Here is a 576,716-nt window from a genome sequence, read left to right as displayed (position 1 = left end):
CCTCCCGCTGCTCAGTGCTCACCCACACTGTCCTTCCTCTTCAACACCGCCTGCCAGAAGACTCGTTACTCCACTCCCAGCATGGAGCTGGCTGGCGGCCAGGGTCTGGCCGCCGACAGACTGCCTAACCACTTAGCCAGAACGACGGCCTCCTCTCCACAAGCAGCAGCTGCTATCTCCTCTCTGCCCTGTAGGCTGCAGAGGAGCCTCCTGGCTCGTCTGGATCCGGGCATGGCTGGGGGCCGCTCTGGCGGTGGGCTTCGGAGCCTCCTTGGCTCCATTCTCTGTGTGTCACCACTTCCCATATCTGCTCGTTCCCTTTCTCTGCCTTCCTTATTCCTCTCTAATTCCTTCTGATATTATTTCTCCCCACACCACCCCTCAGTCATGGTTGCCACCTATATACAGACACGCTTCCCTACCTCACAGCTCTAACATCTCCTTTAACCCCAGGAGATGGGGCTACTGCCTTGCTTCTCTCTCCCCCAACAACACAACTCCTTGGAACAATTGTCTTCACATATTCTCTCCCATTCCTCCTTTCCATTTGTTCTCCTCACTGCAGCTTGCCTTCTACCCACACCGCTCCACCCAGACTGTTCTTACAAAGACCATACGCCCACCATGTTGTAAATCCAATAGTCACTGCAGGCTTTGCGTGCTTGACTTCTCAGCGGTCTTTGATACAGGGACACACCCTAGTTCCTGACACTCTCCCATCTTTCTTCTCCGTGGCAGCCCAGACTCTTTGTTTTCTTCCTATCTCCTTCTTAGCTGGTTTCGTCAGCTTCTTCCCTTCTGTGTGACCCGGAAATGTGGCAATTTATCTACACTCAGCTCTGGGCCCTCTTTTCTTTCCTACCTGCTTCTCTTCCTCAAATTTAGAGCCCCAAATGATTTCTTTATAGAAAAATAAAATCCTTTTTTTCTAGAGATTTTAATCATGGTCTGAGATTCATTCCTAAAGAACGAGCAAACATAAGTCTTTAATTTCAAACCATGATAAGTGCTTTGAAGAAAGCATTTAGAGAGCGAGTCTAGTGGAGAGGCTGATTCACACTGATTTATACTGATTCATGCCTCAGAGGAGGCACATCTGAGGAAGCGATGTTAAAGCTGAGAGCTGAAGGGTGAATGGGAGTTGGGCAGGTGTAGGATCAAGAGCAGACGCAAAGGCAAACAAAACAAAACAAAAAGCAGCAAAGTCTAGCTGGTGACATTCATATTCCTATCTCCAACCCAGACGTGTTCTCTGCTCTACACCATTCACACCTTCTGGAGATTTCCACTTGGTTGCCTCTCGAGTACCTCAAACTTATTATGTCCACAACAGAAGTTTGGATTCCTTTACATACACTTGTTTTCTCCCCAGATTTCCTTTCTTCAGTAAATGGCTTCATTTTCCACTCATTGCTCGAACAGAAACTTGAGAGTTCTGTTGACCCCTCACTTTGCCTCACTCCCCAAATTCCCCCCAATGGCCAGACCTGTTTATTCCACTACGAAAACATTTCAAGGATCCATCCACTCACTCTACTGCCCTCAGTCTGGTTTGAACCACCATCTTCTCTCACCTAGGAGACTGCAATAGCCTCTCAACTAGTCTGCCAACCTGCACACAGGCTATCCCTTCCCCATGCAGCAATGTGATCTTTAAAAATGGGGCAGTGCTTGCAATCCTTCAACATTTTCCAATTCACGTAAAATACGAATCTCTGACATGCTCTGTGCAGTCCTACACAATCTGACCCCTGCCCATATTAGCAACCTCATCTAGGGCTACCTTCCCCTCACTCACCATGCTCCACCCTCATGACCATCTTTCAATTCCCCAAAGCCATCCCATTCTTGTGTGTTGCTTGTCACAATCTAGATGACTAAGACATATTTTTCTCTAAACTATTGAGTTTCCATTCTATAAAGTGGTGGAAACTTATCTCAGCCAACTTGGAGTTTCTCTGGTGTTGTCTGACTTCCTAACATTTAGGTTGTGCCAGGTCATTGTGTTGGTAAAGGCCCACTGGTCTTGAGCCACCTGTCTACAAGGGTGTCAACTGCTGAGACATCCTTTGTTCTCCTAATTATAGGCCATGGAGACATGTAGGTCACTGCTGAAAGGAGTTCCTAGTCTTTTTGCCCCTTCACAAGTAGTAGTAGGCTCTCATTGTGACTTTCATGTCTCATTTGGGAGATAGGACTCTCTGCCTGGAGATAGTATAAGAACTCTCTTTGTGAAAGAACTATTTGTCCAGACTCATTGCATAGCCATTCTGTAGCCGGGGTCTTGCCTTCTCTTGACCCACACCCCCCACTGGATCTTCAGGACTGACAACATTTCTGGCCACTTCATGTCTCCTTCACCTACCCTTCCACATGCCTGGGGGATCTCTCCTAGTCCAGAGGAAACAGGCTTCCCTGAAACTCCACATCTCCCAAATATTTTAGTTCTAAATAAAGTCTTCTACAGTTCTCTAAGGGCTATTAGGTTTTTGGAAACCAAAGTCAGAAAGATTCATCTCTTTCTGTTAACATCTAAACTTAAAGCAATGGGCACTGAGTACCAAGCAACTTGGCTTGAGGGATGGGAAAAAGGAGAAATAATAGGAAAATGAAACATTTATTAAAATTTCAGGCATATTATTTTACCCATTGTTTCCATGCCTATCTTTCCTGCTTTGTTAGGGCCCTCCAGAGAAACAGCACCATAGGAGAGAGATGGGGGGTGGAGGGTGTGAGAGAAAGAGAGAGACAGGGGAGATTTTAAGGATTTGTCTCATACAATGGTGTGGTGGGAATTAGCATGAAATCAGCATGGCAGGATGAAGACCCAAGGGAGAATTGATGTTATAGTCTTGAGTCCAAAGACAGAATTCCTTCCTTCCGGGGGTTCTCAGTCTTTTCACTCAAGACTTTCAACTGATTGGACGGGCAGGGAAGGGGAGAGATTGGCATTTGCTTTGCTAGTGGCTAAAACACATACTTTTCTGCTCTGTGGGCAATTCTACAGCATCTTCGCTCCATAGCGGGATAAGGGTATTGGAAAAGCCAGAAGCCCCCCAGCCCACCTGATTATGGTAGCCATTGTAGCTGTGGAATCCCCAGGAGGCCAGCCAGTCAGTTGTCATGTCCTGACCATGTTCCTAAAGCTCAGATGTCCAGTTGCACAGGGACACAGTTGTATCTTCCAGCTGTGTCTTTGGTGCCACAGTTTTATAAGTAAAACTCGCATCTTCAGATCCCTTCTATGTAAAGTGGAGTATTATTTGTATAGCGGTCAATATATAATCAAGAGATTAAGAGGTTGGTCAAGTAGGAGCTGAGGGCCAGTACTTTAACAATCTCTGGAAGCAAAAATGGGAATTAAAGAAGTAGTTAATAAGAGCTACTGGGATTCATTTACTAATCACATGAGTTTCTTCAAGGTCCACTCTGTTTTGAGTGCTTTAACTTAAATCCTAAGGAGCTACACTAATTCTGTTTATGTTATATGTTATGTACCCAAATAACAAGAATCAGTCAATTCTGATTTTAGATTTCACTCAGAGTCCCCCCTAACCTGCTTGCCTGATAGTGAAATGTACTGATGAGACCAAACACCCTGATGTCTAGAACACAAGCAAGTATGGTAGGAATGAAAAGGTCATGAGTATTCCATGAGCTCTTAGGAAACAGAAGGTCTAGTCAGATGATGAGCAGCTTTATTACTCCTCCTCCAAGAAATGTTCAGCAGGCTACTACATTTTTAAAAGTATGTGTGTTGGGGGAGGGGATTGTTTGTTTGTTTTGTGTGTGTGTGTGTGTGTGTGTGTTCCTGAATGTTCCAGGGATTGGAAAAAATTGAACTAGACAGATTTTAAACATTCGCAGATTGATGGATTGATGTGGCTTCACTTTTGGCCACTTAGGAGCAGTGGGCTCATCTGTGTTCTGTCCCACTAAAAACTAAGCAAATTCCTTTCCTCCTCCACTTTCCCCTCCAGTATTTTGAAGACTATATCTAGGTTCTGTGAGATAGTGTAGATCAGATATTGAGATCTGATATTTATTTCCTAGATGTAGGTAGGTACTGAACTATTGAATTGTCCACTTTTTACGGTAAATGGCTCACACACTCTAAAGAACATTTTAATCATCAGTAGTATATTCCAAGTTACAAAAAACAACAGTAATAAATAACAAAAGACATAAAATCACTGCACATGTTCTGGGTAAGATAATTACAGAAATAGTCTGGAAAATAAAATATGACCAAAACGATATAATTTATATAAATGGTATTTTTCACATGTTCAAATGATGAGGCCAATAGCTGATAAATTAATTAGATCTTTAATATAGAATGGGGATTTTAATCTGTTTCCCTAAGTTTGTAGCAAGCACACTTATTCCTAGTTGATGTCTTCATATTCGCAAACAGAGAATGTATGATAATGTATCACATCACATTTATTCTGGCTCTGCTCTTAATAATGAGTATGATTAATTCTTTAATCCAGAAACCATTCTTTCTGGAAGTTCTAATATTGGAAAGAATGGTTTTCCGTCTCAAACCACTCAACAAGAGTTAATGAGGAAACTAAGAATGCTATGAGATGATATCTGTAATAATCAGTTTGGTGGTGACACCTACAAGGATCCCATTATCTGTAGGTAATAAATGCAGAACTGGGTAATAGTCTACTATTTGAACCTATTGGAAAATACTGTATTTTGGACATAAATGGCTTTCCCTGCCCGCCTGCATCAATATATGAAAAATTGGGGAAAAGATTTTTTTTTCTTGCCAGCAAATTGCGTTTTCTAAAAAACGTCAGTTAAATTCCTGATTGTTAGAATAGTACTGGCCCCAATTAAAATGTAATACCCATAGTTTTCAGTTTCCATCCACTTAGAGAAACAATGAATAATGAAAACCAATCTCAAAGGAACAAAGAAAACAATAATAAAGCCCCATTCAGCACTGAGCCGAGTCATCTGGAATTGGGTTGGGTTCGTTTTGGGTGGGCGGGTCTCTCAAATGTTGTCTCTCCGTCTTTTTTCAGACTCCGTAACTCCACTGGAAACTGAGGAAAAGTGGGGATTCTCTGCACACAGGACAGATACTGGAAGGATCTGTAGCACCAAATGTAGGTGAGCTACCGCTGCTGCTCTTCCACCAAAACAGATGAAGTCTTATTTCCCAAGTCTCTTTCTTGAAAATAAAAAATAAAAAAAAATATGAAGTGTTGAGGTACAGAGAGCACCAACCAGATGCCAAATTCATGTAGCCAGTAAATCTGAGATTGGTAGAAAGTCCTGCTCTGTTCTCTCCCACATTTGCCCTGCCCCCATAAATGACTCACTCAGATCCACACTGGGCCCAGTCACAGAGGAGGCAGTCAGGGGCTAAAAGTGACTAAGCACTTTGGGAAATTAGCACTCTGGTTTGTCAAATGGTCGATCTGATTATATATTCACATCTTGGGACCCGCCTCATTGTGGCGCAGCCTCATCCAAAATCCCCCACACCCAGAGCTGGTGTAGAGCAGACACAAGAGCCTCCCCAGCTTGAAAAGGACTTTGAGAGACTAATTGTCTAAGGACATGAATGGTTACAGTCACAGGGCTCTCACACTGGAATGCAGTTTATGAAGAAGAGCATTATTATTCCAAAACCCACATTCTACAGACGAAGTGGAACTTCTCCAACTGGTTGGTGAGCTCCTCAGTTGTTTACCTCTGGGCTTCGTTTCCAAGGGTAGCTTATTTCCCAGGCCTCACCGGCTACAGGAAGAGAAAGCAAGGGTCCCAAGTTACAAAGAGGTATTTGATTTCAGGCACCTCCTGGTTTCATAGGATGCCAATGTTCACCAGAGTTTAGGAGGCTACTTGGGTTGTTCCTGCCCAGGGTCTGAGCTTTCTGGCTCCATGGGGAGGCAAGTCTGCCCTGCAGGCCTCAGAAAGCATGGGTCTACCACTTTCAGATCTACTGCCCTGTCTGATGAACCAAGGACCAGTTTCAACCTAGACAAGGTGAGGTTTGATTCTCAAACCCTTTCTGGGACTCTGAGCTCAACCCCTCCCACTCAGGGCAAGTTCTCCAACTCATAAAGGAGTTTGAGGGAAGTCTTTTCTTTTTCTTGCTCCTTTCCATGAGTGTCCTAATTCCAATATCCAGGACTTGGAGACAGGTCTTCTCCTTCAGATCCTCTTTGAAGTAAACCCTGGTGGTCTCTTAGATGTTTCAGATCCCTGAACCAGGCAGGCAGGTAGTTCTAGCTGCTGCCCTCACTGCAAACAGATATTTAGGTACCCTTTTCGTGACAATACAGTTAAATGCAGGCATCTTATTCAAACAGGAAATTTACATTTTTCACATTCTTTAACCAGAGCTAAAGCAATAGAGCAGATTAGGAATTTGGGCAATGTGAATGTTCTTCATACTTTTCCCAGTGTTGGCAACAATATTACTTTCTCCATCCTCTTCATCCCCAGGTGTGACAATAGCCTACCTTCCAGAGCCTGCCCTGGAGAGTAGTTGCCTCTTCACCTGGTAACAGCTCCGAAGGAACTAGAGCATGGCACAGTGCTCACAGGATCAGCCTTTGGCATTAGAAACCCACTTTCTTTTTTTTCTTTTCTTTTCTTTTCTTTTCTTTTCTTTTCTTTTCTTTTCCTTTTTTCTTTTCTTTCCTTTTTCTTTTCTTTTTCCTTTCCTTTCCTTTCTTTTCTCTTTTCCTTTCCTTTCCTTTCCCTCTTTTTCCCTTTCCTTTTCTTTTCTTCTCATTTTGAGAGAGGGAGAGAGAGAGAGCACACACATGTGACCCAGGGAGAGGGGCAGAGGGAGAGAGAGGATCTTAAGCAGGCTCCACACTAAGCATGGAGCCCAATGGGGCTCAATCCCATGACCCTGGGATTGTGACCTGAGCCAAAATCAAGAGTTGGACGCTCAACCAACTGGGACACTCAGGTGGACTGAAATTCACTTTCAAATCTCCAGGCCATGCCATCATTTAAAGAGTAAGGCCTGAAGAAGACAAATCAAGGAGAAAAGAGAAGAACCAGGAAGGTCTGGGATCCAGAAAGCCAAGAACAGTGATTAGCTCTGTGTAAAGTGAATAGGTAAGACAGGTAGGTGGACAGGGTCATGAAGGAATGGGCTTTTTCCAGGAGTTTAGCTGTGAGGGAGCTGGACAGTGGCAGACTGGCAAGGGAGAGAAATTTTTTATTTTAAGAAGGGAGAAACATGACCACGTTTATAGGCTGCTGGGAAGGGTTCAGAAGAGGGGAGAAGAAGAAAAAAGGAGAGAATAAAAGGCCAAAAGAAATTGGATCCAGAGTCCCAGAAGAGGCTCTATGGAGGAGACAACCCAGCTTTTCCCTCGAAAATGGAGGGAGGGCTGGAAGGTGAATGTGATGCAGAGGACTCTAAAGTTCTGAGGGTAGGAGTTGAAGGAGTTCATAAAATAGAAGATGCTATGTGCTGAATGTTTGTGTTCTCTCAAAAGTCATATGTTGGAGCCTTAACCCCAAATGTGGTGGTATTAGGAGGTAGAGCCTTTGATGGGGGGGTGGTAATTACGTTCAGAGGAGTTCATGAAGGTGGAGCCCCTATGAGAGAATTAGTGTCCTCATAAGAACAGAGATCAGAACCCTCCCTCTCTCTACCATGGGAGGACGTGGCAAGAACACAGTCATTTGCGAGTCAGGAAGAGGGCTCTCACCAGACACTGAATTTGCAAACAATTGGTCTTGGACTTCCCAGTCTCCAGAACTGTGCGAAATAAATGTTTATTGTTTAAGCTACCTCATCTATAGTACTCTGTTATAGCAGCCTGAACTAAAACAGAAGATTTGGTCATTTTCTGAGAGAAGCATGGCCACAGTTGGGGAGAGGGTGTGGGGGCTGTGGTGGAGGTCCATACATATGTCATTACATATATCCATACACATATGCAATTAGATAGATATAGCAGAGGTAGAACAGGACTCTGTTGCTAAAGTGGAGTGGGGTTGAAGTGTTTTTGATAAGATGTTATCAAATAATGCTTCTAGAAGATTAATCTTCTTTTTCTGGAAGAAAATGGAAGCACAACACTCAGAAGGCTGAGGTAATAGCCCAAATCAGGATGCATGTTGCAGTTTCCCTCCTGTGCCCATGATGGTCACTATTAACAGACAACCACTCTTTCCTGATAAACTCAAAATTCTTTTCAACATAGGACTCCAAAAGCCTATACCAATTAATTGGAATTGGCCCAGGAGATGGAAACTGCTTTCGATTTAGGTCCAGATGAAAGGTAATAAGCCTGGGCTAGATTTTTAGCAGCAGGGATGAAGTGATGGTAAGTGAAGGAAGTGAAGTAAAGGATTAAGTGAGGCCCAGCCTCAATTCACTGGTTCACAGAGCCCAAAAGCAAAGGATGGCTCTAGGAATGACCCCAGAACTCAGAATCTCCTGGAAATACCCATAAGGCCAGGACCTACTGAAGTCCAGAGCTCACCAGGATGGGTTCTAGTCATCCCAGATGGAAATCCCAGGCCAGTTAGCCTTGGTTGGCTTCCAGAGGTGGAGAATGAGGCAAACCACAGATCTCATGACTGAGTGATGTTCCCCATGGGAATAGATGAGTGTTTCTGGCCCTGACCTGGTAGAAGCCTCATAGGAGGATGTAGTTAATTCCCTCTAGTCATTCTGGGCCATAGTGTCCTAAAAGCTAGACCCAGCCTAGGCTAGAAGGAAACAGAAGCAGCCTTGGGTCCACCTCTGAGAAATACCTTTCCCTTATTCCTCTCTTCCTTTGGGTTGAGGGCTTCATCTGGCAGGAAGCCTCACTTCTTCCTCTCTGCTAGAAGTCCCTGGTTTTACACCTTTGTTTTCTTCAACTACTGCAAAACCTATCCTGGATTATACAATATGGGTAACGTGATGCCAGTGGCTGAGGCTACTGCCTCCCTTTCAAGCCCGTGGCGGTGATGGATCAGACATCCATGTTAAGAGGTAGTTGTATTAATCACTGACTTGCCACCACAACTTCCTTTCAACTGAAAGGAATTCATAGCAAACAGAATAAGTCATCTATCTGCATCCTAGTCTCCACTTGTTTAGGGATTTGTGTTATTGTTACATAAAGAAATGGCTTTAATATGAAGGCCTTTGGGGTTAGTTTTTGCCATCTGTCTCTTGGTTCATGTTTGTTTCCCCTTAGGCACTTAACAGAAGAACCAAAAACTGGAGACAGAGGACAATCTCTGTGAGTTCAATGATCCAAAAGGGACTAGGATTTAACAGAAAGCTATAGATCTACGAAACCAAAGGCTTACTGAAAGAATTAACAAGGAAAGCATAACATTGAAATTGTGTGTGTGTGTGTGTGTGTGTGTGTGTGTGTGTGTGTGTGAAGGGTGACACCAAGGCAGAAGGAGAGAGGGTAAGAGAACAAAGTGTTCTTGCATGGGCAGGTGGAGGTGTGACTTGAAATACCTATGACCAGACACACATGTGGCAGGTTTGAATCCTGAGAGTAACACATGCTCCCTGTCACCCATCACCCTGGCATTTCCTCAGGGCTGAGATGTGTTAGCATCTAGCCACCCACACTTTTTTTCCTGTGTTCTCTCCTAACATAATTAGTAAAAGATTAAGTTCTCCTGAGTAAGTGCCAGGACCTCTTTAGGTACCGTCTCTTTTGGAGAGGTCCACAAATAATGTTTCTGTCATTTCAGATAGCAGTAGGAATCTTGTAATTGATTTAAAAGCAAGACAACACTGGGGCACATGGGTGGCTCAGGCAGTTAAGCATCTGACTTCAGCTCAGGTCATGACCTCACGGTTTATGAGTTCGAGCCCCACGTTGGGCTCTGTGCTGACGGGTCATGAGCCTGGAGCTTGCTTTGGATTCTGTGTCTCCCAATCTCTCTCTGTTCCTTCCCCGCTCATTCTCTCTCTCTCTCTCTCTCTCTCTCTCTCTCTCTCTCTCTCTCAAAAATGAATAAACGTTAAAAATTTTTTAAAAGAAACAAAAATAAAAAATAAAAAACAGGACAACACTCAAATTATATGTAAACATTACTAAAGCTGTAGGCCACATTCCAAATAAGGCTGTAATGGCTACTCTCATGGTTCCTGCCCTGCTCCCTCCTAGTTTAGCAGAGGGATCTTTCCTTAGCTAATAGGCATTAATTGAGCACCTACTGATGAATAGGAAGGATACATGGATTATGACAAGTTGACCTTAGTAAGTTTACAGACCTTAGTTTACAGACTGTTTGGGGAGGCAACATTAACACACCCAGGGCAATAGGTACCTGCTCTCTATAGACTGAAGGTTTATGTCCCCCTAAAATTCATACGTTGAAACCTAATTCCTAATATGACAGCATTTGGAGGTGGGGCCTTTGGAAGGTGATTTGGTCATGAGGGTGGAACCCTCAAGAATAGGATTAGTGTCCTTATCAAGAGACCCCAGAGAGCTCCCCCACCCCTTCTACAATGTGAAGACACAACGAGAAGATGGTTGTCTAGGAAGTGGGCCCTCAGCAGACACTGGATCTGCCAACCCCTTGATCTTGGACTTCCAGCCTCCAAAACTATGAGAAATAAATTTCTGTTGTTTATAAGTCACCCAGTCTATGGTATTGGTACAGCAGCCCAAATGTACTAAGACAGAAGTACACTACCTGTGACTCTGTGTGACCCTACCCACAACTCACAAGGGGCACACAAAACGTGCTAATAGGAAATCTGTGAGATCCAGAATAAGAAGAAACCTTTTTCCAAGATGAGCTATGAGTTGATTCTAAAATCAAAGCAATGAATTGTTTTAGTTTTTAAAGTAACCTTGGAATTTTTAATCACAAAACGAGTAACTGTTTATTTTAGGATATACAGCTTAAAAAAAAAATTTCAACTCACCAACTATCCCATGACCAAAATCCCATAACTGTTGGATTCACCCTGCACCCAAGGCCCCATCTTTTCCCCCTCCTCCCTTTCTATCACTCCAGTCTGATCTACTTCACACCTCTAAAGCATCTTCATTAGATTCTATTTCACAAAATGTTTCTACTGCTTAAGCAAGTTTAATGTTTATTTATTTTTGAGAGAGAGACAGAGAGAGAGACAGAGAAAACAAGTGAGGGAGGGGCAGAGAGAGAAGGAGATGCAGAATCTGAAGCAGGCTCTGGGCTCTGAGCTGTCAGCCCAGAGCCCAACACGGGGCTCAAATCCACAAACTGCAAGATCATAACCTGAGCCGAAGTTGGACACTCAACTGACTTAGCCATCTAGGCTCCCCTGCTAAGGCAAGTTTAAAAAACTACTGCTAAACACCTGGGCCAAGTGACTCTCCCTGAGACCAGTTTTCTTTGCTTCACTCTTCTCATCAGCCACCAGTGGTGAGTCCTTGGCTTGACCATTCAGGGCCCTCTGCTTCTGGCTACAATCTATCTTTGCATCGTGTTTTCCCATCACCCCTTACAAGACCCTGTCTCTGGAATACAACATGTATGACACTATTCCCAAGTTTTTGCTCACATCTTTCCACAACACTGTGGGCCCAACTCTTCTGTTCAAATGTCTGAATTCAAATACCATGGCCTGAATTTGTCTAGCTTTATTGGCCTATGAATCACAGCAATAGTAGCTCCCTACATAGCTTGAGTGGTGCAAGACTCTGAGGTTCCTCAAAGTCACGCCTAGAAATTTCACTCCAGGCAGTGTGTGACTCACAACGTGCCACAGACAGGTTGCCCCTGCCATGTTCTTCCTTTTCTGCTCCAGCCACCCATATGCTCCACATTTATGCTTCCAGCTGAGACCACCACTCCTGTCCATGCCCTCCATGAATACCATAATGTCCTTTCTCCTGAGGAACCCAAGGCTTAACACTCAAGGTGTCAGAACTATAGCCCCTGGAGTCCTCAAGTCACAGGTGCTAGGCCAGCCTCTATCTCCTGGACTCCAGGGGACACTGGTCTCAGCTGAGTGACTCGGATCCTTCCTGAAAGCAGCTCTTTGGGCATCTGCCCTCTTTCTACAAGCTCAGACCAGAGTCCTTCCCATTCTCCTGCCCCTGATCCTCCCCAGAAGCACTTTTGGCAATTTACTCATGCAAATGGATGTCCAAAATCTGTTTTCCCAGCTGGCTCATCAGAGGTGCTCAGAAATATTCTAATCTTGCTGGTGGAAAGAGTTTAGGTTCAAACCAGGAGTCTCACTGCATTTTCTTTAAGAACCTCAGACTCAGCACAAACCTTCATAAACTCCTTTCTATCTCAGCTAAATAAACTTACAGGCCTCTGTAACAACCATGGTTGTACAGTTAATTTGGTAATTAAATATCATGGATTTCCTTGTGACAACTCTCCTGTTCTTTCTTTAAATTGGTGTTAAATATATTATTGTACTAGAAAAAAATGTATTTTAAAGGAATACCTTGGGGCACCTGGGTGGCTCAGGTAGTTGAATTTCCGACTTCAGCTCAGGTCATGATCTCGTGGTTCATGGGTTTGAGCCCTGCATCGGGCTCTGTGCTAACAGATTCTGTGTCTCCCTCTCTCTCTCTGCCCCTCCCCAACTCACTTTCTCTCTCAAAAAGAAATAAACCTTAAAATTTTTTTTTTAAAAAAGGAATACCTTTGTGATTCTGAGGATACTGAGCAAAAAATGGAAAATCAAGAAAGATAGTCCCCTTGCCTATCAATTCTTAAGAACATGGGTATAGCTTAAATAATCAAAAAGTATCCGTGTTTCGTGTTTATGTCTTCATCATTGACATAAGGACCATGGTTTTGTATTTTGTAATCATGCTTTGTATTTGTAACCATGACTGATACTCAGTAGGCACTCAAATACTAGTTGGTTCTTTCATTTTAGAGAGGTTTAAGGTCATTATTTGTACCTTAAGAGAGCCGGGGGGCGGGGCGGGGCAGGGGGAGAGACAAAGTAAGACAGGACAGAAGAAATTATACAAAATAAAAATTTCCAGAAGAGATAACCATGGAAGAAAGTTTACTTTAGCATTTTAATGATAGGTTAAAATGTTCCTAAAGCAATATCCCATCTTATAGGCATTGCTTTAAATGTACATATTGTGTATCTCATTCTCCCATTCCACAAATATATTAAGGACCCACTGTGTATTAAACAGACTTGTAACAAGACAGACAACATCCCTGCCCTCCAGAAACCTCCAGTTTGGTGCAGAAAGGCAGAGACTGAAATAGATCATTTCAGTCTATGATAAGTACCATGAAGGTAATAGAATGGGGAGAAAAAGTATATCTCTATTGGGCTAAATGGTCAGGGAAGCCTTCTGAGGAAGTGATATTTGGGCTGAAGCCAACAGATACCAACTACATGCAGTCCCACAGGTTGTGCACTGCACATGAGCTCCATTTACATGGCCAGTAATGGTGCCCCTAGAGTTATGTGGTGCAGGAGTTCAGGACGTTCCAAGCATGTGTAAGTCAATTCACTTGTATAATTAATTTACTTTGCTCAAGTAGATTTGCATGTCCATCAACATGCACCTAGTCCATCTGGATACAGTGGCAATCGTGTGAACCATGTGGTGATTCAGACGAGTCAGGAAAATGACCGTCAGCAAATTGCAGGCTATAGTTGATCAGCTTATGACTATATGTTCTCCACTTCTGGAGACATGGGAGATGAGCCTAGAAACTGACAGACTTTAAGTGAGAAAAGCTTGAGATTATTTTTGGAACCAATCCACTGTCTATTCCTCTAGTCATAATGCCAGGAAAAGGAAACATGAGTAATTGCTGTCCAAGCCTAAAGCTGGTTTTCATGGTGAGAAATCCTCCCGCTTCAGAAATGATCAAATGTGGGGTTTTGAAAATAGCTTTTATGATTACAGACTATACTATTAAAGGCATGCCACTCAATTAACCATTTGCTGCATGGCATGGTGATATTCCATAATGATAAGTTAACGTATTCCATGCTTAATAAAAAACAAAAGAGACCAGCAGACTTCTAGTAAAGACAACTCTGTAACTCTGTGCTGGCCACAGATCTCCTGTTAAACTGTCCTGAAAAGCAAATGTATAAAAAACCTTTAAGATCCCAAACTGGTTTAATGGGTTTCGCAGAAGGTGTTCAAAGGTAGCTTTCCCATCAATTTAGAAACGGAGGCTTAAATAGAGGTCATACATTGACCTCAGTTCATTCCAGAAGTGAGACATCCAGGAACTGACCCCTGTTCCCTGAATCTCTCAGCTGATTCTACTTCCTCTCTGAACTGTGCTAATCAGTGTTTGAATCTGTCCAAGTCAGTTCTGAAAAGGAAGTTCCAGTCACTCCTCCGCGCCCCCCCCCCCCATAGTCTGGCGTGTAGAGCCTGACAGGAGTCCAAGAGGGAGGGGAGCTGGCAGAAACACAGGGCAGGATGGGGCAGAAGTAGTGCTCCTGGGGAGGTGCTAAAAATAGAAAGTCCTGCCTAAACAGGGGAAGGAAAAATGCAGGCCAGGTTTGGCAGGTGGCATTATTCAGGGACTTTCAATTGTTGGGAGCAGGATGGAGGTACCCATCCACCAGTGCCAGGTGGAGCAAGGTTATTCTGGGATATCCGATTCAAAATAGGTGCAAAGATGGGTCAAGGTGCAAGACCTAAACAATGAGGGTTGAAGGACAGACCATAGGCTCCAGATAGCTACCTAGAGTGTGCTTTATGAATTCACTGTACATATGAATTGCCTGGAATCTGGCTAAAAATGCATATTCAGATTCAGTAGGTCTGGGGTTCTGCGTTTCTTTTCTTTTTTTTTTTTTTAAGTTTATTTATTTATTTTGAGAGAGAGAGAGTGCGAGCACAAATGGGGGAGGGGAAGAGAGAGAGGGAGAGAGAGAATCCCAAGTAGGCTCTGCACTGTCAGCACTGAGACCAACGTGGGACTTGAACCCTAAGATCACTTGAACCATAAGATCATGACCTGAACTGAAATCAAGAGTTGGACACTCAACCAACTGACTCATCCAGGTGCCCCAAAGGGTTCTGCACTTCTAATGACTCTCAGATGATACTGATGTAGCTGGTTCATGTACCACCTTTTAAATAGCGCGAGGCTAATGTGCTAGGCAAGATCCTTCCCCCTTCTTCCCCTAACTGTCATAAGGCCAAGAGAAATAGGGAAGCCTTGTACTCTAGATTAGGCAATAGCATCACTACTGCTCAGGAACAGTGCTGACATTAGCCGATGGACTGGGAGGAGTCAAAGCCCTCTATTCATTTCAGGGGAGGGGCTAAGCAACTGGCTGCAGGATGAGGTTCGGAGCAGCAAGAAAGAACCTGAATCAGTGGATATAAGAAAACTAATTGGAAGCAAAGAGGGGTCATATCCGGCAAATCAAAGGGAGAGGCTTAAATCTTTGTACTTTTTTTAACACCTCATTAAAGGGTCTCTCCCCACCCCCACTGCGGTCAGCGCTCTGACTCAAAGAGGTCCCTCTGCAGAGTGGAAGTTGGCGAACATCGAACAGACACTGACACGGGCTGGAGGACGGGGTTTATGAGTTATTGCTCTCACACTAGCCTTCTAGGAAAATGCAAAGGGAAGATCTCCTCCTGGGACACTTTTCTGGGTTCTAAATTGGGCGCTGCAATGGTTAGTTTAATGTGTCGAGTTTGGCTGGACTATTGCACCCAGCTGTTCAATTAAACTCGTGTAGGTGTTGCTGTATTTTGTAGGTGTGGTTAACATCTACAGTCAGCTGACTTTAAATAAAGGAAGTTATTCTTGATAATCTGGGTGGGCTTCATCCAATCACTTGAAAGGCCTTAAAAGCAAAACTGAAGTTTCCCCGAAGAAGCGGAGATTCCACCTGTTAAGTACAGTTCTGGCTTCTGCTAGAGAGTTTCCTGCCTGCTGGCCTGCCCTACAGATTCAGACTTGCCAGTCCCCACAGTCATGTACACCAATTCCTTGCAATAAATCTTGTTACATATACAGTCAGTCCTCATTATTCACAGATTCTGTATTTGTGAATTTGCCTGTGTTGTAACCCCCAAATCAATACTGGCAGTGCTTCTGCAGTCATTCACAGATATGAGCAGAGTGACAAAAAATTTAAGTCGCCTAATGCATGTTCCTCAGCTGAGGTTGAATGAAGTGACTCTGCCTTCCTGTTTAGCTCCCATACTGTAAACAAGTGTCCCTTCTGTGATCTATTCGGTGCCATGATTTTCACATTTTTGTGCTTCTTTTTGGTGATTTTGCTGTTGAAAATGGCCTCTAGCATAGTGTTAAAGTGCTGTCTAGTATTCTTAACACCAGAAGTCTGTGATGTGCCTTACAAGAGTATGCATATATTAGATGAGCTTCATTTAGGTATGAGTTATAGCGTTGTTGGCTGCGAGTTCAGTGGTAATGAACTAACAATATGCATTGAATAAGATGCCTTTAAACTGAAACACAGATAAAACAAGGTTCTATCTTGATTGGTTGATGCAGTGCCATGCCCAGGGGCTCACCGGGAACCTAACTCTGCATTTCCCCTGAGAGCAATGGCTCAGTATTTGCTAAATCAGTGTCTGTGGTGACTTACTGGAATATTACTGTGAATAACAAGAACAGACTGTTGGCAGAGGTGGGGGCGCAGGGGGTTCTGTCTCTGGAGGTATCTAACTGGTGCAGATGTAGGACCGTCCTTTCCTGTGCTGGGCACAGATAGTGCGGATCTTCTGTCCTTTCTGCATTCAGATCCCTGACAAGATCCTGCAGAAGGAAGAGGAAAGAGGCCCACGTATGAAACATCTAGTGAATGTTAATAGTCCCCTGTTAAAAGCAAAGTTTTTCTCTTACTCATTCATATTTAAGAACACAAAATATATGCAGGCCCTGTCATTTGGTATTACCCCGTCTCCCTGATACAGTAAGAAACAGGCTAGACTAGATGATAACTGGAATACAGTTCAGCATTTTTAATGTAATTTGGATGATGAGCCCCAAATTACTTTTCCAATGTAAACTAATCAAGTATATTCCAGTTTGATGTCTTTACCAAAAATAAACTTCTTCATGAATGTATAAAACGATAATTAGACTGTCTCCAAGGCATTGGGTCAGTTCCCAAAGGCGGAGAGAAGCCAGTAAGTCTCAGGGTAAAATGAAGGCACCAATTCAGCAACCCCACTGCCCTTCCTCTCCCCACCTCAGTGGTCAATTTTAGTCTTCTCGGAGGCTGTGGTTAGGATTCCATCTTGCCAGCTCCATGGCTGCAGGCTCTATTCCTAATTCTAAATTTGTCACCTTCCATGTTGTGCTGTCTGTCACAGGAGGGACTGGCAAAGAGGAGTCATGTCTTAGGTCCAATCCCACCTGGTTCCTGGAGCACCACCCAAGCTCACACCCTCTGTGACGGTATCTGGTGCGGGTATCACGCACCTTCCCCTGTGTGCCCACCGGCACCTGAAAGAGGCTTACAAATGCTTACAAATCTCTTTTGACTTTAAGAACATGTCACAGCTAGGACTAAGCACCATTACATCAGCCACTATTGATCCTGAAATAAAATGCTCACTGGACAAAAAGAGTAAAAGTTTCTTTCATGCACAGCTCCAAGGAAATCAGAACACCATTCTCCTCTCAGACCATCCGCAAATGCGTTTCAAGCATCAAAACGTGTTTCATGTAAACTGAAGAGGACAATGTAATGCAGTTAGAAATCTATTTGTATTCAAAAGCATTACCCTTTTAATGTTTAGCAACCTCCATGACATGAATAGCATGCCCCGCTGTTAAATGGTAGAATGGGAGCTGCCTGGCCCTTTGCCTATTTAATTGATACGCTAAATAAGAATGATATACTAACTAAAATTAAAATAACTGAAAAAATGTGTACCCCCCCCATAAAAATTATAGAAATATATGTAGCAGACAAGCCGATTGAGTCAAATAATTTCAACTCAGAAAAAATAAATGTCTAAATGTCTAAATAGGACTAACTCTTAGGACGTTTGGCTTGTAAGATCCACCTCTCCTGTGGCTTTTTGTCCCACGTTTACACACCCTACTGGCCGCCTCCCCCACATCGGGTGCCTGGTGCTCCCCTTGCTCTCTCAGCTGGTGGCCCCCTTTGAAAGGATTCAATTAAGTCAGGAGTCAGAAACTACAGCCCACAGGCCGAACGCAGCTCACTTCTTGTATTTGCAAATGAGATGTTATAGAAACCCAGCCAGGGCGCCTGGGTGGCGCAGTCGGTTAAGCATCCGACTCCAGCCAGGTCACGATCTCGCGGTCCGTGAGTTCGAGCCCCGCGTCGGGCTCTGGGCTGATGGCTCAGAGCCTGGAGCCTGTTTCCGATTCTGTGTCTCCCTCTCTCTCTGCCCCTCCCCCGTTCATGCTCTGTCTCTCTCTGTCCCAAAAATAAATAAATGTTGAAAAAAAAAATTTAAAGAAATCCAGCCATGCTCATTTTTTTGCACCGTCTATGGTTGCGCTTACTCCGCAACGACAGGGGTGAGTAGTTGTGACACTTTATGGTGCACGGAGCCTAAAATATTTACTATCTGATCCTTTGTAGAAAAAGTTTGCTGGCTCCTGGATCAAGTCCTTCACATTAAGGTATAAGTAACAGTTTTATATGTTACTCTTCCGGTTGTGACTTGGATATTAGTAGGAGGTAACTTTTTAATCCAGAAGAATTGGTGGCTCATAATGGGATTTCAGTCATTAGCAACAAGATATTCCGGAGATGTTTGGGGGCGGACGAATTTCTTAAGCTCTGTTAACTACCTGCTCCAGCTACCCATCAACCCAGGTGTGGGTCCATCTAGTGACGATTTTGATGAAGTTGAGAGGGTTGTGATGGCATGGAGAAAGACCTGAAAGAGGGGTAGGTCCAAGAGGGGGTTGGGGATGCTGCCGATAGCATTCTGTGGAGTGGGAAACACACAGGCCAGGAGACCGACATTTGTCTCAGTCTGACTGAAATGTTTATCCTTACCATTTATAAATTAACAAAACAATTTTGAGATTCACTTAAAGGGAATCAGATTCCTGATGTTGCTTGTCCCCCGATCTTTTGTTTTTTTACTTTAACTTTACCAAAAAAAAAAAAAATGTTTCTAGCACATAGATTTTTCTCTCTGAAGGTCCCATGAGCTGTGTCCTTTATCGGTAGGGAAGTCTCCTCCAACAAAACAGCAACAGAAATCTCATGGTACAGCCTTGCCCTCAGAACACAGGGGCTCAGCTCACACTAGCAATTATTAAGGAGATTTCACAAGACTTTGAAGTGGCCACTGCACAAGATGCAAACAAGGACGTCTGGTTTCTCAACCTGAGGTGAATCAGAAACTAAGCGTGCATGGAGAGTACTGACCGTTCCTAATATTTGCATTTGTTCAGGATATTACAGACCCCAAAATGTTCTCCAGAACATTCTCCTGTTTAATCCTCAGGACAATCCTTTAATGTAAAAAGTGCCATCCCCATTTTTACAGGTAAAGAAACAAAGGATCTGAAGGTTTAAATGACTCACCCTAGATCAAACAGCTCTCGGAAACAGTGTCAGACAAAATTTAGGACCAGAGGGTTGATTCTTTGAGCCCATGCAGGAGGGAGCCTGGGTCCTCATCAAATTCCGAGAGACCAGCACAGTTATTCATGGAACTCTTGAATGCCAAGGTTTTGTCTCTCTTTAGGTACAAGAGTAGTAAGCGGCCACCTAAAGATGCATAGGCTCCGTCGAGATGTGCCCATGAGCTACACACATTTAGTGCCAGGACGCCCCTGCTCATGGCTCCTGGACCCTCCTGGGATGGGACCACCTACCGCTAACACTTTAAGGGGGCTTTTCACAGACTAGAAAAATGCAGACCAATTACACAAAGGTGTTCCTTCCCACAGCTGACCCAGCCCTGGGCCAGAGTTCAGCTTAGCAAGCTGAGCAGGCCAGATCCAGCCCCCGCTTCAGCCCTTCCCCCAGACAAGGCGTCATTGTCCAAGCACAGCTGGTACTACTGTCCTGTGCCTACCCTGTTCACAGACCTCTCTGCACTAGGAGGGGATCTTTCTCAAAAGAAAGAAAACCTTATTGAGAAGAACTGAATTCATACAGGACAATAGACACTACACAGTTTATCAAGAAGGTAACAGTCACAGTCTAAGCTCGGTATGGTTTGGGTGGTGATGACAATCTTTCTGAGCTGGCAAATGGAGCTAGTCACCAGTCAGGTCAACCCCCTCTCATCTGATTCTCTCTTTTAGCCAAGCCTTTCTCTGTGTCCCACTCACACTCCTCTCCTCCATTAACTCAGGTGCTGCCACATCTAATGGGAACATCCATGAATGGGAGGAAACATACCTCTAGCAGGAGGGTGGAATTTTTCTTTGCAAGTGGGTGGGTGGCCATCCCCTTCAACATGTCTCTGTCACCCCATGATGGGCAATCCTGCTGAGATAGGTCACCTCCTTCAAGCCTACACATTACCAAGAAACCAAGCACCGTCAGAGCATGCTGGGTCTCTTCCCACTCCTCCTCTATGTGTTCCGGGAGCCTGAATCCTCCCCTAACCCAATGGGCAAAGTCCATCTGAGCTCAGTCACCTTTCTTGCTCAAAGGTCACAGGCAGCAAGAGCTCACAATCCTCTTTTGCATTGTGTTTTTATAGGATTTGAAGGAAAAAAATGGACCCAAGATCAAAATGTTAGCTCCAACTAACCCTGGGAGAGAACAGTAAGGTCACCCCAGGATGCAGCTAGCAAGAAAGCAGGAGGAGAGTTGGCTGGGAGCATAGCTAATCCCAGTAGCTCCCTCTTCATGTGCCACAACCAAGTAGCATTAAGAGCAAGACTGTTAGACTCGTAGAAATGGACCCCCAACTGAAAGCTTCAGTTTACACTAAACACATCCCATTTGAAGAGCCCCTGCCTTGCGTTTATTCAGTGTGCCAGAAGGGCACTGACAAGAAGGGACGTTGACATCATTTCCAGTCTTGTTTTGATAGTTACTGCCACCATGGTCCACATACAACATTGTTGAGCAAGTGAGTTTGTTTCAACAACCTCCAGTCACATTTTCTACACCTTCCCTTTGTTTATATTTTTTAACTTTAGAAAAGTAAATCTTTATTTATTTATTTTTTATTTATTTATTTTTAAAAATCTACATCCACGTTAGTTAGCATATAGTGCAACAATGATTTCAGGAGTAGATTCTTAATACCCCTTACCCATTTAGCCCACCCCTCTCCCACAACCCCCCAGTAACCCTCTGTGTGTTCTCCATATTTAAGAGTCTCTTGGGGCGCCTGGGTGGCGCAGTCGGTTAAGCGTCCGACTTCAGCCAGGTCACGATCTCGTGGTCTGTGAGTTCGAGCCCCGCGTCAGGCTCTGGGCTGATGGCTCAGAGCCTGGAGCCTGTTTCTGATTCTGTGTCTCCCTCTCTCTCTGCCCCTCCCCCGTTCATGCTCTGTCTCTCTCTGTCCCAAAAATAAATAAGCATTGAAAAAAAAAAAAAAATTAAAAAAAAAAAAAAAGAGTCTCTTATGTTTTGTCCCCGTCCCTATTTTTTATATGATTTTTGCTTCCCTTCCCTTATGTTCATCTGTTTTGTATCTTAAAGTCCTCCTATGAATGAAGTCATATATTTGTCTTTCTCTGACTGACCGATTTCACTTAGCATAATATCCTCTAGTTCCATCCACATAGTTGCAAATGGAAAGATTTCATTCTTTTTTGATTGCCGAATAATACCCCATTGTATATATACACCACATCTTTATCCATTCACCCATTGATGGACATTTGGGCTCCTTCCATACTTTGGCTATTGTTGATAGTGCTACTATAAACATTGGGGTACATATTTCTCTTTGAAGCAGCATACTTGTATCCCTTGGATAAATGCCTAATAGTGCAATTGCTGGGTCATAGGGTAGTTCTGTTTTTAATTTTTTGAGGAACCACCATACTGTCTTCCAGAGTGGCCTGCATCAGCTTGCATTGCCACCAGCAGTGCAAAAGAGATCCTCTTTCTCCACATCCTCGCCAACATCTGTTTTGCCTGAGTTGTTAATGTTAGCCATTCTGACAGTGCACCTTCCTTTTAAAACTCCATTTTCTTCCATGTTCAGATTTGGGTTTGAGTCATTTTGTCATAGAGTTTGGGGTTTAATTACCATTTTCATCATGTAACACTATATGGTGCCTATAGTGGCCCTGGGTCCCTTACCGTCAACTTTTGACAAATAATGAGTTGTCTAAAGAACTTTGACCTTCTACTGTGTTTTCAGGAGAATATCCTGTTCTAAGTTAGATTGTGCTTTTGTATATACCTGTATCAAGTCAGCCAAAATTATATAGGTAATATGTAGGCAAAGTATGCTTTTTAGTGACATAGGAGTTTGTTCAAACAATTTATGAGAGCGTTGTGGTTTTTAAAAATGGTTATATAAAAAGCAGTATTTTGATATTATGTACAGAGTAGAGTCACCAACGGGAAAGAAAACTCTCTTCTGCTTCCTATGGTAAACAATACCAGCTGCCGTAATAATTGTGCTAAGACTGTAGACCAGCCAGTAGTGTTCAAATAATCCAGCAGCATACTGTGAATTGAAGATTATATTAGAAAACAACCATGACTAGAAAATAACTAACTGGCATGGAGTCGAAATGCAGAACAGAGAATGTTGGCAAATTTGCTGCTTTATAAGAACCAAATTAAAACTGGAATTTATTGATAGGCTAGTGCACATCACAAAATATTAGGTAGGAAAAACAGATAAATGTGTGGTTCTGGAAAATAGGGACTCTAAGATGGTGTCTCGGTCAGTTTGGGCTGTTATCACAAAGTACATAGCCTGAGACACTTACAAACAATAGAATTTTGTTTTTCCTCGCAATTCTGAAGGTTGGAAGCCTGAGATCAAGGTGCTAGCATGGTGAAGTCCTGGTGAGGGTCCTCTCCTGGGTGGCAGACTGTCAACTTCCACTTGTATCCTGACACAGCCGTGAGCAGAGAGAGGAAACAAGCCTTCTCTTGACTCTTAGAGAAAGGCACTCATCTCATTCACGTGGCTCCATCCAGATGACGTCATCGAATCCTAATTACCCCTAGAGGCCTCACTCCCTAACACCACCATTATGGTGGGAAGGGAGTAGAGTTTCCACATATGAATTATGGAAGGACACAAACATTCAGTCCATAGGAGGGGGACATCCAGGAATACGAAAATATGGCAAGGAAGTTTGGATCTCTTCATTCTTAGCACCTTGCTGTACGAACAGCAGATGCTCAGAAAATGTCTGTTAAGGTCAAGCACGTTATTCTTTTCAGTAAGTTGTGTGGTTATACAACTACAAATTGAGTAATTTGTGTGATTTGGAGACAGATCATATTTTACTCTCAATTTCCTTCAAAGCGTGTTAATAAATATTCTTAGTCAATAGGCCTTTTCCAGAAAAATGGTTTTTTGCCACCAAAAGCCACCAATGGTACATTACTTAATTTTTACTATCACCAAGGAAGAGATTTTTAATTTCCTACAATGGAAATACTAAGAAAAAAAATGAAAAAATAAAAACCTCTTAAGACACTTTGTGGTATGGAGAGAATTTCAAAAAATAGCCAAATAGGGTGAAGGTTGGGGGGAACCCTGCCCCAGCAATGACCCTAAGACTCATTTCCTGTAATTCATACACTTCACAGACTTTTCTCTCCTGCATGGACACCTGTAGGAGAGCCGCTTGCATGGGAGGCCTGCCGGGTTCCAGAAAAGTCTCGTGGCTGCTCCCCTACGGCCGGGTGTCCGATGCTGACAGGTCTGTGTGCAAAAGCTGTGAGCAAGCAATGGGGAGTCTGCTTTTCCGTTCTCGCTGTCTGGGGGGAAAAGCTGACAGGTCTGGCTTCCTCTCTTCCTGCCTCTGTCTTCATGCTGATCTCTGTGTGCTTTTATAACCTCCTCAACTAAGGACTCATTCCACCTCCTCCCTAAAGAATAATGCAAAAGAATAACGAATTCAGACAATCTGTTAGCACCAATTCAGGTACTAATGAAGGCAGCCCCGGTAAATCGTGAGGTGATTACTCATGCCACAAAACCGTTTTAGAACCCAGAAAAATAAAACTGGAAAGGAGGCTTAGCAATCTTTTGCTGTGCTCATCCTCTACTTTTGTAGCGGGAGAAAACTGAGCCCACAGAGTGAAGATGACCAGGCCAATGACCTTCTCATTCCTAACTCATAATTTTCAGAAAGGAACGTTTGTTTGGCCACAGGAATTTCAAAGTTTTTGGACCAGTCAAAATAGATTTCATTTTAAAATATCTACCTCAGACACACATTCCTGGGAAAATACCTGTATCAAGTGAAAGACAATGGCTCGTGAAATGGAGTATAAATTTAAGTAGAACTACATTGATATATGCAGTCCTAAACCCTAGAATAATGGATCCTGTTCCCCATCCAGGTCACTTGGAGTATGTCCGATTAACAACGTGTGCTCCGAATAAATACATATTATGAACAGAATCATCCAGACAGGCAGTTAATGAACATTCCTGGATTATATAATGACACGAATACAATTTTAAAACTTAAGAGACAAAGAGCAAAGTCAAGGTCACCTCATTTTCTCTTGATAACCTTTGTAGACACACTCTCAGCTGCCTTCTTAATACTCTCCAGCATCATTTCTACGACTTGCCCTGATGATTTTTCAATTAGCAGCCGTGTGAGCAACTGGCCGTGCACGCACGCGCATATGCGCACACAATGCTCCCAGGAACAAAAGCTGGCACAGGACATTAACTCAACTCAACAGGAAAGACAATGCTTTTCTTTCCTTCCTTTTTTTTTTTTTTTTTTTTTTTTTAAACCTTGGTGCAGGCACCCTTCTTAGGGGCACGCTGTCAGTCTGGGCCTTTGTCTTGGCTGGCTCCTGATTTTTTAATGCATGCTGAAAACACCACTCCTACAAACTCCCTCCATGGAGGGCACTTTGGATGGCTGCCACTGGCTCTCACTGTATTAAGAAGCATGGATCCATTGCTATTATGGAGCCTGAAGCAGAGCCAAGAAGAAGTCTCAAAGGGCCCTCTCCCTAGACAGATGTGAGCAGAATGAAAATGAGACACAAATGATAGCATGAAGCCTCCGGCACTCTTCGGGAGAAGCCAGGGGCTGTGGTGTAGGCCAGGAGGATGTTGTGGTTCTTGGGAGAGAAATGAAATTAAAACATGTTATTCTTTACATATTAAGTTCCTTCAGACCTATCATCAATAGGGTGGGTCTTTTTCTGTCTTTATTCCTCAGAGTGGGAATGGGAGTTCCCTAAGGCAAAGAGACACATTCAAGACTGAGCAGGGCCGGGTTGAGAGATGGCTCCATGGCTTTCTAAGTGCCCATGGTCCCCATCCTGCTGATCAGATAACAGAGGAAGCAATTGAATATTCTTGTTTATACTGAAGTATTAGAGACTTAATGTGTTACTTCTCCCAGGGGTGTCTGCACACCAGAGGTCCTTGCTTCCTCGAGGCCCCAGGAGAGCAAACAATATTTAACCTAAAGGAATATACAGAACTAATGGTAGAATTCCAGGCACCAGAGCTTTTAAATCGCCCTACCCCGGAGACCATCTATTACTACAAGGATGGATCTAAGTATCTGATGAGGTGACAAGAAGAAAAGGGAGTGTCATTACATAAATAAACCTGGAAGGGTAAGTCCTGATTCTGCTGTACTTTCTTTCTCCTTCCTCTACCAATCATTCTAGCCCTCATAACGATGGTTTCTGCAACCCATTGCCCTTGTGACTAAACTGGTTCTGAAGATTCAGCAAAGCATGTCACATGTTTTATTGGTAAAGATGAACTCAGTGCTGAGTGCAGTGCAAAATGAAATTAAGGGTCAAAAACAATGCCGCAGATCAAAAAGAATGAAATCTTGCCATTTGCAACTACGTGGATGGAACTAGAGGGTATTATGCTAAGAGAAGTTAGTCAGAGAAAGACAAGTATCATATGACTTCACTCATATGTGGAATTTAAGATACAAAACAGATGAACATAAAGGAAAGGAAGCATAAATAATATAAAAACAGGGAGGGGGACAAAACATAGGAGACTTAACTACAGAGAACAAACTGAGGGTTGCTGGAGGGGCTTTGGGTGGAGGGATGGACTAAATGGGTCAGGGGCATTAAGGAAGACACTTGTTGGGATGAGACTGAGTATTATACATATGGGACGGATCACTGGAATCTACTCCTGAAATCATTATTGCACTACATGCCAACTAACTTGGATGTAAATTAAAAAATAAATTTAAAAAATCATACTAAAAACAAAATGAAACAAAGAACAACGCCCTGGAACTGAATAAAATGGCAAAAAGTCAGGTGGAAATGTTACTCCACCCCAGAGCTGGCGCAAATAGCACCCAAAGCCTCAGGAATCACTAATGTTTTAATGGGAAAGGACACTTCGCTAATGATGCGTGATTGTTTTTGTTTGTTTGTTTGTTTGTTTTTTCCTTTTATTATGAGAGTAAGAAGAGAAGAAAACCCATTTGGTGGGCCAGGGCCAGAGGATTTACCAGATATTTGCTGACCCACTGCATCTCAGTGTTTCTCCGTCATTCCTTCAAACTCTTGCATTATCGCCCTTTACTACACCCTCCAGCCGCCAGCAAGACATAATCATACGGATTCTGCTTGAGCATCGGGCCAGGGGCAGGCAACCCAGGGCTTCATGGCCTAGAGGGGGACTTAAAAAACAATAATAAACCAACTAAAAAGCCAGTCTGCTTTCTATTATCACCATGGCAAGCAAATCTAAACAATGTCAGTAATACTCTGCTCTCCCCCAACCGAAAAAAGATCTTTTGTTGAGCGGGGTTCTAAACAATTGTAGCAGTTGCTGCTGGGTTTTAATAATATACATGTAAACTTCAATGTAGCACATTTTTTTTATTGCTTCTCCTTTAGTAAACATCTTCTACATGGAACCTGATTCAGAGACCCAACTCCATGCATTTATTTTGAGGGTAAGTACATAATAGAGCTTGCTCTGGGCACAAGTCTCCCACCTCTCCTAGTACATATTCTGGTGTTCAAACAATGGATTCAAGATAAATAACGATAGCATAGTAATTGTAAAGACAAACAGAACTTGAGTTATTTCAGTTGTCCTTCTATGTCACCGCTTGGAGTTTTTTACTGTTTAAATTTTCTGGGATTTATCGCGCAATGGGAGTTTTATGCATTTCTGCCAAACACCTCCTTATGTTTAAGACTTTTCCTATTGATTTAATATGTTGCTTCATATGAAAGAAGCCTTTCAAGATTAAAATTAAAATTAATAAAAAGTGTTCTTTGATCAAAGACAGATTGACACTTCATGAATATGGGAAGAAAAACAAGTTTGACAAAGTCGCTGACAAAGTTGCAGAAGTTAATGGCGAAAACAGAAACTACAAAATTACTATTCATCACTGTGAAAGACCAATAAAGAGGTCTAAGTTTTCATCTCTTTCTTCAAAACAATACGTTAATGACATTAAAAGTATTACCCCCAGATTCTCTTCCTTTTATGGGATATTTATTTTTAATTTTTTAAATGACAGAATACATTTCATAAAAGAACATTTCTTTTCTGACCATTATTATGATTGGTTTCACTGTGCGATTACCGCTAAAAATAATTTTGTCCCATAGGAAGGGGGCTGTTAGAAATGATCTGCTCTGGGTGTCCAATATGAGCCCCACCACCCCAATCTTTCACCTACTCTGCCTCGAGTACAGCCTCCTCCCCCACCCCACCCATCCCTCCAAACAGGACCTGTTAGTCAAGTATTAGAGAAAGGTAGATCTGATGCGCTTTATTTCTTTACTGTTTGTTTATTTATTTAGAGAGGGGGGAGGGGCAGAGAGAGGGGAGACAGAATCACAAGCAGGCTCCCCAGTGTCAGCGCAGTGCCGATTTGGGGCTCAGTCTCACGGATCGTGACATCATGACCGGAGCCGAGATCAAGAGTCAGACCCTTAACTGACTGAGCTACCCAGTGCCCCAGATCTGATGCACTTTAAACAGTTCTTTCTTTTTTTTTTTTTCAACGTTTATTTATTTTTGGGACAGAGAGAGACAGAGCATGAACGGGGGAGGGGCAGAGAGAGAGGGAGACACGGAATCGGAAACAGGCTCCAGGCTCTGAGCCATCAGCCCAGAGCCCGACGCGGGGCTCTAACTCACGGACCGCGAGATCGTGACCTGGCTGAAGTCGGACGCTCAACCGACTGCGCCACCCAGGCGCCCCTCTGATGCACTTTAAATGGTTCGTCCCTCCTCCCAAGTTCTTCTTCCATCTTTCTCCCACTTTTTCTTCTAGAGACTAGAGTTAGGGTACAAAATTAGAAGGATTAAAACTAATTCTTCCACTCCCTTTTCCCATTAATTGAGGTTAGAGATGAGCAGAGGGCTGCCTCCCCGGGATCTGCCTACCCACCTGTGTGAGGCAGGGGAGAGGGTGGGAGAGAGGAGGGCTCAGCTTCCACAAGCTTGCCTGGACTCTTGGAACCCTGTCAAGCCAGAAGCCCTCAGTGGCTTTCCTCTCTAGAGGGAGTTTGATAACTCAAATCTTAGCACCCTCCTAACACCTCGAGAACACTTCGTCCTAAGATGCTGCATTTAATGAGCACGTTGCTCCCACCTTCCACCCCCAGACCACCAGCATCACCCCTAATCTCACAGAGAGAGGGCAGTTTACATTTCGGTCCATACACACACCCTCCCCCCCAACTCTGATGAGCCTGATGCCTCGAACTCTGAATAATCAACTCCAATCCAGAGGGAAAATATTTTCCACCCAAATTTAACACAGGATCATCATCACCCTTCAATTCTCAGAAGGTCTCTATGTCTCCAACAGAGATTCATGATGTCTTAAAGTGTAGCGTTTCCTTCATGTTGGTAACAGGGAAAAGTTATGATATTTATTTTTCATTTTTCCTGACAGAATATAATGAATTCCACTGATGACCTATTTCTGAAATCCACCAATCAAAGGAAATTGTAAAGTTCACCATAGTAACAGCTCAGTGTCAGTCGCCTGAGTGAGAACCACACAGCATAGGAGGCCCCGGCCAATCACGGGGCAGAGTAATGTTACCATCTCATAGCAACCAAGAGATCTGCATGGCAACATCAGTTGCTATATGAAAGAAAAATTAGAAACAATATTCTGCTAGGGAGAAATAAAAGTATTAACTGTTAAGTCATACTTGAGTCACGGTTGGAGGACCTATCCTAAAATATCCACCTAAATATAGCTCCGATAATACCTGTCAGATCCAAGAGTCCATGTGCTAGGAACCCCTCGCCCACCACTGACTAGAGCCACTTGAGCATGAAAGAGAGGGGACTACCCATGGAACAGACCACTTCTGAATAGGAAGGGAAAGAGCACTTGAATACTAGCAGCAGTAGGCAGATTTGGAGGGTACATCACACATAAGTCATCACATTTAATCCATGAGAGAGGCAGGGCAGATACTAGTATTACCAGTAAATTCTCCATTTCCTCCTCCCATCCTGAACCTGTGCCTCCCCCAGCCGCAACTATCTCAGCTAATGGCCACACAACTCTTCTAATTTCTCAGACCAAAAACCTCACAGGCCTCCTTGACTCTTCTCTTTTTCTCACACTCAATCCAGTTCATCAGCAAACCCTGCTAATGCCACTTTCAAGAAATGTCCAGAATCGAACCATCCTCCACCCCATGTCCACAGCCATACCCTGGTCCAAACCATCGTCTCTTCCTCCTAACCCATGTCCCTGCTTCCTGGCCTTGCCCACCTACATTCTGTTCTCAACGCAGCAGCCCGAACGACTCTTCCAAAACACAAATCCTAGGCTGACAACCCTCTAGTGACTTCCCATCCTCTCTAAAGTAAAAACCCAGGGGCGCCTGGGTGGCTCAGTCAGCTAAGCGGCTGACTTCGGCTCAGGTCGTGATCTTGCAGTTCGTGGGTTCGAGCCCCTCATCGGGCTCTGTGCTGACAGCTCAGAGCCTGGAGCCTGCTTTGCCCCTCCCTGGCCCCTACTCTGTCTCTGTCACTCTCTCAAAAAGTAAATAAACATTAAAAAAAATACCTAAGTTCTCCCCACGGCCTACGAGGCTGAACACAGCTTAGCTCCCTCTTGTTCCCCTCTGCCCCCATCTGCTGCTATTGTCTGCTCTGCTCACCTGCTCCAGCCCTACTGGTCTCCTTGCTGTTCTTCCAGTGCACCAGGATCCCTCCTGCCTTAGGGCCTTTGAACTAGCGGTTTCTTTATTTGGAACGTTCTCCCCACCCCAGATACCCTCATGGCTCACTGTCTCACTTCCTTCAAGTGTTCACCTCAGATGTCCCCTTCTCAGTGAATCGTTTTCTGACCTATTTTAAAATCTTTGTACCCACGCCATTAACCCCCAGCCCCTAACACCCCCCCCCCCTTCCCTGGAAGTGGGCACTAGAACAGTGCCTGGCACTTAGTAAATACCTGATAAATGTCTGATTGTGAAGAAAAGAAGCACTGTTTTACGGATAAAGTAAACTCAGGAAACGAAATGAGTTCCTCAAAGCCTCACAGCCAGCACGTATTACAGTTCAGACCTGAACTCAGATTTGCCAGAGACTCCCCAAACTGTGTTCTGCCTTCTCTACTGCGTTTTGATTTCCTTTTCCAGATCTGCTACCTCTTCTAATAAGTGCCAGGAGCCCATTAATTCCCTGGGACGGGAAGAGGGGCCACTCAGTTGATGGGGCATCTGTGGGCATGGCCACAGCAGCAGTGGAGAGTGGGGGTAAGCTGGCCAAGAGCAAAAATGATGCACAAGGGACACTTCCCAGTGAATCAGGAAGTGTGGCTAAGGCCATGTCGACTGAACAACCATATGATACCCCACTGGCGATGACCTACCCCACCCCTTTACTTGGTAATTTTCAGCTATCCTATCTCTTTACCCACTCAGGTAAAAACAAGGATTTAAATGTAATTGTTAGTCTGTAAAATGTTTCAACTCTTGCTAGTTTGTACTCAAAGAGTCTCAGAGTTGTATTAAGTGTACATTGCATGACTGGTAGAAAAAACAAACAGAAAAATCCAATCACCAAATGATATGTGTTCTGGTCTACACAATAGTTTTGGGTTGTGTTTCTGTTTTTTTTTTTTTTTAAGAGAAGCCACCTAATGTTATGGCATTATGTGGAATTTTGTGTTTTTGTTAAAACTATACTAAAAACTCATGGTTGTGTGCCCACGTTTTCCACCCTGATTCTGATAGCAGGTGGTAAGTGGTGGAGGAGGAGATGGGTGAGGAGGTGGGAGAGACGATCCAGAAGCAGAGAAGGGAGAGAAATAAACCTAAGGCAGGAATATGTTGCTTCCATGGCCGGGACTGGTGATCGAGAAATGCTGGTGTAGACACAGACATCGTCAACAATCTTGTTGGGCACCTGCTGAAGACAAAAAAAAAAGTACAGCCCTTTCACCAGGAAACTAGAACATGAAAGACAAAATCAGGAATAATAGTAGCTATCCCTTCTTGAGCATGTGACAGCATGGCAGGCATTTTGCTACATACTTTCACGAAGTTTTATATTTAAGCCTCTCAGCAGCCCTCAATAAGAGGAATTTCCCCTCCTCCCTCCTCCCACCATTATATAAAGTGACCTCAGAGAAACTAAATGATTTGCCCAAGGTCATACAACTAGAAAATGATAAGGCTGAACCATTTGCTTCCAAAATCTTCTTCTTCTTCTTCTTCTTTTTTTTAAGTCTCCACACCCAGCATGGAGCCCAGCATGGTACTTGAACTCGCAACCCTGAGATCAAGACCCTGAAATCAAGACCTGAACTGAGATCAAGAATTGAACCCTTGGGGCGCCTGGGTGGCGCAGTCGGTTAAGCGTCCGACTTCAGCCAGGTCACGATCTCACGGTCCGTGAGTTCGAGACCCGCGTCGGGCTCTGGGCTGATGGCTCAGAGCCTGGAGCCTGTTTCCGATTCTGTGTCTCCCTCTCTCTCTGCCCCTCCCCCGTTCATGCTCTGTCTCTCTCTGTCCCAAAAATAAATAAACGTTGAAAAAAAAAAAATTAAAAAAAAAAAAAAAGAATTGAACCCTTAACCAACTGAGCCACTGAGGCACCCCAACCAAAGTCTTTGTTCTTAAGTATTACACTACACCTCCTCTCTTTAATAAGATTAATTAATGTGATATAAATAAACATGGAAGACACAAGGCGACATAAGGAGGTAGACATAAGGAATCATTAAAAAAGACAAAAACCAACCTTCCGTGAAACTACCCATCCTCCCAAGTATCTTTGTATGGAGAGCGAGGCAGGTGTGTGGATGTCCTGAGGGGGCCAGGCCTACAGTCCTGCTTCTCATCTCAAAGGCAATGCCATCCCTCCTCCATGTCATGCCATAAATTTATCTCAACATTGACAGAAAAGGAAATGCCTATGCTGTGCTCATAAAGGTTCATGTTGCTAAAGGTTGCAGAACACATATTGTTCTATAATCACTCCCTTGTTGACATAAAACTCACAAGTTGAGATGTTTCATTACACTGAGAACCCAGGAACTCTCTCCACATAGTGAGGGCATCAAGGGTGGGCACCAAAAGCAAATGGAATTGGGGGCCCTGGAATGTTTCAGGGAGAGTTCTGACCTGATGGGGAGGAAAGAGCAGGTGTGTGTTAAAGCGACGACCCCTCTTGGCTGCAATTTATTCCTTCCAGTATTTTTCCTTAGAAGCAAACTTCCACCTAAACAGAGAGAAATGAAAAACCTGTTACAGATTTCTGAATTTTAAAAATTTTTTAATGTTTATTTATTTTTTAGAGAGAGAGAGAGACAGAATGTGAGCAGGGGAGGGGCAGAGAGAGAGGGAGGCACAGAATCTGAAGCAGGCTCCAGGTTCCGAGCTGTCAGCACAGAGCCCAGTGTGGGCTTGAACCCACAAATGGTGAGATCATGACCTGAGCCAAAGTCAGACGCTTAACCAACTGAGCCACCCAGGCGCTCCCTGAATTTTTTTTTTTTTTTTTTAAATCAAGCCTGACTTTACAGAAAACATGAAGCCAATATGCTATAGGGTCTGGCATTCTGCCATAGTCCTGGGAAATTTCTACCTAAACTTTCTGGCTAATTAGCCTGAGAAGTGGCTACTTCTCTGTATTTAAAGGTGGTTTAACTGCATTGCCTAATATCAGGACCATCAGTTCATTTCTATATTTTTCAAGCAGTAACAGCTCTCACCTTTGCAGTGAAGCTACCCTTAACCATGGTAGACCTGAATGCCCTTAGCATTTATCATTTGGACCAAACATTAGGCACTGGCATATTTGCCATGGCATACTGTAGAAGATAGTATGATCTAGAGGAAAGGATCCTGGAATCAGCTCTGAGATTTGCTAATTGTGAGCTTTTCGGCAGATTATTTATCCTTTCCTCCCTTCAGTTCTGTCATCCGTAAAGTGAATTACAAGCATATTTAATTTATAGAAGTTTTGGGTGAGGAGTAAATATTGCGGCAAGGCCTAATATAGTGCCTGGACGTAACAAATACTCGGTTATTATTTTAAAAGTAAAATACATAAACAAATGGACCAAAAGATGCCCCAAATGGGAATGTTAACTTTCTAACTGGATCTCTTAATCCTTGCTGAACCATCCTAATTAATTATACACGATTCTCTCCCGAGAACCAAAGTGCACACAATCCCATCTTCGAAAAGGAGACAACTTACCTCCCCAAGTTTTGAGACAAGTCTGCTACATTTCCCTCAACACCGAATGTCAGTTTTCTTGTCAACATACTCAAGGACAAAGCCTCTCAATCCACTGATATCAAATATTAGATTTAGGCTCAATGTTTCTTTTCTGACTGCTGCAACACTGACTGCCTCATTGCACCAAAACTATGGTTAAGGACAGCGTCATCTTTGACTCACTCATCTTTGACTCCACAGGTCTTCTGCTAACCTTTGAGTCCATAAAAACTACCTGTATAATGATGGTGTAGATTTCAGGCTATAAATCCTGTTTAAATGCAGATGGCCAAACTTGAAGTGGGTTGGAATAGTCTTTTGACAGATGAAACCCCAATTTCAAATGATATAAAACAGGCTGTATGCTAGCCCTTCTCCCTTCAGACCATCTGGGTAACGTATTTGGCACGGATATCAGGTGAGTTTGATGGATGCCCTCCAGCCTTCGGGAATAGGACAAGAGTCTTCCCTGGTGCTCATGAGAGTTTATTGTTAGGAACTTGGGATAGAATGAAGCTGTTGGACCTGTCGTCTGACTATTGCTGGAAGGTACAGCTGAGCATAAACTGTGGCAATAGGGGTGAGGGCAGGGGCAGTGCTGACACAAAGGCCCAGCTCAGGCATTTGGCTATTTGGGTGGAGAGCGGAAGCCCTGTTGATTTGCCAGAGGAGTCAGTGAGCCCCGAGGGAAAAGAATGCAAAAGGGAACTTTGGAACTGAAGGGAGCCTGGGGATGGGAGTCAAAGCCCCAGATGCCTGAATTCTGCCCAGGGGCCCCGGCTGACTGGTGGTGTGGAAGGGTGCTTTCAGATAATACACAGGAGAATGCTAGCCAGATATCCTCTGAGCCAACTCGAGGGCTCCTGTCTCTTGTTCCCCAGAGGGAGGTCTCTTAGGAAATAGAATAAGTCTGTCTCTTCAGGATGCTAATGAAGGAATCGTGAGAAAGAACGCTCACCCTCAGAGCAGCAGATGAAGTCTGCAGACAGCAGAGCAGGAGTGAGTGGCCCCAGTGACAATGGCAAGAAAACTTGAATGGCTTCCAAGGAGAATCTACAAGACATACTACCGTCCTTAGGTGCAGGCAAAGGAGGACCACGCTTTGGAGGGCTCCACAGGACACAAACACAAAGAAGAAAAATTTTAAAGAACACATGGCCGCTTTGTCGCTCAGCGTCTGGGTCTCAGCTGTGGTGCTCTGAGACCCTCCCCCTAAACATCTGCTTTCCTGACTGACTTTGTTCAGGCCCCAGGGACACATCTCCCCACATCTCTGGCCTGGCCTCCAAATGTCGTCGTTGATTGTGGCTTCTGCTGCTGTGGACTTCATAAAGGAGCACTGCTTCCAAGGGTGGGTGGGATTTGAGCAGCTAAAGCACTCAGCAGGCAAGAGAAGAGGACAATTGCCCCGTGTTTCTCCTCAGCACGAATGGGGTAGATTATTGACTAACAAGGTCCTGTTTAGCAGTAGAGCCGCAAGACAATCGTCTCGCTTTTGTGTTTCAATTTGTGGGTCAAAGAATGGCACGTATTTTATAATTTGTTTTCTTGATTTAAAACATGTAAATAACTCCATTGATGTTTTTGTCTGAGCCCCTTTAAATGTTAGGGGCCTGTTCTGTGAGTGACCCAGGACCCCACCCCCAGAAGGAACAGGAGGGGAGTGCCCAAGGCAATGATTCTGCAGCAGGGTGTGGCGGAGGGGGGTCGTTACCTTTCCATCTACTACCCAGGGCTCCTGTGTCTTCTCCCAAAGGGTGTGGCCCCAAAAGGCCGGTGTTACCAAATACTGAAACCAAAATCATCCTATTTGGCAAACATTCTCCAATATTGACGTGGGTGCTGCCTCCACCGCTTGTGCAACAGATCGGCCAAGGCAGCACATTGAATAGCTGGCTTGTTTGAGTAGCAGGAACATTTTTACATAGAACTTCCACTCTCCTCCCTTCCTAGGAATGAAGGAAAGAGAACCTCCAACTTCTGTCCCCGCCGACTTGCTGTTGCCATCCAGGGGAGGAATGGCGGATTTGGTTGGTCAGAGCCTGAATTTCCTGAGCCACACTCTTATGGATGGTGGGGTGATTGGGTCTCATAATAGGAGAAACAGTCTCTGCCTCATAGAGTTCAGATTCTTCCTGCCTACCCCTGTGCTTCACATCTCCCTTTGGCAGGAAAACTAGAAAGGGGTTCTCGCAAAGGAAGGATAACCCTTTTCCTTCCCTCCCTGTTCAGCCCTGGCTGGGTGAGTGAGAGGAACTTTGACCTACCCAACTGGCCCGGTTACTGGTTAGAATCTGTGCGGCAGGTCTAGTCCTGTGCTTGAAGGCACACGTGACTTCATGAGTCCCAAGGCAGAGATTCAGGGTCAGAGATGGGAGGTCATAGGTCCAAGTCATACTCCCTAACACATTTCTCCAGAACTCCTGTTTGTTGAAGGAGTATCAGACAAGGTAGGCTAAGTGGCTGTAACATCAGACCCACTACATGAGAGAGAATATGGAAGATCATCTCTCTGATGTTTCAGTCTAAGGTGACTGGGTCTCCGTTGGGAGGCAGCTCTGCTCCACACAGTCTTCCCGGGCCCTGGGCTGACAGCACCTCTCCCATCTTCAACATGCGGCTTCCGAGGCTGCTCTGTTCCGGCCGTCCAGGAGGGGAAAGAGAGCAGTCCAGGGAGAGATTCCGCTTAAGCAAAGGAGGTGGAGGTTGCCCATATAGCTCGCTCCCATAGTCCATTGACGAGAGCTCAGTTGGAAAACCTGCCTATTCTACAGGAGGCCAACAAACGGGAGCACAGATGGAGGAAGACAGCTAGCATTCTCCACCTCAAAGGAGTTATTGAGCCTTGTAAAGAACATACAGGCTGCACTTTTACTTGGAGGGGGACACTCTTCAGGAACTTGCTAAAATGTTTGTTGACTAGTCAACTAGTGGTTGACTGCTAAGTTACTCATAAAAATGTTCCAACCCAAACCATCTCTTACCTATAAACAGTTACAGAACTCTCATCATATATTTATTGAATTATTTGGGCAGATTCAAAGATTTGGGGATAAAAGTAAACACAGGTTCTTCTTATAGGCCTCATGTAGGCTGTCTTAGGATGAAAGACACCTTAAGACTCCCACGTTAATACATCTTTATCAGTTTGATTGCCTATCTCTAAAAATAATCGATGATACTATGACCCATCCCTGGTAAAACATTGTGGCACCTTTTAATTAAGAGACACAGCCTAAAGGATATATTGGCTCGCTCAGGTTCTCCAAGCAATAATCCTAACTTCCAATATTGTTAACTTCTTTAGGTAAGATCATTAGAAAGTCATATACCTGGGACATAGAAGTTTAGTTGCTTCTCCACCCCCCAAAAAAATTGCTGATTTTTTTTTAAGTTATGCACCTGAGATTTTTGAGGCACAATATTTTAAATGTCTACTTAGGATCATTTATTTTCTTTCATTAAACAGTAGTTGAATACTATATCCTTTAAGTTACTCATTATTTCTTACATAAGCACTCATGCAGCAGACTCCTGAAATCCTGAGCTGGAAAATTTCATATCTTTAAATGAATATACTGCGTCTTTTTTTTTTCTTACAAGAACCATGCAATTTACCCCCTCCCCTGTTTTAGTTTCTAAGATTAACATTAAATTGAACAATCAGCTATAATAGCTGGATATATTCTGGTGCCTGAAATCTATGCCCTGGCTTGTTTTATGCTTTCATAAACTTTTTTACTTTGGAATAATGGAATAATTTTAGATTTACAGAAAAGTTGTAAAATAGTACAAATAGGTCCTATATACCCTTCATCCAGTTTCCCCTAATATTAACATCTTAATTAATCTTGGTACATTTGTCAAAACTAAGAAATTAACACTGGTGCAATATTATTAACTCAGCCTCAGACTTTGTTTGGACATCACCAGCTCTTCCACTAATATCCTTTTACTGCTGCAGGATACTCCACTGCATTTAGCCCAGCGTGCTTTAATTGAAAGATCGTGTCCTGGCTGAAAATCATTCCTAACAAATGTAATGACTAGGAACTAGAAAAACATTTTTTTATTTAAAATTTGCAAAAGATTTTTTTTTCAAAAAAAAAAAAGAGACATTAATTTATCCTTGGGGCAAACTATTCCTTTGTTTGGGGAAAAATACTCTGGGGTATTTAGTTACACAAATATAAAACAATTACTCACACTGTGTGTCTGTTGAAGCCTACAGAAAAGCCTTAACTTTACATATATTAGCTGGAGGTTTTCAACATAAACTAAGAGTTCTATTATGCAATTGAGTTGGGTTAAAGCTTTGTATGGGTATATGCTGGCTTTGTGCCTCTATGGGAGACAGCCATGAGTAGAGGATAGAGTTTTCCTAAAATGAGCAAACGTTCCCATTGCCAGTCATCCTGGGAGAAGACAGCCCTTGGGACAGAAAATGGGGACTTGGAAGGATGGCCTTATATCTCAGTTAGGAATGAGAAGGCTTCCTTCTCTCCTAGCCTTGGATTTCAAGTAGTGAAGACAAGCTCAAGGGATTCCCAGCGGCGGGGATGAGCCCGCCCTTGCCACATGGAGACAGGTTGAACACCACCAAGTCTCATGAGGCTGATTCGGGTCTGCTGGGCTCTAAGAGCAGCAATCATTGAGATATCCACCAATTTGTATCTCCCCTGTGCTAATCTTCTAAACAAGTCTTACCCCAAATTGTGGCTTAGTGCCAGCTGTGCTATGGGGAGTTAAGGGTCAGGCTGGGGATAGAGTGGCAAATAGGAAAACAGTAACCTCTCTCCCAATGCCTCAGGCAGCCTAGCTAGAGAAGAAGCTATAGGTTCCATATCTCTGAATACACATGAGTCCTCACCTTCAAGACCTCCAAGAAATACCTGGGCATATTTTATGAGCATATTTGATGGAAGTTAACTTCCTACAGTGTCAGGTAGAGGCTCAAAGTCATCATAAAGTGGGTATTAAATGTGACTTAATTTTATGGTTCTGGACTACTAAGGTCTATATGTATAGGTTATACTAGAGTTTCTGCTCTGGTTTACTTTAATTGCTTAAATTCATTCATTCATTCAATCATTCATACTTATAGAGCACCCACTGTGTGCCAGGCACAGTTCTAATCACTGAGAATGAAAGAGAAAAAAGAAAAAGATGAATCTGACTTCATGAAAAAGTCCCTACCCACATGGAGAAAAATACATTGCAAGGTACATTGTGTGCCTTCTAAATCCTAATGAGGATGTCAGAGAATTACAGATATTTTAATTTTTAAAGCTATGATTTAATTTAAATATGGTTTTGCTACATGATAAAGAACTCTGATTCAGTCTTAAAAACTTGAAGGATTTAGTAGATATGGTTCATCAGGAAGGTTTGGGGAGCACATCTCCATCCTAAAATAACTTTCTGAGAAGAGAAAGAACCCTCTTAAGACTTTTGGCTTCTCTGTACCCCAAGCCCAGTAGTAATCATTGAGATTTCCTCTTGGCTTATGGCCAAAATCTAAACACTATCTTGGCCACTAACATCTGAAAAAACAGAACAATAAAGTCTTTAGAAACAGAGAGTCTTTAGACATTTCTTTTGAAAACAGCGCTAGAATAGAGCTTCTAAATCTTCTAATTGCCCCTGCTGACGTAGTCTGTTATAAAAACACAATAGTGAATAGGCAAGGACCAGACGATTCCAAATTGTCAAACATCAGAGAGATACTACAAATCATCTCTCTTAAAAAATATGGCTGTCAAAGCCTATGATCCTGATTGCAAAGACATCTGTGACTAAATAATGCTGGTTATGGAAATTGCTGAAAAGTTATAAATAAAATGTTAAATAATACAGTACAGCTAATTCCCCAGGTGTTGTTTCTATTCTCAAGTAAGGATCTACATGAACCAAGTGACAGCATACAGCTTTCCTGTGGGTGTAAATCTCTAGAGATATTGTTCACTCACATTTGCTTATGTCCTTTTACTTGATCAGTCGCAATAACATTACTATTTCTTGCTTTGTTATTTCTTCTTTCCAGTCCACATCAGTAGCTTGTTCTTATAAATAATTCAGCATCTATCTGGGCCTTTGTTGGCAATATTATCTTACATGATGTTATATAGGAAGAGGGAGAGCAGTAATGCTTAAATATGGGGAAATAATGTTTCTTTCAATCTTTCATGCTTACAAAGTGGTTCTGTCACATCTTTTGCCTCTGAACTTACACTGAACTTTCTCTTCCAGCAAGTCTGGTTGCATGGATTCAAGGCTGCTGCAAAATTTGATATAACTGAAACTTGATAAGAAGTTTCAGTCCAATCAAGTGTACCTACAAAATAATCTACCATACCTGTAATTCCTGGTGATCTTGCATCTACTTATATGTTCAAATAGGCTTTAAAGGAAGCACATCAGATTATCTGTCTGTATACACTAAGGGACCAGCAGAACCTTTTATTGCCCCCCGTCCCAGCAAAATAACAGTGGTCAAATGTTACCCCAGTCTCAATTAATCCCACTTAATACCAAAATAATATATATGAAAGATTAAGAATACGGAGGAGCTTATGAACACAGAACTCTGAATTTAATTTAATTTTTTTCAAACAATTTGAGACAACACTGTTAAAATTTCCAGGACAAATTAGAGCCAGGTGTTCAAATTTGAGATTTGTAGTTGAAACCTTGCTGGCTTACTTCCCACAATACATCCTACATACCCCTGGAACTATTGGGAAGTTCACCATAATTGCAACAGACATTCATCTTCTGGTTTCTAAATAGAAGTAAAGAAGGCAAACTGTGAAAACAGAATGGAGTCCATTTTGGGGGAATTATATTTATACCTTTCTTGATTGACCAGGACTAAGAGTATACCTTTTGTAAATTATGAAAACCTATAGGAACCTGGGTCAAGTGTTGACTCCAGGCCCTCTGCACATGCTGTTCCCTCTACTCAGAACACTGTTTCCTTCCTGTCCACTCTAACTTCTAATCCAACTTCATTTCACCCTTAGCATCCTTGCTTCCCTGATACCCTAGAAGAAGTTGAGTGCCCCAGGACCGTCCTCTTCTTGTCTTCAGTTGTTGATTGATGTCTGCTTCTTTCAAAAAAACATAAAAAGTTGTAAGAAAGCAGAACCATATCTGCATTATTCTCTGCTGTGTAGCCATGTTCAAAGTAATTGTTCAAAATGTACTTGAATGGATATGTCAATGCATGTGAGTGAAAATAACAACTATCACTTCTATGTTTTTTACTAAGTGCCAGGCTCTGTGCTGAGTGTTTTATATGTGAGAATGAATAGATGGATGAATGACCATCAAAAATGAGCACTAATAACATTAGAATCATCTGAATGAATAGTCAATCCTGTCTTAAACAAGTTATGCATGAAACTTTTTGTTTACATAAAACGTAGAGGAAAGTTTCAAAGTCCAGTATTATATGATTTACATAACTTGCAAACCAGAGAGAAACCCAAGTTTTGTGGGTAAACTGTTAAGATCAAACCTTGGGGGGAAAAAAAACAGGATAAAACAAGAAGGTATTAACAGTAGCCAGAGAAAACAGGAGATAGGAGATAAGAAGCCTGGACTAAAGGTACATTTACTCAGGTTCCCAGAGAGGTAGATTACCCAAAAAGGGTTGGAAACTAATGCTATATATTCTATTTGGTGAACTGTATTTTTCACTTAGTACATGTTGATCATCTTATCATGTCATTAAATGCTCCTCTGCAATATTTTTTAACTGGCTACAAGGATTCTATCAGGCATGTGCCATTATTTACTTATTCTCCTAATTCTGGACTACCTAAATGTTAGGTTACTTTGAGTTTTTTTTTTCTTATCAACTCATAGCTAAATCTTTGCACATGTCTGAGTATTTGCTTGGAATAAATTTAATATATTGAATGGACAAAACTATAGGTACCAGTATTTCCAATTCTATGGATTCGCAGATAGTTCACCCAGGCTGAGATCACATCCTTCCTTTAGTTCATAGAGCACAAAGCTGACAACTTCAAAAAAATTAACAACGTGTATAGCATTTTTATCTACTTGCATTGAGTTACTTTACCATTTCTTCATCTTGCCTCAATGAAAGCAGCAAAATGTTAATAACGTTAAACTGAAAGAAATTCTGAAGGTGCCATTTGGAGATGGCAGGACGTTGGTCCTATGGTGCATTCTTAACAGTGAATATTTAACATATTTGTCATGCTATTTCTTCTAATTCTGGGGAATTTTATTTTTTTAACAGAAAAATATTTTTAATGTTTATTCATTTTTGAGAGACAGAGAGAGACAGAGCGTAAGCAGGGGTGGGGCAGAGAGAGGGAGACAGAATCCGAAGCAGGCTCCGGGCTCTGAGCTGTCAGCACAGAGCCCGACGCGGGGCTCAAACTCATGAACTGTGAGATCATGACCTGAACCGAAGTCAGATGCCTAACTGACTGAGCCACCCAGGCACCCCTAATTCGGGGAATTTTTAAATGTATGAATCTCTGTACTATGTTTTCAAGAGAAATCTCTAGTTTTCTAGATTAGTAAGATTTTTTAGAAATATTAACTGAATACTTTTGATTTCTTACCTTCTAAAAGGCAAACCAGGCCATTGATGGCTTGTCTGGTCTGAAGAGTTTCTAAAATTAGTATGAAGCCAGTCCTACTGTGACATAATAACGAGTATAATCACCGATTTCATAAATCATAAGGCTCAGGGTCTGTGAGAAAGTCAGCTGGGCGGACATTCCTGGAAGAATGAAAGCTCCTCCAAAGTCGATGCTAGAAATAAAAGATGAGGAGCCATGATGTTTCTATTTAAAAGAAATCTTATTGTAGAGGATATACTTCAGCAGTGGCCATTCTTCAAGTGCAACGTCATCCTAGACAATAAAATGCTATAGGACACAATATAAAGCGGGGGAAAGTACAGCTAAAGAACTACTCGGTCTAGAATCGCTATTTGTGATATGGAGCCTTCTGTGATACCAGTTGTTACCTCGAAAAAACTTTTTTAAAAGAGTGATCCCAATCTCAGAAAACACTAATAGATCTTCAAACTGTAAAACCCTTCTTGCCGGCTTTAACCTTTCAAACCTACATGTTGTCAGATGAGTAAATTTAGGGGATGAGATGTATTCGGATCCCTTATAATAGAGATCTGATAATTAAGATGAAGAAAAAGCCCAATAGATAAGAACTTGTCTCAAAAGTTTTATCCCATTTTCATATTTCTTATGAAATTTGGTTTCCAGAGATGATGCCCAAAGAAGTAGAACAGCACTTTCACAGGGTTTTTGTTGTTGTTGGTTGGTTGGTTTTGTGTTTTGTTTGCTTTGTTTTGCTTTTGCAAGTTCAGGTGTTTAACTGCTGATTTTCTTCCAAAATGGTAGTTTTTTTCCCTTTAGTCCACTGCATCAAGTCACGGGATATCATATTTCTAACAACACGTTGCATAGGCCAAATGCTTTCTGAAATGGGCAGTACTCAAACGTCATGACATGAAGCATTAAGACCCATGCTGCCCTCTTCCTTGAAAGCTAAATTCCACTAATTATTTTCAGCAGTTTGCTCCTACCAACAAACATTCTTCTTAGCACACACTATTTATGCATCTTTAACTATGGTACAGATTCTTTGAAGACCTCTCCTTGTATCCCTAAGATAACGAAGTATCTGAAACATTCACTGCATCAGTTAATGCCAAAATAGTAGAGAGTAAATCATCTCAGGTGTCCAACTAAAATGAAGACTCTTCCATCTGGTAGGTCACCAAAAAAAGTGAATGTACCCATCAACTCCAGAACTTCTCACAACAGAGTCCCAGAAAAGTGCCTTCCTACCAAAAGATCCAGTTGAAAACATAAGATACCAGGTTCAATAGAATAAGGTAAAGTTTCAACCTTTGGATAGCTGGCTCCAGATGGGGTAAACTCCATCCTACATTTATTTATAGCATGCTGTTATCTCTTGGGTTGACACAGAGACCAAGGAAAATCTGACCTGAGGATCTCATGAATGCTGTATCTCGGGCTCCTGGATACAACTGGCAGAGATCCCCAAAGACCGGAAAGTTCTATGGTTTACTATCATGACATCAATGTGGGTAGACCCAATGTTAGATCAGGTGCCATGTTTGAAATAAAAAACAGTGTGCTTTTCTGAAAGAAGAGTGCAGACTTGTATCAGTGATGCCACGCCCCGACTCAGAGAAATATGACCAGTTTAGTATAGCAGGAAGAGGTCATTTTCCAAACTGGTTGCATTCCAACAGAATTTCCTAAAGGTCAAGAAGGCACGCTCTATTTCTCTGTAAACAAAACAGAGTGGGAAAGAATGATGAAACACTCAGGACGGAGTCTTGGCACACAGAGAAATTTTTTAAATATGTAGGTGGAGATCTAGGCATTCTTAGAGGTGAGGTAGAGTCTCACAGGGATGCAAAATGAAGGAAATGTTTAGAGCATCCACAGATCAGGAACACCATGCCTCCACCTGCTCTGCCCACTGCAGGCCCTCAATAAATGTTTATTGACTTGAATTAATAAGCTTCATAGTTCTAAAATGTAGGCCGAGGCCTAATTAGCTAGTCTATGCAAACCCTCAGGAAAAAAAAAATCATTCTTAACGTACCTCCATTTTATATTTGGAGAACAAGGGGCATGGAATGGTTAAGTTACATCCTCATATCACCTTATAAGTTAGAGGCAGAGCCAAGACAAGAGCCCAGATGCACAAACACCCACCAGCCACCCCTGAACTGGCCAAATACTAACAAGGCCAGTCGCTGAGGAGGCAGGAACTCCAAAACAAATGGACTTTGAGGTCTAGATTCAGAGAATTTTTAGCTCCCTCAACAGATGAAGGGACTTGAAATTATCTCATCAAACTCTCCCAGTGCCTGGCTCAGGAAATTGGGGCTTCCAAGTTCAGGTAAGAAGTTACAGAGGAAGAATTCTAAGATGGCCCGAGGAAGACTGACAAATAGTAAGGTCTCACCAAAAAGGTATGAGTTCTGGAGGCAGACAGTCCTGTTTGGCATCCAACTCTATCACTCACCAGCTGTGACCTGAAGCAATTTACTAACCTCTCCAAGACTCAGTTTCCTCTTCTATAAAACAAAAATTGTAATGGCCATCTTGCAGAGTTGATGTGGAAATTGAACGCTAGTACGAACACTAGTCCATTATAGGCACTCAGAGACAAACCAACAAACAAAATGCCAGTTAAAAGAACAATCCCACTAAGAACAGCAGAGCATCATACATTTAGAGGATGTACGAAGGTTTCCACCAACCTGGTGAAAGGAAATCTAAAATAGTTAATAAATACATGGACAGGGAGGCATTCAACCTGAAGATCACAAGGATCATTTTTTCCAGTATGAGAAAAATGCAACTCATTTGCTCCAGCAACTCATGAGCAGATGTCACTCTGGAATGATGCCCTTGACACAGGGCAGGCTGCCTTTCATTGTCTGTTCTCTCCCTTACTCTCCCAATTATGGCTTTTAATATTTGATGTTCATCAGATACACCACATACTGCATGGTGGTATATCCATATACCATATAGATGTGTTTCTTTTTTAATTGAAGTATAATTAACAGAATGTTACCTTGTAGATTGCCTTTTTAAAACAGACTCACAAGATTGAGGGCAGATGTAAAACACACTTAAATTTGTTCAAAGACTTAAGGAAGAGTTTAATTACTTAACGTTGCATCCAATGGCAAGATTTGTGACAGAATTGGCTACTGAAAATGCATTTGGGGGGTTCTCACCTTCTAACCAAAACTTATATTAAGTCAACATAGTGATATGCATTTGCAATTTTATTTGGCAATACAATGGTTTCTATTACCCATATCTCTGTATTAAAGGGAAACCATTCCTTTTTCACATGGAATTGATTTCAAAAGGAATTATATTTCTGAGAGAGAGATACTTACGAGATCAGTACCTGGGAGCCTCTGAGACTATAGATGTTAAATAGTATCAGTGTTGAAAGAACCTCAGTGGTCTGCTGAGAGCCTTGAAATATGTACCAATACACCTCTCTTGACCCAAGACTGCAGTCTAGGAGCCACTTAAAAATCTGTGGTAATGCAATGACCATTTAGAGTAACTTAAGAATCACCTCCAAAGGGCAATTACATTAAGAAAACAAAACAGGATAGTGAAGACAATTTGATTCCCATTAGAAAGTTAAAAATCCTGGCAACTTTCTTACTTCTTCAGGGTGATGTAAGTCAGAAGACTTCAGGTTAAGGAAAGCCAGGAATATACAATCCAGGGTAGGTTTTTAAATTAAATTTACCAATTTACTGTTTCCTTAAACACAATAGAAGCCAAATTTTTTATGGGAACATTTCCCCAATAATAAAGTCAAGCAATTTCACCTTCTAAGACGTCAAAACTCAACAGTTTTGATTACACAGGACCCTATTTTCTTCAAAATTAAGTTTCACATTAGTAAATTTTGATCAACAAACTAGTCTTAGTTTCCCAGATGTCCTGCTCCATTCCCAATGACCTGGAGGGGCACTGTGAAGTCAGGGAAGTTCATAAGGGCTCTGCTTTGTCTATCTTCCTCTAAATGTTGGGGTTTCGTTAAGTTCCATCTTTCCATCTTCCACCATCTTCTCATCTTACTTTACAGACTCTCCTTGGGTGATCTTGTCCACTTCTCCCTACGTGCTGATGACTTTCAGCTCTCTCCCTACCTCTAGCTCAGCTCTTTCTCCTGAGCTTCAGACTCGTATCTCCAAACGCTTCCTGGACATCTCTGCCTGGATACCCCATTCTCAAATTCATCATGCACATCATGGAGCTCTTGTTCTCCATCAAATGCACCCCTCTTCCACCTTTCTCATTTTCCTTGCTGCTGCCAAGATCCGTCCAATCACATAGCCCAGAACCCCGAACACAGTGCTATATAAGCACAGGGGACACTTCAAGTATAGTAGCAAATTTACTACAGGGCAGGAAAGCAGGGAGGCATTCCAAGTGGCATATGTAATCATTGAGACACCAAAATGAGAAAGAGCATGGCATGTGTATTATTAGTCAGGATAGGATAGGCTCCGCTGAGATGGTAAATAAACACATAATCTGTGTGGCTTTTTGTTTTTCTCTTTAAAAAAAGATCTGATGGGGGCGCCTGGGTGGCTCAGTCAGTTAAGCGTCTGACTTCGGCTCAGGTCATGATTTCACCGTTCCTGCGTTCAAGCCCTGCATCGGGCTCTGTGTTGACAGCTCAGAGCCTGGAGCCTGCCTTGGATTCTATGTCTCCCTCTCTCTCTGTCCCTCCCCCACTTGCACTCTGTCTCTCTCTCAAAAATATATAAACATTAAACAAATTTTTTTTAAAAATATCTGATGCCAATTGGTCGGTTTTCTTGCAACATAAATCCAGGACTTAGTCTGCCTCCATCTTGCAACCCATTGTCTTAGATTTCTGCACTTTCTGGATTATAGACAGTAGAAAATGAGTATGAAGAGGTCAGACTCTCTCTTAGCTTCCTTGAACCAGAAATGTCATATCCCTGCTGCTCACTTTTCTGTTGTCAAGTTTAATTATTGTCCCAATCCAACTACCAGAGAAACTGAGAAATATCTTCTCATCTGCCCAGGAAGATGAAATGAGGTAATGAACACCATTGTCTGCACTATAACGTGTTTAGGAATCTATAAAAAGAACAGTGGAGCACTTGGGTGGCTCAGTCGGCTAAGCCTCCGACTTTGTTTCAGGTCATTATCTCCTAGTTTGTGGGTTCAAGCCCCACATTCGGCTCTGTGCTGACAGCTCAGAGCCTGGAGCCTGCTTCGGATTTTGTGTCTCCCTTTCTCTCTGCCCGCCCCGCCCCCCGGCCCCCCACTCGTGCTCTGTCTCTCTCTCTCCCTGTCTCAGAAATAAACATTAAAAAAAAAAAAAAAAAAAAAAGAACAGCATATCTGGAAATCAATGGGGATGGCGAGGGGTGATATGTGTTGTGGGGAAAAGGTGGGTAGACAGTGCCAGCGAAGTCAACAAAACTATCTAGAAGGACTGAGTGTGGCCAAGAGTCTGAGTGCCATGCTGAGGATAATGGGATTTTGAAGGTGAGAACAGAGAATCCTGGAGTTCAAACTTCCCAACCTGAGGCACCTGAAGTAAAGGGCCAGCTTCTGCTCCCAGGCCAGCCTAACGTTCCTATTGCTTTAAGAATCAGTGGAGTCCAGACTAAGGTCTGGGATCCAGTCTGAAACCAAATAAATGAAAAAGCTCCTGGTGGTACTGTGACCACTTTCTCTGGATGCTGTATGACTCTTCCTTAAGGGCTTGGTCCCCACACTTCCCCCTTGGTACTCCCTTCTCAGCGGCACCCCAGCTCCCAAGCAGGTTCACCTCCCTGTTCTCCCTAGCCTGACTTTCTCTTTGACCTTGGTGGATGTGGTTTCTTGCCCCCTTTGCTTCTGAGAAGGCTCCACCTCCAGCAGTATTTACCCCAGCTGACTTCCACTCTGTTTTATACTCAGCTGTCTTCTGCCAGTTGAGAAGTCCAATCAAAAGACAAAATAACAACAATAACACTTACTGTTTAATACATGCCTAGCACTGTTCAAGCATTTTATATAATCATATATATATACACACGCACATACATGTAACCACCCTACATTAATATATATTATATATGATTAATAAATTATATAATGTTATAACATATCATATATACATATGTCTGTAAATGCTATATGTATCTAGATAGATAGATCGATCGAGAGATCATTTCACTCTCGAACCAAGGCCATGAGATAGGTGGTTTCACCTCTATTATGCAGATGAAGAAACTGAGGCAAAAGAAGTTGACTTGCCACATTCACGCAGACTGTAAGTTGGTCGAACTGGAATTTTAGTTCAGGATGCCAGGCTTTTAACCACTATGCTACACTACGAAGTAAAGGATGATGGAGAGGAAGGGAGATAGAGACAAGATAGCTTGACGATCTTTAAAAAAAAAAAAAAAAAAAAAAAAAAAAGTGAGGAGGAGTTGTGATTAGCCTGAGAAGCAGAAGAGTCTCCACTGGAGAGAACTGCAGAGGAGGAGGTGCCACCACAGGCTAGAAAGCCTACAACTATTCACACAAGGGGTATTTGTCTGCTTGAAAAGGCACAAACTCCTGAAAAGGATAATGCCTGAATTTTTATCAATGGAATTTCACATGCGTGGCAGGTGGGAGGCAGGGAGATGTGAGCCCCTCGAATTACAGCTCCTCGGCCCTGCCTCAGAGAAGTCCATTCGTCTTGGCAAAGCCCCTCCCACACACGCACAATGTGCGGTCTCTCGAGGCAGGACATCGTGTCAGCCCAGCGCACAAAATGAGAACTGTTTCCCTGAGTGCAGCTGGCGCGCCCTTTCAGCCGGTCCCAGCTGCCCGGAGCCGCGCCTGCAGCCGGGCCACGCCCCCAGATGAATATTCAAGACTGCCTTGTGCTCAGAGCCCGGGATTTCAAAGCCTCTAAAAGGATTAGAAGGACTGTGGGGGCTCCCTGATAGGGAGTTAGAAGGAAGGAGGGAGCTGGGCTTTGTCAGGACTTGCTTTTGAGAACTACAAAGAGCGCAAGGAAACTGAAGTCTTCGACTGCTAATCCAGGCGAGGTCAAATTTATAAAGGGAGCTTGGTGCTCCTCCTAGTTTATCAAATCTTTCACTGTCCCTCCACACCAACAACGCGCGACTACTGCTGTTTTGCAGACAAGCTCTGTTTCCAGCACTGGGAACCATGAAAACCAAGAGTAGAGTTTAGCTGTATTGAGCGCAATTTCAGAACTCTTATCCCGGTAAACTTCTCTGTTCACAGTATACCTCTCTCACAAAAGGTCCTGGTGCGGTTATATTAATTTGTGCATTCTTATTATCTAATCTATGACTTCTAAATGGGTGTCAGTCTATGTCCTAGGCTAGAAACTTTTAATTAAACTTTTATGATATATATACTCTTAGATCTAGTTGGGACATAATTAGAGAATTAACCATACCTATTAATACTTATATTGGGCTCTATTATTTTTATTAATGGAGAAATTTCCCAGCACAGATCATCTGAGAGGGTGGATAGTACCCAACTGCATTTCATTGACTTATAATACAAGGTAGGCTTTTGGGGAAGTACATTCAGTCTTTTGTTGTTGTTGAGTCCTTAAGAGTTCACTTTAGAATTCACTTAACAGAAATCATTGGTAACTTTGTTGAGTGTGCATCTTTTCCATTAATCCCTCCATTAAGAGAGGTTCTGGAGCACCTGGGTGGCTCCGGTCATCATCTCAAGGCTGGTGGCTTCCAGCCCCACCTCCTGCTTTGTGCTGACAGCTCAGAGCCTGGAGCCTGCTTCAGATTCTGTGTCTCCCTCTCTCTCTCTGACCCTCCCCCACTCATGCTCTGTCTCTCTTTCCTTCAAAAATAAATAAACATTAAAGAAACAGTAAAAAAAGAGAGAGGTTCTGCTTCTTGCCTACAATTTGGAAATGGAAGAAATAACATTACCAAGAGAAAAGAAAAGAATAAAAGGAAGGAATGTAGTGTGAAAGCATTCATTACTTTAAAGGAGGGCAGACTCCTCCTTCACCTCACTTCCATCCCAGAGAACTGAACACATGTGCAGATGTAAGGGTACAACCACTGTGAGCAGCCATGAGACCTTACGAAAAGTAGGATAGGGAGCAGACAAAGGACACAAACAAACACCCCAGTAATCGTAGATTCTGGAAATTATAGACTGATAGACTTTCCATTAATCCCAGCAAAGTTCTAGACTGGAGACGTAAGCAGGCAGCTGGTGAGCACTTGAAAAGAAGACCGCTAGAGTCTACCAGGAACTGGTCAAGCCAAAGTTGATTTCCTTCTTATGTATTTTCTTAAAAGAAGTGCTCAACTAGTAGTACATCAAAATGCCAAAAACAAAGAACATCTTAAATTTTTTTTTAATGTTTATTTATTTTTGACAGAAAGAGAGACAGAGCACAAGTGGGGGAGGGGCAGAGAGAGAGGGAGACACAGAATCCGAAGCAGGCTCCAGGCTCTGAGCTGTCAGCAGAGAAGCCGACGCGGGGCTCAAACTCACAGACTGCAAGATCATGACCTGAGCCGAAGTCAGATGCTCAACCTACCAAGCCACCCACGTACCTCCAAAAACAAAGAACACCTTGACCGAAAGACAGCCTATTTATCTCCCCCCACCTTTTTTTTTTTCAGGGTTCAAAATGATCAAACTGAGCATTTGGCAGCCAAAAGAGAATAAACTCTAGAGCTGGAGAGAATTGGGTTTGATTCCAGGCTCTATAACTTACTAGTTGTGTGACATTGGGCGTCTCTGAGTCTCAGTTTTCACAACTGCAAAATGGGAATAGAATATTTACTTGACAGATATGAAAGAAAATACAAATAGAGTATGCAGCACAGGTACTCAGGAAAGGGCAGTTATAATTAAGATACAAGTTAAAAATTCAAATATAAACTCAGGAAAGAGAAGAACTGAATTGAGTGATTCGTATAAAAAGATTTTTTTAATTTACTGAAAGTTCAGAGTGAAATAACCAAGCAATGCGTTTCAAGCGCAGACAGAAGCTGATTAATACAAGTATCTGTAAACCCAAAAGAAGAGTCCCAATTAATTCCAGTTGGTCAGATCGGATCTTAAATTCTTTGTCCCTTTCCGAGTAGGATACTTAAAAGGTAGCAAGGAAACATTAAACAACATCTGGGATAGTGGGAGACCCAGAAACCACAATATCCGAAAAATAGTTGAAAGAAATGTGGTGTTTATCTACGAGAAGCGATTGCATAATAGCTATCTTCTGATATTTGAAGAGCTATGATGTGGAATAAGGTATAAACTTGGTCTGTACAACTCTAAATGGTGGAATTGAGACAAATGATTGGAAGTTGCAATGAATAGATTTTAGACTCAACATGTAAGCCGTTCAACAATGCAAGGAAGATTTTTGAAAAATAGCAAGGTCACAATTACTGAAAGTATTCCTGCATTGAGGAGAGACCAGCTCTCAAAGATAGTGTAATAAGAGATTTTTGCACTGGAAAAGAGAATGGCCTGGTTTCAGATTGGAGTTAGCAATGCACTTTATATATGCCACCCCCCCGCTCCCCCAGCGAAGGCAGACATGACTAATCAATGATAGCTCTTTTTCCTGCTGGACTAAACTCAGCCTGGTGATCCTTTTTGATGCACGCTCTAAGCCATCACCATCAACGGAGTTGACAGCCCATCCAATCCAGATGACCCCTTAGAGTCTCTAAGATCCAATAACTTAGAAACTCCCCCACATTATAACTATAAAATATGTCTGCAAATTAACCAGAAGGGGAGCCACAGTGAAGTACAAAAATATTTTCAGATATCTGTGTTTGTATGTGTGTTTATGTCTGTCTATGTGCCTTTGTGTGTATATATATGTGGGATAGTACACAGATGACTACACAAAACAGGAATCATATGAAGTAAATGATTCATTATCCACAAGAGCCCTTAAATAGTGAATCCAAATTGAATCATGCCAACAGTTAATGACATTGCTTTATGAATACCCACCCATTTCTTGTACACAAAGTTTCAACCTTTTCTTACCCTATCCCACCTCCTCTGAAATTTCAAACTCATTTTGTAAGTTGTAACTTTTGGGACATTAAGGGCAAGTTGGTATAAAAAGGGAGAATTTGAAGGGTTGGCAGAGATAGGGCTGGGGGTACTTAGTAAATCCTCAAGAAAAGGGGGGATTTTATTATTAAGCACATGTAACCGAAGAGGTCAATAAGAAACTAAATTAGAATGTCCAAAGTGATAGCGAACTCTGCCAATGGACAGTAGGGGCTAATGGGCAGCTGGAGCCTCTTGGAATGGGTAGTAGTAGAAGACAGGTGGGTGGTAGCTCATATTTTGGCTTCCCAGCTAGCAATTAAGAGGGACAAAGAACCCAGTCTAACTCCCAGGAGAGAGACTAAAGGTGCAAAGACAATTCGTTAGAGAAAAGATTGTCTTTTCAACAGTGCTGGAATAATTGGGAATCTATACGCAAAAAATAAAATACCTTGGTCTAGACCTCTCACCCTCTGCAAACATTAACCCGAAATGAATCATAGAACTAAATATAAAACTTCAAACTCTAAAATCCCACGAAGTTTTCTTTTTTAAAAACGACTAAGCTACTTAAATTTTAAAAGTGAGTCAGTTTAAAGAAAAATATAAGTAAATAAGAGTATATACAGATGAAATGCAGATACGCAAAAATCGCTAAGGTGGCCCTCTGGCCACTGCCCTTTGCCATTGCCTCCTAGGGCTGGAGAGGGAGTCATACTCCACCCAGGCAGGCTGGTGTTTGATACAGAACTCTAGTCTCTGTAGAAAAGGATGCATGCAACCAGGAAATTCTACTGGAAGCCCTGTCAGGTGGGCGTGGGAAAGTTATGTTGGAAGAGAGTGAGAGGAAGCTGCTGTCTGCAGCCCAGCGCTCCCCAACTCCCAGATCTCAAGTGTAGGAGACAGGAACATGAATCCTAGATGCCACTAGTCAACACTTGTGTGGCTACTTTTCGGCAGCCTGGCCTGACAAAGTGGGTTCAACTAGTCAAGCCAGAACGTGAAAAATAAAACTATCAGTACCTGCCACTAAGTGAGCTGAGGAAGGTAGGAGGAAGGTGTCTGATGTTCATCTCATGTGATAGATTCTTGGTCATTATTAAATTAAGACGCCAGTTACATCTTCACCAGGATCAAATTCCAGTATGTCAAGAACTATAAAACAGGTATGTAACAAATATTATAACATACCAACTGACTTTGTAAGAAAGTAACAAAATCTTCCTTTCTTCTTTACCCATACAATTCTTACAAAGGCGATGTATATTGTAAGGCTTAAAAGCATTAGCTGTGGTGTTAAGTTACCTGGGTTCGAATCCCAGCTCTGTCTTCTATTAGACGTGTGAGCTCAGCCTGATGTCTTAAGCTTTTGGGACCTTAGTTTCTTCTTCTGTAACATGGGATGATCAAAACCAAACCAAACCAAAACAAAACAAAACAAAAAACACCTTCCCGGAGATCAGATGGTAATGCATGCAAAGGTATTTATTTCACAGTACACTTGGCACATAGTAAGCACACGGAGTTAGGGAGCTGAGAGGGAACTTAAAGATCATCTGAAACTCTTATCTGCTGTACCAGCAGCGCAAGGCCCAGAGACACGGGCAAACCTGTCCAATATCCCACAGCTAAATTAGGGGTAGACCTGCTTTTCAAAAGTTCAAGTACTGTCAGTTTTTATTTCAGTTTCCTTTCTCTCATGGTGGCTAGGATCGTTTTCCTTATGCCTCTTTTTCTTATACCAGGCTTATAACAACTTGCACCATATTTTATTCTGATTTCCCATGGCTTCACTGTGACCCTACATTCTTTTAGCACTCCTACATTGTGAAAGCTGCACACCATCTGTCATCTGATGAGTGTGCAATGGTCCCTCAAGAGCTTAGTAAATGCCTTTTCTATGAAGCATCCTTCCGTTTTAAGCATAATGCAATGTTATAATTTAACTTTCAAGATCTACTCAGGATAGAAGGGATGATAAGACAGCTCCATACATAAACATTCTCCCTATGGGCAGCATGACTATAAATATACCAGGATGTGCCCTTCTTGAGCTAACAACAAATTACCTAATGATCTTCCACTTCCAGGCTTTTAGGAATCCTTCTCTCAGAAAGAAAAGATGCTGTGTTTGGTCTCTACGTCATCTCTTCATATAATGGGCATAAGCTATTAACCCAAAAAGATTTTCTCGTCACACAAACTAATGCAGGTGGAAATCTCCTTTGCCTTCCCATTTTCTCAAAGTCTATAGGGTAGAGTCATAAACTACTGCAGGTTTGACCAATAACAGCTCACCAGAAGGACAAGCTATTTGGAAATTAGGTCACATCTTAGGGCTTTCTGCCAGACTCACACACAGGAATAGTAACGTTATTGCCAGAAGTATCTTTGAACACAAAGAACAATGACAGATAATGTTGCTCTGCTGGGAATTGCTGAATGGCTGGATTCTTACAGGGTCTCTTGGAGTAAAAGTTTCCTGACACAATTAAAGGGGTTGTAGGGAATGCTTTCAACGTCCGCCTTTCCAAAATAGACTATTTCTCTACTCGATTTCTTACTATATTTTATATTCCCTGTGCCTAAAATGACTGGCATGGAGTAGGGGATTCAAATGCACAGAATGGAAGAATGATCTATTTTCTTTCTCTCTTTTACCTCCTTCCTGTATTGCTTCAGAGAAGCATGTAAATAAAGATAGGCTTTACCAGTGAAGAGTTAAGCCTCTCCCTTTGGGTTCTGCTCATGGCATTTGTGGAACATTTGATCAGAGCTTCATATTATCAAGTGTCCTTGGAGTGCTCAGCGCGCGACCCTTGTCACACCGCTTGCCCTTCCTACCTTGAAGAGGGATAAGTTTAAAGTCCTGCTTCAGGTCACCCGGGAGTGTGTTAGAACTGTAGAATCTCAGACCTCACCCCAGACTCCAAGTCTGCATTTTAAGTGTCCCCAGGGAGACTCGTGCACACATTCAAGTTTGAAAAGCACTCATATGAAGCCTACCCGAATGATGGATCCTCCAAATACCAACTGCTTGCTAGTCTCTAGATTACATTTCAAGCAGATAATTGTTTCCAGAAAGGAAAGAAGACAAGGATCCCATCAGACTTCCCGTACTTTGCAGACTGACAACAGTTCTCAGATGCATGGCAAGGGACAGAGCATCTGTTTCAGGGGACTGAAGCTCACAGTTGGCATAGGCAGACAAGTAACATTCACTTCTGTACATCTCAGCAAGACTTTGAAATTATCCAGGACCTCTTGTCATTTTTCTTCTGTGTGTTACATAAAAACCGTTGCCAAAGCATTTCAAAACTTAAAGTTACAACTCATTGCCGAGTCGACTATTAAAAGAATAAAGATCTTGGGGTGGGGGGCACAAATTCCCATTCCAGAGGAAATCAATAGAAAATTTTAATCTGTCAGTGATTAATTATTGTATGTATCGATTTCCATGGCTTTTAGGGCTCTTAGCAGCAACAGGGGAGAGGCTAATCGTTCTGGAATGTGTGTGCACTTGGAGCATAGCCCCGGGGAATAGGGAGCTTGACCGTTAGCTGAGAGAGTGTTATAAACAAATTATAGGCAAAAATTCCTTTAATGTGACAGAATTCTCCATTTCAGCTACTCTTTAGCATTTGTAAGGCAGACAATACCAAGGACAGAACATTTAACAGCCATCTGCTTTGCATGCGGAATTGGACAGACCGATTCACATGCAGCATGGTACTTTAATCTTCGTTTAAAACACTGCCAGCACTGTTGCTCCATGAAACCCTCTCCTTCGGTGCAAACTCCAAAAACATGCCTTGCCACTCTTCTGCTGTTAGGTTTTAAGAGACTGGCACGTAACTGAGAAAGGATGAGAGAAAATACTGGAAACATCCATGATATGTGTTCTTTTGAAGATTGAATTTCACCTCCATATATCTGTTCATGAAGTTCCAACTGCCTACATGCTCCCCCCATCCATCTCCATTGGTTCAAGTCCTACGTATATTCTTCACAGAGCTCCTCTGTGGAACTTTCTCAGAGCTTGTAAATCAGAGTTATCCTGCTTCCTCCATGTTCTCATGGCAAGTTATGTGATCTTCTAGTACACCATGGAACTCTTTCTGCCTTACGTTGTAGTTATTTGACATGCTTCATCTCTCCTAGCTTTGTCTCTCCTAGCTTTGTCTCTCCTAGCTTTATCTCTGCCTAGTTCTTGAGAGCTACCTCTGATTAATCTCTGTGCCTTTCTAACCAGCACAGAGCTTGGCACATGGTACATGGTCCCTAAGTAGTTACTGACTTGAACAAATGAGGGTGTATTCAGTTCTCATTAGCCAGGATCCCATACATAGCCCAATGGGACCACAGAGCAATCCATAAGGGAAGCAAATATTTGGGGCAAAGCAAAGAGACACCCCTAGAGCCTTAATTCTCTTTTGTCAACCAGTCAACAAATATTTAACTAGCACTTATTATACACCTTGAAAGAGGAAATTATGAAACAAGGAAGAAGAGGTTATAATCAGGTTACAAAGACAAAGTTTTCAGGGCAAATAAAAGGCAAAAATATGAAGCAGGCCAAGTTTTGTCTATCTTTTCTAGACCTTCGGACCTCCTCCTTCTGATTTCCTACTGTCTTCAGCTTCTTGTCTCTTTGCTGCATCCTTGTAAGCACATCTAGTGTAACCCTTATCACTCTATATTATAATTCAGTCGGGAAATTAAATTTGAACCTAGGCCATAGTTAGAGTTCAAATATGTCTATTTCCCAGCACGGACCCGAGAACAAGGCCTGAGTTCTTAGAAAACGGAGCTGAGAGAGCATTTGGAAAAGACTGTGATCACCTAGGACTTTGGAAGAGAAGGGGCCAAGATACCTCTGCATCAGCACCCAGAAAACAAATGTAGCACTCAGTGAAAGGGAGGGACATTCTCTCCATTTCTGCCTGGATTGCAGACAACTGGACTGCAGTGAAACGTGGACTGGAGGACTCAGTGTATTTTGGCATTCATTCTTTCAATGTTCACACATCGTAAGCTGCTAGTAAGTATCTGGCCCTGTTCTAGGCCCAAAGACTACAACACTGAATAAAATGGACAACGCCCTCTGCCCTCTTGGAGCTTATTCCTCTATGGCCACAGGGGTGTGTGGGTGGCTCAGTCAGTTAACCATCTGACTTCAGTTCAGGTCATGATCTCATGTTTCATGAGTTTAAGCCCCGCATTGGGCTCTGTGCTGACAGCTCAGAGCCTGGAGCCTGCTTCCGATTCTGTGTCTCCCTCTCTCTCTGCCCCTCCCTCACTCATATTCTGTCTCTCTCTGACTCTCAAAAAATGAATAAATGTTAAAAAAAAATTTTTTTTTAAACTACCACCACAAAGGAGGGGAAACTGGCTGAGCTTGAGAAGAAAATGTGGTCTTAGTCACTCTTCTGGCCCATTTTCCTCCTGTCCTTTAGTTCTACATTTGCTTACTGAGTTAAACTAGCCTCTTCCTTTCTGGAGCAGGTCAGTCTGGAAAACAATAAGAACTCTCTACTCTAAACTGTTCTAGAGACACTAGCTGCCAGTCAGGCTGCCTACTACAGGGATTTATCCCCTGTTCAATTATTTTCTAGAATTTTTTGAACATAATGTGAAAAACTTTAAACTAGTATAACAAGTACTATTGTTTTCCTCCACCATTAAATAAAAGTTTTGGGAAAGAAAAGAAAACAGGAAAGGGAAGGAAAGGAAAGGAAGGAAAACACCAGACACCTGGCATCCCTGAGGCTGGGAAGCGGTAGATATCAACAGGCAAGAGCTGAAATGGGAAACCATAAGTAGCCAGTGTGGGAGCCCATGTGAAAAGGTGGCAGGAGGCTAAGTTCCCACAAATGTAAGCAGGGCAAAGCCTGTAAAATCTGGGTTACTTCTCTTAGGAGAACCATATTTGTACTCATGGATTGATGAAGCCTGGACAAATTTGGGTTACATTATGACTTATTTACTTATTTCCTCCCCTTTTAAACTATAAGCAGATTGATAATAGGGACTCTATGTCACCAGAACCTAGAAGAGTGATGGGTGTGTATATTAGGCATAGCTCAGTGCTTAAGAATTATGTGAGAAAGGAAAGGGAAAAAGCAAATACTTAATGACTGCAAATATTTAAGAGGAATCTTTCTTTCTTTTTTTTTTTTTTTTTTTTCCCCCAAATGGCAGGAATCCAGAGCCAAGCCTGGTGACAATGTGATAAATCTCCATCAATATCAGATATTATAATAAGTGGAGAGATTGGAGGAATTCCAAAGATACTTTGAGAAAAGGAGGCATTGTTGGAATATAACTTCCAGTTGCAACAGCATTTAACAAAATACTTTGGATGTCTGAGTAGTGGTATGTGTGCTAAAGTCTTTCTGATACTTTATAGTCACACTTATGTGTCAGGTGTTAGATTATGTGGCCTGCAGGAATTTAAAAAAGAGCTCATTATCACAGGAGGTTTTCATCCACTGAATTAAAAAAAATTTTTTTAATGTTTATCTATTTTTGAGAGAGAGAGAGAGAGCATGAGCGGGGTAGGTGCAGAGAGTGGGAGACACAGAATCTGAAGCAGCTGTCAGCACAGACCCTGACATTGGCCTCGAACCCTGGAGCAATGAGATCATGACCTGAGCTGAAGTCGGATGCTTAATCGACTGAGCCACCCAGGCACCCCCATCCACTCAATTTTTAAAAGAATCAGTATTACAATCTTGGCACTGACATACCGAACTTAAGAAATGGAGAACCGAAGGAAGGAAGGAAGGGAGGAAGGAAGGAAGGAAGGAAAGAAAACTGATCAGCATCTCAACCAAAAGTGAGGGAAATGATTAAAGCAGTACCCCAAATGAAAATCTAAAAACAATGTGAGGATGCTTTTGTTTATAAATAACAGAAATAAACTCTGGCTGGTTTAAGTAATAAAGAGGACTTGATAGAACAATAATGATGGAATGATATTCCAGCCAATTCACCCTAAGACAGCCATCTTATGTTTTTGTGATTGGTTGGTGTTCATGCTGCACCTTTTGTTAAATATTTTGGCCACCATCTCTGGACACTGGAGCTCCTCATAGACTCCAAGAGTAAGACACAGCCAGACCTCAGAAATGGACCAGAGCCTGTGTATCATAGATGGTAATTTTGGCAACAAGCAACAGAAAAGTCTGACTCAAACTGGCTTATAACAGTGGTTGGCAAATGACAACCTATATGTAGGTTGGACACCTGTCTTACTGGAACATATTCATGGCCATTCATATCTGTATTGTGTAGGGATGCTTTAGAGCTACAATGGCAAAGTGGATTAGTTGCAACAAAGACCTCATAGCCTGCAAATCTTAAAGTATTTACTATCTGGTCCTTTAAGAAAAAGTTTGGTGACCCATGGCTTCTATAATAAGTCATTTATTATCTAATATGATTGATTCAGTCCAAGTTGGGCTCAAGAACTCCATCAAAGTCTCCAGCTTTTTAGAATTCTTTTTACAGTCATCTTCAATATTGCCCTCATCTCAGGATGGTCACACTCATGGTGGCAAGAGAACTGACAATATAATTGGGACTATGTACTTCCTTGTTGCTCTCAGCAGGAGAAAGAGTAACTTCCCCCTCGATATGGAATATAAATTTTTAATCAGATTGGGCCAATTCAGGATGCATGCCCATCACCGGATCAATACAAGTGCCAGGGGATTGCCATGCACATCTTATTTTAGACTAGTTTGTATCCCCCTCTAAGAAGGGATGAATCCAGAACAAGACCAGCATTGCTTAGAAAAGAGAAAATGGAGAGTGGATATTAGGTAAGAAAGCAACAGTGCATTGACCACGAAGCATTGACCAACTATGGGAAGCCTAGGAATCCTCTATCCTCTCCATCTCTAAATCTCTGCTTCCCTCTTTGACTCTGATTCATTGTTCTTTCTCATTAAGCCTGTTTTGTCTACTTCCCCCAACACATGATGGAAAGTCAAGCTGCTAACAGCTCAGATATTTATTATTATGGTCTTACAACTAACTGAAAGAGACGAATCTGTTTTTCTCTACCTTATTTTTTAATTCCTGGAGAAGGATTTTGATTGGCCCAACCTGGATCAGGGGAGCATCCTTCAATCAAAGGTGAGGTCATGTTCTAGAATTTGGAAATTCACTACTGCCATGTGGATGGTGGTAGAGAGAAGGTCAGTTCTGGAAAACAGTGTTGCAGTGATGAGGTGTCTGCTACAGCATGTTCATTTTTGGGGGTCAGATTAAATAATACTTTGTATTATAGGTGACTATGTACATGAGGATTGTTTTTCATTTTGAGAAAAGCAGACCCAAAAGAGCAGTCATTTAAACAAGATAGTTTCTTTTTCTTTCATATCAAGCAAAGTAGGCAAATTGGTATGGCACTTCTGTCTACTCATCTTCTGTGTTGCCCTTGTCTTCAGTGTCCAGGATGGCAGTTGGGGCTTCTGTTAGTGTGTCCACTGTTGTAGCAGCAGGATGGAAGAAGGGACAGGGAAGGGGCAAGAGGTACACAACTATCATTTAAGGAAAGTTCCAGAAGTTGCTATATAATACTTTCACCTAGTCCTTTGCGACAGAAACTGGGAAACAGCACCCCCCCCCCCCATTTGCCTTTTTGTCTGGACAGCTAAACGCCCAGCCTAAAAATCAGGGGTTCTGTTACAACAGAAGAAAGGAGAACAGTGTCTGCAAAACAATCATTCATTTTTAGAATACACAGGTCTTTTAAGCTAAAGGGTTTACTTTTAACTCAGAAAGAAAAAAAAAAGTCATCATTAAGGAACATAAAGGAGAGCCTAATAATACAACTCATGTCTTGTATTCCCATAATTGAAATTTAAATGCATTAAAGTAACACAGAAACACACAAAACACAGCCATTGTTTGCTTATGCCATGTTGGGCCTTCGAATAAAGATAGTGCTGTGTCCTAGTGAAGAACTATCTCTCAGACTATGACAACCTGTTCATGTCATTTTAGACAAAATTCTGTGGAATTCTATAGCTGCTGTGGTATAAAATGAGACAGACTAGCATTCCTTAAATTCAGATTCAGACTTAGGAACATGAAATGTTGAAAAGCTATTATTTAAGCCCAAGAACTTCTCCTACTGGCTATCAAAATGGAAATGTGCAAAATGACCAGGTGTATTTACTCAACTAAAAAAAACCTGATCCCTGTTCTACTTGCTGCAGTGATGGCTTGGAAAGTTCCATCAAAGGATTTGTAACTTGCCTTTCAAATTATGATTGATGGGCTTAGCCTTTCATAGCCAGTTCCCTATGGAAAGAAGATTCAAACAATAGTCCCCATGCTACTGTGGTCAGTCCTTAATGGTGACTGCACGAGCTTGACTCCATCCATTTAGATTTAGAAAAAAATAGTAAATCTCCGGCCTCCTGCCTGTGAATGAATGGAAAGTAGAGAAAAGGATTTTTTAGCATCTGAAATGTTCCAACAAAACCGAGCCCTGCTAAAGAGGGTGGGACAGTGTTTAGGGCAACACCCTTCCTGCCGTCATGGAGTACAAGGGCATGTATTCAAGTATTACTTGGTGACAAGAATAGAACATTATTCTGAGCAATAAAGTGTTATTCAAATTCTACCCAAGTACACAGATGCTGGAACACAGTAATTATTGTAAGAAAAAGTGTTTAATTTAGAAACTACCTAACCTTTTTGGTTTCTATTTTTTATGACATCTGTAATCTAAAGTAGCAACAAACCTGTGTCTCTCAAGCTTTTACATCAAATTCTAAACCTGATTTGCAATTTTCTTTTCGGACCAGCGATCCATTTATTAGCGCTCAGCCTGTTTCAGAGATTTAAAACCAGTCTGGGCCCAGGTAATCTGCAAAGGGTAGAGAAGGAAAAGGAATGAGTGCTATTGTTTTCCAACAAGGCAGAAGAGTAACCATACCCCCATTGGACTGTCGCATTCCCCCTGTGCTGCTCCTAGAGATCTGGACAGAAGAGAGAGTCGTAGAATAGCTGATGCTTGCCAAGTGTTGGAACTTTGGCCTCTCAATGTGAATCAACAAAATAATCCAGCCAGTGTTGGTTATATGTAATTAAGTCTTAGATCCTCTGCAAATCCACTTATTAATAAATTCATTGTTTTGGCAATAATTTTTCAAGCAGCTGTCTATACCCAACCCTGTGCTACACTATGGGTATACATGCAATGGTCAGAAAAGGTCTTCATCTCAGAGGGCTCTCCCATCACCATCCAGTGACAGTGATATTCATTTCAGTTATAGGAATAATCAGCATGTTTATGGGAAATGATTACAGAAAAAATTTACAAATGATTATAGCAATTAGATGGAATTACGAAGACATTTTAAATTGTCCAAACTTCCTATAACGTTATCCTAATCCTATAATTGTATTGTACTCTTCTAATGCTTTTAATAAAAAATACAACAGAAATTTCAAATGCTAGTGTTAAAAATTGAGTGATGAATTTTGATCTATGCAAACAAAGTTACCTTAAGTAATAGAACTGCCACTGTAAACCAGTTGCTTTTTTAAAACAAAAGTCAATTATGTAATCATCATAATAGATTCTATCTATCATATGCATAACACAGTTATTACAGCAAATCCACTTAAGGCTTCCCTGGAGTAGGGAAAAGGGAATGAGTGAAAACCAGAGGATAAAATAGCTTATACTATTTTTGGCCCTCTGATGAAAAGGACAGTGAGATGAATGACCCTTTTTAACCTTTTTACCGAGCATGTTGCCATTTATTAAGCACCCATGATGTCATGGTTAGGCTTACCAGAAAACATTCTTGAGCAGCTTCATAAATTTTGTCATTAGCACATGCAGTCCACCCTATATTACCGAGAAAAGTACTTCTTGAAATACCTCAAAGAGGGAAGTATTCACATAAATATATAACAGCTATGGTGGTCATCAGACCTGGACCAATGGTGTTGATAGTTTACCTACAAACCAACTTGCTGCCAGAATCCTACCCACTTTCAGCTGAGGATACAGGTTCTGTGAATTTGAGGGTCCTAACAGCGCTACAAATACCATGAGGACTACCCAGACAGGACTATGAGTACTTCCCTCAAAGACAATACAAAATAAATATTGAGGAGTTGTTTTGACCAGGAAGCCTGACAAATTCCACCCTTCAACTAAATGCCCTTCTGATGTCTTCAGAGCAGAAAGACCTAGGTTACCTGAGTATTTAAAAGGAGGCTTTACCACAAAAGAAGGGATGGAAGGACAAATGCTTATCAAGTTCTTCAAAAGCAACAGTTGAAGTGAACAAACTGCTGCGGATGCTTTTAATATGTGAGTTTACAAAGTCGTGTGCTCATTTCTGTCACCAGGAAGTAAGAGATAAAAGTCCCTTTCAAAATCATTGAATCAACACAGATGTGATCTCTATAGACTTTTCTCATTTCTGTCATTCCTGTTTCTGAAGATTTGAACTTTTATTCACTCAAAAATATTTATTGATTTCCTACCACGTGGCAGACAATGATCTGGTGCTTAGAAGAAATACATCAGAGAATGGGACAAACAGCGATCCCTGTCCTTATGAGGATTACATTCTAAGTAGGAAGCTGAAAATAAACCATAAACATGATAAGTAATTTCCAGAGACATTAGAAAGGATAAATGTTATGGACAAAGGAAATATTAGACTAGGGTAAGAGGCTCAGGAGTGCTAGAGATGGAGAAGAAAGGCAAGTCCAGTTTAAATAGGTGGCACAGTAGGTCCCACTGAGAACAGGACAACTGAGAAAACGTGAAGGTGAGGAGTGGGCCATGTAGCTGTCTGGGGAAAGCATTTCAGGCTGAGGGAACAAACATGTCTGGGGGCTTGAGTAAGAGCAAGGAGATAAGTATGACTGGAGTAGAATGAGTGAAGGTGATATTAGCAGGAGTTGAGGTGGGAGCAGTAATGGGAGAGCAGGCCATTGGGGGCACGTAGGCCTTTGTAAGGACTTCTGACTCCTCTGAATGAAACAGGACATCATTGTGAAGGCTTGAGCAGAGGAGGGACATGATCTGACTTGCATTTTTTAATATCTCTCTGACTTAATTCTTGCAGTGAGACTGTCATCTAGGGTCAAGGGTAGAAGCAGGGGGGCTGCTTAGGAAGTGATTGCAATCATCCAAGAGAGAGGCGACAGTGGCTCAGACCAGGCAAGTAGCAGAGGAGGTGGTGAAAAGTGATTGGGTTCCGGATATATTGTGAAGTAGGAGCCAACATGATTTGTAGTAGTCAAGGATGACTCTGAAGTTTTTGGTTTGAACTAGTTGGGGATAGGGTCACCATCATCTGAGGGGGTGGGGCAGGCTTTAAAAGCAAGAACGAGAGTTCGAGTTTGGACTTATTAAGTTTTATACATCGAGGAAGCAATTGGATAAAGGTCTGGAGTTTAGGAGAGAAGTCAGAGCTGGGAATACACATTTGGCTGCTTTTGGATAATATTTAAGGCAATGAAACTGGGTGAGATCACCAAGCGAGAGAGCAAGGAAGAGAAGAGCCCAAGGAGAAAGCCCTGGGACCCTCCAAGATTATGAAGTTAGAAGAGGGACTAGCCAAGGAGACTGAGAAGAATGCCCAGTGAGGATGAGGAAAACCAAGAAAGGGTGTGTGCGGGAAGCCAAGTGAAGACACTGTTTCAGAGAAGAGGGAGTAGTCAGCTCTGTCAAATGCTCCTGACGCACACCCAAGCTGTGGACAAGAACTAACCTATGGGAAATATAGGTCACTGGTATATTTGGAGAGAGCAGTTTCAATGGAGTATTCGTGGGAGAAACGCCTGTTTGGAGCGATTTAAGAGGTGATCAGAAGAGAAAAATTAGAGGCAGCAAATATAAATAACCCTTTAGAAAAATTGTGCTTAGAAGAGAACAAAGAAATGGGGCTATAGCCCCGGGTTTTCTTAATGTTTTCTTTGTGTGCTAATATGAAAAACTACACAAAAAACAAAAAGTGTTGGCAAGGATGTGGAGAAAACTCTTGTGCACTGTTAGTAGGAATGCAAACTGGTGCAGCCACTGTGGAAAACAGTATGGAGGTTCCTCAAAAAATTAAAAATAGGATTACCGTATGATCCAGAAATTTACTACTGGGTATTTACCCAAAGAATGTGAAAACACTAATTCAAAATATGCACCCCTATGTTTATTATGGCATTATTTACAATAGCCAAGTTATGGAAGCAGCCCAAGTGTCCATCAATAGATGAATGGATAAAAAAAGAGGTGATATATGTGTGTGTATATGTATATATATATATGTATATATACATATACACACACATATATCACCTATATATATATATATATAATGGACTATTGCTTACCATAAAAAAGAATGAAATCTTGCCATTTGTAACACCATAGATGGATCTAGAGAGTATAATGCATATGTGGAATATAAGAAATGAAAAAAAAACATGCAAAATTAAAAAAAGACAAACCAGAAGAACACTCTTTACTACAGAAAACAAACTGATGGTTACCAGCGGGAGTGGGTAAAATACGTGAAGGGGATTACGAGTATACTTATTGTGAGCACCGAGTAATGCATAGAATTGTTGAATTGTTATATTGTACATCTGAAACTACTATAACACCATACATTAACACTGGAATTGTCATTTTAAACACAAATAAGTAACAATTAAAAGCATGAAAAATAAATCATTGCCAAATGAAAGTCCTGATGTTTTTTTTAAGCAGACAAATGTGTCCTAAACACAATTATTTACTGTGGAGTTATTTAACAAACTGTTAATATGTGTTCTGTACGAGGTCATTTCAGAGATGAGAAAATCACCTCCACTATAAAAGATTCTTTATGCTTACTGATACATGTTTTGGTGTTTCTCACTCCCATCCTTCCAAAATGCTACCATTCATCTCAGATGGAATACTGCAGTGAGGCGGGAGGACAGTTTCCTTTGCTATTTATACTTAGGACCCTGGGAAGGTCTCCTTACAATGTGCCTTACTTCCAATAGTACAAGGGAAGGGGGAGTGAGTTGGTGTGAGGGCACCGTGGGTGTTGGGAAGATGGGGGGGAGGGGAGAAATAGTATCTCTGAAGTCAGCTCTAACTCTGGTAACCAATTTTCACTGTAATATTGGTGTTTTGTTTCAATAACAAAGGCTAACTTCAAACCCAAAAAGCTCTGTATGTGCACACACATGTGTGCATGCGTGTGTGTGTGTGTGTGTGTGTGTGTGTTTTAAAGGTTTCCTTTCCTTTGGAGGGATGGAAACAGCAGGAATTCCTTGCTGTTCCGGTCTTTACCACATTCCAACGTTTGTCGTTGTCTAAACCATATCATGATACCTAAGACACAGCCAATATTCTGAAACTCATTTTTATTATTCTTTTAAGATTAAAAAAAAGTTTTAAGCTTATGTATTTATTTTAAGAGAGAGAGAGAAAGAGTACAAGTGGGGTAGGGGCAAAGAGAGAAGGAGAGAGAATTCCAAGCAGGCTCCGTGCTGCCAGCACAGAGCCTGACATGGGGCTTGAACTCCGAAACTGTGAGATCATGACCTGAGCCAAGATCAAGAGTCGGACACTTAACCAACTGAGCCACCCAGGCACTCCTGAAACTCATTTTTAAAAGCCTGATTTAATGTAAGGAGCTTTGAAAACATCTTCAAAAAGAGAAGATAATAGTGAATATTGCACCCATGATCATAGGTAAAGATCATCTCTGAGTAAAAGGAATATTTCTATCTTCTATCTTTTCACTAATGTGAATCATTTCAACTGAGCTAACTACATAAGTAGTTTCATTTTATAAGAATAAATGTTGGCTCTTCCCGTAAGCAGCCTGAGGTGATCTCTGAAAATGGTTTGCTATTCACTTGACCCGGAAACCCAACAAAATCATGCAAATCAAGAGGTTCAAATCCTCGTGTTCACTTTAAGAACACACGTGAAACTGCCCAGATCATCAAAGGTATGCATATCTGAAAAGCCACCAAGTATCTGAAAGATGTCACTTTGCAGAAGCAGTGTGTGCCATTCCATTGCTACAATGGTGGGTTGGTAGATGTGCCCAGGCCAAACAGTGGCGCTGGACACAGGGTCGGTGGCCCAAAAGAGTGCTGAATTTTTACTGCACATGCTTAAGAATGCAGAGAGTAATGCTGAACTTAAGGGTTTAGGTGTAGCTTCTCTGGTCATTGAGCACATCCAGGTGAACAAAACCCCCAAGATGTGGCATAGAACATACGGAGCTCATGGTGAGATTAACCCATACGTGAGCTCTCCCTGCCACATTGAGATGATCCTTACTGAAAAAGAGCAGATTGTTCCTAAACTGGAAGAGGAGTTGTACAGAAGAAAAAGATGTTCCAGAAGAAACTGAAGCAACAAAAATGTATGGCCTGGGAGTAAATTCTGCATAAAATAAATGCAAATGAAAGTAAAAACAGACAAAAAAAAAAAAAGAATAGATGTTGGAATAATATTTACTATATTAAGGGAAGACTTTCTAACGAATGGCAATTTTTCAAACTACCAATAACTACTAAGTTTCAGAATTACAGGCATCCTAAAATACTATGAGGATAGTGTTGCTATCATTGCTGTGCTAGCAACTCTCCAGTTGCACTACTGAGGGTGATAGAGAACTCTAGCACTGGGGCCCACAGTGACTTTGATGACCTGTGAAGGGGCGACAAAGGAGTGGGCTCACCCTCATGAGACCACCAGTGCACTGCAGAGGCAGGCACAGCACAGGGTTTTATCTAGGAGACAGTGGCTCCCATGGTGCAGGGTTTGGAAGACAGAACAACGCAGCTGCTGTAAGGCAAGTAGGGATCCATGCAGCAGAAGCTCCATGCATAAAGTGCTGCTGTGCTCAGGCCATGGTGACCTGTAAGCTGGAGAAGTTCCAGGACCAGCCAGCCTGGTGCACCCACATTACAACAACTAAGCCAGAGACTCGTTGGATGTAGGGAGCAAGTATGTGGACAGGCACATAAACCACATTACTTCCATGATCAAAAATGTAAAGGGATTTCCCCCTCTCATTCACTGAGGAATGAGAAATTTTGCCTACAGGGCCACCAGAGATGGGAGCAGGAATCTATTGAAAAGAATGGAATGTTTTCTCTTTTAAGCAAAACTAAGAAATGATGAAATCAAGAATTGCAGCAAGTTTGAATCATATGTTATTTGCTACTGGATGCTTTGCTCCATTATGCATTTTAATCCATAGAATTGGAAACAGAAGAAAGTGGTGCTAAATTTTAGGGGAGGGCTAACACAAGATTTTTCCAGAGCCCAGATTTCATGCAATGAGAGCTTGTTTTGACACTATGGATCTCTCTTGTCACAGCAAGCCAGAGCCCTCTAGGTACCAGATTGCTCTTGACAGACAGGTAGCAATAGGCTGGCAGTATCCTCTATCCTGCCTGTGGTCTGGTGCAGTTTGAAGAGGGGTAATTGTGTTTGTTGCCAACCTCTCATACACCAGCAGTACTACCGCATCATTTCCCACTGGCCATGAAGCAACAGCCATGCGGTTATATCCAATATGAAGAGAAAAAAATACTTGGGTGGTATTTTTCTTTTGCTTGGTTTTGTATTAATGTTCAAGGGCCTGGAATTGATTAAGATGTGGAAGAGAGGACTGGTCAAGAGTAGAGTTTGAGGAGGCTCCTAACGGATGAGCCTTTCTTGCTACCAATGCACGGCTATGCTTTTCTTGAGGTTCCTGCACATCGCATCTTCCAGCCTTGACCCCACATGATACCTGAGAGGTACGTGTCACGCTGGTTTGAGAAGCAGAACTTCCCTCTCACCAGCTGCCATGATGGCCCCCTGAGCCTGTCTTCCTCCGCTATTCTGCAGGAGAATGGTGGGAAGAACAGTGACACTTTGCCTTTGAAAGAAAAGGGGGATTTGAATTATAATATGTACCAGTGTCTGGGAATGTACAATGAAAGATGGATTCTTGGCTGCTTAATTAGGAAGAGTTGTAAAGTACTGGGTTTGGGAAGACCTGTTTTTTTTTTTCTCAAGCAAATGGAATTAAAGTCTAAACCTAAGTAAGCAGGCATTGCTTACTTAGCCCCCTGAAATTGCAGAGCCCCTGAAAAGGTGCTCTGGCAACAATAACGATAAGGAAGCTATGGATCCCTCAGTTCAAGGGAGGGGTAGCATCCCCTTTACCAAATACCACTTCCTGTCAGGCCAGGGGCCTCTGGGCCATGCCATCTTCCTTCTTCAGCACTGGCATCATGCTGATTAGGATCTTGTTCCCTTTCTACTACTTATTACTTACAATAATAACATAGCCTGTATGTTTGACGTTTCAAGGCTATGCTATATTTGCCTAGTGATTAAAAAATAAATAAGGTTTACTACCTCCTCCCCTAATAAAGCCCCAACTAGGAATCAGTCCAGTATTTGAATCCCAGCCCCTCAGTTTACTAGCTAGGTGGTTTGGGCCAATTATTAACCAGCCAGGACCATGGTTTTCTCACTGGTAAAATACATGGGAATCATTTTGCCTAACTTCATGGGTAAGGATCAAATCATTTAATGTAGATAAATCGCTCGGTAACTAGTAAACCCTCAACTGTTGGGGACTATGAGAGTTCACTATTTGGATGAAGAGGATATGATTAGGGATCCTCCTCGAAAGATCTAGGAGAGGAGGGTCTGCAGCAAAGTGTGCAGTGGGTAAGTGGAGTCAATGCAGCAGGTGCATCTCCTGTCCTCGGGAACTCCTAGGAATGGCCACATCAGTCCCCATACTGCTCCCAACACCCTCACCTGTGCTAATAACTGCTCTGGTGGAACTGAAAGTACATGGAGAACTTTGCAAAGGTCAACGGTGGCTAACTGTGGCTAATTATCCATTCCTCTGAGAATCCCATACCACACAAAGACACACACACACACACACACACACACACACACACGTACCCATGCACGCATAGACACTGCTCTGGCTTCAGAGCAACAAAAATCAAGAAGGTAGGGCAACTCTAGAACATTATTTCCCCTGGGCTAGAGCAAGGTCAGAGATACTCTGGGACCTATCTTCAGGGCAATTATTTCTAAGAACCTTGATAAAATGTACAAAGCTAGACTAGGAAGTAGCAACGTGAAAGCAGTGGTTAGAGAGAAGGGTTCTCTAAGAGAAAGAACTAATTAATTGGTTTGAGTGGAGCTTTTTTTATATATTGATTCCTACTACCTCCCTGATCAGCACCTCTTTCCAGATGATGAAAAAATGGTGAACATACAGCAAGAGGGCCTGGCAGATGCACAGAGCTAAGCTGACAACCATCAATACTGCCCCCTAAAATATGAGCACCCCTCGTTTTAGGGGAATTGCTTCTTCTTAGGGTCCTTCCCACTACTTTCCTGGTAATAGCACCTAAAAGCTATGAAACAAATCCCAAATTTGGGTCAAATTTATAGCTGCAAGAATACAGCACGGGCTTTGGAGTCACACAAAACTGGAGATCTCTTAATAACAGCCCGAAAACTTGGCTAACTTACTTAACCTCGTAGAGCCTTGGTTTGCTCATCTGTTAAATGAGTTTTTTTTTTAATTTTTTAATGTTCATTTTATTTTTGAGAGACAGAGCACGAGCAGGGGTGGGGCAGAGACAGAGGGAGACACAAACTCTGAAGCAGGCTCCAGGCTCTGAGATGTTGGCACAGAGCCCAACACAGGGCTTGAACTCATGAACTGTGAGATCCTGACCTGAGCCGAAGTCAGATGCTTAACCAACTGAGCCATCCAGGCGCCCCTAGATGAGTCTTAATAAGGTCTACTTCTCTGGGTTGTTGCCAGGATCAAATGAGAAGTGTATGTAAAGCCCCTAATAGGGTACATGATACACAGAAAGCACTGGAAAAGTGGTAGAGCATCATCATTAAGTAAAAGGTGTATTGATTCTTTAATGGTTTCTTTTAACATGGGAGTTTCTATCCATCCCAAATACAGGACAGCTATTCTAATATTCTATTCTAACCAGTCATTAATGGAGTTTGTGATTATGCGGTCCAACCCCAGTGTTCCTGGGATGTTGAATGTAATCAGTCTGAAGCCCCCAGCAAGTTCCCTGGGCCTGGATCTTTAAATCCAATGTCACTGTGGCAAAGAGCTGGAGGAGGGGAGAACAGCACCACTGTATCAGATACACGCTCCTTCCCTTTTTCCTAAAGCCTGTTTGTCCCTGTCTCTTGGTAACTCTTCAGTTCCCAGAGAGCAGAGACTCTTGGGAAACAGGAAGTAGCAAAAAGCCTGTGAGAAAATCCCCAGATGAAGATCAGCAATAATCTCTCCAGACAACAGTTTGGTCAGATGAGGGAAATTCCCCACCAGCCCTCAAAAACAGTCCCTCAAGAAAGCTTAGAGAAGGTTAATTTGGGAAATCCCCTCAGAGGCAACAGAACAGCAACGGAAATATACTTCTTCAGAGGAATCTAAACAGAGTAAGACAATTAGTTGGTGCCTGGGGAGCTCTCTGTGTAAAGCCACTCCACTGCTCCTGCCCACCTTCCTCCTTTTCATCCTGATCCTGAGGGTAGCCCCGAAGGTTCCCAGTTGCCAGGGCCGCTTGATACCCACTCTTCCCCACACTGCCAAGCCAGGGGAACTAATACCACAATTCTTAACCTCTTGACTTGAGCTGCTGCTAAGCCAGATTGACTTCCAGTTAGGACCTCCTGTACACCCTCCTTCTCTCTTTCCTCCTCCCCATGGTAGACTATCAAGCCACAGTTGTTATACTGCAAGTTTCCCATCAGGTTTTACTGACTTCTAATCTGAATGTGACCTTGAGGGTCACATTTTTTAGCTGCTGCTAAGCTCCAGGAGGCAGGGAAAAATCCTTCCCATAGGGAAGGGGGGAGAAAATCACATAAACCTTGTTCTATGAAGAGCCTAGAATGGACTATCCACTGATGAACTGTAGCACAGAAAGTGTATAAAGACTGTAGGAAAGGGGCCTGGGAACGGAGGTGGGGGAGACTGTTGGCTCTGTGGTTCTCTGATCTCCACATGCAACTGAGGCTCAAGTCAACCAGCTCTCCACAAATCATTCCCTTCTGATAGGGCTTCTATGTGGGTTTTTTTTTGGGGGGGGGGGGGGTGGGGGGGATGGGTGACTTAAAATGACCATTTTAGGAAGATGACAAAAATGAGACTTTAGTAAAAGAGAGAGGAAAGTAGTCTCCTTCATGAAAGCTAAAATTTCCTTTACTGTATACTTACCCAAAATAGGTATCAAATTTTAGTAAAGAGGAGTTTTTAAAGGCAAAGTACTCTCAGTTTAACATCCTGTAACATATTGTGCTCTAACAGGATGTGTGCCCTTTTACAGAGTCAGGACCTATCACTGTGTGATTCACAATTACAGATTCCACTTTCAAATATTTTCTGACTCCTAGAAAACAACAAATCATTTTCCTGGTACCTTCGAGCAAACATCGTTCTTACTCACTTCAATTCATGGGGCTTTGTTAAGATTCTCTTTCCAAAAGTTGTAAACATTCTCAGCCACCTACTTTTCCCCATGCTTGGAATAAGCCAGAAAACTCCTGGCTTTGGGTTTGCATGTTTCTATGCAATTTGAATAGTCTTTAAATCCATCCGGTATACACAAATAATTACAATAGTTACATTTAAATCACTATCAAAGTCTCCTACACTGGCAAATTCTAGATAGATCATCCACAAACCCTCAATAGGCATTGTTCCATTTTTTTCATTTGGGAACCTAGGAGATAGTCAACCCACAGTTCCTAACAAGACCAAGGAATATTTCTGATTTCAGGGGAAATTTCTCATCTGCTCTCAGCTCTACTGTAGTTATGAATGTGAAATCAATTAAATGATAATGCACATCAGCAAAAAGACAGTCCTTTCATGCAGGCACAGATGAAACAGAGTCCAACATGGGTCTGAGAGTAATAAATAAACTAATAAAAAAAAGGAAAGCAGGGAGAAACTTTGATGGAAATAAGCTGTTTGCCTTTGCCCTGGAAAGTTTATAGTGTTTTAAACAATTGTAAACACGTCAGTATACATGGATACCGTTTCCATAGCAGCATAGCAACAGTTAAGAGTTTCTCCAAACATACCCAAAAGGAAACTAAAAATAGCTTGTCTTCAATATCAAAATACATACATATACATATTCAGACAACAGTACACAAAATGATGTGTAATTAGATGTTCTGCAGACACCGACCTTTCACAAAAGCACATTGCAGGTAGCTTTGAAAAACAATGAGTTCAGTACCTTTAGAAGTGGGGTAGAGACCAAAGTGTCCAATGGAGGGAAAGGCAGATGCCAACTTGAATTCTAAGATCAGAGGCTCTTGACCCTAAATGCCTCCAACCATGGCTTTGCCTGCTCCACCTGACACATTCCTGGCTGCCAAGGGCCCTCGCATCCTATTCACCTCAAGTTCCTACCAAAATTGGAGTTGAGTGTACGATACATAGTATTACCTCCGTTTACCTCAGTGTTCTCTCTCTTCCTGAGTTTTCTAACTGGTTTTCTGTCCTCCTGCTGGAGATTGAACAGTACTTGCATTTTTAAAAAATAACGTAAAACCGAATGCCACACTTTCCCAATGAACTTACTTCACCCGACACATGGTGACAGAAATAGTGATTCCAAAATGAAGACAGAGTGTCAGTACATTTTGGGGGCCTTCACTGTTTGTGTTTTTATTTATATCCAAAAATTACAAGTATTTCAAAAACATCATGGGAAATAGTGGGAAATATTATTATAGGGTATATGTAATCAATCACCCAAACTTGGACACTTTTTAGAGCGAAAGGGGGTGCTATTTATAATTATTGGGGAAATAGGTGTAAACCAGGACTGACCAGGCCAGTCAAGATGAATAGTCACAGAAGCGTCTTTAGGGCAGGGATGATGTTCTGTTTACTTTTATATCTTCAGCACCTACTACAGTGCTTTATACCTAGAAAGAATTCAATAAATGCTTGTTAAATTAAGAAATTTTATGGGGTGCCTGGGTGGCTCAGTTGGTTAAGCATCTGACTTCAGTTCGGGTCGTGATCTCACAGTGGGTTCGAGCCCACGTCTGGCTCAGCAATAACAGCTTGGAGCCTGGATCCTGCTTCAGATTCTGTCTCCCTCTGTCTCTGCCCCTCCCCCGCTTATGTGTTTTCTCTCTCTCTCTTAAAATATATAAAGATACTTAAAAATGAAATTTTATAATTAGGTTATGTTTTTGTAAAACTTTTGGAAGTATTTACATGTAATACTGTAAAATATGAGCATATTTCTTTTTTTCAGTCCACAGTCCATGTGTTGGGGTTAAATAAAATCCCACAGAGCTCTACAGGATGAATCTTACTTCATCATCTAATCTTCTCCTTGAAAGTAAAATGGATAAAAATGGAGAAGCAAAATATATCTATGAGTCATAAAGAAAATAATTCTATCAGTCTGGGGTGGTTTATGAAAGCACTAAAAATGGGTTGGAGTATGAATTCAGATAAGAAGCAATTTCATAATCTCTACAATGGTTATTATCCTGGTTTCATTTTCTCTGCCAGGAATGTTGGTCCCTGGGGAGAAATGCAGATATTGGATGAGTGCACTCCAGCTGGGAAGAACGCTATTTATCTTTCACGATGAGTAGCTGAGAAGGGTACTAGCCATTGGCGAACTCCCAGGAGTGAAGGTGAGAGCCTCTTTACTTTCTGCCCAGATCTCCCAGGAGCACAGGGAATGTCTTACGCAAGTCACTTTCCCATTTGATGGACCGCCAGTTCTTGGTTTATAAGCTGCATCAAAGGATTACGTTCAAGAGAAGCGCTTAGCAGTCCTCCTATGAAAAGCACTATAAATCTCCCTACCCCTCCGTGGAGAAGAGGCAGCAGAGTTTGGGAGGTGGTGTGGCCTGTCTTTGGGATCTCAGGATCTAACTCTGCAGTCAGACTGTTTGTTTGGGTTTACAAGACAGATCACCCTACAGCATTTTGGGTAAACTTTCCAGGCCCCCATTTCTTCATCTCTTAAAGAAGGAAATAATAATTGTACCTACTTAAAGGGTTGTTTGTGAGGGTTAAATGATACTCATGTGAAACACCTAGAACATGAATATGAGTTATTACTCTTATCCAGCTCTATATTTCTTTGGGTGTCAGGCAAGAAAACTATTGGAAATAAATTTTTGATTAAAGGAAAAAATTATGCTTTCATGTTTCCAATCCAAATCAACCCAAATGTGTATACCTAATGCCAGGAGGAAGCTGTTAAGCCGAGGCCACTGTAAACTAGGTCCACACCTTTCTCTCATCAACCTCCTCAGAATTTAATTGCTTGTCACTCTAACATCAAGGGAGCGTTGCACTTATTATTATTACTCATTAAATTTCATTAAATCTGAGCCAGTTTGTAGGCTGGACTGTAACTAGCCCCTCCATTTCAGGGAGAGCTGAAAGCCTGTACCAAAAGAATAATACCTCTTTTTAAATATCTAACTTAGAGGCTAGGAAAGCTCTAGAGAAGTAAGGGGGTTTTTCGCAGAATTATGTAAGTCTTTATATTTAATGAATTTCTGGTGTCTGAACTGGGGGGAGGGGGTGGGAAATGGGCCCTTTATAAATATCAAATCATGTTATTATCTACAGAAAGTGTGCCAGTTGGTTACATAGAGCCAAATTCTGTTCAGTTTGATAATTACTGAATTTGACATTCATAGAGGTTCTTGTTTAATTCTAGGAATAAGAAATCTAAAAACTCATTAAATTATGAAATGTTCCAACCCCATTATCCTAATGTAATTACCCCATGGACTACACTGCCACAGGAAGTCATTGGGCCCACTCCTGGAGTTTAGGAAGACTCAACAACAGGGATTCAATTCATATAAAAGTCACCACAGTGTGGTTTTAAAAAATGAAACACCTGATTTAGGGTTATAGTTAATAATCTTAAGGAAAGGGCCGCCTGGCTCAGTGGGTTAAGCGTCCGACGTTGGCTCAGGTCATGATCTTGTGGTTTGTGAGTTCGAGCCCCGCGTTGGGCTCCGTGCTGACAGCTCAGAGCCTGGAGCTTGCTTCAGATTCTGTGTCTCCCTGTCTCTCAGCCCCTCCCCTGCTCATGCTCTGTCTCTCTGTCTCTCAATAATAAATAAACATTAAAAAATTTTAAAAAATAATAATCCTAAGAAAAGATAATGTCACTCACACCCAACACAGAGTCTTCTGTCCAACAAATCCACAATGACATTCAAAGAGAAGAAAGGCAAAAGAAACCTGTTTAAGAATATTTGGGGGAAGGAGAAGAGGCCACAACATCTGTCTGTTTCTTTTGAGTAGTAATAGTAATAATTCATTTATCTAGTTATATTGCCATTTCTTCCTCAGTCCCATCAAGGGAAATCTAATTATTTCTCCCAAAACGGGAGTTTGTAATGAAACTTTTATTATTCAACACACTTAATAAGCAATGAAGTTCTAAGCGGCACCTGGGTTTTCTGAGTCTTTAGAAATCCTGTCTTCTATCCTGCCTGAAATATTCCTGGGCTAATGAATGGAACAAGCATAGTGGAGGGAAAGTCCTTGGGACTGGGAGTCAGAGTTCTGTGACTTGTAGCTACAAACTTGGGCAAGTCATTTAGCAGTGAAATGTTGTTGGAGAACAGTGAAATGTAGCAGTGAAATGTTGGTCCCAAAATATCACCCCACAAAGTAGTTCCTAATTACAAAGGGGAAGATACCTACATAATAGAGAAATCTTTTAGACAACTCCTTAACCTAATGATCCAAAGTCATCATCCGTAATGGACAAACTGATGTTATGTGACCTCATTCCATGCCCATAGCAGACATCATGAATGGTTCCCAGCGCAGTTTCCCATGAAGCCAGGGCACAGCCTCACAATATTTCTCAAGATGGATGGCATCCTCCTAGAGAAGGAGTTTGACAATCTAACATGGTGCTGATGTCATCCCACTTTGGCCTGCAAGTAGCAAACACAGCAGAAAGTGGTGCCACTTCTACAGTAATGAGGGCCTCCAGGATATCTCCCTGGTGGCTCTAAGGTCCTCAGTAGAGGAAGTATTGAAGATCCTATAGGGCCTTGCAGGTAGTACAGTCAAGATGGCTTTACTGATTGAAGAGAAGAGAAACTCTGTGTGTGTGTGTGCACGTGTGTGTGTGTGTGTGTGTTTAAGCCAAAAGCAAAAAAAAACAAAAAGTGAGATACAATCTATTTGGTATTACAGATTATTTGTGGCAACTAAATTTGCTGTGGGAAAAGTGGGCTCTGCCCAGTCCATTCAGGTTTCAAAACTGTCCTCCAAAATTAAAGCTTACTCATTTGAATATTTGTGATGGTGGCTAAGTGGACACCCTTTAATGCCGAATTCGTACTTAGATGTCACTTTTCCCATCTGACAAGCTGGTTTCTTCTCCAGCTCAGCTGCTTATCTGTTTCCTTTATACCATTTATCCCAACTGGCACTTATTTTTTTTTTTAATTTGTTTGTTAGCATGTTGTTATGGGGGTGGTTTTGGTTTATCTTTCCAATTCCGTCAGCTCCAACAGAGCAGGGACCATTTCTGTCTTGCACATCACTGAATCCTCAGCTTCTAACACAGCCTGGCACACAAAACAGTCACTGGATGTTTACTGAATAAATGAATCAACAGATGAATGAATAAATGAGTAGTTCTGATTTCTTTAATATTCCAAGTTATTTGGAGTTAAGTCTATAGAGGAGAAAAATAAGTCATCAGCCTTCTGTGACAGGGCTAAAAACTGAGGTGAAACCCTATACAGTCCTCTGTGGTTCACAGACTAACCCTGGTTCTATAGGCAACTCTAAAATAAAAAGTTCCAAAATGCTTTGGAGCAATAGTGTCTTTGCTAGAATAAGTATATGTCTCCCAATGTGACTCCTTGAAGGATAATACTAATTTGAATGTATAAATTGTGTCATTTTTTTTTAGTTATGTCTGTTTTTAAAGCAAGTTTTATTCATTGCCTCAGAGTCCTGCATGCCCCAAATATCTTACATAACACATGGAGAGGAATGTTCTCACTATAACCCTTACTTTAGAAAACTCTCTGGTTGTCAGCTGAAGCCCATGAACAAAGTGTTCTTTCAGTGCTGAGCAGGACCACAGCTGAATAGCAGATCAGATTAACCAATGCCACCATAGCTGTAATGACATCCTTAGAAACACGAGAGTCCTCACTGAAAGAACAAAGATCAATATTTAGTTTCTTATATTCCTTCTGGCCACTTTTATGGCCTCCTGTTCTGCCACCTCCCTCACCTCTAACTCCAGTTTGCTCTTCTCAGAAAATAAAAAGGTCGGACTAGAAATAATAGTAATACAAATGTAAAAGCACTTTCAACAAAACGTGAAGTTTGGCTCACAATATTTGTGATTTCTTAACACCAAAGTTTGCCCTTTTTTTTCCTTAAATGAATTTTTTGCTGATCTTCTTGCAAACCTTTAAGTATATTTTTAGTACAAACCAGATGGACTTTACTCTTTATTAACGATCAGAGGAAAGGAAGAAGCAGAAGTTATTACCTAATTATTTTATACCCACTTTATTCACTGAATCCTGCAATCCCAAGCTTTGCAATTAAACTCTTGGCCTCAACCATTCCCAGATATAGACTTTACACACTGCTGCCAAAGTTCCAACTCACGCTAAATACACCAACCTCCTAACTTTCACACATTTAATTTAATTTTTTTTTACATGGGCTGAAAACATTCTTTTATTGAAAAACTATATCCAGACATATAAAAACTGTATAATTATTATAAACACTTTTATTTATGTGACTTTACATAGTGTAATCCATGCAACAGTGCTTCAAACATATCTTTAAAAGAAGTAACACTACACTTATTCATATCCAATACTACCATCCTTATAAACATCTGGCATGAGCTCTTAGATAGTGTTAATGTAATTTTTTAATCCAACGAAAAAGTTAAGACTAGTTTTGGAATAATAAAGTTAAGCTGTCCACCAAAATATTTGGGTTTGGAGCTGATGGTGTGGTTGGGAGTGTTGCTGGTGGCCAGTGTAATGTGATGTAATATCAGGTTCAGGGAGGAGCTAAGCCTGGTCCTGGTCACCATCCGTCCTTCCCATTTAGAGTGTATGAAACGGTCCTGAGAGTCAATTTCCAATGTGGGGAGGGAGTTTTCCTCCCAACACCAGCAAACAATTCTCAGATACCTGCTGGTGTCTGAGAAATCCAATTCAATCCTGACATTATCTACCCAGAAATGGCATCAGACTTCACAGGTTAAGGGTTCAGTCCCACAAGACTACTCCTCCCCTGACCTCAGATTCTAGGTACATGTCCAAGTTGTTACCTGTGCTTCTGACCAACTGGCTATAAATCAGATGTTCCCATGACCCCCTCCTTGGACTCAATTAGTTTGGTGGGGTAGCTCCCAAAATTCATAGAAACATTTTACTTACTAGATCACTGGCTTATTATAAAAGGACATAATTCGGGAACAGCCAAATGGAAGACATGTATAAGGCAAAGTATGGGAAAAGGGGGCGGGGCGTCCATGCCCTCTCCCCCTCTCCAGGAGCACTGTCCCAGCACCTCCATGTGTTCACCAGCCCGGAAGCTCTCTAAACCTGGTTCTTCTAGGTTTTTATGGAGGCTTCATTACATAAGCATTGATTAAATCACCAGCCATGGCAATTGATTTAACCTGCAGCCCCTTTTCCATCCCAGGAAGTCAGAGGGGACTGAAAGTTCTAACTCTCTAATCACATGGTTGGCTCCACTGGTAACCAGCCTCCATCCTTAGGTAGGGTCCAGTGGTCACATCATTAAGATAACAAAAGGCACCTTCGTTCTCATCACTGAGGAAATTCTACGGGTTTGCGGAACTGTGAGCTAGAAACCATGGACAAAGACCAAATATATATAAGAAATATATATTTGGTCATTTATATGACCAAATATATATTTCTCATAAATCATAATATTACATAACATCTCTTAGCATTGCCAAGGGGCTCCCAAGTTAAGAAATAGCAAGACTATTGCCAGGGTAAAAAATGGAAGTTATCTCCCAAATGGAATGAATGACCAATATCACATGAGCAAGACCACAGCCAGAGGATGATGAGACAGGGCCAATCAGATTTTCAAAAGAGTTGGGTGGCATGTAGCACCAAGTGTGACAAGGCTTCCCATCCCGTATTCCTACAGCAGATGCGGTGGAGAGCATGGAGAATGGCACAGCTAATTATTACAACCTACTGCCTTCTGCAACTCCGTCAGACATCACCATGGACCTTTTTATTCCCTATGTTGTTAATAACCATTTTTATGCCTTCACTATTTTCCATTAACTTATTGTTTGTGGAAATAAATTCCCTGGTCATAATAACAAGATAAACAAATAAAAACGGCAGACATTTTTCTACTGACTGCAGCATATTTCATTTTTTTTTTCCTATGACAGAATTCACTTTTATGTTTTTAAATTACTCACTTCTGAGGACCCTGTCAAGCAAGAGAGAGATGGGGAACCTTGCCTGAGGTGCCCAGGTATTAGCTGGTTGGACCTCTGGATAGTGCTACCATTGTGGTTCTGTCACAAGTTTCCTCTCTACCTTTTCCCACAATACCCTGTCCCCACACACCCACCCAGCATGCCTGTCTCTGAGGGCCTTGGATCCTCAAAGTGAGCCTCATATTTTTGTAGCCTCATATGAAGAGACCAGCCATGTGAAGGGTCCAGCCTCATGCAAAAATGAGAAGTTGAAATGTTCCTTTGTTTCCACCGTGTCTGCACTCTCTGGTATCCCTCTCCTCTGACATTCCATAAAGGAGGAGGAAAAGATAGAGGGGTTGTAGGAACATAGAAATCTTTGTGGGATCATCTCTTTCTTTGGGCTTCAACCTACATCTTCTGAGATGCCAAGAACTTTCTACTGTCAGGAGGAGTCAGATAGTTCAGTGGAGTCAGAAGGTGGTCGGTCCACTGGCTTAATGATTTGTTACCCAATTTGTGTTTGAAAATTACTTTATTGGTTTGCTGTTTCACCTGGTTGTGAATTGTCAATTAATATTTAATAAAACTTTTAATTCCATTAGAGTATTTTGTGTTTAACTATTCTTTAAAATGATGATTTATGATATCTTGTTCACTGTTCCCCACTCTACAGTTTTCCACACACTCAGTTCTTCTAATTTCAGAGTATACTAGTTAGGGTAACACTAGTGCTATACTAGATAACTATCAAAATGTTAATGGGTTAGCACAATATATCTGGCAGCCTTTCCTAGGTTATTCTTCCATGACAAACAATCCCCATTATCAACAGCAAAGGCTTATTTTTTGCTCATGGTATATGTTGACTATGTGTTAGTTGCAGCTCTGCCCCATATGTCTTCTTCATCTGGAACCCAGACTGAAAGCTTCTACGTGAAGCTTGCTGTTCTCAGGGCGGGACAAAGAATAATGGTGGAGTCATGCCACAGCTCTTGCGGTTTCTGCTCACATGTGGTCTACACCAATTCTGCTGACATTTCACTACCCCGAGCAAGTCGTATGGCCAAGTCCAGTATCAGTGAGCAGGAAGTACAATCTTCCTTCGGGGAGGCTCACCACCAAAGACCCCTGCTGTAGCTGTGCAGCAGCAGAATGATGGGAGCAATAGCACAATCTGTCAAACAATAGAATTTTGTTTCTCTCTCACATAGCAGTTCAGTACAAGTGTTGCTGGTTTCCAGGCAGCTTTCCTCCTTGTGATCATTCAGACCCAGGCTATTTCCATCTTGTGGTTCCACCATCTGCAAGCAGCCAGCAGATGGGGAAGAAGGAATGGAAAGAAGCTCCCTCACTTTTTATTTTTTTATTTTTTTTAATGTTTATTTATTTTTGAGAGAGAGAGAGCACAAGCAGGGGAGGGACAGAGAGACACACACACACACAGAATCTGAAGCAGGCTCCAGGCTCTGAGCTGTCAGCACAGAGCCCAACGCAGGGCTTGAACTCACAGACCATGAGATCATGACCTGAGCCAAAGTCAGACACAACCAACTGAGCCATCTAGGTACCCCTCCACTCACTTTTAAAAAGCCTGGCCCTAGAAGAGACACATATCCCTTCTGTCACATTTATTGATGACCACCTGAATGCAAGGAGTCAGAGAAATGGGTCGTGGTGAAAAATGTAGCCTCTGCCTGAATGGCCACAACAACTCCACTAGGGAAGGGAGAGGATGAATTTTTGGTGATCTCCTAACCATTTCTGCCACACAAAATTTCAGACTCCCTATCCTGGATGTGTTTAGGCTTTATTTCGAGACCCACTTATGCTGAAATTGGAATGGCCAAAAAATATTCAGGACCTCATGGTTTGGTTTTATTTTTGTTGTTGTTGTTGTTATTAATATAGATCTTACTCAAATAACAAGGCATCCGCTACTTAGAAAATTACTGTGTTCCTTGTCTAAGATAGATGTTTACTCTATCATGTTCCAAAGACCAAGTATAGAACTTTATGTTTTGATAGTTTAGAAGGAAACCATTAGTAACGATTTTCACAGGTTGCCTATTATCCATTGCCAGTTTGGGGTAACACAACACCCAACATAGTTGTGTTTGTCTCCAAACCCCTGAATTTGCACATGCAATAACTTGCCTACCCAAGTGAAAAAAAAATGGTTGGCCATTTAAAAGCACAGACTTGTGAGTAGGAAGAAGGACCTCACAAAATTGGGGATGCAAATATATAGACTAAAATTGAAAATTGGCCTCAATGACCACAAATAGCAAAAGTGGTTGCTTCTGCAGTCATCTGATAACCTCTTGATCACTAAATACCCCAACTAACTGCCATCCAATCCTTCTACTTCTGCCTTCTCTAAACCTAATGGTAGCCTAGACGCATAAGATATTGGCCCAGAGTTCTGTGCCACCATAGCCCAGGGCTCCCAGACAACCTTGTTTTTACCTCTTTCTTAGCACAGCCACATTCTATCTTGTACCTTAGTGATTTATATACAGCCCTTCTCTTTCCTTCTAGATAATAAGCTCCTTGAAAGCAGGATCCATGTCATGTTCATCTTCCTATTTCCCACAACACATAATCGGTACTTACTATGTATTTGTTAGTGTGAATTAGGTCAAGTTACAGATGAATCTAGGCCCAAATCTGAAACTAAGGCCACATTCAGATGGTGCTTCCACTAATTTAGCTGCTGGACGCCCACGTTGCATTTGCTAGGTTGGGTGCCTTCAGGCTGCTAATTCCCTTCTCACATACCCTCCAATTCTATCTTTTCAACAAAAATGCTGATGTCACTGAATCTTGTTTCTTACAGCTTCACATGCTAGAAGAGGAACTTGAGAAAGCAAGGGAAATCTTTGTCCAGACTTCACCCTTAGGTTCCTTTTTTCCTTTCTTGGTTTCCATTTTGGTCATGTGACAAACACAGGCAAATGTTTTGGAGTTCTCACTATGAGGCTCCTGAAAATGTAGAGAAGCCTCCTAAAACTCTGAAGGCTTCTTTTGTGGTCTCTCCTTACCCTTACATTCAGAAGCCAGAAAGGTCATCCTGTTTCCTTTGACTTTTTAGAAAATTAGAATCTAAACCCAGACAGACCTTTCAGACTTCTCTACTGTGAGACTTTACACATCTCACTAGTATCTGTGAAGAAACCAGAATCCTACCTTACAACAAAGGAAGAGGAAGGAACCATAGGAAGTAGATATGACGTGATGGAAAGAACGACCTAAGCAGGAACGAGATGACTTTGGGTTTGATCTTTGGCTCTTTTCCTTTTCACCTTGCTGACCCTGGACAAACCAGGTCACCCCTCTGGATCTCACTCCTCAATATATAATGAGAAAGCTCATTAGGGCACCTCAACAGTCCTTTCTGGGCTAGGAAGTTGGAGTCACTCATTAGGCAGGCGATGGCCATTGTACTGGACCCAGCATCTTAGGCCACCAGGGGTGTGGTTTTCAATCCAAGCACCTGCCCTCTGCTTTCTTGCATGTTAGCTGCCAACCCATCACCTGGGCCAGATATAAAATCTTATCCAACAAATTAAATGACATTTCTCCCATTTCCCATTTAGAAGAAGTACAGAAATCCACATCCCAACCCAATAAAAACAGATTTCTATTTTTTAAAAAATGTGACTAGAAGAACAATACTTTCCCAGCACCACCACCTGATAATATATCTCCAGGTGTTTATTCTAGATGGGACGATAACAAGGCCTGAACTTCCTCTCTTCCGTGTAGAGCCCAGTAAAGTAGATAATGTTCCTAAGTAAAGAAAAAGCTTGAAAGCTGTGATTTCTGAGCTCTAGTGGGAGCAGGGGGTTCTGTTGTTTGGCAAGATGTTCTAGTGAGCTTCTCATGGTAGGAGTTAGGGCATTATCTGGTGACAGGAAAAAGGAACTGAAAGTGTGTTCTGCATGAAAAATGTAAAATTCTATCTCCCTTGTGGGCACAGGGATTTGGGCATTTATGTTGTATTTAGAAGGGAAAAAAGTTGGGCGGGGGAGGGGGGTCTTGCTCTTAATTTGAATTTAGTCTACTTAGTCTTAGAATTGTTGCTTTTTCTTCATGGGCACCTGCACACGTGTATGTGTTTGTGGTGTGTGTGTGTGTGTGTGTTGTGGGAAGGAGGAGAGTAAAGGAGAGATGTTCTCCTATTCACCCACCCAGAACAGAGCCTGCAGGAAGAATAGGAAACTTTTGCACATCCCAGCAGTGAGGAAACTGTAGAGAGGACCTTTCCTGGAGGGCTAGAGCCTGCTATTAACTGTCCTACTGAAGTTCCCATGGGGCTGTTCTTAACTAAATAACTCAGACCTTGGGAAATGGTGTTGTGGCACCGTTAGACTACCTCCTCAGACAAACAGAAGCATCTGGTACTCAGTTTAAATAGAATTTCCCCGGCGTGCCTGGGTGGCTCGGCTCAGGTCACAATCTCACAGTTTGTGGGTTTAAGCCCCGCATCAGGCTCTGTGCTGACCCCTTGCTCAGAGCCTGGAGCCTGCTTCAGATTCTGTGTTTCCTTCTCTCTCTGCCCCTCCCCTGCTCACGCTTTGTCTCACTCTGTTTCTCAAAAATAAATAAATGTAAAAAAATTTTTTTAAGTAAATAAATAAATAAATAGAATTTCCCCCTTTAGCAGTTAGTTTCATCCCTGAGTCCAGTTGGCAGAGAACTAAGAAGGAAAACATAGGGTTCTAGATTTCTTAGGTGGCTTTACCATTCCTCTTTCCTGCTCACACTTTTTAGACCTGAGGGGTAGAAATGGGAAGGGGTTTTCTTAAAAAGAGAGTCAGGGGAAAGCTGGACTGGACATATGCACTAGAAAAATTGAAGAATGGGCCCCTCTCAGAAAGAAGAGACAAGAAGAGTCTTTGAAACACTAGAGCAAGGTTAAGAACTGAAGTGTGCCTACAAAGAAAATTTATGGACAGTTTAAATTGCTTTAATGATTTTACTTTGCTCTGCCAGAAGATGTGTTTTCAGCAGGGATGGTAACACCCCAAGGGGGTAAAATTGGTCTTTGGAGGATGAAAAAATTTTTAGATATTACAGTGGTTTGTAGCTCTCCAAAAGGCTGTGGTGAATAAACAGGTATACAGTGTATCATGGTGTTTAAATATTATGGGCAGGAATGAGGGATGGGGTGGGGTGTGAGTTGGAGAAAAAAAGGTCCAGAAGGTCTCCTTGGTGGGGGGGTGCCTGGGTGGCTCAGTTGTTTAAGCATCCAACTTTGGCTCAAGTCATGATCTTGCAGTTTATGGGTTTGAGCCCTGCATGGGGCTTGCTGCTGTTAGCACAGAGCCTGGAGCCTGCTTCGGATCTTCTGTCCCCCTCTCTCTCTGAGAGAGGGACATTAAAAAAAATTTTTTTAAGTCTCCTTAAGGGGGTGATAATAAAAAAAATGCTAAGGAACAGAGTACTAGAACTCAGCTTCAGTTTCACATTACCCACTTCTGTTCATAATTCCGTCTAGTTACAGTAAAACCTTGGATTGTGAGTAACTTGTTCTATAAGTGTTCCACCAGACGAGCAAACATTTCTTATAAATTTTAACTTGATAAACGAGCGATGTCTTGCAATACGAGTAGTACGCAATGCCCAACGTCACACTGAGCCAATGGTTCTTGAAATTTGCTTTGATATACAAGTGCTTTGGATTACTAGCATGTTTCCAGAATGAATTATGCTTGCAAACCAAGGTTTTACTGTATTTCTATCTTTCCATTAAACACGCAAATCTCAGGGCACCTGGGTGGCTCAGTCAGTTAAGCATCCAACTTCGGCTCAGGTCATGATCTCATGGTTCATGGGATCGAGCCCCACGTTGGGCTCTGTGCTGACAGCTCAGAGCCTGGAGCCTGCTTCAGATTCTGTGTCTCCCTCTCTCTCTGCCCCTCCCCCACTCATGCTCCGTTTCTCTCTGTCTCAAAAATAAATAAATATTAAAAAAAATAAAAAACAAACAAACACACAAACCTTGTATTAAAGGGGATGTGGGGAAGTTAAACCTTCTTCCCATGGGCTCCCAGCAGTGGCCACGAAGAGGAAGCAGCTAGAGGCCAGGGATCCCACTGGGGATATGCAGTGATGGAAGCAATGGCCCAAAGCAGAGATAAAGGCTGGGGGTAGGGAGGAGAGAATGCTAGGGCAAAATTCAGGAGCTGACAGAAGGCCAATTTCCTCCGTGGTTCTCAAAGTATGGTCCCAGGATGGGCAACATCAACAATCACTGGCAACTTGTTAGAAATGTAAATTCTCAGTCCCATTCTACACCCACTAATCAGAAACTCTGGGGGTGGAGCCCAGCCATCTGTTTTAACAAGCCCTCCAGGTGAGTCTAAAGTGAGTCAAATTTAAGAGGCACTGAGCTAGAAGCTGGTGACCCAAGGGAGTGGGGAGTCATCCTTTGGTGATAGAAGGAGATAGAAAGTGGGAGTTCAGTAAATGAAGATGTTCTACTTTCTAGTTTTTAGTCATCTTTTAAAAATTTCCTTTAGATCTGACTAATATAAACATTGCTCATTTTCACTGGCAAGGGAAACAACCCTGCAGTCATATTTGCTGAGTATAAAATGAAGGGAAGTCCACACCAAGCTGGCTAATTAAGGCCACGTAAGTAATAGAGGCAGGCAAGTCAAGCACAATAAACCTCAGACTCTGCTGGTTTTTTCTGTCACTTCACTGATCACCTAAACCAAATAATCCACAATCATTTCTTTGGTTTTTGCTCTGTAGACATTGACAAAATGCTCATAAAGTGTTCCTAATTTATAGCGGAAAGATTAAGTGATTTGCTCAAATCCTTACATGGGGAAGCTAAGTTGCCTATTCAGGATCACACCATCACTGATAGGCAAGATCCAGCCTCCAAGATTCTGATTCTAAACTTGCAAGTTCAAGTTTTTTTCTTTCCCTTTTAATTCTTTCCTTCTTTATTAACTATAGCAATTTAACGTATAACTTTAATTTGTTCCATTTATGAAGCATTCACATTATTTGTCCAGAAAACAAATTACCTATTTAATAAGAGGTAAACTAAGGTTGAACTCAAACGGTTTGGTAACAACTCCACTTCAATTTAGCCAGTTCCGTTTCTTAGGCCACTGCCCATTGTATGAGCTTACAAAACTCTGCATTAAAATCCAGATTCCCAAGGATGCTTTTTTTCAGAGTTAATTTCTATCAGGGACCTACTAATCATAGACTGATTATAGAAGAAACCCTATAGAATAATGACCTTCCTGTCATTCAAGTATTAGTCCCTCCCTCAGGTTACACTATGGATTTTTTCTTCTTGACCCAAACTAGTTGAGTCTATAAAAATTTGTTTGGTGTGATTAATGTTGAGGATATAATAATTATGCCTCTGCGTTATTCATGGTTTTCATTTAAAATGACCTTGTATCAAGCGTTTTGATTCCTGTGGTAAGAGATAGTGAAAAGTAACCTAAAAGGTTATTGGGTACCCCCTCGCTGTAGGATTTAAATTGACATTTACACCCCAGGATTTTTTTACATTTTTTTCCCCTTTCTCCTACTGGGCCAGGTGACGTGACACTTATACACTTATATTTCACAATAACTTATCTCCTGTGTTTCTCAAAGGCATGTCCTGGCCTAGATCACACATTAATTTTCAGATCTGTGTAGTTATTTGAAAGCTCACAGCATCTTTCTTCTTCCCATGAGCTTTTTAATCAGATCCTCTTGTACACTGGTACAGAGGTCTGCCTCAAGCCAGCACTCGCTCCCAAATCCCGGATGCAGACTGACCCAGGACCTAATGAGAATGTATTCCTGCAGGAGAAAAGGACTCTCTCAAGATGTGTACTGTCTCCTTTGTCAAGTTCTTCAATTGCCTTTTTTTTTTTTTGAGCAAGTGAGACCGTGAGCCACTAAATGTCCTATTATGTTATCAAATTGGTGTAGACGTTAAGGAAAGCCTATTGTTTCATTCTTTTTGTTATTTGTAACATTGAATTAGCCAAATAATTCAGGCTTAATGGCAGGTGTAATCCTTCTTAAGGACATTTCTTAAGGATCACCACCCTTAAAGTTTACCTGATTTTATTCGAACTACGAAGGGATACCCAGGGGAACTTCTATATTCCCAGGGCACGAACTGTAGATAAACGAATGAAACCACATCATAAAAGCAAGCCTGAGCTGCAGATAACAAGACCTAATGTTTTTTGACCGTTTTGGGTTTTGGCCAGGTGCAAACCTATATGTTTTCCATGTATTAATTTGCACTTCTTAACAACCTGATGACATAGGTACTCTCATTATCCCCACTTTACAAATGAGGATAGTGAAGCCCAGAAAGGTTAACTTACAACACGTCACACTCTGGCGAGTGGCCAAGCCGGTTCACAAGAGCTCCCCTTCCCTCGCTGTTACTGCACTGCCTCCCACTAGCCCTCCTTCCTACCCCCACCCCATGCATTTTATACTGTGGGGTTAGCCTGGAGCCCTGGTTGCCTTCAAGCTCCTTTGTCTCCCCAGATCCTGTGTTCCCGGTAGCCACATCCCTGCCCCTGGCTGGAGTCACACAGAAAGCCTCAACATCTGACACGCATTGGTCATGCCTCCTCCCTTTGGGGACTAATTTCATGCTGTGCTTAGTGATGCATACAAGAGCATTATCTCCTGCTGCAAGCAGCAGCCCCTAGGGTATAATGTACTCTGCCCTTGGCTAAACTTGGGGAAACCAAGGCACACTAACAGTGCAGGAGTAACTTAATTCCTCAAATGTTTTTCAGATGAGACAAGGACAAGATGGATATATTTGGACTTGTGTTCCAGTCTGGTGGCTGATCTATCACACTGCCCCTCCCCTCAAGCCTTCCTCCCTCAAGGACCTCTTGGTGGGGTGTTGCCCAGCCCACACCCAAGCCAAAGCACACTGACAGAGCACTGCCAGGACACCGAGCACCATTTCTAGTAAACACAAGTGACCGCTGCGACTTCCTCTTTCCCCTTATGTGAATACCCACGGATATAGGATATCTGACCTGTGTGTCCTACCTTGAGGACCCCGCAGTATCAATTGTCATTAGCTTCCAAAGCCTACAGGATAAGAGAGAAAAGAGCCTGTCCACGAACAGTAAACATACTGTCCTCCTCTGCTCCGCACCCCACCAAATACTTGTGTCAAAAGCAACAGGAGGCAGCAATTGTTCTACTCAGCATGTGTCCACTTGAGACCATCTTGGGGTCTGCCTTATCTCTGCCAAAGCCAAATCCATGGAGAGTTTTAAGATGAGTCAATGCTAGAGCAGGTTTATCTTGGACCATATTGAGGCTATTATCCCAAACTTATTTGAGGATGTTTACTGTAATATTCAGGAGTTTGGGAGCCTGCTTAGGGGAAGCTTTAACTGTAAGAGGAAGCACAAAGCCAGGCTCCTGGTAGAGCTGAACTGTGGCATAAATAATTTCTCTTCATTCCACAGTCAACACAGATTGATGGTGTCTGCCAGGTGCCAGGCCCTGAGCATGCAGTGGTAAGTGCCACAGACAAAGGTGCCTGTCCTGGTGAGACTTTACAACGGCTTCTTCTGGGAGATTCTTGGACACCAACTATTTACTTTCAAAAGACTCAGTGGGATTTATTTTAATTTAAGAAATACTCATGACAGCCGTTCGGGGGCAACTTTTCCAAACATGCTGTAACAAAATTGGCAATTTTAGCTAAATCACACCCTGTTCTTCAGACACTTGACTCAGATTTTTCTTTACTATGGTAAATCTGTGTTCAGCATGTGGAAATTTGTAGGGACCAGCCATTCCAGCTCAACCTTAAAGACAGGTTTTCAGGCTAGACTGCACTTTCTAGAAGAACAAACCCTTTAAATATTTTATTCAAAGAGGATAGTAACAACAACTTGCAATAGACAACCTGAATATTTTAATGGAAGCCCTAGGCTTTTGTACTGGGAAAACCAATGGAACTAAAAAATTTAAGAAATGCCAGAACTTCTAATAAGAAGGAGAAGAAAACATATACCCTCTTAGAGGTGTGCTAGTGTTTTCCCAAGACTTAATTAAGCACTGGACACTGCCTCAGATTCTGAGTGACTTACTATATTAGGTTTTTTACACCTCATCCTTCATGTTATCCAACAAATGCCTAATCCACGTTCATTATCTATCAAGCACTGTTCTAAACACTTTACTAATATTAACTTTTTAACTTAAGATCTTCCAAATTTTGTAAATTTTATATGTGTTTGATGCTGCTATTTCTTTTTCTTTTTTCTTTTTTCTTTTTTTCCTGAGGGTGGGGGGAGGGGGCAAAGAGAGAGATAGAATCTTAAACAGGCTCTACACCCAGCAGGAATCCTGATGCGAGGCTCGATCTCATGACCATGAGATCGTGACCTGAGCCAAAATCAAGAGTGGGACATTTAACTGACTGAGCCACCCAGGCGCCCCTGATGCTACTGTTTTTGTTGGTGTCTTCTGAAAGTTATGCTTTTAGGTGTATTTTCCTCCCACACCACTAAAATTAGTGTTATCGAAAAGCCTCTGTATATTCTACATGCCTTAAGTAAATGTATTAATTTTCTATAAGATCACTATTCTTATAAGCATTAAAATAAAAATGAATATGGTCTTATGTTCATTCTTCCATTATTAATGGACTGTTCCATCTTCTGCTTTCAAAAATTCCCAATTTTTCGAAGCTGCACATTTCTCCTGTTCTGTTATATATGATTACAGCGTTGATAAGTGATTGAAAGAAGATACATTTCCCTTAAAGTTTTAAGAAAAGCCCCATTCCATGCAAAATTTCCAAACAAAAGTTAATGAAAGAAAGTTAGGTGGCACAATAATTACAAAGAATTCCTCTTTAGAGTCAAAAAGACCCAGGTTCAAGTCTCCAAACCCCAACTCCACCTCTTAATAGTTAGTGTGACCTTAAGCAAGTTACTTAATATTTTAGACCTCAGTTTCCTTATCCACAAAATGAAAATATCAACACTGTCCTCAATGTTACTCTGAGGATTAATTGGAACAATACTTGTATCCTGCTTAATCCAGTGCCATCATACAACAAGCTCTCAATAAGTGATTGCTAGTACTATTACCAACACCTAAGAGTGCCAGCTATATGACAGGCAGTGCTGGGAGGTTTCACATATCCTATCTCATTTAATCCTTCACAATCCTGTGAAGCAAGGACAAATTCTTCCAGTTTTATAGATTAGGAAGGTAAGGGTCAGAGAGGTTAAGTAACTTGCTCAAGGCAGGGCTGGGATTTGCAGTCAGGTCTACCTGACTCCAAAGTCCATTTTCTTCCGCCATGGAAGATAATTGTCCTTTCCAAATTTCTTTTGCTATTTCCTGAAAAATGGGATTGCCATTTTCAGTTTTACATTAATGCATAGCTATGTGAAACCACTTATTTAATCTACATTATCACAAATAACCAATACGTCTTCTACCCCATTCAGCTCCTTTATCATTCCACTCAAGATAAATATTTTGCCTAAAAGTTGTATTGGCATTTGGAAGACACTCAAGGTCTGTACTTAAGATCTATAAACAAAAGCCAGATGAAATCACAAAGTAAAGTGATGTCTGTTTCTCCAATTCCCGGTGCTGGATGTGGATCCATCTTGATCTGAATTTGAATCATAGTCATTGTAGCCCATCTTTTTACATTTCTTCTTTTTGAAGAAGAATGTTGAATGTTAGATGAATTAATCCCAAGTCTTTCCTTCAAGGGACTTTAAGTTCAATAAGAAAGGTAAGATGTACCAAAAGATCAGTAATTCCAGACGAGAAGTAAGAAGTCCTAAAAAAATAGAGATAAAAAGCTAGGGAGTCTCAAGGATGGCAGTTTCTTCCTCCTGGAAAGAGAAGGATCAAAGTTGGCTGTAGGGGGAAAGTGCCCTCCTCGATTAACAGCCCCATCCAGGTGCAAACTATTCATGAATTTGCTTCAAAATAATACAGAAAGGAGTGAGTAGATAGGCAAGCAGATGAAATAAGACCTGTGAGTTAATCTGTGGAAGCTCAGTGATGGGATACACAGAACTTCACCACCACTTCTGCATGTGTTTGAAATTCCACATTAGAAAAGGTTAAAAGTGGGGCGCCTGGGTGGCTCAGTAGGTTAAGCGTCTGACTTTGGCTTAGGTCATGATCTCACAGTTCGTGGGCTCGAGCCCCACATTCGGCTCTGTGCTGACAGCTCAGAGCCTGGAGACTGCTTCGGATTCTGTGTCTCCCTCTCACTCTGACCCTCCCCTGCTCACACTCTGTCTCTCTCTGTCCCTCAAAATAAATAAACTTTAAAAAAGTTTTTTTTAAAAAAAGGTTAAAAGTATTCACCATATCATTTTCTTAGGTAATAAACTACATGTAAATGGCTACAAATGTACAATATAATGATTTGGGCCTGGAGGACTGACTGGACAGATAGGCCATTGATGATCAATGGTGAAAGAAGCAGAATTCTCCTCCCTAACCACTACTATTCCCCGCCTCTCCTTTCACACACAGAAGACTGTGCAACAAGAATTCCTTCATGTAAAACTCTAGGTCAGAAAGAGTAAGCATAGGGTAATAACTCAGGGAATGCCCCGGTACCAATGCCTACCTCTGGAGAATGAATACATGTCTTGATGAAAATAGTCAGTGTGGGTTTTATAGAAAATCGAAAATCCAATCAGTGAAGCTCAGGGGCTCCACAATATCTGCAGACTTGAATTTTGAGGCAGTATTCCATCCCTCTGATTACTCATGAAGATCTTACACATAGGCTCAGGGAGGGATATGTGTCAATATTTGTAGGTGAGATAAAAACATTCAATACTGCATTGACCCAAGAGTTCTTCATGGCTCTATATAGCACATGTCCCCAGAATGTTCCATAGGTGTGTTATGCAGGGATTTCTGTTAATTAAGTACAATATAATTTTGATAGAGTCATGCCCCTAGCCTAATTCAGCTGCAGGCACATCAGGTAAACGGTGGGGCGTGGGGGGGTGGGGGGAGGATAGAGCTCAGCCACCTGGCAGCATTCCGTAAAATTGGACAGATTTATTATAAAACATGGCACTGGGGGAAGTGGTAGATACAATCTTATACTCTTCTGAGGATGACAGAATGTATTTTTCTTGGCTATTCTGCCTGGATATTTTACCAGAGTCAGGATGTTTTGAAGAGGCTTTGCCACCCTGACTCCAAACCCCAAATTAAAATTACAGCAAGTAAAATTAGAGAGTGTCACATGCTACTTTAATTCTGTGCTGCCACACTTTAGTGGCTTCTCATTTAAGAGTACATAATTATTTTCAAATTATCATTTATCATTTCATGGTTAAATTAGATTATCAACTAGAACTTTTAGGGAGATTGGAATTCTACATGCAACCTAGATTCTTCTGATCACTATTTATGCTCCTTTTGGTTAACTTTATTTCCTGAACCCTCAGATCATATATTTCACAGATAACCATCCTAGGGCACTGGGAAGTATTTTAATGGGAGAGATCAGTACTGTTTCACATGGCATATTTGCAAAAGACATAGTTTGTCTATATGAGAAACGTAGTATTCAGTAGCGGTTTAGGTTTCCAAGGATATTAAAATATTTCTTTAAGGAAATGTAATTCACGTGACTTCTAACTTCTTTATTATACCCAGGTGTGTGCATGAGCATTTTTGTGTGTGTTTTCTACACCTTATGTTAAGAGACAAGTTCTTCAAAGTGTCTCTGACTTTATGCAAGGAGACAAAATGACTTGGAAACTCCCTGGATATCCTCTGACCAACGGTTGTACTTGCAATTTTGACGGCTTTAATGCTTCTGTAACACCAAGTTCCTGATATTCTTCTTCTTCTTTCGAAAGAGAAACCGTGATTTTATTTACACGTGTTGATATGATAATTTTCTAAATGTGTTTCTGCCAACCCCGCTTGATCTCTGTAGTGTCAACTGATAAAATCTACCCCTTTCATAGGGCCAAGCAGCTTTCAGATCCCAGGTCAGCGGTCACTTCCTTGGGGAAAATCAGAAGACTTTAAAGAGGTTGAAAAGCCTGGATTTCCTCAGAGAAATTGCCCACGTAGGATAATTTTACAACCTTCATGTTTTCCTAATTCCCACCAGCCGTGTGATTATCGCTTGGTGTTCATCTATTCCATAAGACGCTATAAACTCCATGAGGGTAGGGTTTGGGTTAGTTTTGCTCACCATTATGTTCCTAATGCCTGAAACAAATAAGGTGCTCAAACAATATTCATTGAATTAATGAATGTAAATAGATAGATAGATAGATAGATGAATGAGGTAAAGAAATTGCTCAAAAAGACTTTATCCGTAACACTTTAGAATAGCACTGTCCATTAAATAGCCATTAGCTACACATACATTATTTAAATTTAACCTTAAATTAATTAAAATTAATAAAGTTAAGAATCTTGTTCCTCAGTTGCACTAGCCACATTTCCAACACTCAATAGTCACACACATCTAGTGGCTATTGGATAGCACAGATTATATTTGACAGTGCAGATTACAGAGCATTTCCATCACTGTAGAAAGTTCTATTGGACAGCACAGCTTAAGTAATTCTGAAATCCCAGTCAAAGGAGAGTATTATTCTTCCAGGCTCGATCAGCTCATTATTGTCACTGCTATTGTTAATACTAACTGGGTGACTTAAACCCCTTTCCTATAAAAATGTTCTCCATTTGATGATTGAGCAGAATCTTCATCTCTTTTTCTTCCAAATCATCAATAAATCATTTGGCTGCTTTGATTTATAAGAGTCCAAGCACCTGTAGTTCTATCTACGTTCCCGAGTATTCGAAAGAGTCCTTGAAATTGAGAAAAACTACTGTTCTAAAAGTGCATTTATAACACAGGCTGGGCCTCTGTGTGCTATACTGGGAATAAAAATGGGAAAGATATAATGTGTTCTAGAAGTCATCATTAGTGTACGAGGGATTTGGATTTGTATTAATTTATTTAATTATGTTAAGTGCATGATTGCACACATTCTGAAATTGTAATTATGCATTAAATTTGTATAGCCTTCCAAATGAATAGCATTCAATATGTTTACTGAGTTTTTTTTTTATTTCAACAATTAAGCATTTTTAAAAATATAAGACCATAGTTATAGTCATCTTATTCCATTCACTACAAGCAAATATTTTATCTCCGAGAGCAGAGACTAGAAAGCTGCCAGGGGGTAGGAGAACAAAACTGTGACATTGATACTTAATTAAAAGTAATGATTTGATTTAAATACTCTATAAGCAAAAGCATCTTTAGTGGTGATACAACTGCTAGAAAAAGGTAAGAGAGTGGTGAAGATGATACGATGCTCAGATTCAGGCACACAAACAGGAAACAGAACACACCAGGAGAAATATTCAGATTTCTAGGAAGCTTTTCGTCTCTTGTAATAAAAAAACAGGTTCTGGAGCACCTGGGTGGCTCAGTCGGTTTAGCAGCCGACTTCAGCTCAGGTCACGATCTTGGGGTTCATGAGTTCAAGCCCCGGGTTGGGCTCTGTGCTGACAGCTTGGAGCCTGGAACCTGCTTCAGATTCTGTGTCTCCCTCTCCCCCTTGCCCCTCCCCTACTCAAGCTCTGTCTTTCTCTCCCTTTCTCTCTCTCTCTCAAAAATAGATAAAAAAACATTTAAAATTTTTGGAAAAAAAACAGGTTTGGTCTCCTTTTAGCAAGCTAGACTATACATAGTCCCATTTTTCTTCATATCTCTATAAAAAAAGGTGTCCTCTAGTAAATACTATGGTTACCATAACTGCATCCATATTTTACATTGTATATCAGAAACCTGTCCATCTATATCAGAAAATACCCAAACCAGCTTTGGAACCAGATACTTTTTACTGCACCATCATTATCACATCCCAGGTTTCAGGGACAGTTAATAAATGCAATGAATACTAGCCCTATTTTTGACAGGCAACAACCCCAATGCCAAACATGCTTGTCAACATATCTAAAACACTATCATTTACCATATTCTGATAGCTTCAAATTTTCATTCCACAGGTGTTCCAAACCATAGGAAATCAAATATCACCCTGAGAGTACACTTTAAAACTTCAAGCCCTGCAAACTGAAAAGTACACAAATAACTTTTGTTTTTCCAAGTGCCTTTGCAGGGATTGCACCTACCAAGTGCCTACCTACAAACAGCCTTGGATTTTCTACTTTGCTCTTAGCCTTTATGTCTCTGGATTTTTTGTTTACCGAATGCACATCACACTTGGCAAAGGCGAAATTGTGTGGTTCCACCACTGGGCTTTTAAGCAACTGAGATGTTATTTCTTAGAAGGTAAACCTAGGGGTTGTCAGAATGCCACACAGCAAGTTTATTGATAAGGAACTTTAAAGAAAAAGTTCGAAGGTGAGAGGCCAGATGAGTAGAAAAAAGAATTGAGAGGATTCATGTCCTTCATCTCTGCTAATTTCCCTGTGGAAATCCAAGGCCAGCTAACCCCTTTGAAATCTGTCCTCTGAGAGACTGTTACTTTGCAGGAGTTAGACTCTCCATGCCTTCTACGTGGACTCTGCATGCCTTCTCCATGCCTTCTTCTGTAAGGGATATAATAATTGATGAGTGACATAAGGCTAGGTGACAGATAAGGAGGGATGAGTGGGAACTGTGATAATCCCCATCTGAAAACATTTAAAAATTTTAAAAAGTATTTAAAAGATAGCCCAAGCCCATTGAGTACAATCTGTGGAGTTGCAAATTTGAAGTTTCTGCTCGAGCTTAGGGTAGAAGCCAGAGTTACTGGCTGGTGTAATTTAAGGGACTTTGCATGCCAATAAAAGTCACAAGGCCATGCTTTTAAAAGGGCCAGAGAGTCCATTGAGAACAAGTTTTTCAAGTTTTAGGTTGTAAAATTATATCTAATTATCAACTAACTTTAACCTTTCTTCAACTTTTCTCTATCTCCCAAATCCCTCAGCCTTCTGTTGGCTTGATCACAAAGCTGCTTTGCCCAACACTGCCACATACTAACCAATCCTTTCTGACCACTGGTGTTGTCCGCATCACGGAGAGATTTAGAATTTGCTCCAGTTTTGTGTGAGATGATAACAACAAAAACGGACTTCTGAGATCCTTTGCAGGTTTTGAAGGTGCTGTGTGCCTGAAGATGATCCTCCTACAGGTGGTACTCCCACTTTTAATGGGAACAGAGTATTTAAAATGGTTGGGCTTACATTATACCGCGGCAAATAAGCAGGTACCGTGTTCAAATCCTGCGTGATGTGGGCCAAGTAAATTATCTTTCTACTTCAATTTCCTCAACTTTTAATGTGAATGATGACGGTATCTAGCTCATAGGGTTGTCATAAGCATCCTATGTGTTGACGCATATAAAGGTACAGCGCATGTTACCTAGTGAGTACTCAGTAAATAGTATCTATTTTATCGTAACACTTCTCACGTCATTTACTAATGATCCTGATGATGATACAACGCCAATGACAGTGAGAAATTTGGTAATAGTGCTTAGGTACAACTTGGATTCAACATAAGAGGAAATGGTTTGAAAACAAAGGAGAATTTATTGGGGGCTCACTAAGTGTCAGACACTGTGACAAGTGCTTTCTTTACATGTATTAGGTCTCATCTACTTTTTACAACATCTCCACAAGTTACGAACTGCTAATAACTGCATTTTGAAAATGACTCATAGGGTGATTTGTACTGCAAAAACCTAGTTAAATTAGACCTAGGTTCCCCAGAAGCTGCTTCCCTGTACGGTTCTCAGTTTGATTTGGCCAAAAGTGAAATTCACATTAGATTTGGAATGCAGAAATAAAGCAGCAGCCATTGCTTCAGGTCATCATGGTTAGATGCAGCAGGGTCGGATGTAGAGCCCGTAGGTTCTCCTCCACTCCACATCCTGCTCTTCCGAGGACCTCTGGCCGTGTTGACGAAACAGATACCTGCATGCAAAGCTTCTGAGGCAACAGCTCCCCATGGATTTCTTCACAGCTCCCTATTCACAGGCCCATTCTGGCAGTTGGTCATGCCTGTCATCTCAGAGGGACTGGTGGGTGACCCCTCTGATCTTCCACCTCCCCCTTCAGACCTTCACTTCTGCAGTGCCTCTCACACTAGTGGTTCTGTTTCCCTAATCAAACCTTGACTGATATACAAGGTAGTGGCATTGGGGCAAGATTAAGTAGCTCACCCAGGGTCACTCAGTGCATGATGGAGCTAGAACTGCAAGACTTAATTTGTTTCTAAAGCCCATGTTCTTAATAACCACTATGCATCATTGCCTTGAAGGAAGGAAAAGGAAGGGAAGAAAGAGGCTAGACTTGAAGATTATAAATGAGGAGGGAAAGAACAGAGGTAACATGGCTAGAAGGAAGCAGGGAGGAAATGATAAGAACTATGGTAAGCAATGGGGTGAGGGGAGGAAAGTGCAGAGGAAAACCAGGTAAAAGGGGACAGGATAGTGGCATTCCCAGCTCTACTTGGTCTGCCAATACATCCCCTTCAGCACAAAGGGGGAATTTTAAGCATAGCTAATATATGCTGGAGGATTGCAGAATGCTGGTGCTCAGCTGTGAAGGAAGCAAATGTCCTTGTGGTTTTATTCTTCTATTAGGAACTGAATCTAAAATTTCATAAAGGTTTTATTTTTAACAGAGGACCTAATAATTTCTCACGTTATTCACCCTTTTCTGTAGCCATTGCTAATTAATTTTTTACAACCTCACAAGAGTCATTGGTAAATATCAACTTGTAAGCCAGCAACCTTTGTTACAGACTCTGTCCCTGAGTTGAGAAATCAACTATTTTTATGCAACAGAACAATGATGAATAATTTAATTACAGATCATCATGTTCAACTGGGGTGATAATTTAACTATGTGATATTCAACATGAGGGATGTGGCAAACTCTGCACAGAATTCGAAAATAGAGGTGTGAAATATCATTTTCCCTTGTGACTACTTGGTTTACCCCAGATATTTACTATGTTTAATATTACAGCTGCCAAGGAGGTACAGAAATTAATTTAAAACCTTGTTGGGCTTTATTTTCTACTTTGAAGCAGCTAAGCCTTTAAAAATATCCTGTTCAGGGTACAGAAAGTGCTCTTCGAGTGTCCTGGTGTGCATAGAGGCGAGAGGACATTATGCCTGACTTTGAGGACAAATCGTCTCATCCCCACCATCATCCCGCATGATTGCCCATGCGTTGCTCCTGACTTGCATTTTAAGCATTGGTCAGCATGCTTTTGGCAAGATGGTGCCAGGAGAACAGGTTTTATGAGAGCACAGTGATAGAAGATGTGACAACCTTGCCCTAAAACCATCCCTTCTCGGGGCGCCTGGGTGGCGCAGTCGGTTAAGCGTCCGATTTCAGCCAGGTCACGATCTCGCGGTCCGTGAGTTCGAGCCCCGCGTCGGGCTCTGGGCTGATGGCTCAGAGCCTGGAGCCTGTTTCCGATTCTGTGTCTCCCTCTCTCTCTGCCCCTCCCCCGTTCATGCTCTGTCTCTCTCTGTCCCAAAAATAAATAAAACGTTGGAAAAAAAAAAAAAAACAAAAACAAAAAAACCATCCCTTCTCTCCTTTGGACCTTGATATCATAGTTTCCAGTCAAAGGAACAGGCTATACAGGAACAAGGGGACACCAAGCATGCTTTTACAACCAGTTGCTCTCTTCCTGCCCCAAAGTGAGCTTTAGAAGGGCAGGCTTGACTCAACATATTTTTTTAAATCTGGTTATTTAAAAAATTTTTTTTAATGTTTTATTATTTATTTTTGAAAGAAAGACAGACTGTGAGCGGGGGAGGGGCAGAGAGAGAGACACAGAACGCAAAGCAGTTCAGGCTCCGAGCTGTCGGCACAGAGCCTGAAGCTGGGCTCAGACTCACAAGCTGTGAGATCATGACCTGAGCTGATGTCGGACGCTTAACTGACCGAGCCACCCAGGTGCCCCTAAATCCAGTTATTTTAAAAGACTAATTCTGTCCTGAATTCATTTCACTGAATTTTGGTGAATTCTGCCTCTTAAGAGATTACCACAACCTCAGAATGGCATCAGAAGGCAAATTTCCATATGTTATTTATATAGTATGTATTATTATAAAAATTAATATAGTTAGTACTTATCTTTTAATTATCATTACACTAAATAATTGTTCATTATTTGCTATCGCTGTGAAAAGAATGGGCAATGTTAGTCCACAGGAGCTTCTGAGGCAGGGCCTGGAAAACCACCTTAACCCTTTAAGCCCATTCCTTCAGCAGCCATCCCCACATATAACTGGGCACATGGAGTCCTATCACCTTCAGCCTTTGTCATGTACCTTTTCGTATACCCCTCTCACACCTCTTTTCTCTACTAGTTTTCAGCCTTCCCAGATTTTAGCATCCTGGGTTACTCTCTTGTCTACAGCCTCAGGCATGATGCTGTTCACCACTTCCCTCGTGCTAACCTCTGCTTCTCCCTCTGTTCACAATTTGGATACCCAGTGATACCATGGGTTCCTACTCCTCCCCACAGACTCTCCCAGGTAGCAAGTTCCCGGTTGACCCAGCACCAAGGGGACCTGAACACAAAGGTAGAAAGCAGAGAGACATGGTATTCCCTTAACTCTGGGGCAACTATTAACAGCTCACTCCAGTCCCCGCGTTATGACTCTGGGGGATAGTATGGCCATTGTGGTGTCAACATTATACTTGCACTAAGGTTTCTTCTACCTGAACCCTGTAACACTGGCAGGGCAGTGGGGAGTGGTGGACAGAAAATATGGAGGGATTGCAAAGCAAGGAGGTGGACATTCAACAAACAAGTGTGTTTGCATTGCCTGGGCTTATGAGCAGTAAGGTGTTCTCATACCATGGAGGCAGCACCCAAAAAAGAGCTCCACTACTCATTCATAGCCTTCAATTGGACTTTTTTTTTTTTTTTTTTTTTTTTTTTTTTTTTTTTTTTGCCTAAATCAAGTTGTCCTCTGCTTCCACAGTTGGTTTTGGTCAACTGACATTCTGAGCTTTGGCCTCATGTCCCTGGCAATAGTTTGAGCTGTACCTCTTGAGTTAGGGTTAGATGGTGATCCTCCATTACAAATACTGATTTGCCTTCTCAGGAACACTTCAAACATGCTTTGTAGAGTACATGTATTTTGTAGCCCAGCAATAGCAATAATCCCTACACGTACCCCTGTATGGGACTCTAGCCCTCAGCATAGCCCAGTTTGCTCCAGTCCCCAAGAAAGGAGTTTGAACAACTTTAGAGAAAGCATAGTAAGGGAGAGAGGGAAGGAGTTACTAACATTTATTAAGCCCTGTTACAAGCCACGTATTCTCCTAGACATTTTGTTCATAGTATCATGGACAGAGTATCATTTTTTTCATAGTATTTCATGATCCATTAAAAAGTAAATTCCATAAGATCAGAAAACTTTGCTGTTGTACCTCCAGTGCCCAGAACAATACCAGGCTGATAGAAAATGTTCAGGAAATATTTGTTGAGCATACGTAGCACTCAGATTTTGGCTTCTAAATGCCATTCCCTAATAAAAGGAACCAGGACTCTTTGGAGAGATGGTTGATTTTAGAACTGGAGCAGGGAAAATACAAGATAAGCCCAGAGCAACTTACAGTCCCAGAAAACAAAGAAGTGCTAAAAAAAAAAGAACAAAACAAATAACAAATAACAAAAACAAAAGGATCAGAGTATGTCAAAGGGGGCACAGGAACCAACCTGAAAGTTTGGACAAAGCTGGAGCATTTTGAACAACAAAATAAATAACATGGCATTAGATTATTACCTAAAATATAAAATATACATTAGTCCATACTAATATAAATGATTGAATAAAATTAAGTAATTAATTAAGAAGAAGAAACAATTCTTCCTTACAAAAGAACTCCAAATATTGTGTATGGATATTGCCCTCCAGGAGGCAGAGCTTAATCCCCTACTCCACACTCCCATCTTGACTGGCTCCAACCTATGGCCAGCCTGGTTCCCAGAGTTCACCACTCTAGCTAGGCATTTACAGCTTATAATGACCTTGTCACAGTAGGTGTCCCAAGTTAAGATTATCTTAATAACTATTTGCCTGTTTAATATAACCAAGTCAAATTCTGCCTCTAATATATGCAATTTATATTAAAGCATTTGAGTATTTTGTACAGTTATCCAAGGGCTCAGAAAATATTTTCTTTTGTGTCTTAGGGTTTGAATAATAACTTATATTTATTGAAGTCATATGTGTGGGCATATATGTTCATTACTATAAGCCTGTAATTTATATTTTCACAAATAAGGAAATTGAGAGTCAGTGAGGTTAAATGACTTTCCCACACAACTAGTGAGTGGTAAAGCCAAAATTTAAATGTATTCTGATTCCTATGCCTACATTTTTCCCACTGTGCCATGCTGCCTAACCAAAAAAACTTTAAAAGTTCTATAGATACAGTATTCCATATGCAAAGCACTATGAAAACAGGTACAGCTAAAATTATGTCTCCCAATTTTGTTTCAGATTCTACATGTGTGCTGAGCTTATTGTTTCTTGCCTGACAATTTACTTTCTATACTTGCCTGACAGAGAAGGTAACAGATGTAGTGTGAGAGCAAAAGAAAAACAAAATGTGTCCTGATGCCAAAGTCAAAATTAACTCTAACAAGAGGGAAAAGTTGAAGGAAGAAATTTTCTTTCGCTCTCTCTCTCTCTCTCTTTTTTTTTTTTTTTTTTTTTTTTTTAGAGAAAGAAAGCATGAGCAGGGGAGGGGCAGAGAGAGAGGGAGAGAGAGAATCCCAAGTGTCTCCATGCCCAGTGCCTCCCAGCTCCACACCCGTCACAGGGCTTCATCTCATGACCATGAGGTCCTGATCTGAGCCAAAATCAAGAGTCAATATGCTTAACCAACTGACCCATCCAACTGAGCTTCCCGGAAATTTTCTTTTTGATAGAGTTTAGTTTGGATCATCCGTGCTTTGTAACATTTTACAAATCATGGAGGATTTTGGGACTCTACCTTATTTTTGTTTTTCATTGTTTCTTTAAAGGAAAGGGTTGCAAAATTTTAAAGAATATATAGTTTAATGCTTCTCAATTATTTGCTTACAGTGACTTTCTTTCCCTACCAGGTTCTATGATCCGTGGAGACCACCATGTCTTAACCATCTTTTTAATTCCCACTGCCTAACAAAAAGTAGGGACTCTCAAAATAACGATTGAGTGAATGAGTGAATGAATAAATGAATAAAAGAACAGCAAACAAATTATTATCAAGTCAAAAACAGTCCAAAGGAGGATGGGGCATTTATGGATGAAGCCTTTTCTCTCTCAACCGGAGAGTTCTTTCCAGTCCCCTATCAATCCTTTTGATAGGACAGATATTCTTTCCTGAAAGCTACAGGGAACTTAAAAATATTCAAATTCAGTTAACACCCACAGAGAACCTGCTATGTGTCAAGACAGTTCATGTCCAATAGTCTATGTAAAACATCTAATAAGCCTGTAGCTATTATTATCCCCACTTTTCAGATGAGGATGCTTAGGCTCAAAAAAGTTAAATGCTTTTCCCAGGGTCTCACAACTAATCAGGGGCAGGATTGGAAGCTGAACCCGGTCCCAATTAAATTTCAGCACTCACTCCATTCCCCTGCCGTTTCTCCACAGTGAACCAACCCAATGCCACATTTTGGTAGAATTTATGGCACACCTTTTTCATAGCTTACCATCCCTGAAATAGAAATGCATTTTATAAATGATAGCCTTTTAAATTACTTGAAATGTGGTCATGGTTTCTCAAAAAATATTAAATTCACCATCCTTATCCTGTATCATTACCTCTGACTAAAAGTTAGTATTGGAGACTTCTGCTTGTAGTGTCAAAAGAAAGCTGAAAGAACCTAACTGCAATAATTTAAAGAGCTGTAGGAAGACAGATCTGATCAAAAAACTTTTCTGCATTGTTTTTATTTTGTCACCTAACTATCAGAAATTCTTAGCTGACTTAATAGCAGTTTAATTGGCTAACGTCCTCTTAACCTCAACTGAGATCCCCTCAGAGGCCATGAGGGTTTTGATTGGGAGTGGAGTGGAGGCCAGTGAGGGAGTTAACACCATTTGAGAGGGTAGTGGAATGCTGTGGGAAGATAAGAAGGTTCCTCCAGGGAACATGAAACAAAAGGGTCAGGTTAAGGAGTGAAGTTTAAAATGAAACATTTTCAGAAGGTGAACACACTCCAAATAAAGACAACCATACATTAATAAGAATATTTGTAAGAAACTGGTAGGTGGGGTGCCTGGGCAGCTCAGTACTTAAGGATCTGACTCTTGGTTTTGACTCAGGTCATCATCTCACGGTTCGTGAGTTGGATCCCCACACTGGGCTCCACGCTGCTGGTGCAGAGCCTGCTTGGGACTCTCTCTCTCTCTCCCTCTCTCTCTGTCCCTCCTCTGCTCTCTTTCTCTCTCAAAATAAATAAATGAACTTAAAAAAGAAAAAAAAGAAACTATGGCAGGTAAGATGGTGGTGTTAAGAGCAAAGGGAAACTCTTATTTCACATTTTTTAATAAGTTAACCAAATGCTCAAGGTGAAGTGAAATAGTTCCCAATTTTTATTTTGACGTCAAAACTGATTTTAAATCACTGATTGTTACACTGCTCTAAAACAACTGTTGCCTTTTGTGCCTATTATCAACCAAAAAAACACTCTCAAAATCGAACATGTAGTTCTTGATCAAAGATATCTAAGAAGCCAGAAATTTCCTGCATTTGACCTAGGGTCATTGGGTCTACTTTTTCTGTCTCATCTAGAAAGACTTGTCAGCTCAACAAAAATTTTGTCCTGACCCAGAAGTCACAGGTCAAATTTTCATGTCAAGATCAAGGCATTTGTGCAACCAGTTCAATGCCCTGTGGGCACAGCAATGGAGTAACATCCTCTCACTGGCCTGAAGGGTCTGTATCCTAGTTTACTGGGCAAGACAAAATGATGCCTACCATGTCTACAGCACCTATCTAACAGGATGCCAACCCACAGTTCCTGCTGGTGGGTAGGGAGGAGAAGAGACCTCAAGCTTTTCTTTAAGCATGGGTGGCCATGTTTTGTATCTCATGACCCAACCTCGTGGTTGTTGCTGACTGGACCAGGGGAGGCATTTCTAATTCAAGGAAAGCCTATTTGTTGACTACCTAGCAGCCTATGTAGTCTGGATTGAGAGCGCTTTCTGATGGCGGTCTAACCTGGGACAATCGAGTTCTATCTCTTTGAAAGATAAATGATTCGGGGATGCAGAGATGCAATGATACAGAGAAAGACAACTGGCAGTTGGAAGTGGGAGAAGACAGACACAGAAAAGAGCATATTGAAAGGGAAAATCTAAGTTACTTTAGTGGTAGAATAGTAGAGTAGATGTAGGCAAAAAGCATCATGAACAACCTTCCAGTTCTATTTTCTGAGACAGCTGGCTGTCGTTCTTTTTCCTGAGATGTTTTGTTTATTCATATTTATCCTGAGTTCTCCTGAACCCCAGTGCATTGGTCAGAAATGGTTAAGTTTTAACTAAATGGTTAAGGTAACATGTAACATGAATACCTCTGCAGTTTAACACAGTGAAAGGTTATTTCACTTTTTGCAGAACTTGCTCCGGATGTAAAAGACTGTTCAGGGCACATGTTCTTCAGAATTCCAGATTTCTGGCTGAGACCTGACCACTGACTCAAATACTTCTCCCTACATGTGATGTAGCACTTCTATTCCCAGTAATTGGCTGGAGCTTATCACATCGTCCAGTTAATGACAAGGAAACTGTGAAATGTGATTTTCCAAGTACTGGGAAAAAGAAAACTGGAAATACGAGTGAATCAGGTACCTAAATATGGGATACCTTGCTACCATACCTTTAACCTTTACTTGGCACTTTATGTTAATCATTTTAGCCCTTCCTATGCTTCACTGAAACCCATCAGGTAGTGTTACATTCATGTCATTTAACTCACCTTTGACTCACTGTCAGACACACCTAGCCATAGCTCTCTTGTCACTAGCACATTTGATGTCTCACAATAAATGTAACAAAACTTGTAGCAAGCAGGCACTTGCATCCTCGAGTAGATGCTTTTAGATGCTTTCAGTAGATGCTTTTTTCCCTTCTAAAATAAGAACAGTAGCAGACTGATGGATTTTTGCCATGTGCCAGAGAAGGCAGGGGAGTCAGGTGAGAAGATAATGAGAGCTACTGAGATCATCTACTACTGTAGATGACCAAACTACTGTAATTTATTTCTTTGTAAATTATTATAGAAAGAATAAGTTCAATCTAAAAAGTAGAAAAGGGAGGGGTGGCTAAAATTTACTGAGTATCTACTACATGCCATCACTTCATACAGACATTACCTAATTTATTTACCACCAAGCATCTATGGGCTAGATATTACTATTGTCCAGTTGATAAAATTGAGACATGAAGAGGTTATACAATTTGCTCAAAGTCACACAGCTATGATGACTGAGAATTCAATCCAGACTTCTAAATCCAGATCTCCAAATCCATGCTTCTCACTATTTTATGAAGCACAGGCAGCAGCAAACCTCAAATACATCTTGGAAGAGAAAATCCAGATTTTCTGGGGCTTTTCCTAAAGGAAATAAATTTCAGGAAGGATTGAGTTGATTTTATTTTATTTTTTTTAATTTTTTTTTCAACGTTTATTTATTTTCGGGACAGAGAGAGACAGAGCATGAACGGGGGAGGGTCAGAGAGAGAGGGAAGCACAGAATCGGAAACAGGCTCCAGGCTCTGAGCCATCAGCCCAGAGCCTGACGCAGGGCTCGAACTCACGGACCGCGGGATCGTGACCTGGCTGAAGTCGGACGCTTAACCGACTGCGCCACCCAGGCGCCCCTTGAGTTGATTTTAGAAAAGCCCTCAAGGCATATGAAGATGGTGATCTCAGGCATTCATTTATTCATTTAATAAATGAGGATAAAAAGGAAGTGAGGATAAAAAGACAAGATCTACAATCGCTGTTCTCAAGTTGCTCACTATACTTAGGCATAGCCCCACAAGTAAACAGACAGTTATGATGATATAGTGGAATAAGAGTTATGATAGAAATAAGCAAGTGATATTGAGGGTCCTACTCAGTGTTGCTTCTTAGTTCCCTGTGAAACAGACTCTAAGATGGAAATTTGTGCACAAAAGGCTTGATTTCTGGATCAAGACCTATAAGGGAAATGAAAGAAACTGAACTGGACAGAAGAAGTTGGACTGTGGTGCAGTCACAACAAAGTCCTCGGCCTTTTCATGGGATGATTATAGGGCTAGGGTGGCCTGCAGTGCTGTCCCAATTGGAGCAGTGGGACCAAGGCTTTATACTTCTGTTTCAACTAGTCATTGCATATGGGCTGCCCTTAGGAAGGAGGGCCTGACCTTAAGCAAGTGCCTCTCTTCAACCAAGGTCAATCTTCAAAATGAAACTTAGCTGAGATCTGTTACCAACAGATCTCAACAGTTAGGGGAGTGAATGTTCCAGTCTTAAGGCGGTATAGGAATCCAAGCAGCACACCCCTCGATCCACCACACCCACTTTCAGGGAAGGTTTTCTGGAGAAGATGGCCCTGGAGCTGAGTCCTAAAGGACAAGTAAAAGTTAGCCAGGAGTGCAGCATGTATGAAGATTGGGCAGCCTGAGGAGAATACATTCGGGACAGTTTATCATGCCTAAACAAGTAATGCATAAGGGAAAGTAGTGAGTGCTGAGGTTTAGATGTAGAGGCCAGATCCTGCAGAGCACAGCATGCGATGTAAAGAGTTTGAACTTCTCCCTAAAGGCAGTGGGAAGGCATTCAAAACTTTTATTCAGGGGGTGATATAATCAGATTGGCTTTGTGGGAAAATCATTCTGACAACAGGTGGAGAATATATTATATGGGGATGAAACTGAAGCAAGGGAAGCAGATTCATTAGGAAGCTACGACAGTGGTCCCAGAGAGAATAATAATACTTGAATTGACCAGTAACAGTAGCAGTGAGAAGAGATAAAAGTGGATATTAAGGATATTGCAGAGATATTAAGTGGGCAAAACTGAGAAAATGTTAAGTCAGTTAAATGTTGCAGATAGGGAAAATTTTTAAGTCAAGCCTGGTTCTATTTACTGTTGATGTTAAACTAGAGGGAAATACAGTAAGTTCAGTTTTAAACATTTTTCCTGTGGAGCATTCACATATTCCTACATACATTTGCCCTCCTCTGGAGCTCAGGAGAGAAATGTAGGTTGATTATAAAGGGTCACCGTCCACTGGATGGTAATAGAGATCATGGGAATGGATGAGATCACCCAAAACACATGTTCTAAGATGTACGTAGACACAGAAGAAAAACAGTATTTAAGGTAAAGAGGAGCAACCAAAGAAGTGCTAGGAATGTAGGAAGAAAATCAGGATAGAGGGACGTCCTGGAAGTGAAAAGAGGGGAGAATACTAAGAAGTTCCAAGTGCAGGGGTACTTGGGTGGCTCAGTGGGTTGAGTGTCTCTCTCTTGATCTCAGCTCAGGTCTTTTGTTTTTAATTTTATTTCTTTATTTGAGGGGGTGGGGCAGTGAGAAAGAAAGAATCCCAAGCAGGCTCTGTGCTGTCAGCACAGAGCCCAATGCCAGGTTCGATCATTACCAACTGTGAGATCACGACCTGAGCCAAAATCAAGAGTCAGACTTAACCAATTGAGCCACCCAGGAGTTCCTCTCAGTTCAGGTCTTGATCTCAGTGTCATGAGTTCAAGCTCCAAGGTGGGCTCCATTGCTGGGTATGAAGCCTACTTAACTGAAATTAAAATAAATAAAATCAAATAAAATAAAAATAGTAAGTCCAAGTGCAGTGAAATGCCACTGAAAGATTTAAAAAAGATAATTTTCCACAATATTGACTAAGTTGGGAGTCACTGGTAACCTTGGCAAGGAACACTTCAATGACATGGAAAAGACAGGGTCAGAATGAAGATAATAAAGGAAACATGAATGACCTTGAGGACATTATGCTAAATGAAATGTCAGCCACCAAAGCATGAACATTGTATGATTGCTCTTTATGAGGTATACAGAGTTGTCTGACTCATAGAGACAGAAAGTAGAATGGTTGTTACCAGGGGCTGGGATGGGGGAGGAGAGGAGGAAAAGAGGATTAGTGTTTAACAGGTATGGTTTCAGTTTGAGAAGATGATAAAAGTTCTGGAGATGGATAGTGGTGATGGCTGCATAACAATGTGAACTTAATGTTGAGGAGCTGTGCACTTGAAAGTTAAGATGTCAAGTTTTATGTATATTTTACTAAAAGAAAAAGAAAAAAGAGACAATCAAGGATTGAATGAGAGATGAGAAAACGTAGGGACGACTGAAGGTAGCCCTTTCTCAAGAAGGCTGGATGGGAAGAGAAGGGGAGAGAGAAGGTAATAGATACAGGAGGGTATATGGTCCTGGGGGCATTTTTGGGAGAGAGCCAGTAGAGGGGCTCTCTGGAGACACGAGAGGTGTCCTCAGAGAGAAGTACTGCTGCAAGCTGAGATGGAGTGATGGTAAAATAGGGGCCGTGAGAGCAGTACCTGAATATCATTCTGGTGAACGCTGAGAAAGGTAGAATAACATAACAGAAGAATCAATTTGACCATGAAGGATGAAGAAAGGTTTTCCTCTGCCCAGGTGATGAACTTAAATTGAACCATCAGTGCTCTCTTCAAGTTTAAAAGTCAACATCTATTTCATTTGGCTGTTATGAGCTGCTAATAGTGGCCACATACATCATTTATAGATTAAATTGGTAAATCACATAATATAGTGTACTGTGTACAATGAACAGACACAATGATAATACTGATATATGTAAGTTTTTCTTTTCCAATTACATATTGAGTGTTTTATTCAGTAAAGGGCAAAAACACTTATGAATGGAGCTCACTAAAATATCAAAAAAGAGTACTGTCTAAATTTTAAGGAAGAGTATTATTGTCTGAAAGTTACAATCTTAAATATTTCCCTATTTAATTAAATTTGAAAATACTGTATGTTTTCATAGTATGTTATTTTAAATACCTATAAGAAAAATATAGTCAAGTCACAGGTTCCCTTGAGTCATAAGGAAAAAAATAGTAAAGTAAAAGCAACTTATTTTCTCCAGACTAAAAAAAAAAAAAAAAAAAAAAGAGGGGTCTCTTTAGAAGCACCACATTTAATGCATATATTTTTAGTCTGTCTAAATGGTCTATGCAAATTATTATCATACACATCAGAAATAATTCTCAAACATTGCACTGTATTTGTTTCTGTCTAGACATAAATGTTTATAAATTACAAAGATAAGAATCTTTGATATATCTATTCATGAACATACACATACACTCACAAATGCTTGTGGAAGATCTGGTTATTGGCCATGATCATGTGAATTTGCATCATTTCTTAGTATTATAAAGACACAGCACCAGGAAATAAAATACAAACAGAAATGCTCTCTCATTTCCAGTCCTCTGACATGGAATGAGTTTTGGGCTTTCTGTGGCAGCTTTTAGATCTAATCTATATGAATATGTAGATGATTATAAGAGATCTCCTACTTGGTACATGTGTATGAACTTGTCATTAAAAAATACTTTTGGGGTCATCAGACGAATCGGTAATAATGACACTAATATACAGCTTTCTGGGAGACTATATGCATTAATCTCAGAAAAAGCAAATTTTAAATCTTTATTTGATAAGTAAGAAGTATGTCATAACTATCACAAAAGATATGTAACATAAGTATGACACAAAAACAAGTATGTCTCAGAAGCCACCAGTATCACGCCCATTGTGTGTGCCTGGGCATTAGAATATTGAGGATACAACACATTAAAAATGAGAGATCATATTGTCCCCTGAGGTCTGGAACATGTGAATCAATTAAAAGTTGTAAACAGAAAAAGGAAAGGAAATTAAAAGATTGGTCTTTTCTGAGATGTCACGCAGTTGGAGATAAGGTTCCCTTTCAACATTTTCTTTTAATAAGCAAGGGATAAGTACATCCTGTCTTTACACTGCTGGTGCTAGAATGCTTCCTTTCCTTTAAAGGGGAAGAAAACAGGACATTGTGTTCTTTCAGTGAGTCTACTATCTGAGCCTCCTCTAGGTGTGCAAAGTACTATTCTAGGCCAATTGCTCAGTTGTTGCTTCGACAAGGCCTGTCATACTGATTCAATATTTAAATGACTGCTTAGAAAATAAAATAAGAATAAGTGTTTTTAAAAGGAGAAATATATTCTCCTACATGGTTGAAATGCTGTCCTAATAATAAACGGACTCTTTCCAACTTACAGACTAATCAGTATATATGTGCTCTTTGCAACCTTAAACTGGAAGAAAGAATTTTCAGAGTGTCTCTGGAATAAGTAAGCTTCATAAATAGATGTCTCCGTGTTGTTATAAACTTATATCAAATTTCACAAAATTTCTGAAGCCCATTAGAAGACCTATTCACAATTAGTTACACTTTATTAATTAAATGCTCTAAGTCTTTAATGAGTGTGGGACCCACCTGTAGAAAATCTCTGAAGTTCCTAAGTATCCTTTAGAAACAAAGTCAAAGTAAGATTTTCCTTAAAATATTAGACCATTACTCTCCAGGGTGTCCAAACACTTTGAAACAAAAATCAAAATGAATGGTCTAATGTGGTTTTTAAATGGATTATTAAAATTGGATCTGTCTTAGAAAATCTTAAAAAAAGCAGTTATAGTACACATACTCCATCCACCATATATTTGCCCAGGAAGAAAATATTTTCCTTCCTCTTATACTTTAAATTACATCCATTTCTTTGATTTTTCTAATTCCCCACAATTAACAAAAGGGCTTAAAACTAACTTTATGCATAATTATGTTTTTGTCATTGATGTAAAGCACCACTTCTGAGTGAATACATATATAGGTCTAAATTAAGTAATTATCTCCCACACAAAGTTTTCTTGTAACCCAAGTAAAATGTTAAAGCTATTCAGTAACAAATGGTATTTTTTGTTTGTTTGAATGTTGTCTACGATCATTAACCAATTGAAAGTTTCTTAATACCTATTTTTAAATTATTAAAAATTTTCATTAAAAACACATCAAACACCTAAACAGAACATGGAGCTTTAAAACAACATGCAAGTCAATAAAAGTAATGTGCAGTAGATGAAAACATTATTTTCTTATATTTCTGGGAATCCGCTTCATGATTTTTTTTTCAAATGTTCCCATGAATAGGTTGGAGAGGGAAATTTTTTAATTAGTATTTGAATTATCTTAAAGATGCTAGATAAGCATTGTTGGCTCATTTTTTTTTTTTTCAACGTTTATTTATTTTTTTTGGGACAGAGAGAGACAGAGCATGAACGGGGGAGGGGCAGAGAGAGAGGGAGACACAGAAGCGGAAACAGGCTCCAGGCTCTGAGCCATCAGCCCAGAGCCTGACGCGGGGCTCGAACTCGGACCGCGAGATCGTGACCTGGCTGAAGTCGGACGCTTAACCGACTGCGCCACCCAGGCGCCCCACATTTTTTAAAAGGTAGTAATCAAATGTATTACTTTCAAATTACATTTAATGTAGTAGCTCTTTTGCCTTTTTGTAGCACAGAGGGCACCCTATGGATCATGATTATCATTATGAGCCCGATCATCTATATTGCACTACAGATGGGGAAAGTATAGGAAATAGAGTTCAACACTACATGTAAGACAGACCATAAATATTGATCTTTAAAGTAAACCCTTGGTTTACTTGGTGCTGACTACCTGAATTTTAAGTTCAGAGGTCTTTGAAGAACGTGTGGTATCCTTTCTGTCTCACAGAAGTATAGAATGCGGAGAAATCCAATTATTTTACTTTTCTAATAGCTTGAATTTCTAATAAATTATAATTTCTTATTACTTGTAGAAACATATTTTAGATACTGTATGATTCAGTATTAACACGTAATCTAAGTTGGTATGAAAGTGTTGGCACTGTTTTCATTGGGCCCTATGATACAAAATTTTCTTAACCTTTATTTTAATATGTCTGTTTGTACTGTTTCCCAAAATAGGAAACTTGGTTTGTCTGTTATCATTAGAAAAGAGTTATTCCACATAGGAGAATTTCCCAGATACTTGAAGCTCATCCCTTTAAATGCACAAGTTTTACTTTAACCGTATCTATTTTTAGACTTTTTAAAATAGGCTATACTTTCCCCTGTGTTAACAGAGAGTAATCAACATAATGCCACTGGTTCTTGATTATTAAGGTCTTAATTATACATAGTTTATTGTACCATTTTTATATTCAACTACTTTATGTATTCAACAAAGCCTTCACAGGCTGGTATAGCATTCAGGGCTCTTCCCTTTTATACAGGATGGTAGACTAAATGCTTCTGTAGGTTCCTGTTTCTGGGGGTTTGTTACAGTAGTGAGGTATGGGAGAAAGAAATTAACCTTTCGTGTCAGACAACAGACCTGGTTTACTATTTACTAATTATATAATTTGGGGAAAATTTATTTAACGATTCACAACCTCAATTCTTCATCTAAAAAGTGCTGCTTCCAAGTTGCAGAATGGTTGCAAAGAGGGAATTAAATAGTAACTGTACAGAGTCTGGTGCTCCCACCCCTCCACCCGCTGCCTTGTTGTGCTGTTCCCAACAGTTCTTGCTCCTGCCAGCTCATTCCTCTTACCGTTCCCCATCCCTTGTAGATCTTGACATCAGGAGCTTCCCCGGACCTGTTCATCACTGTATTCATAGTCCCGGATGTCTGCCATCAATACCTGAAAGTGTGGTTTCTGGTAAAACGCTTGTACTGTATTTGAATCCTAACCCTCCTGGTTTCTACTTGTGATCTTGGGCAACTTTGTCACCTGTCTCCATCTCAGTTTCCTTGTCTGTGAAATGAGGGGAATCATAATATATACCTCATAGGATTAAATTAGCTATTTATGTAACCATCCCTCACACAGTCAACACACAATAAATGTTAGAGTCTATAATAACTGGAGTTTAAAAAAACAGTATATTGCTTCTAATTTTCTGTGGCTGGGGAATGAAATATCAAGTGTAATATTAGAAATTTTCTACTAATAAAGTTTGTGAGCTTTAGTATACAACTTTTTAAACATTTTTTTCCTTCTTTTCCTTTTTTTCTTTCTTTTCTCCTCCTCCTCCTCCTCGTCCTTCTTTTTTTTCTTCTTCTTCTTTTTAGCAGCTCAGAAGCTTTACGTTTGGGTTAATAGGTCCTATTTTGATTGCTGGATAAATGATCTCAAGATAATTGAGATTTTCACCATATAGGACTATGATATAACCTATCTTTTTATTTCTCTTTTTCCTGCTGTGTCATTTGATTCCATTTTCTCTCTTCCATTTATAAAGATAGATTTAAAGTTTCTTCTAAGCTAACCAGTTTGTCCATGTTCTTATGTAGAAATGTTTGCCTTTTATTCATGTGTGACCAGCCGTATTAATAGCCAAGGCCATAACTCAGCATGTCATCAATAAAAATTCACAGCAATTATAGTTCCAAATCTTAACATCTAACTTATTTCAAAGTGGAATGTTTACATTATGTATGCCATTTCTTTGTGTTAAGTATCACACTCTTAGCTCAGTCTACTCCTCCAGTTGAATAATCTGTTGGAATTTGGAATTGAAGAGAAAAAGATGAAGGTAGAGAGCTATAGTTGAGGAGTGAATAGTGACAAATTGCTTTGGATAGCAAAATAATCTCTTGAGTGTTATTATATGGTTCTAATTCAATGAAATTTAGAAACTGAATAAACAAAAGCTCAAACTGAACCTGCAATTATGAAATTTACTTTTTTGTTTCATATCAACCCTACTACTTTATATGTATAGGATAGAGTTCTTACTGGATTCCTTTTTATTCTTTTCAATAATTCAAGTCACTTCTGAGTGGCAGAGCTTTCATGAATTCTAGTTTTCTAGAAGATAAGAATTACTTCTCACTATTTCCCTAAGTATCATTAAGTCTGGTCAGCCAGAAACTAAAATGTAGGTGTCTGTCATAGTAATGATAAACTTTATATGATCCAAGTTGCTTTCTTTAAAAGTATATAATACTAATGGGCTTTTACAGTACCATTTCCCCCTCTACATCAAGGATTCCCACTCCCCACCCCCACCCCCACCCCCCGCCTCGCCCTGCCACTTCCTAGAGATGGTCTTTGAAGTTCTTAAAGCCGGAGAGTAACTAGTGAGAGCGGGCAAAATGTCCAATAAGCAAAGGGAGACCCAGGCTAGTGACCCATGATTTAGGGCATGCCATTTATGAGAGCATCATAGGAGAGAAAATTACAGGAGAGTTTTATGGGAATCCTGGTTGGGGTTAAGAAGGAGGCTAGAGTCTCTCACCATAGGGATATAAGTGTTGTGGTCAAGCACTAGAATGTCTCTGTGATTTGACTCCAAGAAGTATCTTCGGCCTGATATCTGACCTAGAAAGAAATTTTAAGGGTGAGTCTGAAGCAAAAATCTAGTGGTATATTTTCTGTTGTCACCTCTCAAGAGAATAGCACTAGGGATAACGGGTGGGAAAATAATTGTTTTAGTATATTTGGAGAATTTGGCCTTTATCCTATGTGTCACCTCTAGTACCTACGATAATGTTCTTTACATCAGCATTTGCTTAATGTGCAGAGAGTCAAATGTATGACTATGATTTACAGAGGTCTTTCAGAGCAGAAAATCTTTCTCAATATGTAAATCATCAGGCATTCAGTTTTATTATTCTGACTTGATGTCACTCAGTTAATTAATCAGACTCTTTACAAATTTTTCTCTAAGATTCAAAATAGAATGAGACATTTTCTTTATCCATATTCTGGAGTCACTTGGTCTATTGTTGCTATGGTTTACTGTACACATACCCTCAAGTCCAAGTCAGAACTATTTTCCTTTTCATTAGTGAGGCAGACTTCTGTTTCTATTACTTCTCATCTCCCAGGTCTATTGATTCTTCTCATCACCAGACATCCTCCTTAGGTAGTATGTCTGTCACTCCCCATTCACTGAAACATCTTAGAACTATATTTTTTGCATTTATTATGTACTAAGTCCTTAGTCTTTTCCTTCTTTCAAGCCAGATTTTAAGATAGTTTTTTTAGACACTTTTGTATTTATCTTTCTAGACCTCGGGCCATTTCTGCCTCTCCATATGATATTATTTTCCTCCCCTAAGCAAGAGTAAAAATGTTAGCAAACCCAATTTTACCTACATCTTCACTCACAATGAGTTATGGTTACTCTTAAATCTACACATATTTTGAGGAAGGATACCTTCAGCAAACCCAGCTCTCATGGAATATAGTCCCGCTGAGCTTGGTAAAAAGAGGGAGTTCATTCTTCTTTTTAGTTGCCCAATTTCTGGGGATTGAAAAGAGATGAGAACCTGTTTTATGTATAGAGTTGAACTTCCTTATTCATGGAGTACGTATTTGGGAATTTGCCTACTCACTAAAATTAAAATCAATGCTCATAGTGCTCTCGCAGGTCATTTATGCACATGTAAAGCAGCCAAAAATTTGAGCCACCTGACACCCGCATACCTAGCAGAGGCTGAACCAGGCAGTGCTCTGCCCTCTTGTTTCAACTCTCATGCTTTAAACAAGTGTCCTTTTTGTGGTCCATTTAGCACTACGTTTTTCAAATTTTTGTGTGTTTTTTGGCGGGGGGGCGGGGGTTGGTGATTTCATTGTTCAAAATGGCTCACAAACAGTGCTGAGGTGCTGTCCAGTGTTTTTAAGTACAGAAGGGCTGTGACATTGCCCTCAGAGAAAATATGTGTTAGATAAGCTTCATTCAGGCATGAGTTATAGTATTGTTAACTGTGAGTGCAATATTAATGAATCAACAACATATATTAAATAAGGTGTCTTTAAACAGAAGTACACATAAAATAAGGTTATCTATTGCTCAATTGACTAAAATACCGTGACCAGATACCCACAGGAACTTAATCCCATATTTCCTCTAGGAGGCATGGTTCAGTATTCACTAATTTGGTGTTTGCAGCAACTTTAAAGATCATAACGAGAACAAATAATGAAATTCAACTGTGCGTGTGTGTATGTATATTTCTATGTAGCAAAATTATTGAAAACAGCTAATACCTCATTAAATGGCATTTTATAGTTTAGAATAAGTCCCTGACTTATTATTATTATTATTATTATTATGCTTCTAGATCTATCAATTTACAGAAGATTCAAGGACAGAGGAATATGTAAAACATATGTGGATGCAATGACAGAATCCAGACTAAATATTCTACTGGACAAATTGACCTGGATTCTTCAACAACAACCAACCCCCTATACACACACTCACACACACACACACACACACACACACACACACAAACTTAGACCTTAAAAGAGATTTAAGCACAGTTTTATGAAAGAATGTTCATAGCAGCATTATTCTCAATAAGAAAAACTTTCATTAACCAAATTTCCATTAACAGAAGAAAGGATAAACCTATTACAGTAGTGATAGCAATTATAAGAAGCAGACTGAATGAATCTCACAGACATTATACTGAGAAGAAGCTGGATATAAAACAGGATAAAGTCTAGAACAGACAAAAATCTAAGGTTAAAAAAAATCAACATAGAAGTTGCCTGTGAAGGGGTAAGAGGCACAAGGGGACCATCTAGGGAGATGTAAATGACTACATGATGATAGGGATGTGGGTTACATTTGGTATATCCATTTGTCAAAACTGTACGGCTAAGATTTGTATATTTAAATATATGTACATTTTAGCTCAAAAACTTAAAAAATAATGGAATGGAAATTGGAGACTGGGTGGAGGTATAGATGATACAAGAATGACAAACTGCTGATCACAGTCAAAGCTGGGTGTTGAGTACATATGTTATACTGCTTACTTTGAGTATGTTTGAAAATTTCTATAATACAAAGCTTTTTTAAAAAGAGAGACTTAAGGGGTGTCTGGGTGGCTCAGTCAGTTGAGTGTCTGAATTCGGCTCAGGTCATGATCTCATGGTTTGGGGCTTTGGGCCCTCTTCGGGCTTTCTCCCGACAGCTCAGAGCCTGGAGCCTGCTTCAGATTCTGTGTCTCCCCACCTCTCTCTGCCCCTCCCCTTCTTGTGCTCTCTCTCTCTCTCTCTCTCTCTCTCTCTCTGTCTCTCTTTCCCCTCTCAAAAATAAATAAACGTTTTTTAAAAGTTTTTTAAAACAAATAAATAAAGGAGAGACTTAAGAGATAATAACAACCAATGGCATTTTTGGATCTCAAGTCTTAAAAACTGGATATTTGAGGTTATTAAAGAAATATTCAGAGGGATACTTTTACGTGTGATGATTGTGCTATAGTTTTGTTTTTAAAATAAAGATACCCAGTTTTTATTTTAAAAAAACTTAAAAAAAATTTTTTTTGACAGAGACAGACAGAGAGACAGAGACAGAGTGCAAACGGGGTAGGTGCAGAGAGGGAGAGAGAATCCAAAGCAGGCTCCAGGCTCCGAGCTGTCAGCACAGAGCCTGACATGGGGCTCGAACTCACAGACTGTGAGATCATGACCTGAGCCAAAGTCGGATGCTTAACTGACTGAGCCACCCAACTGCCCCAAAGATACCTGGTTTTTAAGAGAAACGTATGGATATACAGATAAAATTATATGGCACCTGGGATTTGTTTTGAAATAAATCAGTGGGTGTGGTGGAGGTAGAGACAAAACAAGGTTGTCCAGGGGTTGAAAATTCTTGAAGCTGGATGATGGGTACATGGGGTTTGTTAGACTATTCTCTGTTCTGTATATTTTGAAATTTTCTATAATAAAAAGTTTTTAAATAATGCATTAAAAACATACTCCCATAAATTGAAAAACTCCAGGCTGCTAAGTCTAGTCAAATGGATGAAACTGCGCTTTGCTAACGTGCAGTGCTGATTTTATCTGAGAAGAGACAGGCTGGGGGCAGGAGACCAGGCTGGTAACACTAGAAGGGGGCGTGTGGTGACTCAGGTTGGGAGGCTGGGAGTTTTGTACAGTGACACAGTGGGGTGGGGTTGTGAAGAAACTGATCTCTGAGAGGTTACTGTGGAGGCAGGACAAGCAGGAGACACAGATGCTTAAGGCAGGTTGTGAAACTGAATAGGGAAATTATTTGAGAAAATATTGAAGCAGTACCAGTTCAGGAGACCTAGTCGTGAGGACTCAATCCTGAAAAAGGCAGAACTAGGAAAATTCTATTGGCAGAGTCCAGGAGTCCTATATTCAGGTCATGAACTTGCCAACTTTAAATATGTTTGTTTACCCTAAACCCCCTCCACGACCTACCGTGGCTCCCCAGTATTCCCTAACCTTGCAACCAGAGTGTCTATACTACCACTCCAGAGATGGTAATGCTGAACAGTCAGTATATTTCTTTTTTTTTAACTTAGACACTAGTGAAGTAGTATTTTAGAAAGTCAGATATGTTTTTAAAGGTATTGGTAAAATATTTTAGAAACCATTCTCAATTAAAAAAATAAATTAAAAAAAGAAACCATTCTCAGAAACAAATGAAAAATAGGCTCCTACAACATGGCAGGCTGAGCTAGTTGGAGCCACATTTTCTGATACAAATAAATAGGCATCCTGGGTAAATACAACAACATAGCTGAGCTTGAGACAAATCAAGAGAAATCCTTACTGCCAGAGTGGGGGGAAATGTTGTGTCAAGGGAAGGGGACTCAAAGTCAGAGACTTAAATATAGGCCTTAAGGGCCTGGGACCAGGGCTTTAATGCCCATGTAGGGACAGGGGATGTGCACTTATACTGCAGTGCAGAGGTTAGAACTGGGGCCCCTGCTAACACCAGGACGTTCAAATAGCTGAAAGCCAATGTCCAAGCTTAAGGCAGTCAAGCAGGCAGGAGGAAATTCCTCCTTATTTGTGGAAGGGCCAGCCTTTTTATTCTATTCGGTTTTTCAACTGATTGGATGAGGCCCACTCACGTTAGGGACTGCTTTACTCAGTCTAGTGATTCAAATGTTAGTATCATCCAAAAACATCCTCACAGACACACCCAGAAAAATGGTTAACTAAATATCTGGCCCAGTCAAGTTGACACATAAAATTACCAGTCACGAGTACTTATCTCACAGCTGTGTCAAAGATTAAATGAGATAACATATAGCAGGATGCTTGGTACAACCAAGATCTTAATAATGCGATAAATGTTAACTATTGTTATCATTATTACTCTACTCACTCCCCCTGGGGGATCTTATCCACTCTCGGGTTCAGTGATGGGATGGATGAATCCTCAATATTTAACTCATGCCTACTGGATATCATCACATTCACTTCAAGCTCAGTTGTCCAAAGTGAAATCCATTGTTCTCCACAAAGTTGCTTCTTCTCTTGTGTTCACTGTATTAATGATTAACCCCAAAGTATAATGTCCAGTTACACACCCAGAAACCTCAAAATTATCTTTCTCTCCTCTTTCTCTCATGTCCCACATCCGATCAGCAGTTAAGTCCTGTTCATTCGACCTCCTGAATGTCTTTGGCCTCTGCTCTCTTTTTCCATTTCCCACAGCTACTTAGTTTGTCCATCACCTCTCACCTCAATTATTACATATTCTTTTAACTGGTCACCCTGCTCAAACACAAATGTGATTTCTATCACTCCTCTGTTAAAATTCTTTCAGCAGTTTCTCATTCTCAAACTCCTGGGCATGGCATTCAAGGGCTTCTGTGATCTGATCCCAGAAAATTTACCCAACCTCGTGATTCAGGGCGCCCACATCACATTCTATGATCTGGCCTGAATTCCTTGTAGTTCTCCAAGTGGTCTTGGAGAGCCCATGTTATTTCATGTTCCAATCTTTTCTTATAGTGCGAGCTCTACTAAAATGTCTTTGGTCACCTGGTGAGTACCTACTCATTTTTCAGGACTCAGCTCAACCACTATCTCCTCTTTGAGGTGTTTTCTGATTGTATTCTCGTGTAAAATTGATTATTCTCTTGTCTATATACCCACTGTTCCCTAAACATACTTCTAGAAAAGTGATTATAAAATTTTGTTGTACTTATCTATTCACTTGCCTATAAGCTTTTTGAGGGTTGCAAACATGACTAATCTTTACATACATAGCTTGCCACTATATGAATATTCAGAGAAAGAATTAATGCATGAAATTTGAGGTATAAAAATACAATTATTCCACAAGCAGATAAATCAATAGGGATGGAAACACAACCTGAATTTTCTCTCCATGAGTTTTCCACTTCTCACATTATTTAGTAATTTTTTTAAGTTCCAAAATAACTGCTTGCATACATGTTGGTTAGCCTAATACTGAGAGTGTACAGACTGCATTCTTCGGTATGTAAGCATACTGCTTTAAAACATTAAAATTTTAACTAGCTTGTCTTTGACATTTTCCAAATATATCTAAAATGTCAGAGCCAGCATTTGGGGCCTACAAATCTTTTGAGTGAAAGCCCAGGCCTTCGAATTGTGTGCCATTCACAGGTTTAAAATAGGAACATGTTCCATGTTGACTGTGAGCTATTTGGGGACTTTGAGGACATTAAAAAGAGAATAATTTTATTTTAGGGAGGGTTATTGAAAGATAGCAGTTCTAAGAGATAAACTACATAATATACGAATATTGAAATGCAAACTCCTCTGCCCGCCTCCCCCCCCCCCCCAACATTATTACTTTCAAATCCGAGAGTTTCAACAAGACTTGAGTTTGCAGTTTGGGTCTTCCTGATTCCAAAGGGAAGTCTGCCTGCATTTTTAGTAAAAAAACAACTTTCAACACACATGGACTAATAGGATATAATTACTTGTCAGTACAAAATGTGAGAAATTGGGAGAAAATATGAAAAGATATGTTCAATTGCTACAGATGAAACATTTGCAATAAAAGGAGAAAAATACGCTTGCAACAGCTTCTTCCAGTCATAAGAAAAGATTGGTGTATCCAATTCCCTCTGCATCATTTACTAGCAAATTAGATAAATTGCATGATATTTTGGAGAAAGGTATCAATGTTGTGATTTTTTCCTTATATTCATATTCTAAGTGCCATTTTTATGTGTGTTTGGAAGGAGAGTAGAAACATAGTTTTAGTTGATTCTTACATAGTCAGATGGTGGATAAAAACGCTGGAATTTACTCAGCAAATTCCTAAGATCAAATTTTTTTTTTAGCATTGAAGGGATCTAACAAAACCTAAGTTACTAGTCCCCCAGCATTCACTTTCTTACTGAAATGACTAGGTATTTGAATATACCAAATTTGAAAGTGCAGGTAAGCAACAAAAGGAGAATTGCTTTGGTCAAAGAAATGTAGGTATTAGATATGTAGACTGAGGAGATGGTAATTGAAGGTGTGCTTGTTTTCTGTGACCAAAGTTTCACGAATTCAAAGGACTGCAGATTTTGGAGCACTATAAAAAAATATACGGTGAACACAATTTCAAAAAGAGATTCATGGATTTTCATGTATAAATGAATGCCACTTTGATTTGTACAAACCCCACAGTATGCCTAAATTGTGGTATCTTAACCTTATTATGGTGGGTGTTTCAAAGTAATATATATATATTGACTGAGCCTTTACTATATTCCAAGGACTTTACATGTATTTTCTCTTTCAAGAAAAACTGATTGAACTAACAGCAAGTGATGATCATACAAAAGATAAACTCTTCCTGGAATTTTAGTGACAAGTACATAAAATCCAGAATTATGTTGATGTTGCTGGCAATAAAACCAAATTTTGAGCAGTATGTGGGTCTGCCTGATTCTGGGGAATATACTTTATTTCATGAAACTACTATAAGCATGTACATGACATAGAATACAAAATAACAACGCCTATAGGGTACCTGGGTGGCTCAGTCATCCAACTCTTGATTTCAGCCCAGGTCATGATCTCATGGTTTCATCAGTTCAAGCCCCGCATTGGGCTCTGCACACTGACTGTACCCAGCCTGCCTGGGATTCCCCCTCTCTCTTTTCTTTGCTCCTCCCCTGCTCAGCCTCTCTGTCTCTCTAAATAACTCTAAAAACACCTATAAATAAGATAGAAGTTTATTTCTCTCTCACTTAAAAGAGGTCAAGAAAGGGGCACCTCTCAATCGGTTCCGACTCTTGACTTCGGCTCAGGTCATGATCTCACCAGTTCGTGAGATTGAGCCCCGTGTCAGGCTCTGTGCTGAAAGCAGGGAGCCTGCTTAGGATTCTCTCTCTCCCCCTCTCTCTCTCTCTGTCCCTCCTCCGCACTCTCTCTCTCTCTCTCTCAAAATAAATAAACTTAAAAAAAAAATAAAAAAACGAGGTCAAGAGATAGTCCAGTGTGTCAACTCCATGGTCATTAAGGACACAGGTTTCATCTTTCTGTTTCTCCATTCAAGCATACTTTTTTAGGATTTCATTTGTCTCCATTGTTGACTTATTAGCTATACATGTTTGTTTTCTTTCTGATGGGTGCTCTAAGATTTAAAATGTACATTTTTTAATTACAATGTACCTTCAAATAATAGTACATTTCACATATAATGTAAATTCTAACAATATAATTCTATTTTCCCCTTCCATCCTTTGAACTACTATTGTCAAGCATTTTACTTCTTTTTTTTTTTTTTTTTAATTTTTTTTTTTCAACGTTTATTTATTTTTGGGACAGAGTGAGACAGAGCATGAACGGGGGAGGGGCAGAGAGAGAGGGAGACACAGAATCAGAAACAGGCTCCAGGCTCTGAGCCATCAGCCCAGAGCCCGACGCGGGGCTCGAACTCACAGACCGCGAGATCGTGACCTGGCTGAAGTCGGACGCTTAACCGACTGCGCCACCCAGGCGCCCCTCAAGCATTTTACTTCTACATATGCTATGAACCCTATAAAACAGTGTTATATATTTTAAGTAGACAATTATCATTTTTAAAATTTTTTTAAAGGGGGGTAAAGCCTTTTATGTTTACTCATATAGTTACCATTTCCAGAACTCTTCATTCTTTAGTATAAAATCCAAGCTTCCATATGTGTTTTGTTTTTTTTGTTTTAATGCTGAGGAAGTTGCTTTAGCATTTTTTGTAGTGCAGTTCTGCTGGCAACATTCTCTCAGGTTTTGTGTTCTTTAGCTTTCATTGAAAAACATTTTTTTTAATGTTTATTTACTTTTGAGAGAGAGAGAGCAGGGAAGGGGTAGAGAGAGAGGGAGACACAGAATCTGAAGCAGGTTCCAGGCTCTGAGCTGTCAGCACAGAGCCCAACGTGGGGCTCGAACCCATGGACCACGAGATCATGACCTGAGCTGAAGTCGGACGCTTACCCTACTGAGCCACCCAGGCACCCCTTAGCTTTCATTTTTGAAAGATATTTTCTCTAAATATAGGATTCTATATGACAGATTTTTTTTCTTTCAGCACTTTTTAAAATGCCTTTCATTGTCTTCTGACTTGCATAGTCTCTGATTAGAAGTTTATTGATTTTTGTCTTTGTTTCTCTATATATAATGTACCTTTCTTCCCACTGGCTGCTTTTAATATTTTCTTCTTATCACTAGTCTTCCACGATGTAATGATGATGTCTTTTGCAGTGGTTTTGTGAGTGTGTATAAATGTGTGTGTTTACCCTGCTTAGGGCTCATTGAACTTTTTGAGTCTCTGGGTTTGTAATTTTTATCAAATTTTTAGCTATATTACTTCAAATAATTTTTCTGTCACCCCTTCTCACCCTTCTCTCATCTGGAACTCTAGTTGCACAAAAATTAGAATTGTTGGTATTATCCTGCAGATCACTGAGAATCTTTTTTTCTTGTTTTTGGTCTTGTTTTTTTCTTGGTTTGCTTTTTACCTTGGCTGGATTCTACTGCTATGTCTTCAAGTTTACTAATCCTTTCATCTGAGTGTCTAATCCGTTTGAGTGTTAATCCCATCCAGTGAAATTTTTATGCCCATAGAAATCCCATTTTTTTAATATCTTTCTCTCTTTCAGCATATGGAGCATATTTATAATAACTTTTAATGTTGTTGATGGCTAATTCTACCAACTGTGTAATATCTGGCTTTGTTTGTGTTGACTTTTATCCTGGTTACAGATTACATTTTTTTACTTCTTTGTATGTCCTAGTTCTCTTGCTAGCTCCCAGGCATTTTCAAGATCTTCCTATTTACTCCTTAAGTGTTGATGCTCCCCAGGGTGCTATTACTGATTCCTCCTTTTCTGCTGTATATACTCCCTGTGGGCAATTTCATCTATTCTCATAATTTCAACTACCATCTATATGATGGTATATTCCAGTTATATCTTCTACTGTCCAGATCTCTCTTTAGAGCACTAGAGTCATACATATATAACTGCCTACTCCACTTCTCCACAGAGATGTCCAGAGTTGTCTCAAACTCAACATATCCAGAGTGAATTAATCAAATTCCCCCTCAAAAGCTGTTCAATCTCCTGCATTCCCTAACTCAGTGAATGGCATCACTAGCTCAGAAATCTGAGTCATCTTTCTCCTTCCTTGTCATACATATTGTTGTGCTCCCCCCCTCCCCGTCAGCCTCCGTTCTACTTTTTCTGGGCAATCACTTTAGTTTTCTTTGGGAGAGCCATACCTCCTCATCACAACTTTGGGGGAAACTGACTCCTTTGGATCTAGGGGCAGAGCATTTGTCTTTATCCTAAGATGATTAGCCTTATGCCATCCCCTGGCCATACACAGAGATATGAACCAATTCTTGAGGCTTTTGAGAAAGGTGTAAGATGTTTTCTCTTCTTTCTAAAAGAGTTTTCAAAAATTACTCCTTTTTCTTCTTTTCATATACCTGGATGGTGAAACTTAAAACCACAGGAATTTCTGGTCACTATCTTTTATGGTCAAAATAAAGCTAATACTGGGGCACCTGCATGGCTCAGTCAGTTAAGTGCCCGACTTCATCTCAGGTCATGATCTCAACAGTTTGTGAGTTTGAGCCCCGCATCGGGCGCTGTGCTGACAGCTCAGAGCCTGGAGCCTGCTTTGGATTCTGTGTCTCCCTCTCTCTCTGCCCCTTCCCCACTCCTGCTTTGATAAAAAATATAAATAAAGCTAATATTAAGGATGGAAAAGCAACAAAACAAGAGAGAAACATGTCCTTAATGGCATCATTTAACTGCTGAATCATTCAGCTCCATAGCCCACCTTTTCACTGGGCTTTCTATCTAGACAGGTAATATTGGTTTATTGGTTCACCCAGTTAGAGTGAGTTTTTGCTGCTTGCAACCAAAAGCATCATAATTGATAACTCTCCTTCACCCTTCACCCCCAAACACAGGCAATTGCTCACTAGGTTCTATTAATTCTATCTCTTAAATAGTGTCTGATTACCCTGAGTTCTGTCTCTTGAGACTGAAAATGTCTTAGTTCAGGCTCTCATCTTTTTTTAAATGCATAAAATTCATTTCTAAAATACATAGCTTAATCAACATTTCATCTGCTTACAGTCCTGGCATGAGTTTCCATTGCTTCCAGAAAAGAGTTCACATTCCTCAGCATATTGTATAAGATTCTTCATGATCTAAGCTGTCTCCCTTGCCTTTTCTGTGTCTCCTCTCACCGCTCCCTCAACCCTATTCTACCAGCAATGCCGAACTCTTTGCTGAACCAAAACACTGTTTGGTCTCGTGCCTCTAGTGCTTTGCTCTTGTTGCCCTCCACCTCCACTCCTAAATGCTCCCACCCATTTCTCTCTTCCCCTTCCTCTACCAAAACACACAAACATACTAACTGGTAGTCATCTTCAAGTTCAAATGTTCTTGGAAGCATCTCCCGACCTTGCTTGAGTCTGGGGCAGCTGTGTATCAAAGCACCTGATGTGCTTTCCTGTTATTTATTTGTCACAATGAGTCCATTTATTTACCTGTCTCCTCTCTGCACAGCAAGCACTTTGAAAACAAGGAATGTTTCCTTCACATTCTTGTATCTCCATTTCTGAGAATAAAGTGCCTGGGATGGAGTATACTCAGTAAATGTTTTTTGTTGCTGTTGTTTTTAATTTTTTTTTGTAACGTTTATTTATCATTGAGAGACAGAGACACACAAAGCATGAGCAGGGGAAGGGCCAAGAGACGGAGAGACACAGAATCCAAAGCAGGCTCCAGGCTCTGAGCTGTCAGCACAGAGCCCGACACGGCGCTCGAACCCACAAACCGTGAGATCATGACCTGAGCCGAAGTCAGACGCTTAACCGACTGATCCACCAGGCGCCCCAACTCAGTAAATGTTTTTTAAATGAGTACTTACGTGGTCTACAAACACAAGGATTTCTGATCTTGAGATTCTATTTGAAAACCTCAGTTTTTCTTCCTCTACATGTGTTTCTGATTTATAAACATTAATTTTTCTCTTCCAGGGTATGGGTTTCTAGACAGGCAGAGAAGGAAACCAAAAGAGTTTGGGACAGGTTGCCTGTAGTTCTTCTGAGATCCAGTAACTGTGTACTGCCTTTCATCACCCTCCTCCACCACCTATTCACACCTGGGTGCCCTGTATGGGTGTAGACTTAGCTGACCAGCCCAACAGCGTACTCAGACCTTGGTTCAGACTTTTGTTACTGCCAAATGAAAGTTTGCCAATATATGTAAAAAGTAAACCATTTTCAACTTCCCATATCTTTTGAATTTATGAATATTTCTTAAAAGTCATAGGCCTCAAAATAATCCAATCTGGATTATTTTACACCAAGCAAGTGAAATATCCTTAATATCCTGAACTTTTCCTTTGCTGGCCTTAAAGTTTGATGTGACTAATTAGGTGAAAACATTATGGGATTCTGACAGTGGATGTTCTTAACAGTTATCACTTAATTGTTCAGTTACTGGAAGCAACTACATCTCTACAAGTCTTAGGTAAAAAACAAACTTGAATTTAAGGCAGAGAGGACTCGTTTGAGGGAAGGGAGGGAAATGGGTATTTGTGACATAAAATCAGGCAGGAGGGAAGACCGAAATATCGACAGGAAGTCAGACTTCAGTAGGCACTTGTAAGTGGTGAGGTTAGAAGTTGGGGGTGGAGCGAAGTAGGAAGGACTAGTTGAGGGCGGGGTCCCTAACAGCACCTTAAGACAAGAAGGCCCTTGTTGAGCCAGCAGCAGCTAAGAACACGTTCTCTTCCTCAGTGTGTCGGTGACCATAGTAACAGCAGGGGGGCTGAGCCTCTCTCCCCGAGCATGCGCAGTGCAGTGAGAGCCGGGACGCTTCCTCAACCACGATGTATCCCTTTTTTCTTCAGTCGGAGAACTACAACTCCCAAGAGACCACTCGGCGCCGCGTCACCGCCTCCCGCTGTGGCCCTGCCTTGTCTCCTCCCTCCCGCCCCGCCCTCCTGCTAGTCCCCTCCCCTCCCTCCGAGTGTGTGTCAGTGACCCAGAGCGGTGTGAGGCGGAGGGACCGTCGGGGGGCGCCGCCGCGGCCGCCGCCTCCACCACCAGCACCAGCGGCGCCGCGCGTTCGGTTTTGCCTCGAGCCCTTCGGAAGCGCACCACAAAGCGGGCTCCGTGCCTCTCCCTCCGCCCGCGGCTCCTCAGCGCTCGGCTCCGCGGCCAACTTCCCTCGCGGGGCTTGGCCGGCTCGTGTAGAAGGCGGCGGCAGAACGCTGGGCTGTCTGCTCGCGCTCCTCGCGTACGCACACCTCTCACCCCCTCGCTCCGGGTCTCGGGGCCGTGCTGGATTGCGGCCACCAGCAATTGTCCGGTGAGTGCGGCCGCGGCGGGCCACGGAAGGGATGGTGGCGAGGCCAACGAGGGGTGCGGGCAAGGCGGGCGCGCAACTTCCTCGGCGGTTGCCGGGGGCGGCCGGCAGGCTCTCCCCGCCCGCCTGCGCGCCCCCGCGCTCGAGGCGGCCGGGAACGGAGTTTGCGGCTCCCGCATCCCGCGCCCTCGCAGGAGGAAGCGCCTTTGTCAGGAGCCGGCCCAGCGCGCCCTCCCCCTCCACCTCGGAGCCCCGCGCGCGGCGGCCAAGTCCGAGCCCCGCGCCCCGCGCGGGGCCGCCTGCTGCGGGAGGGGAGCTCCGCGGGGGCGGGAAGGAAGAGGGAAATGAAAGAGAAACAAAGGGGGCGGTGGGCTTTTCTTTTGTTTGTGCGAATCTGCTAACTTCTTTCTCCTTCCTTACATAACACAGACTTCCAAGTTAGTCATTCTTTTTATTGTTGTGATTATTGTCATCTTCTCTGCGTGTCTCTCGAATTTCCTTTCATCTCTGGATCTCAGAGCGTTTAAAAACACTAATTAATTACGCCTTCGTGGTCCCCACGAAACAAGTTAATACGCCCGTATTCCTAAGTGGGTAAACTGAGGTCCGGAAGAGCTCTCTAATTGATGGATACTCTTCATCTTCCACCGCGCCTGGTGTCTGAGGACCTGAAAGCATTTATGAGTAAGAACTCGTTCTCCGATGCCCCGTGGAAAAGTTATAGATGCTCATTTTAGTTAAAGGTTAACTGAAGTCTAAAAGAAGTCTGGGTAATTGTTAGGTAGTTCAAACAATAATTCTTGCATAGTGTTTGAATCTTAAAACCTCAAAGGACTCTTGAAAAATGCTTTGAGTGTGGAAAATACTGTAAATCATAAACCCACCCCACCATCTACTTTTATTTTTGTACATGCAGGTCTTTTATGAGGCAAGAGTGCAGTGATGGGGGAGCAGGAGGACAGAGGGTTTTTCTTTTTTTTTTTTTTTTTAATGTGAATTTGACAGATTTTAATCACTACACACGAGGAGATGTATCTTGGTTTTAACAGCATCAACAGACTTCCCATCGTTTAATCATCAAACAGTATGTTAACAAATAATTGAGTGAGCATTTTACCCATAAGGTACTCGATGTGCAAAGAACTGAAGCTTTAAGTGTATGAAAAGGTCATCTGTTTGTTTTGGTTCAAAGCTGTGTACTTTTCCTTCTCTGCAAAAATGTTATTTTGTTTTCATAGCAGCTGATCTTTTGTTTCAGAACTGGCTTTGTCTTTTTCTACTTTGAATATGTATTATAACTGAGGAGAGATGTAAGGTGTTTGTTTTTTTTTTTTTTTAATTTGAATTGTAGTGTGAATTTAAATTTTTGAATTGTGGAGAAGGTTTAGTTTCTTCAGTTCTTCTGCTTGAGCTTATGATGTTTTCTTTAAAACAGGAAATGTTTTCTCAAAGTGATCAAATTTACATCGCAAAACATTGTCTTTATTGTACAAATAGATCATATGAATTCCACTTGTTTTTTTTATTCACACCAACAGCCTCTTCTGGAAGAGAATGCTTAATTCTGAGGACAAGTTTATTTTTGGTAGTTGAACCAAACTGGATGGTACCAAAAATTTAAGTGAAGCATCATTTCTACTATTTATTTCTTGAGATGAATAATGATCAGAACTGTAGTGAATACTTTTACCTATTACTGTTGAATTTAATTTTTTGTGATACAGTTGCCCCCAGATTTTAGATCCTGGGGGTTCCATCAGAAAAAGAAAGTGAGACGTTTGTTTTTTTGATTTTTCTCCCAAATCCTCTAACCTGTCCCCATCCTGTGGGATGTTTAAAGAGATCTTCAGTTTAAAGCAAACGATTGGAAGTAGAACAGTTAAATGTACGGAAAGTTGCATGTAGTGGAGTGGTTTTCATGCCTCATCTAATAAATTGACACTTTAAAGAGAAAACGTTCACTCGGGTTTTCATTAATGTTTTAGAGGTGCTGTAATGCAATAATAGTAGTACTTATTGACTTGAAAAAAAGCTAGAAATTGTGCCTTAGTGACACATTTGAGGGGAAGGGGAAGAATCTGTGCTCTCTTTAAAATTGTCATTTCAGTGACCTTGCAGTTGGTTACGATGAACTTTTTTCTGTAGCTTTTACAAACCAAATTTACCAGAGGCGTTTGTACTTTAAAGGAAGCTACTAACAGGACCTCTTGGCTCAATCAGTGGAGTCCAAAGGCAGAAGTTAGTGTCGACTGGCCAAGGCTGGCACTGCGGGTTTCCTGATATCTTTGGGACCCCTTAAAGAAATGGCAGAAAAGTACAGGGTAGGGAACTGAGTCTGGTACTGCCAGATGCTAAACAGGCACGTTTCAAGGGGAAGCCTCCGTACATTGCTCTTTGACGTCGTTTCAGCTTCTTTTCAGGTTGTTGTAATGTCACTTGTATGTTCAGAGTCTTGTCACTTAGAATGTGCCACATTAATACTGTCCGGTGGGTCAGATGATAAGGACTTTCTATGCCAATTCTGCTTTGTGAACAACTGGTTGCACACAGAAACTTCTGGAGCTAATAAAGATTTTAAGCCCAAACTTAGAATTGAAAACTATCTTTTTTTTTCTTTTTAATGTCTATTTATTTATTTTTGAGAGAGAGAGAGAGAGCACATGCAGGGGAGAGGCAGAGAGAGAATCCCAAGCAGGCTCTGCGCCCCAGCACAGAGCCCAAAGCTGGGCTCAAACCCATGAACCGAGAGATCGTGACCTGAGCCAAAATCAGGAGTCAGGTGGTTAACTTACTGAGCCACCCAGGTGCCCTGAAAACTATCTTTCTAACATTCTCACACACATACATCTTGCCATTGCACATCAGTATAAAGCTATCCTAGTATTTATGAAATCAGAAAGGCTTGTATGGATTATTTTATTACATATATTTTAGCTATGCAGTGTATATTAAAATTTCAAAACATCAGGTATATGATGGCATTAAGATGGTTGGTTCCAGGACTTTCTTTGGAAAAAATCATGTTATTCCAAAAGTTACGTTTATGTCTTTTCATTGAAGAGAATAAAACAAATTTAAAAGCCAGTTGAAAGAAGGAAGAAGAAAATCAACAGAAAGAAACCTGATGAAGATGTTTTTAAAAAGTACAATATAAAAGATTCCTGGCATTATATAAGGGACAAAATTCTAGCTAAAGTCTATAAACAGTGAATTCCACTTAGCAGTTTCTGTTTATAGATTTCTAGCCATCTTTTCCAGATTTCCTCTAAATATGTTACACAAGGAAAGTAAATAGAAATCATTCTTTCAAGGGATTTGGGTTGTTGGAGATTTTTTTTTACACATGTGGTAGTGGGGGAGGAGGCGGTCATTGTTTTTCTTTAAGTTTAGCCTCTGCCAGAGAAGATTTTCCCCATGCTAATGTATGGAAATCTCAGAACAAGAAATATTGGTCACTGAAAGAACTAGATATAATTTCAAGTTATGCCACTAGCTTTTTCTTACATTATCTTGAAAGACCACTTCTTTTTCTTTCCAGAGGTTGAAAATAATTGTTTAACATGTTACCCTTAGTAGACCCTACATAATTTTTGTTGTTATTGCTGCATTACTTTGCAAGTAATAAAGAGAAAATACAAGATTTCTTGAGTGAGGTGTGCCTGAGTGGCTCAGTCGGTTAAGCATCCGACTTCAGCTCGTGATCTCATAGTTCCTGAGTTTGAACCCCATGTAGGGTTCTGTGCTGACAGCTCAGAGCCTGGAACCTGCTTTGGATTCTGTGTCTCCCTCTCTCTACCCCTCTCTACAAAGCTCACGCTTTATCTCTGTCTCTGCAAAATAAATAAACATTGAAAAAAAAAAAAGATTTCTTGAGTGAACATCGGGGAATTTCTGATTTTTTTTCTTTTTAAATAGAAATAAGTAATCAAAACATATGAACATCTGATTGGAGCCTTTCAATTACCATAGCTTCCTTCAGAAATAAAGTTGAGGAAAAGAGATTTGTTAGGTAATTCAAGAGAAATGAATTGTAAGTAAGTCTAAGAAGATGTGATTATTTTTTCAGAACGTATACATGATGTTTTAGAATTTTTTTTTGCCACAATAAACTGTTTCAGAGAAGTAGAATTTTACATGGTACTACTTGCATTACCTCTGTAAGACTTTTATACACCTCAAAATACCGTTTACAGAAAAATAGAATATGTTGTTGTTGCCTGTAAATGAGAAAATTCTGACATTTGTTATTCCCCAGTTAATCTTGACCATTCCTGTAGTTTTAAAAAAAAGTTCCAAATTCAATACACATGTAATCTACTTCCTTTTCAAAGAATTTATTACTGATTTTTCTTCTATAATGAACCTCTTGGGATGTTGCTAATTCTAAAAATATGTATTACCCCTAGTTTCCCACCATCTTCTGCAGTTTCTTTTTGTATCATTTTTTGGCTACAATATGCTTTCTCCCCTAAATTGTCTAAAATAAGCTGAGAAATGTTTACACATACTTGACAAGAAATACAGTCATTTATTATGCTAAACTTCAGCTAAATTTCAACATACAGGGGCCATTGAATCTGTTTTGGAGATGGAAGTACACTTATTTTGAAAGGAGGGAGGTAAAGCAGGGACAGCAAATAGATTTCACCTTGGGTACCAAATCTGATTGCTTGGTGGTGGCTCCCTGGACTATATTTAGAAAACTGGGAGTCCTAGTTCAGACTCAACAGGAAAGAGTGCTGTGATTAGCAGTTTCTGCTATTGGGTGGGCAGTGGACTTTTGGCATGAACGCCAAATATTCATTCAGTAAGTATTTATTGGTTGTCTTTTATGGGTCAGGCACTGGTCTAGATGCTGATACCATTCACGCAAATTAAAATTAAAAGCTCTGAGACACAGGCAATAAAATAAATTAAAAATTTCATGTTTTAAGGATAAATGAACTCATTTCCTCAAGAAATAAATAAGAAATAAGAAAGGGAGAGGAAGCTCTAAGATTAAAAGAGACTTCAGAGACATATCCACTAAGTGCAGTATATGGACCTTAGTTAGATCCTGCTTTGAGCAAGCGAACTGTAAAAAGGTATTTATGAAAAATAGGGGAAGTTTGGACATTGAATATTTGATTAAAAGGAATTGTTAATTTTTGTAGGTGTGATAATGTATTCTGGGTTTTAAACAAGCGGCCTTAACTTTTAGAGATCTAGTGTATTTATGAATTAAAATATCATGTCTGGATTTTTGCTCCAAAATAATTTGGAAGGGAGAGGAGCATTGATGAAACAAGATTGGCCATGTATTGCGAGTTGTTGAAGGTAGATGATGGATACCTGAGATTTCTCATATTCTCTCTACTTTTGTGTATGTTTGAAAATTTCTGTAATGAACAGTGTTACACACACACACACACACACACACACAGGGGAGAAGATAAAGGAGAGAGTGGGAAAAGGGACCAGGTGGGATGTGAGTATGGGATGGGAGGAGCGTGGCAGAACACACCTCATTGAGAAAGACCTGAGGTAGGTGAGGGGGAGTAAGCCTTGCAGATAATCCTGGAGCAGGGTGGAGGCACAGAGAAGGGCATGTACCTTGGCCCTGAGGTAGAGGATCTTGACTGTGCAAGAAACTACAGGATGCGGTGTGGCTGGGTTAGAATGAGAGAGTAGCCGGAGATAGGGTCAGAAAGGTAAAGGGAGGGGCCAGGAGACCAGATTGTGTGGGGCCTGGTTAATTATCTATCCTTGCTTTAAAGTAAGGACATTTATTTTATACTTACCTAAAATATGTCTACTTTAGTCACCCTGGGAGCTATCTATACACTTACTTCAATGATACTAGCATTACTCAAAATATTTTTGGAACTACTTTGTTTTTATTTTGGTAATTGCCTTTTAAGCCAATTTAAGAGCCACACATGAAAATAGCTCAGTACTATATATTTGCCCCGTGTTTTTAGGGGAAAAGGAGGTATAAGGACATGATATTTCATTTATCAGATATGACTCAGAGAGGACAGAAAGACAGAAAGAAAATAAGAAATAACTTCAGGCTATTTCTAAAATTCAGATCCTCTTTAAGAAGGCAATTTTGGTTTCTTAAAAATCAGGTCTACCCATAGACTGAAAAGGAGTTTCAGTAATGTTGTGGACAATTGTAGCATCATTTGGAATAAGGATCTAATCTCTGAGAGTGACTGATATGGAAGAGACTATTACACTCATTTAGATATTTGTGTTTTGTCTGGTACATTGAAACACATACGTATACATACACACAAGACTATACATACTTCTTAATAATTAACCACTCAAAACAGTCACTGCAGATAAGTTTCTGTGTCAGGCATTTAAGACTGAAGAGATGGCATTTATAATGTAATGAAGTTGTATAACTTTCTTGTTGCTATGGCATACACTAGGAGAATTGAAAGACCAGCACACATTTAGTGTTAGAGACTAATCTGGCTATCAAGTCTTATATTCATGCTTCATTTCTCAGATTAATAGTTGCTTCCAGAACATAATGATTTCCCATAAAGAACTGTATTTAAATCTGTATTGTTACAGAAAAATTGAACCCATCCTTCAAACGTTTGAAAGACTCCCTCAAAAAAACCCTGCATGAATATGGACTTTAAAAATCTTCTACTGATAGGACAGTATACATGTAGGGATTTCTAGTTTTGAATGATTTGACACTAAATGATTTAAAATGATAAATGATTTTCATTTTTTCTAGGAATAAGTTTTCCAAACTGAGAAACTAAACTTATTTCAATGATTTTTACTTTATGGATAACATTGAATAATAAAGAAAACCTTTTTTTTTTTTTTTTTAGTTAACTGTGCATAATAGGAGGGTACAATATTTTCTTCTGTATCTTTAACCAATAATATATAGGATTTAATGGGATTAAGTAGAATTTGAGAATTTTTTAATATATAGTAAATTCCAGGGGTGACTAGCTGGCTCAGTCAGTAGAGCATGCAGCTCTCGATCTCAAGCCTGTGAGTTTGAGCCCCACATTGGTGTAGAGATTACTTGAAAAAAAATGTTTTCATAAAATAAAATAAATTGCATAAAGTGACCACTAAGAATATAAGTACATAACAGTATAAGGAATACTTCAACAAAACTCCCTGTTTTGAACATTTTTCAGAAAATTCTTTAATTTCTATTTGTTTTTTTTTTTAATTTTTTTTTTAACATTTACTTATTTTTGAGACGGAGCATGAACGGGGGAGGGTCACAGAGAGGGAGACACAGAATCTGAAACAGGCTCCAGGCTCTGAGATGTCAGCACAGAGCCCGACGCGGGGCTTGAACTCACAGACCGCGAAATCATGACCTGAGCCGAAGTCGGCCGCTCAACCGACTGAGCCACCCAGGCACCCCAGAAAATTCTTTAATTTCTTTAACTCACTCATTGGTCCTCTTGGTGTATATATATGTGTATATGTACATATAGGTAGATAGCCAGAACGTTTCTTCATATACTGTATATTACTACTAAGATTGAGATGGTAGGCTAGATTATTTAATGTATTTTTTTTGGTTTGTTTACTTATTTATTTTGAGAGAGCAAGCATGAGTAGGGCAGGGGCAGAGAGAAAGAACCCCAAGGAGGCTCCACGCCGTCAGCACAGAGCCGGATGCGGGGCTTGATCTCACAAATGGTGAGATCATGATCTGAGCTGAAATCAAGATTTGATCGCTTAACTGATGGAGCCACTCAGGCACCCCTGTTTAATGTAGTTTAAATACTAGCCTGTTAGCATGAACACAGAGCCCATGTTTAATTCTTGGACTTTCCATTAATTCTGAAGGTATTTCCAAGCTATCTTTGATTCATCTTGTAAAATACAATAAAATAATAATAGTTTTTTCATGAAGGACTTTGAAATTCTGTGATGGGACCATACTGATGTGTGGCTCATTTTAGAAATAGCTTTCAGTCTGTTGATTTATTGGTAGGATTATGAGTCAGTGTTTCATTTCCATTTTTGTGAAATAAATAACTTATGATGGACAAGGAAGAGAAAGGGGGAGGGGAAGGGAAGGAAGGAAAGAAAAAATCGTCTCTCACAAAATAGTAAACGTGACCATGGATAATTCTTGTAACTTGGATCTACTTAATAGATAAAATGTATAAATTAAGTAGAGAATAGTAATAATAATACAGCTTCCATTTCAAGAAAAAAAGTTGCTTTGTAAAAGGTACGTCTTAAATTTCATGGTGGCTTAAACTTTGTGACCATGATAAAGCCTGTACTTATTTTGGGAAATAATAATAATGATGAATTGATAATATTAATAATGATGATGATGATGCTAATTAACAGTAAGGAAGAATTATTTGAAAATTCAGTCTATTACTTAAGCTCTGTAGATTTTTGCAGCATCAGCTTCCAGGGTTTTTTCAGCTTGTGCTTTGCAAGATACGTGTATTCCATATTTCTGCCTCTCTCACTTCACCTCTCTCTTACTTTCATCTCTTCCTCGCTTTGTCACTGGCTTTGTTTATCTTTCTTTACTTGCTTTAGTGCCCATTGTTCTTCTGTCATGTTTTCTACACATCTGTCATTTTTATACTTAAGAGTGGGCTTGGAATGAATTCAGGGTCTTCACAAATATAAAAGGAGTACTTTTATATACTTCAAAAGGAGTAACAAATATAACATTCATGACAAATATAACACTCATCCTCTTTTTGTCTTACCTATTTAGCTTCTTTTTAACTTTCCTTTCTCCCTTTTTGTGTGTGGGTGTGTTACAGTGGAGAGATGGTATATTCCATCAGCGAGGCACTAATAGATAACTGTGTGACACAGAGGATGTAGCACTTTTTGACATGAATAATGTAGGAAACAGTAGTAAAGTCATTGGTTTGAGAGCTTCATGAGTTAATTCTGCATCCATCCAGAACCTATACCTAAACTAGCAAAATTTGATAGAATTATTAGCCTAGTGGAATTTCAAGTGCTGTTTTCAGCTCTTGGTATATGTTGTCTTTTCCAAAAACCTCAATCAGGGATTTCATCATCATTATAATAATAATCATAAATGGCTTTGGACAAAACTGTCTGAACTTAAGTTAAGATGCTTTTTGACAGTTAAGAGGAAAAGATAGAAAAATCAGTAATGTGGTAAACAAGTTAATAACTTCCCTGTCCTTTCGTGGAATGAATTATAAGGTGATTGGCCCTGATTTGCTGCCAGTTTTTAAATGCTCATTGTAGTTTCAACATATCGGTTGGCTTAATCTTTAGAAGGCACCATTAACTTTATTTTTTTAACAATAAGTGAAAACAATTGGAGGTGCTTTGCTGGTTCCTCAAAACCTTAGTGTTGGAATCCTGGTTCTTGGCAGATAATATCCACAGTACCTCATGTTCTTCTGGGTTATGCCAAGTTTAATGAGCTACATGTACTGGAAGCACTAAAAGCTGATTTTCTTTAATTTTAGATTACAGTTAACATAATGGATTTTCCTTTGAATTGTTTCTCACTACTATTCTTTAAATTTACCAAAGGACCAAAACTTCCAAATTACAAAACTAGTTAAGTTTATCATTCATGAGAAAATGTGTTGATGTGGGTTTCTTTTATAAAGTAGTGGTTGCTTCTGATTAGAAACCACAGTCATATAGACAAGCTTCATGTATCTGAAAGCTTTTTAAATTTACTTAACTGCTTTACTGTAATTTTCATTAAAGTGGGATGATTCAGCCTTGAACTAAGTTTTTTCAGTTCACCAAAGGAGCAGTGAATTTTGAGTTAGTGTCTTAAACTCTTCATCCTAGAGCGTATCTGTTACTTCAGTGACACCAGACCTTTTTTATAATTCATCGCTGATACTTAGTAAACAAAAAGAAAATCACATTTTGCTAAAGCTTCTTGGTTATGCCTCTTTTAGAAATTGTATGCCAGTTAATTTGCATGTAGTTCAGCACTTAAAGACCAGTCTTTAAAGTCTTCAGCCAGGATTTGCCTCCTGAAGCTCTTTAAAATGGCTTCCAAAAAAGGATTTGCTAGATGTCAGAACTGAGTAGGATGTTAATGATTCAATATGCCCCCTCATTCTCCTCCTACTTCTTAAATTGAAAGCTCCTTCATAGCATCTAGGTGCCCTGAGTCATCATGGCTAAACTCTAAAGAAAAAGTGTCACATGGAAAAACTCACCATGAAGTAAAATTGTCAGAAAACAATCTGAGTCAGAGATCCTTCATTGATCACAGTGATACAACCTAGAGCTTGTGGACTTCATTTAAATCTCTGAATGTACTTGCATGTAAGTCTTTGTTACAGGACTTGAAATTATGAGGACTTGTTTGTTCTCAGTTAATTTTTAATTGGTTTGATTTTTCCTATTATATTTAAAGGATTTTATATTGAATAAATGTATCAGAGAGGAACAGCAGGAAGATTCAGGATAAAAACCACTATATCAGAAGCTAAGAGACTTAGAGTTCTGGTCCGTTTATTTAGTATGCATCTCATATATTTCATTTAACCTCTCTGGGCTTTAGTTTCCTCATCTTTACAAGGTCAGCAGCTTGCCCTATGATTGCCCTCTTTGGAGCCAGTCCGTGGTAGATATAGCTAATAGCTGACCCCATCCCAGCTTCATACTCCCTTTTTGGTGCTGCACTGTCAGCAGCTGTATAGTTGGCATTCTAGATGAAGTCTGTCACCTCAACCTTATAAAGTCCCTTCCATTTCCATGATTCCATGAGTTTCAATGATTTGCCAATAGACAGTCTGTCTCTTTCTGAGTCTTCACTGTTTTTTCACATTGAACATTCAGAATTGAAACTTACTCTGTGAATTAAGAATTCTCTGTAGTCAGAGATGGCATGTTAATGTTTTGTGTAATTCCATAGACTGAATGTTTGCGTCCCCCCAAAATTCACGTGTTGAAACCTAATCCCTAATATGATGGTATTTGGAGGTAGGACCTTCGGGGAAGGGATTAGGTCATGAGGACAGAGCCCTCATGAATGAGATTAGTGACCATAAGACTCCAGTGAGATCCCTCACTCCTTCTGTAAGTGTGAGGACACAGTGAAAAGATGACCATTTAGGAAGCAAGCCCTCACCTGACACCGAATCTGCCAGTGTTGATCTGGGACTTCTCAGTCTCCAGGACTGTGAGGAATAAATCTCTGTTGTTTATAAACCATCCAGTCTGTAGTATCCTGTTCAAACAGCCCCAGTGGGCTAAGACATTGTGATGTTAAAAACAAATACTGGAGAAAATTCATGGGAACACTTAAAATCCCTAGTGGAGAGGAAACATTCAGAGTGGTTAGTGATGGCTTGATTTAAACTCCTTTCAACTCCTAAATGTTTCTATGGCAAAGCTTCAGGTTAGTGAGGTTCAAAGTGATGGGTCTGTTTGAAGGGCACATAGTGAAGCAGGATGAATGCTAGACTGAGAGGGAAGTGTTCTAGCTCTGCAAACTTAGAAGTTTGACACTAACCTGGTTAGTGTCTTCGTGTAATGGTTTCAGACCATTCCTTCTCAAACATTAATGCATTACGCAGATTATCTGGGGGTCATATTGAGATACATATTCTGATTCTCTAAGTCTGGATGAGCCTTTGAAATTCTATGTTTTTAACAGGCTCCCAAGTGTGTTAACTGCTGTGTACCGTGGAACATGTTTTATAAACGTGTTATGATGGTTTGAGGTTCTTCTGCCCGGGTCTTCAAATCTTAACTCCACTTCTTTTTCTCTGACTCTTTCACATGAAATTTCATTAAACCTATTTTTGAAGCCTCGTTTTTCTAGGCTTATTCCCTATTTTCTTAGTTTGATAGTTCCTTTAGGTTTGCTTTTTCTCTCTTCCCAGAACCAACTTCATAGGTGGTCATTCAAGTTAGAGGTAAGGTAGTATATTAAAAAGAGGCTTTGATTTAAAGAAAACTGGATTTAAGTCCTACCACTGATTAGCAGCTTTGCTGCCTTGGACAGTTGACTTAGTTTACTTAACCTCTCAAAGCTTTGAATGCCTTCTTACAGAGTTGTTGAAAGGAATAGAAATAATATATAAATCCCTCAGCACAATGTCAAGTGTGATGTAGGTGATCAAAAATTGGAAGCTGTTTTTATTCTTACTAGCATCTTGATTTGTAGAAGTGGAAAAACAGAAGAAAAGATCTGTCCCCAACCCAGGACCTCCCTGCTGTGTGCCACATTTAAATTTTCAACTGCCTGCTAGACATATTAATCCAAATTCCTCAAACTTGCCATTGTCAAAAAGATCTCTTTATTATTTTTTCCCTATCTGTTCTGCCTCTTTCAGTCCTGATGGAACTTAATGTTTCACTCTCCACATGCCCAAGCTAGGAACTTGTCAGTTCTGCCTTGGTGTCTCAGGTACTGCTTTTCTCTATCCTCATTTCCACATTCCCTTTGCCTGGGTTCTTTATCCTCTTTCACCTGGGCTCTTAGTATCTGATCTTGTTGATTCTAGACTCCTCGTGTTTTTCACATCCTCCATAGTGCTTTCAAAGTTGCTTTCCTAAAAATTCTTTTTTTTTTAATTTTTACAACCAGTATTTCTTAAATGCTTACTATGTAGAAGGCTGTTGCAGGCATTGAGTGTATGGTGAGAGAACAGAATGAGACAGCTCCTGACGAAAGTCACAGACTAGGAAGGGCAATAGATATTAAAAACAAGTAAATATATAAATAAATACAGAACAGAGTGCTAAGAGAGAATGACAGAAGGGGACCTGTGTTGTATTGTATATTGGGTGGTCAGAGAATGCTTTCTAAGGAATTAACATTTAAGCTTTTATCTCCAGAATGAGGAGTCAGCTAGGTAAAGAGCAGGACAGTGCTGTTGCAGGCTGAGGGTACAGCATGTGTAAAGACCTCAAGTAGGTTTTTTAAAAGTGAAATGATAGGACATGGTGATAGACAGTATATGGAAGATGAGGGAGGAGTTATTAAGGACTTCCAGGTTTCTGGTAAGAGCAATTACTGGGTTAATAGTGGTGCCATTTACTGAAATAAATTAGGGATAGGATAGGTGAGAGCAGGGGGTAGAATCATGACTCTAGTTTGTCAAGTTTGAGAGTCAGAAAAAAACAAATATAATTATGTCAGTCTATTCTGGTTCTCCATTTCCTAAAAATCTAGTCCAAATTCTATCTTATAAAGTCCTTAAATAGTTGACTCTTATCTACCTCTAGCTTCTCCCTCACTTCCCTTTATTACTGTGCATAAGCCATAATGAAATTCTCATTGTTCTCATAACAGTTTTGAACCTTTACATATGTTACTGCCTGAAATAAACCTCCCTGGCTGAGGCCTTTTTGCCCTTCAAATCCTATCTTGAATATTACTCTTCTATAGAATTTTCTCCAACTTTTCCATGTTTAGGTTAGGGTCTTGGGCCTTTTTACTGCCATTTGGTTAACATTTGGTAATACGTCTTTTATAGCATTGATCACATTGTATTAAAATTTCTCTTTTGACATACCTGGACACATTTCATTAAACCATGAGTTATGTGGATCCAGAGATCTAAGCTTGTTGTTCTTGTGTTCCTGGGATCTAGTGCATAGCAGCTGCTCAGAAAGTGAATGACTGGATATTGTTCTTATATAAAGCAGTCTAATCCTACCCCTAAACTAGGATGAGTATTCTTTGTTTCCAGGAGGCCCTGAGACTACTTTTACCATATTGCATTGATGTTAAATTGTTTTACATCATTTCTTAAGGACAAAAACTGAGTCTTGGTTTTCCTTGTTTACATGGTGCCCATTACTGTGCTTAACATGCAGGAAAATTCCAGTAGACTATAGTTTCATATTGTGGAATATTTCATCAATACAGCCTTCCTTGGATGGGCATTATGGGAGCTGGAGGTAGGAAGAAGGGAGACTTAATGTAATGATCAACATACATCAAATGTTAGTTTGCTGTTCCTGATAAAAAGATATATAACTGTATTTAATAAAATCCTGTTATTCTTTTGAAATACCTCTGGAGGTCACTTACTGTCTCCATATTGCTAAATTTAGTGATACTTTCTTCAGTATTTAGTTACTTGACCTCTCAGCAACATTTGACATTGTTGATTGCTTCCTACTTTTTGAAGCATTCTTCTTCACTTCCAGGACATCATACACCATACACCAGCACCTTGATGCTGTTGCTTTTTAAAATCGCTTTCAGGAACTGCTGCTATGCTTTCAGATTCCTAAATTTTTGAACTCCTCAGTGCTTCTCTAGACTTTCTTCTCAAACTCTGTACTCATTCCCTAGGTAATTTCATCTGTATGTTGAAGATTTCCAGGTTTATATTTCCAGCCCAAGCTCCAGACTTGTATATATAATTGCTTCTTACTCTCCATGGATATCTGAAAGTTACCTCAGATTGCCATGCTCAAAGTCAAACTTACAGAAGCCTCAAGAGTACCTGGCTACAAAAGTTCTTGAAGAGTTATTTACTACCCTTCATAGAAATTAATTTCCACTGTTGTCTGCCTCACCCCAGTTTTCTTTTGCAGAAGGTAGTTTCTATACTAAAGTAAATATTTTAAACTAATTGACAATATAAATATTCAAGTAAATAGAAATTAACTGTCAAAAAACTATAACAATAAATCTTTATTGAGCTGTTGCTATGTGCTAGACACTTACTTTTGAAAACAACCCTTTGAGGTGGGTGATGGTATGTTATTGAAAGGTAATAGACTATAATGCTTATTTGTAAGTATCGACTCTTAACCAAGACTTCTCAGGTTCCCATTCCAGATGCCAGCCTTACCACTTAATTAGCTGTATGACCTCTGGTAACTTACTGATCTGGGCCTCAGTTTCCTCATCTATAAAACAGAGATGATATTATTCATCTCCTAAGAACGTTATTAGGAGTTAAAGAATAAATATATAAAGCTCTTTCAAAAATGCCTGGCACCTATTACGATAAGCACTGTGTACATGTTAATGTGTTACTTATTATCTTAGGTTTACAGGTGAGGAAATTGAGCCTCAATAGGGTTGGCCCAAGACTTACAGCTATTAAATGACAGTACCAGGAGTCAGCATAGACAGTCTGACTCCAGAACTCCATTAACCACTCTGTTGTACTTCATTTCAACTAATAATAATCTGTCTCATCCTCTTGCACACAGACTTCATATTAATGGTCTCATTGTGACCATGAGAGTATTGTAATTCATTCTAGCACTCATACCTGGTGTTTAAAATGTGAAAGATCTAAAATATGCAGGTAAAAGCTCACTTTAATATGATATGAGAAACACAAGGATATGCATTTTAATTCCGTTTTATTCCACATGCATTGTTTTTCTCTTGTTAGCAGTTAAGTCACAAATCCCTAGGAAGTAGGAGTACTAATTTTATATTACTCTTAAGTGTCTTTAGTTGTTGTGAAATACTTACTCTGTTAAATCTTGTTCTGCTAAATATTTTCAGGATAACTTGGGAGCTCAAAAACATGTCATATTTCATAGTATGCTTAAAATCAGTAATTTTTGTGATTATGATCACCTCTTTTGAAATTATGTAGTTATTTGCCTATTTTTAAAAGACATTTCAATTTCCCAAGGAAGTTTTCCTTTTAATTTTATCAGCTGCTTTTTGAATAGGAACTTCAATTTTGGTATTTTGAGGTCTTTGTATTAGGTTCTGTATGTAGTTGAATCTGCTTAATTTTGTAAGGTTTAGTCCCTGACTCTCATTTAGGCCTCTAATAAAAAGTGCATCTGGTTATTATTTACAGTTTCTATAGATGATTTACTCCCCCACTTCTCCATTACTTATAATTTTTCCATTGTTGGTTTTTTATTATTTCTTTGTGGCAAAAAAAAAAAAAATTCCTTTGTGTTAAGACAATATAAAGGCAGAAGATAAAAAGTCTTTTGTAGCCTTTGAACTTAGCAAGGAGAGGGGGTTTTGAGAAGGAGAGTAGACTGTGAACCAAAATCATTTATGAGGAAGAGTCTGTTTTACCTTGTTTTTGGAACTGAATTCTATGACCTACTGTATTTACTCTTGAGGGAAACAAACACACTTAAAATAGTTGTTATATCAGTTAAGACTCTATTGAGACAGAAAACTCCACTCAAACTGGCTTAAGAGGGGAAAAGGTTTACTGGTTTGTGTAAACTGGACCAGGATAGGTATGGCTTCAAGAATGACTCCACCCAAGGATTTAATAATGTCAACACTCAAGTTCTGTGCTTTTCTTGGCACTGCTTCCTCACTGTTGGCTTTATTCTGGAGCCCTACCTGAGCAAAAGATAACTTTAATCCCTTCAGCCCCTAAATCCTTAAGGTGCCCTCTGTATCTGGAAAGAGGGACCATCTTTTTCCTAGAAGCCCCAGCAAAAGTCTCATTGCATTTTACTGGCTCAGACTGGCCCACTCCCCTTGTGGCCATGGGAATGTGAAGCTTGGCTTGTCTGGGAATAAGCCATATGCCCAGCCATCGAGTTTGAGGGCACAATCAACACCACCAGATACACATAAACTGTAATTTCCAGAAAGGAAATGAAGATACCATTGTATTATAGGAAGCATGAATGTATGCTGAGCAGCAGAAAATAGATGTCCTTAACTCTGGTTTGTATCTTTTCCATTTTAGGAGCTAGGGCTCATCTAAGGAAGACCAATTTGATTTTTTTTTTAATTTAATATTTAGTGCTAATTTGGAATTTATATGATTTCACTTCCAAATTACTGTTTTAAAGCAATATATAAATGGTAATTGCTAAGACTTTTCACCTTTGAAGAACTTTAAATTTTTTTAATGTGGTCCTACTTTAACAAATACCATGCTATTAATTTTCCTATTAGCTGTAATAATCAAATTTGCTGATAACTAGTTCTTGTGATATACAACAGTGTCTTTGTAGATTCTGTGTTTTTCTAGGTTAATACTTTAATGCCTTGAGCACACTGGGTTTTGAGAACAAGAAGTTCATAAAGAACCTCCCCTAGATACTCAGGGCCTTGGGGGAGAGGAGAAGCAGTAAGGGGTGATGAGGGACACTAACAAAGGCTTTATGTATTCATTACTGGAACTGATTTTAGTCTGAAAATGGAAACTCAGTTATTACTGAAAAGGAAAATTAAATAACTATTGTACTTTTACTCTTTTTAACACCAAAAATATGAAATGAAGTGGAAAATTATATTTAGATTTCAGTCTCTAATATAATCATTTAGAGAGCTCCTTAGCTCCTTCCTTTTTTTTTTTTCCTCCTTCCATGTCTTTCTTATGTCACATTAATATGTGTGAATGAGTACAAACATCCCCATAAGGCCTTACCATTCTATAGTATTTAGGAAATTTTAGGGTTTTTTCTTTTAGATTTCTTAACACTATAGAAATATTTATTCTTTACTCACCAAATTAAAATGAAGAGTTCACAATATCTAACTTAAACATATATTTAAATTTTCTTTTCCTTTATTATTAAGTTCTACAAAATGAGCAAAACAGTTTTTCCCTTAGAGGAATTTTCAGCTCAAATAGGAGACAGCACAAGATCGTACCTACTATAATCTAAAGCTGGGTATGAGGATAAGTGTTTAGAGGGTAAGGAAGGACCTCCTGATTGGAAAAGGCATACCAAATGGATCTTGAAACATCGGAATTTTTTACAAGTAAATAGTGATAAACATTAAAACAACTATTGTTTACTGAGCATTGTTTCTTTTTTTTTTTTTTGTCAAAAAAAGTTATATATCATTTTAAATCTAGAGAAAAGCTGGAAGAATTTGAATTATGGTGGATCCTAAAGATATATGGTTTAAAACTTAAAAATCAAAAGTAATGGAACTTATTGGGACATATCAAATGGGAAGTTTTCTATTTCAGCCACCACAGTAACACTTTGTAGTATAAATAAAAGTTGATAATTTCTAACATAAATTACATTGTTTCTCAAGAGGTAATCAATGATAAGAATAAAAACTTAGTAGTATATACATTACCTTAGAAGGTGCTAGATTAATCTTCTAATATTAGTCATTAAAGAAATTCCTGTGGTTGTGTATGGATCAGCAATATTAGCGATTGTAGTCTGTACTCTACATCTGCTGGAATCAGCAATGTATTTATTTGCTTAGTTCTTATGTATATATTAATGTGTTTTACAAATATAAGATTGTTCATTTAAAGTGGACTTTGCAAAATACAGTGTGACTTTAAATGAGTGGTCTTGGGAAATTTATAAGTACTCTGAGTATTTACTGCAGAACATTTTCACAATCACAAAAAAGAATAATATATTTCATAAGTTATTAAGAAGTTATGTCCTTTTTTGAAGTACTAAGAAGAGATTAGACAGAACCTATTTGAATATGATTTTAATTGCAGTTTATTGAGTTACATGTCAAAGAGCTCAAATTAGTTTAAGTAAATAAGATTTAAATTTATGGTATTCTGAGCCTAGTACTTTTTCATTGAATGTCAAAGGTATGTTAAAGTTTCTACATTTATGTTTCTCTGAAAAAGATTGTTCTGACAGTAGTTTTAAGCCATTTTCACAATTTATTGCTGTCTAAAAATTTCCCTTGAGTTCACATTTTGTTCTGAATGTCTTGGTTTCTTTCCTCCACCTACACACAGTGTAGAAGGCAAGTGAAGCAGGAGTTGCAAAGTAACAGTGAATTTAAGAACCTTGGCTTTTTTTCAAAACAAAATAAACCTTTATCATAAGATTGCTTTTTATTGATACCACAAAAGAGGTAGGGGGGCTTTTGGCAAGTGTTCAGTAAATGTGTGAATGACCTAATTGATTTAGCTGGAATGAATAGGAAGCTTTGCCATTTGTCCTTATAAATATTTGGGCTCAGTAAACACAGTGATAAACCAAATACTTTGTGGTCAAAGGTTAAGGAAAAAAACAGTCCACCAAACTTACTGATCCAAATATCAGCAATTTTATGTTTGAGTCAGGGCCTTCAAAGAGAAAGAACAATATGTTAATTACAATCTTGTTTATTTCTATTATGAAAAATAATTATGTTAACTTATGTAAAGTCCAATTGTTTGACAAATGTTGATATGTGAAAATATTAATGGAGATCCTTGCTGAGAATTGTAAGCAATATGAAATTCAAAGATATGTGTAGAATTTAAACATACTATCATATATTCTACAGTAAATCTCCAATAAAAACAGGAGTCATTATTAGCACCAATAATTAGAGATGACAATAGAAGCAAATTAAGAATTTTTTAAAAATTCATTATGGTTTGTCACATTAGTTCAATTCAGTCTGTAACTGTTTTAAAAATGTAAAATTTTAGGAAATTTTTGAGGTCTTATAAAAATGTTTTCCTTTCATTGAGAGGAAAAGAAGAAAGAAATGTTGATGGCAATTAAAATGTATGCAGTACTTTTAAAAAGTACATTTGCAAATCTGATCTTTTAGTTTTAAAAGCATAGAAGTGTATCATGTATAATTTTATTTGCCTCTTGGCTTATATTTGCTTATCTAAAGCTTGTATTTGCTTACGTGATTTAAAAAAAGGATATCAGAAAAATTCTAAAGGGGAAAAAAGTGTTTCTCCTAATTTTAATGGCTCCTTTAAGAAAGAAATATTTCTCATTTAATCTTTGTATCTGCAACTCCTAGCACTGTACCTGATACTCGTAGGCATCCTGTAAATGTTTACTGAACTAACCTCAATTTTAGGAATTTCATAATAGGACAGTATTATCTTTCTGGGCTGTAAAACTGTACTTCTCCCCTCCCCACACACCCACTTTTGTATCTCAGTTTTGGTACAAATAGGTTCTCAGTTTTGAGCGTGAAGAAAACTGGTTGATAGTTTCATCTTCCCAATCTTAGCCTGAGCTGAAATTACCCAAAAGGGAACTTGACTTAACAGCATACCATCTTTTCAGGTATCTAGAGTCTAGAATATAGTTTCTAAATGATATGAATGGGAAGAGTCTGTTTTTATCTGAGATGATTGATGGGAAATTTTCCTATCTAGTGGTCAGTCCTAACAAATGTCGTTAGAGGGTAGCTAAATTCTAACTTTCAAATGTTAACTGAAGCAAAAGCCTAGATTTTACTTTCCAGGTACAGGTATTTTCCAATTTCAGGTACAGCAATCCTTTGACAACAAGGAATAAAACTAGGATTAGCAAAATTGCAGTTGTTGGAGGGGCTCATTGGAAATACAGTTTGAGAGAAAGTTAAAACAGCATTAAATGAATATTTGGCACAGCATTGTTCCAGATGACATCCACTTCCAATTCAAGCCATGTTAACCAATGTTAAAAACCTGACTCACTTAACATTGTTTAGGAAACATTGCTGTGATGTCATAATCTACCAAATCATAGTCTCGCAACAAGTATATAATGAAACATGCCTCTGAAAAGTTTTCAGGTCAACTCTTAATGGCCTGGAATTTAATAGGTTTTATGCTTTCATTCTCCCTTGTGTTGTTTTTTTAATAAGCATCAGCAAAAAGGGATATTAACCTGGGCTTTTGCAAATTAATATGTTTTAAGGGAATGTTTTTTTCTGGTCTTGGTAGTCTGTCCATTGTTGAAAAAATATAAGGTAAAGAGATTTTCTCTATTGTGAGGTAATAAAGGGGAATCGATAAGCGCTGACATGCTTTTTGTTTGCCCTGAACTGAGTTTTTGTAAGCGAAGTTTCATATTTTGGTGTACAAATATTGAAAGTCCTATTGGTGAGGAGTTTCTTTGGTTTTCTTCCAGCCTGCCTCAACCCAGCTTCTCATTCCTATAGGTAAACTCAGACTTAGTCAAGATTGTCCTGGTTCTCAGTACCCAAAAGTATAGAGACCATGTCCAACAGCAGAGGTTTGTTTTGATCAATTTTGACCTGGCTGGTTTCAAATGGTTTGATAAACATCTTCCAGCTGCATATACAGTTTCTTATTCCTTTTACAAACTTGCATTGCAGAAACATCTATGTAACTCATCTCACTCTAAGAGCCCACATTACTGGCCTGTTCTTGATCCATTCGCTCTGAGAAACAATAAAGATATAAGCCCATCCCTCTTAGTGACCTGAATGGTCTCCTGCCTTCCTTAGGAAAAGAGCCTTCCTTCTGGGAGAAGTTGAACAATAATGTGCACAAATGCTGAGGGAGCCCACACCAGCCTCCTATATTCATCAGTATATATTTTACAATTTCCTAAATAGTAAACAATTGCCAAGACATGTGAGCAGAATCAGTAACTAGAAAAAAAAGTCCAGGCTGCCTGTACCTTTACATACATTACTTCATCCATTTTGTCTTCATGCCTATGCATCTTCAGATTCACTTCTTTTGTATCGGTTTAATCTGTTCTGAAGGATGACTGTTTCTTTGAGATGACTTTCCAAGAATCCCCAAAGTGAATTTTATGTGTGATACTACAGCCTAAATTTTGGTCACTCTGTCCCAAAATTCCACCCAAATTTGACATAATTTGACATAACACAGTGTTTTTATCATAAACATTTTTGGCAATTTCTGGCCCTGGTTTGATTGATCGATTGACCTTTGCTGTGTAGAATGGTGGAAAGGACAAGGGTTTAAATTCAGATCATAACTTTTGCTACGCAGTTTCAAAATGACCTTGAGTAAATTTTTTAGCCTGATTTCCTCATCTGTTAGAAGACAGTTGTAAAGATTGAGTTTAACACTTAACAAAGTTCTTAATACCTGCTACCCAGTAGATGACACACTTGTTGTCTTCCCCTCTCTGAAACCTTGTGTAAAGACTTTTGATTAACTCCAGGTCCTTAAGGTCCACTGTATCAGGCACTTCTTTGCCTTTCAGCTGCATCCCATTCAGTTATTAGATAGACATTTATTCAGTGTTTGCTGATAGTGCCTGAGCTTACAGAGACATGCTCCTTGATTTCCACAGATTTACTGTTTATCTGTCTCCTAACCAATCACTTCCCTCCAGGGAACCTTTTTACTTACCCTTTCTTGAGCACACAATCCAGTTTTTACTCCCTGCCTTTTTTGTCTTCATGCATGTGTTTGTTCCACCTGAACTGCTATTTCTCTGCTTATCACAAACCCCCTTCTGTGAAGATTTTCCTGGATCCTCTTCCACCAAAGTGGTAATACTTTTCTTTGCAGTCTTTCAGTACCTCTGGTCTTTTGCTTTAATATAGTATCTGTCCTGTTCTGATTTAGGTTGGGCTGACTATAAATAAGCAAGTGGTGGTGTAGGGAATTACACCTTTTGCCTTCATTTGAATACTCCCAGACCTTCTGGCATTATAGTGAATGTTCACTGATAATTTGTTGAATTAGTAATTGCATTACTAGTTACTCTAGATGCACAAAATTAAAGATAAGGAGATCACAGCCCTCAGTTTGAAAACTACTCAAACATCCAAGTTAATTAAACCACAAGGGACACCTACAGTTGCTATTTTTAGTAGAAAAAAAAATCATTAATAAGCATTTAATGGAAAATACCAACCTAGAATATTGGAAGAGGGATAGCTCTTGAAATCTTGTCTTGTAGAGATTGCATCATCTGATAACCTAGAAATAATAGTTTTTAAACTATTTTTAGCTATTTAACCAAACAGGATTGTAAGGTATTATATGTAACTAATATTTCCTTTTATAATAAAGTAAATGTAAGTAAAGTGTATTCCTGAGTCGTGTGAGCCATACTAGTAAATTATGGAACATGAGGAGTTGGGAATGGGAACCCCGGATGGATAGCCTGTTAGTCAAAAGTAAAGATAGCCTGGGATTTGTGACTGGCATTGGAAGTGGGATGGTCTTTTGGGATTGAGCCCTTTAACATGTGGGATCTGAGTTAACTCCAGGTAGATGTTGTCAGTTGAATTGAATTGTTGGACACCCACTTGGAGCCAGAGAATTGATGAATTGATTGGTGTTAGAGGAAACACTGTGCTCAGTTGCATTAACTGAACGTGATGTAAAATATCAGCAAAACGTGAACCAAAAAAAACTTGTGTCTACAATTAAAGCTAGATTAAAATAATATGAGGTTAGAAATTCCAGGCCTAATTGTGAATTTTGTGATCTCTGGCACAAAAAGCATTTGGTTTGGAAAAGTCTTAATTAGGCTCTGTTTGTGAAAACTTGTAGAATGTTCAAATGATTACTTTCCTCAGTTTCTCTGGTTCAACAAGTAGTAGGAGTTAAAATATTTAGAATTTTTAACTTATGCAAGTTCTAAAGTTGCATAAGTTCTTCTGATCTTTTATTCTTTAAAAGATCAGTATTGGGGCACCTGGGTGGCGCAGTCGGTTAAGCGTCCGACTTCAGCCAGGTCACGATCTCGCGGTTCGTGAGTTCGAGCCCCGCGTCAGGCTCTGGGCTGATGGCTCAGAGCCTGGAGCCTGTTTCCGATTCTGTGTCTCCCTCTCTCTCTGCCCCTCCCCCGTTCATGCTCTGTCTCTCTCTGTCCCAAAAATAAATAAACGTTAAAAAAAAAATTAATAAAAAAAAATATTAAATAAAATTAAAAAAAAAAAAAAGATCAGTATTTGAATTCCAGATGAATGCCAGCATTCAGTGATCTCAAGTCTATGTCAGAGTTGGGTTTTTTTAATGTGGTAATATTTTATTTATTTGTTATTTATTAATGACAGCTTTATTTGAGATGCATCATACAGTTTACCCACATCATCATGATCAATTTTAGAACATTTTCATCACCTGAAAAAGACACCCCTTAGCCTTTAGCCATCACTCCCCAAACCCCAATTCCCTGCCCTTACCCTATTCAGCCACTAATTTTACTTTCTTTCTGTGGATTTGCCTATTCTGGTCATTTCACGTAAATGGAATCATACAATACGTAGTCCTTTGTGAGTGGCTTCTTTCATTTAACGTGTTTTCTTTAAAAAAAAAATTTTTTTTTTTACATTTATTTATTTTTGAGAGACACAGAGAGACAGCGAACAAGTGGGGGAGGGGCAGAGAGAGAAGGAGACACAGAATCTGAAGCAGGCTCCAGGCTCTGAGTTGTCAGCCCAGAGCCTGGTGAGGGACTCGAACTCAAGCTCAAAACTCAAAAACCGTGAGATCATGATCTGAGCCAAAGTCTGATGCTTAACCGACTGAGCCACCCAGGTGCCCAATCATTTAACATGTTTTCAAAGTTCGTTCATGTTGTAGCATTTATCAGTACTGTCAAAAGTTCATTAAAAAAACAAGTAAAATCAATGAATCACTTAAGTAGAAATTAGTAAGAGTTTATTGCGCATACACCAAAAAGACAGTTTGTAAACAGGGAGTATTCAAACCAGAACATGAAATGAGGCTCAGATACTTGCAATATTGGAATTTTCTTAAAAAGAATTGGTAACTGGTCACCCCTTATCAATTTGGGGGAACTATTTTGTTTATGATTTTTAGAAGTGACACAGGTCAAGTTAACTTCACCTGTCTTGCATAATAAGCTAAATTAAACTTTGCTTGTATGACTGCTCAGGGAGTTTTCAATACTGGTCACCATTTGTGTTTTATTTTAATAGCTCTTTATTCATTTTTATTGCCAGATATTCTGTTGTATGAACGTACCACATTTTGTTTATTCATTTATCAGTTGATGGACATTGGGTTGTTCCACTTTTTGACCATACGTATAATGCTGTTGTGAAGATTCGTGCACAAGTCTGTGTGTGGACATGTGTTTTCATTTCTCTTGGATATACACCTAGGAGTAGAATTCCTGGGTCATATGATAACTTAATGTGTAATCTTTTAAGGAACTGCCAGACTGTTTTCCAAAGTGACTGCACCATTTTACTTTCCTACCAGCAGTGATTGAGAGTTCCAACTCGTCCACATCCAGTACTTACTATTGGTCTTTTACTGTGTCATCCTTGTGGCTGTGAAGTGGTATCTCATTGTGGTTTTGATTTACATTTCCCTAATGGCTCGTGAGTTGAGCATTTTTTCATGTACTTACTGCTCATTTGTTCATCGTTTTTAGAGAAATGTCTATTCAGATCCTTTACCAGTTTTTAATTGGCTTTATATTTTTATCATTTAATTGCAAGAGTTCTTTATATATCTGTATCTAGATATAGATATATCTGTGTGAGAAAGTGATTTGCAAGGATTTTTTTCCCATTCTGTGGGTTATCTATGGCAGTACTTTTGACATCTAGGTTTCTTTGGTTTAAGGAGACTTCCAGGTTAGCAAAAGCCTACAAAGTGGGAGAGTGAGCAGACAATTCAGGGAGGCATAGCATCTCTGTGAGCAAAGAGAAATCTCCATCATCAAATTTTTATTTATGTAATTTTCAGCTTTCTTTTTATGATATAAATTATAACAACCAATACAGCAAATAGAGCTAAAGGTGAATCTTTAGCTATTTCATGTGATAATATTTGCACAGTACAAAGTATGAGTTACTTGTTGGCTGACTGGTCTTTATTTAGTACTTGCAGTATTGCCTCTAAAACTAATGGACCAGACTAACATAGAAGTCAAAATATCTGTTAGCTAGCTCCACTCCTTAGCCCTCCAACCTCATCAAATAACCTACCCTCTATAACCTATAGATTTTTCTCATCTGTAAAATGAGGAAATTGAACAGAAAAATGGGCAAGTTGAACAGAATATTCTTTAAGGTTCTTTCCAGCTTTAGAATGTGACTGTATGGTGCAGTAATACCTGTGACTTTCTTCTTCTTCCTTCCCTCCCTTGTTGAAAAATCTTAGGCCCCAGTATATCTTTTCCTGGAAAGGAATGGAGTTAGATGAATTTGGCAAGTAAAAAAACAGGCACAGGTAGATACTCGGTATAGACATGATAGAATAGCCAGTGCCATCTGTGTGGGTTTGCTTATGGATTAGAAGAACGTGGCCTGTGCATCATCAGTGAGGCAGAACTAAAGGATGAAATAATTTACACACCTGCTGTGGGTGTGGCTAGAGGTGAAGGGACCATGAGGAATGAGTCCTTGATTGTATCCGTGGAAGTTTTCAGAGATCACATTAGAGAAGAAGCAAGCTTTCAGAGGTTAGTTGTGTCCAAAGGTGAAATCAAAAGCTAGGCTATAACTAATAAGAAGAAAAATAGGACCATAAGAAAAGAAACATCTGGAAGGGCCTATAAATCATGAGGTAAGTGTACTTTTGTTTAGTCTTTTTCTGGAATGATATTTATTTATTTGAGAGAGAAAGAGTGTGTGTGTGTGTGTGTGTGTGTGTGAGCAAAGGAGAGAAAGAGAGAGTAGACACAAAATCTGAAGCAGGCTCCAGGCTCTGAACTGTCAGCACAGAGCCTGACATGGGGCTCAAACCCATGAACGGTGAGATCACGACCTGAGCCAAAGTTGGACGTCCAACTGACTGAGCCACCCAGGTGCCCCTCTGGAATTATTTTTATAAGTTTATCATTGGTCTCCAAGCTCAACTGAGATATTGGCCAAAAGTTCAGACATTGTAGATGGAGACAAGGAAATTTAAGACAGCTGTAAGCCAAGCTAGATATGGAAGAAGAGTAGGAGAAAGATCACCAAGATTCAAGTCCATTTGCCAGTGTTTGGGAACTTTGAGTCCCACCAGCCAAGAAGAGTACTTAAAGTTTTCTTGTATTTGACTGGTCTACATGATATTTATTAATCAGACATTATTGTAAATAAAGCACATGTGAAAAGCAAAAAGTAGAATTCAGATTGGGAAAGAAAAACTTGGAGATTTAATTTTTGCCCTTCTCTCCTTTATGAATATGGGTCTTTGTTTCATTATAAAAATAATTCACCATACTCACTTAGAAAATATGGATGTTTTGCCTTTAATGTCTTCTTAGAGTTCTTTAAGAAAACTATATTCCCTCAGGAAACTATTTGGTATAAACACAGAGTTTGAAATATATAAGGAACTTTCATAGTCTTAATGCTTTAATTTTTAATCATTAAGGTAGTTCATGATGATAGCATATGAGCTATTGATATCTCAGTTACCTTAGTTGTTGAGCAAGAAACACTCCCAAAATTAAGAGAGTTGATATGTTGGTCTAAAGACTGGCAAGTCCTCAGGTTTTGTTGTAGAATCCAGTTTAAGACATAGTCTGTCACAACTGCATTCTATTTAGTATGACTGTTGGACCTGTAATGTCTGGCTTCTTGAGCAGTTTCATCAGCCTAGAGTCACATGACAAGGCAGGATCAACAAATAGCAAAATCTTAGAATGTGTCCAGATCATTTTTACAGATATGCTTCCTGGACTGGACATGCATCTACACTGGTTAAACAAAAGCACGATACTAGAGCAGATTTACTTCACAGTAACCTTAAAGGCCTACTGCCAGCAGAATGGGCAAAAGAAACATGATGTAGACTTACTGAAGAACAGCTTCAGGGCATGTGACACAGGGAATGCTGGGAAGCAACAGAAGTAAACTTGCAGCTATAAGATAGAGGGAGGTTTAGTTTGTGCCAAGGCATTAGGTGACAAGGTATTATTAGACATAGGCCAGCCAAAAGCATTTATTTTTGTGTAACAGAATATCAACCCCTAGACTCGATTTGGACAACAGTTTAATGAGTGGAGAGTGCAGATCGCATAGGCAGCCTATTGAACAGGTATAAACCAGCATTTATTCTTATGACTTAATTAGCGTGCTTTAAAAAAAATCTTAAATGTGGGGCGCCTGGGTGGCTCAGTCGGTTAAGCGTCCGACTTCAGCCAGGTCACGATCTCGCGGTCCGTGAGTTCGAGCCCCGCGTCAGGCTCTGGGCTGATGGCTCAGAGCCTGGAGCCTGTTTCCGATTCTGTGTCTCCCTCTCTCTCTGCCCCTCCCCCGTTCATGCTCTGTCTCTCTCTGTCCCAAAAATAAATAAACGTTGAAAAAAAAAAAATGTAATTAAGCACAAAGCACGTTCACCTTTGTGTTGAGGAATAGACGAGTTCCATGTACAACCCTTCATAAGAAAACACATTTCTTTTCCTAAGAGGAATGGGGGAATTTGGAGTAACAAGAAGTTAACTATTCAAATGAAGTTTACAAGTAGGATGGTAAAAGAGCTCTGAAATCTGTACTGAACGGTGTGTCCAGTAGCTATTTGATGAAGCTTAAACAGTCCCAGCTCACCTCTGGGTATTGCTATTGATTCTCCATGTTCATGAGCACCAAATGAATCTAATTTATTTTAAAATACAAAATTAGATATAAAAAAACATGATCAGTTGAAAATGTGATCAGATGTTCACCTGTTCTTATGCCTGGGATAATGTAGTCTTCTGTAACAAGACAAAAAGTGTCTGATTCATTAGAGAGTGCTAAACAGACACTGTTTCTTTATATATGAATTGTGTCGATTCTTCTGTGTTTTTTAATGGAATGTTTCTTAACAGATTGAGTATTATACCAAATCTGGTAAAAATAGACTATTACACTATCGTGAAAGGGTAGTTTGGTATCTTAGTTATACTTCTGACATTTTTAGAGCATTTATGTAGTTAATTCAGTCAGCCTTTTAAGAAATAGAATATTTCCTTTTCAGGTACCTTATTCCATAACTTGAAATTAAGCCTGTGTTAAAAACTGTTCTATGCTTCCCTCTTACTTCCGTTTCTTCCCATTTGGGCCACAGACTTCCTTAGGGAGGAGGTGAGGGAGAAGTGAGTTCTCACTTGAGCCAATAGAATTTAGAGTTATATAGTGTTTACCTATTTTGCGTAACACAGGCCCACCCACACACATTATGAAGTGCTTAAGTGAAAGAACACTGAGCAGGCTGCTATTCAATGTGTGATTCCAAGTGTAACTGGGAGATGCTTTAATACTATCTGGATTTTACCTTCTGCTGAGTGGGTTGTTTATCTAGCTTGTGGTGATAGCGATGGAATGAAGAGGTAGGTATTCTGTAGCTTAATACTAAGTGTCACATCAGTGCTTCAGGTTTTAGGTAAGGTTGTAGTTGTAAGGAATGATTTGAATCATAATCAGATTGCTTATGTTTGATTTTTTCACATTCAGCTTTAGAAGTATGTTATGTATGAATTACATTTCCTTCTGTCTTAGGGAAAAGGTTGAATAAATCTCAAGCTCCAAGGCTTTTGTGTCATTAGAGAGGCTTTACAAATGTTAATCTCCCCTCCCATCAGTCCTACAGAAAAATAACTGCAGGTGTTTATTGCCCATTGACTGTTGGTCAACAGAAACCTGAAAATTCTTCATGTGTAATATTTTTCCAATCCAAGTATATAGTTTTTTACATGCTTTAGAACTTAATGTTGTCCATTGTTTTCTTTTGAATTATTAAATTTGAGAATTATGTTGCTCTCTGAAGGGAATTAGTTGGAAACCAGAATGATGGTGCTGTTACTGTACTTTGGTTAGCTATTGACAGCTTATTCAGAATCTTGTCTTTTGACCAAAATCTCTTGAGATCCTCTCAAAGAGATGTAGGCCTTTGAGATAACTACAATTTACTATTTAGACATTCTTACAAGATAAGGAAAAATTGTAAAGATTTTTTAATATTGAGAGTCTTGCTTTTAAGGATTTTAAGTAATGTTTCTACCTTGAATGTTTTGTTGTTCCTCTGATATGGTAGGAAGAGATTTAATAATTTTAGATCTGATGATTGATGAGAGGGGGTGCTTTCTACTATAAAATGAACAATCATAAGTTCCCCAGTATTCTTTTCTGAAGCATTGTGTTTCCATTTAAAAAAAATGGTTATAATTGAGATTTTGTTTCTTTTTATAGGAAATTTATTAAAAACGGAATCTGTTTGCTAGAATACTGACATGCTGCCCAGTAATGTGTGTTCATTTTTTATCAAATGTTCTAATTTGTTAGTGAGAGGGAGGTACTCACTCTCTTGTACATGTATAAAATTGAAGTCAGTAACAAGAGAAAACTTGCAAATTAGGAAAAATTGATCATGATAATTTTACATACTTGGGGTATTTGTAATGTGATAATATAACATTAATCAGAGTGGAGAGAGAAAATTTGTAGAAATACCTCAGCTATATATATGTATCATTTTCCTAATGAAAAGAGTTAAATAGGAATGCCACACTTAGTGATTTAAAGTATTCACTCTGCTAAAAAATAGATGTTCTTAGCCTCCCACACACAATGTCTCTAAATTACTGCTATAAAAATTTATGGGGAAAACATGATTTGGTCAGAGAAAGATCAGCTGCTACTTCTGAGAACTTTTCATGAGCCAGAAAGAAAACTAAAACTTACAAAATGAAACTTTTTTTGTTAGTGAGATTAATAATAGTTGTCATCCTTTAATTAAGATCTTTTTCTGACTCTTAAATACTGAGAACAAACAGAGGGTTGATGGGGGGGTGGGGGAAAGGGGAAAGTAGGTGATGGGCATTAAGGAGGGCACCTGTTGGGATGAACACTGGGTGTTGTATGGAAACCAATTTGACAATAAATTATATTTAATATAAAAAAATTAAAAAATAATGATCTCTTTCTATAGGTAGTTGACCTTAATGTTAAAACAATATTGGAGATGATTTGTAATTTGAATTTTCAACTACACTTTTCTTTTTCCAGTCCTTTTGAGTAGAACTTATAATGGAATTAGGAAACTATTAAAAGTTGAAATTAACTTCCCTATACGAGCAGGTAATATGTATACAAAATCCAACTGGACTTAGATGTACTATTTTTACCCTATTAAAAACCAAACATTTATACAACATTCAACCTTGAAACTAATTGCGATGATTTTTGAGGACTTCGTTTGTATTTCAGGGCCTGTTAACTATATTATAAGTAGTAGAAAACTAGAACTTTCATAATGTCAAATTTACTTACAAAGAATAGATTGTAAACATTTGTTTAGATACTAAGAAATAAAGATAAATCTCTGAGAAAAATCTAAAGTGATGAAGCAGTATCACCATAAATTAACGAAGTATTAATAAGACCTACTTTGTATGCCTAACTAAATACATACTAGGTATTTTAGCAAGTACTTAAATTTTTTTTTACTCTCACAGTTTAAATAATTTTAAGAGACCCAAAAGTCTATGACTTAAGTATACAGTGAGTGAACTGAGCAGATGGCCCAACATCCAAATCTCAAAGCAGCTTTGTTCTAACTCAGTCCTAGTGACAAATTCTATGAAGTATGGAGAATATTGTCACCATTTTATTGATAGAGAAAATCACGTGCCACAGAATAGCGGAATCATGTGCTACAGAATAGTAGATTTGAGAATTCATGAAGAACCTGGATCTAGCCCTCATGACTGTCCAGGGCCAGAGTTCTCAGGGTTCACCCTAGGCAGTCACAGTTTAGACCTTCATAAGTGTCTCCGCTAGTTTGAAGAAAACACTATCATGATGAAGTAATTAGTGAATAAGTCAGGAAAGTCCTTGACTTTGTAGCTTTTCAAGATTTTGTTTTAATGAAATATATCAGAATTAATAGGTTGATGCTGCTTCTTCCTAACTCTTGCTCCCTTCTATTCCTTTTCATAAATTCTTTAAGACCAGGATTCATGTGTATAGGTGGACAGAACTCAAATTCAAATACTGTTAAAAGATGTCAGTTACATGTAAATGTCCATACATTACCTGAATTTACATGTATAACTGATTTAATCCCCAGAACAACCTTATGAGGAAGGAACTATTATAAACCTTCACCTTATAGATAAGAAAATTAAATGTAAATGCATGAATTCAGGAACTATGATATTATTGCATATACAAAGTGTTTTATTTAAAGCATGTAAAAAAGATTTTTTTTTAATGTTTATTTATTTTTGAGAGAGAGACAGAGTGTGAGCAGGGGAGGGACAGAGAGAGAGGGAGGGAGATACAGAATCCAAAGCAGGCTCCAGGCTCTGAGCTGTCAGCACAGAGCCTGTTGCAGGGCTTGAACTCATGAACTATGAGATCATGACCTGAGCCAAAGTGGGATGCTTAACCCACTGAGCCACCCAGGCACCCCTCTTTAAAGCATTTTTTTAAGTGTTTGTTTATTTTTGAGAGAGAGAGTGCAAGTGAGAGAGCGCCAGTGGGGGAAGGGCAAAGAGAAAGAGAGACAGGATCTGAAGTGGGCTCTGTGCTGTTAGCACAAAGCCCGACATGGGACTTGAACTCACAAACCATGAGATTGTGACCTGAGCTGAAGTCGGATGCTAAGCTGACCAAGCCACCAAGGGCCCCCAAAATGTTTTCTAATAAAGCCACCTACAACATTAATAGTAAAGTTGCCCTTATGTGCATAGCTTTTTTTTTTTTTAAGAAAAATCCATGAAATATCGTCCTGCAAAATTCTGGTCAGTGTGGGGATGGGTCATTTTGGTTCTGGTATCACTCAGTCCGTCAAGTGGCCACACTTGTATAGTAACAACTTTCTTGAGCAAGGGGGCTGTGGATGGGCAGTTTCATATCAGAGAAAGAACTTGAGACCTGGGAGGCGCTATGACTTGACAGGACCAGCACACAGCTTAGATACATTGCACCTTTAGGTTGGGAGAAGGCTGAAAGGAGGCGAAGTTTGAATCTTGAATTCGTCTTTTAATGCCTTTTACTAAATTAAAGGGCTATTTTGTGCGTTCTCTTTTTGTGTCTTTTTTACTTTTTATTTTGAAGTAACTTTAGCCTTACTGGAAAATTGGAAAAATACTTCAGCAAGTTTACATACACCCTTTACTCAGCTTCCTCCAATGTAAACAGTGTATGTAACCAGATTGTATTTATCAAAACCAGGAAATTTACACTGATACAATACTATTAACTAAACTATAGCCCATATTCAAATTTAACCAGTTTTCCACTAATGTCCTTTTTCTGTTCCCGGATCCAGTTCACGATCCCATGTCCGAGATAGTTATTGCATCTCCTTAACCTTTTCCAGCCTGGGAGTTTCTCAGTCTTTGTCTTTTATGACTTTGGCACTTTGAGTGAGTACTGATAGTTATTTTGTGGAAATATTGTCTGTCAATTTGGGTTGGTCTGATGTTTTCTGGTAATTAGATTCAGGTTATACATTTTTTTGGCAACATACCATGGAAAGAAGTGATGTGTCCTTGGTGCATCATAATCAAGGGATACATGATCTCAAAATGTCTTATTATGGATAATGTTATCCTTGATCACTTGGTTAAAATGAAGTCTGTCAGGTTTTCCCCACTATGAAGTTTCTGTTTTCTCCTGTATAAGTAATAAATGTCTTAGGGGAGATATTCTGAGACCATTGTTGTTGCTTTTTTAAAAATGGATACAACTTGGTCAGCGTTTCAAGAAAAATAAAGACTAGAAGAACCCAGAAATATCTAGGAGTAGTTTAACTGTCCAAAATAATTATTACTTAATACTCTTTTTGGAAGAGCCCACAACCTACAGAAGATTAATATGGTTTACTCCTAAAGATTAAAAAGATGACCGTGGAGGGGCACCTGGGTGGCTCAGTCGGTTAAGTGTCCCAACTTCAGCTCAGGTCATGATCTTGCCATCCGTGAGTTTGGGCCCCGCATCGGGCTCTGTGCTGACAGCTCAGAGCCTGGAGCCTGTTTCAGATTCTGTGTCTCCCTCTCTCTCTGCCCCTCCCCCACTCAGGCTCTGTCTCTGAAAAATGAATAAACCTTAAAAAAAAAAAAAAAAAAAAAAAAGATGACCATGGACTCATTGTTGCATTTTTTAATGGTTGGGAAAGTGGTTGGGAAAAATCCATTTTATTCATTTTTTTGCCATGTTTAAATTTTACCCAAGGGACTTTTAAATACAGCTTTAAACAATTGATTGAATTACTGAGAAAATTAAAATGGCTGGTCAGTATTGTAGTTTATTTCCATCTTAGGACAGTAGAATTTATGTAAGCTCTGTTTAATATTTTATAGTAGTGTGTGTTGTTTGGTTTCCCATTGCAGTTCTCTCCCGTGTACCCACCACCCACGTATAGTTTTAAACTCAATTATTTCAGCAGTTCCAGAGAACTAGCTAGAGTTTGAGTTGTAACAACCTTAGTTTTCTTATCTATAAAATAAGGGTTGTAATAGTTCCTACCTCATAAGTTTGTTCTGAGGATTAAATCAGTTAATACATGTAAAGTGCTTAGGATAGTGCTTGGCACAGGGACAGAACCCAGTAAGTGTTAGCCACTATGAAAAAAAAAAAAAAGGTAGCATAAGCATGAGTCGACTGCCAGTGTTGGGTGCTGACTTTAGAAAATGATAGAATTTTCCATGAGTATACTTTTATCCGATGTTTTTGTTCCAAATAGCTATCAAATCCCACTGAATTTGCTGCTTTCTGCAGACTTTTGTTCAGGACTTTAGTGGTTAAACCTAGGGGAATTTCTAGTCTTGCTTTCTGAGAAGCATATTATCATTTTTGGAACTTTGGTAATCTGAAAGGGTCGCATACAGGCCAAGTATGGGCAGGAACAGTACAAATGTTTGAGACCTTAGTTGTGTCTTTTTAAAATACGTTTCTACGTATAGGAGATTAAGTGATCATCGAGGTCAGCCAGTCAGGAATACTGCCTTGCAGTTTTTTCTTGCTTGTCCCTTTTTAGGGAGTACATGAAGGCGCTTGCCTATAAGCTATCTTGACACTTCTAATACATGTTTTTCTTCCTGGTGGTACCAGGGATTTGCTCTGGTGTAATACCCTGCTTTTCACCTGAGGTTACTTTCTCCCTTTTCCTTTTTTAAACAACCATACAAAGTCCATTTCATTTACTGAAGTTTTTATTGTTCATTGCTACCAGGAAACAGGATTGACAAATTAAGTGAGCAGTAAGGAAGTGGCAAAGTTATTCAACAGTCTCAAAAAACACTAGTCATAGTTGCATAGTTGTTACTAGTCTATACTGGAGTATAATTTGTTTAGTTTATTTTACCCAGCTATACTTTCTAGTCTCTCTCCTAAATGGTCCCATAATAGCGCCTTTTATTCTTATGTAGGAATTAGCCCCCACCTCCCAATCTTGGGTGGGATTTGATTGGTGGTGTCAGAAAACCCAGATAACTTATAGGAGCCACAGTCTCTCCATTTATAAAATGGGGACAAATGATTATACTTGACATAGTTGTGATAGAAATTAAATGAGTTAATGTGTGTTGTATTAATATATGGGTTTCAGTTCTAGCTTTGCCAGATATTACCTGTTTGACCTTGAACCCAGTCATTGGCCTTTCTGACTGACACACTCAGTTCCCTTATCTGGCAAATGGAGTTAATAAGACTTTGCTACCTAATTCACAGGGCTATTGTGAGGGTCAAGTAAAATAATCTTATGTGAAAGCACTTTGCTAATTAACATTCTGTGCCAGTGCAAGATAGACTTTAATCCAAGGTGGATTCACATTGACACCCCTTTTGATTTAAAAAGATTTCCCCCTGCTTTCCAAAGCTTGCTTTTAATTTCTCTAGATATGGTTCCCCTAGGTCAGAAAGATAATTGCTTATCTGGCCTTCACAGATTAGCCTTTCTCTAAATGTCAGACTACCCAGCACTGGCCTCTAAAACTACTTCTGTGGCCACCCCAACTTCAGTCCCTTTCCTTCAACTACTTGAGAGAGGTTGCTACAATATTAAAATATTTTAAATACACAGAAATATTAATAATTAATCATCAAGGTGTAAGATGAAAGTTCTTTAGTTTTCACTTCCAGCCACTCTTATCGACCCTAATAAAATACTGAAACTGCAGCTACCTTCTAAGCCATTGCCTTCACTAACACAAGGCTTGGTAATAATCCTTTAAGACATCAATATGATGATGTAAGAAAGCAAATATTTATTAAATATCTTACTTTGTGCCAAGCACTATGCCAAAATAGGGGAAATCCCCCTCCTAAAACAAATTGTCCTCCTCAATTTGAGATTCGAACAGTGGTTCTCATAGGGTGAGGGGTGGGAAGGAGAGTAAGAGATGGGGGGAGGGTAGGAAGGTGGGACATTTTTGATCATTGCAACTAGGAATGCTACTGGCATGTAGAGGGTGTAAAGGCCAGGTATTACAGAACCTCCTGTGGCGAACAGGCCAGCCACCCACAATGTCAAAATATCAGTAGTGCCAAGGTTGGGAAACCCTAGTTTAGAGGAGCAAATACTGTCTGTGGGAAAGATGTTAACTGCTTTCCCATCAGGATGAAAATAATGTTATCCCTGTAGGTGGTAGAATATCAGCATGTCATTTGGCTGTCCTAACAGGGAAGACTTGGGTATTTGCACGTGGGGTGCCCTGTATCTTGGGAAGCAGAACATGGACTTTACTTCCTCCATTGCTGTATTAAAAGTAAAAAGTCACTGACAGGCAGTAGTAACCTCATACTCCATTGTTTCTTTTTTCTTTCCTTTTATGGATGAATGCTGTTTATTAATCCTGCCGATTGTAAAAGAAGGAAGAAGATGATTAGATTTTCACTCATCAAGAAACTGCTATAAATTCACCTCCCTTCAATCATCAGCTTAATTGGTTTCATAAAATGGCTCCATCACAAATATACCAAAACAGTTCTGTTTGAGTCATCCTTTTGAAATCAACCAAAGGGGAACTCTAGTGTAGCTGAGAATCTGTTTCATTAGAGACAATATACGCAATCCACATTATGTTTTTCACCATAAAGAAGCATTTCATGTTTTAAAACATTTTCCTTTTTCTTTTTTTTTTTTCCTCAGCAGTCTTTATGCCTACTCATTTCCCCTTCAAAATAGAAGTGTTCAGAAGATTATGTAAACATCTACCTAAGATTGGTTTTGTTTTTTGCTTAGTGTTTGTTTTGCTTTGTATTTTTTCAGGGCAGGAATTTTGTATTTGTGTTTAGCAGGTAGTAAGCAAAAGTCTGTGTGCAATGTAGATAATAAAAGAAAAAATGTGTAATGTTGAGAGGGCAACCTGAACAAAAAAGATTGATTTCCCAGTTTTCCTTCTTTAAGTGAAACTGACAATTATATATTATAGAAAGTGATTCCTTTGGGAAGAGTTGATATTAAAACAATTGTAGTTCACTGGCTTGTAAACAACAAATGATTAGAATGTTTTATTAGTCGAAGTAATGAGACTATTTCTAAGAAATGTATATTTTATTGCTCATTTTTTTTAATGTTTTCTCAGCCTATACAGAAAATAACACTGGGGCCCCTGGGTGGCTCAGTTGGTTAAGCATCTGACTCTTGGTTTCGCCCTAGGTCATGATCTCATGGTTCATGAGTTCAAGCCCCATGTCAGGCTCTGTGCTACCAGCACAGAGCCTGCTTGGGATTCTCTCCCTCCCTCCCTCCCTCTTTCTGGCCCTCCCCTGCTTGTGCTTTCTCTCTGAAAGAAAGAAAGAAAGAAAGAAAGAAAGAAAGAAAGAAAGAGAAAGGGAGGGAGGAAGGAAGAAAAGAAAGAAGAGGAGTTGAAAAAAGAGGGAAGGAAGAAAGGAAGGAAGGGAGGAAGAAAAGAAAGGAGATGAAAAAAGAGGGAAGGAAGAAAGGGAGGAAGGAAGAAAAGAAAGAAGAGGAGGGGGGGAAAGAAAAGGAGGGAAGGAAGAAAGAATACTATTCTAGAATAGGTTTCTTTAAAAAAATTTGTTGAACTTGGGAAGGTCCCTGCTGATGAGAACATGCTCGCTTTTTAAGGATCAAGCGGAGGTTTAAGATAATAGGTATTATAGAAAACAGTTTTACTATTTTAGCAAGATTTTTTTCTGTCATTTTTTTCCAGTCTCAGAATTAAGGGCATTATTTAGTATTATTTTTGTTAGATCATCACATTAGGATAGAACTGAATATATGTGGTCAGACCAACTAACTTAATTGAATATCAACAGGTGGAGCCAGTAATTGAGTCATTAGAATTTATACATTTACTCATTTCATGTTCTCAAGTGATTGAATTTAGGAATTTTGAAGAATTCCGTATCTTATTTAGATTTTAAATACAGAGAATATACAAAGAGAATGAGTGCAATATCACTGTCTAGCAACTGGGTTTTGTTAAAGATTCTGAACTATTGTGAAAATCATGACTCTTCAGAACCTAATATAAAGATTCTAACAACTTCTTTCCAACAGTCACCTATCAACATGTTTTAGAATTGTAATTGAAGGTTCCTGGAGAAGTAGCTATCATGGCATATGTTATTCATAGTTTAAGAATGCCAGTTTATATAGCATTGACCATTTAAATTTAAGAAAACTGTTTTATCTTGGGTCATTTAAGTGTATGAACAATACTACTAAAGTGTTTTATTATAGGTTTCAGGTTATTAGATACAGAAATAGAAGCCACGTTTGAGTGTGTTCCTGTGATTGAAACTTTGATATCGCTGATAAAATATCCCCAAATCAGGCCTTCTAATGTATCTAAGCAGACTAAGAATAAGTATAATTGGAAATCTATTGTTTTTCTTGGCTAATTAGGCCAAGGGCTCCAGGAAGTATAGACTGGTGGATGTATGCTAGCCCTACTCTAGTTATTTGTCAAAACTAAAAATTGTTCCTTTTGCTGTAGAGGCAACGGGGCCAAATCTATGTAGTCCTATATGTACATTACTTATAAATTCTTATGTTAGAAGATGGTCTCATATTTTTTTACAGCTCCAAAATTCTCTTCATTCTCCTTTAGTCCCATCATTTTTAGAGATGAGGAAACATTGCTTTGTTCAAAGAGAGCTAGAACTAGAACATAGGCTAATACTTGCTAACCGCGCTACGTGCTAGTGTCAGCCAAATATGGGCATTCATTTCTATCACTTCCAGATTTCAGATCACTGTACTTACTAATACTATATAATACCATTTAAATTGCTTACCTCTTTAAAGTTTATTTTAAAAGGAACATTTTACTACTATAAATGGAAAATTATCACTTCCTAAAAATACAAAGTAACTCTATAAAGGAGTCCAAATCAAGACGAAGCTATGCTATTAAAATTTAATTTAAACTTTAAATTTAATTCTTATTATTACATTTTTAATTCTTGCTGTTCTTGGTCAGAAATGTGTCAAAGCGGTGTTTTCCTATTTGATGGCAGTACCTTAATTGTCTAATAAGAAAGGCACAGTTAAAGCTTCTAATTAAGCTTTGCTTAGCGTTTTGTTATAATAGGATGCTTCTTTATGGGGGAAATAAGAAGGTATGAATTCTTGTTCATATTAAAGTATGATTTAACATAGATCAGAAGGTCTTGTTAGATTCGTTTTAAAACTCTTAAATTTTTACACTGAAGATTTTAGTTAGCTTTATATTGTTTCTTTTTCCAAATGAGGAATATGATCAGAATAGTTTATTTTACTGAAATAAAACATTTCTCTGGGGAGAAATTCATCTGGGGAGATGCAAGGAGTTTATAGTGTATCTGAATGGGGAGATGTATGTTTTATTTAAATAGTTCTTAAGCATGGGGGTACCTGGTTGGGTCAGTTTGTTGCACGTCCACCTCGGCTCAGGCCATGATCTCATGGTTCGTGGGTTCAAGCCCTGAGTCAGGTTCTGCACTAACTGCTCAAAGCCTGGAGCCTTCTTCAGATTCTATGTCTCCCTCTCTCTCCCTGCCCCTCCCCTCTTTGTCTCTCAAAAATAAATAAACATTTTTAAAAAGTAATAAATAGTTCTTAACCATGTTTTATTTCTTTAAAATAATTTAGTGTTTTTTAAATTTACTAATAAAAATTAGTGTGTTTATCTGAATTGTTGGTCTAAATGTGTATTTCAGTTACAAGAGATAAAAGAGGGTGAAAATGGCTAAGCCTTTTCCTTTTGCTTGTTCTCATTCATTGGGCTACAAATGTTGTTGTCTGTGTTGTCTTCTCTCTGAAAGTGCTGCTATAGAAGCTGTATTTCACTGTACTGTAGAAAGGCATTTTTTTTTTTCATGAGTTTCCTATCAAAGCTGTTGGTGGATGTAAAAAACCAGGAGACTTTCATGGGTTAGCTAGTAAGAGTTTTGTTGTAAAACCTTTGTAACAGGTCTAACAAGAAGACCATAAAGAGAATAGATGTAGGAATACCTGATCCCATTAAACTGCTGATAAAGTAGACAGGCTAGTATTATGAGGATTGTTTATAGTAGCAGTTTTTGTGGCTTATCAGAAGTGTTATTCTTGTTTTCCATATGTGTGTCAAATTTATATTTTTTAATAAGGCTTTTTTTCTCTTTCTTTTCTTTTCTTTTTTTTTCTTTCTTTTTTTTTTTTTTTTTAAAGAGTGAGAGTACTTGTGAGCCAGGGAGAGGGTGGGAGGTGAGGGGAGAGAATCTTAAGGAGGTTCCATGCTTAGCACAGAGCCTGATGTAGGGTCTCAATCCCATGACCCTGAGCTGAAATCAGGAGTCAGATGATCAACTGATTGACTCACCCAGATGCCCCTTAAATTAAGCTTTTTAATTTGAGGTCATTGTAGATTCTATGCAGCCAGAAGAAATAATACAGAGATTTTGTATACCCTTTACACAATTTTCCCCAATGGTGATATCTTGCAAAACTATAGTAAAATATCACAACCAGAATATTGACACTGGTAAAGATACAGAACATGTCCATTCACCACAGGGGTCCTTCCTATTGTCCTTTTGTAGCCACACCTACTTCCCTTTTACTCCCACCCCCTCCTTAACTCCTAGCAAGAATTTATCTGTTAACCATTTCTATAGTTCTGTCATGTCAAGAATGTTACATAAATAAAATCATTTGTGTAACCCATTGAGGTTGGCTTTTTTTACTCAGTATCATTCTCTAGAGATTCATCCATGTTATTTCATATACCAGTAGTTTGTTCCTTTTTATTGCTGGGTACTATTTCACAGCATAGATGTATGACAGTTTAATCATTCACTCAGTAAAGAATATCTGGATTGTTCCCAGGTTTTGGCTATTATGAATAAGGTTGCTATAAAGATTCATGTACAGGTTTTGTAACATAAGTCTTCATTTCTCTAGGATAAATGTCCAGGTGTGCCATATATAATTGTCTTAAATATTTCCTTTACATACATTTAGAACCACATCAGATGGTGTTAATTTTTGCTATAACTTTCAGACATAATGTAGAAATTCAAGGAAAGGAAAGCGTATTGTATTTACCCATACTTTTACTTACCATGTTGTTTCTTCTTTTCTGATGTTCTAAGGTTCTTCTCTTTTATCATTTCTCTTCTTAGAGAATTTACTCTAGCCATTCTATTAGAGTAGATCTGTTGGTGACAAATTTTCCCTCACCTGAGACTGTCTTGATTTCTCCTCCATTTTTGCTGGGTATAAGATTCTGAGTTGACAGTTGTTTTAGCACCTGAAAAAAATAAGCTACTTTCTTATGGCTTCCATAGTTTCTGGTAAGAAATCCACTGTCATTCTAATTGCTCTTCCCCCCTCCCCTTCGCCCCCTAAGTAAGATGTAATTTCTCTTTCTTTCTGATTGCTTTCAAGATTTTCTTTGCCTTTAGTTTAAGAAGTTTAATTATGATGTATCTTGGAGTGGATTTTTTCAGGTTTATGCTGTGTGAGATTTGTTTAGCTTCTTGAGTATGTGTTCCTCTTTCCAAATTTGTTAAGTTTTTGGCCATTATATTTTTGAATACTTTTTTTAGCTCCATTCTTTCTCCTCTCTTTCTGGGTTCCAGTGATACAGACATTAGATCTTTTGCTGTGGTCCCACAAGTCCATGAGGCTCTGCTCTTCCTTTTTCTTTCTTTCTTTCTCTTTCTTTCTTTGTTTCTTTCTTTCTCTCTTTTTTTCTTCTCCTTTCTCCTTTCTCCCTTATTCTTCGCCTGTTTTCTCTCTTGTTAAGATTAGGTAATTTCTATCTTCTGGTTCACTGATTCTTTATTATGTCCCTTCTATTCTGCTGGTGAGCCCATACTAAAAAGTGAGCTTTTAAATCTTGTTTTTTTGTTTTTTTGTTTTTTTGTTTTGTCAAGACTTTCTATTTTTTGTTTGTCCCATGTATGTTTGTGATTGCTTACTAAAACATTTTTATCATAGTTGGTTTAAAATCTTTGTCAGGTAATTCTGACATCTCTGTCATCTCAGCTTTGATATTTATTGATTATTCTTTTTGCATTGTCTTAAAAATCTTTCTAGTTCTTACTATGATGAATGGTTTTCTGTTGAAACCTAGATGTTTTGTCATTATGTTCTGAGACTCTGGATGTTATTTAAATCTGCTTCCACTGTCTTTTTCTGACACTGCTTTGGCAGGGGAATAGGGACTGCCTCCTTATTACTGCCAGGTAGACCTAGAACTCCAGGTCCCATACTCAGCATTCATTGACACCCAAGGGAAGGAGATCCTTGTTACTGTCAGATGAGGGTGGAAGTCCAGGCTCCCCATATGGTCTCCACTGACATAGCTAGAGTAGGGGTGAGGACATGTTACCAACCAGGAGGGTGGAAGTCCTGACTCCCTACTTGGCTGCCCTTACAAATACCTTGGTTGTCAGGGGCAAGGGACTCTTCATTATGGCCTTCTGAGGTGGAAGTCAAGGCTCCCCATTTGGCTCTTGCTTGTGTGGGCAGTGGTAGGGCCAGTAATTTCTGTGGTGGTTGGCTGCAGTAGACTATTGTCAAAAGTTACCTGTCTTGCTAAGGCTGCCCCTTTCTCCTTCCTTTAACTAGAGTGAACAAGCTTTGGAGGTGGCTTTTTTTTTGTCTCTGCCAATTGACATTTCCAGATTGCTGGATTCTCTTCAGCTCTAAATCTGGGATATATTAAGCAAAAAGAAAACCCAGAGAACTCAGCACTTTGTCGTTCCTTGTGCCCCAAGGTCCCTAGCTGGTCACGTTCCCTACTTTTCAGAGTCTTCCTATATTTTATATATAATATCCAGAGTTTTTAGTTGTAGTTAGTGCAAATAATAGGGAAAAATACTCCTACTCTATCTTCCTAGAAGTGGAAATTTCCAAATTTACATTTTTAAACTATTTAAACAGTTGGACCAAATATATAACCACTCTTCGGAAAAATGTCACACGCCTTCTATATAATGTGATATATTTTGCATAATATTGTATTCACAAGGACTGCTAGAAAATAACATCTTTATTTTAATTTTTTTTAATGTTTACTTATTTTTGAAAGAGAGGCAGAGTGTGAGCAGAGGAGGGACAGAGAGACAGACAGACAGAATCTGAAGCAGGCTTCAAGCTCTGAGCTGTCAGCATAGAGTCCCATAAGGGACTTGAACCCATGAACCGTGAGATCATGATCTGAGCCAAAGTTGGATGCTTACCCAGCTGAGCCACCCAGGTGCCCCAACATCTTTATTTTAACTGAAATTCATTGTTCATATTATTAATGAAAACTTTTCCCTCTAGGAGATAATGCTAAAGGTGTCCAAGGCTCCTGACCAGTGAACAAAGATTTGAGAAAGACAGCCAAGCTCATGTTTTCTCCTGATCAAGAAAATCATCCATCCAAAGCACCAGTAAAATATGGTGAACTCATTGTCTTAGGGTAAGTTTTCCCCATCTGATGACACATAAAACTGAATAATAAGTAGTAATTTTGGCATCTAAATCAAACCTTTTTAGAATGTATTTCCTACCTATTTCCAAAAACAATTTAGAGCTACAAGGTAATATTATCTCAAAATAATGTTGATAATATTAAATCAAGAAACTCTTTCAATTCTCATTTTTATGCCATCTCTTATAAGTGCTCTAATATGCATAAATTTTGCCTCACCCTCACCCCCAGAAAGCACAAATCCTCTTAAGATAAAATAATGTATTTATCTAAAGTCATATAGTCATTACATTTGTCTTCCCTATCCTATCTTTTAGAAAAGTTTGCCTCAGCTGTCTTTACCAAAATCCCTTCCCCCCTTGAGGTCATTTCACATAGGTTAGCATTTATTTGTTACTTTATACCTCTGAGGAAGTTGTTGCTTTGGGCTTATGGCCCTGTGCTGCTTATGATAGGGTTGTATAGACATAATGATACGATGACTTTGAAGGCCAGGATCTCACTACTTATTTGCTTCCTAAGTATTCTCATCCATTTACATAAACACAATCTAAAGATTGAGGAACAAATGATTCCATTATTTCAATTTATTCAGTCTAAACTTGCATTAATCAAAACAGAGACACAATATTAGTCTACTAGCTAGAAATCTCAGAAACTAGAAATTGCAAAATTTACTTTCCCTTTCTCTTCTGTCTAGAAAACAGCTCTCTGTACATCACAACATGCTTTAGAATCAGGTTGGTACAAGTTCTTGTTTAAGTGAGAATGTGTCCATTGTTTCAGATGAGAGAGTAAAAGAAACTAGACAGATCATATGGAGTTAATGACCTTGACTGGAAGTCAGGAATGCTACATTCCAGTACCTATTCCAACATTGCTATTATATATGACCTTGGGCAAGTTACTTAACCATTCTAGGCATTAGGTTGCTCTTTGGTAAAATGACAGACAAGATCATCTAAGACCCTTTGAGACCTAAAAATAAAAACAACTTAAAAGATTAGAAACTTATGTAGTAACTACAATGTTATAATTTCAAATCACATAGATCTTAATGTATTAATAACAAACAGCTTTTAAGTACCAAAAAATATTCCAAATTAAATTCTTCTGCCAGGAAATTTGAGTCCTTTGAAGACTAGAATTGATTTTTTTTTTTTTTTTTTAATGTGCATAAACACAAGCAGTAGAGGGGCAGAGTGAGAGGGAGAGAGAAAATCCCAGGCAGCGATTCAACTCCCAGGAGTTGGATACTCAACTGACTGAGCCACCCAGGCATCCCTGAAGACTAGAATTTAAAATTGAGTATATGATTTAAACTGCCTTTCTTAGCCCAGCAGTTTCTCATTTAACCCTCAGTTAGTGGTTGTCTCTGCATTGGCACTCTTGGTATCTTAAAATACAAATAATACTTTTCAGCCCCCTAGGAGAAATAAAGCTGGATATGGTTGTCAGTTTGGTGTTGTCACTACTTAGAAAAGAGCTTTGAGCAATGGTAACTCAATGAGGGAGGGGAGCATATTCCCAGAAGAGAAACGAGTCATGCAACTTGGCAGACAGAAGGGTCAGGTACCCACAGTGGGTCTGGTGGCAACACACATCCTGGAATGAGTAGTGTATTAACTAAGGGGCACTGCTCTGAACTCTAATTAGCAAGGACTTTCTCCAATAGAAATCAGTGTGTTTAGTTTTGTATAAAGAGTTAGTATAATTTCTGTATGTGGCAGTGTAAGTTTCTTCCTCTTCCTTCTCAGCCACTAATGTAGGCCATTTTACAATTATATTCTCCTTCAACCTCAAAACTGGCCCTAGTCCCTGCCTCATTTTCCCTCAGATTGACCAACTATATATGAGAGACTAGCAAACCAAAGATTTTGTCAGAGGGCATGGGACAGTGAATGAGGAGATTATTATTAAGGCACTGTTCGTACCATAATGAAGCAATAAAGAATGAAAAAAGCATGACAAACACCTGGATTCAAATCCTAGTTTTTCCATTATCACTCGTGTGACCTTCAGAAAATGGCTTAATTTCTCTGAGCCTCTAAGGAATCTTATTCCTCTGAGGAATAACTTAATTCCTAACCTGTAAAGGTTGAGTGATGCCAATCTCAAGAGTTTCTATGAGGATAGATTAAATGAGATGTTATGTGGTAAAGAACACAATAGTGCCTAATACATAGTAAACACCCAGTGTTTTGGTGTGAACTTCTTTCCTATTCAGTCCTCACTTACTTGCTTATTTTCAAGACATATATATGTTATCATGGAGAAATGATTACGAGATCTGAACAACAAAAGTATATTTAATCACTACTTATCAGGCATCTCCTTTGGACAGGTTTTGCCAATGTGTATGTGAATGTGTATGTGTGCATTCGAGTCACTGAGACTTATCAAACAAATCTAAAAACTCTCAAAAGTTAAGCTATTTAAGTGACAATTAAAGGAGATTCTGTTTTAGACAATTCATACTGGACTTTTTTAAAGGTTGTATTAGCACATGCGAACATTTACCTTTAAAAGATACAGAATGAGTCCTAAGGAATCAGATATGCCATTAATCAGCTCTTGATTTTCTTGAATAAAAGAGGGAAGAAAAATACATATAACTTAAGACTATTTATAATCCAAAAAACACTTCTTTGTGACTTGGAATGTAACCAAAATCTCATTTTGTTTCATACTCGTAGACAGCTGGTCTGGGGATCAGCAGTGACTAAATGGAATTTGAGATACTTACAATGTGCTAATAAATGATTAATTGGGGATTGATTCTTATTGTAAGGCAAAAGTAAAGCATTTAATTTAAAATTGTGTGGTTCTTAAAAGAGATCATCTAGACTTTTTCCCTCCACCAGGTATAATGGATCTCTCCCAAACGGCGATAGAGGAAGAAGGAAAAGTAGGTTTGCTTTGTTTAAAAGACCTAAGGCAAATGGGGTGAAGCCCAGCACTGTGCATATTGCTTGTACTCCTCAGGCTGCAAAGGTAAAAAACAAACACAGATTAAAATAAATCTGTTAACTTGGAGAAATTGAAAGACATGTACATGTTGTTTATATTCTCTAGCATTCACTTCACATTCTGTACCAGAAGTTTCCTTTTGTTTGGATGAGAGAAGACTCTTTGGAGACATAATATTTGAAGGGCCGCCGTATGGAAGGGCATCAGACTTTTTTTTTTAAGTGACACACCAGGATCAGTGGGTGGAAGTTAGAAGGAAACATTCCCTTTTCTTATTTTAAAAAAAAAAAAAAAAAAAAAGGTAGGTTTGGGCCAGGGCTTCCACTATTACCAAAGGAAGTCTTGCCTGGGCTGGGCAAGGGATGTAGTATATAATAAGCATACTCAGGTTCTAGAAGCATAGTTTGGATGAGGTCATTTTTCTAAAGTAAGGGTCTTTATCAGAGATTCTGTGTACGCTCATATGTTTTGTTTGCTCATTTTATGACCCTCATAGCTCTTTTTTTCTTTTTTTTTTCTTTTTCTTTTTTTTTATTTTTAGCACTAGCAGGACAAAGGGGCAGAGGTCAGGGGCGGGAGAGAGAGAGAGAGAAAATCTTAAGCAAGCTCCATGTTCAGAGCGGAGCCTGATGCGGGGCTTGATCCCATGACCATGGTGACCATGATTTCATGACCTCAGCCAAAATCAAGAGTCTCCTGACACACCCAGGTGCCTCTGACCATCATAGCTTTTAATATAGTGCCTTGAACAAAGTAGACCTCAGTAATTATTAAAATGAATCAAAGCTGTAAAAGCAAATACCCAGCTGTATCTACAGTTTAACTTCTCAGTCTCCTCACATATTTAATGCTCTTAGCTCCTTTTTCTTTCCTTATCCAAATCTCCAGAACTGGGCCCTCATTTCAGAACACTTGGGCTTTTCCTGGAGTGATAGACAATTAGGGGGAATTTCAAATCTTTACATTTCTATGAATTCTTCTACTTCCAATTTTGTAACATAAACTGTATTTGATATCGTGTTGAATGAATAAAAATTACAAAGTGTTTCTGAGCTTCTGGAAATACCTGTGTTTTTAGCTAAGCAGCCCCAGGATGTGCATCAATATTATACCATCTGAAGCATATCTTTGTCAGCTAAATAAATGAGAGAGAAATTGACATGTGATGACTTGTTTTAGGTGATAACTCCAGTCCTGAAGTTAATTGGATTTGTTTGTGTCCAGTGTAGTGTCTAGAACAGTCCTCTTGCCTTGACGAGGCCTTCTCTATTACTGTTTGAGACCCAGTAAATGTAGAAAAGGGACAATTTCTTTTAAATGTCTCTTTTTGCAGAGAAGGGATGTGCTAAGCAGGTAGTGAAAGTGAATGGCTAATTGATCCAACCTGAGGAACTTTATTCCACAATTGCCTCTGCAGGAGTGCTATTGCATTTTGGGTGTGCCATTTCTATGCAGGACTGTCCCGTATATTGCAGGACATTTAATATTCTTGTCCCAACCACTAATGCCATTTAAGCCTTCAAATCATTGTGACAGCCAAAATATGTACCTACATATTTCCAAGTGCCCCTTACACAGCTAATACTACCTGTGGTTGAGAACCACTATCATAGGGAGAATATTTCTGATCCCACTTTTAAAATACCCTATTCTGGCAGTCTTCTAGGATATGATTAAACCCTGCTTTTCAGTCCAGTGAGAACTTAACTTGACATAGTTCTTATTCTTAATCTAAGAGTAGGTTTAATAGCTAAAAAAAAGCCAGGGATTACAGTCTCAATGTACACAAAACCCTGTGTTTTCAAATCTCTTTAGCCATTAAGAATTAACTTTTAAGGTTCTGGGCAATTATTTGATTGAAAAATCATTGGTTTGTGCTGAATTAAAGTAATTCTAGGTTTTAAAGCCTGTAAAACGATTATATAATGTTTATTTTTAAAATGTTAACAACATGCATGGGAATGGATCTACAGTGCATTTAATGAGGTTGGATACCTCTGTGAAGAGAGGAGAGTAAGAAGAACATGTAAGCGGCATTGATATTACCTGTTGAATTTAATTTCTTTTAAGAAATCAGAAGTAAAAGTGGCATTATTATGGTTTGATAGAGCCGGGTAGTTGGTACCCAGGTGTTTTGTTTATTCTCTTTAAATATTTGAAAATTTCACAATCTTAATTAATTTTAAAGCTATTGTTTTAGGGCTTTATCTATTACAGATTACCTACAAATTGAAACCAAGTAAAGATTTATAATACCAAAGTTCTAGTTAAGAAACATTTTTAAATTTAGCTTCTTTGCTGTGTATAATCATTCTTTTCTGTTTTCCTTTTATGCAGTCTGTTTCCACTTCCTTTGTGTAGGTTTTCCCCCTTTCTGATATTATCTTCAACTCATATACATAGAAAACACCGGAAAACAAAACCAAAAAGTTCTTTTTAGCAATGTTTTTAGTTTGGGATAAGTCAGAAGTACAGTCGTAAGCATTATGTCCATTTCCTTTGGTAATGTTTAATCATTCTATTAATTTTTCCATATTTGGCCCAGCGTATGGCAAATATTTGTCATCTGTAGAGCCACGGAATGGTTAAAACCAGTTAACTCTGCTTGTGGTAACTTAATATAACTCTTTGAGTTACTTTAAAAATAATTTTCTTCATTATCTTGAAAAATACTGTATTTTCTCCTTATTAGAACAGTATTCAGTACTGTTTTCAGTTTCTACATGGGACTTGATTTTGATTATTTTATCCTTTAAAATATTTGTAAGGGAGATCCATATTTTATAGTGTTTTTATACAATGAAATTATGTTCTTACTCTATAACATCTTCAGATTATTTTTACACCCCACTCGACCCAAGAAGCTACTGTCACAGCTGAGGTTATGGAAGAGTTATTAATTCCTCCCTTAAATTTTAGGAGAAAATATGTCAAGTATGTAATACATTACTTTTCTTTTTTAAATTTGATTTGATTACCCTACCAGCTAATTTTTGCTATTAATCTTTTCTTTCTTAGGCAATAAGCAACAAGGACCAGCACAGCATATCGTATACCTTATCTCGGGCCCAGACAGTAGTGGTTGAATATACTCATGACAGCAACACTGATATGTTTCAGGTATTATGACATCTGAATTTTTTTTTTTTCCTTAAAACAAAAAAGTTAAAAACCTATTGTCAGTGACTTTTCCTGTGTTCAGATTAATGATTAGTATATTTTAACCACGTAGTTCATTAAAATATATTTTGATTTCTAAATCTCGTGTATAGAAGTCAGCATAGCATGGTTAAGAAATGAGCTCTGAAGTCAGAATTCCTAGTAAACATTACTTAGCCACTCTATGCCTCAGTTTCCTACTATGAAGTGCAGATAATAGAGCTTCCCTCATAATGACATTTAGGAGGCTTAAATGTGTTAGTACATGTGAAGTGCTCAAAGCTCTGCCAGGTGGCTGGTAAACACTTAGCTATTAATAATAGTAGTGATAATAATAGTTCAGTTAGCTATTATCCCAAAAAAGGAACCAAGAAATATTCTGCACATATTTATGACCTTTTTTGCCACTATTTCCCACTTTCCTCTCAAGGCAACAAAATGTATGGGCAGTCTGTAACTGTCCATATCATGTATGTGTCAGGCTTGTTTTCCAGCACATATTTGCTCCAAGCTACTACTGATGCAGTAAAAGGTTTTTTTCTCTCATTTTTGTACCAGTCCAGTGCTGATTGGTACATTGGTAAACTTGATATATGATAGAACAGTCAAACCGAAAGATGAAAACTAAAATCATGGTCTTCTCCTTTATTTGGTTTTGTAAAGCCCTGGGTTTTTTGGAAACAAACAGGACATTACTAGTACCTGATAATGTTGCTCTTATAATTACTGTCCCAGTGACTTTGCAGTTTTTCTTTATTTACAAGATTGAATGTGTAAAGGCCTGGGATGTCTTTAATTATAACCAGTAACAAAATATTTCTCTGAAGTCACTCACTGCCCTTCTAATAGAATACTGAATTTTCTAGAATAGTGTCTCTGTAGTTAATATTAGAATATGGTTGTATGTTTATGTCTTTCTTGCTTTTCCCAAAAAAATTTAAAATAAATAACACCCTTAATGAAGATGAAGGTTGGGATCTTAATGAGAACCTAACACAAGCTTTAGGATGATTTCCACATTTTTTTTCACTGATAGCCAGTTAAAGTGAATGTGCCTAATTAACTTTTTTAAGAATCAAGATGCCAGCTAGATGTTTGACCCCAGAATTTTAGTTTTAGATAATACCTTAAATTTATTTGTTTATCCCTTATTTTTTGTCAATAAAGTTACTGAAATCTTGTGAATTCAATGTTACAAAGTTAGGTGGGGGCAAAATTGGGATTAAACCAGGCATTCTGAATTATGGAACAGTGTCTTTACCGTCTTATGAAGGTCCTTAAATAAGTTGCGCCATTTTTGGTTTTCTCCTTTTCAAAAAGGAATGGAGAGTTTTTCCCAATATAATAGACATGATGCTCCTTCTACAAGCATTATGTGTATGGAAAATCCAAACATTTCTATATCAAAAAAAAAATGGAGATACATCAGAAACCACCCTGATAAATTAGCCAGTCTTTGAGAAACTGGTTGTCTACACATTCTAGGATTGCTTCCAAACTGAACAAGATAATTTATTGTTCAATTCATTAGCTATACAAACTCCAACTCTGCATTGGTGGACACTGTGAAGTTAAATAAAGGAGACATTACAAGTTGATTGTATTCATAGCCTACACTGGTAGTCTAAATGTGAAGCTTCTGATTGGATTGAAGAAGGGTGAGGGAATGACTTTAATAGTAGTGCCTTTTTATCCCGGCCTTTTTTTTTTTTCATTGTTTGTTTATTTTCAAGAGAGAGACAGAGAGACAGCAGGAGCAAGGGAGGGGCAGAGGGAGAGAGGGAGACACAGAATCCGAAGCAGGCTTCAGGCTCTGAACTGTCAGCACAGAGCTTGATGTGGGGCTTGAACCCACAAACCGTGAGATCATGACCTAGGCTGAAGTCGGACACTTAACCAACTGAGCCACCCAGGTGCCCCCCTCCTTTTTTTTTTTAGTCAAGTTGAGCAGGATTTTGCCAGTCCAGCCAGTAGAAAGGCATTCTGACAAAAGAGATGGCAAAGTACACAGTGTGGTAGATTGACAAGTAAGCTGCTTGTAGCTAGAATATACTTTTCGTGTGAATAGCAATGATACGAAATTAAACTGGATTGGTGGGAAGCAAATTGTGAGGTCAGTTTCTAATTATTATAGAAATAAGAAACTAAGAAGTTTGGATAGCCTGTAAGAGACCATTGGGGTTTTTAATGAGAGTGGGAGATAATAACATGATAGGGATCTATGTTTTTAAAGCTCATAGGAGCAGTTCAAAAGAGAAAGAATTACAAAATTTATCTTAACACACAAAAATTATATTTTGGAATCTGATCATGATCACAGAGGTTTCTTCTCTTTATAAATTCATGAGATTTCTTCCTTCTTACCTGTCTTTACCAGTATTGCTTTGTTGTCTTAAATATCCTCCAAGTCCCAGATCAAATATCAACTCTTCTGGAATAATCTCTCCTCCCAAATAAGTGCCATTTCTGAATTTCTTGATTCTAAATATCAATCCTCAATCTATTTCCTGGCCTACATCTTTTGGATCTAAAAGAGCCTTGGGGCACCTGGGTGGCTCAGTTGGTTGAGCATCCGACTTTGGCTCAGGTCATGATCTTGTGGTTCGTGAGTTCGAGCCCTGCGTAGGGCTGTGTGCTGACAGCTCAGAGCCTGGAGCCTACTCCGCATTCTGTGTCTCCCTCTCTCTCTGCCCCTCCCCCATTCATGCTCTGTCTCTCTCTGTCTCAAAAATAAATAAAACATTAAAAAAAATTTTTTTAATAAAAAACATAAAAGAGCCTTTATTTTTGGAAATATTTTTAGTTTCAAAAGTCAGAGACCATTTTCTTTGGCTGTTATTATCTTAAAAAGCAGGAAAGGGGACATCCAGTCTTACATTTGTTAACCAACCAATTTCTTTCAAAAACTATCCAAACTAATGACTTACAATTGATGATAGGACAAAAACACTAAAAGTATTTTATCCAAAGGTGTGTAGGTATGAGGAATTCTTGAGGCTCAACTATGCAAAGAATGACTGAAGTGTCATCTTTGGAGGGTCAGTGTTTTTTCTCAGTATCCAGTTTCCTCAATTTTAGATACTACTTTGTAACAAACCCGTGAATGAACTGATCATTTTTAAATGTTTACTTTAAAACCCTGTGACACTTGTCAGTTCTGTCATCTGTTCCACTGATTTCCTTTTCAACTTTTTTTTTTTTTTTTCAACGTTTATTTATTTTTGGGACAGAGAGAGACAGAGCATGAACGGGGGAGGGGCAGAGAGAGAGGGAGACACAGAATCGGAAACAGGCTCCAGGCTCTGAGCCATCAGCCCAGAGCCTGACGCGGGGCTCGAACTCACGGATCGCGAGATCGTGACCTGGCTGAAGTCGGACGCTTAACCGACTGCGCCACCCAGGCGCCCCTTCCTTTTCAACTTTTATCTTTCAAAATGAAAATTAATTTCTTTACTAGCTGGTACTTCTGAAGATGTTTTAATTTGCTGACCCACCCACCAGAACTCTCCTTAGCTGGGAACCTTATCTTTCAGAAATATGGCCAAGAACCAGGAAGAAAATAAAAAAGGACATCTGGCATATAAAATAAAGACCACACAGGCCATGGGCTGAAATTCCTTTTCTTTGCTCTGTGGAGACTCTTTTAAGATCTTACCAAGAACCTTTTGAAATACTATTCTTTGAGGTTTAGTTTTTTTGATTTCTCAACCAATAGCAGAATAATAGTTAACTGGTTAGAGGAGAGCATGCTGCTAGAGATGAGTATGCCCAACAGTAAGAAATGATAGCTGACAAGCTGACAAAAACACACAAGAATATCTGTAAAGTATACATAAGACCTCAAAGCAAACCTGTGTAAGCTCTTAACATTAACATAAGGATCAGCATTCTTGTACACCTTTATAGTACCTGAAGACATCACTGCATTTCAGTTTAATTTAAATGGTATTTATACTTTAATGTCCTTGAGTCATCATAAAAGATTTACTTGTATGTTCACTACATTCTGGTAAAGAAGGTAGAGTAATACATGGTAGGCATATTTCCATCCAAAGGGGTTAAAATTAAAATTTGCAGCCATCTAAAATCTCAGCCATCCTAGGCTCTGCATTCCCTGAGGGTTTCATATATTCTGGGTGGTAAGTTCCCACTTAATTCTTTCTGTGCTCTAAATGATTATTACATCAGAACAAGTTTGACAGATTAGTTTTTTACAGTGTAGATGCTCTCAGAGTTCAGTATAAGTTTATTAAGCTTTAGAAATTCTAGAAGTTTAATGATTTCATCTTATTGTACCTTTCTTGAATGGATTTTCCACTGTATTCCTTTCAATAGGTTTATAGATATTTCTTTTTCCCTTAGATTGGTCGGTCAACTGAAAGTCCAATTGATTTTGTAGTAACTGACACAGTTCCCGGAAGCCAAAGTAATTCTGATACACAGTCCGTGCAAAGCACTATATCAAGGTTTGCCTGTAGAATCATATGTGAACGGAATCCCCCCTTTACAGCACGGATTTATGCTGCAGGATTTGACTCATCAAAAAACATCTTCCTTGGGGTAAAAAGCTGTTTTCCTAAATGATGTGTTATTTTATAACCACTTCTGTTTCCAATTTACAAATAAATGGAAGTTCACTATTCTTATTGCTACTAGGAGAAGGCTGCCAAATGGAAGACATCGGATGGGCAGATGGATGGTTTGACCACTAATGGTGTTCTTGTTATGCATCCACGCAATGGGTTCACAGAAGACTCCAAGCCTGGAATATGGAGAGAAATATCAGTGTGTGGAAATGTGTTCAGCCTGCGGGAAACCAGATCAGCTCAGCAGAGAGGAAAAATGGTAAGTATTGAGATGTAGTTTCTTACCTAGGTACAGTAAACTGTACCTAAGGTGAGTTAGACTGAATGTATTACGTATTTACAAAAACTCTTTTTTCTTTTTTTTTAAGTTTATTTATTTTGAGAGAGAGAGAGCATGAGCAGGGGAGGGGCAGAGAGAAGGAGAGAGAGAATCCTAAGCAGGCTCCATGTTATCAGTGCAGAGCCCAACACAGGCCTTGACTCTACGAATTTTGAGATCATGACCTAAGCCGAAATCAAGAGTCAGATGCTTAACCAACTAAGCCACCCAAGGGCCCCTCCAAAAACTCTTAAATCTCTTGCTGACACAAGTCTGACTATAAAACACGGACTACTAAATATTATACTAGAGGATAATATCTGAATGTTTTAATCAAGACACTTGAAAAATTTATTCTTTCATATCATGTTAATATGTTTTAAAACCTAAGCTTTCCTAAGTTAAATAGCACTTAGGAATACAAATTTATATTTGTATCTATATCTCTTCGATCATGACATATATTGGAAATATTAGACTTACTGATGAGCCACATGTTTTAATCATCTATCGTCTTTACCATAAGGCTGAAAAGAAATCTGTTCTTGCTCAATATTTTACCTTTGGTTTTCAAACTTACATTTTTCATGACTACCATTAGAGTTTCTTCTATTTAGTAACAGTCATAGGAAATCTCAATTCTTGAGTAAGGAGCATGTAAGACCAAAACTCGCACGTGAAAATTGAAAACACAGTGGTGAATGTGTTTTTTGGTTCTTGTTTCCTCTAGGTGGAAATTGAAACCAATCAATTACAAGATGGCTCGTTAATTGACCTCTGCGGTGCAACATTGCTGTGGCGTACTGCAGAAGGCCTTTCCCACACTCCTACAGTGAAGCATTTAGAAGCTTTAAGACAGGAAATCAATGCAGCACGACCTCAGTGCCCTGTCGGGTTCAACACACTAGCGTTTCCTAGTATGAAGAGGAAAGATGTTGTTGATGAAAAACAACCATGGGTATATCTAAACTGCGGCCATGTGCATGGCTATCATAACTGGGGAAACAAAGAAGAACGTGATGGAAAAGATCGTGAATGTCCCATGTGTAGGTCTGTTGGTCCCTATGTCCCTCTGTGGCTTGGATGTGAAGCTGGATTTTATGTGGACGCCGGCCCTCCAACCCATGCGTTCAGCCCATGCGGGCATGTGTGTTCAGAAAAGACAACTGCCTATTGGTCCCAGATCCCACTTCCTCATGGTACTCATACTTTTCACGCAGCCTGCCCCTTTTGTGCACATCAGTTGGCTGGTGAACAAGGCTACATCAGACTTATTTTCCAAGGACCTCTAGACTAACAGACAGTTGTCCTCCAGGACTACATTATAAATTTATAAGCTAAGTGAGTTGGGTTTTCCAACCTGTTGTCCATGTCACAGTTTCTCTGCTCTGGTCATTTGCATTAAGATGAAGAATTTTTTTAAACATTTATAATAAATAGCAACAATTTCTGATCAAAAAATCTGGGAAACTCAAGAAAAGAATTTCTGAAAGTACCAGACTTCTGAATTCTGAGTTTTGAAAATCTATTTTGAGGATAAAAAGACATAGTCTAATTTGTTGCCTTCCTTTTAGTGTTTTTGAATCACCCATCCTCAGTGTTGAAAAATTGTTTTATATAACTGAGGGTACTGTTGGTTCAAACTATGTTAGTTTACAGTTTGTTGCAAACATTGTAAAATACAGCAACGTGTATATTAACTTTTTTCTATTTATCTTTATTATAGAAAATATCTTAGAATGTTCTTGATAGAGTAGCATGGTAACGATGGTGTCACACTCTTGGTGTGAATGGTAGTTTAGCGAGTATAGCTCAAGGATTTGCAAGCTTAGAAAGAAGGACAAGAGAGCCTCTCCCCACCCCTCTTCTAAATATGGAATTTGGTAAATTAGAATACTTTGTAAAACCAAATTCATATTAATTACTATTGTGTAAGAGCTGTTTGTTTTTAACCACGTTGAATATAATCAGGAAAGTTCTTTTTCTTAATGTTTCTCTCAAGTGTAGTATATAACGAAAACTTAATGCTAAGAAACATTTTATATGCTCCGTTGAATATGCAATTTAATCTAGATTATCTATTTTTCTCCCATGATAACTAATCTGTTTTTAGTACCAGCAACATTTGGCAAGTTTATTTTTTAGATATAAACTGTGGTTCATCTGTTCACTGTTTCTAGAAAAAAATCATTCTCATGAGAAAAAGCATAAATTAACAAGGAAGAGAGTGACTTGATTTGCTTTTAGAAAAAGAAATGCTTAACTAATTGATTATTCTGTATGTGGTCTTACCCAAGCATTAAGAAATCTAGGAAGAGATAAAGGGTTGAATGACAACAGTGCCCCCCTTTTTTTAACCTAGCAGACCAGCCTTAACTGTGTGGGCTTTGAATTCTAAGGAGAGTTGCCACCGTGTGACTCGAGGAAATGTTTGGTTGGCAGATGAGCACCAGTGACAGCCGAGTAGAGGAACATACTTGCACGGTATGTTTATTCTCTAATTCCAATGAGTTCTTTGCTTCAAGAAGCAAGAAAATGTTTCTTCACTCCCTCCCCTCCCCTTTTCATAATGTACCACAAGGGACGCATAGACAGTTGCACTACATCAAACCCTTTGTGACCTTGTAGAAATCAGTACACTTTTAGATTAGACAGGATCTTTTTTTTTTTTTTTTAATCTTATGATTTGTGTTCCTTTAGTTTGAAAGTTGTGTAATACTTAATTGACTCTAGCAAATTTTTGTATGTGGTAGTATAGCTTTAATTTATCATAACTATTACTATGCTGTTCTGAATTTTCTTTTAGTTTAAAAAAAAAAACCTGTTGCTTAGAAGCCATGAACTATTTTTACTTTAATTGAACTTGTCAGAATTTCCTTGTTTTTAAAAATGATCATTTGGGTTCACTCAGGAAATGCATGTCAGGAAACTTGTATTATAAGTTTACTAGTTGTGATGTATCAGTAACTGCTGTTATCCCCTTTTCAAAGAAATATAATTGATTTTGAAGTTTTCCACATAGTCACATGCTTTGTGACTAATGCAAGGAAATCAAGTCCTGTGTTGTATTTGTTCTAGTCATTTCTATTCAGGCTATATATTGTAGCTAATTTTTATTTGCAATTAATTTATTCAAACTAAGTAAATACTTTTCAAAATAGATACTTGAATTTGTCTCTGTGAGTTCATTATTGCATAACCGAGAATGGGAAACCAGACACAAAAACTTGTGGACAAATCCACCTCTCCCCCACTTCAAAAATACTCACTTTAAATAGGTGAAGAATTTGCATTTAATGTAACACTTTAAATCGCTGGTCCTCTTGGGAAAGCATCTCTTATTAATAAAGGAACTTTGTGTAGTGGTTGAATAATTGAGGCTTTAGTTAAGTCCTGCTAGAGAGTTGGCTCTTTGCAAGTTGAATACTAGACTGTTTACACAGTGCCTCGATGTCCATGAAAGGTCCACGTTCTTCTCAAAGTGCCTGAATTTTCTCCTCCCAGCTATGAAAAGTCTGATTCATTTTCTATCAAATTCAAATTTTGAAAACTCAGGCTATTTAAATCATTAGGTGTTTTTCTGTTCAAGCATTTTGAATATTGGTTCCGTCATTCTGCCTATATCTAATGAAACACTTTTACTTACTCAGTTGTATTAAGAGAATGTCAGTATTCTGGCCAAGGAGAAAAAGTTGCATTTAGGTCTCCCAAAGGTCATCTTTATGGCTTAACTCTTTTATGAAAGTGATCTAATTATCTAAATACTTCCTTAATTTGTGTAGGGAATTTCCCTTCATCTAACATGTTAGGGTCATGAAGCAAGAAAGAGTAAATATCCAGAAGGAGGAGTCTTTTACCAGGCTATCTTCCTGAAGCTGTAATTGCTTACTTCCATCATTTAAAAAACATTCTGACACATGCAAAATAGTATAGGGGTAAATAATCATGTAAATAAACATATGATTACATCTAACATGAATACTGCTACTCTACTCTTCCCTCAGGATACCTCAAGAACCATGTGTGATGCATGACCTTCTGACATATAGACTGAGCAAGTGAGTGAGGGCACCAATGAAAATCCATCCATTATTTCTTTAAATTTATAAGATAAATATAATTTTAACACTTTGGCCCCTCATTGTGATGGATCATTTTGTGCTATCCCACCTTAGAGACCACTGGCTAAAAGATTCGTGATCCATTCTTTTGTGTTTATGTTCTAAGCATTAACCCTGTAGCAAATGAGATTATCAAAATACTGCTTACTGAACTGCATTATTCTTTCTGTCTCCTACTCCCACTTTCAGAAGTAAGTATGCTTTTAGTCCATGCCCTCAAGTTTTATCCACGAATTCTTGCAACAGATATTTGAATATCTACTATGCACCAAGCCTTGTTCTAAACTTTGGGTGATTTAACAAGAAAAAAATCCCTGCCTTCACCGAGCTCATATTTTAGTGGGGAAGATAGAAATGAGTAAGAAAAATAGAAGATACGGCATGATAGATAGTGAAGAGTGTTGAAGGGACAAATAAAGCAGGGAAGGGAGATACAAAATGTTTTATGTGATGTGTGTAGAATGTTTGCAGTATTAAGTAGGAAGGCAAGGGAAAGCCACATCTAGGAGATTATTTGGGCAGAAGAAGTAGCAATTGCAAAAATCTTGAAGTAAAAGTGTGCTTGGAATATTTCTGTAATAGCAAAACACCAGTGTAGCTATATAGTGTGAAAGGCCAAAAAGGAAAAGTGATAGAGTTAAGTGGGGTGTGGGGATGAAACTAGATCATGAAGGGCCTCCTGAGGCTTGGCCTTTATTCTCAGTGAGACGGGGGCAATAGGAGGATTTTGAGCAAGGAAGTGACATGATCTGACTTCTATTTTAATAGATGCAAATAGACCAAAATGATAGTGGGGAGACCAGTTAGACCATCACAGTAACCCTGGAAAGAAATGGTGGCATGGATCAAAGTGGTGGCAATGGGGCTGGTTTGAAAAGTGGACAGAATCAGTATATTTTGAAGGCAGAGCTGACAATATTTGCTGGCAGATCAAATATGGGTTGTAAAAGAAGAGGAGTCAATGACTCGGCTCTTCTAGCCTGAGCAACTAGAAGAATAGAATTACTGTTTGAAGTGGAGATTATGAAAATAAAAGTTTGGGGGGAGGGTGCATTGCTTGTGGAATCAGGAACTTAGCCTTGGACGGACGTTAGATGGAGACTCGCTGTTAGACAAGTTATTTGCCAAAGGTAAACCGTCTCTGCTTTTTTAAGGTGCTGTCAAAGTTCTTAAACCATCATGATCAATGTTCTCCATATACACTGTGCTACCTTAGAAAAAAAAAGTATTTCTCCTGATTAATGGCAAACTTCCTTTCACTGAAATAGAGAGTTGGGACACCTCTCATGGTTCTCTTTGTTTCAGCTGCCTTCTGAGGAAATGAAGTTCTGTTTTCAACTACAGTAACTTCCTTTAGCCAATGTATCCTAGTACAGTTTTTCTCCCTTCTCATTCATGTACATCTTTTTCCTTAGGTCTTGCCTTAAAAAAAAAAAAAAGTCCTATTATATTGAATCTTAATATGTTGCTGCTTCAAATTCTTTCTGACCGTGCCAAAGCACAAGTTGTGTTTGGTTTTTTAAAATCTTTTTAATATGCAGGTGTTGATGGAAAACAAAGAATTCTTGAACCTCTCTCTAAGTCCAGCTTCCCTTAAAGAAATATGCCTGTATTTCTTTAGCAGAAAATGGAGTAAATAAGATAAGAGTTTTCCTAGTAAGTGTTGTAAAGCATCACATCCAAATCCAAACATTCTCTTAAATGATATGATGCGAATGCTGGTGTCTTCAGGCTGACATTAGATTGTAAATTCAGCTATGTATGTTAAACCACAGCGTAAAATAAATTCCTCACAGCTAACATTTGAGTATTTGTTATGTGTCAAGCTCTGTTCTAAATACACAGTTTTAAGTATATTAATTAAAGCTCAAAACAGCCCTGTGAGGTAGGAACTCTTGTCTCCTTTTCACAACAAAAACCAGGCACAGCATTATCTAGGAACTTGCCCGAGGTTCATATGGCTCATGAGTGCAAGAGTTGGAATTTGAACCTTGGAAGGCTTGCTCCATACCTGTGTATGCAACTACCATATTTGCTCCTTCCCCCTTTTTCACTGAGTGGGATCTGAAGTCTATGTCTTGCACAGTTTTTAAAAAATGATTTAAGGTAGCAAACCAAAATTGTAACTAGGAAGATTAAACATCAGCAAAATTTTTTAAAAGAATAACAACAAAAAAGGTTTGGTATTATAACAAAATAAGATAGAACCGGAAGTGGCATGAATAGATTTAATGAAGACCTATAAACTTGCTAAATGTGAGCCACAAATTAGTTTAGCACAAAGGTGTTCGCAGGTTAAACATGATTAGTTATAAGATCCATGCAGCTGCCTGGAAGGTAGCAACAAATTCACTGATGCAGAAACTCATGATCATTTCTAGTCCTGCAACCAGAAAAATTCACATCCAGGATGTAGTAGCATCACTTCATATAGGTGGATTCATGAAGTATTTGTCTTTTTGTGCCTGGCTTGTTCCACTTAACATAATGTCCTCAAGGTTCATCCATATTAATGCCTATTGCAAAATTTCCTTTTTTAAGGCTGAATTGTATTCCAGAGTATGTATATACTATTTTTTCTTTATTAATTCACCTGTTGGGCATTTGGATTGTTTCCATGCCTTGGCTCTGAGGGGATAGTGCCACAGTGAACACGAGAGTGCTAATTATTTGTTCAAGACCCTCATTTCAATTCTCTTGGGTAACTACCCAGAAATGAATGGGATGGCTGGATAATATGGTAGTTATATTTTTAATTTCTTGAGGAATTAAAATTTTTTGTTTTTGTAGGGGCTGCAACATTTTGCATTCCCACCAGTACTGTGCAAGGGTTCCAATTGCTCTACATCCTTGCCAACACTTTGTTTTTTGTATTTTGAAAATAGTCAACCTGACATGTGAAATGACATCTCATCGTGGTTTTGATTTGCATTCCCTGATGATTAGTGACATTGAGCATTTTTCATATACTTGTTGGCCATTTGTATATCTTCAGAGAACTAGATATTCGAGTCCTTAGCCCATTTTTTAATTGAGTTACTAGGGTTTTTTACTATTGAGTTCTAAGAGTTTCTTATATATTTTGGAAATTAAGTCCTTATCAGATATGGTTTGCAAATAAACTCTCTTATTCCACAGGTTGTCTTTTCGTTTTGTTGTTTACTTTGCTGTGCAAAAGCTTTTGAGTCCCACTTGTTTATTTTTGCTTTTGTTGCCTGTGCTTTTGGTGTCCTGTCTGCTGCTTCCCCACGTTAACACACTGAAGGAATTATTTCCCAAGCGGATGAGCTATCATGGCCTGTCATAAACTATTTCTTAGGTAATTGTAGGAAACTGTTAGAACTCTGAACCATTAAGCTACCGAAACACTCTGTAAGTAGGAGCATTAACAAAAGCAGTCAAAAGAATGAAGTTTGCGAAGCTATTTGATCAGAAAATGTGTCGTTATCGGCTGAAAAGATAAAAATGGAAGACATGGAGACATTGCAAAAAGTGACAATAAGTAGGTGACTTGGCAACAAGAAGAAGCCCATAGATGATGCCAGAAGAGAACAAAAAAAGATTCTCCTGAAGAAAAGAGAAGGAATATCGACCATAGCCTCAAAGCATGTCATCCAGACTTGAAAGCCTATCATCGGTCCAAAAGGCACAAAAAGCAATCCAAGATTGAAAGGGAAAACTAAGGTCTGTCTGCCTTGGAATTTCCTGAAGTTCTACTGTATCTTATTACTGTGTAGCTGTTAATAAAAATATAGAATATGAAACTAGAAGAGATCTTGGCAATCAAGTTACAGTTGAGAAACCAAAGCCTAATCAGACAAAGTGGCTACCGACTGATAAATCTGGTACTAGAACTTCTGTTTCCTATGTCCATCCTAACACAGGAACTTGAGTCACCAAGATTTGGTTAAATTCGCAAGTTTTGTTTGTTGAAGCAGAGACAACTATGTTGCATTTTAATTGTTTTTATTTTTAAATTAAAGGTGCCAATAGAGTCAAAAACATCAACTCTTGTTGTGATATAAACAGTGATTCCCAATTTTAGAGGATAGTGTTTCAGAAATCTTTCAACTAGAAGGCTGCCTGCTTTGTAAATGAAACACAAGAATAGGAAGTGAAAACCAAAGCCTTGTGCAGTACTTTCACTAATAGCCCCTTAGTACTCTACTTGAATCATTCAGCCAACATGAGTGTTCACTCAAATGACAAGGCTCTTATTTTACTTTTTCTGTTTATTGTGAAGTAAGCACAATTGTTTTGCATACCACACCTCTGCAAGAATGCAACACATTCAGGTACTCCTCGCTTTCAATTGGCTTGTCACATGACCTTCGGAAAAGGAGTTATTTGAAATGGTGATTGTAATGTTTCATTAAAATGTTAAAATTACTGTATTGCCAGGCAACTCAAGATCTTTTTTTTATCCATGATGTAATCGAATAATAATAGCAACCCAAACCCTAAGTGTCCGTAAAGTTGTCCAAAGCCTGACTTCAGGAGGGACAGATCCCTACGTGGAGAGACAGTAGTTGAATTGGGCTAGCTGTACAAGGAATAAAGAAGGAATTTCCCACAAAATGACTATCCAAGGTCTACAGTAGGTAAGAGCTCCCAAAGCTGGGCTGGGCTGGGCTGGGCTGGGCTCAGGTGCACGTGCAGAAGTATAGCGGGAGGAATTTCCCACTGTGGGTCTTGGTAACATGTTAGGATCCCTAAAGTAATTATTTCCAAAGTTGAGTGTAAACAGGGATTGGGGATAGGTAGGGAATGACAGGAGTGCCTGGGTGCCCAGTCGGTTAAGCATCTGGCTCTTGGTCTCAGCTCAGGTCGTGATTTTACAGTTTGTGGGATCAAGCCCCACATAGGGGTCTGTGCTGTCAGCGCAGAGCCCACTTGGGATTCTCTCTCTCTGCCCCTCCCCTACTCACCATCTCTTTAAATGAATTTTTAAAAAAAGGGTAGGGGGGGGGGCGCCTGGGTGGCGCAGTCGGTTAAGCGTCCGACTTGAGCCAGGTCATGATCTCGCGGTCCGTGAGTTCGAGCCCCGCGTCGGGCTCTGGGCTGATGGCTCAGAGCCTGGAGCCTGTTTCCGATTCTGTGTCTCCCTCTCTCTCTGCCCCTCCCCCGTTCATGCTCTGTCTCTCTCTGTCCCAAAAATAAATAAACGTTGAAAAAAAAAATTAAAAAAAGGGTAGGGGATGACAGAATTTGTTGTGCCCCCCCAAACCATAATTATTCATACATCCAGGTGTGGAAATTACAGGAAGGAATCATAACATCAAAAAATTGGCAGTTTCTTAGAGCTCTCTGTCTTTCTCTCTCTCTCTCTCTCTCTGTCTCTCTCTCTCTCTCTCTCACACACACACACACACACACACACCCCAAACAGCCGCTTCCAATTTTAGAATATAGCTTCTCAAGGTGACTTTTTCAAAGAACCAGTGTTCACTTGAGTGTGTAAATTCTAACACATTTGTTAGTGTAATTTCTATATTAGCCACACTGCATAAAGGCACATGTTGATTTTACTCAGAACTCAGCGACAGCAGGAATCCCTGAACGAGGTGTTGGTATCCAGTCACAGAGGTAACGAATAGAACTATGAAATGAAGCCGTGATGTGATGCTATGAAAGTCAAAGATACTGCTCTGGAGACGTGGCCTTTTGCAGAGAAGCACTAAAAGAACGTTTACCACTTTGGCATGTGCTATTGGAGTTTAAAAGTTTGAGAGTTTACAACCCAGAGTTTGTTTAAAAGTGCTTTCATGGTTTCATTATTACTACTGACTTCAAATATGGCCATATTTATTTACCAAAGTGTTTTAATTCCTTTAGAAATACAAAAAGACCATTGAAAATATCTGGGTGGGATTTCACAAACACAAGGAATTCTTCAGACAAGGCTTGAGTCCAAACCTTAATCCAGTCTGGCCTCAGATACTAGTCCTTAGATGTTTTTTATCAGAGCAGGTAACAATGAGCAGTTATTCACTGTAAATAAACTAGAGACTCAGTGAGGGGAGTTCGAAAATACTGAGACAAGAAGTCCCCCTTTGGAGAGGATCCAATTATACTGAATTTCCTGTAATTTTGTAACATGCTTTTATGTTTAACTCCTTTGCTCTATTGCAGTTAGGAATCTCATTACCTGCTAACCCATGGGAATAAGATAATCCAACTCTTTGGCATCAATAAACTAATACTCATTCTACCTCGCCTTAGTCCCATAGGGCTTTGGTGCTGGTCCTTTGTGTGGAATTAGACTTGTCAGAGCAGATGGCCCCAGATTAGTAAATGTATGGCCTCTTCATTTGGAGAGCTCAGAAGCCTCTTCGGAATGTAACAAAACCAAAGAATCTTAAAGAAGTTATAAAATTATCTTCAGTTTAAGTGTTTTTGTTTTTTTGTTTTTTGTTTTTTTATCAGTGGCTGATGAAAAGGATGTTCTAAGTTATTCATAGCTGAAATGCTTCTGAAAGGGTCTGGTTTGAGGGGCAGAGTTCAGGGCAGTGATGCAACTTGAGAAATCCCCTAACAGGTTCCAAGAAGCCACCCCTATGAGCCTGTATCAGAATTTAGTTCTATGTTGATTTGTGACAACAGTGTGAACATGTTTTCGATCTGCATGGGCTTATTATGCTGGGAATTTGAATAGTGGATCTTAACCTTTTTATGTATTTCTTCATTATGATGGATTAAGCCTGCTTAGCCATGAAATATACTACAAAATGGGAGAGACACGAATGAAAGAATTGATACAACAGGTAGTAGTTTGAATTTTTACTCTGAGAATATTACATTAACTTTATGATGATAATATACCATTATCATTGTTCATAACAGCTGACACTTTGATGAGCTACCAGTGAACCTTCTGGATTCCGAAATAAATACCCTTGGTCTGATTCACAAGTGTACCCATAACCACCAGGATCCACTAGAGATGATTCACATGGCAACAAGTGAGAACACTTCCAGGAAATCTAGTTAGTGACTTTGCTTTTTTTTTTTTACAGTTTCTCCTTATGTGGAAAGGTGATAGAAGTCTTTATTTGGAGAACTAGGTATGATGAAACAAAATGGAATCTTATGCACTGACATCAACTTCCCGGCTGGCAAAAACACAGTGACTTTTAAGACCCTCCTTCATTTGCTTCAATTTGCATGGCTTATTTCCAGCTAACACAGCATTTCTAAAATGCCAGCATTTATTTTTTGTTTTGTGGTGTCGTGTCTAAGCCAACTCAACTGATCTGGATGCCAATGAGGTAATGAATGCCATGTTTTCCTGGAATTCCAGGAGATCAGTTCTCTAAATGAATTGGAGATAGTGGATTTGGCTTATTAATAATTCTAAAATTTGATCCCTTTCTGGACCAAATATCTTCTCATGGAGAAAAGCCATTTTATGACCAGCAAACTTGTATCAGGGGCTAATATATACAGATCTTCCTCGACTTACAATGGAGTTGCATTCCAATAAACCCATTTTAAGTTGGAAATGCATTTAATACACCTAGCCTGCTGAACATGCTAGCTTAGCCTAGACTACCTTAAATGTGCTCAGAACACTTACATTAGTCTACGATTGGGCAGAATCACCTAACAAAGCCTATTGTATAATAAAGTATCCAATATCTCACATAATTTATTGAGTACTGTACTGAACGTGAAAAACAGATGGTTGTATGGGTACAGAATGACTGTAAGTGTATCGGCGGTTTACCCTCCTGATCGCATGGCTGACTAGGAACTGTGGCTTGATGCCGCTACCCGGCATCGCGAGAGAGGATCGAACTGCCTATCACTAGCCTGGGAAAAGATCCAAACTTAAAATTTAAAGTACAGTTTCTACTGAATGTGTGTCGCTTTCGACCTATCATAAAATCAAAATGTTAAGTCAGACCATTTTAAGTTAGGGGCCATCGGGAATAACTGAATCAGAGTATAAGTAGTGCAATGCATCATGATCAATATGATTACAAAAACAGCTCAGGGCGAAATTATTTTTAGTGTCTTAAGTCTTAATGTGGCTTGGACTTGGATGACCTAGACTGAAACTATTTCTCTGACTTCATTCTGCTTTTTTTTTTTTTAAGTTTATTTATTTTTGACAGAGAGAGAGAGAGTGACAGAGCATGAGTGGGGGAGGAGCAGAGAAAGGGAGACACAGAATCTGAAGCAGGGTCCAGGCTCCGAGCTATCAGCACAGAGCCCAATGTGGGGGTCAAACTCACCGACCGCGAGATCATGACCCGAGCCAAAGTCAGACGTCTTCTTAAAGGCTAGGGGACCTTTGGTAATAGACCTTGAAAGGTCTATAGACCTTTCCTCTTGAAAGGAGGTCTATAAGAAAGTAAAATAGACCTTGAAAGGTAATAGACCTTGAAAGGTCTATAGACCTTTCCTCTTGAAAGGAGGTCTATAAGAAAGTAAAATACTCACAGGAGAAAAAAGTTTGATCCCTCATAAAACCTAAGATTGTGACAAATAAGAGGGTGCCTTGCATATAGTCAGCATTCAGTTAAATATTCTTTGAATATTTGAACAGAAGTGGACCCTTCATCCTTCATGAATGATAAAGAGCTATTTTTAATTTTCCAGCAACCTTGAGGTCACAAGATAGGAGAGAGGAACTCTACTCCTGAACAGAGTAGGAAAGTAATAAGGATCTTTGCTGACAGTTCTGATACACCTTTTCTCTCTCCTCATCCTGTGGGACTCCTGGGGAAGCCTCAGAGAAGGAAGCCTGTTGACAACTTAATTGGAAAGCAAGAGCAGATCTTAATTTGATCTTTTTCTCTGCATAAGCATCACAATTTAAAGAGCTTTGTTAAACTTTAGTGATTAAGGAAAAAAACATTAAATAATGTCTGAAAAGAGAGATTCTTTCTTTTCACTCACCATGAGAATTGTTTCATTGAATATCTCTTAATTGCCTGACTAGTCAGACGTGTTTAGCCACTGGGAAAGGGAAACATGTATTGAATACCAAATGCCTACTTTGGGTTCATGTATTCACTAAAAATATATTGAGCATCTAGTAAGTGAGAAACACTGGGATACAAAGATAAGTGAAAAGACATGGTCCTTACCCTCACAATGTTGAAAATCTAGTAAAAGGAAATGAGTAAATAAGCAATTACAATATGATGTGTAAGTGCTATGACAGAAATAAAGGTGTCAATCTTTGTGATTGGTAGAGAGCAGCACATAGGAGGAGCACTGAACCAAACTTGGGAGGTCAAAGAAGACTCTCTAGATGAAAGTGATATCAATCAGGGACCTGAAAGGAGGGAAGGGTAGTCAAGGATGAGGGACAGTGGCAGGTTAGGGCAGCAGGAGTAGGATTCCCAGCAGAGCGAACAACTGCTTGTGCAGAGGCTCAGCACCAATACAGAGTAGCAGATATTTTGAGGAACTGAAGTTGAATGTGACTGAGTGGAAAATAAAAGGAGGGGAACAGCAAGAGAAGAGGCCAAAGACACAGGCTGGAGCCATATCAGACAGCTTTTGTAAGAAAAACCGAGGTGTTGGACTTTATCCTAATGGCCACTGGGAATCAGGGAATGCCAAGATCAGATCTGCACTTTTGAAACATCACTCAGCCATACCGTGGAGAATGGGTGTGCAAGACTGGAGGCAGAGTGAAAGTTTTAGAATAGCCGATGTGAGAGATGGCGAGGAACTGTGTGAGGGAAGTAGCTGTGAGAATGGAGAGAAGTGGATGGATCTGAAACATATTTAAGAGTAAACTTGGCAAGACTTTATGATTGATTAAAGAGGACCCATGACTGTCTTGGGCAACAAGATGGATGGTTGTTCATTTACCATATTGGAATAACAGAAGAGCAGGTTTAGGGATGGGGGATGAATGTAGTTTGAGATCCCTATAAGAGATCCATGATGCTATTCTGTTGGTTGTTGAATGCAGGACTCTGAAGCCCCAAAATGAGATCCACCTTGGAGATAGTAGTGAAGATTTGGGAATCACCAGCCTGAGTCCTATAAGTGAATGAAACTTCCTAAGAAGCTATGACCTGGACAGAAAGATTAACCTTTAAGGGGTAGGGTAAAAGTAAGGAAACATAACAAAGACTGAGAAAGAGATGTCAGAGGAAAAAAAGACAAAGCCAGAAGAAATGAATGATATGGAAGGCAAGAGAATGCATTAAGGAGAAGTGTCCACAGAGTCACATTACTAAGGAGCAAAGTAAGTAGGGGACTGAGAAATAACCATTGGATTTGGCCATAAGGAAGGTGTTGGTGACCTTGAAAACAGCATTTTCATGGAGTGGTGGGAGCAGAAACCGTGCCCTGGAGGTTTGAGAAGATCCTGAGGGGTGAAGAAGTGGAGACCTAGTAAAGTCAAGTAGTTTGGCTAAGGAGGGAAGGAGTTGAGAAGGGAGAGAGAAAGGAGAGATGTGAAGGAAGGGAGTAGAGGGGGAAGAGAGAGGGAATATGAGAAAACTGGACAGGGATGTAAGGTTGAAGGAAAGTTTTTGTATGTTTATTTTGCAGATGAGAACTACTTGAGGTACTTGAAAACTGAAAGGAAGGAGCCAGTAGAATAGGGGAGGAAGATGATGGAGAGAGGGTAGTTCCTGAGTGGGATGGAAGAGATTGGATCCCTAGCACAGGGGAGGAATTAGCCTTCAGAAGCTAATTTCATTGTAACTGGAGGAAAAGGGAAGGGGGAATGGGCATAGATATGAGTAATCTTGGAGGGGGAGGATTGAGGGGGGAAGTTCCTATCTAATGGTTTTTTGTATTTTCTCTCTGAAATAAGCAGAGGTCAACTATTCATTTCAAGCAATTGAAAGGGAAATGGAAGAAGGAAGAGAGAAAAGTTCGAGGAGCATGAAGGAGGTTTGAAGTGGCTACTGGAAAGAATTGGAGACACCGCTAAGCAGCACTGAGGGCCCAGGTGAGGTTGGAGAATGTACTAGATATAGGCTGTGATCTGCTTAGTCATGTAATTTGACCACCAGCATTTAGAGCCCCCAGTATTGGTATGGGGAGGAAGTTAGAATGATCCAACTTTGCCATATTAGTTATATTTGGTTGCAAGAAAAGTCCAAATAACAGTAAATGTGAAAAAGGTTGATTGCTCTCTTACGTAAACTCCAAGTAGAATAGGGCCAAGGTATCAAGAATCAAGAGTCTTTCTAGCTCCTTGTTTACTGTCCTCAGGATTTGTCTTCCACATCCTGGTCTAGCAGTTTCCCCAACCCCATCATTTTTGTTTGCATTCTATTCAGCAGAAGGAAGGAAGGATCAGGAGAAGACCATGTGCTATTAATACTTAAATCCATTGACCATAGAACATGGAACATCTAGTGCAAGGAATGCTGGCAAGTAGTCTTTTTTGTGTTTTTTTAACCTTTTTTTTTAAGTTTATTTATTTATTTTGAGACACAGAGAGAGTGCCAGTGGGAGAGGGTCAGGAAAAGAGAGAGAGAGAGAGAGAGAGAGAATCCCAAGCAGGCTCTGTACTGTCAGAGCAGAGCCTGACACAGGGCTCAAACTCACAAACTGCAATATCGTGACCTGAGCCAAAGTTGGATGCTTAACCAACTGAGCCACCCAGGCATCCCAATGGCAAATAGTCTTTATTATGGATGGCTCTGTGCCCAGTTTATATTTTAAATTAAAAGCTTGAGCCCAGACCATAGGAGATACTAATAGGGTTTATCAAGGTAGGTACAATAGAATGGGGGTAGGAAGTCAGTGGCACCCCTAGTCGTAACATTTCCAAACATAACACTTCCAATACTGTTCATAGTTGAGAACTACTGGTCTAAATTAATCATGGAGATCCCAGCTCCCTTGCCACTGTGATTGGCTCAGGGGTGGACAGTTTAGTATAATCTAGAGCTAACTGAATTGGCACATGACAATTCACACACATTGTCACCACGATTGGCTCATGCTGTTCCAATTAATACAAAGTCAGGATTGTTATTTGATGGTTAGAGACTTACTCCCTTTCAGTCCCCCCACCCTCCCCCAAAGGGACATAATGAGGAGGTATGTGGGCCCAATTGCTGCTAACATTCTGCCTATAACCAGTAGGGGACCCAGTCCCAGAATGAAGCTGATGCTAAGGGTGGTGGAGGAGAAAGAAGGAAATAGAGTCCTTGGGAACTGAACTGCAACCAACCCCAAGTCCCCTGAATTTTGAGGTACTGATGAATTTTCAGGTACTTGAGCCAATAAACGCCCTTAATGTTTAAACCAGTTAGACTTAAGGTGCCTGTTACTTGCAAATTAAAACATTAATAAGAGAGAGAAGCAGAGGAAGATTGGGTCAAGGGAGTAAAAGTACAGGAAGGATGTAAATGAGAGGAAGGGATATGACAGATGAATGGAGGGGTTTATGTTTTGGGTAAAAACCAAGAAAAATGGGAGAAGAGGTATGCAGAGTCTAGTTAGATGCAAGATTTTTCAAAAATGAGCCTCTGTTCTCTTGGACTGGGGTTTGTGAGTAATCAGAACAGTTCTAGCATTGTGTTAGGATAGCCCAATGAGGTTTGCATTAACTCCACTGTATGGAAGAAGAAAATCGAGACTTACCCAAGAAACCAAAGCTGGCAGAGCTAACTCCTGGAGAGTTTGACTCCAGAGCCCAAGTTCTTTGCATCATTTCTCCATTGCTCTTTGATGCCAAAGGGGTAGAAATGTCCAGAATGGGACAAATACCCCTCCTCAACCCTTTCCATGCCTCATTCCAGGATGACAGGCAAGACTGGGTCAGTAGGATTGTGTTCCCCTTTATTAGTGATGGCCTACCTACAGGATGTATGGTGTGTGTTTGGGGTACAAAGCAAAGATGGCATAGGCTAGCTGGAGAGGTAAGGTGGACAGCTTACAAAACCAACAGCAGTGCAAGTGAACAGAGAAGATTCCTGGCGAGATAAAAAATATTAAATGTTAATTGTCAAGCATTCACTGTCAGATTCTGTGCATCTGCATTTTTTTTAAGTTTATATTTAAGTAATCTCAGGGCGCCTGGGTGACTCGGTCGGTTAAGGGTCTAACTCTTGGTTTCAGCTTGGGTCATGGTCTTGGGGTTTGTGTGTTTGAGCCCCATGTCGGGCTCTGTGCTGACAGTGTGGAGCCTGCTGGAGATATCTCTCTCCCTCTCTGCCCCTCCCCGTTCACTCTCTCTGTCTCTCTTGAAATAAATAAATAAACTTAAAAAAAAAATATTTTTAAAGTAATCTCTGCACTCAACACAGGGCTCTAACTCACAACCCAGAGATCAAGAGTTGCATGCTCTTCCAACTGAGCCAGTCAGGCTCCCCTGCATTTTTTTCATTTCAGAAACTTCTCTTTATCCCACTTTAATTTATTTTTTGAAAGTCAGTGCTTATGCCTTGTAAAAATGCAAAAGGTATAAAAGGTCTACAGTAAAAATGTGTCTTTCTCCCTCCTCTGTCCCCCAGTTACCTTTCCTGGAGGCAACCGATGTTGACAGTCAACCCCTGCCTTCTTTCCTTTTTCCCCCATCTACCCATTATAGGCTGAGGTATATCAAGCTGAGTTTGCTTCTTCAGCAAAGATACAAACTTTCCTAATGTAGCAATCTTGAAATGTATGCACTAAAAATCAGATACACCAACAAAACAAAACACTTTATTGTCTATAATGACTTCTTGCTGAAAAGCCCCCATTCCTGGTATAGGTGGAAAGCACTTGCTGTTGCCAGTTAAGGATATCTCAGTTTCTTTATGTTTAAAACAGCCCCCCTTGGAAAACCACTCAGTCTTTCAGGGTTTGTGCTTCATCTGAGGGTTCTCTTTTCCCCTCCCCAGGTAGAATGGAGGCCGCAGGAAATGTGCAGGGAAAGTCTGTCTGCCAGTATCCAGGCCTTCCTGGCTTCCTTTGGTGAGGAAATTTTTCTCTCCAGGCTTTAAGCCTACATTGATGCTAGCTACTGACAGCCACAGTCCCTGCCACAGCACTCAGGGGTAAAGACGCTTGCACCTTCTTGGTCCAAAGCCAGGCCTCCTCAAGCCCATTCATCCTGTTAGCCTTCGTCACTCTTTCCTACAGAAAACACAACAGGCCCCAGGACCTGGAAGCACTATCTCAAGGCCTTTTGTTGCTTAACCATAGCATTTTCACTTCTGTGCAGTTGGCCACGTTCCAAATGGAAAGCAGGGTACATACTCTTCTGCTTGAGGACCCCGACTCGCCTGGGCAATACTGTGCTTCTACCCTCTGAATCATCCAACTTCCTGCCTGCTGCTTAAATTTGATTTTCTTCTCATGGGAAAATATCTCTGACATCATATCCTGTGTTCTTCCTGGAACTATCTATGATCTGTTCAGGGGCACTCCTCCAAGCTCTCATTGGTTATGCAATTATATATTTCTTTCTTTCAACACAGTCTGGCTTTTGCTAATCAAAAGCACTTGATTTCAAACTATTGTCTTACTACAAATTTTTTTAAAAATCCTACTTTGAAACTCAAAGCTAAATGATGAGTTATCCATTCTTGGCTGTTGTTTTTTTTTTTTTTTTTTTTTTTTTTTTCTCCCTCCCTGTGACTCAATGCATGCCATTGATTCAATGGGTGGGGAAGTCATGGGGACAAGGGTTTACTGGGAAGCCAACATACATTGGTTGAATATCTCACAAACGCTATTTCCATTACATCAGCACAAGGTTTCCGGTGCTGGTCGAAGCGAGACCAATGTCAGTGTGGTCAATGCTACTAAGTTTGCATTTTGTGAAATGAGTACACCCACTTCAGGGTCCTGTGAGTGAATATGACCAAAACTGAACTACTGATTCCACCACTGTCCGCCCAGTTATGCATGGGCAAACCTGAATCATCAGGGCTCCTCTCTCCTCCACACCCCATGTTTCATCCACCTGATATTCAGGGCCAATAAAGGGAAGGGGATACTTTCTAATTTTCACAAGAACACTGTATGGGCCAGCGTGTCCTCTTTGCTGAAAGCCTAGGCCAAGCTGCCAGCATCTGCCATTGTCTCCTCCCTGCCCTCGTCTGCCCACTTCTATATTTGACCTCCTACACAGTCCATTCTCCACAAAGCAGCAGACTTATCTTTTTAAACTATAAATTAGCTTCTATCACTTGCCACCTTCCCTGCTTTAAATCCTCCAGTAGTTTCCCTTCAGTCTTTGACCCGGCTGTGCCTCCCTCTTCAGCCCCATCTCCTCATGCCTTTCCAAGCCTTCCCTCTTACTCTGCTCCAGCCACACTGTCCATCTCTCTGCCCTCAAACACACCAGGTTCATTTCTACCCCAGATCCTTTGCACTCACTATTTATTTGCTAGCAGATCTTCTCCCTAGATGGCCCCACTGCTGCCCCCTTCTCAGCCTTTAGGTCTCAACCTAGATGTCACCAAGTAACTACATCACAGCTCAGGTCCCATCTGTCATATTACCCTATTTTATCTTCTTCACAGCACTTAGTGTGGAAATTGTATGTTTATTACCTATCTCCCCCTCACTTGGAATGCAACCACCATGGACAAGGACTTAGTTTGCCTTCTTTAGCACTGTTATTTTGTTCAATAAATAGTGCCTGGCACATAGTGAACACTCAGTAAATATTTGTGGACTGAAACCAACTAATTTCAATCAGATGGGAAAAGAAGGAAGACAATACTTCAACTCTACAAGCACTAGTAGATACCTTTTATTAGTTTACCATTTGGAAGAAATCATCCAGGGGCACCTGGGTGGCTCAGTCGGTTAAGCATCTGACTTAGGATCAGGTCATGATCTCGCGATTCGTGGGTTTGAGCCTCGCATCAGGCTCTGCACTGACAGTGCAGAACCTACTTGGGATTCTCTCTCTCCCTTTCTCTCTGCCCCTGTCCTGCTCTATCTCTCCCTCTCAAAATAAACAAAGAAACTTAAAAGAGAAACAAGAAAACTAGAAGAAATCACCCAATTCTATTAGTTTCTTTGCAAGGGAATCATAAGATTAATGTGGCTTTCTAGTGAGAAACTTGGCTGCAAGACAGAACTGGCATCTATATTTATGCCACAGAAACGCAACTTTTCCAAATAATCAAGTCAGATCAAAGTATAAATTGTCAGCCTTATTTGCCAGGTACAAAATTTGAATGATTGCATATGTGTTACTGTGTGCTTAACCTGCTGTGGGCTGCCTGCTATTTTAGGGTCCCCTGATTGCTAAAAGTTGTTTACTTGATTTCTTTCATTTTAAGTACGGCTGAAGAGGCCGGGCTGATCAGAGGCAAGATGTAGAAAGAGAGGCAACATGAAAGATTTTTCTGGCACACTATGAAACAATTACCAACAATCTTTAGGTATTCCTTGTACTTGCAAAACTGAAAACTAGGCTCTCCTTGATATATGCTGCAAATTTTGAAAAACTGATATACTGGAACGTCTTGAACAGCAGCAAAGAACCTGAAGCAGGGACTTCAAAATTCTGCTCTAGTTGACATGTGTTAGAACAAAGACGGAAGAAAATTAGGTCTCATCTTGGTCAGAGTAGATGAAGTCAAACATCCTTCTCCCACCCTAATGTTACAGAGCCTGAAATTTCTACCTGTAGGGCTTCTGTTTTTATCCTGGAGTTCTCTTTCAAAATACATATATTCCTGGAAATACAGTAGACTGATCCATGAAGTTATTGACACTAATTAGATCCATCTTCCTTTCCCTGGGAGAGATTACCAGTAAGAGAGTCTAAAAGAAATAGGAAGACAGGCATGGGAGGAGACTAGAAGCACCAAGTCTGCTTTTCTGAATATAGAATGGACCCAGTGCAGTATAGTAGCTGTTGAACTACTCTGGATGATAATATTGTGGGGCAAGTTATTTAAGAGTGAGTTTTATGATGTGAGTTAATCTGAGAAAATGGGTTTTTTAGACTTTGGGTGTTGCTATGCAATGTGAATTTTGATGGATTTTTTTCCAGTTAGGGTCCCAGCAGGAAACAGATGGCACACTTAAATTAGGATAATTTGACAAGAGTTTCTTTTCAAAGAGACTACTTACAAAGGACTGCTGGGGTATAATGAAAATCAAAGGGATAGTCTAGGAAGTGGAAGTTAGAATCTGCAGAGCGATTGACAGCCTTTGGCCCTAAGCGAGTGATTTTCAGAACTTGGAAAGGGAGAGTTATTTGGAACAGACCACAGTAAGAGGAACAATGACCTTGATGCAGCCAACTAGAGGTAAACCCATTGGGTTGAGCCCTATGGATGAACACTTTGACCTTTCTCTTCTCCCTTCCTCTGGTCTTCTGCCAGGGTTCCCTATTGGCCAAACCCAACTGGAAGCTAAAGGGAAAGGGAATATTCATATGGGCCAGCCTCCCTGGGCAGAGAGGAAGGTAGAGAGTGGGTCTCAGGAGCAAATGAAAGATATTCAGCATAATGATGCTTCCATCCACTTGACAAGAGGTTCTGAAAAAGAGCCATCCAACATTTCTCCCCTTTCCCACTGCAAACTTTCAGAGTGAAGCTGCCATGGAGAGGAAAGGATGTGTTTTTAAAATCAGTTTTGATTAACATCTTAGATTTATCTAATTTCTGCATGGAGACTGTGTATATAACTGAAGTTGATAGTCCATGACATCAGAGTGACCAGAAAGAAATCTAAGAGCCTACCAGAATTTTCATCCTAGAGCAGAGAAAGATGACCTCACTCTACCTTTCAACCACCACCCGACTTTATATACATGTAAAGTAACAGTGGGGACAAAAATAAATAAGGTTGCATTTGGGTTAGGTTAGAGAATTGTGCTTATTCAACGTACCACTCACATAATCTTTACCAACTTTTTTACTTTATAGGTCTTGACACTGCATTCCAGAGAGCTTGATTCACATGCCCCAGTTCAGCAAGCCATTTCACACTGAAATCCAAACTAGAGGTATGACTTGAGACATCCAAAGGATATTCAGCTATAGGCTTACACAGGCAGTTAGCACTGGGGCAAATTTCAAACAAGGTCAAAGATGTTGATTAGCTATCTTTGCTATCTTTTGGCTGCAAGTAGCGACGTCTAACTGGCTAGGCCAGGCTTCCTTGTTGCAATGATTTGTACCTCTGCTCTGAGGTTTAGACCTTAGTTTTGTGATTCAGAAACTCAATTTCATCTTTTCACTTAAGAATAATCTGGCCCTGATGAATTGATGTATTTGCCAACCTCGCAACAGATTTAAGTCAAAACGTTCATTGAATTACCCTAAGAAATATTATTGTCAAAAAGACAAGACTGGTGTCAGCAGATCAATATTCCATGGCTGAATTATTTGGAGAAAGAAAATAGACACATCAGACATTTATTTTTATTCTGAAGAAAATAAAGTGTAAATCCCATTGATTGTGGGTCAAAAGCACAAATTCACATGTAAACGACAATGTATAATATTAATAAGTTGCTTTACGGATGATATGCCCTGCATTTTTACAAATTCCTGAGTGGTTTTGATGTGTATATACCTCCACATAGTAAAACCCTGGCATCATAAAACTTTAATTAGCCAGAACTTAATTAGAACACTTAACCTAAAAGAAATTCTTTTGGGGGCACCTGGCTGGCTTGGTTGGTACAGCATATGACTCTTGACCTTGAGGTCGCGAGTTTGAGCCCAGTTTGGAGGTAGAGATTACTTAATAAATGAAAGTTTTTTTAAAAAAGAATTTCTTTTGATACATGTTCTAGTTAACTATTTCTTCTCAGCCCCAAATCCATCTTTCACTGCCCTACTTTGTGATGCTGCAGCTGAACCCTGTAAACATTTCTCCTTTGTAGCTGGCATGATGCTATGTCAGTAAAGAGCATTGGAGGGCCACTGCAGGGGGAAAGTGCTTTTCTTCCTTGTTCTGGCATGGTTTTCCTTCTCCTGCAGTGCATGGCAGCCATGGATGCCAGAATTCCAGCTGTGTCCAGCACCCCAGCAGGTCTCACAAGCACCCTAGTAGGTGATTTCTTGCTTCCTCATCCAACTTCTAACACCTAGGTGAACCTCTCTAACATCAGGTAGGTGAGCACTATACCCTCTCCAGTGAGGTCAGCATCCCAGTCTTGCGGGAGAAAGGGCTCTTCCCAATGTGTTCCTTCCTTAGGTATGCAGCCTTAGTCCTGAAGCAGGCATCTTCTGTGGGAGGGGCCTGATAAGTGGTGCTGGAGGGTTGGTGTGAAATAATGTCAGGTATTACAATGGTGTGTGTGGCCCTCCTAAGGGCCACAGAACATAAAAACATATACAGTGTATCTGCAGTAGTGAAATTTAATGGAGGGGAGGTACAAAGGAAAAAATGGTCTAAAAAAATCTCCTCAGGGGAGGAATAATGAAAAAAAAATTAACATTGCCCTAGAAGCAGCAGTGGCTCCCATACCCACTATTACTATATTCTTTACTCTTCTTTACTCCCTGGTAGTTAATCCCATTTTTAGTTGATATAATTTATATTAAACTTTCCCTGTTAAGTTATTGTATGATTTCTGTCATCTAACTGGACTGTGATACAGTGCACTTGACTTCAAAAAAAAAAAGGCAAATAATAATGGAAAACATGCTAAAATCAGAGTTAAAAATTTTTAAGACATTTTCAAGAACCTGTAGAGATTAATCTGCAGCTATTCATATCTTGTACGGTAGGAATATATGTTCAGGATGATGATCTTGGGACCATAATCGATGCTGAATGACCCAAGAGACTCTGTTAGTCTAAACTTAGTGAAGCAAAAGACTGATAAAAACTAGGGTTGAAGCAATAGCATTTAAGCAGTACGATACATACTATCGTACTGACCACATTTCTCACTTGTAACTATTTTATTAAGTGTCAAACTCTGTGATGATGATGATGATGATGATAATGATAGCCAACATTCACTGGGTACTTACTTTGTACCAGCACTGTTCTAAGCTCTGCCACTCTGACAAGAAGTTTGAGAATGGATAGGAAAAATCCCAGAGAAAGGAGGCCAGTTAGGAGACTACTACAGAAGTCCAGGCATGAGGTGATGGTGGCTGGGACAAGGGAGACAGAGGGCATACGGTTGACTCACTGATGTCCAGAGCAGAAAGGACTGTCTAGCCAGTTCAGCCACCAGTCTGCACCAGAGTAATCATTCAGTTAACCGCCAGAGAAGCAGGACTTGGGATGGAAAGAATCTTTTCTTTCTTTGTTAAGCTCCTATCATGTGGCCAGCACTGTGTTACCCAATATAAGGGGTACTGTATAATAATAACACATTCTTCAGTACTTTGTGACCTCATAGAAAGCTATAAAATGATAATGCTAATAGAAGAATATGTAGAGTATACTTGAGACTTTGGGATGGGGAAGAACTTTGTAAATCAAACCAAAAGAAACACAAGCCATAACACAAAATTTTGGCAGATTTGACCACACCAAAATGAAGGATTTCTGTTCAATGAAGGCTATTATAGGCAAACTTATGCAGACAGAGGACAAATGGAAAGAAAATATTTAGAAGATATTTCAAACCAATAAAAAATTAAAACCTAGCACATATATGATATCACTCATATGTGGAATTTAAGAAAACAAATGAGCAAAGGGGAAAAAAGAGAGAGAGAGGCAAACTAAGAAACAGACTCTTAACTATGGAGAACAAACTGATGGTTACCAGAGGGGAGGTTGGTGGGGAAATAGGTGATGGGGATTAAGGAGTACACTTATTGTGATGAGCACAGGGTGAAGATGCATGGAAGTGTTGAATCACTATATTGTACAACTGAAACTGATATAACACTGTATGTTAACCAACTGGAATTTAAATAAAAACTTTTTAAGAACTAGCATCTATAAGGAGTTCCAGGAAATCAAATAAAGCACCCACTAGAAACTATTAAAGAGGTGCCTGCGTGGCCCAGTTGGTTGAGCGTCAGACTCTTGGTTTCAGCTCAGGTCATGATCCCACGGTTCATGGGTTCATGCCCCATGTCGGGCTCTGTGCGGACAGCGTGGAGCCTGCTTAGGATTCTCTCTCTCTCCCTCTCCCTCTGCCCCTTCCCTCCTCACGCACTCTCTCTCTCTCTCTCTCTCTCTCAAAATAAATAAACTTTCAAAAAAAAAGAAACTTAAAAAAAATACTCAGTGACACTTGTTAAAGACGGTGAGTCAGACTTTATTCAGAACCACTGCTATGGGGTTTTACAGTAGAGGGGATTGGGGTCAACTCAGAATACAACACGGGCAAGTGGGAATTTATAGCAAGGGTTAGGGGTGGGAGGGGTCGGTGAATGGAAAATTACTAGGAGGAAACATCAGGGGTAAGAAGGCATCTGGCTAAATCATCTCATAGGATTCTTGCTGAAGGCAGGCCAGGGTGACCAGACATCACCTGGGGGCCAAGGAGGATGAGGAACCTGATCAGATATCAAGGATGATCAGATATCGGGGGGAGGGTGGTGGTGGTTCTTGCTAAAACTAGATTTTACAAGGAAGTGTACATATCCCTTAGAGAAGGTTTAGGAGACTGAGAAGTTTGGTCAAGCAAAGAATTTCGTCAAAACATCAACAGAGCATATGAATAGCCAGTTCTCAGAAGTGGAAAGCCAAATGACTAAGAAGAGTTGAAGAGAAGTTCAGTGTCACATGTAAACAGAGAAATGCATATTAAGACTAATTACTGGGGCCTCCTGAGTGGTTGAGTTGGTTAAGCATCTGACTCATGATTTCCACTCAGGTCATAATCTCACGGGTTCGTGAGATCAGGCCTTGAGTCAGGCTCTGCATTGACAGTGCGTAGCCTGCTTGGGATTCTCTCTCTCCCTTTCCCTCTGCCCGGCTCGCATGCTCTTTCTCTCTGAAAAGAAAAGAAAAGAAAAAAGAAAAGAGAAAAGAAAAGAAAAGAAAAGAAAAGAAAAGAAAAGAAAAGAAAAGAAAAGGCTAATTACTCACACCTGATAGATTTGTAAAATTAAAAGGTGGCAATGAATTGGCAGTCTTAGCAAAGATGTGGGGAAGCAAGAATCCTCATGTGCTGCTGGTATGACTCATTAGATCCGAGATTCTTTGTGCACATGTACTCTCTCATACACATACACATGCAGTGGATGACTCAGGAATCCTTCTTCACACGGTTCGCAAGGAGATGTGTATGAAGGTGTTTATCACAGGTTGTTTGTGGTACTGGAGGCAGTCTGGGGATCTATCACTAGAAGAATGGATATGGTAAAAGTATTGGACACATACTATGGAAGCTTATGCAGCAGTTCAAAGAAATAAGCTAGATGTGCATAAAGGAACATGAAGAGACTTGAAAACAGCATTGTATGAAAAAGCAATAAACAGTAAGAGCCGTCAAACAATACAGATTGAAAACACATACGTTCATGAAACAACATGATAAAATTCAACTCGGGGATACATGGATATCCAGGCACATGTTAAATACATTAGAGTGGCTGCTGACACTGGAGATGAAGTGGGGAAATGAAAAAATAAAATAAGAAAGGGGCACCTAGGTGGCTCAGTCAGATAAGCATTCGACTCTTGATTTTGGCTCAGGTCATCATCTCACAGTTTGTGGGTTTGAACCCCGCCTCAGGCTCTGCACTGACAGTGTGGACCTGCTTGGGATTCTCTCTCACCTTCTCTCTCTGTCCCTCCCTCACACACACACACACTCTCTCTCTCTCTCAAAATTAATACAAAATCTTAAAAAATAAAATAAAATAAAATAATGAAATAAAACAAGAAAAGGCCTCACATGGATGGTTGTATACCATGAACTGCAGAGGGCGATGAACTCAAAATTTTGCAAAGTCCAAAAGGAAAAAAAAAAAAAGAAGGACCTAAATCCTACATTTCTTGAAGCTTTTTCATTCCACAAATGAGACGTGATGTTTGCTTTTTTAGGTAATGCACGTAAACAGCTATGTGAGTAGCTCGTCCATCTATCCAGTCCTTCCAGGTCTCAGGGGACATTTGAGCAAAGCACACATCCATGAAAAGCCAGTGGGTGAGAATGGTGTGGAGGATACACCTGTAAACTGAATTCTATAAACCAAAGCCTAAATGCAGCTTTATTTATGAAACTAAAAATACAGTGTGAGACCCATAATAAACGTGTTGTAGGATCAGATCGGTGACCCTAGCTTGGTTATTTTCATTCAGCGAATAGAAAAATTATTTGAGATATTATTTAACTCTGAAAAACAGAATAGAGGAGACAAGTAGCTTCAAGACATCTGCAAAAGCAATTCAGTTGGCAAAGGTAGATTATTTGGCCCCAGCAAGCACTGTAAAATGCATATACATACATATATGTGTGTGTATATATAAACGTTTTAAGTGAATTGATCTCAGGATTCTGTTTGCTTCAAAATCCCTTCAGTCAAACAGGAAACACGAAGGAGCCTGGTTTGATTCCAGGGCTCATTCTTTTTAAGCTGTCAGATCTGTCCTGAAGGGAATGAGAGCCAACAAGCCAAGTATTTCCCTGTTTCTGAGAAGGACTGCATACACCACCTGTGGAATGAATCTATTGACCTTTTTCAGTTTATTCTTTCTCATTTTCAACTGTCTCCCTAGACAGCTGATTGCTGGGAATTCACATGCCTTTTGGTTTTTGTTAGCTTTAAAACTGTAGCCACCTATCTTAAGTTACACTCTAAAGTTAGTAGGGTCTGCTTGCCAATGGATGCCTGAGAGATGGGGAAGTGAGGGAAAGAGGGGTGAATTCTTTATTCTTGGGTGCTACATCATCACTTGATCCTGCCTGTGAGTTATCGTTTGTACTTAAAAATCCCTTTATTTGCCATTAGAGGGAATAATTCTATAAAATGTATTCAATCAGGACACTTAGACACTTGAAAACATTTCTGGCTACCATTTCATTTGGCTATCGTTACACAGTGGACTCACCTGCAGGTTTAACTAAGAGCATATCAAGATAACCTTTAGCAGCACACCAAGTGTAATTAAAGAAAATTAAGTTTAAGATGTGTATACATGTGAAAGAATATAACTTTTTTAAAGTATATGAAGATCTACTACTAAAGTAAAATTATCACAGATTCTTAGAACTTTGTAGAAGAAAGGAACCTTAGCAATTAATGACCTCTTCTCAGCCTCTTTATTTATTTATTTAATTTCTGACTCCATTGCAACATACTCAGTAACAATGGTTTGATGTAAGGAGTCTCACCTGGGAAGGACAAACATCTGTACCATAGCTTAAAAAGATTCCCTTTCTCATTCTTTCTTCACACCAAGCTCATTCATTTTTAGGGACCATTTAGTGCTAATGGATGATAAAAGTGATAGTGTGATTTATGGACTTTGTTTTTGTTTTTTTAAATGATATATTTGTTTTATTTTAGAGAGACTGAGTGAAGGAGAGGAGGAGAGAGAGAGAGAGAGAGAGAGAGAGAGAGAGAGAATCTTAAGCAGGCTCCACACTCAGTGTGGACCCCAATGCGGGTTGATCCCACAACACTGGGATGGTGACCTGAGCTGAAATCAAGAATCAGATGCTCAGCCGATTGAACCACCCAGATGCCCCAAGACTTCTCTTGTTTTATTGACCAGACTATTGCTTCATCTTGATCTGAATGACAGAAGGCAGCCATCTACAGGGCCATGGAATACAAAACGAGTCCCCATCTGCAGAGAAATTGTGAGTACCTGTACATTGTTGAGTATCCTTTTCAATCCTATAATTAAATCCCACACTTCCTCTGCTATTATTATTTAGCATTCAATTAAAAGGTTTTTGTTGCCTATTAGTATTAAAGTATTTGCAATATTATCAAAAGTCTAATGGGGCACCTGGCTAGCTCAGTCGGTAGAGCATGTGACTCTTGATCTCAGGGTTATAAGTTAGAGCCCCACGTTGAGTGGAGAGATTACTTAAAAAAAAAAAAGAAAAGCCTAAAATACTGTTAATCAATTAACAATTTTTACAATATGGTATCTGACTTTGATTTTTCAAAAGCTACTATCTGGGCTTTTGGTTTTTTAATTTTTTTTAAATGTTTATTTTTGAGAGAGAGAGAGAGAGCAGGGGAGTGACAGAGAGAGACACACACACAGAATTTGAAGCAGGCTAGAGACTCTGAGCTGTCAGCACAGAGCCCGACATGGGGCTCAGACTGACGAACCGTGAGATCATGATCTCTTAACATACTGAGCCACACAGACTCAACATACTGAGCCACACAGGCACCCTGTAATTTTCTTTTTCTTTTTTTTTTTTTAATTTTTTTTTAACGTTTATTTATTTTTGAGACAGAGAGAGACAGAGCATGAACGGGGGAGGGGCAGAGAGAGAAGGAGACAGAATCGGAAGCAGGCTCCAGGCTCTGAGCCATCAGCCCAGAGCCCGATGCGGGGCTCGAACTCACGGACCGTGAGATTGTGACCTGAGCTGAAGTCGGACGCTTAACCGACTGAGCCACCCAGGCGCCCTTTCTTTTTCTTTTTAAAAAATGTTTAGTTATTTATTTTGAGAGAGAGATATCGAGCAGGGGAGGGACAGAGAGAGAGGCAGAGAATCCCAAGCAGGCTCCACACTGTCAGTGCAGAGCCCAACGAGGGTCTCAACAAGGGGCTCAAACTCACAAATGGTGAGATCATGACCTGAGCCAAAATCAAGAGTTGGATGCTTAACCGACTGAGCCACCCAGGCACCCCTGGTTTTTTAAATTTTATCACACTTATTCATGTAGAAAAGTTGCAAAATACAGCTGAACAAAAAGAGACAATTTTTCATAATCTCATCACCTATAGAAAATAGCGTTTTCCCGTATAAACTGCTCGTATTCATTTTTGCCTTAAATAAGAATACTTTATTTAAAAATTTTTACCCAAATAGACTTGTTTCTACAAAGGTGAGCTTCTGAGAAACCAGCTTCCTTTGTGCAGACGGCAGATTCCGCACTAGAGGGAAGGAAGTGGCTCATATCCTGGCTAACAGGGGATCATTGTTTCTCTATCAGAACTGGCATAAAGCCTTCTTCAGCCAGAAAGACAATTATGTGACAGCATCCAAGAGTTGGGCCTGCCTTAGGAGAAAATGGCTTAAAGACAAATTTTACTCACATATGGAGTTTGTTTGGTATTTTCCATGCCTTCTTTCTAATTATTAAAAGCCAGAAAAACTTGAGTTTAAATCCCAGCTATTCCTTACAAGCCAGGTAATGGGAGATAAGTTATGAAGCCCCTTTGTCACACTTTCTTCATCTGTTAAACAGGGACAGTAATAGTACCAGCCTCACTGGGTTCTTGTAAAGACCAATGAGCTTACAGAGGTCTTACTGCCTGGCCTGCTGTGAGGTTTCAACAAATTTCGACAGCATTATTGTTGTAGTTGTGGATTGCCATGAGGATTATATGAAATACTCTATTTGAAATTCCTGCCACACTTAGGAATTATTATTACAATCCTTAGTATTGCAGGGAGGACTTGTTTTTAACCACCCACATTTCTTTGGGCAGCACCCTGGTTTTTTACTATACTCTGGTGCTATTCAATAGAACTTTCTATGATCACAGAAATGCTCCATAATCTGTGCTGTCCATTATAGCGGCCATTAGCCAAATGTAGCCATTGAGCTCTTGAAATGTGGCTAGTGCAACTGAGGGTTGAATTTTTAGTTTTAATTTTATTTAACTTTAATTTAAATAGCCACCCTAGCCTCCTGTTTCTCTCTGTTCCTACTCCTGTCTAATCACTTCAATTGCCTTTAGGCACAAAACAAATCCATCTGTAGGGACTCTAGTGAATGTCTCCACAGTCATATTAAATTTTGAATAACGTCATTTTCTACACAGTGTGTTCTTGATAAATGATAAATTATACTCCCACCATTAATAATGTAAAAACAAACTGGATATGTTCCCAATGTCAAGCTTCTCCCCTAAGTCTGGCTTTCCACAGCATTTTGTAAACTTGCATGAGAAGAATTTAATAACCTTTTCAAAAAACATTTGGCAGCTTAGTTTAAAAGGCTGCTTTATCAAGCCCCATGTTGAGCATAGAGCTTACTTTAAAATGAATGAATGAATGAGTGAATGAATGAATAGCTGCTTTACAGATCTGGAATGAAAAGGGAGTACTTCTCCCTCACAGTACACAACAGGGTAATTCTTGATCTGCTCTGATTCTGTGTTGTTGTGTCAATTCTGTACTTTCCTGTGGACTTTTGCTCATAGTCACCTCTGAGCCTCAGGCTGACACCCTTCACCCACCACACCTGTTTGGTGTTGAGTCAAAACTTGACTAGGCTCCCTGAGAGCAGCCACTGAGTAACTCAGAGCCAATGGCTCACCCAGAGGTGAGTCCATAACTCATGTTCCAGGTTTCAGGGTCCCTGCTTCTCTTCCCTGTTATAAGGCCAATCTCAACTTCAGGTTCTAGATAAATCACCTGACCCTTATATCAAAAAAAAAAAAAGCTATAAAACCAAAACCAGTTTTGGTTAGGTAAGCCTGGCTCTTCCCTCTCCTGGGGAAAGGCTGCCACCTGCTGTAATACATCAGCATTGGGCTTTTCCAAGGTCACTGAACAACTACTTCCTCTATTCAAATGAATGTATGCACAACCACACCTGCCTTCCCCTCCGGTGTGTCAAGAATGTAAAGAGGAGGGCAAACCATTAGGCATTCCAAAACTGAAGGGCAACAAAGCAAACTCATCCATATGAATGGTGCCCAGAAGGAATTGGCATCTCTCTCTGAATATGAGAGCGTTCATTCTTCACCACTCAGCAACACTATTTTTTCAAGTTAGCTCATAGCAACCTTCATAAAATCTCTGTTGTTAAGAGGCTTATTATTTCCTCAATCCTTCCAGTTCTATGTATCTTTATCTATTCTTCACAGCCCTAGAAAGTCTTTGGTAGGAGAAAGGATGAGAAGAGAATAAAAATTGATAGTTTATAGGGCAGTATCCCTGAGCCTTGTACTCTGACTTTCTTCAAAAACCCTAAAACTCAATGAAATACTCTGTAGTCACGAGAACTGCTGCTGCTATACATGACATGGTTGAATCTTAGAAGCATAGTGTTAAGTGAAGTAAGCCAGACACCAAACAATAGAATAGATATTTATTATTTATTTGTATATAAATATATATATTTGTATGTAAATAAATATATATTTATATTACATATATATTTATATATATAAAGTTTGCAATGTAATTTTATGTATATAAAGTTCAAAAACAGGCAAAATTAAATGAAGCTGATAGTGGTTAACTATGGGGGTGGGGTAGTGGTGGGATTTAGGACACACTACCCAGAAATGTGGCATCTTGGCGTAATGAATATTTTAAAAGCTGAAAGAATTTGAGAAAAAGAGTAGGAAGGTCACTCTGACCTCCCCCTCATCACTCCCCCTTCTCCACTGAAACAGGTCATAAAACTCATGTGACAAGTGCCCTCCCTATACCCGGAGGAAAGATTCATCCTTATCTAGGAAGACAAGGAGATGCCAAGAAGAATTCTAAGAAATAGGCCTTGCTAAGTTTCTCCCAGTTCACTGTAATTACCTCATACTCCTTAACCTATCATAGTCCTCCATAACTGTCCAGTCTTCAGCAAACCCAGCATAAAAATACATAGCTCTGTTTCCTTGGGTCTTTACTTCCTTATGAAGGCTTCAATAAGTCATGTAAAACTTCTATTAAATAAATTTTTATGTTTTTCTCCTGTTAATCTGTCCTTATAAGTTTTTTTTTAATGTTTATTCATTTTTGAGAGACAGAGTGTGAGCGGGGGAGAGGCAGAAAGAGAGGCAGACACAGAATCAAAGCAGGCTCCAGGCTCTGAGCTGTCAGCACAGAGCCTGACATGGGGCTCTAACTCACAAACCATGAGATCATGCCTTGAGCCCAAGTCAGATGCTTAACAGACTGAGCCACCCAGGCGCCCCTGTCTTTTTAAGTTTAATTTTCAGACCCAGTCAGGTACCCTAAGAGGGTAGAGGAAAACCTTTTCTTCACCTTCAGCAGTAATCTGGAAAGGACATAAAGGAACTCCTGGAGTATTTGTAATGTTCTATTTTTTGACGTGAGATATAGTTACATGTTTTCATTTTGTGAAAATTAGTTGAGCAATGAATTTTAAGGCATGTATGATACACATCAATAAAAAAATCCTTACTTGTTAAAGAAACTAAAGTATTCATGAGTAAAATAATATGATACCTGAGATTTTTTTTTCCTTAGAAAACTTCAGAAAAATAACTGGGTATGGGATAGATGAAACAAAAATATAGAATTTAAAAAAAATTTTTTTTTACATTTATTTATTTTTGAGGAACAGAGTAAGACAAAGCATGAGTAGGGGAGGGGCAGAGAGAGAAGGAGACACAGAATCTGAAGCAGGCTCCAGGCTCTGAGCTGTCAGCGCAGAGCCTGATGCGGGGCTCGAACCCATGAACTGTGAGATCATGACCTGAGCCGAAGTTGGAAGCTCAACCGACTGAGCCACCAGGTGCCCCAAAAATATAGAATTTAATAATTTATTAAGCTGTAGGATAGATACATGAAAGTACATTCTTCTATTTTCTCTCCTTTTGTGTATTTGAATGTTTTTATAATAAAAAGGTTTTAAAAATCATGGGTGAAATGTGAATCTTACTGTAGAGAGCAACATAAAACCCAAAGTCATAAATGGGAAAAAACGATGAGGCTTCCACATCCATTCCAGCCCCTTCCTTCCATTGTAAAGGCTGTAAAATAAAATGCTGGCTTTGCTAGCCCCCTGGCATTGAGCCCCTATGTGACCTAATGCTAGTAACCGAGGTGCAGGCAGAAATCATACGTTATAGCTACATAAATAAATAATACAAAAATAAATAATACAAAAAGATACAGTGAGGTATCTTTTTTCACCTGTTGGATTGATAAAGATCAAAGAGATTGTTAATACAAAATGTTGACAGTTTGAGAACACAGTAGTTGTTTTTCACTATTGGTGGAAATCTAAGTTTATATAAAATATTATGAAAGGGTAATTTGGAAATATCTATCAAAATTCTCCTGAAAGCAAAAGCAACATTTAAGTGGTAAGAGTGGGCGTGGATTTGTCATGATGACCATCGGATGTTATATGGAAGTGTTGAATCACTGTTTTGCACACCTGAAACTAATATAACACCGTATGTTAACTAACTGGAATTAAAATAAAAACCGAAACTAAAAAAAAATTTTTTTAAGTGGGCAGAGAGGGATGCCTGCGTGGCTCAGTTGGTTAAGCTTCCGACCTTTGATTTCAGCTCAGGTCATGATCTCAAAGTTCATGAGATCAAGCTCCATGTCGTGATGACAGCATGAAGCCTGCTTGGGATCCTTTTTCTCTCTCTCTCTCTCTCTCTGCCCCTCCCCCTGCTCATATGCACACATGTGTGCATCCTCCCTCTCTCTCTCTCTCTCTCTCTCTCAAAATAAATAAATAAACTTAAAAAGAGTGGGCATGGAAAGGAGGCAACAGTTATAAGAGTCTATGTAGAATCAAAGTTAGTTAATTATATGACTGACTAACTATGGAGAAAAGGCTCCAAAATTACTAAGGACAGTAACAGAAATAGGGAGTCAGGAGGAGACACTTGTGTGGTGGAGGAGATAAACTTTCTTTTTCTCCTACCTACTGGCAAAGATTTTTTTTTAATATTTTTATGTTTATTTATTTTTGAAAGAGAGAGAGACAAAGTGCAAGTAGGGTAGGGGCAGAGAGAGAGGGAGGCACAGAATCCAAAGCAGGCTCCAGGCTCTGAGCTGTCAGCACAGAGCCTGACATGGGGCTCGAACTCACGAACTGCGAGATCATGACCTGAGCCAAAGTTGGACGCGTTAACTGACTGAGCCACCCAGGTGCCCCGAAGATTTTCAAAAATAACTTAGTTTGGCAAAGTTGTAGAGAAATGGATACTTGTCATACGGTGTCCATATAAGTGATTACAACTTCTGGAAGACAATTTCACAGTATATAGCAAAAACCTAAAAAATGTTAGGCTTATTAAGCCTCAATTCCAATTCTACCTGAAGAATGTATGTAAACATTTCTTACTTAATTTTTTCCCATCAAAGTCCTATATGGACATGCTACTAAAAAAATTAATTATTTTAGAAGACATATAAGGATGCAGTGGGACCTCTCTGCTCCATCTCGTATCCATGCTGCTCTTGAGAGGCTACCACTTTCAACCTCTAGCTACTTTATCTATCATTTACCTCTTTGTGTTTAAATAATTTGTTAGTTCAGCTATTTCTTCTTTCCTTCCTTTTCTTTCCTTCCTTCTTTTTTTTGGGGGGGTGGATAGTTGATGCACAATGTTTCTTTAGTTTCAGATGTATAACATAGTGATCCAACAAGTTTATACATTATGCTGTGCTCACAAGTGTCCCTACTATCTGTCACCATACAACACTATTACAGTATCATTGATATATTCCTTATGCTGTGGCTTTTATTCCTTTTACTTTTTCATTCCATAACTGGGAGCCTGTATCTCCTATTCCCCTTCGCCCATTTTGTCTGACCCCCTCCACACCTCCCCTTTGGTAACCATGAGTTTGTTCTCTGTATTTATAGGTCTGATTCTGCTTTTGTTTGCTTATGTGTTTGTTGGTTGTTTTAGATTCCACTTGAGTACAGTCACATGGTATTTGTTTTTCTCATATGACCTATTTCACTTAACATAATACCCTCTAGGTCCATCCATGTTGTCTCAAATGGCACAATCTCATCCTTTCTTAAGGCTACATAATGTTCCATTGTGTGTATGTATGTGTATATATATACACCATATCTCCCTTATCTGTTCGTCTATTCAATGGACACTTAGGTTGCTCCCGTATGTTGGCTATTGTAAATACTGCTACAATAAATATAGGGGTGAATATATCTTTTCAAGTTAGTGTTTTTATTTCCTTCAGGTAAATACCCAATAGTGGAATTATTGGATCATGTAGTATTTCTAGTTTTAATGTTTTGAGGAAACTTTATACAGTTTTCCACAGAGGCTGTACCTATTTACATTCCCACCTGTAGTGCCTGAGGATTCCTTTTTGTCTATATCTCTATATCTCTATCTCTATATCCTATATCTCTATATTCTCTCTATATCTCTATCTATATATATAGATACATATCTATATCTCTATCTATCTATATAGATATATATCTATATCTCTATATTCTCTATATCCTCTCTATATCCTTTTTCTCTATATCTTCACCAACACTTGTTTTTTCTTGTGTTTTTTATTTTAGTCATTCTGATAGGTGTGAGGTGATATCTCATTGTGGTTTTGATTTGTGTTTCCCTAATGACTAGTGATGTTGAACACCTTTTCATGTGTCTGTTGGCCATCTGTATGTCTTCTTTGGAAAAATTTCTGCTCAAGTCCTCTGCCCACTTTTTAATTGTATTTCTTATTGTTGTTGTTGTTGTTGTTGTTGTTGTTGTTGTTGTTTTGGTGTTGAGTTGTATAAGTTCTTTATATATTTTGGATATTAACCCCTTATTGGATATGTCACCTGCAAATATCTTCTCCCATTCAGAAGTTTACCTTTTGTTTTGTTGATGGTTTCCTTTGCTGTGCAAAAGCTTTTTATTTTGATGTAGTCCCAATAGTTTATTTTTGCTTTTGCTTCCCTTGCCTTAGGAGACATGTCTAGTAAAATGTTGCTATGGCTAATGTCAGAGAAATTACTGCTGTTTTTTCCTAGGATTTTTATGGTTTCAGATATCTCATTTAGGTCTTTACTGTTCAGCTATTTTTTGATTTATCAACTGAAAACATCCTGTTATGATAGTTGAGGATTTAGCTCTTTCCCACCTCCTCCCACTATGGTTTTATCATAATCTTTAAATGTCACATAGCAAAACTTTTTGGCAAAATCATCTTAAGGTAAAAATGTGATTAATTCAGTAGTCAATATTTACATAATTATGAATATAAAGACTTCCAAGTGTCAAATGGCTAGCAATATATTTTTTCAAACCTACAAACACAAAACCAGGAAACCATTTATTGGTTCTTTTTTTTTTTTTTTTTCTCAAAAAAAAATCCCTGTCCTCTTTTTTTTTTTATTTTATTGAAGTATAGCTAATGCACAATGTTACATCAGGTTACAGCAGAGCAATTTGACAAGTCTATGCTATGCTCACCGCAAGTGTGATGATGCTCACCATCTGTCCCTCTCTCCCCTTGATCTATCTAATCAGCACTGGCTGTGCCCTTGGCTTTGAGGCTCCAGGACTTCATCTCTCATCCTCTAGCTCAGCTCTCCCATATTCTGCACTCTGTCTTCTTTCTCAGCTGACTCTTATATCTCTTAAAGGTCTTTATTCCTCCTTCACTCTGTATTAGCGGTTGGATATAAAATTCTTAGCAAAACACAATTTCACTTCAGAATGTTGAAGATAGTATTCCATCATGTTTCTAGAATGGAATGATGCTGTTGAGAAACTTAAGGTTATTGTTTCTTCTTCTTCTTTTTTTTAATGGTTTGTTTCCCTTCATTTTGATGCGATCATTTTCCCCCCTTTGGAAGCTTTAATGATCCTTAATCTCAGTGCTCTGATATTTCATCATCATGTCCATGTAATAGGCCTTTTTCATTCATTGGGCTGGATATTTCAACCTAGAGATTCATGTTCTTCAGATCAGATCAGTTTTCTTGGATTTTGTCTGTAATTTTTTCCTCCTTCATTTTTGTTCTATACTCTCTGGAACTCTGGATGAAAAATGGAATTTCTGCTTGATGTTTGTTAAGTTTCTTACATTTTTCTCTTATTTTCCATCTCTTTGTCTTCTTGTTTGACTTTCTGGGAGGTATCTTCAGTGTTCTCCTAAACTTCTTTTGGATTTTTTTATTTCAGTGGTTATATTTTTAATTTTCTTTTCTTTCTTTCTTTCTTTCTTTTTTTCTTTTTTTAGGCAATCTCTATGCCCAATACAGGGCTTGAACTCACAACCCCAAGGTCAAGAGGTGCACTCTCTACCCACTGAGCCAGCCAGGTGTCCTTATATTTTTCATTTTCAAATGCTTTTTTAAAAAGGGTTTTTTTCTTCTACGTCTCACATCATGTCTGTTTCCTCTGAGTTCTTTTTTTGTTTGTTTGTTACCTCTGACATTGTGGAGTTTTCTTAATTTTCTGGTGATTCTTGGGTCTCTGTTCTTTTTGTGCCTGAGAAAAATCAACTAAGAAAGTAAATTGAAAGCCCTTGCCAGGATGAGGAGGCAGGTCGAATGGTGGGCTTCTGTTGGCTGATCATTTGGTACACTAGCCTTTTTTACTGGCTGATTACCAAATGTCAGTATGTGAAAATATTTTTTTCTGAGGGTATTTAGTTTCTCCATTAAAGAATTCTCCATTCTCCTGTCTTAAACATTTTGTGAGCAAAGTATAGAAATGGACTTGAGTAACATTGACGTTAGTACTACATACCGAATTTGTTTGTATATTTAGGTTGGTGCAACCAAGGAAATTCAGGTTACATGTGTGTAACATGTATACCCACATTAAATAAATCATCTGGAAATACATATACCAAAAATTTTAAATCGTTATTTCTTAGTGTGGGTTCATAAGTGATTTTCATTTTCTTCTTTCTACAAAATTAATATGTAATTTTAAAGATCATTTAAGTTAAACTAAATCATAAGAAACAAGCCAAGTTTTAATGTTCATTTATTTTTAAGAGAGAGAGAGAGACAGAGCACAAACAAAGGAGAGGCAGAGAGAGAGAAGGAGACACAGAATCTGAAGCAGGCTCCAGGCTCTGAGCTGTCTGCACAGAGCCCAATGCAGGGCCCAAACCCACGAACTGTGAGATCATGACCTGAGCTGAAGTCAGATGCTTTACCAACTGAGCCACCAGGCACCCCAAACAAGCCAATTTTTTAAAAGGACAAAACATTTCAACAGATATTTTACCAAAGAAGATATATAGATAGCAAATAAGTACATGCAAAGATACACAATATCTTTGGTTATTAGGGAAATACAAATTAAAACTACAGTGAAATACCACTACGCACTCACTAGAATGGCTTTTGAAAACTAAACTTATAGTAGGGGCATCTGGTTGGTTCAGTCAGTAGAGTATACAACTCTTGATCTCAGGGTCATGAGTTTGAGCCCCATGTTGGGTATAGAGTTTATTTAAAAATAAATAGATGCTTGTGAGTGGCTCAGTTGGTTAAGCGACCAACTCTTGATTTTGACTCAGGTCATGATTTCACGGTTCATGAGTTCAAGCCCTACAGTGGGCTCTGTGCTGACAGCGTGGAGCCTGCTTGGGATTCTCTCTCTCTCTCTGCCCCTCCCCCACTCATGCTCTCTTTCTCTCTCACTCTCAAAATAAATAAATAAACATAATTAAAAATAAAAACAAAGCTTACATTACCTAGTGCTGGTTAGGATGCTAGTTAGAGCAGTTCTTTTTTTTTTTCTTTTTTTTTTAATGTTTATTTTTGAGAGAGAAAGAGACAGAGTGCGAGTGGGGGAGGGGCAGAGAGATACAGAATCTGAAGCAGGTTTCAGGCTCTGAGCTGTCAGCGCAGAGCCTGACACGGGGCTCGAACCCATGAACTATAAGATCATGACCTGAGCCAAAGCCGGATGCTTAACTGACTGAGCCACCTAGGTGCCCCTAGAACAATTCTTATACATTATAAATGGGGATGCAAATGCAGCAACTTTGGAATGCAGTTTGGCAGTTTTTATGAAGTTACACACTTACCATATGACCACCATAATCCCACTCCTAGCTAGATATTTATCCAAGATAAATAAAAGTATATGTTCACACAAAAATCTGTTCGTGAGTATTTATAACAGGTTTATTCACAATAGCCGAAACCTGGAAAAAACCCAAATCTCCTTCAACTGTAATACTTCTATACCATGAATGAAACTCAGCAATCAAAACAAGTGAACTATTGATACCTCAACAATATGGATGAATCTCAAATGCATTATGCTAAGTGAAAGATGCCAGACTCAAAAGGCTTTATATTTTCTGATTCCCGTTAGATGACATTCTGGAAAAGGCAAAACTATAGGAACAGAGAACAGATTGGTGGTTACCAAGGATTTGGGGCAAGGGGATGGAATAACAAAGGGACAGCATGAGGGAATTTTCTGAATGATGGCACTGTTCTGTCTCTTGATTATGTGACTCTCTGCTTTTGTCAAAATTTATAATGCTATGCATCGAAAGAGTGACTTTTATTGTGTGTAAATAAATATTTTAAATATATTAAACTATCCCTTTGTGTTGACACCAAAACAAAATAAATAAGGAGGAGTTAAGTATTTCAAAAGGATCCTATACATGCTTCCACTAAATAGCAAGACTCCTCTGGCATTAAAATATAATTAAATGTATAGGGGCACCTAGGTGGCTCAGTTGATTAAGCATCCAACTTTGTCTCAAGTCATGATCTAGTGGTTTGTGAGTTTAAGCCCCACATCCTGTTTGCTGCTGTCAGCTTCAGATCCTCTGCTCCTCTCTCTCTGCCTCTCTCCTGCTCTAAATACATACATACATATATAACAACATATATACATTAAAAAGTAAAATATAATTAAATTTATAAAATTAATTCATATGAAGATTTTAGAACATATCTATAGTATGTTGTCTGAATATTAGCAATTCTTAGCCCATGAAGCCGTAAGAATTGCATCTTTTGCCTTTGAAAAGATAAGACGTTGGTCAAGGAGAATCTGGATAAGACACAGTTACATCAATGCAACTCCATCCCTACTATCTCATTCATTAAATATATGTTTATATGGGGCATCTGGGTGGCTCGATCAGTTAAGTGTTCTACTTCAGCTCAGGTCACGATCTTATGGTTCGTGAGTTCAAGCCCGGCATCATGCTCTGTGCTGACAGCTCAAGAGCCTGGAGCCTGTTTCAGATTCTGTGTCTCCCTCTCTCTCTGCCCCTCCCCTACTCATGCTCTGTCTCTCTCTCTCTCAAAAAATAAATAAACATTAAAAAATTAAAAACACATGTTTATAATTATTTACAAATATTTGTTGGTTGCTTACTAATAAGGAAGAGATGATAATGTAGAAAATACAGAGACAAATCATAAGTCTTATGTTTAAGGTCCAGTAGGGGAAACAAACCACGTAATGTATACCTATATTACAAAGCAGAAAATGACTAGTGTGGCATGAAGTGTGGAAGAGGGATAAAGAGTAGAGGTTTGTTTTTTCTTAGTAGTGAGGTCAGAGATCACTTCTGGAGTTTGTATATATAGAGCTGGGGGTGGGGAGTGTTAGAAAGGGCCCAGGGAAGGTAAATCAAATGGAGAAAAACAAAACAAAATTAAAAGAAACCCAGAGATTTTTTTTTTACAAATATGAGAAATAGCTGTGAACACACCAGCTATCATCCTTATCATTGTCATCATCATCTAAACAGATTTGTCATATTGACTGTTTTGCTCACCACACTAATTTGCTGCCAACCTTATTTATTATAATAGCTATTCTTGTATTCTTCCAGTGGAATTTTCAGTGTTAGCTGCAAGTTCCTGTGTTCTAATCACTGGAAACTTGGTTTTTTTGAGTTTTTCATTAAATGTTAGTAAGTATGATTACTCAATTTAAAATAATACATCTTACTTCAGCCCTTTTCTCCATTCCTGCCTTTGCCATTGCAAATGGTACCCCTTAAAAATGCTGCATGAAATCATTTATTTCTCTGGTATTTCCATTATTATTAAACTTCATTTTATATTATGTTGTTCCTGTCTCTTTCAACCAGATTAAAAGGATGAACAGATCAATTTTCACATGCCCTCTGTAACTGGAATTTTTAGTACTTCAATCATGTCCCTTTATATTCTTTTCACTTTTGCAGGCTAAGTAATCACATTGTGTCAGTTGCTGCAGTGAAACTTGAAACCTGATCAGTGAAGAAGCTTGCAATTTAACAGAAAACAAGGCATACCAGGATCTTCTGCTCCAGATATACTTTGAGGATTCTAGTCTCTTTTTGAAAATGCCCTGACATTCCTGGTTAGTTTAGTTGTTACAATTCTTACCCTAAACAAGTTTGTAAAGTTGTTGTTTTTTAAGGAATATTATACTTAACAACTCCTAGGCAACTCACTGTATAGTCTTATAACAGTGCTTAACCATACATAATTTGTGGAAAATGATATGTGCTGGGTAAATGACTTTTCTGGCTAAGCCCTTTTATCTTTCTCTTTGCATGACTCAGAATTTTGAGTTGCTTCATTTCTAGAAATGATGCCATTATTGAGAGGAAGACGCATGCTGCTAGTTGCTGTTTTGAACACACCCTTGACAATGTTTTGGTATTGTCGTCATTTGTCTTTTTTTACTAAGGACAAATAAGGACAAGTTCCCCCCCCCCCCCGCCCCCTGCCCTGTGTGTGTGTGTGTGTGTGTGTGTGTGTGTGTGTGATTGAAGATGGCAGTTAATGCCAGTTAATTGGGTCTGGTTAATTTGAGGTTTCACTGTTAGCAGACCAAATTACTCAGCTCTAGAAACACCCAAAATAAATTCCCTTATTTTTCTTCTCGTAGTCACTAGTCCTTCTAAACTAAATATTATTCACAAAGCTATATCTTTCAACTCTTTGTGAAACCATGCCATTAACAGCTATCAAAAGCCTCTTCTATACTTCAGTTTGCCAACTCAATAGCTGGTGGTTCTGAATGCGTAAAGTCCCCTTGAATGTCAAGGGAGAACACAGGCTATGGGATATGAGGAGGATATGGGATATGAGGGCACATTTGATAGTGATTTGCACAGTCATAAGCCCTAGACAGTAAGGAAAATGGGTGGCATACCAAAAAGGCACCAGTATCAGCATTAATTCCTCAAAATTCTTTTAAGTTTACCATGCACAAGCCACGGAGAAGACAAACCGTCATGTAGTAGTCTACTATGGAAACTAAGAGGTCCACTAATAGGGGTCCCTATCTGGCTCAGTCAGAAGAGCTGTGACTCTTGATCTTGGGGTTGTGGGTTCAAACCCCACATTGGGTGTAGAGATTACCTAAAAAAAAATATTAAAAAAAAAAAAAGAAGAGGTCCACTAATAGCTTGAATGGGAGCTAGTATGTCATAAATACCATATTCATGGTTCAGGAAGTAAATGATTATGACAGTTAATAAAAGAGATGACATCTGAGTTGATTTTTGAAGAAGGGATAAGATTTGAATAGGTGAAGGAAAACCAAGTCTGTTCAGGGGTAGTAAGGAAAGATGCATGAGGTGAATAATGACACAAAGGCTTAGACAGGCAGGTAGGATCAAATTAGGGAAAACTTTTGCAAGTCACAATTTGAACCTCATTCCAAATAAATGAACGTTTTCAACCAAGTCATTGGCCAAGAGCCCAGACTTTGGCATTAGATAGATTGAAGCCCAAATCCTGATTCCACTTACTTTGTGTGATCTTGAGCAAGTCACTTACCCTACCTCTCCAAGCAGCAGGTTAATAATCTCTATCTCACAAGGCTGTTATCAGGATTAAATGCAATTGAAACATGAAACACTCATTCATTCAGAAAATATTTATTGACCCTCCACCATGTATGTCCCAGGCAATGAGCTTTGTACTGGTGATACAGAGATAATGGCCAAAACCCTGTCCTCAAGGAACTCATGAGGCAATGGAAAAGACAGGTAAATAAGCAGAAAATTACAATACAGTGTAAGTGAGCAAAATTAGAGGAACTAAGTAACTCAGATCAGAGAAGAGGATGGTAAAGAAAGCTTACAGGGGAAGCCGTCCCTTAGGCACCTGAAAGTAGCCTCTTAGAGGTGAACTGAAATACAAGTCATTTTGCAAGTTCTGATTATTTTTATTAATCTTGACATTACATGGTAGTTTCTATCAAAAACAAACAAAACTCTAAATGGATTTTTGTTATTTTTTGTTTAGTTGGTTGTTTTGGGCTTATTTCTTTTCTTCTTTTTGTTATTTAATTTAATTTAATTTAATTTAATTTAATTTAATTTAATTTTAATCCCAGTATAATGAACATACAGTGCTATATTAATTTCAGGTATACAATATGGTGATTCAACGATTCCATACATTACCCAGTGCTCATCACAAGTGAACTCCTTAGTCCCTATCACCTATTCTATCCATCCCCCCTCCACCTCCCCTCTGGTAACCATCAGTTTGTTCTCTATAGCTAAAGGTCTGTTTCTTGGTTTGTCTCTCTCTTTCTCTTTATTTCCTTTGCTCATTTTGTTTGTTTCTTAAATTCCACCAATGAGTGAAATAATTTGGTATTTGTCTTTCTCTGACTGACTTATTTCACTTAGCATTATACTCTGTGGTTCCATCCCTGTTGTTGCAAATGGCAGGATTTCATTCTCTTTTATGGCTGAATAATATCCCATTGTATATACATACCACATCTCCTTTATCCATTTATCTGTTGGTGGATACTTGGGCTGCTTCCATAATTTGGTTTTTATAAATAATATTGCTATAAACATAGGATATTTACCCAAAAAAATACAAAACCAGTGATTTAAAGGGATATTTTTTGGGCTTATTACCACAGAAAAGTGGTAAGGGAGAGTACCCTATTTCTCAGCTAACAAAAGGTAAGAACAGAGTCCATTTGAATCACATTAGCAGTGCAAGAAACAAGCCTGAAGCATGTGTGATAAAATTAAAGAGATTAAGGGGAAGTTGACCTAAAACAAAGTAGCAAATCTGGGCTTTCACTTTTAGGAGACCCATTGTGGAAATTTGCTGGGTTTTCAGCCTATATTTATTTCCTCTTCTGAAATGGTGCCCCAGTTTTTTGTTTTGTTTTGTTTTTTTTCTGGGGAACCACATCTTTCCTCATTCTTATTTTATGTGTTCTGGTTAAATGGACTCCATTTCATTCTGGCTTCAGGATTGGCTATGATTCAGGTCCAGCCAGTTAGAGCCTCGCACTGGTCACGGTGTTTGAATGGATGTATCATCACCCAATCAGAGCCAAAGGGAGGCAATCTGGGACTTTTGCTGAGCTAGTAAAAATGTGCCTTGGCTTCTACCGGTTTGAAGGTTGTAGACTGGGAGTTGCCGGCAGTCAGTCATCTTCCTATCACTGCTCACCACTCGAAGCCTGAGACTGAAGCCAGATAACATTAGAGAGCAGAGATCCTCACAGTAGAGTATAAAGTCCATGAGGGCAAGAATCTTGGCTTTATTTTTAAATCTTTTTCATTGATACATCACTCACATGGGGAGCAGGGAGGCACAAAACAAATGTTTGAGTAAAAAATTCTTGTAAAGTGAATACACGTATTTACTCCTCCCAATCACTACCCCCTCTCTCCTCTTGACCAATAGCACCATAGATCTGAATTTTTGGATTTTATATAAATGCAATTATATAGTATACATTCTTGAGTGGCTTCTGTCACTCAACTTTATTGTAAATGTCTTTGCTGAACATACATATACACACCTTTTTTTTTTTTTAACACATGCATTTCTATTGGATATACTTCTAAGAGTAGAATTGCTAGGTTACAGAGTGCACATATGTTTCACTCTAGAAGATATTGCCAAACTATATTCCACGGTAATTGCAACAACTTACTCTTCTACCCTTATATGTACCTGTTGCTCCATATCCTAGGCATCGTTTGGTATTTTCAGTCTTTCTAACCAATGAGGTTGAATACATTTTCTTATGGCTATTTGGATATCCTTTTTTGTGAAATGTCTGTTCATCTGGCCATTTTTCTATTGAGTTTAGTGTCTTTTCTTTTTTAATTTGTAGGAAGTTAAAATTTTTTTTATATTTAGTTACTACACCTGTACCATACCATATTACACTGGAGTCTTATAATAAAACCTGGTAACTGGTAGAGTATGCGCTCCTACCGTGTTCTTTATAAAAGTGTTTGTCTATTTTTGGCCTTTTGCATTTCCACATATATTTAAATTTTTTTAATGTTTATTTATTTTTTGAGAGACAGAGAGACAGAGCATGAGTTGGGGAGGGGCAGAGAGAGGGAGACACAGAATCCAAAGCAGGCTCCAGGCTCTGAGCTATCAGCACAGAGCCCAATGAGGAGCTGGAACTCATAAACTGGGAGATCATAACCTGACCCGAAGTCAGATGCTTAACCAACTGAGCCACCCAGGAGCCCCTCCATGTACATTTTAGAATCAGTTTACTATTTTCTGCAAATGCACCTGTTGGGATTTTCATTGGGATTGCATTGAATCTATAAGTTGATTTGGAGAGATTGACATACTTTACAACACTGAAACTTCTAATCCATGAGCAATGTACAAATTTCCATTTATTTATCTTTAATTTCTCTCAATAAATTTCTCTACTTTTCTGTGCAGGGGTTGGTCTTGCGTACTTTCATTAGATTTATTCCTCGGTATTTGGTATTTTGGGGCAATTGTAAATGGTAATATATTTTTTTAACTTTCTGCTTGTTACTCATATATAGAAAAACTATGGAATTTTTGTATGATGACTATATATATTGGTTTTCTATGGCTGCATAAGAAAGTACCATAAATTTCAAAATATCTTAGAAAACAAATTTATTATCTTACAGTTTCCACGAAGCAGTAGTCGAAATGCTAGTTAGCTAGATCTTCTGCTCAGAATCTCATTAGGCTAAAATCAAGGTGTCTGCAGGACCTATGATCTCATTGGAGGCTGAGGGTCCTCTTCCAAGCTCCCTGATTATTGTTGTGAGGTTCCTCTTTCATGCTGGCTGTCATCTAGCAGCCACTCTGACTCCGGGAGGCCACTGCAATTTCCTGTCATGTAGCCCTCTCTCTCTGAAAAATGGCATTTTTGTTTCTTTAGAGCAGGAGACCAGTTGTTTTGTATCAAGTATCTCTGATTTATGACATCTTTGACCTCTAAACTCTTTTACAAGTACTTACCTGACTATGTAGGGCCATTAGGATGATCTCCCTTTTAATGAATTCAGGTTCAACTGATCTTAATTATATATGCAAAATTCCTTCACCATTGCCATATACCATAACGTAATCATGCAAGTGAAATCTTATATTCACAAGTCCACCCACACTTAAAGGGAGGGGATTACATAGGGCATGTACATCAGGGGGCAGGAATCTTGGGGGATGCCTTAGAATTCTACCTACCACATTTTGTATCCAGCAGCCTTACTGGTTAATTAATTCTACTAATACATGTTAGTACACAGTTATATTATCTAAACATTATAACGGTTTTATTTCTTCCCAATTTTTATATTGTTAAAATTTCTTCTTCTTAACTTACTGCACTGGCTAGAACCTCCAGTACAATGCTAAAAAGAAGTAATGAAAGTGGGCTTGCTCATATTTTATATCATTATATTTCCAGCCGCTTAAAATAGAGTATGAGGCATGGTAGCTTTTCAATAAATATTCTTAACTGAATAAATGGATGACAGCAAAGCTGGTTGTAGGGGCGGGGGAGAAGAATTGGTTCTTACTTGATCATTTGAGCCTTTAAATCTCGTCATGTCCTAAGTCATCCTTAACCACAGACTTTTTAATGACATGATGGCAATAAATGGCAATAAATTACTCCCTCCTCTTTTTATTGTTGCCCAAGCCAGATTTTTTGGTCAAGTTCAACCAAAATTTTAATTTATATCAGATCTCTCAGGGAGCCTGGGTAGCTCAGTCGGTTAAGCGTCTGACTTCAGCTCAGGTCATGATCTCCCGGTTTGTGAGTTTGAGCCCTGCATTCGGCTCTGTGCTGACAGCTCAGAGCCTGGAGCCTGTTTCAGATTCTGTGTCTCCCTCTCTCTCTGCCCTTCCCCCACTCATGCTCTGTCTCTCTTTATATTTAGATCTTTATATTAGATCTTTTGATCCATAGAATAACATGAACAAACAAATATTTGGGAGAAAAACAATGATCATGCTCAGAGAAGTTAATTATTATTATTTTTTTGAAGAGCACTTATGGAAAGTCAAACATGTTCATGTATCCACCATATTAAGAAAGTCCTCCCGGGGTGTCTGGGTGGCTTAGTCAGTTGAGCATCTGACTCTTGATTTTGGCTCAGGTCATGGAATCGAGCCCCAACATTGGGCTCCATGCTGAGCATGGAACCTGCTTGAGAGTCTCTCTCTCCTGTCTCTCAAACAAAATAAAAATTAAAAGAAAATCCTCTCTCACATCCACTTCTACCTACCACCTCATCTACCCCCACCTTTTTTTTTTTTTTAACAACTAAGCTTCTAGCAACAGTTTATTCATCTTTTATTTTTCTCCATATAACAGTCCTCAACTCATCACAATCTGCTTCCAATTCCACCATCTACCAAATTTATCTTGCTAGGATTAGTAGTGACCTTCATGCTGCTAAATCTAATGGACAGCACACATCTTGTTTGCCATAGTTGACCATTCCTAGCTTTAAAAAAAAAAAAAAAAAAACTTCTTTTCTTTTCTGTGACCTTATAGTCTCCTGGCTTTCTTCTTATTTCTCTGGCTCCTTTTTCTAGTTTCCCTTGGTTACTTTTCCTTCTCTCAGAATCTAATCTATTAACCAGAGAAATATGATGACCACTTGGAATCAAACCAGCACTCACTGACACACATTAGTGAGCTAGTTTAGTTATAAAGACAAAGCCATTTACAGAAACATTTTGTTTCCTCACTGATTTGATATATGCTGGTATATGCTTATTGTACGGATTTGTGGCCAGTTGCAGGCCCCTTTTCTTTCCATTCTCTTCCCTTCCTTTCCTTTCTCTTTTCTTCTTCTGTCTTTATACTTTCAGGAATCTCATATACATCCATCCTTTCAGTTATTAACTACATGTTGACAGCTTCTGAATTTATATCCTCGGGCCTCCCTTCTGAGGTTCCAGACTCATCTATATGTCTCCTTGACATTTCCAGGTAGCTATTACATGGACATCCCAAGTTGGACATGTCAATTACTGAGCTTATGGTGCCAAATCTTTTTATCTTCCAAGGTTTCCTAACTCATTAAATGGTTCCACCACCCTCCCTGTTGCTAATGTTAGGAACCAAAAATCATCCCTAACATCCACCTATTTCTTAGCCCCTTTGTCCAACCAATCACCAAGTCCTTTCAATTCTGTTTCCTGGGATACTGCTCAAATCTGTCTACTGTTCTTTGTCTTCAGCACTACTACCCTCACCTAACACCTGGACCTCTTGTACACTGTCTTAGTCAGCTCGGGCTGCTATAGCACAATCCATAGACTGGGTAGCTCAAAAAACAGACATTTATCTTGCAGTGAGGGAATCTGAGAAGTGCAAGATCAAGCTGTCAGCAGATTCAGTTCCTAATAAGAGCCTTCTTCCTGGCTTACAGACACCTGCCTTCTTGCTGTGTCCTCACATGGTAGAGAGAGAGTGACCTCTTTCTTCCTCTTCTTATAAGAACACTAATCTCATCGTGGGGGTTTCACCCTCATGATCCCATCCAAACCTAATTACTGCCTAAAGGTTCCACCTCCAAATACCATCACGCTTGGGATTAAGGTTTCAACCTACAAATTGGGGGCAGAGGGATACAAATATTCAGTCCATTAGAGATACAGTCCAACTGCTCATGCCACCTTCTCTTGGTTACCTCCAGAAACTCATTCTCCACCCAGTGATCAAACTGATCTTTTAAATCTATACTTGTGTCATCTCCTTGCTCAAAGCCCTATCATAGCTTGCAATAAAATTCAAACTTCAAAATGACCAATAACTCCCTCTATGATCTGACTTTGTTCTACTTTTGTCTCATTGCATACCAGCCATATTGGCCTTTTCTCTGTTGCCTAGCTCCTTCATGCCTACTTTCTTCTGGCCATTTCCACCACGGGGGACTCTTCATGACCACTATTCCCTTTCGCTGGCCAACTCCTATTCATTTTTCAGTTTAAATCCTGCTTCCTTGGGCAAGGATTCTCTGTTCACCTAATATTAAATTACATTCACCTTTACAAGCTCTCATAAGCTTCATTTACCTTTCCATGACACGTATTCCAACTCTTGTTGAACAATTCCTGTAATTATTTGCTTAATGGCTCTCTTCTGTACTCCCTCTCCACCCCAACCCAGATTGTCAGTGCTATGAGAACATGAACTGAATCAGTCTTACTTAAGGCTAGCATCTAGGACCCAGAAACATCCTTGATAAAAATTCACTGAGTGTGAATGGTTGTCTACTTGAGAATGAGGATGAGTGCAGGAGTTTAGGTAGCATTGGTATAGAAACATTTTTCGTACCTCTTCATTATAATAAAAAATTTAGTTTTTAAAATTTTATTTTAGAGAGAGAGAGGGAGAGAGAGAGAGGGAGTGGGGGTAGGGCAGAAGGAGAGTGAGAATCTCAGGCAGGCTCCATGCTCAGTGTGGGGCTTGATCCCACAATACTAGGATCATGACTTGAGCCTAAATCAAGAGTTGGACGCTTAATCAACTGAGCCACCCAGGTGCCCCCATAATAAGAAACTGAGAATCAGAATCAGAATATTGGGCCTACCATTAAAAGTAATTATGATTTTGACAAAAATTAACCTCATTCTGGGGGCAAGTAGTGAGTAACTGAGGTAGCCTTTAACTTACTAGGGCAAAACACAGGCAGCACAGGCAGGCAGTAAGGAATCAACCAGAGAGGAGAGCAATTTCCCTCTGGCTGCCATTAACCAGGGAGATATGCTGACCACCTGGAATCAAACCAGCACTCAATGGCATGCATCAGTGAGCAAGTTTAATCATAAAGACAAAGACATTTATACAAGCTTTTCGTTTGCTCACTGGTTTGATATACGCTTGTTGTAGGGCTCTATGGAAAAAAAACCTATCAGTAGTCTGACTTTCAATTTGTAATAGACACAAAAATACTTATGTTTTGCAAATGTGTCCTTTATGCTCACTTTACCATTTCTTTTGCTGTGTAGACTGAACTGCAAAGTAAAGTTAATATAAACTTAGAAGAATAGAAATAGGCTTTTGCATATTTATAAGGGAGGAAAATACAAAAATAAGCTATACATTGTCTAAAATACTGCATTCTTGCAAGCAAATATGGGAACTGTCTCTTGAGGTTGGGAACTAATAATGAATACTTAAAATAATAAATTAATCTACATTGATTATTTCCTAAGTTATTAAATACTTATCACCAGGCAAAACCTTTTATACAAGATGCTTTTTTTTTTCCTTACAAGTAATAAGAACCTTCATATTCCATACATTAGAAAAAGCCTTAACTTTTCTTTGGAGGAGAAAGAGAATCTGATATGTTTTGGATTCAAATAATAAGTAATTTCACTTAATGTAAATTTTCACTTCTATGGTACTTTGTTGCTGTGCCATTCCCATGAAACAGTGTGGGACAAAGAGCATGAGACTAGAAGTCTCTGAACCTGGCTTCTGATTTGAATTTGCTACTATTTGAATTCTATTTTGCTACTACTAAACCATGATCTCTTTCAGCCCTTTGGATCTTCATTTCCTCGTCTGTCAAGTGAGAGGCCTCTTCAATTCCAAAAATCCTTTATTTCAACTATGTTTTCTTTCTTTGAGTGTATTTTTTTTTAAGTTTTATTTATTTTGAGAGAGACAGAGTGGGTGCATGTGTGCATGAGCCTGTGAGTGGAGGAGGAGCAGAGAGAGAAAATCCCAAGCAGGCTCCTCACTGTCAGGGCGCAGAGCCCGATGCAGGGCTCAAACTCAGGAACCATGTGATCATGACCTAAGCTGAAGTCAGAGGTTTAACTGACTGAGCCACCCAGGCACCCAAAGTTTGTTTTTGTTTCATATAGAAACTTAAAAGCATGGAAGGGAAAATTACTTTTCTAAACCTAGAGTTAGATTTTTGGAAATAAGTTTTCCAGATTGAAATCAGATTCTGATTGAGAACTTTTTATTAACATTCAGGAATTCATAGAAGAGAATAGGTGAGAAAACATATATATTTTATTTCCTGATAGAATGGAAACCAGAATGACCAGACAGTGGCATGGGAATGCAATGGCTGTTCTAATATATTTTGGTATTGAAGAAACCCCATTATATAATTGCAATCCATTGTTATGTTAATCTTTTACTTTGGATTATATTGTGAAATTGTCCTGGTTTCATAATACTCGTTTTTTTTTTTTCCCTCTGTCTGTTTATTTTGCTTGTAAAATATCTCCTTACTGTTTTTTTTCCCTTTCTATTTAAAAATATTACATATGGTGTAATAATGTATATTCCTATTGCTTAAGGGGTTCCTTCTGTGATGGCTGGTGTTGAGACACAAATCCATTTAATGGAGAAAGTGGTTCTTGAGGAAACCTTTGAGAGGCCAAGTATGGCTTCTGTTTCTCTAGAAATGTATGGCTTTTTTTTTTTTTTAATGTTTACTTATTTTTGAGAAAGAGGGCGAGTGTGAGCAGGGAAGGGGCGGAGAGAGAGAAAGACAGAGGATCCAAAGCAGGCTCCATGATGACAGTAGACAGCCAGATGTGGGGCTCCAACTCACAGACCGTGAGATCAAGACCTGAGCTCAAGTTAGCTTAACCTCCTGAGCTACCCAGGTGCCCCTGGAAATGTATAGCTTTAAAATGGCCTGTAATATTACCAGAAAGTTTTTAGGTAGAATTTCTCCTTTTCCTAGAGAAATTTTAAATAAATGGTTTTTTCCCTAATAAACGTTTAACCATCTGTCCTTATAGTTCTACTTCATTATATAATTGCATATTTTAAAAATAGTTTCATATAGTTATTACTTAAAGTACTCCAATTATAAAATAAGCTAAGACCATCATCCTTATAAATCTAACAAATTAATGTGGCTTACAAAAATCTTGAGTCCTATAACATATTGGTGGCAAATTGTTTTCAAGACATTAGACTAATTGGTTACTGATTCTGCTTAGTGTATAGAAAAAGTGGTTTATGTGTATAAGTACTAGTCTGTCTTCATCTTTTATTCATTATGTCAACAAGTGTTTATTGAATTCTCAACTTGCACTAGGCACTGTACCAGGTGTTGGGGGGTAATGTGGTAAAAAAAAAAAAAAAAAAAAAAAAAACAGACAAAACTCTCTGCCCTCATGGAGCTTACATGCCTGTGGGGGAAAGACAGACAATAAATAAATAAAATGTGTGTGTGGGGGGGGGTGTTAGATGATAATAAAGACAAAGGTGAGGAATAAGGCAGAAAAGTATATTGGGCAGGGTGTTGCAATGAGAAATATGGGTGTCATGGAATGTCTTCTTGAGAAGGTAAAATCTGAATAAAGGCCTGAAGGACGTGAGAGAGTTAGGTATTTGGACATTTGGGGGAGAAAAGCATTCCAGGCAGAGGAAAGAGCAAGTTGCAAATGCTGTGAGCCAGGAGCATGCCTGCCATGTCCCAGAAGGAGCCCAATACGACTAGAGGAGAATAAGATATGGGGAGAGCAGGAGATAAAGTCAGAGAGGAAAGACTGGGATGACATCATCTATGACCTTGTAAGGACTTTATCTTTTACTATGAATGAGACAGAACCACTGGAGAGTTTCAAGCAGAAGAATGATATGATCTGACTTATGTTTTAGGAGGATCAAGCTCACTATTATGTTGAGAATAGATTGGTAGGGGACAAAGGCTAGGAGACCTTGGGCATGATCCAGGCAGGTGGGATCATTGCATTAAACACTACAGAACTCCAAGAAACATCATTCACACTGCGGTCTCTGAATGGTGCTTCCTATAACGAGCGGTGTATAGTGTAGTTAGGGGCCCTGTAGGCAAGATGGCTTGGACCAGGGTGGATGCAATGTGAGTGGAAAAAAAATGTTCAGTCAAGATGTATTTTGAAGGTAGAACTAATAAGATTTGCTGACATAGTAGATATGGGATATGAAAGACTCAAGTATGATTTCAAGGTCATCCATTAATTTCATGAATTATTCATATTCATTATGCCAAATACCATTTACTAAGGGGAAGTAATTCACATTTCTTTTTTAATTCAGCAAGCATTTGTTGAAAACCTACTACATAGTATATCATCCCAGATTCTGCAGGAATATTTTTTAAGGTACAATTGCAGCAACAACAGAAAATCCTGCTCTGGAAATATTGTAACTTAGTTTGTTAGACAAGGCCTCTATAGTTAAAAGAACCAAATAAAACAATGGAGGAACGAATACTGTATACAGCAACATAAGAAAAAATATGACCATGGGATTAATAAAATGGTATGTGTATATGTGTGTATGTCTATGTGTGTGTGTATGTGTGTGTGTATATATATATAGATATATATATATATACATATAACTACATATAACTATATGTAACTACATATAACTGTAACTATGACTATAGCTGTATACACACACACACACGCACACACACACACACACACACACATATAATTCGCCTCTAGGGAAACGGCCCAATTTGAAAATAACTTTACATTTGTCAGGATATGCCCCTTTCTGATTGCTATACTCCTCTAGTCTATTCAACAACGTTCACTATTTTCTGATAGTAACATGGCTCATGTGTTTCCTATTCAAAATGCTGGATTAGATATGATGTGTAGTTGACTCCTGTTGCAGGAGGAAGTATATAAAAGGCTTCATGTGTAAGATAGGAATTACCTGTTTCATGTGCTCTTCTCTTGCTGATGTCTCTTGCTGTTGCATTGCTCATAGTTTGATTGAAAATTCACAATCTTACCTTGGCCCCTAGTTCCTATTTGTCCAATTTCTGACTTGCACATTTTCTTACCTTCTCACCACTAATCTTATTTGTGGCCCTTTGGCTTATGAGGATTTTTTAGATCTTGTGGTTTCTTGTGCCTCACCTCCTCCACCTCATTCAAAGCCATGTTTCCTGTTCTGTGGTTTTCCTAAAAATAATGAGATAGTGAAAATTATAATAATGAGTATGATAGTTAACATTTTTAATATTGATTATGAGCTACACACTAATCTATACTATTCAAGTACACTTAAATGTAATCCTCACAACACATCTATAATGTGGGTACTATCATTATCCCCTTAAGGAACTGAGCTTTAGAGAACTTAACATGCCTGAGGTTACTCATCTGGAAGTGGCAGAGCTAGGAGGCAAACCCAGAACCTATGAATACTATTATGCTACAATATGTCCTTTTGTACCATATGCATATTAAACATACAGAAGGAGAGAAAAGCCAATCCCAACAAAGTTCTCTATGTCTAATAATTATCTTTGTAATGTTATGGATTTATCATTTAAAAACTTTGCCCAGTTCAAGTTGGAGATAACATTTGTAATATAGTCCTATTTTAAAAGGCATTGATACTAGAGTTGGTTTTACATGGCCCTAGACCTAGGCACACACACACACACACACACACACACACACACACGCTGGACACAAGCCGAAAAAGTAGTCGTTGGAAGTAGAAATGCCAATGGGACTCAAAATAAAAAAGAGAGGAGGGAAAAGGAAGAAAAGTAACAGTGCTTATTGAGCATTTCATGTTATCAGTTATTGCATTAAAATGCTTATTTAATCCTTACAACAACTCTGCTATTACCCTCATTTTACATGGGAGAAAAAAGGTGAAGAGGTTATTACTCCTATTTGGCAGATGAAGAAATAAAGGACTAGAAACTGAGATCAAAATCATAGCTGAAGTGTCAAAGCTGAGTTTAAAACCCAGAGTTAGCTGAATTCCAAAGCCTATGGAAATAATTACTACAGGTGGAAGATAGATTCTAGGGTAACCATCATGATTTCTACCTCCTGGTACTTACATCTTTGTGTAATGCCCTCTCCCTGAGTGTGGGTAAACCTTGTGACTTGCTTCTAAACAACAGAATGTGGCAAAGATGATAGAATATCACTTTCTTGCTAGCAAACTCATTTTAGAGAGTATAGAGACACTCTTCACTGCTTTGATGAAGTAAGTAGCCATATTGTGAAAATATACATGACAATGAACTGCAGGTGGAGCTGAAGGCAGCCTCCAGCCAGCAAGAAACTAGGGCTCTCAGTCCTACAACTGCAAGAAAAGGAATTCTGCTAACAATCTGAATGACCTTGAAAGCAGATTGTTCCCCAGTCAAGCTTCCAGATGAGAACATAGCCTGACTCATGCTTTAATTGAAGACTTATGAAGCAGAAGACCAAGCTAAGCTGTACTCAAACTACTGACTCACGGAAAACGTAACATAAAAAATATGTGTTATTTTAAACTGCTAAGTTTTGCTAATTTTTACACAGTAATAGAAAACTAATACACCACAGTGCCTTGGTTTTCCCTGTGCTTGCAGCACAGTAAATTCTTAGTAAATGGTAGTTGCTATCATTATGATAATCAAAATGGAAATTTGGAGTATCAGAGTCAAAGAAAAATGTAACAGGAAAATATAACAAAGTTAATTGTTTCCAATGTAATTATGCAACTGATTTAGGAGATACAAATGATGGTATGTCAAAAACTTGTATATTACTCCCAACAATTATTGAATGTATTCTTATCACATGAAATATAAAATTTCTAGTGGTGCTTATATCCACGCATAGTTTTAATGTCTTACACCATACTCAAAGTAAATTGGGAAGTTTCCTACATTAAGATAGTCCTACTAGATATGAAGACATAGTAAAACCTAGTTTAAGATTCCAGTAATATTGTTATAAATTGTGATTTTTAAACATCTAACATTTAAAAAATGTTTATTTATTTTGGGAGAGAGAGAGAGAGAGAGCACATAAGTGAGGAAGGGGCAGAGAGGGAATCTGAAGCAGGCTCCAGTCTCTGAGCTGTCAGCACAGAGCCCAACACAGGGCTCAAACCCACGCACGAACTGTGAGATCATGTTGGACTCAAACCCACAAACTGTGAGATCATGACCTGAGCTGAAGTCGGTTGCTCAACCAACTGAGCCACCCAGGTGCCCCTAAACATTATAACATTTTTAAATAATTTAAATATGATAGAGAAAATAATTCAGGGCATTCGATCAAAAACCTAAACCATAATGAAACAAACTACTATCAGCATAATACTTTCAGTTCATGAGTGCATGTGGATTTTGCTTACCAAGGATAAAATATACTAAACATATGATGTAATTATACATATTTAACTATAGAGTAGGTTAGAGGACTTGAATGGGTTTCTATTTGATAGATTTAAGGTTTGCCATTGTGGGGAATAAAGAGAGGCTAGTGCTCATATCTAACTAAAATGCAAAATGATTTTTCTGATTGTTCCTTCTACCAATGCCCTCTTTCCCTTCTGTATTTATATTGGCATGTGAATGTATAGTTTCTGTCAAACATGTCATTAAAAATGGTGTTCACTGATTGAATAGACGTGTTAACCTCACTACTGCTACACACACAAATATGCACTGAACATATAGTTAACATAAACATAAGCCTTTTATAGGTGTTACAGCAATAGAAAATTTTCTCACTCTCCCTTTAATGAGAATATATGACCCTAATGAACATAATAACTATTCATAAACCTTTTTAAGATAATTTTTTAAAATTATAAATTTTATTTTAGAAAGAGAAAAATCTTGCAAGTGGGGGAGGGGGCAGAGGGAAAGAGGCAAAGGGAGAGAGAGAGAATCTTAAGCAGACTTCACACTCAGTGTAGAGCCAAACACGGGGCTCGATCCCACAACCCTGGGATCATGACCTGAGCCGAAATCAAGAGTCTGCTGCTCAACTGACTGAGCTACCCAGGAGCCTCCATAATTCTTAATGGGTTTAATAAATACTGTGCTAAATATAGTGTTAGTAATACAGCAGCTAAATCTTTCTTCATCTTTTGAGGGCAATCATGATTTCTATCGGTTTTTCTTAATTTTCTGTCATCTGTGTTTTCTGGAAATGAACACTAATAATGTGTCTATACACATTTATTATTTTTTTTGTTTATTTTTTTAGCATTTATTTATTCTTGAGAGAGAGAGAGAGAGAGAGAGAGAGACAGAGCATGTGCAGGGGAGGGGCAGAGAGAGAGGGAGACAGACTCCAAAGCAGGCTCCAGGATTGGAGCTGTCAACACAGAGCCAGACATGGGGCTCAGACTCAGACACCTTGAGATCATGACCTGAGCTGAAGTCGGATGCTTAACCGACTGAGCCACCCAGGCGCCCCTATACACATTTATGTGATTTGGCTTTTCTAATAATTGATTCAATGAAATCAATCATTTATAATGAATTGATTCAGTGAAATCATTTATTATGAATTGATTCAAGAGACAAGTGACTATATTAATTTGAAATTTATCTAACTTTAAATTACTGGTCCAGTTAACAGGTTATTTTCTTTTTGTTTTCTTTTGTTTTTGGCAAAGTTTATCATCAGCATTTACTTTTCTGTTTAGATTCATGATTATGAATTGTTCTGTGGCAAGGTAAAAGTCTTGTTAGATCCCTAAAAGAACTTAAGGACAATACTCTATGTGTATTTTCTTCCTATGGCATGTTATCTACAGATGGATAATGAGGAAAGCAAACCAGTTTGTCTTGTTCCAGTGTCTGGGAGACAACTCACGATTATTATTTAATCCAAGTGCCATCGTGAGCAGTTTGGAATCTTTTCTGGAACAAAGTGGAGTATAATCGCAAATATTTTTTAAAAGGCCAAACTGCCAGGTTTAAGGCAGCTTTTGAACTGTTGTTGACTTCCTGAAACAGGTTCAAAATATGGGAAATTGCTAAATCTATTTCTTAGTATAATCTTTGAATCGACTCTAGATTTAAACTGAAATTATTTTCCTCTCTGGCATTGGATGAAATTTGGTGAAGCTTTCCTTAATATTTAATAATAAAAACTCATCTGGTTTTATAGGAGATTGGGGATTTAGAAGGATTTATTACTTTCTAGTTAAACTTATTTCACATTGGGGATTGATTTCTTACTCTCTTTACAAAATTGTAGAGAACTGAATTTAGAAAAACATAAGGTAAGAATTTCCTCTTAACTATTTTTGTTGCATCCTTCTCTTTTTTCCTGTCTCCCCCAACTTTATCTATTTAGTGGGTTAAATATTTCACAAAGTTATTTTTGCAGTTTTCAAAGTGACTTCTTGGAAATGAAACTTGCATCAACTTCTTTTTTCAATCCCCAACTGTAAGAGCTACATTTTCACTTTTCATTTGTTAAAACAGACTGTCTTATAAATGCCTGAAACTTTGGTAGATATTTTTAGGCAAGCAATAGTTTCAAACTGGAAAGAAATCCTCCTAACACTAAGACATAAACACAAATGACTGAGAGCCCTTTTTTCTCTTTTTAAAAATATTCTAAAGCATTTCCTTTCTTGCAAATTTTTTTTTTTTTTTGATTAAAATTGCAAGTCCTCAGATACCAGGTTGAATTGCATTATTGTTAAGAATCACAGTGAGAAGGTATTAACACACACGCACTTCCAGTATCTCAAAGAGCAGAAATAACCGGTTTAAATGCCAGAATAGTGTGATAGATGTCTGGTAGGAAGGCCAGGAACTAGGGGAAAACTTAGAGAAGTACGCGGTGGGGGAGGCATCAATGGAGAGACAATGCGCTGTTTTCAGAGTCCAGCGTGTTGTGGCGGAGAGGATGACCTTTAACCTTTAAAGGACATTTATTTGGGAAACTCTGAACAGCGTTCACTTTGAGGGGGCGAAAGGCGAGGTGGAATGTTGTGGCAGTATCTACTTTAGTAGGTCCAGGGTGGTTTAGGGATGTTTGGAGTCGGTTGGTCCGGGGGTTGGGCGAGGGCCATGTTGAGGGAACGCGGGCCAGTCCCAGGAAGGCGGAAGCCGGCACCTGGATGCTGCGAAGAACAACTCGGGTGGGGGAAGGGTCGTGGAGAAAAGTAGAGTTCAGCGTTGGTTTCTGTCTTCGCGTGTAGGACGATCAGAAGAGGCGCAGAGGAGCCGCGCGGGGTGTTTCCCGCTCCGGGGGAACGCCGGCTGCGCCCGCGGCGCCCGCGCCGTGGCCCCTCTCCCGAGGCGGCGAGCGCTCCCCCCGGCCCGGGCCGCGGCCCTCCCGCCCCGGCGGAGGCGCGCGGTGGATTGTGGGCTGGGGGCTGCGGCGGCCTCGCGGCGGCCTCCGGCGCTGTCTCCGGGACCTAGCCCGGCCGAGCCGGGCCGGCGGGGTGAGGGGAAGCAGTGGAGCAGGGAGCAGAAGCGCTAGGGGTAGTGGTCGCGGCGCGGCGGCGGTGGCGGCGGCGGCGGCTCCTCTGGAGGCCGGGGATGTGGGAGAGGCGGTGGCAGCAGCGGCGGAGGCGGCGCTGCGGACCCGGGGGAAACTGCTGGCTGACAGGACACCCGGGAGAGACGTGAGGGAGCCGCCGCTGCCGCCTCTCACCCGCAAGCGGAGCTGGGCTCGGGAGGGCGGCCCTGTGCTCCCCCGGCCGACGGGCCTGCCGGCGCGGGGCGGGGGCGGGAGGCCGGGCTCCGGCCCGGCGGGGCTCCGGGCGGCGGCGGCCGCGGAGCAGCCTCGGCGCGACGTGGAGGGCTGGAGGCGGCGGCGATGCACTAGGCCTCGCTCTGGGGCGGCTGCCCGGGACCCGCAGGTAGGTGTCGGGCCGGCCCCACTTGACCCCCCCGGCGCTTCGCGGCCCACCCTCACCCCGACCTCCTGTGGAGAGAGGGCCTGAGACCCCACCCCCTGTGTCACCTCCCCGGCCCGAAGCGGACAGAGTTTCGGTCACAACTGACGGGCGCTGAAGCTTCCATTCTCTTCTCCGCCACCACCTCCTCTTCCTTTTCGCTCCCGCTCTGGGATCGGGGCGGTAGCTGCTCTCCCCACTTCAGTCGGCGGCCGCAAACGCCGCTGTCCCCCCTCTCGCCCCTCTCTGGGATCCGGGCTTTGGAACTTCCATCACCCTCCTTAGATGCTGCCCCGAAACTTTCCCTTTCTTTTCCCAGTAGGGCCTTTCAGCCTCCTTTTGAGCCTACTGGAATAATTTAAATATTAAAAAATTGTTTTTCTTCCTGGGGAAGGCTACCCCCCTTCCCCCATTAACTCGGTGTTTTGCAGTTTGGCGATTTAGCTCGCAGTAGTTTGTTCAGTAATTAATTTTCTTCAGTTCTGCTTCTTAACATCTGTGCATTGATATAAAAGCAGGCCTCCCCTGCCCTCCCATCGTTGACAAGGGAACTTTTGGCTGTGCATTATAATTAACTACTTGGTCTGTCCATGTGTTGTGAGTTCAGGACGATATTTTTAGAATTTTGACTGACCTGGGGTTGCAAGTTTTGTTTTGTTTTAACTGGCCTTTAACCAGCTTTATTTTTTGTCCTTTATTGAGTGAGGCCCTCCTTACTTTCGAATAATTAAATTGTTTGCACTATTTGTTTTTTTGTTTTTAATTGGCTCTATTTCTGATTTGTCAAACCCCAGGGCGATCAATAGTAAATGATTACAAGGCAGATGATATCATGATATAGTATACTGAGGAATGCGTTATTGTGGTTAACTTAAACTGCAGATTTTGGTGGACATTCGAGTTGACTTTTATAAATCTGATAGTTCTAATTGGAAAAGTACTTTGAGAGCCTTGATGATTTCTAAGCAGTTTTGATGGAACAGATGGAGTGATTGGGATTTGACTATATTTGTATTGCAGTCAGAGTCTGATTTCCTAGAAATGAGTATTACTTGATGGTTCATAGTGGTCATCATTGCTCATGATAGGTTTTGGTAAGAATGATCAATATGTGCAAATTTTGGGTGGTTGATAGTTGTGGTTTGGGGGGATTAAATGTTTGCAGTTTTATTGTGATTTGGCTATTTTAAAATTATAATCTGGTAATTTAAGAATTACTACACTATGAGGACAGACCTTACAGTTGGAGGATCATTTTTAAAAGAAGTGAAAAATGTATTGATTTTCTTTGTAAAGAACGTATCACAGAACTGTAAAGACTTCACATTTTGTTGATGATATTTATATATTTTGTTTTTGTTACTTAGCATTTGGCTTTCTGAAATGTTTTCATTGTTTTTAAATTATCCAAAGTTTACTAGAAAAAGATTAAATTTTCATGTTTTTCTGGAAAAGTTAAAATTTATTTCTGGGTAGGTATTAAGTTTTTATGTCAGAATCAAAATCAAATGTAACTCATGAAATGGCAAACTTCGCAGAATTTGTTCTTAATCACGTTCCTTTTTCTATCCATAAAAGTTGATTAAAATTCCTTTTTCCTGCTTCTAGCCTTTTACATCTTGGAGTAACACTCATTTAAAGGATGAAATTAAATGATTTATAGTATATTTACAGAGTTGTGAAACCATCATCATAATAAATTTTAGAACATTTTCATCACCCCAGAAAGAAACCTGGTCATTAACAGTACTCCCCATTCCTCCTACCCCACCCCCAGACCTAGGCAACCACTAATCTTTCCATCTCAATATTTGCCTATTGTGATTCATTCATATAAGTAGGTTTTTGAAGTGTTTCTCTGAAAATCAACTTACATGTTTAAAATATTTTGAGTCTGAGAATAAGCAGCTGATCACTGGTGTTAATAACTGATGTTCTAAACAACTATTTGGTTGTATTCAGCATGAAGTATGGAGAAAGAAAAAAGCATAAATGGTTTTTAGTGATCTCAAGAGGTGATCTGGTCAGCTGGGAGTCACGTAGAAGTTAAAGGAGTATTTTTGCCATTGAATATTAGGATATCAGGGTTAGGAAAAAAACTTAAATGTCATCAGCTTGCTTCCTACTTGTTTCACAAATAGATGGCAGGAACCATATGAGGAAATCTGAAGAGTGGAAGCTTGAATCTCTAAGATTGTGGCTAAAGAACCACAGTGTGGCCATTTAAAGCAAGAAATGGGGATTTGCTAGTTAGAATTGTTTACGTTCTTTTATGTATGCATGTATTTGACATTTTACTAGCATTTACTCATTTTGGGATGGAGGGTTGTCAGGAGACTAATGCATCTGCAGAGATGAAATCCCTCTTACAAAATCCTCTAAAAATGCTTTAACCTAAAGGAGGATGGCATATACTATAAGGTATCTTCTTGTACTTTTAGCATCTTATTTTTAAAAAATTCTGTTTTAAAAACAAAATTAATTAAAAATAAATTAAGATTGGGGTGCCTAGGTGATTCAGTCGGTGGAGCATCTGACTCTTGATTTCTACTTGGGTCTTGATCCCAGGATGGTGGAGTCAAGCCTCACTTCCCCTCAGTTGGGGATTCTCTCCCTCTGCCTCCTTCCTCTGCTGTCTTGCTCACATGTGCTCTCTCTTGCTCTTTCTCAAAAACAAATTAAGATTAACAAGCCTGGTTGGAGGCCTTCTTTTTCAAAGACCTGGGGCCCTAACATCTAAACTAATGTTTCTCAAAAGAGGGTAAATTTACCCTCCAAGGGACATTTGGCAGTGTCTGGAAATGTTTTTCATTGTCACAACTGAAGGTGTGGTGCCATTGGCATATAGCCAGGAATGTTGCTAAATTTATAAATGCACAGGATACATCCTATGTTATCCTGCACACCCCTCTCCCCCAACAAAGAACAAAGAATAGCCACCCAAATGTCAGTAATGTTTTAAACCTGTGGTTTGTATTTTTCTGGCTAGTGTTCTCAACTCCTGCCAGGTGGGAAAATAACTCTCATTGGGTATATTAGATTAGCCCTTTAGGTCCTCTAGCAACTCTCTCTTGGCAGTTGAGGGCATATGAGGGAAAAATAAAAGGACATCTAACCATGACAGTGCAGATATTCTTTAGTAAAAATTAGTAATTAGAAATAATTAGAATTAGATATTCTACAGTAAAAATTTTTTTACTGGAAATGGCAGATTTGTTTTACTGCAGATCTCAACTATTATGTTTTGAATTGTTCGTTACTGGTGCATAAGTTTTTGAGGGGTAGATTGGGCCCAGGTTGTGGAGTTTTTGAATGTGATAAACTTGATATATACCACTATCAAAGAATACATAAGGAGAGTGACCTATCGTATCTGAATTTTAGAAACATGATTCTAAAATTGAGTGAGGTTAGAACCAAAGAAGCTTTTGCTAGGAGATTCTCACAGCAGTCTAATCTGCAAATAAAATCCTAAACTAGATTACTTGCAATTAGAATGGAGAGCAAGGGATGGATGTGTGATGAATTTTGGAGGTAGAATCCATAGGACAGTCCACACTGGTATAGAAATTAAAGAATGTAGAGAGGTCAGGGAGTCAAGTTGGCTGTAGGGTTTCTAGTTTAGGAAACTAATAGATTATTGTGCCATTAACGGAGCTAGAGAAGGAATAAACTTTTGGCAGGTGGTGGCAGATAAAGATGGCATAAATAATAAATTTAAGTTTTGGCTATATTGAATTTTAGGTATCTTTGAGACTTGTAGGTGAAGATGCCTAGTAGGCAGTTAGAAATGTGGGTGTGGGACACTGAAAAGAGCTTATAATTGGAGAAAGATCTGAAATCTGTCTAGTTTTCTCTATTTCCACTACCATTATTGGAGTTCAGGCTATGGGCATCTCTCAGTGAGATTAAGCAAGTTTCCTATCTGGACTCTTCTAGTGTTAGTCTTCTCCATTGCATTCTCTGTGCTATAATCAGTGATTTTTCTGAAGGGAAAATCTGATTATATCATTTCTCATCATAAATTATTTCTGTGACTATTTTGTCCTCATAAAATCCATATTCCTTATTCTTTTAATAGATTTGTAATTTCATTTAAGTTATTTTCCCAACTTACCTCTCTAGCCTTGTGACTCTCCCCAATTCCCTCCTCCCCCTGAATATATAATTTTCTCAGACATGTTGAATTATTTCCGGTTTCTGGCAGAAGGCTTCTTTTCCTTTCCAAGCCTTTGCAACATACTATTCCCTATTCCTGGAGTATTCTCCTTTTCTCATACTTCCTCCCCTCTGTTTATTTGGTCACTTCTACTTATCTTCACTTCTTTGTAAACTTTCATTGATTCATTATTTTTTATTATTATTGAAAAATTTTAAACCTGCAGAAAAGTCAAGAATAGTGAACACCTACACACACATACATAAACACTCGCCGCCCCCCGCAATTTCTTTTGCCAAGTCTGAAAGTAGGCTGTAGATTTCATTACATTTCACCCCTAAATACTTAAGCGTGCATCTCCCAATTACAGGGACATTCCCCTATATGATCACAATGCTGTTATGATACCTAAAAATATCAACACTCAACAAGCTTATTAAACATACAGTCCATACCTAAATTTCTCCATTTGTCCCAAAATTTTTTATAGCTGTTTTTTTCTCTACACTATTACAAGATTCAGTTAAGGTTCATGTATTGCATTTGGCTGGTATGTCTCTTTAGTCTCCTCCAATCCAGACTAGGCCCAGTGCCTCCCTCTTCTTTTTTGGTTTATCCTTTGAAAAATAGAGGCATTTGTGCTCGAGTTTATTCCATATTCTGAATTATTCTGTTTCTTCATGATTAGATTCTGGTCAGATATTTCTGGCAAGAATACCACACAGATGATAGGTATTCCTACCACTTTATCACATCAGGAGGCACATAATGGTAGTCTGTCCCCCTGTTGGTGATTCCAGCTTTGATCATTTGGTAAGGGTAGGAACTGACAGATCTCTCTATTATTTTTTTAATAAATAACTGATAGGGTGATACTTCATGGCTATGTAAATATCTTTTTCCTAACATCCTTTTAAACCAATGGTTTTATCATCCATTAATGATCCTTCCTTGAGTCAATCATTGCATTTGAGGATTACAAATGGTGATTTTTCTATTTCTCTTATTCTGTCTGCATTTATTACTTTTATTGGCTTTTGAGGGCAGTGAGGTCAGATTTGATGAAGACTGAATATAGGCAATTGAATTTAGAAATCAGGTCATTCCTCACCATTTCCAGAGCAGTGAGTTAGATGGAAGATTGTGCAGGAGGTAGACCCAAGAGAGAATAGAGGTTTGCCAATGAAGGGGAAGCAAGAAGTAGCTCAAGGAGATAGAGCTGAGGGAAAAAACTTTAATTTAGCTCTTGAACTTTTTTTTCTTTTTTTTTTTTTGATGGGCTGATGAGATAGGAGAGTCAGGGAATAATTAATAGAACAGGGCTGGGATGAAGTGGGAAGGGGTGAAATCAAGAACAGTTGGTTGGAGAATTAACTCTGGACAAGAGTACACACCTGTATTGTCTATCAGAAGTTAGGAGTTGTGAGAATTAGGTACATTTGAATGTGGAGGGTAGAAGTCCTATCTGAGGCTTTTTTTTTTTTTTGGTATGAAGTAAAAAGAAAATTACTTTTTAAGCATGAGATACATGCAGGTAGGTAAACTAGGGGATATGAAGAGAGTGATGAAAGTTTTTTATAAATACTGTGGGGATTGGGGAAGATCAGTGTTTCAGTATAAATAAGTGAAAGGACTGCTGAGCAGGGTCATATCTGAGATTGGAGTTTGTACATTTATAATCTGCATGTTTTATCTAAATTTTCTCCATTGTTTTTGCAGCCAGGAACAAAGCAAAGATAGATTGAAGATGGATGAGGGAGGAGAGAATTAAACCTGCAAGGGACACTGTTGAAGTAATTGACAGGGGATAAATCCAAGTCATTTTTGTTACTTTTAAGAATATATTAATATATAATTTCTTCTAACAGATATTATTAAGGTAGGGTAAATTATACAGATTTTATTTTCAATTTACTCTTCTTGTGTAGGCATTTTAATATGTCTTATGGTTTACACATTTAAGATATCTGCATTACCCAGTAACTTTAAATTAGTGATTTTAGAATTTATTTGCTAATCTTTGGCTGAGACACCAAGAACAGAATACCAACATTTTAATCTGATTCACTTTGACAAAAATTTCACTAGTAATATAGTCATGTCAATGGCCCAAAGGAGTAAAATAAGGCATCTAAGTTATATTTGGTTCCCACTGAATTTTTTACATGCTAGAGGCAGATTTTATCACAGTACAGTTTTATCATTCAATTCCAGGCCTGTGATGCTTAGTTTCAGTGGCTGCCCTATTACGTTTTTTGGTGAATGTGCGAGGGAAAAAAGACATTGCTTTCATTTTGAGTAACATCTAGACTTAAAAAATATATATAGTTTTTTGAGGATATTTATGATTTTTATTCCAGATAAGGATGTCATACATGAAATATCACTTATTTTTTAAATATTTAAATTTAATATTACAAATAGTTATAGTTTTTATCGTTGTAGCCATGATTATCTCTTATTGTTCCTTCTTGTCACTAGATCGAAAGTAAATGAGGAACATGAGGAAGCACATGTATTCAGTTTCCTCTAAGACACGGCCTTATAAATTTCAAATGGGAATATAAGGAAAAAGCAGATTAGTGCAACTTTGTTCTTATTTTCTGGGTTCACTTTAGCTTCTTCCATGCTCCTTTAATACCCAAAATGAGTAGACAAGTACTTATTTATGAGGGAGCCTTAATTTGTTAATTATTTCTTGAAAGCCCACATCTTTCTGTTTAAATTTTAGCTTTATTGTTGAGATCGTTGTGGTTAAAAAATTTTAAGTACTTTAAAAAACTATGATTAAACTAGATTTGGTCAGGTGACGAATCGTATACTTAAATAGTGTAGAAGTATATTGTCATTTGTGTCTAGGTTGTATGAAAGAAGACTATCTATAACATTTGCCAGACATTGGCTCCTAAAATTCCAAAAACGTTGTGGAAAATATTTCTTAGAATGTGAGATATTTGAGATATTTTAGATTACTATGATTTAAAAAATAGTCTGTACTGATTTCTGTCATTGATCTTTGGTAGGACATTACAGTATATTTTTTTTTTCCCTTGTTTGTGTCAGTACATCTAAATTTAGGGAAATCAAGTTTGCTATTTTTTTGTTTGCTTTTAGAAAAAATAGGATTGAGTATAGATTTTTTTTCTTTTTTACTAAACCCAAACCCAAAATTGTATCACAAAATACTACCTCTGTCCAGCTCCAGTGTAAAAAAACTTCCCACTATATCTTCTCAAATTACAAATAGACATTTTATAAATGTTCATTAATAAGTTCATTTATTACTTAGAATTCACAACACATTTCTTGTTGAAAGTGTTGAAATGATGGCCTATAGTAGATTATGTATCCCAAGTTGCAGCTCCAGAATTATCCCTTTGCTAAGAAAAATATAGTGAATTATACGATGAAAATGTGTCTTTTTCCTTAAGGAATTGTTTTCTAGTAGTGCCAGTTTTATAAAGTTCTTTGAACCTAAAACTGCTGTAAAAAGTCAAGCCTTTAAAAAAATGTTATCACAAACAGATGTTAACTATTGCTATCATTTTTAATATAAGATGGATATAAATATTTGTTAGTGTAAGTAATTTTTATTGGATCAATATTGATAGATCAGATAAGGAAAAAAAGAAGAAAGTACTGGGTGCATGAAATAGATGAGAGGCAGTAGTGAAAGAATTTAGGTTTTGTTTTGTTTTTGGAGAAGCAGTATGGTTTAGAGATAGAGGCATGGAATTTAGAATCAGATCTGAGTGCAAATCCCATATTCACAATTAACTAGCTAAATGGACTGAAACCAATTATTCTTGAACCTGTTTCTTCATCCACATAATGGGTATTCATTCATTCACTGATTCATTCAGACGTGTTTTTCTAGCAAGCAGTTATGGACTATATAGTGTCTAGTCAAATATTAGTGATAATATAATTCTTACTTTCTTTCCATTGCTTCCCTCTCCCTTCTTTCATTGATAACTAGTGGTGGGAGTGAGGCATTCCACGTTTGCCCAAGTCCCAGCTGATTCTGCTCCTCCCACCTCTGCTTAAGGGCATTAGGTAGAGGAGTAGGATGCAGTGCAATTTTTCTGGATCAGCTTGCTCATTTTCTCACTGTTGCTTGACAAAGTCCTGCCTTTCTCAAGGTGGGGCATAGTGTAAAGTGCCTCATAGTCCCTGGGAGTGATTTTTGTCTCTGCCTTCACCGCCACACCCCAAATCCCTGTGTTTATCTAACTCTTCTTTCTCCCTCCATCTTCTTGCCCTAGTACCTTTTCCTGTTCCTTTTTAATCTCACCCTTCAGTTGGTTTCTTGCTGTTTGTCTACATATATGCTCAGGTCTCCGGGACCTAAAAAAATTCTTGCTCAACATTTAGTTTGTTTTCTTTCACCACCAAAAAGATGTTGATCTTGTTGCCTTTAGTACTTCATTACTTACTTAACCTTTTGTGGTATGGCATCTGCCCCAATCACTGTCCTAATATTATTCTAATTCAGTATCCTTTCTTTCTAAAAATTTTTTAATGTTTATTTACTTTTGAGAGAGAGAGAGACAGACAGACAGAGCTTGAGCGGGGGAGGGGCAGAGAGAGAGAGGGAGACAGAATCTGAAGCAGGCTCCAGGTTCTGAGATGTCCGTACAGAGCCCCATGTGGGGCTCAAATCCACGAACTGTGAGAGCATCACCTGAGCCCAAGTCGGTCGCTCAAGCTCAACTGACTGAGCCACCCAGGCACCCCTAATTCAGTATCCTTTCTGAAGTTAGTAACCTTGACCCCTCTCTCTGCATCATGTTGACACTAGTGTTCACACTTTGCTATTGGACACTTCTCCCTTGTTTCTGTAAGGATGGTATTTCTGATTGCTTTCTTCCTTTCCTTATAAATGTATTTGGTCTACCCCTTTCTACCCATTTCTCTGAGCTCTCATTAGCCATCTTTTTTTTTTTTTTTTTTTTTTTTTGTACTTTGTGATATTACTTTCCTATGACTAGAAGTATTTTCTCTTACTCCTGTAATGTAATTGAACTGGAGACAGCAGTGGAAAATTCATGGAGGCAGGGTTCTGTACACTACATGAAAGAATTTTCTTCCTAAAACAATCATAATTATTTTACAGTAATAATCTGCTTTTGAAGTAGTCGCTTCTCCACTATTGAAGGTTTTCAAGTGAAGGCAAGACCCCATGTAGAAAAGATTCCCATATTAAGTAAAAGTTGAGCTAGATGGTCTTTCAGAGTCCCCTCCAACTCAGAGATTGTAATTTTTATCTCATCCACTCTACTCCCATAGATTCAACTTTGACCTTTATTCAGATGTCTTCTAAATCATTATTTCTAGCCTCTCTGCCTTCTCTCCCTCATCTTTCCTCTCTTGCACAGTTTTTGTCATCAAACTTGTTGCTTCTGTTCTAGGCCACACCTTTTCTGGTTTCAACATCATTTTCCAATATTATTTTTTCTCTCTTTTTACTAGCATAGCTTTGAGGATCACTGTTCTATTGTTTAGTTTAGTTTAGTTATTGTTTACTTTTCTGATAGTAAATTATATCTGCTCATATTATTTTGCTGCCTCCTCTCCCCCTAAACTAGGGACACTCAAGCAAAGGACACCAATAGAGGAGGCTCAGGGTCCTAAAGTTTAAATTGATTATAAAACTTTGTATGACACAGTCCAAATATTAATACTTAAGATGTTTTGTAATAATAAATAGTAGTAAAGTTGTTTATTGAATGTCTACTGGGTGCCAAGTATTGTGCCATGAGCTTACATAGGTTATGTAAGTTATATTCCATTTAAATTTTATAACATTGCTATGTGGAAGATACTGTTGCTGTTCCATTTTAAAAATGAGAAAACTAAGGTCACACAACTAATAAGTGATAGATACCCAACTCACTTTATAGCCAGTTTTTTTAAGTATATCATATATACTGTGTTTCAAGACTGTAGAGAATCTAGAATAAAATTTTAGAAAGTCACATAATGTATGCAAAGAAGAGAATGTATTTTTGATTTTGTATGTTTTTAGATTGTTGAAATGAATATGAACTTATATGAGACATTGTTAGCGGCTTATTTGTGCTTATTACTTCTTTATCCATGATATTGTTCATTCATTCATTGAATATTCATGCATTTTACTGATTGCCTAGACTCTGCTGAGTGTGGCATAGGAAGGTGAATGAAACAAGTAAGTTTTCAGTATAGTGGGGGAGACAAAATTAACAGGTAAATAATCGGTTATAATTGGAGCAAGTACTAAAAAGATCACGCTATAATGCTAGTGATCGAGAATAATGGAGTGTGTGTGTGTGTGTGTGTGTGTGTGTGTGTGTGTGTGTGTGTTTGGATGGGGGAAGAGAAGGGAGAGGATGTGCTTAGATATAGTGGTCAGGAAAGGCTTGTTATAATAACCACTGTTAATGTTTTGTTGTATACCTTTTTATACATTATGTGTATGTAGAGAGAGTTATGTAAAGTTTTTATATCAAATGTGATTATATATTCTGTTTTGTAATCTCATAATTAAGTCTCTTGAAACAATAGCCATTGTTTTTTAATTTCCCCTCCTGTTCCACTCCAGCTTCTGCAGTCTGGCTTCTGTGCCCACTGTTGAACTTGACATTGTTTCTGATGTAACTGGTCACTGCCTAATTGCCAAATCTAAATGATGGTTTTTTCCCCCTTATTTATTTGTGAATTCTCAATTGATATTTCTCCCACCTTCTTGGATGTTCCTTCTTTATCACAAGCTTTCCTTTATATCTTTCTTTCTTCAGAAATGTTCAAGTCCTCTTAGGTTCTGTACTTGGCCCTCCTTACTGATGTCTTATAGAGTGATGGATTTAACACCAGTGTCTTTAAGTCTGTAATGACTCACTAGTCTTGTGGATCAAGTCCAAAATCCTTTGTAAGGTTTCACCCAGCCTAAGGATTCTTCATTTTTTTAATAGAAGGAAAAAAGAAATGAACCTTTATTAATACTTATTGTAAGAATTGATATTAGCACCTTCAGTCAGTTCATATGTTCATTTATCTTATCATCTTTATTTTAACTCAGTGGTTATCACTTGGGGTGATTTTGTTTTCTCCCTTCTTTTCCCCACCTCAGCATATTTGGCTTTGTCTAGACACATTTTTGGTTGTCATAACTGTATATGTGGCAGGGGAGGGTACTATTGGCATCAAGTGAATAGAGGCCAAGAATACATCTAAAGATCCTAAAATGCATAGACGGAAAACACCCAGTAACAAAGAATTACTCAGCTCAAAATGTCAATAGTGCCATGGTCAAAAGAAACCTGCTTTAACTGGATTTTAAGTGTTTCCTTTAATTATGAATGTAGATAACCCTTCATAGGGATATTAGCACTACCTGTAACTTTGTCACTAGTAGAAATTTCAAATATTTTCATGTCACATTAATGTGTTGCAGATACCTTGAAATATTTAAGCTCAATTATTGCTTAGAAATTAAGATAGATTTGCATTAAGTGAGAAGCAAAAAATTACTATATTACATTTTAAAAAGTTTATCTCAGTATAGTTGTCCATTGTAATCTAATGTATTTTATGCATTATAAACTAAATTATTCTGGGAAGGGGTCTGTAGACTTCACCAGACTGCCAAGGAATCCATAGGATAGAAAAGCTTAACTCTTGGTGCAGAGGCTTAAATATTTTTGGTGAGAATGCTTCAGAGGTGATGATGTTTATTTTATATTGTCATTTCATGACTCATAATATTAAGTTGTCATACTATTGTCAATGATGCCAAGTTTGATGACTTAGTTAAGGTAGTGACAACCAGATTTTAAAGATACATTTCCCCTTTGCACTGCTTAGTAATCTGTGGGGTAATACTTTGGCACAAGATGAGTGTTCTGAATCTGAACAACCTTTCACCTAGTAGCTTTAGCATACATCGATGATTTTTGCCTGAATTGGTTTATACCTTAGGGTTACAACTAATTCAGTTCTTCCTTCTACATTTATTACTGGCTTTGTTCTGTAAAGAAGAGACTTCCTTTCCTCATCCCACTCCACCCACTTTTCCTCATGTCTTTTTCTTCCCCTAGGTATCACTGTATATTCATTAATTTTTATTTAGCCAATATGTTACACTCAAGTAAGTTTCTTTTCCTTTTTTTTTTTTTTTTTTTGGAGTGCTCAAATTGTCCCGCAAGTGGCATTTTACTTGGTCCTTTGTCCTTTTGACAGATCCTTCTGGTCTTTGAGCATTTACTTGCTTTCTGACGCAAGAGTTCTCAGGATCAACTTTTTTTTTTTTTTTCCCCTGTGCTTCAGGTCTGAACTCAGATATTTCTTCAGTGAACCGTGGTTTCTTTGTGGAGATGGTATAGTTTTCACTTATTCCTTGAAAGTAGAGCATACCTGTGAAATCTTTTGTAAAACTGAAATAGTGTAAAGCAGAGAAACACTTACCATTAATTTTTATGGGAAAATGTTTGAACGTTCCCAGACCCCAAAAATGACATGTTTTAGGCTTCTCCTATTTCTTAAGACACGTATTACCAATGGTAATAAATTGAGAAATTTATTTCTCAATAGAATAAATTGAGAAATACATTGAGAATAATTTGAGAATTATTATATATATATATATATATATATATATATATATATATATATATGCTCAATAGAATAAATTGAGAAAAAGCACAGATACTAAGATACACGGTTCAAAGCTACGGTAGCTTGTTGCTGAGGTGCTGAGTGTAATTTCAGGGAGGTAGTTTGGCAGTGCTACACTTGCTGCTTTGGGTGTGTCCTGCCTCTGTGATGGCTTGCTGCAAACACTGAATGCGGTTTTTGCCTCTCACCTTTTTAAAGAAAAGCAAAAATCCTCTTTGGATTTCTTTTGGTTAGTGAAAACAGGTGCTAATGTAGGTCTTTAGTAAAAGCAGACTGGCATAATGCAAACTTTGGAAAAACAGTGTGTACCTATATTTAGAAACCAGTCCGAGCCCTTGGTATGCTGGGTGCTTCTGGAGTGACATTGTTTTAGGAACTTTTAATAGAAGCTTTTAACCTAACTTGTAGCATAAAAAGATACTTTGAGCTATAAAAGAAAGACAATCACATGTTTCTTTTTTTTTAATATGAAATTTATTGTCAAATTGGTTTCCATACTACACCCAGTGCTCATCGCAACAGGTGCCCTCCTCAATGCCCATCACCCACTTTCCCCTCCTCCCACCCCCCATCAACCCTCAGTTTATTCTCAGTTTTTAAGAGTCTCTTCTGGTTTGCCTCCTTCCCTCTCTGTAACTTTTTTTTTCCCCTTCCCCTCCCCCCTGGTCTTCTGTTAAGTTTCTCAGGATCCACATAAGAGTGAAAACATATGGTATCTGTCTTTCTCTCTATGACTTGTTTCACTTAGCATAACACTCTCCAGTTCCATCCACGTTGCTACAAAAGGCCATATTTTATTCTTTCTCATTGACACGTAGTATTCCATTGTGTATATAAACCACAACTTCTTTATCCATTCATCAGTTGATGGACATTTAGGCTCTTTCCATAATTTGGGTATTATTGAAAGTGCTGCTGTAAACATTGGGGTACAAGTGCCCCTATGCATCAGCACTCCTGTACACATGTTTCTGATCTTACTCATCCTTACAAATTCTTTTGGAATGAATGAGACTGTTTCTTTCCTTATCAACTCATACCCATGCTCTTATCTATTCATTTAAGGATTATCAGTAGCTGTCTAACATCTCTCTCCTGATCTGTTCTACATATTACCCATTTAATCCATCTCTAAAGTATTTATTATATATCTATCTGTGTGCCAGGAATTGTGTTAGGCACATAGAATACACAGGAAAATGGAAACATCAAGAGGTTCATAGTCTAATAGAGAAGACCTATATAAAGACCAAATTTTCAGTATGGTTGTTGCAAAAATAGAAATACATAAAGGGTGACTTAAGTGTGAGAAACCGAAGAAGGCTTCAAGAGAATATAATAGTTGAGTATGGTATTGATATGATTATGAAAAGATGATTGTGTAAAGAATGGTGGAGTGATTTACAGATTCTCATTGTAGGTGACCGCTGATTAAATGCCAAATTTGTTTCTAGATGTAAAGTGGAAGTATTAGAAATCAGAGGTTACCTGCATTTAGTGCATAGAGCTTTCTTTTTCCCTGTATTCTGTGTTTTTTGTCATTGTTTTTGCTAGTTTTTTTTTTTTTTTTTTTTCTGGATAGACAAACTATTCTTAGGTTACACTGAAACTTTCTTACTAGGATGCCTCATCATTCTGTTCTTTAGCTTTTCAATGAAAGATTATTTTTTTTTGCTGAAGTTGTTTGGTTTAGAGGCCACAGGGATTTGGTGTATTTGTTTATGCATCCATGCCTTATGAATAAATCCACAATATTTTATCACTAGTGATTGCACATACTAAGTATCTGCATCATACTTATGTGGCCATTAATACAACGTTTGGTTCTTACTGTGGGGAAATCTTAATAAACTCAGGATGACTGAAAGAAATGGAGAGACAAATGGTTTGAAATTGGGACTCCCCTATATAGGCAGTCCCCTAATTTTACATACTCTCTTTATAGTTAGAGATGTTCCCCCATTTCATAAGAAGAATTAGAAGTGTAGGAAAACAAACAAAACCTACATATGTGTCCCAGTTCAGAATCTTTAAAGAGTAAATAAGGTACCACTCCCCCACCACCTCAGATACTGAAATAACTTATAGGAGTCTAGAAATTTTTTCTAGACTAGTTTAGTCTCCATCTCCTCAAGTATTTCTGGCTTCCTGAGATGGCGCTTAGGATTTCTTTTTGCTGTTAAAACAACATGATGGTAAATAGTATAAATTGAAATAGTAGTGTGCTATCAATCAGTATTTGATTTATCTGACACCAAGCAATGGGCAATCAATATAAATACATTTTCCATATATTTGTAGCTTACCTCTACAAATGTCAAAATGTCTTTAATTTAGCCATTTTATTTGATGAAATTAATAAAGTTAAATAGACTTTATGTTAAATTTGGAATTATCCGTACTAAATACTTGATATACAGGATTATGTATTATATACTTTCCTATCCTTTAGATTATCTTTTCTCTCTCAAATATATGATGTTTTATATATATATATACATATATATACATATATATGTATATATATGTAAAACCATACACTTAATGTGTATGGATATATATGTAACAGGCCAGTGATCCCTTTCAAACCAAGACCCTGATTAATTCATCTGGCCATGTTCTGTGTGTGTGTGTGTGTGTGTATTTAAGTATGATTTATTTTTCAGTACTTCCCAATACAAGCGTTTTACTCTAGCCATGTCAGTTTCCACATAGTCTTAATGATTATTCCATGTCCCTTAACCTTTGTTCACGTTATTGTTTGCTTTCTGTTCAGGGACCCTAAGGAAGTTATTTATCTTTGTGCATTTTCTTAACAGTTTGTTTCTTATGGTCTTAGTGGTGTAATTGGATTTGTTTCTTTTGCATTAGGAGGACTGTGACAGATAATCAAAGAAGTCTGGGGGCGCCTGGGTGGCTCAGTCAGTTGAGCGTCCAACTTTGGCTCAGGTCATGATCTCACGGTTCGTGAGTTTGGGCCCCGCATCGGGCTCTCTCTGTGCTGACAGCTCAGAGCCTGGAGCCTGCTTCCAATTCTGTGTCTCCCTCTCTCTCTGCCCCTCCCCCCACACGCTTTGTCTCTCTCTGTCTCTCAAAAATAAAGAAAGCTAATAAAAAATTTAAAAAAACCCAAAGAAGTCTGGGAAATGTCAGTTTTAGCTTTCCACTAAACTAGGGGAGAGTTATAGTAGATTAATTTTTTGTCACCATTCTCAGATTTGTCTCTGCTCTTTATTTCTTACCCTTAGTATATTCACCAGATTTCCTGAGTAGGCTTTTTTTTTATTTTTTTTTATTTGTTAAAACCCATGTGTCTTTGTAAACCCCCTAGTCTTTCTGAGCCTTGCTATACTTATCTCCAGTATGAGGGAACTTAGACTAGATGATCCAAGTTCCCTTTCAGCTGTAAACTTCTGTTTATGTTCATTTATTTATTCCTTCATTGAAAAATGTTTATTGAGGGGCGCCTGGGTGGCGCAGTCGGTTAAGCGTCCGACTTCAGCCAGGTCACGATCTCGCGGTCCGTGAGTTCGAGCCCCGCGTCGGGCTCTGGGCTGATGGCTCAGAGCCTGGAGCCTGTTTCCGATTCTGTGTCTCCCTCTCTCTCTGCCCCTCCCCCGTTCATGCTCTGTCTCTCTCTGTCCCAAAAATAAATAATATAAAAAAAACGTTGGAAAAATGTTTATTGAATACTTGTTATTTGATATGTATACTCTGCACTATAAGATTATCTACTCTCCAGTAATAAAATAATACATGTTCTTCAGTATCCAGGTTATGTACTGCTTCATTTGTAAAGTTTTACCTGAAACTGTAGCCTACGTTATGTTGTCTTGCCCCACAAATTCTTTTAGGACCTAGTGAACAATGTAGACATAGGTTAACCTGTGTTTTGCTTAGTGTTTTGATTGTTGTCATTACTTAATGTAATTGCAGACACCTTGGAGAGTAATACTTCTTTTATAATTGATAACGGTTGTCACTTAGTCGTAATAATCATGACGGTAACTAACATTTATAAACACTAACTTTTGAGATGAACGTTGTTTTAAATGCTTTATATATACATCCATTCCTTTTACTCTTACAAAATGTTTGTGAAATGGGAGCTCTTTTCATGTCCATTTTTACAAATGAGGTAAGGTACACAAAGGTTAAGTAAATTTCCTTGAGGTTATACTGCTGGTAAGTGAAGAATTTCTGCAGTCAGACTTCAAAAACCCATTTGCTTATAATGCGTAATTACTGTATGCTTGCTGAATGAATGGATGTTTTCATCTTTAATATATAATTGGTTACAGCTTTGGTATCTATTTTGCACTTTGGATAAAAGACTGAAGATATTTCACTTCCGGGAGAATACTTTTCAAACAAGGACAAATAACTTTCTTAGTAACTAATTATGAGTGACACAGTTAATAGTATTCAAATTGTATACTTATACCTTGAGGGATTTTTGGATAATGTATCCTTTTCAGAGAAAGTGTGAGACATACATAATACTTACAGATGAATTTTGATTTGTGTTAAGTATCTTGATTATTACTTGTTACTTATTTTCAGTTGAGTGGTGATTTTATGCAATGGCTTCAAGCCACAGTTCTTCACCAGTGCCTCAAGGAAGCAGCAGAGATGTTTTCTTTAAAAAAGAGGTAGATCCAACAAAACACATTCGACCTGTGCAGTCACTGCCAGATGTATGTCCCAAGGAGCCCACAGGTAAGGCCTTTTTCTGTTTGTTGGTTTGAAGATTTTTCCTGAGGGTTTGTATTCTCTTTAAATGAGTAGTCAGATTCTGTACATAGTTGACCCTTGAACAACATGGGGTTTGAACTACATGAGTCCACTTATATGTAGCTTTTTTTTTTTTTTTTATAAATACAGTACAGTACTATAACTATATTTTCTCCTTATGGATTTCTTAGTAATATTTTTCTTTCCTCTAGCTTACTTTATTTGTAAGGATATAGTATATAATATATATAACATACAGAATATGTTAATTGACTATGTTATCTGTAGGGCTTCCAGTCAACAGTAGGCTATTAGTAAAGTTTGGCAGAGTTGAAGTTAGATGTGGATTTTTGACTACATGGGGAGGGGAGTGGTCTGTACCCCTAATCCTTCCATTGTTCAAAGGTCAGCTATACTTAAAAGAATAAATTTTATAGTGTTAAAACTAAAGAGATAGATAATTTGGAAGTTGATTGGAAAATTGGAATATAGTTCTTTTCATGCATTTCCATAGAAGAAATTACTTGCATAAACGGAAAAAAAAAAGTTTTGAAAATGGAAGCTAGAGATTTGAAGCTTTTTAGTTAAACATAGTATAGTCAATTCTTATTATTTGTGGATTCTGTGCTTGTAAGTTTGCCTGATCCCTGAAATTTATTTGTAACCCTAAAATCAATACTTGTGGTACTTTTGTCATTATTTGCAGCCATTTGCAGAGGAATGAAAAATTTGAATTGCCTGATGCACATGTACCTACCTAAGGCTGAACAAGGCAACACTTTGCCTTCTTGTCTTAGCTCTCGTGCTATAAACAAGTATCTTTTTTGTGGTCTAAACAGTGCCACATTTTTTGCATTTTTGAGCTTTTTATTGGTGCTTTTGCTTTTTAAAAATGGTTACCAGATGTAGGGCTGAAGTGCTTTCTAGTGTTTCTAAGCACAAAAAGACTGCAATGTAGGCACTAATGAAGAAAATTCATTCAGGTATGAATTACAGTGGTGTGAGCCATGAGTTCAGTGTTAATGAATGAACAATATATATTAAATAAGGTGTCTTTAAACAGAAACACAGAATAAGATTATTTATTGATTGGTTGATGAAAATTTTGTGACCAGAGGCTTGGAGGTACCTACCCCTGTATTTCCCCTAGGAATAGTGGTTCAGTATTTGCTAATTGTTACCATGACTTTATAGAACAAAACTACCTTGAATAACAAGAATTGACTATATATTTTTGTTTCCTCTATGATTAATGCCACAGCAGCATTTCTGGCATCTAATCATAAGCCAAACAAAGGATATTAGAACCAGGTGTGTCTGCCATAATACAACAGAAAAGAGGTAAACCTGTGAAAAATATGGAGTATTAAAGGATAGAATATATATAATAAAAAGGTAGAAGAGTTTTGATGTTGAAAAAAGAGAAATTGTATATTAAGGAAAGGAACTAATGAAAGACTTTCTTTATGATCCACCCCACGATGCAAATACAACTCTCAAATTTTGCGTATTCTTTATCTTTTACATGCTTTTCCTTCCCTTGGCAATTTGATGCTGAAAGCTGAAGGTTATTTAATCAGATTGATTTTCATTAAAACGTTTGTTATAAAAGAGAGATTTTGGTGCCTTGGCATAGAGCAGAAACTAAGCAATTTTTATTTTTCTAGGATGTACTTTCAAATGTAGAACTTAGTTTACAGAGTTTTCTTGTTTACTTTTTGCAGGTGATTCAAATAGTTTATGTGTTACCCCATCTCTAGTTACAGATCAACATAGATGGACTATATATCATTCCAAAGTAAACCTCCCAGCAGCATTAAATGATCCTAGATTAGCAAAAAGAGAATCTGACTTCTTCACAAAAACATGGGGATTGGACTTTGTGGACACTGAAGTCATACCTTCATTCTACCTCCCACAGATCAGCAAGGAACATTTTACAGTGTATCAACAGGAAATCTCTCAGGTAATATCTAATCTTGAAGTCAGGTCAAAAGGGATAGAAAGATCTTTAGTTTGATTTATTATAGATTTTTGACCAATAATCTTTGATGAGCTTACAGTATTCTTTTCTGTCTATATTCATTCTACTGTCCTGGGTTGTATTTAATTCTTTGCTTAGATATATATAAATATATTTCTCTTACTGGAGTGATTTTTCACATTTATACTTTTCTAATAGTGCTAAGATTCAACACGCAATACACCCTGCCTCCCAAGGAGGAAATTGTTCTGTTAGGCCAGTAAAACCCAGATGATTTGTGAAGTTTAAGAAATGAGCAGAATAGAACTATTTCTTTGTTTTTTATTTACCACAAAGAATTTAATAGAGCATGCTAGCTCTGGCAGATAGTCTTGATACCTTTAGACATAATATATTGCTCTACATTCAGTTCTGAGTGAGTGGTCCTAAGTTTGAGATGGCTTGTTATTCATTTTTAGTGAGTATTTTCAATATAATTTTGGTTACCATTTTAGTCTTTTAAGAAACTCACTTTTAAAATGGAACAGGGGGTATTAAAATTTCTTTCTTTACTGAAATATAATTGCCATATAACATTATAATAGTTTCAAGTGTACAACATAATGATTTGATATTTATATATATTGCAAAATGGTCACCATAAGTCTAGTTAACTTCTGTCACCATACGTAGTTACAAAAATTTTTTTTTTTTGTGATGAGGATTTTAAAAATCTTTCCTAAGAACTTTCAAATATGCAATAGTGTTATTAACTATAGTGATCACGTTTTATATTACATGTAGAAGAGGGGATATTTATATTTTTATAATACCCCTTTTTATACTTTTTTCATTAGCAAGCCTAATTTGCATTTAGCTGACTTCATTTCACTTGATTACTTTGTTCCTTTTATGATTTGGAAATAGGCTAAATATGATTACATTATTGGCATTAGTACTATACAGTATCTGGTTAATTTTTAGTACTACCTACCATTTTTGTACAGCACCTGTAAATATTATTTACTTTTATATAATGTATATTCACATATGCTGTCTAGAGTTTTTGTGTTCCTCTTTTTTTTTTTTAAAGTAGGCTTCATGCCTACCTAGTGTGGAGTGCAACATGGGGCTTGAACTCATGACCCTGAGATCAAGACCTGGGCTGAGACAAGAGTCTGATGCTTAATCAACTGAGCCACCCAGGTGCCCCAAGTTTTTGTGTTGTTTTCAACAGTCATAGCTGTCTGGATGTTGTTAAGTGGATGAGCTTTAATATGCCTTCTTTTTGATGGTTTGTAATCTCATGCCCCATAACCTACCATTTGACTTCTCTATTTATCCATTTATTGATCAAATATTTATTGAATGCCTTCCATGTGCCAGGCACTGTTCTAAACACTAGGGATACAACAGAGACCAAAACACACTATTTCTCTCCATTAAAAAGCTTACATTTCTAACAAGGATTATGAACAATAAACCCTTAAGCAACCACTAAAAAAACAAAGTATTATAGCTAATAAGCCAACAGAAGAGATAACATGAAATGAAAAAAATTCTCAATCCAAACAAAGGCAGAAAAAGGGTAAAAAGGGAGCAAAGAATGGATGAGAAAAAAGAAAAACTTCCAAGATGATAGACCTAAACCTAACCCTGTCAATAATCATATTAAATGTAAATGTTTAAGCACCCTGATTACAAGTCAGAGGTTGTGAGATTGGATGAAAAAGCGAGACCCAACTGTATGCTGCCTATAAGAAGTGTACTTTAAATCCAGAGACACAGAATATTTGAAAAGTAAAACGATGGAAAAAGATATACCATGCTAACACCAGTCAAAAGAAAGCTGGAATGGCTATATTAATACCAACCAAAGCAGATTTCCAAGCAAAGACTATTCTAGGGGTAGCGATTATTTTATAATGATAAAAGTTAATCAAGAGGATATATTTCTAAACATTTAGTCTGTAAAAACAGAGCTTCAAAATATATGAAACAAAAAGTAGGAATTTTATGGGGGAAATGGATGAATTCACAATTCTGGTTTTTATGGGGGAAATGGATGAATTCACAATTCTGGTTGGGGATTTTAATACTTGTCTCTCAATAACAAGTGCTCAATGACAGCACTGTCAATCAACCTGAATTGACTTTGAAAGAACACATTGAAACAACATTCCACCCAACACAGAAGAATACATTTTCTTCTGAAGTGTTCCTGGAACATTTATCAACATAATCTGAACCATAAAACAAATGTTAATACATTTAAAAGTCTTCAAGTCATACAAAGTATATTCTTTGACCACAATAGAATTAAATTAGAAATTATTGACAGAAAAGTGTGTGGAAAATCCACAAATACTTGGAAACCAAAATTAACACTTCTAAATAAAAATGTGGGTCGAAGAGGAAAAGGAAATTAGAACCATTGATCCTTGAACAACTTGGTTTGAACCGTGCAGATCCACTTATATGCAGATTTTTTTGATAAGTACAGTCACAGTACTGTAAATGTATTTTCCTTATGATTTTCTTTTTTTAAAAACAAACTTTTTTTTTTTTTTAATGTTTATCTTTGAGAGAGAGAGACAGACAGAGACAGCATGAGCCAGGGGAGGGACAGAGAAAGAGGGAGACACAGAATCCAAAGCAGGCTCTAGACTCCGAGCTGCCAGCACAGAGCCCGACCCAGGGCTCAAACTCAGGAACCACAAGATCATGACCTGAGCCAAAATTGGATGCCCAACTGACTAAGCCACTCAGGCGCCCCTTCCTTATGATTTTCTTAATAACATTTTTTTCTAGATTATTTTAAGAAATAATATGTAATGTGTAATATACAAAATATGTGTTAATTGACTTTTTGTTACTGTTAAGGCTTCTGGTCCACAGTAGTTGGTAGTTAAGTGTTTGGAGAGTTAAAAGTTATACTTGGATTTTTGATTATTGGACATTGGTGTCCCTAACCCCTATGTTGTTCCAAAGGCAGCTGTTGTTTGAACTGAGTGGAAATAAAAACACAACATATCAGAATTTGTGGCATGCTACTCTGGCGGTACTTAGGGAACAATTTATAGCAGTAGATGCATATATTAGACAAGAATAGTCTCAAATTAGTGACCTCAACTTCCACTTTAAAAAGCTACCACAAGAACCAATTTAAACCAAAATAAGCAGAAGAAAGAAAGAAACATCAAAGTCAAAATCAGTGAACTAGAAAGTAGAGAAACAGTAGAGAAAAATCAGTGAAACCTTAAGCTGATTCTTTGAGAAGATCGATAAAATTGGCAGACCGGGGAGCCTGGGTGGCTCAGTCGGTTTAGTGTCCGACTTCAGCTCAGGTCAGGATCTTGCAGTTCGTGAGTTCGAGCCCTGTGTCAGGCTCTGGGCTGACAGCTCAGAGCCTGGAGCCTGTTTCAAATTCTGTGTCTCCCTCTCTCTGCCCCTCCCCTGCTCACACTCTGTCTCTCTCTGTCTCTCAAAAATGAATAAACGTTAAAAAAAAAAACTTAAAAAAAATTGGCAGACCTATAAGCAATGCTGATCCAGGAAGAAAAAACATAATCACCAATAACAAGAATGAGAGTGATGACATCACTACAGATTCTACAGTGGTTACAAGACTAATTTGAACAATTTTATGCCAATAAACTTAACAAGTTAGAGTAACTGACATATTTGTTGAATGACACAAATGACCAAATCTCACTCAAGAAGAAATAGATAACCTGAATAGCCTTATACTTATTAAAGAGATTGATGTTAAATACCTTTTCAAGAAGCAAACTCAAGCGCTCATGGCTTCACTGTTGATTTCTACCAAATATTTAAGGAAAAAACAGTACCATGTCTACACATATTCTTTCATATTTTGGTGAAGATATGAAGGATAGGGTGAGTATTAGGATGAGGCTGGCAAGGTGCCTGAGATGTAAAATATGAAGGGGCATGAGAATCTAAGAGTAGGTACCTCTTTAAATATTGTACCCTAGGCTCCTTGCTTGCCTCACCCTATTGCCAGCCCTGGCGGAGTAACTCTCACATACTGTTGGTGGGAATTTGGAGTGGTACAAACCCTTTTGGAAAACAGTTTAGCCATTTCTTAAAAAGTTAAAAATACTTCTGGTTCAGCTTAGAAGGAGCTTGGAAGCTTCTACTCCTGTTCTTACGAGAAAAAATCTGAAAAAACTGAAAATCAACAACTTAGAGGCTTTTTGAAGGTAACAGCCCAGGGGCGCAAACTCACTAAAAGACAAAGGCCTAATCACAGAACTCTGGAATGCTTCCCTTCCTCCCACATCTTCCCACCATATCAATAGGGCACCTGTATAATAAGGGAATACAACTAAAAGACTTAATATTGTCTTAATAATGTCTCAGACTTAATATTTAAGAAATCTGTAAAGGCAGCAAGGGAGGGGCACCTGGGTGGCTCAGGTTGTTAAGTGTCCAACTCTCAGGTCATGATCTCATGATTTGTGAGTTCGAGCCCCGTGTCAAGCTCTGTGCTGACAGCACGGAACCTGCTTGGGATTCTCTCTCTGCTCCTCCCCCATTTGCTCTCTCTCTGTCTCAAAGTAAATAAATAAACATTAAACAACAACAACAAAAAGACAGCAAGGGAGACAAAAACAAGGACACCAGAGGAAATTTTAGCCTCTAACATCTGCAGCTACAGCAAACAGTAAATACAGCCTCATTCCTAGCCAGATAAACATAAATCTCACACAAAATGTCTGTTTACCTCAGTTCCTTTTATCCAGTACATCATATTTGGCATTCAACAGAGAATTATAGTATATACTAAAGATAAGAAGAAGAAAACCCCACAGTTTAAAGAGCAAGTACTAGAATGAGACTCAGATGGCAACAATGTTGGAATTCTCAGACCTGGGAATTTAAAACAACTATGGTTAATATACTAAGACCTTAATGGAAAAGGTAGATAACATGTAAGAATAGATGGGTAATGTAAGCAGAGAGATGCAAACAATAAGAATCAAAAGGAAATTCTAGAAATAGAAAACAGCAGAAATGAAGAATGCCTTTGATGGATTCATCACTAGACTTGAAATGTTAGAGAAAAGAATCAGTGAGCTTAAGGAAAAGTTGATAGAAATGTATCAAAATGTGTGGGTTAGTGAAAGCATTGCTTAGAGGGAAATTTAATAGTTTTGAATGCATATATTAGTGAAGAAAAAAATCTAAAATTAATAATCTAAGCTTTTACCACAGGAGACAAAAAGAACAAATGATACTCAAAGTTAGCAGAAGGTGAATCACTGTGTTTGTACCTGAAACTAATGACATCATGTGTCAAGTATCTTACAATAAAACAAAACAAGAGAAGAGAAGAAATAATAAAAATTAGACCAGAAATCAGTGAAATTGAAAAAGGGAAATCAACAGAATCAATAAAACTGAAAGCTGTTTCTTTGAGAAGATCAATAAACTTGATAATTGTCTGGCCAAGTTAATTAAAAAAAAAAAGACATAAATTATTAGTACTAGAAATGAAAGAGGTCGTATCACTAATGATCTCATGGACATTAAAAAGATAGTAAAATAATATTATGAACAAACTGCCCACAAATTCTGTCTGAATAAATCTATACTTTTTAAAGAAATTGAATCAATAATAATTTTTCAAAATAGAAAACGCCAGGGCCAGATGAGTTCACTGGTGAATTGTACCAACCATTAAAGCAAGAAGTTATACCAGTTCTTTATGATCTATTCCAGGAAATGGAAGCAAAGGGGATACTTTCTAACTTATTTATGCAGCATTAACCTAATATTGAAATTAGACAAAAACATTATGAAAAAGGAAAACTACAGACCACTGTCTCTCATGAACATAGTTGGAAAAGTCCTTAACAAAATATTGGAAAATCAAACCCAACAACGTATAAAAAGAATTCTATACCATAACTAAGTGGGATTTATTCCAGATATGTAAGGTTGATCCAATATTCAAAAAGCAATTAGTATAATCCATAAATTAACAGGCCGAAGAAGAAAAGTCGTATGTTCATATCAATAGATATAGAGAAAACATTTGATAAAACTCAATACCCATTCATGATAAAAATGCAGCAAACTGGGAATATAGGGGAACTTTTTATTTTTTTTTTTAATTTTTTTAATGTTTATTTTTGAGAGAGAGACAGAGCACAAGCAGGGGAGAGCAGAGAGAGAGGGAGACACAGAATCCAAAGCAGGCTCCAGGCTTTGAGCTGTCAGCACAGAGCCTGATGTGGGGTTCAAACTCATCAACTGTGAGATCATGGCCTGAGCCAGTCAGACGCTTAACTGAGCCACCCAGGTGCCCCAAGGGAAACAAATTCAACTTGATATTATCTACAAAAACCCTACAACTAATAGTGAGAAACTAGATGCTTTCCTACTTAAGATCAGGAACAAGCTAAGGATGTCTGTTCTCACCACTCCTTTTGACATCATACTGGAAACTCTAACTACACAATGAGATAAGAAAAGGAAATAAAAGGTATATACACTGGGAATGAAGAAATAAAACTGTCTTTATTCACAGATATCATGATTGTCTATGTAGAAAATCCCAAAGAGTCAGTAAAGAAACTCCTGGAACTAATAAGCGATTATACCAAAGTTGCAGGATACAAGGTTAATATTACAAAAGTAAATTGCTTTCTTATATGCTACTGATGGACAATTAGAATTTGAAATTAGCACAGCACCATTTACATTAGCACCAAAGAAAATGAAATACTTAGGTATAAATCTAACAGAATATGATCTATATGAGGATAACTACAAAACTGATGAAAGGAATCAGTGAAGATCTAAATAGAGATTCTATGTACGTGGATAGGAAGACTCAGTATTGTCAAAATGTTCTTCCCAACTTGGCCTATAGATTCAACACAATCTCAGTTAAAATTCCAGCAATTTATTTTATAGATACCAAGAAACAAATTCCAAAGTTTATAAAGAAAGGGAAAAGAGAATAGCTAACAAAGTATTGAAGAACCAAGTTGGAAGACTGACACTAATTGACTTCAAGACTTACCGTGAAGATATAGTAATATAGACAGTGTAGTATTTGTGAAAGAATAGATATACAGACCAAAGGAACAGAAGAGAGCTCAGAGATAGACCTACACAAATATAGTCAACTGATTTTTGATAGAGGTGCAAAGGCAGTTCCATAGTCTTTTGAATAAATGGTGCTGGAACACCTAGATATCCACATGCAAATAAATAAATAAAAAGAATCTAGACACAGACTACCCACACCTTTCACAGAAATTAGCACAAAATGGATCATAGACCTAAATGTAAAATGCAAAACTGTAAAACTAGAAGATTACATAGGAGAAAAATATATGACTTTGAGTTTGGTGATGACTTTTTAGATAATGGCGTCAAAAGTACAATCCATGAAAGAAAAAATTGACAAGTTGGACTTAGTTAAAATTTAAAACTTCCACTCTGTGCAAGACCATTAAAAGAAAGAATACAAGCTAGACACTGGGAGAAAATATTTTCAAAACACATACATGATAAAGGATCGGTATCCAAAATGTACAAATAACTCTTAAAACTCAACAATAAGAAACAACCCAACTGAAAAATGGGAAAAGGACTTGAATGAACATTTCTCCAAAGAAGATGTACAAATGACCAATAAGCATGTGAAAAGATAGTCAATATCACTAGTAATCACGTTTTAAGTGATATGTTTTATGTATATTTTGCCACAATAAAAAAAAATGGGTGAAAGATCTGAACAGGCATCTCATAAAAGAATACATATAGATGTCAAATAAGCATATGAAAAGATGCTCATATGTCATTAGGGAATTGCAAATTAAAATAACAATGAGATGCCACTACACATCTATCAGAATTTGAAATTGAAATCTATGAGAACTGAAATCTATCAGAAATTGAAACACTGATAGCACCAAATGCTGGCAAGAATATAGACTAATAGGAACTCTTATTCGTTGTGGGTAGGACTGCAAAATGGTATAGCCATGTTTGAAGACAATCCTGTAGTTTTGCCACAGTTGCTATCAGAGCTCTGAACACTACCAGCTCAGTATTTTTTCCTTACCATACTCCACTTCCCTGTGTGTACTATTTATGGTGTCTCTGAAAAGATAGAATTGTTAGTGATCATCTAAAGTCAGTGAGGTTTCTTTTTCTTTGAGTCAGAAAGGGTTAACTGATACCTATCTTTCTATCTTAGGTATATAGGTTTTCACATTTCCTTCCTTGTTTTAAAAAGTTATTCTCAATTGATTTCTGTTATGTAAATAAGGATCTTTCATTTGTACCCCCACTTCATTCCAAATTTATGGAGGTTTTACTATAATTATATAAAATGGGATGGGTATAAATAAGCATATAGGTGTTCATAGAGTTCATATTTGGTTTATTAAGCATACTTGTTTAAGTTCAAGAGGTTAGTGATTTCATATTAAAATTTGTACAACTAATTTAGTATATTACTTTGTGAAATATTTTGATGCTTTCATATTGCTACATAGCATTTATTTTTTGTCTTTTTATAGAAAGAGAAGACTCATGAGAGATGCAAGAATATTTGTCCTCCTAAAGATACTTTTGACAGGACTCTCTTACATACTCATGGTATGAATATGTGCTATTTGTAGACAATATATAGATGAATATGTGGTATTTGTAGCACAGTGTAAATATCAACAAACAAAATCTTAATTTGGGGATCTTTTATTTCTAGTGAAATTTTTATAGCCTGTGATCATAATCTTTTTCAAAAGTTTTTGAGAAAGAAAAATCATGGGTCTCATAGTGTTATCCTTCACTTCAACAAATATTTATTTAACATCTGGGTGCTTGGTACTTTGCTTGTTGCTTAATAATAGTTGAATAAGAAAGAACACTTGTCCTCAAGAGCTGAAAGTCTCCTGAGTAAGGTTGCAATACTGTATATCAAGCAGTAAGTTCAGTGTGGTAAGATTGTATAGAGCTCCTGATTTGTTAAGCCTTAGAAAACTTCCTAGAGTTGATGATTGCCTGTGTTTTAAAGTAGCTGTTAAGAAAGATTTATGTGGAGAAAAGGCCTTCTAGGAAGAGGGAACAGTAAAAGCAAAGCAGTAGAGTCAAGAGAGAACAGAGCATCTTCAAGAGTTGGGTATATTGGCTCTTCTGGGAGCAAGATATGAGGCTGAAGAAGTGGGCAGGGGAGTTGGCCCTACTATGAAGTGCCTTATATGCCATGTTAAGGAATTTTTCTTTTCTAAAAGCAGTACAGAGCCACAAAATATTTTTAACCAGACATGATCAGATTTATGATTATACATTTCACTGTGAAAATAGTTGTAGAAGATAAATTTAAGGAAGATGGTAAAATTGGAGACAAAGAGATAGTAAAAGGCTATTGAAGTAATACAAGTGAGAAGTCATGTGGCCCCAAAAGCAGTTAAAATGAAGATGGAAAGGAATTTAGGCATTTGAGAGATAAGTTAGAGATCAAAGCACAGGTTTTGGTCATCAGTTAGTTGTTGGTAGTGATCAGTTTGCACACTGAGAAGTTTCTTTGGATTTTGCAATTTAGGAGATCTTAAGGAGGACATTCAGACTTGAAGTGATAGTTACAGAAAACACAATAGTATATGTTAAGGAGTGAGTACAAGAGAAAGAAATGGAGACTACCAATGTAGATATGACTTTAGGGTTTGAGATACAGGATATTGGCTATCTAGAACAGAGTGGAAGAATGTTTTTGCATGGTCAACACTAGATGAGGCGGGAGAGGCATTTGCATAACCCTGAGAGTGAGTGCTTTCTTAAATTTTGTACTGGAGGTCCTCCCTTGCCTCAGCCTACTCCAGGCCCTGGGTTTTAGCTTTATCTTTATTTGTTTGTTTTAATGGGAGAGAGCTGAGCATGTTTGTATGCAGACAGGAAGAGCTCTTAGAAGGCAACAGGTTGAAGATACAGAAAGAGGCAGGGTAATTGAGGACGAAGCAAGCTCATGAAAGAGGCAGGAAGGCATGGAGTCCAACCCAGAAAGGTTGCTTTTGAAAGGGTATGTCCTCTGAGATCTAGTTGGTGAGATGAAGGTAAAGTAGGTTCCTTTGCAGGTTTGTTGTTGATACAAACTAAATGTCTAAGAAGAAAATTAATATGGTATTAAAATCTTTGATCATAAGTTCTGGATGGGATGGTGGGTATTTTGAACAATAAAAACAGTATTCCTGTATTAGTATTGAATTCATTTTTTAACTGTATGCCAAACTTAATTTCACCAAAACTTAAGATATCAACAAGCTTTCTGTGTCCATTTAAAAAAGACTTGAAATATATTTAGTTGTTTTATTGATACCATGCAAGTGATTAAAATTATTTGAAACCTAGGATTTATTCAGTGTTTCTCTACTACTAGGCATACAGGGAGTACCTGATAGATGTTTGTTGAGGGAATTTAAGTGGTTATATAGTGGCATAGTACAGAATCTAGTCAAAATGTATTTTATGGAATAAAGTGAAAACAAGTTAAAAAAATCATATTTTCCCCTTTTTCATAGATAAATCCAGGACAGATCTGGAGCAAGTACCTAAGGTAACAAAGCTTTAATAAATGAGAATACTGCTTTTTAATATCTTTAATTTTTTATAATCTTAAATATCTTTAATTTTGCCTTATAAGAAGCTTTCATTTGACTTTCTCACACTTTAACCACTTTGCGTCTTCTGGGACTTTGTGCATCATTTTTCTTCTCTCTTGTACATCATCAGTTTCTTCTTCGTTGCTGAAACTTACAAATATAATTAAGTCTCTCCATTCTAAAAAAGAATTTTATTGATCTTACTGCCCCTTCACATTATTAGGAGATCTTTCCTTTGTGTGAAAAATTTTGTAGAGGTATGTAGTAGATGTCCCCCTGTTCCCCTGGGGGAAAGAGTCCATTGCATTAATCAGATTCTCCAAGAGGTCTGTGATAACTGCTCTCTAGGGTGAGAAGACAGAGAAAGACAAGACAGAAGCAAAAAGAAGAGGGCAGTCATTTCTACAGTTCTTTGATTCCTACAAAATAAAATTCAAACTCTGTCATTTAAGACTCTTAATTATTCATTTCCATCATAATCACTCTCTTAACTTTTGCTTACTAATCTTTACACATTCTTTATTTCAGCCAAACTTTTTTTCTGGCTCTGTGCTTTACTTGTACTGTTCCTTTAGCTGGAAGACTTTTCCCTCAACTCCTCATATCTGATCCTTTCTTTACATTCTCTTGCTTAAATGGCAACCTTACATAAATACATTTCTTTCCAACTGAAGATAATTGGCCCCTTTGCTGAATTTCCATAGCATTTTATGTAGACTTGTGCCTTCCTTTTTAAGGCATTTGTCACTTTTTATAAGATATTTATGTGTGTATTTTATCACATCTAGTGGACTGAAGATCCTTAAGATTAAGACCTATTTAATAATTTATCTTTGTTTCCCCTTTAGTGCCTAGCATAAGAGTTACATTATCAGTAAATATTTATTGAATAAGTACTTTAAAATATACTAAAGCGGGACTAGAAAATACACTCATGTCCCTAGTTAGATTTTCCCTATCCCTTTATACTAGTTTTTGGGTATAGGTAAAATCAATCAGTAAAAATAAAATACAGAAATTAATTAGGTAAGTAGTTAAGTTAAACTGTGTTTTAGGCCTTATGCTAGGTAGTAGAGATACAAAGATTAATTAGCTGTAAATCCAGGAACATATGGTCTCCAGGGGGCAATACACATATTAAATAAATAATTTTTGTAAAGTATGAGATACATAAATATATGTGGTATATGTACTTGTGTTCAAAGATGGGGTAATTGATGTGTTCAGAGATCGAGTAAGTAATCATACGGAGATAAATTTGTCCTTTTGTTTGGGTTGTGTTCTCTAGGAAAATAGGAAAGAGCATTCTAGGCTGAAAGCGCATACAAAGATAACAGCAAGAGGGTATGGAAGATAGTTGAGCATTACTACAATGTAACTTCTAAGTAGTGGGAGTGGCAAGATACAAATCAGTGAGGGGGTTAAAAAAAAAAACGAAAGGCTTTTGATGCCCTTCTAGAAAGTTTTGTCCTGAGGTCATGGGAATCCATTGAGAGATTAAAACAGAGAAATTAATTCAGTTATACTTGTATTTTAAAAGTATATCTGATGGGGTGCCTGGGTGGCTCAGTCGGTTAAGCATCCAACCTCTGCTCAGGTCATGGTCTAGTGGTTTGTGAGTTTGAGCCCTGTGTCAGGCTCTATGCTGACAGCGCAGAGCCTGCTTCAGATCCTCTCTCTTTCTTTCCCTCTCTCAAAAATATATAAACATTAAAAAGTATATCTGACATTATTTTAGGGGATAGATTGAGGAAGCATATCATTAAATAGCCATGTCTGTAATCCAGAGGTAATGAGGGGCTGCACTGATGAAATGCTATAGACTTAGAAGAGAGAGAGGATTCAAGTATTATTTAGAAAATATAGTGGGTAGGACTTAGTGCCCAGATGAATGCAGTATGTAAAGGAAAAAGAGTAGTCTTTTCATAAAATTGAATTTGTTTTGGTTTTAAAATTCAGTATATATCTAATCTACAAAGTAATTTTGAAAGCATTTTAAGCAGGAGAAAATAGAAATATAGAGAAATTGACATTTGGGATTTTTTTAAAAACTACTATCAGTGGGGGAAATAATATAGAAATTTTTGGATAAAGAGGATGTCTCCCTTTGGTATAATCTTAGTGGGACTATATTAGTGAATTTGATCACATAATAATGGAATGATTATCTCCATTGGTAAAGACAAAAAACATTTTTCTGTCTTTTATGAGTATTTTAAACTTGATGAAACTATACATGTTTATACAGATTCTTGTGTAAATCAGCATATCACTTGCTTTTCTGTTTATGCTTGAGATCCAAGTTTATTATTAATGGTCTTATGATGTTTGAAGGAATAATGGATGTAAAAGAAATGTTTATCTAATCGAGGAAAATACATTTTTTAATAGATTTTTATGAAACCAGATTTTGCCTTGGACGATTCCTTAACTTTTAATTCAGTTTTACCATGGTCTCATTTTAATACTGCTGGTGGAAAAGGAAATCGTGATGCAGCTTCCTCAAAGTTGCTACAAGAAAAGGTAATTTCTTTTTTACTTTTCCCATGTAGAAAACTTTATTATAGTTAAGTAGTACCTTTTGTGAGGGTTCAGATTTAGTTATTTAGTAAGGGCTAATTTAATTTCATTTTTATTGTTACTGCCTTCAAATTTTAACTGATAAAAGTAAAAACATTTGATTCAATGGAAAACAAGTTGTACTGGTGAAAAAGGAAAAACTAATTGTTTGAGTGCTTCTTATCCAAAATAGCAGTTGCTAGAATTTAGGTTGGAAGGATATATTAGACAACACAATTAATTGCTTTACATTTATCTCCAAAAATACATTGGCAAATTTTATATTCTTTATGATTTAAGGCATGGAAAATCAACTTTTGCAAAGGTGCTATTTTTCCTTATTTATACATAGTAAGGATGATTATTTTGAAGCAAAAGTATACTTAAAAAAATATAGTATTTTTAGCTTTGCAAAGCCTGATCTTTTACATGTTAGTAGTCAGCAGTTTTTAAAAATTTTTACAGTGTTCTCTAAGGGAGAAATCAGCATCTGGAAAGTCATTTAAAATGTAGAATTTTAAACACATCTTAACTCCTATATCAAGAATCTTTTAAAACTTGAATAGGAAGTAAAGGTCTTTGATTCCTATTCTTTCTCAGCATTCAGTTTAGAGCATTTCTAAAACTGGTTCTTAAACTGAGAAGAAAGCATTTTGTTTCAGGTTAGTGACATCTCTTGGCAGTCTGGAAACTTGTCTCAGGACTACTATTCAATAAATGAGGTCCAGTAACTGAAGAGGAAACTAGTTTGGGGAGAAGAGGAGAAGACATGTAAGGAAAGAATCATGAGTATTCTTTTTCTTACAGTTGAAAATAAAAATGAAGTAATTTTTCCTTTGGCAACATTTTCACATATAAAGGTTTTCCTTGAGTAGGAACAAATTCATAAATCCGATGAAAATGTTGGGTTTATGGACACAGGCTCATTCTCAGACTGCTTTTTTTCACATTCCAATATATGCCCTGCTAGACTAGTCACCTTAAAAGAGAAAACAACAAAAGCCAATGAAAATCTCTTCCTAAATACTGATACTTCCTAAATACTTTTAGGAAGACTAAAAATTGTTCCCTTTATAGAATTTTAATAGGAAATGAATTATGAAAATATTATGCTGTTGAAAAGAATAGATCAATGGAATATTGATAACTTGCAGAAATCTTTGAAATTCAAATGAAAGAATTTTCTCATGGTAAATGTATAAAGTGACTAAAGTAATGGAAATTTATTTTTTGGTAAGTTGCAGAATTAAGATCATTATATTTACATTTGAGCTTTATCTTATTCTATTCTTGTCTTAGAAAAGGAGTGGAAGAAAGGATCCCAAGAGAACACTTTCAAACTCACTTTACGATTGACAAACAGCTGTTTATATCTTGCTATGTTTTAAGAGAGGGAATGCTATAACCAGGGTTAGATAATTTGTATTTTATTGTAATGCTACCCAAAGTGCTGGTTTGTGATGAAACCTAGTGGTTTGCACTAGAATGTAAATCATTGCAGTACTTCCTTTATTAAGAAAGTCTTTCTATGAAAAAACAGTTCAGTAGACTTAGTGATATAGTTGATTTACTTTCCAGCAAAGTTCCTTATTTTATCATGGACCTCTTAAATAGTTCACAGACTGGCAGCAGCATATAAACCAAATTCTGAGTAGCACTCTCCTAAAGGAGTTACTCATTCTCCATTTACTATTCTGAAAATTGAGTCTACTTTAGCTTGCAATGTACCCAAGTACCTTTGTCCCCATATTGCTTTTTAGGTAAATAAGTGCACAGACGTGTTGAAGATGAAAAGAACAACAGTAAAAGGGTATAAACTCAAGAGATTTAAACTGTGGAATATTTTCTTGTTTGTAACCTATTATATATTATGATAGATTACTGAAGGAGCTTTGTTGAAGATATGTGTGATCTTGCATGGTTTTAAGGAAACAATCTTGGTGACCAAATAATCTCTTCTAATTTTATGAGTCCTACATGTTGAAAGCCCATTAACCCTTTAGCACTGTGAATTCTCGTGAGATGTTGAGAGAGAATGCCTAGAGCTTGCGCTATAGGTTGAAGAATCTAAAAGTTAAAAAGTGGGAGAGAAGTAGAAGATAATGTAGCCAAAAAAAGCATATGCAATTAGAAAGGAAGAAAAGACAACTCAAGTGTTAGAATCCCATATTTGAAATTAGAAAGTATTTTTAAATATATGTTACTCTAGGAATTAATCTTGGTTGTGTTACAAATAAAATGTGAATTCATTTAAGGCATATTTTAAAAGGAAAATATATTGGCAATAAACTGAGTTTTACAAATTGATAAAAGAATAATCTTTTAAAATATTTTTAATGTTTATTTATTTCTGAGAGAGAGACAGACAGAGCATGAGCGGGGGAGGAGCAGAGAGGGAGGGAGACAGAGAATCCCAAGCAGGCTCCAGGCTCTGGGCTGTCAGCACAGAGCCAGATGCGGGGCTTGAACTTGTGAACTGCGAGATTATGACCTGAGCTGAAGTCAGACGCCTGACTGACTGAGCCACCCAAGCGCCCCAAGAATAATTTTTGAAATGTAAGATAAGCAGCCTTGAAAAAAATGTCCCAGTGAATTCTACTACTTTCCATAATTTGTGACTGGATCATGAATTCTTTAGTATTTTGTGGAAGTGTGGTATAATAGAAAGAGCTTCAGTTTTTGAGTCAGGCCTGGATTCAAATTTTAGTTTTGCCACTTACTAACCACATGACTTTATTCAAATTATTTAATGTCTCTGAGCCTCAGTTTCCTCATCTGTAAAAATAAGAATACAAATAATACTTGTACTCTAAGATTGTTAGAACTAGAAAATTATGTGTATAAAATACCAGTGCCCGGTATATAGAAGGAGGAGGTCAATAAACAGTAACTATAATAAGCTTTTAGGCAGATAAGTGATGTGTGATGGTGTGGCGGTTAAGGAGATCATTCTGTCTTGGATCTTAGAACTTCTAAAACTAGATAATGATCTCTGATGACTCTTACTTTCTAGAAAGTAGTTGGTATTTGGAGGGCAGTAATAGCAGGAGCAGAGGAAGAAGGTAATTCAGCTTCTTCTACTCTTTTGTCTTAAATGTATTAATATTTGGGCTGTTACCTTTTATCTCCCTTCTGTTCTGTTCTGCTCAATATCAAGAATTCCACAATCAAATAGTTCACACAATGGGATTTAAAATACATATAGAAATCTTGTATCATTTTCAGAAAGTATGTGGATATTCAAAGAAGGTATACTTACAATACTCCTATGATTTTTTTTTCTTCCCTCTTAAGCTGAGCCATTATCTGGATATTGTGGAAGTAAACATTGCTCACCAGATCTCTCTACGTTCAGAAGCATTTTTTCATGCTATGACCTCTCAACACGAATTGCAGGACTACCTCAAGAAAACTTCCCAGGCTGTAAAAATGCTTCGAGATAAAATTGCACAGATTGATAAAGTAATGTGTGAAGGATCACTACACATTTTAAGACTGGCACTTACCAGAAATAATTGTGTTAAAGTGTACAATAAACTCAAGTTAATGGCCACTGTACACCAAACTCAGCCTACAGTACAGGTGTTGTTATCCACTTCTGAATTTGTTGGAGCATTGGACTTAATAGCAACAACACAAGAGGTTCTACAGCAGGAACTTCAGGGCATTCACAGCTTCCGGTATGTCCTTTAAATAAGCTATTGGAAATAATGTTAGAAATTAAAAAATTTTAAAGCTGAAGAAGTGTGAATGTATTTAGTTACATGAATAGTTTTTCTTCTAGACTGATCTGTTTAGTAATGTTATCATTGTGCTGTTTTAGTCTTAGCAAATCATAAGGACTAATATTTACAGAAACATTTGGATGGAGAAACAAAATTAAATTTTCTGGTAGAGGATGCCAGTCAATGAAAGGCCAGTCACAGCTTTGAAAATAACATTTTGAAAATGTTAAAATAGTTTTGTGTGAAGGTAGTAGATCAAGGTGCAGAAGGAATACCAGTATATCTCAGAATAAGTTCATTTTATGGTCCCTGGCTGGCTCAGTTGGTGGACCATGTGGCTCTTGATCTGGGGGTTTAGCCCCACATTGGGTGTAGAAATTACTTAAAATCTTTGGTATGGTCCTGGGTGTTTGTGAGTTAAGATGGTGGAGTAGTAGAGGGACCCTATGCTTGTCTTGTCCCTCAAGCACAGCTAGATAAATACTATATTGTTCTGAACACTCAAGGAATTGATCTGAAGACTGAGAGAACAAACTGCACATCTGGAGAGAAAAACAGGCACATCGTGGAAGGTAGGAGCTGTGGAGAGTTGACTTGGGGGAGAAAAGAACTGTAGGTGCTGTGGAGGGGAGGGAGCCCTGGTCACAGAGACAGTGAGAGAAAGCAGTGCACAGGGTTGCACAAGAAAGTCTTTCCCAAAACCCTTGACTGGGAGGAGGTGAGGGGCTGATTATTGTAAGTGCGTACAAGCATGAAGCTCAAAATATGAAGTTTTAGAATTCTGCACCATCGTTCGGGTCATGCCTGGCAGACTTAGGAGTGCTCCTGTGGGAAAGGAGGGCAGAGGCCCGGAGTGGACAGAATGGTCTGAGGATCTCCTGGGTCTCACTAGGAGAAACAGTTCCCCTTCTTGGAGTGTATTTGGGAGAGGTGGTACTGCCTCTCAGGGGACAAAAGAGATGGCAGACACCATTGAGCCACCTCATTAATTAGCATTGCAGTAGAGGCACCTGCTGAAGGCAGCTAGCCAAGAAACCAGCTTTTGGCTGTGTTTTACTATGAGTTCCAAGCCCCCTGCGTGGGCATGTGACTGCTTTTCTGGAACAAACTGGCACCAACTATAGCATGGTGAGACCCTTTTCCAGAGGATCAGCATAGATTTGTGCTGCGCTGGGTCCCTAAAATTTGGAGTTTTTGAAACCCAGCTGCATGCCTGAGATAAAACACAGGAGGTCTGTGCCACCAGACAGGCAGATGGCTTGGGCACCAGATGAAAGCAGAGTTCTGACAGAAGCCTGGGACATAAGAGAGGAGATTGTTTGCTCTTCTGTGAAGCCTTCCTGAACAGCAGCAGATGCGAACTCCCCTTTTTGGGGATGAGAGAGTGGGGTGACCCATTTCCCCCCCTGCCCATCAGCACAGAGAAACTTCAGTGAGCAACACACTGCCCCCAGTGGAGGCTGGAGCTGCTTACACCAGGACCCACCCCACTGTGCCCTGTGGGTGCATTTTTACTATAGCAAGTTGCCTGAGAACCAGCACAACAGGCTCCTTCCCCCAAAGACCAGCACAAATCCTCCACACGTATCAGTTCTTCTGAACTTGATAGATAGAGTGTGGCAAAGTTTCAGTTCTAGTGTAAATAGGATCAGGCTTATTTTAACAAGCAGACCAAAGCACACCTAGTTAAAATGCCACACACTGGACAAGGTCCCAACACTCCCCAATGCAGGCAAGGAGAAACACTGCAAAGAACTGACCTGAGGGAAAGAGCAGCCACTCTCTGCAGAGTGCACACTCTGAAATACTTTCTGACGTGCCAGGCCCTGAATAGTATAGGACCTCCTCTTAATACAGCCATTACACTCAGCAGGACATATAAGTCTTTCCTAACACATACACAAAAACAGTGGCCTAGTCAAAATGACAAGATGGAGGAATTTGCCCCAAAAGAAACAAGAAGAGGTCATGGCCAGGGATTTACTCAAAACAAATATAAGTAATATGCCTGAATTAGAATTTAAAACAACAATCATAAGGATACTAGCTGAGCTTGAGAAAAGCATAGAAGACATTAGAGAAGCCCTTACTGCAGAGATAAAAGAGCTAAAAACTAGTCAGGCTGAAATAAAAAATGCTATAACAAAGATGCAAAACAAACTGGATGTAATGAAGTAAGGATAGATGAAGCAGAGGAATGAATCTGATATAGAAGCTATGGAAAATAATGAAGCTGAAGAGAAGAAAGAAAAGTATTGGATCATGAATGTAGACTTAGGGAACTCAGCAACTCCATAACGTGTAATAACATTTGTATCATAGGAGTTCCAGAAGAAGAGAGGGGAAAGGGGGCAGAAGGTTTATTTGAGCAAATTATAGCTTCCAACTTCCCTAATCTGGGGAAGGAGCCAGACGTCCAAATCCAGGAGGTACAGGTAACTCCCATCGAATATAACAAAAGCCAGCCAACACCAAGACATCATAGTGAAATTTTTTAAATATAGGTAAGGAAAGAATGCTGAAAACAGCAAGGGAAAAGAAATCCCTAACCTTCAAGAGAAGGCAAATCAGGTTTGCAGCAGATGTCTCCACAGAAACCTGCAGGCCAGAATGGAGTGGCAGGATATCATCAGCATGTGCAATGGGAAAAATCTGCAGCCAAGAATACTTTATCCAATAAGGTTGTCATTCAGAATAGAAGGGGAGATAAAGAGTTTCCCAGATAAACAAAACCTAAAGGAGTTTGTGAACACTAAATCAGCCCTTCAAGAAATGCTACAGGGGACCCTTTGAGTGGGAAAGAAAGATCAAAAGCAACAAAGAATAGAAAGGAATAGAGAAAATCTCCATAATCAGCAACTTTATTGGTAATACAATGGCACCAAATTTTTATCTATCAGTAATTACTCTGAATGTAAATGGACTAAGTGCTCCAATCAAAAGACATAGGGTATCAGAATGGATTGAATAAATAAATAAATAAATAAGGCCCATCTATATGCTGCTTAAAAGATTCATTTTGGTCCTAAAGACACGTGCAGATTGAAAGTGAGGGATGGAGAAACATTTATCATGCAAATGGATGTCAAAAGTAAGCTGGAGTAGCAATACTTATATAAGATGAGCTAGATTTTAAACCAAGGACAAGATGAAGATCACTGTATCATAATAAAGGAGTCTGTCCATCAAGAAGATCTAACAATCATAAATATTTATGCCCCCAACTTGGTAGCACCCAAATATATAAATCAGTGAATAGCGTAAAGAAACTCATTGATAACAATACAACAATAGTAAGGAACTTTAACACTCCACTTATAGCAATGGATAGATCATCTAAGCAGAGAATCAACGAGGAGACAAGGACTTTGAATGACACACTGAGCCAGAAGGACTTAACAGATATGTTCAGAACATTTCATCCTACAGCAGCAGAATACACATTCTTTTCGAGTGCCCGTGGAACATTCTCCCAAATAGATCACATACTGCGGTCACAAATCAGGCCTCCACAAAGTATGAAAAAACTGAGATCATACCATGCATGTTTTCAGATCACAACACTATGAAACTTGAAGTCAACCACAAGAAGAAATTTGGAAAGACCACAAATACATGGTTAAAGAACCTCCTACTAAAGAATGAGTGGGTTAACCAGGAAATTAAACAAGAAATTAAAAAAAATGCATGGAAGCAAATGAAAATGAAAACATGACAGTCCAAAACCTTTGGGATGCAGCAAATGTGGTCACAGGAGGGAAGTATATCGTAATACAGGCCTATCTCAAGAAGCAAGAAAAGTCTCAAATATACAACCTGAGCTTACACTTAGAAAAGGAACAGCAGGGGTGCCTGGGTGGCTCAGTCGGTTGAGTGGCCGACTTCGGCTCAGGTCATGATCTCGCGGTCCGTGGGTTCGAGCCCCGCATCAGCCTCTGTGCTGACAGCTGTGCTGACAGCTCAGAGCCTGGAGCCTCTTTTGGATTCTGTGTCTCCCTCTCTCTGACCCTCCCCCGTTCATGCTCTGTCTCTCTCTGTCTCAAAAATAAATAAACGTTAAAAAAAAAAATAAAAAAAAAAAACCAAAAACCTGAAGCCTCAAAAGAGAAGGAACAGCAAAGAAAGCCTAAAGCCAGCAGAAGGGGAATAATAAAGATTAGAGCAGAAATAAATGATATGGAAACAAACAAACCAAAAAGGCACAGTAGAACAGATCAATGAAACTAAGAGCTGGTTCTTTGAAAGAATTAATAAAATTGGTGAACCTCTAGCCAGACTTACCAAAAAGAAAAGAGTAAGAACTCAGATAAATAAAATCACGAATGAAAGAGGAGAGATCACAGCCAACACCAAAGAAATACAAACAACTATAAGAGGATATGATGAAAAATTATATGCCAACAAACTGGGCAATCTGGAAGAAATGGATAGATTCCTGGAAATATATAAACTACCAAAAGCGAAACAGGAAGAAGTAGAAAATTTGAACAGACCCATAACCAGCAAAGAAATTGAATCGGTAATCAAAAATTTCCCAACAAACAGAAGTCCAGGGCCATATGGCTTCACAGGGGAATTCTACCAAACATTTAAAAAAGAGTTAATACCTATTCATCTCAAACTGTTCCAAAAACTAGAAATGGAAGGAAAACTTCCAAATTCATTGTATGAGGCCAACATTACCTTGATTCCCAAACCAGATAAAAACCCCCACTAAAAAGGAGAATTGGAGGCCACTATCCCTGAGGAACATGGATACAGAAATTCTCAACAAGACACTTGCAAATTGAACCCAACAGTACATTAAAAGAATCATTCACCACTATCAACTGGGATTCATTCCTGGGTTCAGTATTCACAAATCAATCAATATGATGCACCACATTAATAAAAGAAAGGATAAGAGCCATATGATCTTCTCAATAGATGGAGAAAAAGCACTTGACAAAATACAGCATCCATTCTTGATTAAAAATCTTCAACAAAGAAGGATAGAAGGAATGTACTTCATCATCATAAAGGCCAAAACGGAAGACACACATCTAATATCATCCTCAATAGGTAAAAGTTGAGAGCTTTTCCTCTACAGTTGGGAACAAGACAGGGACGTCCAGGCTCAACATGATTATTTAACAGAGTACTGGAAGTCCTAGCCTCAGCAATCAGACAACAAAAAGAAATAAAATACATTCAAATTGTCAAGGAAGAAGTCAAACTTTCATTGTTCACAGACAACATGATACTCTATGTAGAAAATCGAAAAGACTCCACCAAAAAATTATTGGAACTGATACATGAATTCAGCTAAGTCATAGGATATAAAATCAACATACAGAAATCTGTTGCATTTTTATACACCAGTAATGAAGCAGCAGAAAGAGAAATCGAGGAATCAATCCCATTTACAATTGCACCAAAAACCGTAAGATACCTAGGAATACAGAGGTAAAAAGATCTGCACTCTGAAAATTATAGAACACTTATGAAAGAAATTGAAGAGAACACAAAGAAATGGAAAAAACATTCCATGCTCATGTATTAGAAGAACAAATATTGTTAAAATGTCCTTATTACTCAAAGCAGTCTACACAATTAATGTAATCTCTATCAAAATACCACCAGTAGTTTTCATAGAGCTGGAACAAACAATCCAAAAATTTGGAACCAGAAAAGAGCTGGAATAGCCAAAGCAATCTTGAAAAAGCAAAGTAAAGCTGGAGGCATCACAATTCCAAACTTCAAGTTCTATTACAAAGCTGTCATGATCAAGACAGTATGATACTAGCACAAAAACAGGCACAAGGATCAATAGAACAGAATAGAAAACTCAGTAATGGACCTACAACTATATGGTCAACTAATCTTTGACAAAGCAGGAAAGAATGGCCAATGGAAAAAAAAGCCTCTTCAACAAATGGTGTTGGAGAAACTGGACAATAACATGTAAAAGAATGAAACTGGACCACTTTCTTATATCGTACACAAAATGAATTCAGAATAGTCGAAGCACCTAAATGTGAGACAGGAAACCATCAAAATCCTAGAAGAGAACACATGCAGTAACCTCTCTGACTTCAGTTGTAGCAACTTCTTACTGGAATCATCTCCTGAGGCAAGGGAAACAAAAGCAAAAATAAACGATAGGGACACATCAAAATAAAAGTCTGCACAGTGAAGGAAGCAATCAACAAAACTAAAAGGCAGCCTTTGGAATGGGAGAAGATATTTGTAAGTGACATATGTGATAAAAGGTTTGTATCCAAAATGTATACAGAGTTAATCAAACTCAACATCCCCAAACAAATAATCCAGTGAAGACATGGGCAGAAGACATGAATAGACACTTTTCCAAAGAAGACATCCAGATGGCTAACAGACAAATGAAAAGATGCTCAATATCGCTCATCATCAGGGGAATACAAATCAAAACCACATTGAGATACCACCTCATACCGGTCAGAGTGGCTAAAATTAACTCAGGAAACAACAGATGTTTGTGAAGATGTGGAGAAAGGGAAACCTCTTGCACTGTTGGTGGGAATGCAGACTGGTACAGCCACTCTGGAAAACAGTATGGAGATTCCTCAAAAAGTTAAACATTGAACTATATTATGATTCAACATCTCATGGGTTGCCTATAATGATATTATGATCCTGTACTTCCTTATTCATTTTTTAATCAGAATGTTTCTGTAAAGTGATATTTCTCCATAATTATTTGGTAAATCTGAAGGACAGCTCTTATAAGGAGAGGCAGAATAAATTCTAGATTCCTTTATTTTTTCATTTAGCTGTTTTAAAAGTAACAAATTGAAAATCTTGTATCTTCCAAAGTTAACTGATGATTTAAAAATATTTTTGTAAGCATGTGGATTTGTATATATTTAAGATTTTTGCTGTTTTTATTTTTGTCAGTGTTCATAATGTTCTGTCTTTTGTAGAAATCTCCTCAGGTTCATTCTTGTGGCCTTTTACATAATTCCATGAGCTTTTGCTTAATAGTTTTCTTACTTTGTGTTATGATTAGATGTTCGTATCATACATTTTTTTTCCCCCAGACTTATAATCCACTATATTTCTAGGGAGCACTAGTTTCTTTCAGTAGGAAATGGTATTGAGAAATTATGCTCTGGATACCAGAGATATTCCTTGCTACTGGATTGGTCATTATCTCTAGACCTTTGTAGTGGACAGAGCTAGAAAATAGATTTTTCTTTTTAAAGAAAAAGTAGGAGTTCATATTGATAGTCCTAATTTAAATTCAGGACCATAAAGATTTTACTTTTTTAATCTTATATATGTAAGTCCTTTAAAACAGGCTGAAGGTGAAAACTGTGGCTCTCGATGACACTAACATAATTACTCATTTATTTTATCCCACAGTATACATAGAATGCTCTCAGAACTAACAGTATTATTACTACAAACATGGAGGATTTCTTTCTCTTCTTTAAGCTATATCCTGGTGGGATGAATAGGTACATTACGTTTTAAAGTCACTTGAAATAATTCTTCTTTGTGTACATTTGCTGCTAACTTGATGTCTATTTAAATTCATTTGTTTCATTGCTTTTGATATTTAAGGATTGAATTTATTAAATGTAATCTTGTACTATAACTACGTTAAGTAGTTATGTGGTTCTGAGTCAAATCTCTGAAACAAATGATATTCAGAAAAATTTAATTTCTATCTTGTTCCTTCCTTCCTACCTACCCTATAAGTCACCCTTTTAAAATGTTTTAGTTTGTATTTATCCATCATCCATCCAGCCATCTCTGTCTTTGTTCTTCATCTTAGATAAGCATTAGTAAATTGTATATACTTTTCTCCACCTTGCTGTTTTAACCTTACAGTATACCCTGGAAATCACTCTACAGTGTGTATTCTCAATGGGAGGCTATCACCTTAAGGGGCGAAAGTTGGTTCTTGAGGGTGAAAGAAAAACTTGGATATTATGACTTGTGACCCTCCAGGGGGCCAAGGTATATAAACAGATATACAGTATATATGTGATATTAGTGTGTGGGGGTTGGTGGTGGTGATTAGGAATAAAAAGGTCTAAAAGGACTTCTTGGGGCAATACTGAAAAAAAGAAGACTGAGAAACTGTAGCAGTATATAGTATATTACTTGGTATTCCTCAATTATTTTAAAAGTGTATAGTGTCTATTACGATATAGTCAACTAGCCCTCTGTTTTTCAGCATTTGAGTAGTTTGTATTCCTTTGCAGTTACGAACAGTGCTGCAATGAACGTATATGTTCTTTTGTATTTTTAAGAGTGTATCTTTGAGACAGATACTGAGAAGTGAGATTCCCAGGTCAAAGGTTAACTGCCTATGTAATTTGCTAGACATTGCCAAACTTCCTTATGGTAGTGTTTTAATTGTACTACTGAATATGTTCTAAGTTAGCTTATTGTGAGACACTGGTGTCATTTATGAGAATCTTACTATCTTCTAATTGGCTCTGAGAAATATAATTTTCATATTACAAAATGCAAATATATACATTATTTTACCATTGGATTTTTTTCAAAATTATCACTACACTGCTTACCATATGTTGTTTAGATGAGAAAAATGGATCTATCTAAAAGGTCACATAGTTTATTTTATTTATTTAAATTTTTTTTAATGTTTATTTTTGAGAGAGAAAGACAGAGCACATATGGGGGAGGGGCAGAGAGAGAGGGAGACACAGAATCCGAAGCAGGCTCCAGGCTCTAAGCTGTCAGCACAGAGCCCTACATGGGCTAGAACTCAGGAACCATGAGATGATGACCCGAGCCATAGTTGGATGCTTAACCACCTGAACCACCCAGGCGCCCCAAAGGTCACATAGTTTAAACTAGTTTTTAAAAAATGTGCTGTATCTGTTCTTAGTAAAGATAGTTGCTGATGTTAGTTTTTCAAGTAAATGGTGAGTATATGTATTTTTAAATGTTTGTTTTTTATTCAATAACAAATGTCTAAATTTAAGGTAAATTTTAAATTTAGACATTTAAATATACATATTTTGAAATTATACCAAAAATAGAGCTTAAATTTTTTTATATAATATATAAACAGATTTCTCGTTGGCCCATTTCACTTAATTTTTGAAATACTTTGGCCAACTACATCACCTAGTTTTCTTTAATCCATTATTTTTATGAAGCTTTTAGTTTGTATAGTAAAGATCTCTTTGTATGTGAAGGTAGTGATCCTTAGTTCCCTGGTGAGCAGACTGCATGCATCTATCTTGTCATTTGGTTGCTGCATGCTTTCTTTAGGGAATTGGTTCCAAATCCTGTTTGCAGTATTTGCCTTCACCATCCCCCAACTGCTCATCTGATTAGAGTCCTTCTCGCTCTAATCCTGTGTAGGATCTATAAATATTAGAGGTAGATTAAAAAGGAACATTATATTTTATGAGAAAAATAATATATTAATATAATAATACAATAAAAAGTATATTCCATGGATATACTATTTCTTAGCAGTTTTGTATTTTCAGTTTTGTGTTCTAATGACTTTCAGTATAATGACCTGGGGGAGATTGCACAGTAACTCAGACTATTCATAACAGAGATTGAATTGAGTCAGTCTGTCCATGTGATCCGTTAGGTATTTATATCTCCCTGACAGGGCTGTAGTAGGCACTTGTATTTGTATTTGTGGAATAAATGAATGGCTGGGGAGCTACTGGCATTGCCATGCAGTAAATGGTTAATTAGGAAAGGACTTAGAATAGCTGAATATTTTGTCTGTGAAAAGCGGACCAAAAAAGCAGTCATGAAATTTCTAGAACTATGTGTCCTACAACACATTTAAGTGTTTGGAGGTTAAACATGTAAAAAGAAAAAGAATATGGGAGAGGATGTGAAACTGTTGCAGTTATTTTTGTTAAAGGATTCCATTTTACATTACATTGTTGCACAAAATACTGCTGCTAGAAAAGTTTTGCCTACTAGTTTCCTTGACTGTGGAGCGAATTTGGGTTTTTAAAGAATATACGTCACATTTTCCTCTTCCTTTGTAGGCATTTGGGATCACAACTTTGTGAATTGGAAAAACTGATAGATAAAATGATGATTGCAGAGTTTTCTACTTATTCTCATAGTGACTTAAACAGACCACTGGATGATGACTGTCAAATTTTAGAAGAGGTACGTGTCTTAAACTGTGGATGAAATTGGTGTCATTGCTTAGTGTTAATTCCTAATAGTATTAGTTTAGAACACATTCTTCTCAGATTATAATGAGCAAAAAAAAATTTCAAGCTCAGTCAGACCTCTGTGAAGTCCTTCCCTAACTATGTGATTTTAGCAAGCACCATAATTGTTCATTATCCTATGAAGTTAGAGAATAAAGTAACTTAATAGCTTAATTAGAAATTGGATTTAAAATGAGGTCTTATATATATCTTATAAACCAAGCTTAAAATATAGATATAGGATGAATTAACATATATCCATGTGTATGCATGTACTGGAGTATGTTTGTTATAAAAGTGATCATTATTATATAGTAACTTATCAGTCATTAACAGTCACTGAACCCCTGTTATGAACATGTTTTATGCATATGCTTATACATAAGATCCAGGCTTCACTTATCTGCTGACTTTTCAATGCTGATTACCACCAAGAACTAGGAAAGGATCCAGAAGCCCTGATAGCAGCCTAAGTAAAGAGATTTTTGTATGTGTTAGCAGTTAATTCCCCACAAATAGTCCAGGTCATCAGGATTTGAGAAGGATACTTTCTACCTACTTGTTGAAACTATGCTAAAATGTACTCATATTGTTTTGTCCCCAAGACAGCTTCATTTGATCCACTGTAGTGCATTAGGATTTATCTGTTTTTAAAACTATGACTCCAATAATCTGATGACAAGATTGCTGTAGAAGGGGTTTTTGGGGGCTTCTAGAAAATACCATGTGCAGGATAGAGATCTGAGGATCAAATAATGAAACGCTTGATGTTGAATATTTCTACTTCTGAGTGACATTATTCTATATTTAAATTGTAAAATTCCATACTTTTATTTTAATAGGAAAGACTTGTATCTCTTGTATTTGGACTTTTAAAACAAAGAAAACTTAATTTTTTAGAAATCTATAGTGAGGAAATGATTATTACAGCAAAGAATATCATTAAACAGGTAAATATACATTTTTATTTGATATATTTTGGTCTAGAATCTTTTTTTTACATTTTTTTTAATGTTTATTTTTCGAGAGTGAGAAAGCATGAGTGGGGGAGGGGCAGAGAGCAAAGGAGACAGAATCCGAAGCAGGCTCCACACTGTCAGTGCAGAGCCCTATGTGGGGCTTGAACTCATGAATTGCAAGACCATGAAGTCAAGAGTCGATGCTTAACTGACTGAGTCACCCACGTGCCCCTAGAATCTTTTTATCAAATTTATTTTTACATGATCTAGTAATAATATATATGCAGTATAATAGTAACATTTTCTCATTTATTTAAAAACTTAGAATATAGAAAAATAGAAGAAAAAATAGACCTATTGGCCAAAAGATTATCACTTTAAGAATATTTCTAAGTGTAGGGGGATCTGGGTCGCTCATTCGGTTGAACATCTGACTCTTGATTTCGGCTCATTTCGTGTGATCCCAGGACAATGAGATCAAGCCCCAGGGTCATGGAATCAAGCCCCACATTGGGATCTGTGCTGAGCGTGGAACATGCTTAAGATTTTCTCTCTCTCCCTCTGCCCCTCCCCTCAGCTTGTGTGTGTGTGTTTGTGTGTGTGTGTGTGTGTGTGTGTGTGTGTGTTCTCTCTCTCTCTCTTAAAAAAAAAAAAAAGTATTTTTAAGTGTAATTCTAAGTGTAAATTGTTTTCATTGTTGCTATCATACTGTATATATGATTGCGAATTGTACATATATTTCAGAATCATAACATAAGAATTTTCTCTTATAAGCCTTCAGACACATCATTTTTGATGGTTGTATAAAATCCTATCCACATTTTATTAGTTATGCCTTTCCTCTGTGTTGAATATTTACATTTTTTCAGTTCGGTACTGTAGAACACTGTGACACACATATTTGGTGTAAAGTTTTGTTGGGTTTTTCCATAGTTAAGACTATTTTCTTATAGCTGATTTCTAGATGTGGAATTATTGGTCAGAGAGTGAAAAGTATTTTTAAAGCTATTTGATAGAGTTGAATTGCTTTCTAAAAAGATTTTACCAAATACATTCTCACCTGCAGTAGGTAAATGTTTATTTCCTCTTATCCTTATCTTTAAGAAATTATTATTGTAAACTAAAACCTTTTTCAGTCTCATCTTTGTTTTGCTGTTTTACTCTGATAAATATCATTAAACATTAAACTTCAGTTTTTCTAAATATGAGAAACAATAATTTTAAATATACTTATTAGGCTTAATGGTCATCATCAGGTTGAATGTACATTTCTGAGTTTTTAATGTTTAAATAAAACAAGCAAAAAAAGATTAGTAATCATACCACCTTTTTTACTTCTTTTGAATACTAAAACACTATATTTTAAAATTGTTATGACCACTTTCAAAAATTGTTGGCAATAGCTACTAGCACTAAATGTACACATATATTGTAACTCAGCAATTCTACTGCCAGGTATTTATCAGCAGAAATGCATACATAAATTTACCAAAACAGCATAATATTTCATGGCAGCACTATTTGTAATAAAAACTGGAAAAACCCAAATTTTTCTTTTTTTTTTCTTTGAAAAACCCAAATTCTGTCATCAGTAAAAAAAAAAAAAAAAAAAAAAAATGATCGAGTTGTGGTATATTTGTATGAATACTGTACAGCAATGAGAATGAATAAATCACATGGAACAAATGGATGAATATCACATATATAATGTGGAGCCAAATAAACCAGACACAAAGGAGTCACAAAGGAGACACACTTTTGTAATTAATCTATGATATTAGAATTAATCTGTGGTATTAAAAATCAAGATAGTATCTTTTCGGAGGAAGTAGTGACTAGAAGGGAAGCAAGAGAGGTGCTTACTGGCAGTGTTTAATTTCATGATCTGAGTTTTCATTACACAAGTGTACTCCATTTGTAAAAATAGGTTTGAACATAATTTGTGTAGTTTTATATATGTATGTGATACTTCTAAACAAATTTTATGAAACTGCTGTGTTGTAATTCCCAGGATTCTCCTGAAGTCTAAACATTTTTTTAACTTAATCTGTTACATATATTGCAAGGAAACATAACCTCCAAAATGAACTTTTTTTTTGGAATTTTAATATGGGGCTTATACCTTATTCCTAAGAATTATGGTTCTGGGTGTTGTTCTGTTTGTTTGGTGTGTGGTTTTGAATAGTTTTAAATAGTAGGGGATTTTAGTTAATATAACAGTTCAAGCATATCCTGGAATAATTATTTAATAGGGTAAGGATATAATGCTACAGTGTTTTATACACCTTGACGTGTGTATAAAAGACACAAGAGACGTCTGGTAAAATCGTAGTCATTGAGGTCATTTTTTTTTTTTTTCCCCTGGAAGCCATTTTTAATATGTAAATGAACCACGAAGTACTTAGAATTCTAAAGATGTTAATTGAATTTTTTTCTTAAAATTTGCAGTGTGTGATTAATAAAGTTTCACAAATAGAAGAAATTGACACGGATGTTATTGTGAAGTAAGTATAAATATTACGTTGGGAGTTATCAGTTAGGGAAAAGATGACACATTAGAATAATCTGAGGAGGATTTAATTAAGGAATTATTTACTAAGGTATGGGCAGAGTGTAGAAAAATCCCAAGTGACAGTGCAGTACCTTTAAGGGACAAGAGATGAGAACAGTAGGATTCAGGAGAAGGCCACTTAGTAGTAGGAAAAAAAAAGGCCTGTAGTAGTTGAAGTGACCTGCAGTGCTGGAGGCAGTCTTCCTGAGACAACCTCTTAGGGAGGGAGGTGGAGCTATCAGTACTTTTCTTCCTTCCAGTGTTTTGTAAGGGCTCCTCCTTGGCCACGCCCAGCAGGTCTGCCTCCCCGGGGCAAGAGGCTACAACGTAGGTATGGAGGAGAGAAATTGAAGATGGTCCATTTCAGAGGAATCGCAGTGTTATGTTTAAATTATTTAGCTATCTGATTAAAACCCAGCTTCTAATTGACTTTGAGGAATTTGAGTACATGATTTTGAATTGCCTCATGCCTGTAATTTTTTGTTTTCGCCCTTTAAATTCCTATTTTTTTTCATTTTGAGATTAGTGATAAATATTTTATAACTGAATTTCTAGTTCATATAGATATCTAAACTCTATTTATTAAGTGGCCCAAGATATGAATAGCAATATGAATCACTGTGAAATTTTTCCAGGCCAAATTCATAGAATAAGGATTGAGGTGTTTTAATTTCTACACTATTACCTAGTGAAAACTCTGTTTCAGAATTAGTTGAAGCAACCGTAACAATGCAGGAATCACTAGTAGTTGGAAAAATTAAGTTACTGATATTCTGTTAAAAGCTCTATGGACCTGGAGAGTCAGTTATTTTAAATTTTATTCCCTAGGAAATTTTCTCAAATAGAAAAATTCCTGTATTGCAAATATAGAAGTATCTTTTGAGAATAAACTCCTAAGTGCCCAAAGACAAATATTTTTTTCTTTGAATTTTTTTTTTTCTAGGCTTGCAGATCAGATGAGACTGTTGAATTTTCCTCAGTGGTTTGATCTGCTGAAGGACATTTTCTCTAAGTTTACAATTTTCCTACAAAGAGTTAAGGTAAGTTTATGTGATTTTCAGTTTATCCAGAATATCGCTAAAGTTAAGTCCACTTTCTAGATATATACATATAGAATCGGATTAGAAAAACATAATTTCTTTGTTTTTTGTAATTTTTTTACTGTTTGTTTATTTTGACAGGGGGTGGGGAAGGGGCAGAGAAAGGGAATCCCAAGCAGGCTCCATGCTGTCAGCACACAGCCCAATGCAGAGCTCAGTCTCACGAACTGTGGTATCATGACCTGAGCCAAAATCAAGAATGAGCCGCTGAACTGACTGACCACCCAGGCACCCCTGTTTTTGTAATTTCTCTAAAGAGCCTTGGTTTCAAATAAGATTTGAAGTGCTTCAGAGTATTTTGATACTCTATAATTTAGGATAAGTTTTGTATTAAAAAATATAGTGCTTACTTGGCATTAAATATTATAAAATAATACTTCCTCTTATGATTTTGTGATTTTTGAATCTCTCTAGATTATCTAGAGGCACAATATGTGAAACACTCAAAAATCTGTTCTAAACCACTAATGTTTTCTAGAAATATTTAATCCTGATATAATGGTATTTTAAAAAAAATTTTTTAATGTTTATTTATTTTTGAGAGAGAGAGAGACAGTATGTGAGCAGGGGAGGGGCAGAGAGAGAGGGAGACACAGAATCTGAAGCAGGCTCCAGGCTTTGAGCTGTGTCAGCACAGATCCCGACGTAGGGCTTGAACTCACGAACTGTGAGATCATGACCTGAGCCAAAGTAAGAGGCTTAACCGACTGAGCCACCCAGCCGCCCCAATGGCATTTTTTAACATATAATTCATATTTAAATTGCTCTACTAATGTCCTTTATTGCAGGCTTTTATTTCACTTTTTAATCTGAGGTCCAATCAAGGATTATGCATTTACATTTAATTATTCTGTCTCTTCAGTATAATCACTTAATTTTAAACCAGTCAATATAAGGAAAAGAACATATGCCACAGAGCATTTTTCAGAAGAAAAGATGTCACAGACTAATGAATGCACTGTAGTTAGAATCACTAACATGTCACAGCTGTGTTTTAATAAGACAATGCTTAGGAATTACTGAATGTAACAGGTTGTGAAATTTGCTATTTGAATTATCAGATGTCAGTATTGTGTTACGTGTGCTAGTTAACATCCTTGGCATCTCCTTAGTATTCTGTTAAATGGCCTGGGGGACTTTGGTACTTAATCTGTGACATGACTTTATCAACATTGGAGTGATGCTAAGTCATGTGTATAACCTTTCTGAGTAGGAAAAGTTTTTAAAAATGTGATTCACTGTACTTTAGGCTCCTACCAAAATGTTGGTCCCACTCATTTGTAGTGATGATAGCAAACCTATAGATGTGGATTGCTCAAATAACTAAGCCACGTTTTCACTTTTTCTCATATTCCCGCCATGACTTCATCACACATACTTCTATTATTGTATGTCTGGATGTATATAACTCTTACACTGCAGATTGTAGAATTGACCAACTTTTTGCTGGTATTCTTTTTTATTTAAGTATAATTAATATACAGTGTTCTAGGGGCGCCTGGGTGGTTCAGTTGGTTAAGCGTCCGACTTTGGCTTAGGTCATGATTGATGTCACAGTTTGTGAGTTCGAGCCCTGCATCAGGCTCTGTGTTGACAGCTCAGAGCCTGGAGCCTGTTTTGGATTCTGTGTCTCCCTCTTTTTCTGCCCTTTCCCCACTAGTGCTCTCTCTCTCTCTCTCAAAAATAAATGAATATTAAAAAATTAAAATACACTGTTCTATTAGTTTGCAGTGTATAATATAATGATTCAGCAGTTCTATAAATTACTCAGTGCTCATTACAATAAGTGTACTCTTAATCCCCTTCACCTATTTCACCCTTCTTCCCACCTCTCTCCTGTTTGGCAACCACCAGTTGTCTATATGTATGAGTCTGTTTTTTTCTCTTTTTTTCTCTGTTTGTTTTGTTTTTTATATTCCACATATGAATGAAATTGTATGGTATTTGTCTTTCTCTGACTTACTTCATTTAGCATTATACCCTCTAGATTCTTCCATGTTGTTGCAGATGGCAAGATTTCATTCTTTTTTTATGGTTGAGTAATGTTCCGTTGTATATATATACCACATCTTTATCCATTCATCTATGGATGAACACTTGGGTTGCTTTCATATCTTTTGCCAGTAATTTTTTTATAGCTATTTCACTTTTAGGTTCTCTATCAGTTAAACTAAGTCAAATCTTTATTTGATATATATACAATATGGTAACAGTGATTTATCATAGTTGTAGTTTCTCATTTTCACATTTAGACCCCTTAACCTAATACTTCTGTAAAACATCTTTGAAGATGATATATAACGTATAAATATGGTACTTTTTTCTTTGAAAAAAGTTTGTGATTCTGTAAGGGTATGATTTCATTGAAAAATAATGTTAATTACAAGCTGTTCATTTTTAATCGAGAATTTTCAAATAACTGCAAATTGGGAAGAACCCAGATATCTAACAGTAGAGGGAAGGGTAAAGTAAATTATGCCTGGTATATTCATTACCATGGAATATCATGCATCTGAGGATTTTTAATGTTGAAGAAAATGCATAGATTATAACATTAAGTGAAGGGACAGTATAGGCCTGTTTATATAGTATGTTCTCAGCTATGTTAAAAAGATTTATTATCTCTTCATCTTCATACAATAAAGAGACAGTTTGTCTTTTTGGTGGTTATCTTTTGGCAGTATAATTTAAATTCATTATTAATTTCTTTGTTTTTCCTAAATATTTCTACAAAGAGAGGTATTACTTTTATAATCAGAAAAGGTTGTTTTGGCTTTTACTAGTGTTTACCACATTATAGGAATAAACTATTTGAAGTTCATAATTTAATTTACCAGTACACAAAGGCTCCAGTTTCTTCATATTCTAACACTTGTTTTTCTTGTTTTGTTTTTTGTTTTTGTTTTTTGATAGTAGCCATTTGAATGGGTGTGAGGTGGTATCTCATTTTGGTTTTGATTTGTATTTTTCTAATGATTAGTGACGTTGAGCATCCTTTCATATGCTCATTGGCCATTAGTATGTCTTCTTTGGAGAAATACTTTCTTTGCTCATTTTTTAATCAGATTTTTTTGTTGAGTTGTAAGAGTTCTTTATATATTGTGGCTATTTAACCCCTTACTAGATATATGGTAGGCAAGTTATGTTTAGTGTAACCTATTTAAGATACTTAGAATATATGCAATGTACTCTCAGGAGGTTGCTACTTAAATCAATGAAAATACAGAACTCATTCTTAAGCTTTAGGGAACCCATTTCTCTTGAGTAGTTCTTTTTCACAAAGTCACCTTTACTGTGATAAAAGATTGGTGTAATTATGACATGCATGACCTTGACACTCATTTATAAGATTTTAAAAAGTACATATGCAGAATTCACTTTTGGGGACTTTAGATACATGTTATTTTAAATCCTTTAAAAATATATCCTGTTTTCTTATAGGCAACGTTAAATATCATTCACAGCGTTGTTCTCTCAGTTCTTGACAAAAACCGAAGGACCAGGGAATTGGAAGAGATTTCACAACAGAAGAATGCTGCAAAAGACAATTCACTGGACACAGAAGTGGCTTATTTAATCCATGAAGGCTTGTTTATAAGTGATGCATTCAGTGAGAGTGAATTAACACCTATAGCAATCGACACTACCTCTCAAAGGAATGCATCTCCAAATAGTGAGCCCTGCAGCAGTGATTCGGTATCCGAACCAGAATGTACTACTGATTCTTCATCCAGCAAAGAGCAGACATCATCATCTGCTACTCCAGGAGGTGTGGATATGATGTGAGTATGCTGACTGCTGCCAACTTTATAAGATTTTGAGTAAGACTGATTTTTTTTCAATGTATTGAAAAACCATATGAACTTTGGTCTTGGAATTTAATTTAACAAAAATAAATTAATTTTACAAAACACATATCTTTTTGAAAATGTAATGTAAGGAGGTGAGCATTGGAAGTAATTAAAAATTACAGAATTTTAAGGCTGGAAAGGAACCATTTAATTAAATGCCCTTATTTCAGAGCATTTATTTGACTTATTTAAAGTCACTAGTGGCAGAACTTGTCCTGAAAATCAGGTCAGCATTACCTTGTTTATTTTTCTTTCTTTTCCTATAACGCCTTTGTATTTTGTATATAGTGAAGATCTGTTTGATTTAGTTTTTCAAAGGCATGAATTTCCAAGCGGATCATACCATTTTTTCAAACATGACTTTTTAAAACTTACTTTGAAATAATTTCAGATTTACAGAAAAGTTGCCAGAATTGTACGAAAAAGTCATTTGTTGACAGTTTACCACATTGCCTTCTTTCTCCCTTTCTTCCTTTTTCTCTTTCTTGCTCCCTTCTTCTCTCTTTGTCTCTCATGATAATATTTTTTTCTGAATCATTTGGCAAAAGATTGCAGACATGATGTCCCATTATTTCCGTATTCTTAAGTGTATATTTCCTAAAATACAAGAATACTCTCTTAAATAACTACAGTTAACCAATTATAATGAAGAAAACATTGATACATTATTACCTTGCAATCCATACATCCCATTCACAGTTCACCAGTTGTCCCAATAATCTCTTGTGTGGAAAAAACAAAACAAGGCCAATAAAATCTTTCTGACCCAAGAACGTAGTATGGATTTAATTATTGTTAAGAATAATAACTCAGCATGTACTTTTATTTTTACACAAGTCAGCCTATGGCCAAGGAGTTTATGTAGGTTGCAGTTACAGCATAAAGTCAACTGTAATACCTTCCTCCTCACCAAAAAGAAAACCCTGAACTACATATTAATAAAAATATTTTTTCTCTGTTCAGGCTAACATTTCACATTTACTGGTTAGGGTGCAGTCTAAAACTTACAAGGGGTGTACAAATCCTATAGCTCAAACAACATAGAATTTTGTTTCTGTCATGTAACAGTTCAGAGATGAGAGGTCCACAGTGGAGAAGGCAGCTCTGCTGTCCTCATTTTCCAGCTTTCATCTGTAAAGAGGCTGCTTCAGCTTTTATCATCAAATCCGCATCCTTAGCAGCAGGATGGAAAGGACAAAGGGTGGTACCCTCCTTAATTTTTTGTTTTGTTTTAACTTTTTACTTGGAGTATAATGCACATATAGGCCAATATATCAATTGTACGTGTTCACCTCCATGATTGTAAAGTGAGTACACTGGTGTAATCACCACCCAAATTAAGAAATAGAACATTACCAGCTCTCTGGAAACCTTCCTTGCAACTGTGTTTTCACTCTTTCCCAAGGAAGACCACAAAAACTGTTGGTTTTTCTGGTTTTTAAACTATTATAAATGGAACCATAAATGGAATCATGTTCTTTTGTCTCAAATTTCTTTCCCTCAAAATTATATTTGTGCTATTCTTCTAAGTTGTTGCATGTAACAGTAATTTTATTTGTGTACAGTATTCCACTTTCTGACTACACCGTTATGTATTCTACTGTAAATGAAATTTGTGTTATTTCCATTTTGATTGTTGTCAACATTCTTCTAGATGTCTTTTGTATATGTGTTATAAGCATAATATATACCTGAGAATAATTGAGGTATATGAATGGTCAGTTTAGCTAACAAGAGTTTCCCATAGTGATTGTATTCTTTTATAGTCCCATCAGCAATGTGAAAGAGTTCCTGTTTTTCTACATCTTCATTCAGTCTTGGGTGTTGTCAGTCTTTTACATGTTAGCCATTCTGGTGGGTATGTTGCAGGTATATTAGTTTTACTTTTTATTTCCCTGATCATTGGTAAGAGATCACTTTTCATATATTCATTGACTATTTGGATGTTCTCTTTTGTGACGTGCCTATTCAAGTTCTTTGCCCACTTCTCTGCTGGGCTGTGTTCATTTCTTACTGATTTATGGGAGTTCTTTATGTAGTCTCAGCACAAGCCTTTCTAAGGTAACTGCAGTGCAGATATGGGCACAAAAGAAGAAATAATTTCCCAGGCAGGAAATGGGAAAAGAAAAATAATGGAAAGAATTAGACAGTTTTGTGGTTTTTTTAAACATTTATTTTAAATTGTGGTGAAAAACACATAACAAAATATACCATCTTAACCATTTCTAAATGCACAATCCAGTAGTAGTAAGTATATTTATATTGTTGTGCACCCAATCTCCAAGACCTTTTTCATCTTGCAAAACTAAAACTCTATACCCATTTAGCAACAACTCCCTATTTCTTCCTCTACCTGTCCCCTAGAAGCCACCCTTCTACTTTTGGTCTTCGTGAGTTCAACTACTTTAGGTACTTCATATAAGTGGAATTATACAGTATTTGTCCTTTTGTTATTGGCTCAATTCACTTAGTATACTGTCTTCAAAGTTCATCCATGTTGTAGTATGTGTGAGAATTTCCTTCCTTTTTAAGGCCAAATAATATTCCATTGTATGTATACATCACATGTTTTTATCCATTCATCTGTTGGTGTACTTTTGGATTACTTCCATCTTTTGGCTATTGTGAATAGTGCTACTGTGAACGTGGGTATGCAAATCTCTTTGAGATCCTGCTTTTAGTTCTTTTCTGTATGTACCCAAAAGCAGAAATGCTACATCATCTTTATAAAGTTTTGTTTTTTTTTTTTTTTCCTGTGAATGTGAAAGAGATCCAATTAAACTTAAAAAATTAAAATTCTTTTTAGGGGCACCTGGGTGGCTCAGTCAGTTAAGCATCTGACTTTTGAATTTGGCTCAGGTCATGATCTCATGGTTGGTGAGTTTGAGCCCTGTGTTGGGCTGTGCTTTGACAGCTTGGAGCCTGCTTGGGATTCTGTCTCTTTTTCTCTCTCTGTCCTTCCCTGCCTGCTGTCTCTCTCTCTCTCTCTAAATAAATAGACTTAAAAAAAAAAATTCTTTGTAAAAAGCAACATTACAAATAACTAAATTAAATGATTTTCTTAAAATACCAAACTTAGGGGCGCCTGGGTGGCACAGTCGGTTAAGCGTCTGACTTCAGCCAGGTCATGATCTCGCGGTCCGGGAGTTCGAGCCCCGCGTCAGGCTCTGGGCTGATGGCTCAGAGCCTGGAGCCTGTTTCCGATTCTGTGTCTCCCTCTCTCTCTGTCCCTCCCCCGTTCATGCTCTGTCTCTCTCTGTCCCAAAAATAAATAAACGTTGAAAAAAAAAATACCAAACTTACCATCTTTTTGGATGGTCACCCTACTTAAAGATATGAGAGTTGTTTTTATCTGCTATTTTTTGTTTTTTAAAAAAAATGTTTTTTAATGTTTATTTACTTTTGAGAGAGAAAGAGACAGAGCATGAGTGGGGAAGGGGCAGAGAGAGGGAGACACAGAATCCCAAGCAGGCTTCAGGCTCTGACCTGTCAGCACAGAGCCTGACGCGGAGCTCGAACCCACGAACGATGAGATCGTGACCTGAGCCGAAGTCAGACGCTCAACTGACTGAGCCACCCAGGCACCCCTGTTTTTTTTAATCTTTGTGAATTGCTAGCATATTGCCAAGAGTTTCATGTTCTTACTCTTTCTATTACATGGGGGCAAATTTTATTTTATTTATTTTATTTATTTATTATTTATTTTTTTTTTTGATTTTTTTTTTCAACGTTTATTTATTTTTGGGACAGAGAGAGACAGAACATGAATGGGGGAGGGTCAGAGAGAGAGGGAGACACAGAATCAGAAACAGGCTCCAGGCTCTGAGCCATCAGCCCAGAGCCTGACGCGGGGCTCGAACTCACGGACCGCGAGATCGTGACCTGGCTGAAGTCGGACGCTTAACCGACTGCGCCACCCAGGCGCCCCATGGGGGGGGGGGGGCAAATTTTAAACATCCTTCACAAAATACAATTTTATTTCAGTAGTAAATTTGAACTGTATGTAAAAAAAAAATTTTTAATGTTTATTTATTTTTGAGAGAGAGTGTGTGAACAGGGAGGAGCAGAGAGAGAAGGAGACACAGAATCTGAGGAAGGATTCAGGCTCTGAGCTGTCAGCACAGAGCCCCACATGGGGCTGAAACCCACAAACTGCGAGATCATGACCTGAACCCAAGTTGGACACTCAACCGACTGAGCCACCCAGGCGCCTTGTAAATTTGACCTTTAAAATTTAAGCAAACAGTTTTGTGGGAGTTGGTATTGAAATAGCATTGGACTATTTATATAGAAGTAAATGTTGGAGTGGAGGAAGCTTAGCAGATTAGAAATGGAATTAGACTGATTCTAGGTTCTAGTCCTTTAACCTGTGACCTTGGGTAGGTCATTTAAACTTTCAAAGATTCAGTGTCCTCATCCTTAAAGTAGATATTTATCTACCTGTCTTGGGAGTGTGAGAACCAAATGAGTTGCTTTTTCTGAGAGTAAGAATATTAATCCTTTATTTTATTATTTAATTTTAATTTTAATTTTATTTTTTATTTATTGTGAGAGAGTGAGCATGAGTTGGGGAGGAGCAGAGGGAGACATGGAGAGAGAACCCTAAGTAGGTTCTGCTGCTGTCAGTGTGGAGCCTAAGGCATGCTTCAGTCTCACGAACCATGAGATCATGACCGGAGTTGAAATCAAGAGTCAAATGTTAACTGACTTAGTCAGCCAGGCGTTCTTCCCTCTATTACTTTAAAGCATCGGTAAATAAATTTAATGATATTATAATTTGAAGGATAGCAGGCAATAACTTCCCTTAATACCTTAACCCAGTTAGGGTAGTGGTTTGCCTCAAATTAACATACATCAGATTCTCTTTGTAAGACCTTTGAAAATTATTTTAATTCTATTGAAAGGGAGAGAAATGATGCAAAGGCACTTAAACTTGGTTCATAATAGCACTGCATTGAATTGTTGGTATGGAATCAGTGGTCTTTATACATGCCTCAAGAAAAACAAATGTTTAAAAACAGGAAGTCTTCTCAAAACTGGAAAAAAATACATTTCATCTTATACATATTTCTGTTTCTCAGTTCTTTGAGGACAGCAACCTGTTGTGTCCTCTCTAGTACAGTGCTCAGGAAATATTAGTTCAGTTGAACTGAATATTAACTATCATTCATAATTATAAGTAAAAAAAAAAGTGCCTATTTGTCATGAAATAATCTTCCTTCTTCTTCCTTCCAGTGTGTCATTTTAAGCACCCTGTGTACAGCCTGCCAAAGCTACCACCTTGTACCTAACTAGAATTTTTTATTTTTGCTGTAGTTTTTGCAGAATTTCCACTTGGAGTCTGAAATAAGTATGGAACATGCTACAGCAGAGAGAGAAAATTATTTCTATATAAGATTAGGGTAAAATATTTGTATTATCCAAGCTTATTTAAGTAATGATTCACCACACACAAAAAAAGCATTTGATACGTTACAGAATTCTTCCTCAAATGCAAATTTTATAGCTTTTTGTTTTTTATTGATATGCTACCTGTGGAGACAGTGTACTCACAATTTCCCCTGACTTGATCTCTTTTTTATCATTTTCAGGGTCAATGAAGACATGAAATTAACTGATTTAGAGCTAGAAAAACTGGCAAATAATATCCAGGAGTTATTGTATAGTGCCTCAGATATATGCCATGATCGAGCCGTCAAGTTTCTCATGTCAAGAGCAAAGGTTAATTGTTTGATAAAGCTTTACATATTTTATATATAGTATAATTATTTTGAAGATCTAGAATCATATCCTTGCTTGTGTCCCTATGTTCCCCGTAATGCATATTATGTATTTATGTGTGTGTGTGTGTGTGTGTGTGTATAAACACACACACATATATATGTATGTATATATATATATATATATATATATACATACATATATATGTATATATATATATATTTTTTTTTTGAGAGAGAGAGAGAAAGTGAGCACAAGCATGAGCAGGGGAGGGACGGAGGGAGAGGGAGAGAGAATCTTAAGCAGGTTCCATACCCAGTGCAGAGCCTGACAGTGGGACTCGATCTCATGACTGTGAGATCATGATCTGAGCCAAAAATCAAGAGTCGGATGGTTAACTGAGCCACCTAGGTGCCCCATCATATTATATTTTAAATACTTAATAAAGTTAATGGTACTGGTATGGCGTATTAGGGAGATGTTGAAATGTAAAATAATCCAAATGAAAGACATAGGAAAATTTATTATTCTTTGAAAAAAATTATTAAAAGACTTAATTTTGAAATATGATACCTTAATTAATTTGACGTTAATATGCTATTTTATATGTATGTATATATATGTATATATACACCCACACACATATATGTGTGTATAACTGGCCAATACATATATGTGTGTATAACTGGCCAATATGTTAATAAAATTAGTTGAATTCCAATACTGTGAAAATTTTATAGTATGACCTGAATTTATTTGAGCTACTGTATTATAAAGGAATCAGAGTAAAATTTGGACATTTTAAGCTTTTAATGTTCAATTTCTGGGACTGAGGTATTGAGAAATTTCATTAAAAATTATGTTAAGATAATATTCATGAATTAATATATATTATTAAAATAATTAATAGTAACATATCAAACTAAGTTTGTTTTATAGCTTGTTCATATTTGATGTTATTCCTAATTCTCATGATTTTTGTGTTATCTTTAAAATTTAGGATGGTTTTCTTGAGAAGCTAAATTCCACGGAATTCATAACACTTTCTAGATTAATGGAAACATTCATTTTAGATACTGAACACATCTGTGGAAGAAAAAGCATGTCATTACTTGGAGCACTTCAGAGCCAAGCTAATAAATTTGTAAACAGGTTTCATGAAGAGAGAAAAACTAAGCTGAGGTATCATTACCATGTTCATTCTGCTTTTCAGTTTTTTCCCTTTCCTTTACAAAACATGATTATATTTAATTGATTGGTTAACCAAAACCCCTAAAAAACCTATTTTCCACTAAAGGCAGACTGTGGAATTAAAATCCCATTTCTCAGCTTTCCAAAGTGGAATTAGAATGTTTATTTACTTGTCACAAAGATCCTCAATAGATTGGCTTTTCTTTTCCCACTCAGTGGTGAAGTTAATTATGTTTCATTACTCTTCTTGGATAGGCTAAGAGATATAAAAAGAAATATTTTCTGAAAGTACTCATGAATGATTTCAGTTTATTAAGGTATACATTTATTTTAAAAATCTTAGTACTAACAACAGCTAGTGGCCATTACTGTTTAAAAGTCAATGCCTTGTTTACATGAGATCTACTTGAATTTAAGATACATATAGTGTCTTTATTATTACTAAAAGATATGAGAACAAAAGTCTTACATACACACTCAACACTTTTCTTTTTAACCAAAGAAGATCGTGTTGAAATATCAGCACAGAGCCTGACACAGGGCTCAGTCTCACAAAACATGAGATCATGACCTGAGGTAAAATCAAGAGTCGGATGCTCATTCGACTGAGTCAACCAAGTGCCTTGTTGAAATATTGTTAAAGTTTATCTTCCTTTTTTCTCCCCCTTTGAATAGCCTCCTCTTAGACAATGAGCGCTGGAAGCAAGCTGATGTTCCTGCAGAATTTCAGGATCTTGTTGATTCTATATCAGATGGAAAGATTGCTTTACCTGAAAAAAAGTCAGGGGGTATGTGTATTCTTTCACATGCTTTCTTCCAGTTTTACACTGTTTATTCATTTTATAGGAATGCTTAACATTTCTTTAATTGACACTGCCTCAATTGACTGGAAAAGTTATGTATGATAATTTGTAATAATAATTTCAGATATTTATTGATTGCTAACCATATGCCAGACCCTGGGCCAGGTGCTTTTACATGTATTATTCTAGTATATCCCCATAACAACCTTTGATGAAGATGCTATTGTTACCTTGTTTAACAGCAAGGAGGCATAAGGCTTCCAGGGGTTAAAGAATTCTGTACAAATGATGAGCTGAGATTTGAAACCTGCCTTATAATAATTTCATAGCTATGTTCTTAACCACTGTACTGTATTGTTTAAAGACACGTATTCATTCACTGAATACTAATAAGCTTCTACTCTGTGTTAGATACTGAGACCGAGATAATAGTTATAATTCTACTTTCAAAGGGCTAAGTCTAGGGGCACCTAGGTGGCTCAGTCTGTTAAGCATCTGATTCTTGATCTCAGCTCAGGTCTTAATCCTGTTGTTGTGAGTTAAAGCCCCACATTAGGCTCTGTGCTGGGCCTGAAGCCTACTTAAAAAATAAAAATAAAAGGTCTGAGTCTAATAAAAAAAAATGTGGATTAGCAATCACAATTAATGCAGTAGTGATATGATAGAGAAAACCAAAATGTAAAAAACTGTAGAAAAAGAAAACTATGCAGGAGACTCAGAAGGAAAGGCCAGAGAAGTAGGAAGAAATCCAGAAAAACATAGAGGTAAAAAAATTAGAGTTTCAAGAAGAGAATTTTCATTGGTATCAAATGCCTGTTGGGTTTCATCTAAAAGAAATACAATAGCTGGAAGATACTTTTGTATGCCAGTTAAAGTAGAGCTGTCCTGTGATAATAACGTAGGTAAACTTAAGTACAACTTATCCTATAATACCATATTTAAAATTCTGAGACTATCAAATATTTTTTTTCTAATTTAAAAAATATTTTTAAGTAGATTCCATACGCAACATGGGGCTTGAATTTACTACCCTGAGATGAAGATTACATGCTCTACTGACTGAGCCATCCAGGCTCCCCAGTTCTTGAATATTTTTAATGTTTGTTTATTTTTGAGAGAGGGAGAGACAGCACGAGCAGGGGAGGGGCAGAGAGAGAGGGAGACACAGAATCCAAAGCAGGCTCCAGGCTCTGAGCTGTCAGCACAGAGCCTGATAAGGGACGGCTCGAACCCACAGACTGCGAGATCATGACCTGAGCTGAAGTCAGATGCTTAACTGACTGAGCCACTCAGGCACCCCCCAATTGTTGAATATTTTAAATGGAGGAGGCGGATGCATTTTCAAATTTTATGCATTTCATGAAATTTTAATATTTTTACATAGAAATATTTTTAAATTGTGTATTTCACATTTGCACCAAATGTGATTGCACTACAAGAGAAAGACTGAGTAAAATACAGATAGTGACCACTAGTTTGACATGGAGGAGGTCATTTGCAATTTTAGTAATTCAGTAGAGTGACAGAATCAGACGGTAGTTCAGTGCTAAGTAATTTGGAAGGTGAAGACCTGTAAACAAATGTAGCCTCCTTTTTTCGACAGGTTTGTTTGTGAAGGGCAAGTGCATGATGAAGTAGCACTAGAAACCTAGGAGAATAATTAGATTATTATTTTAATCCACTCAGGGAGTTGAGAGAAGAGTTTTAAGGTAGGAGAAGCTGAATTATATTTTTGTGCTTAACAGAAAGAGAAAGAATGTTAAAGAGTGGAAGAGTGGCGCAGTGATTGTAAGGCAGGGCCTCTGGAATTAAATCCAGAGTTGAGGAGAAGGCTATCTCTTCTCACACTGTGACAGGAGAGGAGGGGTTAAGGACAGGTGTAAAATAGAGTAGTTCATATAGAGCAGAGAGAAGAATTGAATGAATTAACTAGATTTCTCTTGCCTAGTGACCATTTTTTAGTAGGTAACAGTGTTGGGTGGCGGTCATAATCTTAATTGATTTTAAGATATTAGCAAAGCAAAAGTATTCAGGTAGCAAAGATTGAAAGAAAAACACCAATTATTCTAAATCACGATTTAAAATTGTAAGATTTATCTCTAATTTATTCTTTCAAGCTATATTTGATGACTTACCACTTTGTGAGTTGCTGTGCTAGATGACAATGACGGTTTTTGTCCTGAACAGCTCAAAGTTTTACAATCCATTCTCATGCGAGCATAACAATTTTTGAACTAAAATGATAGATATAGAGTGATTGAATTAACCATGTGTCTTTTTTTTACCCCCAAAGTGAACTGTTTATTTTCACTTTCTCTTTGGAGGATACTAACGATAAGAGGTTTCTTTTATAACTCTATTTCTGTCCCAGACTTTTATTTTTTCCTCTGAGAAAGTACATGCTATTAGAAGTCCATCACCATTTTACTTGTTCTTACCAAGTTAAGGATCCTTGGTTATTATTCATTCATTGACCACCATTCATTAATGAGTTACTAGCTACTTGTCTAGGCATTGGGGAAATGAAAGTTAATGGATAGCAATTAATATTAATTGAATGCTTACCTAAGGCTAGACAGTTTGTTCTCAGCACATTGCGTTCTTATTTATAGGCCCATGAACTAGATACTGTTAGTATTCCCAGTTAACAAATATGGAAAGTGAGGCGCAAAGAAATTAGGCAACTTGCCTAAGGTTACAGAGCTAGGAAGTGGTAGAGCTGAGTTCCAGATACAGGCAGACTGACTTTAGGGCCCTTTCTTTTCCCTACTATGCTCTGCCGTTTTCTCTGTAATGTAGAGAATTGGTTAAGACACAGTCCCTATCTTCAAAAACTTAATCTGGTATACAGATTAGAAATTTGAAACTGTGTCACACTGAATTTCTTTCCTTGAAGGAAATGAGGAAGTAGATATTTAATGTCAAGTCAAAGGGACTTGAGGCTTGGGGAAGCATAATAATGGGCCCATGATAATCTAAACAATTTGGCTGATTAAGAACAATAATCCAGTCTACTCTACTTTTCACTTCAACATGCTTAATTTTGTTTTATAACGGTAAGAAATACCACATGCTGAAAATAATTTCTGGACTGAAGTCTTGAAATTTATTCTCTCTATTGAGTATAGGAATTAGTTTATAATCTAAGAATTATAATATAGACAACCAGTTGAAATTCTAGTTCTGCCTTTCCAAACTAATATATTATTTTTTTTTACTCACTGATCATCTACCAGAGGGCAGACCTAGGATCGGCAGTTTGTAGTCATGATCTCTGTTGTTAACAAAAACACTGAAAGATAGATTCTGTTATCCATGTTTAATGGATACAGACATTGACACTGAAAGAAGTTAACTAATTGGCACAAGTTCTTGCATCCCGTGATTGGCAGTACTGGAACTCAAATACATATTTCTCTGATTCCAAACCCAATATACTTTATTCCGTGCCAAATTGCTTCCTAAGAAGTAGACATTTGTTTTTGAATATAAGATAGTTTCCAGCCCTACCAACCCTAAATTGGAACTATCTTCTTCATTTTTTTCCTAGTTTAAATTTTTACTTTAATAATTTGTTTAGTCTTGTTCCTATGTCTCTCTTTGTTATTTGCTTTACTCTCTAGTTACGGAAGAAAGAAAACCAGCTGAAGTTCTCATTGTAGAGGGACAACAATATGCTGTCGTTGGGTGAGTGACACATTTTTCTTTATTAGTTGAGTCAGTTATTTAAAACATAGGTCTTCTAGTTCCCCCTTGATGTGAATTGGAAATTTTAGATTAATAATTTTATTAATTTTTTAACATGTTTTTTTTCATTTACTTATTTTGAGACAATGAATGTGTGCAAGTCGGGGAGGGACAGAGAGAGGGAGAGACAGAGAATCCCAAGCAGGCTCTGCGCTCTCAGCACAGAGCCTGACGTGAGGCTTAAATCTAGAAACTGTGAGATCATGATCTGAGCCAAAATCAAGAGTTAGATGCTCAACCACCTGAGCCACCCACGTGCCCCATAGATTAACAATTTTAAATTTTAAAAATAATTTAAAGGATATTTTATGGATTCCTCTCCATTTTCTATAATTTTGTGGTATTCTATATCTATTAGGGACTACACTGCTGGCTTTACAAGAAATGGGTTGATAAATTTTTTCGTATAATAAGAAATGTGGAGGTATACAACCCAAGGGTGGAATACTGGCTTTATGGTGTTATTAATATTTCAGGCTCTTTCTGTCTTCTTTTTCTGAAGCTTTGTTAGTGTTATAGCATATAATTGAAGTTGTGCAGGCTTTGGAGTCACATTGTTTAGGTTTGAATCCCAGAAGCTCTCTTACTCTTTGTGACATTGGGCAGGTTACTCTGTGTGCCTCAGTTCTCTTATTTGTAAATCAAAACGTGAAAATAGTACTAAGAACTATTACCGAATTAAACATATAACTCATATAAGGCATTTGGCATAGTTCTAGCACCTAATAAGTTGATAGTTGTTATCACTTATTTCTGTTATCATTTGTCATTAGGTCTTTTTTACCAATGACAGTATTTCAAATTCCAGTTAACTAAGGAAAATATAAATTCCAGTTTTGTTTGTCTAGTACTACATGCCATTTTTTAAATGGGTAGTTAAAATAATATCTTAATATTCTTTAACAGCACTTCATAATTTAAGTATTTTCATAGCAACAATCTTGTTTAAAATCTACAACCACATTGTGAAATAAACACTTCAGGGATTATTGTTCCCTTTCTACAGTTAAGAGAATTGATCCTCAGAAGTTTAAGTGGTTGATATAAAATGACCCAAATGGAGTCAGGATTAGAGTCAAGGTCTAGCTCCCAAGATCAAGACCAAGATTCTTTTTCCCTTTTGTTTCTTGTCATTGTATAAATCTTTTCTGAAATACACACCCCCTCCAGGAGGAATGATTGATCTTTTCCTTGAGACTCCATGTGCCTCTAAAATAGCACTTTTCTCAGTATATTAAAATTATTTATGTATATATCTCCCTGGTTAGTTTTGAGTTCCTTAAAGATGGTGATGTCTTACCATTTGTATTTTACTTTGTACCCAATAAATAATCAAAAAGTATGTATTGAATTGATGCATTTTCTCAGTCTGTATTTTCCAGAAATCTGACACTATACCCTTCATGAATGAAAGCTTCCCTTTTTTTTCCTCCTCTAGAGTTCTTTTCTGCTTCTAGTAGGGCAAAGATTTTTTCAACCTTATAATCTTATCCCTTCAATCTAATTATGATTTCTCTCCTTAATTACCCATTATCTTGTTATTCTTGCTTGATGGCAGTGGTCACCTCTGGCTTTCTGGCTCTTTAGGCAAAGAGACCGCTCCCCCAAATTTAACTCCCTGGCTAAAGGGAAAATATTTTATCTTCTGAGAGAAGACTACAAAAGATAAATAGTGAACCCCTGCCCAGTAAAGCAGATACTAGAAATATGCATGGAAAATAATATGGAGAATAATTAAGCTGTTATAAAGGCTAGACTCCTTCTTGAATCACTACTTCCTGGTATGCTTCAGACTTTCATAAAACATTATTTTATATGGATCACTCATTTCTAAGCCTCTCATTGAACTTAGATGTCCTATAATGAATGGCTCTATTTACCTTAACCTCAATCTTATTTAAGCTCCTAGTAGTGTCTCTCTTTAATCTATGACATGCCCAGCTAATGAGCTGGTAACTTTCTCATCTTTGGAAAACCTTTTGTGATTTACCGATAAACTTCTTAGGAGATACCATTGTTCTTAGAAGCCACAGTTTCTCTTTCATCTCACTAAGAAAGTCATGATTAGGTGCCTGTCATTAATTCAGCACTTAGGATTGAGTACCTACTATTATTATGATTATTCAGAAATCCTGGGTAGGACTTTTGTCAGTGTTTCTGAATTGGCCAAGGAATGGGATATCTGCCTTATTGAAGAGACTTAATAGGAATGTGACATAAGAGAGTAATGTGCCAAAGCACAAAACTTAAGGAAGTACTCATTCTCAGTGTCATGCAAGTGCTGGCCCTGCAATTGTGTGACCCTGAAAATGAGTTCCTCCTTAATTTTGCACCCTAGAAATCTCTCTTGCCTCACCTCAATCCCTCTCTGCTGCGCTTATATGTAAAACACATAATTTCAGTTACCAAGATCAGTATTGATTTTTATATGCTGAATCATTTTAACTCTCTTGTTTTGACTGCGTGTTGGGTCATCTTTCTTTTCTTATAGAACTGTATTGCTGTTGATAAGAATTATCCTTGAATATTGCCAGTGTGTGGATAATATCCCATCTGTTACTACTGACATGCTTACTCGTCTGTCAGATTTATTGAAGGTGTGTATGATTTCACTGTGATGGAAAAATAGTTGGAAGAAGTAATTCATTAGAGTATGACTAATCTTCAAATTCTGAGACATTTCAAGGTTAAGTTTTCTTTAAGACATTAATTTTGTACATTTGATTGTGGTTGAATCACAACATGTTACTGGAAGAAGGCCACCTACTTCCTTCTCACTTCGCATTTAGTGATTCCTCATTATACCCATAGAGTTGTTAATGACATTGGAGACAGGAGATGATTTGTTCGTTAGGTGCTGAACATGACTGAGGCCACTTAGGTCAAAAAACCTGGACTGGTTTCAAATGTGCATGGAAGGAATTCACTGAACTTTACAAAATTCATCTCACTAAGGTTAGAGATTTTTCTTAAATCATTCTTTCAGAACCATTGATGTAAAATGAAAATGTGGTGATAATCTTATTCAGCCATTTCATTTTAACAGATTTTTTTAACTGCTAGCATAAAGAAAAGGCTTCTTTTCAAATGTCTAATCAGTTAATTCTTCCCCCAAATTGAGTTGTCATATTTTAGTCCAGAAAGATTTTGTTACCCTTTCCAAAATAGGACCCTCCGATAAGAATGCAGAAACTGAGCTAGTTTTTTTTTTAATTGAAGTATAATTAACATATAGTGTTATGTTAGTTTCAGTGAAACTGAGCTAGTTTTATGAATGCAGACTAAAGAATTTCTGAGCAATTTATTTTTAGAATTTTACTTTTTTCCTACCGGACAATAAATATTATCATTTAGGAACACCCCTCGCCTCTTTTTTGTCATTACATAAATAGATCCTAGTTGCTCCTACTAGAAAATTCATTTGGTCCTTGAGTGAGAGGAAAGAGGAATGTAGTTTTAGAACTGTAAATAAACACATTGCCAGCATATACTGAACAGTTTTTAATAAATTGTCGGGCTTTTTCTTTCTCCTTCCTTTGTTAGTACTTCAATTCAAGAAGTTGCCAGTTAGTTCTTGGAGCTGGTGCACTGCAAGTTGTTGGATTAAAAACAATAACTACAAAAAATTTGGGTATGGATTCTTGTTTTTAATTCACATGTTGAGATTTTACGATGATGTTGCTATACGCATTGTGTTTTTAGTACACCTGATGTTTTTATGACTCTAATTTGAAGACTCTAAAGTTATTTCACTGTTCGATATATTACCATGATTGAAAAATTGGCTTCTGGGGAAATGTTATGAGGAATTTCCACTCTAACGAGTATAAGTTATTTGGAAGTTGCACCACTATAGAAAATGTTAAGACATAATGTGTATGAGGTGCTTTGAGGTGAAAGATATCTGAATGTCACAAGAGAATCCCTTATCCCATTAGCTTCCTCATGTCAGTAATAGTAACAACTTGAGGTCATTGGGAAAAGCAGCATGTTTACTACATTATTCAGTACCAAATTATTTAAGTGAAATAATGTTGCTTTCTGCCACTGTGTTCTTCATTTATGAAATAAACTGGGGTCTGTATGAAATTGACATTTTAAAATTTATTTTGGTATATAATTAAAGTAAACTAATTCTCTTTTTTGTTTCTCCATGATGTATCCACTGCCTGGATCTTCAGCTCTATCTTCACGTTGTTTGCAGTTAATTGTGCACTACATTCCTGTGATCCGGGCTCATTTTGAAGCTCGACTACAGCCTAAGCAGTATAGCATGCTTAGGCATTTTGATCATATCACTAAGGTACTTTTCCTTGTATTTTCTACTGAAGTTTCATAAATTTAATTCCTTAATTGGTAAATATTTTTTAGAGATGTTCCAGGGACTTTAATATTCTGTCTCATTACAGGATTACCATGACCACATCGCTGAAATATCAGCTAAGCTTGTAGCGATAATGGATAGCTTATTTGACAAGCTGTTATCCAAGGTAATGATTTATGGAAACTATTAGGCAATGTTTAAAGGCATTGTGCCTTTTCACAGTTGTCTAGCCAATCAAATTCCTCAGGGTTTAGAAAAACTCAATAAATTGTTCAGATTGCCCAATAGTGGATAGTCATCTCCTAGGGGGTTGGGAGGGGACAGGAGGGAGATTATTTTAAGAATGATAGAAACTCTCTACAGAAGTGATTTTATGTTAGCTACATTGACAAATATGTAGCTTCTTCAAACTAGATTTTAGTCTGAAAGCCTTCAGAGATAGAATTGGGAGAACAAAGTTCAAAATAGAGAAAAAAGTAAATACGTTATTTGTGGGAAGGTATATTCTTTATTTTCCAGACTGAAATGGCAAAGTCTGAGGTGCTGTATTATTTCCCTCATAGATAATCAATTTCAATATCCGTTTCTTGTTTGCTTCCCATTCCTAATAGATCATTAAAAGAAGTATTGGTTTCCAATGAATCCTGTATTACACTGGAGAGTATTTCCAGAAAAATGTTACTTAATCAGCCCTAGTCACTTTTGCTCTATCCTTCACTCTTTTCTTTTCCTAAGTTCCTTAACACCTGTCTTAGCGACAAAGCAGAAATTTCATAACTTGAAATTTTGAAGGTTTATTTAGTTTATATGTTTTGCCCAAGAGTATGTTTAGGGTAATCATCAAACGAGGCACTTTGGTATGCTTTTCTGCTATTTGCATTCTTCAGGATTCTGAGATGGTAGGAGCAGCAGGCACATGAAAATCATAAAAGTGCAAGATAAAATGGCATCCATTCACAGATACAGACGTACTCGCACCTTTGAAGGTGACAGTGGGGAAAGAGTGCTTGGAAAATAAGATTGCATTTGTTTAATAGTTCTCAAATGCTTTGGTTGTAAGACACCTCTTTACACTCTTAAAAATAATCAACGACCTCTAACAGCTTTTATTTATGCAAATTGTACCAATCAGTAAGTACCATATTAGACGTTAAAACTAAGAAAAATTTAAAACACAAGAATACACAAACACGCATTCCATTGGCCATCAGAATGATGACATTGTTACAACTCCTCTAAAAATCCCTACTCTGCAGTCATGAGAGAATGAGAGTGAAAAAGTTAGTAACATTTTAGTATTATGAAAATGGATTTTAGTCCACAGTTTCCTAGAAAGAGTATCTGACTCCCAGGTGTCCCCAGACTGCACTTTGAGAATGTCTGAGGTGGCTGATAGATAACCTAGATGTTTTATGCTTTTAAGAAGCTTAAAGAATTTATAGTCATGTGCAAACATACCTGTATTATGTTCTACCTGTTAAATTAGTTTCTAGTTTTGTATGGAGAAGAAATATTGTTTAGGAATTCTCTGATTTTCTTTATGGTTGCCAAGTAGTAACTAAATTCAAAAGCAGTTCTGTTTCACCAGTTTTGCTTTTTGATACTTGGCATTCTTCTGTCTACCAAAAGTCAATAAATAACAATGTGACTACTGTCAAGAAGTTTACCATCTGTTACCAGAGAGGAGGTGGGCAGGGGATGGGTTAATAGGTGATGGGTATTAAGGAGGGCACTTGTGATGAGCCCTGGGTGTTGTATGTAAGTGACGAATCACTAAATGCTACACCTGAAACTAATGTTACGCAGTATGTTAACTAAATGGAATTTAAATAAAAACCTGGAGGAAAAATAATTTTTAACAAAAAGTTTACCATCTAACAAGGCAGAGGACTGCAAACACCTAACAATGTTAAATAGTGGAATTAGGAATAAGCTGTGGAATATAATGAAGCAAACCCAAAAAAGTGCCAGTACTCTTAAAACCTTGACTTTATTCTATCATTTTGGTCAGAGTTTTGTTTGTTTTTTTGTTTTGTTTGTTTGTTTTTACCAAGAACTGGGACTGTGGCTAGACGTTTTCCTGTGGCAATTAGTTTTATTCATTTTTTAATTTTTAATTTTTTTGATAAAAAATAAAGAATTATTTAATGAGCTTTGCAAATATTTATCACCTATATTTAATAGTCATATCTTGCTTTTTTTGCTAAAATAAATGTGAGGCATTACAACACTTCATCCCTACATAGTATGTATTTCTAAAACCAAAGGACCCTTTGTTAAATATTCATGCTACCATATCATACCTAACAAAATTAGCAATAATTCCTTAATATCATCTAATATTTATTCTTATCTAAAATTTATCAGTTGTCTCAAAATGTCTTTTTTCAATAACTTGTTTGAACAGAGGCTTCTCTACATAGTCTACACAGTACATTTAGTTACTATGTTTCCTACGTCTTTTATAAAGTTTAAATATCCTGCTCCCCATTATTTTTAATGTTAAGAATGTGCCTAGACTTTTGCAACTTAGTATTTTCACTACTATCTTTCCTACTAACTACTTCTCCCATTACCTTGACCTGTTACATTCTCTCTGTACTAACATGTCTCTGTGTCCTTCCCTGCTGTATTTGCTTCATGTGTTGCCCAGGAGTTTAGCTCTGTTTTTAATTCATACTGAAATACCAGACAATGTTTGAGTTGGGTTAGCCTCTTAATTCTAGCTTTTTATTTTCTTATCTGAAAATTTTATTTGGAGAAAGAAGGATAACACAGTAATATAGGCTCTTTCTAAGAAGCTAATAAGTAGTGGTACCATTGCTTGGGTAGAATGAATCATTAATATGTAATTGTACTACTGACTAAACTAATGTCCCAGCCTTCACTTATTCATTCATTCAGGAAGTTAAATTGTGTTAAGTAACCAGGATACATAAGGGTTAGGAAGTCTTCAGCATTGTCCCTCAAATAGTAAAATATCCAATAGGAAAAGTATATTGATGATTTTAACAGGAAATAGAATATGTAAAGTGCCACAAGTAAGGAATCAACTTTGTGCTATTGAAGCTTTTAATGCTTTGGAAGAGATGGTTGCCAGCTGAGGAGGGAGATCTGGGAAAGCTTTAGGGATGTGGCATGCATGTAAGTTTTGCTCGTAAAGATAGGCATGGTTAGGGCAAATGAAGTTGAGGTAAAGAGATACTCTGAGGTAACAGCATGTAGGTAAGAATCATAAGGAGGAAGTTTAGTGTCAGGGTTTTGGAGTCAGGTAGACCTAAGTTCAAATTCAATGTTTGTCACATATTTGCCATTGAAGCACCTTGGAAAAATTATTAATTTCCTTAACTTCAGTTTCTATCTTTAAATTGGGAAAATAATAGAGCCTCATAAGGTTATAGTGAGGATTAAAGAGATAATATACACGGGGTGCTTTTCTTTTATCATGTGTCTGACTATAGCAAGTTTCCAGTAAATGTTGAATGCTAATGCTTTTGCTGCTGTTGTTAATAACAACAAAGTTAAGTTATTCTATTTAGCCGATGAATCAGGGTGAGTGAACTGATTGTTAGGTGAACTGAGATATGTTAGGAAGATAGTGAAGAGTTTTGACTACCAGTGGAAAGCTAAACAGTTTAAGTCAGGTTTACAGGGATATAACACGTTCAATAAAATTCACCCTTTTTCTTAAAAAAAAAAAAAAAAAAAGAATTTTTTTTCTTTTTTTTTTTTTTTTATTTGAGAGACACCGAGAGTGTGGGAGAGGCACAGAGAGAGAGAGAGAGAGAGAGAGAGAGAGAGAGAGAATCTTAAGCAGGCTCCATGCTCAGCACAGAGCCCAATACAGGGCTCCCTCCCACTACCCTGGGGTCATGACCTGAGCTGAAATCAAGAATAAGACGCTCAACCAACTAAGCCACCCAAGCACCCCTAAAATTCACCCTAAGTATATGATGACTTTAATAATAGAACTACTACAATCAAGATATTGACCAGTTCCATCACTGTTAAACATTGTCTCCAGCAGTCAGTTCTCTTCCCACATCCCAAAACCTTGACACCACTGTTCTGATGTTCATCTATATAGTTTTGCTTTTTCCAAAATGTCCTATAAATGGAATTATACAGAATGTAGCTGTTGTCCCAGGCTCCTTTCATTTAACATGATGCTTTTGAAATTTATAGCATATGTTAGTGGTTTGTTCCTTTTTATTATAGAGTAGTATCAATTGTACGGATGCATCACTTTGTTTATTCATCCATTTATCAGTGAATAGACCTTTGAGTTGTCTCCAGTCTTTGCCTGTTACAATAATGCTGCTATAAACATTCATGTGCACATCTTTATGTGGGCATGTATTCTATTTCTTTTGTGTAAATACAAAACTTTTGTACATAAATGCAAAACTTTATAATATCTTTACAAAAAACTGCCAAATTGTTTTCTGAAGTGATTGCACCATTTTGTCTTCCTCCTTTGATATATCAGAGTTTGGGGTGCTCTTCATCTTCACCCGCACTTTATATTGTCTGTATGGGTTTTTTTGTTTTTGTTTTGTTTAACTTTTTTAATGTTTATTTTTTGGAGAGTTTTTAAGAATTTTCTCCCAGTCTATCGCTTATCTTTTCATTTTCTTGACAGTGTCATACAAAAGCAGTTTTAAATTCTGATGAATTCCAGTTTATCATTTCTTTCTTTTATTGTTCATGCTTGTATCCTGTCCTAAGAAGTTTTTGTATAACCCAAGTTACACAGATAATTTCCAGTGTTTTCTTATATCTGTGATCCATTTCTAGTTGATTTTTGTATGTAGTGCAAAGTATGAGTCAGTGTTCATTTTTCTGGATAGTTCCAGCACCTTTTGTTGAAGGCTATCCTTTCTCCATTGGCATCTTTGTTGAAAATCAATTCGCTATTTTTGTGTGGGTCTTTTTTTGAACTGTCTAATCTGTTCCTTTGATCTGTAAGTCCATCTTACACCAATACCACACTGTCTTAACTACTGTAGCATAGCATTACTAGAAGTCTTGGAATCAGGTAATGTAAGTCCTGGGATGTGAAGCCTTCTCAGTGGCCCCACCCCTCCTCCAGTGGTAACCAATTTGGTTTATGATCCTAGGCTTAAAGGTATTTTCTGTTTCTGTTCCTCACACAGTGGCCCTGGGGATGAAAGAGTTTGGTGCCCTTTCTCAGTGACTTAAGGCTTTTGCTTGGTATAAGAGGAGGGTGCAGGGAATTCGTCGGCATTGGTTCCTTTTCTCTAGTGGCAGCCATTTGCCTCCTGCTTGTCTGTGCTGCTGAGAGTGACTCTGTGGTCTTCTGCTCTGATCTCAGTGTTGCTTCCGAGTACCTTCCGGAGACCCATAGAGAAGAGCCTCTGAATGAGTTCACACTCTCCTTGTAGCTAGAGTTCTCATTTATTGTAAACATGTACTAGTTCATATTTGGCCTTTGGGATTTTGTTAAAATGTTAGTTGTTTTCTTTCTTTTTTGCTTCTGTGGTAGTCACCTCTTCTTCCTATGCTCTGCCATAATGAGACATTTCGTGTGTCCCATCTCCTCAGAAGGGCTTGTGACTCTTTGGAATTCGTTCCCGTGGTTCTGGGGACCTTTGTTCTCTGATGGGTTGAAGAAAAGTTATGATTTTGTAAATTATTATGGTTTTTCTTGTGGTTGGGGTAGTAGAACATTGTCTTACAGCTTTCTAAATTTTAAACAGAAGTAGAACCCCAAGATTTTTAAACTAACAAATCACCTGATTAGAATTGCACTTCAGAAGGACTTATCAGATAGTATGTAGAATGGATTTGAGGTGATATGAAATGTCTTCTGTTTGGAATAGTTTCACTTAATTGTTATCATTTGAAGACTCAGCAGCCCAGGTGTGCTGCTCAGGAAGCCACCTCCACTATTGCCTAAATGTCCTTCATCCGTGTTCCTGTAGCATGCAATGTCCACTTTCTGGAACACCAACCAGCTTTTAGGCAGCTCCCCAAAGCTCCCTGTCTCTGATTCATCTTTGTACACTCCAACTATTGTAGTATCTGACACATTCATTCCAGCATACGTATTCTCATATGTAGGTCCATATACTCCTATACATACATATGTACATATATACATATACATACACATCTAAGAAAATACTTATCCAGAAGTTACTGTGTACCAAGCAGCTTTATTTAATGTTTGTTGACCTTATAATTGGACTCATTAAAATGCTAGTATATTTTTTCAGATAAGAAGTATTGAAGACCTCACCTAGGGCAGTGTTTCTCAACTGAGACAGTTTTGTTCCCAGAGGATATTCAGAAGTGTTGGGATATTTTTGGTTGTCAGAGTTTGGGGAGTGGGCTGATACTGGTACTGAACATCCTATAATACACAGGACAGCCCTCGCAACAATGAATGATGTAGCCAAAATGTCAGTAGTGTAGAGGTTGAGAAACTCTGACCTAGATTATTAATGTGCAAAATACTCTGAAAGGACATTTGATGGCACTTAGTCACCAATTCAATATAAAGAACCAAGGAGAAGGAGGAATAAAAACTGAGTTGGAGATTTCCAGGCTGTGTGAGCAGGAGGATTGTAATAACAGCAATAGTAATTGAAACAGGAAAGAGGCAGTTTTGGGAAAGCTTATAGTAAACTCAGTTATGGTATGGAACATTTAGGAAATGTGTGACTTAATAAAGTGGTTCTGGATTAGAGATAAATTAGAAGCTGTTAGATTGAATGAGATTGATAGGAGAGAAAGAAGGGAAAATGAGGGGGGTTAACACGGAAGAAGCTTTGCACTTAGGAGATAGAAGACATCTTTTTCCCCCAGGAGGGGAGGAAGGAACCAGGAAAGCATTGTGTCACACAAGGACTGTGTTTCAAGCGTGAAGGTATGTGAATACTGCAGAGTAGTGAGGAAGCAGAAGTAGAAAAGTTACTAAATTTTGAAGTTCAGATGTCTTTAGTGATTTTGGCAGAAAGAAATTTCAGAAGATTGTTAATAGTGGAAGAAGGTGGTTTGGGTGGTGGCAAGAATCAAATTTTAAGGGTTGAGAATAAAGAATATGGTATCAAGTTTCAGTGACTGAAGAAATATGATGGTGAAGGTTAGATGGAAAGAATAGTATCTTTAGGGGGGCGCCTGGTTGCTCAGTTGGTTAAGCGTCCGACTTCGGTTCAGGTCATGATCTCGCGGTCCATGAGTTCGAGCCCTGCTTCGACCTCGTGTTTCGTGGGTTCGAGGCTCGCATTGGGATCTGTGCTGACAGCTCAGAGCCTGGAGCCTGTTTTAGATTCTGTGTCTGTCTCTCTCTCTCTCTCCTTCCCTCCCTCCCTCCCTCCCCTGTTCATGCTCTGTCTCTGTCTCAAAAATAAATAAACATTTAAAAAAAATTAAAAAAAAAAAAAGAACGGTATCTTTAGGGAAAGCAAGGTTCATCTTTAGGTGTGAAGGAAGGTTTTGGGGGTGTACTAGGTTCCCAGAGCTGCCAAAAAAAATTACCACAGACCAAGTGGCTTAAAACCACAGAAATGTATTCTTTCATAATTCTAAAAGCTAGAAGTCCTGTATCAAAGTGTTGTCTGCCATGCTTCCTCTGAAGGTTCTAGCAAAGAGTCTTTCCCTGCCTCTTTCTAGTTTCTGGTGCCTGCTGTCATTCTGTTGGCATTCTTTGGCTTATAGATGCGCCATTTCAGTCTCTACCTCTGTCTTCATGTGGCCATTTTCCTTCTGTGTGTCTTTCTAAATTTCCTTAATTTTTTTTATTAAAATTTTTTTAATGTTTATTTATTTTGAGAGAGAGAGACAGACCGTGAACAAGTGAGGGGCAGAGAGAGAGGGAGACAGGGGCAGAGAGAGAGACAATCTGAAGCAGGCTCCAGGCTCTGAGCAGTCAGCACAGAGCCCTCCGTGGGGCTTGAACTTACAAACCGTGAGATCATGACCTGAGCCGAAGTAGGACTCTTAACCAATTGAGTCGCCCAAGTGCCTCTCCTTTCTTTTATAAGGACATCAGTCAGTGGATTTAGTGCCCACTCTAATCCAGTATGACCTTATAAAGTTCAGAGTAAACATGAATTTGGGCAGATACTATTCACTACAGGGTGGTAGTTAAAATAAGGGGATGTTACCATAACAAGGTAACTACTTCATAACTACTAGGATGCCTAAATAAAAGGACAGTAACAAGTGTTGGTGAGGATATGGAGATATTGGAACCCTCTGCTGGGTAGGGTTTTAAAAAAAATTTGGCATTTTCTAAGAAGATTAAATATAAAGTTACCATATGACCCAGTAATTCCACTTCTAGGTATACACCTAAAAGAATTGAAAACATTTGTCCACACAAAAACCAGTACATGAATGTTCATAGCATCATTACTGATAGCCAAAAAGTAGAAAGAAACCAAGTGTCCATCAATAGATGATTGGATAAACTGTGGTATATTCATTCAATAGAATGTCATGCAGCCATTTAAAAGATGAAGTATTGATGCATGTCAACAACATGGTTGAATCTTGAAAGCATTATGCTAAGTGAAAAAAGCTAGTCACAAAAAACCATGTTTTATAGGAGTACATTTATAGAGATTAGTGCTTGTCAGGAGCAACCTCAGGGAGGGAGGAATGGGAGTGACTGTGAAAGGTTATGGGTTTCTTTTGGAGTGAGGAGAATGTTCGGAAGTTAGTGGTAATGGTTTTATAACTATGAGTTTACTAAAAACCAGTTAATTGTACACTTGAAAAGGGTGAATTTTATTGTGTGTGAATTATATCACTATTATTAATAAAAAAAATAGATAAGGGGATTTTTATATTTCCAGGCTGAAGAAAGGTAAACCATTAGGTTGGTCACAACTTTGCTGATCTTGATCCAGTCACGTGGTGACTTCTGCATGGTTCTTTTAAGAGTAATATATTGGAACTTATCATTTTAATAACTATGTAAGATTAGTACATTAGATTATTTAGCCCAGATTTGTCTTATAAATAAAAATAGTATATAATTTAAGCTGTGAATTATAAGATATGGGCCAAAGATGGCTGTGTGAATGATACCAGTATATTGTTCCAAATGTAAGAATAGTTAAAATGAATTTACCTAAGTTTAAATTTTCAGTATAGGTCATTGCTGAAAAAGTCTTCCTTTACCATCTTTAAAGTAAATATGATTACTTTATTGGCTTACCTATAAAAGAAAAAGAAAATGTTGATACCAGAGTCCTATTGGTTTCGGATATGATCATGTTGACACATTCTTAAAATCATCTTAAAAAATAATCTCTTAATTTGGAAGGCCTACTTTATTATTTTTATTTATTTATTAAATTTTTTTTAACGTTTATTTATTTTTGAGACAGAGAGAGAGCATGAACGGGGGAGGGGCAGAGAGAGAGGGAGACACAGAATCCGAAGCAGGCCATCAGCCCAGAGCCCAATGCGGGGCTCGAACTCATGGACCGCGAGATCATGACCTGAGCTGAAGTCGGACGCTTAACCGACTGAGCCACCCAGGCGCCCCTGGAAGGCCTACTTTAAAGATTCATGTCATTGTATATTGAGCCAGATTGGTAGCTAACATTTTTTGAGCACTTACTTTGTATTAAGCACTGTTTTGTGTTCTTATGAGTCATCCTTTTAAGTCCTCACAGAAAGCCCTTTGAGATAGAAATGAAGTAACTTGCCCAGCATTAGCTAACCATCTAAAGAGCTAGGATTTGAACCCAAGCAGTCTATCTTAAGAAGGGAAGCAGCCTGTGTTCTTAGCCACTAAATTATGATGGCTTTCTTAGATTAGATTAGGACAGTTAATGAAAAGTTCTTGAAATATGCATGAGTAGCACAGATCACGGTTGAAGTATAAGTTTCAACTATACCAGAGTTAGACATGTAACATGGGCCAAAAACATGTTTTAGGAAACACTGGAGACAATTAACAATCCAGAGGACATGAACATAATTCTCATTGTTTTTCTCTGCCAGTATGAGGTGAAAGCTCCCGTTCCTTCTGCCTGTTTCAGGAATATTTGTAAGCAAATGGCAAAAATGCATGAAGCTATATTTGATCTTCTTCCAGAAGAACAAACACAAGTGAGTAGTAATTCCTAAAACTACTTTTTTTATACATAACATATGCATACAGAATTGGAGTGTTTTTTATATACTTTTGGTACAGTTAAGCCTAGTTCATTTTTCCGATATGATTATTTTTTCAGCTGTTATATTAACCTGTGAAATGTGGATACAAATGTCTGATTTCAAAGTGCCTCTAGCTCTAACAGGCCAGAGCAATAATTACTCTGCTATATGGTCAGCAATTATAAAAAGCAGATATTTTGTTTGTCCATTGAGTATAGAGATCCCAGATTCTACTTACATCATTCATTATAGTATCAGTTTGAAAATCAGAGTTGGCATTTATCAATAGTAAAATATGTTGCGGTTATTATAATCCAAATGGGATAGTGAAGGAATTAGTGATAGAATTAATCATGAGAGGACACATGAAATAACTCAGTCAGTATACCTTATTTTTGTTAGATCAACATAAATGATCTTAGTATGCATAAACCAGGAAAATAGTAAAATTTGGCACCTCTCACCTATGAAATATCCACTCCTTGTCCCTACTGTCTTCCCCTACAAAAGTGTTATCAGAGTTTTCTCCATTGTTCACCTACACTTCGACCCCATCCCCTCTACTTGCTTTGTTTCCCTCTCCTGATACTTTAAAGATTCCAGTGTTTTTTCCCCAATCTTTTTTTTTTTTTAATGTATATTTATTTTTGAGAGAGAGTGTGAGTGAGCTGGGGAGAGACAGAGAAAGAGGAGGACAGAGGATCCCAGGCAGGCTTTGCACTGATAGCAGTGAGCCTGATACGGGGCTTGAACCCACAAACCATGAGATCATGACCTGAGCTGAAGTCAGATGCTTAACTGGCTGAGCCACCCAGGCGCCCCTCCAGTCTTCTTTACCCACCTTAGCTTGTTCCCTCTATACGAGGCTATCTCATTTGAGCCCAGTTGTAGAATGATACAGTGTTGGAATACAAGCTTAGTTGTATGACTAATGAGCTTAACTTTCACTGGAATTTTTGCTCTTCAAACAAGTTTCTTATTTGAGTTTGCCTCTAATTGGTTGAGTATATAGAAATGGTATCTGGGAGCAAATTAGGGTCTTTTGCCTATTCTTTCTCCTGGTGGTTTCCTTTCCCGTACCACCTCAGACTTCCATCTGACAGTACCTGTTTTTCTGCATGCTTCCCTAGGTTTTCATTAATCATTCCAAAGTCATGATTAAATATCATCCAACTCCTTTGAGACCCACTGAGGATTGAGGAGGAGCCATAAGATATGGAGCACCCACTTGGGTCTCTCTTTTTTTTTCCTTATTTCTTCCTAGCCAAGCCATCCTTCTCATTCCAAGTATAAGATCTCACCTCTGACAGTCTCACTTTTTGGATTTGTCAATCTGAGTTCTAATTATGGCCAGGTCAAGGAGCTGGGCATACAGGTATTTCATGTTTGTTTTTTTTTTTTAATCTGCATCATAATTTAAAGGGAACTCTTATCAAAGCTGGGCAAGAATTAGATTTTTATGTCAGTATTGTCACATGAATACCAGTAATTCCACAAAATTCCATAGGTGCCTTTATATATATTTCCTCCCATAGAAAACACGTTACTCCACAAAATCTTTTTTTTTTTTTTTAATTTTTTTTTTTTAACATTTATTTATTTTTGAGACAGAGAGAGACAGAGCATGAACGGGGGAGGGTCAGAGAGAGAGGGAGACACAGAATCTGAAACAGGCTCCAGGCTCTGAGCAGTCAGCACAGAGCCCGACGCGGGGCTTGAACACACGGACAGTGAGATCGTGACCTGAGCCGAAGTCGGACGCTCAACCGACTGAGCCACCCAGGTGCCCCCACAAAATCATTTCCAAAGATTAACTGTATATAATTTCAGGTCAGGTATTTCCCACAGAAGTATTGGGCCATTGAATCAAAACTCTGCATGCAGGAGCAATAAAATACTTTGAAGTAATTTTATCAATTTAGAAGGATGAAAGTATCTTTGCCTCTACTATTGTGACTTTGTTGTTTTGTGTTGAAGTTCCTATTTAATATACTGCAGAATTCTCCATTTCTTTATACCTGGCTTGGTTGATCCCAGTTATATATCCCAGAGGACTTCAAAGGAGCAGAAAGGCAGTGATAAATCATATCACTAAAAGAAGTACTGCTGATAAGAAGAAAAAGAGGTTTTATCCAACTATGGAGAAAACTGTACTAAAATAGCAACTAAATACCTTCAGAGTAGCATCTTAAAAGTATATGCCAAAGCAAAGATTTTTAAAAAATATTTTCTCCTGGGTGGCTCAGTTGGTTAAGCGTCCAGCTCTTGATTTCGGCTGAGGTCGTGATCTCAAGTTTCAGGAGTTCGAGCCCCATGTCCGGCTCCGCACTGATAGTACCGAGCCTGCTTGGGATTCTCTCTCCCTCTCTGCCCCTCGTCTGCTCGTGCTCTCTCTCAAAATAAATAAACAAACTTAAATATATTTTTTCCAAATAATATTGATTTGATACTGATGACTCAGATGCTTATGTCTTCTATTTCAAAAGAGCTTTAAGAAACCATATTACTTCTTTTCCAGATGTTATTTTTAAGAATTAATGCAAGTTATAAACTCCACTTGAAGAAACAGTTATCTCATTTAAATGTGATAAATGATGGAGGACCTCAAAATGGGTATGTTTTCAACATATTTTTACTACATGCTCCAGTATTGGATTGCCTGATTGGTTTTTATTCATTATGCTGTCCTTTTCCATTATAATCTTGCCAGATCTGCACCATGGTAAAATCAGCAACTTTTTCCTCTGTGGAGAGGACATCTATATCAACTTGTCTGTCTATCTACATTAAAGTGTTTTATAAGTGGTCAATTACTTATATGTCTGTTTTGAGGTAGTGTGGGTCAGTAGCACATCCTTATGTTATGCAGTAGTCTCCCTGTATCCAGACAGGACTCAAAGTCCTACTTTGTAGCTGTGTGACCATGAGAAGGTCCACTTAACTTCTGCCTTATTTATAAAATGAGAAGGATAAAATCTTCTGTAACTTTCATAAGGTTACAAAAAAATGTGTGTGTGTGTACATTTTTATTGTAAGCTTTTGAACAAATTATATGTACTATCAGTGAAATATTTTAGTTATACAAAACAATTTAGAATCAGAAAACTTGGGTTAAGTTCTGCCACTTACTAGTTGTGTGACGTTAGGTAAATCACTTTTATTTTTGCACTTTTATTTTCTTGGATTTGAAAATAGGGATGATGGTAAAAAGTACCATCACAAAATTTTTGTGAAGAACATAAAGATATGGGGAAAATTTATGTAAAATACAAAAGCACTGATCATGAAGCTACATCCTAATATGATTTTCTCAGTGTGCTACCCGTTCTGTGGATTTTAGGAATAAAACATTAAGTTTTGGGCTTCAATTTCAAACTTATAGGAACAAATGAAAAAATGCATTTTGGAGTCAGAAATTGGCCCTGTCCAACAAAACAAGTACACTGAATTGATTTTGCAAAAAATATTTGGGAGCTTCATAATACTGAATGTGTTGGCCACGCTGAGTTAGTTTTATGCAACAATATGATTCTCTCCCTTAATTATTACCTGGTTCTTCTTTTTCTTTTTTTTTAAGAATTGTTATTTTCAAAAGTTTCAGAGGTACAGAAAAGTTCAAGGACAGTTTAATGAATACCAAATATGTCTCAGAGACTGTTTTTAAAAAACTAGTACTTTTAAGCCTGCTCGACCCATAACCTTCTATTTTTATTCCCATAGCTAAGTCTGGGTTGGTTCGTTCATGGGTTTTTTTGACCAGTAGTTCTGAAGCATTGAAGCTAACTCATTACCTATTATTTTCTCTGTTAATATAGCTATTTGGGGGTCTTACCAACCTAGAGATCTTCACTGTCATACACTTTTAAAGACACTAATTCTGTGTAAGTCAATTCATGTCTTGTGAGTGATTCCTTGAAAGATAGTATTCCCTGAAAATTGACCTCTAGACTCTAGCAAAAGACATAATAAACTACCTGCTTATAAGTAATTTTTGTTCCTGGAATGGCTTTAAAAATGTACTTTTTTTTTTCAAGATGAAATTCACATAAAATTAACCATTTTGCAGTTAACAATTCAGTAGCAGTTAGTGCATTCACAAGTGTGTTCTAGTTCCTGTTGTCTAGTTGTCCAGTCAGATAATAAAATAAGATCAAAGCTTAAAAAAAAAAAAAAACCAAGAAGAAACCCTGTACCCATTCAGCAGTTACTTGCTACCTTCCTTCTCCCCAGCCCTGTTTTTTAAATGGAATTTTTTTTATTTAAGACATTTTAAAAATACAGACATAAAATATTTGTATTGCTGATACTTAATCATTAACATTTATCATTTCGCTTGGAAAAATGTTCATAATGTTTTAAAAAAATGGCATTTCAAATGAAATTGAAGTATCCTGGCTCCCATCTCCAATCCCATTCTCTTTCCCCAACCTTAGTCAATATGTCTAATAAATTTGGCCTACATTTTTAAGTCCTTCTCCTTATCTCTAGATCTTAAAAAAATATGTAGCACTGTTTTATAAACTTACATGGTATATTGTACATGTGCTGCTTACTTTATTCCACTCAGCAGCATTGTTACTGGTTTATCTATTTGATAGGAGTTGTCCATTTTTTGACATTTCTCCCACTTGAATCAACTATATTTAATGCAGCCATTTCCCCAAGAGAGATTTTTAAGTTATTACTTTTTTCCATTACAACTATGCCACAGTGAAGATCTATATGCATGTCTAGTGGTGTAATCATTTCTTTAGAGTATATCCACAAGTTAATACCAGCATATGTACATTTTCACTCGGCTAGGTTTTGCCAGAATATTCTTCAAAGTAGCTGCACCATGTTGTCAACATTTGCTATTAGATTTTTTTAATAATTGCAGGTGGTATCTTGTTTTGATTTGCATTTCCTAATGTTTGTCATCTTTTCATATATTCATTAGTCATTCAGGTGTTCTCATTTCACTTTTCCTGTTCATTTTCTTTGTCCATTTTTCTCTTGGGTATTATCTTTTTCTTGTCGATTTTAGAGTTTTGCATATGCTCTCAAACTAATCTTTTGTTGGTTATATGTGTTTGCCAATATTTCCTTTTATGTTAAACAATAATTTTCAACTTTGATAGGATTATGGAAATATTTTTAAATGGAGATTTGTTAATTTTAGGTTTAGTTTTGAATGTGGGGGACCTTGCCTTAGAAAGGTTTTGTTCTGTTTTGAGCTGTTGCTGTTAGTTTCAGTGCACTTACCATATTATCACAAGTATAATTTCAAATCTTTTTAAAGCATCTTAATTAGATGAGTTTTAAATGAAAAATATGGTCCTTGTTAAATTCTGCCATGTGATGAAAGGTCAAACATTAAGCACGTAAGTCCAAAAGCATTTATAAATTAGACTGTAGTACAAACATTAAGGGTGCTTCTAACACCTCTGTCCCCGTGTAGTCCAGCGATCCAGAACTTACGTGTTCATTAAAATACTAAAGCTGGATTTCTTCTTCTCTTTTACAAACTACTAAATTAAGGTCTCCTATTCTTCCATGGGCCATATTTGTCAAAATATGTCTACTCAGACCAGTCCCTGTTTTACATGCATGGAGCTTTGATATGTATCTGAGTGTTATTTCCTGGAATGTTCTCTCAAGTGTAGACATTAATGTGACAGCTCAATGCTCAAAAGTGTTAACACTTTCTTTTCTCATCTCGTGTTGCTATATATCAGTATCTAGTTTTATATGTAGTAATATATATGCATGAATCCCAGCCTTCATTAGCTTCTTTGGATGTTACTCAGGAAACCTTGTCTTTCACCTGATTTCATTTGTCATATATATGTACAGTTGATCCTTGAACAATGCAGGAGTTAGGGGCACCAAACTACTCACAAGTATAAAACCCACATGTAGCTTTTGATTCCCCAGAAACTGAAGTACCAGTACCCACTGTTGACCGGAGGCTTTACTGTTAATACCAACAGCTGATTGACACATACTTTGTATGTTATATACTATATTCTTATAATAAAGTAAGCTGGAGAAAATGTTTTGAAAATCATAAGAGAAAGTACATTTAGTGCTGTACTATGTCAAAAAAAATCTAATTAGATCCACGCAGTTCAAAGCTGTGTTGTTCAAGGGTCAACTGTATAGTCTAGTGACAACTGATTACAAAAAAACATCTTAACCTATTATTTTTCTATTTTGTTTCATGCTTTTTAAAGATAAATCTATTTTTTATTGGGCAGAATTATGAAACCAATTTCAACCTGCACTGGTTTATTCCTTTTCAAGGTATTTATTGTTGAAATAGAGCGCTCTAACTATATGATGGCAGGAATCTTGCTAAGAGAAATATATTGACATTTGGTCCCTAGGAAATCTGAATTTTAATAGTCTAGCAGCTAGGAATAAGACTGACTCTGTGAGCATTGCTACTTTATCGTAGAGAGTGTGAGATTAAAAATAGTTTTCTCTCCAATGTTTAGGTTGGTCACAGCAGATGTAGCTTTTTACACTGGAAATCTTCAAGCCTTAAAAGGCCTTAAAGATTTGGACCTAAATATGTCCGAGATCTGGGAACAGAAGAGGTGATGACATACTGGAAAACTGGGTAGCTCATCTGACCATGGGATGTGTATGTTTATGAAGAAAATATGGATGCCTGTGATTCAAGAACTGAACCTGGAACCCAGAGTGAACGGGATAGGGGAAGGGGGAAAGGAAAGTATCAGTGTTGGGAAACTGGGATTCAGTGGGATCTACAAGGAATGCCATTTTTATGCTTCCTTCAGTGAGGAGTAACTGATCAGGTGTCTATAACATTTTTCATTCTCTCTGGAAACAGACTCAGGTTTCTTTGGACCAAATCCAAAAGAACACATAGCTGTAACACAGCTGTAGTTGACTAGAATGCTCTGTATACTTTATATTAAAAAATGCTTTGCATTTCTTCCAGTGCAATGAAATTCATATGGTGTCCCACCTTATTTAATGATGGTACAATTTAAAATATTAAAATCTTAGTCAACCTCTGTAGAAAGTTTTCTCTATGAAAGTAAAGCTGTTTGAAAAATTATTTTTTTACACAGATCTTTCTATGAAAAATAAACATCTTTTGATTGCTTGGATTTAGGAACTCAATTTTTGTTTTAGTGACCAAGTTTCAGGCCTCGTGTGTCACGTAATCTTTCTACCACCACTGTATGTCATCTGAGTAAAGCCTTCCAGAATAGTCTAAATACTTGAAAGTCTGATCACAGTAATAATTAAAGAAAAAGATATTGGCATTTATTTATGCAACTAATTTAAATACTTTTCAGAAGGGGTATGTGAAAGGCTGCAGTTTAATAGCTGTATTTTTATACAAGTATCTATGAAGGGTTGGTTTGTGGGTTTTTTTGCCTTTTTATTTCTAGCAAATGGTTAGAATACATTTTCATATATTCTGCGTATTTATGAGTTCTCATTTTAACATTTAGATAACAGATGAAGTATGGCCCCCTTGGGTTTTTGTTTTTAAGTTACTTTCGACATGTATATGAACAAAGACCAGGGAGAAATGGAACTTTTAAAATACAGGCTGCTGTTCTGCGGCCAGAAATATAAGGTGATGAGTAAGTTAAAGATTTTATAATACCTACCTTCAAAATTAGAATCAGTAGCACTCCACAAATGAAAGTGCCTGTGCCTCACCTCACACCGGGAGTCTTGCCTAACCCCGTCAGAGTGCCTAATCTTGTTGTGATTATGTACAATGAAATAATAGTCTTATTTTGTGCTCTTCCATTTCCTAAAAGGAAAGCGTGTTTTCTTTATCATTACTAAGGTATGTCATTGGTTCTTAAACTGTCTAAAATAAAGCTGTAAAAAATTACCAGACTTTATAAGGCAACTTTTTTTTTTAATACTGTACAAGTAAATTTTAAATTACAAGCAGCCTACTTAAAAACAAGAATGGAAAAATTAGAAAATGTAATTAATCCTTAGAGAAAAGCCACAAATTCAACTACCAGCAGAGCTGATGTGGAAGGTTATTCATGAATATTTTCAGTGACAACAAGACAGCTTCAAGGAAAGGGAACTTGTTATAAAGTTCTACCTCCACCCCACCATACTGGAGAACAAGTATGTAAGTGAAAAACCCTACCTCTACCCACCCCATCCCTTCACCTGGGAAAAGAAACATTACTTTGTGTTCATAAGTAGAGAGTCTGTGGAAAGCATGGCAGGCATCCCAGCTTTAGAACTAGATGAAAGGTATGGAATACCTTCAGGTTTAATTCCTATGGAAAGAATGATGTGGTTAAGATTCTTAGAAATGCAAAAACTAGATGTGTCAGGTAGCTGGCCAGTGAATACTTAAATATTTCAAGACTAAATCTTCCAAACGAAATAGCAACTTTCGCCAAGAGTCAACTGTTTTTCTTCATTTCATAAAGTTAGCATTGAAAGTATACATGTACACATGGATTGCCTCACAGCTTTATTTTTTAAATCACAAGCAATTCAAAGTGACCATCATTGAGGCCTCTGTTCAAAGATGTTCCAGCAGAGCTGCCCCAGTTTTAAGATTAAACAATATTGCACTTTAAGATGAACTTTCAGGATCCTCATTAAGGAAAAGTATTGCTTCCAACTGTGCTTTTCTTGGACTAAAAGCATATTGCAAACTCTACTTTAAAAATTAACACTGCAGGGTACAGTAGCATAGTAAAGTACCTGCCGAGTTTAGAATCCTAGAGAACATTTCATCGTTAAGAAACTGTTTAGCCCATAATTAGTATGAAGTGTACACAGTATTTTTTTTTTTTCATTTCAGTGGTCCAAGATCCGAAGGTTCCCAGATACAATCTTGTTCTCTAATACTGCTCCAGGTGGGATGTCAATTCGGTCACCATGATTTGCAATGATGATAACTGTTCCCTATGTGACAGGGAAAACAAAACAGAAGAGAGTGTACTTGAAACTGCAGCCGAAATGCAACTGATTTCCTTACAATCACCGAATTTATGCAGAATTCCATTTACAATGGAACAGTTGTATTTCTAAGCAATATTAACCATGAAAAAATATGTTAAGGAAAATTGTATAATGTGTCCCTCTAACAATCCTGGCAGTAGTTCCAGATGCCCTGCCTCTGTATCAGAGGTGGTACCAGGAGTGAGAAGTGGACCCAGTGCCACAGCATAACTGGTCCTTTCGAAGAACCACTTGCAATGTCACCAGCATTACCTACCTTCATAAAGATACTGAGGTGCTTGGTTTATATTTACATATAGGTTTGGATTTGTTTTGTTGTTAAAACCAGTTTACTAATTTATTTTTCATGTCTTAGGGGAGACTGTTTAGATGAGGCAGTCTCAGCAATAAAGTTCCGTGTACATATATGCATATGTATATATACACACGTATGTATGTCTGTATAGTTGACCCTGGAACAACATGTGTTTGTGCAAGTCCATTTACATGCATTTTTTCGATACAGTACTATAAATGTCTTTTCCTTATGATTTCCTTAACATTTTCTTTTCTCTAGCTTGCTTTGTTATAAGAATACAGTACAGGGGCGCCTGGGTGGCGCAGTCGGTTGGGCGTCCGACTTCAGCCAGGTCACGATCTCGCGGTCCGTGAGTTCGAGCCCCGCGTCAGGCTCTGGGCTGATGGCTCAGAGCCTGGAGCCTGTTTACGATTCTGTGTCTCCCTCTCTCTCTGCCCCTCCCCCGTTCATGCTCTGTCTCTCTCTGTCCCAAAAATGAATAAACATTGAAAAAAAAAATTAAAAAAAAAAAAAAAAAAGAATACAGTACATAATAAAAACACCTACTAAAATATGTGTTAATCAACTATTATCAGTAAGGCTTCCACGCAGTAATAGACTATTAGTCTGGGGGAATCAAAAGTTAGATGGGGATTTTCAGCTGCATGGGGCTCAGCACCCCAAATCCCCCATGTTGTTCAGGGGTCAACTGTATATACATCTAGACACACACACACATATATATATACATACACATATATCCTTATGCTTTTTCAAGATCTTCATTTAAGTAGTTTTACTAAGAGTGCCACATGTAATCCAGGCATAGGAGTTTTAAAAAAATAATTAGGAAAAAGCTGTGGTATCTTTGATTCTGCGCTTTAATATTTATACCCATAGTCCTTCCTATTTAAGCTAGAAGAGTACTCACAGTACCCAAGTACTATGGTGTAGTATCTTTACTATCAGTAAGATCAGTATCTTTAGACTGATGACAACAGATTACCTTAACAGGAATAGATTATGTTCAGTATAACTGAAGTTAACATTTTTTCTACTTTCATTAAGATTCAGATTTGGTGAGCTAATGCTAATTTAACAGTGATTCTATTTTAAAGACTCCGATTTTCAGTAAAATAGTACCAGTTAAATTACTTCATGGTATTTGCTTTCCATTTGAATGATATATTCCATAAAGTTCATATATACAACAATTATGATTGTATTTTAACTATGTTGTATATCTACAGAAGATAGTATTAATACTAAATATTGTGGTAAGCTATTTCATTTTTTAAATGTATTTATGTCTTATAAACAAACATCTGGTATAGACTAAGAAGTATTCCTTAAAATAAAGGTAAATTTAGGACTAGAAAATTAAACTTGTTTTGTAAAGCTAGCAGAACTAAAAATTTCATCTTAACACACCTTTAGTGAAACATTCTTGCCAAATGTCACATCTCCTGAAACTGTGAGGTGATCCAATTCAAGCATATCTGGTATACTTTCAAATCTCCTTAGATAATCCTGAACCTGAAAGAAAAGAGAAGGAAGAAGAAATTGTTTCAAAAATGGGTTAACAGAAAAAGCAGGTATTCAATTTACAAGTTAGTTTAACTGAACTGTGAAAGCATTATTTAGGGCCAAGCTCAGACCCTCTATGGGAAGAACCAATTTATTAAGCACTTTCTATATGTTAGATCCTGTGCAGGAGAGACCAGGAGATATGAACAACATCCTTAAAATCAAGCAATTTATACCACCACTGAGCAGATCAGACAATAAATTAAAAGATAGGGGTGCCTGGGTGGCTCAGTTGGTTGAGCAGCGGGTGACTCTTGACTTTGACTCAGGTCATGATCTCATGGTTCTTGAGTTCAAGCCCCATGTTGGGTTCTGCACTGACAAGACTCTGAGATTCCTTCTCTCTCTCTCTGCCCCCCCCCCCCAATAAACAAACATTAAATACATACACACACACATACATACATACATAAAAAGGTAACCAGGGTGCCTAGATGGCTCAGTCAGTTAAGCATCTGACTTTGGCTCAGGTCATGATCTCATGGCTTGTGGGTTTGAGCCCCGCATTGGGCTCTATGCAACAGCTAAGAGCCTGCTTCGGATTCTGTATCTCCCTATCTCTCTGTTCATCCATTTGTTCTTGCTCGCTCTCTCAAAAATGAATGAATTAATCAAAACATAACCAACATGATAAGAGCCCAATGAGTAATTCAAATAATCTGGAGTTTAGCTGGAAAGAGAGAGAGATCATCACCGTTTGAAGCAAGCTAGACTGGAGCTGGGCTTTATGGGATGGGTAGGATTCAGAAGAAATGGAGTATTTCATGAACAGCAGCACAAATTATCATTATAAATGATTATCTTTACCGCCTCTTGTTTCCTTAGATTTATAGGCACTAGAAATTGTCTGTCTTATATGGCCTCATTTCCTGTTTTGCTAAGAAAATTAGAAGCAACCTGAAAAGTTTCACTGGCTTCTGCTACCACTCAGTTGCTCCCTAGCCCATTACTCTGTCCCCCCTGTTACTGGGGTGGGACTCTTTACTCCAACTTAAGGCCAGTCCTTCTTATGGCCTAATTCAAGGGTATTATCCAGTGATTATTTCTCCTTCAATGTTTTCTCCCTCTGACTGCATCAATTCTGATCAATGTATAAATGTGCCATAAATTCTCCCATCTTTAAAAAGCAAACAAGGGGCGCCTGGGTGGCGTAGTCGGTTAAGCGTCCGACTTCAGCCAGGTCACGATCTCGCGGTCCGTGAGTTCGAGCCCCGCGTCGGGCTCTGGCCTGATGGCTCAGAGCCTGGAGCCTGTTTCCGATTCTGTGTCTCCCTCTCTCTCTGCCCCTCCCCCGTTCATGCTCTCTCTCTGTCCCAAAAATAAATAAACGTTGAAAAAAAAAAAACAAAAACAAATAAAAAGCAAACAGAATATCTCAAATCATATATCCCTTTCTATCTATGGCTGCTTTTTGTTGTTGCTTTTCTGTAAAACCAATTTCTTGAATTAGTTGTCCAAATTCATCTAATTTCTCTTCTATTAAATCCATTCCAGTCAGGCTCCAGAACCTCTATATTGATAAATCTGGTGGTGAATTCTCCTTGATCTTACTGGAACCATTCATCTTACTTGAATCAGCAGCAACATCTGACACAGGAGATCTTTCTTTCTTTCTTTTTTTCTTTTTCTCTTTCTTTCGACATTTTCTTTTTTTTTTTTTAATGTTTATTTATTTTTGAGACAGAGAGAGATAGAGCGTGAACAGGGGAGGGTCAGAGAGAGAGGGAGACACAGAATCCGAAGCAGGCTCCAGGCTCTGAGCTGTCAGCACAAAGCCCGACACGGGGCTCGAACTCACGGACCGCGAGATCATGACCTGAGCTGAAGTCGGACGCTTAACCGACTGAGCCACCCAGGCGCCCCTCTTTCAACATTTTCTTAATTTGGCTTTCAGGACATACACATTCATGGTTTTCCATGCAGTTCCTCACCTGTAACTCATCAGTCACCTTTACTGCTTCCTTCACCTCATCCCCATCCTCTAAGCCTTGACTACCTTAGGGCTCAGTTCTTGGGACACCTCCTCCTAGGTGATCCCTATCTCACGGCTTTAAATACCAGCTGTACATGGAGGACATGTACCTATATCTTCTAGATCTCTCCTCTGATCTAAAAAGAATCTAATAAATTTGAAGGTCTAATAAATTCAGTATCTCCAAAACTCAACTCCCCATCCTGCTTTCCCTACATCTGTTCCCCTAAACCTACTTCCCCCATTTCTGTAAGTGGCTGGCAATTCCATGCTTCCAATTGCACAAGCTAAAAACCTTGGCATCTTTCCTAATCTTTTCTCTTACACTCCCCATCTAGTCCAACAGCAAATCCTGTAGCTACAACTTTCAAAATATCTCAGAACGTCAACTATTTCCACTGCCATCACCCTGGTCAAAGCCACCATTTCCTCTTGCCAGGATTCCTGCAATAGCCTGTTCCCTGGTTTCCCTGATTCCACCCTTGCTCACCAGATCAGTCACTTCACCCCTCAGCTCACAACTCTGATGGTTTTCCATCCACCAGAAGAAAAGAAAGAAAAAAAAAAAAAAAAAGCCACCTACATTCCCAATATTCAATGACAAGGTTCTACATATTGGGCTTGTTCCCTCTTTGACCAACTCCTCCCCCCATCTCTCACTTGCTCTGCCCCAGGCAGACTGTGTTCTGTCCCTAAAACACATTCATCCTCTGAGTAGCCATTAACCACTCAGCCCATATTCTCAAATTAGAGCAGCTCAAGTTCTTATCTCCTGCAGGGTATGGAAGAGTGAGGGGAAAGTGAAGGCAGGGTGAGGCTGGGTAGAAAAATGGCTGGCAATACCCTTTCAGAATGTGGGAAAATGGTGAGTATTTGTACCACCAGGATTTTCCCAGCTCAGCCAGGCTGATGAGAGGCACCCAAAACAGGGACTGACGCTATCCTGGGAAATGCAGCATTGCCACAAGACCCAGAATCATCTGCCATCAATATATGAGGCAGTACATACCTCCACACCAAGTGGCACTTAAACCACAACCAGGACTAGAACAGGCCTGGAGGGCATAACAGGACTCCAGGCCAGCCACAAAGGCTCACCCTGTCACCTTCATTAACCTCACAATATTTTATGTGATGAAATTTTTTTAAATATTAATTTATGAGAGAGAAACAGAAAGAGAGCAAGAGCAGGGGAAAGAGGGAGAGGTAGAGAAGCCCAAGCAGGCCCCTCACTGTCAGTGCAGAGCCCTATATGGGGCTCAATCCAACGAACCATGAGATCACGACCCAAGCTGAAACCAAGAGTCAGACACTTAAGTGACTGAGCCACCCGGGAACCTCCATGACGAAATTTTTTGAATTCCATTTATCATGTTAGGGTGGGGTTTTACTATACTTGCTATTGCCCTTGCCCGGAATGCTTTTCACCCCAGATACTTGCATGATATACTTCATTTCTCAGTGAGACCGTCTCTCTGGCCGCCCAGTATAAAATTATATCAACACCACCCCACCCACACATTTCCTACTCCTGCTTTATTCTCCTTCATACTATTTCCCATCACTTGACATATATACATTTATTTGCTTATTATCATTCTTACCTCACCAGAATATTCACGAAGGCAAGGATTTTAGTCCATTTTACTTGCTGCTAAATATCCAGCACTTAGATCACTGCCCAGCACATGGTAGGGGCTCAATATTTGTTAAACAATTAACATTCTCCCACTGATGAAAACAGTAAATGGTTTTACAAGAGACATAAAGTAAAATGTCCCAAAATGTAAACATTCTTTTCTACTCTATAGCAATAATCAGATTTCAAAAGTGAATTACATGTTTATCTTCAACAGCTGATTCCTTTTAAAAGACATCAAAGACAGAGGACTAAATAGGTTAGCAGCTGAGACTAATTAGACCCCAATTCATATGTGTATCATTTTTATACTTACACATTTAAGAAATACAAATGCACATGTGTATCGTATCTATAATTACGTACCTTTGTAAAAGAACTGCCTAATTTAACCAAGGGTACTGTAGGAAATTCCCTCTTTTCACTCATTGTCAAAGATCCTGCATTAAGGCTATAGAGGTTTGACATCACAAGCAAGAGATCTGATGTGGTTTTGACAGGTAGAAAACGGCTCCTAGGAACATTAATACCTAGAGAGTTCTCAAAACTTTTAATGGCAGCCCCTACTGCAGTTTCTAACTGAATGACATTCAGGCCTCCATCCAAAGTCTGTAAGAAAAAAAAGGGGTCAGGGGGAGAGGAGAAACAGGTTTTAGCAACTTTGTTTTGTGGAGGCTAGTTAATATTTGGGGAGTGGTTTCAGAGACCCATTGAAGGAAACAAGAATTTTGAGAACTGATATTTAGCAAGCACATACCATATGCCAGGTGCTTATACATACGTGGTCTTTTTTTGGCATCATAACTCCTCTCTTTATTAATATTTCCATTTTACAATAAGGAACCAAATGTTCACACAAAACTCATGCAAGGTGCCTGTCTGTGGCCAAAAGACCTTTAAGTGTCAGAGCAACAAGTAAGACCGAGGTCGGTTGCTCTATTTTGGGGCCCTGTGCTCTTGCTGCTACCACAGCCCCAGGTGAAGTGAGGGTACCAGGGCTTGGCAGACTAAAGAGATGGATGGGTGTAGACTCGGAAGGACAGGGCCAGAAACTGGAGAGACTGACTAGGCAAAAAGGAGGAACCAATGAATAGATAGACCAGACAGAGTGGGGGCAGCAGGTCTGCGTGCAGCCCACCTATTATGATCTTAGGAACCAGGGAGACCAGGGCTGCACCTGTGGCTTACCTTTGGATTCACGATGATTTCCATATCAATAGCATTTTGCTCTTGCAGTCTTTTAACTGCCGCAAGAGAGATCCATAGGTTGTTTGTGTTAAATATTTTGAATTTTGATACAGACTTGAACTCATCAACATGTGCTTTTGGCACTTGAGCGATTTCCACCAGTCTCAGTTTGCCTTCATACTGAGTGAGGGTCCCACCCTAGAAAGGCAGACAGGAGTGTGTGAGTGCCTCCACATCTCTCCCAGTCACAGCCATACCACACTATTTTCTAGTCTGTGAAAGGACATTGATGATAAAGTCCCCCAGAAATCAAACGCTTTCGCACTGATTCAATCTGTAATACGCAGCAACATACATATTATAGTAGTGAACCAAAAAAAATACTCAGGTTGTGTGTCATTTTATACTGTGTACGCACCCTCTCATCCATAAGAAAAGCCGTGGGAGTGTATCCGAGTCTTCCTCACTTTTCGAAGGCCTGCTACTGGAACGGCCATTCCTCTTATTCCCAAACCACAGTCCATCACTAAACAACTAGTCCTACCACCTCAGACCCTGCTCTGACTGGCTGCAGGATCAGCGGAGAAGAGGGAAGACAGAGGCACAACTGGATGAGAAGTGACCCCATAGAGTGGCCTCCGCTTAGAGACGTTCTTAAAGTCATGAGGTGACAGCAGTGTAGGGAGAGGGGAACGTTCACTCACCTATCAGGGGGCATTTGCAAGAAGCATAGAACCCAGCCCAGGAACTGACCATTTTAGTATTTACACACTGTCTACTTCTCTTACTCCCTGTGGCTAAGTAGTAAAACCTTGTGTACCATTTCATCAAATGCCAAGTGTCATCACCACTAAACATGCAAAATTATAAAAAAAATTTGTGCCAAACAACTGCATTTTTTTCCAATTACAGAGACATTACAGTGATAAAAAAATACATTGAAGTGCATAAGTAAAAACAGAAATAGTAAATTTTCACTAAAGGAACAATGAAATAAATACACTTAAGCACCAAACTAGAAGAATATTAAAGGTATGAACAAACATTGAAACTGTTTTCACTTAGGATTCAGAATTATCCTACAAATATATGTGAAATTGTTTTCAGTTAGAATCATCCCTATAGATTACTCAACAATACTGTTAACTCTTGATTTATATCCACACAGTTATGTCAGGTGAAACTTAGAGTGCTCTATAGTATACTATCTCACTCTATCTTACAGTGATGTTATCAAGTGGATACATGTGTTTTGCTTCACACAAAAAATTCTGCAAATAAAAATAGCTTGAGCTACATAACCTGTCAAATGTGAGATATGAATCCCCAAACTGCTTCCTCTCAGTATTTACCTTTACATCTGCACGTGTTTTATTTGTGACTTCCATGACAAATTCACAGGGTTTCCCATTGGGTGGGTTCATTAGATGATTAAGAATATAAAGATCCACAGTGGCACCCAGATTATCTATGTTGGACACAAAAATATACTCTTTGCCTTCTCCTATAAGGGTGTCAAGCAAACCAGAGTTGTAGAAACTGGCGTAAATATCACCGTGACCTGGAGGGTACCAAGCTTCTGTATTTTCCCCTGAGTACGAGACATCCTTTGCTACAGGCAATAAAGATTCCTTATTAATCCTCGGGTACCTTTAAAAAAAAAAAAAAAGTCTTTTTCAATATCAATTCGGAGAGTATTCCAGACCTTCAAGTAAAACAGTGCATTTAAAGTTAAATAAAACTGGGGCACCTAAGTGGCTCAGTTAGTTAAGCATCCAACTTGGTTTCAACTCAGGTCATTATCTCAAGGTTTGTGGGTTCGAGCCATGCATTGGGGTCCGGAGTTCTCTCTCCCTCTCTCTCTGCTCCTCCCCCTACCCCATGTGTGCACACGTGTGCATGTTCTCCCTCAAAAATAAAACTTTCAAAACACCCACAAAGTTAAATAAAACTTTTCAGTCTATTAAAAGTAATCAGGTAAATCCATTTAAGAAAATCTCTTTAAAAAAATCTCTTATCTGTGTTGTTCAATAATCAATTAACTTCATCATAATATTTGCTGCAAAAAAATTTCCATCATCATACAAATGGGAGGACACTGCATATTCTTAAGATACTAATATATTTTGTAACTCTTAAAGAGTCATAGATTAGAGTACTCTAATTTAATGAATTTACATGAAGTCAATTTCTCAAACTTACTTGGCCTATCTGGGAGATCTATCTGGGAGAATCTGTCCATTCTTACAAAGACATCTATTCAGGGGCGGTGCTGTTTCTTTCCCAGAAAAATCAACAGCAGATTAGTGCTCAAGGACATGTGCTTCCTACCACTAGTGAGAACATGTACCCGGGGCTGGCAGTGGGGGAAGGGGGGACAGAGGAGCTAGCACTGTAACAGACCAAGGACCAACCAGAAAACAGAGGAAGAGCACCTGCAACATAGAAAATGTCCATGTAAAAGTAGATTAAAAACAAAAACAACTGATGATACAATTTTAGAAATACCCATTCTGTACAAGTTCACATAGCCCCATATCCATCCTTAAATGGAAGACTTCTTTTCCCAGTTGCCTGGGCTTTATCAAAATTCATCATCTGAATTCCTTTCTATGGGCACACCTTGGAGATACTGCAGTTTCTGTTCCAGACCACAGCAATAAAACAAATGCCGCGATAAAGCGAGTCAAAATTTTTTTGGCTTTACAGTGCATATAAGAGTTATGTTTACACTATACTATTGTAAGTGTGCAGTAGTAGCATTATGTCTTAAAAAAACAAAAAAACGTGCATACCATAATTAAAAAGACACTTCATTGCTAAAAAATGATAACCATCCTGTGGGCTTTCAGCAAGTCATAATGACTGATCACAGGTCACAACAAATATAAAGAAAAAATCTGAAATATTGTAAAAATACCAAAATGTGTGACACAGACACAAAGTGAGCAAAATGCAGCTGGAAAAGTGGCACCAATACCAACAGACTTACTTGTTCAATGCAAGGTCACCACAAACCTTCAACTTGTGAAAAACTACAGTATCTGCAAAGCACAACAAAGTGGAAGGCAATCTAACAAAGTGTGACTGTGCTTCCCTTCCCCAAAGATTTTTTCCAGAAGTTATTAAATTCCCCCCAAGCCTATTCAGGATGTTGAATAAATGTCTTCCCATATGAAAGAAAGTTATCAACACGGTAGACTATAAAAGATTTTCATAGACCCATGTGGATCCCAAATATGCCCTCAGAAAGCCAAGACCTAAGCCAGCCTCAAATATTCTGAACATGGAACAAGCAGGTTCTCTCTTAAGAATTAAGGTTATAGGGGCGCCTGGGTGGCGCAGTCGGTTAAGCGTCCGACTTCAGCCAGGTCACGATCTCGCGGTCTGTGAGTTCGAGCCCCGCATCAGGCTCTGGGCTGATGGCTCAGAGCCTGGAGCCTGTTTCCGATTCTGTGTCTCCCTCTCTGCCCCTCCCCCGTTCATGCTCTGTCTCTCTCTGTCCCAAAATTAAATAAACGTTGAAAAAAAAAATTAAAAAAAAAAGAATGAAGGTTATAGAATTGCAGAGTGACTGTATCACCTATCTATGAACAAGTGTTCAGCCTCTAAAGGCACTAAGCATTTGCAAACACGAGTTTGTGGCACTGCACATCCTGATGTTGCTCTGTTTCAACAAGAAAAAAGTCTGTTTCCCAGGAATAACATCCCTCAGACTTATTTTTTTTAACTTATCGTACCTGCTTTGATTAAAAGTGTAGATTTTCACACGACAATGATTGTACTTCTGTAGTATTTTTTTTGTATCTTCATCCGTGTTAAAAGAGTTCATTAGAACAAGAGGAACATCTGTATTGTAGGTTTTGTTCAAATGCTAGGGAGGAAAATAACAGATTACTCGGATTTACTTTACTTTCACTTAAAAGTGTAAAACCCTTAATGTTTAATCACAAAGTATCCAAAACATTACCTATATGCAGCCAAATATAAATATTTAGCATAAGCCAGACATTTTGCTAAATAGTTCACCACGTACTTGCTCATTAAATCACAATCCTATGAAACAGAAACTCTTGTCTGTGTTACATGGATGGCTAAACTGAGGCCCAGAGAGGCAGAGTCCAATTCCGGAGTTGTGTGCCCAGCCAGTGCCCTGTGGCCTTACTGGATAGGCAAATGCTGACTACGCATTTATTGACTCTGTCCAGAGCACAGTGGGGATGAAAGTACAAATCTTACAAAGACACAGCTCCCTACTCTCAGGATTCACGTTAAGAACTGTGAATCACTCCCCAACTGAAATCTTTTCAATCTCTAGGAAAGGTTAAGGGGCAACACAGAATGAGAAGAAAACAGGTTCTCAGAAGTCAGACTACCCTCTTGGGCAAGTAAATCAACCTCTCTGTGCCTTGGCTTCCTCATCTGTAAAATGGGGATGAGAATAAAGAGTACTTAGCTGTTGAGTCAATTCATGAAAAGAGCTCAGAGTGATACTTAGTTTACAGTACATGCTAGATAAACGTGAGCTGCTGCCACTGCTAGTCTTGTAGTTGCCAGCATCATATTAGACACTAGAGATAAGAGATTCTTTTTTGCAAAACACAGGCCACTGCCTCTGAAGAATTTAAGGTCTGTGATTAACAACTTTATCGTAAGAGACACAGTTCTTAGCATCCACGGCACCCAACCAGATCTGAAAATTCTTCCTGGCCTCCCAAAAGGGGTTAATAAAGCCAGATCATCCCAGCTGGGAGGAAGGCTGCCACTAGAAAGAAATTTGGCAGAGGAATGGGGGAGATCAAAGGAGACTCCAAAAAGATCCAGAATTGCAACAACCACAAGGGCTATTTAAGATCAAAAGCTTTTACATCACCCTAAGGATTTGCCCTTGGGATCACCAAACCTTTTTATGTACTAATAAAAAAAATAAAGATAGCAAATTCCTTGCTATCCACATCTGTTATTTCATAACATTTATAATAACCTAAAACTGACTTTAGTAGTTCATGAGAAAGGCTGAATGTTACTCACTTCAATTTGCTGAACGGTCAGATCCAAAAAGGTATTCTCATTCCTCACACCAATCAGACTTTTCGGACCTTTGCAGCCCATGCTGGTTCCCAAACCACCATTGAGTTTCACCACCACCAGCTTATTTAGTACAGAAGATATATTATCAGGTAAGCCTCTGGCCTTTATCTTTTCATAGGGCTGAATCTGAAATTGAAAAAATAGAATTCAAATAGGTTTTTTTTAATGTTTATTCATTTTTGAGCCAGAGAGAGACAGAGCATGAGCAGGGGTGGGGCAGAGAGAGAGGGAGACACAGAATCCAAAGCAGCTTCATGCTCTGAGCGGTCAGCACAGAGCCTGACATGGGGCTCAAACTCACAAACCGTGAGATTATGACCATAGCCAAAGTCAGATGCTTAACTGAGCCACCTAGGCACTCCTAAAATTCAAATTGTTTTATGAGAGGTTAAATCCAGTCAATCTCAGGGTTATTTCCATGTTTCCTTAAAGAGTTTGCTTTCTTCACAGAAAGTTTCGACTGCATTTCCTTTAATGACACAAGTCCTTCTGGTACAAAATCAAGTACTTACTTGCAACTTCTCTTGCACAAAGTAGTAGTTCAGTGGCTCATTTACATTGTGATGGAGTACAAGAAGGGGGAAAAGTTACAGTCTACAAATATTTGCCTGGCTGGTGAGAACATGTAAGTCTCTTGAACTGCCTTCAAAAACTCAGAATTACTAATTTGCTTCAATATAGTAAATAGGATACACAAAACTCACCAAATCTTCAAACATTTCTGGTACAGAATGGATCTACTTCAATTCTGGAGAAGTACATATGTGATCACACATTATCCCTTCTCCCAAAGGAGGCAAAAACAAAAACCAAAATGTTCCTTGCAATTCTCCTCCATTCAACAGTTAAGTCTGCCCTTCAGAGAAAGGTGGTGTAGGGTTTTTGTCATACTTCTAAGTTAGAATTTAACTGTCAGGCATCATTTTATAGAGCTTGTATTGGAAAATTCAGTGTGTTCTCTCTGCTCCAATAAATACTCTGATGGGGTGGGAAAGGCAAGAGCTGGGGCTGGAGAGAATCTCCTTGTCTGTTTCTGGGAGCACAGAGCATTACTCTTCAACTTCTCCCTCCTAGAACAAGAACAACCACACAGCGGGAGACCAAATTGTTTTCTTCAAGGCAGAGGCACAGCCAAGTCTAAATATGTTATAGTAAGAATAAAGTTTTTACAAAGGTCATAGAATATTCTCTAACCAGTTGCAGGACTTTGTTATTCTTCTTTATTGGAATACATCATCAAATGTACTCTTCAGTTACATACATCATCATGGTGTGGGACAGTTAACACTTGAGGGGGCTGAAGAAATAAAACCATAAAGTGCTCACTTACTATGAGTTGAGCTATTTTTGTTTTGCTACCTATAGAGCGTGTGTGGGTGGGTGGTGGATGAAGTCTATAATTGGGAAAGGAGTTAAGTTCATGGGTTCACACTCCAGTGATTAGGTTGTGGAGGCAAAAATCCCTTTATACTTGGTCATACATACATATGTGTCCTATGTCGATTCCTGACCACACAATTTCTACTGTTAGCAGCTCTTTTCACACAAACTAGTCTCGGACTCTTATTTCCTGTACCTTGCAAGACACTCTGCTAACTGCCAACTGCAGACAAATGCACTTTTGCTTGGTGTAAATAGTGAGAAACAAGAAACACTCTTCTCCAAGACTCTCTGCTGGTTACCACCCCAGTTATCACTAGTGCCACTAAGTAGTCTTCTGCAGTCATTCATATTTAAAAGGGCTGGTGACAGAGAAAGACCAAAGGAGAAGACAGGCTTGTGGGCACCATGGCCTTCAGTGGATGCTACCCCAATACTAGGATGCTAACCACCAAGGAAAAGAAGGGTAGGGAAGCAGGAAAGAACACGGACTATACTGGTTGCTTCCCTGGCAGTACCTGGTCCAGTTGAGGACAACACATGGATGAAAACAACTTGGATACCCAACACACACACACACACACACACACACACAAAACCCAGGGCCCAAATAACTGACATTCCTTGAAGGATGTTTTGACTCCACTGCCATGATTGTTTCTTCAGCATGTCAGAGAAACTGGTAATATTGTTTGGGAGAAAAAGCCCAATTTAAGTGCTATACTACTAGAAAAATAAGAGGAGATGACAAAGCTGGAACTTGTCACCCTAATAAAACATGGCAGTTTATAATCCTTTCAAAAGCCCAGATGTTGAAATCAACCAGTCAGTGAAAGGAATGCCACTGTGATATATAATGCCTTCAAACAGTCTATTATTAGGTTAGGAGAATTTCTTGGGCACATTACATTTACTCAAAGAGTTACAAAATGGAACCCAAGTCAATTAGTTTCCAATTATCTTTTAAAAGCCAAGAATTTCCATTCAGCAGTTACTTTTGACTTCCCAAAAAAGACTTCTTTATGGAGGTCTCAAAAGGGTGTGAAAATCAATTTAACTAAAACTCTCTAGTTCATGCATTCATTTTAAGTAAAATTATCAGTTCAGAAATATTTTTACCTATTTACTGCTTCCTTTAATATATTTTTAAAAAATACATAAAAGCAATTTTTTTTCTACATATGGTAGACAGGCCTACATTTTCCAATTTCACCTAAAAAATTTTCATTATGAAACAGCATACATACTAGTTCATAAAATATATACTTTTGAAAGTCAAAAAACCGAAATAAATAAATTACCACAACTTATAAGTCTCCTTGAGTTTGTCCCTGATCATATTCCTCTTCCACCCCCAGTGGTAACCACCATCTTGACTTTTACTTTATTTTTACCACCTATGTATGGATCCATAATGATAATATTTTACTTAATTTCATCTCTAAACTTTCGACTTGCTGGTTTAATTCATTGTTATACTTAAGAATAATTCACATTAATGCCTAAAGCTATAGTATATTCAGTTTTCACTGCCATATGGTACTCATTTTATATATCCATTAAAAGAATCCATTAAAAGAATGGCTGTCACTATTCACAGATGATATGATTCTATATAGAGAAAATCCAAAGACCCTACAAGTAAGTTATTAGAATAATGTGAGCATAGCAACATTGAAGATACATGATCAATATTTTAAAAAACAACTGTTTTTAGAGCCCTGTACTCCGCTGGTGAGAATGTAAAAAGGTGTCCAGCTGATAAGAAAAAAAGTATTGTGGCTCCTAAAAAAACTTTAATTAGAATACTGTATGATCTACCAAATCCACTTCTGGGTATACACTCCAAAGAATTGAAAGCAAGTTCTCAAGGAGATGTTTGCACACTTTCCTTCATTATTCACAATAGCCAAAAAGTGGAAGCAACTCAAATGTCCATCAACAGATGAATGGATAAAACAAAATATGGCACATACACGCAATGGAATTGCATTTGGCTTTAACAAGGGAAAGAAATTCTGATACATAGTACAATATGAACGAAGTATTAGGTTAAAGTGAAATAAGCCAGTCATAAAAAACAAATACCTGTATGATTCAACTTATATGGGGCACCTAGAGTAGTCAGACTCCTATAGACAGAAAGCAGAAGGGTGGTTACCAAGGACTGGGGAAGGGAGTAATGGGGGAGTTGTTTAATGGGAACAGTTTTAGTTTTGCAAGATCAAAGATTCTGGAGGTTGGTTGCATAACAATGTGAACGTACTAATGAATTTTATGTTTAGAAATGTTTAAAAATGATTTAAAGAAGATTAACTGTATATATATGAAGAATTAGAAAACAGGATTAAAAATAGCAAATATTTAGGAATAAATCTAACAAAAGATATGCAAGACTTCTCTACACTGAACACTATAAAACATTTCTGAGAAAAATTAAAAGACTTAAATAAATTCAAGGATGTATTTATCATGTTTATAAACTCGTAGACTTACAAATGTAAAGATGCCAATTCTTCCCAAACTGATCACTGCAATCCTAACCAAAATCACAACAGTTTTTTTGTGTGTGTGGAAACTGACAAGCCTATTTAAAAGTGTATGAAAATGCCCTATGACCCAGCAATAGCACTGCTAGGAATTTACCCAAGGGATACAGGAGTGCTGATGCATAGGGACACTTGTACCCCAATGTTTATAGCAGCACTCTCAACAATAGCCAAATTATGGAAAGAGCCTAAATGTCCATCAACTGATGAATGGATAAAGAAATTGTGGTTTATATACACAATGGAATACTACGTGGCAATGAGAAAGAATGAAATATGGCCTTTTGTAGCAATGTGGATGGAACTGGAGAGTGTTATGCTAAGTGAAATAAGCCATACAGAGAAAGACAGATACCATATGTTTTCACTCTTATGTGGATCCTGAGAAACTTAACAGAAGTCCATGGGGGAGGGGAAGAAAAAAAAAAAAAAAAGAGGTTAGAGAGGGAGAGAGCCAAAGCATAAGAGACTCTTAAAAACTGAGAAAAAACTGAAGGTTGATGGGGGATGGGAGGGAGTGAAGGGTGGGTGATGGGTATCGAGGAGGGCACCTTTTGGGATGAGCACTGGGTGTTGTATGGAAACCAATTTGACAATAAATTTCATATTTAAAAAAGTGTATGAAAATACAAAGGGCAACGAATAGACAAGACACTCTGAAAGAAAACCATTAAGTTGGGAGAACCAACTTTGTGACAGTCTTTTCTAACTGTAGTAGCATAAAAGTTGCCAACCTAGCCATTTTAAGTGTATAGTTCAACAGTATTAAGTATATTCACGCTGTTGAGCAACCAATCTCCAGAATTATTTTTGACTTGCAAAACTGGAACTATACTCATTACAAAACATGTCCCCATTCCCTCCTCCACCCAGCTCCTGGCAACCACCCTTCTGTCTTCTGCCTCTAGGAGTCTGACTACTCTAGAAACCTCATACAAGTGGAATGATACAGTGTTTGTTTGTGATGGACTTATTTCACTTTGCCTAACATCCTCAAGATTCATTTAGCATTCTTTCTTAAAGGTGGCTTGTATGTTTGAGGATATTCCAAATTATTGGAGATTTTCCCAGAAAAAGCCCATATTTAAAGTTTCTTTGTGTGTATGAAACATATCTGGGAAAAGGAGGGCTGGTAGGAAGGACTGGAATACAGGTACAGCTTGGCAAATCTATGATAAATTGAGTACTATAAAACTTACGTGTAAGTTATAAAACTTAATATTTACAGATATTAAAAATGGAATAGAATACAAGTTCTGAAGTCTCAGTTTAGTAATCAGACAATGGATTCTTTTTATTTCAGTTTAGCAAATACACCCTAACTTTGAATTAAAAAAAATTAAAGGATGAAAAGAAAATTACAAGCATAACCACAGTTCTAAAAGTATAAACTGAAGAAAATGCTGTGCTTCAGATACACGTGAGAACAATGCAGAATGGCAGGATGTGGATTTGAAACATCATTCAATACCTGTGTTCTGAATTTCCTCTTATCTCTAAAGGATAGGCAGCCTGTCATTTCAAGGGAAAAACCACAGAAATACAAACAATATAAAAAGATTTCTTCATATTTAAGTATATTATAATCAAAACATTAACAGGATGTCACTTTTTTCACTGTCACTCTCTAGACATAGTGTCCACTAGAACTTTATGCAACTATGGAAGTGTCTTATTTGTAATGGCCACGTGTGGCTAGTGAGCATTTGAAATGTGGCTAATGCAACTAAGGAACTGAAGTTTTCATTTAATATTAATGTAAATCAACACACACGGCTAATGGTATGTGCAATTCTATATGGTCTATTTAAAAAAAAAATCATGGGGCGCCTGGGTGGCGCAGTCGGTTAAGCGTCCGACTTCAGCCAGGTCACGATCTCGCGGTCCGTGAGTTCGAGCCCCGCGTCGGGCTCTGGGCTGATGGCTCAGAGCCTGGAGCCTGTTTCCGATTCTGTGTCTCCCTCTCTCTCTGCCCCTCCCCCGTTCATGCTCTGTCTCTCTCTGTCCCAAAAATAAATAAACATTGAAAAAAAAAATTAAAAAAAAAAATCAACCAAGGAATCAGAATTATGTTTTTCATTTTAATATAACTGCTCAGATCTTTTTTTTGTTCACTATAACCTTTTTCCACTTCAATACCACTGACATCACAAGACACTCGACTCAACACATAAAAAGATGAGCTAAAACCTAATTCTTCCTTGTCTTCAGTAATCAACATTCCATTTCTACAACAATGCACAATAGTGAGCTTTTTACTAAGGATAAACCAATACTCAACTTCAGCATTAGAATCTGACCAAATTATCTGTATTCAGTCTCAGCTTAACCCTCTCGAAGGCTGAATGCCAACTCCCACAGCTATATACCAATTCAGGAGTCCCAGAACCTGTGATGATGTAGGTATTATCATATTTTACCGTTACTGCAACCTCAGCAATTCAAACAAGGCATACCATTAGAATTAGTTGTCAATATCTGACTAATCTGCTTCAAATTGAGGTAAACATTCTAGATGTAACTTGGGGTGAGAAATTTCAGGTAACAATGTTCTAACCAATCTAATATAAATGATTACTACAAGAGTAAAAATGCTACATTCTAAAAGCTATTCATGTTATGTACAATGTTTGCAAATATTTCAGTTAAATTTAAATTGGGAAACTGACAATAAACATAAAAATTGAGTATGTAGGGTATCTTTAGGAAGAATATAATTTCCATTATGAACTGACAAATGTTTGTACAGATATACATAGTAATACCAAGTGAATAATGTAAACTGGATATCTTAATTTTAACCTTTAAAGAAATGCTTGGTATACTAACATGAATAGCATTAAAGTGAGCTTTGGAACCATGTTTAATTTTTAGCTATTTAATTTCCTTTAGGTCATGAATCTTTAGGAAAAAACACTAACAGGAATTTTTCACTTCCTGTGAAGATGAATTAAAAACCAAAATGTCAACCTTATGCCTAAAGTTTCACCAAGAGAAGAAACAAACGTCCAAAATCATACATATTCAAGATAAATCATCTTTGACCCACACACCATAAAAAATACAAAGTCCATGAAAAGTATTTAGAGAAAAAAGTACATTCTGTTCACACCAATGAAACTTTGAAACATGGAGTTAGGACATTTGGCTCTCAGCCAAAAGATATATCAGGTATACTTGTAGTTTTAATTCAAATCCCCCCAAGATTGGTATCTTAAGAACTTGAGTTTAATTTTTAATTTTTGTAATGTTTGTTTATTTTTGAGAGAGAGACAGAACGCAAGCAGGGGAGGGGCAGAAAGAGAGAGGAAGACATAGAATCTGAAGCCGCTCCAGGCTCTGAACTGTCAGCACAGAGCCCGACACGGGGCTTGAACCCATGAACCATGAGATCATAACCTGAGCTGAAATTGAATGCTCAACCGACTGAGCCACCCAAGCACCCCTAAAAATTTTTTAGGATTTATTTATTGTGAGAGAGAGAGAGCAGGGGAGGGGCAGAAAGAGGGGGGGAAAGAGAGAATCCCAAGCAGGCTCTGCCCTGTCAGCACAGAGCCTGACGTGGGACTCAATTTCATGAACCGTGAGATCATGACCTGAGTCAAAATTAAGAGTTGGATGCCTAACCGACTGAGCCACCAAGGTGTCCCAAGAACTTGAGTTTAACTTTTAAATGTAATTCTGAATTATTGTTCAAATGTTTGGGATGAAATAAAATGATCTGGTTCAAGCATAACATTGAGTTCCAAAACCGAGTTAATAAAGACTTTTGGGTACAAACCCAGGCAACTACCAGTTGAGTGGACAGAACTCTGTGAAATGCCATATTTAAAACCCTCCACCCTAAGCTGAGTGGACAAGGAGTCACCTTATCTGTACAAAAGTTAAGGAACCAGGGTTCTTTGTATGGTACTTTCAGTAGTACCCACTCGTCTTGCTATATCTAATCTTTAAAGCAGCTAATTAAAAAAAAAAAAAAAAAAAAAAAGGCTTCACTGAGGAACTTGACTGTTAACACGAAAAGGACTGACCAGAACTATGGTGGGGAAGGGAGGAAGAGCCACAAGGTGCGAAGTAACAGTTGTGACCAGGAGAGAGATGTCCAAAATGGGCAGGTTGGTGCTGCTGGAAGCCTTCCCTGGACATTTTTCACTTACGTTTCATGACTTATAACCCACCCCACCCCCCAACAGAAACAGACACAGACACACACATATGCAAAGAAAGGTACCAATCATTTGATTCCAGGAAGCCAGGACACTTTCTGTCTAAAGTTTATTACAGGTTAAATTAGGCGGTAAGCTTTCCATCACATAAGCCACCTTATGTGAGAACACAAGTTCTCTCTGTTGCTGATGCTGTCCACACCCTCACCAGGGACCTCACCAAGCAATCCCACAGAGCTCAGTTTAGTTCCACAAACTAAGGGGATCTGTGTTAGAGAGTTGCTTGGCAACAGCTGAAGTGACACCAGACACACCTAAGTCACAGAGACATATTTAGACTTGCCCTTCACTTCCCTTTTCTCAGCTGCCTCAGGAGAATGCACAAAGACATCTACTCATGCAAAGAAGGATGGGATTTGGAGACAACAGGGGGTACCACGCACTGCCGGACACGGCCTCGATATTACTCTGACTCAATCACTTTAGTCAACCACTAGTGCGATCTTTATGTCCTCAATCCTGATCATCCTGTTTCTCTTTCTCCAAAACATGAAGAGAATTCAGTGTTGTAAGAAGACCTCCACCACAAATAAATACACAATAGGGCAACCACTACACGTGAAGTGGGGCAAACCCCATGAGGCTCCCTGCAAGACGCACACAGAAAGCTAGGCCACTCATGTTCCCTCCTCCTGGGAGAAAAGAACTGTTCGAATACCCAACTTCCTCTGGCAGTGAACAAAACAAAGTAGTTGGCAATGTACTAAAGAACATGATTTAAACAAGATTCTGCCCTCTAGAGTGTCAATCTAGTTTCTCTGCAGAAACTTAAAGATTTTTAAGAAGATATTTTAAAAACTATCTACCATGATCTGTACCTTGCCAAGTCTGTTCACGACTTAGTTTCCAGTTAGAAGAAAAGATGAATTCATCACACAGTCATGGACACACTGTTCCCATTAGCAATAGTATAACCCAGTTCTTGGTAGCATATTTGTGCTATTCCTGGAGACAGTGCCAAATACCCAAAACAAGCTAACAGTACCTGCCCTGTTATGGTTCACAAGGGTCTGATTATTGCAATCTGAAAGATCTTTTTTTCAACAAAAGCAAGTTTGCCTGAAAGAAAATGAACTATGTAAACAGTAAAACAAGTTTGAAACGACACTCCATATGTGCAGGAAGTATTCCAAGAACATAAGCTTATTCACAAAACCCTTACTGCATGGTCTGTGTGCAAAGTTCAGTGCCAGGCACTTTCACATACTGTCTCTCCATTTCACATTTCTAAAGGTAATGACTAAGTTCAGGGTCATTTGAAAGCTCCTACACATTAATGACATACCTAGATCAGAGATTTTTTTTCCCACTAAGCCCCTCAGCCACCGAGATGAGCTCAACGCCTATTTCACAAGCCAAAAAAAAAAAAAAAAATCATCATTTATGGGAACACTCTCAACTTTCCACCACCAGATGCTCAGAACCTTCCTGCATCTCCATCCTTGTTTCTTTCCCCCATCCTTCTGGTCACAGGAGGAGCTGTCCTCCACCCTAAGGCAATCTCTCCACCAGTGCCCATCTCAAAAAGCCATTTCATCAATCACCCAGTCTCATTGGCAGCCTCCCCCTCTTGATTCCTTTCCATCAACATGAACACATTCAACATTTGCCATCTAAAAACCAAGAAAGAAAATAGGAGTGCATACACTCACTTTCCTTTTCTACACCTACATCCCTCTTCTTAGAGGCAGGGCTTCTGGAAAAAGTTGCTATGCTCACCTCTGCTTCCTCACCTCCCGTTCATTCACTCATTCACTGCAATTCGGTCTTCTCTACGGTTCAGCAAACTGCTCTTAACATCATCCATATCCTCCTAACTGTGAAATCCTATCAGTGACATCGATTTTTCTCTTGCACACTCAGCTACATTCGATATAACTTAACATTCATTCTATCTTGAAATGCTCTAGTCTCCTTGGCTTCTGAAGCCCCACATTCTATTTTCCTCCTCTTTCTGCCTGTTCCTTTTTAAGCCCATTTTAGGTAGACCTCCTCTTCCCAGGCAATCTGCTCCAATCCATGGCTTCGTTCATTCACTCTTGTCTCTACGGTACCAAGACAAACACAGCTGCTCAGCCAGAAGACTGTTCCCATTTGATCAATGACCAACACTTCAGTCTCATGGAATTGTCTCTGCTTCCAGTCAGCATTTTGCTCACCTCTCACCTGTTTTACTACAGTGGTCCCTATGGTCTCCTACCTGCCTCCAAGCACCTCACCTCACAGGTGGCAATCTTTTAGAAAAGAACATTTGAACATGTTTTTCTCATTACATCATTCGCAAAATAAAGCACTGACATGCATGGAAGAGGTTATTAGCTTCCTACCTCAACACCATTTTTTCCCTTCCACTTTAAAACTCTGACTTTCAGCTGGGCGTACCACCATCCCAAGAAAGATTACATTTCCCGGCTTCCCTTGCAATTATTTGTGCCAAGGTTGTGATTAAGTGGAAGGGAAAGATTTCCAGGAAGTCTCTGTAAAAGGGAAGGGGCCTTGCCCTTCTTCCTCCTTCCTGCTGTTTGGAATGGAGACATGATGGCTGGAGTTGATTCAAGTAGCCATCTGGGTCGCTGAGGAGACAGGCCAAGGATGGCAGAGTAGCAGACAGAGAAGCCCAGGTTCCTGATGACCACCATACTGCCATACTAGCTTTGGATTGCCTCTCTCTAGATGTATTATTCTGAGTTTCACTATTAAATGTAGCTGAATCTAATCCTAACTGGAAGACATGGTTGGCAAAGGTGTTTGATGATTTGGCCCTTTTATCCTTGCACTTTCTCCCCTCCTATTCTCCCTGGCACACTGTACTCCAGGAACATGGAGGAGGGGGCTCTCTAATGTGCCCTATCTCTTGCTTGTAGGCCCTTGCACTTTCCCCCTCATGCAACTTCATTAATTGCCTTTTCTTCATCTTCCACATCTCAGTTCAGACCAGCAACTCTCAGACTTTATGAGCTATCAGGCATGGGGTCTCTTTCAGAAAAACGCAAATACTAGCCTCTGCAAAAACAAAACTTTTTGCATATTAATTTACTACATTACTGTGGAAATTTCATTCACTGAATATAAAAATAATCTTTATAGGAGATGCTATTTCCTATGAAAGTTATTATGCATATAAAGCAAAAAATAAACCCTCTCCCCAAACTGAATTTCAATGAGAAGGCTTCTGTTTGGCTTGAATAAGAAGTTTGATACTGTGATAGTTTGAGAAGGTTACATGCATCCCTCTTTAACTGCCATTCTGACTTTTCTTTTTTATGATCCCAAGTACTGAAAACCTCAACTCTCTCCAAGGAAAGTTCTCACAACCTGCTGTCAGTTGAATATAGGCTTGTGATAGGAACACCTGAATTCCTCAAGGCAGAAAGCTCAATGGCTCATATATTTCCTTTGTCTTCGAAAGTCGGTAAGTTCATCTTGGTGAAGACTGCATCATCCATGCAGGATCACGCCATCTTTGATACAAATCTCAGAGATGTAGAAGAGAATGAGTGACAGTGACATGTAGTGCTCACTCTCCTCTGTAGCAGCAGGACGAGAAGGGCTCTTTGGCATCACAGATATTACCTGTGCACAGAGCACTAGGACTTCTCTTCCAGCACAAGTTTTGCTTAGCTTCTTGGAAACCTGATCATTTTAAAAAGGTTTTAGGATTCATACTAATTCTCGTGTGAGGGCACCAGAAGACACATAATGTATGAAAACCAGTAGATAGCTGCCCTGAGAAATGTGTGAAATTGCAAGGACATGATGTAGCTGCTGTTTCCTCCATGACTGAATCAAATCCTTCTAATAACTATAACAATTCCAGCACGAATGGTAGCATCTGACAAAAAAACTGCTGCAGAACTAAATGAGGCAGTATAGTACAGTAGCTGAGGGCACAGGCTTTAATGTCAGATGCTGGGGTCTGAATCTTAGACTCCACTGTTTATTATGGCAAGTAGTTTAGCTCCTCTGAACTTTTTTCATCTACTTCATTGATCTGTTATGAGGATAAATGAGATAATGCATGTCAAGTGCCAAGCAGAGTGTATGGCCCACAGTATGAGCACAAATGCTGTTGGCTGGTATAATCACTGCACATGGACCCAGACACACGCTGCACTCCCACTCCACATTTTAACATTTCTGAGACAAGGATGCAGCATATAATCGATGGGATCTTACAATCAATTGGTTGCACTATTTTTCTTTCTTAGTGGTACACAAAAGGTGCAACTTACAGCCAATGGCACAAATTTGATAAAATATGGTATTGAATTTCTCTTTCTGCTCCAAGTCACAAACCAGCTTAATGATCTCCCAGATATAGGTTTCACCCAAAGTCTCTCTCCAGTGATGCGTAATTTAAGAATAGTTGAAGACAGGGGTCAAAAACTACAGCCCTTGAGACAATCAGGTCTGCCACTTGTTTTCATAAATTGTTACCAGAACACAGCCACTCTCATTAGTTTCCATATCTATGGCTGCTTTCATTCAACCACAGCTGAACTGAGTAATCATGACAGAGAATGCAAAGCCTACAAAGCCTAAAATACTTATAATCTGGCCCTTTACAGAAAGGATCTGCCAAAACCTGGTTTAAGACAAGTCTTCTAAGGTGGAAAAAATACAGTTTTTGATAATATTTCTGCCTTGTTAAACTTTGCTTTCCCTAAAATGGTTCCATACTGCCTGACAACTTCTCAGGATGGTTAGAGCAGGATCTCCTTTAGGCTATGTTGGCTCTGTGCTTCCACTGGCAAGAACATCACCACGTAACAATCCCCCCGGCTTTTGTATCTATTTGTCCTGGAAAGCAAAAGCAAAAATACATCATTGGTAGGAGAATGCAGGCAATTTTCAAAATAACAGAAAGAAAATCCAAGATTAAAAAAGTCTTTTACCACTTACATGAAGTAGTAGAGACAGAAAACAAAATAATGGTTGCCATGGATTGGGGGAAGGAGAGAATGGGGATATTGTTTAATTGGTAGAGTTTCAGTTTTACAAGATGAAAAAGCCGTGGAGATTGGTTGCACAACAATGTGAATATATTTAACACTACTGAAGCGAACACTTAGAAATAATCAAGATAAATGGTACATTTTATGTGTACTTTATAATTAAAAGCATTAAAAAAATTTAAGTGTTTTGTATGGGTGTATATGGGCAGGCACACATGTATGCCCCATCAAGGTGTCTAAGGACCACACAGCAAAAATATCACTTCCTTTAAAAGCCTTTTATGACCCTCACATTCCTAGGAGTGGATCTGGTGCAACCCCCACTTCTGGCTTCAGCTACTACCAACTTCTGTCATAGCAATTATTACACTGTCTCCAAACTGTCTATTCAGTGCTCCATACGTGTTCCGTGACTGTAAACTCCATGAGGATAGGAACTGCCATGTGGTTCTCCCTCTACCGTATCTGTCACCTTTAACTGTCAGGCTCACTGGTGGCATTCACATATTTGTTGAATAAATGAGTAAATGAGTGGAGCAAATAGAGATTAATATTAATAAATTAAATGAAGTTAACTTATTAATAAATAAGTTATTATAAATAAATAATTAATTAATAATGAAGTTAACTTATTAATAAATAAGTTATTATAAATAAATAATAAATAACTTATTAATAAATAAATAAATAACTTATTAATAAATCAAATCTATTAATAAATGAAATCTGTTCTCTAGAATTTTTTTGTCTTCTTAAACTCTAAGTTTAAAACAAAACTGTTTTCATCATTAATGAGAAACCAGATTACAAACACCCATCACTTTAATTCAAGAAAAAAGTACTGGGATCAGCACACATTATGTAGAAGTTTGATAAAGAAAACCTAAATCTAAGACTTTGTATAAAAAATGCTTATAGCCCGTATTAAAGTATAAGACAATCCCTGTGATTAAGCAAACAGGATGAACAATCACATAATAAACATTCTGGGGAAGTACATTCTCTAAGAAAGTTCTTTTGTCTTCTTCTGCTTATAAATTATAACAAGGAAAACAAATCAAGGACACAATTTAATTTTGCTGGCTATTGGGAATATTAACTCCTACATCTTTGGGGTTTTAAAAAATTATTTTTATTTATTCTAAAGTAAATATTAACTAAAACTGTGGAAAAGAAAACACAAAGGCAATTTTTCCAGTGGTAGAGGGAATCAGCTCTCCTATTCATACACTGAATCCTCATGTCCAGAGGCACAAAGTTTTAAGAGGAGGTATGCAAACAGGTCTTTTCAAAGATCAAGTCAGAAATCTTGGCACTGGCACTGTTTTCTAAACAATTACTCTCATCAGCACTGACCCAATAACTCATGCTCAGTATCCTTCACTATAATCTGCTACCTCAGTTACTAATGTCAGCCTTAGTAAAAATCTCAGCAAGAACTATTATCAGAAGCAAGAATCATAAAAATCACTTATCTTCACCTTTAAGTCTCATGTTGCCCAAACTTAAATACCATGACCCTTTGTTATATAAAGGTGAGAATCATAGCAGTCCAAAGTCTAATAACCAATTACTATAAATAAAAGGATAGTTCTATATTAAATATTCCAAGCAACATTACAAATAGCCAATGGAAAACTTAAACCTAATAAATAAAAATTTTAAGATATTTTTCATCTTAACCAGCAAATATATTTTACATCAATAATACTCAATGTTTTAATAACTAGTGGAACTGACAATAGGTGATCTTTACTTAATGTTAATTCAAAGAGGCCTTCCCTATCTCTGCCTACCCTACCTAAAATATTACTTCTAGTGCTCATTCTTTGTGCCCTTCCCCTTTATTTTTCTTCATATCACTTATCACTACTGGAAATTACATTATATATCTTTTATTGTCTATTCCTCCACTAGACTGTAAACTAGAAACTAAATGAGGGTAGGGCTCTGTCAGTATGGTCCTTTTATAAACAGTTTATGTTCCAAAAATTGCTGTTGAACCAATAAATTAATATGAATGGGAGCAAACTGGTATACTCTTTCTGGAAAGCAATTTGAAATATGTAACATGAAACTAACTTTTTATAGTAAGAAACTTTAAAAAGTTCATATCCTCTGGGGAAAAAAAAGCACCATTTCTCATTATTCTTAGAAATAATTCAGAGATGCAAAGATTTAGGTATAAATATATTCATCACAAGATTTTTATACTAGAGAAAGTTAGCATCAACCTACATGTCCAACTATACGAGAATCTCCAGAAATAACACAAAATGATACAATTGTACAAAGTCCCAACCCTCACACTCCTGTCAACTGTTCCTACTAATATATTTCCTTTAAGTGATGAGTTGGAGTCATTACTTCCATAAAAAAAAAATAAGAAGAAAATACATCTGATTTCCGAAGTGGAAAAAGCCATGCTCAAGTGGATAGATGGTTAAAGAACTAATCCTACAATGGTCATCAGCCATCCTTCCTATTATTTCACCTAAGCTTTGACAATCCAATGCCAGTAACATTCTGCAAAACCTCTCCAGCTCACTAAATTTTACATCCCACAATGAACACACACACCCTTTTAGGTACCTACAGTTTCACACGGTATGAGAATGGGCATATGATTCTTTTAATAGCTCTGATAGTTCTCTGAGATAAGGCCGACCCCTCACATATATCTTGAGTTTAGTAGATAAAAAGTCTATAAACATGGATGGAGTTGCTGGTTACACACAATTCCACATATACCCTAGGGCTTTCACTATGTAGATCTTCAATAAAACTCATCAAGTAGAATGGTACAGCTAATTATCTTCATTATGGAGGGCATTATGTTGTTTATTCTCACTGGCTTGACAGACTACACACCTCCTCCAATCCTCAAGATTAAAGAAGAAAGTTATAGAATTTTAAAAAGGAGTACTATCTGTAATCTTAATACAATTCTGTTGTTTCTACTGTATCCAGGATAACACCTGGTATAAAGAGACTGGGATTTAAAACTCTGGAGTGTGTGTTCTTGACTTCACTGCCATTACTGCTAAACTGGGGGGAAAAAAAAGTTAAATACGCTGAGAGAATAAATTCAGTATACACATATAGGTGGATTTGTAATGGTGGAATATATTAGTGATTAACACTGAGCATGAGGTAACTGCTCAGCTACTTGTTGACTTACCATATGAATGAGTACATTATAGCCCAAGATCATGAGATTAGATATTTTAACTATAAGTTTGCTCAATTACACATCATCAATGTATAGAAACTAAACTGCAAGGTCAGTAAGCCCTAATAAAAGTAGCTAAAAACAAAAAATAGCAAAAATTAAAAGTAACCATTATAGTGATGGTGACCAAGAACTTTAAGTAGTCTGAATTTCCTATGTAACTTGGAGTTTAGGATATATGAAGTTAAAGGACAGCTACCCTTCACTTGCCTCCTAAAAATAGATTCCAACTAGACTGCCATAAGGCTAAGGACCTCCTATCTCCTGTATTTTCCATCATCTTCTTAGCACAGCCAAAATGATCCCTCCTGACAATTCATTGAGGACATGGTCCCTATTTGCATTGTCTACCTTCATCTCCCACTCATTTCCATTCTTACTCTCCAGCAGTGCTAAAAAAACTGCGGTTCTTAGAGCACTTTCCCCTCTCTTGTGCCTTTACACACTTAGTTGTCTTAAACCTGAAATATCTACCTGACTTTTTGGGCAAACTCTTACTTACTCACACTTCAAGTCTCAGTTCTAATGTCACCTTTTCATCCGTTACCTTGCTTAGGATTTCCCAACTGCTCCCCAGCTCCTTTTCCTGCTATACTTGGTACAAATACCTGAAATCCATTTATTTAAAACATTCTGGAGAGGTTTAAAATTTTTTTTAATTTAAAAAATAAGTTCAAACATAGAATCATGAAAAAATTTTAAATACATAAACTATTATCAACTTTTTACAAAAAATGTACATTCATTCATAAAGATATTTTCCTTAGGTATGGTATGGATCTGTTGACCAGAGTTATTCATCTTATGTAAACCACACCAAAAATATATCATCTATGATTTCCAATTTCAGTTCTTCAAAGTGGACCAAGAACTTAGTCATCGTGAAACAATCTGCATGCAGAGGGATCGTTCTACATTTATGCAATTTTCTTAATCTTTCATACTTGTCTCACCCACACCCAATTTAACAATTGCTTTTTTCCCCAAAACATTCAATTCAATTTTAAGTAACTACTTTAAACCCATTTCATTGGTTTACACAAAATTTAATTACATTATGCCTTTACAACAAATTTAATGGGTATGAACAGGTTTGGGAATAAACACAATTAACTTTTAGTGAATAAGCTATTCTGCTAGTGAGAAAAGAACTTAAAATAAAGGATAGACCCAAGTATTCAAAGAAAATGGAGAACCTCAGTTAATCTCTCTAGTTGATTAGGTAGAAACTGGTTAGTGAAGTGTCTTCAGAACTATCCTCAAAGCCATTATCCCATTGTACTACAAACATTTTGTGCAAACATCTCCCCACTAAACCAAAAATTCAAAACTAGTTTGTTAACGCATGCCTGTGTTGTTGACTCCCTTAGCCCTGAAGGCAGTTGGGCAGAGCCCAAGGCAGCAAAAGTGCCCCCCTCCCAGCTAAAGGGAGTTAAAGAGCTGTACAAAGTTGTCAGCTCTTTAAAAGAAGTGACTGTCTTTATTTTTTCATTCCTAATAGTTAAAATAGTACACGTTTGATAAATTTGTATAATAAAAGTAATGAGTAAAGGAGACATTCACAGCCTCACATAGGGACTATAGGTAAACCAGACAAAGACTTCAGCCAGGGAGATGTGACTGCTAAGGGTAAGCCCGGGCCAGGAAAAGGAGCAATGGGAAATTAGTCTTTACATGTAGACATTCATGTTTTCTCTCTCCCATTAGAATGAAGTTCAATGAGTGTTAGGCCCTTGTCTATCTTGTTCACTTATATCCCAGTGCCTAGATAAATGCCCACCACACAGTAGCTCTTCAAAAAGTATTTGTTAACTGTGTAGCTGGGAGAACCTCAGAAAGAAATGAAGGTATTTTAGCTCCAAGGAAAGGAGTGGAGCCTACTCAACAGTTCTACTCAAGGAATGGTGATTGCCCTGTAACATATCACAGTGGTTAAGAGTCTGGATTCAGACAGACCTGGACCTAAATTCTGGTTCTGTCAACTTATTCATTAACTAAATAAAGTTGTGTGGACAACTCAATCCCTCTTATTCTCAGAGCCTTCCATTGTGAGACAAAGATAATGGGCTCCCAGAGTTATCTGAGAATCAAGTAAAGAGCTGAGAACAATGTTTGGCACATTAGTGCCGAATAAATGTTTGCATTGTTGCTATTATCTCTCTCGTTGATAAGCACAGAAAGTACGGCACATTCTGTGCTCTAAAGATAAAGACTCTGTGCTCTAGAGATTATGTATTTCTTGAAGAGCTACATTACTGTTACTAAAGTATACTAAAGAACCAGGTCGTTGGCTACCTGGTTCATATCAGGGTTCTTCCTCTTAGGCAAGTTACTAACTCTGAAGTTCTGTTTCCTCTTTTGTAAAATGAACATAATAATAGTGGCCTGTCTTCCAGGTCCATTGTGAATATTAAAGGAGATTACAAACAAAGGATTCAGTACATGTTACTTATAAGCCCCCCAACATTGACAACAAATATTAACTATATAGAGCTTTGCATATATAGGTTTTTATGAATTTTTTAAAAATGAAAAATGCCTAAAGCTTTGACTCATTAAAAAACAAAAACTAGGGGCGCCTGGGTGGCGCAGTCGGTTAAGCGTCCGACTTCAGCCAGGTCACGATCTCGCGGTCCGTGAGTTCGAGCCCTGCGTCGGGCTCTGGGCTGATGGCTCAGAGCCTGGAGCCTGTTTCCGATTCTGTGTCTCCCTCTCTCTCTGCCCCTCCCCCGTTCATGCTCTGTCTCTCTCTGTCCCAAAAATAAATAAACGTTGAAAAAAAAAAAAATTAAAAAAAAAAAACAAAAACTATTGGGTTGGTGTTTGTTTCATGCTCTTTTGAAATAGCAGAAAACTTTCCAATCTCCTGAAGGCTTTAGGACTATGTACAATGAAGACACTTATCTTAAACATCTATAAATAGATATTTATTTATAATAATATAAATAAAAATATCTATAAATAGATATTTTTGTTTAATGGTTTACTTCCACCATTTTCCATATTTAGTCTAGTCATAGACTAGACCTCTGGCATTTCCATGTTTCTTCTCAGCTATCTTTTATTTATTTTCCGTTTTAAGCTTGGGATAAAAATTCCATCAGCACTTTCAGCAATTATTTTGTGCTTCTTTTGACTCAGCAGGAAATTTAAAAATAGGATATAGGTAAAAAAAACAACCCTGGATAGCTATATAATGTTTCTAGTTAAAAACTGTTTCTTTCCAACTTTTCTATAAATCAAACTTTTAAAATTAAGTTATTTAAAAACACGTATTATAAATTACTTCTCACTAATACAATTTGTATGTATTTATCTACTTATAGTATTGTTTGTTACTTATGATACTTTGCCTCTTAGGTAGCCTCATACCTAATGACCGCCCATTAAAAACTGCAGCAACTTCCAAAACGCTGTAAGAGATGTAAAGTTGTAATACTCTCATTACAACTGTGTACTTTAAACCCAGTAAACTAAAGAAGAAATGACAGTAACAAGAAACAACCAAAAACAGGGTAGTTTCAGAAAGCAAGTGATCCCATGAAGTAGGAGGTAACTATGAAGAGAAAGTGGCAACTAAAAGTTACCGTAATCTACAATTTTTTATAAAGAAGTCTAGGAAGTTCCAAGACTTTTGTGTATTTTTTAACTGCAAAAGGCAAAACTAATACATATAGGCAGAGGGAGCTAAGATGGTGGCATAGCAGGAGGACCCTAGGCTTGCCTCATCCCTCGAACACAGCTAGATAACTATCCAATCATTCCGAACACCCAAGAAATCAACCTGAGGACTGATAGAACAAACTGCACAGCTAGAGGGAAAGAAAAGACCACATCAAGGAATGTAGTAAGCATGGAGACATGGTTTGCGGGGGGAAACAGACTGTGGGTGCTGCAGAGATGATGGAGCCCTGGTGGCAGAGAAAGGTGAGAGTACAACACACAGGGAAATGCACAAGGAGAACACTACCCCAAAGCCACTGGCTGGGAAAATAAGAGGGGCTGATTTGTGTGAGTTTTGCAACCAGCAGGACTCAAAGACTGGAGTTTTGGAGGTCTATGGGCTTGGCTGGAATAGAGGGACCTGAGGGAACTGCTCTACTCCTTCAGAAAAGGCAGGCAAGCAACTCAGGCAGACTGCATGATCTGAGGATCACCTAGCTCACAGGGGGGGAGACTGTTGACTGTTCTTGGAACGCATCTGTGAGAAGTGGCATTGCCTCTCTGGGCACAAAGGAAACGGCCAGTGCCATTTCCCTCCCCTGCCCTTCAGCATAGGCACAGAGACATCTGGCAAGGGTGGCTAACCCAGACACTGGCTGTTTAGGCTGCTTTGCTCCAAATCCCACGCTCCTGCACTCTGGCATGGTTGTCTGTCTGGGTCGCACCTGCATTAGTCCCAGCTCGGCGAGATCCTTTCCCAGAGGACTAACACAGGTCCCAGCCACACCAGGTCCCTAAAGTGTGGAGTTTTAAAGTCAACAGGCTTGGCCACAGTAGATCCCAAAGTGCAGAGTGATGCTCTAGGCAGACAAGCAACCCAGAGACAGACACTGTGAAAACAGCAATCTGCAAAATGCCTAGGATCCATGAGGAGGAATTATTCAATTATTTGCTCTTCTTGGAGGGCTTCCCTGAAAGCAAGCATGGACTCCCCTCTCCACAGACAAAGAAGCAAGCTAGCACCATCTCCCTTCCCTGCCCTTAGCATACACCAGCTTCAGTTAATAGCACAGTGTCAACACTGGCTGCCTAACCTGCTTACACTAGGTTCCTACCCCCTGAGCTCTGCCAGTACTGATTTTCTCAGGCAGGTATGCCTAAGGACCAGTGAAGCAGGCCCCTTCCCCAGAAGACCAGCACAAACCCCCCACCCACACCACATCTATTGACCAGAGTTCCACAAAGCTTCAGTTCTAGTGGAAATAGCATCAGGTCTCATTTAACAAGCAGACCAGAGCATACCTAGTTAAAACTTGCCACGCTCTGGCCAAGGTGCAAATGCTGTCCACTGCAGACAAGAAAAGCCTCTGTAGACAACTGACCTGAGGGATAGAGCAGCCAAAACACAGCAGCAGAGTGCATGCAACACACACTAAAGACACTTCCTGAGGCACCAGACCCTGGACATTATATGACCTCTTCTTCATAAAGCCAATACTCACAGAAGCAGGAAACATAAGACTTTCTAACATACAGAAGAAGACAGACACCTAGACAAAATGTCAAGATGGAGAAATTCATCCCAAAGAAAGAACAAGATAAGGTCACAGCCAGAGATCTAATTGAAACAGATATAAGTAACATGCCCAATGGAGAATTTAAAGCAACAATCATAAGGATACTTGCTGGGCTTGAGAAGAGCATGGAAGAAATCAGGGAGACCCTTACTTCAGAGATAAAGAGCCAAAAAAAAAAAAAAATCAGGGAGAAATGAAAAATGCAATAACTGAGATTTGAAACTGGATGTAATGACCACAGGATGGAAGAAGCAGAAGAATGGATAAATAATACAGCAGACAAAATTATAGGAAATAATGAGGCTGAACAAAAGAGAGAAAGAGTTAACTTAGGAAACTCAGTGACTCCATCAAATGCAATAATATTCGTATCATAGGATTCCCAGAAGAAGAAGAGAGAGAAAAGGGGGCGGAAGGTTTATTTGAGGAAGTAATAGGCAAACACTTCCCTTTTCTGGGGAAGGAAACAGATCTCCAAATTCAGGAGGCACAGAGAACTCCCATCAAACAACACCAAGATTTATTGTAGTTAAATTTGCAAAACACAGTGATAAAGAAAAAATGCTAAAAACAGCAAGACAAAGGGAGTCCCTAACTTACGATACAAGAAAGTTAGCAGCATAAAGTTAGCAGCAGATCTTTCCACAGACACTTGGCAAGCTAGAAGGGAGTGGCATGATATATTCAATGTGCTGAATGGGAAAAATCTGTAGCCAAGGATACTCTATCCAGCAAGGCTGTCGTTCAGAATAGGAGATAAAGAGTTTCCCAGACAAACAAAAACTAAAGGAGTTTGTGACCACTAATCCAGCCTTGCATAAAATATTAAAGGAGACTCTTTGAGTGGGAAGGAAAGACCAAAAGTGACAAAGATTAAAAACAAACAGAAAAAATATCCAGAAATAATGTAAAATAAGTAATAAAATGGCAATAAATATGTATATATCAATAATTACCCTGAATGTAAATGAGCTAAATCCTCACAATCAAAAGACACAGAATGTCAGAATGGATAAGAAAAACAAAACAAAACCCATTAATATGTTGCCTATAAGGAATTCATTGTAGACCTAAAGACACCTGCAGATTGAAAATGAGGGGATGGAGGGGCATCTGGGTGGCTCAGTTGTTTGATTTGGTTGAGCGTCCAACTCTTGATTTCAGCTCAGGTCATGATCCCAGGGTTGTGGAATCAAGCCCTGCATTGGGCTCCATGCTGAGCATGGAGCCTGTTTAAGATTCTCTCTCTCCCTCTGACCCTCTCCCCTGCTCATGTGCACTCTCTCACTAAAATAAAAAATAAAATAAATAAAGTAAGGGGATGGAGAAACATTTATCATGCAAATGAAGGTTGAAAGAAAGCCAGAGTAGCCATACTTATATCAGACAAACTAGATTTTAAAACAAAGACTGTAACAAAAGATGAAGAAGGGCACTATATCATAATAAAGAGACCTATCCTGCAAGAAGATTTAGCAATTGTAAATATTTATGCCCCCAAGTTAAGAGCACCCAAATATATAACACAATTAATAACAAACATAAAGGAACTCATTGATAATAATACAATAATAGTAGGGGACTTTAATATCCCATATACATCAATGCACAGATAAGCTAAAAAGAAAAACAACAAGGAACCAATGGCTTCCCTGCCCCCACAATATTTATTTTTGAGAGAGAGAGATAGAGAGAGAAAGAGAGAGTGCGCGCGCGCATGCACATGAGTGGGCAAGGGGCACAGAGACAGAGAGAGAGAGAGAGTGAGCATGTGCATGAGTGGGCAAGGGGCACAGAAAGAGAGAGAGAGAGAGAGAGAGAGAGACAGAATCTGAAGCAGACTCTAGGCTCTGAGCTGTCAGCACAGAGCCCGATGTGGGGCTCAAACCCACAAACTGTGAGATCATGGCCTGAGCTGATGTCAGACACTTAACTGACTGGACCACCCAGGCACACCGGAACCAATGGCTTTGAATGACACACTGTACCAGATGGACTTAACAGATATATTCAGAACATTTTATCCTAAAGCAGAATACACATTCTTTTCAAGTACACATGGGGCATTCTCCAAAACACATCATATACTAGGTCACAAATCTGGTCTCCACAAGTATGAAAAGACTGAGACCATACCATGCATCTTTTCTGACTACAACACTATGAAGCTTGAAGTCAACAACAAGAAAATTTTGGAAAGACCACAAATACATGGAGGTTAAAGAACATCCTACTAAACAATGAATGGGTTAACTAGGAAATGGAAGAAATTTAAAAAAAATACATGGAGGGGCGCCTGGGTGGCTCAGTCGGCTGAGCGTCTGACTTCGACTCAGGTCATGATCTCACGGTCTGTGAGTTTGAGCCCCATGTCGGGTTCTGTGCTGACAGCTCAGAGCCTGGAGCCTGCTTCAGATTCTGTGTCTCCCTCTCTCTCTGCCCCTCCCCCGCTCATGCTCTGTCTCTCTCTGTCAAAAATAAACAAACATTAAAAAAAAATTAAAAAATTAAAAAAAAAATACATGGAAACAAATGACAATGAAAACAAAGGTCCAAAACCTTTGAGATATGGCAAAAGAGAGAAAAATACAGCAATACAGGCCTACCTCAAGAAGCAACAAAGTCTCAAATAAACAACCTAACCTGGGGTGCCTGGGTGGCTCAGTTGGTTTAGCATAAGACTTCGGCTCAGGTCATGATTTGAGCCCTGTGTCGGACTTTGCACTGATAGCACAGAGCCTAGAGCCTGCTTTGAGTTCTGTGTCTCCCTCTTTCCCTGCCCCTCCCTACTCACACTCTGTGTGTGTGTGTGTGTGTGTGTCTCTCTCTCAAAAATGAATAAACATTAAAAAAAAAAAAATTAACAACCTCAACTAGGCCTAACTGAGCTAGAAAAAGGAAAACCTAAAGCCAGCAGGAGAAGGGACTAAAGAACAGAGTAGAAATAAATGATATAGAAACTAAAAACAACTACAAAACAGAATATATCAATGAAACTAAGAGCTGGTTCTTTTAAAGAATAAAATTGATAAATCCCTTAGCCAGACATATAAAAAAGAAAATAGAAAGGACACATATAAATAAAATCACAAGTGAGAGAGGAGAAATAATAAACAACACCAGAAATACAAAGATTTATAAGAGAATATTATGAAAAATTATACACCAACAAATCGGACAATCTGGAAAGAATCAATAAATTCCTAGAAACATATTAAGTAGAAAGAAATAGAAAACTTGAACAGACTGATGACCAGCAAAGAAATGCAATCAGTAATCAAAATCTTCCAACAAATAAAAGTCCAGGGCCAGAGGGCTTCACAGAGGAATTTTATCAAACATTTAAAGAAGAGTTAATACCTGTTCTTCTCAAACTATTCCAAAAAATAGAAAAGGAAACAAAACTTCCAAACTTATTCTATGAGGCTAGCATTACCCTGATTCTAAAACCAAAGACTCCTCTATAAAAGAGAACTATAAGCCAGTGTCCCTGATGAACATGGATGCAAAAATTCTGAACCAAATATTAGCAAATCAAATCCAACAGTATGTTGAAGAATCATTCACCACAATCAAGTGTGATTTATTCCTGGGCTGCAAGGGTATCAATATCATAAATCAATCAACATGATACAGCACATTAATAAAAGAAAGGTTAAAACCCTATGATCCTCTCAATGGATCCAGAAAAACCATTTGACAAAGTACAACATCCATTCATGATAAAAACCCTCAGTGAAGTAGTTTTAGAGGGAACATACCTCAACATAATAAAGATCATATAAAAAAAACCCACAGCTAATACCATTATCAATAAGGAAAAACTGAGAGCTTTTCCTCTATGGTCAGGAACGAGGCAGGGATGTCCACTATCACCACTGTTATTTAACAAAGTACCAGGAATCCTAGCTTCAGCAATCAGACAACAAGAAGAAATTAAAAGCAACCAAATCAGCAAGGAGGAAGCCAAACTTTCATTATTTGCAGATGACATGATACTCTAGGCAGAAAACCCAAAGACTTCACCAAAAAATTGCCAGAACCAATACAGGAATTCAGTAAAGTTTCAGGATGCAAAAAATCAATGTATAGAATCTGTTGCATTTCTATACACCCAAAATGAAGCAACAGAAAGAGAAATCAAGGAATTGATCCCATTTACAATTGCACCAAAAACCACAAGATACCTATGAATAAACCTAACAAAAGAGGTAAAAAACCTGCACTAGGAAAACTATAAAACACTGATGAAAGAAATTGAAGAGGGCACAAAGAAATGGAAAAACAGTCCATATTTATGGATTGAAAAAACAAATATTGTTAAAATGTCCATACTACCCAAAGCAATCTATACATTTAATGCAATTCCTATCAAAATACCACCAACATTTTTCACACAGCTAGAACAAACAATCCTAAAATTTGTATGGAACTACAAAAGACCCCAAATAGCCAAAGCACTCTGGAAAAACAAAGGCAAAGCTGGAGGCATCACAATTCCAAACTTCAAGTTATATTACAAAGCTGTCAGGATCAAGACAATATGTTACCAGCACAAAAACAGACATATAGATCAATAGAACAGAGTAGAAAACCCAGAAATGAACCCACAACTATATGGTCAACTAATCTTCAGCAAAGCAGGAAAGAAGAGCCAATGGAAAAAAGACAGTCTTCTTCAACAAATGGTGTTGGAGAAACTGGACAATAACATCCAAAAGAATGAAACTGGGCCACTTTCTTATATCATACACAAAAATAAATTCAAAATGGATGAAAGACCTAAATGTGAGACAGGAAACCATCAAAATCATACAGGAAAACACAGGCAGTAGCACCTTTCCTCAGTCTTAGCAAATTCCCTTCCCTGAGGCAAGGAAAACAAAAACAAAAATAAACTATCAGGATATCATTAAGATAAAAATCTGCACAAAGAAGTGAACAATCAACAAAAATAAAAGGCAATCTTTGGAATGAGAGAAGATACTTGTAAATGACATGTGATAAAGCATTAGCATCCAAAATATATTAAGAACTTATCATACTCAACACCCAAAAAACCAAATAATTCAGTTAAAAAATGAGAAGACATGAATGGACATTATTCCAAAGAAGACATAAAGATGGCTAACACACATGAAGAGATGCTCAACACCACTCATCATCAAAATTACAATGAAATATCACCTCACACAAGTCAGAATGGCTAAAATTAACAACAAAGGAAACAACAGGTGTTGTGGAGGATGTGGAGAAAGGGGAACCCTTTTGCACTGTTGGTGGGAATGCAACCTAGTGCAGCCACTCTGGAAAATATTATGTAGGTTCCTCAAAAGGTTAAAAATAGAACTACCTTACAACCCAGCAAGTGCATACTGGATATTTACCCAAAGGATACAAAAATACTGATTTAAATGGATATATGCACCCCAATGATTATGGCATTATCAACAATTGCCAAATTATGGAAAGAGTCCAAATGCCCATTGATGAATAAACGAGGTGGTGTATATACTTACAATGGAATATTCTCAGCCATCAAAAAGAATGAAATCTTACCATTTGCAACAATGTGCGTGGAGCTACAGAGTATTGTGCTAAGCAAAATAAGTCAGAGAAAGACAAATACAATATGATTTCATTCATATATGGAATTTAAGAAACAAAACAGATGAACATGGATAAAAAAAACCCCAAAGAGGCAAACCAGAAAACTGAGGGTTACTGGAGGAGAGATAGGCGGTGGGATGGGTTAAATGGGTCATGAGTATTAAAGAGGGCACTTCTGATGAGCACTGGGTGTTGCATGTATGTGATGAATCACTAAATTCTAAACCTGAAACTAACAGTACACTACAGGTTAACTAACTGGAGTTTAAATAAAAACTTGGGGAACAAAAGTAATATATACAGATAGTAAAAGAAAAATTCAAACACTACAAACAGGTATGTATTCATCACTTGTTTATAGAAGTTGGCTGAAGTAATAAAAGTAGTAGTTAACCTTGTGGGTCATTTGGCCCATATCCTTATCAGCTAAAGTGGTAGCTTTCAAAGAACTTTCCACTTTAGCATGGATTAGAAAAGAGAAAGGTAGATGACCTTTGTTGAAAAGGAGTTGGGAAAAAAAAGCTGGAGTTGGAAAAAAGTTCTAAAAGAAGAGATAAGAGGTCCAAAATCCAACCTAACCTGCTTATGTGATCGAACTGCTCATTACTAAAATCAAACTTGTATATTCCCTATAAGCCAACCCTCCTATAGTATGTGGACAAAAATTCTTTCAAAATAACCGTGATAATCCCAAATTCCCTAAAAAATGAAACTGAAGCCTCTTGACGTCATTCTGTTTATGCTGTGTATTAGCTTTAAACTCTGCAGTACTAAATAGCCAGTGATTAAAGAAGTATAGAGTACACTTCATTATGTAATTCACATCGTTGAAGCAGCCCTGGAAGAATGAAGGTGGGGAAGGGGGAAAAGGCCAGAGGCTATAAAAAGAAATCTTTATAGAAGATTAGACCGCAGGTGTGAGTGGGTGGATAAAGGCTAAGAGAAAGGCTAGCTGAGGGTGGAGCGAGGCCCACCTCTTCCTTGAGAGAAGTCTGAATGAAGGAAAAAATAATATTTTAGAAAGATACGTATTTGTTCAGCTTGTGTATTTAAGGGAAAAGGTAAAGTGGGAACCAGAGCCCTGCAAGGGTTTAAGAAGAAACATTTTAAAGTGGCACAATGGACCCTCTGGGGATGATGGAAAAGTTCTAATTCTTGATTTTGGTGGTAGTTACATGACTGGATCCATTTGCCAAAACTCTTAACACGGAACAAGGGTATCATTTATTATATGTTAATTACCTCAATAAACCTGACATTCAAAGATAAAAGCCATTAACAGCTAACATGCTGATTAATCTATAAGGTTTGTTAATCAAAATTACAAAAAAAAAAAACAAAACAACACAGAATAAGCACCTAATTTTAATCTATTTGGGTTATGTTTTACAATGTTGAAAACTCTAAACAAATTGTTTCAGGTACTTGGTGAAGCATGGTTTTTAAAATCTGTTCCAATTTCCCACCATTAAGGTCTCTCTTAAATGGAAACTGCAGTTTCTGACATCTCGGCCAGTGAGCAGGTGCCAAAATGGCAGGTAAAGAGACTCAGCTCTAGACTTGGAAAAGTAGCCTTATCCACCATATGCTCCACAACCAGCAAACAAGCTACATGCTATAAGCCTATTATTTTTATACTACCACTATTCTCAAAGCCTTTCTCTTTATTTTTCCTCCCATATTCAGAGAAGTCTTGTCTCAAATTCACTCCAGGAGATCACCTTAACACCACGATGTCTTTCCTAAGCCCCCATGGGAGTTAGATGCTTCCACAGCATCCTATGGACTGCTTATTGCAGTCTTCCGTAGTTAGCCATTTCTGGGTCCATCTCCTCCACAAACTTGAGGCCAAAATGCCGGAGGGAAGAATACTTATTTTTGTAGCCCCAACCAGTGACTGGCAGAGAGGAGGCCAATAAGAGTTTCTTGAATGAGATTCAAGAGAGTAGTTCCGCATTAAAAAGGGAGAGAGAGAAAGAGAAAGAGAACCTTTCATTAACCTTTACAGGTAATGAACCTCTTTGAGAATCTGATGAAAGGAAATCTAACCTGAAAAATGTATATTTATACACAGTTTTACTTGTAGTTTCAAGAAATCTATGAAGGGCCTCCAATCCCTAAAAAGACCTCCCAGGTTGAGATGCCTGGTATAGACCTTCCAGTCTCATCTTGACTACACAATGGGACAAGCACAGAGTCTGCTGTTCACATCTCATCTAAAATAAAGAAAAGGAATTAGAATTGACCCTTAAACAATGTGAGAGGTTGGAGCAACAACCCCCCACGCAGTCAAAATCTACATATTAACTTCTGACTTTCCCAAAACTTAACTACTAATAGCCTAGTCTTAAATGGAAGCCTTACCAATAATGTAAACAGTAGATTAACATATATTTTGTATATGTAATATATACTGTATTCTATCAAGAAAGTAAGTTAGAGAAAAGAAAACCATAAGGAAGAGAAAATATATTTACAGTATTATAAAAAAACCTCATGTATATCTGGATCCACACAGTTCAAACTCATGTTGTTCAAGGGTCAACTGTAGTAAAATATCCCCAAGGAATTACAGGGCAGAAAGGATCATAGGTATGTTTGAGCCATCCATCTTGTTTTATATAAAAATTCTCCCAGAACCAATCTTGTAGGTTCAGGGCTATCACATAGTAAATAAGCATAAATTCCCTTATAGTTACACCACAGTTGAAGATGTAAGATGGAGAACCTCGCAGATCTATTTTTCTTATCTGATTATAAGACATAAAATGTCTACATAAAAGATAAATTTGGAGATTGTAATAAATAAAATTATCCATATTAGGTCTTGAAAAGCATGAGCCACGGTCCAAAAAGAATCTCTGTGGATAGGGATTGGGCAGGGGGCAACGGCATGTTCAAGGAGTGCTACTACCATCTATACCTATGTTATGATTTTCCCAAGGAACTCAGGTCTGTGGGAGTGGATTGCCCTCTGCTCTAGACACAAGGGTAGTAGTTAGAGACCCTGGTCCAACACTATTACCTCAAGTCTCTCAAAGCCAATCATGGAACTGACATTAAAGTGGCCACATATTTACCATTACTATTTCTGTAGAGAAACAAATTAAGTAACCAAAATGGAATTAAGGATCACAGGCCCAAGATCAGCCTCCTTAGTCCCATCCCCTTCCGGAAATAAAGGGCCCTGTATATAAAGGCACGTGAAGGAAGACAGTTCTGGGAAAAAATTAAAGACTGTTAATTTCATCGTGGAATCAAAAGGTAGAGAATTAGAGCTTTGGCAATATTTGTTAAATTAGTATAAATATATTTGCTTAGATTAGTAGTTCTATATATTATCATTTTAAAACTTTACATCAAGGAAAAGATGAGACTCTTTGGTAGCCAGCCAGCTATATCCTCACAGCCAGTTTCTTAAATGTCACTATTTCCTTTTGTGTGGAATGCTTTTTTATTTAGTTATTTTGAGAGAGAGAGAGAGAGAGAGGAAGCCAATAAGAGTTTCTTTATGAGATTCAAGCATGAGTGAGCATGAGTGGAGGGAGGGAGAGAGAAGAGAAAGAATCCCAAGCAGGCTCTGTGCTGTCAGCACGAGCCCCATGCAGGGAGCCCCATGAAGGGATCACTCTCAGGAACACCATGAAATCACAATCTGAGCCAAAATCAAGAGTTAGATGCTTAACCAACTGAACCACCCAGGCATTCTGGCTTTTGTGTAGCACGTTTGCATTCAAGATCTTTTTTATCTATGTACACACCCAAAACAAATCTCTAATGGCTATACCATTAGCTGATTGAAGTTGGAAAATTTTCACCCAACAGGGGATGCTCAAAGCAAACCATCCTGTGTCACATCATGTCAAACCCTTGACCAAACTGCCTCTAGTGAGTCTTTCAAAAAAAAAAATATGTGCAAACATTAGTTGCACAATAGACTATGATTCATCTTAAAAAAAAACAACAACTGTATTTTTACTCTGCACACATACACTAACTTTCTCAGAATGGCTTACCATTTAAACACACACATTTTAGGGGCGCCTGGGTGGCTCAGTCGGTTAAGCGTCCGCCTTCGGCTCAGGTCACGATCTCACGGTCTGTGAGTTCGAGCCCCGCATCGGGCTCTGGGCTGATGGCCCAGAGCCTGGAGCCTGCTTCCGATTCTGTGTCTCCCTCTCTCTCTGCCCCTCCCCTGTTCATGCTCTGTCTCTCTCTGTCTCAAAAATAAATAAACGTTAAAAAAAAAAAAATTAAAAAAAATAAACACACATTTTAATGTTTTGTACTGACAGACTAAGAAAAACTCTCAATTATTTTATGGGGCAAAACAAAAAATCTGAAGCTAAAATATCACATTATATGATATTCTTCATGCCAATTCTCTGCATTAAAAAAAAAAAAAAAAAAAGAGTTGACCCTATATAAATCTTCCCCATTCACAAATACATACTCACCCTTTGGGGAACATAGAGACAAGAACAAGGACAATCAAATCAAGACCTTGGTTCCTCTAAATGAAAAAGCCTTTTTTAGAGAACATTTTCACATAAATGAGAATGCACCTTAAACAGGTTTTAAATTAGAGCTCAAAACAATCTGTCAGCTACAGTACTACCTTCTTGAGCAGACTCTGTATCTCCTTGTTTCTTTTATCTAATTCCCATCCCTCTACATCCAAAATATAAACTTAAACATTAAGTTTGTTCAGGAACAAGTCACTAACAGCCTCTCTAGAAAAGAACAAAATGGTCAAATGAAGTTGTACATGCTGACTGGTCCTTCCTTGCTCTAATCCAAAACATGTACTTTAATACAGTTTTTTAAAATTTATTAACGTAGCTAAATATCAAGACATACCTCGATTACAACATTTATGTAGTTAACTTTCACAAAATTGGAACATAGCATTATCCATACCATAACTCCATAAATTGAGTTTTTTTGTTTTAGCCAGAATTCAATAAAATATGGACTCAATAGGCTTTTCGAACAACATGTATATTCAGAACAAACTCATGGTTACCAGAGGGGAAGGGGGATTGGCAAATTGGGGGAAAGGGAATGGGAAATACAGTCTTCCAGATATAGAGTAAGTTACAGGAATAAAAGGTATGTACAGCACAGGGAGTATATGCAATGCTATTGTAATAGTGCTGTATGGGGACAGATGGTAACACTTGTAGTGAGCAAAGCATAATGTATAAAATTATCAAGAATCATTATATTATACACCTGAAACTAATGTAACATTATGTGTCAACTACACTTAGACAACAACAAATTTTTTTACAAATGTATATGCTTACTGACAGAGGACAGAGTTAAGATGAAGTATTCAACACAAGAGTAAAACATAAAATTTCAATGCCTATAAGTATATCCTTCAATCTAGTATTTATACAAATATTTTTATTTAAAAAGTAATCATCTGAATGAAAAAGGCATTTAAATTCAGTTTTCTGAGGGCCAAAGAAGAAAAAAGTATACTAAAATGGGGTCAGCAAAATTTTTCCATAAAGGGCCAAGAAGAAAATATGTTAGGTTGGGTAGGCTACGTGGTCTCAGTTCTAACTATTCAACTCTGCCATTGTCTCATGACAGTAGCTACAGGCTGTGTTCCAATAAAACTTTATTTATAAAACAAGGTGGCCAACTGGTAGTCTGCCAACTCCTATACAAAAACAGATATTCTATCATGACAATGTTTATGTGCACAGCTTTGATGCAAGGCTGATGTGAGACATGTTACTCTAAATGACTATCCTCCCACAATAATTTCTTTTTGGTTAGGAGGCTAAAGTATCACCTGCATTTAAAAAACAGAAACCAGAGATGCCTGCGTGCTCAGTTGGTTAAGTATTCCACTCTTGATTTCAGCTCAGGCCATGATCTCAGTTTGTGGGATCGAGCCCCATATCAGGCTCCAGGCCAACAGCATGGAGCCTTCTTGGGATTCTCTCTCCCCCCCATTCTCTGCCCCTGCCCCGCTCCTTCCCCCCTCCAATAAATAAACTTAAAAAATCTAAAAAACAAAAACCTATGTGTGCTAAAAAAAGTTATGATTTGAGAGAAAAACTGATCTCTGTATAATCTCTATGACAAGAGACAGAAAATCTACAGGAAAGCGGGGAGGGAGGAAGGGAGCTGGAAGAATGTAGAGAAGCAAGGTGAACAATATTGTCCCATAATCTGTATTCTCATAATTATTTGCAAAAGTTGTTAACATTCAGAGTGTAACATTTGTGGCCTCAAGAAGCTCAGGACATAAAAGAACAAACTTATCTTTTGCCTCTGTACTCTGAAACCTTCAACATTAAGGGCAGATGGGATTATAACCATATATTTTAAAAGATGCTCAAAACCTAGGCTTCAACATTTTTAATGAAGACTTACACTTTTATAAACAGAAAAGACTTCACAAAATAAAATTCTATCCAGAATTCTATTTTTTGTATTCTTTTTCTGTATCAACTCTGCATTCCTATCAGTAACTATGGCTTACTATGGGCACACAGCCTCTTGAAAGTATTTGTCAGAACCTTGTTGGGGATGGTAGTTCTGAACTGGAAAAATCCTTAGATGGTTCTGATTCCTCCCTCCCTTCCTTCCCCACCCTGCAATCCATATTCTAAGAAACCCTTCTTTATAGCACAATCGTCTCTCAAAATACACAAAGGCAGATTTCTCACTGACAAAGCAGAATCCTGAACCTTAAAATATACTAAAAGTAATGAATCTGTGTGCCTTCCTACACGGTAGGCTCTATCATCAAAAGGTTAAGTTTGTGTAGAAAAAAAAAAGTCCATGTATGCAAGCAAGAATTAACTACACCTTTATGCCCAGGTCCAGGTCCATGATTAACTAGAAAAATGAATTTACTTCAATAAGGAATAAACTTCTAGGCAAAATTATAGTTACTTAAACTTTAACAAGTTTAAGAACTGAAAAGCATGTTCCACATTCTGGAAATAAAAGCACTCCTAACCAGGAACTATATTTAAGATTTTCTCAAGAAAAAATCCAAGGGACTCCATTAGCTTAAGTCACCATAGATGGTATATAAATGTATGTGTCCAGTTATGTTCCCATAAAACTTTACAAACATAGTCAGTATAGAACTTTGCCTTCAGGCAGAACTTTGCCAAAACCCTGCTCGAAACAGCCTTGTTTTAAAACCAGTATTAATTAGATACTAGAAGACTGCAGAATTCAAGAGCTAAACTATCTACATACAATTGCTCCGCTCTATCAAGTTTCTTCTACCTGCCATGAAAAGTGCTACAAACAGTGAGATGTCAAAACTGCTGACAGGAAAGGGAAGAAAGGTCAATATGTTAACAAAACCTATTTCCGAGACAATCAACTGCATTTAGATCATTCATTCAACAAACATTTGTTTAGGACACATGGTTCCCTGGCCTTCAAGGTCTCTCAGGAAGACAACACATGCATACACAACTACTACTCATGCAGGCTAAGTGCTACATGATGGTAGAAGTAACTACTAGTATCTGAAAAATGCTTCATGGTTTAACATGTTTCCATATATGCTTCTTAATGAAGCCTCATAGCCCTGTAAAGTACTTAAGTCACTTGGTATTATTCTCATTTTACATAAACCTCCTAAGTAGTAAAACTAGGATTTGTACCTCTGACACTACTGCACTACACTTCTTCAGAGCAGCTTTATGCTAGGGGTCAATGACAGAGGTGGAGGCATTTGGACTGAGCCTCAAAGAATGAGCAGGATTTTGACAGGTGAAGAGACCAAAGTATTCCAAAGAAATGATATACACAGAAGTCTAGAAGCAGGGAAATACAACATGTGAAAAACAGGCAAGGGAAATATGGCTAAAGACAGGTTGAAAGCATGAGGAGAGCTTTAAGTAGGTGATTTAGCATCTGTACAAGACACTATAGGCTATCAGAAATCGGATGGTTTGGGAGAGAGAAGGAAGAAAAGAACATAAATGAAGCTCTTACTATGTGTTTGGTACTTTGCAAAAGAATTGCCTCATATGCAGGGATTTTTAAGTTATGAGGTAGTGTTATAGGGAGATTAGACTTTCCTAAATCCTCTGCAGGACTGAAAAGATGGGACTAACAGAGGGGAAAGCAGTAGGTTATCTCTGTAGTTTTGGCATGAGGAACAGAGAATGTAAAGTGACGGTTCTTACAGGTCCCCCACAGTACCTCACCCCCAAATTTAAACCCAGGTCTTGAATTACCTTAAATTTTCCTACATTTTATCTAAAACTTACCGAATCTTCTGGAGGTCTCTGGATTTTCCCCCAATCCACAGAAGGTCCCTTTTCTTGCAAAAATCGATGGAATAGCTTCCGAAATCCATCAAGGTCTTTTTTAGTGTGCTATGAAAACAGAAGTTCTTGTTACAATGAGCAGAATGCTTAATTTTAATATAGATATGTATTATACATTTAAAACACCTTTCAATTAAATTATTACACTATTAGAACATGGAGTACAGCAGAGACTTTTTTATGCCAACTTAAAAGTGAAGGGGAAGAAAAGCTAATAGGAACCACACTTAAAGGAATACAAGCAAATAATCCCCAAATCTTCCAGCAGTTATCATGTAAACTCAACACCATTTGGTCCATGGGAATTTCAATTGGTTCTCTACATATATTTGCCAGTACTTTTTTTCTACTTCTTTTAAGTGAAAATTCACTTTCACTGAAAGAAAAAGTAACAAAACACAGTTAACCTCAAAACATTAAGTATGAACTGAAATTTGAAAATGAAAAGGATGATCTATTGATTTATAAACAGAAAAGTAAAAATACCTGTCTACACTGGGAAATCTCTACACAGCTGACAAAGTAGCATGGTTCTATTAGAACTGGCTCTCTGGAAAAAGGTATGCAGGTTGTATGGTTGATAATTCTGAGTACTGTTACCCTTTTACCCAACGATACTAGAACACAAAAAAAATAATTTTTTGTTCTGATTCTTTAGACTTTAGAAACTTCCTGGAATTAAAAAAAAAGACAATGGTTTAACAATGGGAAAATGTTGAAAATCCTTAATTGTTAAGCAATCCTACTTTTTTTAATGCTATTATATTTTGTGCTTATTTCAGGCTGGATGATCAACAGCAGCAATAACAACTCAGCATGTAGATGGATGGAAGCAAGAAACACTGCAGAGTCCTTACCTCAAACTCATGTGATGGCGCTGTGGTAAGTATTTTTTCCAGTTCCTTCTTCACAGATAATTCTAGCTCTTGTCGAATGACTTCTTGGAACTGAGAAGCACCATCCTGAGACATGGCTTTGCTAAGATCTTAAAAATATAAAATCGCCAACAGAAAAAAAATCAGACAGCCATTCAAATAGCTGGTAAGCTATAACTGATTTATTTCTAGTTTATCAGAACATGAAAAGGGTTCACTCCTTTAGTCCCATTATCCTCTCGAAGGATATCAGTAGTGTCAACTAATTAGAGCTATATAATCACATGGCCTCAAATTTGTTACATCTACCTGCATTACTAGTATATCTGAGACACTAATAAATGCTTTTGGGAAGATGGGGCAGGTGGGAATAAAAGGATTAATCTTCATTTGGGCATTTAGTTCTATCTCTACTAATGTTTCCCTCTTAGCCATCAAAACTGGAGAAAAATGAGAGGTGGAATAATGTTAATAAAGGTATGTTTTATGGTACATGCTCTTATGGAACTGCTGCCAGATAAAAGAATGGAAAGGGCTTAGCAATTTCACAGAAACAAAACAAAACAAAACAAAACAAAACAAAAAAACAAAAACCGTTCCCTTCCAGGCCAGATGAAAAAAATTAAGGAATTCTTTCCATTTTAGAAGTGAAGCCCTCCAGTTTCACATTCCTTATTAAAGAAAAACCCATTGAGAGATACTGGCAATTCCCAGGTGCCTCTATGTGTCTGGCATCAAAATTTTCACTTAAAAGGAGAACACAGGGCTCCCTGCCCACTTATTGCCCTCAGTTTTAGCCTAGACTCTTCAGTGCTTGTCTGTGTCAGACAATACTATCAGGGCTTTTGGCATAGTTGGTCATCTCTGGCCACAGACGGATCTCACTACAGGTAACTCACTAAAGGCAACAGAAATGCCTGATGGACGTAAACAAGTAAAAACAGAAAAATATGCAACAAGAAAACATCCCAAGCCTAAGCACCTTGGGAGAAATATGCCAACACAAGTTGTTTTACATGCTCAGCTATCTAATTATCTTGTCTTTTACTTATGAAATAAGGAACAGTCAGACTACTGTTCACATCACCTTTTCTCTTCAATATGTAACTCAAACTTACTTTATAAATGTAGTTTTGAAGCTTATGTTCAAACATTTTGTTTGATAACTAGTTCTACAAATGGTGATTAATTTACCAGAATCATTTCAGTGAAACTAAAAATACTCACACACACCATAAATTCTTTTATTTGTTATCTGGGCAGAAGAAAACATTTATTCATACAGAATTAAAGCCAACATAACAAAAAGATACTTGTGAGAGCAGAAATTAGTAAATTATGTAACTCCTGAAGCAATTTATTTAATGTAGACAGCTTCTCCTCCTAAATACCTACAAATGTTAACAAATGAGATATTTAACATTGCTCTTCAAAAACCCTTTAAAATACATTTCCTGTAATATTAAAATCCAAGGGAGGGGAAAAACAAGGAAATTAGGTGAGAACACACAATCTAATCCTAAAATAGCTGTTTTCTAACTGTGCCTTTTTTTTTTTTTTTGAGAGAGAGACAGAGAATGAGCAGGGGAGAGGCAGTGAGAGAGGGAGACAGAGAATCCCAACCAGGCTCCCTGCTGTCAGTGCAGAGCCCCCGACGCCCATGAACTGCAAGATCATGACCTGAGTCAAAATCAAGAAGTCAGACGCTTAACCAACCGAGCCACCCCGGCACTCCTAACTGTGCTCTTTTCCTAGGCATAAACCACAACACAACTAAGTTTATGGACTCCAGTAAAACTTTAAAGTGACCCAAATAGTGGTTCATAAATAACTTCTTTGTGAGCTAAGAAACACACATGTGTATTTCATAATCAACCTAAATGTATGTTTCCACTAGTAAGTAGCAACTTGATTATCATCTGTTCACAACTCCTAACAATGGATGAGTAGGTTTACATAACTATGATAGGTAACTAAAAAACTCCTGTAGAACATTTTAAACTAGAGTTAGTGTGACATCAACTATACACATTCACCTCTTGGTTGACTTAATTGCAATTTAAAATTTATCACAGGTTAAGTATCCCCCAACCCTGCTTCCCCAGCAGTTAAATGAGTTATCCAAGGTTACAGAACCAGCTAATTGCTGGAGCTCAGAAGCAGTATACCTGGGGTATCTCTCCCACAATCTTTAAGCCAACTCCCATGTTAATGTTTAAGAAATAATTTGCAAGAAAATTCTACTAAACATAAGCATAAAACCTCTAAATTAAGGAACACATGAATTCTTTGATTCTGTGTCACTGATGGATTAAAATAGATCAAGAAATTTATAAGGATTTTTAAAATAAGGTTTTTTTGTTGGACTCAAAGACAGCTAACAATAGACTTGCTGCTTTGTTGATGAAGTTATATCCTGAAAGCCAGTATTCAGTCATATTCCTAAAAAATTAGTGATGGAAACATTTAACCTATATTCCAGGCAAATGCCAAAATGAGATAATTATAAGTGTAACTGTAAAGTTCAAAAATAATTATTAATAGCTGTTTGAGATTTGTCTACATGAGAACAGGAAAACCAAACAAAACACCAAACAAAAAACCCCACCAAACTTTGGAGACTCCCTCTACAGAACAACGGCCTATCAATCTACATGATTTAAGGCCAAAACACACAGAACCCATGTCACTATCCTCCCTATGAAGCCAACGTAAGAAAGGTTGGCTGAAAGACATTTAATAGTACATGTGATCTTTGCCAGGTGCAGCAGGTCCAAACTTAAGATAGGATTCAAAAAAAAAAAAAAACAACCCAGATTCAAACTCAAATTGTAACAAATGTCTGTAAGAGTTATTCCTCCCTATTCTTCCATTTCTTTGATATAGCACCAAACACAAAGAACAATTTGTATTCCCTCCAGTCACTCTACAGATATGAACAGCTTACACAACAAAAGAATATTCTAAGGAGCCTATCACCTCTTCCACCCTGTTTCACTGCTGTTTCCAACACCATCCTCTGGGCAGTGCTACTACTGAAGTTTTGTTTTTTAGTGACTAAAGAATAAAGAAGGACTTGGGAATGCAAGCTGGTGCAGCCACTCTGGAAAACAGTATGGAGGTTCCTCAAAAAACTAAAAATAGAACTACCCTACGACCCACTAATTGCACTACTAGGCATTTACCCACGGGATACAGGTGTGCTATTTCGAAGGGACACATGCACCCCCATGTTTATAGCAGCACTATCAACAATAGCCAAAGTATGGAAAGAACCCAAATGTCCATTGATGGATGAATGGATAAAGAAGATGTGGTATATATACAATGGAGTATTACTCGGCAATCAAAAAGAATGAAATCTTGCCATTTGCAACTACGTGGATAGAACTGGAGGGTACGATGCTAAGTGAAATTAGTCAGAGAAAGACAAAAATCATATGACTTCACTCATATGAGGACTTCAAGAGACAAAACAGATGAACATAAGGGAAGGGAAACAAAAATAATATAAAAACAGGGATGGGGACAAAACAGAAGAGACTCATAAATAGGGAGAACAAACTGAGGGTTACTGGAGGGGTTGTGGGAGGGGGGAAGGGCTAAATGGTAAGGGGCACTAAGGAATCTACTCCTGAAATCACTGTTGCACGATATGCTAATTTGGATGTAAATTAAAAAATAATAATAGGGGCGCCTGGATGGCTCAGTCGGGTAAGCGTCTGACTTCGGCTCAGGTCGTGATCTCATGGTTCATGGGTTCAAGCCCCGTGTCAGGCTCTGTGCTGACAGCTCAGAACCTGGAGCTGCTTCAGATTCTGTGTGTATGTCTCTCTCTCTGCCCCTCCCCTTCTTGCACTCTGTCTCTCTCTCTCAAAAATAAATAAACATTAAAATAAATAAATTAAAAAAAATAGAAAAAGAATAAAGAAGGACTTTTAAGGATTAAAGAATATGCAAAAATAAGGACGCATGCTTAATCAAGAAGAGTATTTACCTTAAAGACATGACACAGATCGGGAGACACATAGCTAGAAACCATTTCTCTTTGCAGTGACTTCCTTATCTATCCTGAATTTTTTAAGAAACGTCTGGAATTTGGGGTAGGAAAAGAAGTACAGACCTTAAAAGCTTTCTTGGACTTAACATTCTCAGGTTACACTTCCAGCAATGATAGTTGTTATTTCTAATTGAAAGTCAATTAAAGAATCCCCTGAATAATGCAAGATTTCTAACCTCCCAAATGTTTTATCCCTCCTTACTTTCTAGCAATAGAAAATGGATCATCCTCAACGTTAGAGAGTGGATTAGGAATCAAACATTTCATTACGTTGGTGATAAAACATTTTTAGAGAGGAGAGGAAGAATTTAATCTACCCTCAACATTTTACAGATGAGGAAACTGTGGCTGAAATAGTTAAATGAGTTATCCAAGGTTATAGAACCAGCTAATGGTGGAGGTCAGAAGCAAAGCCCCATCCCACCACAATGAGGCAGAACATCCTGCTCATTTTTTCCTCCTACTCTGACTCTCTTTAATCCCTGGCACAAAATTCACAAGTACTCTCCTCCAAAAGCATTTCTATCAGAATGTCTTCTTATACCCAGTGGAACTGACAGGAAACTCATCTCCACATGGGCTTACTAGAATGGTCCTGGTTGATTTAATTATAATTTAGTCAATTTGGGATATAACAGGCAGTAACTATTTTTTTTTAAGAAGTTTTCCTGCCACCTCAATTTCCTAATTCTTCCTTGTTCACAAGAATTAAAATTTCAACATCATGGACTTTCCCCTATCCAACTGGAGCAAGAAAAAAAAAAAAAAAAAAAAAAAAAAAAAAAAAAAAAGGGAGTGGGGGAAGAGGAAAGCAATAGAATCAAGAGGTAGGAGACATTCAATCTAACATTTGTTTTCATTTAAATCAGGTATTTCATTTCATCCATTTCATCAACTAAGAGGTATACATAATACCCTTCCCTGACATCCTGATACTGGCACAAACAAAACAACTTCACGTTCTAAAGGAGAAAGCTAGCTTCACAATGCACAGGCCACGGAAAGGGTATAGAAAGAATACCAAGAGCAACAAAGAGGTTAGGAGCTCTCCCCAGGCCACCTCCCACCCACTACTCATTAGCTCTATCAGTCCCAACCTTCCTTGGAAACTCATATTGAGAGGAACCCAAAGTCAGAGAATTAGAGAGCTCACTTCATCTTTAACCTGGAAATGGCTTGCAATCCAAGTATAGTAGTTCCCCCTCATCTATGGGGGCTGTGTTCCAAGACTCCCAGTGGATGACCTAAAACCACAGATAATACCAAACTCTATATTTACTATGTTTTTTCTTATACATACATAGCTATGATAAAGTTTAATTTACAAATTAGGCACAATAGGAGATTAACAATAAAAAGATAACTATAGTACAATAGTTATGAGAATGCGGTCTCAAAATATTGTAATGTACTCAGCCTTCTTGTGATGCTGTGAGAAAATAAAATGCCTAAATGATGAGATGAAGCGAGGTGAATGATGTAGGCACTGTGATATAGCATTAGGCTACGGCAGGCATGTCTCGTTTTATTGCACTTTGCTCTTCTTGCACTTTGCAGATATTGCATTCGTTTTTGTTCTTCTTTTCCCCCAAAGCTGAAGGTCTGTGAACTGAGCAAGTATATCAGCACCATTTTTACAGCAGCATTTACTCACTTTGTGTCTCTGTGTCACATTTTGGTAATCCTGCAATATTTCAAATTTTTTCATTATTGTTATATTTGTTATGGTGATCCATGACCAGTGATTATGACTCGCTGAAAGCTTAGATGATGATTAGCATTTTTTAGCAATAAAAAATTTTTAATTAAGGTATACACTTAGATATAATGCTATTACATGCTTAATAGCTTATATTATAGTATAAATATAACTTTTAAATGTGCTAGGAAACAAACAAAAAAAACCTCATTTGACTCCCTTTATTGCAATATTTGCTTAATACTGTGGTCTAGAACCAAACCTGAAGTATCCCTGGGATATGGCAGTATTGACCTTCTGACAATATGTCAGTTGGAGGAACATCTGCTTCTAGACCTCAGTTGACTGCACGTGAGTGAGACGGTGGATAATGGGGGCTACTGTCAGTATAGAACTCCCAAGAATGTATTGGCAACTGTAAATATAACCATGGATGAAACTAAAGACATATATTGACTAGATTTATGACCAATTAAAGCTAATCATCCTCTTTTGGGCTCTCATTGCAGTCCTTAAACTCAGTTATTTGTGAGTATTCCTCCTAGAAAATCTTTTCTTGTTTGAATTCCATTACTCAATATTACTCTACATCTTTTCCACCTGTGACAGGCCTCAGTTTCCCTAACTGGCTCTTTCTTCTCCTACTCCCTGGGTTTCCTTAAGATTCTGTCCCCAGACCACTTTTCCCTTCAATAGTACCCTTACCAGTATCCCAGTATCCTTATTGATAACTCCCAAATATGTGCCTCGAATCCTCATCTTTTTTCCTGAGCTCCAGACTCACCTTCCCTACAGCCTTCTAGACCTTTCCCACCTGGATATGAGGGCTGGATACCTCACACTGAACATGTCCAAATTGTCTAAACTAAACTCACCTCCCTGCCCCCTAATATATGAACATTGTCCCACTCAGTCCTAGATGACCTAGAAACCTCACTCACAGAAGGCTCTTCCCTCCTTTCCCCTCACATTACGTCCAATCCAATACTATACACTTCAGTTGCCACAATTCTCCTTCATCGCTTTCCATTCCCACTGCTGCTACCTTAATTTTCCTCTCATTTTCAATCTCCTCGTCATGACAACAACAGTTTTCAAACCAGTCTGCCCATTTGTCACTTTAATCTGGTGGTACCAGGCAGAATGGATTGGTCTCCCTAAGCTGCAACCCCAATCATATCACTTCTCTTCTTCATTGATGAGATTTGCATTTGATGGGAAATAAATACAAATTCCTTAGCCAGACATGTTTTAATAGCCAAGCTGAAGTAACTTTTTGAGTAGACAAAGCTAATGAAAGTGCTAGAGCAGAACATCTAAAGGTTGCAATTTCTTAATTCATTTGTGGTATCTCAATAGAGCTTCTAAAACTTTAATGTGTACACAAATTACCTGAAGGGCTTGTTAAAACAGATTCCTGGGCAAGCTCCTGGGATCCTGACTCTGGCAGTAGGTATGGTGCAGGAAGAATATGCATTTCTAATAAGTGAATGCTACCTGTATTGCTTTGAGTAGCTCTGATATAGATTATACTCCATTTTTCTTAATACATTTGTAGCAGCCATACACATCATTCTTCTCTCCACACCCATGCTATTCTGTCACCAAGGCTGTTCTGTCTGCCCCAAGGCCAGGTGCTTCAGAGACAGCACAGGGCCCAGACTGGTCTAAAGCCTTCCCAGAGATTGGTTTAAGCATGAAACATAATATGATTCTGACCACTGAGCCATAGGGTATAGTTTGCCAAAAGACTTAAGAGAAAGGTGCTCTTCACTGAAAAAAGACACACCTGGAAACAAATAGAAACTTTTCCTCCCCTGTACATATGTGTCCACCACTTACCTCCTGTTTCTTCTGCCATTTAGTGACCTTAAGGGAAGCTGACCCAAGAATGAGAAAGGCTTAAGAAAGCAGAGAAGAGGGGAGCCTGGGTGGCTGAGTCGGCTAACTGTCCGACTCTCGGTTTCAGATCAGGTCATGATCTCACAGTTTCATGAATTTCAGCTTGTATCAGGATCTGCGCTCGTGGCACAAAGCCTGATTGGGATTCTCTCTCTCCCTCTCTCTACCCCTGCCCCACCTGCACTGTCCCTGTCTCTCTCAAAGAAAATAAAATAAAAAACTTAAAATATTAAAAAAAGCAAGCAAGCAGAGAAGGAAGGAAAGATTGATGCAGTCTCTATACTCAATTAGCCAACTCTGGAACATGCTATTTCAGAATTCATGTGATAGAAGTCCCTCATTTTTTTTTTTTTTTAATTTTTTTTTTTTTTCAACGTTTATTTTTGGGACAGAGACAGAGCATGAACGGGGGAGGGGCAGAGAGAGAGGGAGACACAGAATCGGAAACAGGCTCCAGGCTCTGAGCCATCAGCCCAGAGCCTGACGCGGGGCTCGAACTCACGGACCGTGAGATCGTGACCTGGCTGAAGTCGGACGCTTAACCGACTGCGCCACCCAGGTGCCCCAGTCCCTCATTTTTTTAAGACAAAAGTTGGTATTTTCTGCTCCATGAAATTAACAGCAAACTAATTATTATAAGATTGTTCCAAAACATACATCTCAAGTGTCATTCAACATATTTAGAGGAAGGTAGGCAAAAATGAGGAAGAAAAAATTAGAAATTAGTGGCTCAGCATGAATTCCCAAATCATAAAAATCATCATAACCTCCAGGAAACCTCCCTGATACTTAACCCCGCCCCCCAAAGGTTTAATCTCTGCAATTGAGTAGCTTCTGCTATTTTGGGGGTGGCATTCTGTGTTCTTGGTGGTAGCTTCTGAATATTCAAAAAGGCCTTCCTTTCAATAATTCTTTTAATGTGGAGGTTTTAATCACTCCTACCTCTGTATTATATCAAACACTCCTTAAATTTTGATTCTTTGCTTAGATGCCTGTCTGCAACACTTTAAGGGCACTAGCCATATTATGTTATTAAAAACATTTTTTTCCCAACACCTGACTCAGCACCTGACACAGCGCAGGCACCTGACAATGTGTAAATAGAGATCAAAACTTATATTCTCATATTAGTGACCCTGAGCAACCACTAATATATATCATTTGTCAGAGTTCAGTTTAAATGTAATCTCCTCCTAGAAATCTTTCTAAACTAAGCATGGTTACCCACTACATGCTCACATGGTAGATTCTTCTACCTCTCCTTTATACCATCGTGCTTTTTAAAATTTATTCAATGTCTACCTTACCCAACAGGTTATAATCTCTGTAAGAATGTACCATGTCTATTTTGTTCAGGCTGTATTCCATGCTGTTAGTTCAGAGCCCAAGGCAGGGCTCAATCCCACAAATCATGAGGTCATGACCTGGGGCGAAATCAAGAGTCCAACACTTAAGTGACTGAGCCACCTAGACTCCCCTTCACTAACTTTAGAGATTAAATAAAATTGGGCAATATATATATTTAGATTTAGCTTAATGTAGGAAAAATATAACCCATGTCATTCAATCATAAGAAAACTCAATTAGTTGACTTTGCATGATCTTTTAGTATTAAAGTCAATGTTGATATTTCAGATTGCAAACTATAGGACTATTTACATTTACATAGATTTTTAAATGACCCAGTTCTATATACATATGATGCTTAATAAATGCTTTTTGATAAAAAATAAAAGGTACCAGTCTTCTGAGAACTGTTCTAGCACTGAATATGCAGATCTACTTGCTAATCAAGATTTTTGCTAATCATGCACTGCCTACTTAAAAAATTATTTGTAACTATTAGAATTTACACATAAACCAGATTTCTCATTAATAATTGACATTAACTCTGCCCTCATACAAGAGTAGCTCTTAAAATCTTAAGGGAAAAAAATAAAATAGCATTTCTAAAAAGCAGAACTTTCAGAAGAGATGTGTCAACTAGTTAAATAATATCACCTTGCATTAAGTTGAACAGATATAAGAAGGCCATGTCAAGGGGCCTAGAACACTAATTTGCTGAGTGGAGGAAAAAGAAATACAACATCAAATCCTCATCATCAAGCACAAAAAATGATTTGGCAGGCCGGTCCTGTAATTTGATAGATGTGTATTTAGTTAAAACTTCTAAGCTTGTTAAAGCTTTAAGGTCAGTGAGTCCTATTCCCTTATCTTTGAGATGAAACAGGGCCTCAAACATGCTGAGTTGCCTAAGGACACAGTAGCACTGCCAAGCTGGAATTCAAACCCTGGAGCCCTGCTTCTCCTTCCTGGAGGAAAGTCTTCCCTTTCTTGGTTACAGTGCATTTACTTGGTTTGTCATCTCCAGGTGGAAGCCTGAATTAAAACATGCAAAAATCCAACTATGTCTATAACGTGAGGTTATTGGGGGGGGGTTAAAATTATATAACAGAATAAGCATCCTTTTATGCTCTTCACCTTTTCCCTCTATACTGTTTGTTTTCTGGGCAATGAAAAATCAAAGTTTTTTATGCACTCTCTAAATATTTTATTATGAGGCCAAGCATTTTATCATTGGCATAAGTGAATCTAAAACAGTACACAGGACTGTGTTATTCCATTTTCCTGCACTCTTTGGAAGTTTTAAAATTCTAGGAAGGGTTTAAACATAAATGAAACATCACATCATCCTTTGCCAGGACAGCAACTAGAGGAAAGCAAACTCAAAACACCTTGTCTGCAGGCTTTTGTGGCCGAGGAGCAATGGAGCTACTATTAAAGGAAATATCCCCTAGAATAGTATTTTTTACTTTGGTGACTAATAATTTCAAAGTGGACTAAGCATAATGTGACTATTTTATGTACAAGAATACAATGAATATTTTTTAAAAGATACAAGTGAAATCACAGAAAAACAGGGAACTCTCTTGATTTACACAGGAAAAATTAACAAATATCTAGAAATATTTTGGAAAACGAAATATTTTTTTGTTCATGTAAGTTAACTAAGACAACATAGCCAATTTCTCCACGGTTCTCAAAAACAACCCTTAATTGTCAAAATGGTTTGGGGCACAATCAATTTCATTTGGCAATGACTGAGAGAAATAAACAATGGGACTGTTGGCAGAGAAAAAAACTGAGCCTTAAACAATTTCTTTGCAACAAACTAAAGGGGATGCCTGCATCACCAACGGAAAACTGGGGAACAGCTTTCAAATGGAGTATTATCCCCTTTCCCCCACTTAAAGCCCAATTAAACACATAGCTTAATTTTCTTTTGATAGCTCAGCAAGCCAACTTTCAAAGAATTCAGTAAGTTATTCATAGAAAGATACATGCCTGGTAGAAGAATTTTAGAGATCTAAGACACATGGTTTTAATTAATTGTCATTGTGCCTGTAACAATCCATCAAATCACCCAAGATGAAGATGTCCACAATTCAAACACTATTTACACCAAGTTCAAAATTTGATAGTTTATAAAATATAGGCTGTGTCAAAAGGACACCAGTCTTTAGAAAAAGTCAAGCTTCTAAAGAGATTCCAAGCAATCAAAATGGTGGTAAGTGAATCATAATACTTCCTCATTCACTAAATCCCAAACCCTCAGAGGCTCTCCGCCCCCAAATTTTATTCTAATAATTCTGGGATTTTCTCCATTGGCATAAATTCTGGATATCAAGAAAAATCACATTATGGAAAGTTAGTACAGTCAACTCTTAATTACTTGTTTTTTATAGATAATCCACAGTGTAACTTTGAAATATTTGTTTATATTAACTTTTTAAAAATGGATATATCTGACTTTCTAAGAACTCCTAATACCTGCACTTAGGCATAAAAGTTCCAAATACAATTTGGTGGAAAATAAAAAGCTACAGTATATTATTTCTTTTATCGGGAACATTTTCATTATTGGGCCAACTAATGTTATTAAGTGTCCTATTATTAAGTCTCCCATTATTTTAAAGTTACTACAATTCATAAAATTACAACTTTCTACGAAAAAAAAATCACACACACATAGAAGGGTCTCTATGAAGCAATATTACGAGAAAACACCTACTATCCAAAATTAACATTTTAGAGTAATTTCCTTTTAAAGTTATTTTTCAATTTATCTTCAGAATATTAAGATGGCACTTCTGAGAAGTGTACCAGTTAATATTTCTTATTTCTCTAATGTTCCCTATCAATTTCTTTTTTCAGTAGGCTTTCACAAATTAAAACCATCCATCTTACTGGAAGAAAGACCCAGTTATCAAGAACAAAGGGAATTTAACCACAGAGATTACAAAGTCCGTGGTGGAAAACAAAGTTTTTGTCAGCTCAACTCTTTATTCTGAGTTTCTTTTAATTTTCCACTTAGAACTGTGATTCTGAATGTAACTAAGTCCCCCCTCTCTCTAGCAACATAATGAATCCTAAGCCGTATCTTTAAAAAATGAGGAGTGGTCTTTAGTCACTACTTTGTCCCCTCTACTACTGCCTCAAATTCATGTCACAATCCCCTTGGGCTAAAAACATCCTAGTCCTCTAAATAATCAGCAATAAGCTAAATTTAGTTTGAGGATTTGAGAAGAAACAGGCCACGGCCCAACCTCCACAACCAGGCCCCACACTGCATCTCATCCGTATATTCATCGGAGACCCCTCCAGTTAAAATTAGCTCAGCTAATCCTCCCTGGCTAGCTGCCATCTACCAAGCAGGAATCATAAAAATAAAGTCATAAAGAGAGAATTCCAACAAATGGGAAAGTCGATAGGCCTCAAATGTTTTTTAAGTGACACACAGATACTCAAATGGCTTCCCCTGAAATATAAGAAAGCACCTCAATTTATGAATATTAAAGGACATTTTTATATAATTTAGATAATGGCCTATTAAAAACAGTTCAAAAAAGTTCCTTTAATATTACAGTATAAGCACATAACATGTCCTTAGCAGGCTAGATAACAATAGTTCCTGAACCATTTATAAATTCCAAATCATGTAGAGAGATTATCCTATAACTCTCAGAATTTTTAAAAAAGCTAAATCCCAAATGACACTTACTGACAAACCTGGCAAAAAGTCACAGCTGCTGAGGACCCCTAGCACCTCCAACTATTATGCAGAGTCCCTTCTCAACTCCGCTAGTACTCACATTTATTTAGAGTAACTGGGGGCCCTGCAACAACCCCTGGGGTGGAGAAAACCAGCAAATGGGAAGTAATTTTCAGGCAGGCAGAAGGTGACCTGAGGGCAGAACACAACAGCTAGGGAATTAGGGCTTATCTTCAGGAAAGGAGAGTCTTCCTATAAGAAAGATACTTAAGTGCCAGAGGAACACAGACTTGAGAGATGGCCAAATAAAGTTGAACCTTCTTTCAGCCAAGGAGTGTATACTGAAAATACTCTTGCCTAAGCATTTTCATTAACTGAACATTTCTACCTAATGACAGGTCAAAGTGCTTGAGAATGGAGATGCCCAGCCTTCCTGCAAAGCACGTTGCCTCGATCTGGGAGAAGAAATTCAAGCCAAGTATAGAAACCCCAAGTTCTGACCAGGCATTCATAAACCCGTATACACAACACGCAGTTATAATACCTAGATGTTCTGAATTTCAAGTGTCCACTATAAGGGATACACATGTAAACACTCAAAATATTTTTGTTGACTCTACTGAAACAAAAACTGTCATCAACTATGTATTCATATCACAATTCGAACTTCTCCTCTCCCACTCCTGCACTTTTTTTTTTTTTAAATAGATCAACTCCCAAGTCTTGGGGACCTAAACACCAAACTTACAATAGGAAAATAAAGAACAGTGATACCTGCTTTGTCTCTATTTATTGCTGTTGATGACATAAGGTTGTATTTATGGTGGCGATGCTATCTGAATGGCCACCATCATTTCAAGAAAGAAAAGCAAAACTCACTGGCCATCTATTTTATGACTAGGACCTTCATGTAATTCATCTCATTTCGGGTTCTCAATAACCCTGTGGCAAAGTATTAATACCCAATGTTTATATAAGTAGAAACTGAGCCTCAGAAAAGTTATGTATCTAAGATCACCTGTCAGGAGAATTCAAACCTAAATCTAAACCCTTCTATCTTTCACAACATTTATGTAATCTAAGTGGTGTTATTAAAAAAAAACTGTAACTGAAAATAAAAAATGTATACAATCCTACTAAAACGTACATGGAAAATGCTGAGTTTCTCATTTGTCATCCATGACAAATTCTTTTAGAGCATCCATCACTTCAAGACACTATTTCCCATAGGGATATAATATTATCTTTGCCCACAGGGAACTGACAGTCTAGTTAGAGAAAAAAGCCATCTAGGTAGGTTTTTAATGTAAGAGGCAACAAAAAGTACTGGAAATGACAAGGGTTTTAGAAACATTTATATAGTAATTTGAATGCTTACTAGTTGTGAACTTTGGACAGGCTCCTTAAATTTCCTCAGCTGTAAGGTCATAATTAAAATCTACCTCTTAGGAGCTCTTGTGAAGCTTAAATGAGACAACAGGTGAAAACAGATAGGAGCCCAATAATTGTTCTATCTCTCTCCTATGGCACGAGCTAAGTGTCAATGAGTGGAAATATCAATAAGTGATATAGCAAAGATCAATTTGATCTGGTACAAAAAAATTCAAAGACAAAAATCCCAGTCCTTACACTTGAAAACTTATCTGTGGAGACAGCTGAGTTAATAGCCAATTAGGTTTATCATTTGTAACAGCAGCAAAGTTAATTAAACACATAGAGTGTTTATACTTAAAGTACAAAACTTAAACAATAATGAACGGAACACAATCATGTTAAATTTTGGGGGGGGGGGGAGAGGTATCATTTTTTGGTGCCAAACTGCTAGTTTAAAAGGAAAACTACCACTTAAACCAAAAGTGGATGGCAACTAAATGCAATGTTGGGTTCAATCATGGAACAGTAGCCTGACTCTTCAGTTAACACTGATGTACCAATGGTAATTCCTTAGTTTTGACAAATGTGTTACTTTCCATAAATCTAAAAGTATTCCAAGATAAAAAGCAGATGACAAGGGAAAGGAATATACATAGCAACAATTAGGTATTGCCACTTGATTTTGGGTTTCCTGAAGATAGTTAGCCATGAATAGCAAAGGCTTTGAAATCAGTCAACACACACCATCCCAGCAAGCTACTCTAAGCATAACTACTAGGAATACCTGAAGTGTAATATTCCTAATGTTTAAAGAAAAGTGACTTGTCCACTTTTTCCTAGCATACTCTTGCAAAAAGCAGCTTTCTGGTAATTTTGCTGTTGCTGTTACAAAACCAGCAAATTAAGTTACCTCTGCTTTTGCATTCTTGACTAAGACATTTATTCAATCAGAATGTAAACAGCCTCTCTCACCACATACATAAATTTGAAAGTTTAATAACAAGTGACATTTCTGAGCTTAGTGCTAAAGGCAAGCATAACTGTCTCATCTGTTTCCATAAATAAAGCAGACAGTCAAATACTGTTAATCTATTATACAAAACTCAAAGAAGAGTTAATAAAATGATATAAAAGTTACTAGGGCATTTTTATTCCCAGGGTCAAATAATGGCCGTAACTGACAATTTGTTTTTTAAAGCTCATCCACTGGGAGTCACATTAAGTGGTTGTGAACTTTCACTACCTGTGTGTTCAGCAAGACAGCTGAAGCTTTTAAACTCTGGGGTATGCAAGAAAAGAATTTACTTGCATACCAGAATGCAAATCCTATGCTAAAAACTAGCGACAGGTTTAAGGTATCACCAATTTCAATGTGTACAAACTACACACAAACACACACACATTCAAACATACAAGCAATGTTAACACTTAGTTCAGAGGCATTCACTAACCCTTTTAAAATACGCATGGAGAATTTAAAGGGCAATTTTCAAATTTCAAGGAAACCTTAATAATCTTTCCAAATTTCAAAGAAGGAAAAAATAAACAGCAATGCAGCAAAGTCATTTCTCCTGCTGAAATGACCTCCAGCTTCTATGAGCTACTCCCGGTTTCGCAATAACTGAATCTGAGACTCCAACCACGTACACACAAAACGGAGTAGAAGCAGAGAACACTAAAGCTTCCCCAACAGTCCTGGCAAAACCCACCTCCGTTCCCTCGGTCCTCACGGTTCCCCTTCCCTTCCGCGCACACATCTTTACCTTGACTTCCACCAGGAAAAGAGAACAGGGTTAATCAGCAACCAAAATCCTGTTTTATCATCAGTTTACAGCCACTAACCTGGCGAGCCAGAGTGCTAACCTGATTTCAGGGAGGCAGAACTAAACCCAGCAGAGCACAGCGATATCAATTATACGTATCCGAAATGCCAACCCAGCAGCTCAATGCAGCTCAAATGTCAATTTAAGGAAAAGGCTTTTGCAAACAGTATCTCAAATGAACATTTACACTTCCAAACCACCCACCAACCTCCCGACTGCCAGGACCCAAATTCGGCTGAAGCAACCCGGGAGACAAAAAGAAGAGTGTCTTACCTTGTACATATCTCGACATTTTAGGGATTTATTAAAATACTGTGATGTGTATATATTAATTTCTAGAGGAGTTACGCTATAGGGCAGGTATCTCTTCCTCCCCTGCTTTAACAACCGACGTGTTCTTTCTCCCCTTCCTATGTTTAGCCACTTAAGAGAGTATTCAAAGCTATTAAAACTGCCTTAAAAAAAAAAAAAAAAAAAAAAAACAGGAAAACCTCCCCCACTTCCAAAAAGAAGAAACTTAGTGAGACTGAGTCTACTTAGAACTCCTGTCTACACTGCGCTCCTGACACAACCAGGGCCAGCTGGAGACTCCCGGAAAAGGTAAAATCACACGAACTTAAATTTCATCAATGAAAGAGGAGGATCTACAACGGCTATTTCACCGCCCCCCGGGTCCCCACGCCCTCCCGGGTTGGACTACAGCAGACACTGGCCGGCCGCACCCCCCGATCCCCTCCCCCTCGCTGCCGTCCAGCCTCCGGCCGGTTCCCCAGGAAACCCCGGTCAACAGCGGCCCGCGCCCCAGCGGGGTCGGGGAGGCGGGCAAGGCCGGCAAAGAGGGGCAACGCAACCGTTTTTTACCAGCCCATAAACACCCTGGGACTAGGAGGCGGTAAGAATTCCGCGCGCCCGCCGGCGGGCTGGGGCCTCAGCTCGCCCCCTTCCAGCAGCGAGGCGAAACCATGTCGTGGCTTTTTCTCGGGAGGGGCCGAAGACCACATCGCCCCTCCCCCACAGCAAACACTGAGGGGCCTTCCGCGAGAAGAGAACCCGCAGGCAGCCGCGAGCCCAAGGGACTGGAACGCGGGAGGGCCCCGAACCCCAAATTCGGCCTCCGGGGCAACACAGCGGGTGGGGCAGAGGAGCTCTACACATCTCCCTGAGGGACGCACACCCGCCCAAAGGGTCGTGGGAAGCCCGTCCCCGCCTCTCTCCAAACCACCACCGAGACCCACCTTCCTCCTCTTCCTTTAGCAGCTGGGAAATTGGGGGCGTTTATGGCGCCCCGGGAAGAAAGCTCGCAGGCTGAGAGAATGTCACCTCTGAGACACCCTTCTCTCTCCCCCTCTTCCCTCACACATGCACAACTTGAACTCCTCGCCAGCGGTTGCAGCCCAGCTGCTGACCCCCTGCGCCCACCAGGCTGCGGGCTTCTGACACCCCAAGCCCCCACTTTCTCCCAAACACCTCCCCTCCCCCTCCATTTGGAGCGGCCCCCCTCAATGCGGAAATGTCCCCGCCGCGCAGACAGACAGGAACAACCACCAGTCAGGAGCCGAGGCGGATGCAGGGCCTAGCCAATGAGACGCGCGGAGGTGGCAGGAGGCGGGGCGTCTGAGGCTGAGGGGACACCCCCCCTCTCCCCCGGGAGGTGGGCGCAAACAGGACCCTGGGATCCGCTTGTAGAAGCAGCACCTGCTGCGGCGGGGCAAGGGGTGTTTCACCAGTAAAACTCCCCGGCTTCTACGGATACTTTAGCAAGGGCGAGAACCTGAAGCACGAGTGGTTATTTTTGCAGTCCATAAAAATGTTCCGGTTTACGAGGGATTGAAGATAGCTAAACAGCGGATAGAGCCAGAACGCTCCACGGCTACTACCTGAGAGAGCCTTTCTCAGTAGATACAAACTCTCCTCACTACATCTGGTCTGGGGAGGGTGAAGGTGCGTTCAGGAGTAAGCAGTGGGAAGTGTGGAGTCCACCAACAGAAGGAGGGATTTAGGGTGTGGAAAAAAAGTGCCAGGTGAAGGCTCTGCCACCAGAACCAGCACGGCCAGTCCCTATTCCTGTAGAGAGTTATGCTGTGATAGACATTTACTTTAATGACCAAAGTGGCAATGGCTTGTTACCCCTCCAGATGCTTACCTTTACTATTCTTGAAGTCCACAAGGAAAGAGGATGTTGCAAGAACGTTGGCAGTGGCGTGTGAACTGCGAGAGGGCCAGCCCAGCGCCCGCTAAATCACACCTGATATTGCCAACACCTGTAAAACTCAGTGGGTGTATCTCAGACTTCACTTCGTGACTCAGTCAAACTATGTCAGGACAGATGAATTGTCAGCACTCTCTTAGAGGCCTGCAATAAACCAAGTAATTCTAGAAGAGTTTGAGGCTTTGGACAACCCTAATCAACCAAGGTAAAGTGAGAATTTTTTAATGATTCACCTGTAAACAAATTTTTTTAGTCCCACATATTCGTATGGAAATGTTACTAGACAGGTAACAGAGAAAAGGCCAGTGATTAATTTGTCATGCTAGACAGCAACAATCCTTGGTGATATATTTATTATGTGAAATCCAAAAAGATTGACCTCTCAGCTATAAAAGTAATTTCCCCAAATAAAAACCAAAGAAGTGTCTAAAACCCAGGTATCTACATTTTAATAATGGCATTTGGAGACAGGATCTTAATCAGAATCTCCACATTCTTTGTGTGAGGTAGAGAAATTATAGCAGCAGTAAATAAGAGTATTTATCAATCAGTGTTAACACCAAAATAAGATGCCACAAAAACATTTGGGCCCCATAGGTTTGCTTAGCCTGCAAAAGATAAAGGGCAATGAAGAGTCTTTAATTATACAAGATATATTGTAAGAAAGATGATCAGTTATTTTCTACCTTTACAGAAGGTTAAGGAAGAGAAAATGAGTTTTAATTGCAGCAAGAGCATTTGGTAATACCTAAGAGTGACATCTTGATTTATGAATAATTAAATATTCAGACATCATACCAAAAGATATTGTACATTTGCTGCCTCAAGAGATCTCCAAAAAGTAACTACCTGTCTTCAACAGTTAAGTTCACAACCACCCAAAGTCTGACTCTTAGAGAAGTAGTACTGTAGTAGCTATATTCCCATATATTATTTACAAATAGTGCCCTGTAAAATGGAATTTCTTTAGAGAGTCATTTAAATTTAAGTTTTGAGCCCCCAAACATTTTGTAAAAGAGCCTCCCACTTCTTCAGAGCCACTAGAAACAACCTCACTTGGCAGATCACGTGGGGATGGGGAGAAAGATCATGGCCACGGAGCAGTTTCAAGTCTTCTTAGAAGGCAATTGCCTATCTCTCTGTATATTTATACATTTTAGTACCTGAAAAATCACTTTCTCTGGTGTGTGTGTGTGTGTGTGTGTGTGTGTGTGTATGTGTTTATGTGTGTGTGTGTGTATGTATGTATTTAATCCTTTTTCATATTAATACACTACTGTGAACTTCCCTTCAAGGTACATGATGTTGGTACATCTATCATTGGATATCTGTAACATGGATAGATAGATTTACAGATTAAACCTTTGCAGAAACTTTGGGGGACCTAAAGGAGGATGAAGAGGGTGTATTTAGGGGTAAGTTAGAATTAGATTCCTTTTTAGATTTAGTTCTTGGCAAACGTCTGGTACATAGCAAGTACTCAGTAAGCGTATACTGAATGACCAGTTTAGTGCCACAAGTAAATAAGATTTTAAAATTTAATTTGTACTTAGAGGTAAGGAATTTTTAATTTTTAGTTTGTCTACCTAGAATGTGAACTTTGGCCAGAATATAAGAAAAATAGCAGCAAATGCAATGTCTTGATGACTTTACAGAAAGCTTTGCTAACTCCCAACATGAGCATTATCCAATAAGAGGTGGTTTAGAAATTGCTAAAGTATGAAATAAGTGTACAGATCAGCAATGTGTGTGGTCTTTTATTTTTTTCTTGTCTATCCTACATCTATCCCCTAAACACAATACAATAAAGCAGAGCAGTTTTGGAGAACATGTCAGAGACATAAAAATTTCTGTGTCATGCCCAAAGTGTTTAGCCAAGAAACCAGGCAGCAATTATACACTAGACTGTTGCCCACATTCAATATTGGCTCCCATCTGTACCTATCTAAATTCTTGGCCACCCACATATAAAAAGGAAAAAGGGGGCTACTGTTAGCCAGAAATTGCCAGTTACTGACTAGATCTAACAATAGGGCATTTCACTTAAGTTAAAAGGTAACCAAACAGGGTTAACTTGAAAAAGATATCAAATAATATCTGTGAGACAAACTCCTAATGAATGGGTAGTCTTAAAAATGAATAGTGTTTCCAATTACTTGAGGAAGAGAAAGACTTCATTCTTTCCTGTTGCCAACACCCTGTTGTTAATGAATCAGGAAGTTTGCTGAAACAAGTGGTGAATTTAAATTATGACATATCCTTCCATTTGTTCATAGTATGATTTTTAAATTAAATTTGAAGGTTATTTAACTTTTACATCCCAAAAGTAGCAATGATTTCAAATAACTAAGATCCTTTAAAAAAAAAAAAAAAGAGTTGTCTCACATTACAGATAATTATCTAAGATTGATAAGAGTTGATAAATCTTCTAAGTAGTTTTAAAAGTCATTAGGCTCAGAAGAATGCAGTTGAACTGCAACATGTATTATCTTGTTCACATTTATCAATAATTCCCCTCTAGATTCACCTTTGAAAGTTGCATAGAGGGCAAGTCCTTAGTATGTGTCTCCTGTTTCTCCTTTTCTGCGTGTTGCCCAAAGGAGAGTGTTGCTGAGAAATGGTGATGCCCATGAAGTTTTTGTATTTCACTCATGTGCCAAACTGTATCTCCAGATTCCACCTTGATGATAGAAGCAGAGGAGTCATTTCCTTTAATGAGTAGCCTGGGAATAACCATTAAAAAAACATCCTGTGTTCTCTCAGGGTTTTTAATAAACATAGATCATTATGTAATCATGATTTGAAAATATAAAAAGACTCCCTAAGAAATAACACATCTCTTCTAAACTCATAAGATAAACATTCTTGCTTTTCTGTAGTGATATATGTATAGATGATGAGACTACTTACTGACTTTGAAATCCTCATGGAGAAGAGCTGTGAAATAGAAAACTATTCAGTTTAATCCTATTTTTTCTTCCATATTTCTTTCAGCCATATTAAAGATTCCCTGTTGTGCATCCCTCAAATGTCTTTTGATGGTTTTCCAAACATCTCTGCCTCTGGTCTAGCTTATTAAATTTCCTGCCAGTGCCACCACTGGGAAGGAAAGGATAAAGAACTTCTGTTCCCTAACTTAGTCTCTAGGAATTTATTTTAAGCATTTCACACCCACCACTCTAAGTATATTAAAGAGAAGATCCTCAGGACTGTTCTTTGGATGAGGCCTAAATAATTGGGTAATTATATGTCATTAAATGGGTAACATGATTAGGGAATAAAAAGTAACAGTGTTTTTCCCTCTCTATAGTGGAAAGGAGGAATGTCATAGTTAGAGAAAAGACCACAGAAAAAATGTGGTATATTAATGTTAAGTTCTGGTACCATTTTTAATTGAACTTAAAAAAAAATCCAATAATGATGCACATCTTAAAAAAAAAATCTAGTACCAAAATATCCATAATGAGTAGCAACAGATAGCTAGCTATCTCTCCTTACTCCAACATTGCACCCCAGAGGCAACCATTTTTTTTTCTGACAGTTCTATAATTGTTCTGACAATTCTATATACCTGATAGTTATTTCTAAGTGTTTATATTGCTTTTGTTATTGTTGTTGTTTTTATTTTCAAGATTTTAGGCATTATGTGTTTGACTTCCTATTATTACAAATACAGACTTTGTTCACTTAAAACCCTGGCCTTGTTTTCTCCATTGTATTAGTTTCCTGAACTTTGTAGAGCTATATTTCCCAACCTTTTCTGCATCACAGCACAGAAAGAAAATGATAATATTTGCGTGGCATCCTGGGATAACCTAGAGTGTGTGGGGATCTATATTGGACTTGGTGATAAGTTAATTGCTTTTTAAATAATAAAAACATGAGAATAAAAATAAATGCAAAGTAATAGGGGCATTATTAGATACTGAACTTGTATAAAACTCTGAGCAAAAATCTTTTCAAATTTTTGAACGAGATAATTGAACTTGTCTGCGTGAACATAACCTTTTGAATCAGGTTTTATTCTTGAAAAAGCTACACATAGTTTCTGATCAAGACTTTCAAATTATAATCTCTTCACATTCTTGACAGTTACTATAGTAGACTAAATAATGGCCCTCAAAGATAACCAGTTTTTAATTCCTGGGACCTGTGAATGTAACCCTGTATGGTAACAGGGATTTCAATAGTGTGACTGCATTCATGATTTTCAGATAGAGAGATTATCCTGGATTATTTGGTTGGGCCCTAAATGTAATCACTAGTGTCCTTATAAAATGTAAGCAGAAGGGGGTGCCTGGCTGTAGAGCATGTGACTTGATCTCAGGATCAAGCTCATGAATTTGAGCCCCACATTGGGGGTAGAGATCACATAAAAAAATAAAATAAGTATAATAAAAAAATAATAAGATGTAGGCAGAGGGAGATTTGAACACAGGGAAGAAAAAAAGTGATGTGATCATGATAGAGGCAGGGGAGAAAAGGCAACGTGATTCAAGGCCATGAGCTAAGCAATGAAGACAGCCTGCAGAAGCTGGGAAAAGCAAGGAAATGATTTCCCCCTAGAGCCTCCAGAAGTAGTTTGGCCTTGCTGACACCTTGATGTTAGCCCAGAGAAACCTATTTCAGATTCCAGACTTCCAGAACTATAAGAGAATAAATATATATGTGTTATAAAGCATCCAGTTTATGCTCACTTGTTTCAGCAGCCATAGGAAATGAATACAGTCACCATTCATGAGGAATGTTGCACAGATTTAAAAAACTTATAAACCATTCTTTAGAAGCCATTAAAAAATGTGTAATGGTTGACATCATATTCAAGGAATCTAACAACTCTTTTTATTGATAAACACAATGATGAAATTTAATGTGATAAGGCAAATGGATTTTTAATTCAACTAGACTTTTTTCTAGTAAATATTTATGGAGAATGATGAAGATTTAATTTGTAAAACACACGTTGTTGGATCAGTAAGACAAAAACTAGTTTGGATGCCATTAAAAGGGCATATCAGCTACAAACAGCCAGAAGCACCTGATGTCTGTGAAGTCAGAGTTTCAGAGCCACCAAAGTTGCACCATCCAAGAGCTCGATGCTGGCTGCGATGTGCTGAACACAGCCAAGGAGATATTCTGCCATCTGGACATCTACTTTAACAACCAGCTGTTGAGCTGCTATTCCCTTTAAGTGGCCAGTGGAACTACTGAATGTTTTTCATCATCTACTCCACCTGTAGAGACTCTGTTCCTCTTGAGCCACCCACTGATAAAGGCTGCTAGCAGCTGGAAGCAACCATCCCTGGGGGTCCCAACTGCCTACCCCAGGCCTTAAAGGCTCAATGTCATGCTTCACAGCTGTAAGGCATTCAAAGCATTGAATTAGAAAATTCTGGTCTATATTATCTCTCCCACCACTGCTGGGCAGCACACCAAGAAAATGAGAATTTGGAGCACAGACCAGTGCTGGGAGAGACAGGCCATTCTCAAATATCAGTGACTTTCAACCAGAGTTTTACATAGAAAACATTAGAGGTTTGTAAACCCACTGAAGTCCTGGCTTTGCGTGGATTTGTACAGTAACAAAACTGAGATTATTGGAATAATAGAAATAAATGTATTGGAGACTACTGTCTGGATTTGGAGCATCACAGATAGATTCAGAAACTGTAAGCTGTTTGATACCTTTCTAACACAGATCAGCATGGGATGGAGACCAGATAAAGCCACAAATGGAGTACCAGGATAATGAAAGAAAATAAGGATCCCAGGGCACCTGGGTGGCTCAGTCAGTTAAGCACCTGACTTCAGCTCAGGTCATGATCTCACAGTTCCTGAGTCTGAGCCCTGTATCTGGCTCTGTGCTGACAGCTCAGAGTCTGGAGCCTGCTTTGGATTCTGTGTCTCCCTCTCTCTCTGCCCCTCCTCTGCTCATGTTCTGTCTCTGTCTCTCTCTCAAAAATGAGTAAAACATTAAAATAAGTAAATAAATGAGGATCCAGATAGACCAAAACTTTTTTAAAGCGTGTTAGCTTGAGAATTTTACCAGTTTCCTAATGAGGAATAAAACAATGCTAAAATTAGCTGAAAGTGTGTGTGTGTGTATGCATATATATATATATATATATATATATATATATGCACATATATATATGTGTGTGTGTGTGCATTTGTATATATTACATATGTCTGTATATTTATTTGTAAAAAAATAATTTGAGGCTGAGATGTATATGTTCCTGATTAAGTTCATTGCTTAGTAAGCTGGATATAGTATAGTTCATTCTATAGTGGTAATTCAGTTTAGTCATTCTCATCTAATCCTTTTTGTTGTTTTTAGATAGTCATATTAAAGAACCCCTTCAGGTATTATTTTTAAAAAGGCTTTTTCTCAACCTGGTACACCCAAATGATAACAGCCTGGGGTCCAGAGAGATTTAGGAAATAAGCAGAATTGCTTGTTGTTTAGGTAGGTGTACTAGATTGTCTTACACATTACATGATCAACCCTAAAGCTGTACACACTGAAGTCCCTGCAGAAGAGTCCATACAAAATATGTACCATCATTTAAGGTTTTTGTTTGTTTATTTTAATTTATTGGTATTTTTTCCATTTCAGGTACTCATATGTCAGTACCATAACATACTGGTTTCTAGGGAGGCAGAAGTGTATATTGGAAAAAAACAGATATTGGAAAATAGTCTGTTTTTATCTTGAGTACTGCCACTTAGAACCTGAAAAGCTTGGATAAATTACTTGGTTAGCTCTATGATGCTTAGTTTTATCATTTAAAAATGAGAATAACAACTAATAACCTGTCTTGCGTCTTACAGACTTATAAAGATCATTTCACTCAGTGTTGGCACAGAGTATGAGTGATGGTAATGATTTCAATTAATGATTTCCTGTCTTTCCTTGCCATAACATTAATCTCAAGTTATTATTACTTGATTGTTATTACATGTTAAATATCTATATTCCCTCCATAGAGCGTAAGCTCTTTGTGAGCAAGAAGCTTATCTGTCTTGTATCTCCAGAGCATATCACAGTGCTTGGTACTCAAAAGAAATTTGTTGAATGAATTATCAAGTGAAATATTTATGAATGAACTCCCATTATTTCCTTAGGAATCATGTTTTGGATGGCAAGCGGTCAACTTATAAATTTACTTTTAGAACACTAAAGGGAGCACTTCAAACAAATTCTGTTTTGGAGCACCTGCATGACTCAGTTAGTTCAGCGTCCAACTCTTGATTTCAGCTCAGGTCGTGATCATGCATGGTTCATGAGATCTAGCTCTGCATCGGGCTCCGCACTAACAGTGTGGAGCCTGCTTGGGATCCTCTCTCTCCCGCTGTCTCTCTCTCTCTCTCTCTGCCCCTCCCTCAGTTTCTTTCAAAATAAATAAAAAATAAACATAAAAAACCAAATTTTTTTATGATAGAGTGTTGGCAAATATGGCCATCCTGTGTCCCACTCCTTTGCAATATGACTTTGTCACTCCTCCCATTAAGACTCCCATTTGGAGTCTTTTCCTCCCAACACAACTTGAGTCTGGGTTGGCCCAGTGATTTGTTTTGACCAATAGAATGAAGCTGAAGTAATATTGTGTGACATCCAAGCCTTAGCCCCAAGAAGCTTTTCAACTTTTAGTCTCCCCTTTGGAATGCTGCCCTGAGACCACTGTATGAAGAAGCCAGTTCTAACCTACTGGAAAGTGGCAGGTCACATGTAGTAGAATTTTTCCAGTTGTAGTAGAATGTTGCCAGTTTAGGCCCCCTAGTCCAACCAGCAGCAACTGGTGAAATTGGTAATGAGGCAAACTGGTCACATAAGTGACTGAGATAGGACCACAGAAGAATCAGTAGCCCAACTGAGCCAAACGCAATACTGTATATTGTTACACGGTACAGATGACTGACAGACCCATTAATGTAGAGTCAAAGAAAAATCAAACTACACTCATTTACTCTTTGTTTACCCCACAACTGCCCTTAATATACGCACACTGGGGTTTTATTTTTCAGCCCACTCATTTCTCACCTCTAAACTGTATTCTCCAAACCCTTCTGAGGAAGAGATTTCTTTTTAAAAAACAATTTTTTTAATGTTTATTTATTTTTGAGAGACAGACAGAACGTTAGTCGGGGAGGGGCAGAAAGAGAGGAAGACACGGAATCTGAAGCAGGCTCCAGGCTCCGAGCAGTCAGCACAGAGCTCAATTTAGGGCTTGAATCTACAAACTGTGAGATCATGACCTGAGCTGAAGTCAGATGCTTAACCGACTGAACCACCCAGGCGCCCCGGAAGAGATTTCTTCTAATCACTTTCCTGGTTTAATCAATATCCCTAAACTTATAGATCTGCTTTTCAGATAGAGCTTTTGAGATTCCTTAAAATTTTTTCTTTCATTTTTAAAATTTATTTTAGGGAGAAAGAAAGCACAAGTGGGAGAGATGGGTAGAAGGAGAGAGAGAGAAAATCTTAAGCAGGCTCCATGCTTAGCACGGACCCCAGTGTGGAGCTCAGTCCCATGACCTTGGGATCATGACCTGAGCCAAAATCAAGAGCCCAGACGATTCTTTAAGTGGAATAAGATAGGTTTTGAGTTTAAAATATATTTTAAACATAATTTAAAACATATTGTTTTAAAGATACATTACTTTCAAGTTTCCAAGGATATTTCTTGCATTGCTTTAATGATAAAAATGAAGATACAACTCATGCCACTAACAGGGGAATAGTTAAATTATGATAACTACATTTGGTAGTATATATATTGACATGGAAAGATATTCTTTATATTCTAAGTAAGGAAAAACAACCAGCCTAAAAAATATATATATATTAGGCCAGTTTTTACAAACTTTTGTAGAAGAAAAAAGTTTGCTTGCTTGTTATCTAAGACTAGATAAAAATACACCAAAATGTTAATGGTTACGTCTGGGTGGTAAGACCATGGGTGAATTTTCTTTTCTTTCTTTTTAAAATTATGTTATGTACTATTCTACTATGAATAGGTATTTGTACAGTAAAAATAAAAGTCATGTTTAAAGCATAGATCAACCTAACAACAAAGAAAACTCATATTCCAGCACCAATATTCATCAACCTAGTCCCTCATTCATGAATATGGAAAATCAAGAATTACTAAATATTTGAAGAAAACCAACTGCACCAAAGATAGGGACAATGATAAAACAAGCCTAAATATGAAAGACATGAAGATTGATTCAGAGAATTAAAAAAACTATAATAAAATAAGCTGTAGAAAAACAACATTCAGAGTACAAGAGATAATGCTTGGGAATTAAAAATGTGATTCCTGCGATTAAATGATTTGACAGAAGGAATGAAAGGTAAAGTTCAAGGAATTCTTGGAACATAGGGCAAAGAGACAAAAAGGAAATATGAGAGAAAAATTATGATATGTTGTGTATCAATCTGGAAATTTCAGCATCCACCCATGTTCATTCTATTAAACTGTTGAAATTAGTGTCACAAACATAAAACTTTCCTTTTTTCTTAAACACTTTCTTCAGTCATGACCTGTCAAATTGCCCTTTCCTGCCTCTTGACAACACTGCTTACTTTCAGCTTTCAGGTCTCTAGTATTTCAGTTCCAATTTCATATCCCATTTAAATCTCATCTCCCCATTCCCCAATCATTTTGTCTCAGGCTTTACCTATTGCTCCAGGAACCTGTGGTGGAGAGGGAAGTATGTCTGCATTTTCACTCTTCCCTCTCCTTAAAAAACACCCAACAGTTGAGGTTGGTGTTGGTGTCCCCTTCTTTTGAGAAGTAATTTCCAGTCTTCATACCTCACTTGGTTTAGAAAGTAGGAAACACATTCCCCTGCTCCCCTTGAAAAAGATGCTGCCCTCTTGCCTACAACAAGGCTGACAGTTTCTTTTTTCACTATCCCTCCTCAATCATCTAGTTATAGACATGGGATAGATGGGGAAGGGTGATTAGGGTACTGGTTGGAAGTAGCAAAGCTCTAACTGCTGAGCCTTTCTCTTTAAAATGAGAGATACTTAACACCTCTTGGTACTCAGCTTGACATATCAGCAACTCTAGGGCAATGGAATAAATCCCACTCAAATCCCATGGTGTGTCAAAAAGAGGTTCCAGGGAACAGAGAACAGAAAAATTGAAAGGGTAGAAATAAATAAATAGTAAAAGAAAATGTGAAGAGAAACAAGTTTTTAGATGAAACGTGTTCATGAAAAACTAAACTGGATGACCCACACCATTTTCTTTTTCACCTTCTTAAGAATTTTCAGAGCATGGTTTCATTCACTTACTCATTCAACAAACGTTCATTGAACACTACCAAAAACCAGACACTGGTGGGCTGTAGGTTTCTAATAGTGAACTTAACAGGGAAATTTACTAAGTGGGAGTGATAGACTGGAAACAAATAAATAAAATAATAAATAATTGCAGACTGAATGAAAAGCTATGAATGAAATTGAGAATAACAGCATCAATATGGTAAGGTGGTCAAGAAAAACCTCTCTGAGAGAGAGCAGTAAGACTACTGACTCTGGGGGCTGAATTCCAAACTACACTATGCCTTTTCCTAGTTTACATAGAATCCATGTGTGGGTTAACATGGAAGCCCTGAGCATTTAAGCTAAAATCTGAAGGATAAAAAAATCAACCACATAAAGACCTGTGAAGAATGTATGCCAGATAGTACAGCAAGTATGGCAACTCTGAGATAGAAGGAACATTGCGTATTCTAGGAGATAACAGGAGACTGGAGTGAGGAAATAGGGAGTAGAAAATGGCAGGAAATGAGTTTGGAGAAGTAGGAAGGAATCAGATGTGTAGAGCTGGCTGTATAGGTTTTGGATTTATCCTAAATGCAATGGAAAGCAATTCACTCATTTAAAGCAGGGAATTGACACGGTCTAATTTACATTTTTAAAAGAGTTTGGAGATATATTTTGAAGGTGGAAGTAACAGGAATTTGTGACGGATTCATTGAGGAGGGAGGAGTCATAAGGAGTAAATGAACAGGAAGGGTCAAGGAGCACAATTTACACAGGACCATTTATTGAGGTGGTAAAGGCTGAGGGAGATCTAGATTTAGAGAGAGAGCCATTTTGGTCATGTTAAGTTTGAAATGCCTGGGAGACATACAAGAGACATTTTAAGTAGATATTTAAAGATGTGAATCTGGAGCTCAGAAAGGAAGACTAGCCTACTGATATAAATTTAGGAATTGTCAGCAGATAGTTTTTAAAGCCATGAGAATGGATAATATCATGTAGGGAGAAGGCATAGAGAATAAAACAGAGGATACAGGAACTCTGGCACTTAGAGGTCATATAGAAAAAGGAAAAACATGTGAAGGAGAATGTGCAAGAGGAGTCAGTTATTCAAGAAAACCAGGATAGTGTGTGGTGTCAAGTCCAGAGATGAGAGTATCAGAAAAGGTCCATAATAAGAGCTCTGTTAAACTGAGGACAGAAAAGAGAGTCAGCTGAGTAGAGATTGTCAATTACCTTTACAAGAGTAGTAGAGTGATAGAGAGATTGAAGTAGACTGAAGTTTTGCCATTTATCTTTACAACAACAGTTGTTTAGAGAGAGAGCACAAGCAGGGGAGGGAGCAGAGGGAAAGGGGGGGGGGAGAGAGAGAGAGAGAGAGAGAGAGAGAGAGAGAGAGAGAAAGAAAGAATCCTAAGCAGGCTTCTTGCTCAGTGTGAAGGGGTCAATCTCACAACCCTGGGATCATGACCTGAGCCAGAATCAAGTGTTGGACCCTTAACCTATTTAAGCCACCCAGGTGGCCCTAGCAACACTGCTTTTTGAAAGACAGTAGACAATACCTTCAAACTTTTGAGAGAAAATTATTCTGAACTTAGAATTCTATAAACAAAACAAACATTCAAGAAGAAGGACAAATTAGAGACCTTTCACTTTTTGGTAGGGGATGGGGGGAGGGGCCCCTATGCATCTTTTCAAGGAAAAAAGAAATGCCTAAGGAAATGTCCCAGCAAAATGAAAAGAGGACTCAAGACAGAAACACAGGAACTTAGTAATAGGATATTTCAGGAGCACAAATTTTTGGGCTTCAGTGCAATCAATAATAGAACAGAAAGTTCTCTCGAAGAATGTCTTTAAGAAAAAAAAGTAGATTAATTTTATGAAATAGTATGATTAAAAACATTAATAATCTTAATGGTAGGGTGACATTTGCTTCTTCTGTCATCAACAGCAAAGAAAGACAACTGGAATCTTTAGTAAAGGCAAAAAATTGTGTAAGCCATGGTCCCTAAAATATGACATTATTATGAGCAATCAGTGGACACATTAAAAAAGAGAATCCATTCGACATTAGCTTTAGAACATTCTCCTTCAATTAGTGTAGATTTAGTAACATGGTTTCTGATTCCCTTTTTATTCATACTACTTGATTCAGCAGTGAATAAGGTTTTTAAAATTGTAATGCTAAAAAAGAAACTCTTCATTTTTCAAATTAACTTTAAGATAAAATGTGAAATACTTGATTATTCTAACAAAGTAAATATAAATACTGACAATGTAAAAGTAGTGATAGAAGTAATGGAAGTTAGTAAGTGGAGGGAAGTGAAAGGATGTAAAATATATTAATCTTACATAATAGAAGAGTGTCAAGAGACACTTTCTCAAATGGGTGGATCAAGAAATAGAGGCTTGAGTATATTCTTTAAAGCAATAAAGTAACAAGTAGAACTTAATAAAAATTCCAAAGAGGAGACAAAGGAATAAAAATGAGGAGTAATATAATGGAGCTAAATTCTTATTGTTTTATTTTTTTATTTTTATTTTTTTTTAAATTTTTTTTTTCAACGTTTATTTTATTTTTGGGACAGAGAGAGACAGAGCATGAACGGGGAGGGGCAGAGAGAGAGGGAGACACAGAATCGGAAACAGACTCCAGGCTCTGAGCCATCAGCCCAGAGCCTGACGCGGGGCTCGAACTCACGGACCGCGAGATTGTGACCTGGCTGAAGTTGGACGCTTAACCGACTGCGCCACCCAGGCGCCCCTCTTATTGTTAATTATCAGTGTGGAATCAATGAAAAGAATGTCAGGAGCTAAACCAAAAAGTGGCAGTATGTATTTATTGTTTTCAATTATGGAGACAACTATCAAATACTAACAGTAGTTTGATATAGCTACCTTTAGGGCACTGCTTTTCAAATTGTGGGAGTGAAATCACTTTAGTGAGTTACAACCTACATTAGAAAAAGAAGAAGAAAAAAGGAAATATTAAGTTGCATTACACTAGTAAGGGTAAGTAAAATTGATGAAACTTTTCTCAGCATTGTGTGTGTATGTGTCTTTGTGTAAAATGTATTTGCTACTTGGGTCCTGTTCAACAAAGTACTCTAGGAAGTAGAACTGCTCTGTGGACAATGGCTGCATTTTTATCTTTCATTTTTCCACTCATTTGTTTGAATTTTTTTAACTCATGCATGTATTATTTTTTTCATAATAATTTAAAATATGTATCTTGGATTTTGGGGTTTTTTTCTTTGTTATACATAAAAAATATAAGCTCATAGGCTTCCATAAGACAACGTGGTTTACTTCCTAACAAAAGAAAATATTAAGCAATTTTTTGAGAAGCAAAGTGATAGGCAATGTTCCATTACTTAAGAAAGGAAAAGTTAACAATACATTTTGAAGATTGCTTACGGCTCAAGGGAGAGAAGTCTGGGGCAGGGGCAAGAGTTTAAGGTGTTAGGAGTGTAGGCAATGGATTAAGTAAGACAAAACAAGAGAAATCAAAATTTTAAAAAAGTTAATGTTTATTTTATTTTTGAGAGATGGAAACAGAGCATAGATGGGGAGGGGCAGAGAGAGAGGGAGACACAGAATCTGAAGGAGGCTCCAGGCTCTGAGCTGTCCATGTAGAGCCCAACATGAGGCTCAAACCCATGAACTGTGAAATCATGACCTGAGCCGAAGTTGGAAACTTAACTGACTGAGCCGCCCAGGTGCCCCTAAAATATTGTCACAATATAAGCCAATGCTAAAGATGATCTTAGATCAACTAATTATTTTATTGGTTCTATATAATAGTGTTTTATCTGACAGTGAACACTGTAATTGCTTGCATTTCTATGGTGGCTTTCAATTTTCCTCAGTTTGCCCTTAAAGCAAATATAAGACAGTTTTTGAGTACCTGCTTACCCAGACCCTTCCTTTTCTAAAAGATTCTATTCCATTGGGAATAGAAATTCTATTCTGTGGCCTTGGGCACCATGTGACCTGCTACCTAGCTGCGTATACTTAGTTGGATCAAAGAGAGACTACTGACCCAACCTGTACTAGTCAGATTTTATCTCCTAGGAATTTGGAATTAGAACTCAGAAATGCTGATCATTTTGTGTTGGTTACTTGGGGGAATAAGAATATCATTCTGGGGCAGCCATATTTGGCCCATCTGAATAGATACACAGAAAAAACTTGTCTGCCTAAAAAGGAAAGACTAAAGCATGGAAGAGAGGCTACTAATTTATTAAACAAACAAATACTAAGTATCTACTGTTCCAGGTACTGTTCTAGATACTAGGGATATAGCAGGGAATAAAACTGAGTCTCTGCCCTTGCTAGTATATGTTCTTGGGGGAAGAAAATATTTAATAATAAATATTTAACATATATTTAATAAAACGTGAAGTAGTAATAAATTCTATGAAGAAAAATGAAGGAGAGGTGTGTCTGGGTGGCTCAGTCTGTTAAGCATCAGACATCAGCTGAGGTCATGGTCTTGCATTTCGTGAGTTTGAGCCCCACATCAGGCTATCTGCTGTCAGCATGGAGCCCACTTTGGATCTTCTGTCCACCTCTCTCTTCCCCTCCTCTGCTGTCTCTCAAAAATAAATATAAACATTAAAAAGAAAAGAAAAGAAAGAGAAAAATGAAGGATGGCAAGAGATAGAAAGTTTGAAGTTGGAATCAGGAAATAATTTGAGCAGACTTGGACCAATTGGGGAAGCAAGCCAAAAATATATCTGGAGGAATTGCTTTCCAAGCTGCAGTTCTAGAACATGCAAAAACTTTTAGTTGGGAACATTCTTAGGAAACTTAAGAGACACAGTGGCAAGAAGAAAGAATAAATAAATCTGCACCTAGATAAAGAGGAGATCTTAAAAACTTCCAGAAAGAAAAGATAGATTACCTATTATATAGATGGGTTCAAGATGGTGTCTGTATATTGGCCCCTATATGTTGTTTACTTATTCATAGCAGGTTAGGACCATTAGATCAAAGCCTGCCAGTGCCAACCCAAATTCTTAGACATGGGCTTTAAGTGTAGCCTAAATAAGCAGATCTCTAGTCACTTAGATCCTGCCTGCTAGGCATACCCTGTGAAACTGAACACATCATCTTCTAGCCACAGATAACACAAACTCTGTTGCTATAAAAGAACTCAAACTGTATTGCTCTTCAGAGCTCTCTGACCCAGAGATTCCCCACCTTGCTACTGAGTGACAAATCCTAGACACATAAGCCCCTTCTCTGATTCCCCTCTTCTTGGGAATTCCATTGTCTTTTTACCTTTCTGAGTGGTAGCCCCATGAAGCTATCTCTGGATAGTCTCTTGCTGTGAGTGACTTCCCTTTCCTGCAGTCCTGTCCAAGTGCCACCCTATAAACTTTATTGTGCAGGATTACCATCTCACGTTCTTGTCTTTTCCTTGATATGTCCTGAAATCCTTGAGTTTACCACACCAATAAGCAAAATTAGATTGAAAGTCACTTCTCAATTGCAACAATATGAATCAAAAGACAATGTAATAATATATTCCAAGTACTAAGAGCAAACATTTGGCAGCCTAAAATTTTATACCAAGCTAAACTATAATTTGTTTAGTTATTAGTTTTCAGATATTAAGAACTAAAGGATATAATGAATAATTTAAAAATTGTACCACAAAGAACAAATGAGATACAAAAAAAGAGAAAAAGAATAGCAATGGGAGCAGGTAATGCATGGGAAAATCTTAAGTATTAATTACATAAAACAATGATAATAATAATGACTCATGAGGGAATACAAAAACAAGATGCAGCTTAAATACAATGGTAATAACACAAACAAAGGAGTAAGGTAATCATAAGAAAATTATGCTCTATGCTAGTCTTTGTTTTATTCAAGATCAAGCAAGGTAGGTATACTTATCAACTTTAGACTTTAGTGTTTATATTAAGGATATCACTAAGAATATATGTAGGATGTATTACTCCAAAATACAATCCACAGAGGTAAAGACAAAGAAAATTTATTTAATGCAGTAGACATAAGCAAAAACAAAATAGATTTTTTTTTAGTTTTTAATTAATTAATTAATTAATTATTTTTAAATTTACATCCAAGTTAGCATATAGTGCCACAGTGATTTCAGGAGTAGATACCTTAATGCTCCTTACCCATTTAGCCCTTCCCCCCTCCAACAACCCCTCCAGCAACCTTCTGTTTGTTCTCTATATTTAAGAGTCTCTTATGTTTTGTCCCCCTCCCTGTTTTTATATTATTTTTGCTTCCCTTTCCTTATGTTCAGCTGTTTTGTATCTTAAAGTCCTCATATGAGTGAAGTCATATGATACTTGCCTTTCTCTGACTAATTTCACTTAGCATAATGCCTTCTAGTTCCATCCACGTAGTTGCAAATGGCAAGATTTCATTCTTTTTGATAGCTGAGTAATACTCCATTATATATATATATCTCCATTCATCCATCGATGAACATTTGGGCTCTTTCCATACTTTGGCTATTATTGATAGTGCTGTTATAAACATTAGAGTGCATGTGCTCCTTCAAAACGGCACACCTGTATCCCTTGAATAAATACCTAGCAGTGCAATTGCTGGTTCATAGGGTAGTTCTATTTTTAATTAAAAAAAAAGATTTTAAAATGTAAAACTAAAAGACAATTGTTTTAACTTTAAAAGAGAAAATAAGCATGAAATAAGGTAGTAGAAATAAATCCAAATGTATTAGTAAGCATAATAAACACCAATTGGACTAAGCACACAAGTTGAAAAATAAATTATTAGATTAGATTATTAGATTAAAATAAACATATAAAATGCACCTGAATGAAATTTACAGGAAACACACCTAACATGAGGACACAGAAATATTTAGGTAGGTAAAAGAACTTCTACAGTAGGTCAACAGAAAAAAAAGTTGAAGGGTTGGAAGGAAATAAATAAAACTACCATTATTTGCAGATAATATGATTGTCTACATAGAAAAATCCAAAAGATTCTACCAACAAATCATTAGACTTAATCAGATAATCTGCCAAAGTGTCTGATACAAGATTAATATACAAAATTTAAATACATTTTATATACAACCAGGAAAAAACATTTTAAGAGATATTTTTTTGCAATAGCACACACTAAAAAATGGAACATCCTTTGGATATTAGGCAAGACCTTATAGAGAAAATTAAAAAACTTTAATGAAAAATACATTGAGAAATATAAACATGTTGTTGGATAGAAAGACTCAATATTATAAATAAGACAAGTTTCCCAAAATTAATCTACTCTTCAAGTTAATTTCAGTTGAAATCTTAGCTCAATTTTTTAAATGACAAGTTTGATTGAATTTTATGTAGAAAATCAAAGGCTCATGAATAGGCAAGACATTCCTCAAGAAGAGGGGAAGATTTGTTCTATTACATACAAGACTTCTTATAAATTTTTATTAAGTAAAACATTTTGACAGTGGCCCAGCAACAAAAACTTGATTAGTGGAACTAGAGTATAGAAACTGATATTTATATCTAGATATATCTAGATGTGTTTCTAGTTAGTATATAAATATCAGTTTCTACAGATCCAGATCTAGATATATATCAACTTTATCTATGCCAGATGGGTAATTTTTTAAATTTTTTTAAATTGTTAATGTTTTTATTTATTTTTGAGAGAGAGAGAGAGAGAGAAAGCAGGGAGGTGCAGAGAGAGAGGGAGACAACAGAATCTGAAGCAGGCTCCAAGCTCCAAGCTGTCAGCCCAGAGCCTGACATGGGGCTCAAACTCCCACTCAACCTATTGAGCCACCCAGCCACCACATATGCCAGATGAGAATTATAGGTCACTGGAAAAGGATAAACTTCAATAAATGGCAGTAGCCTTTGAGCTGCCTATCTTCAATTTTCTTGATAAATGAGATAATAAATATCTACATTGTTTACTCTTAGGTTTTTCTGTTAGTTGCAGCTCAAAGAATTCATAACTGATATAGTTACTAGCATTTCTTGGCCAAAGACATGTGATTAAAATGATCTAATCAGAGTGGATCCTGGGACTTGTGAAGGAACAACAGGGAAGAAACTATGACTCTTTTACTAAACTTGAATCTGAATGAATATGTGCCTGAGGTTTCTGGAGAGTACCACATGGCACCTGAGAGTGAAGGCAGAATAGAGGATTAAGAGATATTGAATGTGGATGATAGTTAACACTTTAACTGAGACCTACCTTCTGCTATCTACCCATGGACTTTTCAAATATGTAAGCCAATAAATTCCTTTTTTATTTGTTTTAGCCATTTACAGTTGAATTTTCTGTCTTATGGAACCCAAATGATCTCACTGGAAATGGTAAACTCCACTCACTTTCTGCAAGAGCTCATGATAGAAACCATGTTCAGACATTGAATTTTTAAAAATGTTGATGCTATAAAGACAGATATAACTAATAAAACCAATGTGCACCATAGATGAAACATCAAAAGCAGTACACTGGTTTGATTGAAACATTTGAGCCATAGTAATATTTACATCATTTGAAAATCCCAAGAAAAACAAAAGAGTCACCGTGTTTTGTTCAATGAAACCAAAGCTGAAGGGTTGAGAAGGAGACCATGATGTAAGGTCAGAAGTAGAGCTTATTTTGTTAACCAAGTAATAAAGGGGCAAGGGATTGTAGAAAATAGACTCTTGCCTTATCCTCTAGGTTTATGGAAGCAATTTTTACAAATGTGCAGTATAAACTGCTTTTAAAATTCTGGTATTTTGTTCACTGGGAGTCTTGCTAGGATGGCTTACAAAGAAGAGAGATTTAAGAAAATCTGAAAAGTCATAAAGCGTAAGAGATTAAACTTGTGGTTTAGAAAATCTTTCAAAATGAGACCTAAAACTCAAATAAATACCAAATCGATTTATGACAAAGAAAATGGTCTACAGAAGTAGTTCTCAAAATTAATGTTAGCATTGGAAGCTTCTTCTACATGAAATCTTACAGAAAATTATAATATGTAATTTAGACAATGTATTTATTAGTGTAGATTTACTTTTTTAAGTTGAATTGTGTAACATTTGCTTCTTAAAGAAGAGAGGAAGGACGCTAGTGTGATAGGCACACTAAAATTTTAAAATCAAGAGACATAGATAACAGTTCCACTCATAATTATTAGCATTTGATTTATTTCTCTATTCATTTTAGTTATGCAGGAGTTAGATAAAATATTTGCAAATAGTAATTACAGGATACTTCTCAATTAAACACTGAAGGCTGAGAAAGGAATAGTAGATTTAAATTTTTTTATTTCAAGGTGAAGCCACTAAACATGTCTATTAGTAGAATTAATTATCACAAATATGGAGGTTTAGAGAAGAAGAAATTAAAAGTTACAAATGTATTACTTAAAATACTTATACTAGGATACAGTATTATGATGCCCTGCCTGCTTGTTAGTGTGTTGTTTTGTTGCATAATTGGCTATTTTGCCTCAACAGAGAATTTGCCAAACTCATGCATTTGAATTTTTAACCGGCTTTTCGTTGAGCATGATGCATGTGTGTTGTGGATTTGTGTTCATTTGTATAATTTTATGTCAGTAAATGTGCTGACATGTCTTGATTTTTAAAAAGAGAAAGAATGGAGGACTGTAACTTTACATTTAATCCACATCTGTAAGAAGTTTAAGTGAGCACACAAACATATTGATGAAGAAATCACAAGGACTGTTCACAAAAATTCCAGTTATTTTCCTGGATATTGATAGGACTACTCTTCCCTGACCACCTTGATGTTAGTTATGGCCATGTGCCTTGCTTTGCCCAGTGACATGTGAGCAATAGTATCATGTATCATTTCTGGGCAGATGTATTAAGAGCAAGTGCCACTGCACAATTCTTCATGTTTCCTTTCCCCTGCCACAGTGATCAAAGAAGCACACTACTGAGATGGGGTCTCCATCAACTTGAATTCCTAAGTGATGATGAACAGAACCCCTTGCTAACCTGCACTGGACATGTGTAAAATCAAACACTGTGGATAAGCTGAGGAAGCCAATTAGCAGAAAGAAAGAGTAGGACAGACCTGCAGAAAGAATGTGAGCTGCCATGAGAGAAAAATAAGAGGGAGCAGCTGATCCTTAGTATCTTTGGTTCCAGGTGCTTTCCAGGTCCTGTGGGTTTCTAACACTACACATTATCCTCTGGAGTTTAAATAGGACTCCAGATACTTAAATAACAATAACAAAAAAACTAAATAAAATGTGTATTTCCACTTAGCAAGGTGTTCACCTAATGTATATGTCGAATCAAAAGGTATGGGCATTTTATTTTTCTTAAGTTTATTTATTTTGAGAGAGAGAGAGAGATAGAGTGCATGCAAGTGGGGAGAGGGAGAAAGAGAATCCTAGGGAGGGTCTGCACTGTCAGTGCAGAACTTGGCCCGGGGCTCAAATTCATGAACCATGAATGAGATCATGACCTGGGCTGAAGTCAGGTGCCTGACAGACTGAGCCACCCAGGTGCCCCTGACCATTTTAATATAAATTGCCAAATGTCACCCACTAGCAGCACAGAAAGTGCTCCTTTCATAATACAGTGCTTTTAACAACACTGGTAATGCACATTAAAAAATAAAACAAAGTGGGAATAAAAGCTGCTAATAGGTGGGGTGCCTGGGTGCCTCAGTTCGTTAAGCGTCAGACTCTTGGTTTTGGCTCAGGTCATGATCTCACTGATGGTGAGTTCAAGCCCCACATTGGTCTCCATGCTGGCAGTGTGGACCCTGCTTGGGATTCTCTCCCTCTTTCTGTCCTTCCCCTGCTCACACATGCATGCTCACTTTCTCAAAATAAACTTAAAAAAAAAATACTAATATCAGATTGGCAAAGAGGGAGTATAAATTAAAAATAAACTTTACTGGAGTGCCCTCATGGCTTAGTCAGTTAAGCGTCTGACTCTTGATTTCAGCTCAGGTCATGATCTTGCATTTTGTGAGTTCAGACGTCATGGGGCTCTGAACTGACATTGCTGAGCCTGCTTGGGATTCTCTGTCTCCTCATCTCTCACTCTCTCTGCCCACTCCCACACTTACACTGCCTCTCTCTCTCTCTCTCTCAAAATAAATAAACTTTAAAAAGTTTTACTAATAGGCAAAAAAATAAAAGTTAAATGTATTAATCAGAATTCATTTTTATTTAAGGCTGACTTTTTACCAAATTTTTCTAAGTCATTTACCACTTCTTTTGTAATTTAAAAATTTTACCTATCTTGCCAATTATTTATTAGGATCTTTAAAAAATTATTTTTTAAGTTTATTTATTTATTTTGAAAGAGAGAGAGAGAGAATGAGCTGGGGAGGGGCAGAGCAAGAGGGGGACAAAGGATCTGAAGCAGCAGAGAGCGTGATGTAGGGCTCAAACTCATGAAGTGTGAAATCATGACCTGAACTGAAGTCGACGCTTAACCAGCTCAGCCACCCAGGTGCCCTTTGTTTGTTGGGATCTTAAAGTTTTTTTTTCTGGGGGCACCTGGGTGGCTCAGTTGGTTAAGTGTCTGACTTCGGCTCAGGTCATGATATCATGGTTTGTGAGTTTGAGCCCCACGTCGGGCTCTGTGCCAAAAGCTCACACAGAGCCTGGAGCCTGCTTCGGATTCTGTCTCTGTCTCTCTGCCCCTTCCCTACTCACTCTCTTCCTCTTTCTCAAATATAAAACATAAGAAAAGAATTTTTTTTAAGTTTTTTTATGGATGTATGTGTGCTTTTTGTATTTCAATATTTACCATAAATATTTTCCCAGTCTGGTTTCAGCTTTCAGATTTTTATTATCTTGGTATTTTATGTCAATTTTTAACTGTTAGGTAGTAAAACATATTTTTCTTTACTAAGTCCATAATTTTATTAAGATTAAAAGTTTTTACCCAATCAGAGGTTATTAAATATTCATTCCTTATTTTTCCCTTTAGTCTGTTTTTCTCACCTATACGATTCTCATTCACATTGTGCAAAACTCATCAATTGAAGCAAACTATAAATACAAAAGTAAATAATTAAATGAACAAATGATTATTTTCTCTTTTAATAAGATTTTTTAACCCATAGTTATTAATCTGTTTACATTTTATCCTGCTGATTAGCATAAAATTAATATTTAATTGATTTATTTTCCAAAATGGCTAACCAATTATCTTGGCATTTTATTGAATAATCCTTTTCTCCCCCACTAATTTATTGTGCTCCTTTAACTTCATTTTTGATCAAATATAATGAAGTTTGAATTTCAATTTATCCACTCTACATTTCACATTTATCTGTTTCTTTGTTCCAGGGTGCCTTTTGAAAGAGTCAATTGAGTGTAAGAACATTTGGTTATCAAAATCCCTCTTAATTTTTGCTGATGTGCTTAGGGGGAAAAATGTCATGATGTCTGTGGAGTCTACCACTTAATTCTGATTGGTTCTGGAAAGAGAGAGACAAAGTAAACACAGCAAAATGTTAATCTGGTGAATCTAGTGGTCATTTAAACAGTCTTAACTTTTATATAAGTTTGAAAAGGTCTTCTTAGGGTGAAACTTTCTTGACATTTTTCTTTAGTGAAATTTTAAAAATTGAGGTGTAATTTACCTACAGTAAAATAGATTTGAAACTTTACAGAATAAAAGTGGGGGAATAGAGGGATATTCAAGATGGTGTCAATGAACACTTATGTTGTTTCCATATATAGGCTGTTGTAAATAATGCTTCAGTGAACATGGGGTACATGTATCTTTTTGAATTAGTGTTTTTGTACTTTTTGGATAAATGCCCAGAAGTGGATTTATATTACAGTTCTATATTTTAAATTATCAATATTTGTATTTTAGTTACTATACAGTGAAATATTGGTTTCAGAAGTAGAATTCAGTGATTCATCACTTGCATACAATACCCAAGCTCATCACAATAAGTGCACTGCTTAATACTTGTCACCCATCTACCCCATCTGCCACCCACCTCCCTCCATCAACCCTCAGTTTGTTTTCTATTGTTAAAAGTCTCTTATAGTTTGTTTTCCTTTCTTCTCTCCCCCCCCTCTTCTGATGTGGTAGTTCTATTTTTAATATTTTGAGGAATCTCTATATCATTTTTCTATAGTGGCTGTACTGATTTACATTCCCTCCCAACAGTGTACAAAGGTTCTCTTCCTCCATTCCTCTCCAACACTTATTTCTTGTCTTTTTGATAATAGCCATTCTGACAGGTGTGAAGTGATAACTCATTCTGGTTTCGATTTGCATTTTCCTGATGATTAGTGATGTTAAACATCTTTTCATGTGTCTGTTGGCCATCTACATGTCTTCTTTGGAAAAATGTCTATTCAGATCCTCTGCCCATTTTGTAATCAGGTTGTTTGTTTTTTGTTGTTGAGTTGTCTTATGAGTTCTTTATATATTTTAGATATTAACCCCTTATTGGATATATGGTTTGCAAATGTTTTCTTCCATTTGTAGCTTGTGTATTTTTTTTATTGTTTCCTCTGCTGTGCAGAAACTCTTTAGTTTGATATAGTGCCATTTATTTATTTATTTTTGTTTCCCTTGCATTTGGAGTCAGATTTTAAACATTGCTAACATAAAACATTTTTAACATAAACATTTTTAAACATAAAAAAACATTGCTAACACCAATATCAAGGAGATTACTGCCTATGTTTCTTCTGAGAATTATATAGTTTCAGGTCTTACATCTGAGTCTTTAGTCTATTTTGAGTTAATTTTTGTGTATGACATAAGTGATCTAGTTTCAGTATTTTGCATGTGGTTGTCCAATTTTCCCCAAACCACTTATTGAAGAGATTGTCCTTTCCCCATTGTATATAATTGGCTCCAATTTATCCATTTAGATCTGTTAATATTTACTTTATATTGGTGCTTCTTTGTTGGGCACATAAATATTTACAAATGTTATATCCCCTATTTGGATTGACCCTTTTATCACTATAAAATGCCCTTCTTTATCTTTTATTACACTCTTTGTTTTGTTTTAAAGTCTATTTTGTCTAAGTATCACTATAGCAGCTTTCTTTTTGCTCCCACTTGCGTAGACTATCTTTTTCCATCCCTTCACTTTCAGTCTGGTATGTCCTTAGATTTGACATGAGTCTCTTGTTTTTTGACCCATTGAGGCCCTCTGTGTCTTTCAATTGGAGAAGTTAGTCTATTTACATTTAAAATAATTATTAACAGGTATGTATCTGATTGACATTTTGTTGATTGTTTTCTGGCTGCTTTTGTAGTTCCTCTCTGTCCTTTTCTCTTGTTCTTGTCCCATGGAGTTAATTGATTTTCTTTAATGTTATGTTTAGTTTGCTTTCTCATTGTCATTTGTGTGTGCACTGTAGATATTTGCTTTGTGATTACCATGAGAGTCATATATAACAGCCTATGTGTATAATAGTATTTTAAATTGGTAGCATCTTAAGTTTGAGCATATTTTTAAAACTCTACATTTTTACTTCCCCACCAAATGTGTTGTTTTTGACGTCATATTTTTATTTACATCTTTTTACTTTTTGTATCCCTTAACATTATTATAACTAATTTTACTACTTTTGTCTTTTAACCTCCATACTAGCATTATTAATGGTTAATCTACTACCTTCATTGTATATTAGTTTGTACCAGCAAGATTTGTATTTTCATAGTTTTCTTATTACTTGTTAGTGTCTTTTTTTCCCCAGCTTAAAGAAGACCCTTTAATATTTCCTATAAGGCCAGTTTAACAGTGATGAACAACTTTTGTTTTTGTCTGTCTCAAAACTCTTTATGTCTTCTTCAATTTTTTTTTAATTTTTTTTTCAACATTTATTTATTTTTGGGACAGAGAGAGACAGAGCATGAACGGGGGAGGGGCAGAGAGAGAGAGGGAGACACAGAATCGGAAACAGGCTCCAGGCTCTGAGCCATCAGCCCAGAGCCTGATGCAGGGGGCTCGAACTCACGGACCATGAGATCGTGACCTAGCTGAAGTCGGACGCTTAACCGACTGCGCCACCCAGGCGCCCCTGTCTTCTTCAATTTTAAATGATAACCTTGCTAAGAAAAGTATCCTTGGTTGGAAATTTTTTCCTTTCAGTACTTTGAACATATAATGTCACTCCCTTCAGACCTGCAAAGTTTCTGCTGAAAATCAGCTTGTAATCTTATGGGGTTTCCCTTGTATGTAACAAGTTGTTTTTCTCTTGATACTTTTAATATTCTCTCTCTAACTTTCAACATTTTAATTATCATGTGTCTTGGTATAGATCTGTTTGAGTTCCTGTTATTTGGAATTCTGTGTTTTCTGAAGCTGGATATCTGTTTTCTTCCATTTAGGGAGGTATTCAGCTATTATTTTTTCAAATAACTTTTCTTCTCTCCCCTCTCTCACTCTTCTCCTTCTTAACCCTTGTAATGTAAACGTTATTCTGCTTGATGTTGTCCCACAGGTACCTTAAGCTAGATTCACTTTAAAAACTTCTTTTCTTGGGGTATCTGGGTGGTTCAGTCAGTTAAGTGTCTGACTCTTGGTTTCAGCTGAGGTCATGATCTCATTGTCTGTGGGTTTGAGCCCCATATAGGACTCTGTGTTAGGATTCTCTCTCTCTCTCTCTCTCTCTGTCTCTCTGTCTCTCTGTCTCTCTGCCTCTCTGTCTCTCTGTCTCTGCCCCACCCCTTTTCTTTCTCTCTCTCTCTCAAAATAAATAAACTTAAAAAAATTTTTTTTAACTAAAAAAATTTTTTTAGCTGTTCTGATTAGGTGATTTCCATTACCCTGTCTTCCAGGTCACTTGTCTGTTTTTTACTTTGCCTAGTCTGCTTTGAAACCATTTAGTATATTTTTCAGTTTAGGTATTGTATTCTTCAGCTCTTTGACTCCTGTTTGGTACTTTATTATCTTTTTTGATGAAATTCTCACTATGTTCATCCATTCTTCTCCCAAGTTCAGTAAGCATCTTTATAACCATTACTTTGAACTCTTTATCAGGTAGATTACTTATCTGTTTCATTAAGGTCTTTTTCTCTGGTTTTGTCATGCTTTCTTGTTTGGGACATATTCCTCTCTCTCCTCATTTTGCTTCACTCTCTGTGTTTCTCTCTATTAGATGAAATAGCTAATAGAAGGAGTCTATGTCTTGAAGGAGTGGCCTTGTGTACCAGTGAACTTTATTGCTCAACATTGCTGTAGCTTTTGGTTGATCTCGTAATTGTCTAAATAGCCTGATTCTATCATTATAGGTCCCAGTTGCTGAGGGTTTGCCAAGACCCATCAGTGTTCCAAAGGGAGGGGTCTTAGAAAATGCCTCGTTTCAGGCTAACTGTAAGCTAGATCCTCGCACAATAGCTTTTAAGGTATCTAAGGTATGTTAAGTCTTGTGGTTCCACAATTGTAAACCCTGCTAACTTCCAGACTAGATATAAAGGAGTCCCCTGGGTGACAGTTGTAAAAATCATGTTTTCAATGTGTATATAAGATCCTTTATGGGAGATATCAGTGGCTTTGTGGCAAAGCCAAAGGATGGCAATAATATGATGTCTTCCTGCCCATGTTCCCAGGATGAATCTCTGTAGCCTCTGGATATATGACAAATCTGAAGCTTTCCCCTCAGGCTGAAGATCCAGGAGAAGAAAATAGGCCTTTTTCACCTGAAGACTGAAGGTATATTTCAGTCTTCTTGTGCAGTGCTCTGGGGATAATAACCTGCTCTGCCAAGGGTGGTCTCTTTAATTTTTCACAACTGTGGAGCCTAGAAATTTGATCTCCAGGCCACCAGAGTCAGGTTCTCAAGGGGCATCCCTTGATGTGCCTGCCAACTATGGCAGGGCAGGCCATGGCTATAGCACAAGTGGGATGCTTGAACCACCAGGACAGGGTATGGCATAGCAGCCCGCAGCTGTGGCCATGGGGCAGGATCTTCCATCAGAGCTAGCAGGCCAGAGAGGGGATTTGAAAATGGTGCCTACCGGCGCTAGCACCAAGATAGGGAGAATGCAAAAATGGCACCTGCCAGCACTTCAGTCTCTGGAGAAAATCCCAACAGGTTCCTGCCTCTCTGGCAGATGCTTTAAGATTAACAAATGAGTCCCTTTTCATATGTCTAGGCACTTTGCAAACTGTTGCTCTTGTGCTGGGTCCCAGGGTAAATGGGTCTGTGTGCATACATTTTAAGAGTAGGTTTGGGGCGCCTGGGTGGCGCAGTCGGTTAAGCGTCCGACTTCAGCCAGGTCACGATCTCGCGGTCCGTGAGTTCGAGCCCCGCGTCGGGCTCTGGGCTGATGGCTCAGAGCCTGGAGCCTGTTTCTGATTCTGTGTCTCCCTCTCTCTCTCTGCCCCTCCCCCGTTCATGCTCTGTCTCTCTCTGTCCCAAAAATAAATAAACGTTGAAAAAAAAAAAAATTAAAAAAAAAAAAAAAGAGTAGGTTTTCCATTTCCTGTAGCCCTATGGTTCTTCAAGAAGTGAGCCCTCTTGGTTTTCAAGGCCAGATGTTTTGGGTACCTTCTTTCTGGTGAAGTTCCTAAAAGTTGGGACTGTTGGGAACAAACCTTTTACTCCTCAGGGACAAGCTCTGTATTAAGATATCCCTCCCAACTATGGGTCTCTACAACTGGGGTGGGATTTCTTGCAAGACTACATCTCTGCCTCTCCTACCTGTCTTGATATGGCCTTTTTATCCTTTGTTGTGGAGGTGCTCTTCAGCAGGAATCCAGGTCCTTATGGGAAATTGTGCCATATGGAGCTATAGATTTATTTATTTGTGGAAGGAGGTGAGTTCAGGATACTTCTATGGTGCAATCTTGAATATCCCTCTATTTTTCCCCACTTTTATTTTGTAAAGTTTCAAATCTATTTTACTGTATGTAAATTATACCTCAATTTTGTTAATTTCATTAAAGAGAATACTATATAATTACATTTATATCTAAAAAACAAGACAGTGCCTGGTTGGCTTAGTTGGTAGAGCATGTGATTCTTGATCTAAGTCATGAGTTTGAGCCCCACATTGGGCACAGAGTTTACTTTAAAAAAAAAACAGGCATGCTTGGGTGGCTCAGTCAATTAAGCATCTGACTTTGGCTCAAGTCATGATCTTGGGGTTCATGAGTTCAAACCCTGTATTGAGTGAGCTCGAGCCCCACTTTAGGTGAGCTTGAGCCCTGCTTCAGGTGAGCACAAGCCCAGCTTCAAGTGAACTCAAGCTCTGCTTCAGGTGAGCCCCACTTCTTTCTCTCTCCCTGTCTGTTTCTCCCTGCCCGTCCTGGGATTCTGTCTCTCTCTCTGCCCCTCACTCACTTGCGCTCTCTCTCTCTCTCTCTCTCTCTCTCTCTCACACACACACACACACACACACACACACACACACACACACAAATTCATAGATACAAGGCAGGAAGGGGGGTTGTGGGGCAGGGAAGATGGGTGAAAGAACTCTATAGTATGGTGATGCATGGTAACTGGACTCATGATGGTAATCACTTTGTAGTGTATGCAAATAACAATTATAATGATGTATACCTAAAACAAATACCAATTTTACTTAAAAAAAAAAAAGAAAAGAAAAGAAGAAAAAGGGGAAAATAAAAGCAATACATTTTAAATGAGGTTTGTTTGTGATTTGGTTCCATGTTTAAGACAAAAAAAGCAGTGTCCAAGTTTTTCTGATGAATATTTTTATGCTATCTTTCAAATCTTTTAAAAGATTTATTAAATTTAGTGGGGGTTTTTAATATACTCCATAAGTTAATGATAACAAAAGCTGATATGACTGAGTACTTTCCTCCATAACTCATTTTGAGAACCTGTATGAAATAAAAGCTATTTTAAATTAATGATCTCTTCAAGGAATTGGTCCCATTTACAATTGCACCAAAAACCGTAACATACATATGAATAAAACTAACCAAAGAGGTAAATACTTGTACTCTGAAAACTGCAACACTGATGAAAGGAATTAAAGATGGCACAAAGAAATGGAAAAACATTCCGAGCTCATGGATTCGAAAAATGACTATCGTTAAATGTCTATACTATCCAAAGCAATCTACACATTTAATGCAATCCCTAACAAAATACCACCAACATTTTTCACAGAGCTAGAACAAACGATCCTAAAATTTGTATGGAACCACAAAAGACCGCAAATAGACAAAGCAATCTGGAAAAAGAAAAGCAAAGCTGGAGGCATCACAATTCCAAACTTCAAGTTATATTACAAAGCTGTCAGGATCAAGACGGTATGTTACCAGCACAAAACAGACACATAGATCAATAGAACAGAGTAGAAAACCCAGAAATGAACCCACAACCATATGGTCAACTAATCTTCGACAAACAGGAAAGAATAGCCAATGGAAAAAAGACAGTCTCTTCAACAAATGGTGTTCAGGAAACTGGACAATAACATCCAAAAGCATAAAACTGGGCCACTTTCTTATATCATACACAAAAATAAATTCAAAGTGGATGAAAGACCTAAATGTGAGACAGGAAACCATCAAAATCCTGGAGGAGAACACAGGCAGTAACCTCTTTAACCTTGGTCTTAGCAACTTCTTACTGGAATTGTCTCCTGAAGCAAAGGAAAAAAAAAACAAAAATAAACTATTGGGGCATCATCAAGATAAAAAGCTTCTGCACAGTGAAGGAAACAATAAATAAAGCTAAAAGGCAACCTTTGGAATGGGAGAAGATACTTGCAAATGACATATATGATAAAGGATTAGTATCCAAAATATCTTAAGAACTCATTAAAGACACCCAAAAAACAAATAACTCAGTTAAAAAATGGGCAGAAGACATGAATAGACATTATTACAAAGAAGACATACAAGTGGCTAAAAGACACATGAAAAGATGTTCAATATCCCTCATCATCTAGTCAGAATGGCTAAAATCAATAACAAAGGAAACAACAGGTGTTGTTGAGGATGTGCAGGACGGGAACCCTCCTGCACTGTTGGTGGCAATGCAAACTGATGCAGCCATTCTGGAAAACAGCATGAGGTTCCTCAAAAAATTAAAAATAGAACTACCCTATGATCCAGCAATTGCACTACTAGCTATTTACTGAAAGGATACAAAAATACTGATTCAAAGGGATACACACACCCTTATATTTATAGCAATGTATCATTATCAATATCCAAATTATGGAAAGAGCCCAAATGCCCATTGACTGATGAATGGAAAAAGCAGAGGTGATATGTATATATATATATATATATATATATATATATATATATATATATATAAAATGGAATATTACTCAGCCATCAAAAAGAATGAAATCTTGCCATTTGCAATGATGTACATGGAGCTAGACAGTATTATGCTAAGCGAAATACGTCAGTCCAAGATAAACAAATACCATATGATTTCGCTCCTATGTGGAATTTAAGAAACAAACAGATGAACATGGGGGGAGAAAAACCAGAGAGGCAACCCAGGAAACAGACTCTCAACAATAGAGAACAAATTAAGGATTACTCGAGAACAAATTAAGGGGGGTGGGGAGGGGGAAGGATTAAATGTGGTGGATATTAAGGAGTGTACTTGTTTTATGAGCACTAGGTGTTGTATGTAAGTGACGAATCACTAAATTCTAGACCTGAAACTAATATTACACTGTATGTTAATTAACTAGAATTTAAATAACAGCTTGAAAAAAGTAATAAATTTATATTTGATTTCTTCAATCCATGAGTTTTATGTTTTCTTTTTTTTATTTTTTAAAATATTTTTGAGAGAGAGAGAGAAAATGTGAGCAGGGGAGGGGCACAGAGAGAGGGAGACACAGAATCTGATGCAGGCTCCAGGCTCTGAGCTGTCAGCACAGAGTTGGACATGTGGCTTGAACTCAAAAACCACAAGATCATGACCTGAGGTGAAGTCCAACGCTTAACCGATTGAGCCAACCCAGGTGCCCCAAGGTTTATGTTTTCAATAGTAAACTGAAATAAGATTTAGTGTATGCACACTGAAACTCTGTATGTTTTAAAATAAATTTCCAAAGTTGAATTTTAGTATGAGGATTTTATAAACTCAAATTTATTTGAGGTATGTAATAATACATAAGTGCTTTGTTAGCTTTATTACTGTTTATAGTATAAAATTATTATCCTAATCAATTTTTTAAAAGTTTTAAAATTTTATTTATTTTGAGAGAGAGAGAGAGAGCATGGGAGGGGCAGAGAGAGAGATAGAGAGATAGAATCCCAAGCACTGCACTGGCAGTGCAGAGCCAAATGCAGAGTGTGAACCCACAAACTGTGAGATCATGACCTGAGCGGAAGCCGAGTCAGACGCTTAACCAACTGAGCCACCCAGGAGCCCCAATCCTAATCACTTTTGCATACTATGTGGATTAACATCATTTATATATAATTATTAAAATTATCCCTCGTAGTTTTCCTTTTAGAGATCAAATTGATTGATTAATGAACCCAAAGTCTCTTTTCTACTTCCTTTAATAAAATATTTAATTGTTCCACAGTATATCCCAGAAATCATACTTTCTCTGCCCTCACACAAAGATGGCTTAGATTTTTATCTTATGTTAGTTAAGCTGCTGGAAGAGATTTTACTGACCACCAAGGAAATCCTTACTCCTTAGCTTCAAACTTAATGTGGGAAGTGGGAATTGTGTGGCAGTGGGGGGAAGAGTATGTGTGGTTTTTTCTGAAATCCTTATGTTTTCAATTTTGCACTCATTTTTATGGTGTAGGTCTTTGGATAGGGCCTTGGTTGTAGGTCATTTTCAGCAACTGTTGCACTTGTATAATACAATAACTTAAAAATAATTTAAGGCTACTATCAACTTAAGCATTTGGAAACACAATAAACAGAGTTCTGCCTCCTGAGGGCTATTGTGGCCAAATCCTAATATGACTTTTTGTTAAGGTAGTTCATTATGTCCACTCTCTGTACTGTTGACCCTAAAGTTGTTGCCAAAACACAAATCAAATCTTGTAACTCTGCTGCTTACAAAACTTCCATGGCTTCCAGCCACCTACAGGTAAAATCAAAACTCTTTAGAACAGAAGAAGAACCTTTCACCATCTAGTCCCACTTAACTTTTCTACCCTCATTTTCATCCCTCTTAAAATGAACACAGGAGCTATAGCCACACAGATCTGCTTGTCAGTCTCAACAATTTTTTTTTTATGTCAGTGGTCTTGTACTTGTTTTGTTATTTCCCTTTAGAATGTCCTGCCCTTCTCTCCCCAGCTCCCCACCCCAATTCTTCTTATCTTTCAAAAGCCAACTCAAAGTTCATTTCTTCAGTGACAATAAGTTCAGACTTCTGGTAGTCATTTCTTCCTCTGGGATTTGACAATCATAATCCAGTGCGGGAGAGTGACAAGGAAACAAATAAACACATGGTCAAAAGACTGTTAACTCCTTAAGGACAAGGACTGCATCATTTATTCACCTGTGTGTCCCCTGAACCTACCAGTCACAATAAATCAATGTTGAATTGCATTTAAGTGAATCATATGGAATAAGTCTAATAATTGCATTAACTATGTAGATTTTTCTAAAGTTTTAGGTTCATAATTTGATCTTAAAAAAACAAACCACGAAATAGTTGCTAAAGTTTTACAAGTAAATATATTCTTATAATTTTTAATAAATTTTAGTTAAACATACAGGTGTTTTCGTTGTTTTCTACTTTAAGCGAGGTCTATGTAATTCATAGAACTCATGTAAATGTCTCAGGGTAATTTGGCAGTGTATAAGCGTAGAAATAATATTGGAATGGGTAGCTGAGATATAAATATTAAAGTATAGGAATGTGCCAAAAAGAAACTCTTGCCTGAAAAGAATACATGTTTTTTGCAGTGAGCAAAACCCTCACATATTTAATAAATCATTGCAAAATCTGCCCCTCCCTCTCCCACCAGGGGAGGCAAAGTCAAAGTTCAGACTGTGCTGTGTTTAGAAACTTTGGAACCATGTGTTTAAAGAATGAGAGGTTTGTCAAGACTTTCTGCCAAAGTGCATCACAAGCTTAACATGTGTTTACTGCCTGCTCTCAAAAATTAGTCTCCATGAGCCAACGGACTACTAGCATTTGGGTTACCCTCTAGCTAGTTAAGCCTCAAACTGGATCATATCTCCATTTCCCAAAGGAAGTTTTGGAAACTTTCTGCTATGTCCTCTGTCTCTCATATAACTTGTTAGCTCTGTTTAATAAAATTCCTCAGTTTTAACCTTAGAGTCATGACATTAAAATTTATAAATATGAAAATGCTGATATTAAGATGTTCCTAAGCTAATCACCTTCTTGATAAAATTGCTCTTCCCACGTACTCTGTTCTGATGCAGCCATCTTTGCAAACACCTACCTCAAAAAAGTTGAAGTCGTAACAATAACAGCTAATGTTTATTGAGCATTCTTAATGTCTCAGACAGTGCTCGCTTCGGCAGCACGTATACTTAATGTCTCAGACACTATGCTTTTTACAGAGGCCCTTATTGATTATCTGTGTCTCTGGGGCTGCCTGTAGGAGAGGGTAGGTTCTTTGAGGTCTGTAATTTGGGAGGGCCAACTCCCTTCAAGAAAAAGGGGCCTGCATGCGTACATAGTCACTCTTCTTCTAAGTGCCTAAGAGTAGAGTGTTTCTCTCTATACTTGGAGAGCCAGAGGCAAAGAAGCTCTCTCCTCTCCGTTTCAGTGATGGGGTCCCAATTTGCCAGCTTGTCTGCTTTGGACTAGAAATCAAGATTTGAATGCTCAACCAACTGAGCCACCCAGAAGTCCCTTGTAGACTTTTCTTAAGCACTGCACAATAGACCCTTGGAATCACTTCATCTAAGTTCTCTCAGCCCTGGCCCCATCCACTTCCAATTCTCTCTTTCATTTCTCTGTAGTCAACTGTTAAGTTCTATAAAGGAGACAAACTTTTATCTTCACCTTCTTAGGGTTCTGTTTAGCTGGGCCTGAGAATTAAATTGACACAAGACAGATCAGCAGGAGAAAAGCATACCAACTTATTTAATACAAGTTTTACATGACATGGGAGACTTCTTCAGGAAAGAAGACCCAAACAAGTGGCAAAACCTACTCACTTTTATATTTGGTTGAATGAAGAGAGGCAATTATGGAAAATGACTAAACTATATGGGGAGGCTAAAGGAAGAGAAGAATGGTTTTCATAAGGTTTGTTTGTATAGCATTCTCTTGCTCTTAACTTCTTGTCCTTGATGATAATGTTATGTTTCCTCTCGTGTAGGGAGAGTATCTTTCATATAGGAATTTCATTTCCTGCTTTCAAGAAAAAGAAGGAAAGTCAATGTTTTTATTTTATTTTCTGTTGTTCAGGTGCCTTTAATTCAAAATGTTAATATGCCAGAGTGGCATAACTCCTTCACTTCCTAGTATGCCTCACAGGTGAGGCCATATAAGTTAACACATATATGGATAATACACCATGACTCTGGAGAGTGTAGTACTGAAACATCATGGCAAAAAATGACAAGCGAAAGAAAAATGAACTCATGTGCTAAGTAAGAACCCTAAGATTTTAGCTCACAGTCTCACCAAGGTGCCTAGGGTGAAGACATTTCAAGTGTCTTCACAAACACTGCTAATTTATACCATGGATTACAATGAGAATTACAGAACGTAAGACAAAAAAGGGCTTCTGTAGCTATAGGCATAGTTATAGACTATAATTTTAGTACAAGGGTTGGCAAACTTTTTATGTAAAGGGCTAGACAGTGAATATGTTCAGCTTTGCAGGCCATACGGTCTCTGTCACCACTACTCAACTCTGACTTTGTAGGATGAAAGCAGCCCTAGACAATATATAAATGATTGGGCCTGGCCGTGTTCCAATAAAATTGTATTGACAGCAGCTCAAATTTGACCCATAGGCTATCATTTGCTAACCCCTGCCTTAGTGTGTAATTTCAGTCCTCATTGTTATTTGTTGGGGTTTTTTTTCTTCTCAGTATGTTTTATTAAGATCTAATTTACATTGAATAAAATTTAGCAGTTGTTAAGTGTACTTGATGAGTTTTTGACAAATATATTCACCTATGTAATCACTATCCTAATCAAGATAAAAGAACATTTCTGTTCCCCCAGAAAGTGCCTTCATACCTCTTTCCAGTCAGTCCCCACCTCCATCCTCAAGGTTCACCATTCCTCTGATTTCTATTCCCATGGATTAATTTTGCCCATTCTTGAACTTCATGTGAATAAAATTATACAGTGTCTTTATGTCTGACTAGAAGGCTTCTTTCATCCACTTATTTGGTGAGGTTCATCCACATTGTTGAGAGTATCAGTGGTTCTTTTTTATTGCTGAGCACTGTTCCATTGTATGAACACAACATGTTAATTTGTTTCCTAGGACTGTCTTAAGAAATTGCCACAAATTTCATAGCTTAGAACAACAGAAATGTCTTCTTTCAGCTCTGGAGGTCACAAGCCCCAAATCGAGGTGTTGGTGGGGCCATGCTCCATCTGAAAATCCTGGGGGATAATCCTTCCTTGCTTCTTCCTGCTTCTGGTGGCTTCTGGTGTTCCTTGGCTTGTGGCTGCATCTTATCTCTGCCTCTGTCTTCTCATGGCCTTTTCCTCTGTGTTTCCATGCCTTTCTTCTTTTCTGTCTCTTTATGGACTGTGTCACTGGATTTAGTGTCCACCCTAATTGAGGATGATCTCATCTTAAGATCCTTAATTGTATCTGTATAGATCCTTTTTTTCCAAATAAGGTCACGTTATAGGTTCTAAGTGGACATATTTTTCTGGGAGCCATTATTCAACCCACCACAGTATATCACACTTTTATTTATCCAGTGAACTAATAATAGACATTTGAATTCTTTTTCTTTCTTTCTTTTCTGTTGTTGTTGTTTTTGTTGTTGTTGTTATGGGGTTTTGTGGCTATTATGAATAAAGCTGCTATGAATATTCTTATATAAGGCTTTTTGTTTTCAGCTTCACTGATTTTGAATTCCAGTTCTAATTATCTTACCATAAGATGTGATTGATTTTCTTTTTAATGATAATTACCCATAATAACATTAGTTCTGTCAGGAATTTCTGTAAGAATTGGACAACCTATATATATTTGACTTTGAAATGTTGTATAAATAAAAGCCTAATACCGCCAAGAGACAAGACCTGGAATTCTAATAAGTAACTTCATTTTTGTTTCTCAAAACACTATCAAGAAACAAGCAAGTTTCATATCAGGAAACATTGACTTGAACTCTTAAAATAGCCCCAATATGTGATTATAGTAAAAAACAAAAACAAAGATAGCTTGACTCCATTCTGTCAGTTCTTTTGTTTTGTCATGATACTTTGCATAGGTGCTTACAGCTGTCACCTAAGCTAAACTTGATACATTTATCTCATTATGGGCATGGTTAATATGCACCATTCCACTGGTATGGGATTTAAATGCAGCTCCTTAATAAACAAACGAATAAAGCCATTCATCTGGGCTGCTCTTCCACCCTTAGATTCTAATAGGCCCAACTTTAATAGAACTACTGGGACCTGGTTGAGAGGCTTTCTGCCTGTGTGGCTGGTTGCCACTCTACAGCAAAAGCTTCTTGGAGGGGAGGGACTCTCTCTCATTCATCTGTGTATCATCCAACTCCAGGCCCAGCTCAATGCTTTCTTAACCTTATAAGTGTTTCCTGAGTAGATAGTGCCTGTGAATAAAAAATAGAAGGAAGATGCTGATAGCTCTACTCTTCATAGTAGAATAATTCCACTAATGCAGAGCAGTTCCTGTTAATGAAACTTCTTGGAAATAGTTTTAGTAAATGATTCCTTTTCTTTTTTAATCCATTGGAAAGTATCTAGGATTATTATTAATTACACTGGTAGTTTTTTATTGAATATTTGCTCCATTTATTCAGCAATTCTAGGAACTGGTGATTGGTCACACTATTCATTTATAAAAGGAATTTAAAACACTACTCAGGCTCTGACGACACTTGACAAGGGTAGCAGGGAAAAGCAGAGAGTTTTGATTTTACTTTTTAAAAAGACATTTTAAAAAACAATCCTATAAAATGGCTTGAAGTTTCTATAATAGGAACATAATTGTGTAATGTGTTCTTTTATTTCCACCTCAGTCTTTTGCAATGTCTGTTAATCAAAAATCTTACTTAACTGTTTTTGAAAAGTGCAGATACAGCCTCATTATTTTGGAATATAAGTTTTGGAAACTTTTGGGGGGGATAAATTTGAAATTTTCACTAATACTAATTTTCCATTTTTTATTGTGCCCTGTCTCTTTAATTTTAGTTTCAATAGGCCTATCTCTGCAATCAGAGTTGACAAACTACTCTGTTGAAATCATAACTTCTTCATTTTTTGACACAGTTATCCCCATGATAAGGTTTTAACATCCTGAGAGACAGTGAAGACTATGACAACACAGTAAGTGCTAGATAGTGTGACTTATGATACACACTTTTAAAAGAAACACAAGTGCTACTTTCAAAATGACAATTTCAAAATCAATTAGGCATTTTAAAGCTATTTCATATGTAGCATTATTTGCCAGATTATATTATTATCCAGACTTTTTAACCTCCTTTATTAGGCTGGGAGTATTTTCAGTATAAATAACAGAATAACAGATTAATCTTTTTTTTTTCATTTGGTGACTCTGTGTATTTTTTTTAAATTGAGGTAAAACTTAAAATGAAATATACAGATCTTAAGGGTGCAGCTCATTGAGTTTTGACCAATGGATCCATGCATCTTTTTTTTTAAATATAATTTATTGTCACATTGGCTAACATACAGGGTATAAACCGTGCCCTTGGTTTTTGGGGTAGATTCCCTTGGTTCATCACTTACATACAACACCCAGTGCTCATCCCAACAAGTGCCCTCCTCAATGCCCATCACCCACTTTTCCCTCTCCCCCACTCCTCTCCCCGCATCCATCCTCAGTTTGTTCTCTGTATTTAAGAGTCTCTTATGGTTTGCCTCCCTCCCTCTCTGTTTGTAACTGGTTTTTTCCCCTTCCCTTCCCCCATGGACTTCTGTTAAGTTTCTCAAGATCCACATATGAGTGAAAACATATGATATCTGTCCTTCTCTGGCTGACTTATTTCACTCAGCATAATACCTTCCAGTTCCATCCACATTTCTGCAAATGGCATGATTTCATTCTTTCTCATTGCCAAGTAGTATTCCATTGTATATATAAACCACATCTTCTTTATCCATTCATCAGTTGATGGACATGATACGGGAGCCTTTCCATAATTTGGCTATTGTTGAGAACACTGCTATAAACATTGGGGTACACGTGCCCCTATGAGTCAGCACTCCTGTATCCTTTGGATAAATTCCTAGCAGTGATATTGCCAGGTTGTAGGGTAGTTCTATTTTTAATTTTTTGAGGAACCTCCACACTGTTTTCCAGAGTGGCTGCACCAGTTTGCATTCCCACCAACAGTGCAAGAGGGTTCCTGTTTCTCCACATCCTCGCCAACATCTGTAATTTCCTGAGTTGTTCATTTTAACCACTCTGACCGGTGTGAGGTGGTATCTCAGTGTGGTTTTGATTTGTATTTCCTGATGATGAGTGATGTTGTGCATCTTTTCATGTGTCTGTTGGCCATCTGGATGTCTTCTTTGGAAAAGTGTCTATTCATGTCTTCTGCCCATTTCTTCGATGGATTACTTATTTTTTGGCTGTTGAGATTCTAAGTTCTTTATAGATTTTGGATACTAACCCTTTATCCAATATGTCATTTGCAAATATCTTTTCCCATTCTGTCAGTTGCCTTTTAGTTTTGTTAATTGTTTCCTTTGCAGTGCAGAAGCTTTTTATCTACTACAAAGCTGTAATCATCAAGACAGTATGGTATTGGCACAGAAACAGACACATAAACCAATGGAATAGAGTAGAGAACCCAGAATTGGACCCATAAATGCATGGCCAACTAATCTTTGACAAAGCAGGAAAGAGTATCCAATGGAAAGAAGAGAGTCTCTTTAGCAAATGGTGTTGGGAGAACTGGACAGGAACATGCAGAAGAATGAAACTAGACCACTTTCTTACACCATACACAAAAATGAACTCAATGGATGAAAGATCTAAATGTGAGATAGGAAATCATCAAAACCCTAGAGGAGAAAGCAGGCAACAACCTCTTTGACCTCAGCCGCAGCAATTTCTTGCTCAACACATCTCCAAAGGCAAGGGAATTAAAAGCAAAAATGAACTATTGGGACCTCTTCAAGACAGACTAATAGATATTAAGCAAGAGGGATTTATTTATCTAACATAAGAAGAGATCCAGAGTTAGATGCTTGCTGACATTGGTTTAGCAGCTTAATATAAGGGTTTAGATTGGTATCTTTGTGATTCCCTCTGCTTTGTCTCTTGTAGTCACAAGATGGATGCAAGAGCTCCAAGCATCATAACCATTTTCAAAGGATGAATACAAGGGACAATACTGAACAGAGCTTTCTACTCAACTCTTTTTTATCAGGTAAGATGTATTTTTCTCAAATCATCTATTCACTAGTTTTCCCCTTGCATTTTAATGACTAGTGGTATCATAGGACTATCCCTAGCTGTAAAGGATGCTGAGAGGATGAGTGTCTACTTCCACCTCCATAATTAGACGGAGGCAAGGGAGATGTGATTGAGAATAACTTTAGGGTAACCAATGACATCTTGTATAAACTGTGTGTACAGTAACCATTTGCTGATGAATTAACAAGTGATCACAATATTCAACAGAGCTAGAGTTCAGGTATACACCTACCCTTTTATTATTTTTTCTTTTTTCTTTTTTTTTTTTTCAACGTTTATTTATTTTTGGGACAGAGAGAGACAGAGCATGAATGGGGGAGGGGCAGAGAGAGAGGGAGACACAGAATCGGAAACAGGCTCCAGGCTCTGAGCCATCAGCCCAGAGCCCGAGGCGGGGCTCGAACTCACGGACCGCGAGATCGTGACCTGGCTGAAGTCGGACGCTTAACCGACTGCGCCACCCAGGCGCCCCTATTATTTTTTCTATTAAATTTACATTTTATTTTCCTCATTTGTTCAGAACATTAGAAGAGGTTTTTAAGTGTACTAATTACCAGCAAACATTTGTTAAATATGTGGAATACACCAGTATTTGCTTTGCTCTATGATGGAAAGATAATTAGGAATGACTAATTCTAAGCATTCATCCATTTACTCAAGAAATATTTATTGAGTGCCTAGTATGTGCCAGACACTATTCTGGTGTTATGAGATATATCTAAAAAAAAAAGGGGGGGGCCATACCCTTGATAAAACCTACATTCTAACAAAGCATATTGACATTTTAATTGGATTTTGAGAGGTGAGTTGGATTTTCATAAATAAACATAATTGGGAAATGCATTTCATTCAAAAAGAACAACATGAACAAAGATGTGGAAATGTTAAAATGCCTGTCCTGTTTGGGGAGGACATGTATATTGTAGAATATACATGGTGAGGACTGAAAAGGCAGGTTATTGTCAAGTTTTGAAGAGTTATATCCAGGAAAATGTGAGTTTTTGCCAGATAAAAACTAATATCTCTCAAAGTTAGTACCAAAACTACTAGATATTGTCACTTGGAGGTTCTATAGACACCTTGAATTTATCATGTCCCAAATGGACTCATTACATTTCTCTTGAAATGTACTCCTATTTTCCTAAATTTGTTTTGGCTGTCACCATTTCTCATCTGGGCTGTCGCTCTTATGTTCTACCTGTAGTAGTCTCCTTTAATTCATTATTTTGGCAGCTCTAGAAAGTGATATCCCTAAAACTTTTATAACCCAGAGGTCAGATGAAGGCCATAGACTGTACAATATCTTGAATTTGGTGAAGGGGGAGACAGGGTAAGGGGATTGTTACATTTGTATTAGTTTTCTATTGTTGTGTAAGAAATCACCACAAATTTTAGGGGACTTAAGACACACATTTATTATTTCACAGTCAGAAGCCTGACACAGGTTAGCTGGGTCCTCTGCTTAGGGTCTCACAAGACTACAAAGTGTTGAGGGGACTATATTCTCATCTGGAGCCTTGACTGGGAAAGAGTCTGCTTCGAAGCTCACTCAGGTTGTTGGCAGAATTCATTTGTTTGTAGTCGTTCGACTCAGAACTCCACTTCTTTCTGCTATTGGCACTGGAGGCTGCACTCAGCTTCTAGAGACATAGTCCCTCACCATGTGGACTTTCCCAACATGTCTGCTGACTTTATTAAACCAGCAGAGTCAGCTAGCAAGACAGAGCAATGTGATCATGGGAGTGACAGCCCATCACCTGTGCTATATTCCATTTATTATAAGCAAGTTACAGGTTCTACCCACACTCAAAGGGATGTGAACGCCAGAGATGCAAACACCAAGAAGCAAAGATCATGGGGAGCCACCTTAGAGTCTATCTGTCAACACACTTTCATAGTCTTCTCTATCCTCAGGATCTGCTCAGTGAGTACTGTTTAAAGGAATGATCTTGGAAGTGAAGTTTAGTTACTATCAAAACAAACAAACAAAAAGCCAACCACTCAAAGTATTTGTGAGTTAGTACTTTGTGGAACACATAGGACCACTGCCTTTGGATATTTTTCTGGCTTCTCTTGCTTCTGTTCCATTTCCCTAAGGCTGTTTTAAGGAATTCCTTCTCCCTCTAGAAGTTCAGCTTCTCTAGCTTTCCACTCATTAATGTGTACAACCAAATCTCTTCAGGGGCTCAGCAGAACAAATTTAATCCATGCTCTTTGGAAGCCACGAGGGATTAAAATAGAAAAACTTTTTTGTTGTTGTTGTTTCCTGTTACATCCAGATCTGATCCTGTTCTTCCTTTGCTTAAAAAGTCCTTAATGTTTTTCCCTTGCTGCACAATAGGCATAAGAAATATGGAATACTTTGAAATATCCAAGTATGACAAGTCAGACCCTCCCTGATCTGGCTCTTGCGTGGTTTCTGGCCATTCCCCACTTTGCACTCTGGGGCCAATATTTTAGGGAACTATTTTGCAGGCTCATTCATGATTCAGGAACTTGATTCACACTGTTCTTTCTCCTTGCAATGTCAGCCTATTTGTTCCCCTTCTGTCCAATTCCTTCCCCTAAATATCTATTCCATTGTTATTTCCTCTTTGAAGTTTTTTCTAACTCTCTTTCTTTTGTACTCCTAGTACCTGGTACGAACTGATATTTTTAATATAAATTTTTTTTACATGCCTGTATTTATTTTTTAACAAAACTGTTAACTTCTTGAAGAGTTTGTTTTATGGAAAGAGAAATACAGATCAACACAGGAGGGGAGAGATGATGGCTGGAGTACATGTTTGAAGGTAATTAAACATATAAGATAGAATTTGAAATCATGAAAGTGAATCAGATTATCCAGAAGAGAATAGAAGAGGACAGATCAAGGCAGTGGAGAACCTCTAATTAGGATGCTTAATGAATTGTGAAGCTAATCTTATATTTTCAGTTTCTCCTGGTCTTTTGGTGCTATTTTATATATTGCTTTCTTTTTTAATTAGTTTTTCTCTTTACTAGATTGATTAGCCAAATATTGTAGAATGGTTTGAAGTCTCACCAAAGTCTAAATAAAGTATACTATAGATGAAAAATTTCAGTTAAAGAAAAAATATTTCAGGGTGCCTGGGTGGCTCGGTCAGTTGAGTGTCTGACTTTTGATTTCAGCTCAGATCATGATCTCACTGTTCATGAGTTTGAGCCTACATTGAGTTGCTTGGGATTCTCTCTCTCTTTCTTTCTCTTTCCCTGTCTCTCTGCCCTTCCCCTGCTCATATTCTCTCTCAAAATAAATAAATAAACTTAAATATATATATATTTCTTATGAAGGAATTAAAGTTTTTAAAACCTGAGATAAAATATCCTATTTTTAATAATTTGAGCAACTCGAATGATTTCTCAGTATCCTGCCAGTTTCATTTCTGTAAATTCCTGTTCTAAATAGCATTTCTTTTTTTTTTTTAATTTTTTAAATGTTTATTTATTTTTGAAAGAGAGAAAGACAGAGTGTGAGTGGGGGAGGAGCTGAGAGGGAGACGTAGAATCCAAAGCAGGCTCCAGGCTCTGAGCTGTCAGCACCGAGCCTGACACAGGGCTGGAACTCATGAGCTGTGAGATCATGACCTGGGCCGAAGTCAGACGCTCAACCAACTAAGCCACCCAGGTGCCCCTAAATAGCATTTCTGTTAAAGACCATAACATGTAAGTTCACAGCCTTGTGACATCAGGTATTAAGGTTGAGAGATAAAAGCCCAATTTCTTCAGATTTTGTATAATAACCCTTTTTAATAATTTGACAAATACATTGAACACCTATTATATGAATCTGTTATTTGCTGTCTTTGTTGGCTTGATTCCTTTTGACAGATGCTTTCTATATATTTGTGAACTTCATCGATCCAGTGTAATATCATTTTCTGAGGTTTCAGTTTTTATTTTAAAAGTCCTATCATTTAGGGGCACCTGGGTGGCTCAGTCAGTTGAGTGTCCGACTTTGGCTCAGGTCATAATCTCACAGTTTGTGAGTTTGAGCTCCGCATCGGGCTCTGTGCTGACAGCTCAGAGCCTGGAGCCTGCTTCGGATTCTGTGTCTCCCTCTCTCTGCCCCATACCCACTCATGCTCTGTCTCTCTCTATCTTAAAAATAAATAAATAAAAACTAAAAGTCCCATCATTTAGAATTAAAATTGCAAGCAAAACTCATCCTAGTTTTAATCTTAAAGTTCTTTCATATAGAGTGGTTCTATTGCCAGTATTTCATACTTCAAAATAGGTTTGCTGTTAAAATTATTCATAATATAACATGTAAGATAAATTGTTATGATAAAACTTTGAGAGGAAAAATCCCTATGGTGGTTTAAAATTTATTAATTTTTTTTGCTAATATATTTGGGAGAGGTTAGAAAAACTCTTTTAAACATTATTAAGAGTAGACTAGGGGTGGCTGGGTGGCTCAGTTGATTAAGTGTCCGACTCTTGATCTCAGCTCGGGTCTTGACCTCAGGGTTTAAGCCCTGCACTGGGCTCCACACTGGGCATGAAGCCTAGTTTAAAAAAAAAAAAAAGAGTAGACTAGAGTTCTGTATTAATAATGTACAGTACACTCTTATTAGACTATTCTCAAATCATTTTGAAATGAAATGGAGAATTTTATTCACCAGACTTTCTATGGCTCTGCCCCTCATAATGCTGGGAAGTGATGTGCTTTCCCCCTACTCTTATTTCAGAAGGATTTCCCCCAGATTAACACTCTGGCTTCGTACCCCACCTGATTAGTGGCTGATAGCCATGAATCTACAGATTATAACTGAGTGGGTTTTTGGGGTTGGGTAGAGTATGTCAGGGAATATTAGCAAGTTCATTTGGCTTTCAGCCTTAACCCTCATACCCCAAACAGCCCTCTCAGTAATAAAGATGGTATTTTGATCTTTAACTGCCTTACTTCAAGTAAGGATTGGAATCACTAAAATGCTTTCCAGTTCTGAAATTCAGTGATCCTAAATGGGATTATGTGGGTGTACTCACTGAATATATCGGTTCCCAGCAGAAAGCAATTTTGTCGAAAGTACATTTAATTGTTGATTGGAATTGTTGGTCCTGACACTTTCCTTTCTATAAGAGAGAATAAAACTGCATAAATTTGATATGACATGGTTAGCTTTCCTTTTGCTCCTATTTCCATCCAGAGACACTCTGGGTTGGACTCTACATGTGCTCTTGTCATATATGACAAGGCAGTAAAATGGGTTAGAGGATGAGACCTGTTCCACCATGACTCTGAAGAATTCTGCTGAGTCATTTTAGCTGCTTACCAACATCGTTTTTGCAAAGGCGGGGTCTGGCTACCTTGTGGTTAGAAGGATAAGGGCACATACATGGAGTTGGGGCAAGAGGATCTGACTTGTTCTCCAGAACATTTCTATGCCATCAAAAGCCTGGAATAGGAACTGAGTAGGATGCTTCTCCTTAATGTGCTTAGAAAAATATGGTACCAGCCTTGCACTGGGTATGAAAGGGAGAATTGAGCCAGATAAAATTTTATAGTTAGTCACAATCAAATACCAAGTGCAGTATCATCTAGGATAAACCTGTTTTTGAATGAAAACTCCCCTCAAAGGCAGCTATTTCAATTCAATGCTGATTTTTCTCACTCTGTCACATGTAATTTTCTGGTGATAAGAGATGTGAGGATAGATGATTGAAAGAACAATGTGAAATCAAATATAAAAGCATGGCATTTAATTGTTAGTGTTGTTAAAGTATACATCTAAAACTAATCACTGAAATGATGTGTATTTGTATGCAATAATTTAAAGTCCCAAAGGATGTCTGAAAATGCCTTACCTGTCTGTACTTGACACTGGATTTAGTATGTGGTGAATGAAGTCAAGGGAGAGGTCAAGCCTGAGCTGTAACCTCCTCACTAATATTAAAAGGTGAGCTAATAGGAAGTAACTTTTTTTTCTTATTGTCTGCTAAGACTGAATGTTTCCGCCCCACAAAAATTCAGATGTTGAAACCTAATCCCCAGTGTGATGGTATTTCTTTGAGGGATGATTATGTTATGAAGGTGGAGCTCTCATAAATGAGATTAGTACCCTTGTAAAAGAGACATCAGAGAGCTTCCTCACTACTTGCATCATGCATAGACACAGGGAAAAGATGGCTGTCTATGAACCAAGAAGCAGAATCTCACCAGACACTGGATCTGCTAGTGCCTTGATCAGGAACTTCTCAGACTCCAAAACTGTGAGAAATAAATTTCTCTTGTTTATAAGCTCAATCTATGGTATTTTATTATGATAGCCATAATGGATTAAGATACTATCTTTTTTATAAACATAATGAAACATAATAAAATACTGTATGTTTGAATAGTAATTTCCATATTAAGAGCTTTTAAAAAGTACCCAGAAAAATAATTTTAAATACCCAGAAAAATAAAGAGGTAGGGGCTATAGCAGATGGTAAGTATTGGCAAGTTATATAACTCACTATTCAGAGTTACTTAAGCAAAGAGCCAAATTTTTCAACTTTTGGTGTGTTAGTTTTATATTACTCAACAATATAGTATGAAAAGATGATACTTTTCTGGTTTACACTATACCAATTCTGCCAAAAAGAAATATCATTCTATTTTTAGCATATATTCCATATGTTTATTGCTTGCAATAAATGTGCAGATTTATTGCAGGCAATAAATCTGATGACCAAATTTATTATTTTTTTCAGTTTTAAATCAGAAACTCTTTTTCCTTATGTGTTTGAAATTGATAGGCCACATTCACAGCATTGTCTCCTGTCTGGGTTGGTGTCTCTGCCAAGGAATAAATGTCAGAGTGAAAATGTCAGAATCTCATGAGACATAGTTCCATTTAGTAGCTTAATGATAAATTTTTATTGGTGATTAATGATAAACATCACCAGTTTGAAAAACAAATGCTGCTTGGCAGGCACAGCCTCTTCTGACCCCTTTTTTGAAGTGTCTATGTTGCTCCATATATAGATTTCAAGGCGTGGGCCTTTGAAATGTCAGGGTCTCTGGAAATGTTATAAAAGATCTGACTACAAAAAGAGAACCTTGAGCTTTTTGTGTTATGACCATGTGAAAAGGGTTCACTTCCTGGACAGGTGCAAGCATGAAACCTAGTGTTTCAGTGGTTAGTTTGGGTAGAATGCTCTGTGCTTAAAGTAAGTCACTGAATCTCAGCAAGCCCCAGCTATCTCATTTGTAATTTGATAATATTTGAGGTTACTTCCAAATCTAAGGGTCTGGTGTTTCTAAGATACTACCAAACCTCTATGGTTGACCTGCCTTTATATTCAGTTTCTGTTCTTGAAGTCAACAACAATATTGTTGAGCTATTGTTGAGATATTGTTGAGCTTTCCTAATTAATTTACTCATAGGCTAGATTTCCTGGCCATTTCAGTTCACTTTCACCAAAGTTGCTCTTCAGAAATGAAATTGATTTACATAAATAAGAAAAAAATTCCAGAAAAAGAAAATTGTTATTTATGTTGGCAGCCTCTAAAGTATGAAAGATTCTTAGTATGGATGTTAATTAAGCAAAGGTAAACAACACACATTTGCTCACTTCTAAAACATTTCACATCATAGATGGATGTGGGAACACTGATGACCTACCAGAATTCAAAATAAATCATTCTAAGGTTGATGTCATTTCAACTGAGAAATGTAACATTCTAGGGATGTTAAATGTAGTATTATTACCTTACTTAGAAGACAGATACCTTAGATATCAGTTCAATAACTAATAATGAAAGATGCAATCTAATCACAAGCCAAAATAAAGATATTTGTTCTTGCTTAATTCCCCTAACAAGAGATTTCTTCTGGAAAAAAGGAAATATTTGGTCATTAAAGTGGCATTTTTAACATTTATCTCTCTTTTTTATAAAGAAGCTTAATTTTATATGAATGGCTCAAAAACAGTGTACTCACCTAACATCAAATATGTTACTTTTAATTCTATTTCTTAAAAAAAACTCAGTTTTTTGTAAGAATTATCCTATGGCTCCCTGAAAAATATCCTATGGCTCCCTGAAAATTATAATATTGAGACAAACTTAGAAGAATTCAAGATAAATAGCTTTCAAATAAAATTTAAAACCTTAATGTGCTATGACCACTTATTTCTTGGGTAACAGTTGCACATTTTTTTTGTTTTTTCTGGAAAAGCTTATGAAATCGGTTGGACTATAAGAATTTTATAGCTCACCATGGTTTGGCCCAAGGCATGTTGGCAGGGAGAGGGGACTGGCTGTTAAGTCTCAGTAGAAAGAGGAGTCTGGTGTTTCCTTGGCAAAGTAAATGTAAATCTAATTTCTGACTCCGAGCAGGGGAGAGAAATAGAATAGTGACCAGTAATAGCTCTATGAAATTTGCTCCTTTCCTTTAAAACCCAGTACAAAAGTTATCACTTTTTTTTTTAATTTTTTCTTAATGTTTTATTTATTTTTGAGACAGGGAGAGACAGAGCATGAACAGGGCAGGGTCAGAGAGAGGGAGACACAGAATCTGAAACAGGCTCCAGGCTCTGAGCTGTCAGCACAGAGCCCGACGTGGGGCTCGAACTCATGGACTGCAAGATCATGACCCGAGCTGAAGTCGGCCGCCCAACCGACTGAGCCACCAGGCACCCCAAAGTTATCACTTTCTACAGAGAAAGCCTTCCAAGGCTATCCCTTCCTAATGCTAGCTTTCTTTCATCACTTATATTTTCTTTCCCTACACCTTGCTTTGTAGGCATAATTATATCTTTTTTGTTATCTAAGTATTCTGTTAGACTATCTAAGTGAAGATAAAGGCCATATTTTTCATATTACTTTAAGGTTTTTTTTTTTAAAGTAATCTCTAGACCCAACAAGGGGTTCAAACTCATGACCCCAAGATCAAGTGTTGGAAGGCTCTTCTGACTGACTCAGCCAGGTGCCCCTTCATATTTTATCCACCCTTCTTCCTTTATAATCTCCACATCCTGGGAACTTTACTGATAGTCTTGAGCAACTCTTAAAATTTGTTCATTGTAAATCTTTTAAATAAAACTTCACCAGTTAAGATTAATTATAGAAGCCAATCTGAATTGTCAAATATTTTAAGATTAATGCAACTTCAGTCCTCTCATAAGCATAACATTTACTAATCATGAACATTTATAACAGAAATCTGCTTTAGTGTACACATAGAATGACCTACAATTGGTATATGACTTACTGAATTATAGTTTCTTCTAAAGTATTTGAGAATAACTTATCTTAGTTTAAATGTAACTACACACGTCAGCTATTTTATTGAGCTCTTTGAGAACAGGGAGTAAGTACATATATATATATGTATACATATATACTTTTTTTAAGTTTTTATTTAAATTCTAGTTAGTTAACATACAGTGTAATATTAGTTTCAGTTGTACAATTTAGTGATTAAACACTTCCATACAAACACTTGGTGCTCATCATAAGTTCATGTAAGTAAGTACTTTATTCATCTCTGTGAATCTAACGTTTAACAAGTCTTGAGACAGAGTAGTTGCTAAATAAATGCTTTTCAAATAAAATGCATAAATTAATAAATTGCATTATAATGTTGGATAGGCTATTTTCTTTTATTATTATTATTTATTTTTTTGCTTAATCTGTTAAGAAAGAAAAACATCTTCCTAGTTCCTCGAAGAAATGGCACAGACACTGACTGTATTAGTTTGCTAGGGCTTCTGTAACAAAGTACTATAAACTGAATGGCTTAAATAGCAGATGTGTATTGTCTCACGGTTCTGGAGGCTAAAAGTCTGGGGACCAAAGTGTTGACAGAACTGCTTCCTTCTAAAGGCTGTGAGGGAATAATATGCTCCAGGCCTCTCTCTTTGGCTTCTAGATGTCTATCTTCTTCATGTCTCTTCACATTATTTACCTCCTGTGCATATCCGTGTCCAAATTTCCTCTTCTTATAAGTACACCTGTCATATTGGAGTAGGATTCACCCTAATGACTTCATTTTAACTTGATGACCTCTGTAAAGATCCTATCTCTAAATCAGGTCACATTCTAAGAGAGTCGGGGGTTAGAACTTCAACATATGAATTTAGGAAGGGGGACACAAATCAAAGACTAAAGTCTGAATTAATATCTGCATGGTACAACTGAATAAATGTATTCATGCTCCAAAAAGTACACTTGAATATAGTGTCTAGGTTAGTGTCCAGGCTCTACCTTCAATGAACTGCCTCTAGGGAGGTTTGCATTATGAAATATTAATCAGTTGAAAATAGCACTCAAAGGGTGAAACAGAGATAGTGAGGATGCTTTGAACAGCAAGTAAAAGACATATTCAATTTAGATAGACTTAGGCAACAAAGATATTTATTATTACAAATAACAAGAAATTTTGAGGTAAGAGACAATGAAACTGTTTAATTCAGTGTCTGAACACCCTGTTTCTTTCCATTGTTTTCCTCTGCTAAGTATGTCAGTTTCATACTTGGTATAAAGCTCTCCTCTGGTTACCAGATGGCTGCAGCAGGTCCATGCATCATAACCTGACATGATAAGGTTCAGAGAGAAGGTATGATTTTCTTGTGTCTTTTTTAAAAAGTAGAGAAATCTTTGCCAGAAGTGTTCTAGCAAACTTCTCAATGTTGCATTTCTCAGCACACCTTTGTCTAAAAGAGTTACCAGCAGGGGAATAAGAGAATCATGATTGGCCTAGACTAGTCTTAGGAATGGACATGAGACCAGTCTCTCCTGATGTACATGAACACATAGAAGGGAGAGGGTACCTAAACAAAAGTAGGGCTCTTACAGTAAGAAGAGGAAACTGATGTGCCACAAACAACCAACAGTATTACATGCAATAAGTCAAGTTTCATACCTCCCTCTTCCCACACATACCGTTTTAAAAATGTCCAAACCTACATGAGACACATTCATTATCTCCCCAATGGGAGACAACCCAGAGTCTCACTCAGTAACCATATCCAGCTCCAAGGCCAAGAGCTCTCTGCCAGGTCTACATGGCTCCTTGGGAACCAGGGATTCATTGCTTAAACATACATTTTCCATTCCAAACATTTTTAATATACAACAATGGAAAAAGAATTGGATAAGTACAATTAAAACTTTCATTTGAGAAGGAGAGAATGGGAAACAGCACTCAGTGGACATTGGTCTATAGCCTATATTATGTCCTGTTAGAAAGAAGAGAGAGTCCTGCCTTCCCTGGTAGTATGAGTTCCTTAGTCAGACAATCTGGTAGCCTCTGATTCTTGTTTTCTAGGAGAATCCATTGTCCTCCATGGCCCTTAATTCTGTCCTTTGGGAACATCTTCCTTGTTCATTATCTTCTATGGCCACTTTTGAGACAGATAGTGGAGAGTTTAGCACTTATTATTGGTGTGAGTTTGGGAGACTGGGAATGCCTTAGGGATTGAACTATCACAGGATTGTTCATTGTTGTGGACTGGCCAGGCTTAGAATTTCTTTGTCAGCCAATTCTCTTAAAAACTTAGTGACTCCTTGTGCCCCATATCAGATGAGCCCCATTTCTCTCTTTCTCTCTCTCTCTCTTCCCCTCACTCACTTGCACCCTCTCTGTCTCTCCAAAAACAAACAAACAAAACAAACAAAAAATCTTAGTGACTCCCGATTTCTTTTCTTTTGGCCAATTCCACAAACCAGTAAATATAGTTAGAAAGCTCGTCTAAACATAGTCTTTGGGTCTGAGAAGAGTCTTCTAGCCACAGATATGTCTCTAAGATCTGCCCATTCCCCTGGTCCACATTTTGATGACCTCTGCCCCCAGTGAAATTGAAAACAATGTATTTAGGTAAAGAAGTCCCATCTGTTATCCTATATTTGACATAAAATTAGCTGCCTTTGTCCAATGTAGATTATTTAACAGAAGATCATTAGGAGGAACTTCGACAACTAAGATCATTACCTACTACAGCCTTCCTTCTCTGCTTGCAGCCTAAGCTTCCCTCTTTGTTAAGATCTTTAGTGAAAACCATAATAAGTAGCCAACACATACTAATTCTACCCTAGAACAAGAGTGACAGTTTTCTCAGTCTAGAATGGTGCGATTCTCACTATTCTCACCACTTCCATTCATCCAGTTCCACAATTTGGGGTTTGTTATTTGTAGCATCCCACATTCTGGTAGCAAATTCTTTGTCAGTTCAGTTGTTTTCAAATTCAAACAACAGAATGCCCCAACTCATATTGTCTTAAACAATAAGAACATTTGTTAGTCACATAAATAAAATGGAGGCTGAAAATAGTGTATTCCAGCAATTAGATAACATTTTCAAGGATTCATTTTTTCCCTCATTTTTCTGTTTTGTCTTTTTCAGCATATTGTCTGTGACCTCAGACTAGCTCTTATGGATGCACTAGGTTTGTACAACCTATCCTGCATCATAATGTCTAATGGAAGAAGCCAGGAACAGATACTGGGTAGACAACCAAAATGTTCACTATAAACGACTAGATAGAAGAGTGCTGATGGTTAAATCTAAGAAAGATAAGCCAGTTGGTGCATCTGATTAAAACAAAGGTGATAGGCAAAAGTGGTAGGAAATTGCATCACTTAGAATGCTTTCAGCTACAAGTAACAGAAACCCAACTCAAAGTGGTGGCTTAAACAGTAAGGAACTTTATTGGTTCACACAATTTGAAGTTCAGAGGTAGACTGAGCTTCGGGTTTGGTTGAAACTCATTTCAACAATTTTATCAAGGACCCAGGATAATATCAGATCTATCCTAAGGTGGTTTCCTTGTGGTCATGGGATGGTAGTAACGATTGGAGCTATGGGCTTCTTTGTTTAAAAATAAGAAATGCCTTTTTTTCCCCTAATGACTCTCACTTAAGAGTGAGAAAACATTTCCCAGAAGTCTCCAAGGAATCTTATTGGCATGTCTCATTGGCCTAGATACACAGTTATGTGCCTATTCCTAAACCAGCCTGTTTTTAAAGGAATACCATATGCTGACTGGTTTAAGCATTGGTTCCTACACTAATTAATTATAGGCAAGAGGGATCAGATTTCATTGATTGAGTCAGATTTATCAGGTCCTGCCTCAGTTGCCCAAGTCAGTTCCTTAAACCATATGACTGATGCACAATGTCAGGAGGTGGGATGTTGAAGAGATGACCTCAGTGTCTACTGCACAGTGGAAACCAACATTAAGGGATAAAAGATAAATGTTGAAATGCAAACATGAAACAGGACAATTCAGAGCCAGACTTTTACTGGAGTGTGCCTTTTTGGTATGATCTGGCCAGCATGGCCCCATGTGAAATAGAAGCTTCAACAACCAATATCTCACATTTTTTACTTAATATTCCTTTTATATGTATGATTCAGCAGATGCCCTTAATTATACTTCTGTTGCCTTAAGTTATTTTACAATCATTTCTCAAAAATTAAATTTCCTGCCAGCATCCTGAAAATGGAAATGTCACACATTCATATAACTATGAAAGTACTGAGTATTTTACAAATTTGAGAATTTTAAGAATTTAAAATTTTAAATTGTCAATAACATTTATAGAGTTTGGTGTAGATATAGCGCTACGCTAATCCTTGGAAGACTAAGTATTTCACATTAAATAGAATCTCCATTTATAAAGTCATTTTCAGTCAGACCTATGACTACTAGGGCCACAGGGTGTTAAAACCATAGATTTGGGAGCATGTATAGGGATCCTAGAATTTCATTTTAATCATCTTTGAAGATGTGTAATTTTGTTTTTAAAAAACTCAAGATGCTCACAGTAAAAGACATTTTACTTAAAAATTTTTTTATTGTCCTGGGGCACCTGGATGGCTCAGTTGGTTAAGCAGTCAATTTGGCTCAGGTCGTGATCTCACAGTTTGTGAGTTCAAGCCTCGCATCAGGCTCTGCACATACAGTACAGAGCCTGCTTAGGATTCTCTCTCTCCCTCTCTCTCTGTCCCTCCCCCATTCTCTCTCTCAAAATAAATAAACTCAAAAAAAAGTTTTTAAATAAACAAATAAACAAACAAACAAATAAATAAATTTTTCTATTGTCCTAAGACCTTCAGAAACATTTTGGCATGACATTTATGTTACAAAATTAAGAAGAGAGGGACATCCTTCTTGAGTAGCACGTAGGCTTTTCCAGTGGTGGTTCTACTTTTGTTTTCAGTGTTATTCAGATCTTTGGAGTGCTTTTTCTAAAATGTAAATCTGATCACCTTGCTCCTCTGCTTTAAACCCATCAGCAGCCACTCACAGCTCTTAGATCTGATCCTAAACTCCTTAGCCAAGCCACAAAGACCATCAGGAGAGATCCCTACTCACCTTTTCATTTCCCTCACTGCATCGTCACCCTACTCCCCATTTGTATTCCAACCACACTGATGATCTATTTACAGTTTCCCAAATCCACCAGACTTTTTCAAGCTTCTGCCAGGGGCACCTTCCATCCCCTTTTCCTCTTAATCAACTCTTCTTTAGGATGCTCTTCCAGAATCATCTCTTCCATTTTAGATGTCTGTTGTACGAATATCATATCACCCTGAGCTGACATCTGTCATTGTACTGTCCACAACAAATTGTGTTGAAGATTTCTATTTACTTATGCTTTGTCCCCACTACAGGGACCTGTATCTAGTATTTTTGCCACATTTTCGTTGCATAAATAATTGACTGTAAGGCAGTTTTGCCATAAAAGATAAATCACAAAAAATAAGAGAGACATTTGTTAAAAAGAACATAATGAAACTTTTAAAATGAGTGACAAAATTATGGGGTGCCTGGGTGGCTCAGTGGGTTAAGTGTCTGGCTCTTGATTTCAGCTCAGCTCATGATTTCACGGTTTGAGAGATTAAGCCCTGCAATGGGTTCTGTGCTGACAGTGTGGAGCCTGCTTGGGATTCTCTCTTTCCCTCACTCTCCTAGTCCTCCACTTACTCACAAGCATGCACTCTCTCTCTCACAGAGTAAATAAATGAGCATTGAAAAAATAAAAGCGAGTAACAAAATTAACGACCTTATTGCAAAATACAAAATATTGAAATATGTTCCAAATGTCTAGTGTAGATTCATGATGATACTGCAAAAGTAACTGAGTTTATTTTGTAGATTGTACCTAAGCAAAATCTTCAGATTCATAATATTATACCTTTTTTTGTTTTTCTTTCTTTCTTTCTTTTTTTTTTTTTTTTTTTTTTTTGGAGGTTGGGGGCTTGTTGCTTTGTCTCTTAGCTTGCAACTGCACTCGTGTGTGTGTGTGTGTGTGTGTGTGTGTGTGTGTGTGTGTGTGTTTTGGCTTACGTTTCTTCATTCATTAAGACAGGTGTCAGTTTCCAAATATTGGGATGCATATTTGTAACTTTGTATTGCTTTATGAAAGCTTTCTACACTGTTTGTTTGTTCTTGATATATTGTCACCTGTCCATTGACAAAAGTTCCAAAGTTCTATAGGAAAAATGTAATTTCAAAACTTTGTCACTGTATAGACCATTATGAGAGCTAAGGTATATGTAATATAAAATTGGGAGTAATGCCTCAATGGAGAAATGAAATCAGAGTGTCAACCAGTTGATGTAACCAACAAACAGTCAAACTGAACTGTCAACCAGTTACTTTTTTATCTTTTAAGGCAAAATTGCTTTTACAGCCCATTATTTATACAGCCAACATGTTTGTGGTGAAAATACTTGCAGCAAATATGTGTATGGTGGAGATGCTGATGGTGCAAATACCTGGAACCTAGAAGGCCATGTCGTCTTCTCCCTGGTACTTCCCTCCAGAGCTTAGTAAAATACTTGGCAACTAGTCACTTAATAAACATTTGTTGGATGAATTGATTTCATTTTTTTCTTATATTTCCTAGTAATCACAATAGCTATCATTTATTAAGCAGCTTTTACATGCACACATTATAGTAAATGGTTTACATTATTTATCTTATTTAAATTTCACATTTGTCATGTGGGTAGGAATCACTATCCTCATTTTTATAGATGAGGAAATAGGCTTAGAGAAGCTCAGTGACTTACCTAAAATTAAATAACAAGCTGAGATCAGCTTTGTGTTTTTTAATTCCACACAACACACCATGGAGATTCTCCCTAATACCTGAAGTGGGAAGGTGCCAGTTTCAGTGTTATTCCAGGCAAATGTTCAGGCAGTAAGTAATGCTCTAAGATAAGCAGGTACCATTTCCATGGTTTAGGGTTATCCTTATCTTCAGAGAAGAATCCCAGTCAGAAGCTGAAGGAAATAGGATTCAATACTTTAGGACTCAAATCAAGAGAGAGATCTGCTGCCCAGCCAAGAGGACTGGGGTCCAATATAAGGCTCCCTCCTATAAAGGAACTGCAATACTAAGGCAGGAATTGAGCCATGATATGTGGGAGTAAATGATGAATCCCAGTGACATTCAGGATTGGCACAGCCATCTCCCTGGTATCAGGCAATGAGTCAAGAGAAAAAACTGTGCCAAGCAGCTTCCTAGGTGAGGAATTCACATCAAGCAATTGCTAAACCAGTGTTCAGGAAGAGAAAGCTGCTTTCTTTGTCCTAACTGAATGCTTCCTGAATTTAAAAAAAAAAAAAGAAAAAAGAAAAGAAAAAAGAAAACGTCCTAATTACAGTCTGTATTGACACCTTCTTTTATCCTGTAGTATGTGTACAGGAAAACTAAAGAATGTATACTAAAAAAACAAAACAAAACAAAACAAAAAAACTCCCAAAAACTAATTATTTCTTATTTCCACTAAAAAAACATTTCTCCTTACTAAGAGGGCTTCCTTTTATTAAAAGTAGTCGAAAAGATTCATGTTATCTTCCTTTGGTTGTTAAGTTTTATGTATATGCTCTCTTTTGATGACTTATTTCAAAAGCTTTGTACATAGATAGGGCCTTCATTTACATTATCATCAGTCAGGTCATGCCGGATTCCAAGTCTTTGCACTCCTCTTCTTCCCTCAGCAAAGGCTTCTTGGTCTTAACCATGAGCTCAGCTTACCTTGCTGTCTAATCTAGACCTTGAGGCAGACATTTATGAGGCTGTCTCCTAATGCTGTGGGATTCAGCATCAAGTTATCTTTCTTGCTAGCCCAGCTCTGATTACTTGCCCAGGTTCTGATTACAAGTCTCTGTCTTACCCTCCAAGACCCACTTGTGCATCAGTTTGGTTAACTGAGTTTCTGGCTTGCTTCCCTGTGGCTGGTATCTGACTTTGTATTTTCAACAACCAGAATCCTGTTTTGTTATTATCAATTTCTACTGTCACTCCTCAGGGTCTGTCCCTGAACACCAGGCAGGTGACTGAAGTTCTGTTACTGCTGATGGGCCTCTCTGGTGCTGACTTTCTGCCTTCTTGGGCATTCAAACTGCTTTCCTCTGGGTTCTCTATTTCCTCCCTTTTGGTACTCTGAGTGTCAAAATTCAGAACAACTTTCTCTCAGCACCTCAAGAGAGGACTGCCTACCTCCACCTCTCCCACCAAGCTGCACCTGGTCTGGTGGGGGGGGAGTCTAATCCTAGGTGCTGGCACCTCAGAAGCAGCTCCATCAGGAAGAATTTAGCCTAACCATGTATCTAGATTTTGCTTTGTCTTTGGTTAATAGAGCTTCCTAGACTTCTGGCATTTGATTCAAATGAAGCACTCCAGAAATTTTGAGGTTAAACATTGTTTTAGAATGGGAATATTGTCAAGTAGGAACATGAATATCAATATTGGGTCACAGTATGCATTTCACTCAAGAAAGGTATTTTAACTTGAGACTGTGTGAAAGACTTCAGTCATTTCCAAACATTGATATCTTGGGACCTGGTGTAATTCCACTTACATATGGTTCACATTATTCCATTTAAAGGGAAGGAAGAGTAACCATTTTCTCCAAATGGGAAACATAATTCAAAGGAATAAACTTCCAAACACATGAAACTTAATTTGCATATTCTTTGGAGGTAGGAAGAATTTATTTTAATTAATTTCAACACCCTTCAAGAATGAAAGCACAAGGAAAAATATTGTTTCTTGACCATGAAACAATATGACAGGCTCCAGCCTAATTTTCTTTGCCTCTTTCATTTTGGCTTCTCACTCAGCGGGTTCAGGATCTCTACTGTCAGGTGTGGTACCACCACAGTTCCCAAACTTGGTCAAGCTTGGAAGCTGGATTGCTAAAGAACCTTAGCATTGGCTGGTCCATCCTTCACAAGCTGTGTATCATGTCACTACCTTCAGGGTGATAGCAATTCCTATATATTCTTTCAAAAAACATCTAATGTGGCAGTTCTGAGCCAGGCACTGGGTAGAAGCAGATCCATGTTTTATGTGACCTAAGCTTATATAATTTGAGGGCCCCCCTTTAAGAAAAAGAATACTAAGTGTGCCTGGGTGGCTCAGCTGGTTAAGTGTTCAACTTCAGCTCAAGTCATGATCTCGCGGTTCATAAGTTTGAGTCCCACGTCGGGCTCTGTAGTAATAGCTCAGAGCCTGGAGCCTGCTTTGGATTCTGTGTCTCCCTCTCTTTCTCTACGCCTCTCCCTCTTGCACTTTTTCTCTCTTTCTCTCAAAAATTAATAAATGTTAAAAAAAAAGAAAAGAAAAAATACTAAATTACATATCAAAAACAGGTATGAAAATAGAGAAAAGAAATCATGACAAATTTAAGCTTCTAAAAGCTGATAAATACCACTAAGATTACAAAAATCTAGAAAAATAATATACTGTAGAATCTTTATTAATTTATTGCCTGACAAACCTCTGTAATACTTCTCTCCTGTTTTTTCATTTGCATACTCTTTGGTAGTTTCTTCATACAATAATAATTTTGTAAATTTTTTTCTATAGAAATGATGGAGAGTCCTCTAGCATGGTTAATCAAAAATAAAATTTTTAATTGTTAGCAATGTCACATACATTTTTAGGATTTGGGGGAACTTCTATCAAGATTCATTCATATGTAAGCAGTAAGATTTGAGGCATTTCAAATCTTCTTGTACAGAGGCTAATCTTAATATTCTGAATTGTCATTGATGTGCCCATTGTAGTGGTATCTTTGAGTTTTATGTTATCTTTATTGATTCAGTATTTTATATCAATTCAGCAGGCAATTTAAATTTTTATTGGTGTTCATGTGATAATACTTTGAGATGCATGAAACACTACATACTCATCTGCACTTACTGTTTGTAATACTGCTACAGGTTTGTTCCCCATGAACACAGGGATAATGAGAAATTCTGTTTCACCTGATTCTCATTAAAATGGGAAAAAGTGTGTAGTGCATTTATAATTATACAAGGGACATTGTTAAGTGCATTCTATATGGAAGAGAACTTCCATTAAATATTGATGAGAATTAAATCTTCCACTTGGAATTATGTACATCTAATGACTAGAAGAATTTTCCCCAGGCTAACTCCTGGTTCCATATATTTCAAACTTAGTTTCTCCTTCACTGCTCATATACTTCCGTGCTGGCTACTATAGCACCTGTTCACATCATGTTTCAACTTCTGGCTACTTTGCATTAGGGTCTTGACACACTTGATGTCATGGATGAGTTAGGGGTATTCCTGGGAGCCATTTCTACATTGAGACGATTAGCAAAACTTAACTCCCACAAACCACATGAACATTCCCACTAAACCCAAATTAGGTGTATCTCCAACTCAACTTTCCCTTAGCCATCTCTATTTGCAGTTACTCCAATACTGCACCATGACTGAAAGTGTGAGAAGCTCTAGTGGGGATATTCTCACTTTGATTGTGATTATAGTTAGAATATATTACTTTTGCAAATATTACAGTAGCATTTGACATGGGAGCACATTGCTAGGTCCCTCCTAGGCTCATAAAAATGAAGGGTCCTAAAGCTTAAACTTCATTAGCTTCACAGGATTTACTTCTGTCAATAAGGAAGAAACTAAAACAGACCCAGTCTCTGCCCCAGGCCTGGCCCCCCTTCTGGGGGAATGAGATGCAAGAGATAATATAGACAAGGAATTAGGTTTCCATATTCTGTGATTTATTCTTGCATCCGTCCTAGTATTAGACACAGTATCTCCATGCCAACTGCTGGAATCCTGTATCATACACCCAGATTGGCATTCCCTTCCCACCACACCCCCTCTCCCCTACCTTTGCCCCATGCTGTTTGTTTTTATTTTGTTGGTTGTTGTTGTTTTGTCTTTGTCTTTATTTCCCTGTTTGTTGTGGTGGTTATTATATGAGAATCTATTTTTAAGTTCTGAGTGGTCAGAATTACAGGCACACTCCTTAGATGTGTGTGATACTGAAGTTTGCAGTGACAGGAGCCAAAGGCAATATGATTGCACAGAAAGAAAAGAGATTGGAAAATGTGAAGGTAACCAAGGCAGATAGAACTTGTATGCATCTGTATGCATCTAGTCATCATTTTTGAAACCCATTTGCAGAATTGGTATAACAAAAAGTGATAACAAAGAGAAAGCAAGATTTTTTTTTTTAATCAGTTGCATAACTGAACAACTGTGCTATGGTAGTTTCTGTTTCGTTTTGTTTGTAAAAATAGAAATGTCCTTTAGGGGCGCCTGGGTGGCGCAGTCTGTTAAGCGTCCGACTTCAGCCAGGTCACGATCTCGCGGTCCGTGAGTTTGAGCCCCGCGTCGGGCTCTGGGCTGATGGCTCAGAGCCTGGAGCCTGTTTCCGATTCTGTGTCTCCCTCTCTCTCTGCCCCTCCCCCGTTCATGCTCTGTCTCTCTCATCCCAAAAATAAATAAACGTTGAAAAAAAAATGCTAAAAAAAAAAAGAAATGTCCTTTAAATAATATGATGATTATAAGGAATAATGGTACATGTGAATAAAATAAGACTGTATCTGCATTTAGCATTAGGAAGAAAGGAAGTCCTTAAGAGAGTTCTAAGAGAAGCCTTAGAGATGTACTCCAAGTTGTGGCTGCAAACAATTTTCACAGGCCTCCCACTACTGCTCAGTCTGCTAAGTATTGAACCATATGTTTCTCTCAAGTGTAAAAATATGAAGTTGGACAACTTACTAAGACGAATTCTCCTGTTTCCCATTACATCTGTTGATCAGACTCCTTACTGGAAAGTGCATTGGCTAATGTCCTGCGAGTCATACCCATCAATGACATAGCGCTCATTTTTGTTTTTTATAATACTTGATTTTACTGGAACATCATGGTCTGGAAAATTATACCGCTTGTTTGCACTGTATGTTGAAGGACTGTGTAATTATTCTGGTTATAAAATGTTGGCAGCATACATCTACAAACTGCTAGATATCATGAGTTCTATCTAAAGTTAAAAGAGAAAGAGATAATTTGATATTGGACCCTGATTTTACTAATCACATTGACTTAGTATCTTGGTTCCATAGGTTAGCAGTTACTTATATTTGGTATCATCTTAATTGATAGAGATTGGATTATGACCAGTCCTCAACTTTAGCTCCTACATTTAGGTAATGCTGCTCTGATGTATGCTTGTTATAAATATTTCTTTTATAATAGTCTCTTCTGGGGTGTCTGGGTGGCTGAGTCGGTAAAGAGTCTGAATTTGGCTCAGCTCATGATCTCACAGTTCATGGGTTTGAGCCACACATCCGGCTCTGTGCTGACAGCTCAGAGCCTGGAGCCTGCTTTGGATTCTGTGTTTCCCCCTCTCTCTCTCTGCCCCTACCGCACTTGCACTCTGTCTCTCTCTTTCTCAAGAATAAATACACATTAAAGAAATAAAATAAAATAAAATAAAATAAAGTAAAATAAAATAAAATAAAATAAAATAAAATAAAATAAAAATCTGTTCTGGAACAGCCAATGAAAATAAGTCACATAGGGGCGCCTGGGTGGCTTAGTCGGTTAAGCGTCCTACTTCAACTCAGGTCACGATCTCGCCGTCTGTGAGTTCGAGCCCCACGTTGGGCTCTGGGCTGATGGCTCAGAGCCTGGAGCCTGCTTCGGATTCTGTGTCTCCCTCTCTCTCTGCCCCTCCCCCATTCACGCTCTGTCTCTCTCTGTCTCAAGAATAAATAAACGTTAAAAAAAAAAGAAAAGAAAAGAAGTCACATATTTGATTCTTCAAAACTTCAGTGCCCTTAATGAATAGATGAGGTGTTATTTTTAAGTAAGTCAAAATTACTTTGGCCTAATATCAAAACAAACTGTCTCCAATGAATGCCTATTTCATCTTTTTTCATCCAGTAGTTTTACCAATAGGTATATTGAAGACCATAGAAGAAGACCTCCTCAGTATGTTTTTGTATTCTATTTGCTTAAACACATTTTTCTTGTGGTGTAGGAATCCAGGTAACCCTGGGCAAAATTACCTAGAAGGTAATGTTTGTCTTAGATGCCTGCTTTTTCTTTCCTGAAGTCACCCGTGCCCTTAGGGCCCCATCTCACGTACTCTATCCTAAATTTTTCCTTTGGGTTCCTAGCACCACATTCTGTAAGGTCATGGGTACCATAATTTCTTTCCCTAATTTAAACTTACCTGTTATGGGGCAACTGGATGGTTAAGTCAGTTGAGTGTCGAACTCTTGATTTTGACTCAGGTCATGATCCCAGGGTCATGGGATCGAGCCCTATATCCAGCTCCACATTCAGCGCTTAAGATTCTCTCTCTCTTCCTCTGCTCCTCTTCCCTGCTCATGTGCTCTCTGTCTCTTTCTCTCTCTCAAATTAAAAAAGAAAAAATAAATAAAAATAAACTTACTTGTGCTGTGTTTATTTTCCTTAGGATCCCAGGATACACTAGTTCATGAAATTAAAAAAAAAAAAGGAAGAAGTCAAGGCAGATGTACTCATAGGAGAGCACTAAGATAATCTTGGATCAGGGATCTACTAGAAATGATACCACTTCCTCATCTATATTGTCTTGATTGTTCATTCTCTTGGTATATATTTACTGAGCACCTAGCATATGCCAGAAACTGTTCTAGGCACTTGAAATATATCAAGTACCAAAAGATAAAATTCCATGTGCTTCAGGTGCTCACATTTGTACAATTTTAGTATCTCTTAAGAGTATGAATCATTCTTTTTCATATTGTAAGTCATTACATCAGTGCATGCAATTTAAATTTCTTTTGAGACCTTTCCCTCTGATCATGCTTTATGTCATATCTGTATTACTTGATGAAACACAATCTTGTGCCTTAGCTGTGGTTATTTAAGTAACCAGTCAGTGACTTGCTTCTCACCATATTAAAAACAAAGTGAGAGGCTGATAAGTTAAGATTCAGCATTTTTGTGGAGGTGAGGATGCAAGTCAGGATCTAATGAGGCTGTAATCAACATACACATTAGGCACCAGCAGTATCATAAGCAAATTCTAGGCATTAAAAATTCTCCAAGATTCCTGAAGGTTTGCATTAAAATGCAAATGATTATTTAGGTCTCTTCAAAACTTCATAGAGGCACCCTCCTTAAGACATTCCATAATGGGACTGACTTTTTTTATTCAAATATTTACTTTCTGCTTAATTGACTATTGCATAGAGAAACAAAATGAAATAGGGACATGAAAATTTAGACTAAGGAATTCGTAGTAAACACATACCCCTTTTTAAGAAGTTTTGGTGGGGGGTTGGCGCCTGGGTGGCTCAGTCCGTTAAGCTTCCAACTCTTGATTTCAGCCCAGGTCATGATTTCACTGTGAGATGGAGGCCCAGGTTGGACTCTGTGCTGACAGCACAGAGCCTGCTTGGAATTCTCAGTCTCCCTCTCTCTCTTCCTCTCCCCCACATTGTGCTCGCACATGCGTGCACATATTTGCTCTCTTAAAATAAATAAATATGAAAAAAAATTAAAGTTTATCTGAAGCTAAGCGGTCAATGTAATTAATCTTGTTTTCAAAACATGAAGCTGTGCTACCAATGTGTACTCTGATTTTACTAATAAAAAATGTATATATGTTACCATGATTATTCTATCTTGATGTATTCTTTTTTTAAAAAATGTCTTGCTACAGAATCATATAAATCCTAGTGTTAAACAATTCAAGTTTCTCCAGATGGCCTAAATCAAAACTTGTAAGGTTCAAATTAGGGGACAGAAAATGAATCTAAGATTCTAGTGGTTCCTTTGCTTCATTTAAGTGGAAGAGTGTATGCATCCAGAAGATGCCTAATTTTAAGCCAAAAAAAAAAAAAAAGGACAATGGAGGAATATGCTAAACCTTTTCTAAAACATAGCACTCTAGGAAAATAAATTATTTGCAGGAGAGTTGCATTAAGAACTTTATAAATATTAAAACAGAATAGTAAATGTATATAATGTAATATTTATGGATTTTTAATTTGTAAGCGCCAGTTTAGTATCCTTTCAAAATACTGACTAAAAAAAAAATGACATTCTGCCCTACTTCAATAATGAATGAGCTCAGCTCTGTACACCCAAGAGAGGGAGAATCAATGAGCGTGAACTCATGCTTAGTAGCCAGCTTAGGTGTGCACAAAAGAAGCAGAGGGGAAAAAGGGAGGAAGAAGGAAATAACTCCTCTAGTATGAGAAAGAACCTAGGAAGGAAAAAGGAGATATTTTTTTTCCTCTGCACCTAAGGAACACATTTTCACCAGTGTTGACTGGGAGGAATAAGAATGTACTTAAATATTCTTTTCACAGATGGGAAAAAAATCAGTTCAATGAAGTTGAAGAGCAAATCTGGTGGAAAATAGATTTTTAAGAAATATTTTTAAATGCTTGAAGGAGAGAATTTCATTTATTTAACAGTAATTACCACCTATGGAACCCTTATAACCTAATAAGCTCAGCCAGATTCTTTATCTACATTGTCTCATTTAATCTTTACAACTTTGAGAGGCAGCATAACTATGTTCATGGTTTATATGAAGAAAATGAAACTTTCAGAAATTAAGAAATCCACTCGAAACATCAGTCTTCATGATGGTTTGCGTATTTTAAAGACTCCTGAATACAACATTGGTTCCTTGTATGATTTCAATGCTGAGACTTGAATTTGAGCACTATAATACAATTGCATATATAGTTTATGATTTTCAGTTTATAAGAATACAATTATCTGAAAACATTTCAGTTTGCCGACATTTGTTTTGTATAATTGGGCCTAAATTTTGAGCTGTTACTTCACTGTTTTTCCTTATTGCAGCAAGATCTTTGTCAGGGCTTTCCTTCAGAAGCTGCATATTTTTTTTTTCAATAGAGATTTTTTTTTTCAAAAGTTCAGATTTTAAAAAATCATCTTTGAAGAGTTGTCTTTCATGTATTTGCCACTTACAGTTTCCAGTTTATATGATTAGTATTATAGAAAGGATCAGAACTTTTTTGAACCCATATTTTCTTATGCCCAAATTCTGTTATCAAATGCAGGCACATTTCATTATTTTCAAAAGGAATTTCCTATGCCAGCCAATCTAAGACAATGTTGTTTAGTCTCGGGCCAAAGTTTTTCTTTGGAATTTCTCTGTCTTGCTTTGAATGCCCCTTCTAACTGTTTCACAGATCCTTTCTAGGATCTTCTTATTGACCCCTGGCTGCTTGGGTGATGATCTACTCTGCCTTGATTGGTCTTCACTTCAGTTCATTCACTCACCAAATATTTATTGACCATAGACTTTGTCTCCAGTTCAGTGCCAGATGCTAGATATACAATTATGAAGCAAAAGACATAGTGATTGCCCCCCTGGAGATAGAGAAGAAGGGAGTGAGGTGCTAATCCAACAAACAGAAGCTGCACAAATAAAAGCAACACTACAAATGTGAAATGGTGCTGGGGATTTAGTGCTAGGATTTGGCCCAGTCAGGGAAGTCAGGCCAGACTTTGTATAAGGAAGTGACACTCAGCTGTAGTTTGAAGGATGAATGAACATGAGGAAGAGGTAAAGGAAGAGCTTTCTGGGTTAACTACTCAATTCTCTCTGCATGTACACATGTACATACACACACACATGCCGGTAGATTGACTGCTTTGGGGTAGGTGCTAATGGGGATCAAACTATGCTGCCTCAAAGTATGTCATTTTTGTATAAAGATTTTTTTTTTTTTAATTTTTTTTTCAACGTTTATTTATTTTTGGGACAGAGAGAGACAGAGCATGAACGGGGGAGGGGCAGAGAGAGAGGGAGACACAGAATTGGAAACAGGCTCCAGGCTCTGAGCCATCAGCCCAGAGCCCGACGCGGGGCTCGAACTACACGGACCGCGAGATCGTGACCTGGCTGAAGTCGGACGCCTAACCGACTGCGCCACCCAGGCGCCCCTTGTATAAAGATTATTTTAAGCTGAAGACATATTAGACTCAACAGATGTAGAAGAAAAGCCTCAGAACTTCCCTTATCTGACTACAAGCAGCAATTTCTGGGAAATAAGGCTACTGTAAATTCCTCTTCAGAGTGGATCTGTTCTCAAAAGGAAGAATGTGAATAAAACCTATCTCAAATATTTTCTCCAAGGGAGTTTTATGACCTTGTAGAAGCTGGAAAGACCATCCATACCTATAATGACAAACATTGTCACCAACTCTTTATCTCCTGTTTTATTTTCTCATGAAAACTCATTTATCTTTCAAAACAAGTAATTTGCTTTTCCCTACCTGTTTTTCTCCCCTTCCCCTTCACCTATAAGATGGTATGTAAGCCCTAAATTTTATCCTACTCTTTGAGTTCCTCATCACAGAGTTTTCCTATCTGTATGCACATTATACAAATAAATAAGTTGTTTTTTCCTACTGTTAATCTATTGTCACTTTAAATTGCAGATTCACAGTCAATGGGCATGAGAAGGTAGAGAAAGAGTTTTCTCCTTCCCTGCAGTACCCAGAGAGCATTTGTTCCAGAGAGCTATAGCTGGGGTACAGACAGCAGAATCCTGGGGTCTACCTGGAGTATCTCAGCAGGATATGGGGAAGTGGCAATGTCACTTACTGGAACTATGGTTCCAGTTATAAATGAACTAACAGTTCACGTCAGGGACATGCTACTGCCTCCAAGAAGCTTACCTAGTTCCTCCAAGCAGAGTGATTGCTCCAGCCTCTGTTCCCTGCTTGTATCTTGTAACTGCTTCTGCTATTACACTTACCCCACAGATTATTTTGTTCCTATTGTTTACATGTCTGTCTGCCTCCCAAGAAGGCTGTGTTTCTTGAAGATAGAGACTATGTCTTACTTTTTCCTAGACTACAGTGCTTAGAGTGAGCACTCATTTTAATAATGCTAAAGGAATGAAAGGTAGTACCACTGGAATACCTCTCAAAAGTGAATGATATAAAGAATAAGACAGTTTTGAGGTGCCTGAGTGACTCAGTCATTTGAGCATCTGACTCCTGATTTTGGTGCAGGTCATGATCCCAGCATCGTGGGATCAAGTTCTGCATTGGGCTCTGCACTGTTGGTAGAGCCTGCTTGGGATTCTTTCTCTCTTCCTCTTTCTCTCCCTCTGCCCCTTGCCCCCACTCATGCTCTCTCTCTCTCTCTCTCTCTCTCTCTCTCTCTCTCAAAAAAAAGAAAAAAAAAAAAAGGAAAAGACAGTTTTTACTTCTACCAGGGAAAGTTAAATGTACCCTTTCCTTGGACCTTGTGCTTATCTTCTCCTTACCTTTCACCCCTTGGACATGGCTGGGACTAATTGGCATGGCTATATCTGGGCATGATACTATCAGTAGTAACATCCTACTAAATGGAACATCTTGGGTAAGATGGGAGAAGAGATAGGCAAGCCTTTGGCTAATGTTTATAAAGTATCTTGCAGAGTGCCTGGCATATAATAGACACTTACATGTAACTCCCTATCCCTTCCTTCTCTACCTCTTCACGAGTCACCCCACATCTATCTCATCCCAATATTTCTGGGTACATATATTTAGTATATGCAATGTATGCTGCATAGAAAGGCATGTGTGGTGATGAATATGTGCTGGTCATGGAAAGCCTATGCTCAGTAAATACCTACATGGCACTTTAGGGCCAGCCCAAGTCCTGGCATTTAGAGTGGGGTTGAGTATGGAAGTGCTGTAGGAAAAAAACAGAAGGATCATGTAGTGCTCAGGGAGGTAGCCTGAAGAAATAATACAGGGGGAAATAGCACTAATTAAGCTGAATGACTCAAAGAGCAAGCAATACACTTTTCTCAAACTAATTCTATAACAGACCTGATTCTCCCAAGTTTTCAATGTTGGCTTTTTTCCAACTGTGTGTAGAGATCCCACCCATTTTTGAAATGGTTTTCTTTGTGGAGAGACGAATATGACTATTTGGCCAGGTTTTCAGATCCCACATGTTGTTTGGTGTTTGGTTTTTGTTTTGTTTTATTTTTCTGTCTCTCTTTTTTTAGAGCCTAAAAAGGCTCCATTACACCTACATATGTATTTATTTTCTTTATCACTTCCATTCTGCCTGAAGTCAGTTAGAATAATAAATGTTGTTTTACAAGCTGGACATATATGATCCATCAGAGCTAGGAAATAAGTAAAGATGTGTTGTCTTGAGTAGGCTGTTATTGTCAAGCAGCAGGTGTTTTGAATTAGACCTTGTGGGCTGATTAAAACACTATGATTCTCCTCCTGTTGCCTTCGATTTGTTATATTTGAGCCCCTACTTCTGATTAGGCCAAGTATGTCCTTGGGAGTTCTGTGCTTAGAAGGAAAAACATGTAACAGGAAAAATATCTTCTCTATAATTGAGGATAATAATGTTCAGCCTGGCTCACCAGCAGGGTATCCTTCTGTTAAAGAGCAGAATAATCCTTCTATCTCTTCTTTCCAGATTGTATTCTGACAGCCCTAGTCTCCCATGACCCACAAGAGAATCCTTTCCACTAGCATTTCTGTGGCAATTGGAAGATTCTCCCAGGGTAGAGTAAGAGACACAGCATTCTTTTATTAAACAGAAGTGTGTCGAGCTAGGCTTCCTATGAACCAGCTGCTATACCCAAGATTGGAAAGGTCATTGACTGCCAGTCACTCTTTGACACAACACAGTTGTGACTTATGCAAGACAGAAGCAAACAGCTGTGTATAGCTGAAAACCTGAGTACATGGGCATGAAGCTGGAAGTAAGAATAAAAGAAAATATCCCCTAGATTGTTTGGTGCCTAGAAAACAGCTATTGGAGGTAGTTAGGGGAAAGATTGTGAGCAACTTGAGGGCAGGAACTCTGTGTTATTTTTCTTTGTAAACCTAGAACCTTAAGAAAATTGTGAGTTATTTACAAAATATGTCAAAGATTAGGACAACATCTTGATTCTAAGAACTAGTTCTTGGAATATTTTTGGAAAAAGAAACGAAAGGGTAATTAGGACATATAGATTTTATTTATCATGAAGTTGGACTAAGCTTTAAAGTCCCATGCTCACACATGGATTAGAAGTTGAAGCTGGATGGTTTTTTTCAACAGTGTTTTCTGTCCATCTGAGAATGTGATTTGAAAGACTCTTATAAAGCTGCCTCCCATTTTTCCACTCAAGAATGGAAAGCATTTACCATTTATTCCTCACAGGTACTTAATCAACATCAAGCCCTAGTGTCTGCTCTAAGGAAATACACACTTAGAAAATTGATCATGGTTTATTCTCAGGTGGGAGGTCCACCACAACAGCAACATGCTGCCTCTGAGGCTCCTGCAAAATCAGAATATGCCAGGACAACCATATGCTTTACGTCTCAGAAATTTTATTTTGGCTCCTTCCCAATTTGAAGAATATAATTACCTAACCCTCTTAAATCCTACCTTTTTCTGTGGGAATGGGAATAAACATCTATTCTAATACCTATTATTCCCTGACTCTCATCCAAAAACCTGTATGTTGTCTGTTTGTTGGTTAGTTGGTTTGTTGATTTGTTTTCAAAAGTATATTTTATGGCTGGACACTATAACAATTCATCCTACAATAAAGTGGACATTTACACAATGGGTTACACATTTTGGAAAACCATTATAGTATTTTCATAGTGTCTATAGGTCTTCCAAATACTTGAGAGGATGCCTGCTTGATCCTAGTGATTAATTTAAATGTATTTTGTCACTTAGTCCTGAACCTGCTTATGAATTATTGTTATGTATCCTAATAGGCTCTCTCTATTCCTCAAAATATAGGTTCAGTTCAGTTAGATCTTTTGCAAACCTTCACTGAGATTTACTGTATGTCCAACATCAGGGTTCAAAGAAGGAAAAGACACATTCCCCTTCCTTGGTGTGATGTGTCTCAACTGGAAGAAAGAGGGATGTGTCAGAACTTCCTGGGTAACCAGAGGGAGGGAGAAATATGTATGAGCTGAAAAAAACATATTCAATATTACAATATCATATCATAACAAAAATATATTATTTCATAACATGAATGACAGAAAGTAAGGCTTGAATAATAATTTGGGACTGGTAGTAATATGCAGAAGATGCAAGGAATCTCAGGGTTAAGGATTGCTTTGAGGGTTAAGATCCTAATATTTATCAAAAGAAAATGTAGATCTTTTTAAGAGCTGAGAAATGCTGCTCAGGATTGTCGCAGAACCTAATATGTAAAGAGAATACAGAATCTCTGCACTGTAAATGCGGTGTGTTTATACAAAGAGTAACCGGAGCGGGGCGCCTGGGTGGCGCAGTCGGTTGAGCGTCCGACTTCAGCCAGGTCACGATCTCGCGGTCCGTGAGTTCGAGCCCCGCGTCGGGCTCTGGGCTGATGGCTCAGAGCCTGGAGCCTGTTTCCGATTCTGTGTCTCCCTCTCTCTCTGCCCCTCCCCCGTTCATGCTCTGTCTCTCTCTGTCCCAAAAATAAATAAACGTTGAAAAAAAAAAAAAAAAGAGTAACCGGAGCACCAAGGGACACAGGGACTAAGGCTGGGTGGGGGCAATTAGGAGGATATCACAGAGGTGGGGACATTTTAGCTGGCTCTTGAAGAATGGGCAGAAACTCAACAGATGGAGAAGGAAGATGTGGGCAGAGTTGAAGGAAAAAGCGTAGAAAGTTTGCAAAATCATCGAATGGCATACTAGGAGTTCACTTTTTATTCTGAAGACCAGTGGCTCTGCATCTTAGCTCCTCATCAAAGTCATTTGTATAGTTTTAAAACAATTTTATTGAGGTATAATTGCATATAATGTAATTGTACCTATTGGGGTGTATAATTTGATAAATTTTGACAAATGTATACACCCATGAAATCATCTTCACAGTCAAGATAATGAACATCTTTTTCACCCTAGAAGTTTCTTAAGTAATTCCTCCTTTTTCCCATTCTTTTCCCCCAATCTCTAGGCACCACTGACCTGCTTTCTATCACTATAGATTAGTTTGTATTCACTGGATTTTTATGTAAATGGAATCATTTATATACATGCTCTTTTTTTGTCTGGCTTCTTTCACTCAGCATAATCATTTTGAGATTCATTTACGTTGTGTGTGTATCAGTAGTTTATTCCTTTTATTACTGAGTGATATTCCATAGTATGGATATACCATAATCTGTCTATTCATTCACCTGTTGATGGACAGTTAGGTTATTTCCAGTTTTGGATTTTACAAATAAAACTTGTATGCACATTCAGCTACAACTCTTTGTATGGATATATGCCTTCATTATGGTAGATATATGTTTAACTTTTTAAGAAACTTCCAAATTGTTTTCCAACATGGCTATAGCATTTTACACTCCCATCTTCAGTGTATGAGAGTTCTGGTTGCTTCACATCGTAATACTTGGTATGATCAGTTTTTACATTTTAGCCTAATAGATATGGTTTTAACTTGCATTGTGGCTATAATTTGCATTTATCTAATGACTAATGGTGTTCAGTATCTTTTCATGTGCTTATTTACTATCTGTATATTTTCTTTGATGAAATGGTTATTCAGATCTGTTCACATTTGTGTTGGGTTATATTCTTATTACTGAGTTTTGAGAGTTCTTTTTGTATTCTGGTTACAAGTATCTTATCTGATGTGTGATTTGCAAATATTTTCTCTCTGTGACTTACCTTTTCATTCTCTTATCAGAAGTTTTCAAAAAGTTCTTAATTTGATGAAGTCCAATTGATTAATTATTTCTTTTATGGAGCAACCTGTATAGTTTTGTGTTTATATTTTAATACTGATTTGTGGGCCTCTTTCCTCAAGATCCTCGTGCAGTAATTCTGGAAAGAGGCTTGGACATTTGAGTATTTATGAAACTTCAAAGATGATTTTGGTGTGCAGCTGTGACAATTCTGCATAAAACAAGAGAGGTAGCAGGATGTGGTATTTGTTTATTTGAACGCTTATGTAGTTATTTACTTTAGTTATTTCATTATTTACTTTAGTTATTTAGTTATTTCCTTCTATTTCATCTTGTTGCAGAAAGACTTTAACATAGTTTACAAGGATCCAAGATAATATAACTTAAAAGTTGATAGAAAAAAAGAAAAATAAGGTGGGACATAAACTGGAGCCACTAATGACAGTGAAAATGCATGCTATAATGATCTGCATATTGCCTCTAACTTTTCCTGCAATTCAGTGTGTATAAGATCAAACAAACCAATTGCTTAAGAGATATATTAGTACATATTAAAAAGACTAGACATGAATTTCTCCCATGGAACCTTATAAAGAGGAAGGAACAGTTTCCTTGACAATGGCAAGTTTCAAGGGGCAGTTTGTTATAGTAGTTCAGTATAGGTTGATCACATTACAATTAGGTGGCATTCAGTAAAAGCCTATCTTTCAGGGGACCGTTACAACAAAGAATAGGTATCCAGCTCTCTGATGATCTAAATCCTATGCAAGACTATGCTTTAGACTACTTGGACTATAAAAAAGGGTGAATTATTTTTATTTCTTTCAGGCACTGATTCATGGTTTCTCTTAGAAAAGTTTTTGATAAATATTGTATGAGGGCTCAGAAGATGAGCTCAAGATTATACTCCCTGCTTCTCTGTGCTGCTTGTTGAATATAGACCTATATGGGAAGGGAGCCAGTTGAGTGGGGATTAGCATCTCTTTGTAAAGGTTGTTACTTAAGAGAGCTATCTCATGTCTGTCATATCTAGAGACTCAAAAGCAGGGCCTAGAATCCATTGGAGGTTTTAATGCATGGGACTGATGTGACTTGTATTTTAGAAAGATGATATCAGTAACGGTATGGAAAATGGGCATTGAAATAGGCAGAGAACCTAGGAGGGAGGAGATTATTGGAATAGTCTATACACATAATAAAAAGGGACCTGCTCTGAGACAATTGTAGTGAAAACTGAGAGATGGGGATCTCTCAAAGGAGAAAATGATTTCGGAAGTAGAAGCAACAGATGGAGGGATGGTTTGCTATGGGGGTTGAAAGAGAAGAAGGAAATGAAGATGAGTTGCAGATTCTAGACTGGCTAACTAGGAAAAGGAAGGTACCACTAACTGCAAATGAGAACAGAGGAGGAAGAATGGGTTTGCTGGAAAAGATCATGAGTTTGGCTTTTGACACTTGGGAGCTGTGTGTTTGAATTATCTGAGTAGAAATAACAGTAGAATGTTAAAAATCTGGAGCTCAAAAGAGGGGTGGCTGGAGATAGAGATTTGAGGACATCAACACAAGGAGGTGGTGGTTGAAATTTGGGGAAAAAAAATTACCTGGGGAGATTTTGTAGTGGGGGAAGAGAAGAGGTTAGAATACTGAGAATAGGGAATTTAGAGGTAAGACATTTTCTAAAATATTCTGTAATCAAGATGAAAGAAAAAAAGGTTTTCTGTGTGGCTATTCCTTAATTTTACACTTGCTCCATGATGATGACCTGGCTCCATTGATTCTCAGATTGATTTTGAACAATTTTGTGTCATAAAAATGTTTGTTATTGGATTTTGTGGCCCTTGAAAGTTATTTCTATAATATTTTTGCCCTATGTAACTTCTCACCTACCATCTCTTGGACTTTACTGATCTCATCTAAAATTATGTCTAGTTTATTTTGTACTTAGCCACAACTTACTTTCATGACAGTAGGAGGTCTTTTTAATTTGAGATTCAGTTTTTTTCCAGGCTTCTAATATGACATTTTATATAGTTCCTAGAATATACAGTGACTTATTACATTTATAATTTTCTATAGAATTATTTTCCAAATATGCTCACATTTTAATCAAAGTTTCCAATGCTAAAACAAAAATTTTTTTTCTTATGTAATAATGTTGAGCTAAATCATATAATTATATTATGATTACTCTTTTAGCAGTTTGATTTATCTTAAAAATATTTTTGCATTGGCCCTGAAGTTTTTCTAAGCCTCCTTATTCAATAGTACATCTTTTGACTGTGCAGGTAAAAAATAAATCTTTTCATCAATGTCTTGTACAAACATCTTTATAAATTATTTTATTGAAGTATAATATATATACAGAATACAATATATATGTTCAGAAAAGTACAAAATTTATAGGTACTCAGCTTGATGAATTTTTACACAATGAACATATCCATGTCATCTCCATTTATACCAAGAAATAAAGCACTACTAGACCTCAGAAATCTCCTTAAACCCTAGTCATATTTTCTGCTTTCTAAATCGTAATTATTCTTCTGACTTCTAACCCAATAAATTAGTTTTGCCTGTTTCTGAGGGTCATACAGACATTATTGTACAACACATACTTCTTGTGTCTGACTTCTTTCATTCAACATAATGCTTTTGAGGTTGGCCATGCCATTGCATTTATCATTGGTTTGTTTCTCTTTGTTGTTGTTTAGTATTCCATTGTATGAATATATCTCAACTTACTTTTCCATTATATTGTTGATGGGCATATAGACTGCTTCCAGTTTCTGACTTGTAAAGAATTCTCCTATAAACATTTGTGGGTATAGTGCACATATTTACACTTTTTATTGGATACATATGCAAGAGTGAAATTATATAAGTACAATGCTAATGTTTTCTCTGAAGAATCTTTTGGATCTTACACATATACAATTGTATTATCCGTGAACAATGGTAGTTTTATCATTTTCCTTTCATTCCAATGCTTATATATACCTATTATATGTTTTTCTTAACATTGTACTGGTGAAGCCTTACGGAAAAATAATGAATAAGTGGTGACAGTGGACATTCTTGTCTCAATTCTAATCTCAGGAGAAAAGCTTTAAATATCTCGAATTAAGTTTGATGTTTTCTGTAGGTATTTTGTAAACTTTTTGTCAGGTTAATGAAGTTCCTTTCTATACCTAATTTGTTGAGAGTGCATTGTTGTATTATTTTTGTATCATGAATAATTGAATTTTTAAAATTTTTGATGGTTTTTCTGCATTATTGAACTCAGCATATTTAAGATATCCTTAATTCCTTTAATGTCATAAATGAATTACATTTATTGATTTTCAAATATCAAGCCAACATTGTATGCCTGGAATAAAATCAACTTGATTGTGATTTATTAACCTATTATGCATGGCTGGATTAAATATACTAATATTTTGTTGAAGATTTTTGCATCTGTCATGAAAGAGATTGGCCTGTGATGTTCCTTTCTTGTGTTGTCCCTGTGAGGTTTTGGTACCAGGTTATGTTGGTCTCATTAAGCAAGTTGGCAAGTTTTCCCTTTTGGTCTATTCTCTCAAAGAGTTAATTAAGAGTGGTGTTATTTCTTGCTTAATTGTTTGGTAAAATTCACTGGCAAAATTATCTGGGCCTAGAGTTTTGTTTTTTTTTTTTTTGAACGTTTATTTATTATTGAAAGACCGAGAGAGACTGAGCATGAGCAGGGGAGGGGCAGAGAGAGGGAGACACAGAATCTGAATCAGGCTCCAGGCTCCGAGCTGTCAGTACCGATCCCGACGCAGGGCTCGAACTCACAAACCGCATGATCATGACCTGAGCTGAAGTCAGATGCTTAACTGAATGAGCCACCCAGGTGCCCCTGGGCCTAGAGGTTTTGAGTATACCAGAGGAAGGTTTTAAATTAGAAGGTTTTAAATTAAATGTTTAAATAAATATACAATTATTTAAATTTTCTACTTCCTTTTGTCAGTTTCAGTTTGTTTTTCTAGGAATTTGTCAATTCATTAAAATTTCAAATGAATTAGCGTAAATGTGTTTATAATATCTTTTTACTTTTTAATATCTATACCTCCTTTTTATTTTTGATATTAGAGGTTCATGGCTTCTTTTTTATTTTTCCCTTGATCAACCTCACCAGTGGTAAATCAATTTTTTTAGTCCAGTGGTTTTCAGGATCCTTTCGAGTCTTAAAAATCATTGAGGACTTGGGGCACCTGGGTGGCTCAGTTGGTTAAGCGTCTGACTCTTGATTTCCTCTCAGATCATGATCTCACAGTTCGTGAGATGGAGCCCCTCATCAAGCCCCACATTGGGCTCCATGCTGACAGCACAGAGCCTGCTTGGGATTCTCTCTCTCTCCCTTTCTCAGTCCCTTCCCCACTCGTGTGCTCACTCTCTCTCTTCCTCTCTCTCTCTCTCTCTCAAAATAAGTAAATAAACTTTAAAAAAATCATTGAGGGCCTTAAAGAACTTTTGTTTGTGTTAGCTGTATGTATCAACACTACCATATTAGGCATTGAAATTATGATCATTTAAAATTATTAATTAATTAAAACCTATTACATTTTAACAAAATAACATAGTTTTATAAAAATACCTCTATTTTAATGAAAATAGCAATATTTTTCAAAACAAAAAGTTAAGTGATAAGAATAACATTGTTTTACACTTCAAATCTTTTTTAATATCATACTTAATAGGAGACAGCTGGATTCTCTTATCCACCTTTGCTTTCAATCTGTTCCAATATTTTGTGTCATGTTGCCACTGGAAAAATTTACTGTATAATTGTGGGAGAATGAGGATAAAAAAGAAAAATAACACACTATTATTATTATTATTATTATTATTATTATTATTATCATTATTAAAATAATTTTGGCCTCATGGACCGTTTGAACTCAGGGGCATCCAAAGATCCTCAGACTACATTTTAAGAACCTCTGTATTAATATTCATAAACAACTAACTTTGGTTGTGATTCTCACCATTATAACTTTGTTTCCTGTTTTATTACAACTTGTAAAGTTCTGCTTTTTATTATTTCCTTCCTTCTATCAGGTTTAGCAAAATGATATTGCTGTTTTTACAGGTAAAAAGTAATTGAATACAGCTAATTTCATATGATTCACTCTAACACTTCCTTTAGATTTAAGTTAATATTCTTTTTCCACCTTCTCAAATGATTTTTAACTTTCTTTTCTCTGAGTACCACAAAAGTTGAATCTCAGTTTCAATATACCGTATTTCCATAATATGAAACAAAATATTTCAGTTCAAAATAGTTTCCCATTTTTTGGGTGTGTGGTTACTTCTTGGACTCATAGGTTATTTAGAAATGTATTACTTAATTTCCACCTAGCAATTTTCTAATCTTTTTATTATTGATCTCTAGCTTAATTCCACTGTAATCAGAGAATATGTATAGGGCTTTAATCATTTGAAAATATTTTAGACCATGGCTCAAAATATGGTCAATCATGGTTAACATTCCATGTGACCTTAAAAACAATACTTTTTAATATTTTTAAATCTGTCAATCACTTTAGCTGCTACTTTACGTCCATATAAACTTTACAGCACTGTATTATTATCCTGCTCATGTTATCACCACAGTAGACTCATTCCCCAGAAGATTCATGGTTCTAAGCTTCCTTGTCCCAGTGACATTTCTATTGCCCCTCCCACATAATGCTATATGCTCCTGTGTGTTCTTATCCCTCACACAGAACTAGTTACCTATTCGGAAGCTAAGCAGGGTCAGGCCTGGTTAGTACTTGGATGGGAGAACTAGTTACCTATCTGCAGTATATTCATTTTTTTCCCCACCTCTGAATATGAGTTATAACAAAGTCTGCACCTGTGGCCCAACTATGTAATGCAACCATTCATGAAAATTTCATTAAAATTATCAACGAAGTACTTCGTAAAATTGGAAACTCAGAGTAGTTAGCTAAGCCATTTTTCCAAGAATTCTGCTAATGCTGAAAAGCCTCTGCAGCTTTTCTGTTAGTACATAGTAGGTGCCTGGTGAATGCTGAATGAATGGATCCCACCAAATAGTTATCCAGTCTATAGGACTATAAGGATCTCCTCTCTTAGGAAGCCCATTGTTTCTGAGGACATTATTGGCTCTCAGAAAGCACCTCCATGGGCTGAAATGATGTCTGACTTCCTGAAGTTTCTGTCTGTTAGATCAGAAAGAATCTAATTTCTTCTCTGTATGATAGTACTTCAAACCCATGTCTCCTTGAAAGTTTTCCTTTAAGCTCAGCATCATTGGTTCTTTCATTCCTTGTGTTATTCAATATGGTTCATTCCCTTTGGGAGGATTAGGCAGGCAGAACCCCACCAAGAGAGGTTCCAGGTCTCAGTGTCCAGCACCCTGGCTGCACATAAAATCACCCAGGGAATTTCTTAAAAAATAACAGCATCCATGTCCCATCCCCACAGGTTATGATTCAGTTAGTCAGAAGTAGCCAGGCATAAGTATTTTTTAAAAAACACCCAAGTGGGGGCGCCTGGGTGGCTTGGTCGGTTAAGCGTCCGACTTCGGCTCAGGTCATGATCTCACGGTCCGTGAGTTCGAGCCCCGCGTCGGGCTCTGTGCTGACAGCTCAGAGCCTGGAGCCTGTTTCGGATTCTGTGTCTCCCTCTCTCTCTGCCCCTCCCCTGTTCATGCTTTGTCTCTCTCTGTCTCAAAAATAAATAAACATTAAAAAAATTTTTTTAAAAGAAAAAAAAGAAAAAACACCCAAGTGATTGAAAACTTGATTTTTTAAGATGTTATTTCTTGCCACGTTGATCTATAGATTCAGTGCAACCTCCATCAAGATCTCAGCACACTTTTTGTAGAAATTGACAACTTGATTCTAAAATTCCTGTGGAAATGAAGAGAATCTAGAATAATTAAAACAATTAAGGAAAAAAATTAAGTTGGAGGATTAATACTACATGATTCCAAGACTGAAAGATATTGGTGTTGAAATAATCAAGTAGTTCAATGGAACAGAATAGGTCTAGACCAGAAATAGGTCTACACATATACAGCTCAACAAAGGTACAAAACAAGGCAATTCAGTGAAGAAAGTATAGTGGGTTTTTTTGTTTTTTTGAACAAATCGTGCTGAAACAATGTAACATTTATATGAAAAACAAAAAACTTCGTATCTCTCACCATATAAAAAAATTAAAATGATGGATCATGGAACTAAATATAAAACTTAAAAACTATAAAACATCTATAAGAAAAAATAATATGATGACTTTGGGGCAGGCAAGGAATCTTTAAAATATTTTTTATTTTTTTTATGTTCATTTATTTTTGAGAGAGAGAGAGAGAGACAGAGTGTGAGCAAGGGAGGGGCCAAGAGAGAGGAAGACACAGAATCTGAAGCAGGCTCCAGGTTCTGAGCTGTCAGCACAAAGCCAGACGCAGGGCTTGAACTCTTGGACAACGAGATCATGACCTGAGCCGAAGTTGGACACTTAACCGACTGAGTCACCCAGGCACCCCTAGGATTCTTTAGATGCCACACCAAAAGGATTATCCATTAAGAAAAATTATTAAATTGGATTTCATCAAAATTAATGACGTTTGCTCTTTGAAAGACACTATGGAGAGAACGAAAAGACAAGCCACAGACTAAAGGAAAATATTTGCACATCACATATCAAAGACTTGTAACCAGAATTAATAAAGAACTCCTGAAAGTCAGTAATACACACACACCCACACACACATACACACTCACATAAAAATATGGACAAAAGATATGAAAAGACATTTTACTAAAGCAGATAATTCAATTGGCAAATGAGCACATGAAAAGATGCTCAACATCATTAATCATAAAGGAAATGCTAATTAAAACCATATACCCACTACAATGTTTAAAATACAAAAGATTAACCATACCAAATGTTGGAGAGGATATGGAACAATTGGAACTTTCATACATTGCTGCTGAGAATGTAAAATGTTCCAGCAATTTTTGAAAATAGTTTGGCAGCTTCTTAAAATATTAAGTCATATACCTTCCTAGGTATTTATGCTCATTTCCTAGGTATTAACCCATGATAAATGCAAACATACATCCACACAAAGGCTTGAACACAAATGTTCATAGCAGCTTTGTTTGTAATAACTAAAAATCAGAAACAACACAAATGCCCATCAACAGGTGAATGGTTATATACATATATGTGTGTGTGTGTGTGTGTGTGTGTCTGTGTGTGTATGTACAATGCAGCTTACTTACCAGTAAAATAGAATGAACTACTGATACACACAACATGAATGAATTTGAAATAACTAAGTTGAATGGAAAAAGCCAGACAGAAAGAATATATACTTTGTAATTCCATTTGTATAAAATTCTAGAGAACATGAACTGATCTATAGTGATAGGAAAAAGATCAGTGCTTGCTTGGAGATGGGATAGAGGTAGAACAAAGGGACATGAGAAAACCTTTAAAGGTAATCCATATGTCCATTATATTGATTGTGGTGATGATTTTATAGGTGTAATAACTTGTTAAATACGTTAAAACTTATCATATTGACACTTGAAACATATGCAGCTTATTGTATGCCAATTAGAACTCAGTTAAAGCTTTTTTTCTTTTTAAAAAAAATTTTTTTTAACATTAATTTATTTTTGAGACAGAGAGAGACAGAGCATGAACGGGGGAGGGTCACAGAGAGAGGGAGACACAGAATCCAAAACAGGCTCCAGGCTCTGAGCTGTCAGCACAGAGCCCGACACGGGGCTCAAACCCACGGACCGTGAGATCATGACCTCAGCCAAAGTCGGACGCTTAACCGACCGAGCCACCCAGGCGCCCCACTTTTTTTCTTTTTTAAAGTAACATTCCTACCTTGGAATACAGAAGTGCAACAGAGTAAAATAACAACTGTACTTAATCTCACTGTCGAAAAGTTAATATTTGGGCGTATTTACTTCCAGCCTAAATTCTTTATAAATAACTTTTAAAAACATTTCTGAAATAAAACTGTATCTGTGTTTTTCTTTTAATCCCCCTGATGTGTAGGGATGAGAATCACTGATTTTGCTTCTGGTTCCTCATGTCTTTGTGAACAGAGGATGCTAATCTTTTGGGTTGGCTGGGTTCCACTTTGGCAGAACTGCCTGCCCTGTGCTCAGCCTCCACTCATTCATTACAAAGGTATTTACTGATTCCCTACCACACAGTAGGCACTGTGCCAGGTGCTGAGATACTGTTCTAAACAAGGATGACTTTCCTGGCCTCCTGGAGCAAAGAACGGCTGGAGGTGCTGTCCCCACCTGTAGTAGCTCCACCCAAATATCTGCTAGGAAACCTGGCCCTGATATAACTGAGAGCTTCATGACTCTGCAGGTCGCTCATTCCTAGTGAAGCTTTTCTTTTAGGGAAAGCACAAACGTGGCCACATCCTTCCAAGTACACAGGAATTACTGTTGTAAGGGTTTTTGTTTTGTTTGTTTGTTTTTAATGCAGATGCATAAATACATGTGCCCCTGAATTGAGCTGAAAGTGTTAACCAGGTAGTAGTACTTTGATCCTGCCAGCATCACATGCCTTACTTTTTGGCTCCTGGTAGGAGACTTGATCTAGATTCTAGAATAATCTGGAATTTCCTGAAGGGATTGAATCCACATCTTTGGGATAATGTTACATGGGAGCCTGAGACATGTGACATGGGTGAATTAATGGCCTAGTGCATTTAACTGGAGGATAAAAAGGAAATCTGCCCAGTCCTTTCCCCAAACCCTTCAAGGCCCTGGTTTAGCTCACATCCCACAGCCTTACAACCGGGAGAGACTGTCTGCCCTACCTGGGGATGGCTGTGCTTGCCAGCAGGACACTCGCTTGGCAAATGTGGAGAAATAGCCAAGTAAGCTGCATTCTCCTGCTTCTTTCTCCTGCCCCTGTGCTAGTACTCACTGAAGCTCCTCCCACCTCAAAAAAAAAGTGTTTACACACCCTTCCCAACTCCAGGTTTCAGCTAAAATGTTTCCTCAGGGAAGCCTTCCTCATCCTTCCAGATTTTTCGGTAACACACTGCCATTGCCTACTGAACTATTCCTTGTTAGCCTTCATAATAATCAGTGTTGAGCCTGGGTGGCTCAGTCGTTTACATGTCGTACTCTTGATTTTGGCTTAGGTCATGATCTCACGGTTGGTGAGTCTGAGCCTGGTGTTGGGCTCTGTGCTGACAGCATGCGGAACCTGTTGGGATTCTGTTGTCTCCCTCTCTCTTGGACCCTCCCCCGCTCACACATACACTTGCTCTTGCTCTCTTTCAAAATAAATAAATAAACTTTAAAAATGGTTATAATAATTAATATTTATGTATTCCTATTAAATATTTACCTCTAGATTATAAACTTCTTGGGGACAAGTACTGTTATCTGTCTTGCTTATCATCATATTGTCCTTGTCTAAGACTTAGTTCTTCCCACACATAATTTGTTGAACGGATGAGCTGCCCTAGTCTAGTCCAGGACTCCTCCTTTTTAGCTAAGCAGTTCTTTCCATTTCCAATTTTTTACTCACCATGTCCTCCACCCTACTCCACCCCCATATGAGCCCCAAGAGACTCTGGGCTAGGAGAAGAATCTGAATTACACATATAACACTGGAATCAGAAAAACCATGCCCTTTTGATGATTCAACCTTTGCTTCTGGCCCAAGCTCTTCCTCCAGGTTCTTCATTTAGGATGGATTTTCTCTCTAAGAAGACTCTTGGTCTTTGCTCTAAATACATGAACCCCTTCCCAGCACACATTAATAGAGCCAGTGCTGTGAAGAGGCAATTCTTGGAGGCTGTTAGTGTAGTATTTATGGCTTTTTTCACTTTCCAACCCATTTATAAACTTTGAATTCACATTTGACCTTTTCTAACCACTTACCACATCTCCTGATTGCCTGGTTATTTATAATTTGAATTGTTTAAATCTGAAAACCTTAGATATTCTTCAAAACTCAGTTGACATTTTGGTCTTCTAGAGTCACCCAGGGAGTTTTCTCAGAAGCTGTAAGGTCTGCATGGAGATATAACTGCTGCCCCTCTGGAGGCAGACCATACCACATATTCAGAATCAGAGATCAGGAGGGCATTACTCTTGGGATCACATACTAGCCCCAGCCTGGCCCAACAAACCCTATTATTAAATTACTATTTTTATACTTTTTGGAGAGAAATAATTCTATCTATGACAGAATAGATAGGATTAGTACTTAGTACAATGAGCCAAAGATTAAATAATTCTCAGGTTGGCCGCTTAATGGGTATGGGATTTCCTTTTGGAATGATGAAATTTTTAGAACTGGATAGAAGTGATGGTTGCACAGCATTGTGAGTGTACAAAATGTACACAATGTCATTGAATTGTATACTTTAAAATTGTTAATTTTATGTAATGTGAATTTTACTTCAGTTAAAAAATTAACAGTAATTCTCAGGAAACATAGAATTTTTCGCATAATAGTCTAGGAATTTCAGTTGGTCATCACTGCAGTCATAAAATTTTTGGACATGTGGCCATCTGTCCTCCTTCCCCTAACCCCGTATCATTTGAAGCCAGCTGGATTTAATCTACTACTTAAAGATTCCATTTTAAAAAACAACTTCTAGCAGCAAATTGTTGGCACAGAGGAGTAGCTAGAGGACAACGAAATAACTCCTAATTTCTGAATATATCCTTTATATTCAGATATTTTTCTTTATAAGGATATTTTTCTACACAACTTCATTAATTAAAATACTTTTTTGCTGTTACATCTCAGAATATATGAGGTGGGTTTTGGTTTCATGAAGTTTTTGTCATGTTAAATTAATAATAAATGTATTTTAGATGAATTTCATGAGTTATGGTATTGTCAGTACAAAAATGAAATCATGTATTCAGTCAACAAATACTTTTTGAGTATCTTTTATGTGTCAGTCAGGTTATTAGGTGCTAAGAATACCGAGATGAATAAGGTATCTCCTACTAAAAAATTTGTGGTCTAATAATCACATCATCCATCCTCCTCTGCAGCCTCCTTATCCCCCCTTAGTCACAATTCCCTTGTGGTCTCCAAAGATTCTGACTTTTACACAAGCCTTTACTCTCTGCCCAGACACTTGGACTTACTGGCCTGGTTTGGGGCTGATTGCCTTGATTTGGTCCACAGTGTCCCCACTCAAGGCAACTTTCAGCATCTCAATCCTGCCCTGAACCTTGGCCACATAGAGGTGGCAGTCTTGCAATGGTCCTGAAGAACCTAGGCTAAGACTTGTACTAATATTCCTATTTGTTAGATGCATGTATTTTTTTTTAATGTTTATTTAGTTTTTGAGAGACAGAGAGAGACACAGCATGAACAGGGGAGGGGCAGAGAGAGAGGGAGACACAGAATCTGAAGTAGGCTCCAGGCTTCACACTGTCAGCACAGAGCCCTACATGGGGCTCAAACCCACAAACTGCGAGATCATGACTTGAGCCAAAGTCAGACGCTCAACCAACAGAGCCACCCAGGCACCCCTAGATGCATTTACGTTTTAAAAGGTTAGTGTTATTGCTCATGGGGCACCTGGGTGGCTCTGTTGGTTGAGCATCCAACTTTGGCTCCTGTCATGATCTCATGGTTTGTGGGTTTGAGCCCCATGTCAGGCTCTGCACTGACAGCATGGAGCCTGCTTAGGATTCTCTCTCTCCTTCTCTCTCTGCCCCTCCACTGCTGTTCTCTCTCTCTCTCTCTCTCTCTCTCTCTCGAAATAAACTTTAAAAATATTTTTTTAAAGAATTATCTAGTCCATGACCTAAGTCAGTGCATAGAAAATCTTTCTCCAAGGGAGATTCGCAAAGAAGAAGTAGGATATTTGCTCTTAAGTTCTTTTCCTAGGTAATGAGTATGCAGACAAATTCTATTTTCTCTATTGCATATGTGTCTTGGGTTTCACTAATGGACATTAGTAAATTTTTGGACTATTTTTAAAATGTCAGTTACTTAAAATAAATTGAAAACATTTGTTAAAGCCAGTATTAGAAGGTTGCCTTTTCAAACAACGTATCAGAATTTCAGAGGCTTTGCCTGTGAGATGGTGTTGGCAAGAACAATTTCATGAAATCAGAAAAAAAAGATTTAAACATTATGTTGGCATGGACACACATAGTTGGAAACTTGATAAGATCAACTTTGGTTGTTTTTATTTTAGTCACTTATCTCTTGAATATTTTCTCCTCCTGCTTCATTTTCCCAATTGTAGCAGAAACTCCCAGATGTGCATCTAAGTACTGTTCCACCCACTTCTTCCACTATATAAAAAGATACATGTCTGGCCAGCTATACAACATGTTCTTGCTCCTTCTGCTATTAGATACAGTCATGTGATTAAGTTCCTTGAGTGAAATTTGAGTAGTCTTGGCCTGTAAAAACCTACCCCCCCCCCCACACACACACATGCTTCTCCAGGATGGTATCCTGCCTCCAAGATGACTTCCAGTGATTTCTGACTCCAGGTATTTATGTCCCTGTGTAATCTCCTCCTTCACCGAATATAGCTGACCTATATAACTAATAGGTTATTGCAGAATAACAAAATGTGATTTCCAAGTCTAGGTCATAAAAGATACAGTAATTTTCATCTTGCCCTCTTTTTTTTAAAAGTAATCTCTGTGCCCAATATGGGGTTCAAACTCATGTCCCTGAGATCAAGAGTCGCAGCACCACCCACTGAGCCAGACAGGCAATCCTCATCTTGCCCTCTTGGACCACTTTCTCTGAATGAAGCTAGCCAGTATGTCATGAGGACATTTAAACAACCCTATGGAGAGGTCTATGTAGCAAGAAACTGAGGCCACCTGGCCACAACCAGCTTTAACTGAACCACATTAGAGAAAAATACTTCAGCCCTAGTTGAGCCTTCTTATGACTGTAGCTACAACAGACATCTGACTGCAAACTGTGGCTCAAAGACAGTGAACTAGAACTATTTGGCTAAGCCACTTCCAAATTTGTGACCCACAGAAACTATGAGATCATAAATATTAAATTGTAGTTTTAAAAGGTGCTAAGTTTGTTTTGCAGCAATAGATAACTGATGCATCACGTCAGCTGAATGGCAAAGCTCACAAGCTTGGAAACCACATGTTGAAGAGTTCAGAGCTATAATCAGCTCAGGTTCCTGAATCAGCATGTAGAGGACAGTCTTCTTCTCTAGTTTCTCCACTCCCCACAATAACCTTGACTGTAGAGACAGAAATAAACTTATTTAGAGCAATTAAATTTGGGGGTCTAAATTTTACAGTACTTCAGCATGTCCTAACTAACACATCAACTTTATGTTCTATTTCTTTCTTTAAGTGTTTTGTATATATGAGGATATTATTCTGCTGAGCAAGGATTATTCTTGGAATAGTTCTTTAAACACTATCAAAAACATTTCATTGGTTAAAAATCATATGATTAAATATTGAAAGTTCTTTTCTCACCTGCAAATCCTATTTTATTTGCCTAGCCTTGGAATAGTTACAGTTAATACTATGATAACCCTGCCCAGTTCCCCTTTACATGCTTGAAGCACCCCCAGTTCCTTTGAGTGTGACTAGTAACGGCTTACACGTAAGGCCAACGGGAGCCAACTCAGGAAATTATGCCCTCTCTATAGATGATCCACAACCTATGGCCAAATAAAATGATGTCATAAAAGTCCAGCCCTGTTGCCACAAGGAATGATAGGTTTATGGTGTCGTTTATATCCAGAACTCTCCCCTTTGTAGATTGGGCTAAGGCTGGACTTTATGTAATACCAGATCCTTACTTGGCAGCTCTTTTGCTTCCCTATCATATTCTTCTCTCTCCCTTACAAATTTTTCTCCAAAGAGTGCCTTCTCAATAAGACACATGCACCCAAATCTGTATCTCAAATTCTGCTTTTAGAGAATCTAATATAAGACTACCTATTTTCATGAAACTAGACAGGAAAGGTGAGATCTTCTCAGTTATTTATAAGACTGATATATTTGATTCATGAGAAAAGAAGATGTATTCTTAGTCCAAAACTTTGAAAAATGCTTTTAAAAAGAAAAACAATAGAGAAAATTAAGAAAGCCAAAAGCTGATAATCTGAAGATATCAACAAAATTGAAAAGTTCTAAGATGAAGAAAAAATACAACATAAATCACCAATATCAGAATAAAAGAGAGATTATTATTACAAATCCTACAGACATTAAAAGGATAGTAAGATAATATTATGAAAAATGTATACCAAAACTCTGAAAACTTAGATAAAATGGGTAAATTTCTTGAAAAATACAATTTACCAAAGTCAACAACAGATTAAACAGAAGATGCTAATAGTCCTATACCTATTAAAGAAATTGAATATATTGTCAAAAACTTCCAAAAACAGAAAAAACTCTCAACACAGATGGTTTCATTGGAGAATTCTACCAAACAATTATGGAAGAAAAAAACCCTAATCTTATAAAAGCTCTTTCTTACAGAAAATAAAGAAGAGGCAAGACTTTCCTACTTTATAAAATCATCATAATCCTAATCCTAAAACCTGGCAAAGATATTACAAGAAAAGAAAATTATCTACCAATATCACACATGAATACAGACCTAAAAAATCCCTGAAGGGGCGTCTGGGTGGCTCAGTTGGTTAAGCATCCAACTTCAGCTCAGGTCACGATCTCACGGTTCACAAGTTCAAGCTCCATGTCGGGCTCTGTGCTGACAGCTCAGAGCCTAGAGACTGCTTCAGATTCTCTATCTCCCTCTCTTTCTTCACCCACTCACACTGTCTCTCTTTCCCTGTCTCAAAAATAAATAAACATTAAAAAAAAATTTTTTTAAACCTTGAAAATGTATTAATTGAACCCAACAATACCTAATAGGACTAATATACCATGACCAAGAAAGGTAGAGCCTGAGAATGCAAGGTTGGTTTAACACTCAAAAATCAATCGGTATAACCACATTAATGGAGAAAAAACACCCTTAGATCATCTTCTCAAATACAGAAAATGCATTTTGTCAAAATTTATCACCCATTTATAAAAACACTTGTAGTAAACTAGGAATAGGAAGGATCTTTCTCAATTTCATAAAAGGCAGCTATAAAAACTTACAGCTAATATCACACAACAGTCATACATTGAATGATGTCCCCCTATAATTGGGACAAGGAGTAGAAGCCCACTTTCTCAACTTCTATTCAACATTGTAATAAAGGTGCCAGCTACTCCAATAAGGCAAGAAAAATAAAAATAATAAAGAAGAAAGAAATAACAAGAATTATACCTTTCATCTATTCTGTATCCTAGCAAACTAGTGTTTATAAACATGTTGTTTAGCAACATAATAATAATAGCAAAGGTAAGATACCAGAGAGATTATAGGATTGGAATACATTAAACATTTAACATAGTCAATTCATGTAATATGGCAAGCTAGGCACCTGGTTTGTCTTTCTTTAAGAAAACAAAAAAAATTCTAGATTATATATTTTAAAATATCAATGTACTATATGAAAGTAAGGAATTCTCAGATCAGGGACTAAAAGAGGCAAGAAACCCAGAGAAGTAAGTGTAGCATTTTAGCCATTTTTCTTTCTCAAGGCATTGCCTAAATTGCATGAATTTGAACTTATCATGGACTCACAGAACCCACAAAGAAGGGGACGGAGACCAGGGCCCTCCAAAGGTAGTAGTTTAATAGGAGCTCCTTCCTAATCAATAAAGCTAAGACATCAAAGTTCTAAACACTCGGTATCAGCATGTTTATACCCCTTTCCTGTCCTTGGGATCTACAAAGAAAATAGTTTTCACTCTCAGCATTGAGCAGAGAAGAAAAAAATGTTACCCAGGAGTTGTAATCACAAGACAGTTCTTGCACAGGTTTGTAGCACAAATTCATAGGAACCGTGTGCTACCAAAACCTTAAGCTAAGAATTTAAATTACAGTATTCTAGATTTGTAGTGCCATCATATGACTGGTCAGCATCATATGTAAATTCAGTCCGGCACATCCCACCACAGTCTCAGACTTCGAAGAGTTCCAAGAAGTAAAACCCCAAGTAAAATGAACAGCTCATGGGAGAAAAAAAAAAAAAAAAAACTGAGAAAACACACAAGTAAAAAAGATACCATGAGTGATATACAGCAGAAACAAATATTGCCAAGAATATGTTCACATATATTTCAGACACAAACTATAAAATTAAAATGTTTACAATGCTTAAAGAAGTAAAAGATAAACTTCACAGTGTGTTCCGGAATAAAACATTACCAAAACATATCCAGCAATGGGTAGAAAAGATAATATATTATGACCAAGTGAGGTTTATCCTAATACCAGTAAATTAGTTAATATAATTCACCACATTTAACAGGTTAAAGGAGAAAATTTATATGATCATCTCAATGATTGCAGAAAAGGTGTTTGATAAAATCTGACATTCATTTATAATAAAAACTCCTAGCTAACTAGAAACAGAAGAGGCTTTTTCAGCCCAATTTAAAAATAAGTAAAACTTAAGAAAACATTACATTTAATGGTTAGTTATTAAAATATTTTCTCTAAGATTGGGAACAAGATAAGAATGCCCACTTCTATTTAACATCATACTGCCCACTTCTATTTAGCATTGTACTAGTCATTGAAGAAAAAAAAAAGAACAAAGTATAAGAAGAATAAGGATTGGAAAGAGGGAGAATATTATCATTGTTCTCAAATGATGTTGTAGGTAAAAAATTCAAAATAAGCCACCAATAAAGTTTTTCCAGCTTTACTGACATATAACTGGTAACCAAAAACTTTTTAATGAATGTGGATTTAACAAAAGTTTCCAGATACCAACTCGATATACAAAAATTATCACATTTCTATATAGCAGCACCATGTACTAAATGTATCTCTCTGTATATATATATACATATATATATATATATATATATATATATATATATATACACATATATACCACATCTATATTTTTAAAACCATGAATATCTAGGAATTAACCTAACATCAAAACTTTTAAGAAAAAACAGACTAAAAGATTCTATATTGTAAAGATATCTGTTGTCCCCAATTTGATCTATAGAATCAATGCAATCTCAATAAAATCTCCAATAGATTTTTTAAAAGTGGAACTTCATAGTCATATTCTAAAATTTATATGGAGACACAAAGGACCTGAAATATCCAAGTAACTCTTGAAGAAGATGAATAAGTTTAGGGGACTTGCCCTACAGACTTCAAGACATAAAGCATTTGTTCTTATACTATATTAAGATAGTATAGTATTGGTGCTGCATAGAGAAATAAGTCAATGGAACAGAATTAAAGCTCAGAAATAAACACTGACATATATAGATAATAATATATGACAGAAGAGTATTGCAGATAGTGGGAAAGGATGGATTTTTCAATAAATAATACTGGATAAAGATATTCCTATGGGAAAATATTACATTGGCTCTCTATCCCACACAATAATCAAAATAAATTTCTGGGAGAAATAAAGACCAAAAAGTCAGAGGTAAAGTTAAAGGCATTGAAAGATAATATAGGAAAATATCTTCGTGGCAACAGAATACAGAAGTATCTCTTTTTTTTTTTAATTTTTTATGTTTATTTTTTTTTGAGAGAGAGACACACAAGTGCGAGCAGGGGAGGGGCAGAGAGAGAGGGAGACCCAGAATCCGAAGCAGGCTCCAGGCTCTGAGCTGTCAGCACAGAGCCTGACATGGGGCTTGAACCCACAAGCCATGAGATATGACCTGAGCCGAAGTCGGACGCCCAACCAACTGAGCTACCCAGGCGCCCCCAGAAGTATTTCTTACACAAAGAACAAAAAATTGAACAGAGAGAGAAATGTAAACTACATCAAAATTGAGAAGTTCTAATCATCAAAATACATCTTAAACAGAATGCAAAGACAAGCTATAAACTAGAAGATATTTAAGATCTGTTATTTCGCATGTATAAGAGCTGCTACAAATCAGTAAGAAAACAACAAAATATTCAGCATCTAAATGGGCAAGAAAGGCCAAATATTTCACAAAAGAAACCAGAATGCCCCATAAACTCATGAAAACATGTCCAACCTAATCAATTGTCAAGAAAATGCAAATGCAATGAGACACCATTTTTTGCCCATCAGACTGACAAAATTTAAAAATAGATAGTGCCATATGTTGATGAGCATTTGTATTAATGGGAACTCAGCTGTGCTAGTAAGAGTATTAATGAATGTAAAAACTGAAAAATAGTTTGGTGCTACCTCATAAAGAAGCACCAGGCTTCTTATAAAAGGCACCAGGCTGGAGTCTCAGGAAAGAATTACAGTTAAAGTCCAAAGTCAGTCTATTGGCAAACCAGAAAGAGCCAATGTTTCAAATAAAGTGGAAAGACAGTCTGCTGACAGAATTCCCCTTGTTCAGGGGAGGTCAGCCTTTTGCTTTATTCAGCCTTTGCTTTATTTATTTGCTTTATTGAATCAGATCTGGAGGCCACTCTATTTTACTCAGAGTCCACCAATTTAAATTTAAATCTCATCCAAAAATACCCACACAGAAACATCCAAATTTCTAGGCACCATGGTTCAGCCAAGTTAAAAATAACCATCACAGCCCCAAACTAGAAAAGAAAAAAATCTAAGTGTCTCATCAGCAGTAGACTGGATAAATAAATTGTGGCTTATACATATAATAAGTACTAAATTACTACCGTGGTAAGCACAATTCTAAATTGCTCCCCCTCCACCATGGTCTCTACCCCTGCTGTTATGCCCTGTATAATCTCTCCTTGAATGCAGGTAGTACCTATGACTTGTTTCTAACAAACAGAATATGAGAAAAGTCACAGGGCGTTACTCTCTTTATTAGGTTATGTTATAGGCAAAGGTAATGGGATATCACCCCCATGGTTTTGTGTGTGTGTGTGTGTGTGTGTATATGTGTCTCCATATTTACATATGCATATTTATGTACACACACACACACACACACACACACACACACGTCTATGTATATATATTTAAGCAGACTCTTGTCTCCTGCTGGCCTCAAAGAAGCTAGCTACCATGATTTTTAAAGCTTCAAGACAGTGAATTCCGCCAATAATCCAAATGAGCTTGGAAGCAGATCCTTCCCCCTGTTAAGCCTCCAGAGGAGAATGCAGCCTGGCTGGCAACTTGACAACAGCCTAGTGAGACCCTAAGCAGAGGACCTAGTTAAGTCACACCTGGACTGTTGACCCTGTGGAACCTATGAGATAATAAATGTGTGGTGTTTTAGGCCACTAAAAGTTGTTAATTTGGTAATTTGTAATTTGATAATTTGTTAACAGCATATAAAAATTTGCAGCTATACAGAAATGAAAATCAACTACAGCTATATGTATCAATATAGATGAATCTTCTAAGGTTGAACAAAAGAAGTCATAAAAATACAGATGGTAGGTTCCGTTTGCATTATGTATGAAAGCAGATAAAACCCAACCAACATGTAATTTAGGGAAGCATACATAAAGAATAAAGTTATAAAGAAAAGCAAAGGAAGAAAATCACAAAAGATAGGAGGATAGATTACTTCTGCAATAGAGCACAGGATGCACCCAGAGCTCTAAGATGTTAGCAACATTGTATTTCATAACCAGAACTCAAATATTAAAAATAATTTAATTTATAGAATATACAAAATACAGTCCTATATTTATGGTTAGCCCCCACCCCAACCCTCCAGCTCAATTCCCCTCCTTATGGTGGAGTGATTTGAGGTCAGACAAACCTAAATTCAATTCTTAATTCTGTTCCTTCCTTACTATATGATCTTGATTTAGAGCTATATGATCAATATCTAGTCTCCAGACTTTCCAGATGAAAGGGCTGTAATAAAATAACAGTTGAAAAAACATTACCTTGTTTAATGAAAAAAAAAATACAAAATCAACAATTTTGAGTTCTAACATACACATAAATACTATGGTTATATTTTTTAATTAAAAAATGATAGGGGTGCCTGGGTCGGTTAAACTTCCAACTTTGGCTCAGGTCATGATCTCACAGTTCACAAGTTCGAGCCCAGCGTTGGGCTCTGTGCTGACAGCTCAGAGCCTGGAACCTGCTTTGGATTCTGTGTCTCCCTCTTTCTCTGCCCCTCCCCTGCTCACGCTCTGTGTGTGTGTGTGTGTGTGTGTGTGTGTGTGTGTGTGTGTGTGTCTTTCTCTCTCAAAAGTAAACATTTAAAAAAAATTATAGTAATCAACCAACTTCGCAGAGAGAGTGGTACTTATATGCTGGTAGCATTGCAAATTGACAGTCTTTTGGGAGAGTAGGTTTAACCATATGTGAAATGTGAAATGATATATTAAAGTATTGTCATTCTTCATATTACAAAACTGTAATCATCAAGACAGTATGGTACTGGTACAAAAACAGACACTCAGATCAATGGAACAGAACAGAGAACCCAGAAATGGACACACAAACATATGGCCAACTAATCTTTGACAAAGCAGGAAAGAATATCCAACGGAATAAAGATAGTCTCTTCAGCAAGTGGTGCTGGGAAAAATGAACAGCGACATGCAGAAAAATGAACCTGGACCACTTTCTTACACCACACACAAAAATAAACTCAAAATGGATGAAAGACCTAAATGTAAGACAGGAAGCCATCAAAATCCTCAAGGAGAAAGCAGGCAAAAACCTCTTTGATCTTATGCAGCAACTTCTTACTCAATACGTCTTTGGAGGCAAGGGAAACAAAAGCAAAAATGAACTATTGGGACCTCATTCTGCACAGCGAAGGAAACAATCAGCAAAACTGTAAGACAACTGACAGAATGGGAGAAGATATTTGCAAATGACATATCAGATAAAGGGTTAGCATCCAAAATCTATAAAGAACTTATCAAACTCAACACCCAAAAAACAAATAATCAAGTGAAGAAATGGGCAAAAGACATGAATGGACACTTCTCCAAAGAAGACATCCAGATGGCCAGCCAACCGCCACGTGAAAAAATACTCTACATCCCTCATCATCAGGGAAATACAAATCAAAACCACAATGAGATACCATCTCATACCTGTCAGAATGGCTAACATTAACAACTCAGGCAACAACAGATATTGGTGGGGATGTGGAGAGACAGGATCTCTTTCGCACTGCTGGTGGGAATGCAAACTGGTGCAGCCATTCTGGAAAACAGTATGGAGGTTCCTCAAAAAATTATAAATAGAACTACCCTATGACCCAGCAGTTATACTACTAGGTATTTATCCAAGCGATACAGGTATGCTGTTTTGAAGGGGCACATGCACTCCAATGTTTATAGCAGCACTAACAACAACAGCCAAAGTATGAAAAGAACTTTATATATACCACATTTTCTTGATATATATATATATATATATATATATATATATATATATATATATGGAATATTGATATATATATATGGAGTATTACTCAGTAATCAAAAAGAATGAGATCTTGCCATTTGCAACTACATGGATGGAACTGGAGGGTATGATGCTAAGTGAAATGAGTCAGTCAGAGAAGGACAACTATCATATGACTTCACTCATATGAGGAATTTAAGATATAAAACAGATGAACATAAGGGAAAGGAAGCAAAAGTAATAAAAAAATGTGGAGGAGGAGAAAACATAAAAGGTTGTTAAATATAGAGAACAAACAGGGTTGCTGGAGGGGTTGTGAGGGGGGGATTGGCTAAATGGGTAAGGGGCATTAAGGAATCTATTCCTGAAATCATTGTTGCACCATATGCTAACTAACTTGGATGTAAATTAAACAATAAATAAATTTTAAAAAATAGGTCAGAAAAAAATAAAGTATTGTCATTCTTTGACTCAGGATTTCTACTTTGGGGAATTTAAGGTTATTTAAGAAAATAAAAAGTCAGAATCAAAGCCAATGTGTGCAATAATGTTTAAACTTTTGTTGTTTGTTTATTTATTTATTTTGAAGCAGCAAGAGAGAGAGAGAGAGTGAGCATATGTGAGCGCAAGCCGGGGAAGGGCAGAGAGAATGGGAGAGAATCACTAGCAGACTCTGTGCTGTCAGCACAGAGCCTGATGTGGGGCCGGATCCCATGAACTGTGAGATCGTGACCTGAGTCAAAACCAAGTGTCAGACGCTTAACCTACAGAGCCACCCACATGCCCCATATGCAATAATTTTTAAGGCAGAAATATTTATGAAAACAAAACTTGAGACAATTAACGTTTTTTTTTTTTTTGTAAATTACCAAAGTAGAGTACATGGGCAATAAAAATAATGTGATAAATATATGCCTTGTATTGGTATATGGATATATTAAATAACATCAAATGAACAATGAGAACTAAACATGCATTCATATGCTATCTGTATGATTAAAAATATCTGCAGAAGCATTGAAAACATCAGAGATAGTTAAAACAATTTAAATAATTGTGTTAGGTTTATGAGAATGTTCAATGAAGTGACTATGATTTTTAAAATAAGCGGGTATATTTAACTGGAGGCATATATTTAATGATGGAATTTCAGGCAGTATTATAGACAGATGGTGAAACTATTTGTGCAGGATGTGGGGGTGGTTTGAGGATAGGGGGACCTAAAATCTCACCACATGGAAAGTTTCTATAATCAGAGGGTTTTCTCTGGGTTGTTTAGGCTGTGGAGCCAAAAGGGGAGAATCATGCAGAAGATTTCTCAAGGGAGAAAAAAAACTGGAAGAACCATACTTAGAAAAATGTGATTGTAAATTAATTTCTCTTTAGGACGCAGGCTGCTTTGTTTTAGTTTCTTTGTTGTTGTTGTTGTTTCTCTAAAGCAATTACAACTTAATGATTTACTTCAATATATGAGAGACTTCAGGGTGGGTCTGAATCCTGTGTGCCTCGGTCTGACTAATTTGTTTCAACATGGAAAGAAGTCTGAATAGTGTAACAATTAATGAATATAATCATTCATAGAATGGTGTCCAATTGCTTTGATGGCAGCAATTCTAAGGTGGTTTAGTTCTGAGTCTTAGTAATTTTAGTAAATTGAGTATTTTAGTAAATTAAAACCAAAAAAAAAAAAAAAGAATGAAGAACCATTCCCAACCACAGGCCAGCATAAAAGGAAGCCCAGGAGCAGGAGGAGAGGTTCCACATGGCTACTGAGCTTTCAGATTAGAGCACAAATTAGAAATGATGAAGAAGTCTATTTAATCTTAATCAATAGAGTATAGGTGTTCTGCCTAGAGACAAAGTGAATGCACATAAAAGCGTTATGTGTCCAAGAGCACGATGACTTCAGCATATCACATCTCTATCTCCATTTCTCCAGGTACAGAATAAAACCCTCTATATAGAATAAAACCCACCATCCCTGCCAGTCATCCATCTGGAACATATTGTGACTATAGATTAGAGAAATCAATGATTTTTTTCAGAGCATGATATACAGTTGTCCCTGCTATCAACTGGCTTATTACACTTTAATCAAGACTACCTCTGTTTTTTTGCATTAAGTTATCTGATTTCTACCCAAGGATTTTTTTAGAGAGATATTTAAATCACAAAGAGTGATAAGCAGTGAATGAATTTTAAGTTAATTTTCCATGATAGTAAAATTGTAAGAAATATAGGAAGGTTACATAGACTGTTTTTACCTTTAAGCAGCTCATGATTGAAGGAAGGAAGGAAGGAAGGAAGGAAGGAAGGAAGGAAGGAAGGAAGGAAGGAAGGAAGAAAGAAAGAAAGAAAGAAAGAAAGAAAGAAAGAAAGAAAGAAAGAAAGAAAGAAAGAAAGAGAGAGAGAGAGAAAGGAAGGAAGGAAGAAAGGAAGAAAGGAAGAAAAAGCTTTTGGTATCACAAGGGCTACGATGTAATCTCCCTAATAAGATCACTTGATAACAAGTTGCTCAACTGTGTACATGACCTTTCAAATAGAGCTCCCTCTTAATTCTGTGAACTGTCATGCAAGTATTCATAACTTGGGATTACATTTCATATACATTATTTGAGAAGTCTACACAATACTAACAAAACGATTTTCTTAAAATCCTATTCTCTCGTTTCCAGGTATATCATGATATATTAAGGAAAAAAGCACCTATGATATCAACAAATTGCTTTAGAATCTAAAGTTTAGATAATGTCACAAACTATTCAAAGAAATTAGTAAGTCTTTCCCACAGCTGTTCTTCCACTTCCCCTGGCAGCATCAGGTGGCAAGGACAGGCAGTAACCAAATCCATTTAGCGTTAGGCGTGACTCTGAAAGAACTTTGAGGACCTTACTGAAGTAGTTGGGTCTGATGTTCTGAGAAATGATGAAATAGGGGAGCCATGTAACGGGCTGCACATACCATCTCCCACCAAGCTTCATTTAGCATATAGCTTGAAATTTTGTTGGATAACAACTTGCAGGCAGGGAGAACAATTGAGGAGAAAAAGTACTGGAGTTGGACAGATGGAGATGCAAATTCTAGGCCCTCTCAATATCGACCCCTCTTAGCCTGGCTACTCCTCTGTAACAGGAAAACTACAAACAACATCAATTCCATAGGGTCATTTGAATATTAAAATAATGTAAACAAACTACTTAGCATAAAAATAAAAGCTCAAGAAGTGTTAGTTCTCTTCCCCCATTCACCTGGGTCACCTTGGCCTTTCTTATTAAATTTTCAGTTTATTTTCTTTTTCTTTTTTTTTTTTTTTATTATATGAAATTTATTGTCAAATTGGTTTCCATACAACACCCAGTGCTCATCCCAAAAGGTGCCCTCCTCAATACCGATCACCTACCCTCTCCTCCCTCCCACCCCCCATCAACCCTCAGTTTGTTCTCAGTTTTTAACAGTCTCTTATGCTTTGGCTCTCTCCCACTCTAACCTCTTTTTTTCTTTTTTCCTCCCCCTCCCCCATGGGTTCCTGCCAAGCTTCTCAGGATCCACATAAGAGTGAAACCATATGGTATCTGTCTTTCTCTGTATGGCTTATTTCACTTAGCATCACACTCTCCAGTTCCATCCATGTTGCTACAAAAGGCCATATTTCATTTTTTCTCATTGCCACATAGTATTCCATTGTGTATATAAACCACAATTTCTTTATCCATTCATCAGTTGATGGACATTTAGGCTCTTTCCATAATTTGGCTATTGTTGAGAGTGCTGCTATGAACATTGGGGTACAAGTGCCCCTATGCATCAGTACTCCTGTATCCCTTGGATAAATTCCTAGCAGTGCTATTGCTGGGTCATAGGGTAGGTCTATTTTTAATTTTCTGAGGAAACTCCACACTGTTTTCCAGAGCGGCTGCACCAATTTGCATTCCCACCAACAGTGCAAGAGGGTTCCCGTTTCTCCACATCCTCTCCAGCATCTATAGTCTCCTGATTTGTTCATTTTGGCCACTCTGACTGGCGTGAGGTGATACCTGAGTGTGGTTTTGATTTCTATTTCCCTGATAAGGAGCGACGCTGAACATCTTTTCATGTGCCTGTTGGCCATCTGGATGTCTTCTTTAGAGAAGTGTCTATTCATGTTTTCTGCCCATTTCTTCACTGGGTTATTTGTTTTTCGGGTGTGGAGTTTGGTGAGCTCTTTATAGATTTTGGATACTAGCCCTTTGTCCGATATGTCATTTGCAAATATCTTTTCCCATTCCGTTGGTTGCCTTTTAGTTTTGTTGGTTGTTTCCTTTATTGTGCAGAAGCTTTTTATCTTCATAAGGTCCCAGTAATTCACTTTTGCTTTTAATTCCCTTGCCTTTGGGGATGTGTCGAGTAAGAGATTGCTACGGCTGAGGTCAGAGAGGTCTTTTCCTGCTTTCTCCTCTAAGGTTTTGATGGTTTCCTGTCTCACATTCAGGTCCTTTATCCATTTTGAGTTTATTTTTGTGAATGGTGTCAGAAAGTGGTCTAGTTTCAACCTTCTGCATGTTGCTGTCCAGTTCTCCCAGCACCATTTGTTAAAGAGGCTGTCTTTTTTCCATTGGATGTTCTTTCCTGCTTTGTCAAAGATTAGTTGGCCATACGTTTGTGGGTCTAGTTCTGGGGTTTCTATTCTATTCCATTGGTCTATGTGTCTGTTTTTGTGCCAATACCATGCTGTCTTGATGATGACAGCTTTGTAGTAGAGGCTAAAGTCTGGGATTGTGATGCCTCCTGCTTTGGTCTTCTTCTTCAAAATTCCTTTGGCTATTCGGGGCCTTTTGTGGTTCCATATGAATTTTAGGATTGCTTGTTCTAGTTTCGAGAAGAATGCTGGTGCAATTTTGATTGGGATTGCATTGAATGTGTAGATAGCTTTGGGTAGTATTGACATTTTGACAATATTTATTCTTCCAATCCATGAGCACGGCATGTTTTTCCATTTCTTTATATCTTCTTCAATTTCCTTCATAAGCTTTCTATAGTTTTCAGCATACAGATCTTTTACATCTTTGGTTAGATTTATTCCTAGGTATTTTATGCTTCTTGGTGCAATTGTGAATGGGATCAGTTTCTTTATTTGTCTTTCTGTTGCTTCATTGTTAGTGTATAAGAATGCAACTGATTTCTGTACATTGATTTTGTATCCTGCAACTTTGCTGAATTCATGTATCAGTTCTAGCAGACTTTTGGTGGAGTCTATCGGATTTTCCATGTATAGTATCATGTCATCTGCAAAAAGCGAAAGCTTGATTTCATCTTTGCCAATTTTGATGCCTTTGATTTCCTTTTGTTGTCTGATTGCTGATGCTAGAACTTCCAGCACTATGTTAAACAACAGCGGTGAGAGTGGGCATCCCTGTCGTGTTCCTGATCTCAGGGAAAAAGCTCTCAGTTTTTCCCCGTTGAGGATGATGTTAGCTGTGGGCTTTTCATAAATGGCTTTTATGATCTTTAAGTATGTTCCTTCTATCCCGACCTTCTCAAGGGTTTTTATTAAGAAAGGGTGCTGGATTTTGTCAAAGGCCTTTTCTGCATCGATTGACAGGATCATATGGTTCTTCTCTTTTTTTTTGTTAATGTGATGTATCACGTTGATTGATTTGCGAATGTTGAACCAGCCCTGCATCCCAGGAATGAATCCCACTTGATCATGGTGAATAATTCTTTTTATATGCCGTTGAATTCGATTTGCTAGTATCTTATTGAGAATTTTTGCATCCATATTCATCAGGGATATTGGCCGGTAGTTCTCTTTTTTTACTGGGTCTCTGTCTGGTTTAGGAATCAAAGTAATACTGGCTTCATAGAATGAGTCTGGAAGTTTTCCTTCCCTTTCTATTTCTTGGAATAGCTTGAGAAGGATAGGTATTATCTCTGCTTTAAACGTCTGGTAGAACTCCCCTGGGAAGCCATCTGGTCCTGGACTCTTATTTGTTGGGAGATTTTTGATAACCGATTCAATTTCTTCGCTGGTTATGGGTCTGTTCAAGCTTTCTATTTCCTCCTGATTGAGTTTTGGAAGAGTGTGGGTGTTCAGGAATTTGTCCATTTCTTCCAGGTTGTCCAATTTGTTGGCATATACTTTTTCATAGTATTCCCTGATAATTGTTTGTATCTCTGAGGGATTGGTTGTAATCATTCCATTTTCATTCATGATTTTATCTATTTGGGTCATCTCCCTTTTCTTTTTGAGAAGCCTGGCTAGAGGTTTGTCAATTTTGTTTATTTTTTCAAAAAACCAACTCTTGGTTTCGTTGATCTGCTCTACAGTTTTTTTAGACTCTATATTGTTTATTTCTGCTCTGATCTTTATTATTTCTCTTCTTCTGCTGGGTTTGGGGTGTCTTTGCTGCTCTGCTTCTATTTCCTTTAGGTGTGCTGTTAGATTTTGTATTTGGGATTTTTCTTGTTTCTTGAGATAGGCCTGGATTGCAATGTATTTTCCTCTCAGGACTGCCTTCGCTGCGTCCCAAAGCATTTGGATTGTTGTATTTTCATTTTCGTTTGTTTCTATATATTTTTTAATTTCTTCTCTAATTGCCTGGTTGACCCACTCATTCGTTAGTAGGGTGTTCTTTAACCTCCATGCTTTTGGAGGTTTTCCAGACTTTTTTCTGTGGTTGATTTCAAGCTTCATAGCATTGTGGTCTGAAAGTATGCATGGTATAATTTCGATTCTGGTAAACTTATGAAGGGCTGTTTTGTGACCCAGTATATGATCTATCTTGGAGAATGTTCCATGTGCACTCGAGAAGAAAGTATATTCTGTTGCTTTGGGATGCAGAGTTCTAAATATATCTGTCAAGTCCATCTGATCCAATGTCTCATTCAGGGCCCTTGTTTCTTTACTGACCATGTGTCTAGATGATCTATCCATTTCTGTAAGTGGGGTGTTAAAGTCCCCTGCAATTACCACATTCTTATCAATAAGGTTGCTTATGTTTATGAGTAGTTGTTTTATATATTTGGGGGCTCCGGTATTCGGCGCATAGACATTTAGAATTGTTAGCTCTTCCTGATGGATAGACCCTGTAACTATTATATAATGTCCTTCTTCATCTCTTGTTACAGCCTTTAATTTAAAGTCTAGTTTGTCTGATATAAGTATGGCTACTCCAGCTTTCTTTTGGCTTCCAGTAGCATGATAAATAGTTCTCCATCCCCTCACTCTCAATCTAAAGGTGTCCTCAGGTCTAAAATGAGTCTCTTGTAGACAGCAAATAGATGGGTCTTGTTTTTTTATCCATTCTGATACCCTATGTCTTTTGGTTGGCGCATTTAATCCATTTACATTCAGTGTTATTATGGAAAGATACGGGTTTAGAGTCATTGTGATGTCTGTATGTTTTATGCTTGTAGTGTTGTCTCTGGTACTTTGTCTCACAGGGTCCCCCTTAGGATCTCTTGTAGGGCTGGTTTAGTGGTGACAAATTCCTTCAGTTTTTGTTTGTTTGGGAAGACCTTTATCTCTCCTTCTATTCTAAATGACAGACTTGCTGGATAAAGGATTCTCGGCTGCATATTTTTTCTGTCTAGCACACTGAAAATCTCGTGCCAATTCTTTCTGGCCTGCCAAGTTTCAAAAGAGAGATCAGTCACGAGTCTTATAGGTCTCCCTTTATATGTGAGGGCACGTTTACCCCTTGCTGCTTTCAGAATTTTCTCTTTATCCTTGTATTTTGTGAGTTTCACTATGATATGTCGTGCAGAAGATCGATTCAAGTTACGTCTGAAGGGAGTTCTCTGTGCCTCTTGGATTTCAATGCCCTTTTCCTTCCCCAGTTCAGGGAAGTTCTCAGCTATTATTTCTTCAAGTACCCCTTCAGCACCTTTCCCTCTCTCTTCCTCCTCTGGGATACCAATTATGCGTATATTATTTCTTTTTAGTGTATCACTTAGTTCTCTAATTTTCCCCTCATACTCCTGGATTTTTTTATCTCTCTTTTTCTCAGCTTCCTCTTTTTCCATAACTTTATCTTCTAGTTCACCTATTCTCTCCTCTGCCTCTTCAATCCGAGCTGTGGTGGTTTCCATTTTGTTTTGCATTTCATTTAAAGCGTTTTTCAGCTCCTCGTGACTGTTCCTTAGTCCCTTGATCTCTGTAGCAAGAGATTCTCTGCTGTCCTCTATACTGTTTTCAAGCCCAGCGATTAATTTTATGACTATTATTCTAAATTCACTTTCTGTTATATTATTTAAATCCTTTTTGATCAGCTCATTAGCTGTTGTTATTTCCTGGAGATTCTTCTGAGGGGAATTCTTCCGCTTGGTCATTTTGGATATTCCCTGGCGTGGTGAGGACCTGCAGGGCACTTCCCCTGTGCTGTGGTGTATAACTGGAGTTGGTGGGCGGAGTCGCAGTCAGACCTGATGTCTGCCCCTGGCCCACCGCTGGGGCCACAGTCAGACTGGTGTGTGCCTTCTCTTCCCCTCTCCTAGGGGCGGGATTCACTGTGGGGTGGTGTGGCCCGTCTGGGCTACTTGCACACTGCCAGGCTTGTGATGCTGGGGATCTGGCGTATTAGCTGGGGTGGGTAGGCAAGGTGCACAGGGGCAGGAGGGGCAGGCTTAGCTCGCTTCTCCTTAGGTGATCCACTTCAGGCGGGGCCCTGTGGCAGCGGGAGCGAGTCAGATCCGCTGCCGGAGGTTTGGCTCCTCCGCAGAAGCACAGAGTTGGGTGTTTGCGCGGAGTGAGCAAGTTCCCTGGCAGGAACTGGTTCTCTTTGGGATTTTGGCTGGGGGATGGTCGGGGGAGATGGCGCTGGCGAGCGCCTTTGTTCCCTGCCAAACTGAGCTCTGTCGTCCGGGGGCTCAGCAGCTCTCCCTCCCTTTGTCCTCCAGCCTTCCCGCTTTCTGAGCAGAGCTGTTAACTTATGACCTCCCAGACGCTAAGTCGCGCTTGCTGTCGGAACACAGTCCGTCAGGCCCCTCCGCTTTTGCAGGCCAGACTCGGGGGCTCTGCTTGGCCGGCGAGCCGCCCCTCCACCCCGGCTCCCTCCCGCCAGTCCGTGGAGCACGCACCGCCTTGCCGCCCTTCCTACCCTCTTCCGTGGGCCTCTCGTCTCAGCTTGGCTCCGGCGACTCCGCTCTGCTAATCCTCTGGTGGTTTTCTGGGTTATTTAGGCAGGTGTAGGTGGAATCTAAGTGATCAGCAGGACGCGCGGTGAGCCCAGCGTCCTCCTACGCCGCCATCTTCCCTCCTCTCTCCATTTTCAGTTTATTTTCAATTACAGAATTCTTAGATTCTTTAGAATCTAGTCAATGAGATGCAATTGATAACATTGTGTTCTGTGTTGTTAATGCAAGTACTGAGCATAGTTTCCCTGGTGCCACTTGGTAATTATCCAGACATTCTACAAGATCAAGGTCTGTGGCATTGTGCAGAGCATACAATAAACAATCCATCAGCATTTTTGTGTCACTTTGTATGGGTCTTCTTTGTTAGTTACCACTGCTCTGGAATTTTGTGTTGATAATCTAAAGATAATCTCATTAGCATTTTGTGGATAAAAGCTTCATCACAATAAGAGTCTGCATAAAATAAACTGAACAAAACTAGACTTTTAGTGCAAACTACTAAAGTTTCTTTATTGAGAGGATTTGGATCAGGCAGGTCACCATAAGCTCTGATGTGACAGTACCATAATGGTCCTTTGGACCTATTCCATAATGGAGTAGGAAGGCCAGATCTGTTTAACCAAATACTGGGTGCTCCCTGGAATGCTCAGTGGGCATTATGTGCAAGTTACATGGCACTTTAATGGAGGACCACTAAAATGACAAACTGGAATAAAGACATTGAAATAGCAACTTTCATCCCTCTTTTTCTCCCTCCCTTCCTTCCATCCTTTCCTGCCTTCTTTGCTATTCTTTCCCTTTTTTATTTATTTCCATTTTATCTTTATACAGGCTGCTGACAAAAACACACATTACCCATATGTTACACACATGTTACTACAAGATGAACTATTAGAGACTGGGGAGACTAATACTGCTGCACATGCAATCAAGACATTCCTCTAGGTGTAGCCAAGAGTTAGAGATCAGGACTCAGACAAGCCCAAGCACTCATTAATACAATCTCTAAAATATGCCTGAAATGTGATGAAAATTCTATCTATAGTTATTCTACCTTAGTTAGCTTGCTTTTCTTTTGTTAAAATGAACTCTTATAATTTTTTATTAATCACCAGATGATGTATGATCCAATTATAATACATCATTTATCTTTCTGTTTATCTAAACTTTCATCTGTATAGAGGCATAGAGAGATGTCTGGAATAATATTCACTTAAGGTTAACAATGGTTATTTTCTGAATGGTAAGAAGTATTTTTTTTAAGTTTTTTTTTAATTTACTTTGAGAGAGAGAGATAGAGAGCAAGTTGGGGAGGGGCAGAGAGAGAAGAAAAGACAGAATCCCAAGTAGGCTCTGCACTGTCTGTGCAGAGCCCGAAGCGGGGCTCCAACTCACAAACCGTGAGATCATGACCTGAACTTAAACCAAGTGTTGGATGCTCAACTGACCCAGCCACCCAGGCACCCCAAAAATATTTTTTGCTTTATTTTTTATGCTTTTCTTAATTGCTTGAATTTTTTAAATGAGTATGTATCTTTTTTAAAAAATATTGAAGTTGTTATTCTTTAATAAAATCATACAAAATAATGATTTTCCACTTATCTAGCTCTTGTTAAAAGTGACAAATATGAAATGAGAAGTTATAATGGTAAGCCCTTAAATATTATGAGAAAAATTGTGTAAATATTATAATTACCCAGGTGAACCAACAAAATTTAAGATGCAATGTATCAGTGGGTTAAGTGACAGATTCTTGATTTCTGTTTGGGTCGTGATCTCCTGGTTGTGAAATTTAGTCCTGCATTGAGCTCTGAGCTGAGTATGGAGCCTGCTTAAGATTCTTTCTCTCCCTCTTTCTTGCCCCCAACCTACTTGCTCATGCACGCTTTCTCAAAATAAATAAGTAAATACACTTAAAGGGCACCTGGGTGGCTCAGTCAGTTAAATGACTGACTTCAGCTTAGGTCATGATCTCACAGTTCACCAGTTCAGGCCCCACACTGAGGTCTGTGCTGACAGCTCAGTCTGGAGTCAGCTTGGGGTTCTGTGTCTCCCTCACTCTCTTCCCCTCCCCCGCTCATGCTCACACGTACACTCTCTCTCTCTCTCTCTCTTAAAAATAAACATTAAAAAAAGTTAGCACTAAACTTTAAAAAAAAGATGCAATGTATCAAAGCCAGAAATCACCCAAATTAGGCAAACAAAATAAATAAACAGTACAGTGAAATACAAATAAACCTTGATTCTGCTAAGGCCATTTCCAGTGTAATTGAAAAATTAAATAAAAAATTTGCTATCAAAGATTCTGGAAAGAAAACCAGCCTGTGGGCATGGTGGGGAGAAACAGAGGGTCCCACAGGACTGAGACCTTTTCTCTAGTCCTTGATGGCATCCCAAAAGGTGTCCCTATTAAGTGTTTTCTCTCAGTGGTTGTTTGTTTATTGTTCTTTTTAAATTTACTTACTTTGAGAGAGAGGGGGAGAGAGAGAGAGAGAGAGAGAGAGAGAGAGAGAAGGTGCACCCTCTGGGGAGGGGCAGAGAGAGGGAGAGAGAATCCCAAATAGGCTCCATGGTGTCATCACAGAGGCTGAAGTAGGCCTCGATCCCATGAACCTCAAGATCATGACCTGAGCCAAAATCAAGAGTCAGGTGCTTTAACCAACTGAGCTATCCAGATGCCCCTTTGTCTCAGTCTCTCTGAAGGATCAGCTTATAGCAAAGTAAGAGGGGTTGCATAATATGAGAAACCTGTTACTGATCATTAGAGTTGACCTTTGGCCAGAAAATGCCAACTTCCTTCCCTGTGGAAAGACAGCATCCAGAAATCTCTGACTTCTTAGATTGAGATCTTGAACTTCTAGAAATTGGGTTCGAAGAAAAGCATCACCTGCTGGAAAGGTTACTACAAACAGCTGCCAGTCACCAAATGAGGAGTACTGTGGGTTACACATTTATATTACGGCTGCAAACATAGAGAATAACCAGATCTTCCCATAAAGAATATACTTTGTGGCTTAAAAACAAACAGTAGATAATACACGACAAGAGGGAAATCCACTTAGATAGCAAATTCACTAACTTAAGGTATCTATTTACAAATTGGTTCTGAACCACAATCATTCATTAAAGAAAGATTTATTCCTCAATTCCCTGAAAGTGATAGAAGCTGTACAGTGAACTCAAGATGTATGCAAATCAAATGAAAACACCAATGACTTAAATCCAGGCAAGCCTATTGTTCTTTTAAATGACAAGTGAAATTCAGAGTGTTGGTGAGAATGTGGAGAAATTTGAACTTTCATATGTCTCTAGTGGAACTATGAATTGTAAAAACACTTGAGTAATCTGTTTGGCAGTATCTTTTAAAGCTAAATATGCACATGCCCTATGACCCAGCCATTCTACTCCTAGGTATATATTTAACAAAAATGCACAGATATGTGCAGCAAAAGACATATATGAGAATGTTTGTAGCAGCACTTTTTTGTAATAGCCTCAAAATGTAAATGACCCAAATGCTGATCAATGGTAAAATGGGTAAATTATAGTATTGTATAATGGAATACTGTACAGCAATGAGAATAAACAAATTACAACTGTATACAACGATGTGCATAAATCTCATGAACATAATGTGGATCAGCCAGACACATGCAGGCCATTGGATAAATTATAAAAACAGGCAAAATGAAACTATGATGTCTGAAATTAGGAAAGTAGTTACCCTCAGGGTTAAAATTATGAAAAGGAGCATGAAAGAGTTTCTGGGAGCTGGTAATGCTTTATTTATTGCCCTAGGTGCTGGTTAGATACATGAGTTCAGTTTGTGAAAACTCATTGAACTGCACACTTATAATGTATGTACCTTTCTGTTTATCTGTTATACTTCAGTAAGTTAAAAAAGTAAAACGTATATGTTTATTCTTTATGACTTGTTTAAATTGCCCTCACTTATTACTATGCCAGACTAATGACTATGGTCATTATTTGCTATTCAGACAACATTTGGTTTTTAACAAAGGTACAGGTTAAAAATATAAATACATATATGCTTGAAAAATAGCCATTTATATCTAAAAGTGACATGATAAAACAAATAGACAAAACTAAATCGCTTTGTCATTGGTCATAAGCATTTTCCACTTCTGGATTGAGCCGATCTCAAGCAAATCTATATGCATGGGGGAGGAGGTGGTGGTAATCTCAAGAACAATCAACTGTCAATAGTAGCCATCATAGTAATAATAATAATAATTAATAGTAATAATAATAGACCCTGAGTAAAAACAAAACAAAACCAAAAACATTTACTGAACATTTTGTTGTGAGATTGTAGATACACCAAGTATTATAAATGAAACAATGTGGGTAATACAATCATGTCTGTGAGTCGGGCTGTAAAGAGGTTTTCATCGGAAATATTAAGATTCACAGAGCTTTCAAACCCAAGGGCCAGGCAGGTAATGCAAATGAGTAAAGCAGGCCAGATGAAATACAGTGGTATTTGGTGGTGAGGTCTGGAAAAACTATAGAAAGGCAACCCCTAACCGAGAACCAGAGTAGGTTCAGACCAGACACATCAGGAACTAGTATTGGGCCCCACCCCAGATCTACTGAGTCAGAAACTGTGGGGGTGGAGCCCAGTAATCTGAGTTTTAACAAGCTTGATTCTGATCCATGTTCCTGTATGAGAACCACCAATCTAGATGTATTCTCTTTCTCTCTCTCTCTCTCTCTTTTTTTTTTTTAAATATGTGGGCTTAAAAAAAAAATCTTCTGGCCAGATTTGACCATAGGCTACCAATTTATAGCTCCTGATGAGAATCAAATGAATTTGTATAACTCTATCAGTTCTGTATTTACCTTTTCTAAGATAAAGACAGATGGTATGTTGAAATTAAGTTTTATTCTCCCCAGGACTGAGACCTATCTAGGCATACCTAGGGTCTGATTGTGATAGGCCTTCTGGAATTCTATTTATAAGACAAGTCAGGTTGCTCCAGGAACTAATCCCAAGTGGAAGAAAGAACCAAGGTACAGAGGTTGCATTAAGGGCAAACAGATGAGATTGAACATGTATGTGTACAACATGGTGTCTTCCACTTAGATTGTTTGTAGCCCAGCCTGGTGGACTCCTTCATTCTTTCAACAAATAGCTGTTGAACATCTACCTAATCTGTCCCTGAGCCCTGTGACTCCAGGATGGCTGTAATATAAGACCTAGTAAAGGCTAAAGGAACTATTTTTTGCTCATCTTCTTAGGACACGAGGACGGCAGCAGTGTTGGCACCAGGACCCTCAACACTTCTGATGCCCTGAAAGTTGGACCCCTTGCACATGTCAGCAGCTGCAACAATGGCAGTGGTACCTTTGGTGGGCAGTGATGACACGGCTTGGAGGACTGGCAGCAGCTAGCTGCTTGTATCAGGTAAGGAGAATTGTGAACACGGTTTGGCAGCTGAGAGAACTGTTCTTGGAGCACCCAGGCACACATCCCTGAGCACCTTGACCTAGTGGAGGTAGAGGATATCCCCCCAGCAGAGACAGGGAAATAAGATTTTTGTAGCTGTGGTTGTTACTATGTGTAACATAAATTACACATAGGAAAACATGGAATCCTTAAGGGAATCTATGACTTTTTGTTTTTCTGTCTTGGCAACATTTAAAGAACTACAGGTTGCTTCTTGTGATAAAGTTAAGGTAATGTGCCTGCAGTGAACATGGTAGACACAAGTATCAAATTTTGAACATTTGGTTTCCTTTTTTAAAATAAAAAGCAGGAAGATTATTATAGGCTTTGGGACATGAGGTTTAAAAAAATCACAGCACACATTCCTAATTTTTTCCCCTGTCTCAAAACATCCCTATAAAATGAAACAACATTGCTGATGAGCTATTCTTTGGCACCAGTGGCCAGCTTATTGCAAAGGAAAAAGGACTTTGGAAGCAGCCACTCCTTTCCTGCCAGAATTTTGAGAGATTGATGCCCTTTTCTTCCATTTCTGTAATGCTTATAGCCTGCAGATTTTCCATTACTTTCTGAAATCCCAAACTGAAGTTTATTAAAAACATATTTGTTATTCTACATACACACACACACTCTCTCTCTCTCTCTCTCTCTCTCTCTCTCTCTCTCTCTCTCACACACACACACACACACACACACACACACACACACACACACACATTTGGGAGTTTGGAGACCACAAGTGTTGGTAAGACCTAAGGAATTTCCCCTGAGTTAACCAGAATTTTCCAGAAAGAGTCAAGCAGTTGCTACACTGCATTTAACTTGGTGTTTTATGATACCTAACGAGCAAGGCATGTGGTATTTCAGTATTCCAACGAGATAGCAATACCTTGCAGATTTTTAATTTCCTAGTAGAGCCATACTTTTTCTTCCCTTGCTTTCTATTTATTTGAAACCAACTTGTTAAGCCCAAGCAAACTAAGAGTCACTTTAGCTTGATACTTCAGTTCTAACCAACCCAGAACATCTACAGTAGATCAGGAGATGTGACCCTTAACCAGCCATGTCTCCCCAGACAAGTCAGTTTCTACGATGGGTCTCAGTTTAACTATTGGTCAAATTGGAGGTAGGCAAATGGGATGGAGTTCTATGATCAGCGCAGAGTTCTGTGGGTAGAATTCTGCATTCCTTAACCTGTAGATTAAGAGAACTCTCCCTGCAGAATCCTAATGATGGATCAAGTATCTGAAAGGAAGTTTTGCTGTGAGAGGACTCTCAGAGGCTATTGATATTACAGATTTCTTCTTTATAAAGAGCTGGAGTAATTTTCTGTGTACCTTTGGGTACAAGTGACCGATATTGTTACCAGTCAATCGAAGGCTTGTTTCTGTATTAACTTTACAGAATTTAGTTTCCTGGAATACAAATTGCTAACAGGAATCTGAAACATTTATTCAATTCCGTTCATGATGCTTCTTTCCTTGATGCTCCTCCTTCTGGCTCCTACCCTTCCCTTCCCTTCCCTTCCCTTCCCTTCCCTTCCCTTCCCTTCCCTTCCCTTTTTTACATGATTTATATGTAGGTTAACTGATTATTCCCAAGTACAGTTTTTCTCACATTACTTTCCTACTCAAAAAGCTTAATAGGTCTCTGTTCACCACCGTATAAAACAAACTCAAGGTAGCCTAAGTCCTTCCTTTACCATCTGACTCAACCTAGCTTCCCAACCCTTTGGCCCATTACTCCATTTACCACAGACTTTCAAGCTTCTTGCTCTTTCTTTACATGTCCACAAATGTTCTGGCCCTGTGCCTTTGTCCCTGTGGTTCTTGCTTCTCGTTTCCACCTGTTCATATTCTACCTATTCTTAACATTTAAGGCCAAGATCCTGCTCCCAGCTTTTCTTGGTCTCTTTCAGCTGCAGACAACCTCTTTTTTTCTGAACTCCTATGGCAACTTATCTGCATCTCTTTCATAACGGTTATCACTTTGTACTCTATATTATAGATATTTATGTTCATATCTTATCTTTCTCACTAGATAATCAGTTTCATGAAGTCAGAGAATATCTATTCCATATTTATACTCCTCAAGGTACCTGGCACATAGTGGTTTTTCCACAAAGGGTTGTTCAATGAATAAATAGTATCAGAGATACCATGGAAATTTGAACTTATCCAAACTCCTTCAACCCAGTTAAAACCACTCATGGGGCATCTTTTAAATTATGAATTTCTCCACTTATTTGTTATCTCTCTCTTCATCTCATAATTTCTCAGCTTGTCTGGTTTCAGTGAGAAAAAATAGGAAAAAAAGAAAAATGAGAAAGGTATAATAACTTAAACTACAGATGTAGCAAGTAATATCCAGTTCCCTTCCTTCAAGCTGTGCTGCAGTCAGCTTCCAAAAGTGGTTTAGGTTCACATGATTTGTGTACTGTGATGTTCAAATGTTTGTTAAAGCTGATGCAACTTTATGAGAAAGATCAACACTAACTCTGTGGATGGTACATACAAGTTTTAATCCAGTGAGGTGAAGAATTTACTTAAAGACTGCTACATGTGGGCCATCGAGAAAAGTCATGACCTTGGTTTTGGGGGAGAAAGGGGCAAAGAGTAGCCACTCAATGGAAAATCTGCACCCAAGTGGAAACAGTCAGATGACCAGTCACAAGACAGTGCTCATAATACGTATAGACACACATATATGTTAAAGTGGCTATATATTTATATAAATATACATATCTACAAAATATATAACGTAACATATATAAACCACGTTATTCATATCTGTAATTTCTTTGTATGATGTTTGCCAATTTTTAGACAGTTTTGTATCTTGAAATTAATCTTCAGAACTCCACACCACATACTTGAAATATACCTATGTGCATGTAAAAATAATTACCAAATATCAACAAACTTGAAAAAGTAGTAATAATTGGAAATGCCCATCCACTGATGAATGGTTGAAATGTGGCATACCTATACGATGGAATACTCTTCAGTCATAAACAGGTCTGGTAAGTGCTACGACATGAATGAACCTTGAAAACATTATGTTTAGTGAAAGAAGCCAGGCACCAAAACCACATATTGTATGATTCCATTTATATGAAATCTCCAGAACAGGCAAATCCATGGAGACAGAAGGTAGCTTATTGGCTGCCAGCGGCTGGAGGAAGAGGAAATGAGAGTGACGGCTGATGGCTATGGGGTTTATATTTTGAAGTGATGAAAATGTTTGGAATTAGAGTCGTGATCATTGCCTAACTTTGTGAATATACTAAAAACCACTAAATTGTACACTTTTAAAAGGGGTGAATAGTATGGTATGTGAATTGTATCTCAGTGTTAAAAAATACCAGTTGAAGATTGCTCAACAAGGAGGTTTTCCAGAGGTTTTGTCTAGCCAGCATTCAAGAGGAGAAAGATGGTAGTCACTGAGAAGCACAGTCTTCAGCATACTTGCTCTCAGGGGTCATAGGTTTTATGGTAACTGAGCAAGAGATCTGCTAAATGCTTCTTCCCTATTCCTCTGGACTGAAGATGAATGCCCACAGCTATTACATTAGAGTGAAATAAAACCTTTTATTTGTATATTGGCTTATAATTTCTCAAGCACATTTACCCTCATTAGCTCATTGATTCCTCATGTTTTATTTCTAACTGTACTTATGTTTTACACTTATTTAAAATTGTTCATCCATAATGAGAGCAAAAACATTCCATTTCTTATAAGTGCTGTGGATTTCTCTTGGTATTTCTCTGACTCTGTTTGCTTTACTCTACTCTTTCTAATATCTTTTACCCAAATATGACCAATTCTTCTGACTTTTTGTATATACATAGTTCTTTATGTTTCTGTTCTGTTTTCTGAGTCTTTATTTTTAAGATGTTGACTTTTTTCTTCATCTGTCTCCTTTTTCTGAATAAGACCCACATATTTTTTCTTTAAAACTATAATCTACTTCTTCCTTTCCCCTAATCTTTGCTAAGTGACTCCAAAAATATTTAGTTATAGCCCACACAGTGGTAGTTGCTGTCCCTGTTCTGAACATTTTTATTGTAGAACCATTGTTTGTTAAATGTTTTGTAAGATATTTCTGTTTTATATTATATTTAATATAAACTGTATTTATTATACTTATTCTTTTATTACCTGTAGGCTTTGAAAGATTATTTTAATACTCATTAGTAAATGATATATAAATGGTATATAAATACCATTATTTATTCTTTTATAAATATACATCTCCTTTAATAGTCCTTTGATAATTTCCTATCATACTTTTTAGATCCTCAGTCCTTACATTCCACTGATGATCCTTCCTTATATCTTCTGGAAAGATATTTCACTTACAATTCACCTTTCTTTAGCAGAATTTGCTCTTTCCTCTCAGATGGGTGAAATTTGAAGCGCGATCTCCAATTGTTGCATTTTCTTCCCTTTCAGAGTGTGTACCCATTCTATACTTTACATTTTCGGTGTTATTGCACTCCCCTTTATGTCCCACTTTTATTTTGTGGGTTTCCATACCTTTTTATCTTGCTCGTTTTTTATATATTTTAAATGCTCTGTTTTTCCCTCCAAATGATGCCATTATAGCGATAAATTGCATAACAATAGCTTCTCTTCATATATTCTCCAGTTTCTTGGAATTGGCCTGCACTTTCTTGTGACAGGATCTATACACCATAAAAACAAAAACGTGAAGCTTAATTAGCTCCCTTCTTTCCTCATTTTTTCCTGGAGAGTGGGGATTTGGTTCACAGACCCATGTAACATCCCCACCTATTTCTGCAGTTTACCTGCACTTTAATGCTCTCCATAGTCTTAGCGAAAAAATCACCACTGGTCCATGCATAAGACTCTGCTTTAAACCAAGCAAGTAGTCTTCCTGTGACCTTCTTCTGATATCTTAACCCTTCTCTCTCTAGTCCCTTTTCTTTCACTTACCTATACCATAGGATTACATGTCTGAATTCTTCATTAGACTGCAAGCTTGTCTGAAGACAAAAGTTAGATCATATTCATTTTTGCTGCCTTCCATATCCGGGCTCAGCAGCACTAACAGCACAGCCAAACAGGAGGTAACAGCCATGCTCTGGGGCTGTGAGCTAAACCAATAGAAGTGGACTTAGACCTTCAAACCCCAGAAAGAGGGGACACATGACTGTGAATTGTTGCTTGTATGATTTGCTTGTGGGAGAAAGCCCAAGAAGAAATGAACCTCATGGGGATTCTGCCCCAGCAACCCCAGAGGACCAGAAGAAGAAGCCCATCACCATTGCCCTACTTCAGGCCTCTGTCCTAGCCATGGTTATCATGATAGGATCTGAGCTGGCTCTCAAGCTGGCTCTAGATCTGTGTTGCTGAGTGGCCAGGAATGTTAGAACATTTCAGGTCTATCCTAGGAAGAGGAGGGGAAGAAGAAGAAAGAAGATGATGTCAATGTAGATGTGTTCCTGGAGGAGGAGGCCCCTGTCAAACAACTCAAGAGGTTGGTACCCCAGAAACAGATAAGCATTGCTAAGAAAAAAAAAGAAAAAGTGGAAAAAGCAGAGAAAGAGTAAGACCTAGTCTTTTCTTTTCCTTTCTTTTTTTAAAGTTCTTATTTATGTATTCCTCTTTGTGATCTTTATTTTTTAATAGCATTTTTTTCATTGCACATAATGGAATAGGGAACCTAAATATTGTGCAGAAATTTGTTATAAATGTTGTATCCCTTTAATCAGGGGTAAGGGATAGGAGGGAAAGCCTTCAACAGTAGATAAAAGTTACTACACATGTTTAGGAAAATAGAAATTTGAGTTGTGCAACATTTCTGATTTGTTTTTAGCATGAAAGTGAAATAACTTTCTGTATTATCAGGAGGTATCAAGGTTGGGGGAAATTGGTCTGGCCGTGCCACTAACTGAGTGACCATGGACAGGCCACTTCTCTTAGCTGGGTCGATTTATTCACCTAGAAAATACAACCACTGAATCTACTCTTCACTTTTTTTTTTTTAACTCAAGAACTGATTTTCACAGAACAATTCCACTTCCCAAGAATTAAAAAAATATCATTTTGTATAGTATATTATGAAGTGGTTTTAGGTTAAAAAATTTTAGATTAGTATTTTAATAAAAATATATTAAGATAATTTAAATAAAACTGCCAATATGTAACCAGAATCCTGTATTTCCCTTTGTGAAAGTGTTGGATTAGAAAACACTGAGCCATATTAGCTCCATGTCAACATTTTATTTAGATGTTTGTTTGTTTGTTTTGTAGGGAATATCATGAGTTTGGATAATATGGAGTGGATATTTTTAGGATATAATTAAGTCTCGTTCAAAAGCCAGGCTTTTTATTCATATATTATGTAGATTAAGGATTTTTTTTTGTATAAATATATAATTCGTGGTCCTGGTTCTAAATAGAGATTGGATGAATAAATGGAAAGTTTATTGTGTCTTCAAAGTATTTTTCATTTGTGGTCATGAGACTGTATATTGAAATTTTCCTTGATGCTTGCTGGAAGGCATGCCTTTGGAATTCAGAGATAAACTGTCCTGAGTGACACATGAGTGGGTCATTGAGTGGAAGAATGCCAGGGCTGAAGTGAGAAAGCCTACATTCAAGTCTTGACACCCTACTCACTAGTGGAGTAACTGGGTAAATCATTTGACCCTGAGCTTCAGTTTCCTCATCTGCAAAATGAGGGTGATTATATACCTAATTTCTAGGGTTGTTGTATGACTTAAATAAAATAAAGTATAAGGCATTACTTTGGAAAAGTAATGAGTGTTATCATGGAGCATGAGGTGAGTGAAGTGCTCAGGGCTCAACATCTAAGGTGGCACTCACTCTCAGGGATGACCCTGTACTTGCCCCTTCCTGAGAATGTTGAGGCCTAGCCCTCAGTCTGCCCTAGTCCAGGCACTGGTATTTGGCCAAGCACAGCTCCTGTGACTAGGAGTCATATGGCTCCACATGTGGGTCTGGTTTCTGAAAGACTATTTTGCTGTTGTTTACATACACTTAAGGTAGTTTAAGAGCAGCCTTTCCTTCTTCCCAAAGCCATAAGGCTGCTGCTTAGATAAAACAATTCTCTTTCATTCTTCTTCCTTTTTCTATTCCCTTATTTGCTATGTGTATATCTGTGCATAGTTAGATGTTACAAGATACATTCCATTTTATCTTCAGGTATTCTTCTAGAATTCTTTTGTTTCACTACAATGGATTACTAAATAATACTATGTCTACCTTATTGTTTTCCGAAATTTATATTCCTGAGGCGGGGGGAGGGGGGTCTTTTAACTTCAGCTTCTTTTTTTTTTTTTTTTTTTTTTTTTAATTTTTTTTCAACGTTTATTCATTTTTGGGACAGAGAGAGACAGAGCATGAACGGGGGAGGGGCAGAGAGAGGGAGACACCGAATCGGAAACAGGCTCCAGGCTCCGAGCCATCAGCCCAGAGCCTGACGCGGGGCTCGAACTCCCGGACCGCGAGATCGTGACCTGGCTGAAGTTGGACGCTTAACCGACTGCGCCACCCAGGCGCCCCAACTTCAGCTTCTTTAAATTGCTTGCTTTCAAGGTAGAAGCAATTTGCTTGTCAAGTATAAAGTTATTATAAGAATATCATAAAAAATTCCAGAGGTGAATGGGTGGGAAAACAGTTCTTCTAGGCTCAGAGCCAGAGTCCTAGACACACAAACGAATTGCTCTCTGCACGCATTTTTCAAGAGCGGTTCACATGCCCATGTGCGTGTGGCTGAGGTGGACTTTTCAGAATAACTGGTTAGTAACAAACCTCTCTTTGAGTTCTTTAAACAAGAGAGGCTAGTGTTCCTGGTTAGTTCAAGAGCTTTCTAAAATTGCTCCTAGCAATTTAAATTTTAAGTTTTAAATTTTGAAACTTACTGTCCACTTTTCCACTGGAGTTCCCTCAAATCACTCTTAAATTTTGCCCCATAATGTCATACACTTGTCTTTTAAATCTTTGCAGATACCCAAATATCATTAATGATGTTTTGAAACGAAATCTGTCACAGAAGAACTATTATTTTTTTTAATGTATGAAAATATAGTCAGGGTCAATGATTAGTAAGATCTATAGAGGCAGGAGAAATGGCAACTAGATTCCCCAGGAAATGTGCCCGACAGTGAAAGTGTTGACAAGGTTCTTTCAAAGTGTGCATTTTTGCCCTTTAGTAGTTAAGAAGGAGAAGAAAAAAAAGGCGTAAGACCATTTTTTAAGTCTATTAGTTTAATGGAAAGTTAGAACATAGATGAAATATGGTACTTGTAGCCCATTATTTTTCCTTTTGTGAAATGTAAATATATTAATGATGAAGAATTTCAGTTTAGCAATAAACAATGACATCAAACCAAATGCATTATTCAGGTGTTTTTCCTTTGTTACTCGGCAGTATGTACTTTGGGGGTTCTTATTTATCTCTCACAGAACTTTCCCAAATTGGGCAGAGCCTAACAAAGCATGTGCTAGATGTGTGGGTTGTCAGTTAAAGGTAAAGGGATTTCATGGGGTGCCTGGGTGGCTCAGTCAGTTAGGTGTCCGACTTCAGCTCAGGTCATGATCTCAGGGTTGGCGGGTTCCAGCCCCACATCGGTTTCTGTGTTGACAGCTCGGAGCCTGGAGCCTGCTTCGGATTCTGTGTCTCCCTCTCTCTCTGTCTCTCCCTTGGCTCACACTCTGTCTCGCTGTCTCTCAAAAATAAATAAAAATGTTTAAAAAAAAAAAGATAAAGGGATTTCAAATTGAAATCTAAGCAGCAAATCTACTGAAATGCCACACAAATTTAACAAATGTTTAAAACAGACATTGTCCTGGATGTTGAGATTATGGGAGGGTTTTTTTCCCCTTTTTTACGTTTTTGAACTTTGCCAAATTTTCTCAGTGAGTACAATACTTTTATAATAATAGTAATGAAAGAGTAGGGGGAAAATAGGAATGTTTTCTATAATGACTTGCAATCCATGGTTCCTCAGCTTTGGTGGAGGTGTGAGAGATCTCCGTGGTTAATCAGACCAGAATGGGTGGGGCCAGAGGGCACACTCGCCCACAGTGTGGCTCACTAGCAGATCAAATTGGGGTAGGGGGAGGGTATGGTAAACTTGGGTACAGTCCAGACCAGCATTAATATGCATTCACTCATCCATAATTTAACAGCTATTTAAAGAATGCCAACTACATGGAAAGCACTGTGTGAGAAGCTAGGCAACCAAAGATGAACTCCAGCATGGAGCTTCTGTTCTGGAATTCTTCAATTAGTGTTATGATAAGGGATACAAAGATGTAACAAGATTCTAAGAGAGTTTATGCTAGCAGAACCTGACTAGAACTAGGGTAAGGGGGATGGTGGCTGTGAGGAAGTGATACATAATTTACAGTTCTGAAGGGTAAGCAGGAATCAGCCAAGTGTGAAGGGTGGGGAAAAGGAAACATTCTAGGGAGTGGTTTTTAGAGAGGCCCAGAAACATGAAAAAGCATATCAACATCAAGAAACTGAGCAGCCATTGTAGCTGGAGCCAAAGGAGCAAGGTGTTACTAGATGTCAGGGTTTGTTTTCTTTTAAAAGAACAGTCTGGTGGCCCTGTGGAGTCTGAACTAGAAAGGGCAAGAGGAGGCTTGCCCTGGAGGAGGCTATTACAGTGGTCCTGGTGAGAAATAATGGTGGCCTGGGCGATGGTTGTGGTGTCAGGCTTGGGGCATAATAGAAATAGACAAATTCCAGAGGGATAATACAGGAGGCAGAATTGACAAGAACTGCTGCTTGTTGGTTAGAGGAAACAGAAGGTTGTCAAGAATGACTCCCAAATTGCTAATTTTAAAAACTAGATAGATGGTGATGTTACTTACTGAACTACAGGACACGAAGATAAAGTTTAGTAGGGAAGAACATGAGTTTTGTTTGGGCCATAGTGAATTTTAAGGTACCTCTGAGACACCTCAGTGGAGATAGTGAGATATCAGGATGTGGAGATCACAGGAGAGGTTTCTGCAGAAAACAGTGGCCAGAGTTTCAGGCAACATTCATTGTCAGGTGAAATCTTCTTAATTCCAGGGAGGTCCAGCCAGTTAGGTGCTATGTGCAGCTACCAGGAAGTCCTTAGCCCCTCAGAGAGATGTGGCTAGGAGCACATTTACAAAGTGCCACATACTTTGCCATGTGTACTCCTCTAAGGAAGGTATATTTTCATAGTTTGTGAGTGAGGAAACTGAAGCTAACAGGAGTTAAGTCATCTGCCCAAGTCTGTTCAGCTAATAAGTAGTGAAGTGGGGCATCCTAGTCTGAGTTTTAACCAGAAACAGCTGGCAAACTTGAAAGACGATAATTCAAGGAGGGATTGTCTGTTTCACAATGCACAGCGAAATGAGGATACAGAGTAGGGGACCATGAGGAATAGTACAATAAACTGGGACTAGTACTTGATTAAAGCATCAAGAGGAGAGACTAGCTTCCAGAGAGCAGCAAGGAGAAAGTAGTGTGCGTAGAAGCTGCTTTGAAAGGAGTAGTGGTTGTCAGTGGAGGGACGCAGCTGCAGACAATCTCACTCAGTTCTCTCCCTTCCACTTGTCTTCTGTTTAGGCTCCCACTGGCCAAACCCAATAGGAAGCCAGAAGGCAGAAATCTGGGTGCACCAGGGTAGAGGGTGGAGAGTGTGATCGAGAGGGAGCAAATAAAATAGCAAGCATGGTGGGACTTCCATCCGGGTCTTTTCTGACTCCAAAACCCATGCTGTTACCGTTTGGAGCTCCCAAGTGTTGATTAGAAAGGGTTGCTCTGATGTGGTGGAGGACACATGGAAACCTGAGCAGAAGCCCAGCCAGGCTTGCAAGTACTGGACACCAGGTGAGAGAGGAAAGCTGAAGTTTGCTGAGGAGGTCTGCCCCGGCCGTCAGATACCTGTAAGCTGACCACCTCTGACCCCATCTGCTTAGTGCAGGATGCCTCCCCTTATAAGGCCGCCTCTGAAGTATGCTAATAGTGAACATTCATTGCCATTTTACAGATTTGTAAACAGTTAAATCAAGAAATTGAGCAGCAGCTCAATGTATGCACTCATGCCAGTTTTCCTTGATTCATATATCTGAATCAAGATATGAATTATAAAAGCGTGATCATCAATGTAGATTCCCCCCTATATAAAGAATTCTGTTAAAGAACTGTTTGCTTCAGGGATGCCTGGGTGGCTCAGTCGGCTAAGCATCCCACTCTTAGTTTCAGCTCAGGTTATGATCTCACAGGTTCATGAATTGGAGCCCCAAATTGAGCTCTGTGTTGATAGTGTGGAACCTGCTTGGGATTCTCTGTCTTCCTCTCTCCCTGCCCCTCCCCAGCTCATGACTAGTGCTGTCTCTCTCAAAATAAAAAACTTAAAAAAAAAAAAAAAAGAATTGTTTGCATCAGGGTGGCTCAGTTAAGCATGGGGCCCTTCATCTTGGCTCAGGTCATGATCTCACAATTGGTGAGATCCAGCCCCACCCTCAGTCTCCATGATGATGGGGCAGAGCCTGCTTAGGATTCTTTCTCTCCCTCTTTCTGTCCCTCCCCCACTCAGGCTCTCTCTCTCTCAAAATAAATAAACTTAAAAAAAAACTGTTTGCTTCAGGGCTTTCTGTTCAGTTGTCCTTATTATCACTTGAAATGTCAAATGAGATATTACTTTGTTATTGACATTTCAGGCTCTATGTTAATGACTTTCAGGTATGGCAGCATACTCAGTTAACTGTTTCAGACTAAGGGGAATTAGGCTTAAAAATGTATACAGTAATTTAGATGTCCCATTCTTGACATTCATTTTAGTGGGTTAATATTTAGTTTCTTGTTTGGATTATTTTATTTGTCCACTGTATGGTTTCTGTTTAACTGCTCTGTAAATTACTACCATCCCTAGCAGAAATTCTCGATGAACAGTACAACATGCACATTTAGAGGTCACAGGAATGTTGTTTATGTTCAAGAGCTCAGCTTTTATTTTTTCAGAAGTCACCTCAACCTAGGGGTCAATGGAAAGAGACACAATGGAATCATTATATTGTTTTCTATGTAGGAAAAACTAAATGAGGAAAGTTAAGTGGAAATTTGGCATACCATAGAGTAAGCTGTGGTAGCTATTTCATTTGGGTTAAAATCCTACACACTACAAAATTAGCTAGGGAATCTGCCTTGAGAATGGACTAAAAAGAAATTGAGGATAACATAATCCATTTAGCATTTTTTAACTAGGTTTTTTTAAAGTAATGGTACAAATAGTATAAAAGATTCAGAATACCGAAAAAAGAAAAAAGGGAAAAAAGGAAATTACCTTCCCATCCCATAGGCAACCACTATTAGTAGTTTCTTAGGTATCTAGGTATTTTCTGTACATATATAAGTAGAGACATGATTTTATGCAAATATCGGTAGAATAGGGATAATGCTTTACACTTTGTAATTTTCACTTGGAAATACATCTTGAAGATCATTTGTATCCACACATATAAATCTTTTAAGGCTGATTTCTAATTGAATTGCATTATGTTCTATGTAATATCAATTATTTAGCATTTGACCCTCTTGTGATACAGTATGGTAACTTTTATAAATATTGCATTGCAAATATGCTCAGAAAGAATTTATACTTGCTGCCTGTTGGGAGCAAATGTTCTCTGTCTCTCTTTACACCCACACATACCACATCTGTAAAATGAAGCTTGTTAATTGTACAAATGTACATCTGACTAATTCTAGGTCACTTGGTCTATCAGTTTATGATAGGGTTATGTGAAAATTTCTCACTGTGATTGTTATGCAAAATTATTCTCCATTTGCCCTATGGTCTATAGATGCTCATAAAGAAAGATGTGCTAGTGTGAAATGATAAATTAGAAAAAAAATCCATTCTTAGCCTTCTGTCCCATTCCCTTTCCCTCTCATTTCTGATTAGGTTTGGCATACCTCCTTGCCCCAGCGTAAGGATCGGGACTCATTTTGGGCAGCCCCTCCAGCACAAGTCTTGCTCCCATTGAGCCCCAGTAGTACTGTTCCCTCAAGTCCTTGGGGGAGTCATGGCTTCCCACTGTTGCTGGTTTTTTGGTCCTCACCATTCCTTCTTGTTCTTTCAATCCTTTAACTCCTTGTTTAACACCTCATCCCATGTTCCTTATCATTATAGAGAATTTTAATTCTACCTTTTTGGTGGATGGGAGATGGATTAAATGGGTGATGGGTATTAAGGAGGGCACTTGTTGTGTTGAGCACAACTCAAGAGAATATCTAAATATGCACACCCCCTGCCATGGTGATGGAAAGCAGGTGTTTGCGAGAGCCTCCATTTCCATGACTTCCTTTTATCTTGAAGTTCTTTTCACCAAAAAAGACTTGTTCTGAGTGCTTGGGATTTATATTATCCAATGAAGACTTTGGATTTCACATATGCTTTGAGATAAACCTCTCTTGTTTCTTTCTTGTCCAAGTTCTGCATTTCATTTTTCTTGTTTATCTTTTGCTCTTCCAGCAATGATGTTCTTTTTTTTCCCCCTTCAAAATGAACCAATTACAATTTTCCACTTGAAAATAAATTGCATCATACTTTTATTCCCTGTTTTCCAGGTCATTTGTTTTTCCAAGTGACTCAGATCTTGCTAAGAATTTTGTTAGCGGCTCCCAAGTATGATGCATTGTAATTCTCCTTGAAGGTGAAAAGTGAAAAGTATAGGAGCAAGTCTAGCCTTTGGCCTGAGGCTTTTACCTAGAATCCTAAAAGCTGAGCTTACATGTGATTTTGCCTGATCTACATGCTGACCTTTTCCCTCACCAAAAGGTATCCAAAGACTTCCTATTTCAACCACTACCATAATCTCTGTGCCATGAAGACTCATAAAAGCAGTAAACGTGGGACACCTGGGTGGCTCAGTCAGTTAAGAATTTGACTCTTGATCTTGGCTTAGGTCATGATCTCAAAGTTTGTGAATTCAAGCCCTGTGTCCGGCACAAGAGCCTGCTTGGGATTCTATCTGTCCCTCTCTCTTATCCCTCCCCCCGACTGCCTCTCTCATTCTCTCAAAGTAAATAAACTTAAAAAAAAAATAAATAAAAGCAATAAATGCATGTGAAAATTACTTATTTGAATATTTCAGTTGATGGTCTTGCTTTGTGTTATTGCTTTATAAGTCAACAGTAAGTCTTTATAAGACATCTCATAACTAAGGAAGTGTGGAGATGCTAGTTTGATCAAAACATCAAATTACTACCAGAATGAGATTATAACCTATGTTAAGTAGAACAATTCTGTGAAAATTATCAGAATTGTATTTATTTTTTTAACTGGGCCTCCAAATTTGGGCAGTCTACCTCATTTCAATAGACTGAGTACTAGATTGGCAACAAAGTACTCCTAAATTCGAACTTCAGTTCTACTGCTGATTGGTTGTATGGGGTAAGTAAACCATTTGTTGTTTCTTTGCCTTTGGCCTTGTAAAATATAAAAGTAGAAAAAAATTAGGGTGTCTGGGTTAGGTGTCCAACTTCGGCTCAGGTCATGGTTTTGGGCTCCGCATCGGGCTCTGTGCTGACATTTTGGAGCCTGGAGCCTGCTTCAGATTCTGTGTCTCCCTCTCTCTTTGCCCCTCCCATACTTGTGTTCATTCTCTCTCTCTCTCTCTCTCTCTCTCTCTCTCTCTCTCTCTCTCTCTCAAAAATAAGTAAATAAATATATAAAAAAATAAAATAAAATTAGAAAAAGATTTAAGGCATGGCAATTGAGTCCTTAATATTTAATTTGAGGAATTACTTGGCTCCAGGGCCACTTTTTAATTTCTAATCAAGCACTCATAGAGCAGAGCATCAATAGCTTCTCTTTGCTGCCTGGCCTGTCTCTCCTCAGCCCCACACTGCACACCCCAACCTCTCCCAAATAAGGGCTTTTGTAGCCCATAGAACAATGGCGACTATCTTTGGAAATAAGTGTGTGAATAACTCAAATATATTCTGTTATTTTTGCACATTTATTCAGATAGCTTTTATGCTTCTTTTCTAAAGTTAGGTTGCCCAATCATTTAGATGATTTCAGAGGATAATAACGAGCTTTAAAATAGTGATAAGAATGCCACAAAAATGAACAAGAACTAAGATCCTTTGACTCAGAGAATGGGAAATTTATCTGAGGTGGGAATGAGCTTATTGCTGTCAGCTTCCACTGTTTGAAAGTTATTTTATAGAGGATAATGTCTTCGTTCCTTATCCCCACTAAGATTAAGGCAACAAGAAAGTATTACTCAGCCATAAAAATGAATGAGATCTTGCCATTTGCAACAACATGGATGGACCTGAAGGGTATGATGCTAAGTGAAATAAGAGGAAGACAAATACCGTATGATATCATTTATATATTGAATCTTAAAAAAACAAAAAAACAGAAACAAACCCCTAAATACAGAGAACAGACTGGTGGTTGCGGGGGTGGGGGATGAGAGATAGGCAAAGTATGTGAAGGGCAATGGGAGGTACAGGATTCCAGTTGTGGAATGAGTAAGTCACAGGGATGAAAGGTACAGCATAGGGAATATAGTCAATGGTATTTCGATAGCATTCTATGGTGACAGATGGTGGCTACACTTGTGGTGAGCACAACATAACTTACAGACTTGTCAAATCACTATATTGTACACCTGAAATTAATATAACATTGTGTGTCAACTATACTTCAATTAAAAAAAGGAAAGAAAAAAGACAAGAAAGTAATCATGAAGGAATTACATTAGATACCAGTAGAGAGGTCTATTAAGATACCAGACAGGTATCTTCTCTGAAGAAACAAAACAAAACAAAACAAAACAAAACAAAACAAAACAAAACAAAACAAAAGATCCTGACCCATTACAGCTATCCCAGAGTCAGGGAAGTGAAGTGTCTCTTCATACCTCATCACATTCGTCAGCTTCCCAGGGTCTTAAATGCCTCCTTAAGAACTTTGTAACTTCTTTTAGCATCTTAGTTTAGTCTCTTTTCATTCTTGCAGCAAGAACATATTAATGCTGAATAGGAGCCCCTCAGTACAGGTAGGCTTCTGTCCTCTTTCCTCTGGGAAGGGAGGACAAATGATCACCACCCCATGTGACATCCCTCAGTACTCAATTCCTATACCACTTTTTTTTTCCTAGCCCTCACTGGGTTTATCTTCCAAAGACTTAATTATTGTTATCTCTTTGATTTTATGACGAATGGCAATTCTGACACCCTCTGACCCTGAGAAGTAGAGAATTCTTGCCTTTATCTTTGCACTAAGAATTTAAACGCAATGGAATATATGGGCAAAAATAGGTCATTTCTATTTTGCACATCACCAATTGCAAGATTTCTTTTCATGAAAACCAGTGTATCAATTTTCTATTGAAATACGTTTTGTAAAGCATGAAAAAAATTTAATCTTGTGCTCTCTAGCTGTCAGAGAGATGAATGGCTCTTCTATTTCAAAACGGCTGCCAGGGATCATTTCTCTCCTTGGTGAACTGTCAGGCTTCTCTTTATGAATCTGGTACATTATAGGTGGCTAAAGTAGCTTGTCATTGTCAGGAACTGATGCAAACAGTTGTTTCTCTACCTATGGTGTATAATCCTGTTTCCTAGGACTGAAGGATATTGAGTTACAATGTACTTAATGCAGAGAACTGAATACAGTGTGTTTTACGTTTAAAAATTATTTTTATTAAGATCAAATTCACATAACATAAAATTAGCCATTGTATTTTTATTTACTTATTTTGAGAGAGAGAGAGAGAGAGAGAGAGAGAGAGAGAGAGAGAGAATGAGCAGGGGAGGGGCAGAGAGAAGGAGAGAGAATCCCAAGCAGTTCCCACACTGTCAGCACAGAGCCCAATATGGGGCTCAAACTCACAAATTGTGAGATCATGACCTGAGCCATAATCAAGAATCAGATGCTTAACCCACTGAGCCACCCAGGCACCCTACATAAAATTAACCATTTTGAAGCGACCAATTCGTTGGCATTTAGTACATTCACAATATTATGCAATCTATATCAGGATCCAAAATATTTTTATTACTCCATAAAGAAATCCCATACCCAACTACCTACAGATTTTGCCAACCACAGTCTGCTTTCTGACTCCGTAAATTCACCTTTTCTGGATACGTCATTTAAATGGACTTTTACGATATGTGACCTTTTGTATCTGGCTTCTCTCACTTAGCACAATGTTTTCAAGGTTCATCCACACTGTTACATGTATCCAGTACTTCAGTCCTTTTTTTATGACTGAATATTGCATTGTTTACTATAATTTGTTTATCAATTCATCCATTGATGGATTGTTTCTACCTTGTGGCTATTGTGAATACCTCTACTATGAACATTCATATACAAGTATTTGCCTGAGTACCTGTTTTCAGGTCTTTTGCATGTATACTGAGGAGTGGAATCGCTAGGTCATATGGTAATTCTATGTTTAACTGTTTGAGGAGCTGCCAAACTGTTTTCCTACATTTATCTCTGAAAGAGAAAACCCACAGCATTAATGAAATGAACCTGTCTTAGCAGGGAGAGCACAGCCCTCTGAACTTCTGAGAATTCTCTGAAGAATTGAAGGGCACATAGTCATTGGCAGTGGAGTTTGTGTTAGCTGACTCACCTCTGTGCCTAGACAGACAACACCAAAATACACACCGAACAACAGTAAGCACCATCTGCATAAAATATCAGAGAAAGAAATCTTAAATCAGCCCCCAAATCCAGGTAAGCTTTTGCCAGTTGTTTCTTTCAGATGCTCCAATCATTGCAGACCTATTGCCCCTTGGCCACATTGCTACTATAACAAACCTCAAACCCAATTAAGAGAATTGCTTTAAATGAAGAAGCCAATTCTGAGGAGGTTTATTCTTAGAAAAATTTGAAAAAATAGTCTAAGGTTGCCAGGAGCCAGGTTTAGCCGCTTCCTTCCTGTCAGCATAAAGATCCACACTTTGAATATTTGACTAATTTTAGCATATTAATTACCATTTAATTATCACATAGGAAGACATCCCCAAAACCTACTTGGTTGTGGAAAAATTGGGGTAAAGACTAATCTGGTTTGCCTGTTGTGGAAATAGACGGGCCTTTTAAAAGTCCATCCCTATGTTCAGTTTTCTGAATGTCCCATAGGCATTCCTTTTGTGATATTGATATTGAAGATGTAGGGGAGCACAAAATGATAACAGCCCACACCCATCCTACAGTGCCAATATAAAAGGCGGCGTTAGGATATCTAACCTCATGACATAGACACAGTTTACCATCCCATGCTTAATCAAGCTGGTCATGGTGTGCAGTGGAATTGCAGCCATGACAGAATTAAGATGGAATAAACTAGAAACAAAAACACTACTCTTTCTTGGAGGTTTTGTTCAAGTTACTAGAGTTGAGACAATGAGCACCCAAAAAATGAGCTCATCCACTGTGGATCTTGCCATGTTGTAATTCAGAATTACTCCTTGGAATCACAAAGCTATTACAGTCTGAGTGGCATGGTTGCCAGAAAATGAATCCTCAGAAAACCCTGAGCAGTCCGAGTCAGAAGAGCTGCTCCTTGGCTGCTAATCCACTATGTCTATAATAGTTCAGCCTGATCACTGACATTACGCAGCCTGAGTCACATGCTCTTGGAGATTACGTCAACTCTAACTAAAAAGGTCAGAAGGGGACAGGGAGGCAGGGCAGTTTGGGGTTGTGCAGATGCACTCTTTGGTCAGATGGCAAAGGAACATATTAGGGAGAACAGGCTTTGTGGGGTCTCCTTTCCTCACACAGAAGAAGCCCTCTGTCAGGAAGGCTCACAATTTCCTTAAAGTAATGAGTATGCCTATGAAGAAGCAAACTGTCCCTAAAGTAGAATTGTTGAACCCAGTCATGCATAACTGGTGGTAGCAGGCAGGAGACAGCCTGACACTTCAGGCCTCAATAATATTCAGATTTTGGCTCATAGAAGAATTTGTGTTAAAATTTTACATTAGTTAAATCCCTAAAGATTGATTAACATTTTCCAAGGACAAGAGAAATCATTTTTTGTATGAGAGTCCATATTCATTTCTCCGCAATTTATCTTCTTGAGCTATTACAAAATTCTTAACATATTAAGCTACTCTTGATATTTTTTTTAAACAATCTCAAGAAATGCATTTGATCCTGGGTAATAACTCACAGCAATATTTTTGGGTGATTCCTGGGTGCACTGCTTAGTAAACTGAGTCCAGGCTGCACATTATATTAGAGATCATCAGGTGATGTCCTTTCAGCTGGCACACAGGGCCCTTCCTGCCAGAGTGGAGGGCAAGTTCTTGGTAAACGTGCAAGGCTCATATGACCAACGAGAGTTAGTTTGGCCCTTAGTGAGATCTGAAGTCCCATTAAACCAAAATAGGAATCAGGGTGTCACTTCAACCTTGTGAAAGCTCCAAGAACTATTCCTGTCTTCAGTACAGAGAAAATGAATTACAGAACCCCAATGAAAACAAAAACCCATAAGTGTTGCCATAGCCACCTCATCCTACATTCCGATCCCAGCAGAATTACCAGAGGAATTTTGTGGAAGGGAAGTTGGGTTTCTTCAGTATTGATTTCAAAATGTCAGAGAGAGATTTCAGCTTCCATTAGTAAACTCCTATCAAGCCACTAGACATAGAAGCTATTTCTGTAACTCATGTATTCCTAGCTTCCCAGTGTATGACTACAGTGGAAATTATCCTTCCATTTTATACCAAAATTATGACAGCCTTCTATCCTACCAGCCCATTTGCTAGGAAGTCACCTCTCTCAAAGTGCTTTCAATTATATCTGAAACCTTATTTTTACTCTTTATTTATAAAACTCTAAAATAGAGCTTTCCTATACATCCCCTCTGGCCTTCTCAATACACTGCTTTGACTTTCAGGAAAGTTTGGCTGTCATGGGCTCAGTTCTCCCCAGTGTTGTCCCCCTATCAGCCTCAGGAAAGAGAAAATATTTTCCTTTGGGCCAAAGGGAGCATCTTGATCGTGCCTCCTGCTTTTTGGTGTGGCCAAAAGCAGATACAATGCCTTTCCAGCCTAGGAGTTCCTCAAACTCTGATTATTTCCCTCTCTGAGCTGCTGTTGTCTGCTGCCATTCCTGACAAGCACAGAAACTTGTTTTTCCTGCAGCCTTGGGGAGAGCTCACTGCCAGCGTTAGCCTGCTCGAAGCTTCTCCATACCTCAAAGTCCAGGACCAAATAGATGTCTGATTCAGAGAGTCATGGAAGTCCTTCCTTCCACAGTCCATGGCTTCAATTTATTTCCTACATGGAAATAACTGGATTATCCAGTTCCCAGGATGATTTATAGTGGGCACATTCATTTTCTAAAAAGAAAAACCTACTTCCACCCAACCATTGAGTCCAACAGGTGCCCCTTGGCCCAATAATACAAAGTACTATAATATTGGCCTTTATCACAAAGTCAGGTGTAGTCTCTTGTACTATTTCTCAGGTACAGAGATCTCTACGTGCATTAATGCATCTGTGAGGGTTCAGCATAGGTCTGGAAATGGACGGCTACTACATGAAGGTAATTGAAGGAGGTTAGTAAAGGCACTATTCACAAGGCATGAGTAGGGTTTACAGAAATCAGCAGGGGTTAATGCAGTGTCTGGGGGTTAACAACAATGGGGGGTTGTTGCTGCCCATACATCTGAAGTGAGAAAGGAAGAGTGTGTTTCCTAAAACCCAGAAGGAATATGGAGAGAGCTATCTGACCAGAGTGGTAGCCCTGAACACCCTGGTAGAGAGAGAGCAAGGGAGATGGGGAGTAAATAACCTCACTCTTCTCTGTCTTCCAGAGTCCTGCTCAGTGCCTATCACTACCACCCCATTCACCAAACCCAGCGCTAGCCAGAAGGCAAGGAGGTTGGTCGCTGTGGTCCATAAAGGTCAGCTTCCCAGCACCAGAGCAGGGCAGAGAAGGATAAAAATTAGATTTAAAGAGGCAAAAGAAGCAAAACTACCTATTGTGAAACTCAAGTGCTTTAATTTTTTTCTCTAAGTTTATTTCTTAAAAGTTGTAAGACCTGTTCTAACATTAGTGTGAGGGTTCTATTAATAGATTCTCCTGATGTTTACCTCTTGATTTTAAAAGCTTTAACCAAAACAAACAAACAAAATAAATAAATAAAATAAAAATAAAAAAATAAAAGCTTTAACCATATGCCCCCTAAGTCATTGCTATCCAAAACCTAAGTTGCCTGGTCATTTTTGTTGATCTCTACTCAGCAGGAGCCCTTTCTCTTCAAATATTTTATTACTTCTCTGTCCTTCTGAATCTCTCTCGTGATTTCCTTAAGGTGCAGCAGCTAAAGCTTCATACCTTATTCTAGAAGCATGCAAACTCAGATAATAATAGGAAATATACTAAATAAGGAGAACTTGAAGAACAGTAAAACTAAAATAAAATTTAGAGAAATAGAAATTATAGCAGTATTGGAAATTAGAACAATTTAGAGGTGGTTAGGAATTAGTAGATATTAACACGAAATAGACCATAAAACCGAAATTCATAGCAGGCGTTGGGGTACAGGTTTCCATAAGCTTTAATATATTTTTGATGACTTGATATTGATCCTATTTTAGGGGGAGTATTTTGCATAGCGTAATCAAATAGCTCTCGTGACTAGATAGGACTCTAGCCTCCAAATGCAATTCCAAATGTGATAATACCAACAAAGCCTGAAAGGGGTGGGAATGAGGATGAAGATGGAAGAGAAAAAGGCAGGTAAATCTTCCATTCTGTGTGAGAATGAGCACCTGTTAATTTTTGTTAATATAAAAATGTAAGCTTAGATATGTTAGGATCATCATTAACCATATAAAGATGGAAATCAGAACTTTCAAAACACTGGAAAGGGCAGAAAAAGAATAACAAAACTCTACCATCTAGCAAAAATCATGAAAGGAAAAAATATGCAACAAGAAAACATAAGTTGGAAACATAAAATATGACGGGCCTACCACATTCTTCCTCATCACCCATCTGGAATTTTTCTTTGACTCCTCTCTCACTTACCATGTCAGTGTGACTGACTCACTTGATCTTTCCTTGGAAAAATCTCTTGTGTCTGATCACTTCAGTTCTCATGCCCACACCTCTCATATCCTTGTCCTGTACTAATGCTAATGTTCAAGCACAACATATCCTAGCTTAGCCTCACCGCAGCAATTAGCGCAATCTACATAAAACATAATATCACACCCCTACTCAGGGCTCCCCATTCATTCCCATCTACCCTTCTTACCTGATTTTCAAGGCCTTCTATGATATGACCCATCTGTGTTTCATCAATTCTAAGACCTATTCTTTTTTTTTTTTTTTTTTAATTTTTTTTTTTCAACGTTTATTTATTTTGGGACAGAGAGAGACAGAGCATGAACGGGGGAGGGGCAGAGAGAGAGGGAGACACAGAATCGGAAACAGGCTCCAGGCTCTGAGCCATCAGCCCAGAGCCTGACGCGGGGCTCGAACTCACGGACCGCGGGATCGTGACCTGGCTGAAGTCGGACGCTTAACCGACTGCGCCACCCAGGCGCCCCTAAGACCTATTCTTAAAATATATTAAAACATCTCTGAAATCAGAGTGCATCTTATAATGAATGGCAATCTTGGCATCTTAGATTCAATGAAATACGGTTATTTTCTCAGTTCTTGGCTTGCTATGGGACACCTCTGTTCTAGAAAACAGGACCTCTCACTTTGCTGTGCTATGACTCATTCTGTCAAATGAGTGGCAGAAACCTCAAGCTTCTTAACCAGTTGGTTAAGCTCCAAATTTTTGTTCAGGGATTTCCCTCTGTCAGGGTATCCCTCTCCCTGGCCTCCTTTTCTATATGGGCCCATCTTTCAGACCGAGCTCAAAGGCAGCTCAAAGAGTGCTTTGTTCACTACCTCAGCTGGAAGCAACCTTCCCTTGGAATCCTTCCAGTTCCTTCTTTGTAGCTCTAGCAACTCTTATCACATGGTTCCTTTTAGTTTACATACTTGGATACATATTTGGTCTGTACACAGGACTCCTAGAGTCCTGCAAATTGCTTGTGAAGGCAGCTAAAATTGTGACATTCTGTGAAAGAACATAAATTTGCTTCACTAATGCAATCCAGGATATTCAGTTTCTTTAAAATCTGTGAAGTACTGCCATCCCAGAACTCAAGAAGAGCCTTGTTTTGAACTGCCCTCTACAGGTAGTATATCATCAGTGAGCCAGAGAGAGGCCTAAGACCATGGATCAGCAACACATGCTGGAAGACACTCAGATGGGATGGAGAGCTGCTAGGAGTGGCTGCCCAACTGGCAGGACTCACTGGCCCTATTCCTGGCAGTAGCCTTTGGAAAGGTCAAGCTCTGAAAAACCATGTTGCTTAGAGATTGTCAGTCCTCTCCACTCTTTATCCTCACATGAGCCATGATGTGGATCCAAGATGGGGCCAGGTGGAGGACTCTTCGTTTTTCAATTTACCCTTCCCTCCAGAAATCCAGACCGGACTGGAAGTCCAAGAACTCTGTTACCTCAATAGGCACCTACAGGGAGACACTGAACATAACTCAGCCCTGTCTGAGGGTATAGCCTGGGAAAGAGGGCTAATGTTCACACCATCATCTGCAACAGATTCTTCTCCATCACAGCTAATTTTGAACTCTCTGAAGTTATGTAAATACATCTTTGTTGTAATATATTACAAGCCTTTCTCTAAGAAAACTCTCGTGGCCACAAGATGATAAAAATCTGCTCAAATGCCTTCTTGCTACTGACGTGCCATTCTGTGGCTAAATTTAAAATGACTTGTGAAATTTCCTGCTGAGTTCTGCTTCCTAAGACTAGTGCCATTTTCTAAAAGGCCTCCCAGTTAACCAGCTTTCCATGGGTAACCTCTTCAGCCTCAGTCTCGACCGACAGAGGGCGTTGGTTAGAGAAGCTTGAGGTTTCCGCCAGCTTCTACATTCTGACATCTGTTCAGTTACTCTACGTAGCTCATTTCCCCTGCACTGGGTGTTTGCATGAATGAGTATGAAACTCACTTTTCTGAAACAAAATGGTTGGCATGTTCCTTGAAAGCTTTCTATAAGATGTTATTACTTTCCAATGGCTTCACACCAGAAGGCCTCACATAAAAGTCACAATTGTCGATCTGATTTCACCAAAATAAATCATTTGAAGAATTTTTTTACTCATTGAAAGAGTCATTATTATAGAAAATGTAGACAATATAGAATGTTAAAAAAAAGAGGTAAAAATTGCTTCAATTCTGACATTGTTAACACTATGGCATGTATCCTTATAAGTTTTCCTTGCATATATAGTCATGATTTTTTCAAAAATATTTGATATAGAATTGAAATCACACTTTGCAAACTTTTTTTTAAGCTTGTTCTTATCCTTTAATGATAAATGATTAACATTTTCCTTTGTCATTATGCAACAGTTAACTGCGTGGACTCTGGAGGTAGCCTGTCTGAATTTGAATCCTGGCCCTGTTGTCACTTACTAATTGTGTGACCCTTGGGCATGTCATTTAAGTGAAATATGTACTTCAGATTCCTCATTGGTAAATGGGGATAATAATATTTACTTCACAGAGTTGTTGTGAATATTTAAGTGAGTCAGCATTTGCCGAGAACTTAGAACAGTGCCTGACAGGTAGTACGGGCTTTATAAGGCTAGCTACAACTACTATGACTACTACTACTACAATTTTGCTACAACATCATTTTAAAGACTGGATAGGATTGCATTTTGGGGGATATAGCATAATGTATTTAGTCAAAGTCCATTGCTGGGTAGAGTGTTCTACTTTTTGGTATTTTGAGCAATACTGTAAACAGACATCTTTCTTCCACTGCATTTGTAACAGGACAGACTATACATCAAGCAGGGAAGGAGTATAGATAGTGATGGGAAATGGAAGTACTATCTTTTACTTTTTTGGTTTTGAGCTTGGTTGGAGAGGCAGATGTCACCAGTATTTCACTTTTGCCTGGAAGACTGCTGCTGAGAAACTACTCAGACTTTATGGCTCCACCCAGTCAAATAGCGGATTGTCCTTCCCACATTGAATCACTAGTAATCATATCCTCAGATTCTGATAGAAGGGTCCTTAGCCAGCCATGTCATATACTTTTAGTTCCTCATGCAACAGCTGTCATAGAATTTCTCAGCCCTGGGGGTTCAGCTCCAAGGAAGCCTTGGGGGACACTCACTGAACTCAGTGAGCCCCTGGAGCCTCCCTCTCTTCTAGGCTGGTGCATGAGATCCTGTTAGAGATGCTTCTGCTCTCATTTAGAGTTTAATTCCTGTGGCCTTTCTCCCAACACTACTGGGGACAAGTGGAAGGGGCCTTTTTCTGAATCCTGATCCCCTGCCCTTTCTAATGGGAATGGTTATGGTGCATTCTGATAAAATAGGAATAGTATCCTCTCTACAGGTTGAGAGAATTATAGACTTAGAGGTATTACATGGCTTCATGGAACAACCTTATGCAACAAAGCTATGCCAGTGCAGATGAACACTGGCAACAGGCAGCTCCTCCTAAGAGGACAGTGACTCATAAGATCATCTTCATGAAACTGCACAGGGAGGCATGTCAAATGCCTGCTTATTACTATCTCTCTGTTAAATGTTATCACCAACAAAACCACCTAACTTGGAGCTCAGCTTCTCCTAAAAGTTCATAACATACCATATTCCAAAAGACTCGCAACTTCTTGATTTCTGCCTTTATTATCTCCTGGGTTCTCTGAAGGTATTATCTCCTAGCTTCCCTGGAAAGTTCTACCCACCTGCTACTCCCATGGGTTCTGGAGAAATACACTACGTTGAGAATTCACTTAATACATGGAGACAGGAGAGCTCTCCCATAACCTCAACCATCTCCAATCAACTGGACATTTAACCTGGAGCCAGAGGTCTATGTCTCTTCCAGTAGGTAGACACTTTCTTAGAATACAAGGACGAGGACACTGATGCTAAATAGAAATAGTGGCAAAAATGGGTAAAATTAGTCTATACTTTTAGAAGTCAGAAATCTGGTCAGGAAAGTAGGGGGAAAGAGGGCAAGGGAGACTTCTAGGAGGCTGGTAACATAGTCTGATAACATAATTTGGACCTGGGTGCTGATTACATGGATGTGTTCATTTTGTGCAAATTTAATGAACTGTACGCTTGAGATAAGTGTGCTTTGTGTGTGTGTGTGTGTTGTATTTCAATAAAAAAATTTCACCTGGGTAGTTCAGTTGGCTAAGCATCTAACTCTTGATTTTGGCTCAGGTTGTGATCTCAGGGTTCATGAGTTTGAGCCTGGTGTTGGCTCCATAATGACAGGGCAGAGCCAGCTTGGGATTCTCTCTCTCTCTCTTTCAAAAAAAATAAATAAACTTAAAAAAATTTCAGTAGAGGATATCCATAAACTGGATTAAATATAGAATATTCGTCTCTTAGGACTAGTGATTCTTTCCTATGACTACTAGATTTAGCAGATAAAAATACAGGATGCCTCACTAAACTTCAATTTCAGACAGACAACAAATAATTTTTGAGCACAAGTATGTCCCATGCAATATTTGAGATATGTTTATACTAAAAAAGTATTCATTGCCTATGTGAAATTCAAATATAGCTAATCACCCTGTATTTTATCTGGCAACCCTAATCTTAAATCATCTAAGTATGTTTTATCTTTGATGTAATGAGCAAGTGAGAAAAGGATATATATTAAGGATATGTAGTCTTAGATGGAAATATTGAAATGTATAAATAAATTATAGGAGACAGAAATGAGAAAATAAGTGCTCTAGTTTTTCACTTACTCCATTCCTCCTTCAATTAATACCCCTCTTCTGTTTTCAGGTCCTCATTCCCACTTTCGTGTCAATGAAGAGAACAGAAATAAGATAAGCCAAAGAAATAAGGTAGTGCCAAAATCATTCACACTTCCATTTACTGAGTTTGAATTTGCAACTCTGTTGGTGTTTCTGAACATTCAGTCCTGATTTGTCTATGTTCTTGTTTCTTATTTTTTATTGAACTGCTTCCCCTCTATTTTCTCTTTTTCAGAACTCTGTAACCTCTGCCCCGTTGGAAGTTGAACCCTTCCCAATATAAGCAGTGTTTTTCCTGCCTTTTCTTATCTTTAGGTTTCATAAGCTAAACCTGAAAAATCTATTTGTTATTGATCTCAGAAAGGTCATTTTTCCCTTTTCTCTCTCCAGAAACGTTAACTAATATGTAGCTGGTACATTTCAACTATGGTTCTCATACAGTTGGTAGATTTAAACCAAGTTTTCAGAATTCCATCTCCCCTTTCTTTCCTATACTTCCCACTCTTAAGGGTGAAGAAATTCCAGCACAAATTATTTAGTACAACTAGGCTGTGTCAGTAAATGGAATCAAGTCTCAAAGGTTTTGTGCTTTGATATATTTTCAATACATAGAAATGGTAGCAATAAAATGAAATTATTTTCTGCATCCACAAAGGCTTCCAAGTCATGATTCTGTAATACCAAGAGTGTTAGCACTTATTTGGAGTAAAATTCTTAAGTCAGAAATGATTGTAATATCCTTTCATTTAAGCAATAACTACATCTCCTAAAATACTTGAGGGGAGGTAGAAAGGGGGAAGATGAAAGTTGCATCCACATCAAGGACAGATGATATTGTGTTTCAACAGCCCACTTTTGAAACCGTTGTTCTAAATGCTGGCCAATTCTTTCAAAAGTTAGTGGTTTTCTGCAATGTTGTCAACTAATGTGTATTTCTTTTTTTTTTTTTAATGTTTATTTATTTTTGAGAGAGACAGAGACAGAATGCAAGTGGGTTAGTGGCAGAGAGAGAAGGAGACACAGAATCCAAAGCAGGCTCCAGGCTCTGAGCTGTCAGCACAGAGCCCAACGTGGGGCTCAAACTCACAAGCTGTGAGATCATGACCTGAGCCAAAGTCGGACGCTCAACTGACTGAACCACCCAGGCGCCCCACTAATGTGTATTTCTGATCGAACCACTTCACTCATCATCGATCCAGTCATTTCTAAATGACGCCAGGGAACACTTTTCACTGATTTTCATACAATTGATTGAAATAACTGGTTATCCTGTTGTCATGGAGACTATGTATGTGTGTGTGTATACACACACACACACACATATATATTACTCCTGTGTTAATGAGTATTACTGTTATCAATTACCTTTGCTGAGAGAGTGGGGGAGATAGGAGGAGGGCAGAATGATGAAACCCATTATATGCAGAGAATTTAAAAATACACAGAGACAAATTAGTATGAAAGTATCATAAACACACAAAAAAAGCACTAATTTTTATGGAACAGTATTAGCATAGATACATAAATCAAGTAGCTCTGGACTTTTCAGGACACTTTGTGAGCATTACTGAAAAGGCCCATTAATCAATAAATGACTTAAACAATTGTGGAATCCTTAATAGCTCTAATAGTTCCCGTGCAAATGCAATAATGACATTTAGCACCTAAATAAGTTCCAGGAATGTGCTGGGTTACCACTTACTTACTAACTACTTGCTTTTTTTGTCCCTAACATTTCTATAACATTCAAAAGTCTCCAAAATCTGTCCCCACTTACTTTTCCAACCTTATCTACTATAGCTCCTTGAGTTATTTCCGATCAGGTCTCTTTATTAGCTTCTAGATCAGTGTCTCTATACCCAGGAGGCTGCCAGAATATCACCTTACTCACTTCCTCCCTGCCCACCCAAATCATCTTTCACTGTCCAGGTCCAGCTCAAAACCCACCACTCTCATTAAATTAATTGCCTTCTCTAGCTCACAGCCATCTTTCCTTTTGCCTGGCTATATTATTAAATTATTGTCTATACCACTAATGTACTTTTTTTACATACTAGCTTATACCATCTTCTGCAGTATTTTCTTAGAGTTATTTAATATGCATAAGTATATGAACATACTTTTGTAAACTATAAAGAACCATACCATTGTATATATATTATTGTCTTCATTACTAGTTTATAACCTTCCTGAGATGGAGATTGCACATACATTTTCACATGACATCTAGGAGAGCAGGTTATACTCCATGGCCCCTCAGTAAATATTTTCTGATGAATAAATGCATGGAAAGCCACTGCTTTTGGAGTGGAGATAAACTACCAAAGTTTGCATTTGCCCCTTGTTAACTGTCTGAATTTGAACTATTTAATCTCTGTGCTTCAATTTCCTTATTCATACAATAGGGATAATAAAGATATTTACTTCATAGAGTTGCTTTGAGAATTAAATGAATTTATACATGTAAAGTGCCTAAAATAGCTTGTGTAGCACATAGCAAGTACTCGATAAATATCAGCTTTCTAATGAATGAACGAAACAGAATGGATTATAATGAAAATCTAGAGAAAACAATGGCTACTTTTGTTATTCCTCAATCTATGATTATAAAATTATACATAGTATATAACAATGTTAAGAGAAATTAGTATATCTCTAAGATATAAGCCATGATGATTTATTCTGGAGAGAGTTTTCAGAATGAAGTTTGTATTCTATATGATTGACCTTTTTTTTTTTTTTTATAATTTCCACAGTGGTTAACATACAGTGTTGTAATAGTTTCAGGTGTACAATACAGTGATTAAACAATTCCATATATTTCTCAGAGCTCATCATAAGTGCACTCTTAATCCCCTTACCTGTTTCACCCACCCCGTCACCTACCTCCCCTCTGGTAATGCTCTGTTCTCTACAGTTTGGAGTCTGTTTCTTGTCTCTTTTTTTTTCCCCGTTGTTCATTTGTTTTGTCTCTTAAATTCTACATATTAGTGAAATTATATGGTATTTGTCTTTCTCTGACTGGCTTATTTTTGTTAGCATTATACTCTGTAGCTCCATCCATGTTGTTGCAAATGGCAAGATTTCATTCTTTTTTATGGGTGAGTAATATTCCAGTGTGTGTGTGTGTGTGTGTGTGTGTGTGTGTGTGTGTGTACCATATCTTCTTTATCCATTATCTATTGATGGACACTTGGGCTGCCTCCATAGTTTAGCTATTGTAAATAATGCTGCAATAAACATAGGGGTGCATATATCCCTTCAAATTAGTGTTTTTGTATTCTTTGGGTAAATATGGAGAAGTGTGATTTCTGGATCATAGGGTAGTTCTGTTTTAATTTTTTGAGGAACCTCCATACTGTTTTCCACAGTGGCTGCACTAGTTTTCATTCCCACCAACACTCCACAAGGATTCTTTCTTCTCCACATGCTTGCTAACACTTGTTGTTTCTTGTGTTGTTGATTTCAGTCATTCTGACAGGTGTAAGGTGATAGCTTATTGTAGTTTTGATGATGAGTGATGTTGAGCATCTTTTCACGTGTCTGTTAGCCACCTGGATGTTGTCTTTGGAGAAATTTCTGTTCATGTCTTCTGCCTATTTTTAACTGTATTATTTGTAATTCTTTAGTGTTACATAAATTCTTTCATATTTTGGACACTAACATTTTGTCAGATATGTCATTTGCAAATATCTTATCCCATTCAGTAGATTGTCTTTTAGTTTTGTTGCTTGTTTCCTTTGCCGTATAGAGGCTTTTTATTTTGATGTGGTCCCAATAGTTTATTTTTGCTTTTGTTTCCTTTGCCTCGGGAGACGTATCTAGAAAGATGTTCTTATGGCCAATGTCATAGAAATTGCTGCCTATGTTCTCTTCTAGGATAGTTATGGTTGCAGATATCACATTCAGGTCTTTAATCCATTTTGAGTTTATTTTTGTGTATAGAGTAATAAAGTGATCCAGTTTCGTTCTTTTTTGCATGTATCTGTCCAGTTTTCACATTTCTAGGCCTTCTATTGTGTTCTATTGATGTGTGTGTCTACTTTTGTCCCCAAACCATACTGTTTTGATTACTAAAGCATCATAATATAACTTTAAGTCTGGAATTATGATACCTCCAGTTTTGTTTTTCTTTTTTCAAGATTAGTTTGGCTATTTGGAGTCAGTTTTGGTTCCATACAAACTGTAGGTTTGTTCTAGTTCTGTGAAAGATGCTATTGGTATTTTGATAGGGAATGTATTAAATCTGTAGATTGCTCTGTAGTATGGACATTTAAAAAATATTGGGTCTTCCAATCCATGAACATGGATTGTCTTTCCATTTCTTGTCATCTTTAATTTCTTTCATCAGTGTGTTATACTTTTTATAGTACAGAACTTTCACCTCTTTGGTTAAGTTTATTCCTAGGCATTTAATTATATTTAATGTAATTATAAGTGGAATTATTTTCTTAATTTCTCTTTCTGCTACTTCATTATTAGTGTATAGAAATGCAACAGATTTTTGTACATTGATTTTTGTATGCTGCCATCTCGTTGAATTCATTTATCAGTTCTAGCAGTTTTTTGGTGGAGTCTTTAGGGTTTTCTATACAGTATCATGTCATCTGCAAAGAGTGAAAGATTTACTTACTCCTTACCAATTTGGGTGCTTTTCATTTCTTTTTATTATCTGATTGTTGTGGCTAGGACTTCCAGTACTATGTTGAATAAAACTGGTGAGAGTGGACATCTTAGTCTTCTTCCTGACCTTAGGGGAAAAGCTCTGTATTTCCCCATTGAGTATGATGTTTGCTGTGGGTTTTTTATATAAGGTTATTATTATGTTAAGGTGTATTCCCTCTAAACCTACTTTGTTGAGAGGTTTTATCATGAATGGATGTTGTACTTTGTCAAATGCTTTTGCTACAACTTATCAAATGATCATATGGGTTTTATCCTTTCTCTTATTGATATGATGTATCACATTGATTGATTTGTGAATATTGAACCACCCTTGAATCCCAGGGATAAACCCCATTTGGTTGTGGTGAATGATTTTTTAATGTATTGTTAGAATGAGTTTGCTAATATTTCGTTGTGGGGATTTTTGCATCGATGTTCATCAGAGATACTGACCTATGGTTTCTTTTTTTTGTTATGTGTCTGGTTTTGGTGTCAGGGTAATACAAGCCTTACAGAATGAATTTGGAAGCTTTCCTTCCTCTTCTATTTTTTTTGTTTTACTTCTTTTTAAGTTTATTTATTTATTTTGAGAGAGAGAGAGCATGAGCAGGGGAGCGGCAGAGAGGGAGAGAGAGAATCCTAAGCATATGCAGGGCTCAAACCCACAAACTGTGAGATCATGACCTGAGCCGAAATCAAGAATCAGACACCCAACCAGCTGATCCTCTTCTTCTCCAGGTGCCCTGTTCTTCTATTTTTAGAAATAGTTTGAGAAGAATAGGTATTAACTCTTCTTTAAATGTTTGGTAGAATTCACCTATGATGCCATCTGGCCCTGGACTTTTTTTGGTTGGGAGTTTTCTTTTTACTGATTCAATTTCATTGCTGTTATTACGTCTGTTCAAATTTTCTACTTCTGGCTTCAGTTTTTGGTAGGGTATATGTTTTAAGGAATTGATACATTTCTTCCGAGTTGCGTAGTTTTTTGACATAAAAGTTTTCTTAATATTCTTTCATAATCCTTTGTATTTCTGTGGTGGCAGTTGTTATTTCTCCACTTTTGTTTCTTATTTTGTTTATTTGAGTCCTCTCTCTCCCCTCTCTCTCTCCCCCCTTTTTTTGGAAAGGTTTACCAATTTTGTTGATCTTTAACAACCAGCTGTTCATTGATCTGTTCTATTGGTTTTCAGTTTTTGAATCACTTATTTCTGCTGTAATCTTCATCATTTCCTTCCTTCTACTGGTCTGAGGTTTTGTTTTCTTCTCTTTCTAGCTTCTTTAGATATAAGTTTAGGTTGTTTATTTAAGATTTTTCCAGCTTTTTGAGTTAGGCCTGTTTTGCTATAAACTTCCCTTTTAGAGCCATTTTGGCTGCATTCCAAAGATTTGGGACCACTGTGGTTTCCTTTGTCTTCCTGTGTTTTTATGTTTCCTCTTTGATTTCTTGATTGATCCATTCATGTTATTTAACCTCCATGTATTTGTGCTCTTTCCAGATTTTTTCTTGCAGTTGATTTCTAGTTTTATTGTGTTGTGGTTGGAAAAGCTGCTTGGTATACCTTCAATCTTTTTTAATTTGTTGAGACTATTTCTGTGACCTAATATATGATCTACTCTGGAGAATGTTCCATGTTCACTTGAAAAGAATGTGTATTCTGCTGTTTTAGGATGGAATGTTCTGTGTAGGTCTATTAAATCCATCTGTTCCAGTGTATCATTTAAAGCCATTGTCTTCTTGTTGGTTTTCTGTTTAGATGATCTATCCACTGATGTAAATGGGGTGTTAAATTCCCCTACTATTATTGTATTACTTTCATTAGTTCTATTATATTTGTTATTAACTATTTTGTTTTTGTGTGCTCCCATGTTGGATACACAATTTTTACAATTGTTAGGTCTTCTTGTTGGGTTGTCCTCTTACCTTAATGATTCTATAGTGTCCTTCTTTGTGTCTTGTTACAGTCTTTGTTTTAAAGTCTATTTTGCCTGATATAAGTATTGCTACTCTGGCTTTTTCATATCCATTTGCGTGATAAATATTTTCCATCCCCTCACTTTCAATGTGCATGTGTCTTAGGTCTGAAATGAGTCTCTTATAGGCAGCTTATAGATGGGTCCTGGTTTTTTATACATTCTGACACCCTATGTCTTTTTATTGGATATTTAGTCCATTTACATGCAAAGTAATTATTGAGAAGTATGTATTTATTGCCATTTTGTTGTTTTGTGGTTGTTTTGTAAATATTCTGTTCCTTTCTTCCCTTCCTCTCTTCTCTCACCATGGGTTGGCTTTCGTTAGGGATGTACTTGGATTCTTTTCTCTTTAATTTTGCATATCTGTTACTTTTTTTTTTTTTTTTAGTTTATTCATTTATTTCGAAAGAGAGAGTGACCGAGACAGAGATAGAGACAGCACAGGGGAGGGGCAGAGAAAGGGAGAGACAGAATCCCAACCATGTTCTGCCCCATGAGCACAGAGCCTGATGTGGGGCTCAAACTCACTAACCATGAGATCATGACCTGAGCTGAGATCAAGAGTTAGCCACTTAAATAACTGAGCCACCCAGGCATCCCATTGTTACTATTTTTTGATTTGCAGCTACCATTAGGTTTGCATATAACACCTTCTGTATATAGCAGTCTATATGAAGTTGATGATCACTTAAGTTTGAACCCATTCTTTACTCCTCTGCTCCCTACATTTTAGGTATATGGTGTCATACTCTATATCCTTTTATTTTGTGAGTTCCTTAACTGAGTTTTACAGACATAATTTTTTTTTTTACTGTTTTTATGCTTCCTGCTTTTCTTACTCTTACTTATGGTCTTTCCTTGCCACTCAAAGAGTTCTCTTTAATGTTTCTTGTAGGGCTGGTGTAGTGGTAATGAACTCCTCTAGCTTTTGTTTCTCTGAGAAATTCTTTATCTTTCTTTCTATTCTGAATGATAGCCTTGCTGGATAGAGTATTCTTGGCTACAGACTTTTCCTTCCAGCACTTTAAATATATCATGCCACTTCCTTCTGGCCTACAAAATTTTTGCTGAAGAATCCACTAATAGCCATATGGGGTTTCCCTTGTGTGTAACTGCCTTCTCTTGCTGCTTTTAAAATTCTCTATCACTACTTTTTGCCATTTTAATTACTGTGTGTCTTGGTGTGAACCTCCTTGAGTTGATTTTGTTTGGGGATCTCTGTGCCTCCTGGATCTGGATATCTGTTTCCTTTCCCAGATTAGGGAAGTTTTTAGCTATTCTTTCAAATACATTTTCTTCCCCCTTTTCTCGCTCTTCTTTTTCTGGGATCCCTATAATGAGAGTGTTATTGTGCTTAATGGAGTTGCTGAGTTCCCTAAGTCTATTCTCATTTTGTATAATTTTGTTGTCCCATACCTGCTCAGCTTACTCTGTCCTCCATTGTTAATTCATTCCTCTGCTTCCTCTAGCCTGCTACTTATTCCAGTGTATTTTAAATTTCACTTTCTGTGTTCTTTATCTCTGATGGGTTCATGTTTATTGGTTCTATCTCTTTGTTAAGTGTCTCACTAATATCCTACACTCTTTTCTCAAATCCATTACTTTAAATTCTCTATCAGGCATATTACTTACATCTGTTTTGCTTAGAAACCTTGCTGTGGTTTTATTCTATTCTTTCATTTGGGGTATATTCCTCTATCTCTTCATTTTGTCTAACTCTCTCAGTGTTAGGAAAGTCAACTACATCTCCTGCTCTTGAAAATAATGGGTGGGGCACCATGCTTTTAACAAAGTGGTGCTGATCCTTTGCCAGATATATGTGCGTCTGTGGAGACCAGGGCTGGTCAGCCTAATCTGCAAAGCATGCCCGGGCAGGGCATGCAGTTTTAACAAGATGCATGCTCTGTGGGAGGTGATTGGCCACTGCTGGTAACAAGGCCCTGCAGGGCACACAGCAGGGAGAAGCAGAGTTGGCAAGGTTTGCACCAGTCTTCTGGGTGGAGGGGAACTGCAGCAACAGGACTGAGACAGGTGTGGCTGGAGGAGTGGGGCATAGTGTAAGCAAGTTAGGTAATGAATGCTGTTGTAGTGCTGGTTCCTGAAGGTGGCTGTGTGTTTATGCTGTAGGGGAGGGAAATGGTGCCTGCCAGTTCCTTTGTCCTGGAGGGATCTCCCAGAGAAATCTGTCTCTCTGGGAAATGCTCTGGGATTAGTAAATAACTCTGCCTCCTATATGCACCAGGCATTTTTCAAACTGCTGCTTCTATGTTGTATCTGCATGAACTATTTGTTGTGCTGTCTCTTTAAGGACAGGGATTCAGTTTCCTACCACCCTCCAGGCTCTCTCAGAGCATTTGTAAAATTCCAGGCTTTAAGTCCTTCTGGTTGTAGGAACTCACTAACTTCAGTCCCTGTAGTTTTCAGAGCTGAACGGTATGGGAATTTGTCTTCCCCATGCCAGCTCTCCAGTGTGAGAATCTGTTTCCCTCCCCTGTCCAGGCCTGGGGCTCCCTCCCATGGATGGCCTGTGTGTCTATTAGCTACCCACCACATCTCTGCCCTTCTTACCCACTTCAATGTGGCCTCTTACATTTAGTTGTGGAGTTTGTTCCGCCAAGTTTCAGGTAATTTTCTGGATTATTTACACCTATATGAGTGTTATCTAGTTGGTGAGACGAAGTGAGTTTAGGGTCCTCCTACTCTGCCATCTTCCCCCTTACTTTGTATTTTTTTTCAATAAAAAATCATATAAGGCTTATGTAAAAGAGATTTTAGTAGACTCATTTTTCTAGATACCACATTACTTTTAGATCTGAATAAATAATATTGATGAATATCCCTGACCTTAGTTTGTATTATTTAGAAGATGGTACTTAAAGTGGCAATTATTTCTAGATGATTTTTTCTTCATATCTATGTTGAACTGCTTTTGTGTACATATATGGGTAAATTTTGAAGTAGAAATTGACAATAACAACTTCATGATGAACTTCTTAAAATATTTGTTTCCGAAATATTATGAAAACATTTAACTTGCCAAAGTTAATTTAGCAAGTTGAATATTTGTTTATACCATTCAAATTGTTATGATTAGAAAACATTTCTCTCTGTTAGAGACAGTGTAAAAAAGATTTCCAGCTCTAAGGATTTACACATAGATCAATCTTAAATCATTTCAAGTGATTTTTTATTGCTCTGTGGAGCCATCTGCTGGTCAGTGGTGTTTTATATATGTAAATATAAAACTGTATACTTAAGTTTTTTTTCCCGAATGGATAAAATCAAGTTGTAATTAGATCAGGTACTTCCCATAAGGAATAGCTAGGATTTGTGACCCAAACAAAACCCATAAATAATATTCTTCCAGATATAAATAAGGAGAGCAATTTGGCAACAGGATAATGGAGAAAATAATCACATTTAGAAAATGAGTAAATTCTATATTTTGTGGAATTATTTCATTCACTCAACAAGTTTTTGTAAACTTCTTCCTGCTAATAAGATAGAAAAGTACATGTACATATATACATACACACATGTATATACATTGTAGTATCTAATTTTTGAAAACCTGTATAGATCAATACCTTTCTACTTATTACATTAATAACAAAGTAAACCAAAATGTTATATTTATTCTTATTTTGTATGGAAACTATATTTTTATCACTCTTAATTAGATGATTACAGTTTTAACTTGTTTTAGTTCATCATCACTGTTACTATTTATTTGTTGCTTAAGTGTTCACAACCTATTCAGGGGAAGTTCCTTTGTATAGTTTGTTTTGTCTTCTAAACACTTCTATCCTTGCATCCTTGATTTCTGGCAACAAATTATTGTTTCAAATGCAACATAATTTTTCCTGCCCCCAAATTATGGAATCAACTATCCTATAAGAATCCTGGTTCATTTTAATGGAGACTAACATTAGAGAGTAAAATTGGGGTGCTGGTTGTGGGCAAAAATGGTATTGTTGATGTTGGTATTGCTTATGACAGAGCTAGGTAAATAAATACATATATTTTAAGGTTATGCATGTACATTGTTTTTTGCCCAATTTGTTATACATTATGTTTCTACTTTTTTAATGTGTATTTTTTACCTCCATTACATTCCCCTATGTAATTTAACTTGCCATCTTTGATAGATATTTATATTATTTTTTAAAAAGTTTATGTATTTATTTATTTTGAGAGAATGAATATGACTGTGGGAGGGGCAGAGAGAGAGGGAGACAGAGAATCTCAAGCAGGCTCCGCACTGTCAATGCAGAGCCCAATATGCAGCTTAATCCCACAAACCATGAGATCAGGACCTGAACTGAGATCAGGAGTCGGACGCTTAACCAACTGAGCCACCCAGGCACCCTGATTTTGATATTTTGCCTTCAACAATTCTGCGGTGGGATCATTACAGATAAATTTTACACCTATCCTTGATTCTTACCTTAGAACAATCTGCTTGACATTTTTAGTGTGTATTGCCAAAATACAGAGGGCCTAGGTTGTTCCTGAGAGTTACTGGGATGGTGTGAAAGAGCACAGAGCCAGGAGTTAAACAGGGGCTAAATACCCAATTCTACTTAAATCACTTGACCTCATTGTGTCTCAGTTTCCTCATTTGTAAATTAATGATAACAACCTTTGCTGCTGAGTTTAACAGTTTTAAATATGCTTTTATAATAAATTCCTCTCTACTCCACAGGAAACTGTTTTGCAAGTTAATTAAAATAACTGATTGTGAGTACTTTGAACAACACAGAACAGGCTGTACAAACGGAAGGGACGGATGGTCTAACTCTTGACCATCCTTAGTTCATGTTTCCACTCAGTCAAAGCTGCCTAATTCCTATTCATGCCCCCATCCTTGACCTCTTTAAACACTTACCTTATAATGATATTTTTAAACTTTTATTCTTGCTTCTGTATAGTATGGTAGGCTGATAACATTAACTTGACTCCTTGGCAAGGAAGTTTAAATACAACCTGAAAATTTCTAGAGGTCTTTGTTTTGTCTGACACCAAATAGCTGAATTAATAACTTTGAATAAGCCAAGAAGTAACCGAGAATAATGGGAAAATGTTGAGTCAGCCTTACTTTTTTTTTTTTTTTTAATGTTTATTTTTGAGAGAGACAGAGTGCGAGCCAGGGAGGAACAGAGAGATAAGGAGACACAGAATCTGAAGCAGGCTCCAGGTTCTCAACTGTTAGCACAGAGCCCAACGTGGGGCTCAAACTTGTGAACCAGGAGATCATGACCTGAGCCAAAGTCGGATGCTTAACCAACTGAGCCTCGCAGGCACCCCCTTACCTTTTCTTTCTTTCTTTCTTTCTTTCTTTCTTTCTTTCTTTCTTTCTTTCTTTCTTTCTATGTTCATTTATTTTATTACAAGCACAGTAAAGTCATGTTTTTCTCAGATTGAAAGAATCCAAGGACCAAATGTGGTGTCTTTGATGTCAAAGCCTGTGCTAAGTGGACTCTCTAGCAGGATGAGTATAGTTTTCATTGCTTCATTTCCCATAAATAACTCCTGTGGATGTTCTCACACCAGGGTTAGGTAAAGCCATCATATGGCTTCTAGTAAGTGTCTGTGACATGTTTAATCTGTGTTCTTAATGTTTCATGTTGTAGTCTCACATTTAGAATCCATATTCCCATGGGGCACCTGGGTGGTTCAGTCGGTTAAGTGTCTGACCCAGGGTCAGGTCATGATCTCGTGGTTCATGGGTTTGAGCCCCATGTCAGGCTCTACGCTGACCACTCAGAGCCTGGATCCTGCTTTGGATTCTATGTCTCCCCCCGCCCCGCCCCTCCCCAGCTTGTGCTCTGTCTCTTTCTCTCTCAAGAATAAATAGACATTAAAAAAATAGAATCCATATTCCCTAAGATCATGGCTTTTCCTGGCTGATTACTGCTTCTTGGTTATTCTCACTTGGAACTTGTCTGTGGTAAGTTTCACATCATTCTGTTCTTCTTCATATCTGATTTTTCTTTCCATTCTTTGGTGCTCTTTGTTGGTCTGGGTCTCTGTCTTATTGCTCCTCTACTATTTGTTTCATAGGCATTTTCTCTATAGTTCTTCAGTCTTACATATCACTTAACCATATTTACATTTAAAAAACACTTTTAAACCTTTAAGCATCTATTTTAAAAACAGGTAAAAGTCACCAAGTAAGTAAATGAATACTCAGAAACAAATGCAGTTTTGTTTTTTTTTTTTTTTTTTTTTTTTTTAGTTTGCCAAATCCCTTTTATTCCACTTTTGAAAATGGTATCATTTTCATCTTTAAGTTTATTTACATAATTTCTTTTTTTTTTTTTAATAATATATGAAATTTATTGTCCAAATTGGTTTCCATAAAACACCCAGTGCTCATCCCAAAAGGTGCCCTCCTCAATACCCATCACCCACCCTCTCCTCCCTCCCACCCCCCATCAACCCTCAGTTTGTTCTCAGTTTTTAATAGTCTCTTATGCTTTGGCTCTCTCCCACTCTAACCTCTTTTTTTTTTTTTTTTTTCCCTTTTTTTCCTCCCCCTCCCCCATGGGTTCCTGTTACGTTTCTCAGAATGGATAAAGAAATTGTGGTTTATATACACAATGGAATACTACGTGGCAATGAGAAAAAATGAAATATGGCCTTTTGTAGCAACGTGGATGGAACTGGAGAGTGTGATGCTAAGTGAAATAAGCCATACAGAGAAAGACAGATACCATATGGTTTGACTCTTATGTGGATCCTGAGAAACGTAACAAATGCAGTTTTTATAAACACTTTTATGAGCTGTATTAATTTGAAAATAAGTGTTGTGTAATTTGCTAAACTTAATTTTAAGAATATGAAATGTATCAGTTCTTCAAGATATATGTAATTCCTCTAAAGAATCACTGCATGTCATCAGTTTATAAATTAATACCCACAGTGATTCCTTTATCCTTGTGCATTTGTCAGTGGGAACGAACCCATGAAATCCTATCTGAGCCTCAGTATTTTTTCCATCTATAAAATGTGAATATTAATTGTACCTACCTCATCAGTTTGTTCTGAAGATTAAATAAGATCTGAGTGGTGTAATGTAAGTGACGAATCACTGAAATCTACTCCTGAGGCCAAGACTATACTGTATGTTAGCTAACTTGAGAATAAGTAAAAAAAAAAGATCATGCATATGAAATACTTAGCACTGGGGCGCCTGGGTGGCTCATTCAGTTAAGCATCCGACTTCAGCTCAGGTCATGATCTTTGGTTGACAGGTTCAAGCCCCAGGTTGGGCTGTGTGCTGACAGAGGCTGGAGTGCAGAGCACACAGAGCCTTTGTGCAGAGCCTGGAGCCTGCTTCGGATTCTGTGTCTCCTTTCTCTTCTGTCCCTCCCCCAATCATGCTCTGTCTCTGTCTCTCTCTGTCTCTCTCTCAAAAATAAATAAACATTAAAATTTTTTTTAAAGAAAAAAAATAGCACTATGCTCAAAAATGATTGTGCTCAATTGGCTCTTATTACATTAGATATTTTTACTCCTGTTTGGAATAAAAATTGAGGAAAAAATCAGCCTTTGACTACCACAAACGCTCTTTGATAACTGCTTCTGATAAGGGCTAACTTTGTGACAGACATGCTGGTGATGGTGACAGAAGCAGAACTCACAGCCTTTCTAGAGCCATGTGTTGCTGTCTATCTTGTTGTTAAGCTGACTCTCTTCTCTCTTGTACTCCTCAGTCAAAAGATCAAAAATGCGGTTGAGGAAAGAGAAAACAGAAAACATTGACATTCTTATCATTCTGACAGGTGTGAGGTGGCAGCTCATTGTGACTTTGATTTGCATTTCTCTGAAAATTAGTGATGTTAAGCAACTTTTCATATTCTTGTTGACCACCTGTATGCCTTCTTTGAAAAAATATCCAGTCAAGTCTTCTGCCCATTTTTAATCATATTTTTTGTGTGTTTTTTGCTATTGATTTGTATGAGTTGCTTATATGTTTTGGATATTAACTCCCTATCAAATATATGGTTTGCAAATGTTTTTTTCCTATTTTGTAGCTTGCCTTTTCATTTTGTTAATGGTTTCTTTTGCTGTGCAGAAGCCATTTAGTTTGATGTAGTCCCACTTGCTGCTTTTTGCTTTTGTTGCTTGTACTTCTGCTGTCATATCCAAAAAATTATTGCCAAGATCCATGTCAAGGAGCTTTTCCCCTATGTTTTCTTCTAGGAGTTATACAGTTTATGGTCTTATGTTTAAGTCATTAATCCAATTTGAGTTCATTTTTGTGAATGGTGTAACATAGGGATCTACTTTCATTCTTTTGTTTGTGAATAACCAGTTTTCTCAACACCGTTTATTGAAGAACAATCTTTTCCCCATTGAGTATTCTTAGATTATCTGTCATGTATTAGTTGACCATATATACATGGGTGTATTTGTACACTCTGAATTCTGTTCATTGGTCTATGACTGTTTTTATGCTAGTACCATTCTGCTTTGATTATTATACCTCTGTAATATAATTTGAAATCAGGAAGTACGAAGTTTCTAGCTTGTCTTTCTCAGCTATTCATGGTCTTTTGAGATTCCAAACAAACTTTTCTATTTCCATGAAAACTGCCTTAGAATTTTGATGGGAATTGCATTGAATCTATAGATGGTTTGGGATAGTAAGGCCATTTTAACAGTATTCACATTTCTCATGCATAAACATACAATATCTTTCTATTTATTTGTGTCTTCCTTGACTTCTTTCATTAACATCTTAAAGTTTTCAGTGTACAGATCTTTTACCACCTTAAATTTGTATCCAAGTATTTTGTTGGTTTTGAAACTACTGTAAGTGGGATTGTTTTCATTATTTCTTTTTTGGATAGTTCATTGTTACTGTATAGATGTGCAACTGATTTTTTGAATGTTGATTTAATGTTCTTAAGCTATACTAAAGTTTTTAAATTCCTTTTTTTAAGTTTATTTATTTATTTTGAGAGAGAGAGAGAGATTGAGCAAGAATGAGCAGACGAGGAGCAGAGAGTGAGGGAGAGTGAGAGAATCCAAAGGAAACTCTCTGCTGTCAGTGTGGAGCCCAATGTGACACTTGAACTCATGAACCATGAGATGAAGACCTGAGCCGAAACCAAGAGTCAGACACTTAACTGACTAAGCCACCCAGATGCCCCTAAATTTTTAAAATTCTAACAGTTTTTTGTGCAGTCTTTAGGATTTTCTATGTACAAGACCATAGCAGAAACCACCTTACTTCTACCTTTCCAATTTAAAAGCTTTTTATTTATTTTTCTTGCTTAATCTGTCTGGCTAGGACTTCTAGCACTATATAGAATAGGAGTGGGCACTCTTACCTTATTCCTGATCTTAGAGGTAAACTTTTCAACCTTTGACCACCGGATATGATATTAGCTATGGATTTGTAATATATGGTCTTTGTTATGTGGAGGTATGTTCCTTCTATACCCAGTCTGTTGAGAGTTTTTATTATAAAATAATGTTGAATTTTCTCAAATGCTTTTTATGCACCTGTTGAGATGATTGTGTTATTATCTTTCATTTTATTGATGTGGTATGTCACATTCATTGATTTGCATGTGTTGAATCATTTTTGATCCCAAGGAAAAATCCCACTTGGTCATGGTGTGCAATCATTTTAATGTGCTCTTAAATTTGGTTTGCTAACATTTTTTTTTCGACTATATTCATCAAAGATATTGGCCTGTACTTTTGTTGTAGTATCCTTATCTGGCTTTGGTATCTGGCTAATCCTGGCCTAATAAAATAAATATGGGAGCGTTCCTCCTGTTCAATTTTTTTGTAAGAGTTTGAGAAAAATTGGTAATAATTCTTTAAATGTTTGGGAAACTGCACCTGTGAAACCATCTGGAGATGGACTTTTCTTTGTTGGGAGGTTTTAAATTTTGGGTTTTTTTTTTTTTGCTTTAGTTTCTTTCTTTTTTTAAGTTCAAGTATAATTAAACATACAGTGTTGTGTTAGTTACAAGTGTAGAATACAATGATTCAACAATTCTATATATTACTCAGCATTCATCATAATAAGTGTGCTCTTAGTCTTGTTCATCTATTTATCTATTTCTTCCATATCCCCACCTACCTCCTCTCTGGAAACCACCAGTTTGTTCTCTATATTTAAGAGTCTGGGGTTTGTTTTTGTTTTTGTTTTTTGTTGTTTTTTGTTTTTGTTTTTGTTTTCTTCTTTGTTTTGTCTGTTAAATTTTTTATATGAGTGAAATCGTATGGTATTTGTCTTTCTCTGACTGACTTATTTTACTTAGTATGATATCCTCTAGATCCATCCATATTGTTGCAAATGGCAAGATTTCATTCTTTTTTATGGCTGAGTAGTATTCAGTTGTGTGTGTGTGTGTGTGTGTGTGTGTGTGTGTGTGTGTGTGTACACACCACATCTTCTTTATCCATTCATCTATCAATAGACACTGGGTTGCTTCCATAATTTGGCTATTATAAATAATGCTGCAATAAACATAGGAGTAAATACATCCCTTCAAATTAGTGTTTTTATATTGTTTGGATAAATACCCAGTAGTGCAGTTTCTGGATCATAGGGTAGTTCTTTTTTTAATTTTTTGAGGAACCTCCATACTGTCTTCCAGAGTGGCTACACTAGTTTGCATTCTTACCAACAGTGCAAGAGGATTCCTTTTCTCCACATCCTCACCAATACTTGTTTCTTGGGGGGGGGGGGGGGCAGGGGGGTCGTATTTTAGCCATTCTGACTGGTGTGAGGTGATATCTCATTGTGGTTTTGATTTGCATTTCACTGATGATGAGTGATATTGAGCATCTTTTGTTGGCCATCTGTATGTCTTCTTTGGAAAAATGTCTATTTATGTCCTTTGGCCATTTTTAAATTGGATTATTTGGTTTTTGTGTGTTGAGTTGTATAAACTCCTTATATATTTTGGATATAAACCCCTTATCAGATGTATCATTTGCAAACATTCTCTTCCATTCACTAGGTTATCTTTTTGTTTGGTTGATGGTTTCCTTTGCTGTGCAGAAACTTTTATTTGATGTAGTCTCAATAGTTTAATTTTGCTTTTGTTTCCCTTGCCAAAGGAGACATATCTACAAAAAGGTTGCTATAGCTGATATCAAAGAGATGACTGCCTTGTTTTCTTCTAGGAATTTAATGCTTTCAGATATCACATTCAGGTTATTTTAATTTTATCTTTATATATGGTATAAAAAAAGTAGTCTGGTTTCATTCTTTTGCAAGTAACTGTCCATCTTTTACAACACTATTTGTTGAAGAGATTGTCTTTTTTCCATTGCATATTCTTGCCTCCTTTGTTGATAATTAGTTGATCATATAGTCATGGACTTATATTTATACTCTCCTGTGCCGTGGACCTATGTGTCTTTTTTCTTTTATGCCAATACTATACTATTTTGATTCCTGAAGCTTTGTAGTGTATCTTGAAATCTGGGATTGTGATACATTCAGTTTTGTTCTTATTTTCCAAGATTGCTTTGGGTATTCAGGGTCTTTTGTGGTTCCATACAGATTTTAGGATTATTTGTTCTACTACTGTGAAAAATGCTGTTGATATTTTGATAGGGATTGCATTAAATCTGTAGATTGCTTTCAGTAATATGGACATTTTTTAAATATTGGGTTTTTCAGTTCAGACCATGGAATATCTTTCCATTTGTTTGTGTCATCTTCAATTTCTTTCATCATTGTTTTATAGTTCTTAGAGTACAGGTCTTTCACCTTCTTGGTTAAGTTTATTCCTAGGGATTTTATTATTTTTGGTGCAACTATCAAATTCATTTTCTTAATTACTTCATTATTGGTGTATAGATATGCAGTGGATTTCCATGTATCAATTTTGTATCCTGTGACTTTACTGCATTCATTTATCAGTTCTAGCAATTTATTGGTGGAGTCCATAGGATTTCCTACATATAGTATCATGTTGTCTGCAAATAGTGAAAAATGTACTTCTTCCTTACCAATTTGGATGCCTTTTATTTCTTTTTGTTGTCTGATTTCTGTGGCCAGGGCTTCCAGACTGTGTTGAATGAAAGTGGTGGGAATGGGTAACCTGAGTGGCTCAGTCATTTGAGTGTCTGACTCTTGATTTCAGCTCAGGTCATGATCCCATGGTTGTGGGATTGAGCACTGCATCAGGCTCTATGCTCAATGTGGGGATTCTCTCTCTCTCTCTCTCTCTCCCTCCCCCTCTCCCTCTTCCCTACTCACACTCCCTCTCTCTCAAAATAAAATAAATCTTAAAGAAAAAAAAGTGGTGAGCATTGGTGTTCATGTCTTGTTCCTGATCTTATGGGAAAATCTCTCAGTTTTTCCCCATTGATTATTATATTAACTGTGGATTTTTTCATATAAGGTTATTATTATATTGAAGTGTGTTCCCTCTAAACCTACTTTGTTAAAGGTTTTTTTTTAAGTTTATTTACTTTGAGAGAAAGGGAGCAATAGAGAGGGTAGAGGGAGAGAGAAAGGGAGAGAGAGAATCCCAAGCAGGCTCCACGCTGTCAACACAGAGCCCAGTGTAGGGTTTAATCCCACAAAACATGAGATTATGATCTAAGCCAAGATCAAGAGTCAGACACCTAACTGACTAAGCCCCAAGCGCTCTAAGGATTTTTTTTTTATCATGAATGAATTTCGTACTTTGTCAAATGATTTTTCTGCGTCTAATCAAATGATCATATGGTTTTTATCCTTTTGTTGTTGTTGATGTGATATATCACATTGACTGATTTGTGAATATTGAACCACCCTTGCATCCTGGGAATAAATCCCACTTGATTGTGGTAAATGATTTTCTTAATGTATTGTTGGAATCAGTTTGCTTATATTTTGTTGAAGATTTTTGTGTTGATGTTTGTCAGAGGTATTGACCTACAGTTTTTTGTGGTGTGTTTATTCAGTTTTAGTATCAGGGTAATGCAAGCTTCATAGAATGAATTTGCAAGCTTCATTTCCTCTTCTATTTTTTGGAATAGTTTGAGAAGAACAGGTATTCACTCTTCTTTAAATTTTTTTTTTAACGTTTTTATTTATTTTTGAGACAGAGAGAGACAGAGCATGAACCGGGGAGGGTCAGAGAGAGAGGGAGACACAGAATTGGAAGCAGGCTCCAGGCTCTGAGCCATCAGCCCAGAGCCTGACGCGGGGCTCAGACTCACAGACCGCGAGATCGTGACCTGGCTGAAGTTGGACGCTTAACCGACTGCGCCACCCAGGCGCCCCATATTCTTCTTTAAATGTTTGGTGGAATTCACCTGTGAAGCCATCTGGCCCTGGACTTTTTTTGTTGGGAGTTTTTTGTTACTGTTTCAATTTCATTGCTAGTAATGGGTCAATTCAAATATTGTATATCTTCTTGATTCAGTTTTGGAATATTATGTTTCAAGGAATTTACATATTTCTTCTAGGTTGTGCATTTTGTTGAAATATAATTTTTGATAATATTATCTTACAATATTTTGTATTTCTGTGGTGTGGTTATTATTGTTCCTCTTTCATTTCTACTTTTGTTTATTTGAGTCCCCTGTCTTTTTTTTTTTTTTTTAATGAGTCTGGATCAATTTTATTGATCTTTTCCAAGAACCAGCTCCTGGTTTCATTGATCTATTCTATTTGGTTTTTTTTTTTTTTTAGTTTCTGCATCATTTATTTCTTTTTTAAAAAATTTATATCCAAGTTAGTTAGCATACAGTGCAACAATGATTTCAGGAGTAGATTCCTTAGTGCCCCTTACCCATTTAGCCCATCCCCCCTCTCACAACCCCTCCAGTAACCCTTTGTTTGTTCTCCATATTTAAGAGTCTCTTATATTTTGTCCTCCTCCCTGTTTTTATATTATTTTTGCTTCCCTTCCCTTGTGTTCATCTTTTCTGTGTCTTAAAGTCCTTCTGTGAATTAAGTCATAAGATATTTGTCTTTTCTGACTAATTTTGCTTAGCATAATACCCTCTAGTTCCATCCACGTAGTTGCAAATGGCAAGATTTCATTCTTTTTGATCGCTGAGTAATACTCCACTCTATGTATGTGTGTGTGTGTGTGTATATATATATATATATATACCACATTTTATTGATCCATTCATCCGTTAATGGACATTTGGGCTCTTTCCATACTTTGGCTGTTGTTGTTAGTGGTGCTATAAACATTGGGGTGCATGTGCCCCTTCAAAGCAGCATACCTGTATCGCTTGGATAAATACCTAGTAGTATAACTGCTGGGTCATAGGGTAGTTCTATTTTTAATTTTTTGAGGAACCTCCATACTGTTTTCCAGAATGGCTGCACCAGTTTGCATTCCCACCAGCAGTGCAAAAGAGATCCTGTCTCTCCACATCCTCGCCAATATCTGTTGTTGCCTGAGTTGTTAATGTTAGCCATTCTGACAGGTATGAGGTGATATCTCATTGTGGTTTTGATTTGTATTTCCCTGATGATGAGGGATGTTGAGCATCTTTCCATGTGTCGTTTGGCCATCTGGATGTCTTCTTTGGAGAAGTGTCCATTCATGTTTTTTGCCTATTTCTTCACTGGATTATTTGTTTATTGGGTGTTGAATTTGAGAAGTTATTTATAGTTTTTGGATACTAACCCTTATTCTGATATATCGTTTGCAAATATCTTCTCCCGTTCCATCGGTTGCCTTTTAGTTTTGTTGTTTCCTTCTCTGTGCAGAAGCTTTTTATTTTGATGAGGTCCCAGTAGTTCATTTTTGCTTTTGTTTCCCTTGCGTCCAGAGATGTGTTGAGTAAGAAGTTGCTGTGGCCAAGGTCAAGGAAGTTTTTGCCTGCTTTCTCCTCAAGGATTTTGATGGTTTCCAGTTTTACATTTAGATCTTTCATCCATTTTGAGTTTATTTTTGTGTATGGTGTAAGAAAGTGGTCCAGCTTCATTTTTCTGCATGTTGCTGTCCAGTTTTCCCAGCACCACTTCCCGAAGAGACTGTCTTTTTTCCATTGGATGTTCTTTGCTGCTTTGTCAAAGATTAGTTGGCCATATGTTTGTGTGTCCATTTCTGGGTTCTCTGTTCTGTTCCATTGATCTGAGTGTCTGTTTTTGTACCAATGCCATACTGTCTTGATGATTACAGCTTCGTAATACACCTTGAAGTCCAGGATTGTGATGCCTCCTGCTTTGGTTTTCTTTTTCAAGATTGCTTTGGCTATTCGGGGCCTTTCTGGTTTCATACAAATTTTAGGACTGTTTGTTCTAGCTCTGTGAAGAATGTTGGTGTTATTTTGATAGGGATTGCACTGAATATGTAGACTGCTTTGGGTACTGTTGACATTTTAACATAATTGTTCTTCCTATCCAGGAGCATGGAATATTTTTCCATTTTTTTGATGTCTTCTTCAATTTCCTTCATAAGCTTTCTATAGTTTTCAGTATATAGATTTTTCACCTCTTTGGTTAGATTTATTCCTAGGTATTTTTATGGTTTTTGATACAATTGTAAATGGGATCGATTCCTTGATTTCTTTCTGTTGCTTCACTGTTGGTGTATAAGAATGCAACTGATTTCTGTGCATTGATTTTATATCCTGACACTTTGCTGAATTCATGGATCACCTCTAGCAGTTTTTTGGTGGAAGCTTTTGGGTTTTCCATATAGGGTATCATGTCATCTGCAAAGAGTGAAAGTTTGACTTCCAACTGGCCAATTTGGATGCCTTTTATTTCTTTGTGTTGTCTGATTGCTGAGGCTAAGACTTGCAATACTATATTGAATAACAGTGGTGAGAGTGGACATCCCTGTCTTGTTCCTGACCTTAGTTGGAAAGCTCTCAGTTTTTCCGCATTGAGGATGATATTAGCGCTGGGTCTGTCATATATGGCTTTTATGATCTTGAGGTATGCTCCTTCTGCCCTACTGCCTTGAAGGTTTTGATCAATAAAGGATGCTATATTTTGTCAAATGCTTTCTTTCTTTTTTTTTTAATGTTTATTCATTCTTGAGACAGGGAGACAGCGTGAGTGGGGGAGGGGCAGAGAGAGAGGGAGACACAGAATCTGAAACAGGCTTCAGGCTCCAAGCTGTCAGCACAGAGCCCAACGCAGGGCTTGAACTCACGAACTGTGAGATCATGACCTGAGCCAAAGTCAGATGCTTAGCTGACTGAGCCACCCAGGTGCCCCATCAAATGCTTTCTATGCATCTATTGAAAGAATCATGTGGTTCTTATCCTTTCTTTTATTGATGTGATGAATTACATTGATTGTTTGGTGGATATTGAACCAGCAATGCATCCCAGGTGTAAATCCCACTTGGTCATGGTGAATAATTTTTTAATGTATTGTTGTATCCAGTTGGCTAATATCTTGTTGAGGATTTTTGCATCCATGTTCATCAAGGAAATTGGCCTATAGTTCTCCTTTTTAGTGAGATCTTTGTCTGGTTTTGGAACCAAGGTAATGCTGGCTTCATAGAAAGAGTTTGGAAGTTTTCCTTCCATTTCTACTTTTTGGAACAGCTTCAAGAGAATAGGTGTTAACTCTTCCTTAAATGTTTGGTAGAATTGTCCTGAAAAGTCATCTGGCCCTGGACTCTTGTTTTCTTGGGAGATTTTTTGATTACTAATTGGATTTCTTTACTGGCTATGGGTCTATTCAAATTTTCTATTTCTTCCTGTTTCAGTTTTGGTACTATATATGTTTCTAGGAATTTGTCCATTTCTTCCAGATTGCCCATTTTATTGACATATAATTGCTCATAATATTCTCTTATTATTGTTTTTATTTCTGCTGTGTTGGTTGTGATCTCTCCTCTTTCATTCTTGATTTTATTTATTTGGGTCCTTTCCTTTTTCTTTTTCATCAAACTGGCCAGTGGTTTCATTGATCTGTTCTACTGTTGGTTTTTTTTGTTTGTTTGTTTTGTTTTTTGGGTTTTTTTTGGTTTTGATAGCATTGATTTCTGCTCTAATCTTTATTATTTCCTGCCTTCTGCTGGTTTTGGGTTTTATTTGCTGTTCTTTTTCCAGCTCTTTAAGGTGTAAGGTTAGGTTGTGTAGCTGAGACCTTTCTTCCTTCTTTAGGAAGGCCTGGATTGCTATATACTTTCCTCTTATGACTGCCTTTGCTGTGTCCCAGTGGTTTTGGGCTGTGGTGTTATCATTTTCATTGGCTTCCATGTATTTTTTAATTTCCTCTTTAACTTCTTGGTTAGCCCATTCATTCTTTAGTAGGATGGTCTTTAGTCTCCAGGTATTTTTTACCTTTCCAAATTTTTTCTTGTGGTTGTTTTCTAGTTTCATAGCATTGTGGCCTGACAATATGCACGGTATGATCTCTATCTTTTCGTACTTGTTGAGGGCTGATTTGTGTCCCAGTATGTGGTCTATTCTGGAGAACATTCCATGTGTACTGGAGAAGAATGTATATTCTGCTGCCTTAGGATGAAATGTTCTGAATATATCTGTTAAGTCCATCTGGTCCAGTGTGTCATTCAAAGCCATTGCTTCCTTGTTGATTTTCTGATCAGATGATCTGTCCATTGTTGTAAGTGGTGTGTTGAAGTCCCCTATCAATGAGTCTTTATGTTTGTGATTAATTGACTTATATATTTGGGCGCTGCACATTTGGAGCATAAATGTTTACAATTGTTAGGTCTTCTTGGTGGATAGACCCCTTAATTATGATATAATGTCCTTCTTCATCTCTTGTTACAATCTTTAAAGTCTAGATTGTCTGATATAAGTATGGCTACTCTGGCTTTCTTTTGGTAATCATTAGTATGATAGACAGTTCTCCATTTCTTACTTTCAATCTGAAGGTGTCTTTAGGTCTAAAGTGGATCTCTTGTAAACAGCATATAGACAGATCTTGTTTACTTATTCATTCTGTTACACTATGTCTTTTGATTGGAGCATTTAGTCCATTGACATTTAGAGTGAGTACTGAAAGACATGAATTTATTGCCATTATGTTTCTTGTAGAGTTGGAGTTTCTGGTGGTGTTCCCTGGTCCTTTCTAGTCTTTGTTGCTTATGGTCTTTATTTATTTTTCATCTTTTGTCCCCTCAGAGAGTGCCCCTTAAAATTTCTTGCAGGGCTGGTTTAGTGGTCACAAACTCCTATAATTTTTGTTTGTCTGGGAAACTTTTAATCTCTCCTTCTATTTTGAATGACAGCTTTGCTGGATAATGAATTAGTGGCTGCATATTTTTCTGATTCAGCACATTGAATATATCCTGCCACTCCTTTCTGGACTGTCAAATTTCTGTGGATAGGTCTGCTGCAAACCTACCCTGTCTTCCCTTGTAAGTTCAGGACTTTTTTTCCTTTGCTGCTTTCATGATTCTTTCCTTGCCTATTTTGTGAATTTGACTATGATATGCCTTGTTGATGGTTGTTTTTTGTTGAATCTTATCAGAGTCCTCTGTGCTTCCTGGATTTTGATGTCTTGTCTTTCCCCAGGTTAGGAAAGTTTTCTGCTATGATTTCCTCACATAACCCTTCTACCCCTTTCTCTCTCTCTTCATCTTCTGGGACCCCTGTGATTCTGATATTGTTCCTTTTTAATGACTCACTGATTTCTCTAATTCTTGAATCGTGCTTTTTTGCCTTAGTCTCCCACTTTTTTTCTGCTTCATTATTCTCCATAAGTTTGTCTTCTATATTGCTGACTCGCTGCTCTGCATCATGCATCCTTGCCGCTGTGGCATTCATTCAAGATTGCAGCTCAGTTTTAACATTTTTTATTTCATCCTGACTAGCTTTTACTTCTTTCTCTGCAGAAAGGGATTCTAATCTATTTTCCATCCCAGCTAGTATTCTTATTATCGTGATTCTAAATTCTGGTTCAGACATCTTGCTTGTATCTGTGTTGGTAAATCCATGGCTGTTATTCCTTCCTGCTCTTTGTTTTGTGGTGAATTCCTTCATTTCTTCATCTTGAAGGAAGAAAAGGAATTAATGAGTTAAAAAAATTAAAGGTAAAAAATTGAAAACAACACAAACACACAAATTAATTAAATGATACTAGATCCTAGGTGTGTTTTAGTTTGGGTGTTGAAAGGGGCTTGATAGATTAGAGAAAAATGGTAGGGATAGATTAGAGAAAATGTTTGAAAATTTGAAAAAATGAATAGAATGAAATAGAATAAAATGAGATGATGGAAGTAAAATAGAATTTGAAAAACTTACAAAAAAAGTAAAAAATATAGAAGGAAAAAATTAAAAATATTTTTAATAAAAATTGAAAATAAAAATAAATTTTTTCTCTTTCTGTATTCAAGAAAAAGAAAAAAAATGAAAAAGAAAAAAAAGAAAATTGAATAGATGGACCAGCGAACAGACTGAAATACAATTGAAATTACATTGTTTTCCCCTAGAAGTCAAACTATGAAACACTTTATAGTCTGTAAAGTAAGCAAGCAGAGAGACTTGTATTCCTGAAGAACAAGATTGGCCCAGTTGGATGGGGCTTAGTGTAATGGCTCCGTTCTTCACTCGATGGCACTGCTTAGCTTACTGGGGTGGATTGTTGTGGCACTTGTAGATGTGTGAGAGGGATGAAAATGGTGTCACCCAGCTACCCAGTCTCTAGTATCAGAATTCTGTTCTCCTGGATCAGCAAATGCAGACCCATCCTTTATCTCTGGCTTCTGTCCACTCCCTGCTTTTCTGCTCTTTGTGACCAAGTCATCAGGTTGTGAGGCGCCACCTCCCTCCTGAGTTTTATCTCAAATTCGGCTTTTTTTCCTGACCCCTAACTTCTGAGGGACTTCAGCTTTGACCCATTCTGCCCCTCTGTGGGAGGGCCTCACCAAGCAATGGTCAGGTGCCAACTGCATCCAGGAACTTTCACGGGACCATGCTGCTGCCAATGCCCAGAGACTGCGGCTGGGTGCCAGCCCATCCCAGAAAAAGTTCATGAGATCATGAAGCAGCAGCATTTCAGGGATTATGGAAAATCACAACACACATCTGGCACCAGGCTTCACCCTTAACAACCTTGTTCCAGCACCAGCAAATATGGTTGTTTTCTAGGATCCACTGGGGCCTTTGCTTGGGGGGGAGGGGGGCTCACAGCCTCTACCAAATGTCCTCCCAGCATGGGAACCACCTCCCCCTGTGTGGCCCGAGGAACCCTGGACCTCACTCTTCTCCTGGGGATTTGCCCTTCTCACCAGAGCACCACCAAGTATCAAGCTGCAGAGTTTCTGACTCTGCACTCCCCCTGTTTATAGAGTCTTAATGGAATTTAAACCCTCTCCTTTCTCCTTTCTCCTTTCTCCCTTTTTAGTTCAATCCCTGTGGCTATTTCCACTTTCTCTCCAGCTGCTTTTGGGGGGTGCTTTTCCTGTAATCTCTCCTTTCTCCGTCCTCTTTCTGGAAGCAAAAACAGCTCCCTGCCCTCCGTGACTTCTCTTTCCCCAGTTCACCTCTCCACACTTCGTACCTGCTGAGTTCTGTGGTTCACGTTGTGCAGATTGTTGTGTTAATCCTCAAATCAGTTTTCTCTGTGTGCAGGATGCTTTAGTGTTGATTTGGTTGTATTTCATGGACGCGAGACACAAAACAAACTTCCGTGCTATTCCACCATCTTGGCTCCTGTATCATTTATTTCTGCTCTAATTTTTATTTCCTTCCTTCAGCTGGTTTGAGGTTTTGTTCTTCTTTTTCTAGCTCCTTTAGGTGTAAGTTTAGGTTGTTTATTTAAGATGTGTCCTGTTTCTTGAGTTAGACCTGTTTTGCTATAAACTTCCTTCTTAGAACTGCTTTTGCTGCATCCAAAGATTTTGAACCATTGTGTTTTCATTTGTCTCCATGTATTTTTTCATTGTTTAGTAGCATGTTATTTAACCTGCATGTATATGTGCTCTTTCTAGATTTTTTCTTGTGGTTAATTTTCACTTTCATATCATTGTGGTTGGAAAACATGCATGGTATAACTTTGATCTTTTTGAATTTGTTTTGACTTGTTTTGTGGCCTAATATGTGATCTATACTCGAGAATGTTCCATGTGCACTTTAAAGGAATGTGTATTCTGCTGTTTTAGTATGGAATGTTCTGAATATATCTGCTAGATCCATCTGGTCCAATGTGTTATTCAAAGCCGCTGTTTCCTTGTTGATTTTTTTTTTGTTGATGTTCTATGCATTGTTGTAAGTGGGGTGTTAAAGTTCCGTACTATTGTTATATTCCTGTTGAGTACTTCCTTTGTTTGTTATTAGCTGTTTTTTTGTATATTGGTGCTTCCAAGTTGGATGCGTAAATATTTTCAATTATTGCATATTCTTGTTGAACTCTTTGCTTTATGATTGTATATCCTTCTTTGTCCCATATTACAGTCTTTCTTTTAAAGTCTATTTTGTCTGATATAGGTATTGTTACCCCAGCTTTCTTTTCACTTCTATTTATGTGGTAAATGCTTTTCCATCCCTTCAACTTCAATCTGCATCTATCTTTAGGTCTGAAATTAGTCTTTTGTAGGTAGCATATAGATGGGTCTTGCTTTTTATCCATTCAGTTGGCCGGTGTCTTTGGATTGGAGCATTTAGTCCATTTACATTCAAAGTAATTATTGATAAGTATGTACTTATTTCCATTTTGTTACTTGTTCTATGGTTGTTTTTGTAGTTCTTCTCTGTCCCTTTCTTCTCTTACTCTCTTCTGTCATGATTTGCTGGATTTCTTTAATGATATTCTTGGATTCTTTCTCTTTTTTTTGCATATCTATTACTGGTTTTAGATTTGTGGTCAACATTATATTTGTATATATAACACCTTACACATGTAGCCATCTATATTAAGTTGATGATCAAATAAGTTTGAACCCATTCTTCCCCAGAAGTGAGATCCTCCACTCTTTTCTCAAGTCCATAAATGGTCTTTATGACCATTACTTTAAATTATCTATCAAATATGTTGCTTATCTGTTTCATTTAGCTCTCTTGCTATGATTTTGTCCTGTTCTTTCATTTGGGACATATTCCTCTATCTCCTCATTTTGTCTAACTCTCTATGTCTACTTCCATGTGTTAGGAAAGTCAGTTTTGTCTCATGATTGAAAGTAGTGGCCTTATGAAGAAGAGGTCCCTCTTCTTAGTAGTGCCCTATAGTGCAGTGCCCCTGTTCACCAGAACCTGGCACTTCAGGAGCATATCTATGTGTGTTGTGTGCACCCTACTATTGTGGTTGAGCTGCATTTACCTACAGTCCAGTTGGCTGTAATGGCCCTCTTCAACTGTTGTGGGCAAGGTGTGGTCTCTGTGCTAGTAAGGGTCCAGTCTAGGCCATCTTGGGCTTGTAGTTGGATCAGACCAGATGCCTGTCCTCAGCCCATTTACCCAAACTGCTATTGCATTGAATTGCAGGATTCTCTCCCTGTGATGTGCCCTGATAGGCTTTCGTTGGTGGACCAGGCCTGCAGTTAGACCAAGATATCTGCCCCTAGTCTGTTTTTTGGGGTTGCAGTGACCCTAAACTATAGGACATTGTAGTGTGTGCTATAGTTGGTAGTTTGTGCTGCCCTTTGTGAGGTCTCTGTTGGTGTGCAGGGTTGGCAGTCAGATCAGTTGTCTGTCCCTAGCCCACCACTGAGGCCACAGTCAAACTTGGGTGTGTGGTTATCTTCCCTCTCCCCAGGGCAAGAGTTACTTTGGGGTGGTGATGGACCCTGTCAGGGCTGCCTGCTTAATGAGACAGATCAGGCATCACTCTGCAGGGACTGCTGCTGAGTGGAGCAGGTTGGAAGGGCAAGTTCACAGGAGAATGTGGGGATAGAGCATGGTGTTAGCAAACTAGGTAGTGAGTGCCTGCAGTGTCCATGTATCTGGGCTGTGGGGCAGGGGAGGAAAATGGCATCCGCCAGCATCTTTTGTTCTTGAAGACATCTCCTAAAGATCACTGACCCTCCAGCACACATGGTGAGATTAGTAAATAATTATCTTTCCCACATACTTTTCAAACTACTGCTTCTATTCTGTATCTCAGTGGGATTGTTTGTTATGCTGTCTCTTTAAAGGGAGGACTCAGGGGGCGCCTGGGTGGCTCAGTCGGTTAAGTGTTGGACTTTGGCTCATGGTCTCACAGTTTGTGAGTTTGAGCCCTGCATCAGGTCTCTGCTGACAACTCAGAGCCTGGAGTCTATTTCAGATTCTGTGTCTCCCTATCTCTCTCTCTCTTTCTGCCCCTTCCCTGCTTGTACTCTGTCTCTTTCTCCTCAAAAATGAATGAACATTAAAAAATAATAAACAAACAAACAAACAAATAAAAGGAGGACTCAGTTTTCTACCACCCTCTAACTCTCATGGAGCTGAAGCCACTGATTTTTGAGTGAGTTAAGTGATTTTGATTTTGAGTTAAGCCACTTAACTCTGAAGCTCTCAGAGTTAAGCCCCACTGATTGTAAAAACTTGTGAGGTTAGACCCCTCTGGATTTCAAAGCCAAATGTTATGGGGACTTGTCTACCCAGTGCAGGTCCCCAGTGTCTCGGGTGTCCCTTCTCTGTGCTTGAGGTGTCCCTCTGATTTGTTTTTAGTCTTGCAGATTAGTTTGGTACCCAACCAGGATTCTACCCTTCATATCAATTTTTATGTGGTCTCTTCTCTATAATTAACTATGAAGAGTCTCTTCTGCCAGTCTTTGGTTTATTTTCTGGGTTAGTTACATTGATGTACCTGTTATCTACTTGTATCCATAGGATGAGGTGAGCTTAGGATCCTCCTATTCTGCCATCTTTCCAGGCTCCTGTTGGGAGTTGTTTTTATTACTCTTTGAATTGTCTAATTTTTTATTGGTCTGTTCAGGCTTTCTGTTTCTTTTTGATTCACTCTTGGTAGATTGTATGTTTCTAGGAATTTATCCCATTTTTTCTGGGTTGTCCCAATTTGTTGGTATATAATTGTTCTTGACAGTCTTTTATGATCCTTTGTGTTTCTTTGGTATCATTTGTAGTATCTCTTCTTTCAGGTCTAAGTTTATTTGAGTGCTTTCTCTCTTTTCTTGGTAAGTTAGGCCAAAGGTTTGTCAATTTTTATTATCTTTTCAAAAAACCAACTTAGTATCATTGATCTTTTCTATTGCTTTTCTTTTCTTTATTTCTGCTCTTTTCTCTGCTCTCTTCTTCCTTCTGTTAACTTTGAGCTTTGTTTGTTTGTTTTTTCTAGTTCCCTGAGGTATAAAGTTGGGTTTTTTCTTTTAGATTTTTCTTGTTTCTTAATATAGGCATTTATCACTCTAAAATTCCTTCTAGAACTGCTTTTGCTGCACCCGATAATTTTTGTTGTGTTATATTTTCCATTTTCATTTGTCTCAAGATTTTTAAAAATTTCTCTTTTGATTTATTCTTTGACCCAATGGTTGCTTAGTAGCATGTTGTTTAATCTCCACATTTTTGTGACTTTTCCAGTTTTCTTGTGTTGATTTCTAGTTTTATACCACTGTGGTTAGAAGAGATGCTTGATATAATTTCAGCCTTCTTAAATTTACTAATATTTCTTTTGTGGCCTAATATATAATTTATCCTGGACAATGTTCTATGTGCCCTTGAGAAGAACATGTATTCTGGATAAAATGTACTGTAAATGTCTGTAAGTCTGTCTGGTCTAATGTGTTTAGTCCAGTGTGTCCTTATTTTCTATCTGGATGGCTCTATCCATTGATGAAAGTAAGGTTTTGAAGTCTATTATTATTGTATTGCTGTCTGTTTCTTTCTTTAGATCTGTTAATATTTGCTCTATATATTTAAGTGCTTCTATGCTGAGTGCATAAATATTTACAAATGTTGTATCCCTATATTAAATTGACCCCTTCACCATTATATAATGACCTTCTTTAAAGTATGCAAATAAGGTGAAGACTGGCAGATTGGCATTTCTGCTTGCTCCCTTTGCACTGAACCCTGGGGTGATAGCCATAAGATGTGTCTATCAAGGGATGTATCCTCTGGGTGGCATTTAGAAAAGCCAGGGTTCCAGGCATGTACACAAGCTCCTTTCACAGAGACACCAGCAACATGGGGTGAGTCACAGGGAGAGCATGAAGTTGGCAACTGCTAGCTTCCCTAGTTTCTGGAGAGGATTGTAGTCACCCCCTAGATGTGTATTAAATAAAAAGTCTGACCTTTAGGCCACAGCTTTTAAGATAAGCAAATAGGCCTCTTGCATGCAGACTGGGCATTTCATTTTACTACCTCTGTACGGTACACTGGGGGGATCCAATGGTTGTTCAGAAGTGTGTTGTTTAGTTTCCACATATCCCTAGACCTCCTCACTTTGCTCTTATTGCTGATTCTTCTTGTTCTTGATACTCTCATAACATTGTGGTCATAGAAGATAGTTAGTATGATATCAGCCTTCTTAAATTTGCCAAGATGCGTTTTGTGGCCTATCATATCATCTATCCTGGCAAATGTTCCATGTGCACTTGAGAAGAATGTGTGTTCTGCTGCTGTTGGATACAATGTTTTGTATATGTCTATGAAGTCTGTTCTAAAGTGTGGTTCCATCCCAATGTTTTCTTGTTGGTTTTCTGCCTGGATGATCTATCTATTGCTGATAGTAGGGTACATTGACATCTCCTACAATTACTGTATTTTTGTCTACTTCTCTCTTTTAATTTTTTTTCAACGTTTATTTATTTTTTGGGGGACAGAGAGAGACAGAGCATGAACGGGGGAGGGGCAGAGAGAGAGGGAGACACAGAATCAGAAACAGGCTCCAGGCTCTGAGCCATCAGCCCAGAGCCTGACGCGGGGCTCAAACTCACGGACCGCGAGATCCTGACCTGGCTGAAGTCGGACGCTTAACCGACTGCGCCACCCAGGCACCCCACTACTTCTCTCTTAAGATCTGTTACTAATTGCTTAATATATTCCGGTGCTTGGGTGTTGGAAGTGTATATATTTACAATCGTTGCATTGACACTTTTATCATTATATAATGACCTTCTTTGTCTCTTGTTACCTTTTTTGGCTTGAAGTCTATTTTGTCTGATATAAGTATTGCTATGCCTGCCTTCTTTTCACTTTTTTTGTGCTTGGAATATCATCTTCTGTCCTTTCACTTTGAGCCTATGTGTGCCTATAGAGCTGAAATGAGTCTCCTGTAGGCAGCATATAGTTGAGTCTTTTTTTTTTAAATCCATCCAGCCACTCTGTGCTTTATAATTCATGAGTCCAATCCATTTACTTTTAGGGTAATTATTGATTGATATTAAGGATTTACTATCACCATTTTATCTTTTGCCTTCTGGTTGTTTTGTCTCTTCATTTCTTTTCCCTTCTGTTTCTGTTTACCTTTGTAAGTTGGTGATTTTCCATTGTGATTTGCTCAGTCTCCACTTTTATTTTTATGTTTTGTGTCTCTGCTCTAGATCTTTGCTTTGTGGTTACCATGAGGTATACATACCATGAGTTATGACATAACATGTCATAGATAAAGTAATGTGTTTTTCTGCTGATTGCATTTTATCTTCATTCACCTATAAAGTTTCCATCTTTTTACTCTTCCCCCTTTATATTTTTGATGTCACAAATGATATCTTTTTATGCTGTGATTTCATTACCAAATTGTAGTAACCGTAGTTATTTTTTCAGAATCTTTCCCTTTAATCTTTATGTATTATTAAGAGTTTAATATGCCTTTCTAAAAAAATAGCATTATAGTATTCTAATTCTGACTGTTTGTCACCTTAATCAGACTTATGTGTACTTTTGTTTTTTCATTTCAGTTTCAAGAGCTCCTTTCAGTATTTCTTGTAAGGTAGGTCTAGTGGTGGTGGACTCTCTCAGTTCTTGTTCGTCTGGGAAAGCCTTCATTTCTCCTTCATCTGAAGAATAACTTTGCTGGATAGAATATTCTTGGCTGGCAGTTTTATGTTTCATCATTTTGAATATGTGATTACATGGATCTCACTCTCCCTCTCCTCTCTCTCTCTCTCTCTCCCTCGAGAGGAATAATAACCAACCATTGTAGGTTATTAGGTTATTCTCTTTTTTCCTCCTGGCTGCCTTTAAAACTCTTTATCATTGACTTTTGGCAGTTTTAATATAATGTGCCTTGGAGAATGTCTTTTTGCATTGAGCTAGTAAGGTGTTCTTTTAGCTTCATGGACATGTATATCCAGTTCCTTTTCAGGTTTGGGAGCCTCTAAGCTATTATTTCTTTAAATACACTCTCTACTCCTTTCTCTCTCTCCTCCTTCTGGGATACCCATTATTCTTGTGTTGGCTTTTCTTTTTTAATTTTTTTTAACGTTTATTTATTTTTGAGACAGAGAGAGACAGAGCATGAATGGGGGAGGGTCAGAGAGAGAAGGAGACACAGAATCTGAAACAGGCTCCAGGCACTGTGCTGTCAGCACAGAGCCCAAGCGGGGCTTGAACTCACAGACTGCGAGATCACGAGCTGAGCCGAAGTCGGACGCTCAACCGACTGAGCCACCCAGGCGCCCCTGTGTTGGCTTTTCTAATCGAGTCAGATAGCTCTTGTGATATTTCCTCACTGTTTTAAAATCTTAATCCACTCTCCTCTTCCACCTGAATCATTTCTATATTCTATTCTCAAGCTTACTAATTCTCTCTTCCATATGATCTGCTGTATTTCCATTGCATTCTAATATATTCTTCATCTCATTTATTGAGTTCCTTAGTGCCAGAATTTGTTTGGTCCTTTTTTAGAATTTTAATCTCTCTGGCAAAGCATTCCTTCTATTCTTTAATTTTATTCCTGAGATTATTGCATTGCCTTTCTGAGTTTTCTTGCAGCTTGTTGAATGTGTTCATAATAGCCATTTAACATGTTAAGGCTGTTAATGGCCATAACAGCCATTCTTTTTCAGCTATATCACAGTATCTCATGTCTTTGAGTTCAGTTGCTGAAAAATGGTCATTTTCTTTTTGTGATACAATGTTACTGTGATTTTTCATGGTGTTTAATGAGAAGTGCCTCTGCCCCCACATTTGTTCTGTGCCTTTCTCATTTCAAGCAAGGTATTGCTTACTTTCATTTTAACAGTTCCAACAGGCTGGTAGTTAGGAACCTTCCTTATATTTTCCAGAAGGTGGTGCTATAGCACAAGTTTTTTGTTTCTCTTATTGGAGCTGACTGACCACTAGGGTTGGGAGCCAGTACAGTAAAAAAGAAAAGAAAAGAAAAGAAAAGAAAAGAAAAGAAAAGAAAAGAAAAGAAAAGAAAAGAAAAGGGTAGCAGTGGTGGGACAGGAGATGTATACTTAGCACTTGGGGCTTTGGGTGCCCACAGCCCTGTGTGGGGATCCTCAAGTTGGGGGTAGGGGGGTGTCCCAGAGATACATGGGTAGTCCTCTTGCCTTCTGGGGCAGACAGCAGAAGATAATTTCCTTCAGTTTTTTGGGGTTTTTTTTTGCCTACTTCTCTTTCTTTTCCCTCCCCCCAGTCACTGCCATTTCTCCTCAGAGAGAACAACTCTAGCATCAGCACCCACGTGACCAGGCAGACACACACACATACACACACACACCCACTCACCATCTTTACCTTCCACCTCCTGTGTCAGAAAGGTTGTGCTGGCTTGTTGCCAAAGGGTGGCACCTTCTCTGCCATTATCACTTCTGCTGCTATAGGCTCTACTGCCACTTCCCTTGCTTGTTCCACTGCCTTTTCCACAGTCTAATCCACCCACTTTGAGGTGCATAAATGGATGAATCTCTCAGGTGGTATGCTGTATACAGATACTTTTTTCAGTTATGGCTATCCAATTAGTTGTAAATCAACGGGGAGGGGAAAGAGGAACAACTCACCCTAACATGGTACTGATTTGCTCTCCCTTTCTGAGTAACTTTAGAATAATTATTTTGAAGTCTTTGTCAGGCAATTCATGGATCTCCATTTCTTTGGGGTCACTTACTAGAAGTTTACTGTGTTTCTTTCTTTGGTAATCACTCTTTGTGATCTCTGCAGCCTTGTGTAGGTGTCTGTGTATTTGAAGAAGCAGTCACCTCTTCCAGAATTTATCGACTGACTTTGGTTAGAAAGGACTTTTACTTGTGGGTGACATCCTGGAGCATGCTGTGATTCTAGATTTAGTGGTGCCAGGGGCCAAGTACAAGGACATATGGTGGTTTTGGATCTGGGGAGGTATGATGGCTCTTTGGCTTAGGCTGCTGGGGTCCACAGCATTGTGTGGTTCTTGGCTACTGCTGTGAGGGGCCTAGAGTGCCTGCAAGGTCTGTTGGGGTCCTCATTAGCACCTCCAGGTCCTGTGGTTAGGGGGCCAGGGCAGGTAGTGCTAGTGGCTGGAGCTTCTGGTGTGTGCACACATTCAGCTACAGGAGGCAACTGTAGGTGCTTGTACAGTGGCAGCAGCCTGTTGCAGACACACATAGTGATGGGGGGGCCAGGCCGACAGAGAAGGCCAAGGCCAACTGTAGGCACATTGACAGCTGTGAGAGCCCTGGCTATTCGTGTACACTGTTGCGGTTGTTGGTCTTACCATGGGCACACAGCATTGGAGACTGGTGTTGGGAGTCAGACTGTAGGCATGTAGATGCACAGCTGGATGAGCTAGTTGCAGATGAGCCCCATGGTACAGGCCAGTGACAGGAAACAGGTTCAGTGTGCACTTCTGTGCCTGCAAGATCTTGCCTTGTGTGTGCGTGCATCAGTGGAGGCTGATGACAGGGGTCAGGCCATCAGCCTGCAAGTGCACAGCTGGAGGGGCTAGTTCTGAGTGTGCACACACTGATGGTGCACAGCTGCAGGGCCTACACTGGTGTCTTGCACTGATGCAGCTGTAGAAGACTGAGCTGGCTGCCATTGTGGGTGCTGGGCTCTAGCAAGTGTTGGAGGTGAGGAGGAAGCTGGGAGGGACTTAGCTGATGACTGTGACATGAATACCTGTGGGGGAAAATTTGGTAAAATCTGGAAGGAGTCCATGGTGGCTATGCTGGCCATTGGTTTCTTCAGTGGTGCAAGGCTGCTGGAGTCCTCTGCGAGAGTTTATTAAGATCTGCAGTTGCTCATGGGGTGCCTGGGTGGCTCAGTCAGTTAAGCATTTGACTCTTGATCTCAGCTCAGGTTTGATCTCAAGGTCATGAGTTCAATCCTCACATTGGGCTCCTCACTGGTGTGGGGCTTACTTGAAAAAAAAGGGTGGAGGGGGCAAGAACTGCAGTTGCTCCTGTTGCATGGCTGATACTGGTAGCCTTTGCTTTTCCTCTATGTTCCTATAGGGAAAAACTGAAGTGGGTCCTTCATTTCACCAAAAAGCTGGAGAAACTGATTGTTCACTCCACTCTCCCTCTCCCAGCAAGGGGGACTGTTTCTAGCTGGGGAGCTCCCTCCTGGTGCTGAGTAATGACAGCCCTGGGGGATGGGATGATGAAACAGGCAAAATGAAGCTATTTTCCTTTCTGTTTTATGCTCTTATTCACCCATTTTCTGCTCCACTGTGTTGCTAACATTTCTTTCTTTTTTTTTAAATTTTTTTTTTACATTTATTTATTTTTTGAGAGACATAGAGAGACAGAGCACAATTTGGGGAGGGACAGAGAGAGAAGGAGACACAGAATCTGAAGCAGGAAGCAGGGTCCAGGCTCGGAACTGTCAGCACAGAGCCTGACGCAGGGCTCAAACTCGCAAACCGTGAGATCATGACCTGAGCTGAAGTTGGACGCCCAACCAGCTGAGCCACCCAGGCACCCCTGTGTTGCTAACGTTTCTTAAGTGCACTCCAGATCTTTCCCAGAGCTGTTTTTGTTCATGAATAGCTGTCAAACTGTTGAACTTTGTTGGGGAAGGGGGGTGTGGAAGCTAGGATCTCCTATACCACCATTGTGGTGACATCATCCAGGCCTTACTTTTAAAAATGCTTCTCAGTGGAAGAAGATCTATTCTGTTGAAGAACATTTTATAAGGAAAAATAAACTGGTTGCTCAGAATACTCCTGATACTTAAAAAAAAAAAGTTTGCACCCCCAACACACACCCTATCCAGAATGCTGGCCACTTTCTACAAAGTCCTGCAAGAGAGACAACTTGGCCCAGGAATAGCCAGTCTGGAAAAAGAGATGGAGGAAAACATAGCTTTGCTTGGAGAAGTGCTCTGCCTGCTACTTACACTCTAAATTACCTGCAACTCCTGCATTTTGGATCTTTATAGAGGTTAAAAAGATAATTTCCATTACTGATGGAGAAGGTTATCTCAGGGCAAGAAAAGAACAGCCTCGGCAAGAGACAATATTAGGGCTCCAGGCCTTTCTCATACATTTTCCCTTAGAAGTTCTCTACCACAGAGAAGAGGAGAGGGAGGACCACCAGAAAAATAAGTGATTAAAGCTGGTGTCTCCCTACAGGAGGCTATTGATTGAAAGTGCCCTAAGGAAGTAGCCATAATTAGCTTAGAGCTAAAGGGAAAAACAGAGCACACAGGCCTACAGGTTAAAAAAAATCTTCAGACTTAAATCCCATATCAAAATAACTCTTTGACTATGGTTATTCACACATGGGATCGACAAAAAGCCTCCTAAGGAAGTTCATGGAAGCTTCAAAGAAATGCCAGGCCTGGCTGGCCAAAAGCCAATGACTGACTCTTCAGCCCCAAAGGCAATCCTGGGACTCCTGTATCCACATCAACAGGGAGTGGGCTGCATAATCTGTGTAGGAATGGAATTTTATCTAATAACCAAATAAGATGTGACCATTGAGGATAGAGGGAAGATTTTCCCAGAAGACAGAACAAGCCTGACAAACAGATGGTTCAACCATGAGCTGATTCCACTATTCCTATAGAAATTCGTCACCATTCCTCACCACACAGTGGGATTCTGTGTGTGCCATGAACCACCGACAGTTTCAGGTTTCATGTTTGTACTGTGGTTCTCCTGCTACTTCTCCACACGTTATGTAGACTGGGAATGTGGAAGGTAGATTAACCATGGCTCCTTGGGGGAGCTGCATGTGAACCTGACAAAGAGAGATAAAAATGACTCAAACTGAATGCAAGAACTGGATGCAATCTTGGGGGAAGGAATGACCCCTCCAAATGAAGTATATACTTGATGAAAAGGTAAGTATGGGTATTGGAAACCTAGAGAGATGAACTGTAGCAGATTGTATTAGCCAGATTCAACTGCAGAAAACAAACTAGCTATTTTAAGTAAAAGTACTTAATACATGGCATTAGAAACTTAAAAAATTTTAGGTAGAGATGAAGGATTAAGTTCCAGGCCAGACCTTCAATAATAATTCCCAGAACAGCTTTGCAGAACTAGCTACTAGTAGAGATGTTGTTTCTGCCACCAGCAGGAGACCATCATTGGAACTATTGGCTTCAGGAGCACATGCCCGGGATCATCTACCATCACCTGCTACCATCACCACCACTGCTAACTTCTGAGCTACGCTCTACAGCAGGTCCATCACTACCAACGAAGCTAGCAAGTTGCCACTAACATACTGACACAGAAGAAGCCAGTGCTTTGCTGCCTGACTGTGCTTTCTAGCAGAAAGGATCAAAAGAAGCAACAGAATGGCTTTTACCTCACTCACTTCTACCTCCCAAATCGTGCATAAGTGCATCTGATTAGCAAAAGCTAAATAATACAGGATCCCATTTGGGAAAAGTTGTTTTTAGCTTTCTAGTCTCTGCAGTACAAGATGATACATTAAAAGGTGGTGGGGTGAATATTTAGAGAGCCAATTGACCTTATCCACCATACAGGTACTATATATAGGTTGGCTTGCTTCACGTTAATTCCCAACCCCCTTCCCTTTTGCTTTCCTCTACGATAGAGGCTGGAAAGATAAATGCTCTATCATTTCCCAGTCTCTCTTGTAACTGGAGGTGCCCTTGTGAAACAGTTCTGGCCAGTAAGATGTAGGCAGAAGTTTGCTAAGCAGATTCTGGAAAGCATTGCTTTCCCCCTAAAGAGAAACAAAACAGCTGATGAAGCTTTTTTTTTTTCTTCCCATTTCTTCCTTCCTAAAATGGGAATGTGATGCCTGGAGTTATGGCTATTAACAGAGAAAACTAACAGGGGCGCCTGGGTGGCTCAATTGGTTGGGCATCCGACTTCAGCTCAGGTCATGATCTCACAGTCTGTGAGTTCGAGCCCTGTGTCGGGCTCTGTGCTGACAGCTCAGAGCCTGGAGCCTGCTTCAGATTCTGTGTCTCCCTCTCTCTCTGCCCCTCCCCTGCTCATGCTCTGTCTCTCTCTGTCTCAAAAATAAATAAAAACATTTAAAAAATTAAAAAAAAAACAGTGAAAACTAACAAACTAAGGATAGAGCAGAGACAGAAAAAGCCTGAGTCCTTGATTACATCGAGCAGCTAAAGGCCATGGATTATCTACCTTAAATTCTT

At 38.2% G+C, this 576,716-nt stretch overlaps 3 protein-coding genes, 3 long non-coding RNA genes and 1 pseudogene across 15 annotated transcripts; 5 read left to right on the top strand and 2 right to left on the bottom strand.

Moving 5' to 3' along the window:
• Positions 1-30,551: 30,551 nt before the first annotated feature.
• On the bottom strand, positions 30,552-42,451 carry LOC123579705. Of its 2 annotated transcripts, none has more exons than XR_006702906.1 (4): positions 42,365-42,451; positions 40,804-40,870; positions 32,660-32,756; positions 30,552-31,442 (listed from the first exon to the last, which is right to left on the bottom strand). It is a non-coding gene; the product is annotated as an uncharacterized LOC123579705 (long non-coding RNA). The 2 variants fall into 2 exon arrangements; XR_006702907.1 differs by having other exon boundaries at positions 30,552-31,439.
• A 24,831-nt stretch (positions 42,452-67,282) lies between these two features.
• On the top strand, positions 67,283-67,886 carry LOC123579704 (annotated as a pseudogene).
• A 6,746-nt stretch (positions 67,887-74,632) lies between these two features.
• LOC123579703 lies at positions 74,633-80,906 on the top strand. The gene is made up of 2 exons (XR_006702905.1): positions 74,633-75,149; positions 80,686-80,906. It is a non-coding gene; the product is annotated as an uncharacterized LOC123579703 (long non-coding RNA).
• Positions 80,907-129,416: 48,510 nt separating this feature from the next.
• PELI1 (pellino E3 ubiquitin protein ligase 1) lies at positions 129,417-187,331 on the top strand. The gene is made up of 7 exons (XM_045446233.1): positions 129,417-129,755; positions 172,985-173,123; positions 176,000-176,129; positions 179,124-179,225; positions 183,627-183,824; positions 183,921-184,109; positions 184,900-187,331. The coding sequence occupies exons 2-7, from the start codon at positions 173,053-173,055 to the stop codon at positions 185,464-185,466; spliced, it is 1,257 nt and encodes a 418-aa protein (XP_045302189.1). The 5' UTR covers positions 129,417-129,755; positions 172,985-173,052; the 3' UTR covers positions 185,467-187,331.
• A 56,439-nt stretch (positions 187,332-243,770) lies between these two features.
• Positions 243,771-382,995, top strand: VPS54 (VPS54 subunit of GARP complex). 6 transcript variants are annotated; one of them, XM_045446229.1, is made up of 23 exons: positions 243,772-243,952; positions 262,224-262,379; positions 264,119-264,360; positions 272,925-273,003; positions 274,923-274,957; positions 277,395-277,526; positions 280,857-281,242; positions 291,310-291,436; positions 292,326-292,433; positions 294,891-294,946; positions 295,937-296,033; positions 299,535-299,875; positions 305,536-305,665; positions 306,666-306,847; positions 307,532-307,644; positions 311,283-311,346; positions 313,898-314,003; positions 314,950-315,037; positions 315,588-315,709; positions 315,816-315,896; positions 325,715-325,822; positions 328,389-328,483; positions 382,896-382,995. In XM_045446229.1, the coding sequence occupies exons 2-23, from the start codon at positions 262,244-262,246 to the stop codon at positions 382,918-382,920; spliced, it is 2,853 nt and encodes a 950-aa protein (XP_045302185.1). In that variant the 5' UTR covers positions 243,772-243,952; positions 262,224-262,243; the 3' UTR covers positions 382,921-382,995. The 6 variants fall into 6 exon arrangements, 5 of the variants coding, with proteins under 5 accessions (XP_045302185.1, XP_045302182.1, XP_045302186.1 ...); XM_045446226.1 differs by lacking the exon at positions 382,896-382,995 and adding an exon at positions 332,350-333,737; XM_045446230.1 differs by lacking the exon at positions 382,896-382,995 and adding an exon at positions 328,581-330,099.
• Positions 334,334-399,891, bottom strand: UGP2 (UDP-glucose pyrophosphorylase 2). Its single transcript, XM_045446231.1, has 10 exons — positions 399,173-399,891; positions 382,971-383,098; positions 382,054-382,161; positions 346,538-346,723; positions 345,247-345,380; positions 342,859-343,156; positions 341,507-341,704; positions 340,685-340,927; positions 336,552-336,656; positions 334,334-334,786 (listed from the first exon to the last, which is right to left on the bottom strand). Exons 1-10 carry the CDS (start codon positions 399,189-399,191, stop codon positions 334,679-334,681), a joined length of 1,527 nt encoding a protein of 508 aa, XP_045302187.1. The 5' UTR covers positions 399,192-399,891; the 3' UTR covers positions 334,334-334,678.
• A 463-nt stretch (positions 399,892-400,354) lies between these two features.
• LOC123580857 lies at positions 400,355-576,384 on the top strand. Of its 4 annotated transcripts, none has more exons than XR_006703499.1 (5): positions 400,355-401,313; positions 509,688-509,853; positions 527,451-527,645; positions 536,788-536,849; positions 575,660-576,384. It is a non-coding gene; the product is annotated as an uncharacterized LOC123580857 (long non-coding RNA). The 4 variants fall into 4 exon arrangements; XR_006703497.1 differs by lacking the exon at positions 575,660-576,384 and adding an exon at positions 536,995-537,409; XR_006703496.1 differs by lacking the exon at positions 575,660-576,384 and having other exon boundaries at positions 536,788-537,409.
• Positions 576,385-576,716: the final 332 nt, after the last annotated feature.

This window comes from Leopardus geoffroyi, chromosome A3 (genome assembly GCF_018350155.1).
Source record: "Leopardus geoffroyi isolate Oge1 chromosome A3, O.geoffroyi_Oge1_pat1.0, whole genome shotgun sequence".
Lineage (NCBI taxonomy): Eukaryota > Metazoa > Chordata > Mammalia > Carnivora > Felidae > Leopardus > Leopardus geoffroyi.
The sequence above is the reverse complement of the archived record's forward strand: the minus strand, read 5'-3'. Positions and strand labels throughout refer to the sequence as shown.

Excerpts from the sequence above, each read along its gene's own strand:
- VPS54 (XM_045446226.1), top strand. The coding sequence starts at position 262,244 with ATGGCTTCAAGCCACAGTTCTTCACCAGTGCCTCAAGGAAGCAGCAGA. Across the intron at positions 262,380-264,118 it reads ATGTCCCAAGGAGCCCACAG|GTGATTCAAATAGTTTATGT; the intron begins GTAAGGCCTTTT and ends TACTTTTTGCAG. Across the intron at positions 325,823-328,388 it reads TTCCAGAAGAACAAACACAA|ATGTTATTTTTAAGAATTAA; the intron begins GTGAGTAGTAAT and ends CTTCTTTTCCAG.
- UGP2 (XM_045446231.1), bottom strand. Across the intron at positions 341,705-342,858 it reads AAACACGTGCAGATGTAAAG|GGTGGGACCCTCACTCAGTA; the intron begins GTAAATACTGAG and ends CTGCCTTTCTAG. Across the intron at positions 334,787-336,551 it reads GCAAGAATGTTTCACTAAAG|GGAACAGTTATCATCATTGC; the intron begins GTGTGTTAAGAT and ends CCTGTCACATAG.
- PELI1 (XM_045446233.1), top strand. The coding sequence starts at position 173,053 with ATGTTTTCTCCTGATCAAGAAAATCATCCATCCAAAGCACCAGTAAAA. Across the intron at positions 173,124-175,999 it reads GGTGAACTCATTGTCTTAGG|GTATAATGGATCTCTCCCAA; the intron begins GTAAGTTTTCCC and ends TCCCTCCACCAG. Across the intron at positions 183,825-183,920 it reads CAAAAAACATCTTCCTTGGG|GAGAAGGCTGCCAAATGGAA; the intron begins GTAAAAAGCTGT and ends TATTGCTACTAG.